This window comes from Mustela putorius, unplaced genomic scaffold (assembly GCF_011764305.1).
Source record: "Mustela putorius furo isolate JIRA1106 unplaced genomic scaffold, ASM1176430v1.1 tig00537335_pilon_pilon_pilon, whole genome shotgun sequence".
Lineage (NCBI taxonomy): Eukaryota > Metazoa > Chordata > Mammalia > Carnivora > Mustelidae > Mustela > Mustela putorius.
In genome coordinates this window covers 3,854,705-4,411,446 of record NW_025422457.1, presented here as the reverse complement: position 1 = coordinate 4,411,446, position 556,742 = coordinate 3,854,705, and the positions used below count along the sequence as shown (strand labels likewise).

At 42.4% G+C, this 556,742-nt stretch overlaps 3 protein-coding genes and 1 pseudogene across 9 annotated transcripts; 1 reads left to right on the top strand and 3 right to left on the bottom strand.

Annotated features, from left to right (window-relative positions):
• Positions 1 to 146,306: 146,306 nt before the first annotated feature.
• LOC123390371 lies at positions 146,307 to 146,420 on the bottom strand (annotated as a pseudogene).
• Positions 146,421 to 234,653: 88,233 nt separating this feature from the next.
• Positions 234,654 to 270,068, bottom strand: TSEN15 (tRNA splicing endonuclease subunit 15). 2 transcript variants are annotated; one of them, XM_004767946.3, is made up of 6 exons: positions 269,838 to 270,068; positions 268,898 to 268,936; positions 267,450 to 267,531; positions 267,041 to 267,176; positions 236,547 to 236,688; positions 234,654 to 236,048 (listed from the first exon to the last, which is right to left on the bottom strand). In XM_004767946.3, the coding sequence occupies exons 1-6, from the start codon at positions 270,054 to 270,056 to the stop codon at positions 236,028 to 236,030; spliced, it is 639 nt and encodes a 212-aa protein (XP_004768003.1). In that variant the 5' UTR covers positions 270,057 to 270,068; the 3' UTR covers positions 234,654 to 236,027. The 2 variants fall into 2 exon arrangements, with proteins under 2 accessions (XP_004768003.1, XP_004768004.1); XM_004767947.3 differs by lacking the exon at positions 268,898 to 268,936 and having other exon boundaries at positions 269,838 to 270,065.
• A 10,402-nt stretch (positions 270,069 to 280,470) lies between these two features.
• On the top strand, positions 280,471 to 382,763 carry COLGALT2 (collagen beta(1-O)galactosyltransferase 2). The gene is made up of 12 exons (XM_045074320.1): positions 280,471 to 280,769; positions 339,508 to 339,618; positions 342,118 to 342,235; positions 344,955 to 345,089; positions 349,043 to 349,247; positions 354,757 to 354,876; positions 365,374 to 365,450; positions 369,310 to 369,416; positions 373,023 to 373,155; positions 374,267 to 374,394; positions 378,146 to 378,352; positions 379,900 to 382,763. Exons 1-12 carry the CDS (start codon positions 280,507 to 280,509, stop codon positions 380,174 to 380,176), a joined length of 1,881 nt encoding a protein of 626 aa, XP_044930255.1. The 5' UTR covers positions 280,471 to 280,506; the 3' UTR covers positions 380,177 to 382,763.
• A 6,481-nt stretch (positions 382,764 to 389,244) lies between these two features.
• RGL1 (ral guanine nucleotide dissociation stimulator like 1) lies at positions 389,245 to 554,430 on the bottom strand. 6 transcript variants are annotated; one of them, XM_013064222.1, is made up of 18 exons: positions 554,267 to 554,430; positions 510,462 to 510,572; positions 473,565 to 473,773; positions 450,113 to 450,190; positions 433,426 to 433,610; positions 429,923 to 430,047; positions 428,297 to 428,512; positions 424,473 to 424,576; positions 421,337 to 421,421; positions 416,501 to 416,590; positions 413,911 to 413,997; positions 412,550 to 412,582; positions 410,682 to 410,803; positions 407,884 to 407,973; positions 403,229 to 403,415; positions 398,764 to 399,018; positions 394,567 to 394,681; positions 389,245 to 391,672 (listed from the first exon to the last, which is right to left on the bottom strand). In XM_013064222.1, exons 1-18 carry the CDS (start codon positions 554,396 to 554,398, stop codon positions 391,485 to 391,487), a joined length of 2,412 nt encoding a protein of 803 aa, XP_012919676.1. In that variant the 5' UTR covers positions 554,399 to 554,430; the 3' UTR covers positions 389,245 to 391,484. The 6 variants fall into 6 exon arrangements, with proteins under 6 accessions (XP_012919676.1, XP_004767999.1, XP_004768000.1 ...); XM_004767942.3 differs by lacking the exon at positions 554,267 to 554,430 and adding an exon at positions 526,791 to 526,939; XM_004767943.3 differs by lacking the exon at positions 554,267 to 554,430 and adding an exon at positions 511,628 to 511,822.
• Between the last annotated feature and the right edge of the window lie 2,312 nt (positions 554,431 to 556,742).

Below are 556,742 nucleotides of genomic sequence, written 5' to 3'. Positions count from 1 at the left end.
GCGTCTGTGCGTGTGTGTGTGTGTGTGTGTGTGTGTGCGCGCGCGCGCGGGCGTGTGCCACGAGCCCGCGGGCCGGCGGGAGGGGAGACCCCGGCCGGAAAGCTGCGTGCGGGCCCTGTCACCCGGGGGCAGGCGAGGGTGCCCCGGGGCCGCTTCGGGGCCGGAGTGCCCAGCTCTGCGGTAGACCCGGCCAGCCTCTGGGCCCTGCCGCGGGGCTGCGCCCGCTGGGAGCGGACGGAGGGAAGGCCGGGCACCCTCGGCGCGCCGCGCGGCCCCTCCCCTCCCCGGCTGGATGGCCGCAGCGCCGGGGCTCCCGCCCGGCACCGAACCGCCTCCCAGGTGCCCTGGAGCGGCGGCGCCTTCCCCCTGAATGAAGGCCGGGCCCCCCGGCGGCAGCGGCCCCGCGGAACAGAGCGCGGTGCGCCTCCGGCCCTGGCGGCTGACTTCGCGCCCTGCTTCCCCTCCCCGCCCTTCCCGGGCTCCGGGGACTAAGGGCGGAGGCCGCGTGGGCTGGGCGCGTCTGGGATGGTTAAGGGTCCAGAAAGATCGCCGTTCAGTTTTCTGTGGGCACTCACAAGAGGCCGCCCAATTTACCCCTCTTTGGGAGAAGGTATTTGTTTCCCTCTTCTCGGTCGTCTTGGGTGTTCCGTGCGAGCACCGGATTGATCTTTGCACATCGACAGCGGTCGGACGTCTTTTGTGCGGCTTCCCCGCGCTTCGCTGCTGCGGCATTGCCCCAGACGCGTGAGGAATGCCAGGCCTCCGGAGCGAGCGACCCCCAAGAAAACAATAGGGGCAAAAGATAACCCCCCCCCCCCGGGTCTCGCGGATTACACACAGACCGAACCGTGTCTCACTTTCCACCAAGATGAAGTTGGAGAATGGAAAAGGACACGTCAGAGCCGTGACAGTGATGAGACACTTAATTGAAAAGCAAATGCATAATTTAGTGTAATGAAATGAGTTAATAACCACCCATCATGGCTGGGAAAGTCAGGCTTTTGCGGGGAGGAAATGGTTTTCCGGTGCTTTTTCGTTCTCGATTTAAAAGGGTGGTATCACGTTGTTTGTGAAAATCAACTTGTGTTCTGTTTTTTAAATTACCCATATTCTAGTTCATTTTTTCTCCTTGGAACCAGAGCTCTCTGTCATCTGAAGAGGAACGGTTAAATTGGGAGAGGAGGCAAATTAGAATTCCAGTCAGGCACTGCCAGCCACCATCTCTGTGACCCTAGGCAATCGGTTTCATTTCTGTCAGCCTTCCTTTCCTCAGCTGTAAAATGGGATTGATGATACTGGCTCCCACCTCTTAGGCTTGTTGTGAAAGTAAAAGGAAAATAAAATGAGGAGCCAATGTGTGTAAAACACTTTGTGTAATGACACATGGTAAGAGCTCGCTGAATGTGAGCTGTTATTTCAGACATATAGTTTAACCCCAAATTTGGTAAACTTTTTTTTTTTTTTTTTAAATCTGTGCATTCCTTCTTAACGTTGGGGGAGGGATCCATCTGCTGGGTTTATGCAAATGTAGTCAGCCCCTCTTTGGGGTTTTTAGGCCATGCCTAAAGCCTCCTATGCTGAAATGAAAGAAATCTATGATGACTAAGATGTGCGTGCGTTTGTCTATTTAAAACGATCCTTAAGAGTAACAAGCTTTTGTCTCCCTCCCCACCCCACTTCCCTCATGTACACAGACCACCCTGAATAGACCAACTCTGTAAATGTTGACCTGTGTTGAGTTCTATCCCTTCAGGCCTCAGAACGGGGACTGACTGTAGATCATTGAGGGCAATGCAATGTTGGTCTCCTTTGACTTGGTCTCCTCAGAGCTAACAGAAGGCCACAAGCAAGCACGTCATACATGTATAAATTGAGTACAGCATCTGTCCTATGAGCTTTTAGAGCAAGTTTTAAATTATTCAAAGGAATACATGTTCATTGTAGAAAATTTAGAAATTTTGGAAACTCGGTCAAGTATGAAGAAAAGAAAAATCACTATAATCTTGTCATTCAGCGAGAAACCGTCAATAAGTGCTTCAAGTATATTCATTTTTCCCTTCATTTATTTCATTATTATTTCATCAGCAAACACTTCTTAAGGACCCACACAACTTCTAGGGCAGAGAACAGGTTGTATGTTGTTAAGGAAGTGTTTGTTTCTCAAAAGGCACTACTTAGAAGTAACATATATGGTACTGAGGTTCTCAGCATGGTCTGCAAGCGGTCCATGGAGGGGATCTGGATCTGTAATTAAACGATAGTGTTGACCAGAAACAATCCAGGTTTTCTAGGGCTGGAAGCACAATTTGGGGAGCCAAATCTTCTAGTTAAGGAAGACAAAACAACTTGGAAGTGTTCTTGTAAAATGAGGGGTCTTGAAACTTAAGCCCCTTTTAGCTTTTTAGTAAACCTTCCTTGGTGCTGTAATTTTTGTAGAAATTAACTGCTTTGATAAACATTGTTTCAATGACAAAAAATCATTCTTCATTTCACTTGGGATCCCAGGAACACCTCTCCATCTCTCCTCCCCAACACATGTGGAAGACACAAAGGGCGGAGACTCTCACACACACACACGCACACACACTTTCTTGCACATGGTCGTGGAAGAGACAGTTGGACCATGGGGGCTTTGTCAAGGACTGCAGAAGAGAAGACCACAGGAGGAAGGGAAAGGATAGACAGGAGGGGCACTAAGGAGCTGGAGAGGCAGGGATCCAGCACAAACCATACAAATCTGGTTTGCACTAGCTAAATCTACTAGATATGTTATCAGAGAATAACCTCTTTAGCTATTCATAATTATTAAGATAACTCTAAATATATAAAATAACAAAAAACATGATTGGGCGCCTGGGTGGCTCAGTGGGTTAAGCCGCTGCCTTTGGCTCAGGTCATGATCTCAGGGTCCTGGGATCGAGCCCCGCATCGGGCTCTCTGCTCAGCCGGGAGCCTGCTTCCTCCTCTCTCTCTGTCTCTGCCTGCCTCTCTGCCTACTTGTGATCTCTATCTGTCAAATAAATAAAATCTTAAAAAAAAAAAAAAAAGAAATACTTAAAAAAAATGAAAAACATGATTATCCCCTCTGGTTACAAGCAATAAAACCATCACCTCTTTGCCCTTCCCACCCCAGCAGAATCTCTTAATTCCATATCTTCAAACGGCTTCATGATTTTCGAAGAAAAATGATATCCTTTATGCTCAGAAAATTTGCATTTTTAAACTTCAAAGTTTACTCTTTTTTTTTTAAGATTTTATTTATTTATTTATTTATTTATTTTTAATTTATTTATTTGACAGACCGAGATCACATAGGCAGAGAGGCAGGCAGAGAGAGAAGAGGAGGCAGGCTCCCCCGCAAGCAGAGAGCCCAATGCGGGACTCGATCCAAAGACTCTGGGATCATGACCCAAGCCGAAGGCAGAGGCTTTAACCCACTGAGCCACCCAGGTGCCCCCGAAGTCTACTCTTAAAATTAATTTTATTCCTAAAGCTTCGACTTATAAAATAGTTGGCACTATAGGATCATTCATAACAAATAAGTTTGAATGTTTTGTTTCTTATTTTTTCTTTTAAGTTGATTCAGTGTTTGTATCCATTCCCCTACCCCCAGCCCCTGCCGAATTCCTAGGTGGAAGCCCTAAACCCAGTGTCAATGCTATTAGGAGGTAGAACTTTAGGAGATGAGGTCACAAGGGTGGGGTCCTCATGATGAGATTAGCACCCTTAATAAGGAGAGAATACACAAAGAACTCTTTCCTACCCCCACCCCACCCACGACACAGCCATCTGGAAATGGAAGCCAGGAAAAGGGCCATCACCAAGAACTTGACTGTGCTGGTAACTTGATCTCATACTTCAGCCTCCAGGACTGTGAGAAATAAACATCTGTAGTTTATTTACTTTTTTTTAAAGCTTTTTGTGGGTTTTTTTTTTTTTTTAAGTTTTATTTGTTAGAGAGAGAGCGCGCGCGCGTGCACAAGCAGGCAGAGTGGCAGGCAGAGGCAGAGGGAAAAGCAGGCTCCCCGCTGAGCAAGGAGACCCATGCAGGACTCAATCACAGGACCCTGGGATCATGCACAACCTGAGCTGAAGGCAGATTCTTTGAGACACCCAGGTGTCCCAAACGTCTATAGTTTAAGTCACCCAGTCTGTGGTATTTTGTTAGAGCAGCCCAAGCAAGGACAGGTAGGTTCCCTTCCCTATTGATGATAAAAAGGAACCCAAGGCAAATGCAGGTGGATTGAAAAAAAAGTAGTAAATGGTACAAAAGCCACCTCCTACAATATCTCAGATTGATCGACATGAATTCATTTTACGTGATTTGTTTTTAAAAGGTACTAATCAGGTTAATTTTTCTGAATGTTAAATGTAGCTTTGGCAGGATTATTCAAAAACAAGCGATCCTAAAATAACTACTACTCTGAAATGTGCTTTCTTTGCATTTGCTCCATGCAGTAACAGCTAGCCCTGATTGTCAGCTGTGTATTAACCTAGCATCATGTGATTCATAATGTGTGTGTCCAGTAACTCACTTCATCTTCGCCAACAATGCAATCAGATAGACACTACTGTTCTCATCATTCCCACGCAGATGTGGAAATGGGAACACAGAGGGGTAATGTAATGAGAGCAAGGCCAAGTGGTAAAGCCAAGATTGCTTCTCACTAGTCAGATGCCAGAACCCACTCTCTATTGGAAATATATTTTCTCTTCTATCTCCTCCACTTTTTTGCTTCGATTTTTCCCATCCTTCAAGGGGAGGCCCCAAGTCTAAGTCCTAAAGGGACGTCTATCTGAGCAACACCAGCCTTGGAGTCTCTGAACTTTTATGCAGCCATAGTCTTCCTCCTTTGCTGAAATTTTATAACCTGATGCTGTTGGGGACTTTCCACATCTTTTATGTTAACTCCACCATCAAGACCAGTAGCTAGTGGTTTGAGAACTAGATAGTTGTGTGTGTTTGAGTATTTAAATCTGCCTTTGGGGAGGGACTATAATGCACAGGCAGGAAAAGCACCCAACAAACACTTGTGGATTGAGGGTTGTTTATGCGCAGGTATGTTTATACTGGTTAATTTCAGTGACACCACACAGCCCCTTCTGAATGGTTGGGACTACATCAGAGCAGGTAGCTTAAAGTCAGTGCTAACAACTTGCTAATGGTTCTAATTGGTCTCTCAATGATGTGTGAATTAGTCTGAGTAACTTGCTTTTCTGGATCTGAAAAATTATGACTCTGACTTACATCAGTTTATTTCTTCCTTGGGTTTCACCCTAGGGTCTGAATTTTCTTTTATCTCACTTTCCAAATCTGGGTAGATAGCAGATGAAAACGTGTAACAGTCGCTCGAGGCAGGGAGTGTTAAGAACCCATAACCTAGAAGTGAGATTCGGCTCCAGGCAAAAAAGTAAGAATGCAGGAGGGTGGGGATCTCAGAGGCTCAGGAGGGGTCAGCCGGCCCCCAGGCTATGTGCTACTTCTCCTCATTTCACAAGCCTTGTCCAGATATTACAAGATAGCTTTCCAGCATGGAGCCCCTTTTTCCAGGTCAACAATAGCTGTGCCACTGTGGGTGTAACAGATGAATCCCTAGACATTCAAGGCATCAGTTCTTACTGGTATCAGCTTGGCGTACCGTCCTGCTTCCAGCCTGCAATGTGTTCATGGTAATTGTTATTTCACAGTTGGTCTTGTCTGTCCAGTAGATTATAAACTCTGCTGGAAGAGGAGGTCTTGCTCTCTAAATTTCTCCATCAGGCACACAAAGCCTTCCATAATTTGGGTCCTGCCTACCTGTGAAGATTAAGTCCTAGTTCCAGGTGCTAACTGGAGAGATGGCCCAGCTACTTGGCCGATTTGCTGGTTCCCATTCATCTTCTACTATTTCTACCCTAACACCTTTGCACTGTTGTTCCCTCTGTGTAGACTACTCAAACCTCAATATATTTCAAGAGCTCGCCTGTCAGCCAACCTTACTCTTTCTCTGCTATTCACTAGCTCTGTGGTTACGGGGCAGCCACCTTGACCTCTCTGAGATCAGGTTCCTGAGGTTTGAGCCTCAGGATCCTCATTTGCAACAAGGGACCATACTCTATATACAGAGAATTAAAAATAAAGGCATGGCATTCTGTGCATTTAAAGCACAGATATGGAAGCTTTATAAATGGCTATCATAAACTCTTGTTCTTTACGGTCTGACTTAAATGTCTTTTGTTCTGAGAAGCCTTCCAAAATCCCCCTCGTCAGAACTGAACTCTTCCTCCCCAAGCTCCTCTTGAAGTTTTGGGCTTCTTTAAATAGCCTTTGAGATTTGGTTTATTTGTTGTAGTAGTTAACCGATTCTGACTAATACATGGCAGGCATGTATTTTGTAAATTGCACGATTCAGTTGTTTATCACATGACTGTGTAACCATCAACAGTGTTCCATTCTGGAACATTTTTATCACCTCAAAGAACAGGAGGGTTTCAATTTTTCCACATCTTCACAGTCACTTGTTAATACCTGTCCTTTTTGTTGTAGCTGTCTCGTGGGTGTGAAGTGGTATCTCATTGTGGTTTGGGTTTGCATTTCCTTAATGACTAATAGTGTTGAACACCTTTTCATGAGCTCTGTTGAAGTTTGCTTATAATTTTGTGATGGCAGTTATTAGAGCCAGCACTTGGATACTCTTCATATCTCCTATAACCCTTTACTTACAGCTTTGTAAATTGTGAGACTCAAGATGTGTTTATCAAATGAGTTGTTTATTGCTGATATCACCCACGAGGTATCCTGATGTGAACTGACTATAGGAGAGAAGAGTGAGAACAAAGAAAGTATGGCGAAAAGATTAGAGCAAAATATCAAAGAATATGATGCCTATTATTCTGAGAGTAAACAAATTATATGTTGAATAATGCTTTACAGCTATTAAAGATATCCTGATATTTCTACCAGCTGATCTGCTTTCACTGCATTTTTTTCCTTGATTACTTGGGCGGCTTCAATAAGGAGGTATTATATACAAATTGACGCTTTAGTTTTAAGTGAGAAAAAAAAAGAACTAAACTGGAAAATGTAATTTTCAACCGATGATGATAATTGGAGCACAAGGGCTTTTTATTCCTTCATGTTCCTGCAAGGTAATTTTAATTATTTAAAGATTTTATTTATTTGACAGAAAGAGACCCAGCCAGAGAGGGAAACACAAGCAGGGGGAGTGGGAGATGGAGAAGCAGGCTTCCCACCCAGCAGGGAGCCCGATACAGGTCTGGATCCCAGGACCCTGGGATCATGACCTAAGCGGAAGGCAGATGCCTAACAACTGAGCTGCCCAGGCACCCCAGTCTTCAAAGTAATTTTAAAAACAGGAGCAAACCTGTAACACAATTGAAGTGCTACCACATTCTAGAAAATCTAAAAAATATTTGTTAGATACTTTCTTTAAATAAAGTGAGACTCATTTGAAAGAAAAAAAAAAAAAGGCAACCTCTAATTCATGAAATGCAAAAGCAAGACCCAAAGAGTGAGAAAAAGGAGTTTGCAGGGGAGTCTCACTGCCACCCATGCTGGAAAGCCTGGAGCTACAGTAGCCAGGGAGGACATGGATCCCTAAAGAATCTCTCTGAGATTCAACCAACAGCAATACTCAGAGTTATATCCCACGACAGCGGTCAGGACTAGCTGCTAAGGGGGACTGTTGGACAAAGGGCCCAGCCTAGCTAACAGTGAACTACCTCACAGCCACTCCCCAGGGTTACCTCACTGCCCTGGAGATCTGTTGAAGTTTCATGTCTACCTCCTCAAGCTACTGAGCTGATGTGCACTAGTCCCTTCTTCCAGCATGCACATGGTGTTTCAGTGAGGTTGTAATTTTTGGTTGTAAGAAATAGAGGCTTAGTTATACCAGCTTGAGTCAGGGGGACCAGGGAGAATTACTCTAAAACGTCATGGAAAACAGAGCTGTTCAGGAAATTCAAGAACAAGAATACTAGAATGACAGGAGCTCGTGGACATCTGTGTAAAGATGTGACCCCACGTAAGTTTCTACCTGTCTGTCCCACTATAAAAAATGATAATGCTTCCTAAACATCCTTAACACCAGAAAAAACATTTCTTTCTTCCTTTCCTTTCCTTCTTCTTTCTTCCTTTCTTTCTTTCTTTTTGTAACTGTATGTTATGATGGATGTTACCTAAAGATATTGTGGTAATTATTTCACAATGGATGTAATTCAACATTATTTTGTCCTCCTTAAACTTATACAGTGCTGAATGTCAATTATGTCTCAATAAAACTGGGGGGAAGAGAAGAAATATAACACCAGTGAATGAGAAAGGTATTAGTATTGATATATCAGATGAACTCTAATTCATATATACATCATTTGCAAGTTTAAATATTTTATTATTAGTGAAACTTTACTTTGCAACACATCATACAATAGTTCACAGTGACAGAGATTCACTGTACTGGACAAAAAAGAAATGCCCATACATTTACCAAAGTAGAAAAATGTATAGGCCACATTCTGATGACAGTGAAATTAAAACTAGAAATGAATAAAAATGAGATTTTTAAAACCCACAGAAGGGACGCCTGGGTGGCTCAGTGGGTTAAAGCCTCTGTCTTTAGCTCGGGTAGTGATCCAAGGGTTCTGCCCCCGCATCGGGCTCTCTGCTCAGCAGGGAGCCTGCTTCCTCCTCTCTCTGCTCAGCAGGGAGCCTGCTTCCTCCTCTCTCTCTGCCTGCCTCTCTGCCTACTTGTGATCTCTGTCTGTCAAATAAATAAATAAAATCTTAAAAAAAAAACACAAAAAAATTTAAAATACTCTCCCTGTGTATAGTAAAGATGAAAATTCATATAAATGGGAAAAGATAGATTATGCCATCAACAGGGTTGGAATAAACTGATAACAATTTGTAAAATAGCAAAATTAAATTCCTACCTTGAGCAATATTTAAAAATAAACTGCATATTGATGACATATTTATTTATATATTTTGCCTCAATTTCTTCATCTTTATTTTTATTATTTAAATTTTTATTTCAATATAGTTAACATAGGATGGCAAATTTAAATGTGAAAAGTAAAGCTACTTTTATTTTTTTTTAGTATAAGAGAAAACATAGGCTTAAAATTTTGTATAATCTTGAAATAGGCAAGGCTTAGCTAAGCAGAAACTATAAATGAAAAGATTGTTAGTTTTGAACGCATGAAACAACTGCATATCAGGAAAACATCATAAATAAATGGGAAAGTAAATGACACACCATGGTAACATTTGCAATATAATTGATAGATAAATGATTAGGCCATTAGTATGTAAAGAGTTCTATAAACCAACAAGTAAAGATGGATCCAATGAAAGCTGATCAAAGATATGACAAAATAATTCACAAAGAGGAAATATAAACTATTAATAAAATAAATTTAAAAGTTCAATGTTACTAGTGTTTAAAGAAAATAAACATTGTGCCACATTCTCTGTACATAACTGGCAGATTTTTAATAATTACTACCCTTAGGGTTACGGAAAGTTTAGAGGAACAGGCACTCTTTATACTGGTCATAGAGTAATTTATTAAAGCATTTATCAATGCATCAATGCATATATCAAAAGCATTAAAAGTTTATATGGCCTTTGCCCTAACAACTACTAGCCTTCTAGAAATTAAACATAAAGAGTTATTCAGAGATGTACACTAATGTATACCATGTCAAGGTGTTTTTAATGATATGGGGAAATGTTTATGCCACATTATACTATAAAAGAAGATATCAAATTATATATATAACATGATCATAAAAAGCTTAAAGTATATACACATGGCTTTAAAAATATTAAAATGTTAGTAATGGTTTCTGTGGTAGAATTTGGAGTAATTTCTTCTTAAAATACATTTTCTCAAAAAAATTTTTTTCCTCTATTTTCCAAAGAACCTATTTTACGTTTATAGTTACAGAAAAAGGCTATTAAAAAAGAGTCGACTAGAGAAGTATAGCTCTTGAGATTGGAAACGACCTTTAAGATTTTTAATTCAAACCGCCATTCTGCTTACTGCTAGCCCATCTGCACTTCAACTCATACTATAAAGAATACATTTTGAGGTCGTTCTTTCTTCCATATTTGTTTATATAGCATTTTCAAAGGCGAGTCATACAAATAATTCAAGGATCAGAACATAAGACGTACGTGAACAGATAAAGATGCTGTTACAGGAAGGATGAGAGCAAGGAGAGGCTATTTTAAGTCTTTGCTCTCTTGCAGCAAATACTCTGGCTTTGCTTTTTCTAGGTTGTCTCAGAGCCTGTTGGGTACCAGAGATGGCTTCTATGGCAGTAATGAAAATGCACATGAGGACCTCCAACCTCCGTCGTGTTCTCTAGATGGAGAACCAGAGAGAACCAGAGACCAGAGAGAACACAATGAACCAGGGCCCCAGCTTTGCAGCGCGTTGAACCCCACTGCTGTGTGGGTGCGGAGGCCAAGCTTCCCAGGGGTCTGCTACAAGCCAGTGACCCAGTGCCTTGAGGGTACTACAGCGGACCCACTAGTGGGAGACCCAGGACTCATCGGACTCTGATGTTGCTCCCAGGACTCGGCGCTCTTTGCTGAACCAGAGCGGCAGAGTCTACCCCAGCAGACCACACCTCCCCCAAACTTCTGTCCCTCCCTCCCTCACCACTGCTCTTACTGGCTTCCCCAGGCCTGTCTGGGTCTCTCCCCCATTTTTTTTTTCCTCATTCAAGTATTTTCCCTAACAAATTCCTTGCATATTAAATCCCATCTTGGCTGTTTTGCTTCTCAGGCGATCTGAGCAAACAGAGCTTGCCAGCAGTCCTGAAATCCTAAACCTTGCCGCCTCCCCCACTCCTCCCTGTCAGCGGCCATCACTGTCACCAACGCCTGTCAGGGAGGCAGAAGGAAAAGAGTAGGAACGGGATGAAGGGGACAGACAGCCTGTTGCAGTTTCGGGCTCTGGGAGGTAATAGACACAGATTTAGTCACATTTCATCTCTTCAGACTCACCTTCCATTTGCATCACTGGGCGTTTCTCATCCCGACTTCTTGCAGTCTGGATAAATTTCTGCTGAACACACATTCAGCTACCAGACCAGCGCCGTCCAACAGAAGCATAACATGAACCACATCTGTAATTTAAATTTCTCTAATAGCTGCATTGGAAAATCAAAAGAAACAAGTGAGATTTCTTTTAATAATACATTTTATTTAAGTCATCGCATCAAAAGATTATTTCAGCATGTAATCAATATAAAAATTATTAATGATAGATTTTACTTTTCCTTGTAGTATATCTTTGAAATCCACCACGCATTTTATATTTATATATGGATTATATTTATATATATGTGACTTTTATTTATTTATTTATTTATTTATTCATAGCGCATCTTAATTCAGACTAACTACATTTCCAAATGCTGCTCTGGGAGTGCCACATGACTAGAGGCTGTGTTGGGTGGTACAGAACCAGACCATTAAGTACCTTTAATATAAAGATGAGTTTTTTCCTACTTTTGGCTTAGAAGAGCACCTGGGACCAGCATGGGCATTTAGTAAATGCTTCAAAAATGCTTGGTTGGTTATTGTTAAATGAATATAAATAAATAGTTGGTTATTGTTATGTGAATGACATAGAATGTGTGTGCTGGGAACGTGTCTTACCCACATGGCTTTAGGGCTGGGGAGTAATGTGGATGATGGCCATGGGCTGGGTGGAGACTGAGGTGCACGGGGTCGCCTCTCAGCCCCAGTGGTTATTGACAGCAGTGAAGGTGAGTCCTGTGTGCATTATCGGGAGAGAACAGAAGTCTCGATTTCCATGTGGAATCTTCCAGCTTTTAATGTCAGCTATCATTTCAGTTTTTTTTTTTTTTTTTTTTGACAGAGAGAGAGAGCGCGCGCGAGTAAGCACAAGCAGCGGGGAGCAGCAGAAGGAGAGGGAGAAGCATGTGAGGCTTCATCCCAGGACTCTGGGATCACGACCTCAGCTGAGGGCAGACCCTTCACGGATGGATGGAGCCACCGAGGCATCCCTTCAATTCAAATTTAAAATGCGTATGGGTCAGGGTTTGCTTGTGGAACACACATGTTTGTGACTAGTACTCTCCACTATATGGAAGTCCTTCGAAGGCAGACAAAATATAATCACAAGTTAATTAGCATTAGCAAGAGAATGAAACAAACAAACAAAAATCATAAAAGCTGCCATGCTGCTTTTTGTGGGGCAAGGGTAGGTGAAGCATGGTCTTCAAAACTTGGGTTAGCCTATTTCAAAAATGTTAAAATCTTGTGATTTCAGACTATGATTTCTTAATCTTTTTCTATATGTGTACATATAGATATACCTTTAACATTTCCCTGTGGAAATATAATTAGATGGGACACAACATCTTTAAGTGCTTTATATCACTACTGCTAACTGAACCCGTGTGGCCGAAAATGATTATTTAAATGAGGCAATGTCAAAGTCCGTCCCGTTCTCAGCTACAAAAGAGCTTCAACCTGTCGGTGGTGGAGAGAGCCTGTCAGGAAGTCACCTTGTGAGGTGCTATGACGGTGCCACACCACAGCTATAATTCACACTCCCCAGAATTTGCCCGAGAAGAGTCACCTCTGGTGAGAGTTGAAGAAGGAGCCTGTAATAGGAAGCCCCTCCCTCCATAGTAACTAGCAGGCTCTGATATGAAATATGTGTCAACCCCGCTATCCAGTACCTGAAACATTCTGGAATGCAATCCTGCGCATCAGCCAGGTTGATAGCCAAGACGATTGCCACATTCCTGTGGAGGACAGGTTCGGCATTGACTCTGTGCGCAGATCTGCCATTTCCACTGGAGGTAATGCTTCTTGAAGACAGACAAAGCACAGCAGCAGAATTCTGTGAGAAAGGTAGGAACCAGCATTCCCTTCACCACCGGTACTGCCCTGCTGTCACTCCCCTTCCGGTTCTTAATCAGAAGAGGCTGGAAGAGCTAGTCAAGAGAATAATTCAGGATTTAAACCCAGAATTTTCTGATTCCAGGGCTTGGAGGCTTCCATGAAGCTTACTGGTCTTCATATCTTGCCCTCATTGCTCTCAGCTGTGCCACCCCGTGTCCCCACATCCATCCCACTGTTTTAGATCCAACTGGACTTTGCCATTGGATATGGAAGGGGGGTAGTAATGATTGCAACAGCTCATATGTATTAAGGCTCTTGGTCCAGTACTGAATGTTTGACCTGAGTCATTTCCACTGGGTCCTCATGGCATCTGCATGAGGGAAATGCTATCATTACACTCACTGAACAGACATGGAAGGACCCAGAAGCTCATGGAGTTCAGGTCACTTTTCAAAGTTGCAAAGCTAAAACATGGTGATCCAGATCTGAACCTGGGTCTATTTTTTGACATATATTCATGACCTTACATCCTTCCAAAAGGATTTGAAGTTGGTATGATCGACAGGTATGATGAATCTTAGAATATACTTTGATAAGAAGAAACGATTCTAGTGGAAAGTGAGGGTGAGAAGGGAGATTCAGGGCAGGCTCAACTAAACCACTCTTACAGGGGTCGACACTTCTAGACTAGTCTGTGTCAAAGACTGATGCTGATTTAATTTAGGTTGTTAACTGTAAATTAAGGTAATATTTTACTGGGCTGTCTATGCTTGGAGCCATCAATCCCTCCTCTCTTTCCTACGCCTGTCCAATCAGTTAGAACTTAATCTCCTCAAATCTGTCTCTTCTCTGCTCTCCCTGCTGCTCCTCCGGTTCAGGCCCTCATCATCTCTTCTGGAATATGGAAGTCGTTTCCCAACCCTTCCTCCCTCTGTCCCTTTTTTCTCCACTGTCACCATGATCTGGTGGCGTTCACTTCCTAAACAAGTCTTTCTTTCCATTTCTTCTCTATTTGTTCCCGCTTAGAGCCTCCTATCTCTTGCCTGGATATTGTGGTCGTCTAACCTGTCTCCCCAGCCCCCGGACCTTGCCCCACTCAAATCCACCCTCCACAGACCAATTGGAAAATATCTGTTCTCTGCTTAACATTTTGTATTGGCCTTTTGTGCATTAAAGGGCACCATTAAACAAGTGAAAAGCAACCCATGGAGTGGGAAAAAAAATCTTCGCAAATCATATGTCTGATAATTAATTAGTAGCCAGACTATATAAAGAACTCCTGCAATCCTATAACAAAAAAAGCAAACAACTCAGTTAAAAATATAGGCAAATGGGAAAATAGACATTTTTTTTTCCAGAGAAAATTTGCAGGTAGTCCATAAGCTCATGAAAAGAGGATAAATCACCAATCCTTAAGGAAATGGAAATCAAAACCACAGTGAGATAGCACTTCATACCCATCAGCATGGCTACAATGAGATAAAAAAACAAAAACAAAAAACCAGAAACTAAATGTTGGAGAGATTATGGAGAAACTGGAATCCTTGCGCATCACTGGTGGGAATGGAACAGGGAATGGCTGCTGCGGAAGAGAGCTGGATGGTTCCTCAAAAGTGAGACACAGAGTTACCGTATGATAAAATAATTCCACCTCCCACCTCCGGGGGTACACCCCCCAAATTAAAAACAGGGACTCACAGAGATACTTGTACACTGATGTTTGTGGCAGCATTATTCATGATAGCCAGAAAGTGGAAACAGCCCAGATGTCCATTAACAGATAAGTGCCATAACAAAATGTGGTGTGTGTGTGTGTGTGTGTGTAATTCAGCCTTAAAAGATGAAATTATGAAACATGCAACAAATCCATGAACTTTGAAAACATTATGCTAAATGCACAGACACAAAAGGACAAAAATTATATAATTCCACTTATCTCAGATACCTAGAATAGGCAAATTCATGGAGGTAGAGAGTAGAATAGTGGTTGAGGGCAGACTGGGGGTGGGGATGGTCATTCTCCATCAAACATTAATTCCATGTTTAATGAAAAGAGTTTTTGTTTGAGATGATGAAAAGTTCTGTGAACAAATAGTGGTGATGTACGATAGCGTGAATACAGTTCATGTCTCTCCTTTATGTACTTAAAAATGGTCAAAATAGGCACGCCTGGGTGGTTCAGTGGGTTAGGCCTCTGCCTTCAGCTCAGGTCATGGTCTCAGAGTCCTGAGATCGAGTCCCGCATCAGGTTCTCTTCTCAACAGGGAGCCTGCTTCCCCCCACCTCTCCGCCTGCTTCTCTGCCTATTTGTGATCTCTGTCTGCCAAGTAGATAAATAAAATCTTTTTAAAAAAATGGTCAAAACAGTAAATTTCTGGTGCACATTTTACCACAATAAAAGAAACATTTACTCTTAACAAGACAAAGTCCAGGCTCCTTTGCATGGCTTTAAACAACAAAAACGTATCATCTCACAGTTTCAGAGGCTAGATACCCAAGGCTAAGGTGTTAGCAGGGCTGTTTCCTTTGGGGGGCTTACAGAAAGACTCTGTTCCTTGCCTCTAGCATTCCGTGGCTTGGGGGCACCCTGTGTTATCCTGGTTTCTAGAAACATCACCCTCATCTTTGCCTTCAGCCTCACCTGATGTTTTCCCTGAGTATGTATGTCTATATCCAAATCTCTCCTTTTCATAAGGAAACCAGTCACCACGGATCAGGAGGCCACCTTAGTCCAGGATGACCTAATCTTAACGGATGATGTCTGCAGTGACCCTCTTTCCAAATTTGGTCACAGTCTGGGAGTCAGGATTTCAACGACGTGAATCAACCCACAGCACTGCCTCCTTTAACCTCCCCGCGAGCCCCGGAGCAATCTGTTGTTCTCCCCATTTCACAGAGGCAGAGACTGAGGCTCAGTGAGATCTTCTAATGCAAAGGAGAACCACCAGTGGCAAAGTTGCAAAGCTGAGATTTGAAATGTGTCTTTCTGATTACAAATCGCAGTTTCTCCTCATTATATAAGCAAAATACCATTGCCCACAGTCTCTGCCTGATCTTTTCTAGGCTTAGTCAACACGTGTCAACTTAGGGGGCCTGAGCCTCTTCACTATTACCTAATGATCTAGTTCCATCTCAAAACATTTAGTGAGCGCCTGCTACTCCAAATATTTCAGACGCGGGGTTCAAAGATTACTTGAAACATGGGCCAGGTTTCAAGGCACTTAAAATGTAATGGAAGAGACAGATGTCTAAATAAGTCATTATTTCATAAGGAAATCGTGAGTGTTAGGTAGAGATTCAGACAACTCTGCTGTGAAGGGATTAATACTAATTAATAAGATTCAGCCAATAATTTGTATATCCTTGCACGGATGACAGGGGACCCAGGGAAGCACGTTTAACCCACACATTTCCTTTGCTCTAGCATGCTCTCCCCGCCTCCCTGGCACTATTGTACAAGAGCTACCCGACAAGGAATTAATTTCTGAAGCATAATAGCTTCAGAGAAGCCTGGACTCAGCACGATGTTGCTTTCTCTCCTTTGAGGTCATTCAATCTCTCTCGGCGAAGAGGATCTGGTTCTTGAGACATTTAATCTTAGCATGAAGCAGCTTCCCTTCTTTGAGTCCGATGATGAAGTTTCCACAAGAAAACAAGGGGTTCTTTTCTTCCTCACCCAGGCTCACCCTGAACATCACAAGTCGGCCCTTCTCTGGGGGAAAGTACACAGGACGTTGAACGGAGCCAATCTTTTCTTTACTCTGGCCACCAGAGTCAGTCTGATGGATGAATTAGTTCCAAGGAAGGCGCTTCTTCAAAGCAATGTCACAGTCTCTTGCCTTTGAAGTTATCCACATAAACCAGTTACCATAGAACAGACACAAGTGCATGGCCCCCTCAGAATGCACACACATGCACACACTCCAATATGTTATAGACTCTCAACAAGCAATGATGGACTTCTTTGGGCTTCAGAAAACAATCTTCTTGCAAACATGAAAATACCTGTTTTGAACTGTTTCACAGGATCAGATCATTTAAGATTCTGAAACTTCCAGACTCAGAGCATGAGACTCAGAGCAAGAGAAAGGGGGGAGGATGCTCTTCGCTCCTAAAAAGGGGAGCTGTCACACTTTGCACACTGGGTTTAAGTAGTTGTGGCAGAGAAAGGCCACAACTGGCCTTTGGGTTTTGACCTCAAAAACAGAGCCTCAAATATTCTCAATTCTCTAAATCCTCCTGGCTGTTATATTTACAAGTAGTTTATTCACACGCACATCCAACAAATATTTGTTGCACGACTTCTATGGGTCAAGCGCTGGGTGTATAGAGAAGGTTTGGTGGAACTCAGACTCAGGATTATGGTAACGCCAATGTCAATGTTAACCACAAACTGATGAAAATGCTAGCTGTTGCATGCTAAGGACTATCCTTCATTGTGTGTGTCTGGGGTGGATGGGGTTACCATTCTGTTGTAGGTTGAGGCAGGACCAAAGCTACTGGCTCACGCCTCTTCATGAAGAAGAGTGATAGGTATAAAATACTCAGTGAGACATAGCTCTGTATTGGAGACAGGCTATGTCAGTAAGGGAGGAAAATTAAGAAAGAAATGAGTGAAAAAAAAATCTTTCTTCCAAAAGAAAAATTGCCAGTATTAATACTGGCTTTTAGAGTAAGCAGACACTAAGTATAGCACAGGATTCTTCACATTTGATGATATGGCTAACGCAGATGTATTAGTTAGGATGCTTTGGGCTCTAAAAAGACAATCCACCCAAAGTGGCTTAGATTATTATTAGGATATTTATTATCTCACACAGGAATGAAATCTGGAGGTCTGGTGTCATCTGAGTCTTTAATTCAGCAGCTAACGAGTTCATCAGGGAAGCCAGATTCTTTCCGTATTTTGTTATCTCCTTCTCACTGTGTTGGCTTTTGGCTCCAGACATATTCCCTCATGGTGGCAAGATGGCGACAGCAGCTCTAAGCATCTTGTCCTCACAAAACTGTGTCCAAGGGCCTAAGAAGAAACATCTTCCTTTGCCTTCCTTTTGAAGAGCAAGGAGAACCTTCCAAAAGCTCCCTCTGCAGAATTAGGAATCCCATGCTTATTCTTAAACCGATCACTGGCAAAGGAAATGAAATTATTATGATTTGCCTCAATGATCAAGATTTTGTCCCTGGGGCCAGCCTTCCTGAAGAAAATGGCTCTCGGACTCTGGAACAAATTGGGAGTTCCTGACGGGCAGTAGCTGATGGTGGGAGGGAAGGATAGAAGACAGACAACCAGAGGGACCAGCACAGTAGGGTTACAAAGCATAAGTACCTCCAGGTAAGGAGCGATTCCATTAAGGGAACCTTCTCTAATGACCACTGGACTTGACCTTGCTTCACAGATGAGCTGCTCTTACAGGAATGAGTTTTGCTGATCTTTAGGATAGCTGCTAAGAACACACTGTGCTGTATATTCTGCTGGTTCATATTACACCACCTTGACCTGAAGCCAAATTATGCATAAGAGTTCTAAAATGGTTTATGGCTAGAGCAGGCTAGCTGATGTCATTTGTCAAATGTGGCACTCTAGAATTATCTTACCAATATAAAACCAAACAAAGACTTTTCCACAGAATATTTATAGGAAAATGTGATTTTGCAACAAGAATAAAACACCCTACTGCTTGCTTTCTGTGGAATAATGGGGCAACGGACTCGGCCCATTCTTGGTGATGGCGAGGGGAGTGAAATTAGTGGCCAACAAAGATGTTTCCGTTTGAAACTCAGTGACAAAGGAAATATGGGCGGTGCTCCTTGAATTGTTCTCTCCCAGTAAAACTGAAATTCTGGGTTTCTTGAAATGGAGAGGTTCCCTTTTTATATGCAAATTTTCAAAGTAGAAAAAACCCATATTAATGTACTTATTTTTATATTCCCGACATACATAACACAGTGCTTTGTATGAGTATTGAATAGCTATCTTTTTTTAAAAAAATATTTTATTTTATTTATTTGACAGAGATCACAAGTAGGCAGAGAGGCAGGCAGAGAGAGAGGTGGGGGGAAGCAGGCTCCCTGAGGAGCAGAGAGCCCGATGCAGGGCTCCGTCCCAGAACCCTGGGATCATGACCTGAGCCGAAGTCAGAGGCTTACCCCACTGAGCCACCCAGGTGCCCCCTGAATAGCTATCTTGATAAACTGATCGCACGAAGATTCCTTCAAGAAATTGTCAAAGCAAGAAAAGGCGCCAAGATGTGAGATACCTTGGCAATATAAGGACTAAATCTTTCTTTGCAGATGCAAAGGCTCTCCCCCTTTATGCAGGGGGCTCCCCACTGTGGATGTACACTGATTCACCTGCAAGGCTTTTCAACACCCATGACTCGGTCCCACCCACAGAGCTCCGATTTGGCAATGAGTGAAGCCTGGTACCTGGTTACCTGTACCTGGTACCAGGTTACTGGTACTTGGTACCAGTACCTGGGTACTGAAACGTTTTAAAGCTCTGATCGCTAGGTCTGAGGTGAGGTCCAATAACCTGCAGTCATGAGTTCCCGGGGAGCTGCCGATACTGCTGGTGGGGCACACTTCAAGAACCCTGGCTCTAGGGCACAGTTTAGCAAACCCGTGACCCCACATAGGTCATGGGTCCAATTTGGACTGTTTTTTTTTTTTTTTTATAGCACATGAGCTAAGAATGGTTTCACATTTTACAAGGGTTGTAAAGAGACACAAACAAAATGATGAAAACAAAGAATACGGAACAAGGACTGCAAAGCCTAAAGATACCCAATATCTGGCCTTTTAGAGGAAATGTTTGCTCCTATTCTAGACTCCTGCTCTACAGTATCATGAAGTCTGATAAGGAAAAAGAGAAAGAATCTTTTTTTTTTTTTAAGATTTTATTTATTTATTTGACAGAGAGATCACATCACAAGTCAGCGGAGAGTCAGGCAGAGAGAGAGAGAGAGAAGCAGGCTCCCACTGAGCAAAGAGCCCGATGCGGGGCTCGATCCCAGGACACCGAGATCATGACCTGAGCCGAAGGCAGCGGCTTAATCCACTGAGCCACCCAGGCGCCCCAAGAAAAAGAGAAAGAATCTTAAAGAACAAGACAGAAACTGTGGGAAAGAGAAAAAGAGAAAAATTGTTCTGGTAGGTAGGGGGGAAGCTGTAAAGACAGCTAAAAGATGATTAATCTCGGATTATGTGCCAGGAGAATGGCATAATTTCATTTATCCTAACAACAATTCATTATTATTACTCTGAGTTTATAAAAGATTAAGAAATTGAGGCTTCAGGGACATTAACCTACTAGAATATCAAGGTAGTAACTGATAAAACTAGGATTCAAAGATTTCTCCCAACCACACTATGTCCGAAGAAGTTTATAATTCTGTTTGGAAGTGGTTGTAACTCTGAGTGAGTCCAAAAATATAGTAAATACAAAAAGTACTATTTTCTTTTCCCTCAGTGGTTCAATTCAATTTGTTGTTGATTGTTTCTCAGGCACTGTGCTATAAAAGTACATGAACTATTACGCCTGCTCTCAAGGAACTTACTGTCCAGTGTGAGAGACAGACGTGGGAGGAAGCCCATACAAAGTCCAACGAGGGCTTTTTTTTTTTTTTTTAAAGATTTTATTTATTCATTTCACAGAGAGAGAGTCAAGCAAGGGGAGCAGCAAGCAGAGGGGGAAGCAGGCTCCCCACTGAGCAGGGAGCTCAACATAGGGCTTGTCCCCAAGACCCTGGATCATGACCTGAGCCGAAGGCAGACACTTAACCAAATGAGGGCTTAAATGACAGAGTGGTCAGGCAAATCTTCACAGAGCAGAGGCCCTTGAAGGAAGTTAGCTGTCCAGATGGAATGGCTCAGAAATATTTCCTAGCAAAGAATACAGTATTGATAATCCAACAGAGCAAATCCCAAATGTTGAAGAATTTTACTAGTTTGCAGAGGCTCCCAGGATCCCTGCTGCCCAGAGAACCCACGGTGGCCTCAGCCTCTGGCTGTAGAGATGGGACAGTCAGGCAGCTAACAGAGAGGACCCTGTGGCTTGCAAGGGTAGGAACAGCCCGTGACCACAGCAGTGAGTGTGTGACCGTAAACGTTCGTCCAATTTCAGTAAAATGAGAAGCTTTCAATTCTATTTCATGGTTTGGGGCAGTCATTTCCAAGCAAAGTTATTAAAAGAAGGGCTTTTTTTCAGTTAATGGTTAGTCTGTTGATGGAAGGGGAGTAAGTGAACATGGAATAATGATACAAGGCTTGGGTTTCACACGTCACTTTTGGCCAGAACAGTCTGAAACCATCAAATTTATATCTGTCCGATTTGCTGTGCTGAGTGGAGAGGGCAGGACAGGTTTGGTACCATTCTGTCGAGGGGCAGGTGAAGCCATTAGGCAAGAAGTACTTTTTTTTTTTTTAAAGATTTTATTTCTTTGACAGACAGAGATCACAAGTAGGCAGAGAGGCAGGCAGAGAGAGAGGAAGGGAAGCAGGCTCCCTGCTGAGCAGAGAGCCCGATGTGGGTCTCGATCCCAGGACCCTGGGATCATGACCTGAGCTGAAGGCAGAGGCTTTAAACCACTGAGCCACCCAGGTGCCCGCAAGAAATACTTTTGACCAGGATAGTGTTTGGAGGCTACAGAGAGGAGTAAAACGGAGGTTTGCGCATAAGGAATTTGTAGCCTGGACAGGGAGGGGAGAAAGGCACATGAACAGATTATCTCACGAAGAGAGTAAATGCGGAGGGCAGGTCAGTGGGGTACAAGAAGCCAGAAGAAGATCCCCTAACCCTCCAGGGGTTGAAGGAAGGCTCCCCCAGGAGAAAAGCTTGCTTCTAAAGTCTGATGGGGATCCCTTTGATTATTTCTTGGTGACACTCTGCCCTTTTAAATTCTTATTACAAGGGGCGCCTGGGTGGCTCAGTGGGTTAAAGCCTCTGTCTTCGGCTCAGGTCATGGTCCCAGGGCCCTGGGATCGAGACCCACATCGGGCTCTCTGCTCAGCAGGGAGCCTGCTTCGTCCTCTCTCTCTCTCTGCCTACCTGTGATCTCTATCTGTCAAACAAATAAATTAAAAAATCTTAAAAAAAAAATTCTTATTACAAGACACATCTGACCCATCAGATTTGACTTGGCTTTTAGTAATTTAGTTATAGTCTTAGAGAAATTGTATCATCACTGAAGTATACCTGCCCCTGGGGAGGTAAGTTTGGAACAGATTAAGTACAGGAAACATCAGAATGCAGAACCCAGAGGCACATGAGGAAAGAACTCATCTAGAAAAAGCTGAATGTTTATATAGAAGTATTCTAGTATTTTCCATTCACATCAGGCATTTCATTTTGTATTTCACCTGCTACTTTTTAAAGTTTGGGAGAATAACATATAGTCACTGTAGAAAATTTGGGGAAATAAGGGAAAAGTACAAAGAAGAAAAAATGTAATTAGCAAAACATAGAATTAGCATTTTGCTATATTTGCTTCTAAGCTTTTTCTATGCTTAAACAGATATGTCAGTTTTAGGTACCTGAAATTACCCTGCATGTGTATATGCAACAGTTTTTTCTCATTTAATATTATTTCATGAATTTTCCCATGATTTCACAATTTCATCAGCCATTTTTTCCATTACAAGTCTTAATTGTTTTGACCATTCCCTTTCACTTTAGACATCCAGATATTTTCCCCCCAGTTTTTGGCCATTATAAACAATGTAATAAAACTAATGTGATACATACAACCTTGCCCTGGTTTGCCTGGGAGCCTTAAAGGTTTTTGGTACTTATTGCCAAAATGCTTTCCAGAAAAATCTATACCTTTGCCAGTAGTAAGTATTATCATTGTGGAAATATGTACTAAAGTGGTACATCAGACTGAGTACTTCATTTTAATTTTCAGTTATTATTATTAGTGTTAACCATTTAAAAATGTTTTTAATGGCTAGTTTTATTTTTTTCATATTAAAATTGTCAGTGTCCTTTGCCAATCTGTCTGATGAGAAATTATTTTTCTTTTTTTCAATTTTTTTAAGACTTTATTTATTTATTTGACAGACAGAGATCACAAGTAGGCAGAGAAGCAGTCAGAGAGAGAGGGGGAAGCAGGCTTCCTGCTGAAGCAGAGATCCCAATGTGGGACTGGATCCCAGGACCTTGAGATCATGACCTAAGACAAAGGCAGAGGCTTAACCCACTGAGCCACCCAGGCGCCCCAAGAAATTACTTTTCTTATTGATTATTTGAGTGCTTTATAAATGAAGGCTATTAAATCTTTACCTATTAACAAAAGTATATTCTTACTTTCTGTTTGTCTTTAGATATTTTTGTGTACAGAAGTTTAACTTTAATGTGATGACATCTAGAATTTTTTAATTAATGTTTTTATGCTTAGATTCTGTTTTTATTTATTTTTTATTTATTTATTTTCTTTTAAAGATTTTATTTATTTGTTTGACAGAGAGAAATCACAAGTAGGCAGAGAAGCAGGCAGAGAGAGAGGGGAAAGCAGGCTTCCTGCTGAAGCAGAGATCGTGATGTGGGACTCGATCCCAGGACCCTGAGATCATGACCTGAGACGAAGGCAGAGGCTTAACCCACTGAGCCACGCAGGCGCCCCAGATTCTGTTTTTAAATGGGGGAAGATAAATATTACCTACCCTTCCCTTTAGTTTTTAAAAAATCATTTCACTTTCTACATTTCCTTCTTAAATTCCTCTAGAATTCAGTTTGGTTTATGGTATGCAGTAAGGATCATGCATAAATAATTGAGAGAAGATTCCAAATGAAAGCAAAAGACCAGGAAGTGTCCTTCATTCTCCGTGAGTGAAGTTGAGTAAGAACCAAATGTCACAAAAAATTCAGAGCTAACAGGGCCAAAGGCATAGCCTGGTGATCTGAACATGCAAATATATTATTCAAATGCAAATTGTTTACTAAACAGGCTTTCAAAACCTGAAGCATGTTGGAGAAAGTAATATAAGAGGGTCCTTGTCATTCATTTATTCAGTGCATATTTACTGAGCACCTAGGTGTATCAGGAGCTGTTCTTGGTTGGGAAGCATCTGGAATTACAATTGCTATGTTTGAAGACAGCACCAGCGTGGGCTGACTATGGAGTAGGAAAACATTGTCAAGTTAATATGTTTCATATGTTCACAAGGAGCAACTCTTCTAAAGTATAACTAATTCAGAAACGCCTTATTATAGGACATAGCAATGTTATGAGAGAATACAATGACAGAAGTTTCTGGCAAACTCTAAAAATTACTTAAAAGGGAGAGGGTAAGAGTATTATTTTATAGGGTCTTACTCAAAGATGATACTATTTTTTAGTAATACTGTCATTAGAAAGTTATACTATGTAGTGGGTTGGCAGTAATATCCCAAATGTAAAAAATATTCTGCAATACTATCAAATTCCCTTTGGGATTACTCACCCACACTTTTCAGTAGTCTATGTTCTTTTTTTGGTATCAAATTAGAGCACATTATCTTGACCCACTGTGGAAGCGTCTTCACTGAATTATGCCTAAGGCTTATGCCCTCGGCATTCACTGAGGAAAAGCCTTATGAAGTTCATTGCTGCGTTTGTCTTTGAAATAAGGACACTGTCTAACAAATCACTCATCCCTCCTCTGACATTCCGTCCAATAGCTTTTCCTCCCTCTCTCTCTTTCTTCTCTCCTTCCTTCTTTCATTTTCTTTCTTACCTTCTGAAAGCTGTTACTTTTTTAAAAAAGATTTTATATATTTATTTGTCAGACTAAGAAAGAGAGAGTGTGTGTGCACAAAGCAGGGGGAACGGCAGGCAGAGGGAGAAGCGGGATCCCTGCTGAGCAAGGACCCACCCCTCCCCGCAATACGGGCCAATCCCAGGACCCTGGGATCAAGACCTGAGTCGAAGGCAGATGCTTAACCAACTGAGCCACCCAGGCGCCCCAGAAAGCTGTTAATTCATGTAAAGTTCTAATGACATTAACTACATAAAGCCATGCCCCTCCCATCTTCATTTCCTACTTCTCAAAAAAAAAAAAAAAAAAAAAAAGAAAAGAATAATTCCTTAGTTCTAATTTATTTTTGCTTGTGTCATTTTCTTTCCTAATTGTAGTTTTTGGTAACAGATCCCTTGCTCTGATTTCATTCTTGCCAAATAATATTCCGATAAGTTTTTCCTTCCTCGGTACCATGATATCAGAAAGAACAGCAAGGGCAGTCAGCTTGTCTGTTGTGAGCCAGCACAGCGCAGTGGCAACCTTGTCTGCAGGGCTGTGTTAAGAAGGAAAGGAGCTCTACACTCCATTACCAATGTCTGCTTTGAGCGTGATATTAGAGACTGCTGGCACTTTAACCAGATATTTGACGTTTATGTCTTAAATAGGACACAGGAATATTTTAAAAACAAAAAAGCGTAAATAAGTTGATAAATTACTTTCAGATGTATAAACTGGTGATTTCTAAGTTTCACTAGCCCTAATCCATTCCCCAAAGCAGGAACATACCTATGTAAAATGAAAAAAGTTGGGTTGTTAAACTTGACACAGAAATGGGATCTTTCTCATAAATCTTACTACAGTGGCTTCATGACTAAGCAGGTTGGGTTCCTTCCTAAAATCGGACATTTAAGAAACTGGATCCCTAAATCTCTCCTAGTGACTTTTCAATATACGAAAGTTTACAATCAGAGATTCATTTCTGTAGATTCTGAAACCTAGCTCTTAATGACTCCTTTACTAAAAGACAAACTGTCCTACGGAGGGGTATAACTTTAGCTCTTCCCAGCTAAATGATTGCTTGGTTGCTAGTTAGGGAGGAAATGGGAGAGTTGGGGTCGGGGGAGTGGTTAGGAGGATATGAATACCGTAAAAAAGAGGAAACCGGGCTAGATTTTGCTTATTTCAGTCTTGCCTAGCTTAGTCCACCAGCTCACTTGAAATAAGCACTGAATATGCCTACAGATTCATTTCTTTAAGTAAGCCCAATGTGGGGCTTGAACTCATGATCCTGAGATTAACCGTTATAGGCTCCAAGCACTGAGCCAGCCAAGCATCCTTATAGATGCATTATTATTGGCCCTAAATAATGAAGTACTCAATAATTCTCCAACAAGGAGGTGAAGTAAACATACAATCAAGTTATCATGTGCAGATGAAGAATTCTTAAATTTTCAGTAAATAATTTGTTATTCTACTTCTCTCAAATCCAACAAACATGTCTGAAAGAAGCTTACTTATTAAAACTGGCATATTAGAAGAAATGGGCACTACGATTCATTCATTCATGCATTCATTCATTCATTCATTCTCTGCATTCTGTGAATAAATTCACAAATGTTTCCTCTGTGCTTACAGGTGTCAGCACCATGGAACACCATTCCCTATGCAAAAATAATGGAAGACACAGTTCCTGCCTCTGAGGAGGTTATATCTCGTTTGGGAGATGAGTGATACATCCATGAAACAACTGGGGGAAAACACCAGGCTAGATAAAATCAAGTGTTAGAATGTTTGGTTCAGATTGCAAGAAGTATAGAAATTCAGAAGCAAGAAAGATCGCACAAGGAGAGAAATCAAAGAGCAGTCACTTTGAAACAGCGAGAAGCTGCTCTTCCTGTCTCAGGTGTCAGCAGTAAACTGTGGCTCTTCTCACCCTGGGAATGACTGAGATCAAGACTGTGTGATATTCCACACCTGCCCTGGACAATTCCAGCACATTCTACTCCAAGCTCAGCCTAACCACCCAGAGAAGGACTCTTGAAAGTTCTGAAATAATTCAAAATGGGGGTGCCCGGTGGCTTAGTCTGTTAACCGTCCGACTCTTGGTTTCAATTCAGGTTATGATCTCTGGGTCCCATGATCAAGTCCCACATGGGTCTCCACACTCAGCATGGAGTCTGCTTGGGATTCTCTCTCTATCTTCTTCTGCACCCCACCTCCCCTGCCCCTCTTGAGCACTCTCTCTCTCTTTCTTAAAAAAAAAGTATTTAATTAATTCAAAATTGGAAAAGCAAACAGCTCTTATTCTGGGTGTATGAGTTCTTTGGGCTACATTATGAACATCACCATTCTGGACAGAGCATCAAACACGAGTTATGTGCTTGAGTGTAGCAGGTATAAATCTCAATCCAGACAGAGTTGCATTCATTTTTGTTCAAATTTAGGAAAATAGTGATATAATCCCATAATCTAATATGCAGTCCATATTCATATTCAAATGTACAGGCCAGTTGTTGGGTAGAATGTCCTTCAATTTGAGTTTTACCAATTATTTCCTCATAATTAGCCATTTTATGTTTTATAACTGACTTAATTTCTATTTTATGCCCCCATCAGGCCAGTCCCTTGGGTATGGCAACTGAAGTGGCCATTTCAGCTTCAAGCTTGAAGGGTTTATCATGAAGCATGGCACCTTACCCACGTTTCCTAAGCATTGCTGAAATTGAATTTCAAAACTTCTGTCTTTAACAATATCCCAAAGAGCCTATGAGAGATGCTAATAGCATGGGCCCTTTCCAATGCACTACATGGGTTGTAGTGCATCCTTCACTGTTTCAGCAATGGCCTTGGCACTATTCCTACATGGTGGTAAATACAATCTAAGTCCACTGGAAATTTTACCACTTTTCTTCAGTTCGTGGCTGAGTTCTGGAGGTTTCCAAGGTGCTAAGTTGTCAGGGTAGGAAGAGGCATATATCTTCTCTATGAACTGATCTCTTCACACAGGTAACCACTGACATGTCATCACCATGCTTGTCCTTGGGCCTTGGTTCATGAAGGCCACTTCGAAGATTATCCACCTGGTCCTTTGTGGACTGCTGGATCTTTCTACTGTTTTCCTACTACATATAGAAGCAGGAAACTCAGTGAGAGAGCCTAAAACCCTTCCTGCCTAGACTCTACTGCCATGCCAGAGCCCAAAGAGCATTTCTCTGTATAAATCATGGACGTGTCTATGCAGGCATTACTTCTCTTTCCCATTCCCAGCTCTCCAACCCCTCAGTCCAGAAAATCCTTTTCTAAGGAGCCAAGGGAGTCTTGCATTTACTCAATTCTTTTATGCAGATCAGTGGTTTGCATAGTGTGATCCTAGGACCAGCAGCATCAACATCGCCTAGGGACTTGTCAGAATGCAAATTATCTTCCCTTTTAGCTAGCCCTGTTGAATCAGAAACTCTTAGAGTAGGCTCTAGTGATCTTTGTTTTTAATAAGCTTTCTAAGTGATTCTGATGCAGGATAAAGTTTGAAAACCACTGATCTTTACCTTGACTTCTTTTTCTTCCCCTGTTCTCAATTTCCCCTGTTCTCATTTAAGAATTACTGTTCTCAAATTTTAGCACAGATCAGAATTACCTGGAGGGCTTGTTAAAACAGATTGTTGGGTCTTACAAAATTCCCGATTCAATAAATCTAGGAGAGGCCTGATAATCTGATTTCCACCAAGTTCTGAGGTGATGCTGCTGCTGCTGGTCTGGGGGTTGCTTTTCAAAGAATCATCACCTTCAGAGGCCTTCGCTCCATAATTATCAATTTTCTTCCTTCTATCACTCCCACTAAGATTTATCTAATCATTATTGCTAATGTAATAAAACACATTAAAAAATTTTTTTAAAATTTTTATTTATTTGACAGAAAGAGAGAGTTCACAAGTAGGCAGAGAGGCAGGCAGAGAGAGAGGAAGGGAAGCAGGCTCCCGCTGAGCAGAGAGCACCATGTGGGACTCGATTCCAGGACCCTGAGATCATGACCCGAGCCGAAGGCAGAGTCTTAATGCACTGAGCCACCCAGGCATCCCAATAAAACACATTTTGTAGAATCTGCTTATGTAAAGTTATTTCCAATCCAGGACCCTGGATCGCCAAATGGTCACGGGTATATATTAATGTTTTTCAAAGCCAAGGTCTGGTGTTAGGCCAACAGTGCTTAAAATTTTTCATTCCCAGTCTCTCTCCAATTCAAAGGCTCCTTATACCTATTTTGTCTGTAAAATATCCACAAGATTCAGAAAGACGAAAAAAAAAAAAACACAAAACATCCCACTGTTCATCTTGTAAGCTCTGCTTTTCAAACAGTAGATCAGAGTTCCATTGGCTCCTTCCCAGAACCCAGAGACTGAGCAAAATGTGGTTCTTGGGGGAATACAGAGGAGTCAGACAAAAGGGAATGGACAAGAAGGTCAGGGGCCAACGTATGCGAAAATGCTTTGAGAGTCTGTTATGAGTTCTTTGAGGTGAAGACTTTTTGGAGCTGTAGGGAGAAGTAATTTAACCCTGTGAAATCTTGCAGTAATTTTTGACTTCAGTACTTCCAAACTTGAGAATAGAAAGTGACCACCACCTCTCCTTCCTGCTTGGTAGCATTTAAATCCACTTCTTTGCCTGACACATCATCAGGGTCCCCAAAGTCCTTGATCCCATTTATTTTTTGTTCTCTATCTGGCCTCTTAAAGAGAGAGAAAGCCTTTTTTTTTTTTTTTTTTTTTTTTTTTTTTTTTTTTTTTTTTTGCTTAATTACCACAGAACAATTACTTTAAGTCTGCAGAGCACAGCCACGTTCTCAGACAAGAAGCCACTCCAGAGAACATTCGTCTTACCTTTGGTCTTTTTTTTTTTTTTTTAATGAAATTCTATTTTGTTAGGTAGCCCACTTGGTTCTGGATGAAAGTACAGACCAAAGAATATGCTGAATATTTGTTACCATAATTATTTGGATGATTCGCATCATTTATTAATACTTCCAGGCATTGCTATTATTAGGATAGTCCTGAGGGTTCCCAGAACATAAATAGGATATTTTCACTTAGGCAGAGTTGCAAAGACTTTTCTGCTGAAACAACACTCCCGTTGCCACCGTGGTCATGGGTACAGATTTCTTTCCTCACACTTCTTTTCTAACAGAATAGGATTATTTGTACTCTTCAAATACTTGTGAATTTCTACCTCCATCTTTTTACCCTCCCTAACACTAAACTTGGCACCTCATACTTTATAGACACTCAATAACTATTAATTTGAGTTGAGTTGAATTAAATTAAAATAAAATAAATAGTAGAAACTTCCAATTAAAGATTGGAACAAGTGAACTGAACCATAATAAAACAGTAATAACAAACCACAGAGAAGAACATGAAATAAAGAAGGAATGATGTTAGGGGATGAGTCTATGAGGAACAACTGTCAAGTACAGTAACATGTGGACCAAACACGGGAGCACAGCGAGAATGGGCATGGATCTTGACAGACCTAGCGGAGCACATGGATGTCTTCAAGGTAGTTGGTTCAGGCTGAAGGCCAAACCATTATTCACTTTCTTGTTGACACAAGAAAAGCTCTGTATGTCTGACAGGGTGAAGGTGGGGTTTGGGAGTACCCAAGCAAGGTTTAACATCATAGAGAAACAGGAAGGGAGGGGCTGAAGGGTCATCTGGGTGGACTGCCATCTTGGCTAGAAGAAGCTGTCAGTTTGATGGGATAGCTGAGTGACCGTACATGATAATCAGCTCAGCTGCTGCTTATAGAGAAAGAAGATAACCAGAGTGCCTGGTGTCTCAGTAGGTTAAGCCTCTGCCTTTGGCTTGGGTCATGATCTCAGGGCCCTGGGATTGAGCCCTGCATTGGGCTCTCTGCGCAGCAGGGAGCCTGCTTCCCCCGCCCCCACCGCCTGCCTCTCTGCCTACTTGTGATCTCTCTCTCTGTCAGATGGATGAGTAAAATCTTTAAAAAGAAGAAGAAGAAGAAGAAAACCAGGAACAATAATCCCTAAATCATCATTAAAAAAAATCATTGCATAGAAGAGAGATAGGTGAACTTTCAGCTCAACTCAAAGGTAGCTCCAGAACATTAGAATTTGAGAACGTGCAATATAGACATGAATGCAGGGAGTGTGATAAAGTCCTAAGCCCAAGCTACCTTGTCTCTTCTCAGGTCTTGAATCCTTCCCACACAACTTTGAGTAACTGGTCTAGAACTGGTTCCATTCAAAGTTGAGTAGTAATCAGAAAGTGGCCACAAAGAAAAAGGTACCTGAGAAGCAAAAATCAGATAAAAAAAATAATTCAGCAGAATAAGAGTATGCCACAGGATATGTTTCCTCCTGATATCAAATAAAGTAAGGAAAATGTGGCCTCTAGAAATACGAAGTTAAAAGGGAGATAAAAGTGTTCAAATATAAGGCGAAAGGAGATGGAGAGTGAGCAGTCCAAGCTTCGGAAGGAGTGAAAGTAAAGTAAAACCATTATAGATACAGAAGCAGCAAGAAGTTACTAAGGGAAAGGAAGACAGGAGAGAGCCAGACAGAAAATAAAAATGTAAAAGGACATATTTAAAGAGACTCTGAGACAAAAAAGAACACACAGAAGACCACGGAAAGCTGCTTCTTGTTCTATTAGAAGAAAAGAACAAATTCAAGAGAAAAGAGAAAACTGCTAAATGCGTCATAAGGAAGGGTTAGGTGCATGGCAGAGACTGGGATCTCCTCAGTACCTTCCTCAGGTCTCTTCTCAGATCTCACCACATCGGTCAGGTTTTCCCTGGGGGCCATATTTAAAACATCCACCTCAGGTTTCTTTTTCTTCCCTACTTTATTTTTTTCCTGAAATAAAAAATTACCCAGAAGGGGATTAACAGCAGCTGTTAAGTCAAGCCGTGACTGAAGCCGGGAATTTTCAGTCCCACCCCTCCATTCTCCAGGGAGGGAAGAGGGGTTGGAAATGGAGTTCATGATTGATCATGCCTACCTGATGAAGCTCCCCTAAAAATCCCAAAAGTATGGGATTTAAAGCACTTCCAGATTGGTAAAGATGTGGAGGTGCTGGGAGAGGGGGGCACCTGCGGAGAGTAGGGAAGCCCCTTGTGCTTCCCGCAGCCCCCTCCCCCATCTCTGTCTGATGTTCGTCTGTATCCTTTATTATGTCCTTTTATAACGAAGGGGTGAATGCAGTCATAAACAGTAAACACACTGTTTTTTCCTCGAGTTCTGGGAGCCGCCACAGCAAATTAACTGAACCCCAGGAGGGGAGCATGGGGATCTTTGATTATGGCCAATGGGAAGCACAGTCTGCATTTGGGACTGGCTGTGGTCCGCGGAACTGAGCCCTAAACCCATGGGACCCGACACTGCCTTCAGGTAAGCAGGGTCGGAACCGAGTTACGTGTAAAGTTTTTCCGGCGAGATGAACACAACACCAGGCGAAGTGGGTGCAAGGCAAGATTTATTAGAAACGCTCTCCGGGAAGTTTCAGGGCTCAGGAGAAGGGGAGCCAGGAAAGTTGCCGGGGAGGACGTGGGCACCCTCGGGCGAGGTTCCGGACTCGGGAAAGCAGGGTGGCGGAAGTCGCGCCCAAGGCAGGGAGGAGGGGGCTTTTAAGGGGTCTCCAGGGGAGCTCAGGGGTCTTTTGGCAAGTTTCCCTTATTTGGATATTTCGCCTGCTCCTCGGGGTCCCATTGGTCCACTGGAGCCCGGGGCGGGGGTCTCAGATTCCTGCTTGGGCCTTCGTTCTCCTGCGGAGCTCAGGCCTTGTGGCGGGAACTGTCGCCGTCTTAAGCAGCCCTTTCTGCCAGCCCAGCATTAAGTTGTGGACCCCCAGGTGGCGTCACAGAATTGCTTGTTGTGGGACACCCCCCCCCCCCATCTGGTGTCAGAAGCCCTGCGAGTGCGGCAGTGGTGTCAGAGGGAAGGAGACCCGGGGAGAAGCGGGTGTGCTCGCGTGTATTGTGAGGTTGACGACGCGCACAGAAAGAAGGAAAATGTAAGACAACAGTGTATTTGTTGGAGGGGAGACGTGGGAGCCCAGGGATGTAAGTTCTTGAAATACACCGGCAATGTTACAAAATTATCTGAAGGGAGACTGCGATAGATGGAGACCTCTGTTACAGACTGCGGAGCAGCTCCAAACGAGAAAGAGGCGTTTCTAATACACGGTCGTGGGTCAAATGGAATACTAAATTTTCTTCTTTAAAAGCAAGTCAGAGGGGCGCCTGGGTAGCTCAGTTAAGTGTCTTGTCTTCCGGCTTGGGTCATGATCCCAGGGTCTTGGGATCGAGTCCCACACTGGGCTCCCTGCTCTGATGGAAGCCTGCTTCTCCCTCTCTCTGCTTGTGTTCCCTCTCTCATTGTCTCTCTATCAAATAAATAAATAAAATCTTTTTTTAATTAAAAAAAAGCAAGTAAGAGAAGGAAAAAGGAGCAAAGGATAGATGGAACAAATAAAAAACAAATAGTGAAAGGGTAGATTTAAACCTAATCCTATTACATTCATGTAAATGACATGAAATGTTTCTATAAGAAATCCACATTTTTCATAAAGACACAAAGCAAACACTGAGCAAAAGTATGTTGACATATCTATATTAATATCAGAAAAAGAGATTTCACAACAAGGAATGTAACCAGGAGTAAATAATGCCTTTCAATGTGCTGTGTATGCTTTGGTTAATTTCTAAAATTTGAAATAATTGTTTTGTTTTGTTTTTTTAAACAGTTTTGTCCAGTTTTATCATTGCTTTTTGGGGATAGTATTTGCTGAGCTCTTCACTGAACCTTTCTGGAAGTCCCATTCCTTCCCTGGAGTGTTATGAGAATGATTGTTGGATGTCTTAAATGTCTTTTTTTAAAACGTCTTTGATATGATCACATTTTGCCCTTGTTGCTATAAGGAATTACTTTGGAAGACTTCCTAATGTACAATCACCTTTGCATGACTTGAATAAATCTTAATTATTCATGTTGTTTTATTCTTTTTTATTTTATTTATTTGACAGACAGAGATCACAAGTAGGCAGAGAGGCAGGCAGAGAGAGAGAGAGGAGGAAGCAGGCTCTCCACCGAGTGGAGAGTCCGACGTGGGGCTCGATCCCAGGACCCCGGGATCACGACCCGAGCCGAAGGCAGAGGCTTTAACCCACTGAGCCACCCAGGCGCCCCATGTTGTTATATTCTTATATTACACTGCTAGATGCTATTTGGCATTTAAAAAGAAAATTTTGCATTTATGTACCTAAGGGAGATTATAGTTATCTGTTTCTATACTTTCTTCACAAAATTTTGGTATTAAAGTTGTTCAGGTTTTGTAAAATCAATCAGAAACTTCTATTTTTTTTCCTATGACCTAGAACCATTTAAATACCATAAGAACTAGCTGTTCTTTAAAGGTTAGATAGATTTCCGCTAGGAAACATTTTTAGTGAAAGATATTTTTGAACTTTCTAGTGTCTTCTGCGATAATTAGTCTATTCACAGTTTTTTAGTCTTCTTCTTGGGTTAATTTGGGTCATTTAAATTTTACTGAGAAATTACCTATCTCCTCTAGATCTGCAGGTTAATGGCAATAGAGTTGTGTGTAATTTCACTTTATAATTTAAAAAAACTCCTATATTGTAGTGTGTCTTTTTTTCACTCCTAATCTTTTCTATTTTTACTTTCTCTCTTATTTCCTTAAGCAAGTTTGCAACAGGTTATGTATATTATTGATTCTTTTTTGATTCTTTTGAAATACCAGCATTTGGATTCATTTATTGTCCTACTCAATTTTGTTTCTCTTTGGTTAGGCTCAAATTTTATCTCTATAAGTTCTCCCTTCCAAAATGGCAAAAAAAAAAAAAGAAAGAAAGAAAGAAAGAAAAAAGAAAAAAAGGAAAGTTTTCCTATTCTTTTTTCCTATTCTTTTTCTGTTTCCTAGGTAGATATCAAATTTTTTCATTTTTTATCTTATTTATTTATTTATTTATTTTTCCTGAGAGAGAGTGCGTGCACATGCGTGAGTTGGGGGGAATGTGGCTTGGGTGGGTGGAGGGGTGCGGGGGACGGGTAGAGGGCACCTTAAGCAGATTCCATACTCAGTGTGGAGTCAAACGCGGGCTTTGATCTCACCGCCAAGATCATGACCTGAGCTCAAATCAAAAGTGAGATGCTTAACTGACTGAGCCACCCAGACACCACGATTATTATTATTTTTTAAAGATTTTATTTATTTATTTGAGAGACGGAGAGAGAGAGAGAGAAAGAGTGTGCACAAGCAGGTGAGGGGCAGAAGGAGAAGGAGAAGGAGGCTTGATTCCAGGACCCTGAGATCATGACCTGAACTGAAGGCAGGCATTTAACCAACTGAGCCACCCAGGTGCCCTGTAGAGATTTTATTTTTAGCGAATCTCTACACCCAATGTGGGGCTCAAACTCACCACCTCAAGATTGAGATTCACATGCTCTACCAACTGAGTTACCCTGGCACCCTTTGTCTTTCTTATTTAAAATAATAAGGGCATTATGCTGATTTTTTAAAGCTCTGAGTACATCTTTCATGTATGACATGTTCTTCCTTTTAATTGCTCTCTATATAGAGTTTATAATTCTAGCTTTGAGATCTTCTTGATCTAATGGCTATTTTGGATGTGTTTGTGTGTGTTTTAAGTAAGTTCTATGCCCAACATGGGGCTTGAACTCACTAACCAGAAGATCAAGAGTTGCAGGCTCTACAGACTGAACCGGCCAGGCACCCCTAAAAGTGTGTTTCTTTTCTTTCTTTCTTTCTTCCTTTTTTTTTTTTTTTAAAGATTTTATTTATTTATTTGACAGACAGAGATCACAAGTAGGCAGAGAGGCAGGCAGAGAGAGAGGAGGAAATAGGCTCCCTGCTCAGCAGAGAGCCCAATGCGGGGCTCGATCCCAGGACCCTGAGATCATGACCTAAGCCGAAGGCAGAGAGAGGCTTTAACCCACTGAGCCACCCAGGTGCCCCTAAAATTGTGTTTCTTAATTTCCATATAGTCAATGCCTTTTACTGTTGGTTAACATTTGATTATTTATTCTTAATTTTAGTGGGTTATTTATAACCTTACCTTATAAAGTTTTCTTTATGAATATGTATATTATTGATTTCTGTAAATATTTTATGGTTTATGGAAATTCTATGTTTTCTACCAGAGATTTCTTAAAGTTAATCTGAAAGTTGATTAATTTGGAGTTTTTGGTATCCTATTCATTTTCTTCTTGTCTTTATTTTTATTTGAGTACCAGATTCTCCGATTCTGAAAGACGTATACTGACATCTTTTACTCTGATTGAATTTTCTTTTTCTTTCTTTCTTTCTTTTTTTTTTTTTAAGATTTTATTTATTTATTTGATAGAGCATGAGAGAGAGCACAAGCAGGGGGAGTATCAGGGGTGGAGGGAGAGGGAGAAGCAGGCTCCCTGCTAAGCAGGGAGCCTAAAGCAGGGCTCCATCCCAAGACCCTGATATTGTGATCTGAGCTGAAGGCAGACACTCAACTGACTGAGCCACCCAGGTGTCCCAGTCTGATTACATTTTAAATAGATTCTTAAAGGTTTGCTTTATGCATTTAGCTATGTTATTTGGCATAAACTAGTTTATGACTGTTATGATTTCTTCATAAGTATTGTGCTTTTTTGTCATCACATTAATTTTATTTGTTTCCTATTCAGTACTTCTAACCTTACTTTCCACCTTACCTTTTAATATTACCACCCCTTTTGTTTGTTTGTTTATCTGCCAATAGCTTTTATTTTCAACATCCTGAAATCACTTTGTTTGAAATGTTCTTACTATGTGTGGGATACTCGTAAGACTTTTAGGCATACTGCTGTGAAAGTTGCTGTTTTGAATCTATTTCATTGAAGTGTATTATACACATACGAAAGTACACAAATCATTAATTACAAATAGTTCATTCCATGTTATTTTATTTTTATTTGTTTTTTTTAAAAGATATTATTTATTTATTTGACAGACAGAGATCACAAGTAGACAGAGAGGCAGGCAGAGAGAGAGGAGGAAGCAGGCTCCCCACTAAGCAGAGAGCTTGATGCAGGGCTGGATCCCAGGACCTTGAGATCATGACCTGAGCCGAAGGCAGAGGATTTAATCCATTGAGCCACCCAGGTGCCTCTATTTAGTTATTTTTAAGGATTTTATATATTTATTTATTTACCAGAGAGAGAGAGAGAGAGAGAGAATGAGCAAGCTGTAAGCAGAGGGAGAAGCAGGCTTCCCACTGAGCAAAGAACCCCACGCAGGACTTGATCCTAGGACCCTGGGATCATGACCTGAGCTGAAAGCAGATGCTAACGGACTGAGCCATCCCAGTTCACTGCATTTTACAAAGTGAACAACACATCTTTATAACCACTACTCAGATCAAGACATAGACAATTACCAGCGCCCTAGCACATTTCCTCAGGCCCCTCCCAGTCCCCACCCCCACAAAGTAAACCATTATTCTGATTTTCATAATCATAATTTAGTTTTGCATATTTTATCTATAGACTGACAATAACATTATCTCTTTCCTAGTGCTGTTATGAATATTAAGTCAGATAATGCCTCTAAGGAACTTGGCACAGAGCCTGGCACATAATACGTGTTTACTAAAGATCCTTGTGACTGGGGAACAGTGAACAGTGAAGGGAAAGACAACGCCGGTGACAGAGGTTGGGCATGGAGAGATCACTTCAGGGTTAAATAATTTTCAGTAAGTGGCTCTTAGGGCTTGTATGCAGGGAGTCACATGACCTGGCATTGCTAATAGTATTGACAGATTATTTAAGGGTTCACATTAGACATTGTTTTGTCAGACTGTGAATCAACAGTCTGGGTTGTTGCAAACATGTACACATCCATTTTAAAAACTTTGATTCTATGAAAATATGCTTGGAAATGATAACATGTTCCCTGGGTGGCTCGGTTGGTTAGGCAGCTGCCTTCGGCTCGGGTCATGATCCCAGGGTCCTGGGATCGAGTCCTGCACTGGGCTCCTTGCTGGGCAGAGAGACTGCTTCTCTCTTTTCTTCTGCCTGCTGCTCTGCCTGCTTGTGCGCGTGCTCTCTCTCTGTCAAATAAATAAATAAAATCTAAAAAAAAAAAAAAAGGAAGAAAGAAATGATAACAAATGGAAGTATTTTTATCTGAAAAGTATTCAGATTGTCCTGTCAATTCTTGAATCTGCAGCATCGCCCAGGGTTTGGCTGCCAGTCCGCACATCGTTCTGTTTTGTACACTGACTATTCCCGAGTAGTAAGCAATCAGAGCTTAGGGACAGCTGGCATTTTGCAGCTAAGCAGAGCTCTGGGCCCATAAAGTGAAGCATCAGTGCTTTCTATTTATCATGCTGCATTAAGACAGATGCTGAAGTCAGATGTTGCCCAACATTTCAGAAAATATCTTCATTCTGACGCAGCCAATGGCTTATACGTATCCAGGAGATGATTCTGTTTCAAAAGGGCTACTTTTCATAGAAGAACTCTATAAATATCTAGTTACTATACAAAAATCTTCAGTTTGTTTGATTTTTGGATTAGGCAGGCTGTGGATCACCTCCATGTTACCTTCAACGCAGCGACGAGCCATCAGCAGCCCAGAGGCAGCCACTGAGCAGGGGACCCTGCTGGTTCTATTTTCACAGTTCTCTTTATTTATAGATTTGATGTAACAAGTGATGATGGGCCTCCATAATTCTTTCAGCTGTTCGTCCTTCATTAAGCCCACGAGTGGGACAAGTATAGCGTCACATCTGGAAGACTACAGAGACTTCCACGAAGCCTTGAAAGAAATCCCAGCGGCAACAGAGATGGGGATGCCCTTGGATCACTTTCCAGTGAATTACTCCTGCATAACAAAGTACCCCAGGACTTGGGGTTTTAAAACAATGACCTTTTCATGATGATGCATGATTTTGTGGGTCAGCCGGGCGGGCGAGCTGCGTGATGCCTCTGGGACTGTACTAGGTGACGTTGTGTGAGGTCACTCAGTGATGTCCACGCAGAGGGTCTGCTGGTCTGGATGGTCTAAGACGTTTTCACTCACATACTTAGTATCTTTTGAAGAATGGTGGGAAGCTGGGATCAACGGAGTGGGTGGGAACAGGGAGGTCTGACCTTGTCAGGCACCCCAGGGCTCCAAGACACCAATGTAGAAGCTGCCAGTCTCTGAAGGGCTATCTCAGAACTGGAAAAGGTCCCTTTTCTGGTTCACTTAATTGATTGGAGAGCTCATGGGCCAACCCAAATTCATCAACGGGCAGCCCAAATTCACAGAAGAGAATCTGCTCCTTGATGGGAGAACTGTCAAAATTAGGGATAATTCTTTGGATTTAATAGGGCCCAAATAGCTCTGATAGATGACATTGTCTAGTGGGGAGAGTACAGACTCTAGAATCCAACTACTTTATTACTTTAGCTGTGTGACTTTTTACATTTTTTAAAAATCAATTTTGTTGAGATATAATTTACATGCAGTGAAATGTTTTCACTTTAAGTGTTTGTCTCTGTGAGTTTCCACAAATTTATATACTCGTATAACCGCCAATACTATCAAGATAAAGAATATTTCCATTATCCTAAAATGCTCCCTTGTACTTGTTTCTACTTCATCTGGAAATCTCCAACCCACGCAACCACTGATCTGCTTTCTATCATTATAGATTAGACTAGTCTGCTCCGGAGTTTTATGTAAATAGAATCATACGGCGTGCACTGTTTTGCATCTGACCTCTTTCACTTAGATTATTTTTGAGATTCATCCATTTTTATATGTTTCACTATCAGTTTTGATTGTTCAGTGTTCTATTATATGGATATGCCCAAATTCCCAGCATATAGTGTGTTAGTTTACCATTGGAGCTATAACAAATTAACAGAAACCAAGAGGCATAAACAACACAGACATACGATCAGACAGTTGGGTAGGTCAAATGCTCGACACAGGTTTCACTGGGTTAAAATTGAATTGTTGTTAAGCCTGTGTTCTTTTCTGGAGACTCTGGGCACAGGGAGGCTGCATTCCCTTTCCTTTTCTAGCTTCTAGTAGTCATTGACATTTCCTGGCTCATAGGCACTCTTCCTCCATCATCAAAGCCAACAACAATGCATCTCTCCATGTCTTTCTTCTTCAATCATGCCTTCTTTCGACTGTCTTTTTCTACCTCCCTCTTCCACTTCTAAGGAATCTTGTGGTTCTTTTGGGCCCACCCAAAAAATCCACCATAATCTCCCTAGTTGACTAGCTGATTAGCAAATTTAACTCCATCTGCACATTTAATTCTTCTTTGCCATGTATCAAAACATATTCACAGGCACCAGGAGTTAGGACAGGGACATCTTTGGGACCCATTATTCTGCCATACATAGTAATTGTTGTATAAATCTTAGCCTTTCTTGGTATTATTATCACTATAATTACTAAAGATCCTTAGGGTTAAAGACTTGAATTCAAATCCTGGCTTTTCCACTTACCACCTGGGTGGTCTCGGGCAAATTAATCCTTTTTTGAATTTCCATTTCCTTAACTGTGAAATTTCAGACATCGCATCAGCCATCTTCACTGTGTGTTTGTGAGGAACAATTGAGACAGGATAAGTGAGTGCTGTCTTTACCACCAAAACAAACACATCTGATTTCCAATTAAAACATCAAATTAAACACACCAAATCATCTTATCTCCCTATGGGAGCCCTACTAAAGTGAAATAAAGGAATCAAAATGTGAGCAAAAAATGCCAGCACATTGTTGATAGAGGATAGAGGAGTCAACGAAGCGGTGATGTATGTCCTAGCAGAAAGAACACTGCTGAGAAATGCACTCACTCGAATTGGCAGGCCTGTGGGGAGGGGAAGGCTGAGAGGCACGGGTTGTACAAAGTGGAGATGAAGCCCTAGATTGGAAATAGGAGATTGGTGGAAAAATCTGTTAAACTCCTATGCCTTTCTCAGGAGACCAGCAATTTATTCCCTGGAGACATGAAATCAGAGTGGTACATGGTGCAGAGAATTATCAGTGAAACACCTGAAGGGTCCCAGTCACATATTTTACCCCTACCCCCACTCCACATAGGAATACAAAGGTAAAGAAGTGTCCTCTGCAGAAACCAAGTGTCCCCAGAGAAAAGACTTTAAGATACTGACACATGAACTTTCCTCCTAAGGGTTCCACTGGCCTTATTACTCTGCAGTGATAGGAACAGCCAGCCAAATCTTTAGTGTCTTGCTCCTAAACTGTCAAGGATGTCATGGATGTCAAGGATGTCATGAATAGGCAGTCAAGGATCATAGATATTTGAAGAAAGTCTTCAACATGAGGGACAGAAAAGGAAACAAATGAAGAAGAAAGGATTGGATGAAACAGAGACAAGGCAGGGAGCAGAATAAAACTGAAAAGAATCATACATTCTCAAGAAAGAAGATATTGCCTTGATTAGGAAGAACGAGGTAGTGCAAAAACACAAAGTCAAAGAACAAAAAGGTTCTTGGGTATTCAAAATATAATTGCTAAAAATGGAACTAAACTCTTACCTATTATAATTAGAAAACAATAGACAATGTCAAAATTGTAGATCCGTAGATGCCAGTACACAATAAGCATATTGTTTGGAAATATGCAGCAGATATCCAAATAATCAGTTACCTGAAAACCAAAGGTTTAACTGGAAGCTTGTGGACTAGAGAACTGGGAGTTACAGATCAGTGGAGCAGAGGTTAGCCACTTTATTACATTCCGACTTTTAAGATTTTTACTTCTATTTGTCTTTTAAAAAAATTTATTATGGTAAATTACACATCACATAAAATCTACCATTAATGATATTTACTACATTCACAAGGTTGTACCACCATTACCACAATCTCACCCCCAGAATATTTTCATCAATCCAAAAGGAGATCTTGTACCCATTAAGTAGTCACTCCCTACTCCTCACTCCTCCCAGCCCTTAGCAATCATGAATCTTGTTCTTGTCTCTATAAATTTGTGGACTCTGGATATTTCATATAAAAGGAATCGAACAATATATGGCTTTTTGTAAGCTGCTTCATACACTTAGTATAATGTTTTCAGGGTTCATCCAAACTGTAGTTAAAGTTTCCCAGGCGAGGTAAATATAACACCAAGCAAGGTGGGCACAGGCAAGATTTATTAAAGGTACTCTCTGGCAAAGTTTCAGGGCTCAGGAGAAGGGGAGCCAGGAAAGTTGCACCGGGAGGGGGGTGGGCACCCTCAGGCGAGGTTCCTCCACTCCGGAAAGGGGAGTGAGGGAAGTCGCACTGGGAGGGAGTTGGCGGTGGGGGCGGAGGGTCGTTGGAGAGGGGATCTTTTATCCGGCCAAGGCAGGGCATGGGCTCATATCCATATTGGTGATCGGAAGGTATGGGGTGGGGGCTCCTGATACTCTTGTTTCCTGCATAGGTATCCGGTTACAACCTTTTGGTGGGAGAGTCTAGGGTTATCTAGGGAGGGGCCTGGAGGATGGCCGCCCTGGCGGTCATTTCTACTGTTCCTCCTGCATTCCCCGAACGGCGGACCCAACATGTAGCATATATTAGTATTTCCTTTCTTTTTATGACTGAGTACTATTCCTTTGTATGGATATATCACATTTAGTTTATCCATTCATTAGTTTATGGGCATTTGGGTATGTTTCCACCTTTTATCTACTGTGAATAACACTGCTGTGAACATCTGTGTGCAGGTTTTTTTCGAACACCTGTTTGCAGTACTTTGTATACACCCAGAAGTGGAATTCCTGGGTCATTTGACAATTCCATGTTTAACTTAATGTGAACCCACCAACCTTTCCCATAGTGGCTGCACCATTTTACTTTTCAACCAGCAATGTCCAAGAGGTCTGATTTCTTTGCCTTCTCACCCACAGTTGCCCATTTGTATTTTAATGGAATTAAAAATTAATGGAACTCTTAATAGAGCTAAAAGCTATGTGTATGTAGCAATGTGATAAATCAAAATTATTAAAATAAAACCACAAGATATCATGAATAAGAGCCATGAAGATGAGAGAAAAATTAGGGGGCTATCAGAGCCTTACCAGGCATATTAATTCCCTGTTCTTCTGTAACAAATCAGTACAATCTTAAAGGTTTAATCCAGTAGAAATGTGTTCTCTGCAGGTGAGAAATATGAAATGGGCCTAAAATCCAGGTGTTGGTAAGGTTGTGTTCCTTTCTGGAGAACCCTGGGGAGTTCTCTGGGGAGAACTTGTGTTTTTGTTGTGTTGTGTTATTTTGTTGTGTTTTGTTTTGCCTTGACTTTCTTGTCTACTTCTGGAGATTGTCCACATTCCTTGACTTGTGGTCCCTTCCGCCATATATGACATAGCAGTGCAGTATCTTCTCTCTTCTCTGACTTCTGTTTCCATCCTCTTATCTCCTCTCTCTGACTCTGGTCCTCCTGCCCCCCTCTCTTACAGAGACGCTATGGTTATATAAGACTCATGTGAATCATCCAGGATAATTTCACCCTGTCAAAACCCTTGCTTTAGTCATATCTGTACAGTCACTTTTGCCATATAAGGTCCCAGATTCACAGTTTCTGGGGATTTGGATGTGGACATCTTTGGAAGGCTCTTATTCAGCCTTGCATGAAACCACTGTAGACCAAGGTCTTCCTCATGGAGGAGCAGTCAGAAAGGGTTCAGTCAAGTAGAAAGTGACAAAGTGACTTTGAGAAGTGTTCAACCTTCCAAACGTACTTTTTTCCCCCCAACCTTCCAAACTTTGATTTTCTGTTTGTAAAGGGATAAACATGCTATCTCATGCACACATTGGGCAGGTGAAATAAGAAAAGTACATACCTATGCTACTCAAATTTCTACCAAGCATCCTTAAGGCTCTTAGCTGGCTACAGGCAAAGCTCATTGCTAAAATTTTAGGCACGACATTTCTTTGAAGTCTCATGGTTTATCTGAGAAGTTCATGTGAATTATGCATTATATTTAATAATAGATGTGTTTGTTTTAATACAAAGTAACGTTTTAAATGTCTCACCAGTGGGAACATTAAATGGATGCTCTTTATTCTTTGATCTTGTAGACCCCCTGTCACATCTCTGATGATCTCTGTTTGAAAAACACAACATTATATAAAAGAAAGCACATTGTAACCTACAAGGGGCAACAAAAACTCATATCGTTAGATTCAAATATCAAGTATTGAAAGCATCATACTGGTCTCAGCTCCACATAATGAATCTTAGGAGATGAAGGGCATTTTTTCCCCCAAAAGTTAGGCAAAGCAGAACTCGACAAAACACATGATTCCTAGAATTTTCCTTTTATTAATACAGAATGACTTATTTTTGACCGTGGCACAGTAGGTTTTCTCAGTCTGACCTTCAGAGAGGTGCGAAGGGGTTAGTCTCAAGGAGAAATAAATCAAAGGAGACCAAGGCCAGCGTACATGAATCTGGGAGATGCTGGGGTTCTAGGCCCACAGTCTCCATAAAACTCTTAAACCTCACTCTTGGCGAGGGGCCAACTGATGTTTTCATAATCTTCCTTTGAAGTTCATGCCGCTTCAAAAACATCACTTTCTTTCTCCACATCACTACTCTCTTTAGAAATTCCAACGCCATCATTTTAAAAAATTGTACTTTAAAGATTTAATTAATTAGTTTATTTAGAGACAGAGAAGGCATGTGAGCAGGGGGTGGGGCAGAGGGAAAGGGAGAGAGAACCCCAAGCAGAAGGCACTCAGTACATGGAGATTGACATCGGGCTCTATCCCAGGACCCCAAGATCACTACCTGAACTGAAACCAAGAGTTGGATGCTTAACTGACTGAGCCACCCAGGTGCCCCTCCAGTCCCTTCCTTTTTTAATCAATAAGATCAGTATTCACAAGGACACTAGGAAAAGAGGATCTGGGCTCCCCAAGACCTTTTGCATAATGGCAAAGAATTGAGTGATTCAGACTGCTGGATGCCCTTCCAGAGAGCTGCGGGATGCGTGTGTGTTTTCTTCATTCAGTCTTAAAGTGGCCTTGGATCTAGTCACCCGATTAGCCAAGAAAACAAGTGAAAAGGAGCAAATTCCATCAGGGACCCCAGAAATCATTTCCATAATGAACACCACTGGAGGAGTATCTCATCTGCTTACAACTTCTTTCATCTCCTTTCTTTCTCTTAGAGAGTGTCATAAGGACTTGGAATATGGCCCCTTCTCAAGAAATCCTTAAAGAAAACACCCCCCACCCCGCATCGTCCAACAATTATAAAATGCACAGTAATGTTGTCCTTAGAAGAATATTGTTTTAACACATTAAATGATAGAGCTATAGCACAACAATTCCATCTTTTATTGAGAAAATTACCTCTAATTTTGGCAAATAGATGAGCTAGATAATATTCTAAAATGTGTAGTCAGGGTTTAAATGGCTGAAAAATTGAAATGTGATGAGGATTTGTTCCTGGGGGAGGGGAGGAGCTTGGACAGTGCGCGCAGAATTGCTAATGGGACAGTGTCAAAACAAGCATTCATGAGAGCTGATTGAGAATCCGCAGAATGAAACAGGCAGACACGGGCCTTTGTGAGTTCCCCCGAGTAAGCTGCTGTAGGGTATGGGTCCGCTTTACGAGGCAAAGCCTGCTTAAGAAGGCGAAAATGAGTAGCTTATGGCAGGAATTTAAAAATACAATTCCTGCCAAATAAACCCTCTGATTACTTTTCAAAACACAAAAAATATTGCATGTTCTGATGCGTGCCCCGTGGGAAAATAAATTCCCAATTCTTTTGCCTTCTACTGTGTAATAAATGATCAGTGTGCTTTTGCTTCCTTCTGGTAAAAGGAACAAGGCCTCAAATGCTCTGAACTCCATTCTGATTCAAACTGTTTTCCAGCAAAATAAACTCTTTTACTCTCTGTCCTCCAATAACCCGACCAGCGATCTATTTTTATGTCTGAGCCCTAAAACGAATTCAGCTCTCAATTTGAATTTTCCTCACCTTGTCCGTATTCTAAGTAAACTTGGCGATGTCTGCGTTTGGTTGACTAGTCACAGAACAATTCCCACCGGCTGGTGACTCCTTTGAGCTTCACTTTGGGTTTCCATTATTCATACATCAAATGGCTTCTAAGGGTATGACACTCTGAACGTGATGGGAAGGCCAAGTGAAAAATATTTAGCAGTGTCACATGACAAGGCCACTTGGACAAAAGGACTTTGTCCATGTGACTTCACACAATGGAAAATCATGAACTTTTTCTCACCCTGCACTGGCATGGTGCCAGAGTATACTTAGAAGCTACCCTCTGGCATGCTTCTGGAAATCTTTTCTGTTCTGATAGGTGGAGTTTTTAGACTAAAATATAAATTAACATTTGGAAGAACTTTGTTATTTTCCATGGATTAAAACTATATGAGCTCCAAAATCTTGTTCAAGAACACCAGCCTCATCGAGGCTGGGAATTTCACTCATTACTAACATCTTACTTATTTATGAGGCATTTTTCCACATATGGAAATATATGTAAAAGAGAAGAGCATAATAAAGCCATAAGAATGGAAAAAACAAGAGAGTAGATTTAAATGTATCGTTCATTGAAGTGAATGTTGTTCTTTCAGAAAACAACCTTTTTCATTAAAAAAAAAAAAGTGTTTCTGGAGCTTCCACTGCACGCTCTGAACTGGGCTGGGTGTTACAGAGAAATCAGGGGACTCCTACAACATAGATTCTACTTTCAAGATGAGTTTTGTAAAAACAAAAAAAAAAAAAAAAGAGAGAGAGAGAGAGGCAGTGTAGGGGCACCTGCGTGGCTCAGTTGGTTAAGTGGCTGCCTTCAGCTCAGGTCATGATCCCGGGGTCCTAGGGTCGAGCCCTGCCTCAGGCTTCCCTGCTCAGTGAGGAGTCTGCTTCTCCTTCTTCATGCTCTCTCTCTCAAATACATAGATTAAAAAAAAAAAAAAAAAAGCAGTGTGATTCAATTAAGAAAAAATGGGAAACCTTCAGTTAAATTTAGTACAGACCTTTCATAATACTTTGTCTTTTATCTTCACAACAATCTTGCAAAGATATTACCCTTCTCGATATGAAGTAAGGACAAATGGTTTGAGAAGGTGAAGGAACTTCCCTGAGGTCACTCAGCTGGTAAGTTGCCAAAGCTGGATTCACATACAGATGTTTCTAACTTTAGAGAACCGAGTGCTTTTCACTGCGCCCAGCCGCCCCTATTTCTGGCATACCACTTTGTTTCTTAGAATGAGTCACTCAATCATTTCACGCATTAGTTTCCTAGACGATAAAATGAAGAGGGTTCTTTCCTGCAGTGGACATAGAGGCTACTGTCTCTAGACTAGCCCATGAAGCCCTGACAGACGGGGTGTCTAGGTAGGCTTCCCAGCCTCCACACTCAGGACCAGGGCTGTGAGTAGAGGGGACTCACAAATTCTTGGTAAATGAATGAATAATGTGTCAGAGGAGTGCAAATTTACTCAGTTTTCCAGGAGGATTCATGAATTGACCCTAAGGTATCCACTACCATCTGGTTCTCTTAGGAAATCTCTCCTAGACCTCTATGAGCGACAGAGGGGCTGACTGAGGGTACCTTGAGTGACTGTGAACGTCATTTTCCTCTGGGGGAAGTAACTGGCCCCATACAGGGCTCAGCCCGGTGCAGGCCTGAGGATGGCCATGCTCTAGCCAGCTCAGCTGAAGGACACGTGGGTGGCATAAAGTACCGCTTTTCATGCTACCACAAGAACCGTCATCTACTCAGTCAGAAAATGGTGGAAGGGGATGAGCTGTGGACTAGTTTGTCCTTTAGGATTCCCACAATGCAAGGGAATACTTGGGGATGGGAGTCACAGACCCTCACACACAAAAGCAAACTGGGGCTCCTGGTGGCGCAGTCAGCTCCACGCTCAGTGGGAAGTCTGGCATTCTCCTTCTCCTTTTGCCCCTTCCCCTGTGCATGCATGCTCCCTCCCTCTTCTCTCTCTCTCTAAAATAAATAACTACACCTTTTAAAAACCAAAGACAGGGGCGCCTGGGTGGCTCAGTGGGTTAAAGGCTCTGCCTTCGGCTCAGGTCATGATCTCAGGGTCCTGGGATCGAGCCCCGCATAGGGCTCTCTGCTCAGTGGGGAGCCTGCTTCCCTTCCTTTCTCTCTGCCTGCCTCTCTGCCTTCTTGTGATCTATGTCAAATAAATAAAATCTTAAAAAACAAAAACAAAACAAAGACAGGGGCACCTGGGTGGCTCAGTGCATTAAAGCCCCTGCCTTCGGCTCAGGTCACGATCCCAGGGTCCTCTCTGCCTACTTGTGATCTCTGTCTGTCAAATAAATAAATAAAATCTTTAAAAAAAAAAACAAAGACAAATTATTTATGTTGATGAATCATAATATAAGTGAAAAGTAGTTACCCAAGGCAATATTTAAATACAGCTGAGAAGAAAACAGATTCAAACCCTGTCCTCATGGAGCTTACATGGTAGTGGTAAAAGATAATAAACAGAAACAACAAGTAAGAATTTTTCAGAATATAAGGTCAGTTATCTCAGCATATTACCTACTTCGCCCACGGTTTTTGAAAGCCTCCTCTGTCATTATCAAGTTACCACATACATATAGGTGTACACATGAAATATCCATTCTGCTTCTTGGTGCTATTTGCCTATTTCTACCTACACTCTGGATTACTATATAGCTTTAGAGTAAAATCTGATGGGTGTTATAGCAAGACTCCCAAATCATTTTTCTACGACAGTAGCTTAGCTATCTTTATTCCATGTTCCTCAATATAAATTTCAGAGTGAGTCTGTCAGATGCCACAAACACTCCCTGTTGGGTTTGGATCAGAATCGCATTATAGATCAATTTGGAAAACCGTGCTATCTCTACAATAACATTTTCACACAGGATAATGGTAAGTTTCTCTATTCTTAGGCTTTCTTTAACATCTTTCATTATATTTTTATAATGTTCTTCAGAAGTTCTTGCACATCTTTTATTAGATTTTTTCTTTCTAACTTTGATGATGTTGACATTGGTGTTACTTATCATGAAACTACTTTCTTTAAGTGTTTATCACTACTATGTAGGAATGTGATTTTTAAAAAATATAGACTTTATAGTCATCAACTAACTTTGTGGATAATCCAGAATAAACTCCCCATCATAAAACATCATTAATTTAATCATATCTGCAAATAATCTATTGCTATGTAAAATAACATTCACAGACCTTGGAGATTTGGGCATGCCTATGGTGGGGGGGTAGGACATGCACCTGGGGGAAGAAGTGTTTTGATGTGGGGGGGTCTTTATTCAGCTTACTACACTATTCTTTTTTTTTTTTTTAAGATTTTATTTTTTTTTTAAATTTATTTGAAACAGAGAGAGAGAGAGATCACAAGTATGCAGAGAGGCAGGCATAGAGAAAGAGAGGAGAAAGCAGGCTCCCCACTGAGCAGAAAGCCTGATGCAGGCCTCGATCCCAGGACCCTGAGATCATGACCTGAGCTGAAGGCAGAGGCTTAATCCACTGAGCCACCCAGGTGCCCTTACTACACTATTCTAAAGGAAAAAGTTTCTTTAAAAAAAAAAACAAAACGGGCAAATATTTTAAAAGTCTAGCTGAGACAAAAGGGGAGCACTCAATTAAATACCAAAGACTAAGGAGGACATAAAAACAAGCATGGAGATTTTAAGACTGTAAGAGAATAACACATATGACTCTGAAAAAACATTTCATTATCTAGAAGAAATACAAGACTTCCTAAGGCTATTGGGTATTAGGGACAAAATACTAGAAAAAGATCTAGGCATAAATAGAAAATGTCAAAGATGGTTTGGGGATGAGACTTTTTAGTTTTTTTTTTTGTTTTTTTTTTAAAGTAGGCATCATGCCCAACATGGGGCTTGAATTCACAACCCTGAGATCAAGAGTTGAGTGCTCTACCAACTGAGCCAGCTAGGTGCCCCGTGGGACAAGACTTTTTTAAATGACCATGATTCTTATTTATTGAGTGCTACTAAGTAATGGACAGAGCTAGACTTCAAACCGGCATTTGTGTGGTTTCAAAGCCCATGTATTTCCACAGAATTTTTTGCCTCCTGTACACATACGGATTAGTCTATTCATTCTTTCAAGGAACAGATTTTTACTATTGTATATATTCTCTTTCAGAGCCTGGAGAGCTACCCGGCTCATATTTAACTCTCAGAACGATGTAGTTCTGACTACAGAGACAGGCTTCTCAAGCTGTCTGATCCTAGCCTCAGTCAAGAACTTCTTTGGGCTTTAGTTCACTATCTGTAAAAAATAAATAATACTATATCTATTTTTTTTTAAAGAGGGAATATAGAGACGGGGTAGAGAGGGGCAGAGGGAGAGGGAGAGAGAGAACCTTAAGCAGGCTCCACGCCCAGCACTGAGCCCTAGGTCGGGCTCGATCTCACAAACCTGAGATCATGACCTGAGCTGAAACAAAGAGTAAGTGACTGAGCCACCCAGGTATCCCTCTAATTTTTTAATTGTTGTAAAAATCATAACAACACGATGCAGTGTTTGGAATGTGCTATAAACTTGTAAAATGATTACTATTGCGGTTATTGATACTGATAATGAAACCTAACAAAGATAGAATAAAAAGAAATGAACTAATGTATTTTAAAATTCTCAATGATTTAGCAACCAACTGAACTAGAAAAAAAATTTGAAAAGAATAACCCATTTTCCCCCAAGTAGAAAATTACAGTTTGGTTTGATATTAGAACATTATTGTTATCATATTATACTGATAGGTCAAAAAGAAAAACCCTATGATAAATTAATTTTGAAAGGCATTGACAAAGTACTACAGTCATTTCTAAAGGAAAAAAATATCTTTTTGTTGCCTCTATTTTTTTTTGAATTTTGATTTCATTTTGTTTTTTCAGTGTCCCAAGATTCATTGTTAATGCACAACACCCAGTGCTCCATGTGATATATGCTCTCCATAATACCCACTACCAGGCTCACCCATCCCCTCCACCCCCTCCCTTCCAAAACCCTCAGTGTGTTTCTCAGAGTCCACAGTCTCTCATGGTTCACCTCCCCTCCTCCAGTGCCCCCGCTTCAATGTTCGCTTCCTTCTCCTGAGGTCCTCCCGTTATTCCTTATGCTCCATAAGTAAGTGAAACCATATGATAACTGGCTCTCTCTGCTTGACTGATTTCACTCAGCCCAATTTTTTTGTTACTTATAAATGAAGAATAATCCCTTAACACATTAAAGAATATTTTACACTCACAGCTTATATCATTATTTATTGTGAAAATACCAATAGAGACATTTCCATTAACACCAGGAATAAAACAAGAATGTCTGCTATCTTTCCTATTGTTTAATATTATTTTACGAGTTTTGGTCACAACAGAAAGCAGAAATAGGAAGCGTGTGTACTGGAAAAGAGAAAACAAAGTTACCATTTTTTGCAGATGATATAATCATATGCCTAGAAAAACCGTAGAGAATCAGCTAAAAAATAATTAAAAGTGAGCCCAGCAAGATGAATGAACATATGTATCAGTGGGCTTCAAACACACCAGCCACAGTCAGAAGATATAATGAGAAAAAAAATACTCTTTTGCAATAGTAACAGAAATATAAAACACCTAGAAATATAAGCTTAATAAGAAATGTGTCAGACCTTTGTGAAAAATACTGCAGAACTCTACCAAGAAACATAAAATAAGTCTTAAACAAAGGAAGGCATACAGCGTATCTGTGGGGACTGCTATAAATTTATCAATTTTACCCACATTAATTTTTAGATTTAATGCAAACCAAAACACTTTCAGTGGAATTCTTCTTTGGGAGCTTTGCTAGAGGAATAAACATAGCAAAAGAAATATTTGGAAAGGAAAGCTAATGAGGAGAGGTGAGCTTGTTCTACCAAACAGAAGATATATCGCAAAGTTGCAGGAAGGAGTGGTACTGCCAGGAGTAGGGATTGACAGAAGAGAATACAGCCCTCAACCAAGAAATCCCCTTATGAGGTAACATGGGTTGAGATAACATAAAGGTGCTATTACAAAGCAAAAGAAGCGATGGATGGGGCACCTGGGTGGCTCATGGGTTAAAGCCTCTGCCTTAGGCTGAGGTCATGATCCCAGGGTCCTGGGATTGAGCCCTGCATGGGGGGGGGTGTCTCTGCTCGGCGGGGAGCCTGCTTCCCCCCCACCTCTGCCTGCCTCTCTGCCTATTTGTGATCTCGGTCTGTCAAATAAATAAATAAAACGCTTAAAAAAAAAAAAAAAGAAGGGATGAATTGCCCAATCAATGGAATATGGAAAATACCGAGCTGGATCCTAACCCTGGGCCATATGCCACACCTGGCAATCAATTCCAACCACATCTGCACAATCCAGTTGCAAATAAAAACAACACAAAGAGTGGAAGAACGTAAGTACTACTCCCAGAAGAAGGACTTTTGGAACAAGGAAAAGATGAATAGATTCGATGATGACAGGATGTTCTTAACACTGTATCTTGAAACTATCATTTCTCAAACTACAAAGAAAATACCACAGAAAACATTAAGTGGCAAACGTGGAGAAATGTTGGCCACTGATGGCAGGCGAGGAGTTGGCAACATTTATGTTCAGTTTTTATTAATCTGTACAGAAAATACTAGCACTTCTACAAGGAAAAAAAAATGGGTAAAAGGGCACAGGCAATTTATGGAGGAATTACAAATGGTTCCTGAAAAGGAGACAGTTGAAAGGCGTTAATAGCCTCACAAATGTAAACATCACCTCTCACCTATTTAATTATAAGTCAGGGCTAGAGAGGAGCAGGAAGTGGGTCGTGTCAGGTAAACCGGGTGAGGGAGTATCCCATGTTACCATCTTCCTGGGAAGGTCAAGTCTGAAAGCCCCTGGTCATTTGACCCAGAGATTCTTCTAGAATTCTCTCATTACAAATGAGAAAGAGGGGAGCCAATCTGGCTCTGTGAGTAGAGCATGTGACACTAGATCTTGGGGTTGTGATTTCGAGCCCCAAGTTGGGTGTTGAGATTACATTAAAAAAAAATCTTATAAAAAAAGAAATGAAAAAGAGATGTGGACAACGCTTTTGGTGCTGGAATGTTCCTTATAGTCTAGTGTATCAAAAACTGGAAAGAAATGGAATGAGAAATTCTACTAGAATGGTTAGACTATGATACATTGATGGTTCTGAAAAAATTCTGATTTTGAAGAACTTTAATGATATGGCAGTGTTTGCAACATATTTTTGAAGTTAAAGTGTAGAACTCCAAAGTGCATCCTAGAGAGGTTAGGAACCCTTATTTGCATTTTTAATACTTAGATGTTTCTAGAATAAGGTACATTGCTCCCAGAATCGAAAAAATAGTGTATGTGGTTCTAGGTGTATTTAAGACACAATGCGTGTACTCAGTCAGAATGCTCTTGAAGGAATTAATTGAACTTTGAATATTGGAAGTGGACTTCGTTGGCATTTCAGGATGTTTTCTGTTTTATTTTGAAACATACACTCTTCTCCCTCTCTCTCTCCAGATGTGTGTTGCTTTCTCTAAGAAACGTGGTCTTATAGGCAGCCCTTTATACTTATCCCCTCATTTATGTCTTTAAGAGAAAGAAATATATTTAAGTTTGGCTTTTCTTTTTACAAGTTTATTAAAAGATTTTGAGATTTCACTTGGGCTAAAAATGAAAAGATGTTACAGAAAAAAAACCATACTTTGTTGCCTAGGTAGCAGAAATGCTAACACTATCAAATATAAGATTTCTAAATAAACCTAGGCCTAAATTAAAGTGGTATTTCCAGATGGTTAAAGAGTTAAAATGACACGGAGAAAGCTAAAGAGTCGACTCAGGTAGTGAGTTGGAAGGAGGAAGTGCTGAATTCACATGAGAGCAATTCACGGGAGACGGGATGATCCTCACTGGAACATCTTGGAAACATATTTTGTTAATTTTCAGACTTTTATGAATTTCTATAATAAATAGAAAAAAGTGACAGATATAGGAAGACACAAAGATAAAAAAATCATCACCAAACCCCTTTCATCTGTGTATATGGATTTGTTTCCAATTTCTCTTCTCTCTTTCCACATCCTTCCCCCAACACATAATTTTTTAAAACTGTTTACTCATGACTCTAAATAAAATTTTGGTATCTCCATTGCTTTTCAGAATGAACATTTTGGGTGTAAATCTACGTCTCCAGTCTCTCATCAGAGAGTCTCCTAGTACAATAGCCAGCTCTCCTCACGGCCAGCTGCCTAAACCAACCACTCAAGCCACGGTGAAGTCTTGACAGTTGACAAACCCTAGACATGCAGAGGGAGCGTTTATAGCCTCTTCCCTTCTTTCTTGAGTATGAAACAAACATTTATTTAACAAAGATTTATTTATTTATAAAAGATTTTTTTATTTATTTAGGAGAGCGAGAGAATGCAGGAGGAAGGGGCAGAGGGAGAGCGAGAATCTCAAACAGACTCCCGGCTGAGTGTGGAGCCTGCCACAGGGCTTGATCCCAGGACCCTGAGATCAGCAACTGAGCCAAAGTCAACAGTTGAAGGCTTACCCAGCTAAGCCACCCAAGAACCCCTATTTTTAAAAAAAAAATGGTTTATTTATTTACTTTAGACAGAGAGAGTATGAGCAAGAGGGGCAGAGGGAGAGGGAGAGAGACTGTCAAGTCGACTCTGCGCTGAGGGCAGAGCTGGTCCCCAGGCTTGATTCCACCATCCTAACCTCACGACCTGAGCTGAAACCAAGAGTCCAATGCTCAAGTAACTGTGCCATCCAGGCGCCCCAACAATTATTTATTAAATACGTACAGGAGCCAGGTAGAGTTCTGGGCATACGATAGTGAACAAAACAGATGTAAATCCCTGTCCTCTTGAAGCTTACATTCTAGCGATGGAAGAGGTAAAAAGTAAAAACAAAGTAAGTGAATTGTTCAGTGTTTTAGAGATTGATATGTGCTCTGAACAAAAATAAAGCAAGGAAGGAAGAGACTGAGTGCTGGGGCATATCTACAACTTCTGCTGGGTGGTCAAGGAAGGTCTCACTCAGATGATGACATTTGTGCAAAGATACTAGAGAATCACTACAAATTAGTGAAATATATAAATTCCTACAAAAAAAGAACCTACTGAATGACAAAAAGGCTAAGTGAATGTTTGTGCCCACCTAGACATATGTGTGCGAAATTTGGGATGTGGGATAATACAGTTTCCAGTCATGGGAGCAAGATTAGAGAGGTGGGGAGGGTCATATACATATGGATGAGATCCAGACTGGTATCAGATTTTTCAACAGTAATAGTGAATGCTACATAGATCATATCTTTGTAGTATGAGAGAAAATCTTTTCAATCTAGAATGTTCAGCCACATAATCAGTCTAATAATAAAACATACTCAGATATATCAGTGCATTGGAAATCTACCTCCCCATGCATTCTTCTTAGGAAGTTACCCAAAGGTATGCTCCACAATAAATTGAGGGTATAAGCTAAGGAAGAGTACAGAGGAAATAAAAATAAGCATTGTGCTAATCAAAGTCTTCCAGAGAAACAAACCCAGTGGGATACATCTATGCATCTAGAGATTATGTGGTACTCACTCACCCAATTATGGACGTTGAGAAGTCCCACGATCTATCTGGAAGCTGGAGATCCAGGAGAGCTGGTGGTGTTATCTGAAGGCCTGAGAACCAGGAACACCGAGAGCAGGATAGATGTCCCACACCAAGCAGTCAGGCAGAGGGAAGGCCATCCAAACTTCTTCTGCCTTTTTATTCTAGTGAGGTGCCCCCCGAAGGGTTAGGGTTAGGGTTAGGGTTAGATTCAGATGCTAATGTTTTCTAGAAACACCCTCATAGACACACCCAGAAATAATGTTTAATCAGATTTCTGGATATCCCATGACCCAGTCAAGCTAATCATCGCAAGTACATAGGGGAAAAGAGGGGTAAGAGGTAAATAAATTATGGACCTGCTTCAGCAGCAAAGCAATAACTAATCGAATGCTATTGTTGATCAGTCAAGAAATAATGGAAATATATAAGCAACAAGATGATGGTAACCATCTCCATCGATGACATTTATGATGACCTTGTCAAGGGAAACTAGAGCAATGTGTCCCCATGGGACTGGCTGTCAGCAGTGAGGAGCTCAGTGAAGAAGGAGAACACAAGATAGGGATGAAGCAAAAATTGTGGAAGTGATATTGGGGCTAAATGGTTTGAAGTTAAGTAGAACGGAGAGGATTTCCTGAACTGAAAGGGAGAGTACTTACAAAAACCTTCTCTAGAGAGTGTGGGGCCTAGGAAAGGAAAGAAGGCTTAAGGGCATTTTCCCATTCAGCCCATCGTTCTGATGTGAATACAGAAAAGATAAAATACACTCATACATTTTTTTTTTTTGCTTGTGGTTTAAATTTACACAAAACCGTGAAAGCTAATTTATCAACATTTCACTCATTAATTCAAGATTTTTTATGCCCACTATATATCAGGCGCTATTGGACTACTGCAACAATAAAGATAAAAAAACCTCTCTTTCAGTAAAGATAAAAGTAATCATGTGAGGGGCTCTGGTGAGGGGAGATAGGCATGTAATGATTAAATTCTATGAATTGTTACAGATGCTGGGACAGAAATATGTTCAGTGTTTGAAAAAACACCAGGAAAAAAACAGTCCATTCTGTTTATGGGGAAGGAAAGTTCAGGAACTAACTGCCTGATAGTTGTTCTGCCTTGAAAAAGAGCTCACCTCCATGCCTTTGAAAATAGAGTTACTCTTGTGACTCTAGCCTAAGGAAGTAACCTTAAAAAAAAAAAAAAAGTAGGCAAAACCTTTTTGGTGAATCAGCTTTAAAAATATCCTCTAGCACTTATCCTCAAATTAATCCCCAATATTGAGTAACCCTTGACCTAATGCACTTTCTTCATCAGTGTATTGGAGATAATAATACCTAGCCTAAGGTTTATGGTGAGAATTAGAAATAATATATATATATATAGTTCTTAGCATGTCATTGATATTCTGTGAAAGCTTCTGGGGTGATGATGATGATGATGATGATGATGATGATGATGATGATGAAAATTTGTCTATAAGTCAGCAACGGTGTAGAAATGTCAAGAATGAATTTAGCATTCCATATAAAGACCTTGCAGAGAATCACAGAAACCCAGAAGGCTAGAGCTGGCATGTGCCTTAAAGACCAGCCCATCTTTCTTCTTTTTATTTTTATTTTTTTTTAAAGATTTTATTTATTTATTTGACAGACAGAAATCACAAGTAGGCAGAGAGGCAGGCAGAGAGAGAAGAAGCAGGCTCCCCGCTGAGCAGAGAGCCTGATGTGGGGCTCGATCCCGGGACCCTGAGATCATGACCTGAGCTGAAGGCACAGGCATCAACCCACTGAGCCACCCAGGTACCCCTCTTCTTCTTTTTAAAGAAGGTTTTTATTTTTGTTTGTTTATTTGAAAGAGAAATGCAGGGAGAGGGCAGAGGGAGAGGCTGTCAAGCAGACTTTGAGTTGAGCATGGAGACCAATGCAGGGTTCCATCCTGAGATCATGACCTGAGCCAAAACCAAGAGTCAGACACTCAACCAACTAACCCACCCAGGCATCCTGGGACCAGACTATTGTGAGTATGTGTGTGCGTGTATAGGAAACTGAAAGACACAGAAGTTAAATAACTTGCCAGAGAAAGCTGTGTGAATCCTCGGAACATTACATTCAAGGTCTTGAACAAAGACGTATGTGTTCTGAGGCAAGAAATGCTAGTGAATTTGAGAGCCCTTCCCTTTTTCCAAATTATTTAAATAATGTGTCACCAAAGTACTGTTTACAAGTCATAGACAAAATGTATTTTGAGACTCTTTGATCTTCCTCTGAAATCAGTTACTGACCCATCAGTCATGTGCCAGTTGTGTTAGGAACTGAAATCAGAATAATCAAAACTTGCATCTTGGGGTATAAACACCGCCTGGATGAAAGTGATGTTTCTGCCTTTTCAGCGTTATAGCCTAGCTTTAGGCCATTTCCTACCACTATTCTATAACTGACTACGTCCTGCACTTGGTGAGGGCTTAACGGAGACATAATGTGTCTAATAGAACTTTAGAAAGGGAAACATTGTAAATTCTATTATTACTTTTCCTTTTGTTGTACCTGACAAACAGGGAAGAAATTAACTTCAGTCACTATGAATCGTGGTCTACATAACTCGGGGGGATAGCGGTGATCTCCTCACCGCAGCCCAGGAGTCAAAGGTGGGAAGTGATTAGGAAGTGTCAGTGCGTCACACGCATTCCTTCTGCCTTTCTCTCAGTCTGTGTCCCCTGCAAGAGGAATTCTGCCTCTCTTATCCATACCTTCTTTCTCCAGCGTGCTAGAAATACAGGACTTTACATTCTTTGACCTTCAGTTTTTTCAACTCAAAATGGAGGAATTCATATCTTTATTAGTGGTTTGCTGGAATAACTTAATTAATCTCAAGAGTAAAAGCTTTGGATCTACCTATCCGTATATAACAAATATTGCTTTCCCTGCTGCCCCCCTTCCCTGCTTCCTTCCTCCTCCTTTAATTCCTTCTGGTTTTCCCCTTCTTCCTCCCTCTCTCTCCCTTTCTCTCCTCCACATGCCTATTGCCCACATGCCATTAATCCTACTCCCAGGATCCTGACGTGATCATGACTCACACAAGTCATAATTCCTACTCTTACTGGGCTACGTCTTCCATTTTGTAAGAGAAGAGGCACCTGAGTGGCTCAGTTGGTTAGGCGTTTGCCTTTGGCTCAGGTCATGATCCCAGAGTCCTGGGATCGAGTCCAGTATTGGGCTCCCTGCTCAGCGGGGAGCCTGCTTCTCCCTCTCCCTCTGCCTCTCCCCCATGCCTGTGCTCTCTCTTGCTTCCTGTCTCAAATAAATAAATAAAATCTTAAAAAAAAAAAAAAACCTGACAGAGAAACATCTGATTAGAGGTTTGAACCAAGACACTTCCATCTCTAAAGTTCTACAATTCTTATTTTGTGGCACCAAAATATCTGGCATTAATGGTAGGTACATTTCTAGGGAGAGTTTGCTTATGAAAATTTTTGCTTTGGGATTTAGGCTTTAAACAGCTTCTGATCAGAATCATTCGTTCCACTTTTTAAAAAAGGAATTCAAAATCTGCCTAGGTGGGAAAGAGCACACATTTCCAATGGTGGTTTTTCACATTTTTCTTGAAGGCAAGAAACTTAGATTTATATTTCTTCCTTTTCCAAAAAGAAGGATTGATGTTCCATGCGTGCTTTTTACCTACGGTGGATTTGGGGCTGAAACAATTCTTCAAAAAGATATATGTCTTGAGAACTAGCCCAGAAGTTTGGTGTAAGTGGATTGAATTTGTACCAGATTTTTTCATTAGTTCAACTTCCCATTAAACCACACAGTATTGCCCTGTGGTATGTAGTGTTTAGAGTTGTGAAACACAATGCACACAAAAAAGGAGCCTTTCTTTAGGATTTTTAAAAAAAAGATTTTATTTATTTATTTGACAGGCAAAGATCACAAGTAGGCAGAGAGGCAGGAAAGAGAGGAAGCAGGCTCTCCACTGAGCAGAGAGCCTGATGCGGGGCTCGATCCCAGGACCCTGGGATCATGGCCTGAGCCAAAGGCAGAGGCTTAACCCACTGAGCCACCCAGGAGCCCCCTAGGATTTTTTTGAAATAGAAAATTATTCAGTTAGGTTCTTTGTACCTATTGCAGGGAAAGGATATAGTCTCAAACACATCCTGACAGGAAAAGATGTATCATGAAAATGGGAAATGAAAATGGGGTGTTAAGGAGAAAAAAATTCTCCTCTCCCCTCTAAGCTTGCCTAGGAATTAAAGCCACATGAGACAGATTAACGGGAGAAAATAAAATTGAAGTACAGAAATATGAGGAATTCAAATAAACACAAAAGATTCCAAAGACAGTCAGGCAAAATGAAATATAGATGTCATTCTGGACTGTGGAGAAGGGAGTAGGGGCCTGGGGCTTCAAAGAGAAGGAAGACAATTTATAGGAAAATTGGAATGAGTAAATGGTAATCAAATGTTTGCTGGGCCCTCCAGAGACAATGGGACACAGAGGAATTTAACAACAGCCTTTGCGAAGTTCCTTCCTGTCCAGCACACCTAGAGCATAGTATACTACGATTATCCACAGGGTTAGCTCCCTTCCTCCACTAGGTGCTGTAAATTCTTTTCGGGAGCTACGGGCAAAGGTCAAAAAGAAAAAATTCTCGAGTTTTCTGTTTCTTTTCTTTTCTTTTTTAAAAAGATTTTATTTATTTGACAGACAGAGATCCCACGTGGGCAGAGAGGCAGACAGAGAGAGGAGGAAGCAGGATCTCCTCTGAGCAGAGAGCCCGATGTGGGTCTCGATCCCAGGACCCTGGGATCATGACCTGAGCCGAAGGCAGAGGCTTTAACCCACTGAGCCACCAGTGGTTAACCTGGTGCCCCCAGGTTTTCTGTTTCTTAAAAATAATTAGACGCTCCTGGGTGGCTCAGTGGGTTAAGCGACTGCCTTCGGCTCAGGTCATGATCCTGGAGTCCTGGAATCGAGTCCCTCATTGAGCATCTAGCTCCATGGGGAGTCTGCTTCTCCCTCTGACCTCCCCTCTCATGCTCTCTCACTCTGTCTCTCTCTCTCAAATAAATAAATAAAATCTTTAAAAAAGAAGAAAAAAAACAATTAGCCTAAAATAATCCACATGCCAAAGAGACACCTTTTGGGGTGACAAGTGTTGTTCTCCTGGGGGGCAAGGGAGAGACAGAGAGGGAGGGAGCAGGGTGGGGGGGCAAAAGGCCCAGGTGAATGAAGACAGATTCTTTCTAACCTCACAGGCACGACAACACTCAACCACCCACAACCAAGCTTCACGTAGGGAAGACTTAAAACTCATGGTGAATGTTATTTACCTTCTCCTCACACTGGGTCAGTGTCAGGATGAAAACTGCGGTTTAAGGATCGGCTCGGCCCCTCGCTGCTTCAATGATGCAGAGGAAGGAAAGGATAATAAGCAAAAAGTGCTGGATCCTAGACCGGAAAAAGTGAGGAGAAGGTGCTGAGGACGATAAAGCTTTGTCCACCTGGTGCTAAGTTTTCCTTGGGGGTCCCCTATTCCTCCACCTCAAACCCCAGAAGGAAGGAAGATGGTCTCCGTGATATTCCTGCCCTAGCATCCATACGAGCAAAATGATCTGTCCAGATGAAAGTATAAGAAAAGGTGCTATGTACGTACGACAGAATATTATTATTCAGCCTTAAGAAGACCGAACACACGCCACCACAGGGATGAACTTGGAGGACATCATGATGGGTGAAATCAGCCCATCACAGAAGGACGCATATTGTATGATTCCACTTATATGGTACCTAGAGGAGTCCAACTCTTGGAGACAGAGAGGAGGATGGTGGTTGTCAAGGGCTGCGGGAGGAGGAGACGGCAAGTTCGCATTTAATAGGTACAGAGGTCTCATTTGGAAACATGAAAATGTTCCAGGGATGGATGGTAGTCACCATCACGTAACGATGTGCGTATACTTGATACCGCTGAATGATGTGCTTAAAATAGTAAATTTTATGTTATGTGAGTTTTACCACAATTAAAATACTACTACTACTACTACTACTACTACTACTACTACTACTACTATATTGTAGTATATACAGGCCAGAAAGAGTAGCAATGGAGAAACGTGCTTTACGGAAATAAGCTGCCTTCAGACGAACTCACACAAGGAAGTGAAGGGGCAGAGCACAATTTTTACTGTGAAAGGTCCCTGCTATTTCAAATATTAAGTTCATGTTATCTCACTCAGCAAAAACTCTGTAGGACAAATGTCATCAGGAAACCAAGGCTCAGAGGTTCGTAGCCCGCCTCTGCTCCTAGCCTTGGGGTAGTCCACGTAAGGAATTTGATGCCAAGCCCTGCATCCGTGGCCAAGGCCACAGTCTCTTCTGCACTGTACTTTGTTTAAAGGGTTAGTTTTCACAGCGTTTGGAATACCGAAGCTCATAACTCTGTATGTAGGAACATTTAAGAAAACACAAACATCGCTCGAGCGTGGGAAGAGAATGCAGGAAGAAAGGATCCCGAACAAAATGAGAGAGATAGATTATCTACGGCAGCATAAGAATGTCCCTGTTAACTCCTAGAGATCCTTTTGGGTTTCTTGCTCCCCTTGACTTTGGAATTTGAAAGCTCAATAGCACATGTGCCTACCATTTTCCTAATCCTGCAAAAAGTGAAACAGGAGACCGAGCTGCCTTTTCTGGATCTTCTAATGATAATGGGGGGGGGGGTGGTATTAGTTTTGATTTTTGAGAGAAAAAAGGACCAATTTGAAGAAAAGACAGCAGAGCTCAAAACTAAATTAAAAACTTAGGGAGGAGGCCTCACTTTAATATCAGCTATCTTCCCAATTAATGGTCTTTAAAGAACGAGTAAATCGTTCAGTGATAGAAGGAGCACCAGCCCGGGACCCATATAAGGAGAGTTGTCTGTCCTTCAGTGCTTTCCAGTTGCGTCTCTTCAAACTCCTCTATACCCTCTGTGAGCCTCAGTTTCCTAATACGTAAAAAGGGAATAATAATCCCTAATTTGTAAAATTGTTGAAGGACTAAATTACATTAAAGAAGATGATAGATGTTGAAGTGGTTGGCACTGATGTGGTGGATAATTCAGAAGGAAAAAGATAACTTATTTTTCAATAGAAGCCCGTGGTTTTCTGTGTGTCAGATAAGAGTAAGCAAGTTCAGCACTCTCAGATCCCATATAAAGCTACAGGTAAGGAAGGGAAATGTTTAATAATAATAAATTTAATAATAAATGTAATAATAAATTAGACCTTTTCATGCTTTGAGGTGAAAAGCTAACCTGAAGAATCCTAACACCAAATGGAGATCCAAAGACCAAAATTAGGTCATGTCCAGCCATCATACTGCATGGCAGGCCGGTTATTTTAAAAATCTCCCCATCTAAAATCTTTAGGAAAATTGATGGCTATTTATAAGAGATATTCTATAGTACAAATATTTTATTTATTATCATTCCACATGCATAGTGAGTGAATAGGTCACTCGAGCCAACGAGTCGCTGGGCAAATTCAGAACACATCTGTTAAAAGTGAGATTAATAATTAAATATAAAGCCACCACTCCTTTTTAAGTTACAATCATTGGGTTCCGCGGAGTGAAAATTCTCCGAGCTATTGGCTTTTCCAGCCTCTCATCAATCGCTCTTCCGTAAATGAGGGTGGTTTAAAGAAACTAGTTTTGAACTCCGGGTCAGAGCTAGTCAGTCAGTGTCACTGGGCTGACGTGAAGTAGAGGATGGAAACGTTGATGGCTTTGTTTCTGTTAAAACGTTCTCTATCTGCATTCCTGATTTGTACATGAGCACGAAGATAGGCAGAATTGTAGATTCCGTCCAGCACGACAGCGATCTTCCGCATCGCTAATTGCCCATCTTTCTTCATGGGGTGGGAATCCTGGCTGGGAGGAAAATCATAACAAACCCGTAGCCAAGTGGGAAAATGGTACTAGTTCCATGAACGCGTCGTAGCTGCTAGCAGGCTCACGATCATGGAAATCATTCGCTGTTTACTGGCAATCAGTTTTGTTTGATTGCCCTCTTGGAAGAGAGCGATGTTACAGAGCATTGCGAGCCCGGGGCAAAGCCAGCTTGCCCGGAATTTTCAGGAAAGAAGCTGTACTGTGTCCCGCTTAGTCATACAACAATTGGGACACATTGGATCTCTGGGTTACGAAGTCCGTTAATAGGCTTAAGAGACAAAAGAGCAGAGGAATTTCTTTTTTCTCCTTTGTCGGTGGACATTTAGCACTGATGCCAATTCCGTCTCTGTGGATTATGGTGAAATCACGATTTACTTCTTTATTGATAACAGCATTTGAGATCTGTTGGAGATGTGATACTGTATTGTTGGCTATTTTTCATAAAATATCTTAGTCATTTTCAGTTTTGATATTCATATTTCCGAGGAGTCACAGGGAGGGAAGAAAGCAAGCCAAAAATAAAAATTATGGACATTTTCCCCCCTCAATTCTAATTCCAATATGTCAAAATGTTCCCGATACAATCAGGTCCCTCTCTCTTTCCTTCACTCTCTGCCTGTTTCACGCCCAGAGATGGGTGGTAGCAGTTCAGGAGCCAAGCTGAATGAGACATCTTAATTCGGTCACCGGAGTCATTTGGAATTTCCTGACTGCCAAAATTCCAGTGATGATTTGGCGTGTGTTAAAAAAACACTAAATAAGGAAATAATTTTATCTTACTTCTTATCCTCCTTTTTGCCCAAGTGGCTACTTCCGTGCTGGTTTGGTCATCTGTTCCGTTCTAAGACCCAAGAGCCACATTTGACCCCAACTCTCTGGGACCTCATTCCCTTCTCCGGTTCATTTGACATTTTGAACAGACTTCAGTGAGTCCCCTTCTATGTCTCTGAAAGAATGTGTTTTTAACTAGATTCCAAATGATGAAACCTAATGTCACCAGCTTCCCCCCCATCATTAACTGCTCATTCCTTACTGAAGTTTGATATTGTTATTCAACTACTGTAAATAAATGCTAATTACCAAAATGTCAATTGACTTTCAAAGCAGCTGCAGATGGCTTTTACTTTTCAAGAATCAGTTTCATCTTGATCAGCAACAGATGAAGAACTACCGTATCTGATAAGGCAGTGATCCATCATGGCTCCAACATATGCATTTTAAATTAGGCTCAATACAATGTCTGCTGAATGATATATTTTAATTGATTTAATAATGCCTAATGGGATTGTAATAAATGGACCTCATTGGGTGGATTCTAAATATAGTTAAAAGAGATTTTTTAAAGGAGTCACAAAAGAAAGGGAGAGATCGCAAAGGGCATATGAACAGATTTACATAGAATTGTCGCATATTTTCGTTTTGAAAAAAGTATAGGCTCAGAAAGGAAAGGACCAAGAAATTATTGGGGCCAAAGAAATGTTTGCAGAATAAATAAGAAAATTCCATTTCTGGACAGCAGGAAGAAGAATCTTCAATAAATTGGAGAAGTTTAGAAATCAGTAGAGATTAAGCTAAAACTTGAAAACAAAGATGAAGGAAATGTGTCTTCCCAGTCATTGGACTGGAAGCTCACACCACAGGTAACATGTGATGGCCACATTCTCTTACTTGAAGGTCTGGGCCTATTCAGAAGTATGATCTGGGTAGGCTTAGCTCCAAAGTAATGAAGCCATAAGACATTTAAGTAGCACTGGAAGAAGATTCTTATGTATCTGAGATGGGATGTAGAGCCAAATTTTTCTTATACCTGATGAAAGAAGAAAGACAAAAACAAAGAGATAAAAATTTTGTGTTTCTATGATAGGAAGCTTACCCTACTTCTTATTATGATGCAGTATCTCACAGACCAAGTTTCCTGTTGAGAACTCCTAGAAAATCCATATAAAACACAAAAGACACATTTTTATAAGACATCAAAGAGCAGCCAAAATGTCTAGGACTTGAAGGGTCAAGATCCAAGAAAGAGAGAAGCTTACTGAGGTGAGTGCAATATTCCTGTTGCCACATTCAGGATATTTTTGCATGGAAGGAAAAGCTGAGGATTGGGCAGAAGGTGGATGCTAAGAGGCAGAGACTTCAGCAGAGCTTTCAGGGGTCTCACACAGCTAGAGGACTTCAGAGCTGCTGAGACAGACAGCATCTGAGGAGACAAGATCTCTGAGAGGAGAGGTGTGGAGGCCTTCGCCTGGGAGCATTTGTTCAATTCTTAAGGTGCACAAGCAAGAGGTTAAAAAATCAAGCAGAAAGAATGTGGAAAGCAAAAAAAAAGAGTTTGAGGCAGCATCATGTGGGTGAGGGGATAAAAGCTGGAACCTAGGATTTGCCAAGGAGAAGGAGCTCTAGTAAATACACCAGGCTTTTGGTTGCTATGCCAGAGGTATACAAAACCTTACAAAGATTACAAATTGCTTGGATCATCACATTCTTGAGGTTTTCTGTAGCTCTCTGTCAGAGGATAGGATAAATCCCCTCTGGAGAATGTGACATCATCCTCAACATCTACAGTTTTCCACAAATGGTTGTTACACGTTCCATAAAATATTACTAGATATACCAAGAAACAGAATTAAAAACAAAACTGACAAAAGAAGCAGATCCAGAGTTAACTTAGGTATTAGGATTAGGAGACAGGGATTAAAATAAAAGGCTGATTAATATGTTCAAGGAAAAGAGATGTCAGAAGGGAGAATTCTACCAGAAAAATGAAGTCTGTAAAGGTATCAAATGGAACTTCTATAACAAAAGAATGTAAAAAGTGAGACTAGGATCTAAATAAAGGGTTTAACTGCATATTGGACATAACAAAAAGAGGATATGTTAACTGGATGATAGGACAGTTAAAATATTCAGATTGAAGTATAGAGAGGAAAATGATGAAGAATGCAGAGGGTCGTGCAAGCAATGCATGGAACATAGAGGAAAGATACAACATGCATATAATTGGAGTCACAGAAAGTCTGAAGAGATAATAGTGCAGAAGCAAGATTTGAAAAAATGATAGCTGAGATCTTTTCCGAAATTAATGACATGTGTCAATGAAACATTACAAACTCTGAGCTGGATAAATACAAAGAAAACCATAATTAAGCTCATAACTAAAATTTCTGTAAACCAAAGTCTTTAAATCACACAGAGAAAATAGACACATTACTTTTAAGGGAGCATGAATCAGACTGATAGCTGTTTTCTCAAAAGAGAAATAAAAGCCAGAAGTCCATGCAATGACATCTTCAAAGTGCTGAAAGAAAACGATAAAAAACAAAAATGTCATGCTGGAATTATTTATCCAGTGAGACTCCCCTTCGAATGTGTAAGTGAAATAAGCATTTTTCAAGACAAACTCAAGCAGAGAATTCATCACCAGGAGACCTGCACTGAGAGAAATGCTGAAGGGAATTCTTCAGACAAGTTATTCTAGAAACCCAAGGAGGAATGAAGAACAACAGAATGAACAGAGGGCAAATCTAATGTGTATTGATAGTCTTGCAGGGCTTAAAATATAGGGAGAATTAAAATTCACAAAAACCATAACAGAAAATTAGGACAGAGGTTTTAATTGGGCTATCATCTATCATAAGAAGCAAATAATAATAATAATAATAATAAATAAAAACAAAACTAAAAAAATCCTATTGATTTGGTTAAGTCCTCAGAGTCCAGGTGAAGGAATCTGGGCAGAGTTCAACCACTATGAAGATAGTTACAAAAGGGGTTGGGGGACCTTGGGAGATACAAGGAATACGAGGTTAAGGGCAGCATAGAGGACTGTTTGAGGAACACGATTATGCAGCCCTCTTTCTGAGCGATGGGGCTGCCAGTGGAACTGCATTCTCATGTAGAGAATTTCATTTTATGTTTGTATGTGTGTATACACATACGTATGTATTTTAGAGAGAAAGAGTGTGCGAGAGCACACAGGGAAGGGGTGGGGGAGGGGCAGGGTAGTGGGAGAGAAAGAATCCCAAGCAGACACCCTGCTTAGTGCAGAGCCTGATGCAGGGCTCTATCCCATGACCTTGAGATCATGACCTGAACCAGAATCAAGAGTCAGATTTCAACTGATGGAGCTACCTAGGCACCCCCATCATGTAGAGACTTTTAAATATTTTTAGATGAAGAAATACATTTATTAGCACTTTTTTTATAGTTCTTTCCCCCACCCCCCTCCTCAACCTTGTTCATGTTTGGTTATTAAACACAGGGGCCTTTTGATCAGAAGCAGGCTATTCTTCCTTCATCTCATTATCTAGAGCAAACTGAGACTCAGTTTAAGAACTTGAATTCCTCTGTGGCAGATCAAGTGAATTTGGTCAAGAGATCAAAATTCCTGGATAGGACAAAGATATCAATGTCTTGGTGGCCTGGTGAGGAATTTGTAGTTAGGAGACAGACTGTGGCATCGAAAATTATCAGTTTGATGTGGGAAAGAGAAGGTGAGTTTCCCTCTCTCCCTTAGCAATACAAACACCCATGGCCGCAAGGTCGGCCATAGATTGGGAAGTTTGTGGGAATTTGGGTTCCAAAGGGATACAGTTATCACTTTGGGGTACTTACTAATAGGGGGATATTGGGCCCCTCTTTTCCAAAAATGGGGTTGTTAATATCTCTTGATCTCCTTCGATGTGTCTAGTCTGCTGTTAAAAACTCCTATTAAGTTTTAAACTTTTGGTTATTTCATTTTCCCTTTTTATAAGTTCATTGGTTCTATAAAGAAAAATTTACACTGTCCATTTTTTTAATGGCTTTCTGCTCTCAAGCCTATTCTCCGCCCCCCTCGTTTAAGAATAGTAAACACTCTTCCTCTATAACTTATGTCTGATAATTCTACTAGCTAAATATTTGCAAATCTGTTCTAGTTGACATCATGGTGCCTTGTTGAATTGTGCACCTAATTTTCTTGACTCTATGCTAGGTCGTTGCGCTTGGAAAATTTGGGGTAATTTGAGGCCCAGGATGAATTTATCTAACTTCTTTCAGAAAGAATTAATATTTGTTTCTGAAAGATCTCTGAAGAAACAACCACCTTAAATCAAAGTTCAAGGCTTGAGGGTCCTTGGCCCACCTTCTTGTATGCAGGAAAGCCACTTCACTTTTCACTCTCTTTGACCCTAGGGGTTATTTCTTTGAGGTTCAGCTTTATTGTAAGGGTGATTTATTGGTAGACTTTGTAACTCAGACAGCCTCTAGGCTTCGATTTCTGTCCATTTCACCCCATGAAGTCACCAAAACGGAAGTTCCATTTTGCCAGAATCAGCAAATAGTATTAGGGCAAAAGTTGCTTCTGTGCTTCCTTGATAATTTCCTTCCATTTAGGTCTGGTAGTTCCTTTCTAACGTGTTAGTTTGGGGATGCTTTTAGGCAGATGCTTTTTGTATTGTATTTAGCATTTTTGGTTGTTCTTAGTGGCATGGTTGGTCTGGATAACTTACCTGCTTATTACCAGAAACTTAAAATCCAAGATAAAAATTATCTGCAATACGATGATATTACCTCACAGAATTCACAGCTCAAGTAGATAATATGCACTTTGTAAGCTGAAAATAGCTGTTAAATTGTCAGTTATTATTACTGTTAGGAAGTGGAAGAAAGAGACCCAGTTATTATATGCTGGCTACCATCTCATGTGGAGATATGTCATTCCCTCAGAATGACTTTGGTTTTGCAAGCTCCCACTAACAGTTTAGCCTAAGAAGAAAATTAATTAAGCCTTTATTATAAAGCAGAGATCAGCAAACCGTGTCCTATGAGTCAAATCTGGTCTGTGGCATATTTTTACTTATAAATCAAGTTTTATTAGAACACAGACACTCACCAATTTGCCTATCTGCCTTTGTATCATACAGACAGAGTTGAACAGTTGAAGCAGAGCCTTTATGGCCCATGAAACATGCAATATTGATTCTCTGGTCCTCCGCAGGAAAACTTTGTCAAATGGATTGGAGTTGGCTATGAAGTTTTATTCCTCAGAGGTCTGTCCGACCCATCTACATACCGAGAGCGTCAACACTGCCTACTTATTTTCTGCATTTTCTCCAAGCAATTTTTAATTCCTGGAAGCTTGGACTCAGTCTGATAGAGTTTTCAGTCACCCTGAGAAATTTACACAGAAAAGTGTACTAAAGAGCAAAACATCTTCAAATATGTTTACATGGAGATGAAATCATTCCTCTTAAACAGTTCAGGAAAATATTTTCTTTTTCCTTGCACAGGTTATCAGTTCACTCAGTGTCTGCTTTTTGGGAGAATGCATTTTCCTCTTCATTTCTCAAGGTAAATTCTTTGTTGTTGTTGTTGTTGTTTTTCAGGAACCTATACTTGGGGTGGGGGGTCCGGGGAGTAGAGAGGCGTAGAGGGGATTCACAGGCAGCAAGGGAAGAGGAAGGCAGGCACCTGGCCCCTGTTCGTGCTAGAGTGGATTTTAGCAGGAGCACAGCCCTCTGTGGGGCAGGGGGAACCAGCAGGGGTTTCCACCAAAGAGCACTGCACTCTCTGAGACGGTTCCTGCCTCTCAGAAGGAAGAGGTGAGACTTTAGCATTTAAAAAAAAAAAAAAAATCAAACAAAAAGAAACTGGAAGGGAAAGTTATATTCAAAGCCTGGCACCATGTTGCTTTTTCCCTCCCCACCAGCTCAGAGGAGCAGATTCCCTGGTCCCCCTGTATGATGTCAGTTACGCCACTGCCTCGAGTCCCCACTGTGCGCGGGCTTTCTCTGCATAGACAGTGATGATGTCACGCTTGTTGTTGGTGCTAAGGCTGCATCACCGTCTCTATGCAGAATTTCAGTTGAACAGCGAATGTCATGGAGGAGAGAAGACGACCAGGTTGAGATGCATCTTTCTGAGCTGAATCAGGAGCCTTGAAAAATGCACTACCCTGTGGTGAAAGGGTTTGTGTTACTAGATCAAAAACAACAGAACACAGTAATTCCCCCCCCCATCCCCCACCCAGAGACCCAGGGTCCGGTTGGACAGATGCCTTCAGAGATGCAGAGGAGAGTGTATCCTAGGCAGTGGATCCAGAAGGGAGGAATAAAGAAATCATGAAATCACTTCTTTATAGAGAATCAGCTGTCTTACATGCAGGCCACTTTGTTTATTAATCCATCTGAAATTCCCCGGGGATTTGGAGCTGGCTCTTTGCCTGCTGATGAGTCTGTAACTCTGTAACAATGAACCGTAATGGCTGGGAGACAGACCCTTCTAAATCACCGCCGGGCCCGGGGCTGCCAAAGCCGTCTGCACCTGGGTGGCTGGCTAACAGCACACCCATTTTATTCCGTTTCCCGTGTGGAGTCCACTGTCCTCTGTCTCCGCTGGAGAGCCAAGACCCGCTCTAAATTCCCTTCTGTGATGTGGAGCGGCGGGCGAGGCGAGGCTGCAGCCCCCGAGGGGCGGGAGGGGGTGGCGATGTGGGAAAAGCGAAGGGGCTGTCTTCTCGAGGATCGGGGCACAAAAAGGCCCTCTGTTCCCGACCACCTGGGCTCACCAGGCTCGCTCTGTGGGAATCTGAGGCTTGCCCGGGCAGTCAGAGAACCCAGGAGCGTCAGAGAAGGGAGTTCCTATGCGGCCAGTCCCCGGTGCCGGTGCCGGGTGGGAACCGCATGAGGCCGCAGGTAATTTTCCGGGCGCTCAGCGGGCTCGCCGCTGCCCCTCACACAGGCGCCAGCACAATGGCCACGTGGCGGGGGAGCCAGATGGGCTCTATTCTAGGCAAAGGCGGACAAGGGACCACAGAGTTGGGATTTGCTTAGCTCTTTGCCTTGCTGCTGGCCCTCTGGCTTCCCACGCTGGACTTACCTTTCAGTGATCCCCAAAGGGAGGGCACATCCCAGCAGGTCCCCTGGAAGCTGTGGATTGGCTGATTTGCACCCTTTTCTGTGCATATTTTTATGTGGGCTGGGAAAACAGATGGCACCATCCAAGCTGCTGAAAACCCAGCTGGTTATTGCTGCACTAGAATGACCTGAGTTTGGGGATCTGAGTTTTCCCTGCCAGAGCCCTGGGAAAGTTGGGAAATGTGCCTTTCTGAATTGAGCACAGACAGATGAGGCCCAAACACTGCATCCCACCCTCTCCTGTGTGCTCTGGGGAGCACAGGAATGGTGACATTAAGCACAACCCATTATACCCAGCTCCCCTGCTCCCTTGCAGTCTCTGTTTAAATTAGGTGGGTTAAAAATTAATTTTAAAATAAAAAATCAGTGATAGAGTCATTTTCCTTTCTTTCCCACTTTTTAAATAAAGATTTTATTTATTTATTTATTTATTTATCAAAGAGAGAGAGAGAAAGCACAAGCAGGCAGAGGCAGAGAGAGAAACAGGCTCCCTGCTGAGCAAGGAGCCCAACAGGGGGCTTGATCCCAGGACCCTGGAATCATGACCTGAGCCGAAGGCAGGAGCTTAACGGACTGAGCCAACCAGGCATCCCCTTTCCCACTTTTTAAACCAAACCTGCACCCCCGTCCCCACCACCACCACTTCTAGGGAAGGATGACATAGACTTTCATAAAAGAAATTCAGAAAACATATCAATCCAACTTTTACTGAGCACCTATTTTATTCCAGGCATGGGGTAGGTACTGGAAATATAAACAAAACTGAGTAATACATGGCCTCTATAATCGGAGCGCTCACAGTCTCGCTGGAAGACATATGTGCGAGAAGACAGCTATTAAAAAAAAGAAGACAGAAGTGCTGTCATAGAAGGAGAGAGGGAGAGGCACGGACACATGAAGGACCAGCAGGACCAGCCCTGCTGGGTCAGGGTGGGGGCAAGTAGGGACCTTGGGGCACTGAAAGGGACAGTTACAGTTACAGTTACAGTTGTGAAATGTGGAGGCTGCTTTGACCCCACTGCCTGGTATGGCACCCAGTGACCCCTGCTCGTCCCATCTAACCTCCATCTATGCCGGGGGTGACCTCGGTTCCCATGATCCTGGGGAGGCTGATGCCATCTCAGTTTCAGGGGCGGATCCCAGTCCATCTAAGATAATCACAAGCATCACGTTCCTGGGTAGGTTGGATTTAGAAATGAGTGCATGGCCGAACGGTGGCCAATGACCATGACATCTCCTGTAGGTTATCTCGGAAAGCTTCCTCTCTCCTAAGAATACACCACTTGGAGACAGGGCTTCCCTTTCTTCCCACAGATGTCACCTTGCCTCTGCTAAGCAAAGGGAGGGAGTTCCCCCAGGGGAGAGATACTGTTTGATGGTGGGGTTCAAGTGCAGCCGGAGCAGCGGGGGATGGGGTTATCCCTGCAGTCACAGCCAGGGTCATTTTGCCCCGAGTTCAGATCCCTGTTCCATCCCTTAACAGGTGTGGCCAAGTGATTTAATTTCTCTGATCGTCAGTTTCTAATACCTTTCTCATAACAACCATAACAAAGGAAGCATCTTGACTCAAGCTGACCTTGTGCTGGGATTAAAAAAAAAAAAATGGTGCAACTCTAAACACGGAGGTGGCTCCCCGTCACAAAGACTGTGCCCGAAAGCCACCCTCTGTGGAAATCCCGAAGTTGCACATCAGCCTTTTCCGCCACTTCTGTTATGATCACGCACCATTAAAACAACATATGTGGGGCGCCTGGGTGGCTCAGTGGGTTAAAGCCTCTGCCTTCGGCTCAGGTCATGATCCCAGGGTCCTGGGATGGAGCCCTGCATCGGGCTCTTTGCTCAGTGGGGAGCCTGCTTTCTCCTCTCTCTCTGCCTGCCTCTCTGCCTACTTGTCATCTCTGTCAAATAAATAAAATATATTAAAAAAAAAACACCCAAAAAACATATGTAAGGTGCTTGGTGCGGGATCACATACATGGGAAGTGCTCAGTACAAGTTAGCTACCAGCGCAGATCGCAAAGGATCCTTTTTGGAGACCAAGGATAGCAGCATAATTTATACAAGTAACCCCAGGGGCTCCGTCTCCCCTTCTCTGCCAGCTAGGAGGTCGGTTTGCCTTGTTGCATTGTTACTTCATTTATGACGCTTGTCTTCTTTCTGTCAGTTTTTCCTCCTACTGCTGGGCCAACTGGACTGGTGTCTCTGCCTGCAGGGTCCTGACTGCCAGCTGCACTTGGCCTCCCTCGTCCAAAACCACAGATTTAGGTTGCTGATCACACAAAGTATGAACCTTTCGGCTCAGCATCGGGGCAGGAAACCAGGGTTGGGCAAACCTCCAAGGTTTCAGATGGGCCTTCTGTTCCGATAAGCTTCCAAGGATGTTTCTGCTTGGGAACAGTAACAGCTCAAGTTCTTTCCTGGGTTTTAACTTGGGCCTCTGTGACATACCAACAGATTTAGAACTGACGTTATAATTGGAGTGCAAATGCCCACATGTGACTTGAATTAAACAGACCTCCGTGGATCAGAGAGGCAAAGCTAACTAATCTCAGGGTGTTAAGTTGAAATTCTCTGAGAGGCACCAACCAATCTACTCTGTCAGAGATAAGTCTTTGGCCTATGGGCATATTTTTAATTGAGTTCGGTTTTGGTTTGGGGTACAGAGAGTGGTTTCCTTAGCATCTTGGAGCAGCAGCACAGTCTGGTGGTGAGACTGGCTTTGGGTCATTTTGCCCCGAGTTCAGATCCCTGTTCCATCCCTTAACAGGTGTGGCCAAGTGATTTAATTTCTCCGATCATCAGTTTCTAATACCTTTCTCATAACAACCATAACAAAACATGTGTCGGATTCCGGAACATAATACATCATAATACATGCTCAGTAAGCAGTAGGTATTGTTTCTAGGTCCCCAAGGAGAGGAGATTGCTACTATACAAATTTATTTTATGAGTTCAGAAAAAAATCATGCTAATAAAAATAATGAAATCTGGAATGGAGAACTGACTATATGCTAGGCTTTCCTCTATACATTTACATGTTATGACTCATTGAATCCTCTGAACACTTTTTTTTTTAAAGATTTTATTTATTTATTTGAGAGAAAGAGTGAGTAAAAGAAAGAAGCAGACTCTCTGCTGAGCAGGGAGCCCGACAAGGGGCTCTATCCCAGGACCCTGAGATCATGACCTGAACCAAAGGCAGACGCTTAACTGACTGAACCACCCAGGCACCATCTCGTAACACTCTTTATTGTCTCTGTTTTATAGATGAGGAAGCTCAGGAACTAAGAGTTCTAAAGTGTACCTCCATAATGATATTTCAAAATACGCCTGAGTTATTAGTCTTCTTGATGGGTCAGTTTGCTCAAGAGAACAGATGTCTTTCAGACATTCTCATTATACTTGATTCTCTCTGGATCTTTTGAATGGGTTACCCAGTCTTTTTTAACAATTTCGCAGCATCCCCCAGAAGCCATATATTGGGGAGAAGTTCTTTCAAGCATCAATAGAGCTAATAACAGAGTTTTTCAGCTCAGTTTGGAAGAATGGATATAGCCTTAGGGAAAGGAATTTCCTATTTTACCTTTGCAATATATTCAGTTTTATCAAAAGGCACAAGAAAACAAAGTAACAAAGAAGAAGAAGAAGAAGAAGAGGAAGAAGAAGAAGAAGAAGGAAAAGAAAAAGAAACAAGCTAATATTTAAAAACCAGATAACTCAACAGAGAGAGACTCTGTCACCACTCAGCATTTGCCCCTTTTGAAAATAAGGCAGGTATCTCAGGAGACGTGGAGATCTCTTCATTCAGATTCAGATTCACTGAAACATGTGAAGTCACAGTATCTGGGCGGATTTGCTCAGGGGCTGCTCTTTGAGCACCTACTATGTTCATAACATCGAGGGGGTCCGTGACTGTAGAGAAAGAATATGTGTGCTTGGTCTGATTTGAACTTGAAGGATTCTAAAGAGGGGCGTGTTCAGCCAAGAATCTGAAATTCAAGATTCAAGAATATCCAGATAGAGGTGGCTCCGTTGGTTAAGTGACTGCTTTCCCCTCAGTCTCTGGGATCCAGCCCTGCACTAGGGAGTTCGCTTCTCCCTCGCCCTCCGCCCCTCCCCCTTTCTCATCCTCTGCTCATGATCTCTCTCTCTCTCTCTCTCTCTCTCAAATAAATAAATAAAACCTCCTTCTTTCTTTCTTTTTTTTAAGGATGCCTAATTCCGAGAAGCACTACACATCCAGGCTCTCGGGCTGGCCCTCTCCAGACCATAAGCCGGAGTCATCTTTTACCCATTCTTCTGCCTCTCCTTGTCCTACTGGAGTCCTTTAATTTTGTTTTCACTTTATCAATTATCTGAGAAATGGCTTTCTTTCTTTCTTTCTTCCTTTCTCTTTAAGATTTCTTTCTTTCTTTCTTTCTTTTTTTAATTTGAGAGAGAAAGAGAGAGCAGGAGAGGGGAGAAGGTCAGAGGGAGAAGCAGACTCCCCATGGACCCGGGACCCCGATGCGGGACTCGATCCCAGGACTCTGGGATAATGGCCTGAGCTGAAGGCGGGTGCTTAACCAACTGAACCACCCAGGTGCCCAGAAATGGCTTTCAAAATATAATTCATGGGATTCCAGTTGGTAAGACGAGTTGCTTAAAGTTTAAAGTGTTTTTGCTTAACATTGGATGATAACAATACATTTTCTCCACATATAATTGCTTTTTTTTAAAAAAATTTTTTATTTTTTATAAACATATGTTTTTATCCCCAGGGGTACAGGTCCTGTGAATCGCCAGGTTTACACACTTCACAGCACTCACCAAAGCACATACCCTCCCCAGTGTCCATAACCCACCCCCCTTCTCCCAACCCCCCTCCCCCCAATAATTGCTTATTTTTAAAAAAAGGATTTTATTTATTTAAGAGAGAGAGAGCATAAGCAGGCAGAGGGGCAGAGGGTGAGGAGGAAACCGACTCACTGCTGAGCAAGGAGCCTGATGCTGAGCTCCATCCAACGACTCGGGGATCATGACCTGAGCTGAAGGCGACGCTTAACTGACTGAGCCCCTCAGGCGTCCTATAACTGCTCGTTTTATCCCGTGCTTTCAAATCCTACGCAGTTGACTCCCTTTAGCATTATTCCCCTACTCCATCTTTCCCCTCTTCCCCAACACTCTGCAAGGTCCTACCCCTTCCTGCTGAAGTTCTGTATTTTGTATCAGGACCCTGATTCCAGGAATATTTCCATAAAAAATAACCGAAATAAATTAAAACTCTTTTTTGCCATTACAATTTTACTCTGTTCTCCCCACCAGTGTAGCTGAGGCGTTGTAATGCTTTTGAGGGCGAGCCATTGCTTGGTAGTACCCTATCCCCATCAAATCTGCAGGCTAGAAACCACTAAGAACAAGCGGTCTAGTGACCCCACCTGCCAGGATTGTCATGGGTAACTGCAATCTCGTGGGCTTCTGTGAAATGCCACAGGAGAGCTGTGATGAATTTATCTCTAATCGGGTTGTCCCTAGTTGATATCTGGGGATGGCTGGCGTTGTTTGTGGCTCACATGAGCACATCTTCGTGATCCAAAGAAAATGAACACTAGTTGCCGCTTCCAAAAATGTTAATTTTAATAACTAAGTGCAAATGGAATTGTTGGTGGAAATGAATTCCTTTTGGGTGCAGCCTGCCCCATTTACTTTTACTGTAGTGGGCAAGCTTGCTAAAGGTCTAAAGAACCATTCATGTTGGAGATGAAGGCCACCTTTCCCCTCCAATCAACTCTGGAAGGGGCGACTGTATCCCGGGTAGGGCGCTGGACATCCAACCTGCCAAATTAGAGTATATGCTGTCCTAGCCAGGAAGCAACAGAGACCTGCATCCTCAGAAACATGCCAGTTGCTTCTATGACAACACTGGAAACATGCAAATAGTATGCATTTAGCAAAGTCCCACATGTTAGAGAGTAAACTCCAGGCTGTCTGAGATGCTTGACAGAATTCACTTTTATTTGACATATTTCTTTCAAGTCTAGCTTTTCAAGAAAAAAAAAAAAAAGAAAGAAAGAAAAGGAAATTGGTTGCCTGAGGTCAAGCTTTTACTTCTCTAACATCGGAAAGGGAATCACAAAATTCTGCAACACTTTGCTACCAGGACTTTGTTCGAAAGCTCTCAATGGTATCTTTTTTCTTTGTTTCCGTGAAAAGTCCAAACCCTTGAGGCTTGCACAACCTGGTACCAATGAACATTTCTTCCTTCCCTATGTTCTGCTACTCCTTCCCTTTTCCCAATATCCATCATCTGGCACCTACGGGAGAACAGACAGGAATGCTCAACAACAACAACAACAACAACAACAACAAAAACTCAAGTATGAATGGAAGCAAAAGAATCCAGCTCTGAAATTTGCCTTAAATAGTGAAAGAGATTGCTGTTTATCCCTTCTCCAACTGATCTTGAACTCTTTAATGATGCATATACAGACAAGGTGAAGACATCATGCAGTGAGAATACAAATGTGAGCCCTTTATTTGTCTGACAGATGAGAGAGGGCAGGAAAATTGTAGCTGGAAATGAATTTCTGTAAATCTATACTACCAGCAGTGGCTCCTATGGAGATGAAATTGATTTAATGTTACTACATTTCCAGGTTCTGAATAAATTACCCAAATACCATCTAAGCGTCTATTGCGCTAAAACTTTCAGGGGCACAATCAAGGATTGTCCATCAGTTATTAAAGACATACTGAGCTCCTACTAAGGACCAGGAACTGTGACACAATCACATGGGTTGGGGTAATGGTAACAGCGTAAGTGAATGTCAAGACTGATCGCAACCGATTTTTTTGCAGACAACTCGCGGAGGGCGGATGTTCCTCGGATCCACCAGATAATCAAAGCTAATGAAAGGACATTGCGTAAAAGCACGCTTATCATAGGCGTGAACAAACTGATCATCTCGACAAGAAGAGGGTTTTCCAAGGAGAGTGGTGACTCTGTAAGGAACATGCAGTTTTCCTGTTTTTTCGTGACTCTTCTGATGTTTTGTGTTTTAAGTCGATTTGCTACTGGAAGCATAACGTGGTTCATGGTACAGTTCTAGTGTAAGGAAATTCCACCTGGAATCCCAGAGATCCCAATTTCGTTCATCTCAGATGAGGTCTGGGCATCAGTATTTTTTTTTTCAAGATTTTATTTATTTATTTATTTGACAGACAGAGATTACAAGTAGGCAGAGAGGCTGGCAGAGAGAGGAGGAAGCAGGCTCCCTGCCGAGCAGAGAGCCTGACGCGGGGCTCCATCCCAGGACACTGGGATCATGACCTGAGCCGAAGGCAGAGGCTTTAACCCACTGAGCCACCCAGGTGCCCCGGGCATCAGTATTTTTTAAAAAGCTTCCAAGCTGATTGCAAAATGCAGCCCGGGTTGAGGATTGGTTCTGACCAAGAGCACTGCTGGAAAGTGGACATTTGGACCTGGGGTGTTAGCCCTACCAGTGAAATCTGTGGGGCCATCCTGGGGCTTCCACACTCCATGCACCCCAACCCTGTGCCCCTGAACCCGGCCAAGTCACTCACACCCTGGCCATAATGAATGAATGTGGTGGCTAGAGTTCCGTTTTCCAACTATTAGTTCAGATTGTTCCATGTGTCTTCTACTCTTGCCCCCACTCTGGGGCTCCTCCAGAGAAAAGGCACAGGGTGGAGGGACTGGGGGTGGGACCCCGAGGCCAGTCCTCTCGGGGGCAAGTCACCCTTTGGGGCTTTTTCAGGCTGACTGCTGCTGGCAGCCTCCACGGCACCATCATCCCTGGAAGGGGGAGCTTTCCTATAGGTACTTCGTCCTTCCCATTTTTTAAAAAAGAGATTTTATCTATTTATCTGAGGGAGAGTGAGAGAGATGGAAAGAGAGAGAAAGAGAGAGTGAGAAAGAGAGTAGGAGTGAGGAGAGGGGGAAGCAGGCTCCCTGCTGAGCAGAGCCCGATGCGGGGTTGGATCCCAGGACCCTGAGCCCACAACCTGAGCCCAAGGCAGAGGCTTAACCAACTGAGCCACCCAGGTGCCCCCCCTTTTTTTCTTGTATTCTGTCTCACTTAAGAAAAACAGAGATTCTTAACAGGTAGCCATAGAATTAAAATGAATGACAAAGTTACTGTCTAGCTTCCTCTCCTTCTGGATTATAAAAATACTTTGAAGCCCTGGAGGATCCGAGGGCTCAGCCAAGCCTCCGACCTCCTTTCACACACGAGGGAATGCAGCTCCTGAGAGCTGCGGTGACGCGCCCAACTGTCGCACAGCTAGTGGGTGCCAGACCCGTCTCCTTTAGCCTCCCCTTGGAGGTTTTACTTTCCAGCCTTTCAATCATCTTGACAACTTTCCTCTGAAGCCTGTCCAAACTCTACTGCTCTTCTCAGTGAAGCTTCTGGAATTAGACACATGACCCCAGAAGGGCTGATTTCATCTGAGTATAAAGAGAAGATTGCTCCGGTGTTCCCACATTCAAGGTATGCGCTCCCGTGCCCTGCCTGCTGCGGCGGCTGCTCCGCACAATGACCCTCTGGTCTATTTCTGACGCGCTTGAACACACTCTGCCCTCGTGCGTCTCGGGTCTGCTTTTCCGCCCCAGGTGTAACGATGCCCTTATTGAGTCACAATGTGGAAATGAGAAGCCCTCTGATGTTCAAAACAGCTTGCTTTTTAGAAACACAAAGCACCTTTCTGAGACTTCCAGCCTCTTCGATGCTTCTGGAAGGCAGGGTAGGCTGCCAGACTCCAACTTTCTGGACAGATTGAAGCCCAGAGTTTGATTAAGCTTGAATCATCTATGGAGATGGATGAAGATTATCCGGGAAAGCAGCGAGATGACTTGACCTCCTCAGCACTGAGCCAGTTAACGAGCACTGAGGGCCGCGCGGTACCCTTCCCTGCCCATAGCTATAGCCAGTGCCTCTTTCCTTCTCTCCCTTCCTCCCTCGGCCCGCCCCTCTCCCCCCTCCCCGACCCGCCCTCTCTCCCTCTCTCCTTCCTTCCCATCCTCCCTCCCTCCCTTCCTTCCTTCTTTTTGATTTACTTACTTATTTGAGAGAGAACTCGAGAAGCAGGGCTCAATCTCACAACCCTCAGGTTGGGACCTGAGCAAAAACCGAGTGGGACACTCAACCAGCTCTGCCACCCAGGCCCTGCATCTTTCCTCATTAGATAGCAGTTCCGCTGTATTCAGTATACACATGCTGAATAGGATAGGATAGGATACAGAGCAAACCAAAGGTGCTTAAGCCTTGACCTTGCAGGAGTTTACAACTCAGGAATTTTTAAATAATTGGGGGGTCTCTTTGCTTTCTAGATCCCAGAACCTATGTTCCTCTACATAGAACCATATGCCCCCTCCACTGTGCTCCCGGAGCGTTTCGTACATGATTTTCAGCCCCTGCATGCATCCCATTGTCTTGTACCTGTTCACTGGTCTCTCCCATTGCCCCCCTCCTCCCCACTCCAGGCTCAAAGCTGCGGCTTATGGGGATGGTCCATGGATGTTTCTGGAAAGCATGCATGCCCTGGGAAGGCCCCCCTGAAGGCCTCCGCCTTCATCCCTGGGTGCCACAACCCTGCTTTCCTGTGCGTATCCCCGGAGAACCCAAGAGCATTCCCTGTGTGGGTGTGTGGGGCTCGTGGGGTCCGCTGACGACTTTGGATTCTGCTTCATCCACAAGCCCCCTGAGTCAGTGGCTGACTCTTCCAGGAGCCACCATCTCTGACATTTAGGAGCTGATGCCTGTCCCCGTGGTTGCTTGTCGTAGGGTCATGGGAGGGATGTTAAGCCGCTGTGACCGGGCGTGAAGCAGGGAGTAAATGGCTGCGGAGCTGGCCCTGGGAATTGGAGGATTTCGGCCCCAGCAAAACCACCTTGGAGAAAGGACGTGTGTAGATCGTGAGTGTGATCTTCTGGTTGCTGTCTCCTGCAGTTTCTCTTGCTTCTTAAAGTAACCAGACTGCTGAGGACAAAGAATTCTAAAGCCCGAACTCTCTTGGGATGGTGCCCAGAGCAAGGTTCTGGGAACAAAAAATATTTCTCTAATCCCTGGGGTGAAGCTACTGACGGAAGCAGCTGAGGTGGGGTCTCCGCGTGGGGCTGGGACTCCCCAGCCTTCTGTTCTCTGCCTTCCAGCAGGGCTCCAAGTAAAGCCAGAGGCCGGCTGTCTGGAGCTCCTCCACAAAGGGGCAGGTGGCGGTCATTGTCGGCCAAGGCCATGATCCGGGGCTGAGAGCCCCTGCGTATTTACAGGTGAGAAGTTAACATCATTGAGCAACCAAGATGAGCTGCGCTTCTCATGTGGGTTCTCTGCCTGAATGCAACCTGCCGAGTAGGTTTTTTTGTTTGTTTGTTTTTTAAGATTATTTATTTATTTATTTGACAATCAGAGATCACAAGCAGGCAGAGAGAGGAAGGGAAGCAGGCTCCCCGTCGAGCAGAGAGCCTGATGCGGGGCTCGATCCTAGGACCCCGGGATCATGACCCAAGCCAAAGGCAGAGGATTTAACTCACTGAGCCACCCAGGCGCCCCTGCGGAGTAGGTATTTTATGTCTGAGTCACAGATGAGGAAGGTATGTGGATTTTCCTGTGTCACACAATTGACTGAACTACAGAACAGGGAGTTCTACCCAGTAAAGACCAGGTGGCCACGGGTCTTCCTGTTTCCATGTCAAGGCACTGCCCCTCCCACGGTTGGCAAGGTAGCCTTGGGAAGATCACGGCCAAAAGCGGCAGGATGGAAATGGGGCAGAATCAAGAGTTTACTTGAGGAAAACTCAAAAGTAACATGGAAGCTTTATCCAACAGACGAAGATCCTGTGTGGTGACACGATACTCCAAAAGCTTCTTAGATAAAAAAAAATTTCCTTGGGGAGACCCAGGAGTGGGCTGCACGGCCCTGGCAGGCTTTCCAGGAATCTAAGATGCATGGGTGTGTGTGCCCCAGCAGCTGCTGATGCCCTTGTTAATGGGGTTATCTTTACTGTTAGCCCCGTGCGGTGCGATTCTGTTTTTCTGAAAAATATTTTACAGGAAGCCATGTTTATCATGTCACATTAGAAAATCAAATGGCTCTTTTAGAAATGCTTCGCTTCTTTGGTTGGAAATCATACCCAGATTCTAAGTCTTTCATTGTGCAGCTCAATGCATAGAAAGTTTTCACTATGCAAGGTAATTAAGCGGTGTGCTATACAACACGATGTCTCTAGTTAACAACACTGTGTTGTGCCTTCAAAGATTTGTTAAGGGGCACCTGAGTGGCTCAGTGGGTTAAAGCCTTCAGCTCAGGTCATGATCCCAGGGTCCTGGGATCGAGCCTGCTTCCCTTCCTCTCTCTCTGCCTGCCTCTCTGCCTACTTTGATCTCTGTCAAATATGTAAATAAAATCTTAAAAAAAAAAAAAAAGATTTGTTAAGAGGGGAAATCTCAAGTGTTCTTGCCACCATAAAAAACACTGATTTCTCATCACACTGGCATAATCTTTATAGAAAATTTGGAAGATATTTTAGGCAAAATGAGGAAAACACAAATCGTCTACAATTCTGCCAATAATTCCAATCACCAGAGAAAGTTACACCTACCATTTGAAAAATGATGTATTTCTAGACAGCAGTATCATACTGATTAAGGTCACGATTTACTGAACACTTCCTATGCGGGGAGCACTGATTTAACGGCTTTACATGTAATTATTTCATTTAATTCTGAAAACACTCCTGTGAGGTACGAACTAGTACTAACATCATTGTGCACATGAGGAAGCAGAGGCAGAGTTTAGGAAAAGTTAGAACACTGCCCACTTAATAAATGGTGGCGTCAGGAGTTAGAACTAGGTTGACTCTGGTGTCCCCATATCCAAAAATTTAATTTTAGGATAAACATATTTCATAAATCAAAAAAAAGGTCAAAAACATGTAATAAAAGATTTCACCCCCACCTTTGTCCCCATCTGTCCTCTGTCCCCACTCTCATAGGTTACCACTTTCATCAGTTTTTGGAGTGCCTTCAAGTGATTTTTATCTAAATAAAACTAGATACGGGGCGCCTGGGTGGCTCAGTGGGTTAAAGCCTCTGCCTTCGGCTCAGGTCATGATATCAGGGCCCTGGGATCCAAGCCCCACATCGGGCTCTCTGCTCAGCGGGGAGCCTGCTTCCCTTCCTCTCTCTCTGCCTACTTGTGATCTCTGTCTGTCAAATAAATAAATAAAAATCTTAAATAAATAAATAAACAAAACCAGATACAAATATATTCTTTATTTTGTTTTTGCATTGCTTTTTAAAAAATAGACTTTATTTTGAAGAGCAGTTTCTCTTCTCAGAGAAGATCTCCCTGTCTCCCCTAAGTGATAATGCTTCCCTCTCTTGCTCGTTCTCCTAGCTCCCTAGATGTACGACCTACAATAACCTTAATTCATATGTATTTATATGATGATCTGTTTGCCGTTGTTCCATGATGGCAGTGACCTTATTAATGATGTCTGTCTTCTTCCACCATTTCCCTGGCATCCAGCCCAGGGGTTTAAAGGAGTAAGTGATTGATAAATATTTGTAGAATGAATGAACATCAGATCCCTAAGCAACTGTCTTCTTGTCCTTCAGATCAATTCTATCTTTCAAAAAAATGTTTTAAATTTTTAAAGTCTTGCTTGCACTGAGTCAGGTTTGAGAAAAAGCAAACACCTCAGTTGGTTTCGAATCAGGAGACATAAAAATCGCCACTTTATATTCTGGGGTTATGATCGTGAATCTCGGGTAACTTCTAAAGGAATGAGTTGAGGGAAAGAAAACACATGGTATGGCCATATGGATTGGTGACAAGAGAGTTTAGGAGGGAAAACAAATGAATTTCGCCACCAAGCAACTATACTCTTCCCAGAAGAGAAAGAGGAGTCACGTATTCAATTCTTGGGCAAATCCAAACCTTCTCGCAAACAGCTAAATGCAAAGTTGTAACTATTATGACCAGCAATCCATGCTGAGCTCTGCGCAAAGCACAAAGGAATTCCAAGAACAAAAGGGATGGCATTTGTTGTTATCAAAGTTCAAGTTTCGGAATATTAGGGGGGGAAAAGACCACAAACGATGCTGCCAGATCCCCTCTCTGCCTATTTCTGAAGTTATTTATTCTGATTCTGGACGAATGGCATTTTCTTTTTCCAAACACTTTTTCTTTCACGTAACAAAAAATGACTCATGAGCTCTGCCAGAAGTGGTTAATGATTCAGTTTACCTCTCCAGGGGCCTGAGGAGAAGCTCAGCTAAATAAAGAGACGGTTTCTGTAAGAGAGCAAGCGTTCACATCACCTCTCCTCCCACAGAGGCCCTGAACCACAGAAGAGAGAGAATAAAAAAACTTGCTCTTTTCTGTCTCCTAATCAGCATCTGTATTTTAAGGATTAAAAGGGTACTTCTTACTAGAGTACTTATTAGAGTACTTCTTATTAGGGCTCCAGAGGGTCAGGGAACTTCAAATGAAACAAGGTTCGATGTTGACAGGGCGCTTCTTCCCAGGAAGATCATCGCAAAACGCACAAGATTTCCTCGGCTCTGAACATACGTTCCCCATCACAAGTCTATAGAATACACATTACGTGACAGGCAGTGAGGTTTTTATTACCTGTTTGTATCTGTAGCTTAAGCTATGGAGGGTCCTGTGTTAGGAGCAGGCAGAGGCAGCGTGGGGGTGTGACAGAGAGCATAGATTGCGGGGGCGGGCGGACGTTCATCTCCTCCTGCCCTGGGAACATGGACCACTTCCATAGCCTTTTGGAGATTTAGTAAAACTGGAATGTTTTGGGGACGCCTGGGTGGCTTGGTTGGTTAACACACTGTGCTTGCACTCAGATCATAAGCCCCACGATCCTGGGGTTCTGGGATGGAGCTCACGTTGGGCTCCTTGCTCAGTGGAAGAGTCTGCTTCTCCCTCTCCCTCAACCCCTCCCCTCAACCCCCAACAACTCCCCCTTCCCCCTGTTCTTTCAAGCGTGGTCTCTCTCTCACACACAAATAAATAAATTAAAATCTTAAACAAAAAAACAAACCCCAAACTGGATTGTTTGCATGGACTCACTAAAACAATGGATAGAAAGTGTTCACCAGCCTACCTGGCATACGGTTAGCATACAATAATCAGCAGCTCTGTTGGTATTACGAGGCACTGAAGAGAAGACGTGCAAAAACCCAGCGGCCAGATGGGCCTGGGCCAGGAGGAGAATGACTAGGACTTCAAGGTCCTGCACGAGCCTTGCCGCTGACTCTTTGAATGACACAGCATCATATTGTGCCACAAAGTCTGAAATTTTTTTGTAGTTGCGGATGGAACAGGCTTAGACTTTCATATCCTATTGCTATTTGATTTCAACTCTTGGAATTATTAAAAATTTTGCCTCCTCTGGAAACTGGGGTGGGAGGGTACACCTGGTGTCCTTCCTTACTGTGTGTTGATGGCATCTTTTTTTCTAATTAATTTCAGTTTACTGCAATGTGGCTGGAGCCCACTGGCTCACGATCTTAGGCAAAATGCATTCCATTAGATGCATTGGGTGTTATGAGAATAAACACAATACGTTAAGAAAGGTGTGAGAAGATAGTATATTCGTTAAGAAGGATAGGAGACTCTTGTCAGTTTTATACTCTGGGAAGCAAAAGTCAGGATAAAGTAGCAAGTATAAGAGATGTATTGGGAATTCACGCTGATGAAGGATAGAGGGGAGAGGGAACAGGAGTAGGTGAAGCTTCTAGTCTGTGGTGCAAGTCTAATAGCTTTGAAAGGAGAGAGGAAGAGCTTCAGATGGCAGGGTAGCCAGAGAAAGTCTCAGCCAGCCCCCCAGGTTATTTCCAGTTGACAGAACTGACCGGGCTATCCGGTGCCCACCTTGCTCAGTCACCGCGTGGAAGCTTCCAGTGCGGGAAGGCTCTGGGCAGATGTGGTGGTGGCTTCCAAGGCTACTGCACGTGAGGCTTTTGGTCAATACTACTTCTAGTAGGTTCTGCCCCGAGGCAGATGGGAGAGGTGCACCCCCATAGCTGCCCTCCCCGAGGTCTACAGGTTAGAACAATCAGAGAAGAAAGAGCTCTCAGAGATTGAGTGATGACTGAAATTAGACATTCAATGAAGGGCTAAAAGTTCAAGTTGAGAAAATCTCGCAAAAGGTAGACTAGGCCTAAGAGATAGAAAATACAAAATATATAAAATTTGAAAATGAGAGCTTCGAATAGTAATCCAGGAAAGCCATTGTTTTAATAATAACAGCTTCAGAAAAAGGGAGGAGAGGGGAGAAAGGAAGTGATATTCCACATTCCTAGAACTGAAAACGAGGTAGAGTCCTCAGCAGGACGAAGCCTGGATGCATCCTCATAAAATCACCGCACTGAAAAGAGAACATCAAAGCTTCCAGAGAGATGCAACAGTTCCCGTGCAAGGGCATGGGAATCCGACTGTCATCAGACTTGTAGGGAGTAGGGCTGAATGCTAGAACACAAAACATGCAGGGCGTGGAAGATGTTAAAGAGAATTATCTTGGTCCCCAAATTCGGGCCAATAAATAGTGAGAGAAGATTTCAGTATAAGAGCGTTCAGAAAATGTAACTTGCAAACAATTTGTCTTTGTTCCTGGAGGATGCACTCCAGAAAGGGGAAATGGAAGACATAGGATTCAAAAACAGTCGATCCAACCAAGTTAAAGGATGAGGGGGATTTTCAGGGTCACATTTGCAGCAGATTTAGAACCTCAGTCCCAGCTGGAGAGAGAGGCCAGCTGGGACCGGGACGGAAGTCTCAGCGGAAAAAAGTAAGTGATTAAAAATGGAAGTAATTGTGAATATTAATAAAAGGCTGAAATGCCAGCGTCTTGTCACAATGAAAGAGGGCAAAAAAGACCAGATCTGAGAAAAATAAAGACTATAAGAAAAGTGTGGCTCAATAAGAGGCCATCCAAAATGTGGTGTCTATTTCAGCAAAGGACATAGTGGAAAAAGGGAAATCTATTTGGCTTTGATGCAAGGAAGAGCCTCTTTAAGGTGGCTCCCCCTGCTCTGGCACTATAAAACCCAAAGAAAATGAAAATTCTCATATACAAGTTTGTCAAGCAGTGGCCAATATTTACATTGTTAGACGAATGTAAACATTATCTCTTCATTTTAAAATTTCAGAGTCAATCTGTAAACAAAGCAGGAATATTGGTGATGTTTCAGGACAAAATGTGATTACTAATGTGCATTTGATAATGTAAAATAATAGAGAGTAGAGAGGAGGAAGCGGGGTGGGGGACCCACGCAGAGGAAGGGCAAGGCTCTTTTCCACACTGGAATGACACAGTAGAAAATCATTAGAAATCAGTAGAAAGAAATGATTTAATCATATTATTTTGTGTTACAAAAGTATCTAATGGAAGAACTAAAAATAAGATGAATACTAAATATTGGAAAGAAAATGGGAAAGAAGAGGTTAATATGAGGTGAATTTTCATTTCTATGTGTTAATTGATCACGATTATAAATGACAATAAGAATATAGAGTTATAGGGACTCCTGGGTCACTCAGTTGGTTAAGTGACTGCTTTTGGCTCAGGTCATGATCCCAGAGTCCGGGGATCGAGTCCCGCATCGGGCTCCCAGATCCGCAGGGAGTCTGCTTCTCTCTCTGACCTTCTCCCCTCTCAGGCTCTCTCATACTTGCTCTCTCAAATACATAAATAAAATCTAAAAAAAAAGAATATAGAGTTATAATGATATAACTATACTTGTGGGAATAACTAGCTAAAGAATTAAATACAGAAGCAAAAGAGATGAAAATATATCAAGAGGTGGCTGGGGAAATTATCAAGTCTTGTGAATTCTTTGTTATTTGGTTTTTACTACATACAATCATTATGTTGAGAAAAACTAAAATTAAAAACAAAAGAAACCCTGAAATCTTGGAATGTTTAAGGCAATAGTGGTTGCCATAGCAATATATTATATCATGGAGATGTCAAACCCTTTAGGTTCTCTGTCCCTTCAGTGGGGCAGAACATTATGTAGCTCATGCTTTCACTTCTTCCCCGGCTGCACACTCCTCCTGCCCTTGCTCTCTCCCTCTGCCCCCTGCTCCGCCGCACCCCCCACTCGCCATGTTCCAGAATGGATAAGAAAACTGGCACACTTCTTAAGGAGACAAAAATATAGTAGTCACCATTTTGAACTGCCTGTCATTATTAAATTATTATTTCATGTCCTAAATAAAAATGTGCCGACATTGGCATATTGTGAGCATTGAATCTGTAAGTGACAAAACAATTAGAAGAGTATTCTGTACTCACTGACCTGGATGTCATCCAAGTCTCAAGGCTGTTTCTTATTTAGTCCTCTCTTCAGGCTTTTCAGGGCTCCGGGCAAAAAGGGATAGTCTTTAATCTCATTTTTGGGTCAGTAGTCAACTTGGTTAGGGAAATGGCTGTCATTGCTAACATCATCATCATGGCACATAGGAACAGCTTCTCTGTCATTCAGAAGAAGGTCATCTTGCTTCCAACTTCCTTCTACATCATACAATGGTTGGATCCCAGAAAATCTAGAGTATGAGCTTCTATCTTGGGCAATGGGGCCACTTGAAGCAGGACTAGCACAATGACAGGCATCCTTTCCATATAGCTTGACTTTTACACCTTTGTAGAGCCAGAAAGAAACTCCTTTGCCACATCCTCCACCAAGATGTCATCTATGTGAAGGATACCAGCCGTTTTCTCTTGGTCTGCATTGAGGGATGTGTCTGTCTCTGGGCTGTGTACCATGGGAGACAATTTGCATGTATTATCTCACTTAATTTTCAAAATAACCTTAGAAGGCAAAAAGAACCATTATTAGAGCTGTTTTTCAAACATGAGACTGAGACTTCAGGGAATCGAATAGGTATTAAGCAATGAAATCCGGATTTAAAGCCTGCGTGCCGATTTCAAATTCTAGACTGAAAAAGAACATCTGGTCTACTGTAAGCTTATGGTTGAAGTTTATCTTCATTCTCCTGCTCTGTATTTGTTAAATACAAAAGCTCTTCACCTCAGAGGTACTTTATCAAATATACTATTCTTCTCTGCTTATATCATCTTGTTTCATTCCTATAGGCTCATCCTTTAAAAAGTTTTAGTAGAACTGACTAAAAAAACTTCACAGGCTTGCTTGCTACCATTGTGGTTTTTGTTTATTTGCTTTGTTTAAGCTGTTGAGCTCAAAAGCACTTTTTTTTTTAAAGACTTTATTTATTTATTTGACAGAGAGAAATCACAAGTAGACGGAGAGGCAGGCAGAGAGAGAGAGAGGGAAGCAGGCTCCCTGCTGAGCAGAGAGTCCAATGTGGGACTCGATCCCAGGACCCTGAGATCATGACCTGAGCCGAAGGCAGAGGCTCAAACCACTGAGCCACCCAGGCGCCCCTCGAAAGCACTTTAAAAAAAAAAAATGATTTTATTTATTTTTTGAGAGAGAGAGAGAGAATGCACAAGTTGGGAGGAAGGGCAGAGGGAGAAGCAGATTCCCTGCTGAGAAGGGAGCCTGATGCCAGACTGATCCTGGGGGGTGGGGGGAAATCCGTGACCTGAGCTGAAGGCAGATGCTGAACCTATTGAGCCACCCCAATGGGCCCACTACCATTGTTTTGTGCACTGAGACTATCTTCCCTCTGCCTTTCTCTAGTGTTTTGTTAATCATTAATTTTACATCATAGAAGCTCAGCCAGAGTCTGCCATCATCTACAGCTAACGAATTTTTTTGGAAGGAAGGAAAGACCAATTCCAAACCATCATATCTCCAGTGCAGCATTGGTGGTATAGTGGTGAGCATAGCTGCCTTCCAAACCATCATACCTCCGAAGTAATTTAAAGCAATTTACTCCCGTATGAATTACCTAAAAATCTGTCTGTATTGGATAAAATTTTCAGAACACTTCTAAAACATAAGCCGAAATTTTGCGTCACTTCCAAAATATTGGAGTTTTAATTTTTTAAAAAATTCAACAGGAAACAAAAAGGCAAATTATAAACACAACATGTTGATTTTACAGCACTTTCATATTCATTGATAATGTATGAATATTTAAAAATTTATATAATCTGCATTTTAATGTATAGTAAAAGTAATATATCCAATGAGTAGATGCAGAAACTACCATTCTATTAAGAGATTAAATACTGAATGACAGAAGAAGCCATATAGTTGGGTGTGATTTGTGTGAGTGAACTTGACCTCACTAGACTGAGGTCTGCTATTAAATAAGGGGCGGGGGAAGGCAAATAACATGTCATTTGTGCGTCTAAATATTTCATTTGTGGTCCAGTTTATTCTGTTGCAGGTAGGATTTCTATGAATAAACATATAAAGGCTAAAGGCATGAAAATAGGACAGAAAATAAATTAGGATGTCTGAAGCAGTATCTTGACTAAGTTATTACCTCTAGTTTTGTAAGTCAACTTTATTTAGAAATAATTTGCACACAATAAGATGTACACATTTTAAGTATACAGCATGATGAGTTCCAACAAATGCACACAGCTGTCAGCCACATTCATGGTCATGGTTTTTGTTCCAGGAGGCAATTTAATTGTTAACTGATCACCTTGAATCTTTGTGGACTTGTTTTATGCTTTGTTATGACAGATATGTGGAAAGGGTTGGTGTTCTCTAAGACTCCGTAATCTGGGTCGAGTCAACATCAAGACTCTGGTGGCTTTACAGATCTTAAGTCTCGTATTTAGGTTTTGTTAGGGTGGGTCTATTGGAGGCTTTGCTATATCACAGTCCTTACTCCTAAAGCATGGTGTTTCCCATGTCTTAGCTAGGTACCTGGAGTATCAGTGAGGTCTCTACTCTCTGGCTAGGCGGGCACACGAGTATTTCCCAGCTTCGTCTCTAACATCCTTTTCTCCCACTCTCATGGTAGTCACTCTCTGGTAAACCTAGCATGGTCTTACCCAGAACATGCACAGCTCAGTCCTTAACCAAGGTCTCATGAAGAACCCTCACCCAGACTTTTGAGTCTCATTTCTATGCAACTTCTCCTTACTAGGAGCCTGGGTTTGTTGTTGTTGTTTGTTTCTATTTTTATTCTAAAAATCCTAACCAGTTCAACAACTTCAAACTCTGAAGTTGTCCCTCCCCAGACAGAGAGAGATGACAACTGTTAGGATCACCTTGTGAATTTTCTTGGTCTCAGGGATCACAGACTCGTGCTGTCTATTGCCCAATGCTTGAAAACAGTTGTCATATGCATTTTGTACAGTCTTATAGTTGTTTATGGAAGGAAGGCTAATGCCATACTAGTTGTCCTATCACAGCTCAAATCTTATCTGTAATTTGAAAGAGCTACCTAATGACATCTGAGATCATTAAGAAGAGCTTCTGAGGTTTTATGTTGGTATTCAGGAGAACAAAAAAGGAAGGTATAATAACTGAATTTAAAAAAAAAAGAAAGAAAGAAAATGAGAGTCAAACTATGGACCAGAGACTCATGAAACCTCTTAAAGTATGCATTATGTTTCTGTTTTGTCTGTGTACCTCTCTCTCTCTCTTTTTATTTTTTTTTAAATTTTTATTTATTCGTTTGACAGACACAGCAAGAGAGGGAACACAAGCAGGGGGAGTCGGAGAGGGAGTAGCAGGCTCCCCGTTCAGCAGGGAGCCCAACATGGGACTCGCATGACTGAGCAGAAAGCAGACACTTAATGACTGAGCCACCCAAGTTCCCTTCTGTGGCCCTTTCTTGAAACAAGCATCCTTTCTCCACTTCCTGGGTTATGAATGGTTTTCAATTATGGCGCCTGCCTAACCAATCCCCATCACAAATGTGGGACTGTTTGTCCAGGCTGAGCCAATCAAAATCCTCCATGCTAGTGACCTCAGTGATTGGTGCAGGGATGAGAACCTAAACAGTGTCAAAATATTTCCTGAGCTTAACACATGCATATTGTTAGAAAGATGTTCTCTTTCTGTTGGGGTTGCTCCCTGGATAGATTTGAGCTGGATCTCTTGACAGACAACTTTTCCACCCAAAGGACAGAGCCTGTATAATAAGCATTTGTTTGTCTTGGATTGCTCAGCGTCCAAACCCTCTTCCAATTTAAGATCTCTGTTGTTTGACCCTTAATAGGTGGCAGCATCCTGTCACCCAACCCAGTAACCAAATATTCTCTCTCCTTACCTCTGGAAGCTTTGATTCAGCTCATCAGACTCGTCAGACTAAGTCTCGACAATCCAACTCTTCTATCCAAGACCGCAGATATGAACGTTGGAATGTAAAGATGCAAAGAGAATAGGGACCATTTGTGCGACAGTAGAGGAGTAGAAAATGTGAGCAGAGTTGTTAAGTATCCAGTGATGGCGCTTTCAAGTGTATTTGCAACAGGTATCCAGGCGTGGCACGGACCAGCAGCATCAGCTTCATGGGTCATTTCTGTGGCATGGACTTGGTGGTGCTCAGAGCTGTCTGGAAACCCTTAGGTGTTTGCCTGCTTTTCTATTCCTGGTTCTCAAGGGGGGGGGGGAATATATATATATACACACACACACACACATATGTATATAAAATTTAACAAAATGTGGGGATTTATATAGATAGATAGATAGCGTGGAGGTAGGAAAGGAGAGAAGGAGGAAGAGAAGGAGGAGAAGGAAAGAAGAGAAGGAAGAAAAGAAAGAGAGAGAGAAAAGAGGAAAACTTTTGCTTTTAACTTTCTAGTATTCCTTACTGCTTAAAAGTTTCAGAATAAGGAGCATGTATTGTTCTTAACCTTTTCTGAAAAAAAAAAAAATCAAGTGAAAAGGTTTACCTTGACCTCAATTATCCAGATTTTAGTCACTGTGTGTCTAAAAATGCCTTCACTATTTCTTGCCAGTGGAATTATTCTACAGACAAATGCTGTGCAGGGCCTTGGAAGGGAAGTTCTTCCCAACTTCACTTTGAAAAGAGAGCAACTGCTCTCTGTGCGGTTCTTTTTCCAGAAGCTTCAGAAGTAAGGATTTATTGACTTCTGTGTTCTGAGGAAGGAAAAACAATGTTTTTCTGCATTGAGTTTTCCTTGGAAGACTTTCCCATTTGCTAAAATGCTCTTTCCTCTACAACTGTGTGTTTTTTTCTCTCTCTCTCTCTCCCACTAGAAATTTCTCTACTGTGCAGAAAGCTCTTTCCCCAGAGCCAGTATTTAGCCAAGCTGGTGGTTTTGTCTGCTTGGTTGGTAATTTTTTCATGCACGTGGCATGTGAGCGACCAACCCACACATGTTGGTTTCTTTGCTCTCCCTCATTTTGGACCTATATCTGCATTGTAGCTATTGGAAAAATGGCATGATGTGTCTGAGTAACCACTAGCAAGAGGAAAAGTGATATAGAACACACATACACTGCCAGACTAACATTTTGTTCAGGATGTGATGCTGACCACCACTATTTATTCATAAAGTCCTGGTGAAATGATAGGAAAGTTATGATTCCTTTATGGCTAAACCCTTTGCATCAGGGCTATCATTGCTGTGATGAAATGAAATCCTCCCTGGTCCATATATTTCTGTATATATATGGTACCCCTTGAGTTTTATTAGTTGTAGATGCATTCGTTCCATAGTGCAATTTCATAAGTGGGACTTCCTTTAGGCCTTGCAACTCCAAAATATTTCCCCATAAATTCTACCTGTAGATTAATTTGGGCCAAACTGGCTATTTGAAAATACACATGCCCCGCTGGGTGGTAGGCTCCATTTCTCTTTCAATAAGAATTATTTAACTTATTAATATGTGTGTATAGTCTGCACCTGCAGACCAGTTATGTACCTTTCTCCACCTGCCTTGTGTCCTGAGATGCTGATTTTTTTTTTTTTTTTTTTTTTGTCCACATCAACCTACTCCCTTGCCTTCTAGACTGGGTACACTTTGCCAATGGGCAGGGCTGGAGGAAATCGAAGAGTGGCAGGAGAGGTTAGGGTATTTAATCTCCTGCTCCTTCCCTCCTGGGCCATCATTTGGCACTGGCTGTGTTTCTCTACCTAAGGCCACTGCCCTCACCTGGTTCTGGTAACTGCTTCCTCCAGTCCTTGCTCCTTTCTATTATTGTCTTTAGGGAACTTTATTATCCCTTGCTGGTTTCCTTTAACCCTGCCCACATCTTTGAAAATTGTCTCTCCATTAAAAGTTTTCCAATTGTCCCTTTTGAATGTACCATGTGTTTTTCTGGCAGGACCCAGACCGATGCAGTAACCCCACTATGAATGGCCTGAAGAAATAGATCTCCAAAATTGTATATTGGGATTGTACTGTGTGGTAGGCAGAATAATGTCCACCCCAAAATGTCCACATCTTAATCCCTGGGATCCATGAATATGTTACGTGGTAAAAGGGAATTAAAGTTGCAGATAGAATTGAGGTTGCTATTCAGCTGACCTCAAGAGAGGAAGATGATCCTGGATTATTCAGGTGGACCCAATGTAATCACAAGGTCCATACAGTGGACGAGAAAGGCAAAAGAACCAGAGTCAGAGTGGTGTAATGTAAGAAAGACCAACCAGCCATTTCTGACTTTGAACATGGAAGGAGGTCATGGCCATGAAATGAAGGCAGCCGCTAGAAATGGAAAAGCCAAGGAAACAGATGCTCCCTTAGAGTCTTCAGTAAGGATACAGCCCTGCTGACACCTTGATTTTAGCTCAGTGCGAACTGTGTGATTTTTTAAAAAGATTTTTTATTTTATTTATTTATTTGAGAGAGAGTGAGAGAGAAAGAGATCATGAGCAGGGGGGAAGGATAGAGGGAGAAGCAGACTCCCCACTGAGCGGAGAGTCCAATGCAGGATGCTATCCCAGCACCCTGGGATCATGACCTGAGCCAAAGGCAGATGTCTAACTGACTGAGCCACCTAGCTGCCTGAGACCTGTGTGATTTTCTACCTACAGAGCTGTAAGATAATAAATATGTATTGTTTTAAGTTGGTAAGCTCATGGTAATTTGTTATGGTAACAATTGGAGACTGATACAGATTGCTAACATATGTGATGAGAACATAGAACTTTCCTGGTATAGGTAAATGGAAATGTATAATCCATTGTATGCTATTCAAATTATTACTAGTAACAGAGATTGGGATGCAGTGCCGGTGGAGGGTCCTTAAGTACTATCTATGGTCAGTTAGCTATGGTCCTTAAGTGCTACCATGACAGTGGAAATTTTCAAGACAGTGGCGTGAGGTGTCATTTTCTGTCAGTCTTAAATAATGTTCTCAGAAAAAAGTGCCGATTCGAAGATCTAGTCAGAGCACAAGTAGAAAATTAGAAAACTTCTCTGGCAGCTTTAAAAACAGTACTTACCCTCTTTAGAACATGTTTGTTATAAGTAAGGATCGATTTAGAGTCTGACAGTTGCTTCTTCAGTGTCTGATTTATTAAGGAGCAGAGGAGGGAATGGGACCTTGAGACATAGGATGTGAGCATTTGGGTAGACGCAGAGAAGGCTAGGAACTTTGAACCCTGAATTGTCTTAAAACTTTCTTGCGTATAAGCACCCTGATCTGGTTGAGAGGTGGTAGATGAAAGAAGTTGTGCTTCTCAACTTAGTCGTCAAGGTTAGCCTCAGAAACAGGACTGTGCAACTATGTTTTATGTTAGTTACTTTCCTTCTACTTTATTTCTCTGCAACCTTATATAACAGGCACTGGTAGTGGCTAACAACTTAGGGTTAGGTAGGAGTTTGAATTCATACCACATATAATGAATGGTAGCTGTGGGTCCGCTGTATTGAGGACACAACTTTTTTTTAAGATTCATTTTTTCATTTTATGAGAGAGGGAGAGAGAGAGCAGGGAAAGAGGCAGAGGGAAAAAGAGAGGCAGAGAAGAAACTCCCTGCTGAGTGCAGAGCCTGACACAGGGCTCCATCCCAGGACCTCGGGATCATGACCTGAGCTGAAATCAAGAGTCAGATGCTTAACTGACTGAGCCCCCTGGGGCGCCCGACAAATTTGTGGGGTTTTTTGTTTGTTTGTTTGTTTGTTTTTTACCCAAATAAAAGGATGCTGAGGTAAAATGTATCTCAAGATCAAAGTGTGTCTCCAGTTTTCTCCACCCTTCCTTGTGTCCTGAGAAGCTAACCTCAGGCATGGCATCAACCAGACTTCCTTGTCCTCTGGCTTCTGGCTAGGTCTGGCCAACTCAAGGCACTGGCTGGAGACTAGGAGGTGAGCTGGGAGGGAAAAGACAGGGCATTTCCTCTCCTGGCTCTCTCCTTGTAGCGCTACAGTGGACTGTGTCAGGCACGACCCCTATTTTAGAAGCACAGCGAGAGATCCCAGCTCATGCTGGACAGCCGTTCTCCACAGCTTGCTCTTGTTTCTAGCCCTGGGGTCCTTCCACCTACCCCTTTCTGGGTTTCCTAAACCTTGCCCTTACTTTTCTAAACAGTCCCTTCATCATTCTCTTCAAATGCCCCCTTTCTTCTTGCTGGAACCTCACTGATACCATCATCATCAGAGCATTTATTATGTCCCAGCCACTGTGCCTGAACAACTCACAGGAATTAGCTTATTTTATCCTTACCACAACTCTGTGGTATACATGACTATTGTTATTCTGTTTTAGAGAGCAGGAAATTGACATTTAGAAATTGGTACACACCTTTCCCAAACTTACCTAGCCAGATGAGATTGGAATCCGGTCTGCTGCATTTGAGAGAGCATGGTAGAATAAGTACAGGAGGCAGGTTTTGGAGTCTGATAGACTTGGTGACAAGTATCAAGTGGTGACCTGAGCCAAAAACACTCAATCCCTCTGAGCTCAGATTTCCTTATTTCCAAAATGGGAACTACATCGCTTCTGCTAGTTAGAGTTCTTTGTTTGCAAGCAACAGAAACAACATTAGACAATCCAAATGATAGGATTCCAGAGAGTTCTAAAGGTAGTAACAATTAATGAATGCATTCTTGAAGGCTTCCATGTTTTCAGTTCCAACCATTTTCTATCCATGACTGACTGCTCAAGATTCAAATTCCCTGAAGAGGGTACTGATCTGGCCTTGCTCATGCTACTTTCCACACCTTTAACTCAGTAGGGATGTCATCACATCTGCATTTGGTGATGAAGGCTTAGTCTCCTTGGGAAAACTGGTGTGCTTTTACCCGAAAATGGGTTAAGGGATGCTGTGAAGACAAAAAGGAAATGAACACCAAGAAACGTGGTTTCAGGCATGCTACAAAAAGGAAAGGAGATAACTTAGGCAAAGAACTTCACAGGGGAGTCACAGCTTTCTCTTCCTTCCCACTAAAGCATTCAGAAGAGGGGCATTGAATAGTATTGAAAGAAATATTATATTGAATAGAATTTATCCTCCACTGGCTGTCTTGATGGTCTCTCACAGGAACTGTCAGAACTAACTCCCCTCTTATTCTGCCCAATGACTGCCAACATTACCCCATAATGCCTAAGTTTATGCAGATTTCTCCCCATTGTTTATGGGCGTCTTCCAATGGTCTGTCCATGTACTAACTTGCTAATCTGATTCAGCTTATTGTTGAACATACTGTTTTTTTTTCCTCCAATGTTACATTTTGAAGAATTTCAAACATATATGAAAAATGAAAGAAATGGACAGTGAACACCCATAAACATGCCACCTAGATTCTACCGTTAGTATTTTCGGTTATGTGTTTTAATGCGTATCTACCCAACTGTCTGTCCATGCATGCATCTATTCAAACCCCTATTCGACAACAGTGTATCTTAATGGATTAACAAAGATTTTTTACAATGAGCCAGAATCTTTTCCATCAATGTTAGCAAAGAACCAACTGACAGAGGTCTCAGCAACAGCTAGGGGTTGGGCCAGTTTCTCTTGGTTTTAATGCGCTGAGTGGAAGAGGTTTTTAAAGCATTTCTTTCTCACAGAATGTAACCATCTGTTCTTTTTGACAGGTTCCTTGACTTCTATCATTTCTAACTATGTCTCTAAAATGGATTTTTCAGAGAACTGCTTTTGAAATGACTGGAGAAGAGTTCTTAGGAGGAATTCACTGACTGAAGTGAGCCAAAACCAGAAGAGTATGTGGATGGGGCATTTCCTAGATAATAGTAATAATAGGTTTTGCGAAATGTCTGAAATCTGTTTCAGAATTAACTACAGAGATTCTCACATCTGGTCATCAAATCCTAGAGGAATGAAAGACCCTAAGAGCGACAGAGGTATACTCCCAATCTTGATGAGCAACAGATAAACATCCCAACTCCTGAGGGCTACTGAAATACCAAGATAATTTACACACCCTACATTGCATTCCACTTTTTTCTTTCTTTCTTTCTTTCTTTCTTAGATTGTATTTATTTGAGAGAGAGTGAGCGAGAGTGTACAGGTGGGGATAGGGGTAGAGGGAGAGAGACCAGCAGACTCCCTGCTGAGCAGGGAGCCCATTGAGACCCTGGGCCCCATCCCAGGACCTTGGGATCATGATCTGAGCTGAAGGCAGATGCTTAACCAACTAAGCCACACCTCCCCGCCCCGCATTCTATCCTTACTGACTAGATTTCACTGTAAGATTTGTGGCTTTCATTCAAGCTCTTGATTCAAAATTCCAACATCAGGATTCTTGTTGAACTGCTTACTTATTGAAAGGAGATGTTGAGCCAGGGCCGGTCAAATCTTCAGTGCAAAGGTAGTAAAGTGGAAAAAAACAAAACAAAACATAGCCATTTTTGAAATGGAAACACAAATCAGTTCACATTTCAGTCTAAAATATGGAACATCTACTCTCAGTGCTATTTGTCTGTGTTCTGGCTAATGTGTGAGCAGAGGTGGAAGAGTGTGTTTGGGGAGTTCTAAGGTGGAATTAGCAGGCAGCTGGGGGAAACTTGTTAAAAATAAAGAAGACAGAGGAATAATCCTGCCAGAAAGGGAGAAGGTCTCAACTGTACTGCCAAAAAAACAAACAAACAAACAAAAAAAAAAACCCAAAAAACATTAGCACATAAACAGAATCTCAGGACATGTCAAAGAAGAGGAAATAAAGATACAAAGGGGGTGACACAGGAGAGACAAGCAAGCAACACATAAATAATAGGTATGAATATAAAGTGACCAGAGAAGAGAGATCTCTGAGTTTAGCTGAGGAATTCTGAAGTAACCAGGCATGATCATATAAGGCCTGGCCTGGGGTGATCGAATATTCTAAAAAAGAAATGAGTACGACAGGTAGGTAAAATACCTCTGGAGAAGCTGACCCAACCCAGAGTCCCAGGGATGAGTTTCTACATGCTTAAGTCAATCAGCAAAGCCTGTCAGCCTGACCCCAGTCAGCTCAGACATGGCCACATAGTCTTCATTACAATGGGTGGAAAGCAAAGTATTCTCTCCTGGTTGGAATGCTGTGTGGACTTAAAGCTTGGGACTGCTGCAGCCATGATGACACCATGAGGGAAGACAGCCTTATGATGATGCTTACCCATGGAAGGCAGAAGAATCAGGTCATCAAGGACAAGACTGAGCCACTGAATCAACCTCCTCTGAAATTCAAACAATCCCAGGATTTAATAAATTTAGCCTCATCATCGAATTGCTACAAATTGATAATGGTGTTGGTCTAGCTCAGAAGGCATCACTAACAGTTAATAGTGCAAATTTTACATCCTTCTTGGAAAATAATCTACCACATCCTCTAGTACATAAACAATGTTCAGTTAAAATATAAATGGAGGGCAAAAAGCTCATTTCACCCAACATTCATATTGCTGTTAAAAACCAAGGTTGAAAGTGAAGGTAAGATATCATGTTTGTGGTAGCAAGATGGTGTTGGGCAGGGGGTGGGAGGGTTGTGGCCATGTGAAGGTAAGGAGGAATTAAAGTGAAAAATTATATAGGATATAGTTTTCCCATTCAGCCTCTGTGACAGAGAGAAAGCACCCGAGGAGGTAGGAACAGTGGTCAGCAAACAGGTTTTCTCACATTTTCTAAGCTGCTCTTTCAAATTCTTTCTATTCTTGCTGGCCAGGAATGTATAAGATCAGGAAGATAGTATACTTCTCTTCTAATTTTTCAGGCAGAGGGAACTACCTAAAAAGGAAATTAATATTCATTAGTGGAGTAGGGAGCTCAGTTCTGACGGCGACTTTTCTGAGGAACCAAGGTGTCCCCCAATTGTCTCTCTCTGTCATTGGTGACTCTACCCCCTTCTCCAAAGCAGGGATGATCAACTAATAAAATCTTGCCAGAATGCTCGGAACGTTTGCAAATGCAAACTACTTGAGAAGTATTCAGATACTAACTGGGTGGAGAGAAGAAATTTCACCCTAGAGGAAGTAAAAACAGCATTTTCTCTAGTCTTTATTTCTAAAATTTGTGGGCAAGGCTAGCGTTCGTCAGTGATCGACACTCCGGAGCCCTTTCTTAATGACCCTAAACAAATTTCCCAGATCAAACAGGGCATCATTCTGGCTAATAAATAAGGTCATAAAGTGAATACACCAGTTTCCAACCTACCGTGGTGTGGGGGAAGATTTTTTGTTGTGAACTAAACACATTAACTTTCATAGCAGCTGGTTTCCTTCTGAGAGGAGCCGTGTATCCATTTATCAAGGCTGTGTGTAGCCTTGACATGTGTGTTATATTGCTGGGAGACAGAGAGTTAATAAATATGATGTAGATTAAAAAAGAGAGGCTCCCCCGATGGGGAGGAATAAATGAGATGAACAGAGTGATTAAAGAAAGAAAGCATCTTACTCAAGCTGACTACTGAGGCAAGATTCCCTAAGAGCTACAAGGGGCATGGGTGCTAATAGCAAAGGACAGAGACTAGCTACCAACTAAATGCTTGGTGTCTTCTAGAGCTGAGCCTGGAAGCACAGAGAGGCTGATGCTATCATTGAAGCAGTGTATGCATAAAGTACATAGTGAGGTCAATAAGAGAGTCTCTGCCCTCCTGAGATTTGTACTCTAGAAAGATTGATACTCTTAGGAAGACAGATTATGTACATAGAAAGATCTATGGTATGTCCAATATTGACACATCAGGGCTAAAGGAGGTACAGTCCTGATGTTGTGGGAGCTCAGAGGATGGCTATAGGCTTGGGTGGTTGGGGAGAAAGAGTGGTTTTGAGCTGGGCTTTGTGGAGAGAGTAATTTTGAGTGGTTGAGTGGGTGAGAATGTGTGTGAAGGGAAGTCAGAAAGGTAGAGGGGAAAGACAGATGAGATGGCCTCCTGTATAGACAGGGACATCTGTGGACCCCTTACATTTCCTCATCCCTCCCTTTCAAGCAATAACGCCATGTTTAAAGGAAGATGATTTGAATGAATAAAAAGAAGACCAAGTGCCAGAGAGGTCTCCTAGAGTTCCATAAAGGGAATAATTCTCTTGTAGTGCTGACTTGTGGTATTTCTATGTGTATATTTGCTATATCAAGGCATACATTATGAAAAAAAGAAAAATATAGACTCTAATCATAGTCATGATGGTAACCAACTAAAAGGCAAGAGCAATTCTTCCCAGGAATTTAATAATATCTGGTACATCATCATTTGAGACTCGAATTCACTTTGGGCACAAAGTCAAATACTATAAAAAAATTTTCTGGACATGTGTTCCAGTCATAAATGACATTAAGGAATTAGTTATTAAGAACCAGGACAAATCCATTCCCAGGTCAGTCTTTGTGGTCAGCTGTCATATTGCCAACACAGACCTGAACATCATCATGGGATCAGAAGGGAAAAAATTTTAATATGGAAAATGATGAGTACAACTCCTGTAAGTATGGAAGATCTCAGAGATCTTTCCTGGAATCGGTGAATGATTTCCATCTTCTCAGTGAGCAATACCTCTTTAGGAAGGCAGTAGTTGATGTCATCGACTGAGAGTCCTATTAAAGAAGAGTTCAACTCTTTTAAATAATAACAGTCTCATTGCTTGAAATATTCAAGCCGTGTGTACAAAGCTTATGTCATGATATTATCCCTTTAATTTCTTCCCTTCCCCATAGCAACCTTCCCTAACCTCCCACCCTGGAGAATGGTACCACCATTTATCCAGTGCCCTAAGCCAATAACCCAGATTCCCATGTTTTTTCTCCATGGCAATTCCCTCTTCTTTCATTTTCACTCCCTTAGCATTTCTCTTGTCTGTGACCTCTCCCCTATCCCTATTACCGCCATTAATCAGGATCTCACCATTGCACAACTGGAATAGTACAGCAGTCTCCTGACTGGCCTCCTTTGCTCTTCTATAACTCATTTTCCATAACAGATCCAGGAGTTATCATTCAAAGGTATGATTCTGTTAATGGTACTCCCATAGGTTAAATCTTTCACTACTTTTAAGACATGGTTCAAATAATTCCACTGGTATAGAAAAGTCTTCATGATCTGACTCCTGCTTACTTCATGAACCTTATCTCTTCTCTTACCTCCCATTTCTTACCTCCCAGTCCAGCCAGGCTGAATTGTCTTTACGATTCTGACTGTATCCCATTCCTTTGTCCAGGCTGTGCTTGTGTGGAATACTCCCCTCAGTGACCATGTCTACCTGGTCAACAAAGCCAACTTTTTCTTCCAGATTTATTTATTGGAGGTGCCTGGGTGGCTCGGTTGGCTAAGTGTCTGCTTTCAGCTCTCCTCAGATCCCAGGGTCCTGGGATCAAGCCCTGCATAGGGCTCCCTGCTCAGCAGGGTGTTTTCTCCCTCTCTCTCTGTCCCAATCCCCACCCTTGGTCTTTCTCCCTCTCTCTCAAATAAATAAAATATTTTTTAAAAAGATTTTTAAGAAGATTTTATTTATATATTTTAAAATACATTTTATTTATTTATTTGAAAGACAGAATGAGAGAGACAGAAAGCATGAGTAGGGGGAGAAGCAGAGGCATAGGGAGAGAGGGAATCCACAAGGACACTCCCTGATGAGTGCAGAGCCCACCTAGGGGCTGGTTGATTTCAGACCCTGAGATCATGATCTGAACCAAAACCAAGAGTCACCCACTTAATTGGACCAACCAGACACCTCAACAAAGCCCACTTTTGAAGAGTCAGCGAAAGAATGATCTAGGAGGTCTTTCTTGTTTATTCCTTTAAAAAGAATCATTTCTAAACAGTGCTCCCCTCAAGCCTACACAGTCTTCTAGTATCACTTATACCCATTGTGCTTTCTGGTTTCCATGTCTGCCTTCCCTTTTAGGCTGAAGATGAGGGATGATGATGCCATATTTATCCTTAGATTGTATTCATATTTATACTGTCATTTGGTTCCATGTTATGCTCTGCCAAAGACAGCACTAGAAAGAAGTTGCAAGACTGGAGGAGGAAGAAGGGACTTGCTCCTTCCTGTCTGCCACTTTTTGGCTTCTTGTTTGCTTCCTGTTCTTGTGAGCAGCACTCCAGCAATAATTCCTTGCCTTCCTGAAGTAGCAGGTGAATCCCACTTGCAATTTCTCCAACCCTTGCAGAACCAACCTCACTGGGTCCTTTAAACGAACACCAGCTTGAGTCAGCACCCCCTTTCTTGGAGGTCCGGGTCCCAGTAATCCTTCTCCAAGCCTCCAAGTTTGAATAATTCCAATTTCTTTCCCTTTTCTCCCAGGCTTGGAGGAGGGAGCTGCTTCCTGCAGTTGCCTCCTCCATGGTTCTCTAGAGTTCTCTTTTTTACTTTTAGTGATCTAGTTAATAGCTATATCTGATTAGCAATTCCTTATATTACGTTTATTGTGTGGTTTCCATTTTTGACCGCACCCTGACCGAAAAATGATTACTGAAACGAAGAACTCCTTTAGTGGGAGGGTGTCTAATTCAGATTTCTTCCCATAAAAATACCAATGGAGTAAAAATATTTTATAACACATGGAGCCATCACAAAGAGTTGACCTCTAGGGGTGCCTGGCTGGCTCCGTCTGTAGAGCATGCAACTCCTGATCTGGGAGGAGTTCAAGCCCCGCATCGGAGGTAGCGATCCCTTAAAAAAATAAAATCTTTTAAAAAAAAAAATTTACCTTGAAAACATGCAATGAATGAGTAATGTTTGTGCAGGGAGCTTTATTCAGTATACTTTTAATCTCTAGGTCTTAAACTTGACATCACTGTTCCAGAGAACACCTGGCTAATTCACGTTGGTCACTTCTCGCAGGGCCTAGACCAAACCCTTTGTGACAAGTCCCACCCAGGACCAACCATGATACTCTTTCTTCTCACTGCAGCCCCGTGATGACTGAACCTATCATCTTGAGCATCTGAACAAAGTGTCTGCTGGTTTGTCATTTGTATATGTGTTCTGCCCTTTCCTCTCCAGCCTGAGAACAGGATTGTTTTATCTGTTTCTGGGAATCTCCAAAAGCTCAGTAAATGTTATATAGACAAACACATGAAGGAATTAAGTGAATAATCAGGCAAAGGGAACATCCATTTGCATTCAGTTACCACTCTTTATCGATTGGAAGAGCTTGGGCAAAATAGCAGTTGATAAAGGCTGTTGACTCCTCTTTCACTGGTATAAGGTACGATCCCGGTTTCTCGTGAGTTCTCCTGACTACTTTAATATTGTTATTTGGATCTAGATCTCTTCTAGGAAAATTTATTTTAATTTCTATTAATAGTGACAGAGGAGGTCATAGCCAGAAGAACATGAGCTTGGAGTCAGAACAAACTAGGTATACATTCTGAATCTGCCACCTGTTTGAGCTTGGGGGTAAGTTATTTAAGCTCTTGAAGCCCTGATATCCTCTTCTGTAAATTGGAATAATCATCATCATCATCATCATCATCATCATCATCATCACCTATTCATTGTTTTATGCCAGATATGTTGCCATACATATATTAACTAATTTAATCCTTACAACAATCTCATGAGGTATTTACTATTATTACCCCCATTTCATAGACAAGAAGACCAATCTCGGACAGATTTAATAGCTTGTCTAACATCATCCAGCTAGGAATTTCTTGGGGACCAGGCTGGCTCTAGAGCCCAGCTTCCTAACCATCTGGTCTCTGGCCTGTTTCCTTTCTTGATTACCAGGACTCTCGTTCAATGAGCTAATATACATTGAGAGCGTGGCCCATACAAGTGCTGCATAAACGGTGCTATTCTGACCCCCTGGAAGGGAATTCAGAAAGATTTTGGGTGTAGTAGCGTAGGTTCAGATTAGATTGTACTTACTGAAATGACCTGGCTGGTATGAACAGTTATTTTTGTTATGAACAATTTGGCAAAAGCCTTGGCCTCAAATGGTAGCAGAATATTTTCCTACCATCCTCAGTGGTCAATGTGATGAAAAGTATTTAGTTCGGTAATGCTTATTCTGTGTTCCATTGCTAAGGAGAAGGTGATGTAGTCAGATCCCACCGTGAGAGGCAGTGTCCTGAGCGAACCTTCCCTAAACCAACACTCGCTGTCTTTCCCCAGCTCTGTTTCCTTCCAGTACCTCTCACTGTCTAGCGTCATAAACGTGTCCGTGTGTTGTCTGTCCTCCCACCAAAATGTGGGCTCCAGGGAGTCCGAACTTGATCCGTTTGGTTCCCTGCTCCATGACCTTTGCCCAAACCAGCGTCACGCCGGAGGGGGGGGGGTTGTCCCCAGTCCCTGTTGCACAAACCGTGGGCGATGTCTTCAGTACCAGTTTTCCAGCAAACACAGGACGACGCTTCATGGGCATACCCGTTCCTGACAGGGCTTGAGTACATGGCCCTAAACAGCAAGCAGGTCCAGAGACCGTGGAGAACCAGAGCTCAGATCTCCTTTCACTCTCCAGTAAGGCTGCGGTTCCAGAAGGGACTGCCAGACGGGAGCTCTCAGAGGACAGCCCTGAGGGAAACATGCCGGTGGTGCTGATGTTAGCTCCTCGAATAAGTCCAATTTGAGAAATTCCTCTCAGAATTTCGTGCCAGGGAAGATGTCTCTCTCAAACAGCAATGAGGGCTCCGTAACTCTGTGACATACTCTTTTGCTTTGCTGCTTGGAAGCTGAGGACCTACCTTAATGCTCAGAAGTAGTAACGAGAGTGGTTTAGGCCACAGGTTTAATACCTCTCTCTGATACAGACATTATATTCATTATCTTTAATATAATAAATAATAAATATGTACCAATAAATAATACCAATAAATACCAATAATAAGTACCAATAAATAAATATGTATATTTCTTAAGCTTAACATAATAGATTTTATATATATGATATATGTCATCTGATATGGATGAAATCTGTCTTTATTGTAATACATTGATTATATATATATCTCTCCTATTGGAAAGCACTTCAAGTTTCAAAAGGAAGATATAAATGTAGGTACATGCATACAGAAGAAGGCAGCGGAGTCCAGAAGTAAATCAGGCACAGCAGGCCGGGAGGCTGAATCTGGAAGAAACTTCCCACGCCCAGTCCCCTGCCCGGCGGCGTGTAGTTCTGCCCTTCGCAGCATTCCAGCCCTGCCCCCCAGCCCTGTCCCTCGCTCTGGACGGGCAAGGAATGTTCCCACCCAGCACATTTATCTCCTTCTCCCTCTTCTTCTATGTCACCGGCGCCAGCCACACGTCCCGCCAATCTGATCCTGGGCTCTTCCGTTTCACCTTCTTGGGGACTCTCCGCTGCTCAGCAGAGAACAATCCATTGAGCGAAATAAACTCTCCAGCCACCTTCCGTGTCATGTCCCTTTCCAAAAGTAGGTTTAGTTAACGTGATTCTGTTTATAAAAATGTACTGGGTATGTCCCACCTGCCTGGCACCATGTCCTGGGCTTATCGGACAGGGAGTCTCCGCTCCCCCTGGGAAGGCCCCTTGGTACCCTTGAGTGAATCTCTTCTCCATGGATCCTACTTTGTGTACCCAGTGGATTCTTTGGTTCTTTTGCTCTAACCCACACTGTTGGACAGGGACTGGCTAAGGTTTAGGGTTTATTTCCTCTGCTGCTCTCTGCGTTCATGGAAAGCAGGAGAGATGACTCACTGGTCTCTGTGACTGCAGAATACAGGAGCTGGCGCACAGTGGGGGCCGACGGATATACAGGAGTGTGTCTCATAATTCTTTGACTGAGGAAATTAAAGACACGAGAAAGCAAACCCAGGACCACAGCTTTCACACAGTACGTACTCGCTGCATGTTTGCGCGCTGAAGAGCAAACGCGGGCCCAGGAGCTGGGCGGGGCAGGGCGGGGCGGGGCATGCGCGAGAGGGCACACGGGTGGGAACCCTGTGTTTTGGAGGAAGAGCAGTGACTGAAGTTTTGAACGTGTGTGTTTAGCTTGATTCAATAAGTGTTTCTTAAACATCCACTCTAAAAAGGAAAGCTGCCTGGGCAGCTGGGCTTGGAGCGACATGCAAGCATCATGTAAACTTGTGAAGCACGACTACATTCCAGTCGGGGATTCTGGAAACAGACGAAGCCTGGTCCCATCTCTGCTCCACCACGTGCCGACTGTGTACCTTCGGGCGAGTTACTTACCTTTCCCAAACCTCGGTTTCCTGCATGAAAGAAGAATAAAAATTACTGGGGTGCCTGGGTGGCTCAGTGGGTTAAGCCTCTGCCTTTGGCTCAGGTCATGATCTCAGGGTCCTGGGATCGAGCTCCGCATCGGGCTTTTTGCTTGGCAGGGCGCCTGCTTCCTTTCTCCTCTCTGCCCATCTCTCTGCCTACTTGTGATCTCTGTCTGTCAAATAAATAAATAAAATCTCAAAAAAAAAAAAAAGAATAAAAATGACCTAGTTCACAGGTTTAATAAGCTTGAAATAAGATAGTTCATGTGGTATGTAAGGCACACAGAGAGGATGCCATGAATAAGTGTGAGAGCTCAGTGCCAATAACCAACAAGAGATAAAAACTGTGCCCCAGATTTAGCATCTAATTCACAGAAAGAGCCATGTTAACTTTTCAGGCGAGTATAAAGATGTTTACCAAACACCACGACGTTTAAGTTGAACCATATGAAATGATCAATGGCCCACTGGTTTTTGACTTACTGAGACAGTTAATATCTTTTCATGGCCCAGCATTTCCGGGGTGGCCCAGCTGGTCACGGGGCCATTCACAGGCACATTACTTAATTTCCTCTTTCCTGTCAGCCAACTTGTTCATTTATGCTTGTTTACAATGCACGTCCCGCTTCCTTCCAGAAAGGACCAGAGGAGGCTCCGCTCCCACAGCCACGAGGCTGCTCGTGTCCTTTCTTCAGCCATTAATCACACACTGCCCTGTGACAAATCCTCCGCTGCCTCCAACTGTTACGTAAATCTTGTGCTGGTTTTGGCTTTGGTTAACGGGGGGAGAGAACAACTCAGCCACCTTCGAAGCTGACCAGAGAAAGTACCCTGTGTGTCGCCGGGCACTGGCTGCTGGAGCCAGGGGACCGGGAGCCCGGTGAGGGGGAGATGCCAAAAGCTGTCACCAGCGTCCGGACAATGGCCCAAGGAAGTAAAAGGACTTACTCTCTTTGGTTTCAAGATGTGAAAGGGTGGGATCCGCGCCAAGGATCTTGAGCAGGAGGGTGGGAGGCGCCTCATGTCTTCTCAGAGGGAAAGAGAGCCTTTGTTCAAGAGCGGTGTCTTGGACGCAGCACAGAAGATCCACGGAAAGTGGACTCTGCAGACGTGGAGCTGCCCACGGGGACAGGACATGTGTGAGAGGCGGAAAACAGATGCACTAGAAGATGCGCTGCGTGTGTTCTGGTGTGCAGACTGCTGACCCCTCGCTGCTCTGCGCGTCCAGCCTTGCTCACTGGGTGGCAGGTGCCTCGTCGTCCCGCCAGTCCCAGGGGCTATGGAACAGCGGAGCTCCAGTCCGGGAAACTGCATGGAATGGCCCCAAGGAATGGGGGGAAGAGGGGGTCCGGCAGGGCTGGATGGGGGCAGGCGAGAGGATCTCACGGATTCAGTTTCAGCACCTGGGCCTAGAACCCGCCTCCCAAACCTTGCCCGATCCTCCTTTTAGCTACTGTCTTCACGCCCTCCCGAGTGGCTGCCACCGCCACACGCGGCCCCTGGCTTCCAAATGCTACATATGCTCCCCCTCATTAATATGGGAGGCGGCGTCTCACACTTGCGGGGCTGCCTCTCTGTCGAGTGAAAGGCAGATAACAAGGGAGCTTTTTGTCGTTCACATGCCATCTAGACTGTGACTGTGCCCCAGTGGACAATCCAGGCAGCAGTGGGTCTCTCCCTTCCCTGGGAGATGTGACATGTGTCAGGAAAGGGAACTGGCTCCCTCTTCAAAAGCTTGCTTCTTGCCGCGTGTCTGGGAGAGCGACCAGGTGGCTCACTTCGTGTGACGTGTGACGTGTGATGGGCGAACAAAGGTGAGGCTGCTCTATCGCCGCCCGGAACAGCCGCCCTTCTCAGCAGGGGAACTCGATAGTAAAGATCCAGGCCTCCTGGTGTCCGCCCGACACCCAACTTGAGCTGTGGCCTTACACCAGTTACCAAAGCCGTCCAAGCCTCTGCTTCCCCAATTGCGCAACGGCAGGCCTGAAGTTTGCCGACAGTTCTGGGCAAGAGTTAATAAAACAAATGGTGATCCGCATCAGTCAATATTAATGACAACGGTGATGGTTTTGCAAACCTGCCCTCCGAAGGAAAAGACCATCTGATTCTTCTGAGTGATTTCCATAAGGTTGGGCTGGTTCCCAGATAATATTAGGGAACTGTCACACAAAGAAACTGATATTTATACTTTATCCTCTGGGCTCATCCTGCTTTATTTGTATTTAGATAAGGGGACGCCATCAATATCTTGTTAGGGGGAAAAAGGTGTCTCCGTGTCACGGTATGTCTGCCTGCGGCATCAGCACTGGAACACCAACCAGGGTGCCGGGGGTTGGGCTGCAGGTACCCCACCGTGGAACACAGTGGATCATTAACACACCAGGAAGTTCCCAGCCCAAGATTCTAGTAAACCCCAGAAGCTGAATGCAGGTTTTGACAATATATGTTTCTTGAGAAGAGAAACCTGGGCAAGAAGTTCAAAGCCTTTTGTCCCTAGTTTTTTCTCTTTCTTTCTTTCTTTCTTTCAAAGCTCAAGAAAGCCTGCTGCTGAATTTATTTATTTATTTATTTTTAAAAGATTTTATTTATTTATTTGACAGACAGAGATCGTAAGTAGGCAGAGAGGCAGGCAGAGAGAGGAGGAAGCAGGCTCCCTGCTGAGCAGAGAGCCCGACGCGGGGCTCTATCCCAGGACCCTGGGATCATGACTGGAGCTGAAGGCAGCGGCTCAACCACTGAGCCACCCAGGCGCCCCGTGCTGCTGAATTTAAATTAAAGAACTTTTTCCCAGGCTGAAGTTACTTATGCACTCAGTAATCTTTCATCGAGCTTTTCCCACGCACTGTGAACACCTTTCCTGAGCCCCGGAGCTGTCAAGGGAGAGAAAAATACGATCCCTGACTGCAAGGAGCTTATGGTCCCATCAGGAGGATTGACGGAGATCGGCGTTCTCACCGTGGGGCGGCAGGTGCCGTGGAGAGGCTAAGTCCCGTGTGTGGCGGGAGATGGCCGCAGGCTTCCAGTGCAGCGGGAGGGAGGACTCCCTGTCAAAGATCACCAGGCAGCTCCACGGGGTTAACTTGTCTCTCTCCTGGGACGTAAGGGAGAGAGAACTGATTACACCCAATGACTATCATGAAATAAGCTTGTGAGTATAAACCCGCCATGATGATATCAATAAGGGGAGAGATGCCTTCAGACCAGAGATTTCTCAAAGCAATGGAAGGAAGAAAGTGGATACAGAAGTGGATACAGAAGGCAATTAGGATGGCGGCCCCGGGTGCCCAGAGCACGGAGGGGGAAAGGTGAGAGAGGGGAGCGAGCGGGACATGACTGAGCAGAGAGGCTCAGAAGGGCTCCGAAGTTAGGACTCAGGCCCAACAGAACTGAGCCAGCAGGAAACAGGAGCGCTCAGCAGAAGTCTTCATGAGAGAGGCTGTTTATGAGACCACCTCACTCCCCTCCAGCATATTCAGCACCTGAGTACCCATCTCTGAAATAAATTAGAGTGTCCTTCAAAGCCCTGCGTGGCCCCAGAGAGCAGACCAGCACCTTCTAGCATTTAGAAGTCTGTCTACCCCAACACCTCATGGGGCAGTTCTCAGCAGGGAGGATTTTGCCCTGTGGGGGACATTTGGCAGTGCCTGGAGAAGATATTTTTGGGTGTCTGGGGGGGACAATCAACTTGGGGGAGGTGCTGCCGGCATCTGGAGACTGGAGGCCAGGGCAGCTGCTAAGCATCCTGCAATACCCAGGAGAGAGCCATACCGCAAGGGATGACCCGGCCAGAAATGTCACCAGTGCTGAGTGTGAGACACCCTGCTCTGACATAAAGCCCTCCAGCTTACAAACCCCGCATAGAACTCCATCACCATTTCAGATGCCAAAGATCAGCTTCCCCCAGTGCCTGACTGGTGCTAGATGCTGTGAGAGAGGTGTCACAGCAGAGCCACGAGCCCGTCATTGGGAGCAAGGGGATGTGGTGTCTCAGGGTTGCTTGTAAAACCCTGAGACTCTCCACTGACTGTTTTAAAAAGAAGAAAGAGAAAACATGAGGATCAGGAAAGAGCAAAGGAACAGATCCTGGTGCACGCTATGTGTGACAAGGGGGACTCATGGATGGCCAGTGGGGACAGCCGGGGCCACAGAACAGGAGGAGGTGGAGGAAGAGACTCTGCCCTCCAAGGAGGCAATTCTATAGATGAGAATTCAGGATCAGAACCCAGGAGTTCACCTGGAATTACAAGCCAGAAATGGAGAAAGCAGTTGCTCATGGACTATAGGAAAACAACACAGATTTCACATGGTTGAGAGATGAGACCTGGAAGAAGCAGGAAGCCAGTGGCTGATGGGCCCAGGGAGGGCGTGGTGCTCGGGCTGGGAGAGCCCAGTTCATTGCTGGGTACCGAGCTCACAGTGGAGCAAATGCCTCAGGTGGCAACTGGGTGCTGGTAGTGCTTACGTCCTCCCCATATTGGCTTTCTTTGCTTCTTATAGGTCCAGTGCCTGGTGAAGCCATCAGAGGACAAGAGAGAGGATGTGTCTGCAGGCCGTGCGGTGATGTGAGTTTGTCTAGAAGAGATGAATTCCGAGCTGGTGGGAAAGTGGAATCCGGCTTGGGAACCTCCTTTACAAGTCACCCTGCAGATGCTTTCGTTCTGTAGAAATAAAGTAAGAAAGAAAAGGGAGAATACCTCTAGGGGAGTTTTCAGGAAAGGCCTGGAGGTATTCTGGGACAACAAAGGTAAAGTTCTGATGACCAACCAAACTTCCAGACTTCATTGTTATCACTGAGTTACTCATTCTCCAAGTGTATTTCATGGAGGTCTGAGATAGAATCAAGTATGAACATCCCAGAAAATCTCCCTTATTCATCGGGTACATCTAACCAAGTGGGTGATGAGAAGGTTGAATGGCCAAGAATTTGGGCTGGAGCTTGTCTAGCCTCTATGGGGCTGAGAGGGTACAAAACACTGACCTATGCTTGAAGTGTAATTAAATGGCAACATGACTTGTTGTTTTAAAAAACACTTTGGGCCTGATTTTTATTAGAACCAGAAATAAAAGCCTTCTCATACCAAAAAGGTAGGAGGAACTGCATTTTATTTAAGTGCCGGGCACTGTCCTAAGGACTTTATTTATTCTGGTATTTATCTTAAGAACAGCTGTTTGAGGTAATATTACTATGCTGCTTTACAGATTTAAAAAAAAAAAACAAAAACCCCAAGGTTCTTTTTTTTTTTTGAAAGATGTTTTTAAAGGTTTTATTTATTTATTTGACAGAGAGGGAGAAAGATCACAAGTAGGCAGAGAGGCAGGCAGAGACAGAGATGGAGAAGCAGGCTCCCTGCTGAGCAGAGAGCCTGAGGCAGGGCTCGATCCCAGGACCCTGAGATCATGACCTGAGCCGAAGGCAGAGGCTCAACCCACTGAGCCACCCAGGAGCCCCCCAAAACCCCAAGGTTCTAAGATATCGTTATAGTAACTGAACACGGTTTTATTAATTATTAAGTCTTCTATGTCAGGGCCTAAGCTATATTCTGGGGGAATAGACAAAATGCCAGTGTCTCCCCTGTCTGTAGGATATGGATATGTACACCATCAGTTACATACTACAAATATTATAATGGAAGTGAGAGTTCCTGGGATCTGCCCAAGGGAGTAAGGGACAATGTCATAATGAGGTGACACCAAGTGACTTTTGAAGGAATAGCGATTTTCCAGTCCTTCTGTCTACCTTCCTCCTGTCCTATTGAAAAGTCGTATCTTCTATTTCCATAGGATCTCCCTGCAAGCTAATTGGAATCCAGCTTTAAATTTAAAATAGGTAGAGCTTGATAATTCTCTGACACACGCCAGTGTCTACTTCCTGTTGGAAGAGTTCCATAACCCAGCAAGAAACTTTTGCCGATCCTCAAGGAAGACTGATGAAAGAGCTCACCAGCTAGATGTCACCAGCCTTTCTTTTTATCCACCAGGGGTACTCACCTAGAATACGACACAGGGCAACTGAACCACCAATCTCTTCCACTTGCCCCACTGTTGTCCCTTTGGGACTAAAGGGCTCTCTGCCCCTTGGCTGGTGTTCTCAGGTCAGCCTTGGCCAGCCTCCAACTGGCTTTGTCTGAGCTTCCCCACTGGAGTCCATTTCTGGAAGAAAGTCAGGAAAAGAGGCTCATGTCAATGGAGACTTGCAAAGTTCATGATGGCAGAATCTCTGAACAGAAATGCTATGATTTCTCCAGTAATCATCATTTCTTTTCAAACATCAGTAGAAGCTGAAAGGAAAAGTCAGGGCTGGATGTGAGAAAGCAGATTTTCATCCTAGATGTTGCATGGTGGTGAGTGTTCCCATCACAGAGCCTGCTCACTGTGGGGTTATTACCCTGAAGAATATTTATTGCTGTGGCACACGTCATAATGATCCTCATTCCATTGGATTTCTTTGAATATAATGTTAATTCAGGGGCATTGGGGTGGCTCAGTTGGCCAAGCATCTGACTCTTGGTTTCAGCTCACGTCAAGGTCATGATCTCATGGCTTGTGGGATGAAGCCCCAGGTCGGGCTCCATGTCTGCTTGAAAGGTTCTCTCCCTCTACCCCTCCCATTACCTGCATGCATGTGCATGTGCTCTCTCCCCCTCTCTCTCTAAAATAAATAAATATATATATTTTTAAAAGGTCAAATAAAATGTTAGTTCACAATATGTGCTCTAACGTCTTTTAAAGACTTTAAATCAAACATTATTGGTGAGGAAGTTGCATGGGCATAGCTGCGTGGTTAATTAAGGCGGCTCATAGACTTTAGCTCCACCGAAATAAGTAAAAGCTGAAACCCTCTTGGCTTGCCTGGAGATCTTACAGAATATTAATGGAATGGGTTCATAATAGGCAATATAGTTCATTTTAATTAGGATCCCACAGTCCTGGAAATTAAGTTGAAAAAGAGCTATTAGGTCATCTGGCCCATCACCTCCCCTATTCCCTCCTCAATGCAAGATTGTTCCCTGGGGTCTGCTTGGAAATGCATGGTTTAGTCTAAATTTAAATGACTGCAAAACTATGAGGTTTATGTCATTTCCCTTGGGAAACTATTACACAGTTTAATGGATTTCACCATGAAATTTTTTCCCCAGAGATTCAGCCCAAATTTCTCCTTGCTTGAATTTGTCACATTTGTTTTCTCATTATACACTCAGAATCAGAAAAAATCACAAAAACAACAGTCAGAATGACCAAATCTATTTTCTACTCTTCAGCGACAGAGATGGGAATCTTGGCCCAGACCACTTTCTCAGTTTCACATGTATAGGTGAGCTGGGACATTACGAACCCTTTTTAACCACATCAGCTACTCTCCTTTCCTCATAAAAGGAATCCACACACTCACCAGCGTGACGGTACTCTTTAGTTCTAATAGTAGTGGAGCATTGGACAAGATTCTCACCACCCTGACTTGTCCAAACTGCCATATGTAAATCAGGATACATGTGCCAAGATTTGAGATGCCCTCTGCATCTTACTGAACAAAGAAAATCATTCTGGCTTTTGGGAGTTGGAACGGAAGACTCTACCTTTATTAGCACCATCACCACCAATTAAGTTACCGTATTACGTTTCCTTGGTTGACACCCAGAGAATCTTAGAACTGCGAGCTGGCTAGGTGAATAAAGAGGTATAAATCTTTGTGCCTGTATTTCACGTGTGTCGATATGCATGTATAGAGAGAAGCCACAGCACCAGGAGCGAGAAATGAAAAGCAGCAGGTATACAAGAGGAAACACGCCTAGGCTCACAACACTTGATTTATAAAGGAAAATCGAGTCACCTGGATGGTAGGACTGTGACTCATTAGAACCCCTTAATTAAAAAGAAAGCCCTCCCTGGTGATTTTACTTCCTCGGGTTTGTTTTTGGTCATGATTAATATTATTGCTATGATATGAAAAAGACAGCAATGCCCTAATCTGAGAGAGGATCGCTCTTCTGAGTCCCGCACCATGCTGGAGAAACACTAATGAATTCAGAGCATGGCCAGGACTGATTTGCAAGCAGTGATTACCCTGAAGGTAATCCCTCCGAATTATTACACTAGCTGGGAACTCAGGCTGATGGATGGGAGGAAAATGACTCTCCTTGTGTGATTTAATGACAGGAAAGGCTGAGTAAGCTTAGGACCAGGACTCTTTTTCTAAGGACAGACCCCTTTATCTATTCACTTCTCCCATCTTCATTGACTGCATGTCCTCCTGGAGCCAGGCATTGTGGGATGTGCTGGGGATGTTGTCCTGGGCTGTTGGAAGGAGGTGGCAGGTCATATGTTAGCACTTGAATGGCAAACAGTTACTCCTCATCTTCCTGTGCTTTGGAAGCAAAAGCCAATTTAGGGGCGGCTGGGTGGCTCAGTTGGCTCGGCGTCTGCCTTTGGCTCAGGTCAGAACCCCATGTCCCGGGATGGAGCCCCACATCAGGCTCCCTGCTCCCTGGCGAGTCTGCTTCTCCCTCCCCCGTGCTCCTGTGCTCTCGCTTGCTCTCTCTCTCTCTCTCTCTCTCTCTCTCTCTGTGTCTTTCTCTCAAATAAATAAATGAATAAAATGTTTTTAAAAATTTTTAAAAGTCAATTTAAAATCTTTTATGGACTGCAGAATCCTGCAAAGATATGCAAAGTGAGAGAAAATAACATAATGAACACTGGCGGGCCCATCATCTAACTCTATCAAATCTGAACACTTTGACCTATTTTCTTTAGATTTTTTAAAATAATAAAATATCACAGCCATAATTGAGGTCTCCTGTGTCCCTCTCCACTAAGCCAGCCTACAGGCAGCCATCATCCTAAATTTGATGAGTATTGGTCTCATTCATGTTTTATACTACTCTTCACATGGACTTTGGTGTCAGTCTATAAATAACAAGTAGCACTGTTTCACATGCATTTAAGCTTTTTATAAATGGTATCCTAGTGTCCCTATTCTTCTGTCATTTGCTTTTTGTCATTGAACGTTATGTTTGGGGGATTTCTCCATGTTAATACATGGAATTCTAGTCCATTCATTTAAATCTCTGTATGACATACCATTGTATGACTATACCAAAACTTACTTATCCATTCTTGATGATCATTTAGTTAGTTTTCCCTTTCCCCCCAGGACTAATAGTGTTGCAACCAACATTGCTCTATAAGTCTCCCAAGCAGATGTGACAGAGTTTCACTAGATTATTTGTCTGCAAGGACTCAAATGGGTTATACCTAAGTACAAAATAAGATGGGAGACTTTTCATCTATCTGTGATCCTTGATTATTTACTATGATCAGACTTAAAGTTTTGGTTAATATGATGAATAGGTAATAGTATCTCTTGGTTGTTTTAATTTCTAGTTTATTAGTTACTGGGGACCTTGAGCATCTTTTTATGTGTTTATGGGAATTAATGATGATCGTTTTATGTTTTGCTTGTTTTCTATTTTTTTCTTCCTTACTGAGTTGTAGTGGTTTTTAAATTCTGAATATTAGGTATCTATGAATGACTGATTCCCAATATTCTCTCCTAGTCTCTCTCTTAATCTTTGCTTCTGGAGACAGTCTTTAAAAGTAAGTTTAAAATTTAATGTTAGTGTAGCCAAATTTGTCACTATTTCCCTTATGGTTTTTCTTTTCATACATTGTCGAAGGAACTATTCCTTAGCCCTTAAGTCAGAGATGCTTTCCTATATTTCCTTATAAAGTTATCATTTTTTTTTCTTTTTTTTTCTTTTCTTTTTTTTTTCTTTTTTTAGGAGAGAGAGGTGTGGTGGGGGTAGGTGGGGGGAGTAGGGAGGGAAGGGGCAGAGGGAGAGAGAGAATCTTAAGCAGACTCCACGCCCAGGGCAGAGCCAAGGAAATCTCAATCTGATCTCATCACCCTGAGATCACCACCTGAGTGGAAGTCAAGAGTCAGACGTCGACCCAGCCACCCAGGCACCCCCATTTTTGCTGTCATGTAGAGATTTTTAATGCACTTAGAATGAATTTTTCTTGTGTGATGTGTTTTTATCCTTCTTTGTGTGTATAACTAATTGTCCATCCTTCTTCTGCTTTGTCATCCTTTCTCTGCTTTGTCATATCAGATTTTCAAAGCACAGGAGTGTTTTAGTTGTTGCTTTCTGGTCTATTGGTCTATTTTTCTATTCCTACACCAGTACCATCTCTCTTCATTGCCGTAGCACTATAAGAAGTCTTGATATTTGGCAAGGCAAGTTTTCTATTTTTTTTTTTTTCCAAACTACCTCACTTGATCCTTTGTCCTATGTTCTTCCATAAAAATTTTAAGATCAGCCTTTCAAATGCCATCAGGCAATGAATAGACTAGACCCATAACTCTATTCATCTAAGCTAGCTATACAATACTAAGCAATAAAGAAATGCCAGACATAAATCTAAGTGCTCTGTCTACATTGACTTATTTAAACTTCACACAACCTCTGAGGTAGGTACTAATGATTACTTCCTTGTTCTAGTTGAAAGGACTGGGGTTTCATGGTATTAGGTAATTTGGTCAAGGTCCCCGGGTTGTTAGGAGGCGTAGCCAGAGCACACCTGCTTAAACTCATTCCGATCATATCCCAGGCCTTACCTGTACATTCAAATGGTTAAAAAATATCTTGCACTTACTGACAAAGCAACCAAATTAAAATCAGTATCCTCTTTATTTTACCAAAGAAGAAACTAAAGCAAAGACCAGGTACGTGATTTGTCTGATATCCTATATGATGTCCATTACGGGATGCAACTTACAGGGGCACCTGAGTGGCTCAGTGGGTTAAGCCTCTGCCTTCAGCTCAGGTCATGATCCCAGGGTCCTGGTCCTGACTTTCTGCTCAGCAGGGAGCCTGCTTCCCTTCCTCTCTCTGCCTGCCTCTCTGCCTACTTGTGATCTCCGTCTGTCAAATCAATAAATAAAATCTTTAAAAAAAAAAAGCAACTTACAAAGGGAAACCCTTCCCACTCCTACTTTCTGTTCCTGTCACCGTGTCTTCCCGGCCAGACAGCTGGGATGCGCCGGCAAGAGGCTCCAGTGAAATCCTCGTCCCCACTGCATGCTCTCGAGCCCTCAGTGGGCTGTGGCACTGGGCAAGTGGAAGTCAACTCCAAAGATGAAATGGCTCCATCAGCCAGTGGTTTCTGGACGCTTAGGGTCCATTTCATTTCATTCTGAAAAATGAGTAGTGAGGCGGGAGCGGAGACCGACGGGACAGAGATCTCTCCTACCTACGACAGTGTTTGCCAGATGACAGAACACGCACATTTTGAAGGAAGTGCGTGAAGAGGCAGTAAATGCTGGCAAGGGTGAGGGTAAGTGCGGAGGAACAGATTACACAAGAAGGGATTAAAGAAGACAGCCTCGATTAGGTGCTATGAAGGGAGTCAAGGAGAAAAATATGTCAGGAAGAGACACTCGCGCGCCCCGCCTGCCGGCTGCAGGACAGACTTTCTCATCAGCAGCTTCTAGTAGACACTTGACTTGGCCACCCCTTGCTCAGTGGCTCGAGCAAGTAAGTCACTCCCGACAGCCTGGACACATCTGTTCCTTTCTGTGTGAGAGGAGGCCCATGGGGGGCTTTTATTAAGGTAAGGAAATCAGTGTAGTCTGAAAGAAAGAGCATAAGCCGATCCGTGGGCTCTTGCTGTGCTAGGGACACGGGGGACACCTAACATTTGGAAGGCTGGCAGTGAGAAGGGCAATGGAGGAGAGTCACAAAATCAACCAAGTGTACTCTGGGCTGGTCCAAGGGCAGTTTGTATGCCTGCGAGCGTGATCTCCTGCCATGTTTTCTTTCAGTGTCTTCTACTGCAGACAAATTTGGGCAAGTCACGTCATCCGTCCACAGGTCAGTCCTTCATCACTACGGTAGGATGACAGCACCGCCGGCCCTGGTGTGGGGCGCGCGTGTGCAGGCTAACGTCAGGTACTACGAAGTCAGCACCTGCAGCGATTAGAGGAAGGTGAGGGCCGGAGGTGGGACGCTGGGGCTCTCCAGTGGTCACAGCTCCTCTCCCACCGCTGCAGGGACTGGAGAAAGACTGCAAGCCAGTCCCACACCTCAGAGGACTTAGAACACTGGCCAGAGACTCCGCGAAGGAGCCTGGCTCAGCCCAGCCATCTGGAATGAGTTTTTTGATATGAATGAAGTAATTATTGTGCGTGCTTGTACATCTGTGCCTTATTCTCAGCCTCTCTGCATTTCTTCTCCAAGCAATGTGCTTCCTTCGGCACTTAACTTCTAGCAAGAGGAGATTAAGAAGGGAGGGGGACCAAGAGAAGGTTTCCTTTTCTTTAGTTTTAGCTTTAACTTCCAACTTTATCTCTGGTCATAATATGTATAGACTTAGCCACCATAATAGCAGCCACTATTTACTTTACTGCCTGAGTACCTGCTCAGATCTCAGGAAATCAAAGGAAGTTCCAAACCATTCTCACATGCACCTTGCTCTTCTAGATAATCTGTGAGCAAGTGAGACCCTTAAGGTCCATGTACTCTATACCCCAATACTATATCCCAGGAGGCAAACTGGGAGGCCTCCCGGGGGCAGTAGGCATCAGGCTGGTGTTCTCTGAGCTCTACACACAGGAGCTGTGGCCACATGACTGGTTGCCAATGAAGCAACAGCCAGAGCCAAGGTCATGAATAGTGATTTACTCAGTTACTGAGTCAGGAATTATTCAGTGTTAGCAGTGTGCAAGGAGCACTGTAAAGCAAGAAATGATGATGTACTAGACGGGGTCCCTTCCCCCCAAGGACTTTCCTCACTGGTAGTGGAGATCACACATGTGTGCACACACATGGGAAAAAGTAACCAGACACCCTAGACTGTGCTCTCTTACAAGTGACACAAACCAAGTGCCCTGGGCCTGAAGAGGGGAATGAAGTCAGGGACAGCACCCTGTAGGAGTGAGGACCTTCAGGCCCTAAGAGGAAGGATTCCAAGTTGACAGTTGACAGTAAGGGACACCAGTCAAAGAAAGATGACTAGAATACAGGACTCACAGGGAAGAGGGGTAAGAATAGAAATAGGTTAGGAGAAATGGCTCGTATGCTGGGTTAGATTATGAGTTTATCAGGTAGGTAATATGGAGTTATTAAAGAATCTCAGGGAAGAGAAGTCAGACAGTGTAGGGTCTTTGTTGAAGTCTTGGGGAAGAGAGAAAGCCATTCATCAGGGAAGACTGTAAAAGAAACAGATGTTTAGAAAGATATAGTATGTGAAAGTCCAGGGTGAAGAGGGAATACAGCTGTGGTAGGAGGGTTCCGAGTATGTCTGAAGCTAAACTGAGGTGGAAGGGTTACTGTGGCAACCGACTGAAGAGGAGGGACATGGGAATCGGGGGCAAACAGAAGGCATTTTCGTAGGCATAGGGGGAAAGCCTGCCCTTCATAGGCCCAGGAGGCTGACCTCTGGAGGAGAAGATGGGACTCAGAGTGAAAGCTCTGACTCTGTTGGCTCTGTGGGTTCCTGACAGTGTTTCCTCCTCTAGCACGGAAACCAATGGGAGCCTTGGTTTTCTCACACGTAAGACAGCGGTAATCACTGCTGCCTCAAAAGTGGCTGAGGTAGAGAAGTGTGGTCAGTTGTATCGAATCACGCTACACACTCCAGGGTGTCTGTGAAATATTAGGAATGGTGAATTGTTTTCTTCATGTGGGGTTGGGAGTGAGCAAGTTCCCGCATGCTGGCTATGTGCTGAGGGGGTGTCAGGGCACATGGTTCTGGTTTGTGCCAATGCTTCCTGGGAAAAGGTAACTGGAAATGCTAAGTGGAGGTTGCGTGGGCAGGAATCTGTCCAATGGGGCCACTTTTGTTCTCTGTGGGTAGGAAATGGGCCATGTCACTGAACAGGGAGAGAAGTTGGGAGTTAGATACTTGTTTGGTGGGGGACCAGCATACTGAATGTGGAGTTTTGAGGAGACCCTTGTCCTCACACCTGACCCTGAGAAAAATTTACCAAAGGTCTTGGGGCTTTAAGACATGTTAACATTAAGGAGGTGGTAAAAAATGCAAGGCAAGACCGTGGCTGGGTCAGTGAGGGGCTATCCTAAGGATCTGATGTCTCCAGGTGAAGATTCCTCTTCAGACAAGGATAACCTCTGGCCTCACTGCTTCCACCCCACAAATAGCCCTTCTGAACTCTCCCGGAGCCTGGGAAACATCTCCACCACCTGCTCATTGCTGATCCGCCAGTACACTTTCCTCTTGAAAAAAAAAACAACCACATTTTAAGTCAATGAAAAAGATATCTTTTACCTAATGGGGCCACATCATAAACCCACTTTCTGTGAAGCAGTTAGAAGTCACTGAGGAACACAAGAGGTTAAATTCTCATCGCAAATGTAGTCGTTCCAAAGGAAGAACCATGCCACAGGGCCTGACTGCCTTCCAATCCTGAGCAACTGATGTGGCATGCCCAAACCCTTGAGGATTCTGGGGGTCATGTGCTCTAGGAGACCCACAGGATCTTGGCAGTGGAGGAAGGCCAACCGGCGATCCAGCTTCTGCCCCAAGCCAGCGTTTCCTGAAAGGAGGACGGGCCGGCTAGCACTACGCACTTGCTCTTGGTCCCTGGCCTTCAGAGCTTTCTGGCTGCCCAAGGGACATAACATAGAGATGCCTTCCAGATAGGTAAAAATGCCATTCATGTCCAAAGGGATGACTTACAGTCATAACAGAAAACACAGTCCAAAATTTCTGAATGATACCAAACTGTTCAAATTATAACTCTTGGAATTTAACTTCATATGCCACGGATATTTCAAGCTAATATGGTACGTGTACAAATTCTTAAGTAAGAATAACTACCATGCCCACCACCAGATGGTTCAGAGAATGACCAGGTTAATCAAGGATCGAAACGGGTTGGCGAGTATTGACATTATGAACTGAAAATGTAAATTAGAAGCAATGCCGTGGGCCAAAGGAGGCAGAAGGTAGATATATACGGAAGTAGATGATTGGGTTTTGGCTACTACTAAGAAATCAGCACAGGCCAGATCTCATTAAAACTGACACCATTAGATTAGAAATTTGTATATTAGCAAAATTATTCAAAAGTCCCTGGTTAGCCCCTTATTATATAAGGCAACAGACAGATTGCTTGTGGTCCAGACTCGGTGATAAACTGACTCTCCCTCAGTTCTCTCCTTAACCAGCTGGCAAGTCCCTGCCTACTGACTCAGTCTGCACATCTCTCCAATGGGGGTAGTAATGCCTGATCTCCTTCTAATGCAGGAGAAAATGAGAAAATGTCATCACATCACTATAACCCTAGTAAAAATAAGCGTTAGTACTCATGTAGTACTGACGAAGCATTGGCAAATAGCTCGGATCATTTAATCCTCACAATAAAGCAGTGGGTAAGACTCTTTCAGATGCTAGACACCCTTTAAATAACAAGTATTTCACAATGTCCTCTTTACTATTACAAAGTGAAATTAACTGAAAATACAACTTCAATACATATAGTTTTTAAAAATATAATTTTCTAATAAAAGGAAAGCGATTCATTAAATGTGCATACGGGGGGCTCTGGGGTGGCTCACTGAGTTAAAGCCCCTGCCTTCGGCCCAGGTCATGATCCCAGGGTCCTGGGATCGAGCACCGCATTGGGCTCTCTGCTCAGCAGGGAGCCTGCTCCCTCCTCTCTCTCTGCCTGCCACTCTGCCTACTTGTGATCTCTGTCTGTCGAATAAATAAATAAATAAAGTCTTAAAAAAAATAAAAAAGATAAATGTGCATATGGGAACTCAACCCAGTTCTTCTGAAGGCACTGCCATTATATTCCCAACATCCTCTGAAGTTATTTTTTAAAAATTAAAGACAATTAAAATGAATGTTTCAGAATTCCTTAAGGCCGTCATTTTTCTGTTCTCAGAAAACAGGAAAATATTGCTCTTTTTCTAGCAAGCCTGGCCTTGCTGTATCAGGCAGTTCTACTACAGTGACAAATAATTCCCCAGTTCTCAGTTGCTTAGAACTGACTTACTCATGTTACTGAAGGTTGGGAGTTGGCTGCTATTCGGTCCAATGTCTGGCTCAGCTCCAACCTGTAAGTCAGTGCTGGTCTGCACCACGTGTCCTTCTACTGGGATCTAGCTGAAGGATCACGGGCTACGTCATTCCCATGGCAGAGGCAAAGAGCCAGACAATGGGGGATAACCCACAATGCCTCTTAAAGCATCTGTTTCAATAATCTGCACATAGTCACATGACAATGGTTCTGAGATGTCCAATCCTCTTCTAGGGGAGGGAGGTGAGTAACTATAAACATCAATGCAGTCTTTTATAACTGATCAGATCCATTACAGTAGCCCAGCAGTCCCACTACAGACGTGAGTTGGCGCACAGAAACACTTGTTTGCCGTCTTTCTCAGGTCCAGGCATCACAGAGTCAAGCACTCATGGGACATAGTAGAAACTGAGGCAAAAAAGCCTTACCGCGTTGAGAAGAGTGGAACCTGGCAGGCCCAGAAGGAGGTACAATGTGCAAATGAAAGCCCGAGTTTTCTGATTTCTCAAGAAAAGTCAGACAAATCTGCTGTTTATGTAAAACCTCCTAATTTAAAAATTTTGGGGCGATTATTTTCATTTAAAAAAAAACAACAACATGACTCTGTAGGCCAAACAAAACATCCAAATCCAAATTTGAACCACAACTTCAAAGTATTCATACTCTGTTTTAGGGAAGTTTTGGGGATGTGGCCAGCTCAGCAGAGGCACTGCTGTCCCAGTAAGGAGGTGAACAGATTTTTTCTTACGTGTTTTGGTGACTCAGAGAGAGTCAGTGCTCACCCGGCCCAGATTCATTCAGGCTCCATTAACTGACTCAGGACTCGGGTCATGGTCTTACTCATGGCCTTCGGTTTTCCTGTCCTGGGCTTGGCTCTCTGAGCTGTGCCATCTCCCCAGAGATACCTTTCAGGCTGATTGACTTAAAAATTAGACCTCAGATGGCAAAAGAAGAGGGGAATAATAGGGCGAGAGATTGCACTAGCTTGCCTCTTTAAATTTTAATACAGAGTGCGATTTGTTAACAAGGGGGAGGTCCCAAGGTAGTGAGGGGCATCAATAATTCATCAGAGGCTGTCAAGCTGCAAATAGCCCCATGGCACCCAGCTGATGCTCCTGCGTGTGGCGCCAGCCACCCTTTCAAGCTCTAAGAGAAAGGGTCAGGTTTCCAGCATCCTGCCCATCCCAGTCCTATCTTTCCCCTATCCCTAATGGAACTGGAGACCACTCTACTGGAGGCTATGACCAGGTACGACGGACCCTGCGGCTAGCAGTTCTTAATGCTAAACCGATGGCAGCTTAAACACAAAAATCCCCTGAGGACAAGGGTGGCTACACCAGCCCTTTTGGTAGGATCTGTGGTGCTCATGCTATCGCCCAATCCCATGCAGTACGTGCCCAGGACTTCGTAGATCCCTACCCCCCAGCCCCAAAATGAATGTCTCTCCTTCCTGTTGGCCAGATCTCATTTCTCTCCTTCTTCAAACTCAAAACTCACCTGGACCTGGTCACTGACTTTCCTGGATGAGAGCCTCCAGGGCAGGGCAGAGGGGCATAATAGGACCAAGCCTAAGATGTTGGAACATTTAGGCCTAGGATCACAAATATCCATATGCCAATTCCAACCAATATGTATGACTTTGGTGGACAAATTTCTAAAGCCTTTGAGTTTCAGTTTTTTCATCTTTAAAAAGAAGGATAAAAATACCTATCTCATTTAAGGATAATGATAAGATAAGACACCACATGTAAATTTATTATGATTATCACTACAACTTTCAGGATTCCAGTTGTCTCCTTCCTTAGCCTCCGTTTGTTGTCATTTAAGGCCCGATGTCCCATGGATGAGATGGGCATCTTTATGCCAAAGCACCAATGAATCAGCTTCTCTTTTTTTTTCTTTTTACTTTAAAAAAATTTTTTATAAACATATAATGTATTATTGGCCCCAGGGGTACAGGTCTGTGAATCACCAGGTTTACACACTTCACAGCACTCACCATAGCACATACCCTCCCCAATGTCCATAACCCCACCATCCTCTCCCGACCCTCCTCCCCCATCAACCCTCAGTTTGTTTTGTGACATTAAGAGTCTCTTATGGTTTGGCTCCCTCCCGATCCCATCTTGTTTCTACCCCCCAAACCCCACCATGTTGCATCTCCACTTCCTCATATCAGGGAGATCATATGATAGTTATCTTTCTCCGATTGACTTATTTTGCTATCAGTTTCTCTTTTTGATCACAAGGAGTAGAAATAGATAAAATCAATGCCAATTAAATGGTAGCAGGGACTGCCTCGGGCTTTTGTCCTAGAAAAGTGGGTGATAATCAAACTCATAGTGTCCATAAACTCAGCTTTCTCTGGAAGGCCCACCAAACGTCAGTCCCAAAGTGCATTTAGCAATGTCATTCCCTATCCTGTTGCTGAGCAGAAAGAAGCTTTGGATCCTATAAAGCCTCTTCATACAGCAGGACAGGGCCAATGATGAGGAGAGAGCAGGAAAGGGGGCAAATGTTAACCAGTGGGCTCTGCTTAATGCACCACATTGGCTGGGATGGATCTCGTAAAGCATTAGCAGTGGAAGCTATTAGCCAGCAGTGAATCTGGGAAATGCTGTTCAATATTTTTTCCATTTCTGAGTGAAAGAGAGAGCTGAGAGAAAAATACTGTAATCAGGAAAGCTTTGCTCTCCTGCATGTCCCCTCCCTCATTGTTGTTGGGTCACTCACTGGAGAACAAGAAACAGAAGCAGAGCTAGGGATGAGAGCGGAGCAGAGGGAAGCATTTGTTCTGTGGAGCAAGGCAAAGATGTTAGTCAATAGTTTTAATGATTTGCTCTTCTACCTTACAATTCCGTTTGGCTAAATTTAATGCTTCAGGAAAGTGTGAGGTCCCTGTATCACTTGGTGAAGTGGTGTCATGTAGAATGAAGGGATGGAAAAGTATCAGAAAGAAGATGTGGTACGTATTTACAATGGAGTACTATGCAGCCATCAAAAGAAATGAAGTCTTGACATTTGTGATGATGTGGATGGAACTAGAGGGTATTATGCTGAGTGAAATAAGTCAATCAGAGAAAGACAATTGTCATATGATCTCCCTGATATGAGGAAGTGGAGAGGCAACGTGGGAGGTTTAGGAGTAGGAAAGAAATAAATGAAACAAGATGGGATTGGGAGGGAGACAAACCATAGAAGACTCTTAATGTCACAAAACAAACTGAGGGTTGTCGGGGGTGGGGTAGGGAGAAGGTCGTTGGGTTATGGACACTGGAAAAGGTATATGCTATGGTGAGTGCTGTGAAGTGTGTAAACCTGGCGATTCACAGACCTGTACCCCTGGGGCTAATAATACACTGTATGTTAATAAAAAAAGAAAAGTATCAGAGATGTTTCTTCTCCCCCACTCACGCCTTCGCTGGTCTGTTGGTCAAGGAAGCAGAATCTTACCCCCTACTCCAGCATTTCTGGAAAGTGAATGGCAGTGAGGTGAATGGCAGCCAGTAGCAGGCCAGGGATTGACAGTCAAAAATATCAGGAAACACGGACAGTGAGCCCCCTTGTTTCTGAACACATACATGGGAAGAAAAGAAACACAAATAATAAGGGGCTGGTAGGAAGGGCTGATCCTGGAGTTATACATTCACAGTCATATAAAGAAGATCAAAATAGGAAGGACAAAATAAGCATGATTTTATACTTTAAATATGATGACTTCTACTTCTCCCTGGAAAGCTTTCTGTATCTAGAAAGATCTCTACTGGCTGTCATGCTGCCTACGATTCCACGGTTAAGTTGAATTTTTTAGTTTACAAAGAACTTCTACTTGGAAAAACACTACATATTGCCTTTGACATATGACAGATACGAGTGGATTTCTCAGTCCGTCCAGTGTGTCCATTCCCCTGCCATTAGTTTATCGTCTCTCTTGCCATCCTTGCTAAGTTAGTATAACAACCTTCTTCCTCACCGGCCTCTCTGCCCGTGATCATGCTCCCTTTTAGCCCCTTCTCCACAGAGCAGCCCAAATGGTCTCTACTAAGGGTAGTCTGTATCTCACCCACCTGCTTCAAACTTCAAAGCCTTTTTAGTTATTTCAGGAAAAAGACTAAACTGAATACTATGGGTTGCAACAGTCCCTGCTGACCTCCAGACTCACTCATCATCACCCCCATTTTGTGAACTGTTTGCAGCCCCTGCTCTTCTCCCCATCCCTCTGCACCTGCGGCTCTGTCTGTCCAGTATGCTCTTCCTGTTCTCCTACCTCCCCTGGACAAGCCCAGTGAATCCTCCTGGTCTGGGTATGGGGCTCCTCCCACGGATTCCTGTGAGATTCTGCACAAATTTTATCACAGCTCATGATGCTCTTGTCGTTATGGCTGTCTCCTTGTCCACGTCTCCATTCAGACTATATATTCCTTGAGTGTTACATTTGCTTATGTCTCTCCAGCATCTGTGCATGGCATAAGATGGTTCTCAGTCGGGGCTCCTAGGTGGCTCAGTCATTAAGTGTCTGCCTTCGGCTCAGGTCCTGATCCCAGGGTCCTGGGATCGAGCCCTGCATCAGGTTCCCTGCTCCATGGGAAGCCTGCTTCTTCTTTTCCTGCTTCCCCACTTGTGTTCTCTCTCTCACCATATCTCTCTTTGTCAAATAAATAAATAAAATCTTTAAAAAGAAAAAAGATGGTTCCCAGTAAATAACTTTTTGATGAGTAAAAGCATTACCATAATAAGAAAATTAATTCTCCTTGGAGTGTTGGGCTTACTCAGGGTCACTCAAGCTATTTTATCACTTGAGTCAGACAGACATCTATAATTTTTACAGTTAAGAGATTAATCTTTTCTTCTTAAATAAGACACAAAACCCATAGTCATGAAGGAATTGTTTGTCTATATGAAAGTAGATACCTTAATTGGAGTTAACATAGTTGTGAAGGATTGGGCGAAAATATTTGCAACGTATATGAAAGGCAAAGGATTAAGAGCCACAATATCTAAAAAGCACTTACAAGTCAATAAGAAAGAATATCATCAACCTTGTATAGAAACAAGGACAGATAAATATTCCATTTGTAAATAAGGAAGAAAACGTGTAAAAAGGTTCTCAAGCTCAACAACAAAACAACAATAAATTTTCACCCAACTAAATTATTAAAAGTGAAAAAGGTTGATGAAATCCAGTGATGGTGATGGTATTAGGAAATAGGCTTTCTCTTATACTAATGATTGAATTGTAAATCAAAACACTTTCCTAAAATTTTATTTAATCGTTTTTTGGTTGATGCCATTTTCATTATCCATCAAAATTTATTTATTTTTATGTTTTAAAAGATTTTATTTTTTTGAGAAAGAGAGAGCACCAGGGGCAGAGGGATAGGTAGAAGCAGACTCCCTGCTGAGCAGGGAGCCCAAAGTGTGGCTGGATCCCAGGACCCTGAGATCATGACCTGAGCTGAAGGCAGAGGCTTTAACCCACTGAGCCACCCAGGCACCCCAGTCAAACAGTATTTTAAGTGTCTCTGCGAGAGTGTTCTTGGATGCAATTAACATTTTAATTGATACATTGAGGGAAGCACGTCATCCTCCCTAATGTGGGTAGCCCTCATCCAATCACTTGAAGGCCTGAGTAGAACAAAAAGGCTACCTTCCCCACAGTAAAAGAGAACTCTTGCCCAATGGCCTTCAAACTAGGACTTAGGGTTTTCCCTGTCCCTGGACTCACACTGAAACATCAGATCTTCTTGGAGCTGGAGCCTACAGACCTTTAGCCTGGACATCCACTGGCTCTCCTGGGTCTCCCGCGGGCTAACTCATCCTGAAGATCTTGGGACTTCCCAGCCTTCATTATCATGTGAACTACTTCGTTACAGTAAACCTTTCCCCTCTCCAATCTGGTTTCTAATACATACACCTTCTGGGTCTGTTATTCTGGAGAATCCTGATTAATACATCCTATTAAAAAAACAACATGTGGCCATACGGAATAAGAAGGCAGAGCTTTGTGCACCATGTAGAAGGATTTTCATGGGAAAGAGTTCCATGAAAAAGGGAAATGTTTAGCACGATCTTACTTGTATAAAAATTGAAAAGGACATTTATAAATATATTAACTCAAACATCTCTTTATCTAAATGCATAGAAAAACACTGAAAGCTGCATATTGGACTCATAACAGTGATTATCTCTGGGACTGGGAGTTGGATGGGAGCCTGGTGGTGAAAGGGGCTTTTGTGTAAACTTATTTCAACTATTTGAATCTCTTAACATGAGAAAGCATATATGACTTATTTGTGGGATTTTAAAAAACGAAGGCATCAAACTCAAAAAAATCCATTCAACTCTATATAGAAGCATTCTTCCCAACTAATGAAATTAAAAAGAAATTGGCTTAAAAGCTGCAACACCAATGAATTTACAAGAAGGAAGTCTTCTTTCTAGTGACTGGAATACCCCTATCTCATATCAAGAGAATATTTTTCTAATAATAAAAAAAAAAAACATTAAGAACCCAAATTAGTGAACAGAAGGGATGTGTTAAGCATGAAATCAGAGCACAGAAAGTCAGATGTCCTTAAGGGATATTTTATCTTCGTTGAGGTTTTACCTCCAATGAATTATCCAATCGACCCTAACACTTGGGCCTCTAGGCACAATCTTTCTGATAATAGCTGTCTTTCTCCACTCTGAAGAGTCACTTGAGAATTCTTGGCAAACTCTCACTCTCCCACTGTCATTTTGAGAATCTACATTAGATCCATCTTCCTATTTGCGCATAGCCCTGCACTGTGCCCATTCTCTTTCCTAACAGATTCTTTCAGACTATCTTCCAACTCTTTTGCTACTTGTAGTTTCCCGAGAGTAGACAGAAGGTCATTTGCATTGACCCAGTGAACACAGAATAGAATGGGTAACTTCACCTTCTGCTAAACAACTATCTCCATTCATGGTGGGGCTTTTTCTTGGCCTTTCCAAACTTGTCCCTCGATCTATGCTTCAGACTTACCTTGGGAAATTGAACTTCCGTTGACTCAACTGAATCATCTTCCTGGCTACAAGCCAGACCTTGGGTAATATGACTCTTCGCCATACCTGTTTGTTTATTTCTTTTAATCTAAGATGAGGAAGTTGGGGCAGTAAAATAGGAGTAACACTCAACTTTTGCCACCTTGCAGCACCATGAGATGTTACAGTGAGGAAACATTTACCCACTCAGTGGATGCTTGCTGAGGTCCTTTCCTCTGCCCAACTCCATGCTTGGTTCTAGGGATGCAAATAAGAATAAGACAGTTCCTGCCTTCATAGTGTACACAGTCTTGTGGGAAAAACACAAAATAATAAATGGTAATGTAGGGTGTTCTTTTACACACTGGAGGGCGTAGGGTTAAGAAAAACTTGGGGAGATAACTCTTGAGCAGAATCTTGAAAAGAGACCAAGGTGAGAAAGCCATTCAAGACCAAAGGGACAGCATGTGAAAGACTAGGAAGCAGAGACAGGTTGGCAAGAGTTTGGACACAGAGTATGGCAAATCAAAGATAGCCCTAAATACCTTGGTGCTCTCCATATAGGCAGGGTTCCATTTGAATGTGGATGGGCTCTGTGACTGCTTGACCAACACAGGTAAGGCTGTGCCAGTTTTCAGGCCCAGGCCCAAAGAGACCTACATATTCCCCTTCCTGTCTCTTGGGAACACTATCAGAGCTAGCCACCGCAGTGCACTGTGAGGAACCCAGAGGAGTCCCAAATGGAGAGGAACTGAGACTCTCTGATCAAATGCCCTGGGTAAGCAACCTACTGACAACCAGCATCATCCTGCCAGCCACGTTGTCAGTCATCTTGGGACTGGATCCAGTCCAGGGAGAGCAGGTTTGGTGAGTAGAGGAGGGAGAGTGGGCATTGGAGGGGAATAATAGGTTCAGGCTGGGACTTATTGAGTTGGAGGGGCAGTGGGCTATCTTGGTAGAGAAAGATGGTGTAGTTGGACGTATAGATCTGAAGCTGAAGAGAGCACCCTGGACTGGAGATAGAGATCTGCAAATGATTATTGACAGGAGGAGAATGCACAATCGTAAATACAAACTCTTATGGGAAATATGCACAGGAGAAGAGAAGATGGTTCCAGCAAAGAGGGATGCAGGGGAAAAAAAAGAAAAAATCAATGAAGAAGCCTCAAGAGTAGGAAAGCAGGGCAAAAGGTTTACTCTTTCTACTTTGGATGGGAAGGAGATGCTACATGGAGCAACCCAGGTTCTTGCTTCGTACGGAACAGGAATCCACGTCCAGCAAGCGTCCATGACAGACAAGCGTTGGCTCCCTGGGCCCGGCCTTCTTACTGGCAGGGAAAACTCAGCTCAGCCTGAAACTGCAACCAGCAAGCCCATCAGCAGCTTCCCCTTACAAAGATGTCACGTCTTCTCCCCGTTGGGAGCCCACGAAGACTGGCCCTTCGGGAAGAGGACAAGAAACCTAGAAGTTCTGCCTCCGGGCCAGACATGAGAAGAGGCCCCTTCTTTCCTTCTGCAAGCTGCACACCTACACAGATGGGGGAGTACCGGTTTATTGATGCGGCGGGACAGTAACTGCAGGGAAGAGCGGATGAATATTTCATGGGCACCAGTGGCAGTTAATAAATCATGAGTTGCTCCAGAGGAGCGCGTCGCTCATTCCACTCTGGACAATGGTTGCTCAGCTCTGTCAAGCAGAACCCCCTTCTCTGGCATTGTCCAGTCTGTCCTCAGCACTGTGGGGAAGCTTGTGCGTCATTTCTATGGGCCTTGATTTCTCAATTCGATATACAGAGAGGACGGCCAGCCATTGCATTTTTAGTCAACTCGATGGATATGATGTAGGGAAATTCAGAGAAAAATAACTTAGGAGTCCAGAGACTTGGCTTCTGGTCCCACCTCTGCTACCTGTGTGACACTGGACTATATACTAAGTATCTCCGAAGGATAGGTTCCTATCTCTAAAATAAAGGCACGGATGAATGGGTAGTCCTGAAGTTTCCGGTCAGTTTTCTGATTTTCTGAAACAATGGGTTTCTTGAAGTAAGAGTTAATGAGTCACCATGTTGAGTGATTGTTTCATAAATAATTACTGATACAAGCGTGTGTGCTGTGTGCTTTGTGCGTAGGGAGCATTGACAACCTGCCTTCTGCGTCTAGAGACGAGGGGTACTTATGCCTAACTTTTTGTTTTATAATGTTCTACCATTTATTTCCAATCTATTAAGATAAAAACCCACTGTATGCTGCTGATACGCCTAACTTTCTAAAAAGGCAAGAAAGCCAAAACACAGACCTACTCATTAATTAGCTTTGGAAACAGTGCCATTTGGCCAGACTCAATCTTTGAGGTCCATTTGTTTATCTATTGATGACTTAAAACTTCATCACCAAAAGTTAATTTTAGCTGAGTACACTAGTAATGAAAAAGCAACATCTGGTCACATAAAGAGAAGTTTCATCTTTAGTAAAATTGCCAGTTTTAATAAGAAAAACAATACCACCACTATCGAATGTTTGTGCGAAACCTTACATAGAGTATTTTACAAACATTATTCTAGTTACTTCTCATTAGTCCCCAAATAATGGCACACTGGTAGGAAAACTGGTCTGAGAAAGATGAATTTCCTTGCCCAAGGTCACCCAATTAGTGAGTGACTGAGATGCGATTCAAACCCTAGCCTGACTGCTTCCAGATACGCTATTATTGTAACAATACATCATAGCTAAAATTTACATTGAATTTACTGTGAACTAGAAAGTAAGCAGCTCACCCATTTGGATAATCTCCATCTTTCATCTTCTTTGAGCTATTCTGCAACACTGTGTGTTGTGAGACCGGATAATAATGCAAATGATTCTTATCTATAGAAATGCAAATAAATTGATTATTGCCCTGTGGGTGGGCACATCTTGCTTCTCTTAGTAAATGCATTTCGGAGGTTTCCCTCCTTGTTTCTGTGTGGTTCTTGGAGTTCTTTAAAGAAGCAGGAATGTCTTCTTGGTTCCCTCACTTATTAAATTAAGCACAATATTTGACAGGTCTTCATTTTTTTTTTTTTTTAATATTCCTTAACAATCTATTACCCACACTCACAGGATTCCGGAGAGGAAGAGGATGGCACAGTCCTGCAATGCAGCTGCTGCTGGTGTGAGCACAGCGGGAGATGGAAAGGCCCAGACACCTCACCAGCCGTTTCCACCCCTCCTGGGATGCGGAGCCTCTTGCTGGTTGCAATCAGAGGCTTGGCCACTCTGCCCTCTGGGAGGCCTGTCTGGTGATGGCGCCTACACCTCTCATTGCTGCAGCTGCTTCCACAGCATCACCTGGTATCGCTTCCTACCTCGCGGGTCTTTGTAGGGTCTTTCCATGGCCTTCCAGAGCCCGGCTCTCTCTCCAAGGGCACTAAAGAGAAGGACGGTACAGACGGAAGGACAGAATTAACCAGCTTCCTGGGACCATCCCTTTTCTTTCCTGTAAGTTGCCTTTCAGTTTAAGATGATGAACTCCCACATCATGAGCATAACCAAATCACCACAACAGCGTTTCTCATACTGTGTGCCACAGAACACTGGTGTTCCACAAATAACCTGCAGATGTGCCGGGAGTAAATGGGAAGATACTTTCAAATCTTATGATTAATAATTATTTTATCATGACAGTGAAAAAGAGTGAAGGGATTTTATTTTATTTCCTTACCTTTCAAGATCATATTACTTTAATTTTTTTTTTTTTTTTTTTTTTTTTTTTTTTTTTACCATATATTACTTCGGGGTTTCTGTTGTTATCTTAACAGAATAAAGAGTTTTTAAAGAAACACTTTATAATTCTATGCATAAAAATATTATCAGTTGGTGTTTTGTGATATGAAAACATTAAGAAATGCTCTGTTACAGACCAGAAGGCACTGCATCATGTACTAGAGAAGGTGTGAAAGTAAGACTTCTGAGAAGAAATGGAGTTCATTTTAGCAGCACAGAACTTATATATCTTTTTCTCCTTTCAGTTTGGGAACCATAAAAACATTCCTGCTCCTCACCTCACCACAGGACAGACCAGAGTGGGAGCTACCAAATGCCCATTATCAGCAGGCTGCTGCTTGTCAGTTCATTGACAATGGATTTGTGTTTTTTTTTTTTTTAAGATGTTATTTATTTACTTACTTGAGAGAGAGGGAGAGAGCTTGAGCTCAAGCAGGGGGAGGGGCAGAGCAAGAGAAGAAGATTCCTCGCTGAGCAGGGATTCCGGGGCCCACCCCTGTCCCCAGGCAGGGCTCAATCCTAGGATTCCAGGATCATGACCTGAGCCAAAGGCAGATATTTAACTGACTGAGTCACCCGGGCACCCGGCAATAGGTTTAGTAAGGAAAAAACCATGTTCCAACCAGATCTTGAAAGTGTTGAAAACAGCTGTTGAAGATGTTCTCAAAAAACAGAACTTCCACCAATTGTAAACTCTGCTGTTGGCATTTAAACCCCAAGACAGGAGAATCACCCTTTTGGTGCAAATCAGCTTGGAAACAGAAGAGAAGGCAGAAGAAGAACGGACTCTTGAATGTCGGGCATCTTTAAGCATCTGGAAAGAGTCCTCTTCTCTGTATCCATTATATGTTCTCTTTCTAGGATTTAAAGTCACTCCCTAGACTTCACCCACCGTCTTTAGGGAACTGAAGTCCACTCCCATCTCCAGCCCCGATTGTTTGCCTTTGCTGGCAGCCCCGCTGGGCAGCTGTGTAGATATTGTTCAGACATTATTTTTCCTTTATCCTCCCTAACTCGTTCTTCCCCTTACATTCTGAGTTTTGGAGAATGACACCACCACCCACTAAAAATATGGGAATCATTCCCTCCATTACTAAATCTATTTATTCATACTTCCAAGTATGTCTCCAATGTCTCCCTTCCTTTTCACCTCCACTTGCTTTTATGTGCGATCAGAACGTCCTAAGCTGTTGCCTGGTTCCTGAAAGTTCGTTTTCACCAGCTTCCCTGCTGTACAAATTCTCACCAGTGGCAGATCGACCTCTCTGCAGTGTGGATTTGATAAAGTCACTCTCCTTGTGGTTTCCCATTGCTTCTAAGATGGTATATTTCATGATCTGAACTCTGTTTGCCAGTTTAAGCTCATATTTTGCCAAGTTTCCATCCCACCATAAATTATACTTCAGCCACACTAAATTGCTTGCAGACTCCCAAATATGACGTGTTCTCGCTCATGCCTCAGGCGTTTTATCATTCTACCTTCTCTGCCCCCTGCACTCCCCTAGCCACTCAGCTAACTCCTTCCTCTAGAAAGACTTCCCTGAGCCTCCCAGTCACTTTTAAGTGCCCCTCTCATGTCCCCTCTATCAGATCCCTTCACACACTCTACCAGAATTACCCACATGGAGGGAAAGCATTTAGGAAAAACCGATATTCCTTTCCCACATATTCTCTTCTTCCTCTTCTTTCCCCATTTACAGCAAAGGGGCATGCTCTACTCACTAACCTCCAGAGTTAGACTGTTCAATAAAAAATTCAAAGAGCAGGAAATGAGTTAATACAGCCTTTTGAGTTTCCCAAAATAGACCCAAGTTGGCCGTTCACGGCTTAAAGGAGGATATTTTTAAGGATCAAAGGCCTAAGTCTTCAATGTTCTACAGCACAAATTTTTTTTCTCCTGAACAACTAATTTGGAACAGCCTAGGGACCAGGAGCAAGAGACAGTAAGCCACTGGTGAGGGACTCTGAGGTTGCATGAGGGTGGGCTACGGTGCACAAAGATAGGCTACAAGGGGGCACCTGGGTGGCTCAGTGGGTTAAAGCCTCTGCCTTCGGCTCAGGTCAAGATCCCAGGGTCCTGGGATCGAGCCCAGCATCGGGGCTCTCTGCTCAGCAGGGAGCCTGCTTCCCTTCCTCTCTCTGCCTGCCTCTCTGCCTACTTGTGATCTCTGTCTGTCAAATAAATAAATAAATAAATAAATAAATAAATAAGGCTACAGGAGAGGTGGCCCAGGAAGGTAGGAGAGCCTGGACAGTTTCAATTCTTATACCCAAAAAGGGACCCGGAGGACTGGAAGTAGGTTGTGACGGGGACTCTGAGTGGGAATGATAAGTGGAAATCAGACAGGAGTCCACTCACCACAGCTGATGCCGTGTGCTAGACAGTGATGCTCCTCCCGCTGGTGTCATAGAACTAGTGGGGTCTAAATGCAGCCCCAGGGAGGAGGGCAAGAGGGAAAACCTGAATTGTCTATGACTGTGCATTGACCAAGAGTAAACTTCTCACTACAAACACAGTGAGGGACCAAGGTAGAAATTAAATGTGATTAGAGGGGAAAAGCTGACAATTTTTGCTATCCTGAATTTATGGCCCAAGACTGTGGCCCTGATTTAAAAGGCATCTCTCGGGACGCCTGGATGGCTCAGTCAGTTAAGCATCTGCCTTCAGCTCAGGTCATGATATCACCCAGGGTCCTGACATCGAGTCCCGCATCGGGCTCCTTGCTCAGCAGGGAGCCTGCTTCTCCCTCTGCCTGCCGCTCCCCTTGCTTATACGCTTGCGCTCTCTTTGACAAATAAAAAAATAAAATCTTTAAATAAATAAATCAATAAACAGCAGCTCTCCATTCATCTGGAGACTCACTGAGAACGCGGACCATTTACATCCATCTTTGTAACCTCAGTCTGGGCAGAGAGTAGAGACTCAGTACATGTTGGTTAAGTGGAAAAAATGACTGAATGAGCAGCCCTGGACGGTGAAGGATGAGGATGTGGACAGAAGGAGGCAGAGTCCTATCCCTTGGCCCGATGTGATATTCTTTAGCAGAATTGGAGTTGAATGTTGAACAAACGGTAGATTATCTGTTCCTTCATCTGTTACGTTTGTTCAAATTAACTATTAATTATGTCTTTTTTTTCTAATTGCTTTTCCATACGTAATGTGCATTTAATCCTCATTTAATCCTCTTGTTGACATTATTATGACAACTAAACTGAAGATTTGTTTTATTGTCCACTTCTTACATAGTCTGATTTTCCCTGAAATACTTCAGTGTATGTATTGTGATATAAGTTATGTAAGTATGTGTGTTGGTGTTAATCTGTATGCTAGGGGTACCTGACTTGCCTTCCTAATCGGGGATAAACTGCCCAGGGGTGCTAAGCTACTATTTTAAAAGGCCCACTCAGGAGATCACAGCCCAGAATTCTATGAGAACTTCAACTATCTCTATCTCTGTCTGTAGTCGAAGGGTTATTCATTAGCATAAGTGAGTTAGAAGTAATTTTTCAAAGGCGATGTGAAGAGTGTTCAGTGTACGTGAACTGACTGGTGAGGTTCACCCCCGCCTGGGCGTGAACCTGTGTTGCTCCGCAGTCCAGTATCTCCAGTAGGATGTCCCAGCCTAGAAGTCCCATTTGGTCCTGTGTTCCATCTCTAAGCAAGGATTTATTATGCATCTGCCACGAGTGAAATCGTCATGAAAGGGAACCAGCACAGGGACAAAGGGCGGGAGCCAATAAGAGCATATTGTGTGACTGTGTTTGTGTGCTGTAAATGTTTAGGTTTGTTTATAGGATTTAGCCTGAGGTTTGCTCTCCTTGTAATGTACCACTTGGTAGCAAATTTGTTGGGAACAAGACCTAGAACCTTCTTCTACCTTCAGTCATGGATGGGCCCTGTTATTTGTTTAAAGAACCCAACAGTTATGAATGACTGAATTGTTTTAGATTAGTTGACAACAGAGAACTTAATATAATGCATATTATCAATGCTTTTTCCTGATAATATTTTCATTTTCTATAAAGATAAAGATACACACAGATATCACAACTAAAGAATTCCCATATTATTTCTCTTCTTAATATCCTGACTCATATTTTCATATCATGGCTGACCCTTGGATACATCATCCACTGGAATGTTACTGCACTCCTCATTCAAATTTCTTTCTGGCTTGAGACTTTATCTTACTTACCTTTGGTTGAACCCACTACAATATCTCACTAAGATCAAGCCCATATTGATAAATGTTTGCTGGCTGGAACGTCAAACAAAAAGATAGATGACAGACTCTTGTTGGTATCAGAGTTTTCCTCACTGCAAAGTTCTAACACCCACTGAGGTATTACTGGGGTAATACTTCCAAGAGGGAAAGGGAAAAACAGTATCGTCACGAAGTGGTAGACCCAGGTACAAAGTAATTGGGGGACAGAATTACAGAACAGATGCCGTGTGACCATCAGCTGAAGAAAGAGAAAGCAGACTCCGCTCTGATTATAGGCTGCCTTCCCATCCCTAAGTAGACGGCAGACTAAGAGAAGATTGTTTAGCTTTGCTGGGAGTAAGGAGAGCACCGTGGAGAAGGGATGGGTATCCCAAGAGAATGTCTTTGTTAACAAGTAGGTTTTTTCACCTGGTAGCCGCATCTGTCAATAAAATACGAGGTTACTGTTCTACTCACCACAGATTAAGACTTGTGCAGAAAGCCTGACAGCTTGTCCTCACCGGACTGCTGTTGCAAGCCCCCGAAGAAGGCAGAAGAGGTCCCGAAAGGAAGAGTCTGGCCGCAGAGGCTGGAAGGGAGGCCCCAAAAGACAGGAGGGACGGCAGAGCTCGGTTACAGGTGGCTCGGCAGTTCCTGGCATGGAGCCTTGTTTGGATTAAAACCATTTGGGTTACAAACCTACCCAAACTGTCTTGAGGAAAGGAGGCAATCCGTGGAAAAGCTCAGTGGGAGCTTGAGCCAGGCTGTGAGACAGAACCGGGAATGGCTGTTAGGATAAGCAGCGTTCTGTCCGTTTACCCGGAGTCCCACGGTGGTTCATGGGGGTGGCCGGTCTCTGCCCACGAGCTTCACGCTTCACTCTTGGGTGGGTTCATCGCCCCAGACGGACTGTGCTTTGCTTCCTCAAACACGGCGGGAGGGGCCGCACGCAGACTCAGACTCTCGCACCCTGAGGGAGACGTTAAAAAGCAAAGATGAGCCCTGACAGTGGGGGCTCAACTTTTGACCTAAGTCACTCTCTGGATCATTCAAACCCTCATCCCCTCCCTAACCACTACCGCCACTGGGCAGTCATTCTAGAAGAGCATTTCCTGTATTTGCCAGCCCTTCGCAGTCACCTGGGCATGCCTATTAAAAATATACATCCTCAGGCTCCTCCCTGGAAACTGTGGGCAGGGGCCTAGGAACTCTGTTATTGTTAAGCATCCCGGGCCATTCCACAATCGGGTCAGCTTGAGGACTTCCCTAAAGCAGTTCCAGAATTTTACTTAGTTAACATCAGAGTAACCGGGTGCTTCTTACAATGCAGAGTCTTACCCCAGAATCTGCTCCCCCCACCCCGACCCCGCCAAAAGAGTCTGCTTCGAAAGCTCTGGGGGGACTCTAGTCCTCTGCAACTTAATAAACACTCCTAAGTAATTCTGATAAAGGGGTTCCTTGGCTACACTTTGAGAAGCACTGTTTTAGAGAGAAACTCCATCTAGTTACGGACTCTCAGCGTACAGCCAGTATGATCTGGGAGCAGCCCCTTCCCACCCCATCCTGTGATGCAAGGACTTTAGTCCTTGGGAGAATCCCAGAGCCCTAGAACCAAAACCGCTGGGCAGGACAGAGAGTGGGCCGAATGGTCACTGTAAGGCACAGCATTAAAGGTAGCTATCACACTTAAACAAGACACAGAAAAGCTGTATTTAAATCAGAGGTGGGTAAACCAACCTTTACAAATACTCTAATAAGACTAACACAGTGAGCGCTTCCCCAGTGCTAGGTGCTTGAGCTATATTCTCTCATTTAATACCTCCAACAATTTTAGTTTGTATTTTCGAAGGGATAAGAAACTTATTCAAATGCATAGCAAGTAAGCTGCAGAGCCTGGTCTCAAATCTAGATCTTGTTTAAGTCAAAGAACATGGTTTCAATTGCCATGATGTACCGTGGCTGGGAACATGTATTACTTCTGAAGTCAAGACAAATCCGCAAATGTGATGTTACATACACCACAGAGACTCATGGATTAATAAAAGGGACCTTGAATTTGATCACAAAATCCCTTTGTGGTTAAAAAAAAAAAAAGCCATCCTCATAATTTGTCAATTTTGTAAGCTCAGATTTTAATAAATGGTGTTTTTTTAAAAGTACACACCTGTACGGTCTGCACAGCTGTATGGTCTAGGAGGGCCCTAGGGCTCCCCCAAAGGGCAAATAATTTTAAGACACGGAAATTACGTAAAAGGAAGCCAGCTAAGGAGCTGAGAAGAAATAATTTGCCATTCCCACGGAAACACTAGCGCTGGAATAAATCAGACAGCTGTTGGGGCCACGGTGGGCCCTCCGCCTTCAAGGAACGCATCGCATTCGCAGAGCCTGCTTGGGTCCTTCCTCGGGGGGGCTCCCCCAAAGCCACAGGGTTCAGGGCCGTGTTCCCCCTGCTCTGCCCAGTTGCACGCGGGCTTTGCAATAGTTGCACAAGGCCTAGGGGAGCCACGACGAGAAGCAGCAGCGGCTGACCTCTAATTCTCTGCAAACTCTGTGTGTGGAGAGCAAACACCTACAATCAACACGCCTCCTATTGACTTTGCAAAGCCTTCGGGGAGGAGCTTACAAGGGCTAAAGGCACGTTTCAAAATCCTCCTCTTGGACGCAGTCCTTTAGGAAAGAAACGTAGAAGAAGGCTCTCAGGGTTGGAAGAACAAACAAGGCAGCAAAGTCTGGTGGTTGAAGGACAAAGGCGAACTGAAAAGTAGGCGTGTCTTCAGACGCTCTTCTCGCCCTGCTCCCCCAAGCCCCCATCCCCCAAACAGCAGGGCAATTCCTCACCTTGGTGAAGGCTGTGGATCCCTGGGAAAGGTCCTTCGGACTTTGGTCCAATCTGATCATAAGCACAGATGAGAAACAAGGCAGTGCTCCCCGGAGCAGCGAGTTTCCTTAAACTCTTTGACAATGGATAACGAGAATGATAACATACAAGTCATCTCTAAACTAGAGATAAGCCCAAACCTCCCTGCTGTCAGGGATCAGCCTGGATAATTGTTTCCTAAGTCGTGGACCTCTCTGGTCTTTCATTAGTCACTTTATTAACCAGTATTTATGGGCCACCAACTGTAAACCTAGCACTGAAGTGATCAAGAATCAGAAATACAAGAACTGGGTGTGCCGGCAAGAATGTCTTTGTTTAGAGAAGATCCTATAATAATCAGGAGACCAGGCAGCAGTAGAATTTGAGTGCTACCTTGGAGAGAACTCAAGATACTGGCTTTTCCTTCAGAAAAAAAAAAAAAAAAGATTAAGATGGGCTAGAGGTATGGAGGGAGGCTTCACTGGCCAAGGCAGGCCCTGGACTTACTAGGATTTGGAGAGCAAGAGAAAAGAGTGTGGAGGGCATTCCAGTAGCGGAGAATAGGGCAAAAGGTATGTCTTCCTTCCAGACTAGCTCAGATCTGGCTTTCTTCTTCCGTCTTCCACCAGGAGGGATGTGAGGATTAACGCCTCCAGATTTCTTTCAGTCTTCAGAGAAAACAAGCCTGGTGTTCGCACAGTTACCTAAAACGTCAACGGGATTATATTACATTGATTGCAATTAAAGTATTACAGACTTTAAAAGAAAGATACAAAATAGCATAGAATTTAAAAAGCTAGCCAACAAATACTTTTCAGTTAACTTTTAGAGGAAATCATTAATTGGGTTGATAAGAGCAAAAATGCCTTTCTATATGTGGTGACTTATTTCCTCTGCACTGTCTCAACCAAACAGCTGCATTTAGCGCAGATACAGAAGTCCCCATTATAATTAGACATTCCTAACCTGCCATTTCTCTGAACATTTGAAACATCAAAAAATGGAGCTGCCAAGATCGTTGGCATCATATTTGATTACAAAGAGGCAATATTCTATGATGTTAGGTGAAAGCTATATTGAAACCTTACACCTGCTTGTAAATAGAATTTTAACTGGCAATTTGGCTTCTAGGTAGCATATTATGACTTATAAAATAATCTTTTTTCTTTCAAAGAGAACACAAGGCCACAATCAGTGCCAAGTCTCTTCCCCAGAATTGCTTGGCAGTGTTCCCAGGTGTTCCAACAGCCTTGGAGCAGGAGATTTCCAACCCATTTGCTAGGTAGTGCTTTAAGTTTTTTCTTTCCATTTAATAACGTGCACTATGTCCCATCCTTCCTGGTGTCATTGGACAATAGTATTTTCAACTCTCCCTTAATGTCTTGCTTTACCAGACCTGAGGTCTTGCTAAGATTGACCTCCTTACTTGAGTCTGTTACACTCTTCACGCCCCCATGGTTCTATTGATCCCTCCAACAGGCAAATCAAATGCTGGTAGATTCAGCTTCAACTTGGAAGGTGTTCTCTAGCCTTCAAGTCTCTCAAGATATTAATAAATATTCAATGAGCTAAAGGTTCTGCTGTCAAGTAAAAAAAGGAAAGTCTGCAGACTCTCTACAATCTCCATCTGGGGATTTATAATACCCATTATCTGAGAAAAAAAAATAGAGAAATCAAGCAAGAAATCTATTTTGATTAAGAAAAACAACTGGGGGCGCCTGGGTGGCTCAGTGGGATAAAGTCTCTGCCTACGGCTCAGGTTATGATCTCAGGGTCCTGGGATTGAGCCCCGAGTCGGGCTGTCTGCTCAGCGGAGAGCCTGTTTCCCCCTCTCTCTCTGCCTGCCTCTCTGCTGACTTGTGATCTCTATCTGTCAAGTGAATAAAATCTTTTTAAAAAATGGATTATAGAATCCTTTTCTCTTTCTCCCTCTCTTTCTTCCCATAAGATCCCTAGAACATAATAGTTATAACAATAGCAACAATTATAATGATAAATGCTAACTTTTATAGTTATTTCTATTCCTTTAATGATTAGTCTAGAAATTTTAACATGCATAATTAACAGAGTTTAATATTACTAGTTTTACCCTTCTTTGGAATCATGTAAGAATCAGAATGTTTCAAGCCAATCATTACCCTCCTTAAGTTATGTATTATTCTCTCTTGATATGCAGCCTCACACATTAGCACCAATTTTGCCATTGCACACGGTCAATATTTATGCTTTCCATTTTCATGTATCACAGATTTTCCTTCTGACACAATATACCTTCACAGGAAATTTCTTTTGATAGTAAACCTTTCTGGGCTTCTGTCTGAATATGTTTTTATTTTGCCTTTATTTTTGAAAGGTTTTATCACTAAATACAGTTGACTCTTGAAAATCACAGAAGTTAGGGGTGCTGACAGTTGAAAATCTGGGTATAACCTTTGACTCCCCCCAAACCTAACTACTAAATAGCCTACTGTTGACAAGAAGCCTTACCAAAAACACAAACAGTTGATTAACACATATTCTGTAGGTTATATGTATTCTACACTGTATTCTTACAATAAAGAAAGCCAGAGAAGAAAATTTTATTAAAACTATAAGGAAGAGAAAATACATTTACATTATTGTACTGTAAAAAATCCGTATATAAATGGACACAATAAGTTCAAACCCCTGTTGTCTGAGGATTAATTATATAGAATTCTAGGTTGAAAGTTATATTCTGACAGCACCTTGAAAACCTATTTTCAATTCTTTTGGGTTCCACTGTTGTTTCTGAGAAGCCAGCTATCAGTCATTCCTCTTTTTTTTTTTTTTTTTTTCTTTCCTATTTGGCTGCTTCTTTACCTTCTCTGTGTTTTCATTGTTTTGAATTTGTCACTTGGGTGTATTTCTTTTTACTTGTGGTATTTGGCACTTTGGGGGAACGTCTTGGTTTGAGGTTTGGGTTCTTAATCTCCCCTGGAAAATACTCAGTCATGGAGTCTTTTAACGTTGTGTGTTCCCCAATATTATTTCTTCTTAGAACTCAGATTATATGTATGTTAGTACTGCTAACTCTTCCTTCCATGTTTCTTAATCCTTTTTCATATTTCCCTTTGCATTTTCTCTGTCCCACATTTTGTGTAACTTCTTCAGTTTTACCTTCCAAATCGCTAATTGTTCCTTTAACTGTGTTTAACATAATGTTAAATCAATTCATCCAGATTTTACTGTTACTATAATTTTCATTTCTGTAGATTCTTCCCAGAATGTTTCTAAAATTCTATTTCTTTATATATCTTAATTTATACATATTTATTTATTATTATATATTTGGTATCTGATAATTGTAATATCATCAGTTTTGCAGGTCTGATTCTGTGACTTGCTGTTTTTGTCGAATTTCATTTATGGTTGTGTATTTAGTATGTGTGCAATAAATATTTCAGTGAGTGCATGGAACATGGAAACTTAATTATGGGATTTCTTTAGGTTTGGTTGTGTTAACATAGAAAACCACAAACCCAAAATGGAGTCAGTTATGCTAAGCCAAGTCATCAACTTGGAAATAGCAGATGAAGCTTCTCTTTATATAATTATACTAGCCAGTAAAATGATAAAATTAGAACATCATCATTTTGCTAACATTGTAAAAGAATAATAACTAGACATTATGTGTCTATTGATGAAAAAACATGTCATCCTTTGATTCCAAAGACATCAAGTCTGAGTCTGCCCAAGCCCCTGGATCTAGCTTCTAATTTGCAAGAAATATGTGGGTCATGTTGAATTGAACTGTGAATAGGATCAGCAAAACCCACAGTAGGAAATTGCCATTCAAATGGCCTAGTTTTTTTAAGAGAAGGATGGAGGAGTAGTAAACTGTAGATTAAAAGGCACTCAAACACATATCAAGTTTTAAGAAGGAATCATACAGTATGTATATTTTTGTGTTTTGCATCTTTCCTTCAGAACAATGTTCCTGAGATTCATCTATGCTGCTGTATATCAAAAGTTCATTTTTGTTCATTACTGAAGAGCCCATTGTGTAAATATATCACAATTTGTTTATCCATTCAGTTGTTGATGGATATTTTGGGTTGTTTCTGAGTTTTGGCTATATGAATAAAGTTGCCAAGAAAACCTGTATACATTTTATACAGTTGTGTATATCGTGGAATATATTTTCATTTCTCTTAGGGAAATATCTAGAATTATTGGTTTGTGTGTATGGTGAATGTATATTGAACTTTATAAGAAACTGCTGAACTGTTTTCCAAAGTGGTTGTATCACTTTACTTTCTCACCAGCAATATATTAGAATTACAGTTGCTCCACATTTGCCCCAATATTTGTTAGTATTTTGGATCATTTTATGTGTTTGTAGAGGTATAAAATTGTGGTTTTAATTGTAATTTCCCTATTTCTTATTAATGTTAAGCATTTTTATTTCATGTGCTTATTGAGCATTCTTGCATCGTGTGTAGGTACTGATTGATTTGAGAGAGTTCTTTATACATTCTGGAAAGTTCTTTGTATATTCTGGATATAAGTCTATGTCAGATAAACATATTGTAAATATTTTCTCCCTGTCTGTGGCTTGTCTTTTTATTTTCTTGAAGGTGTCTTTGAAAGAGCAGTTCTTTATTTTGATAAAATCCAATTGATCACTTTTTTCATTTAGGGTTTATGCTTTTTTTTTTAACAAAAAAATCTTTGACTATCTGAAATTTATGAAGATGGTTGCCTGTAATTTCTTCTATTAAGTTTTTTCTTGTTATCCTTTTAGTATCTGAAGGATATGCAGTGAAGCCTCCTCCTGTTACTGATGTTAATAATTTGTGATTTCTTTTTTTTATCTTAATAATTCAGTTTAGAGGTTTATTGCTTTTATTGATTAAAGAAACTGCTTTTGATCTCATTGATTTTTCCCTAATTTTTATGTATGTTTTATAACATTATTTTCAATTAGCAATAATCGCGCCTCGGATAAACCTCATTGGCTACGATACTGCCACTGCGCAAAGCTTATAACATTATTTTGATTTACACTTCTTTTTCTAGATTTTTGCTTGGAAGCTTAAATAATTGATTTTAGTCCTTTCCTCTTTTTAAACATAAGCTTTTAAAGCTATGAATTTCCCTTTAAGAGTGCTTTGCATACTCAACAGCTAAGTATCTTAGCTGTGTCCCCCAACTTTTGATATATTGCATTTTCATTATTATTCAGTTCTATATATTTTCTGAATTCTCTTGTGATTTCTTCTCTGACCCATGGGTTATTTAGAAATGTTTTCTTAATTTCCAAATATCCACATACTCTCTTTTTATGATTTTTTATTTAATTCCCATTATAAACAGAGAACATTTTTTATTTCTTTTTTTAATTTATTGAGATTTACTTTATGCCCCAGAAAATAGCTTTAATTTTAGTGAATGTCCAAGGAACACTAGAAAAGAATGTGTATTCTGTTATTGGGTGGAGTATTCTATAAATGCTGATTAGGCCAATTTGGTTGACAAAGTTGCTTAAGACTTAATTTTTTATTTACTTGCTGTTTCAATTACTGAGGGAAAAAATTGAAATCTTCAACCATACTTTTGAATTTGCTATTTCACTTTTAGTTTGGTCAACTTTTGCTTTATGTATTTAGAGCTCTATTTTTGGGTGCAAATACATTAGGACCATTATATCTGTATGGTAAATTAACTCTGTTATCATAAAATAGTTCCCCTTTATCCCTGGTAATATTTTTGTTCCAAAGCTACTTCAGCTTTGTGTTATTAGTTTTTGCATGGCATAACTTTTTTCCCATCATTTTACTATTTTTATAATACCTTTATTGAGATATAATTCATATATCATACAATTAACTCATTTAAAAATGTACAATTCAATAGTTTTTAGTATATTCATAGCTGTGCAACCATCACCACAACTGATTTTAGAACATTTTCACCACCTTAAAAAGAAACCATATATGCTTTAGCAGTCACTCCCATTTTCCCTTTTTATCCAGCACTTGGCAACCACTAATCTACTTTCTGTCTCTGTAGATTTTCCTGTTTTGAACATTTTATAGAAATAGAATAATACAATATGTAGCCTTTTGTCTGCCTTATATTCTCAAGGTTCATTTATGCTGTAGATTGTATCAGTATTTTGTTCCTCTTAATCATTAAATAATACTCTACTATATGAATTTACCACATTTTATTTATCCATTCATTTTTTTATGGCCTTTTAAGTTGTTTTGGCTATAGTGAATAATGTTATGAATATTTATGTACAAGTTTTTGTGTGGATATGTTTTCCTTTCTCTTGGATATATATATACCTGGAAGTAGAGTTGTTGAGTCACACAGTAATTTTAATTTTGAGGAATTGCCATACTGTTTCCCAAAGTAGCTGCACTGTTTTACATTTCCACCAGCAGTGTGTAAATGTTCTAATTTTTCAACATTCTTTTTATTGTCTTCTTTTTATTATCTTTCTTTTCTCGCCATACTAATGGTTGTGAAGTAATACCTCACTATGGTTTTGATATGCAGTTCTATGATGGCTAATGATGTTGATCATCTTTTCATGCGCTTATTGGCCATTTATATAACTTCTTTGGAAAAATGTCTATTCAGACCCCTTCCCGCTTAAAAAATGGGTTGTCTTGCTATTATTGAGTTGTAACAGTTTATATAGCCTAAATGTGCCAGGAACATTAGAAAAGATGCACAGTTTACAAGTATTTGTCCCATACTGTGGATTGTCTTTTCATATTTTTCATGGTGTCCTTTGAATCAAAAAGATTTAATTTTGATGATATCCAATTGATCTATTTTTCTTTTTGTCACTTGTGCCAAATCTTCCATCATTTTCCTTTAATGTATCTGTGTGCTTACATGTAACATAGGTTTCTTATAGATAGTGTGTGACAGGATCTTATATTTTTATTCAATCTGAGAATTTGTCTTTTAATTGGAATATCTAGACAATTTACATTTAATGCAATTTTCAATATATTTGGGTTTAAACCTATATATTTGTTACTTTTTTCTACTATTTTTATCTGCTATTTATCTATCTATTTTCTCTCTGCCTTTTTTTGGTTTAATTCATTATGTTTTACAATTGACTTTTACCTCTATATCAATTTTAGCCTATCAATTTTGTTTTTATTTATTTACTATTTTATTACCTATACATAAAAGAAAAATTGGTTGCCCTAGGGTTTATGACATACAAATTTACTTTATCAAAACTGCTTTCAAATAAGATTATATTAATTGACATGTAAGACCCTTACATTATGTTTCTACTTTCTTCCTACTTTCTGTTATGCCCTTATTGTCATTTGTTTTACTTCTACATCTGTTATAAAGCACAAAATACATTATTATTATTATTATACTGTAACAGGTTAATAATATTTTAAATAAATTTAAAAATAAGAAAATAATCTTTCATATTTATCTAAGTAATTATTATTACTGATTTTCTTAATTCTTTTAAAGAATTCTTAAAAATTCATGTTTCCATCTTGTATGATTATCTCCTATTAGAGTAACTTTTTTTCTAACTTTCCTTTTTTTTTTAAATTTTATTTATTCATTTATTTCAGAGAGAGAGTGAGCATGAGCCAGGGAAGGGCGGAGGGAGAATGAGAGAGATAATATCAAGCAGCTTCCACACTGAGCCTGGAGCCCAATACAGGGCTTGATCTCATGACCCTGAGATCATGACCTCAGTCAAAATCAAGCATTAGATGCCCAACCTACTGAGCCACCCAACCGCCCCTTTTATTAAGTTTTTTATAATGTAGTTCTCTTGATGATGAAGTGCCATAGCTTCTGTCTAAAAAAATGACCACATTTTGAAGGGTATTTTAGTTACATACAGATTTTATTTTTCCCCTTTTAGTATTTTTAAAGATGTCAATTCATTGTCTTGTGGCTTACCTAGTTTGTAACCACAGGTATTAATAATTCTTAGCTTTGTTTCTCTATATAGACTTTCTTTTCTCTTTGGCAGCTGCTAAAATATTTTTCTTTATCACTGGTTTCTGGCACTTTGTCATGCATCTTATGTCATTCTGTATATGGGTGTGATATCTTGTGTGAGGTCCTTTGAACTTCTTGGATCTGTGGAAATCTTCTTGGATCAAACTTGGAAATGTTTTTGCCATTGATTTTTCCAATATATTTGCTTTCCCTACCTTTCTCTCCTTCTTCTGTGATTCCTATTACATGTACTTGGAATTCTTGATGCTGACTCACAGGTCCCTGAGCTTCTTGTTCATTCTTTTAAAGTTATTTTTCTCTCTACTTCATTTTGGATAGATTATATTGCTGTATCTTCAAAGTCATTAGTTTTTTTCTTCTGCAATGTGAAATTTATTGATAATCCTACCCAATGGCTTTTTTTCATTTCAAATATTGGTTTTTGCATTCCTAAAGTTCATTCTAATTTATTCTTTTTTATATCTCTGACTCTCTTCTCACACGTTCATGTCTTTCTTCATATACTTGAACATTATATTAATAACTGTTCTATCATCTGTTACTTCCAGCATTTCTGTAATTTCTGAATGTTTCTATTATAGTTTTTTTCTTCCTGGTTAGAGATCTCATTTGCCTTCTTCTTATTATATCTAGTAAAGGAAAACTTATTGGCTCTGGACATTGTAGATGATGCATTGCTGAGTGTCTGGGTTCTCTTGTGTTCTTTTAAAGAGGGATGGGTTTTGTATTCGTAGATGCTTATGTCACTCTTAAATCAAAGTAATCTTCCTGAGGACTGTTTTTAAGCTTTTCTAATTACTGCTAAAATAGTTTTCACTTCAGGAGTAGTTTATTCCTACATCTAAGGTATGACCCCTCAAGACTCACTAATGAATGTCCCAAGTCATCTCCAACAATTCTCCACCATGGATAATCAAGTTTGAAAACCTTCATCTCTACACAAGCTGACAACTCCTCAGCATTCTTTGAACAATTTGTGTAATTTCACTCTGTGCATGTGTAGCCCAGTACTTATCAACGATTTGAAGGAATCTTTATACAGATTTCTTGAGGGTGTTTTTTTCCCCCAAAGTGTCCTCATTCCTAAATATGTTAATAAAATTCAATAAATTAAATTAATAATTGATTGTTATTTCTTAAAAGTATCCTATAATAAACAATGAATCTGATTATCACTCAAATGATTACATGCATGACTATGTTATTCATATTGATAATTTACGTGTCCTTAAGTCAATAACATAAGTGAAGAAATTAAGTATTATTTCTTTGGTATTTACTAACTGACAAGTAATTTTATTATTATCCAAGTGATAAGATGCATTTCCAGTCTCAGCTTTGCCCTATCACCTCATGTAGCTCAGTGACAATTTTTAGGTGACAGCAGCAGCAGCTAGTTCAGAAATTCTGTAGCTCCAAATGCTTGCTCGCCTTAAGAGCAAATGCAGATCCAGGCCACTTCAGGTAGTACAATATGCCCCTATTTGTTTGGATTCCCCCAAATCAGAATCTAGGAAAGAAATTTCAGAACAAGTCATTTATTTGAGAAGTGATTCTGGGAAGAACATTGTGGGAATAGGAAAATGACATAAAAGGGATAAAGCCAATACATTCCGAGTTAATGAATTGTGGGTGGCTGGGGCTTAATACTTCTGGGGACATTATAAGAAAATGGATGGAACATGCCTGAGAACTGTCCCTGTGAGGGAACAAAGAACTAAATTCTTTATTTATCTACTTGTATTCTTCATTGGTTGAGGACAGCTCCTGGAGCACTGGCTCCCAGCATTGTTGGCCTGCTCCAATGCTGATGGCATCAGAGGACATAGTCAAGCTTAGTCCTAAAGTTAGACAATGTTCTCAGGCTGAGCTACTGGAATCTACCAAAAGTGTGTGGGAACCACCGGTACTTGACGTTCAGGGTGGATGAAGGGGATATGGGTGGGGCATCATCAGGGCTCCCCCTTTCCTTGGAAACAGGAAACTCATTCAAATCTCCTTTTCTGTTTACCCTAATCAAGCACAACCACATTAAACAGCAAAAATGTAGAAAGGTAATAGAAGTCACTGATGGATGCTTTGACCCTGAACCATACTGTCAGGTAAAGAGAGTGACAAAACAGCTAACAATTGCTGAATGGCCAAAGGTTAAAAAAAAAAAAAAAAAAAAAAGCCTGTAAGCAAACCAAACTTTTGGCCTCTTCAGCAGATTCCTTCCTTTAACCTTCTGTTCATCTGGCGTAAGGTTTGTGGCGCAGCTGGGTCTCCATGGCAATCAGACTCCTGACTATTGTATTTATATTAGCAGTGGGTATATGTAGTGTGCTTTTTAAAGGAAGGGATATAGCCCTTAAGTCTGTTCCCAGAGAACAGTTGTGGCCATTGTTCTCTCAATTCTTCATGTTTTGCTCCAAGGGATGTGAAGGGGGTGAGGGCGAAGACTTCCTACAGCATAGAGTTGGCACAAAGACTAGTCAAGCCAATGGCCATTATGATCAATTTATTTTAATGCCTGAAAGAATCCTGTCCAAACTAAAACAATATAGTCATCCTTTTATCATTAATTTTAATTTTTAGATGAATTTTTCAAGAAATAGTATTGGGATAAATCCATATGAAGGCAGAATCACGGACCCCAGGGAGAATAATTTCATGGATACATTCACCTTCACCATATCTAAGTCCTGAAGTTTTTTGATAGGAGAGATGCCTTTATTTTTCCAATGAGAAATAAGTCTTAATTACTAGTAGGCCTGCAATAGGTAACAGTCTGATTTAACTTCATTCACTCATTCAATAATTTCAAGCATTTTTTGAGGTGCTGGGGATATTATAGTGAAAAAAATAACCAAAATCCCTGACTTCATGTGGCTCATAATTAATTGGGAGAGACTAACAACAAATTGGTAAATATAATAATCAAGTATTATGATCACTGAGGCTTAAAATAAATCAAGATATAGGGTATCAGGAATATAGAAATGTTGTGGTGTTATTTATAGTAGATGGTTTCTCTAATAAGGTGAATTTTGAGCATAGCAAAAATTAAGTAAAGTAAGAGTAGATGCCAGTCATGCACTTATCTGGGGAAGAGTGTTCCAGACTGAGAGATAGCATATGCAAAGACCCTGAGGTAGGGATATGACTCAATTCAAAAACAGCAAAGAGACCAAAAGCAATTGACCTAAGAGAAGTTATAGGAGAGAGAGGTCAGAGAGATATCTGGGTGGGCTTAAAACACTTGCAAAGCACATAGAGCTTCTCAATCAGTGAAGGAATTTGATCATGGCTCTGAGTGACATATGAAGCCACTGGAGAATTTTACTTATATTTTTAAAAAAGCCCTCTAGCTATTGCAGTGCAGTGGGGTTGGAAAACCAGAGGAATTAGGATACCATTATAACAATCCAGGCGAGATGGTAGTCTTGGACCAGATCAGTACAATAATTGTGGAGACGGTATGAAGGCATGGAATTGTAGGTGTAATTGACAGTAGAGTCACAGAATTTGTTCAAATGAATATGGAATAAAGAGAAGAATCAACGATGATTTCAAGATTCTTAACTTAAGCAACTAAAAGGGCGGAGTTGCCATTTATGGATGTGGGGAAGACAGGTTTGATAGGGGAAATCACGCCTTTGGTCATGTGTATTTGAAAACTTGATATCCAAGTGGAAATGTCAAATAGGTAAATGAATATACATGTCTGTGCTTGTGGGACAAATTCCTGACTGAGTATATAAATTTAGTCATCATATTTAAAGCCGTGCAGCTATAACAAATCACCAAGGGAATGAACGTAGTTATGGAAGAGAAGAGGTCCAATAACCAAATGCAGGGCTGAGAGTTAGAAAAAAGAGAAGGAACCAATAAAAGAGACAGTGAAGTAACAATCATTGAGGTAGAATGAAATTCAAGAGAGAATAGTACACCAGAAACCAAAGGAAGAAAAGATTTCCAAGGAGGAAGGGAGAGCGAGATCACTTATGTCAAATGCTGCTGATGGGACAAACAAGAGGAAGATGGAGAACCAAACACTGGATTTGACTTCAGTACTATGTGGATGACTATGGTCTTGACAATTAAGGGGTAAACAGTAATACAGGATATTTTCCTGATAATGGGTTTCCTTATTAAAGAGAAAGAGAATTGGGCACTTGAAATGGAGTGAAGAGGAAGAAGATAAAGAATTATGAAGGAAATTTGAAGGCAAATACAACTTTAATAACTATATGCAAGTTCTCTCACCTCCCTTGACCTCAATACTGAGAAGTGCTCAGTGAGAGATTGGTCTCTATCCTCAAATTTGTCTTCTGAATAATGGGAATATTGATTGTACCTACCTTATAGAGTTATGCTTGGGAATCAATGAGCATATGAATTATTAGAATACTTCCAGGACTTAATAAGTTCTTAATAAATGTTTACCATAATCATTCTATCATCATCATCATGTTTAATAATCTCGTTTTCCCTTTAGCTTGGAAATTTCATGACTCTGTGTCATCATTATCATCTTGCTTAGCGCTAACCACCCCTGATGGCTAATTCTAGCGGTGTACTGCCACGTGGGGCAGATCTGCTTCCTGCCCAAATATTAGTCATGGCTTCCTTGTTGTCTTCTCAGTGAGAGTCAATTATAGGTCGCAGTAAAGTAAGTTTAAAAAAAAGAAGAAGAAGAAGAATTAGGATATTTTTCCCTTGGTTGAGTGGTTCTTTATTGTTAACCATGGATTCGTAGATACAACAGGCTTTAATGTTAGGATTTTAATCTTAGGTCCACTTGGCTTGAGATAAAACATTCTCTTAGAAAACTGGTTCCTGCATTTGCTGTGACTTTCGAAATGGCTGCTTTCCACAGTTTATATTTTTTTGCCTGGTTGTTTTTGAAGTGTTTACACTGCCCTCTCCAGCTAAAATTGCTGGGCTGACTTTGTTTCATCTGGACTTTATATTACACCATAATGATTAATCCACTTGGTCTGTGCCAAAATCAGCTAGCATCTAAGTACTGCTTGTAATTTCTACATCCAATGAAGTAATTCATCCTAGCTTGGAGTTTGTACTTGATAAATGTCCAACCTTGTCTACAGTACACCCGGGACCTTTGGTATAACATCATGATGGTGAGAAATTTTTAAAGTTAATTTCTTGCTCTCTTTCCTCCCCTCTCCATTTTTCAAATTTGAGGCAGGATCTTTATGGATGTGGGACTGGTATTGATAAAACTCACAGCAAAAGAAAGGGCCAAGAGAAGGTTTAGTTGGTTTCTCACTGAATCTGATCTGCTTTCCCTCCCTGAGGCAAGGAGGGCACCAGGCAGCTGCCCTTTGCCAAGGCACAGAGTTAGGGAGGCGAGTGCTGCTGCAGAGCGGGCACTGGAGCAGGAGCCTTTGGCTTCCAATGCCCTGGTTCCTCAGGATACTGTCCGGACTCTTTGAGGATTGTGTGTGTGTGTGTGCGCGCACGCGCGTGTGTATGTATGTTATCTTTATTTGTATTTTCTAGATGTGCAAATGGAGGCTCAGAGAGAACTATGTGAGGAGTCACACAACTAGTAAGTAGTAAAGTCAGGATTTGTACTCAGGTTAGCCTAATTCCAAAGTCTATGTATGTTCTTAAACTCTGTTCACTATTGCCTTCTGACTCCATCTTACTTAAGACTACAAGTAAGTGGGATTTAGTATATTTAAGAGTTGTGCAAACATCACCACAATCAATTTTACAGTATTTTCATCACCGAATAGAGACCGTGTACCTTTTATCCGACACCTTAACCTATTATTCTGCCAGCCCTCAGCAACCACTAACCTACTTTCTGTCTGCAGATTTGCTTATTCTGAACATTTCATATAAATGGAATCATAAAATATTGGTCTTTTGTAGCTGGTTTCTTTTCATTAGCACAATTTTAAAATAAAGACAATATATTTTTTTTACCAGCAGTTTTAGTTTCCAAGAAAGACTAAAAGGAGAATACAGAGAGTTCCTATATGTTCCAAGCCCCTACAAATAAAAGTACCCCCCTCCACTATCAATATCCCCCACCAGACTGGTACATTTGTTACAACTGATAAACCTACACTGACACAGTATCATCAACCCAAGTCCATAGTTTACATTAGGAGTCACCGTCAAGGTTACATTCTCTGGGTTTGGACAAATGTGTAACGACCTACATCCATCATCATAGTATCATATGGAGTATTTTCACTGCCCCGCCTACTCATCCTTCCCTTCTCCCCCCTCCCCTACCCCTGGCAACCACTGATCTATTCACTGTCTCCATAATTTTACCTTTTTCAGAATGTCATATGGTTTCCATACAGTATACAGCCTTTTCAGATTGACTTCTCTCACTTAGTAATATCATTTGCTTCCTTCATGTCTTATCATGGCTGGATGGTTTGTTTCCTTTTAGCACTGAGTAATATCTGTTGTCTAGATGTGCCACAGTTTATTTATCCATTCATCCACTGAAGAACATCTTTGTTGCTTCTGAGTTTTGGCAATGATGAATAAAGATGCTGTAAACGTCTGTGGACATAAATTTTAACTTCTTTGGGTAAATACCAAGAAGCATGATTACTGGATCATATGGTAAGAGTGTGTTCAGTGTTGTAAGAGACTGTCAAACTGTCTTCCACAGTGAGTGTACGATTTTGCACTCACAGCAATGAATGAGAATTTCTGTTGCTCTATATCCGCATCCATATTTGGTGTTGTCAGGGTTCTGGATTTGGGCCATTTTAATAGGTATGCAGTGGTATCTCATTGTTGCTTTGATTTTCATTTCTTTAATAATATATGAAGTGGAGCATCTTTTCATGTACATGTTTGCTAGCTGTAGATCGTCTTTCGTGAGGTGTCTGTTAAGTCTTTGGCCGATTTTCAATCTGGTTGTTAGTTTTCTCACTGTTGAGTTTGAAGAGTTCCTTGCATGTTCCAGATGACCGTCCTTAATCAGACATGTCTTTGCAAGTATTTTCTCCCAGGCTATGGCTTATCCTCTCATTCCCATGACATTGTCTTTCACAGAGGACAAGTGTTTAATTTTAATGAAGTCCTGCTTATCAATTATTTGTTTCATAGATTATGCCTTTGGTGTTGTATCTAAAAAGTCCTTGACATACCCAAGATGATATAGGTTTTCTCCTGTTACATTCTAGCTGTTTATTTTTGTGTTTTACATTTAGGTCTCTGGTCTATTTTGAGTTAATTTTTGTGAGCAGTGTAAGGTCTGTGTCTAGATTCATTTTTTTGGCCTGTGGGTATTCAGTTGGTCCAGCACCATTTGTTGAAAAGACTATCTTTTACTATGTTGCTTTAACTCCTTTGCCAAAGATGAGTTAACTGTACCTATTTGGGTATATTTATGGGCTCTCTATTCTGTTGCATTGATCTATTTGTCTTTTCTTACACCAATACCGCATTGCCTTGACTATTCTAGCTTCATAGTAAATGCTGAAGATGGATAGTGTCAGTCCCTTTCTTCTTTTCCTTCAACGTTGTATTAGCTATTCTGAGTTTTTTTTTTAACCTCTCTCTATAAATTTTATTTTATTTTTAAAAAGATTTTATGTATTTATTTGAAAGAGAGAAAGCAAGAAAGACCACAGAGGGAGAGGAAGAAACAGACTTGCTGTTGAGTGGGGAACCCAATGTGGGACTCAATCCCAGGAGCCTGAGATCATGACCTGAGCCCAAGGTAGCCACTTAACTGACTGAGCCACCCAGGTGCCCCTCTCTATATAAATTTTAGAATCAGTTTATTCATATCCACAAGATAACTTCCTGGGATTTTTATTTCAATTGTATTGAATGTATACATCAAGTTGGGAAGAACTGACATCTTGATAAGAGTGAGTATTTCTCCATTTGGTTAATTTAAAAACTAAATTAGTTTATTTAGTTCTTTGATTTCATTCATCAGAGTTTTGTAGTTTTCTTTGTAAAGATCTTGTCCAGCTTTTGTTAGATTTATACCTAAGTATTCATTTTTAGGAGTGCTAATAAAAATGGTGTTGTTTTTATTTTCAAATTCCACTTGTAATTTCTGGTATACAGAAAAGTGATTGACTTTTTAATATTAACTATGTATCATAAAGCCTTACTATAAGCACTAATTAGTTCTAGGAGTTTTTTTTCTTATTGATTCTTTCCGATTTTCTGCATAGATAATCATGTCATCTGCAGACAAAGACAGTTTTATTTCCTCCTTCCCAATTTATATACCATTTATTTCTTTTTCTTGTCTTATTGGATGAGTTAGGAATTCCAGTACAATGTGTTAAAGGCAGTGGTGAGAGGGAATTTCCTTACTTTGGTTTTGGGTTTGTTTGTTTGTTTTTTAATTTAAATTCTAGTTAGTTGACATACAGTTCAATATTGGTTTCACAAGCAGAGTACAGTGGTTCATCACATACTTATAATACTAGTGCTCATCCTAACAATTGCCCTCCTTGATAGCCAACACCCACTTAACTTCCTTATCTTATTCTGATCTTTGTGGTAAAGCTTCAAGTTTATCACCATTAAATATGTGATGTTAACTATAGGGTTTTTTGGTAGATATTCTTTATCAAGTTGAGGAAATTCCCTTCTATTTCTAGTTTCCCCAAAGATTTTTATCACAAGTGGGTACTGGATTTTGTCAAATGCTTTTTCTGCATCTATTGATATGATCATGTGATTTTTCCTTCTTTAGCCTCTTGATATGATGGATTACAGTAATTCATTTTTAAGTGGTGAACCAGCCTTATCTACTTGGTATAAATCCTACTTGTTCATGATATATAATTTGTTTTTTTTTATACATTGTTGAATTTTCTAATATTTTGTTGAGGATTTTTCCATCTATATTCATGAGAAATACTGTAGTTTTCTTTTCTTGTAATGTCTTTGATTTTGGAATTAGTGTTACACTGGCCTAATAGAATGAGATGGGAAGTATTCCCTCTGCTTCTATTCTCTGAAAGAGATTGTAGAAAATTGGTATAACTTCTTCCTTAAATGTTTGGTGGAATTCACCAGTGAATCCATTTGGTTAGATAAGTATCCCAGAACATGGAGCAAAAAAGCAGAGAAGTGAATTATGAGAGAAATGAAAAAATATGGAGAAGTAATATAAAAGCATAAATCTACTCAGTATGGTTTTTAAAAGGTCAAGAATTTGTAAAAAAAAAATAATAATAATGGAGGAAATTTTTCCCTAGCTGAAGACAAATAAGAATCTTATGACTGGAGATGCCTATAAGGTACCCAGCACAATTAATATAAAAAATGTTCACACTTAAATATATCTTTGTAAAATATATTAAGTCAAGGCTAAAGACAAAAATACTTCATGACTGTGTGGTCATGAGTAAGCAGGACAAGGCAGACTTGCTGGAGTGAAAATCAGGCTGGCATCAAACTTTTACATTGGGAAAAGAGAGAAACACCTTCAGAGTTCTGATAGAAATTGATTTTATAGGTTTTTTTAAATAATATTTTATTTATTTATTTGACAGACAGAGATCACAAGTAGGCAGAGAGGCAGGCAGAAAGAGAGGAGGAAGCAGGTTCCCTGCCGAGCAGAGAGCCTAATGCGGGGCTCAATCCCAGAACCCTGGGGTCATGACCTGAGCCCAAGGCAGAGGCTTAACCCACTGAGCCACCCAGGTGCCCCTAGAAATTGATTTTAAACAAATAATTCTATACCCACCAAAAACTATCAATTAAATGGGAGAGTAAGATGGTAAAAATAAAGTCCTTATCTGAATATATGATGCCTCTTGAATAATGCTTTGAGAATTTATCCCAGCAAGACAAAGAAGAGACAAGCAATTCAAATAGCAATTGACCAAGCCCAGCTTAATATGAGGCAAAACTGGAAGGAAAACAAACAAACCAACCAAAAAACCCCACAAAAATTCATGCAATAAAAACCAAAAACCAAAATGATATTGAAAAGTAGGATTAGAAAGTTAGCATCCCAAATTAGGTTAGCAAATAAGGCGGCCCTGGAAAGAACAGCTTCAAGAAGAATTAAATCTTTAAAGTTCTGCAGAGTCTAGATTATTATTTTAGTGAGGAGGTGAAGCCGTAGGATAATAACACGGGATGGAGCCCCGCGTCAGGCTCTCTGCTTGGCGGGGAGCCTGCTTCCCCCTCTCTCTCTGCCTGCCTCTCTGCCTACTTGTGATCTCTGTCTTTCAAATAAATAAATTTAAAAAAAATTTTTTTTTTTTAAAATCAGTGCCCTGCTTCCTCTTCCTCCTCTATGTGCATTTCTTTTTCTATCAGCACAGGTTAAATGAAATAGCTGATCACTTTCACTCTGTCTGAGTCCACATACACATTAAAATGCAAGCTCTGTGAAGACAGGGATTTTTTTTTCTCTGTTCTGTTCATTGATACATTCCATAACAGTTAACGCAGTGCTGGTACAACATATGCAATTAATAAGCATAGTTTTTTAAAATTTAAATAGAATAAAACTATATAATCAGTAATACTCATTTAATTAAAATCTTACAAATTCTGGCTATTTTTAGACTTAATAAACAGCCAAAACACAGAAAAATTAATTAAATCAGAAAGAATAAATTCTATGAATTTTGACAATGTAAATTAACTCTATGATGAACTGAAACTGTGACCCTGGGGATGACCATGAGAGGATCAGGGCAAGGGATGACTATTAAATCTCTCGTTATCTTAGAGGGAAGTCATGAGATCCTGCCTAAAATGGATAGATCGAGAAATGGAGGGTTGAATATATTGGACATATCTAAAGGAATAATAAAAAAATGAAATCTATCTGGCCGTGGTTGTTGAAGGAAAGCATAAATGAGACAAGGTCCTCATATGTCATAAGGGGCCCATCAGCTATACTTTGAAGTTGATACATCAAAAATAAAGGGATAATAAGTTATTGTTGTGCAGGTTTGCCTCAGAAGGATTAAAAATAGAAAACTTTTAAGCTGTTATTTCTGGGGAATGCCATTGAGAAAGACCTTTACTTTAAAAAAAAATTACTCTCTAGTACCAACTGAATTTTTATTGCCATGTGCCCACATTTTAAAAGTGATATTTTTAATTTAAAAATAGTTTCTAGAAAAGAGAAGAATTTTTAGGACAGAAAAAATGATCCAACTGTTTGCAATTACATACTGTCTACCAGCAAGGACCATCAAACATTTTGCAAACATTATCTGATGGTAAGTGTCAGAATCTACATTTAGCAGATGGAGGCATCCAGACAAGGATGGAAGTGACTTATCCATTTTCAGTGCATCTGTGACCAGCCAGTGATAAAACCCAGGCTTCCCAGATTCTGAGGACAAAGATAGATTTGGATTGATTTCTTCTTGGAAAAACCACCACATATTAGGATGAGGATAGTTAAGGAAAAAATCCAAACTAATAGGTGGTATACTCTGTGTTTAGGGCTTGGAAAAAGCTTGTATTTTTCCATCTGATTTTCTGGTGCCAAAATGCACATTGGCTGTCAAGAAAAAGGCCATTGCTCCTCTGCAGCACCTGGGAATATGGGAATATATATCATTTCAAGAAGTTGTGCCTGCAAAGATAAAAAATAACCATCGCTGTAACAACCACGATTAATTTTTAAATCTCACTGTATATATAAAGATTTCTGCCATTTTGTGGCTCCTTAGGAAACTATGTATGGCTAATTAGCTTGGTGACTAATTGTGATTATTATGCCATATGCTACTATTATTAATTCAGACTACTAGCACAGGTGGAAAGGAGGAAAAATATTTGATCTGGATCATTTTACTTACTGATTTCACTCTTAATGTGAATTTTAAAATATGTATTTATTTATTTGCCTGGCTTCCTATTTAGTTAAAACACTGAAAGGGAGAGGAGGGAAGCCATCAAATGATTATAGTAGATTCTTCTTGTTTTGCCAGTGCAGTTTCCTCTCCCTCTTCCATCCTATTCCTAAAGCCACACACAAACATTTCTGAAAACTGGTCCGTATCAGGTGATATCCAATGGTCAAGGTGAGCCCTGGACCAAAGCAACTGCAGAATTTCCATGAGAATTTGAAAGAGGGAGTTGTGAGAACTAGACTCTATGGGGCGGGTTTTTGGAGAAAAAGAAATCGCTTAAGGTCAGGAGCCATTGGTGGCCGTATTTTCTAGTGTGTGTTTGAGAAACAGAGAAAGGAAGAAGAAAGTCAAGGTACAGACAGGAGCAGAGGTAAGAGATGAATATAGTGACCATGAATTAATCTTTTATGTATTGTGGTATTATACATATAATGTAGAAATTACCATTATAATCTTTTTTTCTTTTTTTAGGGAGGGTGCAGGCTTGTGCGCCCGTCGGAGTGGGGGAGGGGCAGAGGGCAAGGAAGAGAGAGAATCCCAAGCAGGCTCCAAACTCAGTGTGAAGCCCAACTCAGGGCTCCATCTCCCAATTCTGAGATTACAACCAGAGCCAAAACGAAGAGTTGGACACTCAACTACCCGAGCCACCCAGGCGCCCCCATTGTAATCCTTTTTGAATGTACAATTCAGTGGCATTAAGTACATTACATTGTTGTATTGTTGTACAATCATCACCCCCATCCATCTCCAAAACTTTGCCATTGTCCCAAACTGAAACTCTGTACCCATTAAACAATACTTCTCCATTCCCCCATACACCCAGTCTTTCGTAAATACTCTTCTATGTTCTTTCTCTGACTGTTCTGGGAACTAATCATTCTTACCGGGGTACTCCTGAAAGCTGCACCAGCAGTTTATTGTCTCTCAGAGCCAATACAGGATCTGCAACAGCGGATGGGATTCCTTTAAGCACTTCTCCTCTACAAAGAGCTCCTGTTACACTTTCTCAGCAGAGGGTACTAGAGGGATAATGCAGGAGGAAGGGACCTCCTGCCCGTTCTGACAGCCACCCTGTCAGCTGGTGGGACTCTGACCCAGGCACAGGCCCAGATCTCACAGTCCCTTGGTGACTTTACAGACTCAACCTGTCCAATGATCACCATCTCGTGGCCTTCTTAACACGGACACCATATATTGCAGGTCTCCTGTCTACAGCGGCACCATATCCTCTCTGCATGCCCCTGTGCCTGACCACTGGCTACAGTTTCTCTGTGTTCCTCCTGTACCCCCAGAGAATTGCTTCCTGATTGCCCACTGATTGCAGACCAGCTCTGGTCTGGGCAAATGTCCCTGCCATCCAGTGGCTGCAGTCCCAGCCTTGGGAAGGGGGTCCCCTTTTATATCTGTCCCTCCTTAGGTACTCGCCCTCAGCCCTAAGGTACCATATAGAGTCTCTTCATTTTTTAAGTGTTCTTTTATCAAAAATTTAAAAATATTTATATTAAACTTCCCTTATTTAAATCACAGTATGGTGATGTTTACTTCTGGCAGATATAAACCAGGATAGTTCTGCACCAACTAGGGTATGTGGTTGCCATCTCTAGAGATGGGAGGGAAAGTCCTGACTGTTTATGAAACTTGGCGCTAGTTTATTTCTGAAATCTACTATCTACCTACTAACTAAGATCTTCTTGAGACAAATTTGTTTCTTTAAAATAAATTCTCGCTTTTTGTCTTTAAGAGAGCTTATTTCTTTTCCTTGAAACCAAGAGCGTTATCACTGATAAAAATGTAGTTTCACATTCTTTCAAAAGTGGCTTAGTAAAAGGGTTAGAGGAATGAAGAAAGGTACTCGAGAGGCAGAAAAAAGAGAGGGAGGAGGACGATGCCGAGGACTAAAATGACAGCAAATTCTCAGTCGAGCTTGATGTCAATGTCAGGTTCTGTGACTCACCTCGCTTGTCACTGCTGGGGAACTGACCCAAAGGGAGGTGGTGGGTTACTGGCCCAGTGATTCTTCATGCAAAGGAAAAAGGCTGAGGTCAAACGAAGCTAGTTTCCTACTCTCACTGCAACCAGACTTTGGGATCTGCTCACCCAGTGTGTATCCGAGACTTGGGTGTGAAGAGCCAATCCAAGTTCACTCATCAGGTGGCTGTCGGGACCAGGGCTGCCTTACAACCTCAACTACCAGAGGGTAGAGGAGAAACCCACTAGCTGGCAGCACACTTCCGGTGAAGAGAACATTCTGGACTGATTTTGCTCGGCAGACATAGTTAAGTCCCTGCTCATTAGTAAAACATGTCCTAGTAGCTGTCAGACTTTTACCAGCCACATTTGCCATTTTTATCAAGAAGGAGTGAGCAATGGGGAGAAGAGAGAGGGGTAAAAGCTTCCTCCTCTTTACTTCTCCTGATATGAAGAAACTACCAAAATGTTAGTGTTAACTCCCTCCTTCATGAGCCAAGATAGGAATTTAGGGAGACAAAAAGAATACAAATGTTCTCCCTTCCAATGGTTACTTTTCCCTTAATTATCCAGTAAGTTTTTTTTTTTAATAAAAGAAGTCTGCAAAGTGTTTGATGAACTATACTAATTCATAAATAATGCTAATCACAAAGAGTCATTTTTATCTTTGAAACTGCCTTTCTTCACAGCAAAAAGAAAAGAAAAGAAAAAGTTATAATCGCCCCTCGGCAGAGTGTGCAACTTACGATGCTTTTGCTACAAATGGAGTGAATGTGAGCGGGGATCTATCCACCCTCTCTCCTCTAGAAGTACAAAGTTGGATAAGATACAGGCCGCCTTTTCAGAAGTGGGGCACTTCCACTCATATTGTGTTTGTCTTGGCTTTGCCACGGAGAAAGATAATTGAGTTTGGCTCCAACTAATCAGAATGGGTTGAGGAACAAGAATGGGTATTACAACCAATCAGAACAGACGCCACAGCGAAGGGCTGGAAACAGTTGATCAGGCTGTATCACTTGTTCCAGGTGAATATAGCTCCAAAGCTGTGAGAATCCAAGTCTAAGACAGTAGAAAGGACTGCAGGAGAGTTCTCGACTCTTCTGACTGAATTCATTGCATCTAAAGATACTGAAAAAGAAAAACCTGCAGTCAGTCAGGGATTTACCAAGAATATTTTCTCTGAAACCTCCTCTTCCCATAGCTTTAATCATATCAGTACATTGCAACATAGTTTTTCTAGTTACTCTGGCCAGAGCTCTGAAGTCAACCATTTCTCATCTTTTTACTCTAATATCCCACATTAGCACTGTAAACCAAATTCTGCTCTGCCTTCAGAATATGTCCATTATCTGACTACTTCTCAGCACTACTATTACTATTTTCCAGGCTATGCTACCACTGTTTCTCGCCTGGCTGACGGCCATGGTCTCCTCACTGTCTGTTTCCCAACTTGGTCTATTCTTAACCTGATGGCCAGAGTCATTCCACTAAAAAAGAAGTTAGGAGGTGTTACTCTTCTCCTGGAAACCTTCCAATGGCTTCTCATCTCATAGTAAAAGCCAAAGGACTTACACTGGCCTGGAAAACCCTGCACCATCTACATTCCCATTGCCTTTCCGACTAGATCTCCCATTAGCTCATTGTGGTAGATGCATGACAAAAACTGGTCCTAATTCTCCTCCCTTCACTAGAGTCACAGCTTTTGCAGTGTGACTTTGAGGGTATCCCCATGAAGTAGAGTTTGTCCTCCATTCCTGGAAACTAAGCTGATCTCATGAATTACTTTGGTCAGTGAAATGTGGCAGAAGTGCCATTATTTCAGTTCCAAACCCAGAGGTCTTGTGTGTACTCTCCCTCCTTCCCATCTCCTCTCTCTCTCTGTCTCTCTCTCTCTCCCCTTCTCTTCTCCTCTTTCTCCCTTTCCTCTCTTCTTTCTTTCTTTTCCTTTCTCTCATCTTCCTCCTCCCTCAATACTCCTGCTATGACATGAGAACAGAACACAATCCAACTGGAGGAGGTGAAGCATGGAGGCACGGGGAACAGAGTTGAGTCAACCCAGGAGTATCCAAGCCGGAGACATGTGAGAGAGCCCAGGCAAAGTCAGCAAAATTGTGCTGATTTGCAACAGACTGCATAGGCATGAGTGAGCCCTGACCAGCTCAGCTCAACAGAACAACCCAGATGATCTTTAGACTCATGAGTGAAACTAAGTGCTATTGTGTACCACTGAGGTTTCCTGTTACTCACCATTCTTGTGGGATAGGTGATGGATACATTCCCCTTGCCCATTCTTCTCCAGCCTTAATAGCCCTCCAGAGAACACCAGTCACATTCGTATCTTAGGGGCTTTGTACTTGCTGTTCCCTCTGCCTAGATTCCCCTTCCCTGACCCACCCTTCCCAAGAGCCACATGCCTCGATCCTGAAACTCCTTCAGATCTTTTCTTGAGTGTCACCTACTTAGTGAGACCTTGTCTGAACATATACAAAGCAATCTTCTTCTAACACAACCTATTTTTCCCTTTCAACTTGAACTTCCTTCTTAGCACTTACTACACAATATATTTTACATATTCCTTATTTTTCTTGCTTATTGTCTAGCTCTGTCACAAGCTCCTTGGAAGCAGGGATCTTGGCCTATTTGTATTTGCTACTGCATTCCCAGGACTAGAATAGTGCCTGGCCCATAAAAATAAAACAATACACATATTTCTAAATAACTGAATGAATGAATGTGAATTCTCCCTGGAGTGGGAGAGGTGATCAGAAAATGTTTTGATTTTTAGAAACTGGCAAAAGTAAAAAAAAAAAAAATCCCGGAATTGGATTTGTCTTATCTAACTTCTCTTCTCCACCACCATGGCCCTAGTCATAGCCATCCTGAACTTCTCTTTGGATTGTGGTCATTGTTTCTTGACTATTTTTTGTGCATTTGTCCCTGCTCCATACAATCCATCACAGCCAGGGGAGAGTGGTCTTTTCAAAGAGAAAATCTGATTGAGACTTGAAATCCTTAGCATCGCCAAATAGGATCTGCAACACCCAGCTCGTCCCTACCTTTCCAGCGTCAGCTCACACATGCTCTTCTCATTCTCCTCACTAGCTTACCAGTCCCAAGGTTTCTTAATATTGCCATGATCCTTCCTGCCTCAGGACCTTTACATAAGCTGTTCCGGCTCCCTGGGAAAGCTCAACATCATCCCTTGGCCTTGTCAATCCCTCTTCACCCATCTGATCTCATCTCAAGCATCATTTCATCAGGAAAACCTTCATGAGTCAATGCTTTTTCTTTAAGGCACACAATACAGTTGCTGGTGGTAAGTTTTTGTAACTTGTTTAATATTTGCTTTTCCCAACATACTGTAAACTCAGTGAGGACTGAAACTGTTCACTGGGTCATTTGGCTAAGTTTGGCCTCAGATCCAGATAAGCCCTTTGTAGTTGAGAGACTTGTCGTGTCAAACAGGAAACTGATGAAGAAAAGATCTTTTGCATAATGAGTTGAGTCTTCCAGGAAAAAGCTCAGCCCCAGTGATATTTTTGTTCCTTTCTAAAACCACAAAGGTCTATAAACCACTCCGGTCCATGACCACCACCAGTCCATTAGCAGTAGAAGCTGGGGAGAATAATCACATTCTATGGGATTTGTATTGAAGAATGGCACCTCTTGTCATTCTTGCATTGTCACGATTTCTGCAGTCCAGGACTGCTGTAGAGGACAGCCGTTAGCAAGAGCAAGGAGCATGGCAGGAATGGCAGAAGCAGTGATGATCAATTCCAGCTAGGATTTTGGTCTTCTACTGCTCTGAACAAATTGCCACGAACTGAGCAGACTAAAGCAACATGAGTTCATTATCTTACAGTTTTGTGGATCAGGAGTCTGAACAGAGCCCCTCTGGACCTTATGGGTCTCACAAGGCTGCGGGGTGGGTTGGGGGTCGGGCTGCAGTTATCACCTGAGACTTGGCTCCTCATCTCTGTTCATCCAGATTGTTGGCAGAATTCCATGCCTTGTGGCTGCAGGCAAGAGTTCCCTATTTTCTTGTTAGTCACCAGCTGGGAATCATGCTCAGCTTTCAGAGGCCACTGGTTTTTCTTGCCACAGGGTTCGCACAGGCCATTCACAACAAGGATGTTGACATTTTTCAAGGCCAGCTAGGACACCCTTTTCTGACTTCTTCCCTGTGACCCAACAGAGAAAAGTCTCTGCTTTTGACCAGGTCGGGTCCACCGTGACGAGCTCCCTTCTGCCACACAACATGACATCGTCGTGGAGGGTGATACCTCATCATATTTGGAGGTCCCACTGCACTCAAGGGGATTATACTGGGCGTGATACTGGGGGATCCCGCCTACTTCCGGCAGCTAGGACAGCTGATCGCAATAAGGAAACACAACTGACTATCCCATCCAAGTACTAACCAGGCCTGACCCTGCTTAGCTTCAGAGATCAGACGAGATCGGGCGCGTTCAGGGTGGTATGGCCGTAGACCACATCTGAGTATCCATTGCCAGCACTGTGCTAAGTGCTTCACAGCATTTAATCTTTAATATAACCTATGAGTTAAGTTCTGTGATTTCCCTTGTTTTATAGATGAAGAAACTAATGCTCAGAGGCCAGCAGACTTTGTCCAATTTCACACAGTCTGTAAGAAGGGACACCTACGTTTTGAACTCTGGTCTTTCTGACCCCAGAGCCCATTCTTATCCATTTTACCTCATTGAACCTGGTTCTCCGTAAGCAATAGAATAATGACTATCACTGTTTTATGGCTGCAAACACTGATAGTCCTGCCCACACCTCAGGAAATGGGTCCTTCGTAAAAATGTTCTTAATTAGCCTTTAATTAATTAAAATGGGTCATCCATCTCTGACGAAGAACCTTAACTGATAATGACCTTAAACTCTTTTTATTTTTTTAGATTTTATTTATTTATTTGACAGAGAGAGATCACAAGTAGGCAGAGAGGCAGGCAGAGAGAGAGAGGGGGAAGCAGGCTCCCCGCTGAGCAGAGAGCCCGATGCCAGACTCGATCCCAGGACCCTGAGATCATGACCTGAACTGAAGACAGCTTAACCCACTGAGCCACCCAGGCGCCCGACTTTAAACTCTTAATGGAGTTACTGACTCAGGTATAAGCTGGAGGTAAGGGCTTTAGGTGTATGGTGATCAGGACACTGGACACTGATAATATTTATCGCCAAAATAACACCACACTGTTTGTTTACTAGCCACTGGGATGAAGACTTCATGCTCTGAGGGAAGGATAAGATTGCCAGTTGTGGGGCGCCTGGGTTAAAGCCTCTGCCTTCAGCTCAGGTCATGATCCCAGGGTCCTGGGATCGAGCCCCACATCGGACTCTCTGCTCGGCAGGGAACCTGCTTCCCTTCCTCTCTCTCTGCCTGCCTCTCTGCCTACTTGTGATCTCTGTCTGTCAAATAAATAAATCAAATTAAAAAAAAAAAAGATTGCCAGTTGCTTTCAATGGTCAGTGCTAGGATTCCCTCATGGTAGGTCAATCAGAACATACATACGTTATGACAAAATGCGGTGTGAGGTTCACTTCTCCTATGATACAAGCTAGCTAACAAGGCTTAACCTGAATTCCTTATGCCGTTGTGTTTTGCTTCCAGTGTATAATAAGTGGGCTGAAGAAGCAAGCTAAATAATACCACATAAAAGCAACTAGCCAAATCCAGGAGTTGGGATATTTTATAGATAATTGCCCAAATTCATTAAACAAGCATATCATGTCTATGCTTGCAAAAGAGCTTAAGAAACACCCATGCAATGATAATGATACACAAATTCTGCCTGAATTGGTCCCTAATTGGACAAACTATCTAGAAAGGACATTTGGGGGATGAATTGGGTAGTCAAATGTGGACCAGGTATTAGATAAGATGTATTGACATGGAAAGTTTCAGATTATTAATCTAAAAAAGAAAGCCATTACAAAACAGTTTGTAACAGCTTAGAAAATGTATTTTTCGCATTTGGGAAAAGAAGTAAAAATACATAAAAAATACTGGAAGAGTATACAATCAGATTCACACTAGTAATCTTTAGTTGATGGAAACAGTATTTTTATTTGGTTTACCTGCCCCTGTGATGTTTTGTAATTATAAGAGATTTTTAATTTAATAAGAGGGAAAGAAAGTCACGAGTATATAAATTTTAGCCTAAGACAAGGGAGTAAGTGAGATTGCCCAGGGGAGGGGCTATGAAAACTAAGGGCTAAGAACGCAGCATTTCAGAAACGTCAAGATTTCAGTAAAGGAACCCTTCCCCCTTCCCAACTCCTCTATCTAGCGAGAGAGGCACCCCCAGAGGACGCCCAGGGAAGGTTCTCTGAAGCAGACAGAGGGAAGAGTTGGAGGCCGGTGGGAATGAAGAGATGAAAACCCAAGAGGAGAAGGAAGGGTCATTCACGGCCCGGGATGCCCCGGTGACAGAGAAGGGGACCGAGTGGACAGCAGTGGAGGCCCGAGCCTGTGTGGGACTGAGGCAGGCTCCCTCAGTATCAGAGCGAACATTCAGGACCCAGGGCCCAAACCAGGCAACTCTCAGCTTCTGTTCACGCCACCAAACTGGTGATGATTAGCAATTACAAATATACTTGGAAAGCAGATTTTCCAAGGGCTGGCGCGCTCGCTTTGGAGTTCTGCAAAGCCCCATTAGCCGGCACTAGAGCATGTGGCCTCACACGTTATTGGGGCAGGATGGGATTTGAGGGGTGGCTGAAGCCACATCACCCTGGGAATATCTCCCAAGGGCTTTTCCTTAATGACAGCCAGTGTGATGAAGTGAACAGACAGTGTGCGATTTGGGGTCCCCAGACGAGTCTACCATCCATCTGTCACATATACTTTTTGACAGTTTGACTAGCTTCAGTGAACATTCGTCAAATACCCACAGGGTCAAAAGGGCACTGTTTTCCGTACAGCCCATGACATTTCACTTGGCCCAGAATCTGTTTGGAGAAGGGGCTGGAATATTCTGGGGCTGTGCCTGCGACAAGAAATATACCACAGTTACGTGCCTCGATCAGACAAGGGCCTCCCTGAAATAAATAAGCCTGAAGGAAGAACAAAGGTGCACTATTCAGTCTGATCATTTCCTCTCCTTCTCAGTACTTTCTCCCCATTGCCCCATCACTAGATCAGAAAACTCCAGTGTCTTCTGCCCCACCCAGTCCTGCCCTCGTGCTGCTGACCACAAGAGCAAACTGTCCCCGGGTCAGCGGGTCTCAGATGTGCATGCAACACTCCGAACTGGGGCTTCACAGAGACCACAGCCGTCTTCCGGGGCATCTGACAGCTGCTCGGGGTCGAGTAGCTCAGAGTGTGTTAATCAGATGTTATTCTTCCCCACCGCTCTGCTCGCTGTGTCAGTTAGATCTGGGACAAGCTGTTGGTCAGAGGGTGTTCTCCCTGGTGCCTGTTTGTAGACACTCATCTTTCCAATTTAGCCTTCAGGCGAAATTTTGTAGGACAAGAGCAGCAACCCCCCATTTCCCTCACAGCTTTAGGAGCTCTGGAGCTTTGCATAAATGTGTACCAAGTGGAGAGACTCCAGCCAAGAGTGGAGAGTGGGAAGGAAAACTGCAAAGGGAGGGCAAGCTGAAAGGTGTGGGGCCATTAATTACAGCTCCGTGGGGACGGGAAGGAAACAGAACCTCGGAGTGGAGCTCCAGAGCAAAAGCAAACAGGAAGGTTTTAATGAGAAAGTCCCTAAGAGGAAATGACTCAATGGTCTGGAAAGAGTGAGCTCCAGCTGGTGGGGGGGTGGGGGGTGGGGAAGAGGCAACACAGGGATAGCCCCATCCAGAGGGAGGGAGGGGAGAGTCAGCCCAGGGGGGAAGTGGGGGGGCATCTGGGAGGGGCGGGACTTTCTTTTTGGCACCAAGACAAAGCAACCAGCCTCACTGTCCATTCAGGGTTTTGTCCCACATGCCCCCTGAATGGGGGCTGGAGAAGAGAGTCTCGCGACGGAACAGCTGTTCATCTGCTGCCAGGTTGACTCTCCATGTGGGAGAGGAGGTTGAGACTGCTTCGTTAGGGATCTGTTTGGAGAAGGGACTGGGCTGGGGTATCCAAGGAACCACACTGTAACGAGGGGTGCACAACAGCATTTCCAGAACCTGGAACAGAGAACTGCCTCCTTCAGAAAAATGCCAGTAGATGAACCAGGACCATCACGTTACAGCCTTGGTGTGTGCCTCACTGAGAAAAGCATTTTCTGATTTAAAAAAAAAAAAAAAATCAAGGCATGGCATCCAAGAAAAAAAAAAATTTCTGCTTTCTGAATTTTTGTACTTGGAATGCCTTACCATGGTATGAAATGCAATCAGATTGATCATAAATGTAACAAAATGGATTTATTACAAATTATAGCGGTGTATGAAATTGGCAGTGTCCTGGAGAATCTGGCGTGAACGCACACTGTGTTTTGTGAAGCCGATCTGAGCAGAGCTGAGGAACAGAACTCTACATATCATGGATTTGTTAGTTTCTTCATGAATCAGGAGTGGGTGGGGAGGGGATGAGGGGGTAACAAGCTCCCTTCTGCTGGGTAGGGGTGTGGGCAAAGAAGCTGATGTCCTTCTGGATACTGGGACCAGGGTCCTTGACTTGAACCCTTGCTCTTCTCTGTCCTACATGTGTCTGTGTCTCAGGCAAACCTGGGATCCCTCATTAGCGAAGCCAGGACAGTACTGAGCCCACCAGGGACTGGACAGGTCCAGTCATTCCCCTGGGCACCTAGGCCAATATCCGGCATTGGCTGAGACATGCATAAATATCAGCTCCTGTTCCCCCTCCACCCCACCTCCAAAATGCATGGAAGACGATGTCTCAACTTAGGAAGGTGCCAGTCCCTGAAAACACCTTGCAATGTAGCAGACATCTGGGGGCTCCTTGGGAAGCGCTCCTTCTCTCAGGCAAGTGGATGAGGAGAGAACACGGCAGGGCTGCGGAGCGCCCACCTCCAACGAGCAAGGGGCTAGGCTGCTTCTCTCTGGCTGGAAACAGGGCAGAGAGGAAGCAGCGAAGTCTGGGAGGAAACAAAGTATCCTGTTCAATGAAAGGCAGTAAAGGGGAAAATGGGAACCCAACCAGAACTGCAGAGCGCCCCTGGGGCATTCTATCTATCAGATTGGAGGAACAGCCAGCATGGAGAGAATGTGAGAACCTCAATTATGTTACAAACTATCACAAGGAACTTCCAGCCTTTGCTGATCCAGCAGGCAGCTCTTTTCAGGACTTAAAAGGGCATTTAAAAGCCACTCACCAAGGCCCTCCTACACGGGAATGGGGGAGGACTTCTCATTTCCACCCAAACCCAGCTTTTGGTGCTGTCACTTCTGCATACCCGGGCTTTTTCTAAAAAGGTCTTTGAAATCTCATCATTTACACCGCTTGCTTCAATGATTCTGAACTTGGCATGCTGCTCCATGATTTTGCTACTTTCTTGAATCACAAGCTTTTACCTACATTAGGTAGGTTGGAGGTTGGAGTCCAGCCTCAGAAGGAGGTTGCCAGCGCCTCCTCTTCCCTTCCCAAGGCTAGCCAGTGACACATGTTGTCAGAAACACTCTCTTCCTCAGTCTCTTTTTCTAATTCTAGATCATCCTTGGAGAAAGGTCCCAGGCTGGGCCATGACTACCTAGGAGTTCAAAACAATTCAGATGAATACCTATTTGGGTATCTACTCTATGCCAGGCAAGATGGGGGTGAGGGGGGTCAAAGGTAAGGACCCCTAGCATCCACTCTAAAGGGCCTTGTTGCCTATAGGGGACAATATGTAGGGTCAACTAGGGAAGACCCAATTCCTACAGGCTATGAGTAGAGGCAGATTGGCACAATGCGAACAGGTCACTGTTGTTATATTCATTCCAAACATATTTGTTGAGTACCTGTTATGTGTGAGGCACTTCTCCATACTGTGAGGGACAGGAATGTGGGGTCTGAGGTCAGACAACACTGAATCAAAGCCCTGCTTCAGATATGAGTAATTGTATTTCAGGCAAGTTGCCTTTTTTTTTTTTTTTAAGAATTTATTTATTTACTTGAGAGAGAGAGAGGAGAGCACAAGCAGGGTGATGGTGGGGGAAGGGGCTGAGGGAAAAGGAGAAGCAGATGCCCCATTGAGCAGGGAGCCTGATGTGGGGCTGGATGCCAGGACTCTGGGATCATGACCTGAGCCGAAGATAGACGCTTAACCAACTGAAACACCCGGGTACCCCTTAAGCGAGTTTCTTAAACTAAGCTCACTGAGCTCCAGATTTCTCATCTTAAAAATGGAATCACAATAATAATAATATTATCTACAGAGTTCGTAAGAAGTCGAGAAGCAGTTATGGTAGATGCTCGATAGATGTTGGTGATTGACTGTTCTAGAAGAAATGAATAAATAAGTCTGATGGTTAGATATGCAAGTGAGGGAGGTAAAGGTAATTAGTTTGATTTCTTTCTGGGTATGAGAAAATGCAGAGGGAGAAATGAAGCTGTATATACGCAGAGGCAGGATTCCAGATCCAGCTGTGCCTGAAGCCGTGTTTCCTCAAGGATTCACACATTTTCTAAGAGCATGTTTTAATTTTTTATTTTAAAATTAAGTGTTGATGATCTTATATGGATATATGCATACATATGTATACATGATACATTTATATTTTTACAAGTTTATGTATTTTAAGTTATCGGTATGTCGAATCCAATCACTGTGTGATTTCAGCTACATTTGTGTTTGTGATCACATTAATGCCCAAGTCAAGTTGCTTTATTTATTTTCCCCTAATGAGGAAAGAATAGAGGTAGACTTAATGTATAAATGCATTCGTACCTGCTGAGAGCTCAAAGAAAGCAGCAGGGTGCATTTTACGGAAAGGAAGGTTTAGAAGTAGCTTGAATTGAGGAAGGCTAAGCATGAGAGGTTCTCCGCACATAGCTGGTGGGGGGGGAAGGTCAATGGGCTGATCTGGAAAGAGCCTGGGCTTGGACAGTCAGTACCACATTGTGTGACGAAGAGAGACTGGGTTTTAGCAAAACGATCTCATGTCACGTTTCACTCCTATTATTACTTTCAATTTTACTGGTTTGGCAAATTGTACTGGTTTTTTGAATCAGAAATTTGTTTTAGTGCTTATTAAGCATTAAAGTAAAAGGGATTAATACTTGGTATTTTATTGCACACGTTTAAATAACATATTAATAAAAATCATTTAAGCTTATGTAGGAGGTCCGCTAGAACTCTTCAAGGCAGGGCCTGGCCCAGGTACAAGAGCAGGCTGCTGGAACTCCAGCCTGGCTAGGGGGAAGGGCTGACCCGAAATGCCACTTTTCCAGGTGAGGGCGTGTGGCCACGGATTCCTGGAATCTACAAGCAGGCTCCAGGAAGCGTGATCACAGAGGAATTCAGAAGGGTCCAAAGGAGCATGTGTTACTGAGAACAGATTCTCTTTTCCCAGCTTTCTCCTGCTTAACCTCCTGGCTCAGAGACCCCACCTCCTATTGCTTCTCTCAACTTGATTCACTTACTTATTCAACAAGCGGCCGATCTGCCCTGTGTCAACTCCTGCGCTAGCACAGGGATAAGCATGAGCATGATGGGCTCAGTCCTTGCCCCCAAGGAACCGGCACTGGCGTGGACCATCGTATTTCAACTCTATTCTCAACTTTGTACCCTTTGCCACAGACTAGGTCTTTAGAATCCTGCATGGAATTTCCACCCCAACTTTTGGTCCCCAAGAAACCATCAAGCTTTCTTTGATCTGTTCAGCCACATACCTGGAAGGGGACACACACCCAGTGTGTCTTTTTCTCCAGGTATTTTCTCAGTGCTGTCAATTCTAGCCCAGAAACCTGCAAAAAACAAGAACTCTGTTAGTAGGGAGCCATAGACTGGGAGAGTGCAGTGCCTCACTGCAGTGGATCAGTCTTCCCAATGGATTTCTGGCGAAATCAAGTGTTAGGGAGCATCAGTAGAGGCAGTGAGCAGCGTGACAGAGCATGGTTGCCCAGGGAGCTGGGGCTTCCTAATGAGAAAAGCAGGTCTCCTTTTCTTTCTTTTTTCCTTCCTTCCTACCTTCCTTCCTTCCTTCCTTCCTTTTTCCTCTTTTTTTTTTTTAAGATTTTATTTATTTATTTATTTGACAGGCAGAGATCACAAGGAGGCAGAAAGGCAGGTAGAGAGAGAGAGAGGGAAGCAGGCTCCCTGCTGAGCAGAGAACCCGATGTGGGACTCGATCCCAGGACCCTGAGATCATGACCTGAGCCGAAGGCAGCGGCTTAACCCACTGAGCCACCCAGGCGCCCCTTTTTTCCTCTTTTTAAAAAGATTTTAGTTTTGTCAGAAAAAGAGAGAGACAGAGCACAAGTAGGGGGAGCAGCAGGCAGAGGGAGAAGCAGGCTTCCCACTGAGCAGAGAGCCTGATGCAGGACTTGATCCCAGGACTCTGGGATCCTGACCTGAGCCAAAGGTAGATGCCTCACTGACTGAGCCACCCAGACGTCCCTAGGTCTTATTTTCTAGGGTAAGGTAAGCCAGCTGAAATTGAGTTGGAGGATTGTGTTTGGTGTTTGTTAAGTTTCCTTGACGAACGCTTCTGGGAATGGCAGGCTGACTTTGGTTCAGCTTTATGATGTGGGCGGGGCCACTGCAGTGGCCTCCATTTCATAGGTCATGATATACACATCAGTTTTATCACAACTTAGGTTGAATTCTTTGGAAGCAGAGTCCAAGGCAAAGTTCTGGGGACGTGTGATTTATTGATTTTTCAGGAAAAGCTTGGAGCTAAAGAAGGGAAGCAGAAAAGTGAAGGGAGGAATGGAGCAAGGCTGTGGTCTCAGAAAAAGCCAGACTTGATCCACAGCAGACTCTGGGGCATAAGTTGTATCACGGAAGAGGTCCCACCATGAAGCATGAGGGCCAGACTTCTGTGGGTTGGGAAGGGGTGTGTGTGTGTGTGTGTGTGTTGTGGAAACATGACCTCACAGCTGAGGCATCTCCCATCAACTCTAAGGGTAATTTCTAGAGAAAGGGGATCCTAAGAGCTCTTAGCACACTGCTGCTATAGGATGGATGCACCAGTCTGGTAAGAGGGACCTGAGTGGGACACCAAATGAATCCATTACACACACACACACACACTCAGGTTCAAATACATGGTTCACCTTCACAAGTTAGCATGACCATTATAGGAGGTGATTCGGGAAAGTACCTGGAACAGTAACTGTCCCTTCCTCTCCCTTCCGGCACTAAGAGGCAAAAGTTCTTGACAGATGGAGCCAATCCAAAAATCTACCTGATTCATATTCTAGCTCGGAGAGAAGGTAAAACACATCATCATAACCTTACTCCTCTGCACCTCCATCCCAACCATATGGAGGAATCAAACCTGCACCTGGTCTCCTACTCACCCAGGGCCTTGGCTATTGTCACTGCCTCTAAAAAATTAGTCTCTTTTCTATCTATCAGTCAGCCATTTTGATACCTTTGAGCAGTGCAGGGCTTCCCAAACTGTAGTCCATTAAGATCTAGGTTAATGGAAGTTAGGGAATGAAGGTTGTGGTAGGCAGAATACTGTCTCTCCTAAGGATGCCCACACCCTAATTCTTGGAACTCATGACTGTGTTGCCTTACAGGGCAAGTGGAACTTTGCAGATGTGACTAAGCATACAGACTTTGACCTGGGGAGATTATCACTGATTATCCAAGTGGGCCCAATCTAATACATGAATCCTTCTGCTGAACAACTTCTTTGGATGTGGTCCAAGAGAGATGAGACAGAAGAAGAAGGAGGAGAGATTCAAAGCTTGAGAGGGATTTGACCCATCATTGCAGACATTGAAGATAAGGGAAGACCCCAGGAGCCAAGGAATTTAGGCAGCCCACAGAAGCTGGGAATGGCCTTCAGCCATCAAGGAAATGGAAATCTCATTCCTGTAACCACAAGGAACTCAGTTCTACCAAGAACTGGAATGACTAAGAAAGTAGATAGCTCCTCTCATTGAACCTAGAGAAGGGAACACGGCCATGCCGACAACTTGATCTTATCCTGGTGAGAACCACACCAAACTTCTGATCTACAGACTGTATAATAATACTTTTGTGCTGTTTAAGCTGTTAAGTTTGCAAAAATTTGTTACAGCAACAATAGAGAACTAATACAGAGGTTTTGATCGAATTAATTTGGGAAATGGTGGTATCGATTATAGAACAGCTGACTCATCTTGCTATGAGAGTCTTAGTAAAAACAGAACCAATAACAAAACATTAATTGGATCAAATAGCAGATTACTTGTTCCCTACAAAGGGAGAGGCTGACGCTATCCTGATTCACGATTCTGTGTTCCGATAGCATCACATGTTGTGTGCAAATAGAGGGCTGCTGCAGACCCACAGCATCACGTTCCGTTGTCATAGTTACTCTCTGAAAAGAAAGATGCCCTGACAAAGACCAGATTGGCTGCTGTAAGTGGTGGGAAGGTACCCTGAGGGTGGCCAGATGCTTCTACATTCATGTCAGGGACTTTTTTCCTGAAATTTGTATTCAGTCAGCTCTGCCCCCAGTGGAAGCATGGTCATTTACATTTAGAAAAAAAGGAAATCTGTATTAGTGACGGATACTTTCTAATGAAAATTTGTCCTTCCATCCTAACACTTAGGAAAACAAATACTAACAAAAACAAGGTTTTGAAATGGATTTGGCCTCAAATTAAGCACAACCTCTAGCAACTTCTCTTACAGAACTTCCTACCCTTCTCCAACTCAGTCTCTACACTCTGAGTAGTAACCTGGGCTTCCTGTTGGAATACACCAAGCTTATCCCTCAGCAGGGACTTTATACCTGCTTTTCCCTCAGTCTAGAATGCCCTTCCTCCAGATGTTTGCATGCTTTGCTCCCTTCTTCAATTCAGGCCTCTGCTCAAATGTTCCCACCTCAAAGAGGTCTTCCCTAAGCAATTTATCTAGAATAGACTCTCTCTCCAATATTGTCAGTGTCCTTTCTGACTTTATAGTTCCTAATGGCATTTCTGTATTTATTTCAGTAGCTGCTCATTGTCTCTCTACTAGACCATAACCTACATGAAGGCCAGGACCTTGTCTCTTATTCACTGTGTATCCCCAGTTTCTGGCTTATGATGAATACGTAAGGAAGTTCAACATTTGTTGACTATATAAAAGAATTTCTTGGAGTTTTGGTTCTCCACTGCCATGCTAACCTCCAACACTCAAATACTAGCTAGCCCACCTTCCCCCAATTTCTTCCAAACCTAAGTTCTCCCCCTAGTCCAATGCAGTTGGTATGAAAGATTGTATATTTCAAAGATATTCACCATAATATATATCCCATTTCACATGTCCCTCTTAAAAATTGATGTTGATACTTCTTCTTTGAGGAGTGTACCCATGTTCTCTCCTCTTGAATCTAGGCTGGTCTGTTACTATTATGGTACTATAATGGGACACCATGTGACTTCCAAGGCTAGGAGTGTCGCCACTTTCTTCCAACCTTCATACCAGGGTGATTTAGTGAAACATACTTATCTTTAGGAATTGTGCTTAGAAAAAAAGTAGGCATATCTGTATCTCAAGATTTTCCTATTTATTACAGTTCAGAATTCACTTAGATTTAGCCACTCTGTAGATTAATAAATTACCCAAGACAGCCGGATTAATGAACTTCATCCCGATCTGTCTCCTCAGCCCCAGCCCCATGCCAGGCCCTGGCGGCTGCTCCTTCCCCAGCAGCCCTTGCCAGACGAAAGCAAGGTTCTGTACATCTGCAGTCAAACTCACCTCTGCATCTGGGGCAGCCTCTCCTAAGGTTGCTCAACTGCTTCTTCCAGCCAGTATTTACTCAAGGACAAGGGCAGGTCCCATAGCCCCATTACCTCACTGGGCTGTTGCTGGACTCAATCTGGGGGTGGGTGTTTTGTCACAGTGAAGTGAGTAACAAACTCGTGGTCAGAACTGCTCAAATGCAGTTAAGCATTGAGTCTGGAAGGAAAATGGAGATGGAAATAGATGCAAAAGCTCCAACGTCTATAGCTGGAGAAAGAAAACAGGAGGACAGGCTGGGTAGGGCACATAGAATGGGTCAGCATGATAATAATGGCTAAGATCCTGAGGTCTGGCTTTCAGTGAACCTGAGTCCTAAATCTGACTCTGCAAGTCCCTCAGCCTGTCTAAGCCTCAGTTTCCTTAGCTATGAAGGGACTAGGACTAGAACTGCTCTCATAGGGATGTCATATGGACAAAACAAATGCTGAATGTCCAAGCCAGCTGAAAATTGGCACAAGACAAGCCCTCAGTGAATAGGAGCCTTTGTCTTTCACTGACATGGACCCACTAGGCTGTATGGGGGGTTGGTTAAGGCTGTAAGGGTCTATGCAGGAATTTACGGAGCCAGAGTGGGGAGCTCTGAAATGGGCGAGGCCTTCACATCACCTCAGGGATGCTGGGGAAGAGTCTTGGGTCTTTTATAGTCCTTCCCCACCCCCCCCACCCCCCGCCACTCTTGGATGACTCTTGAGCCACCGAAACGTGTGGGCCCCTGGGACCAACACCCTGGGAAAACACCGCCTCCAACCTCTCCCCTATCTCACGCGAAGGTTGGCTGAAGGGCCAACCCACAACACTTAACATAAACACCAGAAAATCCACTTCATGCCCTTGGTTTCCCACGAACTAGTGGTGGATCAGTGGCATTTGCACAAAACGGCTTGTACTAAAATAGGCCGCTTGAAATATTCCTGGCAGATGGGGCTAAATATAGACACAGTGACAGATCGGCCCCACAGCTCTTCCCCCGAGCGTTAAGAACGTGCTGGAGCCAAGAACCTTCTCTTTTCCGGAAGACTGTGGCAACAGCTCCAGGATCTCACCATGCCAGGGAGCTGTGAAGACATCGAGAAGGAGGTAGCTCTGAGAACGGGCACCAGCCCCATGGCAAGAGGTTGCCACGTGCCACAGGTGCTGGGATAAAGAAAGGGGTGAAGATATGGTTTGATGAACTAGAATTTCTTTATTAGATCTTCTGAGGGATCAACTGCTCCTCCAAGAGGTACCTTTCATGAGCAAAAATTTGCTGAATGAAAGTAGAAGCCATATAATACAGTGGTTTAAGAGCAGAGGTTTGGGGGTTCAGAGTGCTCAGGCTTGAACCCGAGTTTTGTTCCTTACTAACTACATGAGCTTGGCCAAGTTACTTAAACTTCTGGTGCCTCAGTGTTTGTTGTTGTTGTTATTATTATTATTATTATTATTCTCTGCAGAATGGGATGATAATGCTATCTATCTCATGTGAAGATTAAATATCCTAATGTATGTAAAGGCCATGCACAAAGCCTGGTACAGAGTCACTGTTGTGTGGATGGGAGCAACTTTATTTAACAGAATAAGAGGGAGAGAAAGGTATCTAAAATGGCTGAAGAGTTTTAGGGTTTGGAGGTGTTAAGAAACAAAACTCAACTGAGTAAATTTTAAAGATCTTACTGGCTTTACTCAACAATTCATAAATTAGGCAGCATCCCATCTGGCAGATAGGAAGGATCTCCAAGGAGCTGTACAAAATGAAAGACACTTACAGGTAGAAGGGAGCAAAACTAGTTATACCCTAAAGCAAATTGGCTATGGTCAGGCCACCTTTCTTTTTTCTTTTGTTCCCTTCTGTTGCAAAAGTTAATGGGTATCCTCAAAACAACTTCTTCCTTTTTTTTTTTTTTTAAAGATCTTATTTATTTATTTGACAGACAGAGATCACAAGTAGGCAGAGAGGCAGGCAGAGAGAGACGAGGAAGCAGGCTCCCCACTGAGAAGAGAGCCCGATGCAGGGCTCGATCCCAGGACCCTGGGATCATGACCTGAACTGAAGGCAAAGGCTTTAACCCACTGAGCCACCCAGGTGCCCCCAAAACAGCCTCTTAAGGGGGATGATTAAGCACCAGTGCTCCACAAGGGCACCTCCTTAAGTTTTTCAATATTGTCAATGGCCAAATGTTCAAAAATAATAATTGGAAGTATCATCTGCACCTTAGTTACCATTTCACCCAATTAAAAAATATATTTTGGGGTGCCTGGGTGGCTCAGTGGGTTAGGCCTCTGCCTTCGGCTCAGGTCATGATCTCAGGGTCTGGGATCGAGCCCCACATCCGGCTCTCTGCTCAGTGGGGAGCCTGCATCCCCCTCTCTCTCTGCCTGCCTCTCTGCCTGGTTGTGATCTCTGTCAAATGGATGAATAAAATCTTTTAAAAAAAATTAAAAAAAAAATTTTAAGTTGCTTTTTAAAAAAGATTTTATTTATTCATTTGGGGGGGAGAGAGAGAGAGAGAGCTTGGGAGAAGGTCAGATGGAGAGGGAGAAGCAGGCTCCCCACCAAGCAGGGAGCCCAATGTGGGGCTCCATCCCTGGACTCTGAGATCATGATCTGAGCCGAAGGCAGCCACTTAACCAACTGAGCCACCCAGGTGCCCCCTCAAAAAATTTATCTTAAGGTCACCTTTCTTTAGGGGATGGCAGGGAACTATCAGGCAGATTAGCCCACTAGTGCTGACTGGGTAAGTCCAGATTGATTGGTTTAAGATTCCATTCTGGGGAGAGGCTAATTAAGTTAAGTCGTAATTCTGGGTTTGGTGATGTGGGGCTTAGCATCAGTGACTTCATTTTTGGCCTACTGTCTCTTTTTAACAGAGGAATATTTTGGATAAGAACGACAGCAAAATTAAAAATAAAGTCAGGTTGCGAATTCTTAAGTAGTTTCTATATCTGCTGAGATTATATTTGGGATGGGCATTACTATAAATAGCTATCCAGTGGGAAGTAATCACACAGGGGTAAGGTGCTGGTGTGGGAGAGGCTGCCCTCCATGGGAGAGAGAGGAGATATTTAGCAAAGGCTCCATCATCATCTTAAAAAGGAAGGCAAACCTCTCTCTTCATAACTGATAAGGACTAGGATTTTGAACATTGTGAAATTCGCTATCTGTTCCATACAGTCAAACATTTAAAAACCAGGAGGATTTCTCTCTTCGATTGTAATGACAGCATAGGCCAGCGTGTGGCAGGTGAAAGTAAGGGGCCTAGAAGAAAGATCCTGTGGTCCTGTGCTCTGGGTTCTGTCTCTGCTACACCTTTCTTTAGGGGATGGCAGGGAACTATCAGGCAGATTAGCCCACTAGTGCTGACTGGGTAAGTCCAGATTGATTGATTTAAGATTCCATTCTGGGGAGAGGCTAATTAAGTTAAGTCGTAATTCTGGGTTTGGTGATGTGGGGCTTAGCATCAGTTCTATCTAATTTTGTTTGCTCCAAATTCTGGAGTTAGAACTTCTCCGTATTTTTTCCTCTGTGTGCTGCTAGGACCATGGTCCATCGGCCAAGAGAAGTGTTGGCTTTTGAACTGTCCTTGCGGGACTGCATTATTCCCGACAGCCGAAGTGCTGTGCCCTAGAGCCAGAGGATTCTTTTCTAGAGGGTTTTCTCACTGGGGGGTTGTGGGAAAAACCACCTCTGCGAGAGAATTATGGAACTATATTCAGGGCTCTGGATCCAGAAATACTAGGCCAGTGCATGTTCTCATGGCACAGACTTACCTATATCCTTATACCCTACATTAGTTAAAGTAGGCTAACTGCCGTTGCAGACAAGCCCCAACATTTCAGAGGCTTAGAAGAGTGGAAGCTTACTTCCCTCTCAAACAAAGCCCATTGGCATTGAGATGGGGGGGGGGGAAGTAGAGCTGGGGATTTCTTTGCTCCATACAGTTATTTAAGAACCTAAGCTAACAGGGGCCCTTTAATTTTCAACTTGTGGTTTTCAAGCTTGCCTGGGTGTCGTTATGCAGCGAACAGAGAAGGTGCTTGGAGAACCATGGTGGGATGTTTTCATGGGTCAAACCTAGAAGAGGTGTCTATTGCATCATCTCTTGGCTAGAACGTAGTCACATGACCATATAGCCTGCAAAAGAGGTGGGGAAGTGCAGCCTATCTCCGTGTCCATGGCAGATCAGGAATGCTGGTGATCGGTGAGCCCTGTGTCACACTTCTTGAAGCTAATTCAAGAGAACTTTTTGAAGCAACATTTTGAAGAAGTTATAGAACTTTTTTTTTCTGATTCTCTGTGCTATTTTCACTGTTTTTGTTTTTTTAATTAATTTTATTTTATTAGATTTGTTAATTAGTTGCTTCTAATCTATATATATCTCTTCCAGTAACTCCTTTTTTTTTTTTAAGATTTATGTATTTATTTCAGAGAGAGGGTGCATATACGAGAGAGAGAGCAGGGGAAGGGGGTACAGGGAGAAGGAGAGAGAGACTCTCCAGTAGAGTCAGCACTGAGCAGGGAGCCTGACGTGGAGCTCGATGTCAGGACTCTGAGATTATGACCTAACCTGAAATCAAGAGTCTGATGCTTAACTGAGCTATTCAGGCGCCCCTATTAAGTCTTGCAATCAAAGGACATTCCAGGTTCCCTACAATAAAAGCAGAGGTGATCTATCTCTCACAATCTAAGGGTCCTTGTGAGTGGCACAGTGAATGCGTACTTTCTTTGAAGATGAAAACACTGACTATTCTTTAAAAGAAAGCTTGTTTCCTTCAATGTAAGACTTGGAGTTTTGCACATGGCATCATTGCTGGGGTTTGTAGAAACTGCTATGACTATTCCTGTAGTGCTGTTTGAACCTGTCCTATCAACAGGAAGCCAATGAGCCTAGTAGACAAAGGAAAACAAGAAAAGGGAAGAACACTTTCATTTACGAGAGGCCCAGCCCCATAGTGACCATATAACAGGCTCCCCAGGGTTTAAGTAGGAACTGCCAGATGCTTTCCTCATTCCTGCTAAAGTAAGTTATATGCACAAATATCATGACATTTGTATGTTTAGATCACTCTCTAAGCTTTATGACCATTTACCAAGATACCAAAAATTTCTCCAATATTAATGAAACTAAATCATACTTCTAAAGCTTTAAAGCCCTAACACAAAATTCCATTATGGTTGAAAATTGCAATAATACTGTTGAATGTACGGTCTACTGCTACAGTAAGATATGAATATAATAAAATTTAATAGACACTCTACCCCCTGCATACTTCTATTCGATGCCTCTTGTAGTCTATTACATTTAAATTTCTCACCAATTTTTTTTTTTTTTTTTTTTTACATAGACCAATAGCTCTAAAACTTTGTTGTGCTTCATAATCACACGGAGAGCTTGTGGAATCTCCTGGAAACTACCCTGGACCTGCAGAATATGAGGGGGTAGATTGGGGCACACATATTTTTAACAAGTTTGCCAGCTGATTCTGATGCACACCAAAGTTGGAGAACCATGCCTGGTGTGTCTAACAGTTCCAGTATCCAACATATAGTAGGCACCAAATATATACTTAGTGGATGGAGGAGTAAGTAGGTGAAACCAAATAAAAGAGTACTCTTACAAAAAAATTTGTTACTGAGTCTAAAGCAATAAAATAAAAATTTATCGTGAATTTACTGCCACAAACATTAAACACAAAAGTAAGAAATATTTGGATTCCTGGGAATGCTGCACTAATAATTCAAGTTGATTTGCACAACCCTTGTTTGTCATGTTTCACTGAGAGGGAGTATTCCGATTACTACTAGAATGCTAAAGTCATAGATGGGTACAGGGCCATCAGGAAAGGTATGTCACACTTAAAGGGGGACACAAGAATTGGAGTAAAGTAATTTTGATGAAAACATAGAATGCTAATAACACAAAAATCTTCATCTTTCCAGAGGTCTAGATACCTCTGGCTGAACTATTTATCTAGTGTCAGGAACAATTTCAAGATGATTCACTTAAGAGAATTTACAATGAAATGACAGATACTTTACTGAGAGATACACTCCCCCAAAGCCAGGCGTGTCGTGAGAATGGGAAGTTTTCAGAAAGCTGACAAGTACATTCCAGTCTATACTATCCTCCCACTTCTCCTCCTGCCTCTCTGGACGCGTTTCTTTCTCTTCAGGCTCCTCATCCCCTATTCAGCCATTAAGAGTCAAATTCCTCAACATTTTCACCCAGGCGCGCTCCTCCTCCCATTCGCAAGGGCACATTCTCTATTCCTTCAGCTTTAATTATCACGTATTTATACATGGTGCCCAAACTGGTGTTTCCAGCCCAGACCTCTCCTCTGAGCTCCAGGTGGTTAGACAGACCTTATAAGAACAATCTATGAAACTTAGGCCCAACTTTAATGAGTAAAAGAAAAAAAATTAGTCAATTTTTTATTTTGCACTGATTAAGCATATAGACATATAAAGTATCTAATATGCCAGATACATAGAAAGCATATCATATGTCAAGCACTCAAGAAATATTATACACTGGGTTGTTTTTTTTTTTTCTGATGTTGTTGTATAATATAGCCCTGGAAGGAGGGTAAACATAAAAGTTCAAAGCTACCTCAGGTGTGTGTCTCAGGAGATGTATCAGTCATGCTGAGATGGATTGATATTTGACTGGGATGCTGAACACCGTATCTTGGACCACACACTGCCCCCCCCTCAGGTTCAGAAAGGAAATCTATATGTAAAAGAAAACCACTCTGTTTATTACTCTGAAGTTTTAGCCCCACCTTGCCCTCTGCACTTGGGAATTAACCCCAATGAGCTATACAGGGTTGAGCTACACAGGGCCACTTGATGTCAGTGGGATTCCTTTGCCTGGAGAAGGAAGCCACATAACCTGGGTCGAAATCAAGCACAGTAGCCTAATTCCTCAAGACCTCCATGTAGTCCTGGTTCTCGAGTGCCTACTAAATTTTATGACTAGAAAATTCGAGGAGGGATAAATCCAAAGGAAAAGCATATGGGGAGAGGGTGAGTTTCCACTTGTGGCCAAAAGCATAAGTACCTCTTATATCTCCCACACTTTGCCTTAAATCTATCTCAGTATTCCCATGGATATTGACCCATTTCAGATCTCCTCCAGAGGGTGAGGATGATTTTGCACTTGCCCAAGAGAATAGGGGCTGCCATTTATTTTGTAACCTTTTTATTCATCCAAATAATATGTGTTAGGCACTGTAAAATGTGCCAGAGTATAGCAGTGATGAAAAATTACAAAGATCCCTGCTATTATGGGACCTATATATTCTAGCACATAAGTAAAATATATCCTAGGTTAGATGATGATTAAGTCCTATGCAGAAAAATTAAACAGGGAAGGTGGACAGGGAGTGATAAGTTATTACAATAACCTAAGCAAGAGATGATGGTATTCAAAAATGACACTTGGAGATTTTAATACTCCACTTTCAGTAACTGATAGAACAATTAGACAGAAAATCAGCAAGCACATAGAAAATGTAAACAACACTTGACCTTGCTGTTATTTATAAAACATTCTACCCAATGACCAGCAGAACATTCTTCTCAAACACACATGGAACATTCTCCAGAATGGATTGTATGTAAGAGTGTATGTTAGTTTAAAAGTTTCAATAAATTAAAAAGGTTTGAAATCATACAAAGTGTGTTCTCTAGTTACAATGCAATTAAATTAGAGATCAACAACAGAAGGAAACAGTTAGCAAATATTTGGAAATTAAAGAAAACTCTTTTTAATAACTCATTTGTCAAACAAAACACCAGAAGGAAATTTTTAAAATATTTTAAGCTGAATGAAAATGAAAAGTCAACATATAAAAATAAAATGTATGGGATATAGCTAATGCAGTGATTTGAGGGAAGTATATAGCTATAAAATGCCTATATTATAACAATAAAGATCTTGAACCAATTACTTAAACATCCACCATGAGAAACTAGAAACAGAGGAATTAACTAAATCCAAATATTTAGAAAACAATGAAGTAGAAAACAGAAAAATAATAGAGAAAATCAATGACACGAAAAATTGGTTCTTTGAAAAGGTCAACAAAATTGATAAATCTTTAGCTAGACTGGGGCACCTGGGTGGCTCAGTGGGTTAAAGCCTCTGCCTTCGGCTCAGGTCATGATCCCAGGGTCCTAGGATTGATCCCCGCATTGGGCTCTCTGCTCAGCAGGGAGCCTGCTTCCTGCTCTCTCTCTGCCTGCCTCTCTGCCTACTTGTGATCTCTGTCAAATAAATAAATAAAATCTTAAAAAAAAAATCTTTAGCTAGACTGACCAAGAAATAGGAAGAGAAGACAGGAATTATCAAAATCAGAAATAAAAGGGCGCCTGGGTGGCTCAGTGGATTAAGCCACTGCCTTCGGCTCAGGTCATGATCTCAGGGTCCTGGGATCGAGCCCTGCATTGGGCTCTCTGCTTGTGGGGAGCCTGCTTACCACCCCCCCCCCCCCTACTTGTAATTTCTCTCTCTGTCAAATAAATAAATAAAATTTTAAAAAAGAAAAAAAATCGAGATACAGAGGAAAAATTTTTACCACCATTCCTACAAAAAAATTAAAGGATTATAAATGACTATTATGAACTACTTTGTATCAAATCAGACAACTTATGTGAAATGGACAAATTTCTAGAAAGAGGCAAATTACCTAAATTATCTCAATAAGAAATAGAAAATCTGAATAGAATATTAACTAAAAAAAATTGAATTAGTTATTTAAAATCTTCCCACATATACATCTACACATATAGATATATATAGAGAGATACATAGCTATACATATAGATATAGATACATAATGGAATATTACTCAGCCACCAAAAAAGAATGTCATTGCCATTAGCAATGACATGGATGGAATTAGAGGATATTATGCTAAGCAAATTAAGTGAGTCAGAGAAAGACAAATACCATATGATTTCACTCATATATGGAATTTAAGAAACAAAACAGATGAACATAGGGGAAGGGAAGGAAAATAAAATAAGAGGAAAACAGAGAGGGAGACAAACCATAAGAGACTCTTAACTATAGAAAACAAACTGAGGGTTGTTGGAGGGGAAGTGGGTGAGGGGTGGTGTAATTGGGTGATGGACATTAAGGAGGAGGGCATGTGACATAACGAGCACTGGGTGTTCTATGCAACTGATGAGTCACTAAATTCTACCCCTGAGACCCAAAATACAGTATATGTTAACTAAAATGAATTTAAATGAAAAAAAACTTATAAATATTCCTACAATGACAAAAGGCAGGCTCAAATGGATTCATTGGTAAATTCTACAAAATATTTTTAAAAAGAAATAATTCTAATAATTTGCAAATACCGAAAATAGAGGATAAGGAAACACTTCCAAGTGCCTACTATGAGCCTGCTTTACCCTGATATAAAAGTCAGGCAAAGATATTTCAAGCAAAGAAACCTAAAGATCAGAATCTTTCATGAAAATAGATGCAAAAATCCTTAGGATTTTAACAAAGTGAATCCAGGAACATATAAGAAGAATTATAAGCCACCACCAACTAGAATTTATATAAGGTTGGCTTGGCATTCAAAAATCAATTAATGGGGTATCTGGGTGGCTCGGTTGTTAAGCATCTGCCTTTGGCTCAGTTCGTGATCCCAGGGTCCTGGGATTGATCCCCACATCAGGCTCCCTGCTTGGTGGGAAGCCTACTTCTCCCTCTCCCTCTCCCCCTGTGTTCCCTCTGACACTGTGTCTTTTTTAAAAAATCAATTAATGTAATATGCCACATTAATAGAATAAAGGAAAAACCACACATGATCATCTCTGTAGGTGCAAAAAAAGCGATAGATCAACATATTGATAAAAACAGTAACTGTGCTTTGTTTTTCCCACCATGGATGTTACTGCAGATCTCTGTTTCTTAGGAAATTCTGGGCAAATATAAGAGAATTTGCATTCATATGCCAGGAAGACCTTTGGCATGAAGGCTCCCAGATCTATCATTGGGGTCTTCAGGCTTGAAAGTGAGGAAGCTAGCACTCAAAATGCAGTAAGTTCTCCTTGGACTATAATACTAGTCTCTTGACTCAAGTCCAGAAGATGGCTCTGATTTATAGAGGATGCTGGTCCAGGAGGATGCTGAAACCATGTTTGTAGGAGGAGGACTCCAGAGTCCTCTGAAAAGGGGAGCGAGGAAATATACATTGCTTCTATTACAAGGTAATTCAGTTGGTCCAAGGGCATCTCACTCACAGCCAAGGTCTTCATGTAGGCCCCCCAGTCCTTGGGGCTTTACATGATTGTCCCCCGTGAACTCTCACCTCATCCCTCATACTCTCCCCTTCTCCCTGCTCCAGCCATATCCTCCTCCTTGGCATATAACCTTAACCCACCAGACACGCCCTGCCTCAGGGCATCTGCACTGGCTGTTTCCCCTCCTTAGAATATTCTTCCCTCCAATATCCATTGTGTTGTACTCTCTCACTTTCTTCAGGCTTTGACTCAAAAACCACCATTTCAGTGCGAACTTCTCTGCTGACCCCATTTAAAATTGAATCCCTAGAACTCCTCCAGTCCCCCCTTCCCTGCTTTATTTTCTCCATACTATTTACCACCCTCTGACATACAAGGCATTTTTCTTATCTTTTTAGTCATCTATCTTTAGTTGATAATCATTTAGAGACTATCTTTAGAATCTTCAGAATGTAAGAATACATTCTTAACCCTTCAGAATGCAAGTTCCACGAGGGCAGATATTTTTGCCCTGTTTATTTTTTTAAAGATTTTATTTATTTATTTGACACACAGAGAGAGATCACAAGTAGGCAGAGAGGCAGGCAGAGAGAGAGGGCGAAGCAGGCTCCCCCCCTGAGCAGAGCCCGATGCGGGACTCGATCCCAGGACCCTGAGACCATGACCCGAGCTGAAGGCAGAGGCTTAACCCACTGAGCCACCCAAGCGCCCATTTGCCCTGTTTATTCACAGCTGTTCCCCAGAGTCTGTGACAGTACCTGTCATTCAGGGGCCAATAAATACCTGTTGCAAGAATGAGCAGCTGACAAGCAGGGGACAGAAAGCAGGAGTGCTCAAGACACTGACAGGGTCACCCTAGAGGCCCTTTGACTCGAATCACTTTCTGCACCCAGAGAGATCTGCTCGCTCACACCCCCGTACCTGCCCCATCTGCAACACCTCACCACATGTCATGACAGTGTGTTTCAATAAGTGACTCTGATCCTTTGGAGACCAGACCATATTTTCATCCTATCTGAACATCTTGGGAAAGTTCAGTCTTGAAACCAGTTGGTCAAGAACGGCTCCTGGGAGTCACACTGTTTCGTCAAGTCCTGTTACGCCGATGGCTTGTTCGTTTGTTCTTTCTCTTTCATTCTTCCTTCCTTCCTTTCTTTCTTTCTTTCCTTCCTTCCTTCCTTCTTTCTTTCCTTCCTTTCTTTCTCTTTAGAATTGTGCTCTGTTCTTTTGCATTTCTGACTGAAAGAATGAAGTGTCTCTCACTTGCCATCTGTTAAGAATCCAGCAACCCAAAGCGTGACAACTACATGTCTAAACGCATGTTTTATTTGGAGAATGGTTTTCTTGTCTCCCTGTAGCACTGCGTTGCCCCACGGGGCTCCACTCCTGTAGATGTGCTGTTTACAGCTGCACCCAGCCTGACAGCTCACTGGGTACCAGCCTTGATTTAGATCCGAGGTCTGCTGGGGGACCACCTACAATGTCAAGCTCTTTGTCTTACCCACAGTCTTCCAGACTGTGTAAAATTCTTCAAAGACTGGTTTCCCATTAATTTTTTTTTAAAAGGCAAGAAAAAGAAAAATAGAACAATCCTAATGTAAAACCCTCCAAACCCTATTTCTGTCCCACGAGCAGCATGTAGCTTCATATCTCTGCATTTATTGCACATGCTGCCCTCTTCACCACCACCATGTTCATTTTTCTGCTTGCTTGTTTGTAGCTAGTTTCCAGTCCCAAATGTTGGAGCTGGATTCTACATTCCATTTATTAGTGTCACTGCTGAAGCCACACATCTTCCTGAGCTCATTCGTCATTCCTCCTCCTCTCTCTGCCTCGCATTAAATATGCAAGGTCTCATTACAGTCAGAGCTGTCCTGGTCTGCAAAAGGAAATAAAGGAAAGATCACAGGAATGCAATGCTGAGACGCTCTGCCTTGGACTCAGTCATTCATTTTCCACGTAGCCAGGAAACTGTAGTAAGTTACTAGCTAATTTGTGAAGCTCACCATGGAGGTGCTTCAAAAATGCTAAGAGAGAAAACTCTTTACCTTCAAGGAATTTCCTGGCAGGCAGGGGACATGAGAGGGAGATGAAAGAAACTGGCGACCAGAGAGCACAAGATCATTTCAGCTGGGCTAAGGAGAGGAAGTCTCATGGAGACAGTGGCTTAGTCATGGCACTTAAACTGGGACCTGCAGGTTGAATAAGACTTTGAAAGACAGAGAAAGGGGGGGTGACTTGGCGGCTCAGTTAAGCATCTGCCTTCGGCTCAGGTCAGGATCCCAGGGTCCTGGGATTGAGCTCTGCATCAGGCTCCCTGCTCAGTGGGGAGTTTGTTTCTCCCTCTGCATCTGTCTGCTGCTCCCCCTGCTTGTGTGTGCACGCGCTCTCTCTAATTAATAAATAAATAAATAAATAAATAAATAAATAAATAAAATCTTTTGTAAAAGAAAAACCGAGAACGGAAGTCAAAGGAGAAGGAATTTTAAGAAGAGGGAGGAGTATGAACAAAACCATGGAAGCAGAAAGGCTTAAATTGTGTTTGAGGATGATGAAGTTAATATGGGCACCCACAAAAGGGAGGCCACTCCAGTGGCCCTGCCCACATCACCAATCTAAACCTAAGTCAGCCTGCCCTTATGGGAAACACCAGTCAAGGAAACCTAACATACACCAATCATCATCCTCTGGCTCAGTTTTTAGCTAGCTCACCTTACCCTAGAAAAGAAGACCTGGTGGCCTTATCAGAGACTCCCCATGCTCCTGGCCAATCATGCCCTGTTTCTGAGTTGCCTCTTCTGATGCTCTGATGCTCTGTAACACCTGCTCTTGCCCCAAATCCCTTGGGAAGTGTTGCACTGTTGGTGAGGCACTGCACCGACCCAATCCATGGATTTTCCCTTGAATAAAGGACATCCAACCCATTCCCAAGTTGTACTTGTCTTGTCATTTGGCAAGGACAGAACATCATCAAACCCAGAGGCTCCTTCATTTGAAGTACCCAGAAAACAGCAGCAACACAGATTCCCACATCTCACCCAGAGATTCTGCCAGAGTGTTCTTCCCTCTTCTCTCTGTAGGACTAACTCCTTGTCATCTTTCAACTCTCAGGTTCTACATCACCTCCTCACAAGAGACCTTCTCTGACCTCCACATCCGCGACTGGGCTCTTTCCTGTCAATGTTCTCTCCCGCTCTCAGTGTCTCTTCTTTTAAGTCATAACGTGTATCATAGTTTATCGTCATAATGTTGATACATTTACTTGCCTGTCTCTAACAGTTGCATCTAAAGTTCCTTCTTTAAAAAAGAAATTTTATTTATTTTATTTATTTGAGAGAGAGAGAGAGAAAGTGGAGGGGCAGAGGGAGAGGGAGAAGTGGACTGCCCACTGAGCAGGGAGCCCAATGTGGGACAGTTCTACGACCCTGGGATCATGACCTTAGCTGAATGCAGATGCTTAACCAACTAAGCCACCCAGGTGCCCCACATCTAAAGTCTCTGATGACAGAGGCCATATCTGTTTGCTTGGTGGTGCCTGGATAATAGTAGGAGCTTAATTAATATTCATTGGCTATATGAATGAAAAGCCAGGGCTGCATTAGGACTTTCTTTTTTTTTTTTTTTTAAGATTTTTATTTATTTATTTATTTATTTGTCAGAGAGAGAGAGAGAGAGAGAGAGAGAACTTAAGCAGAGGGAGAAGCAGGCTTCCTGCGAAGCAGGGAGCCTGATGCAGGGCTCAGACCCAGGACCCTGGGATCCTGACCTGAGCTGAAGGCAGATGCTTACCGACTGAGCCACCCAGGTGTCCCTGCATTACTATTTTCATGCTCCCTAGATAATTTGCTTTTTGGCTCCTTCCTCCACAGAACATATTTCAAATTATGTCTTATGACTGTGTTGGTATAAATATGAATACAATCCAAGCTGTAAAATAGTTTTTTGTTGTTCTGATTGAAAGAAATGAAAATATTTTATGGACCCTGAAAAGCATTGTGGGCCCTAGGCGTTGTGCCTCCTGTGCTCAATGGATAAGTCAACCCTTGAATAAGAGAGTATTTTTAAAGTATTATTAGGTAGCAAGCCTAGACAAACAATATAGAGTAAGACTGTGGAAGGTGCTGTACATCTGGCTTCAAATTTTATACATTTGAACTTTATTTAGTAGGTGTGATATCGTACTTTATGATAGGAAATATATATTTGGTCTTCCTCCTCGTTTTAGACATAAGACTCCTAAAACCCTTGGTACTTCCTAGGTGATGAACATGATAAAAGTATTTTTATTATGTTAATGAGGTAACTATTAGAAAACCCTGTATTTCCAGAGGAGCCAGCCACAAGGGTAGAAGGTTGGAACTTTCAGTCCCATCCTAACCTCCTCCAGGGAGGGGTGAGGGGCCAGAGATTGAGTTCAATTGCCAATGGCCAATGATTTCATCAGTCACGACTATGTAATGAAGTCTCCACAAAAAACTGAAAGGACCGGGTTCGGAGAACCTATAGGTTGATGAACGAGAACACTTCCAAGTAGCAACATCTGGCCCCAAATTCCAGAAGGACTGAGGTTCTTTTGTTCAGGAACTTGTACTTTGTATCTTCATCAGGCTGCTGACTGGTATCCTTTAATGCCTTAGTAATAAACTGGCTATCTAGTGGGTAAACTGGTTTCCTGAGTTCTGTGAGATGCTCTCGAACACTCATCAAACCCAAGTGGGAAGCCATCGGAACCTCTTATTTTTAGCCAGTCTGTCAGAAGTATAGGTGACAATCTGGACTTGGAGTTGGCATCTGTAGTGGAAAGCAGTCCTGTGGGACTGAGTCCTCAAACTGTGGAGTCTGATGCTGACTCTGGGTAGACAGTGTAAGAAATGAGTTGAACTGTAGGGCACTCAGTTGGTGTCAGAGAACTCTCCCACACCCTACACACACACACACACACACACACACACAGGGGAATTGAGTGAAGAACATTTTAATAGACAATAAAAATCATAAGAGAGTCTGAGCTAAAGAACAATATGGTTCCAATCTGCCAGAGCCACTGTAAGAAAAAGCTACAGAATGAACAAAGGAAGTAGACGTTAGTCAGGAAGTTCCAGAATGGGGTCCAGACACCATGACATGGAAAGAGATCTGAACTGTGGCACTGATAGTGACAGTAGTATTGGAAGAATAAAAGCAGAGCTGGGAGAACTTGCGAACTTCTCTCACAGCTGACTAAGGAGGGTACATTCAAAGATGGCTGTGGTTCTAGACGGGCCGAATGATGTGGTGGTGAACAAAAACTGTCATCCAGAGAAGACAGACTTCGTGGGGAACATGATGGGTTTGCTCTGGGACACATTTTGGGGATGGGATGTTGGCAGAACATTCTTAGCAGTCAGACAGAAATGTAGGTCAGGAACTCTGGGGCTTCCCATTTTTAAACAATCTTCAGGGAACTTCAGTGTTATTAAAATCATAGTATAACAATGAAATCAGAAAAGAGCATTTCTAACCAACCATTCAAATATGGGCCCCTCTTTGGGCTGGCTGATTTGTCCTAGTCACTAGGCCCAGTTAAGGGTGTCCCCTAAGTCTCCTGCCTCTTTGTTCTTCTTAGCCAAGGAAAAGAAAGAGATTCTAATGAATTCTATTATAGTGGAGAGTAAATTCAGTGAGCTCACCCTTATTCTAAACCAAGTCTAATTAAATGAACTAACTGACCATAGATGGTTAGCATTATATTTTTAATGAATAGAGGCTTAAAAACTCCTATTTCTATAAACTTGTTAGGTAAGTATGAGGCCTGCAGCATTTTAATAGTACTCTGCCAAAGAAAATGTTGGTTGGGAGAAGGGCAACTTCTTCATTAGAGGCTGGGCCCTATGAACAAAGCTGGACTAATGGGGCTTCATGGTCCCCAGTCTCAGTGTTTGCACTGTGTGAAACAGACTCCAGGGCAAGCACTTCCACCCAAGCTCCCTTCTTACCGTAAGTTACCAGGCTGGCATGAATTTTTAACATTAGAATCAAGCGGTAGGAGTAATGGTTCTCCCTCTGGGTGGGATTTGAGCAATCTGTCCCTTTCCTGCAAAGTTCTTCGGAGATATTAACATTTTTACATTTTACATTGAAACCAGGATGTGATATCACAGGTCTTCTTAAGCAATCTGTGTCTCTGTTACCCTATTGATAAAGCGGAGAAAATATTGTGTATCTCGTGGGACCATGGTAAGGGTTCAGTGAGTTACTTTATATACAACACTTTATGTCTTATGATAATTTACACATAGGAGACTACCTCATTCAAAGTAAGTGGTCATTAAATTTTTTTTAAGATCTTATTTATTTATTTCAGAGAGAGCACGTGTGTGCTTAAGCACAGGGGAAGGGCAGAAGGAGAGAGAGAGAGAGAATCTTAATCAGCATGGATGCTCAGAGTGGAGCTTGACTCGGGGCTCGATTCTATGACCTTGAGATCATGACCTGAGCCAAAATCAAGAGTGGCGCAACCAACTGACCCACCCAGGTGCCCCACACATGTTAGCTTTTTAATTTTGATCACAGTAGCTCTCTTCTCTTCGACTGTATTTTCCCCTAAAAATAGAAATTGCACATATCTGCATCAAAGTCATTTAAGTGTTTATTTGAATGCAGAGTCCTGGGTACCACCCAAGACCAAAGAAATAGTGATTTCCAGGAATGGAGCCTAGAAATCTGCCTTTGAAAAAATTTTCTAAGAGATTTTAGTCTCCCTGGAGTTTGAGACCCACTCGTCTGCTGGGTTTACAGGAAATACGGATGAAATTTCTGCCTTGGCCTCTATGTCCTGCTGCCTGGACCAGCTATGGAATGTATTTTTCAGCATCTAGAAAACCCAAGACTTGAGATGCGCTGGTTTCCTCAGGCATGGTGGAATCTGGGTCAGGATATGGTCAACAAGGTTGCTCTGAACAATACCTGATTCCTGCTCTACCCCTCAGTCTTCTTTGAGAAATCAACCTCATGATCTGTTATGATCAATTCCCTGCAGCCGCTGGAGGGAGCCTTCCACGACCATCAATTTTCCTAGAAGGAGGTCTGTTTAGGGAGCCTGGTGATGCTTTGAACACATCTGTCACCACATCAATCAAAGCTTATACACAACATACATGACTCCGGCTGCCTCCTGGCTGTATATTCTCTGATTCCCTGGCATGTCGCTGTATGAGATGATTAATACTGAACCACAAGCTGACTAGATGTGACATTCAAAATTGACCCCGCTAAGGAACCTGACCCCACGGCAGCTATCGCGTGCCTCCTATTTTAAATATGAGGATCTTGCGACATCATCATAGCGATCATAATACAAAATAACAAGTCCTTCTGTTTCTACAGGATTTTACGGTTGGTTATCAAAGAACTTTCATAGCCATTACCTAGCATGCCCTTACAATGGGAATTAGAAAAAAAGAGGAGTCCTCTCCGCTTCACAGCAGTAAGGAATTTGTGTGATTTACCTAAACTCACCTAACAGGACAGGTGATCTCCATGCTCCGTGCCCTGGCATAGGTTTGTCCTGCCGACCCACACGCCTCCAGCCGCTGTAGCTCCAGGGTGGAGAATAGGTAAAGAGCACTAGCTCTGGAGTCACACTTCGAAGCCAGAGTCCGTCACTCACTAGCTGTGTGACCTTGAGATGAGCGTAAGTGAAGCACTCTGCTTGGCGCGCAGTGAACACTCACAGTTGTTTTATGCCGTATGTTTTACGTTTTATTAAAACTGTACTTATCCCTGACAATCAGTGATGGTGGTTCTGATCAAAATGGCGATAATTTTGTCTTCTTTCCTACATACCATTTTTGAGTAAGAAGACAAATGGTTATTATATGCCTGCTTGCTTGCTTTCTCTCTTTCTCTGATAAATAGAGAAAACGTTTGGGATTTATTCTCCAGTTTTCAAAAACTTTAGACTGACTTGTCATTATATGATATTATGTTTGACTCCGGGAACAGAATATTTTTTTCCCCCAGAGAACAGAACTTAAACTTTTATCTCAAATCCATTAAGTTCAGCTACTCTGTTTTGTTCCATTAACTTTCTGACCCATGTTAAAAGCAAATGAGGTGACCCATGAGAGACTATGGACTCTGAAAAACAATCTGAGGGGTTTGAAGGGGCGGGGGTGGGAGGTTGGGGGAACCAGGAGGTGGGTATTAGAGAGGGCACGGATTGCATGGAGCCCTGGGTGCGGTGCGAAAACAATGAATACTGTTACGCTGAAAAGAAATAAAAAAAAAAAAAAAAAAAAAAAAAGAAATGCTTAAGAGACACCGCTGGATCAAATCAGCGGGTGAGCTATGATCAGGCAAGAAAAAGACGTTTGTTTCCCTAATGTCTGCTTGATTTTGGTGAGTTGGTCCCTGACCAATTTCTGAACAATATCTCGAGACATAAATAAAGAATAAGTTAAAAGAAATAATAAATAAAGAAATAAGTTAAAAGAGTGACACTCAGGGAACCATTTGACTTGGATGATAGAAATACCACTGTGAGTTCATTACAGTCCGAGAGGTTTTATGCCTTTTCTCCCAAGCACTTCCCGGGGACGACAACTCCATCCGTTGCCACACCTTACACTTTTCCGTCCCACATACAGCACCCCAGGAATGTCATTGGCCCTGCGGGAAGACTGCAAAGTGACAGAGGTGAATGAGCCACCTGTCAGGTTAAGGGCCATGGAGGTTCTGAGTGCGGAACCCCTGAAACAGGCCCCACCAGAGAGGATAAAGCATACTAAGGCAGCAGCCTGTATTTTCTCTACTTCTTAGGAGGACGGTCTCTTCCCGCCTGTCCCCGCCCCTTCCCTGCAGCTCCCAGAAGTGGCTGGAACCAGGAGAATTTGCTCACGTCCACACAAATGAAAGCATGAGACAACAGAAGACTGAGCGCATCACACAGAGGCCATCTGACGTGCAGAGAAGCGGTTCACGAGGGGAATGAAACCCAAGAAAATAACTCAAAAGAAAACAGATTCCCAGCAGCACTATTTTTAAGGAAAAACAAAAAACTACAAAACCACACCAGTGTGCAGAAGGGCCAGAAATATCCTGATGGAAACCACGATGGGACAGCATACAGCTATTAAACATAGCAAGTTTATGGACTACAAACCCAGAAATGTTTATATAGAATGGTCCAAAGTGGAAAGTCACAACTAACAATGTCAAAGTTAATTTATAGGACGGCATTGAAGGCTGACCATGGCCAAAAACAAAATCTTACAACCCAAGAGACTAGAATCTTTATGAGTTTATCCTATCTCAACTTAAATGGATTGCACACGTCTATGTCTGCATTTTTCTAGTAAGTTCCTTTTCGCAGTCTTGTTAACTGCTCTGTACTTTCTCCACGAGGTTCAAACTTCCCAGCTCTCTCGTAAGAGAATCCTAGGCGGCATCTGCGGCTCCTGTTCCGCCTGCCCGAATTGGCCACATGATCCTTCTTTCCCGTGTTGCAGCCACCCTGGCCTCTTGGTCTTTGAGTTTGCTAAGTGTGTTCCATTCTCAAGCGTCTCGCCTGTGTTCTTCCTGCTGCCAAGAAGGTCCTTGTCCCAAATCAGTCAACTCAACCAAGTCTCACATTTATGAACCTCTGCTATTATCCTCACTCATGGCTGTACGCCCTTCTTCTTCACAGCACCTAGTACACTTTGTACTTATAAATGCATTTGCATGATTATTGGTTTACAGTGTCCCCCTCCCCTAAATAGACTGTCAGCTCCATGAGGAATAACATCCGAGCTGTTCACAATGGCTTACCTGTCTAGCACAACACAGCGCCTGGCCCGGATTGCTTGTCTCATCAAACCTGGCTGAATGACTGAATAGGTTGGATGAATGGGTGAAGGGAATGAAATGATGTAAATATAATGTAATATTTATTAGTTGTTATTTTTTCCACAAAAATAACCATGTGGTGTAGACTACTGAGTAATACTTTGCTCTCACTTGAGTAGTATTTTCTATTTTTCAAAGCATTTTCTCATGCAATAATACATTTTTTGATACCTAGAACCCTATGAGGTAGACATTATTCCAGATTCACAAGCCAAACTAAGAGGGAGAGAGAGTCTAGAATCCAGACCTGCTAGACTCGGGCCAAGGATCTGGACCCTCTGCCTCTGTGGCTCTAAGTATGTCATGGTGTGCACTATAAGGCGCACTGGGAGCACTGGAGGGCTGGCAGGTGCAGAGGCACCATCTTGATAGGTCTTTGCTGCTCAGGAATGACAGAGGTGACAGTGCTCCGTCTGGGGGGAGTGTCCCAACCCCAGCCAGGTGGGACTAGAGTGGCGAGTCAGTGAGCCTGAGATATGGCTGTCAGCTCACTGGATCACAGTAAGACCAGTGTCTTACTGTCCTTGTTCCTCGGGCGATCAAGATTAATGATCATTGCACAGGTGGTTCCGTAGTCACTAAACTCAGATGCAACACAACAGCATGGATAGAGAATGGGCCTGGCTTGACCATGCCTGGGTTGAACACCAAAGGTACAGTCAGAGAAGTCAAACTGCCCGAGGAAATCATAGTCAACATGTACATGTCAACACGGACGGTCACTCTGGCAAAGACATGACCCTACTTATCATATTGTTTGTCCTGTCTGAATATGTACAAAAATATAAGCTCAAAGGGCAGAGGCATGGTGGGATGGGGAGGAAGAAACAAGAAGACGACTAAGCAAACGAAGGTCTAATGCTAAGGCAGAAAATCCTTCCTCCTGTCATACGCTTTCGGTGCACACTTGTCATCATTTCCACTTGCACATCCTGTTAGAGCCCTCACTTATTCAGCCCCTGTCTAAGGCAGCTTTCCATAAAGAGCTTGATGACAGCTGTGTCTGTGGGGAAAATCAAGGCTTCACTTTTCTCTCTTCAGAAGTATCTGAACACGGTGACGCTTGCCACCACTTAACAAGGTGGGGTTGTAAGGTCAGCCGTGTTCAGGCTGGTGATTTCTTCCCTTATAGAGAAGGCAATACTTCCAGATTTTATAATTCCTGCAGCTGCTCTAGGCAAATGGCAAGTGGGACCTGATGTTGACTGCACATAATCAAGGCTGAGAGTCACCCCAAAAAACAACTAAAACAAACTAGGAGTTGAATCCTCATTACTTCTCTTAATGCTTTTCATATTACCAAATTACTATTTTTTTGCATTATGCTTTTGTATTACTAAAAGAATGCAATGGTTGTTATTAATCACATAATTACTTGAGGGGACCCTGTAAGATTGAAACAAATCCAGTCATGAAAATAGCTACCATTTTTAACACTTTGTCTCTGTTACATTTTTCATTTCTCACAATCACTCTTTTTACTAATAAGGAAAATGAGATTTGAGATGCTTAAATAGACTTAACCCAGTAGGGAGTGGAGCAGGAAGTCAGGATTGAGTCTGTTCTCAGCCATGTTATTGAGTAGCTAGGTGGCCTTGGGTAAGTCACTTTACCTCTCTGGCCTTTGGTTGCCTTCCTAGAGAAAGGAAGAGTGAGTTAGACTTAGAGATGATACAGGTCCCTTCTTGCTCTGAGTGTTGTTTTGTGCTGGATTTTATTGCTTCCCTTTATCAGCAATGGTTCTAGTTCTTGTTTGGGGTTTTTCTTTTTCTTAATTCACACAATTTTCTCATCATTCAACTCAACCTGTCACTCAGAGAGTTTGTTCCTGACCAATCATGCTAAAATAACCAGTCCACCCTCCTCCACGGTGTATTATAAATTCTAAACACCTTAGCATGGTACACAGTCACCACAAATTGGCCCTCATTTTCTCTTCTAGAACCCAGAAAATAATCAATAAACTTTTGTTGATTGGCTTAATGAATATATCCAGTTCCGTGCTCTACAATGTGGCTGTTCACACGTGGCTATTTAAATTTAAATTAATTAAAATTAAAAGTTCAGTTCCCTAGTCTCACTAACCACATTTCAAGTCCTCAAGGCCACATGTGATTAGTGGCTGGTGTAAGGGACTAGTGGCACACAGAACACTTCCATCACTACAGGAAGTTCTGTTGGATGGTGCTGGTCTAAATAGTGGCCCTTCCCCCCTAACTCCTCTGTGGTCCTTCACTTGGACTCATAGGTCTCAGCCTCTCAGCTGGGCAGACAGTAGTCTCCCCCCTCACTAGTCCATTCTCCACTCTGCTTACTCACTGAGGTCGCTGATTCATGCTGCTGATATTTAGGGAAGACCTTCTCCATGTCAAGTCTTCCCAGGAGACTGAGCAGCGCACGATTCAGACCTAGTCCTGACTCAGGGACTTCCAGCCTAGACACTGTGTGTCAGTCCCATGCTTGAAAACTGTTGTTGTGTCGTCTTGACCAAAGCACCTTATAGTGTTCCTCGAGTGCTGGGCTCTGGAGGGTTCCACAGAGAGAGTCACCTCTGCTCTCAGGAGGGGACTAACTAAAACAAGTGTGTGTGTGTGTGTGTGTGTGTGTGTGTGTGTGTGTGGAGGGCCTGCATCCTGTAAGGTGCACTTGTAACTTCTGGCCCCTGAGGTGGGCCTCAGAGGCACACTGGAGGGTAGAGGGCCTCCTAGAGGGGGTGGAGGGCCTCCTCGGGCACTGCAGTTTCTTCCTCCCCACCCCCTCCTGCACCTTCTGGAGGCAGTGCCCTGTCCCATCGCTGCAGCCCCGCTCCCTGTCCTCTGCATGCCCAGTCATGCCTCAGTGCTGTTGAACTGCCTTTCCCTCAGTGGGTTTCCTTTCTCGTTCCTTTCACCTGCTGAATTCTCATTCATCCTTCAAAGCCCACTTCTAATGTCCCTCTCTGTGAACTCTCCCCCAGCAACCCGAGAGGAGTCAGGGGTTCTGGTTTCTGCGTGCCCACAGCTACCTGTTCCTCAATCTCGTATAGCACCTGTGTTTACCCTGACCAGCTAATTCCATACACCACCCAGAATTCCTCCAGATGAAGGACTTCTTACTCATCATCATCACAGCTCCAGGGCCTGAAATATAAGAGGGCCCTAATCAAGGATTTGGGACAGACGATCAATGAACACATAAATGAGTGCACAAATGGATGAACATCATGAAAGTGCCTGTCTGGGTTCTCCAGTGAGACTGTGCTGGTTACAGGACTTCTAGAACTTCTGTGGTCTAAATAAAAAGACTGTAACAGATCAGACGTACTCTGATCAAAGAGAAAATGTTATCTTAATATTCTTATGTTTAACCTACTCTAAGTGTCCCCTTTGCCCTTTTTTCCCCCCATAGGGTAGATTATTTTTTCTTTTCTGTCCCCACAAGCTTCCCTTTGTGGCTAACCAAAGCTCAAGGATCAAACGCATCCTCTCTAAATGCTAAGTGCCCCGGCGAGCTCTTTCTTCTGATCGGAGATGGCGCGGTGCTACTTACTGGCTCCTCCTTACTTGCTGTGTCGAAACTGCTGTATGCAAAACACACAACTTCTTCAGTAAACATTATTACACCACTGGGTGTTTCATAAACTAATAGGAAGCAGGCCTAACATTTTTGGATTGTTCCCAAATCTTTAAAAACACAATCAGACCAAAGAGAAAATTCATGAACTGTCTCCACAGAGGTTCCCTTCTAGGTGTCCTGGCTATGACCCCTGATTCACCCAACCAGTTTGCAATTTCCGTGGTCCTTCAGAGGAGAGGAAAGGTGTCCCCTGAAATCCCTCAATAAGCCAGTTGGACACATGGAATACTGATTAACCCATTCAACCACCTCACACAGTTTCTGAGATGCACATCTGCTTTTCTTGCAATGTCAGGATATTTTAAGTAAGAAGATTATCTCCCTCACAGTTACTTCTCCAAACGACTCTGCAGACACATCATCCTGAGAAGGGAACCAGGCTGTCCTTACCTAAAGTATATGGCTCCAGCTTCTTGCTTTCCCTAGTGGTTGGAGCTCCATGCCTTTTATTACAGGCTGGGGAAGAAAAACGAGGTTGAGATACATCTATAATCCCCATTCTTTACAATTACTTCTGTTGAATTTGCTGGTGTCAATCACATAAGAACAATTTTGTGTCACTGGAAAATCCCAGTTGCTGAAATCTTTTTAGTAACTTAATCAGCAATACTCAGACACTAAACCACATCTAGCCCTTGCTACATCCAAGATTTTGTTATAATCCCTGGACTTCTTAGATTATTTTCTGGTAAGCTCCTGTTCTGATTTTAGGAATGACCCAATAATGTGCATAGTTGTGATGAAGTTTATATAAAATGTGTGAGTGTGTGTGTGTGTGTGTGTGTGTGTGTGTGTGTATGTACGTGTGTGTGTGTGATATCCTCAGGGCTTCAGCAGATATTAACTCACAACCAGGTGAGGGAGTTTTTGTTAAAAAATAAAGTCTTGCCAAAAGTTCAGGACTTCCCAGCTTTTGAGGTCTCTTCTTTTATGACTCTATATTAACTTATGTGTGGCTCATGTGACAGCAAGTGTGAAATGATTTAATAAACAACCCCTGGGCTGTTGCCCTTCAGATGAATATTAGGTGGTGGTGGTCCTCTTCATCTGTTGCAGTTGCTATAACAGCACAGTATAGACTGGTTGGTTTATAAACGATAGAAATGTATTTTTCATAGCTCTGGAGGCTGGGGGCCTGAGACTGGGGTACCAGCGAGGTCGGGTCCTCTTCTGGGTTGCAGACTTCTCCTCACATGGTGGAAAAAATAGAGAGAGGAAGCAAGCTCTCTCTTGACTCTCAACAGTTCCATCTCATTCCAGTTACCTCCCAAAGACCTCGTCCCCTAATACCATGACACAGAAGGACAGGGTTTCAACACAGGAATTTTGGTGGTGGCGGAAGGACACAATATTCCATCTGTACCAGTAGTCAGCTACTCAATAGCCTTTTCCCTCCATCCGTGCACACAAAGTCCACTTCCAGGATAGACGCCAGTAACCCTCTCTGCTGCATTACTGGCCGCAGAGGCGTGGGACCCTATCCTGGCCCATGATACTAAGGGGAAACTTACTAGGGGGTATTTTTTGGTAGAAGTTTTCCTCCTTATTTAAAAAAAGGAGGGAACTCCAAGGGGATGAGCTTTCTCATTGTCTTCCTCTGGATGTTGTAGTGTGAAGACAAACAATAACAGATAAGTCAATCTGGAATTCTGATAACTTTGTTACTATATTCATTATGCTCAAAAAATAGATACCTCCTTGTTTAAGCCAGTAGTTAGATATTCTGTTTACTGAATCTGATGACTCCAACCGACTATGGTGTTACAAGGATTGTTCTATGGCACATGGCAGGGAATCCATATTTAGCTGTAGTTTACTCTTCCCTCCACCAGCAAAAAGGTGTTTACTATTCTTTTCTTCGTTACACAGAAGGCCAATGAATGAAGATGAGGAGGAGGGCACCACGACATAAAACGCCTAGTGCTGGGTTTGGAAAAACACAGGAGCATCAGCAAATACGCCGCCAAATCAAAAAAGCAAAGAGCCAGTATTCTGCCATGCATTAGAAAGAATCAAATTCCCCTTTGTAGAGAGAGGTTGTATATAAAGGGAAGATTGGGTAAGAGCATAAACAAAGACTGAAGACTCTGGAGGTGGAAGGGTCCAGAAGCAAGAAGGCAATAACTCAGGGGAGACATAGTAGAACCCTAACAGTGTAAGCTAAGAAGAGATCAATGAAATCCAGAAAAAGAGAAACTTAAAATTCACATCATAATACTGCTTTCTTTCAACTAAGCTCTGTGGGTTTCAGTAATTCTCAACTAAGTTTTTGCTTTTCTTGTAAAGACCCAAAGTAAAGTGCCCCTCGACATACTGCTATAGATAGATACCAAGTATGTATGGGTCTGCTGTGACTGTTGAAATAAAGATTCTGGTACTCTTTTATCAGATTTTTCTATCAAGGTGAACATCTTTCTGGTGGTATCATAATTTAGATATTTATTAAGCACTTGTGTTAGCCGGTGGTATGATAGCCACCTCCAGAGATGGTTAAACCTACACAGCCAAGGAAGGGAAGATGGTCCCATCTGTCCACTAACAATGCTGGGAGCCCTGAGACAGAGGTCCGGGCCTGGGGCAATCCATCACATCCCAGCTATGGATGTCCTATGGCACTTTTTAACAGGAACCAAGGTGCTACACTAGCCAGCTGGCCCCTGAGAATGGGATTGCTTGACCTGAGGCAACTAGAATTAAACTACTTCTCCAGAAAAGAAACCATGCATTCCTTGATATGGCCTATACCCTTCCTCACCTTCACATGCCGGTTTCTTCAAAAAGGGAATCTTAAGTTCCTAACAGGAAAGTGACCCTAGCTTCGTAAAAGATCATGTGAAACACAAACAAACAAATAACCCTCAGAGCTATGAATGAATGCGTACGAAAATCCTCATACGCTGAAGCCATGTGAAATATGGCTGGTCCAACCCATCAGGGAATAGTGAGTCTTCCCACAAGGTTCCAGCTTGCTTTAGAGCTAAAGATGGAACTAGAAACTCTGATTCATATCATCTGATTCTGATCAAGGGTAGAATCTTTTGGCCATTCTCTCAGCAATCAAAGACTGTGATATGATTCTCTCGATAGCACACAAACCCTCCCTGAATCACAGGGTCCCAGTGGGGATGTAAGTGTTTGCCTCTGGTGAAAATGGGATTTTCCATGGAAAATGTGACACAAATACTACCTTTTAGATCTCAATTGAATCGGGTTTTATATCAGAAAGACTTTTCCCATTAAAACTGTACTTTGGGAAAGTGGCTTTCAAAGGGCCTATGGGCTTCCTACTGGTCCCCTTGAGCCTTCCTGGGGCTCCATGGCCAGTTGTGTTCTGTTCAGGTTTAAAAAGGGGAACAATGCAGAACAGTGGGAAGTATGGGCTGTGGAGTCAGATCTGGGTTGAAATCTGGAGCCTGCTGCTTCCTCATTGTATGATTTTGGACCAATTAACTAATTTTTCTGAGTGTCTACCATAGGGGGTTGATGTGAGACAATACAAGTCATGTACCTAAGAACACACAAAGGATCCTCACGTTAAAGCAGACTCATAAAAATAGGGATCTAACCCCGTATCCAGCTCTGCTAAGAACCTCAGGGAAGGAAGCAATCACAAAGCTCAGGTAAAGCAGCCGGTGGGCTGGGACTAATGCAGTTCCCCAGCCTTTCACGCCACAGCAAGACATTCTCTTGCCCAGATTCACAGAAAAACTTTGAGCCACGTAGGTGGCCACATTACCTACACACCAAGTCTCTTCACATTATATTCAGGTCATTACATAATTCACTTCACCTTTTCCCAGGACCCATGCCCAGTACATTCACGGATTCCAAGTTTGCTGCAAATGAGCAACCCAGGCAGGCCACGTACCTCCTTCCACAAGCATTTCATAGATAAGAACCCTATACTAGCAAATATCATTAGCGTGTTTACATGAAGTTTGATTGTTACCTTCCTTCTTTCTTTCCCATGGGCTTCCCCCTCGTAAAGAGAGAGATGGATTGCAGCCTTTATTACTAAACATTCTCTTTCCAGCATCTAGCTCAGACTGGGATGTGACAGGGGGTAGCTTTTATCCCATTATTTAAAATAATAACTATAACATGACTATGTCTATTCTTCCATTTCTGCCCGACTTTCCAGGTCTTGCATAATTCAGCCTCTCCATTTTCTGCCACTACTCATCTAGACCTCCTTTCCCCAATTCCCATCTCTGCCTTTTCTTCTCTCTCTCTTTTTAAACATTTTATTTATTATCTGACAGAGAGAGAGATCACAAGTAGGCAAAGAGGCAGGCAGAGGGAGAGGGGGAAGTAGGCTCCCTGCTGAGCAGAGAGCCCGAGGTTGGGCAGAGATCATGACCTGAGGCAAAGGCAAAGGCTTAACTCACTGAGCCACCCAGGGGCCCCTCTCTCTATTTTTTAAAGATTTAACTCATTTATTTGATGGCAAGAGAGCACAAGCAGGAGGAAGGGCAGAGGGAGAGGGAGAAGCCGACTCTCCACTGAGCAGGGAGCTCCATATGGCGCTGGATCCCAGGACCCTGGAATCACATTCTGAGCTGAAGGCAGATGCTTAACCGACTGAGCCACCCACGTGCCCCTGCCTTTTCTCCTCTTCTTCTAATCCACTGTTCTACACGACTCTCAAGGACAGTTAGGTGCCCCTCCCTCCTGAAGAGACCTCCATGTTCTGCTCTCTGACTTTGCCCTCTCTACCATGTCTAATCCATGTTCTAACACTGAACCTGGAGCGTCTTATATCCTACTCTTTTTTACTGGTGAATGTGTGACAGTGTTCTTTCTCCAAAGAGATTATAAATCCCATTAGAGCTGAGAATTCTGACTAACTTCATCTGAGTCACTTATACCAGGAAGCATCCCTTGATCCACCTCCCCAGCAAACATGGTCTCTCCGGTACTGACCTCAAAAGCACCCCACTTACCATATTATGATGTTCTCATAATTTCTTATAATTTCTGATTTCATCATTGCCTCTCTTTATGAGCAACAAGCCCCAGGAAGATAGAGCCGAGCCTCTCTTGCTCCCTTTTATTTTTTTTTTCCTCTTGCTCACTCTTATATTCCTAGTATTGTATACCTAGATACAATACCTGCGAAGGAGTAGATAATTCATAAATATTTTTTTGAAGAAGTGGGTTTTCCACTAGTATAATTGGTGGAACAAGGAAGCCTGTTGATTTAGACACTGAACATACTGGGCATCTACTCCGGGTACTTGGGATGAAACAAGATTTCAGTCACCTGATCTCTGGATTGAGCAAGTCTGAGTGAACATCTTTACTACTGTTACCTGGGGTGCCCAGGTACAAAATAGCCACGCGTTATAATAAAGCCAGATCCTGTCAGTGAAGCCCAATGAGTTAATGGGATGAAAGGAGAAAACTGAAGGCATGTATTTCTGAAGGGGTATGAGTGGTTTCTGGAAGACTTCCTGCTCCTGATGGCCCTTCCTCCCCAAATGGCCTTTATATAAGATCTACTACTGACCCCAAATCATACGAAAATCTTATAGCAATCCTGAAACTGAGCTTTAACTAGTAGCTAGTAGATCTCTCTCTTGCCTCTCAGCTCCCTGTTCCTTGTGAGCAGTACATTTGTGTAGGCATATGCTAGGACACCTTTCTGGAAACTTACTTTTGGAATGACACAAACTGAACAGCATTTCAACGTGTCCATAACAGATTTCGGCCACCAGCATAACAAATTCAAAGCTGCATGCTAATTTACTATAATGTTCAAACCATATCGTAGTATGTATTTAATTTTATCCATCTTAATATCACCCTATATAATAAGACATCATATCGTCATCGCTTTTCTTAAGTCAGTGCACTTCTCATGGGTTTAAGCCAAGGTCAGTCCATTCCCCAATCTTCTGAAAAGCAAGGGAAACAATGAATTTGGTGTTGATTCGTTGTATCTTATAAATATTAAAAAGAAACTCTGGCAGACCAATCTCTGAACTCCTTCTGGCAAGAGGGGTTGGACTTATGGAATGGAGGTAGCCATTCATGTAGGATATTTTCTCAAGCTGGTGATTTTCTTTCTTCCGTCCTCCCCTCCTCCCTCCTCCCCTCTTCCCTTCTCTCTCTCCTCCCTCCCTCCCTTCCTTTCCTTTCTTCCTTCCTCCCTTCTATGCTCCCTTTCTCGGCTAAATGATTGCATAGTACTGTTCAAGATGAGAAAGTTTCTTCCATTCAGGCTTTCACCTATGGACGCTCCCTTCCTGGTGCCCAAACTAAACTTGCCAACATCACCAGCTGCCTTCATCCGTCCATAAAGAAGATTGATTCTCTCAACAACAACTTGCCGACTTCTTCTTTTTCATCAGTACATCTTCCCTCCCACGAATGCTCCTCTCTTTTTCTTCCCTCCTAGAAGGTCACTCCCTATCCTTTGGTACTCTCTTCAAAGACTTGCTCCGTGTTCTGTCCTCCTCTGTGGTCATGTGTGAGGAATGAATTCTCTCTCTCCCACGAAACGGGAGATCTTTGAAGGCAGGATCTGTGTCTCATTTGCCTTAGCATAACCACTGCCTTTAAAGGGGTCTGGAACCTGGCGAGTGTTGAGTAAATGTTTGGACTTGATGAAGACATTGAATCAACATTGAATCAAAGAACAAATACTTAGTGTCTGGGAGATACAAAAAGCAGTGAGTTTAATGATCCACATTTTAGCACTTCATTCATCTGTGAGGGAGGAATAAATGGCAAGAAATCGTCTAGGCAACAACATCATTCCCTGTGAAGCCAGGGTTGACGGACAGACAGTACCAGTAAAGGACAATAGAAGTTTCAGTCGCGCCTTATGTAGTCTCTGAGGACAGTTGGACAACACTGATTTGAAGAGAAACTTGAGGGGGAAAAACAGACACAAGAATCATTTCAACTGCTTTCAATTAAGCCAACGTTACCTCCTTCCCATTTATCAGAAGCCACATTTTGCCCCTCTTTCTACACTTTTAGAGCTCTGACCAATGATCCCAGATGGTTCTGCTTTCCCCAGCAGATTTCAGTACCATCTCCAGCGCGTTAATGTGGATTGAAAATGAAAACAAAAAGAACTGCGATTGCTTGGGAGGCCTCCTCTTCCCCCGCCCCCATCTGCTCCTAGGAGGTCTGAGGCCCAGAAGCCCGCCTGGAGGAGCCTGACAGGGGTATCCCCAAGGAATGCAAACAACATTCAGAAGACAGAATCAGGCTTTCAGTGAAAGAATGGAGTTTGGGGAGGTCTCCCTCCCTGATGTGCCCATGAGTCAGTGAGCTGTATTTTGAAAAGGCCATTATTAGTTAAGGCCTACTTGAAGTAAAATCTGTCTTGGATTGTAAACTTAACTCTGAAATTCTTAACCCCGGCCAGCCTGGCCTGCTTCCTGACGGCCCAGCCTAAACTACAGAGAGCGCAGAGCAGACACAATTACCTTATTTTATTAGCGCCCCTCGGTGCCTGGTCCCCGTCTCCGGCACCAGGCCTTCCCAGACATTCCCTTAGCTCATCCTCAGGATGCAGACATTTGCCTGGTGGATAAGTAGTTGCCATAAGCACATTAAGCTCCTCAGAGGAAAGAAGCAGTCACACTATTTGACACAAGTTACTACGCCTTCCACACAGAAACAGGATTGGAAACTTCCAGAGCCTTCTTTCTGACGTCCTCGATTTCTCCTCGGAAGCTTCAAGTGGATTTTCAGACTGTTTGGTTGCAGGATTTCCAGATTCTTTCTCTTCTAGGAAGGCAGGTATTCTTGCTCGAGGCCATGATAATGCCAAGAGCTGCACTGAATGACTCTCGCCCTTGTGTCGGGTTCTGCAGGAAAGGCCTTCCTCTGAGTCGCCTCTGTATTAGTCTGCTACGGTTTCCATAACAAAAGCCACAGCCTGGGTGGCTTAAGCAACAGAAACCAATTTTCTGACAGTTTTGGCAGCCAGAAGTCTAAGACTAAGATGCCAGAAAATCTGGTTTCCTGTGAGGCTTCTCTTCCTGGCTTGCTGTGTCCTCACAAGGCTTTTCCTCTGTGCACAGAAAGAGAAAAGACCTCTGTTGTCTCTTTCTCTTTTTGTAAAGACACCAGTCCTAGTGAGTTAAGGCCTCACCATACAACCTTGTTTTAACTTAATTATCTCCTTCTAGGCCCTGACTTTGAATACAGTCATGTTGGGGGTTAGATCTTCAGCATATGAATTTTGGATGGGAGGGGGTGCACAATTCAGTTTATAACCACCTCACTGAGTCTTTACTCCAAGCTCAGGAAGTCAGGGGGCATTTTCTACCTTTATTACTGAGTAAACTGAGAGTCCAAAGTCCACTGCCAATAAGTATGTTGGTGATGGTGGTGTTTCTTTTCTTATAGAAGGAGAAGTGGTGATACAGAAAGGTCATTGGTATGAATGCAGGGTTGCTAATAAAAAAAAGTGAGAAAGGAAGCAGCAGGCAAAAAAAGAAAGCAGAGGACTGGATTCATGGCAGTTCTACTCAGTCGGGTCCCTGTGCTGAGCTCTGAGGACACAGACAAGGAGACATGGTCACGGTTTTCCCGGAGCTCACAGTCTCAGCAGCAGTGAAGGGAGTCTTCCTTCGCAGGCCCTGATCTGCATAAAACTGGGAAACAAGAAAATGTCCCTTTGGACCCCTTCCCTCTCCAAGAGAGCCTTCTGGGTCACCCTTGGTGTCACCCCACTTTGTGTCCATCTGCCACATGGTAGCTAGCACCACAGATTACCTAGGCTCTTCACTGGTGGTGACTCATTTCTCATGGTTCGTCCTTTCCTTTCACCCTTATCCAGAACTTTTTTTCCCTTCCATTAAAACATCTTTGTTCTGAGTCCCATTCCCTAGAGGCAAGTCTCTCTGCTAGGAGAGGAGAGGAACATCAGAGCTCATTTGTTAATTCCTCTGGGTAGTGTACTGACATTTTACTGATGGCCTCTGGGGAACTGGGGACTTACAGCTCATATCTCAGGCACCATAGCAGAAAGCACAGCGGGGACTTTTTGAGGGTAGGCAGGTCTGTCTGTAGATATCAAACGCAGTGAGTGGGACACCATCCATCCATCTTGGGCTTTTCACAAATGAGGCTATTTCTGCTACTGCACAGAACCGCCCTGAAGGGCATGTCACAGACCCTGTCAGTGCTTCACTCGTATGGTTTAGAATGAGGGAGGCCATGCCACTTCTGGTTGCCAGCCAAGGACATCCCTGGGAGTAACCCTCAATCAATGATTCTCCAGAGATGGAGTATAAATACCTCAGCTCCCTCATCCCTGGGGTGGGATCATTCTGAGGCATGTGTTTTATACTTGTGACCTCACATTTCCCTGTGGAGTCTCAGCCACTCACTGTGGGAAATCACATACTCACGTACCTATTACTGGCTGCCTTCCCTTCTCTGGTTTACTTCTCCACTACCAAATGGCGGATGGTGTTTCCTGTGTTTCACAGATCGCTACTTACACTAAAATCCTTTTGTTATTGTTGGCTTTTGGAGAGACCCGAACAGACCCGGCTGGACAGTGTGCAGGACTGGCTCTCGTCGTGCCATGTGGCTGGCTGCCCTCCACTCTTCCCCACTCTGCATGGCTATAGAAAGAGGGTGAAAAGCCCACAGAGCGAGTCTGCCTGTGGAGATGCTGGGAGAGGGCAGTCCCAGATTACAGTGTTTCCTTAACCTTGGACCCTAATTCTCTCAGTAGAATCTTAACTCTAGGGTTGGTTTTGCTGGGGCATGTACAGGGCCCTGGGAATTAATCTGTTTCAACAGAATGCATGGGATTTGTTAGTCAGAAATGCCTTAATTGGATTCCAGCTCTACCACATATGAGCTATATGGCTAAACTTCTCTGCACCTTAGTATCCTCATCCATAAAATGGGATAATAATAACTCTCTCAAAGGGCTGTTCCAAGAATGACGTCATAGCTAAAAAGGTTCTAAGAGGCTTACATGAAGTTAAGGTAACTCAAAATAAACTTAGGAGGGTATATCACAGATCCCTTATCCAAAACCCTTGGAGCCTGATGGAATTCAGAATTCAGATTTAATAAAAATAACATGTAACATTACAGCCAAACCCCCATCAGGGGCTGAAGGAGTTCCCTAGACTCAATATTTCTGCACCAAAAATATAAAGATCGATATTGTGTGATAACACAATTGCAGATAAAGGTTATGTCCCAGGGAAGTTAAACAACTTGCTCAAGATCACACACTAGGATTCAAACCCCAAGGACTAGTGCCAGAGTCCCTGCTCTAACTGCTACACAGCACTGCCTCTGGTAATGAAACCCTCTCCCAGAATGAATGAAGGTAGTAAGGGACTTGTATCTGATTCACAAGGAAGGTAAGAGCTGCTTTTCATTAATAGCATAAATTAATTTCTATAGATTATTTCTCCCAGAAACAAAATTAAAGATGTGATCATATTTAAAACATTAATACTGTAAAATATCAGCCTACAAAAAATAATAGCTACCATTTCTTGAAAATGTACTGAATAATTTACATATATTCATTTCCTTTAACCCCCGTAAGAACCATAGAGACAGGTTTTATTAGTATCACACATTTTCCAGATGAGGTTGAGTAGCTTACCCAAGGTCACCCTAAAATAATTGGGGGGCAGGAGACCCAATCTGGGTCTGCTGATGCCTGGGCCCTTTCCAGGACATCACCCTGCCTCCAGGGGGCAGGTATATGATTCTGACAATCACTGTGTGGTCTGCCTAAGGTCACAGGAGAGCCAGCATTCCAAGCATCGACTACCTTGGACTTGCTATCTTGGAAGGTCTTTCAGTGATTGACTTCTGCTTTGGAAAGTGCCACAGTTCAATATTTCTTTCTGCTGCCCACTCTCACTACTCTGAGAAAAGAACAGTACTCAGTGTTCACTAGAAGATGCAAGGGAATTGATTGGAAAGAAAATTTTATCTTATTCCAGTCCTGTCCACAGTGTTGTACCATTCTATATTTAGATAAATGCTCTGCACCACCAAAGACAATAAAAACAAGCTGAAAAGGTACTAGGCTCATGCCAGGAAACAATAAGAAGCTGAAAGTTCTCATTCTTTGCCCAGAGAATGACTATATTTAAAAAAACAAGAGGCAATAAAAACAAGCAATCTCTGCAAACACTGTGCTTTAAGGTCTAGGGCATCTCGTACTCTGGGGGCAATTGAAGGAGGAGGAGGACAGCAAAGTCCTCTTATGCCTTTACAAAAATGAGGCTCTGAGAGGGGAATCTATTCAAGTCTCAGTCCAGACTACTTGTAAAGTTATGGAAGAAAGTCAGTAGAGAAGTCATGGGCTGGCTGAAGGGACCCCCTCTATGCTAGTACCCCACAGACCAAATATGAACCCTCAAATTTCAAAAAGATGAAAATGAGTTTGAAAGGTAACTGAGATTCATTCGTTGATGGGTTTGAGGGCTTGATGGATAACCAAGGTCCCTACTCCCTCTTCCCCTCAATAACCCCATCCCGGGCTACTCCTAGAAGGCTGGAATTCTTCCATTATTTAAAGGAACATGTTTCAATCATTAACTGTCTTCACCACAGTTATTTGTGCATATCTTCTACTACTACTACTACTAGTACTACTTCTACTACTACTTCTCCTTTTTCTTCTTCTTCCTTTAGTAAATTGCACTCTTTGAGGGTAGAGAACAATCCCGAGTTATTTTATAATCTCCATGGAAACTAACATGGCATTTACTAAGCAGATTTTTTAAGTGGACCTCTGTTGCTCAAAGCCTTTTTCAGGCTTATCATCTACTAATTGGGGTCAATAAGTAGTTTTCTTTTCCGGTTCCCATGAAGATGCACATTTCTGGGCTCTTATCTAGTCTCCTTCATTTCTATTTTCAAACAAACCAAATCTTGCCTGAGCATATCTCTGTCTTGTTATACTTTGCTGAACACAATAAGCAACAACCAGCCTCTGGGAACAAAAAGCTTCTCCGGGACTTGACCTACTTTTAAATTATCACCATCGACAGATTCACCAAATGTTTTGCCATCACTTCCATGGGTCTCTACCTTTCCAGCCTTCCATATCAGTGTCGGAGCCACCCACCACCCAACTGCAGGCAATGCAACATATTTTAGGTTTCTCTTGCATTAACCCCTCACCTCAAAGTGCCAATTTCTAAATTCACCAGAGTAGTTAACATGAGCTGATATAATAAATAAACTCTGGGATCAGGGACCTAACACAAAATAAGCTTGTTTCTTCCAATGCAGGTGTTGCTGGTGTCAGAGATGGTGGAGAGGCACCCCTTCTTCTAAAATTCTTACCCCAGGAGTGACACACTGCAGTCATGTTCCATGGTTTCCACGTTACAAGTCCGCACTTAGATGCAAGAACAGGCTGGTGGCTGTTATTGCCACCAAAATCTAATAACCATCATAGCTAGAATATATTCTGCATCTTCATTTTGTAAATGATATATTTTCTCATATAATATACTCAAGAACCCTAAAAAGCAGGAATTAACATAAATTTAAAAAGTACTTAAATATAAATATCAATCACTTAAGCCTCACTGACTATACACATACACACACACACACAGTTATATATATTGACCTCATTGATTAAATATATATATTTATATATACAGGGGCTCAGAGAGGATAAATAGCTTGCTCAAAGTCACATAGTGAATGGCAGGTGAAATGCGAACACAGACTTGTATGAATTCCAAGCCCCTTTCCCTTTTTTTGTATCAAATAACAAGATATACACAGATCTGCTTTGAGACTGATCAGTGGAAAGGATTAGGGTCAATGACTCAACCTGAACTTTGAAAAGTAAGCATTTGGCCAGCCAGACAGGAATTAAGACTGGAGAATGGCTTCTGTGTTGAAGGAATAACATGTGCAAAGGTCCTGGGGTCTGAATGAAAATGGTATATCTATGGAAGACTTATCTTAGAAATAATTATGATGTTTAGATGGCATTTACCCAAGGGTCCTAGAAATACCCAAATCATGTCATGTTCTAAACCTTAGTTACCCCCTCCCAAATGCCACTGAGGGAGCTATCCACCTACAGAACAATGGTGTCCTATTCTTAGTCGAAGTTGGGCTCTTACACCATTTATCCGTCCACCTATTGATGTGGACTACTTGTAAGCTGGGCTAGAGTGCCTGCATAAGGCTGAAAGCTCAGAGCAGGAACACTTTTCCTCCCCATAAGCCCAAATTCAACTTCAGGATTTCAGCACACCTCATCTGCCAAAAGTGGAGATAGAAATGCTTGATGATTCAAGGTGGGACCCAAAGGTTGGCTGGCCATGTCCCAAGCAGGAAGGCCCTGCCTTTCTCCCCAGTTATGCCACATGGAAGCAAAAAGGAGAACTAGGTCTAGTAACTGTTTCTGCCGCACAGGTGAAAAAGTGCAGGAAAGCATCAGAGAGAATGATAGACTTTGCACATAACCCTTTTGTTTAAATCAACTGTATTAAGGTATAATTTACATAAAATAATATGTACTTGTTTTAAGTGTAAGTTTGGTGAGTTTTGAAACTATAACTGCACATGTAACCTCCACCACAATCAAGATATATCGCCCTCGCCCCGCAACGACGACAAGAAGCCCCAGTTCGGATGCATCTTCTTTCTCTTCTCTCTCTCTCTTTCCGCAAGTCTACACACTTACATACGCTTACATGACCAATCAGCGAGCAGGGTACAGGAGGGAGCGAATCAGGCGGTGCACCTAAACGAACAACTTCGCTAGCAACCAATGCTGTTTACTTCCTCTTTGGGCGTTCCGCTTAGTCTCACGAGGCAATCCTAACCTGGCAACTAGCCAGGCGCCATCTTTTAATGGCAGAGGCCGCCCTGGCCAGGGGCCTGCCTCCGACATCTCCCCCTTTTTTCTTTTATGGCAGGGATCATGCCTGTCTTAGGTTGTCAGTGGCGGGGACTATCCTTACCCGTCATCAGACGGCAGATATCAATGATCTGCATCCTGTCTTAGGTTGGTATATTTCCCCCACCAATCTTACCCATCGTTGACTACCGATCCAGCATACTTAGCCACACTTGGGGGGATGTTCCAGCCTCGATGGCTAACAAGGCCTGCACCATGGCTTGCTGTTGCCTATGTTGCTGTCGCCTCCAAATTTGTAGTTTCCTTACTAGCAGAATCAAGCCCACTACGAGGATTATCATCAGACCAATTACGCTAGCCCATTGTTTCGTAAAGGTTAACACATCTTGCAATGTTTTGATTATCTCTGGGAGGGTTGCAAGCTCAACTTTGGTGTTATTTATCCTTGTTATGCCTAGTACCAGGTGCTGAGTCTAGTTTTGGAATTCTGCAGACTAATTCCCCCGCAAGTATTGGGAGAGCTGTTGGGAGACATTCTTTAAGTCACTCATATTAGTATAGGCTATGGGAGTTACACAAATTGCCGGGAAGGGTACTATACATCCCATAGGGCCCCCCATATGTCCACTTGTTCTTGAACCAAATCCACTCTCTGGTTGATTATCAGGATTCCTGCTTGCAGATGTGCATTGATCTGAGTCTGTGTTTGAAGGGCAGCCGCCGTTCCTTCTGCAAGGGTGTTCACAGCTTCCGCAATGGGTATAGTTGTAGCAAGCGAGACTGCTGCTGCCGTGGTAGCTGCTGTAGATATAGCCAATGCTGTCACAACGGTGGCTGTGATACCAAAATCTCTCTTCTTTCTGGATAGCACCACCGGTAACTTGTCCTCTGGAATGGAAACTGGGATAGGAACATGGGTAGGGATACGTATAATCACAGCCAGCTTGAAGGCCGTGACATTCCAGCACTGGGAAAGACAGCAATTCTTAGTGCAATTCAACGTATCATTCAGCTCGCTAGCATTTGTTACGAGGAAAGGGAATGGTGGCCAGACGCATATGGGAGTGGGCTGATAAGTAATATTATTGGGACAAGACACATTGACTGTTGTCTCAATGATACTAGAGTCATTTTGTTTATAAGAACAGTTGAGGAATTTGCCACCATTTAACATGGACACTGCTGAGATATCAGGACATGCTCCTAGCAAGTTACAGACCTGCCATGCATCAAAGGGAGAGGAGGGAATATGAGAGAAGAGTTAGTCACTGGTAAAGGATATAGCCATGCTTTAACCACTGCTCACAGCTCTCTGCCTTGAGTCTGCCGCAGGAGGTGTAGCATCCCTAGAATTATCATCAGCATCTTCAGCATCATGACTGGTGTTTGGAGGCAAGGCTGCATGCACCAGCGCTCTGGGATCCAAATTGGAGCCTCCTTTTCCTGTGGAAAAACACATACAGACCCCCTACTCCATACTAATACTGGATCTGGTCCATTCCACTTTCCTTTGAGGATGTCCTTCCAAAGTACTAAAGGCTTAGGTGGAGCAGCAGCATCACTTGCCATGTCTGTCTGCAGCTGATTTACCCGTTTTGTCCAACATTAAAAAATTCAAAATAAAGAGAACGGTGTTGAGCTTATCTTTAGGGGACCTGAAGGTGTCCCCTATTCCCCCTTGTTTATAAAGCGCATTTTTTATTGTAAGGTGCGCGTGCTCCACAACACTCTGTCCTTGTGGGTTATAGGGTATTCCATGTATCAAGTGAATGTCAAGTTGTTGTAGGAAGGCTTTAAAGGGTTGTGAGGTGTAGGCTGGACCATTATCTGTCTTTAATTGGCGTGGCTTTCCCCATGCCGCGAAAGCCTGTAGGCAATGGGCGATAACATCTCTGGATTTTTCCCCCCGTATGCACTGAGGCGAAAATTATTCCAGAGCAGGTATCTACAGAGCCATGAACATATCTATCTTAACTTTCCAAATTCTGAAACATGTGTGACATCCATTTGCTATATATGATTAGGTAACAAACTCTTAGGATTAACCCCCAAGGACGGTGCAGGTAGTAAGATCACGCAATTTCTGCAGGAGACTACTGTGTCCCCTGCCTGTGCTTTTGTTATGTTAAATTTGAGGCGAAAAGTTAAAGCATCCAGTTTCTTCAAATCCTCCCCTAAGTGGTCCCATTGAGGTATGTTTAGCAAGCCTTCATCTAGGAACCATGGAGCCGCCTTTTCCACTGTATTCAAAAAGGCCCGAGCAGTTTTTGCTTTTAGTGGAGTTCCATTGGCTTTCAGCAGGTCTTCTAAAAAGACCCTTCCAACCACACTTTAGATACTTCAGATCCCATTATGAACACACAGACAACAGACGCGGACGTTAAAGACTCGCCGCTAAATTCTGGCTCTAAGGCCGCCCCGCTTCTTATTGCGGACTTGTACAAGTTTCCCACCACTTTAATCGTGGTCCCTTCCCCGCTTACCTGCGGTTTCGTTAAGAAAATCCCGGCTCTAAGGCCGCCCCGCTTCTTGTTGCGGACTTGTACAAGTTTCCCACCACCTTTGTCGTGGTTTTACCCCTCTTACCTGCGGACTTCTCCCTTGCAAGGTTTTTCTATTTTTACTCCCCGCTTTACCGCGGAATTCCCACTTTTGAACGTGGCTAATGTCCCCGCTTACCTGCGGACCTTTACTCCCCGCTTTCCTGCGGATTACCTTGCAAGATTCCTTTATTTAGTTCCCAGGTGCCGGCGCCATTTATCGCCCTCGACCCACAAGGACGACAAGAACCCTGGTTCGGATGCATCTTCTCTCTCTTTATTTCCGCAAGTCTACACACTTATATACGCTTACATGACCAATCAGCGAGCAGGGTACAGGAAGGAGCGAATCAGGCGGTGCACCTAAACGAACAACTTCGCTAGCAACCAATGCTGTTTACTTCCTCTTTGGGCATTCCGCTTAGTCTCACGAGGCAATCCTAACCTGGCAACTAGCCAGGCGCCATCTTTTAATGGCGGAGGCCGCCCTGGCCAGGGGCCTGCCTCTGACAAAGATAGAAATCACTTCTGTCACCCACCGTTTCTCCCAAATTCCTTCATGCTTTTTTTGTATTCCATGCCTACCACCCCAAGCTCTAAGCAATCATGGATATATTTTCTGTCACCATAGATTAGATTTGCCTCTTGTAGGGTTTCATACAAATTGAATCATATAGTATGAATTCTTTGGGCTCTGACTTTTGTTCAATACAATGTTTTGTTCTTTTTTTTTTTTTTAAGAATTCATGTTCTTTTTTTTTTTTTAAAGATTTTATTTATTTATGTGACAGAGAGAGATCACAAGTAGGTAGAGAGGCAGGCAGAGAGAGAGGAAGGGAAGCAGGCTCCCTGTTGAGCAGAGAGCCCAATGCGGGACTCGATCCCAGGGCCCTGAGATCATGACCCAAGCTGAAGGCAGCGGCTTAACCCACTGAGCCACCCAGGCACCCAGTCATTCATGTTCTTGTGTATATCATACTTTTTGTTCCTTCTTAATGCTGAGTACTATTCCTTTGTATGGATACACTACTGTTCAGTTATCTATTCACCTACTGATGAACATTCAAGCTGTTTCCAGGTTTTGGTTATTAAGAATAAAGCTTCTATGAATACTTGTGTCTAAGTCTTTGTGTACACAATGTGCACCATCTCTCAATGAACAGTCCATGATCTTTTAATGGACCTACAGGCAAATAAGTTCCAGTGTCCTAGAATCTCACCATCGACAGCAACTCTGTTCATAGGCAGGAAAGAGGGAGGAAGAATAAGGGAGCGTGATGAGAGCATCACTTCTCTTCTACAAACTTAAGGCACACAGCACCACAATATCCATGGGTAATGTGTAATAAATCCATTTATCCCATGTATTTGTCTCCCATTTTCCCTCACTAGTTTTCTTCTTATATTTTCTTTCTTTTTTAAAAAGATCTTATGTATTTATTTGATAGAGAGAGAAAGATCACAAGTAGGCAGAGAGGCAGGCAGAGAGAGAGGGGGAAGCAGGCTCCCCGCTGAGCAGAGAGCCCGACGCAGGGCTCCATCCCAGGACGCTGAGACCAGGACCTGAGCCGAAGGCAGATGCCCAACCCACTTTGCCACCCAGGTGCCCCTCTTCTTATATTTTCTATTTTATTTCCTTCTTCAATTTTTAAAAAGAAATGTTTAGTTTTGAGCACTGGAAAAAGTAACATTTTTTCATCATAATACCTAATACTCTCACAAATGACTCTGATGTTTCATTTTATTATTAAATACAGATCTGCTTTAAATTATCTTCCAGTTTATTAGAAGAGTCATCAGCAAAATATGGCCAACTGCATCTTTAACTACCCCTGTCTCATCCCAGTTCTGAGGCCTGAATCTGCCAGGGGAATGTGTCATTTTCCATATGGTCTGCCATGTTAGGTCTCGGAAGAACGAAGGGTCTCAATGCCTCTGTAGCTCTGTCCACCTTCCAAATGTGAAATTAATCAACAAATAGGGTCTGACCCATTGTAGAAAGGGAACAAAAACAAAGAAGCAAACAAACAGAAACAATCCATACAAAAAATGGTGGTTGCAGTAGGAAACATAAGTAGAAAAATACAAGAAAGCATGATATATTATGATATAAATAAAGCATTTAGACCAATGTCAAAAACTGGTGGCCTGTGGGCTGGGAGTCCACAGACATATTTTGTTTGGTTTTAGTGTTTAAATAAAATTTATCCAATATTTAAAAGTCAGAAAACGTCACAAAAAATTTCACACGCACACAAAGATCAGACTACCTGGCAATTAGACTCTTGTTGCCACTTCACAAAAATCTCTTGGAGCTGAGTGGCAGCTGGTCCCTTTGGCTGAGCCCGTTGTGCACTCTCTGCATTCACTTTGCTCCCCTAGAGGACCTGTTGTTTGGTTCCTGCAGACCTTCCAGTTTGCAACCCCTGCACTAAGGCATCATTTCTAGTAACAAAGAAGAAATGGTTGGACACGCTTCACTCATAGGATAGTTTCTATCAGGCAGAGGTGAAGACAACCACATTCCAGGACAGAAATTCTTAACTTCCAGACATTCTCTTCCTCTATTCCTCCTCAGAACACAACAGAGTATTCAGGCAGAGGGGCTCCTGCCTTCCTCTAAGATGACCACTCCGTGTTGTTCCCATAGCGTCTCTCTGGCTTCCAAGAAACTGGGTCATGGGGCTAGGAAAGCAGGTCTCCCAGACAGGTGCCCACTGCTCCAAGGACTATACCTGATGTGGTTCTGCTCCTTCCTCCTCAGCTAATTCTGCCTCCACAATAAGCAAGGAGAGACTGGAAATCTCCAAAGTGCTCTGCAGTTTCCTAGTGATGTTACATAGAAGGAAGAAGCTCGGTAATGATTCTGCTTGAAGGCGGGTTTTTTTCTGCTAAGCTCCATATTTACCCGTTGAGTTGACTGTGAGATATCTCTATCTCTCTCCTGCACAATTACCTCAAACAAAACTTTTCCATATCTACACATGTCATCTTCTCCTGCCATCTTCCCAGGGCAAAATTTGTTGTGTCCTGTATTTCCTTTTTATATCCTGTCAATCACCCAAACCTTAGAAGCCCTCTAAGCTTCTCTCTCTTCTGACCACCTACTTGCCCACATCCACGTGATCAGTGAACCGAGGACAAACCACCGCCTTGCTCTCTACCTTATTTACATCTTCTCTTCTCCAACATCACTGTAACCAGCTTTGTTCAAACTCTCACACAGAATATTCCAGTAGTCTCATGGAACTAGAGGGCACTATGCTTAGCAAAATAAGTCAATCAGAGAAAGACAATTATCATATGATCTCCCTGATATGAGGAAGTTGAGAGGCAACGTGGGGAGTTTGGGGGTAGGAAAGGAATCAATGAAACAAGATGGAATTGGGAGGGATACAAACCGTAAGAGACTCTTAATGTCACAAAACAAACTGAGGGTTGCTGGGGGGAGGAGGGGAGGGAGATAGTGGTTGGGTTATGGACATGGGGGAAGGAACATGCTATGGTAAGTGATGTGAAATGTGTAAACCTGGCGATTTACAGATCTGTACCCCCTGGGGCTAATAATACATTATATGTTAATTAAAAAATAAAAAAATTTAAAAAAAAGAACATTCCAGTAGTCTCTTAGGCCAGTCATGCCTGCTCATTCCTCCAGGTCCTAAGCACAGGCAGTCAGAGTGATTTCAAAATAAATGGAAGTCTGATCATATCACTGTTCAGCTTAAGCCCTTTTATTGGGCCCACTATTTGCATATTGGGTTGTGCCCAAGGTTCTTTCTCAGGGGCCTGATATGGTGACCACTAGCCACATGTTGCTACTGACCAGTTGGAAGAGTGTTAATCCAAGGTGCTATAAATTTAAAGTGTTAAAAGTTTAAAATGCACATCAGATTCCAGACGGTTAGTATAGAGAAAAAAGAACATAAAATATCTCATTAATAACTTTCACATTGAGTATACGTGAAATGAGAATATTCTGCATATATTGGGCTAATGATATATTATTAAAATTAATTATACCTGTTTATTTTACATCTTTCAGTGTGGTTACTAGAAAACTTAAGGTTATGTTGTGGCTTACATTATGTTCTAGATGTTTTGCTCAGCACATCCCCCTATGCTTCATCAGGCATGCCAGATGACTAGCAAAGCAGGCCACAGTATTCTATAATCTCATACACTTCAGTTCCTGTGAAAATTAGAATGTCCTCGAACTATCACATCCCATTCTACCTGTGGTGGTTTTAAAATATATCCACATAAAGAAGATGTGGTGGTGTGTATATATACAATGGAATACTATGCAGCCATCAAGAGAAATGAAATCTTGCCTATTTGCAATGACGTGGATGGAACTAGAGGGTATTATGCTGAGCGAAATAAGTCAATCAGAGAAAGACAATTATCATGTGATCTCTCTGATAGGAGGAATTTGACAGGAAGGGTGGGGGGTCATGGAGGGTAGGGGAAAAAAATGAAACAAGATGGGATTGGGAGGAAGACAAACCACAAGAGACACTTAATCCCATGAAACAAACTGTTGGCTGCTGGGGGGTGGAATAGGGGATAGGGAGAGGGTGGTGGGTTATGGACATTGGGGAGGGTGTGTACTATGGCGAGTGCTGTGAAATGTGTAAGCCCGATGATTCATAGACCTGTAGGCCTGAAGCAAATAATACATTATATATCAAATAAATAAATAAATGAAGTTGCCCAAGTTCCTCAGCTGAGAGGATTAAAGCATGATTTTAACCCTGCTTAAAAAATAAATAAAAATTAAAAAGATATATATCCACAGTCTCCTTTCAGAAGGTAGACTCTAAATTTCCTCCCCTGCAGTATGGACTGTACTTAGTGACATGTGTCTATGAATGAATAGAAGAAAGCAGAAGAGTCGTATATGTCATAAAAGGCTCTCTCTCCTCCTTCTCTCTCTCCCTCTCCTTCTTTCTCTCTCTCTGTCTCTGTCTTGTATCACTCACTCAGTGAAGCCAGTTGCCACATCATAGAGAAAATCAAATAGGCATATGGAGGGTTCTACACAACAGGGTACTGAGGCCTCCTGCCAACGATCTTAGATGCCCCAGCCAGCCCCAGTCAAGCCTTCCGATGGCTACAGTTCCAGCCAATGTCTTCAAGATGACTGCATGAGATATCCTGAGCCAGAGCCACCCAGCTAAGCAGGTCCCAAATTTCTAAATCACAGAAACTGTAGGATAATAAATGTGATGTGTTTTAAGTAGATGAGCTGTGGAATAATTTGTTACACGGCAGTAAATAACTAGTATATTACTTGTGCCCCACATTCCCTCCCCATTCCCACATTAGAACAGGAAATTGCTGAAAGCTCAAACTTATGTTTCACCTACTTAAATATCAAGATTTGGTTTAAAATAATCCCCTCTAAAAAAAAATAAAATAAAATAATCCCCTCTATGAAGCCTTTCCTAGGAAAACCCTGGCCAATTCTCGTATGTCTACACTTATTTTTTTTTAAGATTTTATTTATTTAATTTGACAGAGAGAGAGATCACAAGTAGGCAGAGAGGCAGGTAGAGAGAGAGAGAGAGGAGGAAGCAGGCTCCCTGCTGAGCAGAGAGCCCGATGTGGGGCTCAATCCCAGGACCCTGAGATCATGACCTGAGCTGAAGGCAGAGGCTTAACCCACTGAGTCACCCAGGTGCCCTATACTTATTTTTTTTAATTTCGGAAATTTTGTGCACATTTTGAACTCAGGGTCTTAAGTAAAGACATATGATAGTTTGTAAATTAACTTCTTAAAAATAATTTTTGCAATATTCTAAAGAGAATTTGAATTAGCTAAAATGTGACCTGAGAAAGACACTATATTTTAAATATTCATCTTTGCATACATATTTTATATAGAAAAGGTTATTTTGCATATGCAGTTTTTTTATCCTCTTTTTCTTGTGCAGTGACCTCATTTCTCAGTTCTATGACCTCCTCACTTTAGCTACTGACTCCATGATCAAGCCCTAGTTTGAATCCTTACTACTGAAAGCATGGTTCATGGAACCAGCCATACTGGCCACACCTGAGAGCTTATTAGAAATGCAGAATCTAGGGGGCCTGAATGGCTTAGTGGGTTAACCGTCTACCTTCAGCTCAGGTCACGATCTCAGGGTACTGGGATTGAGCCCTGCATCAGGGTCACTGCTTCTCCAGGGAAGGCCCCCGCAGGCCAGGAGGGCCTGCTTCTCCCTCTGCCTGCTGCTCCCCTGCTTATGTTCTTCCTCTCTTTCTCAAAAATAAATAAATAAAATCTAGAAGAAGAAGAAGAAGAAGAAGAAGAAGTAGTGGAGGAGGAAGGAGAAGAAGGAGAAATAATGCAGAATCTAAGATGCCAGTCATCATGCTTTCACTTCAGGACATTTGCACATGCTGTTTCCTTTGCCTATGAGGCTAACCCTCCAGTTACTTGCATGTCTCACTCCTTCACTGCATTCTGGTCTCTGCTCCAATGTCGCCTGCAGAAAAAAGCCATTCCTGACCAGCCTACCTGGAGTTGCATTCTTGTGGCACCCAGTTCCCTTACCCTGCTTTATTTTCTTTAAGTATTATCATTATTTGACATTATTTTATATGTATGCATTTTCTTAATTTCCTTCCACAAATAATTTTGGAACCCCCACTATGTGTCAGGCCACGTTCTAAGCTCCGGGAATACAGAAGAGAACAAAATAAAGCCCCATACATCCTCCACTCTAATGAAAGCATGCTATACAGATATAAGTTGTTACTTACTATTTCATGTTTCTTTATTTATTCATTCCTTCAAGAAGAGGCCCAATCCTCACCACCAACGGAAGGCTCCATGCCAGCTCCCATGACTTAAACCCACCCTGAACAGTCAGCTTCTATTTAGAGGGAATTTTTCAATGTGCTTTTGTGCTCTGTTGAGCTAAGTTTAACTTGGTTGTTTTTACTCCCCATGAATTGTCCCAATACGGCTTCCTGCAGTGGAAATTTCCCCTGCTTAGTGTGAGCCTCCAACTACATAGCTGGTCTTATTCTTGTGCACTTTATCTGAATTCAAAGGGTTTCCCGAAATGGGACCAAAAAATCTTATCATCATCAGCATCATCATCACCACAATCACCAGCAGCTACAGCAGCAGCAGCAGGGTTAGGCCTAATAACATTTTCAAAGGGCAGAGTTAAACTTTGGTGTGTTCTCACTTCATCTGGCACCTTCTTCCTACTCTCTTGCACATGTAGGTTCCATTTCTCACAGGCCTGGCTCTCAGCTGGTCATCATGCATTTCCTCCCAAGGTGGTAGTGTGCCCCTCAGTAGGAAGGGCTTGGAGACTGCAAAGGGAAGGGAACCTGGGTAGCTTCTCATGCACTGTTGCCCTCGACCCGCAAGGACGACAAGAAGCCTGGTTCAGTGTTAATGCTTCATTCCCCTTATTTAATGCTTCATTCCCTTTATTTCGTCAACTTCCTTAGCTTATATGCGGCAGGGTGACCAATAAGGGGCCAAGCAATGGGGAGAACCAATGAGAGTCCTGTTACTATGCTGATTAAATTTGAAACAGCCAATGACTATGTCCTCCTTTAGGCGAGCTTCACCAGAAAGTTCGTTGTATACTTGCAGCGTATTTTGCTGGCAGTGAGCCAAGCGCCATCTTGTAATGGCGGGGACTTTCCCGGCCGGAGGCAGTCCCCGACAATGCACCAGGCTCCACTTATCCCCCACAAGCATTTCAGTGTGTGAGGAAAATACAACCTAGAAGGACATATTCTGCCCATCATTTTCCAGGGGAGAAATTGAGGCTCAAGGACATTACATAACTCTTCTCCATTGCCCTGGATGGTCTAAAGTCAAAGCTCTGCCTTCCAATCCTCCTGAACCTCAAAAATTCAAAGGAACGTGTTTCTGATGATGGATTATCCATGCCCAGGAGGGAAGGAGTTTTTTCAAAACCAGGTGGAGGTGTAAGAGAGTGATGAAGGGGTTCATGAAAAGGGAGGCCCACCGAAATGCAGAAACAGACTATCTCAGGGAGTGCCTGCACCGACTCCTTCATCTTGCAGAAGTGGAATGGCAAGGCCCCGTGTGGGTGAATTCTATGCACTCAAACTTAAAGAATTAAGATGAGAATCTACAGTCCAGGAGATGCACACCTACATGATTATATGTATAGGAACCACATTTTCTAATAGGGGATAAGAGAAGAGGTGACCAATTTTCGCCCACAGTAGCCTCATCTGTAGTCATCAACAGAGGTATAATCACCATAATTTTATAGTTGAGTAGGAAATTACCATTTCTAAGAAGAATTTCTAAATTTACCAGTGTTCGCATGTCTTCGTTCCCCTCCAAAATTGTTAGATAAATAAAAATGAACAGCTTTAGCATAGAACAGAATGTGTAATAAAATATTAAGTAAGCTTTTGGGGCAGATATACTTTCATTTAGAAATCCCTGTCTTGATTTCTCAAAATTACTAAGGCAAAGGATCAAAATATAACAGATCTCATAGCATAAGCATGTTTACAAGAGCACACAGCAAGGGATGAGGTCTCTCTGGTGGCCCAAGGAACTTAGGACTCCTCTTTCTATATGGGGTTGACAGGGCAGAGAGGCAGCCAATCTGTGTCTTGTCCTGCAGATGGCAGGAATAGGATGGGCTGAGAAGGAGTTTGTCTCTGAACATTCGAATGCTAGCAAATAAAACATGTATTGAACTCCTACTCTGTGCCCAGTACTGTAGTACTGATAGGTAGGATGTAGTTTGATGGGTAACATAAGATGTACACTCAGAAAATTAAATAGTTCTTGTGAGTATAACTATGCATGTTAATGATAATTAACACCTTCTGTTTGTGAATGTTGCCGGATAATATTTTGATATATTAAATGATATGTTTTCCCTTCTCAGTAATTCTTGTTACCTGCGAACTGTTTCCCATACAGGATTTCTTGGCCCGCTGCCTCAGGGATGGGATTATACTACAGAACAAGAGAGGCAAATTCTTGTCTTTTGAATTTCAAAACCCAAGATCTTGGGAAAAACAATATGTTTGGAAGAAAAATAGATCTGGAAATGGTTATAGTTCTTCTAACCCTAAGGTAAGGTAAAACTAGGGGGAAATTGCGGGAAGAGGGGTGAACAAAAGTAGAAGAGCTAGACGACTGAATGGGTCACTAAACTGAGACCTGTGTTCTGTTCCCTGCACCTTGTCCTGTCGAGCTGAGTTCCTGGGGGGCAGAGGGACACAAGAGATACTCCAGGACATTGCGCCGATCGCCTCATCCACGTGAGGGGAATCCGCAGCCAGCTCGCAGCCTCTCACCTCTGCCTGCTGCTTACAGGCTCAGGTAAAGCCTCACAGGCCCCAGGCCCTTAGGGTCACTTACCCTGCATTTAGGGAAGACAGGAGAGAAGAAAGCCTGGCTGAGAAGGCGTGTCTAGGTGAAGAGGACCCAAGAAAACCTGAAAATTACCCCACATGCCCACAGAGTTCAGGGACAGAACCAAGTATTTCCCAAGTGCCCGAGAGGAATATCTAAGAGAAATAGAGCCAGAAGATCTTGTGGCCAGGGACTGAGGGGGTACATTGGTGATTCGCGCACAGCAGTCACGGCAGCATGACGCTCTGTTCATTAGACGCCCCCGAGGACTGATGAGAACCTTGAGGACTGGTATCTACCCCCCAACTTTCTCTCCCCATCCCATGCCCATGCACCCTGATAGCCCCCTAGATCTATACAAATACTTCAGGTTCGTGATCCCACTAGATAATTCTCCATCCCAGAAAAAAAGCCCCCGGGATCTTTTCTCACAAACCCAACCCCATCTATGTATCCACGTTTAACTAGCTTCCTTCAGAAATACTCTCACAGGGCTCAACTAACCCCCTACACTGTAGGCACACATTTTTTTTTTTTTCATTCTTAGGAAGTAAAGAAAAGACCAGGCAACATATTCTGTGTAACAACCCTCGAGGCATCAGAAAAGAAGAGTAGGTTTACAGTGATCCTAGGTTCCTGATACATACAGTATCTCTCTTCTTTGCTCAGATACTAAATCCAGAATCTGAGCAGAAAAATGGGGAAAAGTTTGTCTTCCAAGCTTTCCTCTCCTCACCAGCCTCCTAAGTTGGCCCTTTTCCCACTTCGGTTGTGCCTAGCGCCTGAGCCTTCTCACAATGTCCTCCATCTTCCCAATGTAACCTGACACTCCTTCACATTAAAGTCAAAGGACTCAGAACAGCTTGAGGTTCAACGCTTCCTTTTCCCCTGCCCCCCTCAGTGTTCACAGCTAATCAGCTGTTACACCTACCTCCTTGCTATTTCTCCTCTCCTTCCTGTTCTCTGAAAGTGCTGTTCTCTATTTCTTCTCCTTGGTCCAGGAACATGGCGGAATTGTACCTCCTCTCCTGGAAGTTGATCAGGGCCGGCCATATGGCTTGTTTTGGCCAATAGAAGGTGGGCAGAGCTGACATCTGTTGCATTTGGAGGAAGTATTTAGTTGTGACAACACCACACTTTTTCTTCCTGCTATTGGACCTGACCACATTCCAGATGACAGAGGCTCTGTTGACTTGATTCCAGAGTAAGGACTCCAAGTCTATGTACGATGGATTTGTAATGTGAGGAAGAAATAAACATTTGTTAAACTAATTCACTCATTATTACTGCATGTCATCAAGAGGACATGACCACAGGTTGACCCAAGAGCTGGACCAGGTAATCAGAGGCTCCTCACCTTTTCCCCTATCCTTGGCACATACACTCTGCCCACCATTTCCACAGTGGGAGCCATCTCAAGGATGCAGCCTTGAGACAGCAACATGTTGTTGAAACCATCTGAACAGCAGATGTGACTGAATCTAGTTAAGGCCTCTGTATAAACTTCCAAGATTTTGGCAAGGTGGATGGGGAGACCTACTCATCTTATGGCTGCCCAAGATAAACCTTGTATGTAAGTTTCCTTGTTTATTAAAACTGCCAATCTGGAGCGGTTTGCTACGTTTTCTCCCTGTCCTCTGCGTATAGGGCCAGTTTCAGATTTCATCCAGGGAAATTCTTGGGTTGTGAACCAACAGCATCATAGTCCAGCACATCCTGACTAGTACACCTGGGCTACTGGTGGGGTCCAGGGGTCCTGGTTACTTCTCACCTGAGCTCTAACATGCGCTACTCAAAGGGTGGTCTGCACAGGGTATCAATCCACAAAATACTGCTGCTCTGCAATGAAGTTAAGTACAGAAATTGAGAATGAACATTCAGAAATTCTTATAATAATTTATCAGATTAATTTTATTGACTGAGTCTAATAATAAAATATTTGAGCTCATAGTCTCTTCAAATCTTAGTATGGTGCCTTACCCAATGGTGCACTATAAAACTGTCTGTCAAACTAAATTGGACCAAACCTTCCTGATTAAGAAATAGAATTATGGTAGGAGTTCAAGCAACAGAAAGCAGAACTAGGGCACATTTAGGGTGTAAGACCCTTTCTCGTCACATGTGAAACCGTCATTCAAAAGTTCCTGGAGGGGCACCTGGGTGGCTCAGTCAGTGTCTGCCTTCAGCTCCGGTCGTCATCCTAGGGACCTGGGACAGAGACCCATGCCAGGCTCCCTGCTCAGTGGGAAGTGTGCTTCTCCCTCTCCCACTCCCCCCGCTTGTGTTCCTTCTCTCGCTGTCTCTCTCTCTGCCAAATAAATAAATGAAATCTTAAAAAAATAATAAATTAAAAGAAATAAAATTTCCTAGAGTCTACTCTTTGTGTGAGCGTACTTAGCTCCAACACAAGCAGAGAACCTTCCTGAGCTCTTTCTCTTTCTCACTTAACACTAAATCTAATTTTAAGTTTGCTGATATAAAAGCATGAACATGAAACTATTTGGTCTTTGGAATGAAACTTTGTAAACATATTGACGATGAATATGGTTTTCCGAATTATCCACAGACAGCTTGACATTTTGACACATTTGTTCAAGAGAACAGAAGTTAATCTAACTGATCCCTAAATCACTTCCCAACTCCCTCCAGGACTAACTGGAGCTCTTTTTCTCTTCCCAAAGGCTCTTTGACGTTAGTATATTTCTCTGCACCATATGTAGTATGGTCTCCTGAAAAGAACAGTGAGCTAGGTGTTGGGAGAGCTGGGTCTAGCCCCTCATTACCCACTCACCTGCTAGCACACAAAGCCATTGCTTAACGACTTGGTGCACTAATTTCTCCATCTATTAAATGAAAATAGTAAGTTAGTAACAAGTCCACGATATCAGCTCTACTGTGCGAATCAAAATAAAGAGTACCGAAGCACTTGGTCATAAATAGAGGCCTACACAATGGTAGCTCAGCATTCATATATAACACTGCCTTGAACTGCTCTCAAATTATCTCACACACATAGATTTTCTCCTCTCTAGCCAGATAATAAGTCTCAAGAGGTGCGTTGTGCACTATCTTTTTGTATGGTATCCAATCTTCAGTCCCTTAGGACAAATAATGTACATACCATGACTGTCTGAAAACAGTTTAATTTACCAAAAGTTGTTGAACCCCTTCACTGCTAAGTAAAATGTATGAACTTTCATAAACATACACGGCATGACAGCTGTTCCTCACTCAACTGTCACCCTGACAACCTTTTAGAGTTCTGGTTAAGGAGAGTTGTAATTGCTAATCTGAGTTCCTTGAGGGCACACGTCATATCTCATTAACCTTCGTATTCCACATTTACCTTAGTCATGCAAGCACAGAGGAGGAGCCCAGCAATGTCTGCAGATAATTAATAAATGCATGAAGCCAGCTTTACTTAAATGCTTCCTCATCTTACCTCCATTCAGTCTCCCTGAAACCGAAAGAGCCAATCTTTGTTTGATTTTGGTTAAGTTGGTTTTTAATTTTGCAGAATCATCTAAGCATTTTATGAGTATACCTCCCCGGGAAGTCACATGACTTTTGTCTTCTCTTTCCTTCGTGAGCACAAGCAGTTCTTATTTAAAGATGATTAAAAGGATCAGACTGCAGGAGTGAGAGTGGTAAGGACCAGAACCACCATTGGTCTGAAAGAAAGGAAAATGGTACTAATTGTTCAGATACAGCGCCATCCTGCACATTAAACATAAATACAGTGGCTGAATAAAGAGCTTCTATAGAGAACTCTAGGCTCTGGCAGGAACACGGGGCTGCACCAGTAAAAGGCCTCCTGCTAGGGCTGCGGTGGAAAACGTGACCTCAGAGAGGAATTCAGCACAGAAAGGCTCAGAAAAAGATGACACACCATGAAGTTTTGGTTAAGTCATCTGGTTTCAGGCATATAAAAGTTTCAGTAAAAAAATAATGCAGATTACATGAACTTTGTCAGAGATTGCTACTCTCGGTGGAGCTTAGAATGCCGAAGTGCCTCTGCCCTCATGTTCTTCACAAGAGATCAATACCTTTTAGGAACACATTCATCTAGAAAGGCGTGGAGGCCTGGGAAGCAAAATAGGTTAGTCTGGATTCCTCAGACCTAGGTCATTCAATGTTCCACTGAGCCCTCCCAGCACAGAGGGGCACTGACTCGGACTCCAAAAAGCAAAGGCAAAGACCACACTAGAGAGAAGTCAACAACGTCCTTCCCCTCCTCCCGCTCCCACCCAGAGAGGGCCCCCCTTATGGGAAAAGTCTGTGTTTATGATGGCAGCAATCTATGACTTTCACCACCGGTATGTAGCCAGTTCAGTGTTACAGAGCTGGGGTCTCTTGCTATGGGACAGGAATTCTGAAGTTTATTTAATAAGTTAGGCTAATGCGAGGAAAAAAAAAAAAAAAAAAAGGAATGCATTATTTCATGTGCTTACGAACAAAACCACAGTTTAGAAAAAAACACGCATCCCACCAACCTTTGCCCCAAACAAGTTTTTGTTTTTTAAATAGAGATATACATTTTGAACAGAGCATGAATCAAGCCGCATATTTAATGTCAGTAGAGTGTAATTTTAGAGACATGCCAGAAAGGAAAAGAGGGGGTTGCAAGCACATAAAACTCATTTATATTTTTATTTATGCCTATTTCCCACAGATTGAAGATAAACGTTGAAGTGCACCGCTTCTCAAGCTAACCCACTTCTAGAGTCTGAAAATTCGGTGCTTATTTAGCACTGCCCTCTGGTGTCCAAATGGATCACTTTAGATTGCCTTGAGTCTAAGAGTAAAAGCTACTGTTAATTAACGAGTCTTCAGTCTGCATTCATTCATTCACTAAACATTTACTGAGAGCCTAGTGTGTGTGGGTTTGTGGTATGTGGTGGGAGACAGAGATGTAAAAAAAAAAAAAAAAAAAGGACTTGGTTCCTTGCTGTGTTTCTAAGCAGCCCAGAGCCTAAGAAGAGACAAAATTAACTGCAATTACACAGTGACTTGATCACACAAGACAAATCACTTTACCTAGTGGAATGAGACAGTCAACAGCTGGGTTGTCTCCCTTTCCAAACTGTTCCAGACCGCAATATTAGGAGGTATCTGGCTGGTTTTGGGCAGAACAGCTATGGTGAGGTACGCAGGAAATATTCTGAAACAGAGAAGACTTCCCAGGACATACAATGAGACTGAGGCCTAATTTTAAGCATTTCTGTGGGAATCCTCTTTTCGAGTCAACTCCAGAAGATACTTCAGGTCTTGTAGTTGCCTAGGGACTCATTGGTTACCAGGCTGGATATACAAATCTAACATTCATTAAGCCTTACATTTCTTTCTGAGAATGCAGACAGACTGCAGAATGTTTTTCTCACACTGTGATGAAAAGCCTCAAAAGGAATCAAATGGCAAAGACCCCAAGAATTGATCATAAACCATTTTAAGATCCTTAGATTTGCAAAGTGCCAACCAGAGTCACAGAAACATACATCGTTCTGAATGGGTACATCTTCAGACCTTCTGGGAAAGCAGAGGGAATCTGAAAGAATTGCCAAGATACTCCATCAAGAATAAATGTGAAATTCAAATATCATCAAAGGAAAGCAGTCAGGAACTACTGCAGACCAAGAATGATACTTTACACCATTTTATAATGTTTCCACTTTTTGCCATTTTTCCATTCTTGTTCTTGTTGTCTTCTAGAGTAGGTAGCTGTGACTTGCTTCTAACCAAGAGAACAGGATGTAATTGACTACATAGTATGATTACGAGATCCATCTTGCTGAAACTGTCTCCCTTGCTGGCTTCGAAGAAGCAACCAGATGTGCTGGCAAGGCCCATATGGCAAAGAGTTGAGGGTGGCCTCTTGCCAATGGCCCCCCAAGAAATAGACCCTCAGTCCAAAGCCCATGGGGAACAGAAAGCTGCGAACCATGAGGGAGGAACCTGACTCTTGCCCAGACAAGCCTCAGAGGAGATTGGCTTGACTGCAGCCTTACAAAGGACCCAGCTTTGAGATATTAAATGGGTGTTGTAAGTTACTAACTTTGTGGTAATATTATGCAATGACAGATAGCTAATACAGATCTCAAGATTATTTTTTATTTTAAAACATTATTAAAAAGGTAATACAAATAAAGAAAAAATTATAATACTAAAGAAAGACGAAGTCACCCACCCTATTATAGGAACAGTCATTTACTCTGTCACCCTTTTACTATATGCTTGGTGTGTCGCTGACAGCCATGACCTTACCCATTCATAGCTTGCTTTTCTAATTAAATATTTTCTAATTTTTCATTTATTATTAATTTTTAATGAGTATATAATATACCATTCATTGGCTATCTATCTGTTTATTAACCATTTCCTTTACCAGGGGTTGGCACATTATGGCCACGTATTTGTAAATGAAGTTTTACTAGAACACAGCCATGCCTATTTATTTACATATTGTCTATGGTTGTTTTTGTACTATAAACGCACATTGGAGAAGTTTTAAGAGAGATTATATGGTTTGCGAAGACTAAAATCTTTCTTTTCTGCCCTTTGCAGAAAAAGTTTGCTGACCCCTTCCTAAAACTTTTAAGGGATCTATTATTTTGGCCATTATAATTAATGCCACTTAGAATGTCTCTGTGCATATAATTTTTATACTCTAGGCAACATAATTGGGAGTTATTGGGAGTAACTCCACAAAAGTGGAGTAACTGAGTCTATTTAATAAAGATGTCTTTAAGTCTGACACTGTCCCTTACTATCTTTCTTGTAATACTCTAACTCTGATATAATAAGGGTGGTGGTGATAAGAATGGAAAGCAAGGCCTAGTACTTCCTTTATTAGGTAGGAAGTAATTAATCAGTAGCACCTCTCTGGTCCCTATAAATCTAGCATGTATGTAACTTTATACTCTGGATAAGCATACCTTTCTTCTGATTTAAAGTCAACAGTAAATGCCACATAAAAACCAATGGAAAGAAAACTGTTACTTTCTAATGGGGATTTAAAAGCAGACTGAGCAAACTCTCCAGGTGTCCATGTGTCCAAGAAATGCCATCGCGGGCTACCTGAAGTGGCCAAAAGGCACTGAGAGGGTTGAATTAGAGAAAGGTGACAGTCTCAACAATGTGTTAGCAGAGACAGCAAGGAACAATGAGGCAGCTATGGGTGGGGGATGAGAGAAGAAACATGTGCTCCACCTCTCTGAACACATCCTAAGCACCAACTTGTATATAACTGTAATTAAACTGTGTCCAGGTAAAAAAGTTCTAGAGCAACTACCCTATACTTATGAACAAAAAAATTCTTCTATCTAGGAAAGTTTTATTCTTCAAAAAGAAAAAATCTATGGAATGGGACCAGCTAAGTCAACCCTAACTATCTCTGAGATAAAAGATGAACCAGGCTGATAGGTCTCAAATCCAATCCCACAGCGAGCATCAGGGAGTACAGGTGTCATCTTCTAAGGGAAATATTCTGCAACATAAAAAAAAAAAAAAAAAGATCAGGATGGACTTTTCCCCCAATATATAAGGTATTTTAAAAGCAAAATCAGAAAGATATTTAATGTAATTATACCAAATACACCAACAAAGTATATCAGGAAATCATACATAACACATTTATTTCGTTAAAAGGTTTCTGTCAAAATGTCAACCAATTTAACACTTTCTAAAGAAGTGTTCTTTTGGCTAAAGCTATTATAAGCCTTTACGTCCCACCTCAGTTAATTATCAAATAATATCATGACTTTATGAAGTACTCTGGGAGACTAAGGGTCTAATTATTTTTGTGGAAACTAGGAACATATTACTTTAAACAAAACAGCCAAATTTCTGAGGTGTGAAAATCAGATCATTATTTTTTCGAATTTTCATATTGCAAAGGAAGCTGAATGGCTTGATTCACACTTAAACTTATATCATTATTTTCCTCTTTTTTTTCACTGTTTACTGACAGTTGCTCAAAACTGACCTGAGGGTCTGGCAGCATAAATCCATCAGTAAGTTTATAGTAGACTATTGTGGAATCGGACTCCACTATGGCCAAAGTAAAAGACATTGGCAAATCTGGATCACCTTGCAATTTCCGAGATGCCTTCAAAATCTCCCTTATCCTGAAAAACAAACAAACAAACAAACAAACAAACACAGTATATTTAGGATTCATAGTCACTCAATCATTAATAAGATCAAATGCTGTAAAATCTTGGGGAAGAGGTAGACAATAACATTATATCCATAATACTAAGGAAATGTCTGAAGGCTCAAATATAAACCTCTAAAGTTGTCTCATGTAGAAAATCCTGCAAATAAGAGACATTTACTGACTTTCAGTCCTCTTTAGGATTTACTCCTCTCTCCTAAGCATCACACATGGAAGAAGCAGACTGTGTTCAGGAACCTACAGAATGGGGCACTAACAATATCCAGTGCACTTATGGCCCACGGATACTGGGCATTCATTTTCCAACTTGGTAGCATATCGTGGAACATGTTATTGGGGTTTGCTTTTAAAGAAAATAGATAATAAACATTTCTATGTTTCCATATGGTGTCCATCACTACCACCTTTAAATGGCTATACGTTATCTACTGACTCAAAATTTACCCAATTATTTCCCGATCCTTATAAAGTTCTTTCAGGGCTCTTGTGGGGAGAAGGTACTAATAAAGATGTGATGATGATCTTTCTGTAGGTAGTTGTTTCTGTTCAGTCTTTCTAAGGTCAGACTTATGAAAATAGACATTTTCATGGTTCTCAGTATGTATCTGATACTTAATAAAAGCTAAGAGAAAAATGGAGAGAGAAAACTTTTTCTTGTAAAGTTGTCTATTGAGCATCAATGTTATAAAGGCTTTCAGTTTGCTTGATATGGAAAATAATCTAGTATCTCCTATATACTTCCAAGTGCTATTAACTTTTGTTTACTATAAACTAAAAATCCTTATTACCTATTTTACAAAGCCTGTGTTCAATAATTCAGTAAAGTGTAACCTCCAGAGGAGCTTTCTTAAAAAGACAAATAAAAAATGATCAGTTGATTTTGTTGGTTTTTTTCCCATTAAACTAACCAATTCTCCAGAAATTGGAAAAAGATTTACTGGCACATTAACATGCTAAAACTGAATACGTAAATAACTCAATACTCTTCTTTTCTTTAGCAAATGTGTAATTTATCCCCTTAAGTTCTATTTCCCATCACTTAGTAAAATTTCTATGGTCACTCTTCACCCATCCTATTAGCTATTGAATTTATAAAGAATCTAAAAAAAAAAATCTCTGCTTTGAAGTATTCTTACTACAATAATTACAATGCTTTTTAAAAAAATCTGTAGCAGAGACCGGAGATTTCAGTGATTTAAAAGCAGCAAGAAACTTCTAGATAAGCTGAAATTAAATTTTTTTGCTAAATTCTCACTTAATCACTTATAATATGTCATACAGTGATAACTAGTTTGTTAAAACAGTTACAAAAGGCTGCTTACTTAAGTTTACACAGACATGTAATTATTTAAGGAGAGGCTGAATTTCTAAGTTTTTTCCCTGAGTCAAAGCATTTCTAAAATGACCTTGAGTGAGTCAAGTCAACAATATGGTAATACTTCAGTTAAGCATAAATGTCAGGCAACATTTACCGGATGTATAAAATCTCTCCACCTGGCAAAATCTTAATTCCCTTTCAAGAGTTAAAGAAACATCATCATCTCTCCTAATTCTTCCAGATCACCTTACCCCAAACTCTAGGCCAAGTTATGTATCTTACCCTACGGAGGAAGCTTGTGCGAACCTACATTATGTTATACACTACCTTGCATTCATACTTCTAAGTGTCTGTTTTCCACTGCATTATACCCATTTGAGTATCAAAGCTAAAAAAAAAAAATTGCCCAATATGCCCAATATTGTAGTAGAATACTTGGGCAGAGTGAATGAGTGAGGTTTTCTGAATGAAGATTTCGTATGGCTAAATATATTTCTGACAAATACTTTTCTAAAGTTTATTATGTAATTCTATTACACCAAATAAAAGCTCTATCTTGACAGATCAGGATTATCATTTTTAGTACTTACTACTGTAGATACCACAGTAGGTCGTATACCAAAGAACTCCATAGAATTCAATTTCTTAAAAGTACCTGAAATTTGCTTGCTTTTTGTTCATTAAAACATTTTATCACTTGTTTCTCCATAACAGAACTTGGTATACCATAGTCATCGGTTTTTTCATGGCCCTTGAGCTAAGAATGGTCTCTAGATCTGTAAATGGTACATTTGAAATGGCAGTATAAGTACCTACATAATAGCTTTGATTTTGCCATTTTGTTCACAAAGCCTAAATATTTCCTACTTGGCCCTTTCATAAAAGGTTTGCTGACCCCCATTTCATACTGTAAAAAAGGTTCAAAGTAAGAATTGTAAGAAATGCTTGTAAGGGCAGTGTACTTCTTTTTCCCCAATATTATCAGAGAAGGAGGTTCTACCTCTAATTAGAATGTAGAAGAAATTGGGGCGCCGGGGTGGCTCAGTGGGTTAAGCCTCTGCCTTCGGCTCAGGTCATGATCTCGGGGTCCTGGGATCGAGCCCAGCATCAGGCTCTCTGCTCAGCAGGGAGCCTGCTTCCCTCTCTCTCTCTCTGCCTGCCTCTCTGCCTACTTGTGATCTCTCTATCTGTCAAATAAATAAATAAAATTTTTTAAAAAAAAAGAACGTAGAAGAAATCAAAGACCACTATTCCTACCACAACAAAGAATTTAAAAACCCGATTTGCTTAAAAAATATGACATTTTTCTTTAAAGACATCAAAGAAATGTAAAAACAAAGAAGGGTAAAGGAAATAAATTCTAATAAGAAATGAGCCCTTTCCAGGTAAGTGGAGACCAAGAGATAAGCCACTTCTATCTCTACGGGCAAATGCTGTGTGCAGGCGCAGTAGCTAGAAGAATGAGCCAGTCATGGGCAAGCAACTTCACTGTGACAAAAGGAAACCATCAATACTGGGAACAGCTACGCATGAACTAGCATCGTGGACTGAAATCCAGAGTGACACCAGTCCCTCCAGTTCACCAATTCTCCCTTATGGGACTTAAACTGCATTTAAGTGACATGACAGCATGAGAAGCTGGGGAAGGAACTGGAAAATAGCAAGCCAGCTCTAATCACAAAGCCCTGATGAAGAGAGCGTTCTGATCCCATTCTGAAACCAGAAGAAAACTGGGATAACTAAAGTTGCAACTCAGCCATGACTCGTTTTGACTTCTGGTTAGATTGCCTAAATCAGGCCATGACCCTACTTGCCAGAGAGAGGAAGGATGAGTTCCATGGGAGCATGGACATCAACATCAGTCTTTTACTTACACACAGTATCTGGATACAGTGAACAAGTCTAAGCTATGTGAAGAAGCAAGAAAAGGTATCTAATAATCAAGAGCAAAAGTCAATATAAGAAGACCTTCAGAAAAACTAAAGTTGTTGAAAAACTGAGATGTTGGTTGGAATTAATAGCTAAAGATACTTAAAATAAGCATTATAAATGTTAGAATATCGAGGAAAATGAGTAACAAGATGAAAAATTTAAGTAGAAAAATGAAAATTCTAAAGAAAACTGACATTCTAAAATTAAAAAATATATATATCCTCAAAGTATTGACTAGGTTTAATGATACACTAGATACAGACCAAAGAAAGGACTTAGTAAGATTGAAAACTGGTCACAAGAAACTTAACTGAAATAAAAAGAGAAACAAGAATCTAAAAAAACACATCAGAGGCCTTTGTTACAATATCAGTTTAACATGTATAAGTGGAATTACAGAAGGAAAGGAAAGAAAATGGTGTAGGTCTTAATCCATTCAGGATGCTATAACAAAGTATCACACACTAGGTAGCTTATATATAACAGAAATTTATTTCTCACAATTCTGAAGGCTGGAAAGCCCAAGATCAAGGAACCCTGACCTTGTTCTTGTTCTGGTGGAGGTCCTCTTCCTGTTTCAAAGCCAGCACCTTCTCACTGTGTCCTTCCATGGTGAAAGGGGAAGGATCTTCATGGGTTCCTTTATAAGGCACTAATTCCCTTCATGAGGGCTCTACCCTCATGACTTGACCTCTCAAAGATCCCACCTCTTAATATCATCTTTGGTGGTTAGGATTTCAATGTATGAAATTTGGAGGACACATTCAGACTCTAGCAGTGTAGAAGAAATCGCTGAAACTTTTCCAAAATTGGTGTTTCTGAATGTAAAGTGACTCTTACAGAGAGCATATAGTTGGATCTTGTTTTTATATGTAATCTCACAACTTCTGCTCTTTGACTAAAGTACTTGATCATTCATATTTAAAATTAATATTGAGGGGCACCTGGGTGGCTCAGTGGGTTAAGCCTTTGCCTTCAGCTCAGGTCATGATCTCAGGGTCCTGGGATTGAGCCCACATAGGGCTCTCTGCTCAGTGGGGACCCTGCTTACCCCTCTATCTCTGCCTGCTGCTCTGCCTGCTTGTGATCTCTGTCAAACAAATAAATAAAATCTTAAAAATAAAAAAAATTAAATTAAATTAATATTGATATTGTTGATTTATATCTGCTGGTTTGCTATTTGTTCTCTCTATATAACATGTCTTTCTCGTTTCTTGGTTCATCCTTTACCACTTTCGTTTTTATTAAGTAGACATTTTCTAGCGCATTTTAATTTCCTTATCTTTTCTTTAACCATACTTTTTAAAGTTTCTAAGTAGTAGTTCCAGTAGTTCCAAATTTATCATAATTAATCTCAGATTAATACTTAATTCTAACAAACTATAGAAATGACTCCAACAGTTTCATTCCTTTCTCCCTCCTTCGTGCTCCTATTGTCATATATATCGTGCCTATATATTATATACTCAATGACACAGGGTTATAATTATTGCTTTATACAATCTTATATCTTTTTAAAAAGTTAAGAGGAAAAAGGGGACGCCTGGGTGGCTCAGTTGGTTGAGCAGCTGCCTTCGGCTCAGGTCATGATTCCAGGGTCCTGGGATCGAGTCCCACATCGGGCTCCTTGCTCCGCAGGGAGCCTGCTTCTCCCTCTGCCTCTGCTGCCACTCTGTCTGCCTGTGCACGCTCTCTCCAACCCCCCTCTGATAAATAAATAAAATCTTAAAAAAAAAAAAAAAGAGGAAAAGGATAAAAAACCATATTAACCTATATATTTAATATTTCTGGTACTCTTCATTTCTTCAAGTTACTCCCTAATATCATTTCTTTTTTTATTTAAAATTTTTTTTAAGTTAAATTACCCAACATATAGCACATCTTTAGTTTTTGTTGTTGTGTTCGATGATTCATTAGTTACGTATAACACCCAGTGCTCATGGGATCACGTGTCCTCCTTAATGCCCGTTACCCTGTTACCCCATCCCCCCACTGCCCTCCCTTCTGCAACCCTCAATTTGTTTCCTAGAGTCCAGAGTCTCCAATGGCTTGTCTCCCTCTCTGATTCCTTCCCATGCATGTTTCCTTCTCTTCCCCTATGGTTCTCTGGAATATTCCTTATATTCCACAAATGAGTGAAACCGTATCATAACATGCCCATGCATGTTTCCTTCTCTTCCCCTATGGTTCTCTGGAATATTCCTTATATTCCACAAATGAGTGAAACCGTATCATAATTTCATAATTGCCTTTGTTTCTATATAGCTCCATTTCCTCCCCCATCCTTTGTTAATATTATAATATATATATATATATATATATATATATATATATATATATATTACTTCTTAATATGCTATAAGCATGGTCAGGTGATTTTAAACAGAGGTACATGGGCAATTCAAAAGAGAAAGTCTTTTCAACACATGGTGCTATAATTACAAATAGGATTATTATACACATCAGTGGGGGGTGGCATACATGAAAAGTCTTCGAAAACTGTCAAGTAGTCACAGGATACAAATATTGTTATACAGTACTTACACCAGCTTTGCCACCTTGCAAATTGGGACATGTCTGTATCTACCGCCCTCCCCTTGAAAAATAACTTCCACATGTGTTGAATCACATGACAATTAGCTAGATTCCTGTTCATATGAGAGATTTACTTTAGAAAGAGATATTTAGATGGAGCAACCATAGATATTGATCAGAACCTCACTGCACAGCACTGATGGGAACTGATACTCTAAAGCCACCAACTTTAAAGCACTTTAAAGTACACCAACTTTAAAAAAGTTTCTTTAAAATAATCTGGAAAGACTACAAATACATGGAGGTCAAATAACATACTACTAAGCAATGAATGGTCAACCAGGAAATAAAGGAAGAAATAAGAAAGTACATGAGAACAAATGAAAATGAAAACACAACAGTACAAAACTTCTGGGATGCAGCAAAAGTTGTTCTAAGGAGTGAAGGTTATAGCAATACAGCCTACCTCAAGAAGCAAGAGAAATCTCAAACAACCTAACCTCGCACCTAAAGGAGCTAGAAAAAGAACAAAACAAAGCTAGCAGAGGGAAGGGAATAATAAAGATAGAGCAGAAATAAATGATAAAGAAACTGAAAAAAAAAAAAAAAGCAACAGAAGATCAATGAAAACAGAAGCTGGTTCTCTGAAATAAATCAGTAAATTTGATAAACCTCTAGCCAGGCTTGTTAATGAAAAAAGAGAAAGGATTCAAATAAAACCACAAATGAAAAAGAATAAATAATAACCAACACCACAGAAATACAAATAAGCAAAAGAGAATATTATGAAAAACTATAGGCCAACAAGTTGGAAACTTAGAAGAAATGGATAAACTCCTAGAAACATATGAACTACCAAACTGAAACAGGAAGAAATAGAAAACTTGAACAGATTGATAACCAGCAAAGAAATTGAGTCAATAATCAAAAAAAACTCCCAACAAACAAAAGTCCAGGACCAGAAGGCTTTACAGGTGAATTCCACCAAACATTTCAAGAAGAGTTAATACCTATTCTTCTCAAACTATTCCAAAAATCAGAAAAGGAAGGAAAATTTCCAAATTCATTCTGAGGTCAGCATTATCCTGACCCAAACTGGATAAAGACACCACTAAAAAAGAGAACTACATCTGTCCACACAATCACAACTCTGTCCTTTGTACCTCCCAGCTGATGACCTTCTGCCACCGTAGAGGGCAGACATATAATTCTACATCTTAGGCTGATTTCATGGGTGTTCAGAATGGCTTGGTGGATATCCAGCTAAATTCAGGGGCCTGGTTGAAATGGAGTCCCCCACTGCTCTTGCCCCTCCCCCTGGAAGGAAGTCCATGGGGGAAGGGAAGAAAATCCAAAGTGGGAGAAATCAGAGAGGGAGATGAACCATGAGAGACTATGGACCTCGAGAAACAATCTGAAGGTTTCAGAGGGGAGGAAGGTGGGGGGTGGGAGTAACAGGGTGATGAGTATTAAGGAGGGCATATGTTGTGATGAGCTCTGGGTGTTATATGCAACTAATGAATCACTGAACACTACACCAAAAACTAATTATGTACTATACAGTGGCTAACTGAACATAATAAAAAGAAATTTAAAAAAAGAGAGGACTATGGGCTAATATCCCTGATGAATATAGATACAAAAATTCTCGATAAAACATTAGCAAACTGAATTCAACAATACATTAGACAAATCATTCACTACAATCAAGTGGGATTCATTCCTGGGTTGCAAGGTTGGTTCAATATTCGCAAATCAATCAGTGTGATACATGACATCAATAAGAGAAAGGGTAAGAACCATATGGTTATTTCAACAGACACAGAAAAAGCAACTGACAAAGTTCAACATCAATTCATGACAAAAACTTGCAACAAAGTAGGTTTAGAGGGAACATACCTCAACATTAAATAAAGACCATGTATGAAATACCCACAGCTAACATCACCCTTAATGAGGAAAAACTGAGACCTTTTCCCCTAATCTCAGGAAGAAAACAAGGATGTCCACTCTCACCACTTTTAGTCAACATAGTACTGGAAGTCCTAGCCACAGCAATCAGATAAGAAAAAGAAATAAAAGGCATCCAAATGAGTAAAAAAGTAATAAAACATTCACTACTTACAGATGATATGATACTATACATAGAAAACCCAAAAGACCAAAAAGCTGCTAGAACTGGTAAATTCAGTAAAGTCACAGGATACAAAATCAATGTACAGAAATCTGTTACATTTATACACACCAATAACAAAGCAGCAGAAAGAGAAATTAAGAAAACAATCCCATTTATAATTATACCAAAAATAAGATACCTAGGAATAAACCTAACCAAAGAGATGAAATACCTGTACTCTGAAAACTATAAAACACTGATGAAAGAATTTGAAGGTGACACAAAGAAATGGAAAGATAATCCATGCTTATGGAGTGGGAGAACAAATATTGTTAAAATGTCTCTAATACCCAAAACAATATTCACATTTAAAGCAATCCCTATCAAAATAGCAACAGCATTTTTTCACAGAACTAGAACAAATAATCCTAAAACTTGTATGGCAGCACAAAAGATCCCAAGCAGCCCAAGCAATCTTGAGAAAGAAAAGCAAAGCTGGAGGCATCATCATTCCTGACTTCAAGTTATATTACAAAGCAGTATGGTACTGGAAAAAATATAGACACAGAGTTCAACAGAAGAGCACAGAAAGAGCACAGAAATAAACCCGCAATTGTATGGTCAATTGATCTTCAACAAAGCAGGAAGGAATATCCAATGGAAAATAGATGGTCTCTTCCACAAATGATGTTGGGAAAACTGCATAGCAACATTCTTCTGAATGAAACTGGACCACTTTCATACACCACACAAAAAAATAAATTAGAAATGGATTAAAGACCTAAATGTGAGACCTACAACCATAAAAATCCTGGAAGAGAACAGGTAGCAACTTCTTTCTAGACATGTCTCCTGAGGCAAGGGAAACAAAAGCAAAAATAAAATATCGGGACTACATCAAAATAAAAAGCGTCTGCCCAGTGAAGAAAACCACCAACAAAACTAAAAGGCAATCTAAAGAATGGGAGAAGACACTCACAATGACATATCTGATAGAGGGTTAGTATCCAAAATATATAAAGAACTCATAGAACTCAACAGCCGAGAAACAAATAATCCAATTTAAAAATGAGCAGAAAATATGACCAGACATTTCTTCAAAGATGACATACAGATGGCCAGCAGACACATGAAAAGATGGTCATTATCACTTACCATCAAGGAAATATAAATCAAAATTATAATGAGATATCACATCACACCCGTCAGAATGGTTAACAACACAAGAAACAACAGGTGTTGGCAAGGATGTGGAAAAAAAGGAACATTCATGCAGTGTTGTTAGGAATGCAAACTGGTCCAGCCACTGTGGAAAACCATGTGGAGGTTCCTCAAAAAGTTAAAAATAGAACGACCTTATGATCCAGCACGATCATTTACTCAAAGAATACAAGGACACTAACTCAAAAGGATACGTGCACCCCTACATTTATCACATTATTACAACAGCCAAGATATGGAAGCAGCAGACGCATCCACTGCTGATGAATAGATAAAAGATGCGTGTGTGCAGGCAGCAACCTCTTCGACCTCAGCCGCAGCAACATCTTCCTAGGAACATCGCCAAAGGCAAGGGAAGCAAGGGCAAAAATGAACTATTGGGATTTCATCAAGATCAAAAGCTTTTGCACAGCAAAGGAAACAGTTAACAAAATCAAAAGACAACTGACAGAATGGGAGAAGATATTTGCAAACGACATATCAGATAAAGGACTAGTGTCCAAAATCTATAAAGAACTTAGCAAACTCAACACCCAAAGAACAAATAATCCAATCAAGAAATGGGCAGAGGACATGAACAGACATTTCTGCAAAGAAGACATCCAGATGGCCAACAGACACATGAAAAAGTGCTCCATATCACTCGGCATCAGGGAAATACAAATCAAAACCACAATGAGATATCACCTCACACCAGTCAGAATGGCTAAAATCAACAAGTCAGGAAATGACAGATGCTGGTGAGGATGCGGAGAAAGGGGAACCCTCCTACACTGCTGGTGCAGCCACTCTGGAAAACAGCATGGAGGTTCCTCAAAATGTTGAAAATAGAACTGCCCTATGACCCAGCAATTGCACTACTGGGTATTTACCCTAAAGATACAAACGTAGTGATCCAAAGGGGCACGTGCACCCGAATGTTTATAGCAGCAATGTCCACAATAGCCAAACTATGGAAAGAACCTAGATGTCCATCAACAGATGAATGGATCAAGAAGATGTGGTATATATACACAATGGAATACTATGCAGCCATCAAAAGAAATGAAATCTTGCCATTTGCGACAACATGGATGGAACTAGAGTGTATCATGCTTAGCGAAATAAGTCAAGCAGAGAAAGACAACTATCATATGATCTCCCTGATATGAGGAAGTGGTGATGCAACATGGGGGCTTAAGTAGGTAGAAGAAGAATCAATGAAACAAGATGGAATTGGGAGGGAGACAAACCATAAGTGACTCTTAATCTCACAAAACAAACGGAGGGTGACTGGGGGGAGGGGGGTTGGGAGAAGGGGGTGGGATTATGGACATTGGGGAGGGTATGTGCTTTGGTGAGTGCTGTGAAGTGTATAAACCTGGTGATTCACAGACCTGTACCCCTGGGGATAAAAATATATGTTTATAAAAAATAAAAAATTTAAAAAAAAAGATGCGTGTGTGTAGATCGAAATATTATTCAGCCATAAAGAAGAATGAAATCTGGCCATCTGCAACAACATGAATGGAGCTAGAGCATAAAATGCTAAGTGAAATAAGTTAGTCACAAAGGGGTGGTTTGGTGGTTCAGATGGTTAAGCATTTGCCTTCAGTTCAGGTCATGATCTCCAGGTCCTGGGATGGAGCCCCTCGTTGGGCTCCCAACTGAGCAGGGAGTCTGCTTCTCCCTCTACCACCCCCCCCGCTTGTGCTCTCTCTCTCAAATGAATACAACCTTTATTTTTAAAAAAAAGTCAGAGAAAGATAAATACCATATGATTTCATTCATATGTGGAATTTAAGAGACAAAACAAACAAGCAAAGGAGAAGAAAAAAAAAGAGAGTGACAAACCAAGAAAACAGATTCTTAATTATTAAAAACTATGGTAACCAGAGGGGAGGGGTTGCAGGGCGGGCTAAACAGGTGATGGGGATTAAGGCATGCACTTGCTGTGATGAGCACTGCGAGCTGTATGCAAGTTTGAATCAGTATATTGTACAGCTGAAACTCATTTAGCACTGTATGGTAACTAACAGAAATTAAAGTTAAAAAAACTTAAAAAAAATTTTTTTTTCTTTAAATATCTCTAACTGGCAGAGTATGACAAGGATAGGACACAGACGGAAGGAAATAAAACCTATTAAGGCAACTTTTACATAGTTTCCATTTCTTAAGATCTGATATTGTTTAAATCAGAAACATACGTGTGTGCGTGTGCATGTATGTGGGTTTTTTCCTAAGGGAAACTAGGAATTCTAGCCCATCTACTAAACTTTAGGATAGAAATTTCCATCTCATTCATATTTGTTTCCAGAGTTTAATATAAACAGCAAAACATTTTCAAATTTACTTAAAACACCCATGTGGGAAACTAATGTTTGAAAATTAGTTCAGAGTTGTAAAAGGGGTTTTGTCTTCAGAGTTGAGGGAAATCACTGTCAAAAATGAAATGGAAGTTCCCATCTCAGAGCTCTGTTTACGCTATTTGGTTGCGTGTGGGGAAAACTACCAGTGAATTTTCTCAGTAATTACAGAAAAAAATAGTTTGTCTGCTTCTGTTACTGAAAGCACACTAAGGAAGGCTTACAAAGATTCTTGTTCAGGATCTCTTCTGGTCTATTTTTAACATATGTTTAAAGTAATGCCATCATCTTTCCCTATTCAAGACTTTCTTGTTTGTTTCCTTTATGGGACACTGATAAACTCCTAAAAATGTTTACTTTGCCTTTAAGTCAACAGATTGTGCTTTCTCAATCCAACAGAAAGAACACAACAAAAGGTTCCAAAATTCTACTTTTTAAAAAATCGCACACAATTCTAAAGATGGCGAGAACAATGAAGCATCACTAAAATACTATAATCTCACTTTAACTTCTAATAAGCTTAAAGCTTGAAGTCTTAATTCAGAAACCTCATGTAAAATTTTTCAAAGTTCAGTTCTTTGGAAATATTTTGTAGAGATGCTTCATTACACAATCTAAAATAACTTAGATAATAAAAAAACTATTGATGGTTCATAACTGATAGAAATCCATACATGAAAAGCATAACCTATGTATTCATAATAAGAAGTTCAGGTTCTCAAGTTTATTATTTCAAAGAAAAAACCTAAAGAAATCAGTAATAATCACAGTCATTGATCAGCAGTAACAGAAGTTAATGTTTATAACAGGTTTTCCTTCTCATAACTGTTCAGAGAGGAGCTCAACATACTGAACACAGAGTAATTCCTAAGTTTAATAAAACTCATTGGAAAAGCCTGAGGCAGAGGCGCCTGGGTGGCTCAATCAGTGAAGTGTCTGCCTTTGACTTGGGTCGTGACCCTAGGGTCCTGGGATCGAGTCCCACATCGGGCTCCTTGCTTGTCGGGGAGCCTGCTGCTCCCTCTCCAACCCCTTCCCACCCCCGGGCTTGCGCTCTCTCTCTCTCAAATAAACAAATAAAAACTTACAAAAGAAAAGAAAAGAAGCCCGAAGCAAACCCATAGGTGACATTATCTGGCTACTGCCCTCCCTCCAAGCTATATAAATATCTTCCATAAATCTTAGCATTAATTTTTTGGTGACAATCCTGTAAGAGACTAATCTCTGAAGATTTGTACAGAGGACAAGCAAGTTGAAAACATTATTTTAAACTTAAATGTTGTTAAAATAAAATGTATCATGGGTTAAAATTATTATTAATTTCAACCCACAGAAAGCAGTTATCTCCTTCTGTCCTTTTCAGTGTGACCAAACTGGTACATACTGTAGACTCAGCAATGAAACACTTCTTGCCCTGCCTCATTATGAGATACTGGAACAGCACAAGAAAATGCAATGCAACTCTGAACACGATGCAAAATGAAATTGGTGCCCAAGGTACCAAAGAAGCGTTATTCAGCCACAGGCGCAATACTAAAGAAAAGTTTCGAGGATAATAGACCACTTCCTTGTGAATCCTGTCAGTGCCCTCCTAGTTAAAAAAGCTAAAGTTCCAGGGTTGAATTAGTGAATAATTAAGTGCCTGTGTGGCCATTCACCCCAGTGGGAAGTCGTTCTGCTAAAATAAACTGCAAGCCTTTTTTCTGAGGCTAAGAGAAAAAATGCTGTGTCAGTTGCAAGACACTGCTGGAACTGGGGGTTTCACCAGCAACAGATTTCCAACAGAGAGCACACATTTTGATACACAGGGATACCAAATGATAGAAATTATTTTACCAGTTATTAGACTTTAGGCCTCCAGTAAAATAATGGTCATTAAATGCATTTGTAATAAAAAATATACTATTGGAAAGAAGAAATATATTTTGATTACAGGGAAGTAATGGAGTATCCTTCAAAAAAATATGCAGCACTTCAGGATTAAATCTTATAACTAAGAACATCTTAAAAAATGTCCTCAAGAGGTAACTCAGTTAGTTCTGGTAATCCTTACTCCACCATAAATATAAGTCCTTTCCCCAAGACACTAAGGAAAAGGAGGGCTGAAACGTGGTTACAAGGAGAGGTGGGGAGGACAGAGATGAAAAAGAATTCAACAAAAAGGTAAGGAGGCTATTCGGAGCCTTGGCGGAGTGCCTCCTCAGACCTGTGAGTGTTCTCTATCTGCAGATGCATATACAGTTACAGTGTAAAGTGTGGGAAGTAGTGATAAAATTTGCAAGTGGATGAACTCTGCAGACATCCTAATTTTCTTTTGAAACTCTTGGGAGGTTGCCTGTAGCATATCCTTATGTTCTTTAAAATGTTATTAAGCAAGTTTCTGCTGTAGGAACCGAGTAATCTAAGAAAGTTCACTCATTCATTCATTTATTCATTCATTCAACAAATACTTATTTAATACCAAGTACCAGGTACCAACCTAGACACTGGGACAACAGCAATGAAAAGAGCAAAGCTCCTGCTTTCACAGAGGTTATTTTCTAGTGGAGGAAGGAAGATAGGAAACAATCAGAGACAACGAAATATACAGGATACTGAGTAGCAATAAATGTGGTAAGGACTACTCCATAGGCTGCAATTGTATAAGGAGTGAGATGATAACAGTTTACACCAGAGTAAAGAGTAAAGACAGTATAGCAGAAGTGGTGAGAAATGACAGATTTTGGATATACTAAGAAAGAATGGGCAGAATTTATTGATGTATTAATTTGGGGTATGAGAACTGGGTGGACTAAAACTAGTAAGAGATTATATAGCCAGGTTATAGGATATAAACTTAATATACAAAAGTCAAGTGCTTTTTTATATACCAGCAATGAACAATTGTAATTTGCAATAAAAAAGACAACACCATTTACATTTACCTAAAAAAATGAAATACTTAGGCGTAAACCTAACAAAAATACACACAGGATCTGTAAAAGGAAAACTAAAAAACTCTGATGAAAAAAAATCAAAGAAAATCTCAATAAACAGAAAGTCCATGATCCTGGATAGGAAAGCTCTATATTGTAATGATGCCAATTCTTCCCAATGAGATCTACAGATTCAACACAATCCTAACCAAAGTTCTAACAGGTTATTTTGTTGATATGGACAAACTGATTCTAAAGTTTATATGGGAAGGCAAAAGACCCAGAATAACACAATAGGGGAGAAGAATAAAGTGAGAGGACTGACTATACCCGAATTCCAGATTACAAAGCTAGTAATTAAGACCATGTTGTACTGGTGAAGGAATAGACAAATAGGTTAATGGACAAGAACAGAGAGTCCCAAACTGACCCACACAAAGAGTCAACTGATCTTTGACAAAGGAGCAAAAATGGGTCAACAGAGAGAGAATAGTCTTTTCAACAAATGGTGCTGGAACAACCAAATATAAGCATAAAAAAAATGAATCTAGACATACTCCTTACACTTTTCACCAAAATTTACTCAAAGATGATCATATATCTAAATGTAAAACACTAAATCATAAAACTTTTAGAAGATAACATAGGGGAGAATCTAAGTGCCCTTGGATGATGAGTTTTTATTTTTTATTTTTATTATTATTTTGTTAGAGATTTTATTTATTTATTTGACAGAGACAGACACCAGAGAGAGGGAACACAAGCAGGAGGAGCTGGAGAGGGAGAAGCAGGCTTTCCGTAGAGCAGGGAGCCCAATGCAGGGCTTGATCCCAGGATTCTGGGACCATGACCTGGGCATAAGGCAGTCGCTTAACAAATGAGCCACCCAGGCACCCCCACTCTGGAGTTTTTAGGTTCAACACCAAAAGTGTGATACACAAAAGAAAAAATTTAGCTGGACTCCACTAAAATTAAAAACTTCTGTTCTGCAAAAGACATTAATACGAGAATAAAAAGACAATCCACAGTGAGGGAGGAAAATATTTGCAAAACACATATTTGATAAAAGGACTTGTATCCAAAAATATATAAATACTTAAAACACAACAAAATGAAAAAAAATCCAGCACAAATTAAAAAAATGGGCAAAAGATCTGAACAGTCACCTCACTGAAGAAGATATACAGATGGCACATAAACATATGAAAAGATGCTCAACATCATATGTCATTAGGAAACAGCAAATTTAAAAAAATGAGATACTGCTTATGCACCTATTAGCAAAGCTAAAACTCAAAAAACTAACAATGCACGGTGATAAGGATACACATCGCTAAGTAGAAAAAGCCAAGGCTACACATTGTACGATGTCAACTATACAACATTCTGGAAAAGGCAAAACCATACAGAAAGTTAAAAGTTAGGGGCTGCTGGGGGTTCAGGGTAGGAGCAAAGGGATGAATACATGGGGCATAGGGGCTTTTTTAGGTAGTGAAACTATTCTGTATGTCATGGTGGATACATGACATTATAAACCTGTCAAAATCAATAGATTGTACCATAAAGAACGAACCCTAATGTAAACTACACGCTTTAGTTAAAACAATGTATCAATATTGGTTCATTAATTATAACAAATGTACCACACTAATTCAAGAGGTTAACAATAACACTAATCAACACTAAAAACAGTGTTGGGCTGGGGCTTGTGTGGGAAATCTTTGTACTATCTGCTCAATTGTTCCGTAAACACAAAATTATTCTCAAAAGTAAAGTCCTCCTATACAGAAAATGACTCCAAGAGTTTTGGCCCGAGTTTCAGAATGAATAGAGTTGCCACTGATGGACATGGGGGAAACCGCAGAAGGACCAGTTTAGGGTGCAAATCGAGAGTTCTTTTTGGACATGTTAGAGATACCTTTTAGATTCCAGTGGAGAGGTCAAATAGGCAGTCAAATAGGAGTCTTAGGTTCAAGGAGAAGCTGAGGTAGAGAAAAAAATTTGGGGGTCCTCAATACATCGATGATATTTAAAACCATGAAACCAGATGAGGCTGTCTAGGGACTACGAAGAACAGAAAAAAGCTCAGAGATCTAGTGAACTTTTAACATTTAGAAGCTAGAAACCTGAAAATGTTCAGCAAAGGAAGGAGACAAATAAATGGCAAGTGCTGGAGATGGCTTAACCCCCTCAAATCCCTAAGTTATGCTTTTGCACTAATAGCTCATCATTTCCTAGATTCTCAGACATGTGTATTTTAATCAGAGTCTTTAGAGAAAATGGACACAAGCATTATGATTCTTAGTCTTCTCATTCACATAATTTCCCCACCTTTGTTTCAGGATGCCTGTGTCCCTCAAAGACATCCAAGGAGCAAAACTTTTCCTTTTTCTCTTGTCTTTTAATTCCTTAATCCATTCTGCTTCTCCTCATCTACTACTGCCTATGGGGATCGTTCTCCTGTTCCCATCTCTCTCTCTCTTTCCCATGCACGCATGCACACAATGCACCCCCCCCCGTTCTAGGGCTTTCTTACCAGCTGCACGCAGGTACTCCCCTTGCCATTACTAATACCCAGACATAATGAACAAATTTGCAGTTTTCAGGCTCTCTCAGTCCTCAATCCCTTGCTCTTGGTATTACTTCCTTCAGGAACATCCATTCCCAGCCTCATTCCATATGGAACACCTACAGGTATTTCAAGCAACTTGTCCTGCAGGAACCGTTTTCAGTCTTCCCTACCTCCCATGCTACCAGCCAAGGTCAGATCTTCCCCTCTGCAGTCTTCCTCAGTGCCCTATACCTACCTCTCACTCCATTTACCACACTGGACATAAATGGCTGTCTCAGCTCTAGATGTGAGCATCCTGGGGGCAAGAACTGTGATGCTTTGTAAGTCCAGTCCCTAAGTCCAGTACACAACAGCCACCCAGTAAATGAACAGGAAACCTAGAAAATACTGGAGTAATCTGCAGTTTGCCTTTTTATCTACCTCTAAAACTAAAACATGCTTCTATTTTGCCTCTAGATAGTCTATTATTTATATCTATTATATTTAATGCTTAAATAAAAAGTATAATTATATACATTTTTAACATTTTTCCTGAAAGGCATATTATTTTGGTGTAAGAACAATAAATAAAATTTTAATTTTCCCTACACCCCTCAGTGTTTTAAAATATGGGGTCTTTTTCTTTTCCCTATAAGAACAGTGATAGAACATTTAAAGATAAACAATAGTCCATTTTTATTATCTGGCTTACTGCTGTGATAACACATGAACAGCTAATTATTTTAAAAGTAATCATGTTCTTTAAAAAGGGAAAATTACTATTAATAGCTTTTAAAGAGAATATTTAAAAGCTACATTAATTCTGACAAAGAAAATGAACTGCAGGGTTTTTGATTCGATGTAGGAAGAAGGGAAGGCATATTCTTTTGAAAACAATGGTGTGGGAGACAGGTTAATATGGCTTAGTAAGCTGGGCATCAGATTTTAAAAATTAGATTCATATGTGGAATTTAAGAAAGAAAACAGAGGAACATACGGAAAGGAGGAAAAGAAAAAAGGAGAGAAGAGCCATAAGTGACTTTTTTTTAAAAAAAGATTTTATTTGCTAGAGAAAGAGAGAGAGAGCACAAGCAGGGGGAGCAGCAGGCAGAAGGAGAAGCAGGCTCCCCACTGAGCAAGGAGCCCATGCGGGACTTGATCCCAAGACCCTGGGATCATGACCAACTGAGCCACCCAGGCAACCTGCCATAAGTGACTCTTAATGACAGAAAACAAGCAGGGTTGCTGGAGGGAGGTGGCTGGCTGGTGGATGGGCTAGACGGGTGATGGGCACTAAGCAGGGCACTTGTGATGAGCACTGAGTGTTGCATGTAAGTGACGAATCACTGAATTCTACTCCTGAAACTAGTATTATACTATATATTCACTAAAAACTTTAAATTAAAAAAAAAATCACAGACTAGGAATCCTAACTCTGGCTCTGACACTCATTTCTATGTGTAATGAACTGTTTTCACTTCTCTTACCACATAAATTAGCCTTAACTGTAGGATCATGAAACCAAATGACTGAAGTTCTTAGACTGTTGGCCTTATGGCTGCCAAACTAGCAGGTGACCAACCTGGCATACAGAATACTGAAGGCTTTTTCTAAGTCTCTAGAGTAATATTCAGATTGGAGGATGCTAAGAAAGAGAACATTCAGAAAAATTTTCTCTCAGATAAAAAGGCTGAGGGTACCCATTTTAGAGAGGTTATCAATCACCATAAATCAAAATAAATGCTACTCATTTGTGGGAGTAGGGGGATAAAACAGCTGCTGGAGAGGTTCCATCCTCACACAAGCTAGCCACTATCCTCTGGCACCAAGAGGAGAGGACTGTTTCTAATTTAGTCAGGTCTCAAAAGGATGAAAGATTTATTCCTATTACTAAGCAAGAGATTATGATCCTTTGTAACACAAGAGATTTATAGATCATTTAAAAAAAAAAAACCAGTATCTTAACTGTGCATGGATTTCATAATTGCACAAAACACTTCACTCACTTTTTTTTGAAACTTACAACATCTATAAACACAGATAAACTTAAAATATAGCAACTGTGGTTTTAGTTTTCAGCACATCTTTCACATATTACTGAAGAAACTAAATTGACAATGAAATTGAGAGATGACATGGATTCTATTAAAAGAAAAAAGCTCACAGTTAAAAAAAAAGCACAAAAAACCAAGGTGCCTGGCTAGCTCAGGCAGTAGAGCATGTGATCCTTGATGTCAGGGTTGTGAGTTCAACCCCACACTGGACACAGAGGTTACTTAAACACACACACACACACACACACACACACACAGAAAAAAATTTTTCTTCATAATTTGCTATTTAACCTTGTGTGAGTTACTTAAGACATTTTCCTATTTATGACTACCTATACTACTATTATAGAAACCTATCCTAATTTTGTTATGATATACTTCTCCCATTTAGGGACATTCAACAAATATCAATGACCAAAAAAAAGCTAATTAAACTATCTGAACATAAATTAGACTTCATTTGCTACCCTAGCCTACCCTAGCACTGAAAAAGTCTTCTGGCTTTCATTAGGATTCCTCTGGTTGTCTCATCTTTAAATTCATCAGAGCTCTTTGACCTCAATGAATTTATTAATATGATTTCATACCATTGCTGTGTCTGGGGAAACTGTACTCATAACATTTACAGTCATTTACCAAACTTGGTACATGGATTCCTAGATTCACTTTAGTAAGAAATAATCTAGAGTACACCATCCAAATATATAACTTAATATAGTATTTTAAAATGTAGGCTAAAAATCAATTTACATTAGCTTGCAGAAGTATTTTTAGATGAGAGAAAAAGGAGATGTGTCCTTCCCTTTAAGAAACACAAACAACCTCCTACTCCATCAGCATAACTTTCCTACTAGATAGTCATATATGGGCTCTTTACCAATTCTATTCTCCCACTGGAGATCAGCAATTAGTATTAAATCAATATTTTCACAATGGACGATTATACACAAGATCTTCTGAGATTTGAAATATATATCAAAGTGTTTTAACTATAAACATATATTATGTATAACTGCTTTACAGATATCACCAGTCACAAAACATCCTTTTGCTCAAAGTAATGCATTCACTCACTTCCATTCAAATACACATTCATCCTGCACTTTTGCCAGAAACTATGTAAATTAAATCAGGTCCAACGCCTGGAAAAACACATAGGAAATGGATACAAAAACTGTTTCGGCATTCTTAGAAATTTACAAAGATAAATCATTACAGGCTGACTAGAAGGAGTCAGCAAGTATATATACACCATAAAATAAATAATGGAAAAAATAAGCCATGTGAATATATATGCTACTCAGCCAGTCAGCAGTCAAACAGCAAGATAGCTACTGTAGTGACTTTGAGAGACACAAGGAGATAATTTATTGTCGTCACTGGGGAAATATTTTATAGCTAAGTGGTAGTTACCTACGCAAAGAATAGAGTTTAGTCCAGTTTTACAAACAACAGACTCCCAAAGTCAGGACTTGAATAAAGGAGAGAGCTACTACACTTTACATGCTGTATGTCTTTTGTAAATAACATGAGCTTTCAGCCCCAGCAAATTATCAATTTCTCTGGCTCTGATGTTTGTATACTACCCTGATTCCCTAATAATAAAAATGTTATTTAATGTTTTTGAAGGATACAGAGCATTAAAACACACACACACACACACACACACACACACCCCATATATTAAGCAGCACAGAACAGATTTACTACTGGTATGTTCAGGTAGACTGTGCACTGTGACAAGTAAATTCTTTCTAACAATGAAGTACCAAAGTTGGCAGGTTATGTTTTAATATAAAATTAATATTCCCTATAATATATTATCATTCTCAACCACTCACTCTCCACCATGCTTTCCTGAGAGTCAAAGAGGGAAGTCAGCACCAAGAGGTCCTGGGAACAATATATGACCAAAGCCCTAATACTAATACTATGCATCTATGCTGCAGTCCGAGGTAGGTGAACTGGAATCTTGAGGCAGAACAATAGTGGTAACAAAGATTAAAATCACCAGGAAATGCTAGGCATTAAATATCAATACTTCCCAAGATTACACAGAAATACTATATGCCTACTGATCAAAGAACAGACCACCAGCTATATGATGGTCTTACTACTGTGATCAAGTTAAATCTATCAACCCTCTGGTTTCGGCTGCCAATCTGCAGAAAAGGCAGAGGACAGAGAAACATGTTGCAATGCACCGCGAATGAGCAGTTGGCAGACCCAGAGTAAGGGAGAGTATGCAGGTTACACGGTCCAGGTTCTTTAACAGGAAAACTGTAAGGAAAACAAAGGGATAGAGGCAGAAGCCATACATCAGGAGTTAGAGACTATTGGTCTGTGAGTCAAATCTGAATTTCCCTCTATTTTTTATAAATAAAGTTATAAGAACACAGCCACACCCATGTGTTTCTATACTGTCTATGGCTGCTTTCACACTAACATGGCCAAGCTGAGTTATGACAGAGACAAAATAGCCTGCAACACCAAAAATCTTAGCTATCCAGAGCTTTACAGAAAAGGTGTGCCAATCTCTAGTGCAGACTAATGGAGATTTATAAGATACCAAAAAAAATTTTTTTAATGGGCAAAAGTCTTGAGACACAAACAACTCCAAAAATTATTTGCAGAGATAAAGCTTATTTTAAATTTTATATGGAAAATAAAAGGACCTAGTATAGCCTCCCCAAAAACAATTTTGAAAAAGAATGAAGTTGGAGGACTTACATTACCTGATTTCAAGTCTTCCTACAAAGTTAGAGTAATCAAGACAGTATGACACTGACAACAGGACGGACATACAGATCAAGAATATAGACTAGAGAGTCCAGAAATAGACATACACAAATGGTCAAGTGATTTTCAGCAGAGGTGCTGCAGCAATTAAATTATGCTGGAACAACTGGACACGCATTTGCAAAAAGAAAAAAGAACCTTAACCCTCTTGGTTTACACCATATACAAATTTCAACTCACTAAATTAATTTTCAATTAATCACAGACCTAAAGGAAAAACAAGAACTGCAAAACTCTGAAAAGCAAATGTAGGAGCAAATTTTATGACTGTGGGTTAAGCACACATTTCTTACACAGAACACAAAAACTACAAACTGTAAAAGAAAAAATGATATATTGAAAATCAACCAAAATTAAAACCTGTTCTTCCAAAGAAATTAAGACAAGTCACAGACTGGCAGAAAATATTTTTAAAAGAATATTTGATAAAGGAATTACATCTAGAACACACAAAGAACTCTTACAATTTATTAAGAACACAACATAATCTTTAAAACATAAGCAATAGATTTGAACTAATACTTGACCAAAGAAGAGGTACAGGTGGCAAATTAAAAGTTGTTCAACATCATTAGTCATTAGGGAAATACAAAATTTAAAGTCATAATGAGATATCCCTACATATTTAACTGAATGACTAAAATTAAATAAATTGACCATTTAAAATGTTGCTGAGTTGTGCAGCAATTAGAACTTCTATACTTTGCTGGTGGGTACAGAAAATAGCAAAGCAGCTTTGGAAAACAGTGTGGCAGTTTCTTATAAAGTTAAAAATACATTTATCATATGAACTAGTTAGCTATTCAGTGTCTAAATATTCATTCAGGAGAACTGAAGGCACTTGTGTACACAAAGACCTAAAATGAATGTTTATAGCTTCCATCCGTAAAAGCCCAAAACCAGAAACAATCCAAATGTCCAACCAGTGGTGACTGGTTAAACAGACTGTGGCAAATGCACACGATGGACTACTAGTCAGCAATAAAGAAGGGCACGATCTATGCAACAACACAGAAAACTCTCCAAAGCATCATGGTAAGGGGTAGAAACATGACACAAAGGCTATGATTCTATTGCTATGATACCGTGGAAAAGACAAAACTATAGGAATCGATGACAGAGGAGCATGAGGGAGTTTTGAGGAACTGTGTATTGGTTACATGACTATATAGATTCATTAAAAACTCACCTATTTCCCCAAAATAAGTGATTTTTACTATATAACTTTAACCTCAATAAGCCTGACTTAACAAAAAAAGGCACACCCGGTTAAGTGTCTGCCTTTGGCTCAGATCATGATCCCAGGGTCCTAGGATTGAGCCCAATGTCAGGCTCCCTGCTCAGCGGGGAGTCTGCTTCTCTCTCTCTCTCTCTCTCCCCTACCCCCTGCTTGTGCTCTTTCTCTCTCTCTCAAATAAATAATATCTTTCTTTTTTTAAGATTTTATTTATTTATTTGAGAGAGAGCATGAGAGAGAGACAGACTGCATGAGCAGTGGGGAGAGGTAAGGGTAGAGGGTAGAGGGAGAAGCAAGCTCCCTGCCATGCCAAGCAAGAAGCCCCATGCAGGACTCAACCCCAGGACCCTGGGATCATGACCTGAGTGGAAGGCAGTCACTTAACCAACTGAGCCACCCCTCAAATAAATAAAATCTTTTAAAAAAAGATACAACGAAATCACAAATAAACACATGGAAATTTTTACTATAAAAGTATGACTAACAGCTACTTTAAGGAAAAGAAAAACAGGGAAACAGGGAAACAGAGGCTTATTCTTGGAACAAAGCCCATGGAAGGGGTTTGGGGATAACCAGAAAAGTTCTATTTCTTGACTTGATGGTGGTTACTAGGCTTCAAGATGTTTACCATATAACTCAATCTATACATTTTTATTGTGTGGTTTTCTGTATCTGTTTTTATATTACAATAAAAGATTTAAGACAAGGGGCGCCTGGGTGGCTCAGTGGGTTAAAGCCTCTGCCTTCAGCTCAGGTCATGATCCCAGGGTACTGGGATCGAGCCCTTCATCGGGCTCTCTGCTCAGCAGGGAGCCTGCTTCCTCCCCTCTCTCTCTGCCTGCCTCTCTGCCTGCTTGCGATCTCTATCAAGTAAATAAGTAAAATCTTAAAAAAAAATTTTAAGACAAGAAACAACATGTTGGCAAGGATGTGGGGAAAAGGGAATCCTTGTGCACTGCCCGTAGAAATGTAAATTGGTGCAGCTAGAATGGAAGACAGTACGGAGGTTCCTCAAAAAACTAAAAATAGAAATACCATATGATTCAGTAATTCCACTACTGGGTATTTACCCAAAGAAAATGAAAATACTAATTTGAAAAGATATATGCACCCCTATGTTTAATATAGCATTATTTATAACACCCAAGATATGGAGGCAACCCAAGTGTCCACCAGTAGATAAATGGATAATGATGTGGGGAGTGTGTGTGTGTGCATATATAATACAATATATGTATTATATATGTTGGAATATTATTCAGCCATAAAAAAGAATAAAATCTTGGTATTCATAATATGGGTGAACCTAGAAGATATTAAGGTAAGTGAAATAAGACAGAAAAAGATAAATACCATGATTTCACTTAAATGTGGAATCTAAAAAACAAAACAACAAACAAACAAAAACCCAGAAATAGATTTATAAATAAAGATCAAACTGGTGGTTGCTGGGGGGGGGTGTTGGGGGGGATGGGCGAAATAGGTAAGGGGATTAAGAGGTACAAACTTCCAGTAATAAAATAAATCATGGGGGATGAAAAGTACAACATAGAGATTATAGTTAATTATAATTACTTTGTATGGTGACACATGGAAACTACACTTATTTTGAACATTTTGTAATGTATACAACTCTCGAATCACTATGTTGTGCCCCTGAAACTTAAATAATACTGTATGTTAACTATAGTTCAATAAAAAAAGATTTTAAAAACACCAATAGAAATAGAAAGAAACAGAACTTAATAGCTATGAGGCTTTGTTATCTACTATGAGACTCTGATATAACTCACTTAATCCTGCATAATCTTTTGGAAACAGTAGAGTATAAATAAGGATAAATTTTTAACCTCAGCTCTTTTATCTAATGTGAAAGTAGATAAGAGACATACCCTATAAACCATTCAGAATTTTAGTGCTGATGAAATGAGAGTACACTTAGGAACGTACTTTGAAATACTGTAACATTGTCTACAAAGGCAAAATACTCTTATAACCACGTGGAATCATCTACAGTATCACTCCCCTGCCTAAAGCCTTTCAGTGACACCATCCATGCAGCAGCAATTTTTGGTGTTCTTTGTGGAAAGCCAGGACTCAACAGACATGCTTCAGGGGCAGGGGATTGTGTATACTGCACAGATTGTGCCTTGCACAAGACAGCCTGTTGTAAGTGGGTCTGAAATCCGGCTTATGCTGTTTACCAGGCCCTCAACTCTGGGGAAGAGACTTTTTTTGTATGTCTCCTTCTAATTCACTCAAAGGTACTCTCTGAGCTAGTTGTAGTCCTATTCAAAGATTCCTCCATAAACTAATACCTTCGTTTTCTCACACAATAACAATGTTAACCTGTCTGAAAAGCATCTGCATAGTTAAGACAAACCACGAATGAGCACATTTTATATTTCTATTGCCCTGATTATAAATGGATTTGAGCCATTTGAGTTCCTTTTCTGTGAACTGCCTGTTTCTATCCGTGTTTTTTGTTAGGTTGTTTTCCTTGAGACACAGAAGTTATTTAGGTACTATCAATTAATCTTTGTCAGGTGTATGTCAGTAAATCTCTTCCTCTACTCTATGAAAACTTACATATTATGAAACTTTAAACTGACAACCTTTAGGAGAGCAATACAGTAATGACCGGTATAGAGGAAGGTGGAAATGCTTGAAGTCCCAGCCATCTCACCTCAAGATTTCCACCTTAGAGAAACTGTCATGCATGAGAACAAAGATATACTTACAAGGCTATTCATTATAGTATAATTTTTAATAGCAAAGCACTGAAAACAGTGATGGCCTTCATGATCTAGGTAAACTTTCCCACCTCATTTCCTATCCTTCCCTATTTTCTCATTTATGCATTAGCTGCCTTACCCAACATCATGGAGCACCAGCTCTGAACTAGACACCACGCTTACAAGCAGGCGATCGTGCTTAACTCCTTGCAGTTGTCCTGCTAAAACATGGTCTCTTACCATGTACAGGAGGTTTCCCCATCCTTCCTCTGAGTCCTGCTACAACCTTCTATAAAGTACTTATCAGTACTCCATTATCCCTGTTATTCAATTACCTAACAATAAAATAAGTGGAGGCAGTCCCAAATTACACTTCATTAAGTCTCAGAACAAAGAAGAATTCTGTTTTTACCAGATCCCATCCAACAGTTACCAAAAAATGAAATAAAACTCATTTTCCAAACCAACATTTAGTGCTAGAACACCATTTTCAAGAGGCTGTCTAAAATACTATATGATCCCATTTATATCCAGAATCTTAAAAAAAATTTTCATAGATACAGAGAACAGATCAGTGATTGTCAGAGGCAGGGGGCAGGGAGTGTGTAAAATGGATTAAAGGAGTTAAAAGGCCAAAACTTCCAGTTATAATACAAGTAAACTATGGCGATATAATGTACAGCATGGCAACTAGAGTTAGTAACACTGTACTGCATATTTGAAAGTGACTAAGAAAGTGGATCTTAAATGTTATCACAATAAAACAAATTCTGTAACTATGTATGGTGACAGATCTTAACTAGGCTTCTTGTGTTGATCATTTTGCAATATATTCAAATACCAAATCATTATGCTGTACACCCGAAACCTAATATAATGTCATATGCCATTTATACCAAAAAGGGAACTGTCTTGATCAACATGGTATCCCCAGCACTTAGATCACTGCCTGACACATAATAGTCACTCAGCAAATATTTGGTAAGTAAAAACTAAAAAGCCTCAACAATATTACCTGACAAAAATGCTGCTTAAAAGTGAACACAGTGATTTATTTTTATAGATGATTTATTATTGAATAAAGAAAGCAGTAAGCTTTCTTATATAAAACATTTTATTTTTATACGAGCCTCTCTCTCTCTCTCTCTCTCTCTATATATATATATATATTTATTTGTAGTGAGCTACCCTCACAAGGTCCTACCCAAATATTTTTAGAACATAAATTTCTTCCCAATGCAAGGTTACCAAAGATTCAAAGTTAACCATTTTCTTTGAGTTACTAATGAAGAAAAATTCCTATATTAATAACAAATGTCTGAAATCACAGCATTACTGTTAGATATATGACACTTTATATACAAAATATGCATGGAGGTAAAAATAGATAAAAGTATGCCTATTACCTAAAATATCACTCCTGTTAAAGACTGAGGAATAAAATCAAACACACACTCTCTCATTCACACACACACAAAATCTTTATTTGTTAAAAAGTTATTTGTATACTTTGAATTGAGAAAATTTTATGCCACAAAAGGCATAATAAACCTAGTGGGTATTGGGCCTCATTTGTGCTATTTTCTACGTTACTATTCTACCGCATAATGTAAGTATAAATATTTATATAAAAACCAAAACACAAAGGCTTAAGCCATCTGGGTTATTAAACCCAAGAGGGTAAAAATGGCTTACTAAATTATCCTCCCAACTAATTCTATTTAAAGAGGAAAACAAGCTTTATGTAATAAAGCTAGAAAATCAATAATCACTAGTTAGAAAAAACTAGAAAGTAACAGGACTCAGACTGTACCTCTAGACTTATGAAAATCATTTTGATTCAAACAGACTATTGATTTTAATTTTTAGGACTAAATTCAGGTTAATTCCCAATGGTGGTTCCTTGTTCAAACAAATAGCAAACAATAATAAGTATTTGTTGTAGTAACTAAAAGACACATAGGGGGAGTTTTAATGAATGAATTATTAAGTCTTTTAAATAGAGAGGCTTGGAAATCATGCTAGCAAAAAACAGAAAGTATCAGTGATCAAATTTGATGTCAACTCCATCAACTATTTATGATTCTGAAACACAGAAAAATCTCACAGTAAACACCCTCTCATAGCCTGACATATTGAAAACAAAAAATTCTTATAATGAATTATACAAAATTGTGCCAAAATGTTACTAGAAATCTAAAAATTAGTTTAATGTAGTTTTATAGAATACACTAATGAACATAGCCAACTATGGTAGCTTTGATTTGCAAAGGATCTTACATATTATCCACTGACAATCTAAATCCTTCACTGAAGGACAAAGAAACTGAAACCCAGAGAAATTAGGTGTGTCATCAATGATCAAAATGTTAAGTGTCAGTGCCAAGACCAGAACCCAGGTCTTAAGGCTCAGTCCGGTGCTCTTTTATGTCAATCACAGTGAACAAGAAAAACAAAGGTATTCATCAAAGCCCTTTATGTCGGAATTTAAGGTACTCTGCCCTCTTGTAAATGCATATACCCACCCAAATATAACCATGTTTTCACCTGTCCTTTTTTCCTGCCTCACTATCTCTGAAGTTGAGATCCTCTTCCTTTAGCTCAATATTAATCTTTTCAACTATTTTCTGGAATTCAGCCCTCCCCATCTCTCCATCAATAATTACTTTTATTCCTCTGTTTCCCGCCTTTCTAAATGACAGTCCACAGGGCAGCTGGCTTCCCTCAGAACAAGAAAGTGAGAGAGACTGTCCAAAACAGAAGCCATAGTCTTTTGTAATGTCATCTTAGAAGGAACATCCCATCATTTTTGTCTCATTTTATTTGTTAAAAGCAAGTCAGCGAGTACAGATACACTTAAGGAAGGGGAATGACACAAGGGTAGGACTACCAGGAGGTCACAGGCCAAGAAGTCATCTTAGAGGCTGCGTGCTACAGCTGCTGAAGAAGAAAAGCAGAAAGGGAGATTTGGTAGCTAGATGCCAAGAATATCAGGACGACTTCTGAAGCAGGAATTAAGAAAATGTGCTAGTGGCATAAGGACAGATACACTGACTAATGGAATATGAAGAGAGCCCAAAAACAAATCAATGCATAGATGGAGCTTTGGAAAATGACAGAGGTGATATGTTAGATGATGTGGAAAGGGGAGACTACTCAGCAAACGTAAGTAGGAAAAAAATGGTTATCCACATGAAAACAAGGTCCCTAACCTTCCTCTCACGCCGTTAAAAAAAAAAAAAACACTTCAAAACTCTTAGTGAAAATTTGGGTGATTTTTTTTTTAGACCTTTAGATAGGAAATATTTCTTAACCTAGACTCAAAGACACTGATTGTAAGAAATGTATGAATATGCTTACAGTCAAACTAAGAACTGTTATTCATCAAAAAATACCTGAAAACAGATTTAAGAACTGGGAAACACAACCAAAAGGACTATTGTCAAGGATATATAAAGATCTCCTATGAGTCAGTGAGAAAACTACAAACAATCCAATTTTCAAAGGATATGAATGGGAATTTCTCAAGAGAGGAAATGATAAATATATAGAGAGATGTTCAATATATCAGAGATCAGGAAAAATACAAATTAAGACTACCATGAGATAACCCATTCAACTGACAAAAACTTTAAAGTCTGACAATTTGAAATGTCAGAAACAATACAGCTCCAGGAGATGTTGCTTACACTGCAGGAGGAAAGTAAAGTGAAGGAACCACTTTGGAAAATAATTTGAAATTATCCCCTAAAGTCGAACATTAGCACCTCTCCATTAACAGGCAAGTGGATGTAAAAACTAGGGTACAATCACACAATGGAATGTGATACGGCAGCGAAAACCAAACATGCAACAATGGATAAATCTCAGCGATATAATACTGAGTATATAAAGTCAGTGTCAAAAGATTATATGCTCTTTATAAAGTAAAAAAGATCTAAAATAAAAAAATTCCCAATGGCTACGGGATCAGGATGATTACCTCAGGACAGTGGAAGTAAAGAAGGAGGAGACCCGTTCAGTTAGACACAAGTTACTGCCAAGAATCTAATTTCGTTTCGTGAGGTTGATTGAGAGAATGTGTCATGAAATAAAGATATGATTAATCCAATTCTGTGTAGCAAAGATTTTTTTAAAAAGATCCCATGAACTTCATGAGACTTCCTTTCATTTCAACTTGCATGTTAGGAACACTCTTCACCACCACTTATAGCAAATATAATTTGTATCAGTTATTACAGTACCTCTTAAAATACCTGTGTTTGAAGTGTAATGGTCTTGCCTCCTTATAAGAATGAAAACATTTTCTGTTACCTTTAGGATAGTATTTCTATCTTATATATTCCTTCTCTGAAAAAGTACTGATAATACAGTAAGTGTTAAATACTTGTTAAATGCTCCTATTTAACTTATTCCTCAAATAACCAAGAGTAAAGCTATGATCCCAGTAACCTATTTTCCTTTAAAAATATATTATTACCTCGAATTCAATGATTCCTAGTGGAAAGGAACTAACCTGTTAAAGACCAAAATCACCTGCCCACCTGTTATGGCTGAGGGAAGCACTGATGGGTGTAGGCACCACAGTCTGTAATCCTTCTCCTTCTATCTCAGTACCGACGAGGCAGATGAGCTGGAGATCTGGTAATCCAACACAGTTTACTTCATGCCAACTTTTACCTGAAAGTGCATCATTGAATGGACAATAATTTATCAAAAATAAAAGATAAAATTCTAAATTTCTACCTAATACTCTGCTGAGCAAACATCACCCATAATGTTATCTTCTCTTTACTTTTCTAGTATTTTCTGTTACCCAGTAATTCCCAACGTAAACAAAGAAATTACAAAACTGACAACATTAACAGAAAATGCTTAAATGCCATATCCCAACCCAACTCCCCATTCACCCACCGTAGCCCCAACAAGGAAACAATAAAACAAATAACTTACTCTCCATGAGGTCCAGGTAAACCAAAAATGCTATATAAACTTGGCTGGCATCTCCTATATCTAATTCCATCATTTCTAAATACTGGAAATCAAAATGTAATTGTCAGAGAAGGAAGAATCTCTTAATATTTTCATTCACCCAATCAACAACTACTCATTATATATATATATATATATATATATATATATATATATAAAGTATATATTTATATTTACCTCTTCTAGGTACAGTGGGAATTAGAAGGCAATTAATACCTGGTCCCCGTCTCTAAAAGACTTGCAACTGTTAAGGTAAACACATGCAAACTTGCAACTGTTAGGCAAATAACCACCCATGACAGTGATTAAAAACCAGCATGTGGAATAAAAAACAAGAGACAACATGTCAGAGGAGCTCTAAACAGATGGCTTGGTTGGTGGATGTTTCCTGGCAGAGCGGATTACAGACTAGGCCCTAAAGGGCAGATATGATTTGAGTAAATAGTGAAGGCAGGGTAACAGTGTGAGTAATCACATATACGTGGGAAGAGGCCAGACATATTCTATATGTGGGAAGAGGCCACACATATTCTATATGTATAAGGCCTATAAAGAAATCTATCTGCCAGGAGCACAGACATCTTTGAATAGGATTTCTGCTGTAGCACATTAGTGAGAGCTACTATTTCCATGGCCTCTGCTTGCCTATGAAGAAAGTCCACTAAAATACGACTCCTGTCTTCTTTCAGACTTGCTGGTCAGCCCTGGAGAACATTCTTCAGTGGACTACCCCTGTAAGGGAAGTCTGAGGTTTCCAGCTATCCCAATGACTCAGTGGGTAAGCAGGCCTCATGCAGAGGTGAGGCATCGGCAGACTGGCATGGGTACAGACCTGTGGTCATACTCTCCCATGAGCTTCATCCTAAGCATGGGCAGGTGCAGGAGAACAGTGGTATTGTTGGCTGTCTTCCTCACACCTCAAATGTGTTTGAAAATGACACTGAAATTGGTAATTGGAAAACAAGGTCTTGACAGCCAAGCTAAAAGTTTGCATTTTATTCATAAAGAAACCCTGAGGATTTCTAACTATGAGAATAATACGAAATTAATGTTGCATATTAATGTTGCATATTTTACATATGTTATATAGTGTTTACTGTATGTCAAGTGCTTTACAAATAGTAACTGATTTAATCCTGTAACAAACCTCTAAGGTAAATTCTTATCTCTATTTTACAGATGAGGAAACCGAGGAACAATGAGATTTTAAAACTTCCAAAAGAAAAAAACCAACCGTCCCACCCCCCCGCCCCCAAAAAAACCCACAAAGTTGGTGACCTAACAGGGTCTCCAAACTCAAGCAGTCTACTCAAAGTCTCAGGCAGAACTCTCCGGTTCATGCTAGTAAACGGTGTTATGGTTCTTCTTTTTATGACACCAAATAACATGTTCATGCTTGTTTTTCTCACCTTGACAGAGAGTAAGGGGATAGGGAAGGGGAATAAAATCTAGAAAGAGAACATGAAAAGGGATTAAGTCTACAGATTTACATCTTCGAAATTTTTCTTTTCGGGACTGTTTTTAGAAAATGATCTATAAAATACTAATTCCCCGCAGAAGACTGCAATTGTACTGAAATAACTAGGCCAGTCTCTGAGATTCCAACAGAACCCGCATCTCCGTTCATTGTCCATTCATGGGACAGGACTGGTCCAAAGCAGCAACTTGCCCAGCAGAAGCAGGCAAAGGCTACATATTCTCTGTGCTTTACCAAAAACAAAAACAAAAAACCACCCAAATATTAAGGAGTTCAGCTTTGGGGAAGAATCTATTCAAAGTGGACAAGAAATTAGAAAAATCAGGAAATCGTCCTGCGCTAAATCACAGTGGACTCAAGGCCAAGGGCAAACACGGCTGTGCCCGAACCTTGACGTTGTTAACTAACCAAGGCCCGCAAGCTGTTTGTTGTTGTTTGCTTTGCTGTGGGTCCTGCGGTTCCCTGGTTACTGCAGGATTAAACGAGGCCCTCCCCAGCAGGGGCCCCGCACAGCCAAACTCGGGCACTGGCGGGATGGTTCTTACTGGGCTCTGCCTGCAGAGGCGCTGGTTCAACGTCTGGTTCTGGAAAGGCTTGGGTGGGTGTGTGTCCGGGGTCGGGGTCGGGGCCGGGGCGGGGCGGGGCCGGGGCCGGGGCCGGGGCCGGGGCGGGGCGGGGGTGTCAGAACAATAGTTCAACTCAGTTAAGCAAACAAAACCTAGACGGCCCGCCACGCGCGCTGTGCACGCGGGTCCCCTTCTCGGAGGTTCGCGCACAAACTCGGCGACCCGGCTCCGCAGGGAGGCGAGGGCCGAGGGTTCCTCTAGGGAAGGGGCCAGGATCGGCGCCCGGCTTCTCTCGCGCCTTCTGACCTTTGGGTGGGTGCCCATCCAGGCGTCCTCCGGAGCCCATGGGTGGGCGCCGCCGCCGCCACCACCGCCGCCACCACCGCCGCCAACGCCGCCCGGGCCCAGGCCGCTGCAGCCCGGGGTGGGCTCGGAATCGTCGCGCTCCGCCATGCCGGGCAGGGGGGCGAGCCGCTGGTGCACCGCGCCCTGAGCCCGGCCAGAAGCAGGGGCGCGCGCGCGCATCCGGGTTCCGCTTCCCCGGCGCGCGCCGCCTGCGGGCGGAGGGCCGCACAGCCCGGGAGGGAAGTGAGATGAGCCCCGCCCCCTGGCCGGTGTGGCTGGAACCCGTGCGCGGGGGCTCGGGTTCCGCTCGGCGAGAATTCACACCTGGGCAGACGGCCGCGGGGAGACCGTTCCAGGGGACGCCTAGCCCAGAAGCCCGGCGCTCTCCGTCCGCCGGTGCTGTCTGCAGCCCCGCTGAGAGCCTGGGATCCACCGAACGCCTCTGCGCCTTCCGCCGCGGCCGCAGGTCTCCGATTCCTGGGAGCAGGAAGAGTCTCGCCGTTCCCTGCCAGGTGACTTCTGCAAGTGTGGACGTCGCTGAGCTCTCTGTGGAAGAAAGGGGAAAGAAGAGAGACCGGGACGGCCAAGAACCGTGTTTTCCGGCGGGACCCGGGTTTCGGGAGCGGAGGAGCGGGAGTTGACACTGTGCAGTGAGCGGTCCGGACAGCGAGGTGCAAACCGGCCTGGGCGGGTGACCTGGAAACCCAGGCCGCGGAGTTTCAGAGAGGCAGGGGAGGACATCTGAGGCATTGACAGTAGAATCCAGAACCTCGGCAGCTTACTCATAAGACCCAGGGTAGGATTCGAAATGTCAAGAAGATGAGTCCTTTTGTTTGTTTGTTTGTTTTTTAGTTTGACCCTGAGATTGAAACGGACAGGTAAGGATTTTAAACGATGACAACTCTCCTCGATAAAGTAAAACAAAACATGTTTTCAGTAAATGAAAAGCTCAGGACACAAATAAGTCTCATAAGGGAAAAAGAAAAAAGAGCAAGTGGAAATTGTGAAAAATTAAAGTTTCAGGGAAAAAAAAAAAAACCTTTGCTGGGTGGATTTAACAGCCTAATGGAAATTACAGAGGAAAAATTAAGTGAACTTGAAGGTAGAGTCATCATCCAAAATAAACAATAAACAGAAAAATCATTTTAAAAAATGGACAGAACCTCAGAGACCTGCTGCATGACATCAAACAATTCAACATACCTGTAAATCAGATACCAGAAGGGGAAAAGAAAAACTATGGGGCAGGAAAAAAAAAAATTGAAAAAAATAAATAATGAAAAATTGCACCAAATCTGATGAAAGAGAAATTTGCAGGTACAAAATGCTACATGAATAACAAGAAAAAGAGACATGGTGAAGCCCATACTGAGGTCAACTTGTTAAAAGCCACATGAAAAGTTTGAATGCATCAGGGAGAGAGAGGGAGGAAGAGAGGGGGAGCAAGCATGGAGGGAAGGAGAAAGAAAAAAGAAAGCAGTGCCTGCCATACACGGAAAAGAAGTGCATCTATTCCTGATGTGAGGGAAAACCACACATGAAGATTCATAAATTGTCCCAGAATGTATTTCATTTAAATGAAGCCATTAAACTGTATTTCCACAAAGCAGCAGCTAACCCCCAAAGAAGCAAATGACACTGAAATTAGTAGGCTCCCCGAAGCACTGATCAGCGACACTAATTCAAGTTATTAGAAGTAGGTAAATCTTTCTGACTCCTAAAGATCACAGTCAGTTCCATTGATGGTATTTACGGAAGAATTAACAGCATTTTGTTCCTAATATGAATAGAGGGAACATTTTATAAATCAGTAAGGAGATCCAGTAGAATTAGGTACTGTGTGAACAAGGCCAAACATCTGGGGAAGATTGTGATTTTAAGCTTAAGGAAAAAAGGGAGTGAAGGAATCCAGAAGGATGCAGAAAGAGCCATAGACTAAAAAAGCTAATGCTACCCTTCAGCAAATAAATGAAGTTCTATACCTTAGAAAAAGCATGAAGCATTTTAGCATGATTCTGACTTTTAATGTCATTGTCTAATACAAAGAGTTAAAGACAAAATGGACAGTATTTCCATTTTAAACAATGAAACCATGAATAAAATTCTTGGCTACTGGGAATGTCTAAAACAGAGAACAAAGGATTTGGGAAAACTTAAAGTATAGACTCAAAATGAGTTTTGTGGCCATCTAGAGTGAAACCCGCAAGAGAACTGGTTAGAATTTCAGCTTCTCAGGGACTGAAGAATTTCTCCTTTTATAATGCTTCAATAGTTAACTATTTTAGAGAAATAAAGTGACTGGGGGAAAAGCTAGGTAAGTAACAACAAATAAAATTCTCCTTGAGTATACTGGATGTAATCAAATTCAGTGTAATCTGGCACTGGCTCTACTGATTTCCCATTTTGATATCTGAGCCAGACCATTTTATTCCTATTTTTAAAAAACCAGTAATGTCTAAGCAGAGACATTTTAATTCAACTAGAGTCTCAAGGGAAAAAATGAACCTTGAATTGTGATGTGAGTTTTTCGTGTTTTTAAAAAGAAAAGGTGTTTTACAAAGTATCATATAAGACAGTGATCTCAAGCTGAAAAAGAGAAGTCAGCATTCTGTGTCAGCTTTTAATACGATGGTTGTAAGAATGCTCATATATATTTTGTTCCTTCTTTTGCACATAAAGCATACAATTTCCCATCCTCTGTATTTTGAGGAGAATACATGAGATGTTTATACCTTTAGTAAAATATTTAGGATGTTATGATAGTTTACCATGCATGTGTATGAGGAATATGAGGGACCTCTATTATATAAAAAGAATTTAGAATGATCCAAAATATTATCTCCAATTTCTCAAATTTAAGAGTACAATCTAAACCCCTCAATTACAAAATCAGGATATATATATTAATTTTTAAAATACTGCTTCCATTTGGAACCAAAACAACAACAAAAATAGGGTACCAAGGATAAAGAGGAGCAACACTTTACAGATTATAAATGTTATTGTAGATGATTAGAGAAAGCCTAAATAAGTGGACAGACATACTGTGCTTCTGGAGAGAAAGATTAAGTATCATAAAGGTGGTAAGTACCCCCACACTGATCTATAAATTCTAGCAACTCTAATCACAGTCCCAAGAGGAATTTCCCTAATATCTGATAAACTGGTTCTGAAATAATGGGCATAAAAGGGCCAGTAATAATGAAGACCTTTCTGATGAACAAGCAAAGGGAACTTATTATAAAGGCCTATAATTGGGGCACCTGCATGACTCAGTGGGTTAAAGCCTCTGCCTTTGGCTCAGGTCATGGTCTCAGAGTCCTGGGATCGAGCTCGCATCGAGCCCCGCATTGGGCTCCCTGCTCGGCAGGAAGTCTGCTTCCTCCTCTCTCTCTGCCTGCCTCTCTGCCTACTTGTGATGTCTGTCTGTCCAATAAATAAATAAAATCTTTTTTAAAAAGGCCTATAATTAAGAGTATGTAATACTGGTACAGATATGTGATGGATAAACCAATGGAACCAAATACGGAGTCATACAAATATGGACAGAGTAATGTTGTAGGTGCTGGGAAGAGTTGAAACAACTATATATATACTTATATTATATATACATATACTTATATATATATAGTTATATATATATATATATAATTGTATTCCTAATTGCATTATAAACAAAATAGATGCCAGATATCTTAAAGGTTTAACATGAAAAACAAATAAGTAAAGATTTTAGGAGAAAATGTAAAAGAACTTTTATGATCCCCAAGATAGAAAAGGATTTCCTAAGTAAAACACAAAAAATGCCAACCATATGAAAAAAGTTTGCTACATTTGACTATATTTCAATTAAGAATTTCTGACACAGAGATTGTATGGGGAAAAGAAGCCATTGACTTGGAAAAGGCATCTGTGATACATAATTGAAAGAAAGGATTCACATCTAGAATATATAAAGAATTCCTAAAAAATTAAGAAATGAAACAAAACACTCTATAAAAAATGGGAATACATTTTTAAAAGGACATGAATGGCTAGCAAACATGAATCGGTACTCAACTACATTGGTAGAAGAAGAAAATGTAAATTGAGTCAAGGGGATACCATAAAATACCCATGAGATGGGTAACAAAAGCTGAGTAGGCCAAAAAGTAGAGCAGAGGAAAGATGCACAAATCCTATGATTTGCGATCCTATGCCCTCGTACATAGCCTAGAGTAATATTTTTCAAATGGAGGGCTAGGATCCTTACAGGTTGTGAAATAAAATGAGTGACTTGGGCCCAGTTTTAAAAAATGAATTATTTAAAATAGAAGAGAAAGTATCAGTATGCACAGCATGTAATTAGAAAACTGTTAGTAAGTATTGCTTTAGGAAACACTTTGTCTCTGTTATATATTTGTACTATACCATGATATCAAGTGGATTTCTCCCTGAAGGTTATGGTAAAAAAAAAAAAAATCTTCTGTGGACCAGGAGACATGTACAAGAATATTTACAGAAGTATTGGTTGGAATAGGAACAACTAGGACAACCCAAATATCTATCAACAGAATAGGTACATTTATTGTTGTATAATCATACAACATACTACTATGTGAAAATAATGAACCCTAGCTTCTGTCAACAACTTGCATGAATCTCAAAAACCCTAACGTACTGTAAGAAATATTGGTCACAGAATAATATACAAAATATGATGTGATTTATATAAAACTCAAATACAACATGTATATAGATGTTCACAGCAACATTATTCATGACAGCCCAAAAGTAGAAACAACCCAAAATTTCATTATTTTATGAATGTATAAATAAAAGGTTGTTTGTCCATACAATGGAATATCACTCAGCAACTTCAAGGAGTGAAGTACTGATACGTGTGTTACAACATGGATGGGCCTTGAAAACATCATGCTAAGGGACAGGAGACAGTCACAAAGAGCTGCGTGTTGTATAATTCCACTTATATGAAATGTCTAGAATAGGCAAATCTATAGGGACAGAGTAGATTAGCTGTTCCCGACGGTTAGGATTAGCTGTTCCTCGGGCTAGGAAATGGGGATTGACTGCTAACAAATATGAGATTTCTTTTTGGGGTGATGAAAATGTTCTAAAGTTGATTATGGTGATGTTGCATAACTGTAAATACACTAAAAGCCATTGGATTGCATATTTCGGTAAAATGTATAACAATTAGAAAAAATATTCAGAAGTAGGCAACACGACTACGTATTTCGGAGGTGTATTAGGAGGGGTTATCCAGAGGAACGGAATCAGTAGGCTGCGTGTGTGCATGTACATACACACACACACAGACACACACACACACACACACACACACAGACTCAGAGAGAAAGAGAGAGCGAGCCTCTATTAAGGAGCTGGCTAGTGCAGTTTTGGGGGCTGGCAAATGCAAGATTCGTAGGGCAGACTGGTAGTCTTGATACATAGGATATAGTTGATGCTGCAGTCTTGAGCTCAAAGGCGGCCTGGAGGCTGAGTTCTTTCCTTCTTAGAGGACCTCAATCTTTTCTCATAAGGCCTTCCACTAATCGAATGAGGGCCGCCACACTATGAAAGGTAATCTGTTGTTGTTGTTTTTAAAGATTTTATGTATTTACTTGACAGATAGAGATCGCAAGTAGACAGAAAGGCAGGCAGAGAGAGAGAGAGGGAAGCAAGCTCCCTGCTGAGCAGAGAGCCCGATGCGGAACTCGATCCCAGGACCCTGAGATCATGAACTGAGCCGAAGGCAGTGGCCCAACCCACTGAGCCACTCAGGTGCCCGAAAGGAAATCTGTTCTACTCAAAGTTTACTGATTTAATTATTAGTTGCATCAAGAAAATACCTCACAGACACATCTAGATTTGTTTAACCTACTACTGGGTACATTGCCTAGCCAAACTGACCCACAAAATTTACCATCACTGGAGGTAAAGTTAAGAAACTGATTAATACAAAATTCAGGCTAGTGCTTGTCTCTGGGGAGTAGAGCAGAATTTTGTGACAGGGAGGGATACCCAGAGGGTGTCAAAGTTGATGGTTCATGTTCTGTTTCTCAGGATGGGTGCTAGGTATGTGGACTTTGATTTTATTGGTAGTATTTGAATATATAAAATATTAAATAGATAATGTATGTATTCCATGTTTATTAAATATTTTATTTTGGCTTTGTCTAAGAATTAGACTAAAAGTGATGTTAAATTGGTCATTTCTGTATATAAAATACTTAAACAGCTGCAGACATGCAGTCTTAAATAATACTTGGCTCTGTAAATGTGAAAAGGTACCAAAAGCAATTCCCAGTCGAAAAAAATCACATCTCTGTCTCTAGATGTGTATTCACATTTTCTGTCAACATAAGTGTTGAATTTCACTAGCAGGAATGAGAACAAACTCACAATTAAAACACCCAAATTTTAAAACTTTCCCAAAACATTCAACAGTGGTTGTGGTGGGGTAGTAGATTTGCAATAGTTTTTTTTTTTCCTTTTTCCATGTTCAACATATTTTTTATCTTGTTAATGAAATAGATTTCAATAAATCATTGAATTTGGAACCACTGGCATAGAAGGACTAAATCTACCTTACACGTTCATGTTAAAATATATCTGCCGACATACTTAGCTTGTTTTAAATGAACCTTCCTATTTCCTTCTGTCCCTAACTCTATACCTGCCACTCTCTCTCCTTTCCCTTCTCCTTCCTTCTTTCCCTCCTTCCCTCCTACCTTCTCTGTTGCTCTATCGAAATCATCCACTGCAATATTGAATGGAGGTGCTGAGTTAGGACATTCTTGTCTTGTTCTTGATCTTAGGAGGAAAACGTTCATTCTTTCACCATTAAATATATTGTTGGGTGTAGGGTATTGTGCATGGCCTTTATCAGGTTGAGTGAGCTCAATATGAGACTGCACATTGGATTTTGTAAAATTCTTTTGAGTGATTTTTAAAATATCGAACGAACTTTGTGTTAAGATCTATTCTATTGGCAACTTTCAAGTGTATGATATGGTGTTCTTAACTATTGTCATCGTGTTGTACATTACATCCCCAGAACTGATTCCTTTTGTAAACAGATGGTTGTACCCTTTGACCACCTTCACCCATTCCCCCATCCTCCAATCCTGACAACCACCATTGTACTCTCTGTCTCTGTGAGTTTAGCTTTTTTAGATTCCATATATAACCATATAACAGAGTTCTCTGATCTATTTTCCTTAGCTTAATAGCCTCAAAGTTCACATGTTGTCACAAATGAAGGGATTTCCTTCTTTTTATAAATGTATATTTCATGTACACATACACACACACACACACACACACACACACAGACACACACACAGAGGCCACATTTTCTTTATCCATTCACCCATCAGCAGACACTTATTTTTTCATGTCGTGGCTACTATAGATAATGCTGCAATGAATATCTGGGTGCATATCTGGGTGCAGATATGTTTTTGAGACTATTACTTCATTTTCTTCACATCTAAAAGCAGAAGTGGAATCACTAGATTACATGATCTATTTTTAATGTTTTGAAAAAACTCCATACTGTTTTCCATAATGGTTACCTCAATTTGCATTCCCACCAATAGTGTACAGATTGCTTCCTTTTCTCCACATCCTTGACAGCATTTGTTACCTATTGTCTTTTCAATCCTAGTCCTACTAATAGGTGTGAGGTGATATGTCGTTGTGGTTTTGATTTGCATTTCCCTGATGATTTCCTTGATGATGCTGAGCACATTTTCATGCACCTGTCAGCCATTTGTATATCTTCTTTGGGAAAATATCTGTGCAGGTCTTTGACCACTTGAAAATAGGATTATTGGCGTGCTATTGTTGCATGAGTTCCTTGTATACTTTGGATATTAACCCCCTTATCAGATACATGGTTTGGAAACATTTTCTCCATTCTTTTCATCATTTTAGTTTAAGGTAGTCCGACTTGTTTATTTTTCTTTTGTTGCTTGTGCCTTTGGTATCATTTTGAAAAAAAGTCATTACCAATACCAATGTTAAGGAGCTTTTTCCTGTATTTTCTTGTAGGAATTACGCAGTTCCAGTTCTTACGCTTAGGTCTTTAAACTGTTTCAAGTTAATTTTTCAAGTGGCGTAAAGACTAGTGAAGTCTTCCAATCCATAAACAGAGGATATATTTCCACTTATTTTTGTCATCTTCAATTTCCTTCATCAATAGTTTTCAATGTACAGATCTTTCACTTCCTTCATTAAATTTATTCCTAAATATTTTATTGTTTTTGATGCCACTGAAAATTGGATTTTTTTCCAGGTAGTTTGTTGTTAGTGTATATACCCAACTTATTTTTGCATATTGATTTTGTATCTTGTAATTTTACTGAATTCATTAGTTAGCCCAATGGGTAATAGAGTTTTGCAAAGTTTATATATTCTGCTATGGAATTTGCTTCTGCACCAAGCTTTGTCTGCAGACTAATTAAATATACACTACATTTCACACATATAAACTATTGTTTCATATTATATGCCTGTTCTTATGATTATTTCACAGAATGTGAAATGTGTATTTTACAAATCTCCACCATCAGGGAAAATTTCATTTTCTTTGCCAGGCCATAAATGGTTAACAGGTTTTGGTTTTGTTTGTTTGTTTGTTTTGTTTTTTTTTTGTAATCAGCCAGGAGAACATTCAGAAAACTGAATACACCCTGCAAGACTAGGCTCTAGGAACGCCAGCAAGTGTCCATCAATCCCATGTCATCCCGGGGAAAGGGCACACTAACAGTCCCTGTGGTCTATATGCAGGATAGCAATGGCAGTTTCCAAAGGAGGATGGAGGAGAAGGAAATATACGTAGGCCACTCTATATAAAAGTTTATGTCAGAGAAAAGGTTAGACCAGGAAACATAGATTTGCATGATGCAATTATGCTGGGAGACCATACTGCGCTAGAAGAGTAGCAAGCACATTATGAAGGGGCACCTGGTGACGGTGCAAACACAGGTAGAAACAGGTCCAGGAAAGTGAGAACTGAAAAGAGAGGTCACTGAATCTTCCAGAATGCTGAGGTCATCTGTTGGCTTTGCTGGAACAGCCTCTGTAAAGAAGCAGGAGAGGTAGGAGATGAAGAAGTGGATAAAGCAAGTGTAGACCCCTTTTTGAAGGAGCTTGGTGAAGACTGAGGGGATTGCTACAAGACATAGGATTAAAAGAACATTTTTTTTTTCAAGGATAGGAGAGGACTACGTTTTTATCCTGAGGGGGAGGAGCTGGTAGAAAGTAAAGATAAACTATGGAGCAAAGCCAAGTCATGGATGAGAACGGAAAGGATGGAGTCAAAATCTCTGTTAGGAATAGGAGCCTGCAAGGAGGGATATTAGTGACAGGCCATGGAGGGAGTTCAGCAAAGGAGGTGAAAGTCTTCTGAGGACCTGAGGGGGTGAGAGGAGAGCGATGAAGACTTCTAATAGTTGCAAAGGAGAGACACAAAAGAAGTAAAAAATCTGTGGGACAGGGCTGAGGGTGAACTGGGGTTGGAGGTCATGGATGTGCGGTGGTACCAACCCATCCTGCACATAGACAGATCAAAAGCTACACAATTCCATAAAGAAGGAACTCCAGATTTCATTCCTCTCTTTCCTATGTTATGTTCGAAGAGCAGATATCCTGTGGCAGTCTATCCTAGTAATGACATTTTATGTGCTAATTGTGTTCTTCCTTCACCTTTTCTTCTCTTTCCTTATTTCTCTCTCTCCTACTCCAACAGGTATGAATTTTCCCTGCATTTGTTACTCTTTGCGTCACTAAGGAAAAAGAAAATCATTTAGATGAAACTTGTCTTTTATGCCATCCTGTGAGGAAGCACAGGACCCTGGTGGGGTGGGGCGGGGGGAGAGAGGTGGGGGTTCTTAAGGCGCCTTCAGGGGCTTCCTCTTAATTGCGAAGGATTCAGTCTGACTCTCATTCTCCAAGTCTGCAAGCTTGGCATAATGGGGTTCTGCTCAGTCAAGGATGAACTTCAAGAGGAATTGAGTTGAGTGCATAGGGAAATGCAAACACTCTGCCTTTGTGGAAGTTAAAAAAAAAAAAAATGTTTACCATAGTAATGGATACCTGGGTGACTTTCCATTTTAGAACTCTACCCGTCCAGTCAATAGGTGCATTATGCAAAACTGGATACATTGCATCACTGTGAAGGGCTTTAGACTGCGGTTTGCAAAAGCAGAATAAATTTTCTCGGAGTTGCACCGTTATGTACACACACACACACACACACACACACACGCTCATTGGCAGAGACGGCCACACCTCGCGGCCCCGGGGGAAGCCACAGACCTCAGCTGTAGGAGCTGAGCCTGGACTGGAGGAACTTTCCGCGGGCCTCGGCACGGACAGCCCCCCACACGCGGCTGTCCGCGAGCCGGAGTCCCAGCGTGCGCGGCGGCCGCAGGTACTCGGTGCGCCCCCGCTTCAGGGCCTGGCGGGGGCGGCGGCGGCCGGAGGCTGGGGAGCTGCAGGGCCCGGTGCCAGCGCGCGCGCGCGCCAGCCGACCCGGCGGCCGCGTCCCCCGTCCGGCGCTCGCAGCCGGCCTCCGCGCCCTCGGGCCGCCAGTCTACCGCCGCCCGCCGCGGCCGCGAACATGGCTGCGCGCCGCGCCGCCACCCTCGCCTGCTCGCTGCTGCTCCTGTCCGCCGCTCTGCTCCGCCGCGGCTGCCGGGCGCGCTTCGCCGCGGAGCCCGACTCGGAGCATGACGAAGAGGAGCCGGAGGTTTTCCCCGAGTCGCCGGTGCAGAGACCCACCGTGCTCGTGGCCATCCTCGCCCGCAACGCGGCGCACGCGCTGCCTCACTTCCTCGGCTGCCTGGAGCGGCTGGACTACCCCAAGAGCAGGATGGCCATCTGGTGAGCGCGCCGGGCTGCCGCCGCCCGGCCCGGGAGCGTGGGGCACGCGGGGAGCGGGGGGCGCGCACCCCCGGACGCCCCGCGCCGCTCCCGGGCGGATGCGAGCCGGAGGTCGCGTTGGGGAAGGACGCGCGGGGCTGCGTGCGCCTGGGGTGCCCGTGGGGATGGCCAGCCCCGCCCGAGCTCCTGGGCGTGCGGGGAGGGGGGCGGTGTTGTGGGTCGGGGTGGCCTCGTCCCTTTCCCCGACAAGGGCTTGTGGGGACCCCGCAAGAGGGCCAGCGGCGCTGCCTTCCAACTCGCGAGGTTTCCTTTTTCCCGCCTCATACCCCTAGCCCTGGAGTGAGGGAATAGGGGTGCCCACCGCCGCCTGGTCGTCTGGACGCGCCGGGAAGCCTCACTGTGGCTGGCAGGGGGGCTGCGGAGCGGCTGGGTGGCGACCAGTGTGAGCCGCCCCGGCTTCCCGGGGTCCGGCTATGCTCTCCCACCTCAGAGGCCATGGTGGCTCCTGGTTCTCCCAGGGAGTAGGGGTGGCGGTCGGGGTGGAGAGGAGGTGTGGACTCAGTCTGAGGTTAGGTGGGACTCACGGTGTCTTCTCAACCGCGCCACCAAGGCGGGCCCTGTCGCCGCCGCGCGCTTTTGGCAGTGCGCGTCCTGGGCTCCCTCCTGGGGCTCATTCCTCGCCACAGAGGCAAAGCACGCGGGGTGCCCCGGGGGGACCGAGCTGCCTTCTAGAAGGCAGACAGCCAAGTTGTGTCGCCCCGGGATAGAGCCCGGCGCCCGGTACTGTGCTTGTTGCGGGGAGGGCTGGGACATCAGCGGCTGACCGGCGGCCGCCCGCACCGACTTCTGGAACTCGGTCAGGTCTCGCGCCTTTAGAAAGGCGGGTGTCAGAGGGCGAGACGTTGGTGGTCAGGGGGGCCCGCCGAAAGGCCGGTGTTGGAGGAGGTGGACGCTGGCCGCGGGGGTAGGCCGCCGGGAACGGGACAAGAGAGCTCTGGTCCTCCGAGGAAGACAGAGCCCAGCTCGCTCCGGAGCAGTTCGTGTTGCGTTGATGAAGGCAGCCGTCCTCACACAAGACACATCCTCAGAGCAGCGGTTGGGCAGAAAGAGAAGGGAGGAGGGTAGGGCAGTGGCCGGAATTGGCAGCCTGACCATACCTGGTGGTAGAGGTGCGGAGGTGAGAGCGCAAACACGAGATATAGAGCCGCTCTGTGCTATACACTGCTTTACTATGACCCTGTTATACGTGACTGCTGCCACGCAGAAGGGCGCGGGATGGGGAAAGGGAGAACGGGGGTGCAGCCAGCTTTTAAACCAGAAGGAAGAAGGATTTTTTTTTTAACCACTTAAATACCAAAGAAAATTTCACAAATGTCAGTTCTTAGATGCTCTCTTCAGGAGAGATGTTTTACAATATGGTCTTAGTCTTTATGCATTGTTTGGTTTTAAAGAACATTGTTCCATTTTAAGTTACTCTAGGAAGTTCGTGAAGGCTGCGGCAGGTAGGAAGCACAGGTTTTGCTACCGGATGTACAGACACCCTCTCTTCTATCATAGGATGAAGTTTTAAAAGAGACACTAGGATCCCTATTTTACAAATGAAGCAACTGTGAATCCGTTCAAGAACTCCCTTAAAGTCACAGAATTAATAAATGGTAAAACTGGAATTGGAACCCAAGTTTGCCTCTGAAGTCCGCCCTACAAAAATATGGTGGCAACATGATACAAACAAAATTAATTTAAACCTATAGGCTACAAATTAGGAGGCAAGCTGTTCGTCGCTCGCTTGGTAGGTGGCTTTGGGTCAGTTGTTTGGGGCCCATAGACATCAGTTTCCTCATCGGTAGAATGAAGGAATTGGAAGAAATGATTACCAATATACTTCCCAGCTCTTGAATTCCATGGATTTTGTGATATGATCAGAATCAACTAGCAGTGATTCTGTATCCTAAGTTCTCTGGATGTTCAATATTTTGTGGATGTTGACGTTCTTTTCAGATGGTTAGTATTCCAGTTCTCCATTGACTTTTGGGATCCATTTTCCCTTAACCTTGTTCAAGGCACAATTGTGCCTTGTCCCTTATGGCCAGAGTTGCAAAGTTTAGGAAAAAACTAAAGTTTGAACAGGCCTTGAGCCACCATTGCATTAGTCACTAAAGACTCTTGAGTTCTGGTTTAGAAACCTTATATCATTTATTAGGTACTAATAACCAAAAGGCCATTTAAACCTAGTCCTCTATAGCTCTCAAAGTACTTTCATTAACTGTGTCATCTCATTGGATCCTTACTACCACTCTGTAAAGAAATAAACTTATCTGCATGTTACAGAAGAAGACACTGTACCTGAAGTAACTGACTTAAGATTACACTTATTTACTAATTTCACAAATACATAATAAGAAGAGCTCACATTTATTCTAAGTATTTATTCTGAGCATTTATATTCACTCTTAGGTATGTACTGTGATTATACCCTTTTACAGATGAGAAAATTGAGGCACAGAGAGGTTATGCAAGCACACAGTCCTAATGACCAGCTTTTGTGAGATTAGGGCACTATGCCAGGTTCCAACTAAGAAAAAGTTGAGTAAGGTGTGACTTCTCACAGACAAATATGGCTCTTTTTACTGGGCAGTGTAATGTGATCTGAATAGCATTTATAGGGTTTAAGGGCGTGACAAAGGACTTCTAGATTAGATTGGAGCAGTTATGTGGTCGGTCATGGAAGCCTTCTTGAGGACAGCTGACCCTTAGTTAGAAGCCAGTCTTGCAAGACAAATAGGAATTCACTAAAACCTGGAAAGTAAGGAAAGAGGGAACAGTGAGGGGAAAATGAAGAGACTGGGACATTAACCAGTTTCCTGCAGGAGCAGTAGAGCAGGAGGTAGGTTTCCTGAGTGCAAATCTCCAGTTCACTGCATTGTACCACCATAGCTGCTACCTTCGAGACTGGCATTAGGCGAGTATTTGGCTGTGAATGTTATGGGATATTATCCTCCAGAAGGAAGCAGTAACTCAATTTAGGATGCTATAGCTTTGAAGAGCTTCTGTGAGTTACTTCCTTTTAGTCTCTTGGTCTCAAGCTCTACTCAATATTCTGAGATGCCGGACTGAGTATCCACCTGCGAAGCCAGCATCCACTAATTTCAAAGATGGTCAATGTCAAAACTGGCATTAGCTACCCAGAACTTTACACAACAGAACCAGGTGGCATATAGAGCCTGGGCTGCCAACTTCCATTTACTCTATTCTCTGAAGCTCAGTGCACACTCATCCTTCTCGTTCATCTGCTTACCTCTGACACTGGCTAGAGGAACATCTGGTAAGACTTCTTTCCTGTAGGAGTGAGAGGTATGGTTCATTGAGCATTCAGATTTCCCATTGCTGTATTTTTTTTCCCCACTGAAAGTTCTGGAACATATTTGCCATCAGTATCAATAAATTGCCCTGAAAAATTTTACTGTCAGAGACTGAGTACGGTTATCTCAGTTAACGCTAAGTTTATTTGGATTAGATTGAATTAAAGAAAGTTTGTGTTTTAGAGACACTTTGTACCAGGCAAAGGGAAAACCTGTCACATTTACCACTCTGATCTCAAAACCCCCATCGAGTGAATAGTTCTCCTTCAAATATCATAACGGTGATAAGGAACTAAGATGTTCCTTGTGTTCTAATTAAAACCTGCACCGAGTTGATGAGAATCACAGCTGTGCCGAGAGCAACCCGTTTGGCCTGTGGCGTATGCACTGCGGTGGGTGCGCTTTACTTCAGTGGAGCCATGAACGGTGCCCTTAGCAACAGAGGGAAGGCTGACCTCATCCCCCTTCCCAAACCTGTGATTAAGGCGAGGAGTGCCAAGTTGCCATGATAATGAAAAATGGAGCAGGGCATGAAGAAAAACATTTGACCCAAAAGACACATTCAGTTTGTCTCTTGGAGCCTATGGTTGCCTGTGGGAAGACAGTGGGGACTCAGTCTGTGCCATCATAAGGCAGTAACTGCCATGTAATTATAGAACAGTCTGAGCATTTCATTTGGCAGAGGTTTGAAAAGTAGCATACTACATCGGGAACCATTGTATGGCTTTCTAAATCAAGAGACTGTTTTCTGCTGACATCGACATAAACATTGGTGGGCTTCTGCTCGTTCTGGGGTGCCTATCCCCACATTTTGCACATGACTTTGTTGCTGTAGTGTTTGGGAGATTACCTTGGATTATTCTTCACTTTTTGGTGCTCAGCCAGTAGCATTTTGGGGAATGTTTAATGAGACACACTAAAGTAGGTGTGTTTACAAAATGTTTCAGACCACTACTAGTGATAGTTTCTAGCACCAGCAAGAACAATGTTACATTTTATCATTACAGTCTTGACATTCAATGCTTATGTTATACCTATGAATAGACATTTAGGCTCCTGGGTGAAAAATTAGATGAAACTTTGGTCCCCTTCTCTCTGTTAGTCTGTTTTCCTCACTTTTCCACCTCCTTTTTCTTCTTCTTATTCTTTCCCCCCAGCCTGGTAGTTTAGTAGTATCAAGGAGGGCGTATCCAAGTTTACAGTCAGTTATGCTAGGGTTTGAATGTCCCGTGTGATTGCGGGCACATTGGTGAACCTCTAACCAAGCCTAGCTTCTTCATCTGGAAATGACCAATAATAACACCTACATCCAAGAGTTTTGTTTTTTTTTTTAAACAAGTTTTTAGACAAATGAAATAACGCATGGACTATGTCTTTCATGTAAATGCTACTAGATAGACAAGAGTTGCTATTTCCTATCCATCTTTTCCTTTTGGTCCCATCTCCTTTCTCTTTCCAAATGAAGATATTCAAAAAACAATATATATTCTCAAGGCGGTCTCGCCTTGTGAATATATGTTCTTTCCAACAAAACAAAGTATTAGCAAAATGAAAACTAACATTCATTTACTAATGAAATCTAAACACTCCGATAAGATAACTAATTTAGTCTGTGCTATGTTGAGTGCTGTGAAGTGTGTAAACCTGGCGATTCACAGACCTGTACCCCTGGGGCTAATAATACATTATATGTTTATAAAAATTAAAAAAAATTATATATAAAAAAAGAACTAATTTAACCCTGACAACAACCCTGGGTGAGAGGTGTTATGACTCTTCTCATTTTACACAGAAGACAACTGAGGCACAGGGAATTTAAATAACTTGCGGGAGGTCACAAGGCTAGTGCATGGTAGAGCAAGGATGTGACCCAAGCAGCTAATGTCCCAGACTGAGTACAGATGGTCTGTTTAAGATCAAGAAAGGACCAATTAGCGCTAGTTTTTGCTTTTGTCAGTTGACCCAACTTAGGAAGATAAGAGTGCCAGTGTTTCTTCCAAACAAGAATGGCCCCTTCTGCTTGAATGACACAACGGACTCAGTGGTTCCCTTCCGCTGTCTTGATAATTTCGTCACTTAGCTTAGCCACTTTCTAGTTACCAAACTCGACTTTATATTGGCGGATTTCATAGGTACAGAGTAAGACTAAATATATGAATTGCACGTAATTATTATGCAGATCACTTGCTATGATCACCGCTAATAGCAAAAGAAAGATATTTATCAAGTGTTGTTAGTGGCAAATGAATAAGGCAGCACTATTGATAGGCATGGTGGCTACAACATCTTGGGTGCATAGTGGTAAAACAGTTTCAGTTTTTAAGCCTTTTTAATTAGTGGGCTTAGACTTAGTTGACCTTTAAACTTAACCTTCTTCCAAATGGCTGGAAAAAACTATCAATCATCTCCCCACCCTTCAATTTCAAAACATGACTGAGCTTCAGAATTGTGTATTTCCTTTGAGTAAAAACTGAAATGACTGATAAAAGGATGCCTAGATTCCCCTGGTTCTATTTTATTAATTGATGTCCATGGATGGGGAACCCAAAACATAGGACCATTGAAAGATTTTCCCCTAGTATATTATACAGTGAATAAGTCTTGGGATGAGATAACAGATTTCTAGATTTTAAACCCAGTGTGGCTGTTTAATGTTGATTTTTTAAAAGATTGAGTCTATTTATTTATTTATTTTGAGTCTGGGGAGTGGCAGAGGGAGAGGAAAGAATTTCAAGGAGGCTCCCCTCTGAGCATGGAGTCTGACGCAGGGCTTGAGCTCATGACCCTGAGATTGGGACCAGAGCTGAAATCAAGAATCAGTGCTTAACCAACTGAGGCACACGGGCACCCCTGGATTACTTTATAACAAATATAACTCATGGTTTAAAAGCATATGCCAGTTATTCAAGCAGGGTTTGGTTTTTACAGATTTGTCTTTAGCAACTTTCTCTAGGTGATTCTACCACTGAGCTTCTCTGTGGCTCCAGGTGCATAAGTAGGCTTCTCCCTTGACTGTCTCTCGTGGTCAGAGGAATGAACGTCGGAAGCTTTGTAACCAGGGAGGCTGCTGGCTGTGCCCCGGCCCTTTGTCCAACCCTTAAGTGTACACTTGGGTCATATCAGTGTGTGGCACTGTCTTCCTGAAAAACATTAATTAGGGGCACCTATGTAGTGCATTCAGTTAAGCGTATGATGCTTGGTTTTGGCTCAGGTCATGATCTCAGGGTCATGGGGTCGAGCCCTGAGTGGGACTCTGTGATCACCTTGGAGTCTGTTTAAGACTCTCTCTCTCCCTTTCCTTCTGCCCCTCTCCCAACTCTCTCTCTCAAGTAAATAATATTTAAAGAATTTGATTAGCCTGTAACATGGTTGTTTGCTCTCTATTCCACAGTTACCATATTCTGAAGTTCACTATATATGTTTAAATCATAGTTATTATTCATCAAGAATTGTGAAATATGTCTGTTGTATATGTCTTGACATCTTTATTCTCAAAGGAGTAATTTGTTCATTTAACTGCACTTACACTGTGGACACATCAAAAATTGCTGATTTAAAAAATGTTGAAATCCCTTGGGGATTTCATAGATTTATTTAATAGTAATTTAATTACAAGAACTTTCCTGATTTTTTTCTCTTTTCAACTGAAATAGTAATATCCTCCCATAGTAAAGATTCAAACAGGATGAATAGAAACATGATAAAAAGTAAATCTCCCTTCTACTCTATGCCACCTTCCAGAGACAACCAACGTTGACAGCTCCTTGTACATTCTCCTAGAAAGTTTCTGAGCATGGACATATGTTCTTTTAATGTCAACCCAAATGAGTGTTTTATATATCCTGTTCTGCCTAAGTGTGACGATTTAAAATCTCGGTCTCTAATCCCACTTTCTAAAACTCTGCCAGCCCACCTCTCCCCATGCCCTGGGTGGCTCAGTAAAAGCCAGTTTAACACAACACCCATTCCAGGTTGTTACTCTGAACACTTCCTACGTTACACTCATCCTGTTCTCTTGTCCTTGTGTCTCTGGGCCCTAGAAAATCTGGTCCTAAGCCCATTTAAAAACAAAACAAGCTTTTTTTTTTTTCTTTCTTTCTTTAAATGAAGGCTAATAGACATCCCCAGAGTGCTTATATCCGAAATGTCTAGCTGGATAACTTTGCACAAACTGAACAAGCCTGTGGCATCAGCCCCTGCCTTGCCAGGCGTGCATTTGCACACAACAGTGAGTCGCCACTGTCCCCTGACCTTTGCCCAGGTGGTCACGTCCCCATCAGGCCCATCCTCTGTGCAGTAATATTACCCACCACTGTCTGGCTCTTTGACGTGGCTTGCCTGGCCCTTGTAGAAATTTGGGTGGTGACCCTTGCTCAGATCCTCAGGAGCCCTAAGACTCGACCCTTCTAGAATGAGCAGGCTTGGCAAGCTGCCAGCGAATGACCTAGTGGTAAAAGATCATGTTACTTTTCCCTCAGCTCTCCATTCCTCTGGTAGAAAAAACTGTGTGTTAGTGTTCATAAAAGGAAAAAAAGAATCCCATTATAGGTAATAATTGAAAAGCCATGCAGAATATAAATAGAGTGGTTCTAATTAATTCACTGGAACATGCTGCCTTTCAGATCCATGAAAATGCAGCGTTTGTGGTTGGTGACATTAGCCAAGCCTCTTGCATGAATTAGACCTTAGCTCTGTCTGGAGGGCATTTCTTTTCCTCTCTAGGAGCACATACAGTAATCTTTTCAGACTTAGACTTCCAATAATAACTTCATGACATCCTGCCAGGGCTGAACTTATGACTTCGCAACACATCTCATTTAACCGAGACAATTGCTATTATATTTTTGTCGTTTGTCAAATTCATCAAGCTGAGGGCTGTCCCTGACTTGTTGGTTTAGCCGATGGGATTTCTTCCTCTGCAAACATAATGAAAAATAACCCCTTCCACCCCCCCCCCAGCATTTCTGATTCATGGATTCAAGACCCCTGAGAAGATGTACATTTTGGAAATATAAATAATAATATAAGTAATGATCCTGGGCTGCATATGCCCTAAAAATATGTCAGGGGAGGGGGAATGAGTGTGGGGTGAGGTCTGGTGTTAAAGCATTCTCATGAGGACCTGGGTTAAATGATGACCCATTGGCTGCATGGGAAGCATTCTTTACCCTCTAGGTTGAATTACTTAAATGTCTGTTGAAGGACTTGTCAGGCTTGTCCGTGGCAACTTCTGCCACTTTGGCTGTTGCCGTGGTCTCACTGTTTCTGCTCCAATCCCCGCTTCCTGCCTCAAAATCCATGTGTTGAAATCCTGACCCCCAAAGATGATGGTATTAGGAAGTGGGGCCTTTGGGAGCTGCCTAAGTCTTATGGGAGGAGCTTTCATGAATGGGATTAGTGCCCTTGGGACAAGAGGCTCCAGACAGGTTACCTCTTCTACCATGTGAGGACCCAGAGAAAAGACTGCGTCCTCAAACAGGGTCTTCGCCAGGAACCTAACCATGCTGGTATCCTGATCTTGGACTTCTAGCTCCCAGAGCTTTGAAAAAGCTACTGTTCATAAGCCACCCAGTTTGTGGTATGTTCTTACGGCAGCCTAAGTCTTTACAGACGACAACAGTGGTCAAGTCCAAGAAAACCATGAAGGTAGCTAAAAGTGCCCATATTTTAGACAACAGGGAAACAGGACTCTCTCTTTCCATTCCCCATTCTTTCAAAAAGTGACTGTATATATTTTGGAGGTGAGGAGGGGGTGGGCTATGGCAAGCTTCCCATTCTCATAGGACTAGAGAGGATTCTGAAAAGGGGGATATAATGAATGTACATCATTTGGCATTTTTTCCCTAAAAAGTCATGTCAAGTGAGAAATTGCTGCTTTTCAGGGTCTTGGGAAAGGCAACATTTTCTGGGGACTAAGGCTGGAACTTAAATTCCTGGGATACGTGTGAGAAATGTGGTTGTGGACTTTTGCAGCTGTGACGTTCCTAACACAGAGCCCCTTGCTGGACCACTGAACTGCTTTTCAGTTTCTTGGTTTCCAGCCAGCCCCATAATCTGTTCAAGCTCCACACACCACAGTGATTACGGCTGAGATCCGCCAAGATAGGGGAAAGTTACTGCCAAGTGGAATCAGGATATTTCATGTCATCACCACACCGTTGAACAGTAAGCTTAATGCAGCCCCCACAGTCCTGCATTCCCTCTGTTGGAAGCACGGGCGGGGGTGGGGGGTGCGAGAACATTCAGACCGTCAGACCGTGTCTGGGGTTTCAGATGGCTTCCGTGGAGCTGGCATGGAAGGCTCGAAACAGCCAGCATACTAAAATATTTTAGAAACTTAAAAATCTGCCTTTTCTCAGTCTTGCTAGACTTCAAGATGGATTGGGCACATTGATTTCCATCCTAGAAATTTTTCTTTATTGAGATAAACTATGAATTTATAAAGCCATGGACTAAAAAATATTATGCACCTCCTTTTATTTATTTGGCCATCACAGATTCTCTATGTGGATAAGTCCAGGTGATCATGTTGAAATTAGTAGTTGAGGTAGCCTAAAAGTGGCTCACCCCATCAGTCAAGTTCATTGGCCATGAGTGGACATGGTCCTCATCACCGTTTTGCAGACCTTTTGGTTGAAGGCTGCTGAACTTCAACTAGTGGTTCCTAAATACTGGCTTAGAGGCCAAAACACCTACAACTTTTATTAGTTACATGGGTTTCTGGGCCGCTCTTCAACCACATTCAATCAGTTGGCCTTGGGAAAGGCCTGGAATCTGTATCTTAAACACGTATATGAATGATTTGGATGTACCTGTGGGTTTGGGAATTGCAAGGGCTGAGCTCCCAGAAGGCTGTGGGAGGAATGGAGGGAGGAATGGGGGCTCATGAAAGGGCTGAAAGCTGTGTATCCATTTAAGGCACAGGCCATGGGATTTTCAGAACTTGGGAAGTTGGTGTACTATGGGATCTTCGAAACTCGGGATCCAGTTGCTTAAGCAATCAAGAAGGCCAAGGGTTTTCTTAATAAGAGAAGTAGTTAGGTACGGGGCAGCTCTGCCAAGTATGCGTCCTTCGTGTTTTTTATTGAGTGACGTGCGTGTGTTCTCCCTCCTTCCAACAGTGGCTATTTTTAAACAAGTTATGTTTTGTTTTGTGTTTTAAAGGCGGTGCCCCAACCTGCCCACTCTGTGGAGTGCCTTGCCCTGGGGCACAGTATCAAATGACCCTCCTTCAAATCCTTTTCTTTGTTCAGTGAATCTCCCATCTTGGGTTCATCAAGCATTTAGTTTCACAGAAGAAAAGACATCTAGGGATGAATGTCTCTTAATAGAGTGGAGGCAAATCAAATCAATGGGTTGTCTTTTAAATAAAAAATGTCGAACCTTTCAGTCCTCATATTCCCAAGGCTTGGTTCCTTTGTTGCTTGTAATTAATTCTCTTACCTTTGATTTTCTCTTTGGCACGTCATGAAAACCTCCTCCCCTCATTTGTGAAAAATATAAACAGTCTATTAAATTAGCCTGGGCTAATAGTTGGCAGATTGGCCTTAATTACATGATATTATAAAGTCCCTAAGCCCGGGGTCTTCATTACTTATGGAATCAAAATTTAGCTTTTTGGGAATTCACGCTCTTCTAGTCTGCCGTACAAAGGATTGTGCTGAGTTGGTTGCTGCTTCCCAAAGGTACGTTCTAACCTCCCTGGTTGTCTAGTGGTTAGGATTCGGCGCTCTCCCAAAGTTACGTTTTAACTTGGTATAGTTGCGTTATTCCAAGTGCACCCAAGGGCAGCCTTCTCTGGGATCGATCACAGCTCAGTTGCTAAATCTACTGTTCCATATCCTAGCTTTACCGTGCCCTTTTGGTGACAGGTCTATGAAAAATTCCATAATAAAAGTTCTCAAATTATGCATCCACTTTATTTTTTCAGTACTTTTTCTTCTCAAGGATGTGATCTGTGTTCCATTGTTGAGTGCCTCCCACCAAGAAACAACAGCCACCTGGGGAGAAAGGTGAGGTCTGGCGTACCTGGGTGTCTCCAGGACAGTTGCCCCCAGCTCAGAGCAGCTCATTCATTTTCCCCACAGTGTGCAGATAGCATCGTTTTGTTTTTTGTGTTGTCTCATGAAAGGGCTGGAGGCATTCCTTGCACTGTGTCATTTTGTACAAGCCCATTATTCTCTCTGGGCCTCAGTTTCCTCTCCTGGAACAAAAGAGGAGCGTGCTACAGTTGCGTTTCACAACTGTGGCTGCTTATTGGAATCATCTGATGAAGGTTGAAAAGACACTGATGCCCCAGCCCCACCCCCAAACCTTTCAAGTCTGAACATCTGGGGTAGGATCAGGGCAAGTGACATATTTTAAAAACTTTCCAGGTGGGTGGCACTGTGCGGCCAGGCTTGAGAACCTTTGGCTGAGATGTTCTCTGGAGTGCCTTCCCGATCTGACAGTAGTGTGCCCTTCATGGGAGTCACCATATCTGGAGAGCTTTCGTGAATAGTAACTCTGCATGATTGGCGCTTCCTGGACCTGCTGCCTAAACTCAGATCTTTTGGGAGTGGCCTAAAAGGCAAGAATGGAAGTCTTCTCAGAAGCTCATTGTATTTCAGGCTGTTGTATAGTGTGCACAATGGTGTTCACTGAGAGTGTGGTCTCCTGCAGAAGACAGGTGCTACGGGGTGACCGAACTGCCAAGGGATGGCAACAAGAGGGCGGGCTTTGCGGGGGCACAAACTGGAGCTTCTCACGAAGGGACTGCGTGCACCAGGTGCAGGGGCAGCCGCAGCCCAGGGCTTCCTGCCTGTGGCGCACAGATGCTGCCCCTTGGCTAAGGGAGCCTCGTCTATCAAGGCTTCTAAGCACATCTTGCCAAACTCCAGCCACTCAGAATTCCTTCCCGCGGTATGTGTTCTGGTGTGTTGCCCAGCTCTGCTTTTAGGCGCTCTGTTTCATGCTGGTGCAGAGCTTCTAATCATCTCTGGGTATTGAATTTCTGATGTTACTTTCAGTGGCTTTGGATTTTTGCTTCTTTTCTTTCTCGATTTGCATAAACAGTGCCGCCTTTGTCCTGTGGCCTTGACTCAGCTTCAAAGCCTCGTCTGGGCATCAGACAACGTGGATCCTCATTTCTTAGGCATCAGATGGCAGCAGCACCAGCAGGTGTCTGAAGATTACAGCCCCACTTCTGGGCCAGCCTTCTGTCTCCCAAGAAGATTAGATTCCACCAAGTCCCCTTTGATAATGGTGCTGAATCTTAATAGCTTTTCCTAAGGCCTGTGCCAACCCTGGTGAACTGAAGAAGTGCCAGCATCTGTCTGAAGAGGAAAGGACAGTAACTCACCAAGATTGACTGGACGCCCCCTCCCCACGAAAGGCAGATTATGAAGGGTCCTTCTGGGAAGCATGGAACCCCAGGCACACTGGCCAGTCTTTGCTGATGGTGGCATGGGAAAGGCCAAACCCTCCTTTTCCTGTGCATCTTATCAAAATAAAGACAGTAGTTGGACTCTCAGTTACCCGTGATGGGATTATCTGTATTTTGGATATACCAAGGCCAGTTTTTGATAACCAGGTCTGTTTGGTACAATCCACCAGCACACCCTTGTTGTTCAGACAACAGAGGGTAATTTGTATCTCGGCTCAGAAAATGAGTTGGAAGGTATTCTGGTACCTTCCACACAGGGTGTTCCAACAGCAGTGGGATCTGGCCTCTTAGCTGTTTGCTCTCTTGTGCCCTCTGTGCTATGCTCCACCATATTTTCAGATTTTTCTCGAATTCTTTGCCTTGCCTTGGTCTCTTCATCTATACAATAAGTTCTGGATGGGCTGAACTTAAAAAGCTTTTCTAACTGCAGCGTGCTAGGTATTTGACCAACACCACTGACGCCACGTAAAAAGAAATAACTTCCTCTGTTGACGAATTATTATTGGGGATGCCATTTGGGCCTTCATTTCTTTATTTGTACTTGTATTTTACTTATTCAGTAGTTTTGACTTATCCATGATTCATATCCTTGGTGCACAGACTAATGGTTTGTTGCTACATGAAATTATAAAGTTAAAAAAAAAATGTTTGCCCTTCGCGATGGCTAATTTTATATATCAACGTGGCTGGGCCATGGTGCCCAGGCAGGTAGTCAAACATTATTCTGGATGTTTCTAAGAGGCTGTTTTTAGATGAGATTTACGTTTAAATCAGTGAACTTTGAGTAAAAGTTGCCTTCCATAATGTGGGTGGGCCTCGTGCAATCAGTTGAAGGTACAAAGAGAACAAGAGACTGACCGCCTCGACCAAGAAGAAATTGTGCTTGCTATTAAACTGAGTCTGGACTTGAACTGCAACATCGGCTCCTCCCTGGATCTCCAGCCTGCTGGCCCACCACATGGACTTTGAACTTGCCAATCTCCACCATTGCCAGGAACTGTGAGCCAATTCCTTAAAAATCTCTCTCTCATATGTATATGAGAACTTTGACTAATATAATCTCTCATCCAAAAGAAAATATCATCCCATTATGAACAACAACAGCCAAAATAAGGAGTGTGATAAGAAGGAAAGGAACCCAGAAAATTACCGTCAGAAGAGATGGTTCCTAACCTGAACACGAAGAAAATCAGCGCTTAGGGTAGAGTGTTTGCAACACGAGTACCCACACTGCAAATGCTTCATTAAATTTGCCTTTTCTCATGCCTGCAAAAAGAAGTAAATGTAAGTTTGCCCTGGAAGTTGCCCTGGTTTTGGAAAAGGCGAAAATGGGAGTTTAACATTTTCCGTCATGATGGGAAACGATACGCATTTATTCTTGCAGAAGCCTCTGGCCAGGCTATGAGCCTGTGTGTTTTGCTCTATCGTGTGAGGAAAGTGCTTATGTGCACAACCTGGACATTGGGAGAACCTGCCGGTTGAAGGCCAAGTTTCACCAGACTACTGGATTATTGCACGGAAGTGTTAGCCCTTCCCCAGGGAGAAGCTTTACTGCACAGTGGTGTCATTATACAGTAGAGATGCTGAAGATTGGTCTGCATTGATGCCTTCAGAGGTCAGGAACATGAGTGCCCCTGAAAGCCGCCTGTAACATGAAGCCAGGTCGGGCTTTGTCCTTCCCTGCTACTGCTGCTAGAGTTTAGGGGCCCCAGAATAAGTGAAGGGAGTAGACACGGGAGAGGCTGAATCCCTTGTCTCCTGATTTTGAAATTATATGCTACAGAAAGACAAAATAAAGCAAAAATTCTTTTTTTCCCCCCCAAAGATGATTCCTAGTGGTGATTCTTTGACTTGATATTCTTGGGGTTCAGTTTCTAAAATCGAGCTCTTTTCTGAGCTGTAACCAGCAAATAAAAAACAACGCCTTCCACTGTATCAGAATTATCTTAAGAAAGCATGGCTCTTTGGTGGTCTTTCTCAGGTCTCTCTGATTTTAGCTACTCGTCTGGCTGCCTCCATTGCCCACAGTCTAGGGCCCACTGTTTGGAGTCTCTGTCTCTCCTAGGATACTTCCGTAATACCGGGGCTCAGCCTGGTAGCATACAGTGCCCTAAGAAGTGTTTTTTCTGATAAAACAGTAAATGTGATTTTAAGGGACAGAGGGTCAAAGAGTTTCTGCCCTGAAGTCAAATGGATTTTGAAGCTTCTCTTCTGTGTAATAACGTATCCAAGGTTTGGTGTTGCCTCCCCTAATCTGTGTATCAGCTGTCAAGTTTTAGAAAATAAATTGCAGTGGGGCCCCTGGGTGGCTCAGTGGGTTAAAGCCTCTGCCTTCAGCTCCAGTCATGATCCCAGGGTCCTGGAATCAAGCCCCGAATCGGGCTCTCTGCTCAGCGGGGAGCCTGCTTCCCCCCTCTCTCTGCCTACCTCTCTGCCTACTTATGATCTCTGTCTGTCAAATAAATAAATAAAATCTTAAAAAAAAAAGAGAGAGAGAAAAGAAAAGAAATTGCGTTGACATTCTGTAGCTTTGAACTAGAAAGCAAATAGTTTCCCTAAAGGGAATAGTTAATCTTTTGGATGTCAAAGGAGCAGCAGATAAATAAACCAGAGTCTGTGTTTCACCTTCTGAAACCATTTCTCTGTAGTAGATTTTTGGAGTTCTCATTCTAATTAAGCCTCACTGCTTTTACTCTTACTCTGACTCATTGTGGATTTCATTCCATTGTCTCTTTTCCAATTCTTTCCAATTATCTCATTTTTATTTTTTCAAAGAGGCATTTTTCTTGATAAGTTTTTGTTTATTTATGGACTGATTGCTCTTGTTTATTTATGGATAGGGTTGGCGGTGCTAGAAATTCAGGTATCTTATCTGAAAGAACTAAGAGAAGCTATTCTTCATATACGCTATAAAAAATGATTAGGACTTTACAGAATCCAGACAGGTTAAGTCTTGTTTTGAGGAACTTTTTTTTTTTTTTAAGATTTTATTTATTTATTTGAGAGAGAGACAGTGAGAGAGAGCATGAGCGAGGAGAAGGTCAGAGGGAGAAGCAGACTCCCCATGCAGCTGGGAGCCTGATGCGGGACTCGATCCCGGGACTCCGGGATCATGACCTGAGCCGAAGGCAGTCGTCCAACCAACTGAGCCACCCAGGCATCCCTTGTTTTGAGGAACTTTTAAAAAAATGTTTCCCTTCCTTGGCCTTTGATCCCCAAGAAGACCAAGGTTACACATGGCTACAGTCTGCAGTTTTACAGTGGTAGAATAATATACTATGGTTTCCAGACCTCTGAACAATCAACCGTTCTTCTTTGGTAGAAGAATCACGTATGTCATTGTCTCAGAAGAGACATGGGCTGCAGATCCTGTCTGGGGACCTGCTTCCAAAGACTTGTTTGAACTCTTCCCAACTTAATTTGAACTTGGCCTTCCTCTTGCTTTTACATTTCAAAGAGCTCGAGTGCTGCCTATCCACAACCAAGAAGACCATAAAACAAAACCCAGTAACCTGCTATGAAATGAAAAGTGAGAGGAACAGCAGTTGTTATTTTATGATTCTTTTCATTTAATCCTGTCACTGAGAAGAAATACATACTTTCTCCAGGCTCCATAGAAAAGTAGAAAACTGTGATTATGTCTTTAAAAAATATTTTCAGAATCGAAGTCTTATGTAAAAATACAAGGTCCATGGATATTTTCTTACCTTTAAAGGCCTGCTTTTTTTTTTTTTTTTTAAGATTTTATTTATTTGAGAGAGAGAGGGAGAGAATGAGCACAAACAGACAGGAGGGGCCCCGGGTTCATGACCTGAGCTGAAGGTAGGTGCTTAACCGACTGAGCCACCCAGGCACTCCTAAAGTCCTGCTTTTTCAATAGTAAACTGTAACCAGTAGGATGGTAACCAAGCTCCATGATGGCCCCAAATGATCTTTGCCTCTGGGTAGTCAACCCTTTGAGATTTTTCCCCATGTTGAATCAGGTGATCAAAAGTACTGTTGGCAGTTGAGTGTGCCTTTCAAAGACCAGTCATAAAAGGTGTTGCAATTTCTGTCATGGTCTCATGGATTGCTTACTCCATGCCTTGAGGGCATTGAAAAAGTCCTGAAGAGAAGCCCATGGGCTTCTCATGGGAGGAGGAACTAAGACCTGTAACCAACAGCCAGCACCACCTTGCCTCCATGAGAGTGATCTACGTAGGAAGCGTATCTTCTATAGAGCCCAGTCTGGCTTTCAGATGCCATCTCAGTAGGAGCTCTTGAGAGACTCCAAGTAAGAATGTCATCAACTCCTGACCGTTACAGTCTAAGAACACAATGAACAACATTGTTAAAGGTGCTGTGGATAGAGACTCTGCTCCCGTGGAGCTTGTGTTGTACTGGGGGACAGTGATGATAGACAAGTACAGAAGATGGGGAGAAGGGCTTTTGGGGAAGGTGATATTTGAGCTGAGGTCTGAATGATGGGGACCTACCTTGTCAAGATGGTAGAGAGGGGAGGAAAGAGGACCAAAAGGTAACCAGTCAGGTTTCTAAGAAAAGATTTCACTTGTTGGAAGAGAGCAAACAAGGCTGGTGTAGCTAGTCTCTTTTGGACATATGTCCATTTTGCTTTCTGAATGGCGCTCTGTTCTTTGAGCTTCTTCTTGGGGGAAATAGGGTCAGTTTTCAATATCATCAACAAAAGCGTAACATGCTTTTATTTTAATTCTTATTGATCAGTTTAACTACACAGTTGAAGTGCCACTAGTTAGTGGAAATAAGTATTATTTGTACTACCAGTCTCTGAGTGTTGTGAAAGGTCAGTAAATTAAAATGTCAGCAAATTCCTTACTTCAGCCTCTCCTGCATCCTGATTTCACAGTGGAATGTTCTCAAAAGACTTTCTCTCCCCTCTATTGTCATCAGTGGAAATGCCATCCACTAACAGGGTTCAGAGGGCCAAAATGAAAGTGCTTTACTTGAAAATAACAAAATAAGACTAAACAAAACATGCGATTCTAACAAGAAATGAGGACATTCTATACAGCCATCCCAAGATTCTAGAAAGCGAGTAAGTGCTAGACATCATCAGATCTGCATTCGTCTCTTACAACAGGCTATGGGTGTTGAAAGGACCTGCTAACATTACATCCCTGAGTTTTAGGTGAATTATTTTCTGTATTTCGATTTGTTTTCTTTAGATATGAAGCAGAAATTTGCAAAAAATATAGATCAGTGTTCTAGATCTTGCTCTGTACCTTTCCACAGAAATCATTTGAACACAGTCCACATTTGATATCCCCGGTCCCTCAGCTAACATCATAGTCCATCTCATCTTGATTGAAAAGAACATTTCTCAGATCAGCTCTGGGCTAAACAGAGCAATTTGTTTTGGGTTTGCTTCAATATACGCTTAATTTCCAAGTATCAACTGTGGGATGTTAAACCCTTAACAACTCTTCTGTCAGTTCCAGTTGTTGGAGGCTTTGACTTCTTTATCTCCCAAGTCAGGAATGAGATCACCAGACATAAAGAATGGGAATTAAAAACAATCTGCTTTGGTTGAATATTTATTTTCTTTTTAATCTCCTACTTTGTCCATTAATGTAACCGAAAACTTTGTGAGGCCCAAGTACCAAGGGTACTGATGACTGATTTAATAAAGAAAAACCCCATAAACCAATATTCAAGCTATGCTTGCTGCATAAACCCATTACTTCTGTCCTGGGGAAAAGTCTCAATGAGTAATTATTTCAGACCAGTGAGCTCATAGCTGTCTGCTTGGCAAAGCTCAGCTCTGGTTTCTTCATGAAAAATAAGATAACTGCCAGGATTTTTCTGTCTCATACCTGAGCCCTCACAAATGCTGCTTTTCACCCCTTACGATTTAGATTCTTTAGGCCAATGACATTTTCTCTGCCTTTGTAGGGTGCAACCTAGAAGCAAGTTGATACTGAGAAGCCACGAATCAGAACAGAGAGCAGGGGCGCCTGGGTGGCTCAGCAGGTTAAACCTCTGCCTTCAGCTCAGGTCATGATCTTAGGGTCTTGGGATCGAGCCTGCATCAGGCTCTCTGCTCAGCGGGGAGCCTGCTTCCTCCTCTCTCTCTGCCTGCCTCTCTGCCTACTTGTGATCTCTGTCTGTCAAATAAAAAAATTTTTAAAAATTAAAAAAAAAAAAGAACAGAGAACAATGATTCCTTTGTTTTCAAAGGGAGGGGCATATTCACAGGGGCTCTAAGAAAGGATCCTAGTCGTTCCAATTCAAGTGTTCACATTCAAGATGTTTCAAAAACTAATCTCTAATAAAATAATGATGGTAATCTGGTTTGCTTTAAGCAGATGTATGGTTCCACAATGATCTCTGTTTATTTTTAAAAGCTTCCCCACTGCCGTGCTTTTGGCATTTTTATGGCTTGCTACTGACAGAAAATATTTCTACCTCCTCAATTTATTCTGATCCTTCCTGTCAGGAACATCTTCCAGAATATGAATTTATGACTTTGAGAGATCACATATTTATTTTTGTAATGGCCTCTGTGTCAAGTTTGGCTGTAAAATCTCTTAGGTTTTCTCACTTAAATATTTTTGTGTGCAGTAATTCCGTGTATATTTTAGCAAATATCTACATTTTTAAGGTACAACAAAGGGTGTGTGTAGTCTGAAAAGGTTTGTACTATTCCTTGATTTTATTAGCAATAAAAAGAGTTCCATGAATGAAATCATTGTTAAGATTTGTTTTCCATTTTGTTTGCTTTGCTTTGGAAGATATTTCGAAATCTTGATTTCTGGGAACGGAAACGTTATATGCTTCCTAGGGAAGGCAATATAACAGACCATTTAGAATAATTAATACTAGAAAAGACATATCCTTCTTCCCCCTGTAATATAATAGTGGAACAAATCACCCGTCCCCCAGTTCAGACACAGTGAGATGGGAGATGGGAGTCAGTTTGATATGACTTAAATTTCTCAAAGTATGATTTTTTTAAAAATTTATTTTTAAGTAATCTCAACACCCAGTGTGGGGCTCGAACTCACAGCCCTGAGATCAAGAGTCACACGCTCCACCAGCTGAACCAGCCAGCTGCCCCTCAACGTATAATTTTTATAAGTAGTTTCATTGTTTCCAAGTACACTGGGTAATGCTCTTGCTGTCCTTGGAAAATCATTTTTAATTAATATTTGACAATTGTGTCTGCTTAATGTCTTTGTTGTTGGTATATGAATGATTTTTCTAAAGAGTTAATTATATTATACGGTTCTCTGCAGTCTAATACCCTTCACTTAATAATGAGAGCTGATCTTTACTGGATACTTACTGTGTACCAGGTATTACCATGGCACTTCTCATGAATGAATTCATGTAGAGATCCTAACAACTGCATTAGACACCTCTTGTTATTAGTAGCCTCATCTGACCAAGGGAAAATGAAGTCCAGACAAATTAGGAGTTTTCATCTGATCAGGGGCAGAGCAGAGACCCGAGCCAGGCGCAGATGTGGGCTGACCGTGGAGCTAATGAACTTTGAGCTCCAGTCTCCCGGCTAGGGGGCCCATTGCCATGTATCCAACATCTGTTTTGGTAAAATGTGCAAAAGGAAAATAGTTTATCAGTAATTGGCTGAGACCACTCAGCCAGTTTCCCCTCCAACACACTCGCCCTTATTATAACTGGTATTGGAGGGGCAGTGGGTGATCCTGGGATCTGGTTAAGGGGAAGCTGACTTGGGGATACATTTAGTTTGGAGTTAGGGGAATAATATGGTTTGAAGTCACTTCCATGGATGTATTACTTGCCCTTATAGTCTACTGGACACACAGGTAAAGAGCCAAAGGCTGTGTTGTGCTGCTGGTATCAGAAGGAAGCGAGGTTTGGAGGAGAAGCAATGATTGAAACTATTTCCCATCATCAGCCATGAAAATTTTTTAAAGAATGATTTAGTTCTCATTAGCTTCTGGGCAAAACTAGACTTCTCTTCTATCAGAAACATATGTGATGATGCAGTGAATAGAATTGAATATAATTGGAAACTCATGGGACATTCCTTTTTTCCTTTTTCCTCTGATATTTTTTCACATGAAATAAAATATATCAGAATTGCTGTGTCTGATGAGCACAGACCTTTGGCAGTGGGTCTGAGGACACATGTGGCTTCGGCGGGTCAGCACGCGCCCTCTGTGTTCTAGCACCCCGAATGCATCTTGAGCGGGCAAAGTTGGCCGTTCCGGTGGAAATGGCACACAAAAATGTCACACATGCAGTGAAAGGGCTCACGAGTTTTCTAAACTCTTAATAAAAAGCAAATTTCAGGGGCATCTGGGTGGCTTAGTGGGTTAAAGCCTCTGCCTTTGGCTCAGGTCGTGATCCCAGGTCCTGGGATCGAGCCCTGAATCAGGCTCTCTGCTCAGCAGGGAGCCTGCTTCCCCCTCTCTCTCTGCCTGCCTCTCTGCTTACTTGTGATCTCTGTCTGTCAAATAAATAAATAAAATCTTTAAAAATCTTAAAAAAAAATCTTTAAAAAAAAAAGCAAATTTCAATCAATTTTGGTTGAGAAAGACCAAATTATATTTGTATTCTCTATACAAAGAGTTGTGGTAAAATTATTGTCCTATGAAGAGGTATGGCTTACATATAGAGAGTGTGTGAACAAAAATCGAAGAAGGTGGGGTGCCTGGGTGGCTCAGTCGGTGAAGCATCTGCCCTAGGCTCGGGGTCCTGGTATCGAGTCCTGTGTCCGGCTCCCTTCTCCCTCTCCCTCTACCCGGGGCTCCACCGGCTTCTGCTCTCTCTCTCTCAAATAAATAAATAAAATCTTTTTTTTAAAAACCTAAGAAGGTATATTTATAGAAGTATGTCAGGTAATTAATTAATAAAATCTTTTTCTGAATTTTGGATGCTCGTGGCATTTCTTAGTTCTTGAAAAAATTTTATGAATAATTATAACTATGTCTTAATCACTAATTATATTTATATAATAATTTATATTTAATTATATTTTTATAATTATTAGTTACAAAACAATTTATTAATTTGTTATAATTATGTGAATTTTTTTATTATAAATACATATTGGCTTTAATACTGAATTTTACATTGGGAACTTTATATTGCCCTTTTTTTTTTTAAAGTAATCTCTGTCCCTAACGTGGGGTTCAAATTCACGACCCTGAGATCAAGAGTTGCATGCTACACTGGGTCAGGGAAGCACCCATCCTTATATTCTTTTTCTTAAAATGAGTTCCCCCAAGTTATATAGGTTTCAGGCTGAACAAAGCTTTGATTTGGTCCTGTCTACATCCTTAGATTTCAAACCCAACTCCTGGCCTCCTTCAGCACCCTGCCACTGGCGTGTAACACCATAGTCCCTTTATTTTTATTTTTAAGATTTTATTTATCTATTTGGGAGAGCAAAAGCATGAGAGAGAGAGATCACAAGCAAGGGGGAGAGGTAGAGGGAGAAGCAGACTCCTCACTGAGCAGGCAGCCCGATGCAGGACTCGATCCGAGGACCCTGGGATCATGACCGGAACTGAAGGGAGATGCTTAACTAACTGAGTCAGCCAGGTGCCCAGTACATACTCCCTTTAAAACCTTGTTTATACTTTTAATTGTCTCACAAACCAGCTGTTCTTTCAATTACAGCCTCATGTGAGCACTCTCTCAATTAATGAAGTTTATCCTTATTTAACATTTAAAAAAATAGCATCCCCGAATTTGTAGTTATAAATAGCATTTTCACACCCGGACTCATTTCCCACAATAAAATGCTTTGAAAACATTCTGTTTCAGCGGCTTTGCCGCACTGAAGGGCAGTTCTTAGCACAACATGCCTGCTCCAAGCCGGTTGTATAATTCCTTCCTGGATCTTTGGTTTAATTCAGTGAAGGATTTACATTTTAGTGACTGATAATTTATAACCACAGTGGAAATTTTTAAATCGCTTTGACTCAGAGATAAATTTAATAATCAGGGGTCACTTAGTCCATAAAAAAACCCTATTTTGTCGTAATTTATTCACTTTGTATGGTCTCAGAAACCACCGTGTACCTATAAATAATGCTCCCATGACAGTTTGAGGCTTGGAGTAAAAATTCATGCTCATAACATCACCTTTGACATTTTACGTTTTTCAGCATCTTCCCTAGAGACTGTCAAGAAATTATAATGATTGAGAATTTCCAACATGCCTGAATTTCACATGCCTCTGGGATGCCCACAGCTGGGACTTGAGGAGCTCTTCATAGTTTCACGCATATGGCCTTTTATTTAATGTACCAAATCCTCTACGCCCCTCAGGAGGTGCCCTATGAACTCTGGCTTGTCACCTGCTACACAAGCATCCCTTCTTCTGATCAGCCACGTGGTTCCTTCTGCAGCTTCTTGCCTGACCTGCTATATGATGACTTCGTGACCCAGGGCCAGAGATCTGCCATGCAGATTACCGAACCAAGAATGCTCTGTACGGACCTCTGCAGGGAAAATGAGCAAATAGTCTGGACTTTGCTAAGTTAGAAGTCATGCAAACGCATGGAGGTATTTTTTTTTTTTTTAATCCACTCACCAAAGATATCAAGAATCTTTCCAATGGCAGGCACTAAGCTCGTAGGAAGTGAGAAAACACTGCCTCTCTCTCCTCTGGAAGCCCACCATCACGAAAAAGCATAGTGGGTTCAGGAAAAAGGCACAGTTCTGAGAGCTTGGTGGGGCAGAGACAGGGTTGGAGGGGTAGGCTCTGGCTCCACCGTTACAAGCCATACAGAAAGGTAACCGGATCACATGTGTTTTTACCCTAGCTCTACGCTGTATTTCTCCTTCATGATGAGTCTTCAGTTCTCACTCTGCCATGCCCTCTGACACCTCACTGTCATTCTACTTGCTACCAAAGTCCTCTTCTGTCGTCAGTTCCTTGTAACATGGACCAATCTCAGATACCCTGGATGCCCTTTTTTCCCCCACCCATCCAGAAAATGCCCAGTCCCAGGTCAGCCCTCCTGCGGTCTCGATGTTGGGGCACTGTGCACCCCCATTCGACACACACCTGCTCTGCCACACAGGTTGAGCTCTCAGTCTTCAGGTAGGCCCTCAGCTCCCCAGGGATCCTCCGTTTCCCCAGTTAGTTCTAGCTCTTTTCTCCACTTTTCTAAGGCTACTTACGTCATCATCTCCATTGCCATTCTCAGCAGATCACCTTGCTTCTGAACTCACCAAGAAGAGAGAAGCCACTTGATGACAATTATTTCAAATTCCTTGCCTTCTCTAATCCTGTTTTTTTTTTATTATGTTCAGTTAGCCAACATACAGTACATCATTAGTTTTTGATGTAGTGTTCAGTGATTCATTAGTTGCATGTAACACCCAGTGCCCTCCTTAATACCCATCACCCGGTTACCCCATCCCCCACCCCTCCCTTCTGTAACCCTCGGTTTGTTTCCTGGAGTCCAGAGTCTCCCATGGCTTGTGTCCCTCTCTGATTCCTTCCCATTCAGTTTTCCCTCCCTTCCACTGTGTCCTCTGCACTATTCCTTATGTTCCACATATGAGTGAAACCATATGATGATTGTCTTTCTCTGCTTGACTTATTTCACATAGCATAATCCCGTTTCGATGGAAAGAGCCCGTCAACGTCTCAGTTTCTACCGTGGATCCCATCCTCTTCCTGAAGTCTCTCCTCCCAGTAGATTTGCCTCATCTTCCCTTTAACCTAGTGTCAGTTCGACAGATGTCTATCACTTGTCATGTGTTAGACCTGAGGATACTAGAGTATCGGCCCTCAAGGACTTAGAGTTAAGCTTTCTGAGAGCATGGTCTACGTTGGTCACTTTTCATTCTCTCTTGACATTCATTCCTCTTCTGGTTTCCACAGTCAGCACTGCACGGAAAGTTACCTTGCCAGTCATTCAATCTGGTGGCACGTTGACAACCTAGCTACAGCTATCTTTTGTTGCATTTAATCATGGGGACCACACTTTACTTTTCTACAACAGTGTCTTCAGTCAGATCCACAATTCCCCCTCTCAATTTTCTTTTTGTTGCCTCCTTTTTGACTTACTTCTTTCTCATTGCATGTTTCTTAAAAAGTGGTATTCCCCAGGGATCTAGATGCAGTGTTTTCAATGAACAACCCACTGGTCTTGTCCATTCCTGTAGCTTCGGTTACCATGTATGTGCCCATGACTTCTGATATCCCTGATCGTTTCTCCTGAACTCTAGACCTAGAGTTGATGTAAGAATCAACTTAAGGAGACCTCCTTAACATCTTCATGTGGACAGTCCATAGATTCCTCTAGTTTGTAAGTCTTATGCTGAGCTCAGTGCCTTCTCATCTCTTTTCTCAATCAGCTCTAGATCCCACGTTCCCATCACCAAGCACCCATTTGCCCAAAACGAAAACAGATTTCTCATCACCATTCGCATGAAGTTATTACTTATATTCTGTCAATCTTTCTTCCTAATCCTCTAGGTTTTTTTGTTTGTTTGTTTTTTGTTTTGTTTTGTTTTGCTTTGCTTTTCTCTTTCCTGTCTGTCACTTCCTTAGTTCAAGTACCATCATCTCCCATCTCCTAACGGATTGCTCTGACCTCACTTTCAACCCCCTAAACATCCATTACCCAACTGAAAGTGACACCATCTTTCTTTAGATAAAATCTGACCATGCTACTCCCAAATCTTCAGTGGCTCTGGAGGGTAAAATCTGTGTATCTTGAAATGGTGTGCAAGGTCCCTCCAGAAAGGGGGATTCTGATTGCTTCTCCAGCCCCATTCTCCCCCACTCCTCCCTAATGCCCCAGGCTGTAATCACGTGGGTGGCCTTCCAGGAGACCACACCTCTTCCTGGCCTCGGCCCTTGTAAATGCACTTTGCTAGATCCAGTCTGCCCCTCACCACTCTTACTTGCTTATTTATCAAGGATTGTAACAGACCTTACTCTAACAGGTCCTCCTAGGGACTGAAATTGGGACCCAACCTCATTGGTGTGGTCTCATGCATCTTCCAGAGCATTCTTGTAACAGTTTTTGATTACCTCTATGCTTTTTGTATCTGCCCCCCAGGTTCAGCATCTTGAGAACAGGGCTTGTCCTGACACTCGTTACTGTATCCCTGGATTCTGGCAGTGAGGTACCTAGTAGGAAGGGGCTTAATTAATATTTGAGAAAGGATAAATAAGTTATTTAAATAGATTCTTACATCAAAACCTACTTCATTTATATTTACTGATAAAATGAAGGTCCCCAAAGACAACTAATAGTTCCTACCAGTTTCTCAAGGGCATATCTGGTTACAAAGTTAGGACCCAAACTGAGAACTTAATGCTGTTTTTTTCCAGAAGCAAGGGAATTGGAATCCTCTTCTGTGAGATCCTTTCCCTTATTTTGTTTATTTGAGAATGGGAATAGATGCATTTTGAAGAGTACTTTGAGGATACATTTCACATCTATTAGAATCCCATATCCACACTGAATACCTTTTTCTTTAACACAATACTAAGTTCAATAAACACAAACAGTTCATTGTGTCAAAGCATGAGGCACATTCATTATGAAAATTAAATTCAGTCTTTTCCTCCCTCTTATAAGAAAAAGGATTTTGAAATGTGACCCATTGTTGTGTTTTCATTTGTTTTTAGTGGAAAACTATTTTCTCCTCTAATAATTCTAGATGCTGCGGGATACCACACACACAGTTTGATTCATGTTTAGTGACTGCCAAAATCTGATTCAGGAGGGCTTTTTTTCTGATTAGAAGTTTCTGTAATATGTTTGCATTTGCAGATAACATTTTATAGTGTTTTTAAACATTTATGAATGCATTTGCATAACAATTCTTGGTAAGGATATTGAATTTAAAAAATCATTTGTACTCACCATCCTAAAGAAGGAGGAAGCAGAGATGCTGTCGGGCTCGGGACACCTGGTGGGCTGGCCAAAGCAGAGATCTTGGGAAATCTCTACTCTCTTTCTTCACGTTGCTGTTCTATTTTTACTTCTTCTTTCGGAGGTAAGAAGGTCTGAGAAATGCATGCTTAGTGGGCATGAGGAAGGACAAAGAAACACTGTTGCTTTCTGTCTTTTTCCTTATATTCTTCTCAGAGATAACAGTATTCTGAATTATAATAAAATATTTTATAACAAAAACCAGTGTAAACACAGAGAATTTGTATGATTTGTAGTTCCTGCCAAACCATACTGGTCACATTTATTATGGTTTATATAACAGTTTGGGAACACATGAACCAATAAAGCAGACTTTGGCCCACTTGTGCCTCACATAGAGATATTACTTGTAGGGTTGACACATTCTGAACGTGAGACGAGACAGACAGTGGAGGGAACCACATAATGCTCGTGACTTCATAATTACACTGAAGATTGTGATACCTTGATCCCCGATCATATGTCAGATAGCTTGGCAGCTGATTGGAACAAACTGGTTTTGCACATATTGGCTGGCTCCTTCAATAAGAGTTAGTAGTAGAGATGGAGGCTGCTTAGGTTTCTGGGTAGCAGATAGTAGCAGACAAAGAGGAGAAAGGTCTTCAGCTGGAAGACCTTGAAAGGTCTTCAGCTGGAGGTTGGCATGACTCTAGAATGAGCTGGAAAGAAACAAGAGATTGTGAATAGCAAAATGATTGTCAGTCCACTATATCTTTCTGGATGATTTCTGTTCCCCGTTAAATCCTCCAGAGAGCTAGGTTGGAGAAGGGATGCAGAAATGAAAGCTTGACTGGTCCAGATTCCTGCTTTCATAAATCAGCTCCCAAAACAAACCATGTGGACTACACTTGCATAGCGAACATTCACTTAGAAGTGTTCACACTGTCTGGTCGAGGTCAGGACACGCACTAAAGAGGGCGATGAAATATGAATGTTATCTTGGCAAGGTTTTGAATTGTTTCTTGAAATAGCTCAACAACCCTTGGATCTCCAGTAGCTTCCGCAATTGGTTGCTGCCATGGGTAATTATATGTCAAGTGACGGCTTTCTCCCAACTCACAGCCCTCTGCTGAGCTGCTGTGTGGGAGCAGAGCTTACTTCCCAGCAGTCTGTTGTATTGGCTTATGCTGGCTGTAGGGCACCATCGGCTCCCTGCTCAGTGGCTGTGATCCCTCTCCAGGGAGCGGATGATCATGTGTTTTGTTGCCCAAAATCTGGCCAGGAATTCTGTTGGTGCCACTGTGACAGGTGGCCAGGACTTTTGGAACAAAAGCTGGGGCAAGTCCAGAGGAACCTCTATGACTTTGTCAAGAACCAGGTGCTTGACTCCTTTAGGCTCAGGTTTTTAGTTGCACTGCAGTTTCCTTCCTGTCCTTACAATAACCACTGCTCTGAGGGACTACAGAACACGTGTAAGATGGAGTGAATATAAATGATGTCCCAAGAGAGGAGTCATGTTCTAAAATACCATGGTGTGAGGTGCCTGGGTGACGTAGTCAGTGAAGCAGCTAACGCTTGATTTCGGTTTACATCGTGATTTCAGAGTTGTGAGATCGAGCCCCACGTTGGACTCTGCACTGGTCATTGAGCCTGTTTTTAGATTCTCTCTCTCCCTCTGCACCTCCCTGCTCCATCTCTGAAAAGAATAATGATAATACATAGATAAATACATAAATACCCTAGTAATCACAAATTTTAAGTGTAAGCCAAAATCTTTCTGGTTTTTAACTCTCTCTCTCTCTGTGTTGACTTCCTGGATCATCATCATCAGTGTTCTGGATGTTCCGTGATTTGAAAAAAAGTAGTGTCATCTCCGGTCAACTGTATGAATATCATTCCCAAGATGATCTACTCATAACTCTTCTTTTAAAACCCAAAAGAAGCACAGGGTCACCTGGGTGGCTCAGTAGGTTAAGTGTCCAACTCTTGATTTTGGCTCAGGTCATGATCTCATGGGTCGTGAGATTGAGCCCTGCATCAGGCACTGTGATTAGCAGGGAATGTGCCTAAAATTCTCTCTCTCTCTCTCTCTCTCCCTCTGCCCGCATCCTGCCCACCCCCCCCGCACTTCCCCCCGGCCCGCCCCACACTGCTTTCTCTCTCTCAAATGAATAAAGAAATCTTGAAAAAATAAAATCAAGTAAAATCCAAAAGAAGCCCAAAGATTTATGTCTAGAGGAAGGAATAGCGATTCATATGAAGGGCAGAGTATAGTGTATGTAATTCGAGGAGTTGCCATTTACAACCCAGCATTATGAAGCTTCTGGAATAATTGGCCAAATGGACTGCTTATGTCTGAGAAAGATCAAAACGAGAGTCATTCATCAGTTAATTTACTGATACCTCATCTATTTCCAAAAAGGATTTGTAGAGAATTACATTAATTGGGAAAAATGTCAATCTCTTAATAAAGTGCAATTTGAAAAATGCTGCAACAGAGGGAAATTTTGTTCATCTTAATTCTCATTTAATGAATCATGTTTCATGCTGACAAATTCCTCTCTGATCTGGACTTCTTCATTAAGGTTCATTTCTCAAGATCTGGAGATTAATGTGTTGGAACTCCTAACAGCGGGATTTGCAATTTTACTTGCCCGTGGTTCTCATTAGATTTTTTTTTCTCTCAGCTTAAGAATAGAGTTCTCTTTAGTTGTACTATCACATAGACACAAAATTTCATGTGAATTATCTATTTTTTACTTTTTATTTTGAAAGAAGTTGAAACATTATAGGAAAGTTATAAGAAAAATACAAAGAAATCTCACACACCAACCTTTTGTTATATTTGCTTTCTTTCTGTGTATGTATGCATATTTTTATTTTTTAAACCATTTGAGATTGCAAACCTCCTTTGCCTCAGAATACTTGTGTGTTTTTCTTAGGAACAAGAGTATTTTCTTACATATCGGCAGTTTAGTTATCAAAGTCAGGAAATTTAACATCATACAATTCTTTAATCTTCCATCTACATTTTAAGTTCATGAATTGGTCTGCTTGGGTCTTTCATAGAATTATCTGTCTTTTTAAAAAATCATAGAACATGATCGTTTATTGCATTAAGCCATTCTCTTAGCCCCCTTTAATCGGAATAAATACTTAATTTCAACTTTTCATTTTCTTTCATATCATTCACATTAAAATATATATATATTTATAGGCCATTGGTTTACAAAATGTCTCCGCATTTGGTTTCTCTGATGTTCCCTCATGATTAGCTTCTTCTGGCCATGCATTTTGGGTTGCAGTACACCGTAAGTCACGTGTCTTCACTATCTGTCTGGAGGCTGATGTCTGCTCCTTTCTGGTGATGTTACTTTTGGTCATTTGGCTGACAGGTTTCTGATGTCTTCATTTATAGTAGTATTTTCCTTTTGAAATTAATAAGTAATTTGTCTTGTTAGATTTTAAGTCCCTTGTTAGCATGAAGTGTTCTGTGTTCCCCAGTGTGCCTCTAGCGCTGAGCGTGAGACCTGGCGATAATGAGTCCTGAATGTTTGTTGGATAAAGTGGATACGAGCATGTATTTCTACTTTAGTCATTCTGAGAGATTTTTTTTTAAGACAAAGGGGTTAACTTTTGGTAAAGGAAAGATTAAAGGAGAATATGAGGGTAGGGCTCTTTTCAAAATACTTGTTGGAAGGCCCTAGGTTTTGCCTGAGGAACCCAGGAGTCTATGGGCACTGTAAACCAGTTTCACAGAACTCTACACCAAATGGAGCTGTGGTCTTAAATCTCAGAGAATCCACAGTCCCCAGGAAATGTGCCCCTTGTTCTAGCTCCTCTTCAAGGAGGGACAACATATAAGGAAGGAACGACAATGGGTTAGTAAGAAAAGACATGATTCGTTGCAAGTATAAAATAGCATTAAAAATTTATTGCTGAGGGGCGCCTGGGTGGCTCAGTGGGTTAAAGCCTCTGCCTTTGGCTCAGGTCATGATCTCGGGGTCCTGGGATCAAGCCCCACATCGGGCTCTCTGCTCAGCGGGGAGCCTGCTTCCCCCACCCCCCCGCCATCCCTCTGCCTACTTGTGATCTCTGTCTGTCAAATAAATAAATAAAATCTTTTCAAAAAAATGCGGGGGAGAGACAGAGTTTTCCAATCAATGACGTGCAACTTGGGTATCATGAGTTTAAAAGTAATTTTCAGAACAAACAATAATAATTATGTAAAGCGTGCAGATATGAAATCAGACATAGACTCTCTTACGCTTTTTTCTCAGTAGTGTAAATTCCTTCCCTCTGGAGGATAGTTTAATGATGTGCATAAATAGCCTTAATTGGGTTGGTGTCCTTTGCCCTCATAGTCTTATTTTTGGAGCTCTAGTCTAAGAAAATAACAGGAGATGTAGTTAAAGATTTATGAGCCTGATATTCATCCTATCATTATTTTTTAAAAATGTAAAATTGGAAACCAACGTTCAACATATGGGAATGAAACAAAGCAATGTTTTTAGAGAATATTTAACAAAAAGAGCAAGTGTCCCTAAAGGATACAGAACTGTACATATAGTATGTTCCCGATTTTGTTTAACTATATTAGAAGGGTAGAGAAAGATAGCAGGATAGGGAAAGAAACTGGTGCCAACCTGACTTCTTTTCAGTAACTCTCCCCAGACAGCATGGGAAGGCCATTCCCCACTTATGGGTCCCAAACCCTTCCCAAATGTCTCTGATGGCAGCAACAGATTACCTATTGTCACCACTGGATCCTTTGACTTTGTCTTATGCAGTGACTTTCTTATCTATCAATAACTTGTGGTTTCTTCCTCAAGCATGTTGTTAACTTATGAGATAAGTGTCTTAGTCCACTTGGGTTACCATAACAAATTACCACAGACTGGGTGGCTTCAGCAACAAACATTTATTTCTCACAGTTCTGGAGTCTGTGAAGTCCAAGATCAAGGCTCCAGGAGATTCTGTGTCCCATGAGGACTTGCTTCCTGGCTTGTAGATAGCCATCTTCTCGTTGTTATCTCCAGATGGCAGAGAGCAGATAGCAGGAATAAGCTCTTATGTGTTTTCTTATAAGAGAAAAAGAAGGGCGCCTGGGTGGCTCAGTTGGTTAAGCGACTGCCTTCGGCTCAGGTCATGTTCCTGGAGTCCCAGGTTTGAGTCCCGCATGGGGCTCCCTGCTCGGCAGGGAGTCTGCTTCTCCCACTGATCTCTCCCCTTTCATGCTCTCTCTTTCTGTCAAATAAATAAATAAAATCTCTTTTAAAATTTTTAAAAAAGAGAAAAAGAAGGCTCCAGCCTCATGACCTGATAACCTGCTGGGGACCGCAGCTCCTAATATAATCACATTGGGGGTTAGAATGTCAACCTTTGAATTTGGGGACGGAGGGGACACGAACATTCAGTCCATGATGACAGGCCTGACGGAGGAGAGGTCTGCTGATTTGCACAGGGCTGAGGAGTCTCCTGGGAAGTAAGTCAAGTTATACCAGCACCCAGGGACCAGATCTGCATGGCATGTGGGGGCTGGGTGGGGTGGAGGTGGAGAGGCACAGTGTGGGTGGGCTGTGCAGGATGCTAAGAAAGCTTCCAGAAGAAAATTATATCAAACCTGTTCCAGACAAGAGTGGCAACTGGGGGGAAATTCTGAGTATAACTAGGGGCTCTTTTCCAAATATGTATTCAGCCCAGATCCCAGAGACCTGTCTTGGCCTCCAAGACCACATTCTATAAGGCACTGGAGCAGAAGCAGTACCACTTTGGAGCCCACTCACCAGAAATACCCCTACTCCTAGTCATCCCACCACTAACGAAGGAGCAAACGGTAAGGGAGTGACTAAGCACCTAGGAGAGATTAAGATAACCAGCTCACATGAGGTGATGGGGTCCAGGGAACCTCAGCAGGATCTGGAGGTCCTGTGTGAGAAGGTGAAGAATAGAGTAGGCAATTTGGACCCTTGACACTTACTGATGGGTTTATGTCCATAAACTGGGGAAGCTTGGAGGAGTTTGGGGACTCCTTGCTGTTCGTTCATTCATTCATCAGCAAATGTTTCTGGAGCCCCTGCTCTGTGCTACTCTGCACTGTGTTATTGGTCTGCCCTGGTTACAGTTAGCCCAGGGCACATGGGTACCTGCTGAGCATTTTTGCTGCAGCTTTGCTCCAACATTCCCCCAGTCAAGAACTTCAATTGCTCTGCTTTATGATTTCTATTCGTATTTCCTGGTACTGTTTGGAATAAATTCTGAGTTACTAGTTACATCCCACTTTCTCCATTTAACTTTACAGTTTAGTAAAGTGGATAGGTAAGAGGTTTCTTTTTCTGTCATTACCAGATTTCAGGACACTTGTATGATTTCCAAGATGCATGCTTTCCTGTAATAAGTTGGGGAGGGTGACTGACGGCCTTCCCCAGAGGTGAGATTGTCTTCTGAATGCCGACGCCCGCCTTGGCATGACTGGACAGGGGTTTAAGACTGGCTGGCTTGCTATTTTGAAGATGTAAAGTGAAAGTTGTGTCCAACATGCACCTTAATCTATATTAAAACAATGTCATTTTAAATCCTGGGCACTGGGTTAGATGATGGTAATTTTTTAAGTTAATAATTTATTATGGAAAACACTGATGAATGTGTTATGTTGAAATACTATAGTTGCTAAAGTTGGTAACATGTTATCTGATTTTAAAAGCTTAGATTATTATCGATCTTCCTTTTTTAAAAATTCAATTAACATATAATGTATTATTAGTTTCAGAGTAAGAGTTCAGTGATTCATCACTCTTGTATAACACCCAGTCTCATTCTATCACGTGCCCTCCTTGACGTCCATCACCCGGTGACCCCACCCCCTACTCCCTCCCCTCCAGCAGCCTCAGTTTGTTTCCTATGATTATGATTATGGTTTGTCTCCCTCTCTGATTTTGTCTTGTTTCATTTTTTCTTCTCTTCCCCTATGATCCTCTGTTTTCTTAATTTCCACTTTGAGTGAGATCATGTAATTGTCTTTCTCTGACTGACTTATTTTGCTTAGCATAATACCTTCTAGTTCCATCCATGTCATTGTAAATGGCAAGATTTCTTTTTCTTTTTTTTTTTTTTTTTGGATGGGTGAATATTTTCATCTTCTTTGGACTTTTCAGCACATGTACTCAATCGAATTTAGGCTTTTAGAATCATGTTGCTAGTTGGAGCTGGCAGACCTTCTTGTTTTTGTCTCATACATCTTCCTATCAAATGTCATTTTTTTCATAGATACTTGAAAAATTCAATAATACTTGTTCACATGAAAGAAAAATTGCAATGGTACGGAAACGCATACAGTGAAAACCAAGTTTTGCCCCATACTAGATCACCTGTCTCATCTCCAGGAACAACTGAGGCTAATGGCTTTATTGTATGGTCTTCCTGAAATTTTTTACACACATAAAACCTTGCTATTACTGTGTAATAAACCACCCCAAACTTGGTGACATAAAAAGACAGCCATTTCACTGGGCTCATCAACTGCATAATTCAGATATTCATAAAGGGCACAGCAGGGATGACTCTTTTGCTCCGTGATATCTGGGTCCTTAGCTCAAATATCTGGATCCTGACTGCTAGGGACCTGGAGTCATCTGAAGACTCGTTTACTCCCATGTCTGGTCTCTGGGCAGGGCAGACTTGAAGAAGGACTGCTAAGCAGATCATCTACCCATGGCCTCTCCATGTGGCCTGGCTTCCTCACAGCATGGCAGACTTTATATGACAACTTTGGGCTCTGGGCTTGAGTCTTTTGGTCAACAAGGAAAAAGCTGCCTCACCTTTCCTACTTAGCCTTGAGAGTCACATAGTGTCATTTTGCTGTCCAGATTCAAGAGGGGGAAACCAGCCCCCATCTCTTGACGGGTGGAATGTCACATCAGGAAATGGGAAACAATGTTGCAGCTGTCTTTGGGAAACACAGTATATTAAGCATATTATCTTTCTCCCTCCAAATGGAAATTCATTTAGAGATTATTCATTGTAGATTATTCCTTATAGATCTCTCAGGCTAACAGCTGCACAGTAATACACTGCTTGAGTAGAAATCACTTACTTATCCAGTCACCTGATGTGGAACTTTTAGTTTCTTTCCAGTTTTTCGATATCACAAAAAATGATGCAATAGATATTTTTGATTGTGTCTTTTTTGCACATATCCCAGAACATTTTGGGGGTATATTTTTAGAAGTGGCATTGCTGAATCAGAGAATGTGAAATTTTAATTTTGGTAGATATGAAGCTTAGTTCTTTGCTTTGGGATTAAGCTTGGTTGAGTGTGATTAAAAAAAAAAAATCCTCAAAATAAACACACAAGAAAATTCTTCTTCCTCCATAAAGGAATTTGGAGATAAAGAGCCCAAGGCCAATATGGTGCTTCTGTGGTATCCTTAGGAACCCAGTCTTCTTCCAACTCTCCTCTCTGAATTTGATTTGAATCAGAGATAAATATGTCTTTTGTCTTGCTAATTCTAAATGTCTGCTCTCCATCTCATCCAAGTTCTATGCAGCAAAATGGACTAATGAAGGAAGAAAGGTGACCTACTTCCCTTCTTTTAAGATCACTTCATGGAAATCATGTGCAACATCTCTTATATATTATTCGCCCAAACTTCTATATACACAGGTGCATGATTTGGGGGGAGTGTCTCCTTTTATCTGAATGGTGAAGTGCCCAGATACAATCCAAGTTCTTATTACTAGGAAAGAAGGGGAGAATGGAGAGGGGAGAACAGGTGCCTAGCAATTTATATCATTTCTTTATATGTGTCAACTTTGATTCTCACAAAGGCATAGTTATCATCATGCCACTTTTTCAGCGCGGGGAGCTGGGGCTCAGAAATGGCAAGAAACTTACACAGGGTCTGAAAGATGGGAACAAGAATTCAGACTTGAAGTCTTTTTTCTACTGCACTGAACTGGGATAGAACTTTAGGTTACAGACTCGGCATTTCTTCAACTTGCTCTAAAATTTTACTCTTTGGGGCACCACTGCATGGATCAGTCAGTGAAAGGTCCGACTCTTGATTTTGGATCAGGTCCTGATCTAGGGTCATGAGATTGAGCCCTGCATTGGACTCCACAGTCAATGGGGAGTCTACTTGGGAGTCTCTCTCTCCACCCCTCCCACATGTGCGCTCTCTCTCTCTCAAAATAAATAAATTTTTAAAAAATAAAATAAAATATTACTGCTCTTCTCTGAGATCCCAATAAGGTGATTTGGTCTTGTGTGGTGTTTGCATTGTGTGCAAAGATGAACTTTCTCATAATGATTACTCTTTAACTGGAAAATTCTCTTCCCGCTGCTACAAAGCAGCAACAGCCTAGAACGGCAGCTTTTGCACCTTGGTTTCAGTGACTTCATAATCTGCACAGCTTTCTTCTGCTGTTGCTTGCTTCTTTCCGATCTCCCAGCCTGCTGCTCCTCACACAGTGAATCCTTTCATAAAGAACAGCTGAGTCACGAAAGGGAATGCAGATGGCCACAAGTTTATTTACAGGCCTGGAGTCCGACCCAGGTTTCTCCTAGCAGTCTGCAGTGGCACTCACCTGACAGCTGGCCACTACAGTCCAAGTGGACCCAGCTTGCTCCTGGGCTCAGACTGACAAACACGGCTGGTAGTAGGAGCGCCGCCTGTGGGAACCCAGGACGGATGTGCAGTGAGCACTGGGCTTCCATCCCAGACTCCTAGTGGACCAGTGTTTGCTTTCTGTAGCAGGGAATTGGGAAAATCGTAGTCTTCAAAATAGAGTGTGGAGGAGAAAAAAGGGGGCATGGGTAGCACAGTTAGAGGATTTCAACTTTGTCATTCCAAAGCTCTAATTGGAAGAAACTTATAAAGAAATGAGGTTTGGTGCCAGAGAAGCATAAAGCCCAAGGCTACACACCTGTGGGATATTCTTGACTATAACTAAGCATTTGGAATTCTGACGTGACCTAAGAAGACTGTAATGACTTTGCGATTCAGGGGGAAGAAGGCTCTGGAGCAGGGCGTTTCATGGGATTTTGTAGATGAGGCAGAATATTTCTATGTGATTCTAGCTGACTCTCCCAATAACAAAGAGAATCATATACCAAGTTCAATAATAATTTTAAAAATACATGAATTGAATTGGCCTGTAATGGAAGTGTTTTGGAAAGGTGGGATTCTCTGAATCTGTAAGAATGTAAAATAAGGATGTATTAGTCCTTTCTAGAAATAAAATAATGCTTTAGGTTAGAACAGTAAATACAGTGTAAGAGTGAGTTAATAACCAAGAAAATAGAGTTGAAGAATTATCCTGAATCCGTATAGAAAGTCAGAGAGATGGAAAATATGAAAAAGAGGCTTAGACATAAGCAGGAATGGATGAGAAGATTTAATATACGCTTGTCAGAATTCCAGAAGTAGATTTTAAAAAGAATAGGGAAGAGGCAATATTTAGATAGAGAATGGTTAAGAATTTTCCAGAATCTGTAAAAGACACCAATTTTCATATTCAGATTTCAGTGAATCCCAACCAAAATAAATAAAAAGAAATGCACAAATTGATATCTCATAGTTAAACCGTCAAATACATTTTTAAAAAAAATCAAACCTTAAAAACAGCAGAGAGAAAAGATAGAATACTAAAAAAAGAACAGCACACTACAGCTGACTTTTCAAGAGCGAAAATCAAAGCCAGAATAACATCTTTAAGGTGCTAAAATAAAACTGCCATCCTGGATTTCTTTACCGATCAAAGCTTCCTTTCAACAAGAAACATCAATGGAAACATTTTCAGGCAAACAAAAATTAAGAGAATTTACTTTCTACATCCATTTGCCAAAGCATCTAAATGAATGTAATTAAAGAAGAAAGAAAATAATACCAGATACAAATAGACACAGAAAGCAATGATGAACAAGGATAATGTTAAACATGCAGATGAATTTTAGCAAATTATTAATTTTATAAAGTGTAAACAATAATGCCTAACTTAGAGGATTAAAAATCAAGCTAGACCTAAAATATGATACAACGATTACATTTAGTTTGGGATGTGGAATGACTGGAGTTAATTCATTCTAAGGTCCTAATATTGGTTTGCAGAGAGTAAAAATGTTTATTACATTTCGAGTTTGATAAATCAGATACCTATGTTCTAATTTCTAACTACATAACCACTAACTATTGGAAGGGAAAATAATGAAATGAGTGGAAAATAGTTAAATCTAAAGTAAGTTAGGGGTGGGGCGCCTGGGTGGCTCAGTGGGTTAAAGCCTCTGCCTTCAGCTCAGATCATGATTTCAGAGTCCTAGGATCAAGCCCCACATCAGGCTCTCTGCTCAGCAGGGAGCCTGCTTCCTCCTCTCTCTCTGCCTGCCTCTCTGCCTGCCTATGATCTTTGTCTGTCAAATAAATAATAAAAAATTTAAAATAAATAAAGTCAGGGGAGAAAAATTAGAAATAAAAACAAAACAAAACAAAAGCTACCATAGCTAGTTACAGAACACATATTCTTTCTCAGACACACATGGAATATCAATAAAGATTAAATGTGTTTATGCTGAAAAGAAAGTTTTAAAAAATTTAAAACAATTGGTATCATGGAAACCACATTCTCAGATTATAGTACAACTAGACAGATATCAACAACAAAAAGATAACTCAAAACTTGCCATATATTTTGGAAAATAAAAATTAAATTTATGGATAACTCATGGGCTCAAGGAAGAAGGAATAATGGAATTTAGAAAACATTGAGGGTTGAACACTACCAAATAAGCTAATTAGTGAATTTAGGATAGTAGAGAAAAACAAAAAAAAATCAGAATAAAGCCAGTGAGAGATGAAGGAAGAAAGTAATACATGTAAAGACAGAAATTAATCAAATTGAAACTGAAGATACAATAAAAAGAATAAACAAATCCAATGTATAATTTTCCAAAGATATTAATTAGAATCAACAAAACCTGGTAGGACTGATCATACAAAAAGTATAAGAAATGAAAAAAATATGTAAAAATAGTGATACAACTAATATTAGCAACAGTAAAGAGAATTAAGAACTGAAAGCAATATCATTTCTTGCACTAATAAATTTGAGGAATTAGGGAAGATTTTTAAATTCTTGGGAAAAATTAACAATATGACTCATGAAGAAAGAGAAGTTGATAAAGATATTAATTCTCTTCAAACTGATCTATAGATTTCATCCAGTTCTAATCAAAGTCCTAAGAGGATTTTTCATGAACTTTAACAAGCTGATTATAAGATTTATTTGAAAGAACAAAAGACCAAGAATATATAAGTCATTCCTAAAGCAAAAGATAAATGGTGGAGGTAGGTATTTTTAATCAAAAGACCCCATAAAAATAGTGGGAAAATATTTTACAACTGTCAGAGGAATAGTATTGAGAATAAATAAAGAATACCTATCAGTTAATAAGAAAAATCAAAGAACCCAATAGAAAAATGAGCAAAAAACATGAACAAATACCCACAAAAAAGAAAGCATAAATGACCACAAATATATGAAACATTGTACTACCTGATCCATAATAAAGGAAATGCAGTTAAATGCCACAGTAAAATATCATTTCTTGCCAGTCAGGTTGGCCAAAATTTTAAGGCCTGACAATATCAAGTATTGCTGAGAATATATGACAAGAACTCACATGTCCTGCTGATGATCAGTGCAACTACTTTGAAGACAACTTGGTGTGCTTGCTGAAGTTGACCATTCTCAGATCTCTGACCCAGGAATTCCACTCACAACTACACTACTGTTTCTGTCCATCAGAGGATACATACAACCAAGGTCATAGCAACATTGTTCTAATATCAAAAACCTGGAAACACCCTAAATGTGCATTGACGTTCAAATAGATCACTAAATTACAGCATTGATAATGAATTAACTACAGATATAAACATCAACATGTCTGAATTTTAAAGTCAATGTAAAAACCACAGAAAACACATATTGCATGAGTCTATATAAAGTTCAAAAACCGTCCAAACTATTCTTTGTTTAGTATTACATACATTTGTAGTGAAGCTATAAAGAAAAGTAAAATAATTAATAACCAAAAATTCAGACTGGAGATAGAGGAATAACTAGGGAAGGAACATCAAGGATTTCAAGATTTTGATAATGATTTGCCTCTTTCACAGGTGTGGTGTACATGGGTACATTTCCTATTCTTTGAAACATATGTTGTATTCACCCTTGTATGATATCACTTAGAGCAAAAAAATACAATTTATAATTTTTTACTTTTATATAATGCTGTCCAATACATATTTTTTTTAATAAAGATTTTATTTATTTATTTGACAGAGAGAGAGATCACAAGTAGGCGGAGAGTCAGGCAGAGAGAGAGAGAGAGAGAAGCAGGCTCCCGCTGAGCAAAGAGCCCGATGTGGGGCTCGATCCCAGGGCACTGAGATCATGACCCGAGCCGAAGGCAGCGGCTTAATCCACTGAGCCACCCAGGCACCCCTCCAATACATATTTTTATCTGAATTTATCTTCATAGTACCTCTTTTAAGAAAAGGAAATTATATTGCACAAAAAATAAATTTGGGTTTTAAGTTTATTTGCTTGAAACCAGTAGGTTGGCTGGGGGCAGATGCCAAGCCTCTTGTTCTATGGAGATATTTCTGTGACTTGCCATGGTCCCATGCCATCAATTCATTTGTTCATTGATTTGCTGGTCTACTCATTCACTCACTTAATATGTATAGCACCCCCTTCTTGACTCAGACACTGTATATTATTGAAATTCACTGTACTATTTATCAAGGGGATAAAGCTCAAGAATGTAAAAAGCTTAAATAATTAATATTTTGATTATTTGTGAGGCAGTGTCTTCCGGCTACATATTCACCCTATTTCCAATAGTTCTCTCTTTCAGCCCACTCAGTATTTTCTTTCTTCAGTATCTCAGACACCTGCTGTGTGTCCAACCCCAACCTTCACTTTGTCACACCAGGTATTTCCCACTTGAAAAAGAACTGCAGTCTCTTCCACTCAACACCCTTGCCCAAGTTTAAAGAAAACCAGTGTGCTGAGGTTCAAAGGCAGATAAACAGCATGTCAGCTCACAGGTCCTCACCTCCAGGCAGGCAAGCCTTTGTTCACAAGGTGGAGAATTCACTGAGCCTGCAGGAATGTCATCACATTTATTTTTGTCTCCAGAAAGATAACTTGGCAGAAAATATCTGCCCCTTATGGGACTTCAGGGTCCCTTCCTAGGTCTTTGTATTACATCCTCATAGACTTTTCTCTTCATTTGTCTCATTGGTCCTGATTTTGGGGTCTCTTTATTGAACATGGAAACCGAATCACTATACTTAGAATCACCTTATCATTAGATGACCTTTTCCAGCTTCTAGTAGCTTCCAAACATTATCAACTTGAACTTTACACATTCTCTTCCTCATATAGGTTTTCTTTTGTTATCCCAGAGGGATCACAGAAGTCTCTCATGGGCCTGGCATGGTATTAAGCATTGGAATGTCCTAGTTAGGATAAGGCTGAAAAATAGTACTAAAACATTCAAAATAAAAGAACAGATTTGCTTAACGAGATCTCTGAGAGATAAATAGGTTTTTTTTAATCAGTATACTGATTTAAATCAGTATGTTGAAATACTAAAAACATATCTATCAGAGTTGAGATTGAAGATTAAGGATGAGGAAAAAGGCGTAAGAACTTAGGAGTAAAGAAAAAATAAACAGGGCTATACTTTTCAAAGAAAAATGCAAGAATCTTAAAGAAATTAAAAGATGATCAATCGGAATACCCCATAAATGTATAATTATGAGAACGTAAATGAAGACAGCACACTTAAATGTACTAATGTAATTGGAATTTTTAAAGGTAAATTGGAATAGTAAATGAAAAAAGTGGAAGCAAAACCAAAAGATTCTTAGTTGTTTCTTAGTCTTTACAACAAAACAGATGAGGAAGTGAAGGTTTAGACATGTCAGGTAACTTAGCCAGGATTAAACAGCTGTAGGAGTCTAGAACATACCTTAGTTACACAGGCTACTTGCTTGATACAAGGGAATCCTTCTGCACAAAATGTAGACATACTTGACTTTTATTTTCTATATTTTTAAAGTCTTACCTCATATCAAATTCTTGATTTTATGCTAGGTGTTTTATTACTCCTGTCCTTTAGACCTTAGCACAAGGAGATCGAGCAAGGAGCCCGATGCTTTTGAAAACTTTAATTTGCAGGTTACTTAGGCCAGAATCCTGGGTCCATCACTTGCTAAGTCTATGACTGATTTCTCATCCATAAGATGGAAAGAATACCTACTTTCTAAGGCATCGTGAGGATTAAATGAGAAAATATATATATATATGTGATTCATTTTAGCAAATCTTGAGTGCTTAAAGTCTTGTTAGGTCTTCATATAGACAGTAGTCCTGGCGAAAATTTTTGTTCCTTTCAGGCTATAATCCTCTACCTCTAATCCTCAGGCTCTAATCCTCTACCAGAGGAATTTGGGGGCAGTGAGTTTGAATCTCATTCTGGTAATGCCTGATTCCCTCTATAAAAGTCTCCTGTGTGGGAATGAAAATGAGAATCTCACCAGTGATGTGTTATGAGATGATTTACAGAGGCAATTGAAAAATTTGTCAGGGACGCCTGGGTGCCTCAGTTGGTTAAGCAGCTGCCTTCAGCTCAGGTCATGATCCCAGCGTCCTGGGATCGAGTCCCACATCGGGCTCCTTGCTCAGCAGGGAGCCTGCTTCTCCCTCTGCCTCTGCCTGCCATTCTGTATGCCTGTGCTCGCTCTTTCCCCCTCTCTCTCTCTGATAAATAAATAAAATCTTTAAAAAAAAAAGAGAGAGAAAAAAAAAAGAAAAATTTGTCAGGAGGCTTTGGAAAAATGAACTTTGAACATTGGTTATCATCAACTTCCTTCCCACAGTGCCTCCAGAAGAACATGGCGGCAACTAAAACCTAAAGCATGCCTGAGACATGGTCTGATCCGAGGCTGGAGAAGGAAGGGCAGCTTGGTCCTGGGGAAGCCATTGCACCCTCTTTTAGGTCTGAAAGGGAGGTTACAGTCTTTTCCCTGCATCGGCTGGAACTAGACTCTATAAGGTTGAATGCCAAGTCCTTTTGCTGGATTTCTAATTTGGCTGAAAGGACACACCCTAATGGACGCCGGGAAGAATGACTCACCTTTGCCATATTCACCATCGACCACAGTTTCATCTGCCTGAACTCTGCCCTCGCCAAATGTCTCCCAAGTTCTGCCTCAGAACAGCTGTTCATTCCCCACTTCCTAGCAGATGGGTTATTGGGTTCCCCCAGAGCCTCCCAAGAGCTCAGTACCAAACAGCATCTGACTGCTGCCTGTTTCTGGGGCCCACTTGAAAGTCAAACGTTCTGGATATAGATTATAAAACAGGAAATGCCCCCAAAGACATTTCCCAATACTGCCTGATTATGCATTTCAATTTTACAAGTAATAAACTATCCACGTTTTAAATATATAGTGATTAAAAAGGAGGGTGGGGACGGCGATCTTGCGCTCACTTATTCATGTAGGAACACATGACTCGGTACTGATGCCAGGTGCTGTCCTGGGCTTCCGGTTACAATGATGAGCAAAGACAAGCACACATATTCTTGCCCTGCACAGCCGAGAGATCAGAAAGGGAGAAACACATTACTCAGCACCGTAGAAATAAACACAGAATTGCAACTCCGATAAGTACTCAGAATCAGAGATAACATGGTATGAAAAGAACGTAGACTCAGGGGACTGGACCCATGTGGGGAGATCAGGGAGGTTGTAGCATCTTGTAAATCTAAGATCCAGGGTCCCTGCCCTAGCTTCCAGATTCACCAGGTGAAATTTGGGGTGACTTTTTAAAAAGCTCATGTCTCGGTCATCCTTTCCCTCAACCCCGCTTCTCCATTCACAGAAAGAGCAAACAAGATCCTTATGGTGACCTGTTAGAGCAGAGATAACCAAGCGAACACAAAGTTTTGGGAAACAGAGAAATCGATCAGTTATTGTTAAGTGCCCTTCGCTCTTCAAGACATTATTCAAAATTATGAGCTGAGTTAGGTACATTCATTCCCAAGGTGTGAAAACAAGGGGGCCTGTGACCCATGGGGGCTCTAAAATAATGTTAAGTGTCCGTGGCTGCGGCGATCTTGGGAATGACGTAAAGCTCGTTGATATAGCTAGCACTTTGGAGACAAGATTACAATTTACTCCTCACCTTCTTCTTTTTTTTTTTTTTTTTCAAGATTTTATTTATTTGAGAGAGACACATAGTGAGAGAGAGAGTGAGCATGATCAGGGGGAGTGGGAGAGGGAGAAGCAGACTCCCCGCTGAGCAGGGCTCGATCCCAGGACCCCGAGATCATCACCTGAGCTGGAGGCAGACGCTTAATGACTGAGCCACCCAGGCGCCCTACTCCTCACCTTCTTTAAGATATTTCCTTCTGTCTTCAACTTCACTCCAGAAATATGATTTTAAAAGCAGACTCTTAGAATAGGGCTTCACAAGTATCCGAGGCTGCTCAGATTTCAGGCTTGGCTCTCACTCTTCCCGCCTCTGAGACCTGGGACCTGATGCGTGCCCTTCATGGGCTCAGTGTCCTCATCTTTATAGCGAGGTTAAGAAGACCACCATGTCATCGGATTGTGGTGAGGATTCAGTGAGATGTTACAATGCAAGGGTCCCCGCTCGGGGCTCCGTGGTTTGCTCTTGCTGTCCCTCTCTGCCAAACTGTGGTGGGAAATCAAGGCAGTAGGGAAACATCCATGCACTGTGCACTTGTGCATGTTTGCCTCGTCAGGAGCTTGTTGCAAAGCCGCACAGACCCTGGAAATGTTAGGAGCACAGAACGTTCCTTCCCTCCAACATCCGTTTTCCATAATAAAGATGGGGAAAAAAATACCATCCTCCTGCTTAGCCTCTTGTTTGCCTCTGACAGCATGAATAAGAGTCAAAGAACTCAAAACTCCTACAAAATATTTCTGAGAACTCTTGACTTGCATGGGTGTGAGTATAAAATATGAGCCTGGGTCTTACACCTGCTAAACAGTGGTCCCTGACCCCACGCCCCCTAAAAGAAACCGCAAACGGAGTGATGTGGGGAGGCCAGACTTAACACTATTCAAAGCAGGTAAATTCAAGGCAAACATTTCCTCTCCCAGCCCTGAGCGGGCTGGAGTGTTATTCCTGGACCCAAGACGGCAGGTATCGGGTAACTGGGATGGACCGGACAGAGATTTTTCGTCAACTAGAGCCAAGTTCTTAGTCTAGGTGACTCTGTGGGAAAACAGCCTTGAATTCAGTTTGCAAGCTGGACACTTTCCGACTTTGTTCATGTTCCTAGTCCAGTGTTTTCAATGGGGAAACAAGTATGATAGCTGGAAGAAGTTTGATGAATTTGGGGGCGGAAATCAAAGTGCTTTATACAGGTTTAGTGTTAATGCTGTTATGTTTGCCGCTTGTTTTGCTTAAGGGGTAGACTCTTAATAAGTATGGGCACTGTGTTTTTATTTTGTCGTCCATTTCCACAAGCATTTATTTACCCATGTCACCCGACAAGCACAGGCTAAACGCTTACTATGTACTGGGCACTGTTTTGGAGTGGGAAATTTGGACACATGGACTGAGAAGTATAAAGGAAGTTTTGAAGAAAATGGGTTAGAATGTTAGAAATGACACTTTTCCCAGAAAACCCCTCGTGTATGGCAGCAGAACCTGCGCCCATAAATGGAATGAAGTGGACCAGCACTTCGTATGTAATTGGAGCGCACTCTTTGAGGAATTCAAATAGATTCTACAGCATCCTTCTGTAGATGCTAAAGGTATTACCTGTCACAGTGTGGCAAAATATCTTATGCAGAGAATTGTTCACCCATTTTATTTTTTTCAAGTGGGCCCAGATGCTGGGGACCCAGAAAAGTGGGACAAACGTCTTCACTGTTCCTCCCATTCCCATGACAAAACGGTCGTCTTTAACCATTTGCAGCCACTTAACCCCTTGGATCTGTAAGGTGTAGACCACGAAAATTACACGTGGCTGTGCCAACATGTCATGCTGTATTTGCATGCTTCTCTGCCTCCACACATATTATTCCTTCTTCTGGAATGTTCAGTCTACCTTCCACATCTCTATAAATATCTGCTTATTCTTCAAATTTCCATTAAGCCTTCTCATCCTTTGACCTTCCCCTTCTTGTCAACCACTCCCTCCTCTCTGGCACCTGGCCACCTTGTTATGTAGCCGTTTTGGGGAACATTATACCAAATTACAATTATTTATATATCTGTATTTTCTTTTAAACTATGAGGAACTAAGAGTACCTTAACATCAGTGACAAAGTGTTGTTTTCCAGAAGGTGCCATGATGCCTGGCGCAGACGAGATGCATAGTAGATACACAGGTGTCTATCAAATGAGAGAGGCATGCAAGGGTTTTCACGGTTTTTCTTAGGTTAGAAATTTGCTAAGAAAGGAACCATTCCATAGATAATTGTTGGGCACATACTATGTCCGAGGCAGTCTTTTAAGTACTAGAGATAGAGCAGTGAACAGAGCAAACCACCTGGCCGTCGTGGAGCTTGCAGTGTACTCCTTAAGCTGGATGGTCACAGGCTCAGCTAAATATCCTATTCCTAGGGAAGAGGAGGAAGGCCAATACTGAGACAATTAGTAGTCATTGCCACACTATTCTTTCATGTTCTCTGTATTTCAATGGGTGGGTGTATTTTTATTCTTAAAGAAAAAATGGTGGATTGTGATAGTTCTGCTTTATTCGCCTTAAATGAATGTGTTGAACTTTGTTGGATGCATCTCAGGAACCTATTCAACAGGCTGTCTGGTTTATTTGAGGGTGCATGTGTGTGTGTGTGTGTGTGTGTGTGCATGTGGGTGTTGGGGACAGTGCAGGAAAGGCCAGCCTTGAAAGAAAGTGTTCTTGAAAGCTCCTTCATATGCCTCTGGCTGCTCACAATAAGTCACTGAGCTAGGTATGTGCAACAGGTGTCATTATTGCATTTTACAGATGGAAAAGCAAGGTACGGAGAGCTCAAGTAAATTCATTCAGGTTATAGAGCTAGTTGGCAGAAGAGCCATATCTCCTGACTTCATACTTTTTTACTTGATTAAGAATGTGGTTAGTCACTCAGGAAACAACATGCGTTGGCGAGAATGCAAAGATAGAGGAACCCTCTTACACTGTTGATGGGAATGCAAGCTGGTGCAGTAACTCTGGAAAACAGTATGGAGGTTCCTCAAAAAGTTGGAAATAGAGCAATGACACAATTGGGTATTTACCCCAAAAATACAAATGTAGTGACCCAAAGGGGCACTTGCACCCCAGTGTTTAAAGCAGCAAGGTCTACAATAGCCAAACTATGGAAAGGGTCCAGATGTCCACGACAGATGAATGGATAAAGAAGATGTGGTATATGTACACAATGGAAGATCACTCAGCCGTCAAAAGAAATGAACTCTTGCCATTTGCGATGACGTGGATGGAACTAGAGGGTAGGATACTAAGCGAAATAAGTCAATCAGAGAAAGACAACCATCATATGCTCTCACTGATAAATGGAATTTAAGAAACAAAACAGAGGATCATAGGGGAAGAGAGGAAAAAAATAAAAGAAGGTGGAAGCAGAGAGGGAAATAAACCATAAGAGACTCTCAATCATAGGAAACAAACTGAGGATTGCTGGAGGGGAGGTGGGGGAGGGGATGAGGTAACTGGGTGAGGGACATTAAGGAGGGCACCTGATGTAATGAACGCTGGGTATTATATGTGAATTATTATATATTAATTATATGCAACTAGTGAATCACTGATCTCCACCTCTGAAACTAATAATACGTTATATGTTAATTGAATTTAAATAAAAACTATGTATTTTTAAAAACTGGAAAAAAAAAAGAATGTGGTTCATCAAATAATAGTGTCAAGTAACTCAGAATCAACGGTGACTCAAGTATTTCCTGTCATAATTTTAAGTACAGAAACAAATGAACCAAACTAAACCTTTCTGCGTAGAACAGGGACACTTCTCTCCACTTTCTCCTGGTTCTCCACTCCAACCACCACTTCGCCTTCCCATTTCGAGCCCAGTCCGGCCAGCTTTCCTTTCCACAGTCAGAGTGGCTCCAAGGGCGAGGTCCTCCATAGCGCTTCATTTAGCAAGCCCAGTCCTCGGGCTGCGACTCTCTCTGTGGTCACCCTGGCCTCCGTTCATCATGACCTCATGGTTCATGGGCGCGGTGTTTCGCCAGGGCATCGCCCTGCCAGGCCCGAAGGCTGACTGTTTACACTGGTGGCATCTGCCCGGCTCAGCTCGTCTGCCGAGACCCGCCCCTTCCTGTGGACGCTCCCCCGCCCCCACATTCTTGCGTCCCATCGGCTCCTGTCACCTGAAATCAGTACATGGATCCCGAAGAGTCAAGTGTCGCTCTTGGTTGCGTTGGAACAAAAGCTGAGAATTTCAGAAGTGGAGAAAAATACCTATCCGAGACGGAGGATAAGTGGAGAGAGAATAAGCTTTGGGAGAGAGCCTCGAGGCCTCACATTCTGTCTCTGTAAAATGAGGATAATAATACCTTCTTTGAGAATTAATGGAAGGATTAGAGTCATATAGGTAAAACGCCCAGTGCCTGGGACCTAGGGCAGTCCACAGGGGGTAGAAAAGAAAAGACATTTTCTTCATTTTCCATAATATTTTAAGTTGGAGGCAGCAACCCCATGGGAAATGAAAATATGGGTTCACACAAAAACTCGTCTATGAATGTTCATGACAGCAATAATTACAATAAAAAGTAGAAACAACCCAAATGTCCATTAAATAATGGATGGATAAACACACTGTGGCATATCCATACCACGGAGTATTACCTGGACATAAAGATAAAGAAGTTACTGACACATGCTGTAGGTGAACCCTACAAACATGCTGAATGAAAATGGTCAGACACCAAAGGCCACAATGGTATGATTTCATTTATAGGCCATGTTCAAAAGAGGCAAATCCCTAGAGACATGAAATAGACCTGTGGTTACGAGGGGCCGGAGAAGGTGAAGGGATTTCTAGTGGGTACAGATTTCTTTTGGGGGTGATGAACATGTTCTGAAATTAGATCATGGCCCTGGTTGTGCAACTTGGTGAATATACTAAAAACCATTGATTTGTATGTTTTAACTGGGTGAATGTCAGATATGTGAATTCTATCTCAGAAAAGCTATTATGTTTAAAAGTGAGCAGTAAGGGGCGCCTGGATGGCTCAGTGGGTTAGGGCCTCTGCCTTCGGCTCAGGTCATGATCTTAGGGTCTTGGGATCGAGCCCCTCATCAGGCTCTCTGCTCAGCAGGGAGCCTGCTTCCCCCCCCCCTCTGCCTGCCTCTCTGCCTACTTGTGAACTCTGTCTGTCAAATAAATAAATAAAATCTTTAAAAAAAAAGTGAGCAATAAATGTGCCTCTGGTGCAATGCAAAAAGAGGTTCTGTGTGGTGTTTGTGAGACGTGCACACTTATGCTCATTCGGTGGTGGCTGTAGCCTTCTTTTTCTGATTCTATTACAATTTGACTGTGAGAATTATTTAGACCTTGCCCAGCCCGTTGCATGTTTGTCTTTCCTTTTTCATTGAAAATGCTTTCGGTGTTTGTGAAAGCAGGGGAGTGGCATTGGTACCCTCCCGGCCATATCTGAAATATTTAATTACTGAGCTATGTGTCCCGAATGTGCACAGATGGATGGACTGTGGCGGTTAAGAGCCGACCTAATGTGGCCTTTGTGCCAAGTCCCTGGTTTCCAGAGGTCCCTTGTATGGTGGAAATTGATCATGGCATTCAGCCTGAGAGTTCTTACAGGATATCAGCAGACATTTATCTCTAAAACCTGCATATCTAGCTCCTTTTGAAACAATAGAAAATCTAGCCTTTCTGGACACACATTCTAACATGGCAACAATCTAGTGGAGCCTGCAGGTGTCTCTTCTCTCACAGTGTTAGCTCATACGTACACGGTCCCTTTCACTTCTTGACGTTATCTGTGCTTGGCCTTCGTGGATATTTGGGTTGGATTGGGGAAAGTTTTATTAAATTCTTCATTCATTCATTTATTTACCAGGCCCAGATTAGTGCCTGTTTTACACAGTCAACTCTCTTAGGTGCTGGGATGCTCCTATCCTTGCGGAAGAGACTCTGGTCAATGGAGAGAGACAGAGGACGAGTTAATTACAATGCTGAGAGGATGGGCAGAGAATCCCTGTGTAATTACAGGTTTCAGGCATCGCCTCCAACCCAAGGTGTTTGGGTGCTGGAGAGCTTTAGGGCTCCTGGAGAGTGTGTCCCTAGGTCCTGTGTGTCTTCTCTTTAGTATTAAGACTCTAGTTGTTGACATGGCAGGAATATATTCCACAAGTAATTCCATTTCTTTAGGATACACCCACATAGGAAAAAACTCAACAGATCTGGAAAATCCAGCAAGGAAGAGAAAAAAGGAAATGAGGAGTGGGTGAAAAAGAGCAGGGAGAAGAATAGACAAAGGGCAAAGGGGAAGAAACACAGGAAAAAGAGTGTTTACACAGATGAGAAACATATTTATCTTGTCTCAGACACCGCCGCTGATATTTGCATAGAATTCCAAGAGTTTTGACTCCAAGGAAAATGATGCTGTAGCAAACCTCAACAAAGTTTGGTGACCGATGTTAGCTGTACTGTGGCGAGCACAGCGTAACATGTAGTTGTTGAATCACTGTGTCGTACACCCGAAACCAAGGTAACATTGTGCACCAACTGTACTTCAGTTAAGAAGAAAGCTCAAAGGGAACTAATGGATCTTCCCACTTTCTTGCTTTGTTTCCTGCTGGGACAAGTCCCTCCTTTCATTCTGAGATGATCACTCTGGTCCTGTTGATTAATGTCCTTGACAAGACAGAGAATTCGTTCCAATCCTCCAGGTGTACTTGAAGTCTCTATGGGTGAGTGTGGTAGGGGAGTTTGCACTAGGGTTGTGTGGGGCATCCCAGCTCTGAAAGGAAAAGTTCAGGCTCTAAGATCCGCTATTTGCATGACTTGAACAAGTCATTGCCTTCCATTTTCAGCTTTCTCTTCTATACGATGGAGAGAGAAAAATAATGCTACCTGAGCTAATTATAGGGCTCAACATGGGAGAGTGCATGACACACAGGTGAAGGGTTCTTGATATTGAGAGAGGCAGACTGTATCTCAGAACCAAATTGTCAAGGAATGGCTCATTTGTAAAGTTTAATTAAGCTCTTCATCAACTTAATACTATGTATTGAGCCTTGAATTAACTTTTAACTGGTCAGTTGGCAATTTTTACCATTTCTCTTTCCTACCCATTAGGAATGAAATTGATTCATTGCTTGATTGCATTTCCAGAAACAGATATATTTTTTTTAACATCACTCCTAGCCAGTCTTCAGATGTGTAAGGCCTATGATTGTTTCTGGGATTAAAATGGAACATATCGAGGAGGGACGTTGATGGAATAGAAACATTTATTTTGTGGTCAGAAGGGTTTCATGAGAAGTGAGTTTTCCTGATTTCTTAGTTCATTAGGAAGAATTGCTGCTGATACCCTTGGTGAGACCTAGGAAAAGGCTTTTGCTGGGAGAAATCCACAGCTCCCCAGTCCATGTCCATATCTTAAATTGTACCCAGATCTAGTTTTCACCCAGCAGACGATTCTAGATCTTTAAACAACTCTACACAGTAACCAAGAAGCAAGAATCCATCAGCATATTTTGCCAAGTGGCGAAGCCTAGCTCTTTCTCTTGGCAGAACAGTTGCTGGTGAGGCTTTGCCTGAGAGCAGAGACCAAAGTGGTAGGACTTGATGACATGAACTTTCTAGAAAATTAATTTCACTCGTTGCTTCAAAAAGGGGAGCCTTATTTTTGGGTGGGAGCTCTTTATGTTCTATCCCCATGAGTCTCTCCTTGCTGGATGAACACAAGAGGCAGCTAAGAGGGTAGTTCGGGCTTTGAAGTTCCATGTTGGAAAATTCACTTTTGCCAACTTACTAGTCATGGCGTGAATCATTGAGGCAATGACTCATCTTGTTATTCATTCCATCATCCTTCCCGTGAGCCTCTGGGGCCTTTGTATTTTGCAGGTTCTGGGGCAGCAAAGAGCAGACCCTGCTCAGCGTTGCCTTTATTCTGGCCCACTGAGTGCAGTCCTCTGGTTCTGTCTCCTCAAAAGTCTAGGCTTTCTGGGGTGGCCAGGGAGCTGAGAACAATCCCGGAGGGTTAGTGCAGAGGGACGTTATCAGGAGCACCGTGCCCTCAGCATCTAGGTTCCCTGCTGAGAGAGCCCGCAGGTATCTTTAACATGGATCCAGGGCCCCTACGCTCCCCAGTGCTGCACTTAGCCCTCACAAGCTCAGAAGGACTCACAGTGAAAATAAATGAGTCTGTTCTAATTATTTCAAGTTGGCTGTTAGTGTAAGAGCCAAGACAGAGGAATGAAAACTGACCTTCTGGAACGAGGAGAAATGTCAGTGTGTGCAAGACATTGCCAGAGAAATCGCAGTGTTGTTTTTCTGGCACCACCAAGTAGTAAAATTGTATCATCCTGCAGACGTGTTTATTTACTGGTCTGCTCCATGAGCTCTCACTTTTCCTTGTGACAGTGACAATGCCCTTGCTGGCCCCGGGGAGCTTCTTTCACCAAGGAGATGCCCTGCACCCGGCTGTTGATGGCATTTACAGTCTGGGTTTACCTAAGTCCTAATTTGGTTTTGAACCTGAGACTCACAGGCCTTTGCTGATGGGCACAGCTAGAGAAGAGGAGACAGGAACTAGAAGCAGAATCCAAGAGAAAATGGATGGGCAGGCCAGCATCATGGTGAGTAATGGCCCAGACTTCCCTCTGAGGCCAAGCGGATGTTCCACTTGTGTCTACCAGCTTTTCCATTGCAAACACTCGCTACCAGCGAGGACCAATGCACAGAGAGAGGACTGACCACGAGCACAGCGGGCATATCGGGGCCACGGCTCTGCCAAAGGTGGAGGGCGACCACTTAATGCCAAAGGTGGAGGGCGACCACTTAATGGCCTGGTGCTTGTTAGAGGTAAAGGGAAGCCACTGTCGCATCATGGCCTGCAGAGAAGTTTCCATCATGTGAGGACTGGCTGGGCTCAAGAGCTGAGCTCACCTCGCTGTCTTACCCCAAGCCAGAAAGCCCCAGGGAAGAGAGGGAGGGGGCTGCTGATTTAAGTGTGCCTCCCCTCAGCAGGGAGCACCGTGGCAAAATCCAAAGGCTTCGCTTCCAGGGAGCGTGTTCTTCCCGCCAGGGCCTGCTTGTGCTTCCACAAGCCCTGGTTTTCCAGTTTGACGAGCGACTGTCAGTCACTTGCACGTCACCTGTCTGGAAGTCTCTTCACATCACTGGGTTTCTTCAAGGACTCCCTGAGTGATGTCTGGTATCTTGCAGGGTGTCCTTCCCGGTCTGATGGAGGATGCTAGCCGACCCGAGGCTCTTATTCTATGGGACTGGAAGGAGTTCTCAGTTGGGAGAGATGCCTCGACTTCCCCGAAGAGGGTCACACATTCTGTCTTCTCAGCCTCTCAGCTTGATGGAAAAGTCCTTCTTGGCTTCACTGTTGCCTGCACCTAGCTCCTTGTGGAAACTCCCAGAAGGACAGCACCACCCTGTTTGGTGCTATGCTCCAGGGCTCTGAAAATGGAGCTGTTCATAAAACCTCCTGTTTCCTCCCAAGACCTCACATCTGGGCCTTTGCTATCTCTCTCTCCAATTCTCCAAGTAGACCAGCGCCTGCCTGCTTTTGTGATTATGTATTCAAAGAGAAACACTTCTTTTTTAAATTTTTTTTCTTTTTTTGGTCAGAGGGATGAAAAAAAAAGTAGTAAGAAGAGTCTGCCTGGATTTCTGTTTATTTGCTGGGCTGGGGGAGTGGAGGGGCAGGGCAGTTGGTCTGGAGGCAGGAACGCTAGTCTTCCTCAGTGGGCCGGTGGGGTCAGCGCTGTTCTCCCCCGTGGGGCAGCGCAAGAGATCGGCCCCACACATCAAACCCCGGTGTCCCTGGACTTCCGACCACAGCCTGAGGATTTGTGCATTTCCCGGGAAGCCTGAGAACAAAGAACATCTTAAGAATTTGGGGAAGTACCTGAATAGGAAACTGTTTTCACTCCAGGAGAGGATTTTGAAACGGTGCTTCTCTTCTTAATGAGACGTCTCTGTCTTTGCATACACCCAAGCAGCTGTGGTCTAAGGATGTTTGTGAATCGTGGATCCTTAGGCAGACTTTGGGGTTGTTTAGTCTGGACAGGTGGAAAATAAATTTCATACAGTGAGACTGACTTTGTTAAAATGATGAGGAAGGGCTTCGACGCAGTGGTGCCTTTCCTTCATTGTTTAAGTCCTGCGTAATGAACAACCAGAAACAAAGGAAAGAAGTAGATGCTGTAGGAATTCTTCTACACTCTTCATAACAATTGGGGAACAATATAGATTTCCCATAATTTTTAGCTAATACTGCAGTCAAGATATTTTTAATTTTGTTTTGTTTTAATTTACTCTTGCTCATAATATGTTGAGCAGTGACTCGTGGGCATTTGGGCTGATTCTTGGTTTCAGGAACTGCTCTCTAAGTGCTTCCTACAGTGATATGAGTGATTTGACTTTCCAAGTGCCCTTCATGGCTACTTCGCTGGGCATGGGTGGCAGGGGGCCCTGTGTCACAGTGGATGCGATTGCCACTAACATTCTTCACTTCTTAGTAGAATCACAAGCTAGATGAAGCCCGCGGTCCTTTCCCACCTTGCTTTCTGGCCCACTTTCCTGCCTCCTTATATTACCCCATTTTTGTCCCTAAGTGCTCACCTGCTGTCCCTCAACACCAGCCACACACAGTACTGCTTTCTCTCTCCAGGTAGTAGAGTTTCCGGGTGGGCCCGTGGGTCTCTTCCCTCCTAGACCTTGTTCTGAAGGGAGGGACTGATTCTAATCTGATTTCCAGAAGAGACTTGAAAGTAGATCGAGGGGTGCCTAGGTGGCTCAGTCGGTTAAGCCTCCAACTCTTGGTTTCAGCTCAGATCATGATCTTGGGTTGGTGTCGAGCCCCACGGTGGGCTCTGTGCTCAGCGTGGAGTCTGCTTGAGATTCTCTCTCCCTCTGTCCCTCTTACTCATGCTCTCTCTCTCTTTCCAAGATAAATAAATAAATCTTATATATTAAAAAAAAAAAAGGAGGAGGTAGATTAAATTGGCAATTGGTATCAGCTCCTAATCTTCTATTTTTTGGAATAATATTTTCAGTAAGGCTAGTTTTAGTTCAACTATCCATTTTATAAAGCAATCTTCAATTAGTCCTATACCTCTATCCCCCATTTTTCTATACCCTATGACTTCAATTATGTAGGTTTGAACTTGGTGTTTTATAGAAATTTACCCCCTCTGTAACATGGGGCTCCACTCTGCTTTGCTTAACAATTTATTTTTTTTTCTCTTGAACATTTCTGAATATTCTCTCCCTTAAAGATTCTGTTAACTTTTGGCGGAACTGTGACTTCCAAAAGCTCAAATAGAAAGAACAAAAGCCATCACAGATTGGATTTAACAAAATCCTATTTACTGAAATTGCCTGTATATGGAAGAAGCAAACACTGTTTGCACTTCTTCATTTGCTCTTATCAAAGCCACGTTCCCAGGGAACCACTACGGCTGAGAATGGCCCTGGCTTTTCCTTCCAGGAGGGACTGCTAAATTGCCCATAAATTCTAAGCATTTTTATTCCCTTTCAAGAGTCTCAGACACCTCTGTCTTTCCATGACTCTTCTGTTTACTCTCCCTGCTTTCTTTCCTTCTTCCCTTCCTTTCTTCCTTCCTGTTTTAATTTTATTCAATGTGGTTTTTAAAAATCAGGAATAGATGTTGGATTTTATTAAAGACCTTTTTAGCATTTACAGAAGTAATTATATGCTTTTTCTTCGGTTAATATAGTGAATTATATTAATGGATTTCCTTTTATAATGAACGAGCCTAGGCTATGCTGTGTAATATTTTCTTAATTAGGATGTTAGATTCTGTTTGCTAATATTTTATTAGGATTTTTGCAGCATATTCTTTGAGAGATATTGGTCTGTAGTTGTGTGTGTTTCTTCATCAGGTTTAGATATTAATATTGTTCTTGCATTATTAAAAGAACTTGGAATTTTCATTTGTTTCTCCTACACCCTGGAGAACAAGCTACATAGCATTGGAATTATCTAGTCTATTAAGAAAGCTGTTAGAATTCCCCCATGAAACCATCTGGGCCTATTTCCTTTTTCCTCTTTCTTCATTTCTTCCTTGGTAATTGTTCTGTTCAAGTTTTATATCTCTCCTGAAGTCAGTTTTGCTAACATGCATCTTCCTAGGAAATCCTCCATTTTTTTTTTTTTTTTTAAAGATTTTATTTATTTAAAATAAAAAAGAGAGAGAGATTGATCACAAGTAGGCAGAGAGGCAGGCAGAGAGAGAGAGGAGGAAGCAGGCTCCCTGCTGAGCAGAGACCCTCCCGATGCGGGCCTCGATCCTAGGACCCTGGGACCATGACCTGAGCCGAAGGCAGAGGCTTTAACCCACTGAGCCACCCAGGCACCTGAAAATCCTCCATTATATCAAGTTTTCAAATCTATTTTTCATTGAGTTGTGCAAAGTAATTCAATAATTTCTTCCATGTCAGTCATATTCCCTTCATCCTTGGCAATTCTTATTTTATACATCGTGTTGTCTTGATAGATGAATAAAGGGTTGCTTTGTTGATTTTCCTCAAAAAGAGCAAAATTTTAGAGATTTTGGTGGGAAGATAAGTGAAATAGGTGAAGGGGATTGAAAGTTCACATATCACAGTGAGCACCGAGCAGAGTATTGTTGAGACACAATATTATATGCCTGAAACTAAGACAACATTGTATGTTAATTATACTGGAGTTTACGAAAATAAAAGTTTTTTTTTTTTAAAGCAGAATTTTAATTTATTAGTTCTATCCCTTTTCTGTTTTATGCTTCTGGACAATCTTCCTTTATTATTAATTTCTTTATGCTTGTTTGTTTTGTTGCTTTTTTTTTCTAGCTTCCTTGTAGGAAGTCAACCCACTTACTTGTATGAACTGATGGGTGTAAAACTGAATCTTTCTGTGAACATTGCTTTAACTGTGTCTAAAAATTCTGACACGTAGTGTTTTCACTGTTCATTTTTTTAGAATTTCTGAAACTGATTGGTACTTTTTCTTTCACTCAATAGTTATTGAATAGAGAATTCTTAGTGGAATTTCTTGCTTTTTTATTTTATTACCAATTTCTGGTTTTATGGCTTTATTATCGCAGAATGCTGTTTATATTCTTTCAGTTTTGTGGAGGCTTTCCGTGTAGTATAACTGTTGGTCACTTGTTGAGAACGTTCCACATGCACAGGACAGGAGAGCATATTCTCTCTCATTGTGTTCTAGAGATCCTCTGTGTATTTACTTCCTACTGTTTACACCATCTTCCCTGAAGGTGGTATGGTCTGCAGCTCTTCATCTTGGGGTTATAAGTCCCATGCTGGGTGGTAGAGATTACTTAAAAAAATAATATCCTAAAAAAAAAAAAAAAGTTGTATGCTAGCATTCTTGTTATTGGTGTTTCTGTTTCTCCTTGCAATTTCCATCCTTTCCATTATATCCAGCATGGACAAACTACAGCCTGTAGATCCATTGCTTATTCCTATAAATGAAGCTTTATTGGCCTACGGCAATGTGTATTTATTTACATATTGTTTGTGGCTGCTTTCCTGCTGCAAAGGCAGATTGAAGTGGTTGTAATAGAGAGTGTATGGCCTGTGAGCTTGAAGTATTTACTGTCTTGCTCTTCTTAAAGAAAATTTGTCAACTCCTGTACTCTGTGAAGTTTACATGGATGTTCATATTTATTGTATCTTTTTTTTTAAAGATTTTATTTATTCATTTGACAGAGATCACAAGTAGGCAGAGAGGCAGGCCGAGAGAGAGGAAAGGAAGCAGGCTCCTTGCTGAGCAGAGAGCCTGATGCAGGGCTCCATCCCAGGACCCTGGGATTATGACCTGAGCGGAAGGCAGAGGCTTTAATCCACTGAGCCACCCAAGTGCCCCCGTATTTATTGTATCTTTGATGTCAGTTGTATCCTTTAGCATTATAAAGTAGCTTTCTTGGTCATGGCCAGAATTGCACCTAATTTGATGTCAGGATTTTAACTCTCGCTTTCTTTCTCCTCTCCAGTTGACTTATATAGCTTCCTTTTTACATATTTGAATAACTTTCAGTCGTGTATTTTGTATACAGCATGGGTTTGTTTTGCAATAAAACTTGAAAGTATTTTTGTTCTAATAAGTGAGTTAAGCTTTTATACGTGGATCAATTTGTTAAACATTTAAGGTAGCAACAAGTTTTGTATACATTATTTGAAGACTTTTGAAGGTACTCTAGTTTGCATAAGTAATGGTAACATTAATAATCCAAAACAGGTAATGATAACTTAGATTTTTGTGTTTTATTTTGGAAACTATTGCTTTCCCCTGTGTGTGATTAGTGATACCGTAGATTAACTGTAATTAGCAGATTACCATACCACTGATTAGCAGTGGTATGGTGATCTGCAAACAAACTTGAAAAGAAAATGCAACAGAATTATTGCTTAAATTGATGGTACTTGTCACAGAAGTCAAAAGGCAGAGTTTACATCTTGGGTAACTAAAAATTAAGCCGAGTAGGAAAATTTCCAAAAAAGATTTGTTAACTTGCTTTTAATTCATTTTTCGCTTATACAGTTTTAGTACAAACACTTATTGATTCTGCTATTTGCTGAGCCCTGTTTTAAGGACCTAATGACACAAAAATGATTCTAAGCAATATCTCTCACTTCAGGAATCTGTTGTCTAATTTGAACCATGAGGAACGCCATTTTCATATATACGTTTTTTTCCCCTTAGAACTGGCCATTTTCCTTTCAATTAGTCTGGGATCTTTGGGATTTCTCCCCTCTTTCTTTGGATGGCAACTGAGCTATATTGTACTTTCTTTCATGCAGGGCAGCCACAGACCACAATGTGGATAATACAACAGAAATACTCAGGGAGTGGTTGAAAAATGTACAGAGATTCTATCACTATGTGGAGTGGAGGCCTATGCATGAACCAGAGTGAGTAGAAAGACCACCTTTTGGGAACTTTATTCATCCCACTTCCCTTTACCAGTTTTCCAGTCGTTCAAGTGTCTAATCTTCAAGGCCTTTATGACTTATTGGTTATCTCTGTATCTAGTGAGTTACAAGGGCCCGCCATTTCTCCCTTTGACAGGTCTTCATATTACTCCCGCAGCCACCAGCCAAGTTCAGGTACTGCTTAGTTCACAAATAAATTGCCACAGGATATATTTTAAAATATTGATATTATTTCCTCTTATTTTGTGTATGTCTTGATATTTGCTGGATCATAGTAAAAAGTTTGCATATTTATATATATATCACATTATTTTACTTATCATATTTTTAATCATCATCCCATAGCAATAACTTAGGGGTTTCTTCATTATTTTTATGACTGCATAGTATCCATTATATGGATGTACCATAATGATAATGAGTAGTCAGTCCCCTACTGATGGGCATTTAGGTCACTTCTTCCTTTAACCATAGCAATTTCTTGGTTGTTTCCATCCTCAAGATCCTCCTACATATCATACTGTCAAATCAACTTAACTACAACACTAACGATGTGATTTAATTTCTCTGTTTAAAGGACTTCACAGAACAGAGTTCAAATTCTTCAGACTTACACTTTTTAAAGATTCCATGAACTTAACACCAACAGCGGTGCACCCATATCTCTTGCTTCTTCCCAAAAGAAAACTGCTTTGTCTAGAATGTTCCTTTTATTTTCAACCCCAAGCTGTTACCCATGCACGTTTGTTCTCCAGGAAAGCCCTTTCTTTCTGTCTTTGTAACCAGCTCTTATGCCAAACACCATCTACTACAGAAAACTGTTCCTAATCATTCCAGCTACAAAGATCTACCTTTCTCTCAATGCTTGTATTGTTTATTTCCTACATCATCTTTTTGACACAGCAATACATGCAACTAACTTTGTTAATTAGCTGTGTAATTTATGTATTTCTTCGAAGTGATTTTTGGGTTCTTTGGCAGAGGTTACAGTATATAAATACTACATATTTTTCCCCAGTGCTATGTTCTTGGCAGGCACTAAATTAATACTTGTTGGATAAGCAAATGAGCAAATGACAACATGAATAAGTGTATTTAAAACCAACTATTGTAAATGTTCCCAAGGCTACTGCAATTCTAGCTTAAGAAATTGTAGAAGTAGAATAAATTGAGTTGCTTGAATTTTTGCCCAGGATAAATCATTTGCTGAAAGCCAAATTTGTATAATAATAATAATAAATGCCATTCCAGAACAGATTGTTTTTAGTCTCTTTATATATAATAGTTTTATTATATATGTATACACATATTTTTCAAATCCCAGCATATGGTCCATAGATCAAAAAAAATTTACCAATGAAATCTGAACACTATAAAATATTTTGAATGCTTTTTTGGAGTTTCTTATAATGGAATTTGGCCTAACTAGAACAGCCAAAAAGACTATGTAACTACCTTGCACCCTGGTAATTTTCTCTATTCCCAGATCCTGACTAAATATATTGAATGTCAAGGTCAGTGTGAAAAATATTAGTGAAGGCATTTTGGGGGCAATATATTGAGAAACACAGGACCCCACTGATTTTCAATGAAGCAATAATTGGAAAGACATCTTGGGCCCTGTACAGGACATAGTTTTGTTAATATGATTTATATAATTATGTTTTCATGATTACATAGGTATGTATAGTTGGCATATTGTTTATTTCCTACAGCTAGAGCAGCTAGAACTTGAAACGATGGCTGCTGTGACAGTATCAACACCCACACCAGTTGGAAGCTTTCCAAAGGGTTCTTGAGGGTATGCCAAACCCACTTACTAATGTGGCCATGTGAGAGTTCTTCCCTGGCTGCTTTGTAGGTGTTGATAAAGATTCCAATGATATTATGCATCTGCTCCATGATCTCACTCTCCTGGGATAAGTCAGTCTGTTCAGCTCTGTGGAGTCCTTTACTGATACTTGATCAAGTAATTTTAACTTTGTTTTTTTCTGGGAAACTCATCTTTTTATGCTGCAAAATCTTTAAATTTATTTGATGGCAGACTATTTTAAAAAGGGCTTAGGACCATGAGCTTTGGGGTGGTGCTTGGTTTTAAATTCTGGCCGTGCCCCTTATGAACTGTGCAGCATTAGGCAAATGACTTGACCACTCAGAGCCAATTTCCTTGTCTGTGAAATGTGCAAGGTACTAATCTTGTAAGGACTCTGTAGGTTCTTCTTAGAAGCCACTGAACTATTTCATATAAGGATTCTTGTGTACAGTAAGCCACAGGTTACTTAATCTCTGCTTCTTTATCTATAATATGTTGAAGATGATAACAATAATAGTACCTACCTCCTAGCGTTGATGGAAGCTGAAATGAGTGCATATTAACGTTTAGGACAGAGCCTGGAATATATAGAATATATAGGCACTCAATAATTATAAGCTATGATTGTGATTATTACTATTATTATTATTATTATTATATTTTAGGTCTTACCCTGATGAAATTGGACCAAAGCATTGGCCAGGCTCCCGATTTGCCCATGTGATGAAACTACGGCAGGCGGCCCTTCGAACTGCGAGGGAAAAATGGTCAGACTACATTCTGGTAAAAAAAAGATGTTTGATTTATTGACAACTCTTATCTAGAATATGTCTAAATCAATTGTCTGAAACTTGAGACTATGGGAGCCATTCAAACAACCTCTTGTTTAAGAACCAACTCCCGCACTTTTTTTTTTTTTTTTTAAGTAGGCTCCATGCCCAGTGTGGAGCCCAGCACAGGGCTTGAACTCATAACCCTGAGAACAAGACCTGTCAAGACTTGAGCTGAGATCAACAGTTGGAGGCTTAATTGACTGAACCACCCAGGAGCCCTTCCTCCACTTTTTAATAAAGACACAGGGGAAAACTTGGGGAACTCCATATTGGTGTACCTGGATTTCATCTCAAAACTCTCTTGACATGCATTTTCAGTGAGAAAGCAAAAAAACTCCTGGATTATTTGATCTCTTTCATGTAATAGGGATAAGAGATTCTAAATCCTTTCAGTTCATAGGGAATGCTCGGGAAGATTCTTTTTTGTTTTTTAAAGATTTATTCATTTATTTTAGAGAGAGAGTAACTGAGGGGGCAAAGGGAGAGAATCTTCAAGCAGACTCCCCACTGAGCATGCACCTGACCTGGAGTCCAATCTCAAGACCCATGAGATCATGACCTGAGCCAAAACCAGGAGTCAAAGGTTTAGCTGACTAAGCCACCCATGCACACCCCTCTCCACCTTTTTAAAAGATTTATTAGGGAAGATACTTAATAACTCTTCAGAAATTTTTTTCAGTTACAGGAAACTAATTCTATAAAAAAAGATTCAAATGAACAGCTCCAAAACTCCATTCCCTTTTATCCCTCAGTGATTTGGGGGATGTCATCCCTCTATTTTTAAGAGACAATGGATTGTTGCTTACAGTAAATAGCACGTCCATCAGCATGCTTGTGGCCATTCCCTGACCCCCACTTCTCACACAGGTGATGTTGTGGGCTGAGATGGGTGCTCTGCGTCCAGTGGTTTTGGTAGCACAGCTGAGGAACCCAGACCTCAGGGCACCCACTGCATTTATAGCAAGCAGTAAGCAAACATGTTTGTTCTCTGGGAAAGATATGTGACTTCGTCTTTCAAAGTTACCAGCTTCACAAACAATCCTGAGAAATGGCCCAGTTAGAGGAGGAATCAGGGCCCTGCAGCCCTGGAAAGGGAATGGCATCTCTTGTGGGGCTTCTTGGTTGCTCCTAATTATGTTGGGTTCTTGTGGAGAGTTTCTCTCTGTGGAGAGGTTCCATCACTTTTCTTAGAACTTTGGGAGCAGTCCAGAAAAATGCTGGACTTAATGATAAAAATCAGTGTTATCTTCTGTCCTTATCCTCTAGGAACCTAACTTACTTGGAAAGGAGGACATCTACCTAGGCAGCAAGTTGTTACAGTCGCCATTTCCCTTTTTGACAGGGGCTTTTTTCCCCACAAGCTTCTGGGAATCAAGTTCTTCATCTGTAGCCCCAAAATCCATTTAATTCTTTTGGTGAGCATTTTCCAGTACAATATTACAAATAATATCAAAGCAAACACAATATGGTTTTATTAGACTTGTCAATTTCTGCTCTCCATCTCACTAAACTCTGATTCCTAAAAGGAATACTTTAGACCTTGTCCATCCCAGCCCGTAATCACAATAAAAATCAGCCCAATAATTTGTCACATGCATCTATTCAGTACAAATAATTTCATATACATTTTCAAGTTAATGATATTTAACATTAGGGGTGCCTGAGTGGCTCAATCGTTAAGCATCTGCCTTTGGCTCAGGTCATGTTCCCAGGGTCCTAGGATCGAGCCCCGCATCAGGCTCCCTGCTCAGCAGGAAGCCTGCTACTCCCTCTCCCACTCCCCCTGCCTGTGTTCTGTCTCTTTCTTTCTCTCTCTGTGTCAAAATATAAATAAAATCTTTTTTAAAATGTCATTTAACATTATAAAGCTGTTTAATTGTCATTAAAGCTTACATATGCTGAGTCCCAAGTTTTTGGGGAAACAGATTGAGTATCATAAGAATTTATTATTTATGTGTGTGTGGTAAAATACACATAACACAAAACCTGTCATTTTAATTTCTTAAATGCACAGTTCAGTGAGATTATTTGTTTTATATAATAGAATCTATTGGGATCTATTTATATAATAGAATCTAGGGATAAAAACTATCCCTGTATATGAATCAGTGTTAACACTGATTTCTGCTTAGAGAGCAAAAAGTTTCTGCGAAGATAGCTTCTGCTAATAGAGCAAAAAGTTTCATGGGTTGATATTATGTACGTTCAACAAAAATTATACTTGTAACATTAAAATGGCATTGATGGATCTGTTTTGGGCCATTTTGGCGTTCCTATGGACAACCTAAATAAGCCTGGTCATTTGTACCTAGGTTGGGCACCCAATGAGTATTTTTGGATGACCCTTTAAGAGCTCTTGGGATCTATCAGTGGTTATTAACCACAACCAAGGTGTGGGTTGAGTGCTGGTTGAGTGTGAACCCGGTATGGTAACATCAAGTTATTGCTTGGTGCCTTATGCAGAGCTAGACATGTGGTCATGAGTCTAAAGATACGTTTTGTCCAAATGAATGCCATCCGGCCTCATCAAGATTCAATAAGGAGAACATAAATAACTGGTTCCATTTCTCATGGGCAAGTTTCTGTGATCCTTCAGAAGTGCTGGGTTAGTCTTGAACCCAACACTGAAAAGTACTTTTTCACCTGACATTATCCTTTCCTTTTCCTAGTTCATAGATGTGGACAACTTCCTGACTAATCCACAGACCCTCAGTCTGATGATTGCAGAAAACAGAACCATTGTGGCACCCATGCTGGAGTCTCGGGGCCTGTACTCTAATTTCTGGTGTGGAATCACACCTCAGGCAAGTCTTCTGGCTGATGGATTAAGGCTATGGGTTTTAGCAAGGAAGCCATTGTGTCAACCATGGCCCCATTGACCTTTTTGCTCACTTCCTCCCTTGAAACTTGTGTGTCGGGGTATTACAGGAGTAAGCATGTTCAGGAAAAGAGGAAAGTCCATGTCTAATGCATAATCCAATGAGCTCTTTTGTATTAATGAATTTTGAAGAAAATATTCTAATGAACTAAGGGTAAGTTCATTAGAGGGTGAGGGAACTAAGGGTAAGTTCAGTAAAACTTACTGATACTTGTACTTTTTTCCTGTCCAATTCTGAGATTTTTTTTTTCAAAGATTTTTTATTTCTTCATGTAACAGAGAGACCACAAGTAGGCAGAGAGGCAGGCAGAGAGAGAGGTGGAAGCAGACTCCCCGCCATGCAGAGAGCCCGATGTGGGGCTCGATCCCAGGATTCCGAGACCATGACCTGAGCTGAAGGCAGAGGATCAACCCACTGAGCCACCCAGGCGCCCCCAATTCTGAGACTTTTTTTTTTAATAGGACTTCTTGGTATTAAAACATAAGAACACTATAGAAAAAGTTGGAAATGAAAATAAGTAAAAAATAATAAAATTTATGTGACCCACACCACCACTCTAACATCTTAGATAACAGCATGTTGTTAATAACTATATCATCAAGTGGCTGTAATGCAAATTACTTAACCTTTCTCTGAGTCTGAAATTAGTCAAGTTGTTTGCAACTTCTATCTATTATAATGACCGTGATGATTAGTGTACATTTTTCTGTATTTAATATTATGTTCTTAGGATAGTCTCTTACAAGTAGAATTACTGAGTCAAAGAATATACATATTTTGATGACCTTTGATATATGTTACCAAATTTATCCCCAAAGACGTCTAAGGATCAGAGCTGCTAGGGTAGCTGGTTTTTACAAAATTCAAGTGCAACACAACATTTTTTTATATTTCCATCATCTCTCTTTTCCGTTGTAAAATCTTCAAAGTCTAGAACTCTGTTACAGTGAATGATTGGAGGTGATTGTATTTTTAATTCTCTAGTTAATAAGTTAGGTAAACTTAAGAGATAAGCCAATCAAAGTAGTTTCTATCAATATGGAATAAAGCTGTGCTAAGGGGGAAAAAATGCATGTTAACTGTGTTCTGATGCTCAAAGGGTTAAATTTTGAGTCCCTCTTTTATATTTAGTTTGGTTTTGGATGCAGAATGAGTTCAGGGGTGTGCTGATAAATGTTTGACAATTAGCTCTCTGTTGGGGAAAAACCCTGATTGGTCACATTTGCCGGTTTTGATAGGGTCGCTACTCCCACCAGGTGAAACAACGTAAATGTTGTCAGAGAGGAAGTTAAGTAATTGCAGTGTAGCCACTTGGTGATAGAATGACAAAGAAAATATGCAAAGCTACCGTCTGTGATATTTTAGAATGGTGGGAATTAACATGATTTTTAAAAAACAGATTTTAAGCTACCAAAATGTCAACTGGCTTGCAAAATTTCTGAAATTTCTGACAAACAGTAGCTTTAGCCCACTGTGGGACCAGTTATTTCCTGCAGTTCTGAGAGATCGGGAATGCAGGCTCTCCACATCTCTTTTAAGGAGACGTTCAGTTCGTATTTATAAAAGACATTCGGTTCCTTGGGGAGAGGATGTTTTATTAAGTTCATTTAAATTCATACCCTTCCGGTTAATAATCTTCAGTGTTTCACATGGTAGAATCACTCGAGGGCTGTTTTTAATGAGTTATGTGTTGACACCAGGAAAACGGGCAGATTACTCTCATAACTACAGCTCTAAGTTTTTATTATCTCCTTATTTGCTTTAATCATTAAAAGCAAACAGGAGAAATGTGCTCACTTATTTTGCACAGTAAAATAGAGAGCAACTTAGGGGCAATTCTAATTTGTTCTATCTTTTTTTTGGCTTTCTACCATCCTTAGTCAGACTTCTGCTAGGGTAGGAACAGAAGCAGCCAATGACTTCATAAGCTAAAGGCAAGCCCTGGTTTCCAGAGACCTTAAACACAGCCAAAACAAAATGACCCTGGTGTTGTCTGGTCAAGAACAGGAATTATTTATTACCAACAACATTCATTTTTTGTCAAAAAAAAAAAAAAAGACACATCTGTCACCTCTGCTGTCTGCAGAAGGCGTATTCATTCTCTCTCTCTTGCTCTCATCTTCTCTGCTTCCTTCTGCTCACACTCAGGATTTTCAGTGATTCATCGTCATGAGTTTTCCAAACTTCTCATTCTGAGAATATTGTTCCTAAGTAGTCTAGAACTTTGTGTTTGACATATGTTCTTAGGCAGTCCTTCAAAGAACCAGTGTTGCCTTTATCCCTTGGAAGAGTGCTCATGAACTGAAGGATATTAAGCAATCCTTAAGTTGAAGGCTAATAAAACATTGTAGCCAAAATACTACTTCATGTAATGAATTACAGTTATCAAAGGATCTTCACAGACCTTATCATGTGTGGTCCATTCTGTAATCCCACGAGACAGACCAATCGGCCCTTAATCCCATTTTTCAGGAGACAAAAGTCAGCTCAAAGTGATTAAACAGGGACTGAGATCAAACAGCCAAAGGAAGGTTAAGATGATTCTAACACCCACATCTTTCAAATTCTTAATTTGTGATCCTTCTGCATCATCACATGGTCAGTGTTAGGGTGAGCTCAGCCAGAACACCTACTTAGGCCTTAAAGGAAATGTTGCAGAGGTAGAAGAGGCTGCCGTGCCTAATGTGTGGGTGCTGACATCTCAGCAGAAAACGTGACCATAAAATAAAGTGACGATCAATGAACATGGGAGAAGTTCTTTGTCCATGGAGTAGTGTGACACCGTTCAGGGTACTGGCTCACACTCATTCCATAAGCCTCCAACATTCACATCCATGTAACAACTTCTCACATACATCATACATCATCACCTTTTCTGGAACAGAGTTGAGCTTTGGCAACAGTCAAGATATAATTGGTGCCACTGGAGTGGAAGCTCCCTTGGATGCCGTATTTCATGAGGGCTGAGACTGGGCATGCCTGTTCACTGCTAAGTCTCCACCATGTAAACACAGTGCCCGGGATCCAGCAAGCGCCCAATAGATGTTTCTTGAATAAGCAGTTAAATTTGGGGGGAAACCAAGTTGGATTTTTCCAAGCCAGTGTATTCAAAACCACAGAGTGAGGAGGTTCATTGTCCCGTGTGCTCATCCAGAAAGAACTTTCTAAAGGCGAATCCCCAAAAAGAGTGTGGAGCAGGGACAGCTTCACCAGAATATTGAGTAAGTAACTGCACAGAAGGACCCTGTTTCTATGTTTAAGTACTACATATTTCATTAAAAATATTAGCCACGTAACGTAGTGATTTTAGTATTAGCCAATATTTTTTTGATGCTTTCTGGGTGCTAGGCACTATTCTAAGCTATTTTCAGATTTTACCTTACCAAATTTTTACAGGCAAGCCCATGGAGTAGACCATTGTTCCTGGTTTACAGATGAGGGAATAGGCAGAGCAAAGTTGAGTCACCTGACCCGTACCTCCAGACCATAAGCTGCTGAGATAGAGTTTGAACTCGGGCAGCCAAACACCAGAACCTGTGCTTTTAACTGCTCTGCCCCACCACCTCTTAATACCTATCCTTCACATTCAATCATACATCCACATAAAATATACTTTGATGAAGTCATTAAATCCAGAGATAAGCTGAAACCAAAAATATTTCTGATAACAAGAACCTTGAAGTGTTATTTTCTTTGCAAATAGCATTGCTTGAGCTCTGTTGGAAATTCTTAGGCCCAGATGAGAAGAGAGAAATGACTCTACTTGGGGATTTCTCCTTAGCTCTGGTGGTGGCTCGGAAGGAAGGAGCCTAGCGGAAGACTGGGAAAGATGAAGGTCTCAGCTCAGAGAACAAAGCCCACCTATTTCTCTTTTCCAGGGCTTCTATAAACGCACCCCAGACTACCTTCAGATCAGAGAATGGAAGAGGATGGGCTGCTTTCCTGTCCCCATGGTTCACTCCACCTTCCTGATTGACCTCAGGAAGGAAGCCTCTGACAAGCTGGTGTTCTATCCCCCGCACCAGGACTATACCTGGACCTTTGATGACATCATTGTCTTTGCCTTTTCCAGCCGGCAAGCAGGTACTGGTTGTGTTCAGTTGTTCTGTCACCATGGAAATACTGCGAATACCCAGCTCCTTTATTGTGTGCATCTTCATATAAAACGGGCCTATATTAACCTTTCCTTTCAGGTAGTATTAGAGACACTTACTTGCAATTCAGGACCATCTGTTTCTGTCCCTGCAAGCACCAATGACCAAGAGCCAGGGCTGGCCCCTCCTCAGATATCCACTCTCTCTTTTTTTGAGTGCTGGGGAGACAGTGCTGGTGGCTGCCACCACGAGCAGGTGATTTCTTCTCTGTGATACTGCTACATCATTTTGTTCCCTACAGGAATTTTTAATTATTTAGGAAACTGTGACAGAAGCCCAAAACAACACTGGCAAAGACTCCAGACTTTAAAAATAGAAGTTCATCTCTTCTTTTAAAAGTCTGAACTGGCAGAGTGGCTCTGTTCTCCCAAAGTTTTCAGAGCCCCTGGCTCCTTCTCTGTTGCTTCTCCATCCTCCAGGAATATCGCCCCTAACTGGAAGACCCAAGACAGCTCATCTCTATGGATGCGTTCTAGCTAGTGAGTGTAAGTTGGAGAGGGAAGGGCACTCTCATTCAAGCACTTGAACGCGTCACTTCCATGCATGTCCCCTTAGCCAGAACTTAGTCACAGGTCAACACATAACTGGAAGCAGGGCTCAGAATGTGCTTTTGATTCTGTGCAGTCTAGACCCCCAGTTCTTTTACTCTAAAGGAAGAGGGGACAGATCTGTGGAGGTGACCAGCAGTTTCTGCCACAGTCCCCATGGAAGGAAAGGCAGAGCCAGAGTCTTTCACGAACCACTGGGAAATGTTTCCAGTGGGGTTGGTAGGCTTTTTGAGGATGACAAGTCAGTAGAAGGGTAAGTCATTTCTCTTGTGTCACCCTGCACATGCCACCAGGGAGGCTTTCATTCACTATGGCAACTCAGCAGGAAGACACACGACATTCCTCAAGCAAGGCTGTATTCTCAAGATAAGACCTTCCTGGGAGAAGTCGGGTCCCACTATCCATGAGCCAGAAAAGTGCCACTTCACCACCAACAAAAGTGAGCTCAGAAACCAGACAGGTGGTGCATAAACTCATGTGGCCATGTAAGCTGGGGGGGCGTTGGGATCAGGACCCCAGGAAACTGAGGCAGGTTGCCGGCAGGTAAGAATATTAATACCAGCTCAAACTATAGTGCACGCATCGGGCCATCTTTAAAGCCATCTGTATCCCACTCATCAGTTGTAGACTTGGTAGGAATGAGAATGTTTTGTGGAAATGGGGAAAGCTGATTATTTTCTCTTGGCTGCTACGGCCATTTAGACTCTTGGGCCAGGTGTCGGCATTCTTGAACCCTGGGTCAAGGCCAAAGCAGGATTCTCATCTGGATTAGGAGTTTTTATGAAGGTTCTTGGGTCAAAGTTAATGGAAACTGCCTTTTTAAAACTCCCATCAGTGATTTGCTCTGACTTCTCCAGGATGGGAAGCAGACTTGGGTCCGTCTCATTCCTTGGGTTGGCCAGTCCCTTTGCTTCCAAGCTTGCAGTAAGGATGTTCCAAGAAAGTGAACGGTTCACAGTCACGTAATGGCCTTTGCCTAACGGAGCCCTCTTTGATAGTGCATAAGGTCTTATTGTGACCCAAGCACTCAATTATTAGGATTTTTTTTTTTTTTTAAATCAAGAACTGGATTTGGGACTGGAGAGTGACAAGGGCTCAGCAGGAATTTTTCAGCTCTGTCCTTTGCTTGGCCTGTTCACTCAAACGTCCTTTTTTTTTTTTTTTTTTTTTTTTGTGGGTCAGAATCCCATAGGCCTTCCCAGGACATTGGAAACAGGTGGAGAGGCCCAAAGCTATCTAGTGATTCAACAGGGGAGAGAAGAGGTAGAAGAGAAAGGAGAGGGAATCAATACCCTAGGCCTTGCCTTCATGCCTGGCATCGTGTTAGGCTCTGTGTTACTGGGGGAGATAAGGTCTTCACATGTGGAAACATTGGTAGTAGTTGTGAGGCAGAACAAGCTGAGGGTCACACCGGTGGCATAAACCGTGAATGCGTCAGGGGTCAAGCAGGAAAGAATTACTGTCATTTGGGGGAAATGAAATAGCTTTCCTGACAGTCCTATGGCTCCAAGGTGGCACTTGGACTTCTCTCGAAGTATTTCCAGGAGAGACAAGAATGAGCCCGGGAGCCCTGTATGGCACACGGGAGCTTGGGAGATTCAGAGCAAAAAGCACTCCTCTTCTCCCCTGATGAAAGATGGTATTCATTCTCTTATTCTCACTCTGTGAAGCTTCTGAGCTGTGTTTCACCCATTAAAGCTTCATTTGTTAAATGTTCGAAAAGCAATCAACAGCCTGCAGGTACCCAGCAGGACTGTCTAGCCGCAGACCTTAATCCTTAACCTCTCACCTCTAACTCCAGTCATGGCCACATGCGGTGGATGAGTGGGAGGGGCAACCCAGTGTGCTGGTGCGCTGGGGAGTTCCCGCTCATCTGGCCCCGGAGGGGAGCACAGGGGTCATAGACAAGTCTCTGTGGCTATAAGGAAGCCAAAGTCAGGAGTTCACTTCCCATTGTGGCCAGGGATGTGGGCTTTGTATCGTGGCCACAGGACCCATCTCTGGCGCCAGCCAGTCAGTCATCTTCTGAATGTCTGCTGTTGAGTCAAAAAAAGCAAGAGATGTGGGTGATGGGCAGGCAGATTTGCCTCCTACATGGCAGTGGTAGTAATCAAAGTGCCTCCCAAGTGCGAGAATGGCAACTCAAGAGTTAGTTCTGGTTCTGAGACTTGGCTTCGGAACCCCGGGCAGATAAGCTCTCCTTACTTGGCTTTGGCTCTTTAGGGACCAAGGTTTCATGCTAATGACTTATGTGTGACCTCGGACAAGTCATAGCCCTTCCGAATCTGATTTGTCATCAAATCAATTAAAAATAAGCATGTTAATTTGTTGTGTTAAGGTACTATGTGAGCACAAGAAAATGTGTGATATTTTCACAAGACAAGTACAGAGCTTTGAGGTATAGTTTCATTTATCATTCTTTTCCGAAGGGACAGAAAATTTTCTCCAGCAGTAGCTTTCACTGAGAGTACCAGATTCCTTCATAGACTTTAACTAATGATCAACACATTTCCTTTTAAAATGTTTATGGTTTTATCAAGTTACCCATGTACGTAGTTGAAAGAGTTCAAAGAGTGTTCCGAGATTTATTATAAAATTAGAAATCCCCTACACATTACCCCCCTGTACCAACATTTCCCTCTTTTAGAAGACAGACACCTAACTCTAATAGATGGTGGTAGATGTGTAGTATTATATCCGTGTTTCTAAATAATGTGCTCATGTTGCTACTTCTTGATTCTCTGATTTTGCTTGAGGCATTATGGATTTACTGTCCACTATGGAAGGTGAGGAGTTAGCTCTCTATCCTCCCTATGCCCCCTCAGTGCAAACACATTCTCCCCTGCCCTCTTGATAGAATTATATGGTGATTTAAGATAGATCATGGCCAGTGTTTTTGTTGTTAGAATTATGTAATGAACACTGGGTGTCATAAGCAACTAATGAATCATTGAACTCTGCATCAAAAACTAATGATGTACTATATGTTGGCTAATTGAATTTGAATTTAAAAATGTTTTTAATTAAAAAAGAAAAATAATAGAGTGACGCGAACCTAATTCCAAGCTAAGCCACTTACAGACTATGTTAATTTTCCTCCTGTGTTTAAATTAAAAATGGCCTTTTTGGTTTTTGCTTAGTTTTATTATTCCTTATACAATCTAAAACTAAGCTCTAATTGTCTAAAACCTCAACCCTCTCTCTTAGAATGGTCCGATTTTGCAGATGTTCTTTTTGCATGTTTGTGAAGATGTCTCTCCTGGAGCCTGCCGATGTGCTCGCATCTGAGTGGTACCACACCTCCTGGCCCCACCCCCAGACCCCCTTCCCCTCCCCCCCACAGGGACGCCCCTGTCAGTCATGTCTCAAGTCTTCCTTGTTTCCCGTGATCCACCCCCTCCTCTTTTCCTTCCCTTTACTCCTCCCCCCTTCTCTTTCTCCCGCACCATCTAGTCGCTTTTCGAGAAAGTGCGAGAGTAAATAAATACGTATAACCTTGCCTGTGTGAAAATACCTTTCTTGTCCCTCCACATTTGATGGACAGCTTCTCTAGGTCTCCTTTCCCTTTTTACTGAAGCTTTGGAAAGGTGAATGGTAAAATGATTCACCTAATTAGGATCGAGAGGGAACCGAAACATAAAATCACTTTCCTTCCATTTCCTGATGTCATCATCACTTTGCAAGAGGCTACAATTGGGTTTGAAGCTCCTCAGAAGCATTTGCGTGGGCAAACAGCAGAGTTAGTGAGTTCACTTGGAGAAGCAAGAGAAGCAACGGTGCATCTTGGAGCAGCCCTGATTTGAGCCAGATTCAGTAAAGAGGAGGATAAAGGCCCTTTTCTTTCCCCCGTTCTTCTCTGTTAATGCCATGAGACAGCTTCACCTGATTTGGCAGGTGAGAGAACTGACTGAAGGAAATTTCATCTGCACAACATAGAGAAGTCACTATGCAGGTAATTCTGTGTCTGGAAAGCAAAGATGATTACAGCAATTAACCAATCAGAAGCTTGGACCCATGGACCAGAGCTTGGCAGACTCATCCTTTGAATTAAGCAATCTTTTCATTAGGCAGGACTGTCAATTGTTGGATCTCTCTGAGACCATCCTGATTCCTATATTCCCAGCTGCCTGGTTAAACAGAGGTGCTGGCAGCTCTTGGAGTTAACCATATGGGGCCTGGAGACCCAGTGTTGAATACAAGGGGGCTGGTGATTATTTCTGGTATTGCTACACTGCAGATCCTTACCAGGACTTGAAATGCAGACTTTTGTCCCTTTATGAATCTGTTACGCAAGTTTCAGATCTCTGGGTTGACTCCCAATCCATGCCTGCTAAGAGAAGAAATAAAACCATGGAGATGCCATGGAGAATTCTAAATTTCCTTTGTTTTTTGTTCTCCATATGCCTAGATTTAGCTTTAATAATCTGTCAGCCTCGCAGGATCTTCCTGTTGGCTTTCATATCAAATGTGGATTTCATTCCTCATTTTCTTGTTATTTCCTGTCGGCGGACTGCAGTGTTCCGGACTGTTCTCTGGGCTGGGAATTCCTTGCCTCCTCTGATCCCTTCATGCCTTTCGTGTTCCTTTTCAGATCACGGGTATGCTTTTTCTTCGGAGAGAAAAAAATCAATTTCCTCTGAGCTGAAGAATGGCCCATGGTTTTTATTAGTCCCCAATGCTGTGTTAAATTTTCTTAATAAAGAGCATTTTTGAGGTCTACAGACAGTGTCTGAAACAACTACTGTTCAGTTTCAGTGCCAAACTTAGCTCCAGCCACAGTCTAAGGATTTTGGGGTCTGTGTGTATGTGTGTGTTTCCCCTTAGTTGTCTCTAGAGAACTAAGAACTGTGTTTTCTGATTGGTTGCTTTTTTGCTGTCTTGGGTCCTCAGGCATCCAGATGTACGTCTGCAACCGAGAGCACTATGGCTACCTGCCCATCCCCCTGAAGCCCCATCAGACCTTGCAGGAGGACATCGAGAATCTCATCCATGTGCAGATAGAGGCGATGAGTGAGTGACCCGGAGCCTGGGGGATAACTCTTGTTCCCTTGCCACCGTAACCATACCAGCCCTTCTTCCCCTCGCCCAGGACTGAGATCTCACAGCCATCAGCCTGCCGTGGCTGAAGCATTCACTTCTTCATTCATTCTTAAAATTCTCCAATATGACATATGAATAGGACAAGGTCTGCCCTCAGCAAGCTTCCGATCCAGGTGGTGAAGCTGGGCATACAGGAAATACATCTCGCACAAGGTCATAAGAGCTAGAATGGTGTTTTGTCATGTGGATCCGAACTCTAAACTTTTACTGCTTTCTGATTGTATGGCTTTGGAAAAGCAACCTAACCTCCTTAGTTGTGAAATGGAGATAAAGCCTTAGGGCTTGGGAGCAAATTTTCCATGATATATATAAAAAGTCCAATAACAATAATTATGACTTCAACTTAATAATAGCTTATCGTATAACAGATACTAGGCAAGCATTTTTTGTCTGTAGTCTCGTTAATTTTTACAACACTCAGTGAAAGGGTTTTCATTATCCCATTTCACAGATGACAAAATGGAGGTACAGAGAGGGTCAGCAACTTGCCCTAGGTCACTTTGCTCAACAAACAATGAATTGGGACTTGAAACAATCTTGCTACCTGCAAAGCTCATGTCCTTTATCACTTCTGGGTCTAGCATGATGTCAGAATTGGTAAATGCTCAATTACCGGTTGCTGTACTAATTAGGATGTGGAATGTGCAGTGTGGCTAAAGCAGAAGGTAATGGATGAACTCTGCCTAGGGGAGGATTTTGGAAATGGATTCCCAGAGGACGGGAATCTTTTTCACGTAACATCTGAGAAATTCCATTATTCATCATGGGAGTGTAGGATGTGGTGGGGGGGGCAGGGGGGATGGTTGGGAGGCACAGCAGGAAGTGAGGCTGGACAGTGGGCAGGAACCCAGCCAGAAGGACCTCTAATGTATAAGAAGGTGTTTGGACTTTTCCTGAAAGGAGGTGAGCTCTTGAAGACATTTTTTAGCAGAGAATGTCTGATTGAAATCTGAACTTAGAAAGGTCTCTCTCATGGTAAGAGAAGTATGGCTGGAGTAGGGTGGGGGTGGGGATGGCTGGTCTCAGACCAGGGGTGAAGAGATCATTTTGGACATTACACGGTAAAGTAGGCGATAGAAGGTAAGGATCCGAGCTAGGGTAGGACCAGGGGGAATGGAGAGAAAGGAAGAGATTAAGAGAACCTTGTGATATAGGCTTGAAGGGACTCAGCCACAGTCTATGGCTGAGCAAAAGGGAAGCAGAGAAAAGTTTCTAAGTTCTGACTTGAATGCTTTGGGATCACTGTCGGAGTTTTAAATGGTATAGAGCTTATAGAATAAAGGAGAAAAACCATGAGTTCATTTTTAGACCCACTGAGTTGTTTATGAATATTTATTTCCTGCTTCCCACCTTCAGACAGTAAATGCCTTGTTGATCATATTTGGCTCAAGGTATAGTCCTTTGCCTATCACCTAGTAGGCACCCAGTAAATATTTGTTGAATAATTGAATGAGTAAAAGAATGAATGAGTTTAGGTTGAAATGTCCAGTGAGGAGATGGAGAGGTGAATCTACCAAACCTAAAGACATTGAGTTGAGATTCATCCACAAGATTATGCGACATCCCAGAATTTCAATAAAATAGGAGTGTGATATGTGGAAGGAAGTTCAAGTAAGAGAAATACCGAGAAGTCCAGTGGATTTTTCTCAGCTAATGCCCATAATGAGGATGATTTTGAAAAGGCTGAATGAGAATTCAGAGTGTTTGAGAAGTAACTAAGAAGCAAGAAAATAGAGAAGAAACACAGTTTTTTTGTTGTTGTTTTTTGTTTTTTTAAAGAAACATGGTTGGGACCTGAAGGTAATAAAGACAATAATAATTTAAAAGATTCATAAGAATCCTTTAAATAACAGGCTCTTTTTTTAAAAAAATATTTTATTTATTTATTTGACAGAGATCACAAGCAGGCAGAGAGGTAGGCAGAGAGAGAGAGGAGGAAGCAGGCCCCCCGCCAAGCAGAGAGCCCGATGCGGGGCTCGATCCCAGGACTCCGAGATCATGACCCGAGCCGAAGGCAGCGGCCCAACCCACTGAGCCACCCAGGCGCCCCAATAACAGGCTCTTTTACTCTATTTACGTAAGCTTCTGTTTGCAAAACATCGGTCAGCTCAGTGTACCTGGAGCACATCAGTGGTGCTGAGCAAAGTGCATCCATAGCCGACACTCGGAATGAGGAGGGCAGAGCCCCTGCCATCACAACCTTTGCATGCTGGTGTGCACTGTAGCTTGTAAGCCATCCAGTCTCTCCCCATCCCAGTGTCTCTGGGTTTGAAAAAAAGCAACAGGAAACACTACTATTCTCAACTATATAGAGAATAATAGGGATAATGAACAACAACAACAACAACAACAAAAATCCAGTCTTTGTGGTGGGGGGATGAGAATTGAATAGGGAGCTGCTTCATTGGGACGGTATTTCTTGAACCAGCCTTTAGCATTTTTTTGTGTGAATTTCTTTAATACATACTGTTTCTGCCTGTTGTCTATGTTCTAGACAAGGGCAGTATCTTACTGCCTTTTATCCCAATCACCTACCCCAGTGCATGATATATGGTTGGTATTAAACAACTTGTTGCTGAATGGATGACCAAACCACTGAAAGAACGAACAGAAAATGCATGAAAACTGTATTGCAAAGAGCACTGAACTCCATTCCAAAATAGTGAATTTCAAACCAAGCTCTGTCTCTTGGAAGGGAGAATTCACCTCCCGGAGCTTTGGTTATTTTATCCGTAGAGTGAAGATAATAGCACTTACTTTGCAGGGTTGGGAGAGGCAAATAAAATAATGGACATCAACTCCATAAAACATTGAAACGTGGTTATTAGGGATCAGTTTGACCTTTGGTCATGGGCAGCCCCTTATCACCCCTGTTTCATGGCCATCAGACTTGACTCCAAGTAGATGTCAGCTCAGAGAGGACCAGTGAGATCCTTGCCTTCTCTTGTTTTTCCCCATTGAACTGAGAGCACAGAAGCTAACCCATATGTAGAAGCACACACATTGTCAACAAAGTTTTTAATTATTATAAATTACAAATATGCACAACACCATGCTATGTAAGTAGAATTCATCTGAGAAGAATCTGTAGTTTATAGCTCTCATTATTGACCTCCCAAACCATACCAACTCTAGTACCAGGCACTTTATATACGGCATTTTATTTAATTCTTATATTTACCTTCTTCAGTTACAATTTTGTTAACATTTCAGATTCTGAATTTTAAAAAGTAGAACATAATTGGAGTAAGAAAAATGATCAGAAAAACAAAACTTTGAGGGTAATAGTGCAGAAATATAGACTAGAGGGCACTGTAGGATTAAGAAAAAGATTAATGATGAAATCATATCTATCAAGTGTCCTCAGGAAAGATGATCCAGATGTTAAAAGCATTTTGCACAGCACCTGGAACCCAAAGGGCATTAAAGAAAGGGCTGCTAATAGACTATACCAATTTCAGCATTAGAACAAGAATTATATTTATGTACAAACATTGAATGCCTTCCTACAATCTATGAGTCACTCTATGAAGATACTAGGGATTCAAAACATTTTACAACCATTCTCTGTTTTGGGTGTAGATATTTAACTGAAGACATGGGACAACCATTAAAAGATCCCAATAGTGCAGTATAGTGCTTTGTAAGCACATATAAGAGTAGTTGGAATTTGGAATACGGAGAAATTGCTGTGGGCAGGTGTGTTCTAAGAGTCCACTAAGCCCTGGTGTTTCTCAGACTGGGCTTTGCTAGAAGTTTAAACAGAAGAAGTGGTGCAGTGAGGCACTATAGGCAGAGGAAACAGACCGAGCAAAGATACCATCCAAAAAAGCATTTTCACCCTCGAAAAGGGCTGGCTTTGAATAGTAGAAGTAAATAAAATTTGAGGGTTGGGGTTACTTAACTGTTGTGGCCCTTGAAGTAGCCACCTAAGGCAGAATGTTCATTCTGAAAGCAGTAGGAGACAGGGAATATTTTAGAAGAGAGAGTGGCGCTGTAAGTACTGATTAAACACTTAACTATATTCCATGCATTGTTCAAGATGCTGGAGATATAGCAGTTCGCAAAATCAGCAGAAACTTCACCATCAATGAATTTGTATTCCAACACAGAGACATAGACAATCTGTCAGGGGAGAAGCCACATGAATATTTGGGGGAAGAGTGTTCCAAGCAGAAAGAACTACAGGGGTACCTGGGTGGCTCAGTCAGTTAAGCATCTGACTCTTGATCTCAGCTCAGATCTTGATTTCAGGGTCATCAATTCAAGACCTGCACTGGGCTTGACACTGGCCATGGAGCCTACTTAAAACAAAACTAAACTAAACAACAACAAAAAGCTCCAAAAAAAAAAAAAAAAAAACCCCTATAAAGGCTATTAGGAGAGCTTGTGATGCTCCAAGAACAACAGGCCAGTGTGGTCAGAGTACAGAGGAGTTGAGTAGAAGGAGATGAGGTCATGACGGAAGAAGTGTCTGGATCAGACAGAGCCTTGGGACCACAGCTAGGAATTTAGATTTTATTTTAAAAGTAATGGGATAATGTGTTGGGCTGGGGCAGAGAGAGTGGCATAATGTGATATATGCATGTAGAAAAATCACTCAGTTGGTGGTGTGGACATTTAAGTATAGGAGGAGCTGTACCTCTCTCTTGGTGAGAGAAAATGATGGTTGGGGTGCAAGCTGTGGCAGGGAGGTGATGAGAAGCAGGAGGAGTTACGATATATTTTGTTGTGAAGCCAACAGGACTTACAGAGACCTGGATGCAGCCAACAAAGGAAAGGAAGGAATCCAGATGACACCAGGATTTTGTCCTGGCATACCCTTTACTGAAATGGGAAAAGATGTGGGGAGGGAAGTTTTGGTCATGTAAACTTATGATATTTTTAAAACATCTCAGTGAAAAAGTTAGGAGATACCTGGATATGATTGAGGAGTTCAGGGAAGATACTTCAGCTCAAGACAGACATTTGAAAGTCATTAGCATTAAAAGGACATTTGAAGTCATGGAACAGTGCGAACTTGTTTAGTAAAAGATCATAGAAAGGGAAGAGGGGAGGGAATAGGACAGATCCCTGGGGGAGACAAACAGCCAAAAAGCTGGAAGGAACGATTGAGAAATGTCTCAGGAAGGAGCCAGATGCAGCCGAGAAGGCCAATAGAATGAGGATAGGGAATTTAACATTGGTTCTGTCAAGATAAAGATCTGTGATGACCTTGATAAAAGCCACTACAGTGCAATGATGGGGACACAGACCCACTGGAGTAGGTCAAAGGGAGGACAATGGGGAGATGAGAAAGTGGAATCTTGTTGAGATGGGGACAGAGAAATAGGATGGTGGCTGAAAGGGAATGAGAAATTAAAGGAGAGGTTGTTTTGCGTTGTGTTCTTTTTATGATAGATTTTTAGCATATTCATATATGAACAAGAAAGATCCAATATATAAGGAGAACTGGGTGATGCAGAAGAGAAGAAGGCAGTTGTAAGGCTGAAGTCCTTGAGAAAACAAGAGGCGTTGTAATCTAGGACGGAATTGGAGACATTGTCCAAGGTGGGAACAGAGATGCTTCTTGCACACTAGCAGATGGGAAGGCAGAATGTGTAGGTCCAGATGCAGCTGGGTTTGTGGGCTTGAGGTGGAAGGAAGAGGTAGGTCTACTTTGAGTACTTTCTTTATGAGGTATATAGTTCATCAGCTCGAGAGAGATGCTGGAGGTGTTGGGAGAGAAGACAAGGCATAAAACAGATCGCTCGGAGAGTGGGAAAGTGAATTTACTATGGAAGCATAGTTGCATCATTTGGCAGCATCGAGTGCCAGTGTGACATCTGTGGTTGTAATTTTAAAGTGATTCAATCAACACAACTGTGTGAATTTTTCTTGCAGTGTTCTTGGGATTGAGTCAGTGGATAATCAAGTTCAAGCAGGCCTGGGATTTTACCAAGCAAGATCCAGGGAAGAAAATCAAGAGTCTTTCTAAAGGAGCTGAGGGTTAGAGTGCCAGCCCAAGAAATCTAGGTTGGATACTGATGGACCTGAGGACATGAAGAGGTGATGGGGACATGGTAGTGGGTCACTGAAAGAATGATTGTTGGTGCAGGAACTAGAATTCCGGTCGTCCAGTGGATCACCACACGGATGCTGAAGTTTTTTAAGAATGATGGTAGGGACAGGGGGTGCTTGGGTGGCTCAGTGGGTTAAAGCCTCTGCCTTCAGCTCAGGTCATGATCCCAGGGTCCTGGGATCGAGCCCCACATCGGGCTCTCTGCTCCGCGGAAAGCCTGCTTCCTTCTCTCTCTCTGCCTGCCTCTCTGCCTACTTGTGATCTCTGTCTGTCAAATAAATAAATAAAATCTTAAAAAAAAATAATGATAGTAAGGACAGCAAGACTGTGAGCCAAAGGCTGTCATCATCAGTGGCTGAAGAGGCATGACCAGGGGGCAGAGGGGGCTAATAAACACTTCAAGAAACTGGGAGTTTTGAGGGATGAAAGGGAAACAATTTGGGAGGGGAATTGGGGGCGATAAGAAAAATCAGCTTCTACCCTGATGGGTGAAAGGGAAGCAGTGTCCTCCAAAGGAAACCAAGTTTTAGTTAAAATAAAAAGGTGAAGAGACATTCAGAGAAAGTAAGGGACTGAAACGTCAAAGAGTTGATGAACTACAGACTGGAGTTTCAGAGAGCAGAGTGAGGAGCTGGGGTGGGCTGGGAGCTGGGGTGTAGCACCCGCTAAGGCTTGCAGAAGCACTCTGTCCATTGCTCTACCCAGACTCACTCACTTTGTATGTTAGGAGCCATATAGAAAATTTGGGAATGTGCTTCCTGCTCAGAAAATTGGAGGCTACTTCTTATAAAGGTGAAAGAAGTCAAAGGGTTATATGAGGCATGTGGGGATTGGTCTTGCGAGTCAGAGCATGAGCTGATGAGAGATCTCAGGTGCCCCTTCTCAGTAACAACATTCTGAAGCCACAGAATGTCATGTAAAGATTATTAAGATTATTGGACATGAAGTTGGAGCGGTCCAGTGATCTTACCAATTACTCACTATTGGATCTAGGCACCATTTACTCCCTATTTGACCTTGGGCAAGTCCCCATCTGGGTGGGTCTCGATTTCTTCATCTATAAAAACAACCAAAAGATAAATGAGGATAAATGATGTCATAAATATGAAAGCACTTAACAAATTGCAAGTGTTGAGTGTGACCATTTTTGTTGAGAACAGCATCGTGCTTGAAGAAGACTATTTTGACAATAGTGTGCATAATGAGTTAAGATGAGGCAAGACTAAGTGCATGAGAGTTTGAAAATATTAAAATAGCCCAAGAATGGGGACGCTTGGGTGGCTCAGTTGGTTAAGTGTCTGACTCTTGATTTTGGCTCAGGTCATGATCTCAAGGTCGTGAGATCCAGCCTAGCGTTGGGTTCCATGCTGAATGCAGAGCCTACTTAAGATTTTCTCTCCCTCTCCCTCTGTCCATCCCCAGCAGCTCATGCTCTCTCCCTCTCTAAAAGAAGTAAATTAATTAATTAAATTTTAAAAATAGCCCAATCATGGTGAATGAGAATCTGAGCTAGGGTGGTGACTACAGCAGTCAAAGAAGTTCAGGACAACTTTAGGTTTATGATTAAATGATTATGATTTAGTTAGGATTTGGTACAAACATGATCTCTCAAATATTTTGATGGGGGGGCATGACTGGGCTGGAGCATGGTATGCTGCTGGATGGTGTGTGTCCAGTGTAGACTACAGAAAAAATGGTCACCCAGGAGAAAGACTTGGCTAGCTGAGCTGTGAATTCAGCCCACTTGCCAACACAGCTTGATGCCAGTGACTACGAAGGACCAGCTTCGGGGGCAAGCCGAGTGGGGGTAAAGGGTTTAGGAGGCAGACTTAGGTTCAAATACCAGCTCTATCAGTGACCTTGGGCAAGTTGTTGAAGCCTTTATTTCCTTATCTGTAAAAATAGGGACTTGTGAAAATTAAATAACTGTGACTATATACGTCAAGAGTGTAGCCCAGAGTTCAGTAGTTAATAAGATCTCTATCATAATGACTGTGATTATTATTCTTAGGTCTTGAAACTATCCAGGAGCCAATGAAGCATATTGTCTCAGTTGGTATGGCACAGTGAGGGGCTATGTCTAGAGAGGGATTCAAATTGTGAATGATGGAGTCAGAAATGACCCCAAACCAAAGCTGGGATATACCTAACCTTCAACTCTGATGAGGCAAAGACACATCTCTTCTTCTTGCACAGTTAATTTCTTAGTTCTAACTTTATCATTCCCTGTCTTTCCCCGTGGCTTTGCTCAGTCTTTGGGGACAAAACCTAGACATATTTCTCATATTTTTGCTCAATGGTAGCTTTCAGAAGCCAACCACTTGTGACTTGTGGGGGACACTTGTCCTGTGATTGCAATGACTGCCCATGTTTGATGGAAGCAAAGTGGCTAAAAGCAGTCTCTTTGGATGAATTGTTAAAGCCACGCAGGCCATGTGAGTGCCAAACAGAGACCAACAGCGTGAAAGGGGGAACTCAAAATGTAACCCCCTCCCAACTGCAAGACACAAGGAGGAAGAGCCAGGCAGCCCCTCCAACAACATTATGAACAAGAAGGAGTTTGTATGCTAAGTTCTTTTCTCTCAAAGCCTAACTCTGTACATGGTGGCTCCTCCAACAATATTTGTTGATTTAAAAACAATTAATGAGGAGTGGGGTGGAGCAGAAAGGAACAAAATATTCTGAGCTTCTAATGGAAACAGAAACACAGGCACTGTATATTCACAAAAATGTCACCATAGGGGTCAAGTTTGAAGGAATAAGACCAGTTCTTGTGTTGGACTGAGGAAACCCGTCTCACTACCTTCTAGAACTTCACATCATTCGATCATAAGTGAAACTGGACGTCGTGGTTTCTCTTTAATACCCCAGGGAAGGATACATTAAACAAATAATACTCTTTGGACAGTATCTCAGTCAGAAGGATGAAGAAGTTATGCTGGGGTATCAAATAGTGACAAAAATCCCATTGGCTTCCTACAGCAATGGCCTATTTCTTGCAACACAAAGTCCGCAGTGGTCCTCGCGTCCTTCTGGGCACCTGTCCTCCAGATGCTGGCACATGATTCTAGGCTGCTTCCAATGTGTGTGGCTTCTCCTTTATCAACATCTGCTACTGTGACCGTTGTGGTGGGCTGGGGCAGGGTGGAAGGAGGGCTTGGAGAGCTGAGAAGTAGAGATTCATGAGCCCATGACCAACTTCAAGTGTGAGGAAGTGATTCTTCTCATCTGCCTGGAGTGGAGGAGATGGCGACTACTGAGCAGTAGTGATGGCCGCCACCGGCAGTTCCTCAAGCCACCCAAGTGACCAGCTCTCACCGGGTGTTCTTTGTATTACCCCTTTAAGGAAAACCAAAGGAGTAGTTTGGATTTGCAATTCCCAAAATCCTCAAAACCTTTCCAGACTCCCCACTCAACATGGCCTCTGAACTTTCAAATGTATAGTTTGTAAAGAAAACTTTTTTTGGAGTATGAAATAAGAGAATCTTGTATTACTTAAGATGCAGTGTCCCCCTACCTGGAAATTTACCTGTTAGCCCTGTACCAAGTTTTGGGATGTGGGCTGGCCCTCAAAGGCAAGTTTCTATTAAAATAAAGGACCTTTTGCATACCTGTAGCTAAACCTGCCTGAATGGGATAAAAATAGTCCTAGACTAGTCCCCTTGAAAATATACAGAGAAAGCATTATTTAGAAGAAGTCTGGCCTACTTTTGAGGTCTTTCATTATGAGCCACATTAAGTAACAGCTGAAAAGCTACTGAGTTTTTCCAGTGTCCATTTTACTGTGGTGAGTGCTTTGTGTGCAGGTCTCACTTAAATTTCACAACACCCTAAGAGATACACTTTTTTAAAAAAAATTTATTAAAATATAATATATTAATAGCCCCAAGGGTACAGGTCTATGAATCGCCAGGTTTACACACTTCACAGCGCTTACCATAGCCCATATGAGAGATATACTTTTATCATCCTGATTTTACACATGAGGAGACAAGCTTGGAGAGGTCACTTAACTCTTCCAGATCTTCACAGAGCAAAGTTTGGACCCAGACCATCTGACTCCAGGGCCTTCACTCTTAACCATTACCCTAGACTGACTGTCATCTCCTCTGAAAATAAGTCTTAAGGGAAATGGAGTGAATATTGCAGTCTGCATATGAACAAGCATTCTGGAAACCCTGGCCATCAGGGTTCTTGTGTAGCCACTCAGTCCCGGAGAACTGCCAGGCAGTTATCCCCAGCCCGGACATCCAGACTGTGTTCCCAGACACCAGGTGTGTGGATGGAATCCTCTTCCCTGAGCCTTTCACTAACAAAGCCCTCTGTGTGTTTCTTGTGTCTTCCAGTTGACGGTCCTCCAATGGAACCCTCACAGTTTGTTTCAGTTGTCCCTAAATATCCAGACAAGATGGGATTCGATGAGGTAGGAAAGGTGTCTGTGTGTGCATGTGCACGTATGTGCATGTATGTGGCATGCTTACATGTTTGTATTGGAGGGCAAGCCAGATCCTACATCTGAGAGCCAGCGAAACTGGCTTGGTGGCTGAAAAGGCACCAAGGTCTTGGGAAAACCTCTCAGTTTGTGACGTGTCTCAGCTTGCTCATCTTAAAAAAGGAGCATTTGGGGGTGCCTGGCCAGGTCAGTCAGTGTAGTATGCAACTCTTGGACTCAAGAAGTCATGAGTTCAAGCCTCACGCTGGGTGCGGAGCCTACTTAAAATAATAAAAAAAATAAACAAATAAAGATAAAAGATGAAAAAAGAGAATCACATGCACCTGAAACTAATGTAATATTGTGTGTCAGCGATACTCAAACAAAAAAACTTTTTTTAAAAAGGAGCATCATGGTGAAAATGAATTAGTCATTGGGTTGGAAAGAAGTTACTATTTAATCAAGAGCAAATTTTATATTTTCTAGGAGCAGATACCGCTATATTTTGTGAACCTTTCTATCAAGATTCAAGGGTAAAGAGGATAATGTTTTAAGTATTCAAGGACCTTAGCTTTATTCTGAGTGCATAGAAACCATTCTGGCACAGTCTGTGTTTTGTTTTCTCTGTGCTATTCTTCCATGGAAAAAGGTTGAAGGCAGGACTGAGAGGGAAAGGAAAAAGAGAAAAAAAGAAACTTATTGTGAAATTCCTCCTTTTAGTGGGTAAGAACTTCATAACACCCCAAGGGCCATATTTATTGTACAGTTTTGATCGCATGAAGAAGGAAGCAGGAGTATAAAGAGATACCTCTCTTGGTAACACACACTACAGCTACTTGGGAGTACCCAAAGTGTGACTCCCAAGTCACAGAATCCTTTGTGGATCCCTTCGGTCATGTAGCTGCAGATCATATTCAAGCCTTTGGTGATCTAGAGGGTAGGACAGTGCCTCAGGAATCCACAAACTGAGATAGAATTTTTCCATGGATTCTGGGTATGGTTGTAGGCCTGGCTTTGTGCTGTGCGTTCCCACCATCGCTCCAGTCAAAGAAAAAGCCTTGTTTATCGCTCTTTGCTGGGTCACACATGTCCCCAGGTACAGCCATCTAAAAGCTGCTGGGAGGAACACTGGTAATTCTTGTATAAAATTGTCGTGAATCTGGGCTTCAGGAATGGGAAAGAATATTTCCTGAATATTAAATGGAAAGAGTTAGCAGCTATGATGCTGTTTCCACGGAGGGTAGGATGAGAAGAGATGATTTTAATGTGGGAGAGAGGAATTAGAATAAAGTGCAAATAATTTTTTAAAACAATCGGGGCTGCAGAGAGATCTGGTCACCATCACGCACTGGACCAGCTTCCGCGTCTCACTAGAGCTGTCCTTCCCGGCAACCCTCGTCAGCCCTCCGTTCTCCAGGTGAAAGGACCCAGGTGTCTCTACATAGATTCATTTTTCTATTTAGACACATTCCTCTAAAAATAAATTAGTTAATTAAATAAACACATTCCTCAGAGGAGCAAGCCAAGGGAAATCAAATGGGACAAAACTGGGATCTTCTAGCTCTGGTCTTCCATTTGGACGGGGCTGTAAGGACTGGGTCCCTGCTGGAAGTCTTTGGAAAATGCCAACTCTAGGAGGTGCTGCGGGTGTAAGAACAGAGATAACATGGTGGAGAAGGGGGATTTTCATGGGCTTTTTTCATTCTCCGAGTACTCCATGACCTTGGTGGTGGTGTCTGGGCTGCATTTGGCTCTGTGGTTCTTTCTCTGTTTGCTATCCACAAAGTATGAGCAAGCCATCTGTGTTTCTCGTTCATGGCTACAATTTTTACTGCGCTTGTCCTGGCAAAAGCTGGGACTGAATTATTATTTACTAAAGTCTTCCCAGACTAGAGGGCTCTGGTGTGAGGGGACTTTTTGTTGTATTTCTGTTCATTTTTTTGTTCGGGTTTGTTTTTGTTCTCCTGGAGTGACCTCGGGCAGCTCCATGCACACACGGGAGGAAATGCCCCTTCCTTTCCGTATCTTTTAAAATTGTGGGATGAAACATGGCCCATCACACTGTGATCCTAAACAGGAAGAACATGAAATGTAAAAGAACACAACCATTAAGTTACAAGGTCCCAAGTTACAAGGCAAGTAGAGTCACCACAGAAATTATGTTAAAAATAAATACTCAGTTAAGTAATCAAGAGAAGTAATGAAATCAACTCAGTTAGGTCATCAGAGAAGTAATGAAATCATGATGCCCCAAATTTACTTTGCCCTAAATCAGAGGATAATTTCTTTAAAGAGGACATCTTGTTCTCCCATCAGTTTCCTGGCCCAGAGCTATATAAATGGATGGAAGTGAGAATATTTTGGAAGGATGGGTTGAAATTTTAGTGTAGCTTTTGATCCAGTAAAACATAGAACATATTGATGGTTATACTCAGAATAAGTGAACCAAATCTTCAGCCCCAGTACCCAGGCTGGTTACAAGACCTAGTTTCTTTTTTGTTCTGGGCTTGACATAAAGCAAGCTTTGTCTAAACCACATAGCATAGGCATTTTAATCTGTGTTGTTCTTGTGAGGTGAGGTGGTTCAACTCTCCCTTTTACAAACAAGGGAACTGGACCGTGAAGCATCCAATGTCTTCCTCAAAGTGATCTGGGTCGTTAAGTCAGGATGAAGCCAGTGCCATCCCACTTATTCCTGTACGGTCTCCTTTTCTATGCTACAGACTACATGTCATCAATATTTCTTGCCGGCAGCTGAAATCTCCTACTCTTAGAGGCCTAGTTTAATGTTCAGAGTGAGTTTGTCATTGTTTTTAGCAAAAAGACCTTGGGAATACACATATTTACCTATAAGAGCATTCATGAGTCTTCAGGTATTTCCATGGCTCCTTAAATCTGAGAATAGTCAGGACCATCTTGCTACCCATAATTCCCTGCTGTGGTTTCATGGTATGTATGTATTTCAGGCAGCCATCAGGAACATAGGGGCTAAGATGAGAGGCCACAGATGAACCCAGCCCTCATGGGAAAGGAACCTGGAAGCATATTTTTGGAGACTTCACGGACGAGTATGATGTGGAGATGACGCCTTTCCATTTCTCTGTTCCCTCAAAGGGCTGCCTTTAAGAGTAGAGCCCCTTCTCTTTACTTCTTTCCAAAAAATCCCCTTGTCTCTAGGGGAGTTGAATAATTCTGGCAAAGAATCTCCCAACATTACGATCTTGATAATTCTGTTTGAATCCTTTGGAAATGCAAGGAATGTGTTAAGACTAGATTTTTCTCATTCTTCGAATGACTTGAAATTTATTACAATGGATATGAGATCGAAGAATAACTAATATTGAGAACCCGTGAGATAGGACCAGGATCATCCCAGTTACACAGATGAGGAAACTGAGGCCTGGGAACTGGGCCAAGGAAAATACTTAGTAAATAACAGTCAGGATGTGGACTTGGGGCTGCTAATAAGTCTGACCACATGCCCGACTGCCTCCTACCTCTGAGTCTTCTGTTTGGGGTTTAATTCACGCTTGGCCTCCTCAAGAGTAACTTTGTGAACTTTCCTATCTCAAGAACAGGGCAAACCTGTCCACCAACAGGCATCAGAGAAACAAAGAGAGGGTGAAGTCACTGCAGGTGGTTCAATTTTGAAAGTCATTCTGTTTGGATTAATATCATTTGACTTGATATGAAATGTAAACAGATCTTCGCCACGGTCTTCCTTTTTTTTTTTTTTTTCCCACTCTTTCTTCTAACTAACTTTGGTCCTTACATTTACTTAACTTTTCAAACAGCCTAAAGGAAGACTTGAATAATCTGTGTTTCTTTTCCTTTTTCCTCCCTGTGTTAGATTTTCATGATCAACCTCAAGCGCAGAAAGGACAGGCGGGACCGGATGTTACGCACCCTGTACGAGCAAGAGATTGAGGTCAAGATTGTCGAGGCTGTGGATGGAAAGTGGGTTGGGTTTTTTCTTGAATTGCAGTTGTGGTTGGAGTGGGAAGGTGCCCTCTCTGACAGAGGGTTAGTGCTCGGCGGGAGGAATCTAGAGTCATTAGAAGACATGCTGTTCTAACCGCCACACGCAGTCTACTTTGGGAAAAGCGTTGTGAATGAGAGCAGCATTTAAATTAATTTCACCAGGTAGAGTAGGCCCGCAATCCAGTCATCATCCAGCGAACTCTGGTCTTCATTATGCTGAAGGCTTGCAATGGAAGTGATTTCCCCCTTTCTCTGGGGGTTTTCACAATGGTTGTGGTGGTTTCCAGCTTCATATAATATATTGGAAGGAATGCATTTCGAGTTGCATTCAGAGCCTGATTTAGACCAAAGTTGCCAAACCTGGGGCACCTGAGGCGAGTAAATGGGGAGGAGAATAAATGCGGGAACATGCACAATGATCTGTATGTCCTGTTGCGTGAGACCTTGCCAGAGCCTGCCTGGGTTGATCACGTTTCCCAAGAATATGGCAGGAAATTCACAGAGGGAACTTGGTTGAATTCCTTCAAGAGTTTTGCTATGGCTGTTGTTTATTATCTCATTTTCCTTTGCCCTTTTACTTGACACTTTATTTCAAGGCGTCGATTTTTGCAAAACCTGCAGTTCCATGTTTTATGTAATTTGGAATACGAATGGCTCTAAGAAATATGGCTAGAAGCTATTGTGAAGTGTCTTATGACTGTGGGAGAATTTAATTAGTTTCTCAAAATGTGGCCTGGACACCCATGTCAGAGTCTCCAGGGTTAAGCAGATTCCTGGGTCCCTGCCTATAGCTGCTGAATCCTGATCTCTAGGGCTAGGACTGGGAATCTGTATTTAAGAAGCCTCAAATTCTTAGGTAAGGTTGATTCTTAGGTAAGGTTGCCACTCAGTTAAAATATAAAATATAGGACACTCAGTTAAATTTGTCCCAAACATTGCATGGGCTTACTTACACTAAGAAATTACTCATTGTTTATGTGGGATTTAAATTTGACTGGATGTTCCATGTTTTTCTTGCTAAATCTGGCAGCCCTGTTCTTTGGTGCACTGGAGTTGGGGAACCACTTCTTCAAATACTTAAGAGCCCAAATTTTATTTATAGGCCACATGGACCAAGGGAAGTGAGTTGAATTATGAGAGTTCTTTATTTGTTCCTCATTCAAGTCTCTTGTCGGAGATACAATACTATGAAATTTTTGACATTCTGTTCCTCGTTATTGCCTTCTTGTGTTAAAAAGATACCTTCTACTCTACCATTTTAATTCTCTTGTTTCTTTTACTATATATATTTTTAGTTATTTTCTCAGTGACTGCCATGGAGATTACAATTAACATTTCAATGTACAGCAATCTAGTTTATATTGATGCAAACTTCCTAGAAGAAAACATAGGGGCTAAGGTCCTCACATTAGTTGTGCCAATTTTTTTTTTTTTTGGATTTGACCCCAAAAGCAAAAATAAACAAGTGGGACTATATCGTAAATTAGTAATTACTATAAAGTAAGTAATTACTATATAGTAAATATAGTAATTATCTACAAAATGAAAAGGCAACCTACCTAATAGGAGAAAATATTTGCAAATCATATACCTGATAAGGCATTAATTTCCACAATATATAAAGACTCATATAACTCAATAGTATAAACAAAAAACCCAAATAACTTTATTTCAAAAATGGGCAAAGGTTCTAAGTAGACATTTTTCTAAAGAAGACATGCTGGTTATCAACAGGTACATTAAAAGGTACTCAACATCACTAATTATCAGGGGAATGCAAATCAGAACCACAATGAGATATCACCTCATAATTGTTAGAATGGCCATTATCAAAAAGACGAGAAATAGCAAGTGTTGACAAAGATGTAACAAGAAGGGAACACTAATGTATTGTTGGTAGGAATGCAAACGGGTGCAGCCACTATGGGAAACAGTACGGAGGTTCCTCAAAAAATTAAAAATAGAAATACTGTATGACCCAGCAGCTCCACTTTGGGGTATTTATTCAAAGAAAATGAAAAATCAACCTAGGAAAAAAAAAACCAACCCATATATGTATCCCCATGTTCATTGCAACATTATTTACAAAAGGAACCCAAGAGTTCCATCAGTGGATGAATGGATTAGAAAGGTGTGGAGTATGTAAATATATACAAGAAAATATTATTCGTCCATTAACGAAGTCCTGCCATTTGTAAGAACAAAGATGGCTTTTGAGGACCTTATGCTAAGTGAAATAAATCAGACAGAAAAAGACAGATACCATATGGTCTCATTTATATGTGGAATCTAAAGAGAAAAAAAACCCATATTCACAGATACAGAGGACAGAGGTGATTACCAGAGGCAGGGTTGGAAGGTGGGTAACATGGGTGAAAGGGATGGAAATGTACAAACTTCCAGTTGTGAAATAGATAAGTCTTGGGGCTGTCATGTACCACATGGTGACCATAGCTAACAATATGCATTGCATATGTATGAATGTTGCTAAGAGAGTAGATCTTAAAAATTGTCATCATAAGAAAAAATTTTGTCACTAGGTGAGGGGATGGACATTAACTAAACTTAGTGTGGTGATCATTTCATAGTATGCACAAATATCAAGTCATTATGGTGTATACCTGACACTAATATAATAAGTCAATTATATCTTGATTAAAAAAACAACTGAATTTCAGTGGTCTACAGAAGCTTAGCTTCCATACTGCTTCATTCTTTTCACCGTCCTTTGTTCTATTGTTGTCAAACAAATGACTTCTTTCTATATTAAAAGCCTTATAACAGAGCCTTACCATTTTTGCTTTATGCAGCTATAATTTAAATCAGAAAATTTAAAGAGAAAAAAAGATTTATCAGTGAAAAACATTAAACTGTCATTTATATTTACCCTATGTGGTTACATGACTCTGTGCTCTTTATTTCTTTAATATGGATTTAGGTTGCTCTCTAATTTCCTTTCATAGCAGCCTTAGAACTCCCTTTGGCATTTCTTGTAGAGCAGATCTGCTAGTGACAAACCCTCAGCTTTTGCTTATGTGGAAATAATGTAATTTCTCCTTTATTTTTGAAGGATAGTCTGACCAGATATAGAATTGTGGGTTGACAGTCTTTCTCAAGTAGCACTTTGAATATGTTGGCTTCCTGCCTTCTGGCCTCCATGGTTTCTGAGAATCAGCTATTAATCTTGTTGCGAATACTTTATATGTAGTGAGTCACTTCTCTTTCTGCTCACAAGATTGTCTCTTTTTGTTCTTAAGTTAAAAAAGAAAATTAGGTCCAAAGAAAGGACACGCACATGTTCACAGTTCTTCCTGTCATCCCCTCCAGTATTTAATGCTATTAGCCACTTGTCCTTCCTTAGGAAAATACCTTTTCAAACTGTCAAAAAAATGGTGATACTTAGAACTTTGTTGGCAATTGTGAGGGATATACCAGGTATAAGACATCATTGTATCCTTCCCTGAGGAATGATGGGATAGGAACATCCAGATGTTCTGAGGAACATCCAGAACTCTCTCTTTCTGGCTTCTGTAGTGGGGATATCTCAACTGTTAATTTTCAGCCATGTTCTCTGTCACGCAGAGCACTCAACACCAGCCAGCTGAAGGCCCTGAATATTGAAATGCTGCCCGGGTATCGAGATCCCTACTCCTCTAGGCCTCTCACCAGGGGTGAAATCGGCTGCTTTCTCAGCCACTACTCTGTCTGGAAAGAGGTAAATAGTGCTTGATTTAGACAGGCAATTGTGTAATGAGGAAGAAGGAAAGTGGGACTTTGTAGGTGAATTAGGGCCAGATATAAAGTGGACCCATTCTGTTCTGGAAGTACACTTGGAAGTTTCTGTTGCCTCGTGTCTCCCTCTGACACAAGGCAAGTGACAAACAAGGAGAAGGGGCCCTGTTGCCACTTGGGATGATGACAGGGGAAGACACGCATGTTCAAGAGGCCAGACTCCTTTTGGTGTATCCTTGTCCGTCGTAGGAATGCCTTGTATTGTGTGTATCTAGCATGCCATCATTTATTAAATGATTTCGTACAAGAAGGCACACAGAAATCATATGAAGTCAATCAAGACACATGGGCCCATTTTATCCAAGAGAAAATAATTAAATATCTTGTCTATATAAGAAGTGGCAAAGACAGGACATGAACTCATGGCTTGGAGGGAGGTATGTGAGTGTGGGCCTCCTGATTAAGGGTCAGTTCCCTCAAGAAAAGAGAAAGTCCCTAAAGAAGGGCCCCTTGAATGCCTTCCCTCTTTGAATGACCCAGTCTATGCCAATCTTTTTTTTTTCTTTAAACTTTAAGTGAAATGTAATAGATAAATACAAAATTAAATAGATCGTAAAATATAGGCCAATGAAATTTCACAAATGGGATAACAATACAGCCATGTCAACCAGCACCCTGGTCAAGAAACAGGTTACCAGCACCCCAAAAGCACATCTTCCATATTTCCTTCTAGGGAAACAGTCCCCAAGGGTAATCACCGTCTTGACTTCTAACAGCCCAAAATAGTTTTGTCTGCTTTTGTACTTCCATTTATACGAATGGAACCGCAGGGTGTTGAGGTACATCCTCCCAGGACCACAGTTGGGGGTTCATCTTATAATATCGCATTTGATTATAAATCGTACATCCTCACTGGGGAAAGCAGACCCCAGTTTATTTATCCAGTTTACCTCTGATGGCATTTGCTTAGATTCCAGTAATGAGCTATTACCTACTCTGCTTCTGTCTTCTCGACATTTTAATATATATTTACCTTAATAAAAAATAGGCACTGGACTTCTCATGAGATCTCTTCCCACTGATGACCTCTACAGGTGATCGACCGAGAGCTGGAGAAGACCCTGGTTATTGAAGATGACGTGCGCTTCGAGCATCAGTTCAAGAAGAAGCTGATGAAGCTGATGGATGACATTGACCGGGCTCAGCTGGATTGGGAACTGATGTGAGTGACAAGACAAGCTTATCCCAGAGCAGTGAGAGGATTCCGACCTATTCAAGGGGCAGCAAGCCCCGCCTCCCCAGCTGATGGGAGACACAGCTCCCGCTTCCATTTCCTGACTTTCTCTCCACAGATGTTCCCACAAACAGGAAGTGAGTGGACGGTAGCCCCCCGTTTCTGGATCTGTGTACTCTGTGGGCTGAGAAAGAAACTGTGGGAGATTCTTTGGGAGACCCAGAGTCTGCCTGCTGGTCAGGGGTCTTCAGACTGAGCGCTCGTGTAGAAGCGCAGCAGAACCCCCCACCCCCCACCCCAGTGAGGTAGCAGTGCCTGGGGAGGTGGGAAGAGAGAGGGGGAGGCATTCATTCAAGGCCAAGAGTCCTGTGTCACACTTGAGAGCAGGTTTCCTCTGTCGCCTCTGACAGTCTGGGGGCTGAAGGTCAGCCGGAGAGTGCCTCTCTTGGGAAGGGAAGTGTGCAAACAGTAAGAACACTGAGCTGGGTTCGGTGGAGGGTCAGAGCTCGTCATGGGAAAATCAGGCTTCCCAAGGCAATGCTGGTTCTGAGTTGACACTTACTGATGCTCTGAGAGCTGTCTCTGGGACCTAGGCCTCTCTCTTCCCCTCACGCTCCCTCGCGCCCTTCCGCCCTCTCTCTCTCTCTCCATCTCCCGTCTCCCCCTCTCTTCCTCGCCTCTCTCTGTCTCTCCCTCCCTCTCTCTCTCTTTCTCTTTAAACCGAATGACATTGTGTACTTCTCTCCAGTGAGGCAGAAAGTTCCCGAGCATTATGTACGCTTCCCAGCTGTGTGTCAAAGGCAATTTCATCAAAGCAGAGCCTGTTCCTTTGGAGTGGCTGCAGCAGGCAAGCTGTCCCTGCTCCTCCCAACCTCGGAGGGAAACGGAGCTATGGGCCCAAGTGAAATACTTGGTCTCTCAGGAAACCTACCATTCTGAGCCCAAACGAAACCTAGTAGTGACTCAACTAACCCATGGGGAATAGACCCAGAAATCAGCACTGTGTAATATCAAGACACTGGCTCCGTCTCAGATGTCAGCCGTGTGATTAGATTCTGCGCTGTCCCTTAGGATCCTTGTCTGTTCCTGTAATCCTCCAGAAGGCCCCGCACCTCGGTCTGAGTCCCTAGCTCTGCCGCCTACGGCTGCTCCTCACGGGCATGGAGCCCAGAAGTCATTTTATGCTCACAGGACCTGAAAAAGCAACTTTTACTTCAGACTTGGAATCAGAGGACTCAACTTGGGGAGCCCTATGACTGACACATGTCCTTGTCCACCTGTGGTTTAGCTGGTACATTTCTTGGGACAAAGAACCAACAAATTGGGGACACTTGGATGGCTCAGTCAATTAAGCATCTGCCGTCAGCTCAGGTCATGATCTCAGGGTCCTGGGATGGAGTCCCGCGTTGGGCTCCTTGCTCAGTGGGGAGCCTGCTTCTCCCTCTGCCTGCTTCTCCCCTGCTTGTGCTCTCTCTCTCTCTCTCTGACAAATAAATAAAGAAAGAAATAATCTTAAAAACAGATCCAAGAAAGCAGAATGATTGGATAAGGACATGGATACAGGGAATGATAGGGACACAAAATAAAAATCTTTTCTAAATTTCACAGACTGATCAAGTCAAAATATGCCATTAATATTGTTTATATACTCTTAAAGAATGATGGTGGTTTCAAATTTGTCTTCTCTCTTTCTTCCTTCCTTCCTTCCTTCCTCCCTCCCCCTCTTCCTTCCTTCCAAGAGAGATACAGAGAGAGGATGCAAGCCATTGCCGGGGGGGGGGAGGGCTAAGCAAGAGGAAGTGATAGGATCTTAGGCAGACTCTGCACTGAGTGCAAAGCCCAACACAGGGCTTGATCACACAATGCTGAGATCGTGACCTGAGCTGAAATCAAGAGTCAGACACCTAACTGACTAAGCCACCCAGGCACCCCTCACCTATTCTGTTCTAAAATGAACAACAACAAAAAAATGTTCCTGAAGCTCAAAACATGAAAGCTGATAAGCTGTCCATGGCTGCAATGCTATGTTTCTCCCCCCCAAAAGAAATAGTAAATGGGAAGAGTTGAACAAACCATTGGAATCATCTAGGGCAGTGCTGTCCAACAGTAACATGGCAGGAGCCACATGCATTATTTGAAAATATCTAGTGATCCCATTTGAATGGTAAAAAATACATTAGGTGAATTTAATAATACATTTTGTTTACCCTAACATCGCTAAATATTATTACTTTAACATGTAATCAATATTTTAAAACTATTAATGAGATAGTCTACATTGCTTTTTGTTTTTGTGTCTGTTTTAAAGATTTTTCATTTTTTGTTTGTTTAGAGGGAATGAGAGGGAGACAGAGAGAGAGGCAGAGGGAGAGGGCAAGAGAGAATCTCAAGTAGGCTCCACACCCCACATGGAGCCCTACATGGGGCTTGATCTCAGGACCCTGAGATCATGACCAGAGCCAAAACCAAGAGTCAGACGCTTAACTGGCTGCACCGCCCGGGCACCCTTTTCCACCATCTTTAACGTCCAGTGTGTATTTTATGCTTACGACAGATCTCAGCCTAGATGCTAAGTTTTCAGCTGCTGCAATAAACTGCAGTCCTACCAAAACAGTTTTGTGTAATGGAAAAAATATTTTACACTTCGTCAGTTTTATTTTTAAAATTTTAACTTAAACTATGTTCAACGAACCCATTGAGTACAAACTCGGGCCCTTGCCTTCTAGCCCCGTGTCCAGCGCTCAGTGGGAGTTTCTCTTCTCCCTAATGGTCCATGAGAAATTATGGATGGTTTGGTCTGAAGGGACAGTGGCCGAGAGGGTCTGTGTTCGGTGTCCTGAGAAGGTGAGCAACGACACGTGCTACGAATCCCGGGAAGTCTTGACAAGAGCAATCCATTCAATACTGAAAGAGAGTGTCTTAAGGCAAAATAGAGGAAAGCAACTTCACCCCCAGGCAGGAGGCCCTCCCCTCCTCAGCTTGCTCCAAGCAGGTGGAAAACAAGCAGGTTCCATAGAAAGGTGACGGATCACAGGTCTGTGAGTAGACTGTGGGAAAGCTTGACTGGCCGAGTGGATATCTTCTGTTGCAGAAGCTGTTGGAGAAGGACCGGCCGTGCCTGGGTGCTTTTCTCAGAGCAAAGTGAGGGCAGAGCTAGATGTGTGTGAGGAAGAGAAAGCCAGGCAAGCTTAGTCACTCTTTCTCCCCAGGAAGGACTCCCTTGGGGCCACTTAGGTTGCAAGGTCTTTGACCGTAGACTGTAGACTGAAGACCGTAGACTGTCTTCCCCACAGCCTTTTCTGTCCTGTGTTTACCACCAGCATCTGGAGAGCTTTCTGGAGACCATCAAAGGCTGAAACTCTAGGGACTTGAAACCTCAGGATCTCACCTCTGCCCCTTTTTTGTCTACTTCCAACATCTATAAACACAGCTGGAAGTCCCACACCGTCTTTGGGAAATGATCAGAGGGATCTTTTAGTCTCCCTAGAGTTGAACTTCCGGGCTGGAGCACAGCGCAGAGCAGGAGCAGTTGGGATGTTGGCAAACGGGGCCAGGAAAATGGCCGCCTTCACGGAAGGTGCCAGTCATCATTGGTGATTGGATGCAGGTTGTGGTGATACTTTTGGTGTAAGACACAGTGGGTCCCAGCTTTCAAAAGAATCTGCAAAACCTGTGCTCTGTTCTTCCAGAGGTCTGATATTCAAATAGGGATTTTGCTCTTCCATCCGCTCTCTTCTAGTTATATCGGCAGGAAGAGGATGCAGGTGAAGGAGCCGGAGAAAGCGGTGCCCAACGTGGGGAATCTGGTCGAAGCCGACTACTCCTACTGGACGCTGGGCTATGTCATCTCTCTGGAAGGAGCACAGAAGCTGGTTGGAGCTGATCCCTTCGGGAAGATGCTGCCAGTGGACGAGTTCCTGCCAGTCATGTACAACAAGCATCCTGTGTGAGTCTCCCCACGCTGCCTGCCCGTCGCGGGCACACCCCACTCGTATGTCGTGCTCCTCGGGTTCTCAGTAGTGCCTGGTGTTTTCTAAAGCTGCGCTGCTTTCCTAAATGATCTTCCCCTAATCATGACTCAGAAAGGCTGACCAGAGTAACTGTCCCCTTTTAGAGCTGGGGAAGCCGAGGCTTAGCAGCGGGGTTGGGGGGGCTTCCTCTGGAATAAACCCAGTATGTAGTTTACCCAGACATATTGTGCTCAGTCCTCCCTTGTTTTTGATCTTCTCATTTCCATAAACTCACACACCCGAAGGTGAAACTGAAGGTCATCTTCCTGAGCACCTTCAAGCATTCAGTTTATTTTTCAGTCCATTGAGTGTACTTGTTGGCCAGACAGGGGTCCCACTCCCTGAAGAGCTCATAGTCTGGCTGGGAATTGAGACTCATGAGCAGTCCTCGTGATGTACGGTGAGACCTGCAATCACAGCAGTGTGTCTGAGTCTTGGGGAGGTGGGAGGTGGCCCCTGAGCAGGGTGTCCATGGAAGAAGGCGGTCAGGGTGACGCTCAAGGTTGCCCTAACACAGGACCTTATTCAGACCTAGCGTTGTTTGAAGGATATGGAGATGTGTGGTTATCTGTCAGTCTCCCCACTAACCTGTGAGCCCACTGAGGCAGGAACAGTCTCACATCCCCATGTCCTGAAAACCTAATCCCAACTTTACCCATAGTAGCTTCTCAATCAATGAGTCCTAAATTCATTAATGGAGCAGGAGCCCAGGTTCTACCTTGGCTCCTTCTTTCGGTTGCCAGGTGATCTCTTTACTAACTGGGCTTCATTCACTAGTTAAGAATTTGTGTCCTGCATCTGACTTATTTTGTCCCTGTCCTTGGTGAAGATGGGTGTCCTCACCTGCTTTGATACCACTGACTTTATATCCATGTCCTATCAGGAATATGGAGGTCACCATCATCCCTGTGACAGACAGGAAGCTAACGCCTACACTGTACTAACTGAGCTAGGAGCCAAGCAGATGTCACCTCGCATAATCCGCATGGGGGAGGGGGAGTGAGTCATCCTCCCCTTCACACCCACAGGGTGCTGGGATGCAAAGCCAAGTTGGCGTACCTCCAAGCCTAACTGTGTGACTTATCCCACCACTGCTGTTCAGATTTCAACTGATTTATTAATCCAAGAATAGGGCATCTTCTGCAAAGTGATCACCTTTATCTCTCAGGATGGTCCGACAGAGCATAATTCTTAGCTTTTAGAGTGAGACCTGAAATTCATCTTTTAGCGGAATCCAACCAAATACATCAGAAATAACCTTTCTTTTTGCGTGTTTGTTTAGATCATTTGAAAACTTTTAAAGAAACTTCTATTGTGTTTGTAGACTAAATGTTTCCCCAAAGGGCACAACTTGAAAAATCATCAGAGATGTTCATGACAATGTAAGAGCTGACCAGCACGGCCTCTCTGCCCTTCCTGCCCCGCACCATTTGCTAAATGTCGAAGCCCCTCACTCACGCACGCGTACTCCTCTTGTTTGCAGAGCTGAGTACAAGGAGTATTATGAACCCAGGGACCTGAAGGCCTTCTCCGCGGAACCCTTGCTCATCTACCCCACGCACTACACGGGCCAGCCTGGGTATCTGAGTGACACGGAGACCTCGACCATCTGGGACAATGAGACAGTAGCCACTGACTGGGATAGGACCCATTCCTGGAAGTCCCGGAAGCAAGGTCACATCCACCGCAACGCCAAGAACACAGAGGCCCTGCCGTCGCCAACCTCCCTGGACACAGTGCCTTCGAGGGATGAGCTATGAAGTCTCCATGGGGGATTCCCCACCCTCGATTTTTCCAATGGGCTGTTCATCTGTTTGCTCCAGTGTCTTGTAGTGGTCACAGTCCTCTAACCAAAGTGGTCTACTGTGATTGAGCAAAATGGATATACTTTTGACAGGGGAGGATAAGAGGGAAACTTAACCCAAATTTCCCAAGATGGCTAGAAGATAGGCTTTAAGGCAACCATCAAGATAAACCTCAACCCAGATACCCAGCCCTTCGTCTTTATCGGTATGATACTGCTTCCTACATTAAGGATGAACAGTATGGCCCAGGGACTCATCCCTGAGAAAGGTAGTCAAGTCAACAAACGGGCAGGCAAGGCAGCTGAGCCAACTAGACCACATCCGTTGGTCTCATGGGCCCATTTCATATCATAGGTGTGACCTTGAAACCTTGTGTATGTAACATGTTTGCAAGGGAGGGGGGTCAAATCGTTTGAAAGCAAATTAATTGGGCGTTGGTTTAAAGGAATTCTCTCAGGAGCCAACGTGAGCTGTTCATCTCAGTCCTCGTTATCCAATAGGGGTGGGTATTTCGGTCTGTCTGAAACTTGGCCTTTGACTACCATGGCGACTGAAGCTCTCCTAGAGAGGCCTCAAGTTTGCCATGTGGGTAGAGTTTAGTAGACATTTGAAGGTTTGTGTAGATCTCTGAGGAAAACAAGAACTCAGATTTTGGCCTTCTATTGTGGTCACTTGAGTTAGGATGCTCTATTTATGAAGATAAATTTAATATATAAGAGTTCGGACTGGGGTCTCGCTGGTGTCTTCTGTCCCAGGGCACCCTGTGCTGCCGCGGCACGTCTCGCGCGCCTCTCCACGCCTGAGCCTGGGAACGAATTGTGAGTGTGACTTTTATGAGTCACTCTTAAGAGGCAGAGCACATTTTTAGGCCAGCAACTTTCCTTGCCTGAGTTTTACATTCGATTTTGAATTATTTATTCTATAAAACGTAGGGGGGAGGCCTGTAAGATAAGGCTGAGAAACAGATTTTTCAAGCTTTCATTGCGCCCCGGGGAGCCCCAAGTATGCGATCTGGTTCTCCCGCATTTCCCAGCCCAGCTCTTCAGGGAGGCCTGTGGAGTGGGAGAGTCTCACCATCTGGAAACAAATGTTTTTGCGTTTCAGATGACAGACCTTGGTCAGAAACAGTGGACGGCTCCACTGATTTAGGCCAACGACCAGGGAAACTCTTGGAATCGGCCTCCTGGAAAGATCGATGCCCTCCCCGCTTTCCTCATAGAGTGATTTTCTGGAAAGTGCAGTGTTGGGCTACATGTTCTTTGCCAGTTCCGCAATCTGTGTTCCTCAGATATCTCAAGATGGTTTGCCTCAGGTTTGTGCTCGTCCTCCTGCAAGCAGTAAGACTTTGCCTCCAGAAATAGCTTCCCCACACACTCCTCTGTGAGCTTCACGCTTTGGAGCAGAGCCCACGGGCAGGTTGCCACGTGAACCTGGCTTAGCGTTCCCCGGTGAGGGCCCCCGGGCTGTGGGACAACAAGGCAGCTCACCTTCCACGAACACCAGCCTTGGCCCTCATTCTTGACTTACTGTCGATACTAGTCCACGTTGACTAGTAAGCAAGGAGGCTGAGGAAGGGGATCTCGGTCGGCCTCAGTCTTTATGCTTAGGCATACCTGTCAGAGCCTGACGCTTTTTGTTTTTTCCTAGAAAAACAGAAGGAACATCTGGGGAGCTAGTGAAAAACACTTAGGTGATCTCTAAGGTTTCCTGGGTTATTTTGTATTTTGTTTGTGTAAATCTGCGTGCGTGCCAGTGTGCCTGACTTTCACAATATTTTTTTTTAAGAGGGTGGGAGGTGGTCGGGAGACTGGGAGTGGAGAAAGATTGCGTGGACTTTTGTGTGGTTTTGTTTAATGGAGAACATTCTTTTTTTCCTTTTGCTGTCAGCTGGTCTGATGGGGTTATGAATTCTTGTTCTTAAAAGATATTGATCTTAAATTCTAGAATTGTAGATTAGGACTGTCTACTGTGAACCAAGTTCTGGCTTTGTTAGCCCAGCCTTTGCTTCCGCCTGCTCAGGTCTGGGATCCCAAGCAGTGCTCTTTTGCTGTGAACACTGTGCTCCGCACACCGCGTTTGTTTTTAAAAAGTCGTCTCTCCCATAATCCCGGGGTTCCTTGACCTCGCTATTCTTCCTGCCTCCCCTCTGGTCTTCAGTCATTTGCCTTTGGCAGCGTCAGAAGACTTTGCCTCGGCCATGGCACCTGCTCTTTGCCTCTGGAAGATAACCCCGGTCTGAAATCCCGATCTGGACCGCTCTCTGGATCTAGGGATCCAAGGTGGACTCTTCTGGACTATGAGGACATCAGCGGTGCTGGTGCTACTGAGTGTGGACTGAGCACCTACGATCTGCAGAGGACACACCTCATGGGTCTTGCTTTGGGCTCCCTGGGGCCTCCTGCAGGAGCTCTGGGGCACGAGAAGAGCCGGCATCCCAGCATCCTGCACTGTCTGTCACGCTGTGTCATTGCGGGGAGGGGAAGTGATAAACGACTTGCCTTCTAGAGATCTTGGTGAAAAATTAAAAAAAAAAAATAGCTCATCACTGTGATTGTTCACTGGTTCTGCCGACACCGGCCGATGGCCATCGCTGGTGGACCTTTCCAGTGTGCTCTGGACCAAGGATGTCGGAGGCCAGAGATGACCATCAGGGCTGCTCACCCCCATGGAGGACAAGAAAAGGTGGTCACTGACCTTCCTGTCCATGGGAGTTGTTTTAGGCTGCTGGGTAGAGGAGAGTAAGCAGAAAAATTTTCTAGGCTACTGAAAGATAAGAGTCCCCAGTGGGAAGGTGTGACGGGAGGGCCTGTCTTATAGTTTTGTACTATAAGTCAGTCTAACCATTCATCAAAAGATACCAGCTTGTCCAGGGCCAAAGAACTTAATCCTGGGGCAAAAAAAAAAAAAAAAAAAAAAAAAAAAAAAAAAATTTCAGATGTGTTCTAGGCACTGCAAAGGTGTGGGATTGGGAAGGGGCATTCTGGGCAGTGACGGGGGATTGGAGGTTCTGAGACGTCAGGGATGTGTTGGGGCAGGTGACAGGAAGCAAGATGGAGACCCTATCATGATGACAAGGCCCTTACCCGCCCTCCCTGGGCTATCATCTGTCATGAGTACAGAGGCCATTGTTTCTGGGGGAATGCTAGGTTTGGTTTCTTTCCTGAAGATAATGCAGACGTTTCCAGGAAAATGTTGGCGCCAAAACAAGAGATAGTTCCCATTCAGCTACAAACTTGGGTCTTTTCCCTTACGGTGAAATAAAGTGTAAGGTAAAGGTGAGTCTTCCCAAGAGGCTCCTACAGTGTGAGACATTCTCCCCAAGTAAACAAAGTGGTAGAGAAAAGATCCCGAAGTGATATCCATGGATGGAGTTCCTGGGTGGCTCAGTCAGTTAGGCATCTAACTCTTGATCTCGGCTCAGGTGTTGATCTCAGGGTTGTGAGTTCAAGCCCCAGGTTGGGCTCTGTGCTGAGCATGTAGTCTTCTTAAAAAAAAAAAAAAAAAAAAAAGTGATATCCACGATTGACAAGAAATCAGTTCACTGAGGAGTTAACTAATGAGAAAGGGAAAGTCAAAATGAGGCTGGTCATTCGATCAGAAAATAGCGTGTCATGGGTGACAGGAAACTGTAACAGGCTGCCCTGGAGATTATGGTTATGCCCATGTTTTATGTGTTGAGGTGAGGTTTGTTATTTTAGAGAGAACCTTCCCTCCTGGATGGTCTGATTAAATGTGACAGAGGGAGGAGGGCCAGGAGAAGGCACTGGCATGTGAGGGGGTCTGTCTGTGGACAGGCTGACGGCAGTCTGGAGTTGACACAGGGCCATGAGACAAGGTTGAAGAGTCTGATGGGTGGTGGCCAGGAAGTCCTTGCTGGCTGGTTGGAAAAGAGAGAAGTGATGATGGTGGGTTAGTGCCCTGCGTCCTAGGAGCTGACACAGAAAATGGTGCCCCTCTTCTTAGGAGCACAGAGTAAGAGGGTGTGGCTTGAATCATAGCATAAAGAGTTCAGGTGAACTTTCAGGAAGAATGTATTGACAGAATTAGTCAGCACTAAATGGGATTCCAAGGCAGGTGACTCCATTAAGATGTGTGGCTGGGCAGGAGAATGGCTTCCTTCCGTTCTGTGGATTTACCTAAAATGGCCTGGAATTTTCCTTCCACCCATAGATCGGTTAATTCTTGTGATGATCTTTGCTCAGGTCCGTTGGGTGACACCAGCTGAGCTGCACTGGCCCACGGCCATCCTCCTGTCTACCCACGAAAAGGATGGAAACAATGAAGAATCATCTCTAAGCATTGGTTTTGTCCTGATTATTAATTTGCTGGGTTTCTTTTTATGTCCCTCTCTGTATTTTTTTTTTTTTTTCAGTTTGGCTGCCTCTGGAATGGGCGTTTTTCATAAAATCTCATGTTGGAGCAATTCTGGGGCCCAGCTTTGCAGCCCCCGCTGGCCCAGAGGGGGTTTCTCTGCTGTTTCCCATTCTAGGGGAGGCTGGGCAGACGTGTGGGCTCTTGCTCCCAGGGGAAATTTATCTTCAGAGTGCAGTGGGTGGTGCGCTCTCCTGTCTTCAGAGAAGCTTAGAAGATAATCGACAACATAGCGTCCTCTCCCACAACACAGCTGACAGTTTAGAGAAGGCCCCCAGACAGCCCCGGCAGGAGTTGGGACCTCTGAGTGCTGACGGTATCATCTGCGGGGCCTTAGCTGCTTTGGAAACCACCTGCCCTGACTGTGAAGACTTGAAGGGGCTGTGATTGTTCAGACTGGGCCCAGGGAGGAAGTGTGCACGAGGGGAGTGGGGGGGGGGGCAAGGAATTTGAGAGGAGAGGGTAGTGGTGGCTTCCAGGCCATGCACACTCAGCCCGGGAGCAAACTGCAAGGGGGAGCAAGAGCCAAGTTCAGGCCCCACAGCAGAGAAAGTGAGGCTGGTGTGCCAGCCAGGAGAAGGAAGGAGGGACCCAGAGGGAAAAAGCATGCAGGGCAGGTGGAGAGTAGACGGGAGAGCGCAGGGTGCTCACAGCAGCCCAGGTGTTGCTGAGCTGAAGGGCTTGTAGAGGAACCAGAGGAAGGGGCCGGATGCCTGTCCTCCCTGTGATGGATTCCCAACCCGCCTCCCACCTCCCCAAACCCATGGAAAAGCAGTGCCTCCTTGTGCATTGAAATCATCCCTACTCACGCCCATGGGCACAGAGAACCCCTTCCCCAGGGAGAGCACAGGGCCCATGTGAGCACAGACGGAGGAGGACATAGGAGCAGGGTGTGGGGTCTTCCTGTAAGAAAACTGTCCCCCAACTGCAGAAGAAATCCAATGGAGGCCCTCACGGGAGACCCCACCCACTCTGTGTAGTGGCTGAGCTTTCCTGAGAGGGACCCCCAGCTCAGACAGGGCGGCTTCTCACCAACAGGTCGCTCCCATGGCGGCGCGCAGCTGCAGAGGCCACCATCATGGCGGCCGGGCCCACCCACCTCCGCGCGCTCCCGGGCCTCGGCGGTGGACCGGCCTCGGCTGTGGACAGGCCCCGGGGGTCTTGTCTCCCCAGAGCGGCCGCAGGTGAGGCTTTCCAGGGTGTCTTCACACTCCCCACATCCCACGTCTGGGGCCGTGTGGCTCTGTACCGTGGGGCAGCTCACCCCTGGGGTGGGGGGTCGAAGGGAAGGGACGACCTTAGGCCAGAAGCTTCCTGGGAATAGCAGCAGCCAACTCTTGGAGTATGGGACAAAGTGAAAAGTACTTTCTCGACCTGGGTGGTACAATTTAATGCTATGTGAACCTCAAGCTTTTATTACCAATCCCTACTTTCCAGATGAGACAATAGCTAAATTAAGCGACATACGTGAGGTAGTGCGTGGCCTGGGACCCGCTCTCCAGCTCCACGCAAAGCCAGCAGTGCACAGTCTGTCCTGCTCCTGTTCTCACCAACACCTCACGTTTGCGTCTGCTTCTCTCTCTCACACCGAGTCCGGGACACAATGGAGCTGGCAGCCCCAACCCCACACCTATGACATCTCACATACCGACCACCAGCGGACCAACCTGGACACTTGAGGACACTTGGCCGGAGGCGTGGGTGTCAGATACTGTATACCCCGGGATCACAAATACGTGTCTGGCGCGAGCGAACGGTCTCACCTGGAATGCTTTTCCCATTCTGAAAACGGGGTCTTGATTTTCTCTTTTTTAATGGCTGCCGCAAGCCAAAACACTTTATTCACTTTCTAAAAAAATTTTATTTATTGGTGTCCTTTGTGTGAGAAATTAGAACTGCATCACAAACTGAAGCTTTGGGCTTAAACAATGGTGGGAATAAAAATGACTGCTTCTGAGAAGCCGAGATGAAGTACTTGGGGGCTGGTAACTGGGTTACGGAGAGGCGGAGCCAGGTCCGGAGCTCCTGGGTGGCAGCCAAGCCCCGGTCACGCCCACTTCCCATTGAGCTCCTCATCCATTTGGTGCTTTTTGCAGGTGACTCCGTACCCGTTTTGGGCGGGGGAGGGTGGGTGGGGAGGAGCGGGGGCCAGGGCCAAGTTCATGGATCAGAAATGGATTCCAATCGTAGCTGGGGATCTGACGTAATCCTAACCCTTTTGGCTTTGTTTCTTCATCTGTGAGGCGGGATAAGGCCACGAAAATAGGTAGCAGTGCTCTGAGCAGCGGCAGGACGTTCCTTGGGGTCTTTAAAGAAACAACTAGATGCCCATCGATCCAAGACAGCTCGTGTGAATTCCCATCGCCGGAAGGCTGGGGATGGAGCCAACAGACTCCAGGCATTCTCTTCCAGTCCAGGAGGCTGTGGAGGAATATCTGTCAGGAGAGCCTTCTGGATTCGGTGCCCAGTGTGGCAAGCACACAGTGGGGTTCTGATAATTTAGAGTACTGCCCCTCACCTTGAGCCACTGACTGGACAGCTCTGGGACTTGGCCCCTGTTATCCATAATCCAAGGGGACTGAGTGTGTTTAGAATATGGCTTTCAACTCTTTTTTTTAAATTAAAGATTTATTTATTTATTTGACAGACAGAGATCACAAGTAGGCAGAGGGAGAGAGAGAGAGAGGAGGAAGCAGGCTCCCTGCTGAGCAGAGAGTCCGATGCAGGGCTTGATCCCAGTACCCTGAGATCATGACCTGAGACGAAGGCAGAGGCTTTAACCCACTGAGCCACCCAGGCGCCCCTGGCTTTCAACTCTTAAGGAAACGTTAAATTCACCGTATTCCTCAAACTGTTAAATAAGTGAATTCCTTTCCCAGTTTTCTGGGTAGGGGTCCTGAGAGATCACACCAAAATCGTGGATTTCAAAATTTGAGTCTGTAAGAATTAAATCTGTCTATCTCATGGTTTATGTGTAAACTCTTTCAGTTTTCTAGGTTTTTCTTGTAACTTGACATACAACCACATCCATAAAGTGACTCCTAGTTTAGGCAAAGTAGGGAACCACAATTAGAAGCATGTAAACTGGTGGTCACTGTAGCGAAAAAGCTAAACAGAAATTTTGTTAAGTCCAATTCTGGACAAAATTGAATGACTCTTTCTGGTATTTTCTCCCTTGAGCTCCTCTCTTTCGTGAACCCTTCCTTTGCTCTATTCAGCCCCACCTCAAGTCCTCATTGCCGTGTTCCAAATCCAAATGGAAAAGAAGACAGATCCATGCACCCTACTAATGCTTTGTGGCAGAGATAGTTAATGCCCCGCACTACTCCAGACGTTTTCCCACATCCCCCCTCACGCCCCTGCACTTAGATCAGGGCCACAGACTGGCCAGTGGACTGTGCATAGAAGTGGCACGTGACCTTAGTCTGGGGCAGTTAGGAGCAGTGGGAGTTCCCTCCACCACCATCACTGTCACTTGAAGGAAAGCCCGAGATGGAAGGGTGGCAAGATGGACGCTGCCTGGATCCTGGAGCCACTGTGAGCCCCTCAGGAGAGCTGCCTGATTTGCATTATACCACAACGTGACGAAATACAGAACTGTCTTAAGTTACTGAGGTTTCATGGTTTGTTACCTCAGCTCAACCAAACCTAGTCTAACCCTTCCTCCCTTCCAGAAGTCTTTTGCTCTCAGAGAGATTTTAGAGGAAACGGGAATGCAAAACACGACAGAAATCCCTTCTCATTGTTGAAATGGGGGTACCTGCTGTAACCAGGGCCACCGCAGCAGCACCTGTAGAACAAGACGATGGGTACCAGGGAACCTTCTTGATACCATGGTTATCAGGGATGCAACACTACTGTCTGCCTCCTCATGGTCTTGTGCTGCGTGAGGGATTTGAAAAGGCTCCAAAGAGGGAAGTTTTAAGACACTATTTCTTTGGGCAGAAAGTAACCAATCCCAGTTTCTAGAAAGAGGCAAAACAAGGGGACCAGTGTTCTAGAATGATCTTGAAAAGATAGTCACCTAGTGCCAGAGGTAGAAATCCTTTTCTTTTTCCTGTCCACATTACCAGTGATTAAAACACCCAGTTGGCTCTCTCCAAAATCCTACAAGGGTCCAGAAAATTTGATGATTTGGCTCCATATAAGAATTCAAAGGGAAGTAATTTTGCAAACTTTTTGGAAATATGATGAAATGACAATCATGTGCTTCTCTTGAGGAAAGCTGGCCTGATTCTGATGGTCTTTTGCGAAAGCCTTCCTTCCGTCCGCCCCTCCATAGAGGCCCTTCTACAGCACCGTGGATGGTTTCAGGAATTACACAGATGGCAGCAACTGCAGACCAGGGAAGAGGCTCTTGGAAAGGAGGCCAAGGACTACCCTGGATCCTAAGTTCAGGTTTGTCTTTTAGTGTTCCCTCCCACATGACTCCTAAGAGCAGCAACCTGGCAAGGCAGCGTAGCAGACTGCAGTTTCCTGAGGATGTCCCTCTCTCCCTCCAATGCCGGTGACATCCGCAGTGGAGAGGACCCCGTCCCAACTCTGTCCCTGGCTGGCTTCCCCCCTCTGCTCCCTCCAGCCGAGCCCGAGTGCGCTTCCAACCAGCTTACGGACACACCTGGATCCCAGAACCACCTGATGAATACTCCAGATACGATCCCTTGGGGTCCGGCAGCACAGGCCAACCAAGTCCCAAACCAGTTTATTAGTTTAACCAAAAGGTAAACAGACGATGGAGATGCAGAAAGATAAGCATGCGAGCAGCTAAGAGCATTACCCGGCTGTCCACCAGGAAACAAATTTAACACATTGAAAGTGGCATTAAATAAATGAGGCTATGTTTTATCTACTTGGAATTTCCATTGTCTTTAAAAAAGGAAAATATATATATATATATTTTTACATTGCAGTATATAAATCTAGACTCTACATATACAGTACAATACAGAGGGCGAGCACACGGGCGCAACACTTAGGTCTTCGCAGCCACACCCTAAATCAGGCCAACGGTCCTAATATTTTGCGACCTGCAAACCAAGAAATTCAGGCTGAGGCTACGTTTACTTCAATCTCCACGATGTCTAGCACCCTGGCGATCTCTTCTCCAAGCACAGAAGCACAAATCGGACGAGCCTTGCAAACCGAAGAAAGTGCTTTTCAACCAGTTGAAACCCGGTCGGTCTTCCAATGCATGGTCTAAGCTGCTAGAAAGACCTAAAGGAAATGTGAGGCCTTCCTGGCTCATTCTTTGGTCCACCGCCACACGTCTCTAAACTTCCCTGGTGTTTCTTGCAGATTTCATATGGCTATTTACATGACAGAAATCTCACATAACCTTTGGGAGCCATCTTAACGGGATCAGGAAAAAAGAAAAAAAAAGCTTCATGTTACAATCTATACTTTGTATCTGGGTTGGTTCTCTTTATTTTTGGAATAAAAACAGATATTTTGAGATTTGTTTTTTTCTTAAAAAGGACATTCTGAAAGTGCTTCTTACACATGTCGATATCCCACATTATGGCTTTTTAGGTCAAACCCCAGCACAGCTCAAATTTGTAAGGGAGAGGGTGATGGTGTTCCGAGAGACAAAAATGTCATTTAACAGTAACACTGTGATGGCAACTGTGGGGACCTGAAAAAAAAATGTTATTGATTCCATGTGAAAGAAATGTACCTCATTAGAAATGATCTCAATGATATACGTGGCCCCGTTTCTTTCCCCGGGAGTAGGCACAGTAATGCTATAAAGGTTAGTAGGTAAAACAGGACGCTGCTGTGAGCGGGGAACCTCTTCTGAGGGGGGGCTGACAGAGCACTCGCTGTTCAGAAAGCTTCACAGCCTCAAAATGATCCGACAGAGTCCATCGCAAGTAGGAATTTCTACACCTGAGGAACACATTGTACGTCACAGCGAGGTTCGACGATCCAGATGGCGAGACACTCCAGACGTACAGTTCTACATGCAGAAGAAGGCGATCAGAAATGGCAACGAAGTAGTGGCATTCCGAGACGGGTAAGAGTCCAAATGAGTCACCGTTCTTTTGTGCTTTCTCTTCTGAGTGAGAGGGTACCCAAGAGCATGGCTATCTGTGCGGTCAGGACTGCGATCTGCTTGTTGGGGTCAGGGAGGGGGCAGAACACAGTGCCAGAAATCAAAATGGGCTTATGTTGACTCCAGAGGTGTCACGATGGCAGAACTGGTGGGTCAGATGGGCCTCCTTGTCGCCCTCTGCCCCCTGGGGTCGCAGAAGGCGGCAGATGCGGGCAGAGGTCGAAAGCCACTGGCTTATCCAAACCCTTCCTGAAGTGGCCTTTCATTCAGCCGTGGCCGCCCGGCCTCCGCAGCTCTGATGTTCTGGTGGCACTTGTTGGAAAAGGGAAGTTTTCTCCCTTGATAAAAACGGTTTGGACTTCTTATAATACTGGCACAAAGGACACTCTGTATTCCTAGGATTGATTCGGTTTAGTTGGAAGGTATGAGACTCGGTTTTCAGTTCTATTTCCCTGTAAAAAGTGACCTCGACATCCCAGGCCATTGTGCAAATTTGTTTTTCCATAGTCCAGAATATCCCATAAGTCCCTCATATATTTATATATGCACACATACTTCCCTAATATGTGTACATATATATATTTATAAAAGTGGGTAATTTTGCATTTCAGTCTCAAATAGGTCAAAGAGAACCAGTGAAGCATTCATCCATTTCATTGTCAAACTCATCTCCAATCTCCCCACAATGCCTATCCTCGTGCCTTTGCACACCAGAGGTACTCAATAAATACCAGCTGACTTCACCACGATGCTCTAACACTGGATGGTCGTTGCGATCACCACGGCCTGTTCTCAGCCCCGGAGCGCCTTTGGCCGGCAAGGGGGCCCCAGCCCCTCCCTTCAGAGGGTGACTTTGCTGTGCCTGTTGCTCCAGCAGCCCCGCTTAGCTGTCCTGGGCAATGTCAAGCTGGTCCGGCTACGCAATTTCACTTGTTCTTCCATGGGGTTCTTCTTGCGTAAAATGAAGTCAAAGTTCACTTGGCTGTTCATGGCATAAAAGACGTTGGCCGAGTCCGGGATCACGAGTTCTGAAAGAGATCAGGAGAGAGAAGGCAGTCAGCTGGTGTAGGTCAGCCCAGCACTGCCGCAAAGCAGGGACTATGGCCCTGTGTCCCTGGGCTATGGATGGAACCAGGCAATGACTACCGTCCCCAAAATTGGCTTGCTCAACTCCTCAATCCCAATTTAAAAAAAATTAAGTACAAATATGATCTTAGAAATCTGGTCCATGAACTAGATGACCAACTGCAGACGATTTTAGCTAGAAGAAAGTAGAGTAGAAAACACAGGCCAACTGACATGGAATGAGACTCCCAGGACTGCGGCCAGTCAGCGGCAGAGTTGGGACACCAACCCGGGCGTCCTTCCTCCCATGGTCGATTTCCTGCTCTAGCATGCGGCCTTTCTCAGACACCCAGAGGATCCAACAACATGGGGGAGAAACGAAAAATCAACAGGTTTTTCCAGAACTCTCGATACTTGGAATGTTGAGATATTTTTTGAAGTAGTCCCAAGTCAAACCAGTTTAATATACAGCATCCAAATAAGACAGTGTGTATCTGTTAACATTTAAACTGTATCTACCCCAGTGATTCCCAACCAGACAGCTGCAATTTCTGAACAAGGACAATGCCAAGTGTTAGACAAAATCATCAAGCAAAGTTATTTGAATTCATTTTTCATTTTAAAAGAAGGACAAGTCTACTGGTGGCAGCAGAGTTGGGGAGGCCATCAATAGATGGGCATCTACTTGCAGATTCAGCGAGGCCGATGTCAACTTCAAACACGGAAATTCTATAGCAGGACTGATGCCATCAGGTTCTAAGTGACTCTGGTACATTTTCACAAATGTTCTATAAAGAATAACTCCCTTAAAGTGTCCCCAGTCTCCTGCCTACATAGTCCTGGGTCAGTAACAATTCACCTCACAGCTTTATGTCACTTAGCACACCTCCAAATACTTGTGGGCACCTTATTTCTTGTTATCCTCACAGCCACTCTGTGATGTACGAAGAACTAGGAGGGTACTGCCTCCTTTTCACTAAGGACCACAGCCACAGGAGGTCAGACAGCCCACCAAAGCCCACCCAAGTAGTGAAGAAACCTGGGCCCAGACTACACTTCAGGGCTCCTGCTTATTCAGACTCATCGGCCTCACCTTAGCGTTGTTTTGTGGGCAATATGGTCCAACTCAAGAGACTACATTGTAGGCTTCGAATTTTACATGTAATGACAATAAAAGATATGACTGACATGGGTTTGCCCCTCAAGCGAGGGCTCAGCTGAACGAATGAGAAGCCCTTCAGAGGTAACTGAAAAATAATTTCATCAGAGGATAGAGCTTTTCACCTCTAGGAAAAGGTACAGCCACTGTTCTCTGGGCTCAAGACACAGCCCTGGGTGATCTGTTGGCAAAATGGAGTGTGAAGAGCTGCTCCCCTCTCATACCCCCAACTTGTGTAATTCTTCTTGTCATGAGGGGGGCGCTTCTCGTCGGTGAACAGCCCTACATTCAGATGCTTGAATCGGTTAGTGTTGGGTCTGCCAGCAGATGGGGTTGGCCTCAGTCAACAACTGCACTTGGAAAGATACTTAGTGTGACTGAGTTTTATGAGGTGACAGGGTCCAGAGGAGACACCTACCAGCCTGTCTCCTCCTCTCGACAAATACAATCCCAATTCAAACCAGCAAAAAGTAGATACATTTTGGGTGAGTATTTTCCCAGCATTTTCATAAAAGGAATTTCTGTGAACAGTGGGTTTCTAGGCATCCTGAAGTATGATTACTAGTTCTTTGCCTCAGGAACTGTGAGGTATTGAGTCTTCAGATTCCAGGAGCACCTGGCTGGCTCAGTTGGGGAAGCGTCTGCCTTCAGCTCAGGTCATGATCTCAGGTCCTAAGGTCGATCCCCATGTGGGGCTCCCTGCTCAACAGGGAGTCTGCTCTCCCTCTGTCTCTCTCTCTTTCCCTCAAATAAGTGAATAAAATATTTGGAAAAAAAATCTTCAGATTCTGGGGCGCCTGGGTGGCTCAGTGGGTTAAGCCGCTGCCTTCGGCTCAGGTCATGATCTCAGGGTCCTGGGATCGAGGCCCGCATCGGGCTCTCTGCTCAGCAGGGAGTCTGCTTCCCCCTCTCTCTCTCTGCCTGCCTCTCCATCTACTTGTGACTTCTCTCTGTCAAATAAATAAATAAAATCTTAAAAAAAAAAAAATCTTCAGATTCTGGAGTTAGAAGCTTTGGCTACTTGAAGGTCAATCACAAATAAAGATAAACTGGAAGATAAACCTAGAAACCTCTCACACATAAGACATTGAAAAAAATGAGAAATTATTATAAGGACCACTACATTTCAGATGCACGTACAACTTAGACTTACATTTCTGGGTAGAGGAGGTGTGCGACCGGCTGCAAAGACCCAACAGGCCCCACCTCTCCCCCACCTCCAGACACAGGGAGAGACCTCTTTCTAGAAGGCTTGATACACAGTTTACAGAGAATGGGCAGGAGGGTGATCAGCAAAACAGTAGGAAAAACAGGGTTGTGGCGAGGGTAGCTTGAGGTGCTTCTCTAGGAGGGAGGTCATGACACGGGTTCCCCACACAATACCACTCGTGCACAATTAAAAACCCTTCCTTAGTTCCATTTAAAAAAAACCCAAAAAGGGATGCCTGAGTGGCTCAGTGGGTTAAGCGTCTGCCTTCAGCTCAGATCATGATCCCAGGGTCCTGGGATCGAGCCCCACATCAGGCTCCCTGCTCAGCGGGGAGCCTGCGTCTCCCTCTCCCTCTGTCTCTTCTCTCTGCTCGTGCTCTCTCTCTCAAAAAAATCTTAAAACAAAACAAAACAAAAGCACAAAAACATTGCATTCATTTTTCCGATTCCTAAGACTGGGGTCCCTGCCACGAGAAGCAGCGCGCCCACCTTTGTCCTCTGAGATGACCTGCACCAGCTCGTATTCCTCGGCCGGGTCTGAGTCCAGATTGTGCTTCAGCATCGCCCTCTGGATCACCGCGGGGGTCTTGTCCTGGCTCGTCAGCTGGAAAGACAACGGAAGGGTCTCTAGGTACTTCGCTTCATGCTTCCTGGGAGAGTGCTCTGGGCCCTCCTCCTCTTGCTGCCGTGTGTCTCCCGCAGGCCCAGCAGGATGAGACAGGAGCAGGAGCCAGGACTCCGGGGTTCTAGTCCCGGCTCCGCCCTTCGTAGCCACATGACAAAGCATCTTCTCTTACTAAAACAGAACGTGCGCCCCTCTCCTTGTCTATCTCCCCCACAGTGGTTGAGGTTCCAGGGTGGGGGGAAACAGGAGGCTATAGTGAAAAATGCACAGGGTTTTGGTCCTGGGCCGAAATTAGCCTGACGTGTTCAGCACCAGTTACAACCTGTGGGTTAGAAATGGTCCCAGTTCTGCACGCTAACCATTTCAAAAAGCACAAGGGACTCCTCCGTGAGCCAGCCATGGCGCTCCTAGGTATTTAGCAAGAGAAATGAAAACCTGTGTCCACAAAAGGACTTCTCCTACAGAAATGTTCACGGCAGATTCGCTCCTAGTAGTCCCAAAGTGGAATCAGCCCAAATCTCCCTCAGCAGGGGAGAACAGGGAAGTGGACAAAAAGCCTGGACTGCGTTCCTGATAGACACAGCTCAGCCGCTATAAACTAAAAACTGACACACAACAATGTGGGTGGACCCAAAAGCATCAGGGTGAGAAAAAACAAAAAAACAAGAAAACAAACAATGTCATGCTGCAGGAGTCTATTCTTGGAAAAACAGGCCAAACTCATCTATGGGGTTAGAAAACTAACAAAGACAAACCTTAACCTTCATTAAGGCTAAGGGGGGAACTGACTGGAAGGGGCACAGGGAATTCTGAGAACACATGAAAAGTGTTCTTTATTTAGGTTTGGGGTGGGAGTTACAGATATAATAGAAGTAAATGTTTAAGTTCTGTGTATATAATGTATGTAAATTAGGCTTCAATAAAAATCAGCTTCTAAAGGTTTAAAAATAATAAATCTAACATCTTGTATGTACAAGTAAAGGTTCTCCTCAACCCCGATGGTTCTCCTCAACCCCGATTCTGACTTTCTCCCCAGGAGCTCTGCACATCAGCCAACCACTGGGAGGGCGCTTGGGGCAAGGGGAAAAATTTATACCATCCTTTGAGTGATTTCTTTACATTAGAAAGGATGCATAAGAAAACATGGATCACTGTTACTTACAAATAAAAGCTGTTCTCCTCAGGAGGTAAGAGGAAAGACAGAGAAAGGAGGAAAAGGAGGAGGAGAGGAAGAATGTGCTCCAAGAAACTGTCATCGAGAGCCCGCAGAGGACAGGGCCTAGATGTCTCCCTTGGTCTGGAGCAGCAGCTGTTTATTGTGACTCAATAAACAACATGTAGTACAATGGGGTTCTTGTAAGCAACAAAGACCTTGTTCATTTGTCTATTAAACATCCGGCGTATTCATTTCCAAGGGAGAAATAGATGCACACCAAATTCTGGAAGAGGAAATCTGTGTTTTGATAGTCTAAAGAAAATACTCCCACAGCTGGATCAAACGGGACCCGAAGCATAAAGCTAAAGAGAAAGGCCCCCACTCTGGGGATGTATGTCAGGCTAAGTTAATGTTAATGGTTCAGTTGTTCAATGTTGGGCTGAGTTGTCAACTTTAAACCCACCTCAGGCTACCCTTATTTTCTTGACCTTAAGCTTCCCCAGGTGTGTCCAACTGAGGTGGGACAGGGCCAAGGGCCTCCCTCCCTTGGGGGGGAAGGTTACTGAGGGCTCACAAGTCCAGCTCTGAACTTGTGAGCTCTGAACTTCTTACTCGGTCCCATCGGAAGTACTGAGAGCAGGGGAGGATCACATTAGTACCAACACTCAATAGCGCCGCCTTTGGCTGACAGGCGGAACCAGCACCGTCCAGTAGACCAAAGAGAGCCTCATTACTAATTTTAAGTGCCTAGTAACCATATTAAAAAAACTTTTTAGAAGGGAAATTAATTTTAATATATCTTATTTAATCCAATACATCCCAACGATTGTTTCAGCATGTAATCCATACAAAAACTGCCAGTGAGAAATTCTTTCTTTCTTTTGTACTAAGTCTTCAAAATGTGCATATTTTACACTCACGGCACATCTCAATTTGGACTATTCCCATTTTCAGTGCTCAGCCGCCACACCTGGCTGGAGGCTAGTGTATGGTTGGCGCAGTATGGAGTGACAGCGGAGTGCCACCTTCATGTTCCTTAAATACAGAACGCAGGGAGCTCCCTGTGCCTCTTCCCCGAGCTTCACTTCTAATACCACAGGTGAGTTTGGCCTGTTTTTGAAAGGGCAGACTCCTGCAGCATGTAATTCTCTGTCTGGTTTCTTTAGCTCCACGTGGTGTTTTAGAGACCTGTCCCCCGAATTACACATGACAGCTCTTCACTCTCATGTCAGACACTTTAGAGTTACGAGGTAGGACCTGGTCAGCGTGTGTAAGAGAACCCACGCAAGGCAGCCCCACAGAGAACACAATAATAACCTGATGACACAGTTTCCCGGTGGTTCCCCCATCTCTCTCTCTCACTCCTTGTGTGAGTGTCCTATCCACCCAGTGGTCCGGATGACTACCTCTCAAGATTTGACCCCAGAACCAGCCTGACACCAACAGGGTTTCTGCCCATCTATTAGACAAAGCCAGCTGGATGTCCCACCGGTCCCTCCAATTTCAGTGCCCTCAAACCCTCCTTCTCTGATAGTTCATACCTCACTTGATAGGACCAACAACCACCAAGCTGCCTGGACAGCCTTCAGTTTTCCCTCTTCCTCATCACCCACCACAGCAACCTGAAGTTGATGACTAAACTAATGGATTCTAAGATTCTACATCATAAAAATCTTTCAAAAATCCATCTCATCTCCAGCCACACCGCTGTCATTCAGGTCCTCCATCATCTCCCATGGGGACTATGACAGCTACTTCTTATCTTGCTTCCTCACCTCCAATCCAACCCCACACCCTAGGACCACCCCTACAATGTCAATTACTTGATCCCCGTGAGCTAACCTGATCACTATTTAAAGGCCTTCAATGAGATGCTAATTGCCTAGAGGACATAAACTCCTTCAGGAAGGCTGCAGGACTTTTACAATCTGGTCTGACCTCTACTAGAGAATTGGGTACAGCTTCAGTAATGCTTTATGATCTCCCTTATGATTGTAAGTTTCTCAAAGACAGAGATGCCCCACTCGTCTCCCCATCCACAGAGCCTGGTCCAGTGACTAGCACACAACCAAGGTTCAAGAAATATTTCGCTGTTTTGATGAATGACATAGGAAAGCTTTCCTTTGGAATGTGAGAAAACAGCGAGTACCTCCATATCACTTATGCCATGTTCAAAGCTGAACTTGTAAGCCCTCAGTGACCTTCCCCCCCACAAGAAGGCGAGTGACAAAGATAAGGGAAGACAGAGAATGAGCCGTGGGATTCACTGCCAGTGAGACTGTGCTCTTGAATACATGTCCTACATGTCCTACAAACGAAGGAGTCTCTTCCTGTAACAACATGCCCAAGGTTATTACCAGGAGAGGCCCTGTGTGACTCCAACAATCCCGCCATTAATTCCAAACATTGTGGAGATTGTGTCAGAATCACAGTTTTATAAAGAAACACAAAAAGTCAGTCTCATTTTCATTTGTAAACATTGTTCCTCGTGGACTCAAACTGCACTCCAGCTTGATCATTCACCATACTGAGTTTGATTCCAAAGAACAAAAGGAGAAAAATGGGCCAGCACACAGCTGACTGCTGAGGATGTATGGGAGTTCATGATAGAGGCAGGCATGTGACTCCCCAGGAAGACTTCCGAGAAGGCCTGCAGGGGCGGCATCATTCCTAGAATACATTTCTACACTTATCCAAATTGATTGTTCTGAGAAAAGTGACACTGACCAGACTGAGTAAGTTCTAGCAAATTTTAAGATGTGGAAACTCTATCTTCTGGACACTGCTGGTACAAAGATCTTTTGATGTATATAAATCCATTACTGGTGTCTACCCAGGGAGATCTAGGTGCGTACTCACTTTGGGCGAACGCAGAAGAGTGAGGGTGCGGGTCTGGGTGCCTTACCATGATGCTCTTGTACATGTTCCCATTGTTGTCCTCAACACTGATGCGGATTATGCAGGTGTCTTCATTCTGTTGGTTGTAAACGGGAGGCAACACTGTCGAGGTAATGGACGTCACGGACACGGAGCGCTTGTGAATTTTAGGGTTGTTGTTGCAGGACGGAGGGGAGGAGAGGGGGTTCATTAAGGACGACATCCCTGAGGAAGTTGTGTCCATGGAATGGAGAGAGGAACATGAGGAGGAAGACTCGGAGAGCTGAAAAAGTGAACACACCCCAGGAGAACATCAGTGTCGGAACCTTGACCAAGGGCGTGCCTCACAACTGTCAAAGCAGAGATAGATGCTGAGATGAATAAACGTCCGTTACTTCCTCTGTAACAGCCCGCAGCACACGCGGATGCTGTCCCCATGCAAGCACACTTTTGGCAGATGCCTATCAGCAACTCCCTACTTGCCCTGGTTCCTCTGCATCCAGGTCTCGCAATTTCCGTTTTTAGCTGGTTTTAAGGAAGTGGCCAGCAGATGGCAGCAAACACCAGAAACTGGAGGCAATATGGCCTCCGGGAGGAAGCTTCCGGGCTGGGGGGAGCCTCACCAACAGTTTATCCAGTCCCACTGCCTTGAGTGGGACTCTGCTTAATGAGCCCAGCCAAAATCTCTCCTATCCTGGCTCCACCTCACGGTAAGATTTTGTAGCAGGAGAGAAATGTCTGTGCTTTACAGGTTTCTACGATAAGGACCATAGATTATACAGCTCTGCATGAAATATTAGTCCTGGAAAGGCCCCTGGGGATGACCTGGCCCCAGTCACTCTCTGCTGCTGAGGACCCCAAGGCCAGAGAGAAGTGTCGGCAGCACCACCATGACAGGCTCCCGAATCCCCGGACTCTCATGGCTGGGTTCACACAGTGAGCACCGAGTCACGGCTCAGTCTAAAGTTGACGAGAAGTGGTAAATGAACATAGTACACCACTACCTTGGTGGTGGGGTACACTGATGTTTGCGATGAGCTTTCACAGATCTCATCTCACGGTCCTTTCACAACTGTCTCATGAACAAAACGCAGAGCATTATAAAGGGAAAAAAGACTCGGGGAAATAGAATGACTTGCCCAAATGGAATACGGCCTAGGAGCAGGTTCCATTACTTTCTACGTTTGCTTCTAGAACCAACTGTATACATTTTCACGTCCTATATCAAGGACAGTTAAGGAATGAAGTGTTATAGTTAATGTGTTTTCCAATTAACTCCATAGTTACCACGAACAATGTAAAATTACCAAGGAAATGGCCCAAAACTCCAAAGGTTGTGTTAAAAAAAAAAGTCACTACATTGAATCATTTTAAATATCAATTCTTACTGTAGAAAATTATAAATAATTTCTCAGTGTATGAAGCTAAGTTATACCATATTAATCCTATCGGATATTTTGGAATTCTTTTAAAAAATAAACAACATAAATTTCTTTCATGCCTGTCTGCCTTTCCATGGAAACAGAGTACAGAAATTTAGCATTCTGATCCTCGAGCTTCCAAGTAAAATGGAGTTTACTCTATTTTATTTCCTATGGACTTCGTCCTATGGCATAACTGTACAGGAAATTCCACTGTAGGTTACTTTAATTAGAACCAGTAAGCTGATTTGACCACTCTACCTGCAGCTCTATCACAATATGGTTTAGTAACATTTTTGGTCTATTTTTGCAAGTGAATCAACTTTGCAGCTCAATCTGGGAGCCAAGAGTTCATGATTTTAACAGCATGACTTTGCTTGAAGGTGCACCACGCACCAGCCAAGAGGGTCCATTTTCCAATTATTGGTTCAATTCTTTCACCTCCCTTTTCTTCTATATAAATCCCTTTTCCTCTGTTAGATTTTCCTCTGTTAATGACTTATGAGTAGGATAAAGCCTTGAAGATGCCTGGGTTACAGCAGCTTTAAATGGCCCACCTGATGAAATCCAGTCTTACTGAGAATTTACTATGAGGAGCAAGTGTGAAAATAAATGTGTAGAGAGCGCCTGGGTGGTTCAGTCCATTAAGCATCTGCCTTTGGCTCAGGTCATGATCCCAGAGTCCTGATATCGAGTCCTGCATCAGGCTCCTTGCTTGGTGGGGAGTCTGCTTCTCCCCTTCTCTCTGCCCCTTGCCCCTACCACTTGTTCTCCCTAATAAATCAATAAAATCTTTTTTAAAAGACAGAAAATAAATGTTTAGAAATCATGAGCTGGGGGATCAAGACAAAGGAATGCAAAGTACACTTCACTGCAAAGAGCCACCTCCTGGAGAACCCTGGGAAAGGCACAGTGGACATCCTGACGGCTGTGGCATCCAGCATAGGGAGAGACGAGGGAGGTCACCCAGGTCCCACCAGGCAGTGAGCACGGGGAACCAGGGCCTCTCCCGCTGACATTCAAGGAGGCTATAGCCCAGCAACTACTTGCACCCAAGTCAACGATTCAGTTTTAAACCTAGAGAAATTCCTGACTCTGAGAAACGTTCGTCGGAAGACTAAAAATTCGTGATTTGTATAAGAAACTGAAACACCAGCATGATAAGGGAAAAGACAAAAAGGACATAGCAAGGGGTGTGCAAATGACACCCAGTAGGCTTCTGGGTAGTTTTCAAAGGCGTGGTCGGGACCTATGCACACGTCCAGTGTACCGACAGCTGGCACGGGAGGAAACGGACAGGGAGGAATCTCACAAAGACGTGTGCGATACCTCTCTTGTCACTTCTGTCCAATGTCTGCCGTCAGAAAAGCGGGCTACGAAGCACAAGAACCTGTCAATAGGTGAATAATGAAGCTTCACTCCAGATTTTAACAAATTAAATACTACATATCAAGTCATGGGAAATGATTACATCAGTGGTTTAGGAAATACACCTGAGAAAATGGAGAACAGATTCTTAAGAGTCTGCACAGCTTTTCCTTCATGTCTGGAGGATGTGTCTCTGGATTTCCAAGTAGGAAGGTAAGAAATCCTGCAGGGGCAACACCTGAGACATCGCAGCCTGATGACTCCTGAGTGTGAAGTCTGTCTGGGGTTGGCTATCCGCAACAAGCTCACTTGAGGGTTCCCATACTGCTGTTGTTCACAACACAATGTGAAACCGGGCACCAATCCCCTTGTGGAATGGCAGACACAAACAAAATGGGGACATTCTTCCCAACACTCCACATCACCGGCCTACGCAAAAGCTAAGGGGCCAATAGTCACGCACACAGCAGGTCTGGCTAACCAAAAATCTCCCCGAAATGGCACAGATTCTAGTCATGTCACAGTTGACATCTCTGACCCAAGCCTCCTGACCAACAGATTGAGGCAGCTGTATACAGAAGATTAAGACAAATCTTGTTTCCTTTTTACTTCTCTAGGAAGCCAACGGTAGATGGAACCTCTCTGCGGAAACAGGAGTGCTTTATCACCTCTCATCATTTTCTCTTTTTAGGGCCATGGCAGATTACATAATTGCTACCAATTCTTTTTTTTTTTTTTTTAAGATTTTATTTATTTGAGCAAGATAGAGAACACGAGGTGGGGGAAGGGTTAAAGGGGGGAGCAGACTCCCTGCTGAGAACCTGATATGTGACTCGATCCCAGGACTCCAGGATCATGACCTGAGCTGAAGGCAGATGCTTAACCAACTGAGCCACCCTGGTGCCCATGCTACCAATTCTTTATTCTCCACAGCATCCATGCCCTTTGCCCTGTGACCCCACAGTTCCTCCCATTAGAAGGAGTCTGTCTCATTTATTTAGGTGAGATTTGGCTACATAATTTGCTTCGGGCAATGAAATGTTGGTCGGTATGACTGAAGTAGAGTCTTGAAACATACTTGTGGAGCTGGGCTTGCTCTCCGGCTCATTTGTCTTAGCATACTAATGGCATGGCCTGGAGAGCCCCATTACTCCAAGAAGAATGAGAGGCAGGGAGAGCGGACCTGGACCAAACCCATGGCCTAGGGCCAAGCCCAACCCACGTCAACCAACCTGCAGATGCATTAGAGTGAGTAAGTGGTGGTTGTTTTAAGTCACTGACTTTTTAGGAGTGGTTTGCTCTGTTAAGATGATTGTGGTAGAAGCATGGTTAAGACAAGGTATGACATCAAGAGGTTGACAGACCTCTGCCTCTTGACTTTTCACTACCTCTAAGAAAATCCTATACCTCCTCAATAAAGCATAACTCATGTACAGGTCACAATCCTTGAGCCACCATTGGATATGGGTCCAGTACAGTATTTCCAAGGCCAGATGTGTTTAGACCTATTTCTATAAGGTCTCATTGTGTTTAGACCTATTTCTATAAGGAATGGGTCCCCAGACTGAACTGGCTTTAACAGTTCTTATAAACACGACTTTCAAAACACTGAAGAGCGATAAACCTGAAAACAGAGATTCCCATGCGGCAAACACTACGTCAGGTGTCTCTGTTAGGAATCATGCGAAGAGAATACACGTATACCTTTTTTTGAGGCTCATCAGGAGTGTCCATGGGAGTGATAGAGCCCTCCTCTGCCTCCGAGTGGTTAGACTCGCAGGATGACACACTGACGGAGTCCATGCTTTCGCCAGAGCTCCCACTGGCAGTGGACTTGGGCTGCTCTTTGGTGGGAGTGCTACTGGTAATGATGTCCGACCCCAGGAAGAGTCTGCAAGAAACATGACACCAGGTGTTTGGGCTCTTACAAATCTGGAATCCATGATTCAGCAAGTGTTTTGTGTTAATTAACCCAAATTAACCCAAATTTGGTCAATCTTGCACGCGCTGGCATTATTGGACAATGTTTCCTGTAAAGTATCTCACAGATCATAGTAAACATCTTATCGGAACAGGTAATTTCCAACCTCAAAGAACGCACAGATTGCTTAGCTGGAAGAGGGGCCGCCGTAATCTAAGGACCCTCTAGAACAACGGTTCTTTATTTTTTAACATGCTATAGACCACTCTGGCTGGTCAAAATACCGTCGCCACACCCCCCATCCCTTCCCACCATAAAATGAACCACGAGCGAGGCTAAGGAAGGAGGACGGCACCGCTTTGGTCAAGGAACCAAAGAGGACAACTTCTGTTTCCAAACATCTGGTGAACTGCCGGAAGCTAAACCACTTCACTGTAAAACTAGACGAGAAATATTAAAAACTCGTTTTAAAGATGAGCTTGCAAGACAGGAAGGAAAATCCCTATAGGCCACAAATAAACAGGGAACTGAAAACTGGAAGCAATGAGAGCTAATTCTGCAGCTGCTCTGGGTGCGGAGCGGGAAGTACCAGTCTTGGTAAATGAGGGACAAGGGTTTGAATAGAGACACAGGCCCGAAGAGGAGGCCTCCTGTTTCTGGTGGGGCGCTGAAGCTGAAACCTCTCCTATAGAGCCAAGACTCTCAAAGGGGTTTTGAAAAGGGGTCTTTGTAGAAAGATGTAAAAAAGTGGTCTAGAAAAATAACATCCTACTGGCACAGGGAGACAATGACGAAGCTTAGCTGTCTTGGCCTGAACTTGGGTGAAAGAAAACCATCTCCCCTGAAATCACCTGTGATCCTGACCAGCACCTCACTCAGATTTGCTACATATGTGAGTAGGAACTAGGAACTCTCAGTAATAATCTTGTGCAAACTGAAATTAAAAAAAAAAAAAAAACCTTTCTGGAGGAATCTACATTCAAACCAGGATACAGAGGATTTTCTGTTAGAGATGTGCTCATAATACAAAATTACAAAATATACACAAGGAAATATCAAAGGGAGTCAAACAAGCACAACAAACAGCAGATTTAGACTCCTGAGAATTTCAGAACTTCTCACCTACAAGAATTTTCAGAAAAAAACTAATAATTGAGTCATTAATTTGACAAATATTTGAGTGTCTACCATGGGCCAGGCTATAAAATAAATATGTTTAAGATATTAAAGACATAACAAAAGAAATTGAAAACAGGAGTTAAGAACAAGATAATCTGACAAAAGAACAGGAAGACAATTTGAAAAAATTTCACTGCTAGAGTGAAAATGTAGTGATTTAAGGGAAAAACTCAGTGGAAGGATTAAATAACCACTGGAAAGAAAAATTGTGAACTAGATGAGAGAAGTGAAGAAAATCTTCAGAAATCAGCATCAAAATACATGACATGGAACTAAGAAAGATTAAAAGACATGAAGATTAGAATAAGAAATGCAGACATGTGTGTAAAGAGAGTTCCAAGAGAAGACAATCGAGAGAGTGGGACAGTGACCCTATCTGAGGAGATGTTGGCTACGAAGATTCTAGACCTAATGAACTGCATGAATCCTCAGACCCAGGAACCACACCTTGAACAGGAAAAATGAGACCCAATCCTCACTTCATCTATCTAAGGGGATATCAAAGACAAAAGCAGCTCTTAAAAGCAACAGGGTAGGGGACGTGATACAAAGGAACAGGAAGTAAACAGATACCAGACATCTCAGAAGCAACAGATGAAGTCCGAAGACATGGAATAATGTCTTCAGAGCGCTGAGTGAAAAGAATGCGCCTCCTTGCATTCTATACCCAACTAAAAGAGCTCCGAGAGTGAGTGCAGAATAAAGACATTCTCAGCAACGGAGAGGGTTGACATGATCAGATGACAGGGAGAGGAGCAAAAGGAGGGAAGGGGAAGGAGGGAAGGAGCAACACATGTAAAGAAACTAGTAAATGCAGCCAACCCCAAACACGTACTGACTGTATAAAGTAACAGTAGAAATGATGCGCTTGATTTTTCATTATTTCAGGCATTACCTGCTCAAGATCCAAGACCTGGAGCATATCTTTATTCTGCCTCATCTCCAGCTGATCTCCAGCTGCACCCTCCCACCTCTTGTCCCGTTTTCCATGTTGTCTTCTTTCTGGGACCTCCAAGCACTACTGGGGCTAGAGGAGAAAGAGCTCAACTCTGATCACAGTTCATAGGAGAAAAAATAATGCCGCTGTTGTACTCCTCCGTGAATTCTGAGTAGACCTCTGATGGCTGTGGATGCCTGGTCCTCAGCCCGTCATCTGAGAGTCTAGCTTAGAATGAATGTGCTCAAAGACGGAAGAACCTTCTTCCATTTGTACAACTCTATGAGGTCAGTTCTGCTTCGTAAAGGTTAATTCTAACTCAATACTAGGCATCTCTGACCTTCAGACCAAACATGCCTTCCCCAAAGGCCCCCAAAATCTTTCCAGCTCTTTGGAAAATGGGTCATTAAATGTGGGGAGAGCAAAAAGTACATTTACCATATTTTTAAAAAATGCTAAGATGATATAATATTTTGGAAATCGACAGGTATACAAATACCCTTATATGTATAAGAAATACGATGGGTGACATGGTGGCCTGTTTTATTCATGATAAATGTTCTAACTCAACTGCAGATAGCAAAAACATTAAATCCAAGCATCTCAGCAAGATATCACCAAGCACAGATACGTACTCAATGTCGACCACACTTCATGCAGCGCACTGCACCCTGACGACCCTGCTCCCCTCCAGATTTCATGGGACTGTCCCTGCAGTTTGTGCATGAGCCAGAGGTGGTGCAGAGAGAGGACCCAGGGGTCCTAGAGCAGTACAGAAGGATGGTTGGGGTGGAGGGGGTAGTGGGAAGCAGTTAAATAAAAATGTGTCTGCAGTAGCTACTGCATAAGGGCATGGTAGGAAAAGCAAGAGGGCAAAAGTCGTAGCACTTAGGATTGCTGACTGCCAGAGCAGGTCCAGAAATTTCCAATTATTTCTGATGCAGAAGACCATCGAGATGCCTGGCATTCCCTGAGTCACCTCACAGGGAGCCTGATTCCCTGTGGAGGTGTCGATCTTACCAGCTGACAAGGCTTGGTCAGGCCCTTGGGTTATCTCAAAAGAGAGTTCTTTTCTCCACCATAATTGCAGTGATGAAAAGATAGCAAGACACTATGGAAAATTCTATCGAGGTCAATCTACAAGCTCATAAATCTCGTGTACATGTCACGTGCAGGTAAAGGCAATGGAGAAATTCAAAGCAGATGCAGGTGAGAGAGGGTGCCATGGGCTAGGGCACATACCTTAGAGTATCAAGTAAAGTGGCTGGGGGAAGGCTCACTGAGAAGGCGGCATTTCAACAAAGGTCTGAAGGGAGTGAGAGTGAGTCCCCCAGCCATCAGGGGACCGGTGTTCTCAGCAGAAGAAATGGCAGCTGAACATGTTCAGCAAGGTCTGTGCAGCTGGAATGCAGACTAGAGCGAGCTGGGAAAGATAAGGACAGACAGGTATGGGACGGTGGGGGGTGGGGGCAGGCCTAGGATGACACAGCAGTTTCTGAAGAGTCCTGAGGACCAAGGTAAGGATTCCTGATTTTACTCAAAGGGAGGAAGGTATTATGAAGTTAGCCCTGGAGTGTCTCTTGCATGCCTAGTACCTAGTGGGGCACAGAGTCATGAGTGTCATAGACAAGGCTCCTGCTCTCCGGTGGCAAATGCTCCACCACGGGAAAGAACCAGTGTGACAGGGGAAGCCAGCAGTGTCAGAGGGGGGGCTCTCTCAAAAGGAGGCACTGTTGTCCACACCTGAAGGAGCCAGCCACAGAGAAAGCATGTCAGACCAAAGAAATGTCTGGTGCAAAGGCCCTGAGGCAGGAACGAGTCTGGTGTGGTTGATGGATGGCTATAAGATGGGTATGGCTGGATCCTAGAGAACAAGGGGCAAGGCTGGATGGCAGGAAGGTGGTCAAGAAGGTTGGGGGAAGATCATGAAAGCCCTCCTAAGCTAGGATAAGGAGTTTGGGTGCTATATTTAAATAAACCAATGGGAAGTTTCGAAGCAAGGAACTATACTCTGGTATATGTTTTAAGAGACTATCAGGCTATTTGGGGGAGAATGGATCACTGAGCAAGGCCAGGGCCAGAAGCCCATTAAGAGTGTTGCGAGAGTGGTCCAGGCTGGGAGATGACAGTGGTTCATACCAGAGAGAACAGTGGAGAAGAAGGAAGAGATTTAGTAAGTTCACGACACAAAGGTCAACTATTTAACCGGTGAGTGAACAGTCTTTACGTCTGGCCTGGCTCAGGGCTGCGGTACTGAATGTCCTCCCTCCCCCCACTCGAACGGGACCATCTGGGGGACCCGGACCCCGGGGCGACACTCACAGGCTGAGCCTCTTCACCATGCTCTTCCGAGGCTTGGGCGACGTGGCGCTGGCGTCAGCAGCTGCTTCAATCTCACAGGACAGGGCGTAGCTGGGGAACAGGAGAGGGGATGAGGTCAGAGCTTGAGAACGGGTTGAAAGTCACATAACTTGCTGATTCTGTTTTAGAGGAAGTCTCTGACGGCTCGAAGTAAAGATGTCTACACCATGTTGTTCCCACACCGATGTCAGAGGGGACAGACTTCATGACCAGACGTTACAAATTTACCTGGACACCTCCTGCCCTAATCCCCGTCCTGGCCTACAGACTGAGCCCCTTTAGTGCTGCATGCCTCAAAGAGGGACTTGTGCATTTTGGCAGCACCAAAGACCAACTCCGCTCTGTTTCTTGACCATTCTCATCCCACTACTAAGCCAGGGGTGGGGGGGATTATTTCTTGACTGCTACTTCCCCCCGTTACTCTGTGTATGTGTGTACATGTGCTCAACTTTTTATCTAAGAGAAATGGAAGACAAGACTTTTGCAAACTATCTAATCTTTAGTGAAGAGACATAGTCAGTTATATTATTGGTAAAGATAATTGAATATGATTTTTATTTGCTAAAACACCCTAAATTTAAAAGACTCCAAATTCAGACATCTAAATGCCAGGCAGATAGAACTTCCCTAAGCATAAGAGGGATTTATATGTGACTTGAAATGTCTTTTATGAAAGCTCGTAGCTCTGACTAGTGGCTGTATCTGGCTTTGGTGTGGAAGGGTGAGTGTGGTCAACAGTAGCGTGGTAAGCTGTGAATTATGTGGAAACCTAATGATGTATCATGTGTATCCTGCTCACGTGTGGGCACTCACTGATAAACGAATTTTTCAAATATTAACTTAAGCTCTAGATGTGGTTATAAAGAGGAAGGAAAAAATGGGATATATTTAGCAAGATTCCTCTAATCATTAAAAAGTCAATTAAAATAAGGGTGCCTGGGTGGCTCAGTGGGTTAAGCCGCTGCCTTCGGCTCAGGTCATGATCCCAGGGTCCTGGAATCAAGCCCCATATCAGGCTCTCTGCTCAGCAGGGAGTCTGCTTCTCTCTCTCTGTCTGCCTCTCTGCCTACTTGTGATCTTTCTCTGTCAAATAAATAGAATCTTTTAAAAAAAAGTCAGTTAAAACAACTGACGAAAAGTTAATTATTGCAGCTGATACCGTGATCCTCAACTTTCTGATCCAGGATCCCCAGTCATGGCATGTCGGCTCCGTATGTGAGAAGGATGGACACACAAGAGGAAGTTCACTCAGACACACCGACCATCAGATCAGAAATGGAAAGGCAGTAGCTGCCTTATTTTCTACATGGCAAAGAAAGAAGTCTTCATCAAGCAATGACTACTGAATCACAGGTTTTGTTTTAATGTTAAAGAACCAATCCACTCGGGGATTTTAAAAAAAAGAAAAAAAAAAAAAAAGGACCTCAGAAATCATCTCTCTTCCAATGAGGGAACCGAGGTATACAGAGATTATATGAACCACATTGAGGGCTGAGGTTGTAGAGTCGAGAAGACCAAAATTTAAATCCAAACTCTATCCCTGGCTAGTTCTGTTATTCTCTGAATCTCAATTTCCTCATTGGCAAAATACTTATTTTGCTGTCGATTTTGCTCTCCCCGATGATAAACTTTCTAGGAAATCCCCTGGTCTTATGGCAGGGGTTAGCAAATATTTTCTGTAAAGCACCAGATGGCAAATATTTTAGGCTTTGCAGGCTATATGGTCTCGCTTCCAACTACTTAAGCTGCCTTTAAAGCATGAAAGCAACCATAAATAAGATGTAAATGAATGGGCTGTATTCCAATAAAACTTTATTTATGGATACTAAAACTTGTGTCTCAAATATCTGTTCTATATTATAATCTTCCTCTCCCTCTCTTTTTCTTCCAACCATTTAAAAATATAAAAACATGCGGTGGGCCGGATAAGGCCTGCAGAGTCTAATCTGCTAGACCGCAGGGTAAGACTACCCCCCTGCTGGGTGGACATTCAAGACACTGGAGTTAATGTACTTTTCCATGCTTGTCAACCAGGATTTTGAAACCTGTCCCTTATGTCCCAGTCACAACAGAGTTCTCACCGTTCTTGCAAATGCCAACCATGTCAGGCCACAAAGCCTTTGCTTACGTTCTTCCCTCTGTCTAGAATGTTCTTCTCCGGTTCTCCCGGTGATATCTTATCTTTCTTCAGAGCCTAGTCCAAACATCCACAGCTTTCTGATGATCTCCCCTACTTCCCCCATCCTTGGCCACATTGTTCCTGCCTGTGGATCCTGTAACACTTCTGTTACCTGCTAGATTTCAATTCTTCGTGAATCTGTCTCTCCTTCCCAACTGAAAGCTCCCTGGCAAGCTGGTACCAATGAACAAAAACGACAAACAAGGAGCCGATGGAGGCGGCCGTGGTGGCGATGATGAGGACGTTGATAATCAGCACTTGAACAACGCTTTTCCAAATACGACCTCATTTAATCCTTACAAACACACACTATGGATGAGTATTCTGAAGACCAGGCACAATCAGTGACTTGTACAAGGTAACAAAGACAGATGGTGGAGCAAGAATCTGAAAGTACACCTTCTAATGCCATCCAGCCAGCCTCTCCTGCTACACCATTCTCCTTCGAAAACTAAGGTTCTAGAATCTAGGAGCTGCTCACTAAACAGCTGCTGAAAAATATGGCCCAATGAGGAAACGGCGGTAGTGTTCTTCTCGCCGACACTGTAGTTCCACCCTGATGGACAACACATGTGCCTACCTCTCCTCCTCGGTGAGAAGCTGCTGCCTCTGGAACCACTGGATGAACTTTGGGTCTGGTGTCATACAATAGCTGTTGCAGGCGGATTGCAAGAGCTTGATTTGGGCAATCACTTCAAATTCCTACAGCAGACAGAACACCAAAGAGAAAGTACATAGTAAGGCCGATCCAATATCTCTCTTTTCAACATGAAGACACACCACATTAGGATACACAATGGAGAAAACCATCTAGGATGACTCTGAAGTCCTGCCATTCTTACAAATAAGAAAACTGAGTAACTCTTAAAAATTCTAACTCCAAATCCCTGAAGGCTTTGTAGGCTTGTCAATCCTCCCATTCTCCTTGAAAAAGCAAACTGATGCAACTGAAACAGGCTAGCAGAGCAACCCAAACTAGTTATTACCCAAGGCCACAGTGGCTCCCTTTTTCTCTATTATGTTTTCATTCTAGGGACAGAAAACTAAGTTTGTAAAGTTGTGTACTTTTAAAGTATATTTTAAGTTTCCATTTCTATTTCCTAAGAGAGAGAGAAAAAAGCTACTTTAAGTCAGGAGGCCCCTATGTTGCCCATCACCATCTTTTTCAAGCCTTACCCCTCAGTAAATAAGTTTTGGTAGGGCTGGATATCTAAACAGTCAGGAGCCTCATAAACTTGAATGTTTGGATTTCCCGAATCCTTGGGATTTTACTACTCCAGTAAATCCTTTAATGAAATCTTTTAAAGCTCACAAGAGAAGCAAGTATATAATCATGTCCAAAATTATTTATTCATCCTTAGATGCTTCAGTAAAGATTTTTTTTTTTAAGTCAGCAAAGGGTATAAGCCTTAGCTTTAGGTTTGAAGCTGAAATTTTCCAGAAGTTTAACATGTTAGTCTTAAAAGGGAAGAGAGCACCATCTAGTACTCTCTGATTCTGACGTTAAAGGACAAAGATGGGTAACTCTGGAGGCCAGTAAGTGACCTTGTTTTATTTTCATAGGACACGGCAGAGGAAACTCAACCATAGCCAGGTTCTGTGGGTATCAGCTTTCCATTCAGTGACTTCAGCTCTTGGTCTTGATATCCTCAAGGAATATTTATGATCATGCTAAAGAAGAAAGTATACGCTACCAGGGACAGAAGACTTACATTTGTCTATCTTAGCATATCTAGTTAGTAATGAGCTTAGCCTAGTGGGCTCCCAAAGGCTTGGTTTTAACCCATTGTCACTTCCTCCTCGAAGTTCTCTGACCCCACAAGCCGGGGATAGATGCCCTTCCACCATCTTCCTAGGATACCCACGACTTCCGCTCACAAGCCCTTATCAGTTGTATTATAACTGCTGACCCGTCTACCTTCCTCCTGGTGTGTGAAATTCATGAGGGTGGGGAGCGCTGGGTTTTCTCTGCAGCAACCCCCAAACCTATCAGAGTGCTTGGCCCATGTGAGGTACACCATCAATATTCGGGAAATGAAAGAATCAAAGAAGAAGGAATGAGTAAGCTTCCTCAGTCATTCCTTTGTTCGCTCGTTTTCCTTTGTGTCATTTAAGTATGTATTTAAACACACCATTTGTATATTAAAAGAATCAAGTGAGTTTTGCAGAAGCAGGACCGGGTTTGTAGCCTGGCTCCACTACCAGGTGACCCTCGGTCCCTGGGGCCAGGTCTCCACATCCGGGAATTGAGGAAGATAGAACCTACTTCACAGCACTCTGGGGGGACTAATACACAGGTTCACACAAGGCACAATCGTATATAAGTGCTTGATAAACGCAAATTCTTTTTTTTTTTTTCTTCTACAAAGAAAGACTTAAGTCCCTGTTTGTCTTTTTTCGTGCCCAGATGAAGTAAAATGGAACACTGCAGCCAAGACCTTTACTTACCCTTCTCCTTTTCTCAAAGTTGATCAGCCCACCCTGAAAGAAATTAAATAAAAAAAAAAAATAGTGACAAACCAAAGCACTTTGAAATACAGCCCTACGCTGTTCTATGAATCATTACAATAGATCACAGGGATGCTGAAGTCACAGTGATCAATGACACTACAGTTCTGGCTACTATGGGGGAAGAGAAGCACCGTTTGCTTCAAGAAAAACATTCTTTGAATTCTAATAGGACAGGATCGGCAGACAGCCTTCCCATGAGATGTCCAAAACCAACTAAAATAGTAATGATAACGAAGTTACAATTCAGAATCCAAATACATCTGTAAAGCCAATAGGGCAAAAGCTTGAGTAAATGTTCCATTTACACTTTACTTCTTGACCCAAAGCAACAAAAACAGATGGTCATTGACTCATACTGGAAACCATACTGTCAATGGTTTATCAAAAGGGAAGTTGCTTCTACATAGCATTGTGAAAAGTTAAGTTTCAATTCTTCATCCCCTATCTCCTGTTCTCAGTAGGCTGAATATAACTTTTAAATCCTTGGGCACTCCCCAAAAATTCCCCAGTGCTAATGAGTGTTTCCTGAGATAAGCTGAGGCAGAGGACATGAAGAGACAGAGCTCGGGAAATGCAAAATGAATGCCCACAACATTATGACAAGCTTGGAGGGAGGCACATGCAAAACCACCACCAGGCCTGCTAACTCGGACAGAGTAGAAGCAGACTCGTCGCATGTGAGAACCAGGGAGGAGATGGAAACTTAGATGTATAAGCAATCCTTAAATCTCACTTCAAATGTCAAATTTCTTCCAGTTAGTATTTTATTACAGCTACTGACAGGTAGCTTAACTTTCACTTCTCTTCCCTCTGAGAGAAAGAGCGTGCACATGACAGAAAACACAAAAGTGCCTCAGGGCAGGTAATTATATGAAAAAAAGAAAAGAATAATTAAAAATCCACAAATCTGACCACCTCCCTATCCCACCAAGTAGAATGTTAGGGCACATCACCCCCTCAGCCCTACCTGCCCAAGTGCTACTCAACATCAAGGACTTTCTGGAATCAACTTCGTCTACAAGGCCCTGCCATCACTCGCCTCCCCATCCCCGCACCTGGAACAGACTGTGACCTCCCCCATCTCTCACTGCCTTTCTGTCTGAATTCCGAGTACTTCCATAGTCACTGCCAGCCTTGATACATAGCTTCCACTGGCTTGTGAGTCACTTGGGGTGTTACTCTGATTTGTATTCCTCACAGCATCTAACAAATGCCGCATACGTAATGGGTGCTCGACAGACACTAATAAAGCGAATTTCTTTCTTGGGTATCCAAGTCACCCCATGCAAACAACTCACCTCGATATAGTCCTGAAGAGCAGTGTCAAGCATGGTGAGGTCAGTCAGGAAGGTGCCCAGGTAGGGCACGGTTCCCTGCATCACACCCTGAGGAGCAAAGCACAGCCAAACGGCCTTTGTCATGACTAAAAAGTGGAAGGGTTTCAGGAGCCTCCCTGCCAGAGTGAATGCGCATATTGCTGGCTAGATTTGCCAAGTGCCTGTTCATAGATGATGGCGGCCATCTTTGAATGGCCAGGTAAGCCTTAACAGCATTTGGAGAAAATAAAGGACCACAGAAGACCGTCAGTGTTAACCGCCATGAATGAAATTTTTCAGATTTTTAAAAAGGATGGGAATTCTACCACCTAATCTCTAACTTCCAAAGTTATGAAAACAGGCCCCAAATCCAGATCATACGAGTATGGTCAAGAGTGTTCACAGGGGATTCATATTTTGCTTAGGCAGTTTCAAGGGTTGGCTTTTCTCTTTCAGAGTGTGTGGGTACCACTGGGGTTTGGAATGGCCTCATTATTGGTTAAGGGTGGGCAACTGTACACTGGGGAAGAATGTTACCTCAAAAGTATGGGGTGTCACTATTAAAATGGCCTCTTGGGGGGGCACCTGGGTGGCTCAGTCAGTTAAGCGTCTGCCTTCGGCTCAAGTCATGATCCCAGGGTCCTGGGACTGAGGCCCGCATCCCACTCCCTGCTCAGAGGGGAGCCTGCTTCTCTCTCTGCCTGCTTATTCTCTCTCTGTCTCTCTCCCTCTCTCAAATAAATAAAATCTTCCTAAAAAATGGCCTCTTGGGTTAGGCTTCCAAAGGAGAGAAATGGGAAAGGGAAAAAAATGGTAACTCTGAAGTAGAAAATCTGGCAAAATACTACTTTAACTAAGTGATGAAGGTTAACATCACCAGTGACTCTTTGACAGGATGTGACGAGAATGGCACTTCTACTTCTGGGATATGCTTCCCCCAAATCCATAACCTCGGCCTGTTCACCAGAAAACAACAGATGCACTCTGATTGCAGGACATTCCAAAGATACCAGGACAGTATTCCAGAAGACCGTGTATAAGGAGAAACAAGGAAGACTGAGAAACTCTCACAGAGCAGAGGGCTCTGAGGAGACAGGATAGCATCCTACTGTGTGGGTCCTGGCCTGGCTCCTGGAACAGAAAGAGGGTTCTCTTGCAGAAGTGACGAAATCCCAATCAAGTGTGGATTTCAGTTCACAGTAACAGGCTGGTGTGGGTACCTCAGGCTTGACAGAGGGGCCATGGCTAGAGGGGGTGTTGACAATGGGGGACACAGGCTGAGGGCATCATAAAAAGTTCTTTTTTTTTTAAACTGTCCCTTGAAAATGAAGGTAGAATCACTTTAATTGCATGAATATGTAGTATTCATCTCACAAAATTTCCTTTGAGATCATCTCAATTCTCTGTAAGGCCACTGAGGCTCTAACCATTTTAAAGAGAAAATAAATAGTGGCTTCTGTGGACACCTTCTCCTCACTTCCCTTCAGGCACTTAGGACATTCTGGGAGAAAACACAGCCCCAGCCAGGGCAGGACCAGGTTGCTCCACGGGAGGCCAGCTGTCTCGCTGGCCAGAACTGACTGGAGAGGTTCACCCCGAGGACCCATGCTCAGGCGCAGCCTGTCCTTCTCTGTTATGTGCACAAGGTCTCATCCTGAACTAAAATAATCTTTTTTTTAGCAGCTATTTTTAACTTATCTTTGAACAACCAAAAAAAAAAAAAGTCTGAAATGCTGTGAAACGTTTCATAGGCTTTCTGGTACAGAAGAGTCCTATCATTCAAACCCAACATTTCTGATTTATGTCCAGCCTTCCAAAGAAGGAGAAAATCTTCCCAAAGCAGGGATGAGAAGATCTAGAGGTTGTCAGTCTCTAATTTCCTCTCTCTTTGGTTTTCCCCCCTCCCATGCTAAAAGGAGAATTTTTAAAATAAAGCTTTAAGATTAAAGCCAAAGACAGTCACTATCTTTAAGGAAGGAAGTACAGTATTCCTTCAAGTACTGAAAAACTAGGAAAAAAAGCTGGTTAGCCCTTGGGATCAGTGTGGAAAGCTGGGAAATAGAGAGCGGGTTGGGAAGAAGCGACAAGGTCTATCAGCACTCAGACCAAGTCCTCCTGGGAACAGACAGACGCTCTCTCCTTGGCACCCATGTCCTAGGCTACCGTGTGCCCGAAGTCGGCTACAGGAGGCATTCCTGATGGGGAACTGAAGCCCCAGGTCGTCTCAGGGCCAAGGGAGCAGCAGCTTCTAAGTACAGGAGTGGATGGAGGAAGACAGCACGAGAGAAGGAAATCTACCTCCCGCAGACTTCGCCCCTCACCTCTAGAAGAAAAAAATGTTCCAGAGAACACTATCCTTTGCGACTCTAAGTATTTATTTCCCACTGGGTCAAATGGGAGTGACAAGATTCCCCTACAGCCCCCGCAGTGCTGTGGAGAATAAATAAAGGACGGAGAACATTCTCGAAAGCAGGGGCGCAGATTGAAGGTGCTGGGGCCATGCAGGAACCCCGCCGCCCACACAGGGTTGCTTTCTGATGGGTCCTCAGGGAAGACCGAGGGCCGTACGTACCATATCCTTCTGGAGCTGAAGTCTCCTCTGGGTCCGCTTCTGGTTTTCTTTCACACTGCTGTCCAGGTTTGCAAACTTTGAGGTTCCTTCCTAAGAAACAGAAGCGCACACAGAGGAGAGCGATGGTGAGTGGCAGCAGAAGGAAGAGAAGGGGCCTGCATGCCGGGCGGAACCAAGAGGCTCCAGTGGGCTCGGGCTGAATTATGTCCATGTCTGGCGGGCTTGGTGCGGGCATCAGTGTGCAATAAGATCTGGTGGCCTCAGGGGATTCTGTTTTCCCCCTGCTTTGTTAGAACCACCCCTGATTTGGTGATAAAATCAATGGTCAATACCAGGCCCACAATTGCAGGAACCAGAGGCCACTTCTGCACATCCCATGTTTCTCTGGGACTGATCACATGCCCCGGAAGTGAAGAGTTCTTCCTCGGGACATGTTGTGATTTCTTGCTCTTGGCCTGAAATACATGTGCCAGCACTCTGTGAAGGAAAAGTGTTTCTTTCTGTGGTTCTTTCTTAGCTAAATGAAACTTCTGTGCCGGAAGTTTTCTGAGGAAGTCCTGGAACAGGAATCTACGAAGGCCAGACCTTTGCCTATTTTTTCTCCCCCATGTTCCTCCCCTAACCCATCCTCCCAAGTTACTTTTCTCAGACCCGGGACTCTTACGAGTCAATCCTTCCTCCTGGGGCCTGGGTACGGATGGCTCCCCTTTGTCTGCTCCTGTCTGTTGTCACAACAAACTCTTCCGCGATGGTGACTAAACTCCAGTCTGCTGACTGAACACGGTGCTTTGGGGTTTTGTGGTTTCAGGGTCTTTCAAGTTCTCATTTTCCAGGAACTGTATAGACAGGAGGCATGTTTCACAACTCGGTTAGGGACAAGCATTCTGGTAGCTTTTCCTCGGTCAGTCTTCCCAGAGTCCGTGATGTTACCAGAACCCGTGACCTTTGCCAACCACACAGCGCAGGAGCGTCATCTGCAGACTTGGCCTTCCCCACTCAGCGAGGCCCCAAGACCTCCTATCGTTCAGCAGCCCTCACCTGGGTCCAGGACCCACATGACTCACAAGCTACTTTAAGTCTCCCTGTCACAAATGATGATAAGGAGCAGTACTGTGGTGTAACCTCCTGTATCAAGCTTGTCCTGGGCATGAATGAAAGCCACCTAAAACGTGCCATTTCCCAAGCGAAGGGATGGCGAGCCCTCCCCCATTCTTGAGAATTTGCTTGGAGTGAGAAATCACTTCTGACTTAAAGGCAAGTGTCCAGCTCTTTCCTGTGTGGGTCCCTCTGGTTCCCTTCCAGCTTTTCGGACACTAGCAGAGGCACCATGTGTGGAAGTCACAGAAGACTGATCTCAAATTCTTAAGAAGGATTTCTGACCAGTTAAAAGGCTCCCGAGAACCAAGAAATAGCAGAAAAGGAAAGGAAGAGCACTCGGGACAGCCTCCTTGCTAGGAGGGGGCTGAAGACCGGAGGTGAGGCCTCACAGGCTTGAGGATTCCATGACCTCATGATTTCGAGAGAGTGAGACTCCATTCCTGGTTGGGTCACTGAAGACATGGCCCAGCGGCAGTGCTTCCAGATGAGGTGGCAACCCAAAACCCATGATTCCTCATATCCAATGGTGTCCGTTTTCTCCTTCCTTGGCCCTAAAGCTTTTGCTCTGCAGCTCTCACACCACCAATCCCTTGAAACCCCTTGGAAATTTTCTGACAGCATCACGTTGTTCCTTCCTTCTGACTCCTTTTCTGGCCCCACTCATGCTCCTAGTGTCTCTTCCTTCTGCCAAAGTCACCTTCTTGTTTTTTGCTATAATTGGGTCTTTGGAAACATCACCCTTAACGATTGCCTATGTTTGGATGAATTCCAAATTGTTCCCTCTCCTTCGACCAACCTCCTGCTCCCCTCCTGTATCTTTCCCCCTCCGCCGTCCTCCTCTCTCTCTCTTTAGTGAAAATTTCTTACCGGAGTCCCATCTTTGCTCTACCTCTGTGAGTTCAGGTGCCCTCACCCATCCTGTTCCCGGGCCTCAGATGGACGCAGGCACTGGATTCTTCTCAGTGTTGGGTACTTTCCTGCCCAGAAGTTAATGGTAATGATCTGAATGGGCCTTCAGAGTCCTAACAACCTTCTGCTCCAAAAGCAACCTGACTGTGTTTTAGGGCTTCACTATACATACGTTTCTACCAGAGCCAAATTCCTGGGCCTTTCTCACAGTTGTTTACATCAATTCCACCAAGGGGAGTTCTCATCCAAGAGTCCCAAGGACCAGAACAACTTGGTGGCATTCTGCTTTCCTGCTGCTTTAAAATTTATGGACTCTACAATTCACCTGCTCAGAGTTATCTAAGTTCACTATCACAGGTTTAAGGTAACCTGTGATAAAAATAAAAACAAACAAAAAAAATTTAAAAAAAAAAAACATTTTCCCCAACAATTAAAATGAAAACCTTGATTTTTGTTTTGTTTTGCTTTTTCTTTTGTTTTAGATTTTTGCTAATTATTATGTTGCCTCAGCTAGCACATCACAGAAGTAGAACATTACATCGACCCAGAAGTAGAGGAGAAGACCAGTCTCTAAGACTAAGATTATCCAACTGTAAATCAGTGTGAGTCCACGAATGGCATATTAAAAACAGAGACCAGCAGTCTTTCTCAGTGGCTCTTTTGAGACCCTAACTACGTTGATTCCTTTTTAAAACAACATGCTGAAAATTAACACTCAGAATTACAGGCGTCATATGAAGAATGATCAACAAAGGTGACTGGAAAGGGACCTACACATACATACAGCCTGCCCAAAATGTTATACCCTCATGATGATAATACACAGACCACAGGAATTTATAGCCAAGTTTTTCATTTCTTTGGGAGGGGAGCCATGCAGAAGAAATTTAACTTAGAGCACAAGAGCCAACTTCTACATTTAAGAAAGGTTTACGGGACCTTTAATGTCTAGATATGGCTTTGTTTCTAGGGTTTTGGCCAGAACACCGCCACCAGGCAATGGGCTGCGCGGCACTGAGTTTATCTGCGTTGGAAGGATGACTCAGAGCTATCGGGATTTGAATATACGGCTCCGGCTAGTCTAGCTCTGTGCTCCGGACAGGGAGACCACTAAGCCTTCTCCTCCCAGACAGATGAGTTTCCATTTCAAGTCGGGCAGTCCAGGGGGAAGTGAAGCAGGGAGCAACGCGATCTCAGCGAGCACTGGTTAGTGTGCAGTTAATGAGGGAGGCCAGATCCGGGGCTAGACATCAGCACAAACTGCCTTGCTCGGAGAAGGGCTAAGAGGGGGCTGGTTCTCAAATCCCATGACTCCGAAAGCCCACCGATTCATATAGTCAAACAGAGTTTCTGAACACTCGCTGCGTCCCAGCCGCCGTGTCAGGCATTAGGGCTGGAACAATGACAAAACCGACCCAGTTCCTGCTGGCAAGAGGCTTGCAGGCCAGCAGGGAGATGTGCTGAGTACCCGGCAGAGCCCACGATGAGACAGGCAGGCAGGAAGAGTAGGACTCAGGAGAGCAACCGTCAGGAAGACCGGAACAGATGCCCTTACAGGAATGACTGACAGGTGTCAGGTAGATGCCTTTTCTTAGGACCCCCACCTCCACTGGACTTTCGCCCCTACTCCAAGTGTGCTCTGAGCTTGTGTCCGTATCTCGTCCCTCACTCTCTTTCATTTGTGAGGCATCCTTTGGCTTTGCTTTCAGATATTTTATCTTAGTCAAGCTTCGAAATAATTCTCTGAGGTCAATGGACTAATTACTATTACCCCCAATTTACAGAAAAAGAGACTATGGATAAGGATCTTACCCTCTAATTGCCCAGCTCTAATTGCCCTATGATTTTATAATAGTCTACTTCCCTGCCTCCCCAGTGAGACGCAACCTCTTCCTGATCGGAGACTCTGCACTTGGCCACTAAGCGGCACATCGCGAATGCTCAATCGATGATTATTCAATTACTGATTTACCTTCTCTGAGCAGTTTTCTCTGATCGACCCTGCCCCTTACTCCCAAGTGGCCAGAAGAAACAGTTTTATGCCCATGTGATGAAGGGACAGGTTTTAGAGTCTCGCCAGGTAGGGCAGGGTTCACACTCAAGCTCCGTGACCTACCCGCTGTGTAACTTACGACAAGCCACTTACCTCTCTGAGTCTTGGCCATGTGCAATACAAGGATGATAAAATCTACTTTGTAGAAAGGCTGTGAAGATAATATCTGGCCTATGTGCCCCTCTGCTGACCATTTACAACCTGCTATTTGTATCCTTCTTTGACTACTTATTCTCATTGAGTGCCTCTAACCACCAGCCAGAGGGTGAATTCTTGAGAACAGGTTCTGGGTTCGTCGCCTTCATACTCCCAGAGGCCGCTCCAATGCTTCACGAATATTGGACATTCAACAAACGTCTGGAGAAATAAAACCAACCCAAGCTACACTTCTACCTTCCTATGGTTCTGGAAGTCAGTGCTCACTTGGTGTTCAATAAATATTGCTGATGGCTCCATGCAACTTGGTCCACAGACGGGATGTGGAATTGCAGGCTTGGCCTCTGTCACTCTAGAAGACATTTCGCTGAGAAGGAATATTCCAGGGCCTCTCACTGACCTCTCCGCCTGCACTCGGCATCCACAGAGCGGCTTGTTAAAGGGACACACTGATGAGCACAAGTTCCACAATCTGGTTGTGTAGCCGTGAAACTACAGAGCTGGACGTTTGGTTTTCTCAGCCCCGAGCTGCTTCAATTTGCCCTCGAGAACAAAAGTGCTGCCTTCTCGTCACTGTGGGCTACCAGCGACGGGGCCCGGCACCCCCACCCAGAGCTCACCTTCATCAGAAGTTCCCGGCTGGTCAAATGGTTATTATGGTCTGAGAAGATATCTGAAAGTTCCTCAAACATCAGCATCCGGTCCCTGGGAGAGAGATGAAAAAAATACTCACAAGGAGTCAGTGAAAGGCCCACATCTTTGGCTGTGCTGCCTTCCGTTACCTGTGGCTACAGAGGAACTGGACTCATCTCAGGAGCAGAGAGGAAGCCAACGACTTTTCATGCTGGCTGGCTTTGGTTTTGTTTGTTTTGTTTTTTAAAAGGTACACATGGTCACCTATGTGAAAGGGGGGTGCTCCTAACCACAGATGTTATAATCATAAATAAAGAGAGTTAAATTGGGGCATCAAGTTGTTCAACTGGGACATGTTCTATTTAAAAAAAAAAAAAAGTCTGTCTTAGCAATGCCCACACAGAGCCCCGTGGGTTCTGAGAAATCCTACTGGCCAGCCCCCTCATCTAGGGATGAAGATGCCAGGGTCAGAGATTTGCTGACGTTTCCATCACTAAGCGCTGAGCACGGCAGGTGTAGAAGCCAAACTTTCTGAGTCACAGGCCAGTATTCTCAAATTGGAGACCGAGTAGATGGAAGCAGAATGAGCTCTGGTCAGGGGACAGGGTTCAAATCCCATGTTCAAATCCCAAACACCAGGGCTCTTGGGCCCACTGCTTAACGGTCCTGAGCTTCCATTTTTCTTGCCTATACAAGGAACATATTAAGAGTCCCCTGGAGGGACCACCGTGAAGGTCAGCAGGATCATCTACCTAAAGCGCCTACTCTGCCCTGTCCCTTCTGGGGCTCCTGTCCCTCTCCACCGGCCTCAGGCTTTTCTCTCCAGCCTCCCAGGGTTGCTGAGTGGCGGACTCTGGAGGCAGAGAATTAATGGGGCCAAATCATTCCAGAGGCAGCACGTCATGATCACGGGAAAGCCATTATTAACTTGTTTTACCATGAGGGTAATATTATTGTAATACAGAAAACCAGTAAAGCTATTTGTATTTTGGGAAAAATAATTTAGATTTAGAACTTAATTATATGTGGGCCTAAATAAAGAGAATAAACAGACGTCTTCTCTCTGCACTGAAAGTGATTAGCATTAGGGAAAGTGATCACCAAATAAGGCATCCTAACCTGTCCCTGAATTTAGCAATGAAAACTATGGAAAACTGATATGAAAGCGTTTCCTCATGACCCCTGTGCAGCATCTCTGCTAAAACATGAACCGACCAGCTAAGAAAAGAACCAGACACCCACATGGTACAGAATCAGACTCTGAGGTTTGTTTTGAGGTGGAATCATTTAAAAAGCCAGCTGGAAGAATGGGACTCATAGGGCGACCAAGAGATTAAGACACAACTCCATTAATTTTTTTTTTCACTAGTCTTCTAACCTCAAACGAGCTGTGGAAGAAATCTTTGACCAGCTAGGTGACTTTCCACGGTGTGCTACGTATCCCCCACCAAAGACAGAGAGGATCTCTTTACGCTGCCAAAAGAGGAGGCAGCCTCGAGCAACCCCTGCTTTTTGTTTTTGATCCCATGACCAGGGAGCACCGCGGAGGGGAAGGAGAAGGTCTGCGCTACTGAGGATGAGAACTCTGTATGCATCTGATTGCCCCCTAGTATGTTACCAAGGCCTATCATCTCGTGATTTTATATGGCCCCTCTCTTTCGTCAGATTTAGATGCAGGAAAACCAATCAACTAATCTCTCCTTCACATACAAGGTCAGCTGGGTTATTCAAGCTGATGAAGAGGAGGAAGATCAAAAAACTTGCATCAGACTGTGGAAAGCCTCTCTGCCGGGTTTTCTCCTGGTAGATAACGGTGTTGTCAGCACAGCGCGAGCTTTGGAGGCTCCCAGTGGCTGTAGCTTCTATGGCTCTGTAACACCAGGCATTACGATCAGCTACTTCAGTTTTTGTCTACTGACTCATCAAAGCCTTGTGTAATAAATAATTTGACTTCCCCCGAGTCTCCTTTCTTCTGATTGAGAATAGGAGTCCGCTGGTCTGTATGAGTACTCTGCCGCTCGTTTCTCAGCATAAATTAAGGAAATTCTGGTGTACCAATCTGAGTCTCTTGCAAGTTTGGATAGTGTTGGTCCCTTAGGTCTTAATCTGCTCTGAGTGAACCGATGAAACCGAATGCCGCGACCTTCTACTCCTAAGGACCGAAGCCACCAATCCCACAAGGGCAGGCCTGCCTGGGGACCAGCTGGCGCCCCTCCTGGCTGAAACAGACTATACCACACACGTATAGACTATAAACAGTTTACACATTCTTCCCTGATACAGCCTGACTTCTTGATTAGCTCAACCCCAGCAGACCTGCTGAATGTAAGTGGCCTCGTTAGTAGCCATGACACCTTCCCCAGGTTCTAAATCTGTACTGACAGGAAACCAGAGCTGCCTCCTCATTCACCCTTCCCTCCGCTACAAAAAGCTCTCCGGTCTACAAGGGAAGCTCTGGAAATAGGGGAAGGAAGAGAATAAAATAATAAGGACAAGAAGTTGTTAATTGTTTCAAAGTTTCCACCAAGAAACAGGAAAAACACCATAAAATGAAAACAATATAAAAAAGAAACAATACAAAATGAAAACCAATATAAAATGTGGCCAGTTGATAACTTTGGTCAGGTGCCTAGGAAGGAACACTTGGGGGATTTTTAATATCACTCAGGTAGCTTCTAGCATGCTGAGACAGAAGGGAACAGAATTGATTCTTGCCAAACGGCAAGAACTAATGTCCCATCTACGCACATGTTCTGACACAGCTCAGGGTTTTGGAATGTGGCCGAGAAATAACCAGAAGTAACAGCAAACTACTACAACTTCATCATTCCACAGACTTACCCCTCGGAATCTGGACCATAAGCACATCCTTAAAATCCTCCCCGAAGCCAATAACCTCCGCTCGAGCACATTTTGCCTGATGTGCCTTGACTCCTGCAGTGGCCCCGCCTAAAACTTACTAATGATTCCGTGTAACACGTGCTCTGCCTGGGACACACAGAGGCTTTCAAATATGTTTCTCTAGTTACATAATATGAGCTTTGACGGTGAGGACCCGTACCCTTGATACAGCGACTAGTCACCCCAGCCAAAGAAAGCAGAGCAGGACACTTGGGAACTTACTTGGGGACGGCGGCCCAGGTCTTTTTTAACCTATAGATGGAATTGGACTGCAGTGCAGAAATGATGGCCCTCAAGGAGGAAAAATTCTTCAGGATCCTACATTCCTGTGCGGAGAGTGATTAGAACATAAAAGGCATTTAAATATCACTAATACAGTGAGTTGGTGGTTTCCTGTTTTAGAGGTATCACAGCTGCTATGAATTCTTACCACTAAATAGGCAGCTGTATAAATACTGAACATCAAAAAGTGGCTCCTTACTCCCACCCCAGTCACCGAAACACTTTATAGGTTTTGGCAGCATGCGCTTGTTTTTCTCCCTTTAATATATTTTTCGCGTTGTTGTTACAGTTTTATGGTTTCCAGCTTTCCCAGTAAAAACAACGAATGGAGGGGAGGCTGCAGGGCTGTGCTCGGGAACACAAGCTTGCTTCTGCGGAAAGCACACAGATGCCCTGAAAACACATGTGGAAGATCACGATCTCCTTCAGACACACCAAAGGGAGCTGAGCAGCAGCCTCCGTGAGCTCAGATGGTATTAAACATCTCACGGCCAAACCCTGCCCAGAGAAGTGTATACAACTTGGCAATAAAAATTCACCACCAGTTGAACTTTGGCTTTTATGCTCTTTGCCAAGTGGGAATATTTTTATACACATTCATTTGGTTTCAAATTGGCTTGGGCCGTGATCATAAACATTCAGAAACACCTTGGTTCCTTCGGTGTTTCCAAAATAACTTGGGCTTTCGAAATGAAATTCGCCTTGGCAGCATTTGAAAACAAAACAGAAAGAGAACAGGAACTATTCTGGATGGTATTTTCTGGGTAAGGAGAGAGGCTCTGTGATCCTGAAACCCAAGCTACTGCACGGAGTCTGCATCTTTGGCCTTGGCAGTGGGTGACCAGCAGGGACCGCAGAACCGTAAGGGAGAGAGTCCCAGTCTTGGCAACACGGGGAGAGTGGGCTATGCCCTACGTCAAGGGAGATGCTTCCATGTAGAGGCACTGGGGTGTGTAATCTACCCACGGAGCACCCTGTGCGAGCCCGGGTTTGGCTCTGTGCAGAGCGTCGGAAGCAAAAGACCCCAGGGTGGTTGGACATAAAGGCACATTGCTTCGAAGGTCATTTCATGAAGTCATGCTAATCCTGAATAAGAAGGGAAAACAGCCTTCTCCGACTTAGCTTGCCAAATCTGGCTACTTAAAACTATGCCAAACAAACAAACCAACCTCCAAACATTTTTTTTCTTAGAGTCAGTGCCAAAGTATTTTACAAAAGTCATGCCCACTCTTTTTAAATGTCTCAATGCCCTCCCCTTATGTGAAAAGAAAGTGTGAGCGAGCGAGCGAGAGGGAGAGAAAGCCCTCTGAAATACGGTCAGTCTGGAAACCCAAGCCCACGAGAGCACGGTTCAACAAAGGTTCAGAATCCAAAAGTCATGTTCCAAAAGTCAAGAAACTTGCAATAAATAAAGGAACTCGGGCACAGATACTTCATGCAAATTGCAATGGACATATGGAACACATTATCCAGAAAGAGGTTTCAGTTATGGGTTTAGAGAAGTACAAGAGACATTTGGCCCCATTTCTAGAAAGGGAGGTATCTTCCAGGAGATGCAAAAGTAAAACACAAACACAGCAGCCAAGCCAGTCCAAGAAAGTATGATCACATTAGGTCACAAATACTTTCTGTATAAAATTATTATCGTTTTTCCAATATCCTCTCGATAGAAATTAACTGTGATTAATGCAGGAAAAGTAAAATAAATCTTGGCAGGAAACCACTTAAGAGTTTCATTATTTTATTAAATTACTCCACACAATTTCAAGGGACACAACATGCTCAGTATTAGAAAACTACATTGCCAAGAGCAAGGACCCCTGACTTCTAAGCATGTGCTATGGGATTTGGAAGAGACCTCAAATTGTTCAACTTGTATTTCTTATTATCACATAAATGCACAGTTTATATTTAATTTGGACCAAAAGTCATTGTTTGAGCCACACTGTCAAACACACAGATGTTGTATTCTCACTATAGATTTTCTAAGCAGTTGAATGGATTAAAGGATATAGCATTTATGGCAAAAAATATATATTTTCTTATCATCTTAAGAAGACAGAAATTCCATGCTCTGCTCCACTCTATCAGAACTTCTTCTTTAGCTCTTGAGAAATAGCTCAATTCAGAATAGGAGAAACCGACGTTGTAAGATACTGTTTTCCTTCCTTTTTCATATACTAAAACATCTGTGGTAACAGACCACCTAAAAATTCAAAATGAGGCAAATTCCATAGCACAATCAGGGCCCTGCTCTTTAATCAAAGATAACAAAAGAGAATGTTAAAGAGAAGGGGAGAGGGAGAGATAGAGAGGAGAGAGTGCGTGTAAAAATTTAAGCATTATTCCCTAAACATGAAGGCTTAATGAAAGAAATACATATTAGCATAGAAAGCAAAATGGGTTTTGGTAGAGGGTTGACCCATATAACCCAGAACACTAATAAGATATTTACATAATACTTGTGTTTCAAAGTCGTTGTTAATTGCATAGCTCTTGCTGATGTAACTTCTGCCTACCAAAAAAAACAAAAAACAAAAACAACACAACTTGTCCAATCTTCAAATACCAAAAACTCTATCTAGTATTCGAAGCTAAATCCAAATGTCACCCTATCTGTGAAGCCTTCCTTGATCCCTCCAGCCAGAAGCGAGTTCTCCCTCCTCCACAACCATAGCTTATCTCATAGGGCCCCATTCCTCTTCTGCCTTAGCTGAGATCATTCCAGGCTATCTTAGCTTCCTTGTTTGACTACGGGCTCCTGTAAGACCACATTAATTGTGCTTATCCTAATGATGTCCTCAAAGTACATAAAACTGTAGCTCACGTGCACTTAAGAGCTCATGAAATACCTGGTGACCAAGGGAATACTGTTCACCTCTTCCGGATCATGAAGATACTGATAAGCGAAGGTCATACGGCATACAAGCAGCTGACCCAAGAGACCAGACTGACACTCAGCAGAATGTAACTCAGGCCTAAATAAACTCTGTCCGTCCAACTTCAGACAGAAGGCTCTCCTGAAAAGTCCCAGATTAATGTGAAATCTGTACATCTCAGTCCTTTGGAAAAGAGATTCAGGATTCTGAGAACATGCCAGCTCTTTCTATCGGTAGAAGATATCATGCTTCAGGGTTCTGGAAGGATGCTTTAGGTAGGTAATCGTTCTGCATTGAAGAGTAGTCTGTCTGGGGCGCCTGGGTGGCTCAGTGGGTTAAAGCCTCTGCCTTCGGCTCAGGTCATGATCCCAGGGTGCTGGTATCGAGCCCTGCATCGGGCTCTCTGCTCCATGGAGAGCCTGCTTCCTCCTCCCTCTCTGCCTCCCTCTCTGTCTACTTGTGATCTCTGTCTGTCAAATAAATAAATAAAATCTTTAAAAAAAAAAAAAGAGTAGTCTGTCTGACACTTACTTAGACTCTCAAGTTCTATTTACTGAACATGGGCAGAACTGACAGTTGGTGAAAATAAGGGGAAAAGCAGATGGTAGTCTTACTCTGGAGACACAGCAATGAGCAGTCCCCTGAGAAGAAGGAAGTGTGCAAGGGACCAATTTTCTTTAAAGAGGAAAAATAAGCTCCTAAGTTAAGAAAGGCAATTTTTCTCCTTACTTTGGAGGAACAGTAACAGCAACAAAAACCCAAGAGTCCCTTGCAAATGGTCATTTGGCTGCCTTGCAATCAAACGCGTAGACCCCTTTCAACACAGAGGTGGCGTAGTCTCCGACATCTACTAAATACAACGAATATTTTTAAAAAGACAATTACGTGCGCAATGTTAATCCACTTCTCGATGACTTTGGCTCGCTGCTGAGTTTTGAGTTCTTTGCCCCCCAGGACGGTGCTGGCAACGCACTTGGTGAGCGTGTTAAACTGAGAGATGGTAGCACGGATCGTAGGAGCCAAATGTTTGTTTTCCTTCTTATCCCGTCGAGACCAGATGCAGCCCAGGCAGTGGTGAGGCACTACTTTCTTGAACAGTTGCTAGAACAAAAGAGAAACTGATTTTAAGGACCACACAGACATTTCATTTGGCAAAGCACATCATCTGGGTCATCAGTGAATTGGACAAACCACCTTTTCCCATTTGACTTGCCTCGTTGTGTCCACTTCAATGGACAAAAGTAAATAATTAATATGTTAACTGGACATGTTCCTTCTAAATCTGCTCAACTGCACAAATGGAACACGATGATCGAACGAGAGTTTTAAATGACGGGCCACATTTTGACTTCTCTATTTCAAAAGACAGGTACAAATCTATACTAGCGGTGGAGAGGGTTTTGACCTCAAAATCCTATCAAGGGTATTATTCTGGGCACTCACAATCATGAACAGGGCACAATGCATATGGACGCCCAGTGACTACGTGACAAGTGATCCAAAGAAGGACAGGGCATGTGGCATTATCATCAATGCGTTCTACAGGATTTCTAAAATGAAGAATGTACATATGTGAAAGGAAATACCATTCAACGTCACAGAGTAAAAGGAAGAAAGGAAGTGACAGCCTGGTTTCTAGGTCTTTGCCTAAAAGTCATCACCAATGAGGTTTCCTAACTTTCTCTGATGCTGTCAATTGTGGAACAAAATCAAAGCAAATTCGTTGGCCAAATCAGATTCTTATCTGTATGACAATTAGATACAAGGGTTTGTATGAAAGAGAGAACACCAGGATTTACTCTACATAGACTCTCGGATTTGTTTCTGACAGTTTATTTGCATGCTCCCTACACAGAAACTCTATCACATTTTCTTTCCCTACACAGAAACTCCATCACTGCTTTCTTCAAAGTGCTAAGTGTCAAAGAGCTAAAACCATCATGATAATTTGTAACAGCCCTCTTTTCTTCAACTGATACTTACCAGCTAACATTGCACTAAGACATGTGACCGATGTCATCAACTATGAACGTCTAACAAACATATTCAAACTTCAAAGGTACGGGAACCACACACAGACATGAACTGCTAGACAGAGCCACATGTGGATTCAGCAAACTTATTTTCTCCTAATTTATACTTGGGCCACTTTACCATCCTTCAGATAAACAGTTCAGATCTTGAAATATTTATGAGTCTGGAGGGAGAGAAATACCCATGGAACAGGGTGGATTTTGTTTCACGAGAATTAGAATTCTTATTTCCCTCTGTGTATCGAGTACCAAGGAGAAAACACCTTCACCCAGAATTGCAAGTAGAGCTCGGGCCTGAATTATTCAGATGATCGATTCAAGTCACATCTTCACTCTGCATTTACAGGCATGGCCTCTCTCAAGGATCACAAAAGACTTAAATCACATTACCCCACTGGCCTCCCCAGGCCACCAGTACTGTCTGTCAGTCCCCACATTTTAAGCAGAAGCCCGTCTGGGGCACCAAGAGAACACATACTGCATCCATATAGGTCAGCTGCTCTGCCACGAGATCTTCTGGGAAGCTCGTGAATTCTGCAGGCCCTCCAACTTCCAGTTCCTCTTCCTCCTCCAGGCTGAAGAAGATGGTGCTGGGAAACCCATCTGTTCACAGATGGGAAGAAGAAAAAATTAGTATTTTGGTGCCACTGTTTATGACCTTGTTAGTACAGTCAAACTGCATTTCCTGCATTTAGAAAAAAGAGGGCTAATTCTTCAGAAAACCCACAGGGAGAGCTGCTAAGCACAGTGAATCCGAGTGAAATGGAGGTCTGCTTACTCTCTGTTTGTAGATTCTTTATTAAGTTCAGAGGCCTCATGTTATGCCTTTGATAAACCAGATTCTTAGGCCCAGGACATAGCCAGATGAGGCAAAGTCTAGAGAAGCAAAGTTGGGCTACATTCTGGGGGTTTCTCTCATCTTGGGCTCTCTCATACCCTCCCCTCAGCTTAAGGACCCATCAAGCCACTTGCTAAGTCCCAACTGTGCCATTCATAACCACTGGCCATTGATAACAAGAAGCCTGGAAGGACGAGGCATGAAAGCAGGCCAGGCTTCGGGAAGTAGAACGGGCCGGGCCGATGTCAGAAATGCTGATGAAGTCCCCAGAATTCTAAGAAAGTTGTTAGAATTCTCAAGATGTTTGGAGCAGCTTTCACTCTCCTACCTAAAGTTAAGGATGTGTGAAGTAGAATAGCCTGAAACTAAATTCACCTGAGCCCTATGACCAATAAGATGTGCAATTAGCCAATTACACAGGACATAGACTGAAGAACTGAGAAAAAGAAATCACTATAATAACTGCTTGGATTCCAAACCAAAAGCTGAAGGACTCAGCCCACGGACTAGGAACTCCAGGCTCCATTCTGAAAGACTGTGGAAATGGATGACGTTGAACCTGAACCCGAGCTTCCCTTCCTTGGAACCTTTCCCAATTCCCGGTTGTTTTCCAACCTCATCCCCTACCTCATCCCCTTCACACTCCTTGTTCGCCAAAAAAAGAAAGAAAGAAAAGAAAAAAAAAAGCGCAAAAAACCTAGCTGCATTCAGTTATATCTTGGCAGAAATGTAAATCAGTGTGTTACTACTCCCCTAGGATGTTTACATTTTAAGCTTTTTCTCTTTTTCTTTATAGAGTATCTTGGGTCTTTGACGTATCTTGGGTCAAGCTGGGATGGCCTTTTCTTCTTGGTTTTCCAGGGGGAAAGGGGTGCTAACAGTGACCGTACATCATCCCCCATCAGAACACCACAGGGGTGCTTGCCAACTCCAGCGTCAGGCATGGGATTTAAGGATGCCCCCCCACACAGTCCCCTCCCCACCATGGCTGAACTAAAGGTATTGATGCCAGTGGGCTTGGGTTATGACTGGAGAAGGCAGGAGGGAGTCGCTGCCTGCCTCTGGATTCTAAAGCACAAGCAGGCACAAGCTAAAGGAGCTAAAACCCTATGACTTCCCCACTCTGCCTCCACACAGCTCTGGGGGTACTCTCTGATTCAGCGGTGGAAGAAATCTGAAATCCCAAATATTCACAATGGGCCGCCCATCCCTCTTGCTAGCTGCTGTCTGCTCTGTCCCAGTGGCTCTGGAATGCAGAGGTTTGACCCACTTCAGCCCAAGAGGATGTGTGGTAAGGTCAGATCCTCTCATCCACCCAACGAACGCTCCCAGTGACCTATATGTGTCCGGGATGTGCCTGTGGGTGAAGATTATGTTGTCCTTTCTCTCTGGGCCCGAGGCCACGCCTTCACTGTTTCTGCTTTTGGCTCTCTTCCAGAGGTAAGGAAGTAAAAACTCCGAGCACAATTTTACTACTCGAAAACAAGGTAGGCGAACTTTTGCTTTCACCAGCATGAAACTGGGCAAAATGTGCCCCAAAGAACCAAGCTCCTGAAACCCCTTTTCACAAACGACCCCTGGACTTAATAAACAAAGTTTAGAGCTTTCTTGATTAAAATTTTCCAAACTCAGGAAAAACTCATTTGTGAGCATTGCCTGAAAGCCTCTCCAAAGTCAGGCACTTCCCTCTCCCCTGTCTCAGCCAAACGCGCTCTGCCTTCCAGTCGCTGGGTCGGAAACAATGAACGACTGGTCCCACCGGTTCCCCAATTAGGCCCGGAGCCAGGGGCAGCCCCAGTGGGGAGAGCTGGGCTCTCTCACAGCATTTTCCACTCCGGCTCAAAGACAGGCAGGGAGGCCCTGAAGGGAGCGGAGGTCCGGCAGCTGGAGGAGTGCCCCTGGTATTCCAACATTCCCGGCAGATGAAGTCATCTGAGATACAGAGTACTTGGCAGTCGGCTTCTCATGATGTGATTGCGTTTTCCCCCTGCTCGGATCCCCCAAACGAGAAACAATTCCACAGGTACTGCTGGGAATGGAAGGTTATTTTCTTTGGCACCGATGCAGCTTCCCTTATCGGTCGTGAGGAACCGCTTCCTTTCCCTCACCGAGGAAATCGGGTGTCACTTCAGGGAAATGCCTGTCAAAAGCTCCAAGTGGGTCAGCTGCCATGGCAACCAACACCCAGCAGGCCAGCGAGGGGAATAAATCGTCAGGCTGAAAGCCTGTCCTAACCTCGCTCTGACTTTCTTCAAAGATAATGTCAAGCGGCCCACGACCTGCAGTGGTGGCCCTTCCTTTGTCCTTGGAACCAGGCAGTCAGTTCCTCCAATAGGAAAAAACAGCCACAGAAACTTCCTCTGAGGAGGCCATCAGCGATGCTCAGTGACGGCAATGTCTTCCAGCTTGACAGAGAAACACCTTTTCGGGCCTTTTTGAGCTCTTCTGAGGGCAGGAGCACAACCAGATTTCATTCTTTGCCTGCTGAATGGGGGTGGCTGTGAGGAGTTTCCATTAATTAGCTGGGGAGCCAGGAGGCAGAGAATAAAAAGCAAAATCAAGTTCAGCGTGGGACATGTTGACAAGAGAAGGTAAAAGATCCTCTTTACGGTATTAGGAGAAACCCAAGGAAATCACTTTGCTTCTCAGAGCCAGCTTCCTCTTCTATAAAAGGAGAGCACCAGACTAGGTGGTCTTGAAAATCTCCTTCTTGGCTCTAAAAGTCTGAGGCTCTGTAATTAGCACTTTGGTAAACTTTAGAATTTTTACCCACCGCCAATTCCCCAGCAACTCGTCTCTCTGAGACAAACTGAGGTCATTCATCAAGTACAGGGAAAACAGCGTGGGGTGCCTGGGTGGCTCAGTTCGTTAAACCTCCGACTCTTGGTTTTGGCTCAGGTCGTGATCTCAGGGTCATGAAATCGAGTCCCACATCAGGCTATGCGCTCAGTGAGGAGTCTGCTTGAGATTCTCTCTCCCTCTCCCCCTTCCTCCTGCATTCTCTCTCTCCCTCTCTTTTTCTCTCAAACAACTAAATAAAGCCTCAAAAAAAAAAAAAAAAAGGATAAAGAGAACCTATCTTCAACACGGAGGCTGCAGAATCAGAATCTAGCTTGGTTCTCTGGAACCAAGCAAGTACTCACTGTCAGTTTCCACTTCTTGCTTCTGAAACTGTTCAAGAAGATTTTGTGCTCTTCTCTCTGGATCAGAGCCGGGCATCATCCGTTTGAGATAATCCAGCAGTTTCTGTAAGCAAGGGAAGTGAGGGGGCTCCCGGAAGTCCTCTGCGCACTGGTCAAGCCAGGCCCTCAGGATGGAGGCGATGGCACTGAGAAAGAGAAAGGGACAGTCACTTCACCCACCTTTGGGCTATGGGGACTCCAAACAGGGCCTGGATACTGTGGCCTCACCCAGAAACACCCCATGGGACTTGGGGTCAACAGAGAATTCATTGGCAATGTCAATGAAGTTAAAGCACTGAAAAACAAGCCGGTTCCATTTTTATTGTTTTAAGTGGCCCGGTAAGTTCCAAAAAGACAAAGGACCATCAAATTATCAACTTTGGAAAACACTGCCCTGGGTGGGGGTGGGGGGACATGTGGAAGAAGATTTAGTGAGTCCTGAAGGGACTTCAAAGCAATCTGTGAGAGTGAGATTATGTGTTTCCAATTCTGGATTCACTCAAGTCAGTGACCACAAAATCAACCGGACTAACATTTTAGGAAATCACTGAGTGACAATGGGCCTGAAATCTGTCTACTGACAGGAAGTGCCTACGTTGGGAAAAGATAAAAGCAACTTATTTAATTTGACAAAGATTCCCAGGATCTCAGTCTAAGTGCCAAAAAACATCCTCCTCAAATTATCTTTTTGCTTCTCGAATTACAAGAGGAGACTATAGGAGAAACAGTCCCTATTGGGGGGGGATCTCCAAAAGGTAAGGGAGAAAATGTGGAGATGCACAGACCTCATGAAGGTGATTCCCTCTGATGGCTCATTGGGGTCTGTGTCAGGTGAGACAAGGACCGGGGCACGACGAGCCAGGGCCATCCGCCCCCCACTCCCGCCCCGCCGCGCTACCAACAACATGGGTATGCTGTCTTTACGTGAGGGGCAGCCCCTCAGCCAGGGGAACAGACAAACAGCTGACTGGCAAAAAGGATAAAAGTCTTGAGTGCTGTGACTCTACGTTTCATCTTTAAAGAGGACGTGCTGGGCTGTGTAAGACACAAACACAGTACTTTGCCTCTGTGCTGACTAGCCGCCCCCACTGCTAAGGTGAATGCACTGACAATGGCTGCAGGTGACAGGGGCTAGAAATTAATCCAGGTGTTACTGACAGTGACAGGACACCTCCTTTTAGCTGAAGACCCTATGTTGGCACCTTTCTAAATGATCACTTAAGCATACTTCAAACAAACTGTTTACTTAGTTAACAAACTATAAAGAGACCACGAGGTGATATTATCCAAGTACGTGGGCCTGCAGGTCGGGTTTTTGCGGGCATGTCTTTTGCGGACGTGTCTAAATTCCACACGTCCCAGTTTCCCACCATGGAGTTCGACAACCATCCAGGCATATGTACAGCTAAAGCCAATTCAATGCTCCACTTCTGGAAGTCGAGTGCCAAGAGAAGAAAAATAAATTTACTAACTGTCTTCACTGCTATGGATAGTGTCACTTTACTAACGAGGACATGAAGGTGTCTGGAGGCGTAATAGTCACATGTGTACATCGGAAGCAGGGGACAGAAAGCCATCAAATAAATGCTGGAATTTAAAGCCACAGAAATGATTAAAATACGCTCTTAATCTTTAGTCCAGATTAAATAAGAAGCCAAACAAAAGTTTCCCTCCCTTCCAAAAAGTTCGAAGAAATTAATATGGGGATTAAAGGAAAACCCAAGTAAACGAAAACCACTTCTAGTCAGTGGACCTGCGATGCCCGGTTCGCCTGTTGCTTTATCTGTTACGTATCCATGCTTGTGTCCCCTCGCCATTCACCCAGCGAAACCCTCATCCCCCTCCCCCCAAAATTGATGGACTTCTCCTTTCTGAGAGCCCACACAAAGCATTCATTATTTCTCTTCACAAAGGATGAGTATCATGAATTAAAGAAGACAACGAAGTGGCATTCTAATCATTTTTATAAGGAAGGAGACTTTCTTCTATGAATTCCTTCTCTTCCTGGCTGGCAAGCACCGAGCCCGGAACCGGCGTAGGCACGCAGCTGCGCACAGCCGGGAGGGCCGGAAAACCTGATCTCTACCTCCATCACATTGGTTCTCACAGACACTTCTGTCCTGCTCAGAAGAAGGGTGAATTGATTTCATGAGAAGAACTACTCATTTAATATTTAATACTTCAGGGAGAAGATACTCTTCCAATGATACCGATGGAAGAACAGTCATGGAGGGAAGATAATTCGTATCAATCAATAAAACTAAAAAAGAGCCTCCGCCTGACAAGACCGGCGATGCGATGACCCTAGTGACTCCTCGGTTTCTTAACTTAAAAGAAAACCAAGGCAGAAGTCCAGAATCACAAGTAACAGTCAGACAGGAAAAGATATCAATTCATTGCTTTCTTGGCCTCCCATAATTATTAGTTTTAAAATCACAAAGCTGATTCTTTATTGCAAAAAAGTAAATATTGCAAATACATATAAACTAAAACAACAAAATACCTACATCCTCTTCATTTTAATCCCATTTCCAGGACTATCTATTAACAGTTTGGAGTATATCCTTCTAGACTTTTCTTTTCTTTCTTTTTTTTTTTTTTTAAGATTTTATTTATTTATTTGAAAGAGAGGCAGTGAGAGAGAGCATGAGCAAGGAGAGGGTCAGAGGGAGAAGCAGACTCCCCATGGAGCTGGGAGCCCCATGCAGGACTCGATCCCGGGACTCCGGGATCATGACCTGAGCCGAAGGCAGTCGTCCAACCAACTGAGCCACCCAGGCTTCCTATATCCTTCCAGACTTTTCAGTGGATATGTATATATACTTTAATAAATGTACTATGTATTTATAAGCCAACATGGATTTTCTTTTCCCCACTGAATAGGATGAAACATCTAAGTGCCAAAAAAACAGTATGAAACACCTCACCATTCACTGCCTCGAGATCTACCTGTTTCCCAGAGTTACATGTACTATTCCACGGCATGGGCACATCATCATTAATGTTCGCGTTCTTCTACTAGCGTGCACATATTCAAGTTATTTTCATGTTCTCACAATCACAAACGATTACAAAATGTGTATCCTTGTTTACATCTCTGAGTACTTCCGTTCCTTCTATGGGACACAGTATTTAGAGCTTGGCCTCATGGAAAGTTGCAGCCTGGAAGGGCTGGGGGAGTTCTAAAGAGGAACTCAAGTCCAGATCAGACTTGCCTTTAGGCGCACATTCCGTCCTCCTCAGTCTGATGTTTTTAATAGCTCTGGTAATCTATTCGTTCTACCCTTTGCGACAGTGCCCACAGCTTACCCTAAGAGGACTTTGGGAGCTCATTACAGACCCAGACACTGACTTGACTCGAAAAAGCATTTTCACAGAAAAGAAGGAATGAAGGGGAGGGGAGGGGGAGGAAGAAGGAAGAGAAAGAAACTCACAAACAGCACAATACCACACGCGGCAGACCCCTGCCCTCCTATCAGCAGGGTGGTTATCAGCATGCCAGGAAGGGAGGTTTTCTGGAAAGGTCTGGACACGTGCCCAAAGCTCACAGTAGCTTTATGTTTACCAGTCCTGGGAAGAAACTTCCCGTTCTTGAGAGACTATAAGGCAGATAAAATGCGAAACATTTAAGATTTCCAAAAGGAAAGCAACATCACACAATCATGGCGGCCAACGGGACTGCTGGCCAACGCCTTTCCATCTCACCCCTTGTGGCTCCACCCCTGAGACTGAACTTAGGTCCCAACCAGAATTGATTATTTGGGAAGGAAAGGGAAATCTGGTTTAAGATCATAAATTTACAGAAACGGTGTGACTGGTAAGCTAGAGAGGTTCCTTGGCTCTGCACCAGAACGAGGAAGGAGGCTGAAGGGGAAAAACCAGTTGAGATGGGTCCCAGCTGTGCCACCTGTGAACAAAGGGAGTTGGCTGGGTCCCTCAACTCCACTGACCCCTCCCTGGCGGACAGATACAGCAACACCTGCCTGCAGCTCCCTGACACTGTTCAGTGCATTCACCTGACAGCAGGGCAATGCAGACATTTCAAGGTACCTAAAGAGAAACGTGGCTGTGGCAGTCTTAAAACTACTTGCCATAATCACGAGAGGAAGGAACTAAAGGTAAAAGAGCTCAGTGAAAATCAGTCAGCACTCACGGACATCACTCAAAGAATCCTCTACCTAGAACAGAAAGGAAGACTCGGAATCCGCACTGTGGTACAACACATGTGGCCCCAGGCCTGCTGCAAGAAGACAGTCACTGGGAACAGAGCCTGCACTTGTGCACATACGCACATGTGTGCTCACACACACACGAACACACACCCCACCTAAGGCACCCTCCTTGGGACAGATCAACTCAGGGACCCCAAACTCTAATACAAACTGCAAGATGTGCTTCTTGAATGACCTGTGACGACTGAAGAAGTGCTTTCTGAGACCAAGCGGAAAGATCATGACTGTGAACTAATCTAAACTCAGTAAGGAGGAAAGGCAGTACGTGACCTCCTTTTCCGAAGTCATCTTTAATGTATTACAGAGCCACAGCCACACACCCTCGGTCCCAAGGAAGCATGCTGGGTGGGTGGCCAGGGCAGGATCCCAAAAATGACCGCCAACGGGACGACCAGGATTGCTTTTTCTACCCCAAGCCATCCTGGCCACTGTCTGCAACCTACCACAATGGTCTCTAAGGGACAGGAGGACATGCTCAGACATCCATGTGTGGAACTGACAGATACAGTGTCTAAGGCTTCTACTTCTAAGAAAACAGACCCATGGGGAGAATTAATTCACTAATTACACTAACAGTATTCGAGTGCCCTTTGTTTTCATATTCACAAGAACCATGTATATGACGGACGTCACAACAGGATTTAGGAGACAATGTTCAGTGAGATCTTAGGTATAAAAGAGTTACTGGGGTGAAGACTCAGTGGCAACAGCATGAGCAAAGATCCTGAGGTGAGAGAGGGCAAAACAGTTTCACGGGACACACAGAAGCCCTGTTTAACGAACAGGAAGAGAGGCGAGGAACGCACCACGGTGAGATTTGCTATACTCATCTGACTTCTTAGCCAAACAGAAATCACACTTAATAATACCTGGTTGGAAAACAGGAGACAGATGCCTTCGCTGAGAGGGACAAGGAACCAGTACAGAACTACGAGCTGCCATGGGGGCCTTGAGTGCAGAGTAACTGGGCTGCCCGAGGTAAGTGTCTAGTCTGCCAGGATGCTCGAACCACAGATTTTTAAATACATACAGGGATCTGAATGCACAGGTACTAAATCATATTAAAATCCCATTGTAAAATATTCTACAACTGGTAAAAGGCTTAATTAGAAATTTTCAAAATACGAAGTCATCTCTCCCCTGATGTGTAACCTCCAAGCCAAGAAATAGGACTGTCAGGACAAAATGGGTAACCCTGTCCATTTAGAGCTCTTTTCTCTCCCCAGAAATCAATCTGAGATCATTTTTTTTCAAAGGCAGCAAAATGGTTTTTTTCTATGTTAAGGTATTCTCCAAAAACTGGATCTTTTCCTATACAGATAGATGATAAGAAAATCTTTGTGGAGGGTGGGCCTTTGAATTAATGTGGCAGGTGACACTGCCAAGCCCGGAGGGTGAGAGCCATTGCACCTTGCTCTTCAGGGGAAGGAAGCAAGTGACCTTGACACCGACTCTGAGCTAGACCCCTCCACCTTGTTCTCCTAGTCACGGAGGTTTTCCTTTTCAGAGAAGGCTGCCGGAGCGAGGCTGCCTCGGAGACCCTTGGAAAGATGGTTTCCCTGACAAGAAAGAACAAAGGGAGGCAGAGAGAATCAGTGTCTCTTTTTTCTGAAAAAGCCTGGAGAAGATGGAAATACGACTATCTGCTCTTGTCAAGGTCATCTTGCAGTGCTTTCTTTTACATTTTCCGTTGTGCATTTTTTGGTGCAGAGGCTGAGCAGGGATTAGAAGGCTGGGAGGAAAAGTGAGAGAGGAATGCCGAGAGGCTCAGGGAAATCGGTGCAGAGAGGACCAGATCAGAGCAAAGCAGCAGCAAGGACAGAGCACAGAAGCCAGTAACGGGCCAGGAGGCAGTGAAAGGGAAAAGCTCCGAGGTGAGGAGAGGAGGAGGAGGAAGACCGTGATAGCGAGGACACAGACACCGAGTACATGTGGGTCGGGAAGTGCCCAGAGGGGGAGGAGATGAGCCCGAAACCAATCACCCAACGTCAGCAGTGTTTACACACCTGTCCTTTATTCCCACACTAGATGCGCGGGCCCTGGCATCTGAAGGCAAATTTACAGAAACTGAAGAGAATTCATCGTGCACAGACCTAACCCCGTATCACCAACCTTACTTGGTGTGCCAGAGTCTGCGCTCCATTATTAAAGGAAAAGAAACTAAGGGAGCTCTGAAATGCCTGCTTTTTCATGAGCAGCTCAGCCAATGTGGCTGAACAGTCTCTGGAGTGCCCAGCTGGGGCCCTGGTTCTGTGGCTCACTAGCCGCGAGCTAGCCTCTGTATGCCTCAGCTTCCTCACCTGGAAAATGGGCACAATAATGGATGCCTCCTCATAGGACTGGGAGGCCAAGAGCTAATACATACTAAATATTTAGAAGAGTTCTTAGGACACGATGAGTGCTCAAAAAATACTAGCTATTTTTGTTAAGAAGGGCATTCTATCAAAGGACTAGAGGCAAACGGAACTGCACATAAGCACCGCACTCTACTCGATAGAGTTGTTTCCCACAGGTAATGAGCCGACAAACCCGATACAGCCCACCAAGTCTCCTGGAGCTGAACAACTAAGCAAATGCATGGCAGACGGGGGCCGCCACTGTTCTCGCTGTCACAGAGGGAACTTCCAAATAAGCAAGGGGAGCAGGCTAGAGCCATCTATGCGGTCATGGATTAGAGCTGGACATCAGCGAGAATTTGTGTTTAACATAATATAGATACAGATGGTTATATATAAATACTCCTAGAGATGTGTATTTCATAATTCAAGTAAACATAAATCTCCTAGTCCTATCGGCAGAGAGGGCTAAGAAGAAATGACAGCTCAGCAGCACTGAGTGCACCTAGGATCCTGGTTGCCAGTACCGTTCATTCTGCCATGAAAAGAATCAGGTTTCCTTGAAGAAATGGCTGGTTGCGGGCCTGGGGCCGGAAACATACAAGATGAGCCCAGAGCACCTTGTTGTGCCGGAAGGTCAGAAGGGCTTGAACAACAGAACATACCCACAACAACAGAAACACCTCTCAAAGTGACATACGAGTCAATCAAAAGAGTTCCCAAAGGCCTAAACGGGAACAATCTGAGCAAAAAACTGGCATCGGATTATGATCCAAAGCATAAAAATATTTACTCACCGAGTCTAAACTGATAAAAATCTTTAAATAAATTAATAGATGAGGGAAACAAATCTCCCATGCAGAAGTCTCCCCAATACATTGATTAGATAGCTTACCCTCCTGGTGGGGGGGCACAACCCCCACTCGTTAACCGGGGGCTGTACACTCTGACTTCCTTCCAACAACACGGTTGTGTAGGACGATGTCTTCCATGCAGAAATCACAAAACTACTACCCCAGGGAGGCGATCGAGGCCAAGGACAGTCATAAATCATACTGACAGTAGGAATCCTTGATATCATGTGATGAGGTGGCATTTTACTTCTGTAATAGCCCTCTCAAAAACTCATAAGTTCAGTCTAATTATGAGAAAAATATCAGTGTAGTTATGAGAAAAATTCCAATAAAGGGGTATCCCATAATATACCTGATCTCAAAACCGTAAAGGTCATTGAAACCCAGAAAAGTCTGAGAAACTGTCACAGCCAAGAGGAACGCAGGTGGATATGACAACTAAATGTAATGTGGTATCCTGGGTGGGATTCTGGAACAGAAAAAAGGCATGAGGTAGAAGTAGGGAAATGTGAGTAAACTCCGGACGTCAGTTAATGATGTGCCATCCTGGTTTGTTAATTGTGACAAACACGCAATAGTCATGTAAGAACCACAGGGGAATCTGTGAGGGGGACATCCGGGCACTCTGCTGTACTAACTGTTCAGTCCTTACACAAATCTAAAACTGTCGTGGGAAAACATCTTAAGCAGATGCCTGGGTGGCTCAACTGGTTAAGCATCTGCTTTCAGCTCAAGTCATGATCTCAGGGTCCTGGGCTTGAGCCCCGTGTCGGGCTCCCAGCTTAGCAGGGAGCCTGCTTCCCTACCCTCTCCCCCTGTCCCTGCTCAGACTCTCTCTCTCTCAGTCTTTCCAATAAATACATAAAATCTTTTTTAAAAAAAGGAAAAGAAAAGACAAACATCTTAATTCTAAGAAAAAAGCATGAACAGGAAAGTCTGACCTAAGTTCTTAAGAGAAAATATCTCATTTTTATCACAGGGAAAAGAAGCAGAGGCCAGAGTGTAGAGGGCAAGGCGTGGGTTGAAATCCCAGTTTTCCCTGATTCCCTGTGCGACCTTGGACATGCTCCTTAACCTCTGTCTCAGACCCCTCACGTGTAAGATACATCATGTTATTATGGGAATCATGAAAGGATATACAGAGACTATCCCTACTAAGCATCAGTGAATTCTAGCTATTGCTATTACAAAGGGTACTGCCACTCCAACCCAAACAGCTTCTCAAGGACCTCTGTAGCTCTGTATTCTCCAATTCCTCACCATCTGAGGCAGGCGTTTTTATGTTATAAATGGTCCTCTAATGAAAAAACTGCTGAGGGTTTCTCCATTTTGCACCATTAGAATGGAGGAAGTTGGGAAGTTGGGAAGGAAAGACGTGGCCAGGCTCCAAGAACAGGAAGCAGGCACTGAGACCCACTGGCCTGACCCATCGGTCTTCCTTCTTCTTTCCTCACATCCTACAACCCATCTCCTTCCCCAGGAAACAAGCCCAACTTCCCCATTTCTAACAGCTGTCTAGGGACCTGGCTCAGGGTGTTCATTCAGTAGTAAAGCCAGGCAAAACAACACAGGGCAAGGAAAATGATCCCAAATTACGAGATGTCAGGAGGCTAACACACTACAACACCCGTCACGATGGTGATAATATGCCTTAGCTCTTCGTGGACTTCTGGTGGCGACTGGGAACTGTGATCTAGACAGATGTGGCCTGGAAAGGCACCTGAGATTCTGATGCTCTTGTGAAATGGGACGTCCAAGAACAAAATGGTGAGAAGCCCACGCCTTGGACCCGAGTTCAAATACCAGAGTTCGCTGGTATTTGAACCCTGGTCTGACCAGGGTTTGCTTAACCAGCAGCTTGACGTTAGTCAAAGTGTGTATGATACTTTTCTGGAGCTTCCATTTACACACTGATACAATGAGGCCAACATCTCACAGCAAATCTGTGACGGTAAAGGAAGACACAAGGCCCCCAGCAGAAGGCCTCACGCTAGTAAGTGCACCATACACTGCAGCCGAAGGCACAGGCCAGGCTGGTGACAGCGATATCACCTTGTCATCCCCTGCTTGGCTGCAGGGTCAGTCAATGACAGGGTCCGGTCGGGTGGCCTGTTTGCCTTTCTCTGACACTTCAAGAACTCCAAGAGATTCTTTTTTTTTTTTTTTTTTTTAAGATTTTATTTATTTATTTGACAGAGAGAGAGATCACAAGTAGGCAGAGAGGCAGGCAGAGAGAGAGAGGAGGAAGCAGGCTGAGCAGAGAGCCCGATATGGGACTCGATCCCAGGACCCTGAGATCATGACCTGAGCCGAAGGCAGCGGCTTAACCCACTGAGCCACCCAGGCACCCACCCCAAGAGATTCTTAAGTCGCTGATTTTTCTTTCTGAACCACTGACCATCGACGTTTCACTTCTCCGGAATTTTTAGAAAACGAATTTCTGCTTTGGGAACCTACTTTCTTCCCTTAAACACGCAATTCTGATTCAAGATTTCAATGACTTTTAGGACGATAATTTACACTTTTCCTTGTCCAGTATGGGCGTTTTCAAGACAATGCCAGGCTCTTTTACGTTGTGTATAATTTTTCCAGTTCTTCCTCCATCCCACTTTAACTTTTTAGAAATGCTCCTTTCACCTTATAGCCTCTTTCATTCTTCTAAATTTCAAGTTTTAGGGGCACCTGAGCGGCTCAGTTGGTTAAGTGTCTGCCTTTAGCTCAGGTCATGATCTCAGGGTCCTGGAATGGAGCCCTGCATCAGGCTCTCTGCTCAGCAGGGAGCCTGCTTCCCCTGCCCCGGCCCCCAGCTGTTGCTCTGCCTACTAGTGATCTCTCTCTCTGTGTCAAATAAATAAATAAAATCTTTAAAAATAAATAAATTTCAAGTTTTAGATCTTACTTTTGCTCTGTTCCTTACCCCCTTCTTTGCCCCATTTTTGTTAAAATAGCCAGATTAATTTCCTCCCACTGCCTTCGTAGGGTATTTGAGTTCGCTGGAATGAATACTGACTGCAAACTCTCTGGGAAGATTTTTTTAGTACTTTCCACCGTCAAGTTTCTCGGGCATTAAGGAATCACAGCCAGGCTTCTTTAACTCACCCCACTTTCCTTTAAAGTGGTTCCAATGTCTTGGATTACCACTATTTGATTCCTTACCAGACTAAAATCTGGTGTCACTATTTGCAACTTCTGGGAAAAGATTACGAGAATGGCATTCATATCGTCTGAATGTACAGAGATGAAAGCAGAATGATTTCAACAGTTGAAAGCACTGCGGTGGTAAAGAGTTTCAGAAAACAAAACACAGCGCTCCAGAAGGGAAGTGAAGACAGTCCATAAAAGAAAAGGAAATAGAACTCTTTCAACGTTATAATAATAGTATTAAAGGAAAGAAAAAAGTGTCATTTCCTGATGAGTCTTAAACCTCCTAAACCGCTTTAAAGTATCTAAGATAGACAGACAGACAGATAGTCTAATTTCAGATCCATTCCAAAGCATGAAGATTCATGGTATCAGGTTTCGGCATGGTTAATATCCCTTTACATTCTCCTCACTTCTGAATCCAATGATTGTAATAAATCTGCAGGAAGGAAAGTTTCCTTTTCCACCTGGTTCTGATTTTGTTATTCTAAATAGACAGCATTTTATCATGTAAAAGTGTCAGCAGGAAAGAGCAAAGGGGCACAGGTAGAATGGATGTGGGCAGAGATGTTTTCTCCTGTCACAGGAAGTCAGTTTCCTGATTTCCAAATAGTGGCAAGTTTAGGGATTGTAGAAATAAACACGGGATGCCTTATTATATACAACAGTCTCGCGCTAACATCAGAGATCACTGTGTGGCAGATTCCAACATCTAGAGGCCTTGGAAGTTGCATTCCTAGCAACTTAAGGAATTCTTATTTTGGCTAGATGACTTCAAAGGTCCCTGATATTGCACAAAGCCTGAACTGGGCACACTCGGGCCTGAAATTACAAGTGGGAGTCACAGCACAATCTGACACTTTTTGAAATTCATGAAGAACACTCGTCAGCTGTGGTCCAAGACACCAGAAGCCAATCTTTCATCTAGGCAGTTCCATTTGAACTTCCCCATTCTCCTTTTTCTTAGTTCTTTTATCCTCTGAAAGGTTGATTAGATCCATATTTAGAAATACAAGGAAGACTGTTATCTTGGGATTTGGGACCCTGTATGAAATGTAAGCCTTGCTCTATGCTTTACATTAAAAACTGAAAAACCAAACAAGAGTTGAGGATTTTTCTGGTCAGGGTTAAGCCTCCCAGTGATTCCCCACCCACACCGCACCCCATCTGCAACCCTGCAGGCATTTGCCCTAAAACAGGATGTTTACTTCTTAGAAAGTTACTGAATTCCTGCCGCCTGTTTCCCACCTGAAATCACAAGAAGACAGACTCACGGCAAAGGAAAACAACTGGCATTTTGCCCCGTCACCTGACCCCGCAATCCAATGCTTTAGCTCATCTCTGGACTGAGAAGCGCAGTGAGCCGCCATGATGTTGCGAATACTCACGAGCAGGCCAAAGAAGCCCTTTTGGTTTTCTAGTTTATCGAAACTAGTGGCCCAGCCCCCACTCCCCCAACTGAAAAAAGCAGTCCAGGAGACTTCTCAAAAATTCAGTATACTATTTGGGCCATATCTCTGATTCCTTTTTTTCCCCTTCTTTTAAGATTTTATTTATTTATTCCAGAGAGAGAAAGAATAAGAGAGCACGAGCTGGGGGAGGGGAAGAGGGAGAAGCAGACTCCCCGCTGAGCTGGGAGCCCATGCAAGGCTGGGTCCCAGGACCCTGGTGTCCTGACCTGAGCTGAAGGCAGACACTTCACCGAATGAGCCACCCAGGCGCCCCAAGATCCCTGCTTCTGATATTCATTTTCACTTTGGAAAAGAGGAAACCTAAACAAGTTTTATCCTGGAGGCCATTAAACTTGAAAGGCCGCCAGGGATCCTATATTCCGAGCACTCATTTTTCGGGTCAACAAACTGAAAGTGAGAGAGAGGTGAAGTGACCAGGTCATACGGCTGGAAAGTGACAGTGAGTGATGAGGGACTTGATCTGAGTTCTCCAGGCTCCTTACTCAAGGCCCTTCGCCTTCTCTGAGGCTGGCTCCCAGACCACCTCTGCATTGGGACTCCCCCCACCCCCACAAATAAGCAGGGTCCTATTTTTATGTACATCTGGTATTCCTAAGTAAAGACAGCTTTCACTTGAGGGCTGCAGTCCTCACCGTGTAGCTTGCCTGCACACCACAGATACTTTGAGGCAGATCATTCTCTGCGGGAGGGCCGTATTTTGTGCATGTAGACTATCTATCTGGCAACAGTCCTGGCCTCTATCTACCAGAAGCCAATAGCATCCCCCCACCAAGTTAAGACAACAAAGATTTCTCCAGACATTGCCAAACATCTTCTGGGGACAAAACCAGCCCACTGAGAACGGCCATAGAGCCATATCTCCTACACAAACATCAGCCATCAGGAGGCCTTTGGTCATGGCTCCAGGTCAGATGCCAGAGCTCTGGGATTGGTGGAGGAATTTTCCACACGTTACATATGGAATGAAGAAGGTGCTACCCTGATTTCCTCTCAGAAAGACAGAGCACTGACCCTAGCCAGCCGCAGAAATGATGAGGAGAAGGGCAACCTCTGACAGAGCAAACAGATGATGGTGAAATGAGATGAAAAATAATAAAAGGAGAAATGGGGGAGGATGGGGAGGCAGCAATACGAAAGAAGGAAAACACAAGGAAGAAAGAGGTCAGCTGAGAGAAGGGATTTCAGCATTCCAGTGTTTGTAGGACAGAGTAGCCCATTATAAGATAAAGTGGCGTATTTTCAGCAGGCATAATTTTTTTATAAAAAGCAAAGTCGGTCTGAGGAAAAGGGTCAAGCACTTTCTACCAATTCATTGTGAGGCTTTAGGAAAGGACCATTGTCCCCAGATGACGGACCCCCTCCGGGGAGTTCTATGTGAAGCTCTTTGTTAAGGACTCATATGCTTAAAACTGGAAAGCCCTTTACAACAGCTTATCCTGGAGTTTCACCCACATCACACTGTTCCTGGTGTACAATGAAGTAGAATAAAGTTTTATAATAGAACTTTCAAATAACGAGCTTAATTCTTCACATCTAAGGTACAAACCAATTTTCTTTAATGTGCGACTTCCCAGAAACCTGCTTAATCTCAAAGCACCCCCTGGGAAACAGAAAAGCTCTGGATATTTTTCAGACCGTTACCCTCCTTGGAGTGTTCAGGTGGCTGGTTAAATGGTAGCTCCAGATTTGACTCAATTCCAAAGTTTGTGGAGAACAACACACTTATTTCTGAATCTGGTCCCAGGGGGAGACTACATGTGACAAGCTAGTGACTCAAGTCTCCTTTTGTAGATGCTTAAAAAGACTCATTATAAAAAGGTTCTTTTCAAAAAATTATTATTTTAGTAAGTTTTCAGGGATAAACACAATTAACAACAAAACCTCTCTAATCCTATGATTCTCAAACCCTTAAAGTACATAGGAATCACTCAAGGATCTTACTGAAACGCAGATTCTAACCTAGGTCTGTGTGAGGACTGAGATTCTGCATTTCTAACACGCTCCCAGGCGGTGCCGATGCTCCTGGTCCATGTACCACACTCTAGGTAAGAAGTCTGTCAATCAAGTCCACCCCCCAACCCACATCACCTATTTGATGATACTGTTTCCCTCCTGCAGAAACTATTCAGGGCTGACTGACTCCTGCTTACCACGGAGGGCCCTTACTCTCTTGGGAGAATGAACCTCCCTTCACAATAGCTTTGTCTCTATAACTCCCCTCAACCTGGTACACACGCCATCAGGAAGTGGCCATAGCATTCTGTCTTGTTCCCAAAATGCATCTCCCTGACTCGGTCCCACTGTTCCCCTGCTTGGATGGCTCTACCACCAAAACCATCGCCCTCCCTGAAATGTCAACTCCTCCAAGAAGCCTCCCCAAGCCCTGTAAGAATAAAAGTATTAGTTCCACTCACCACACATCTTGCTTTGACATTCAAATATCTACACAGATGTGTTTGCTTTTCTAGAAGGTTACAGTCCATCCAACAAAATAATAAAACTGCCTCTCTCAAGACTTTAAAAAGATACTCAATTTTCTTACCTTCCCATCCCTGGCTTCTGAAGAAAGGATTTCGTCAGTCAGACCCCAAGATGAATACTTAGTAAGAGACCTTTCAAGCACCCTGGCATATATCCCATCAACTCAAGAACATCACTCCTAGAGCAGCCTGCAACCCCCACCATGGATTTTTTGCCAGTGTCTTCTAGATTATTCTCATCAGATTAAACCATCACCCAGGGGTTTTTTTTATTTATTTTTTTAAGATTTTTTTTTATTTATTTGTCAGAGACAGAGAGAGAGCGAGCGCACAGACAGACAGAGTGGAAGAGGGAGAAGCAGGCTCCCTGCGGAACAAGGAGCCTGATGCGGGACTCGATCCCAGGATGCTGGGATCATGACCTGAGCTGAAGGCAGCTGCTTAACCAACTGAGCCACCCAGGTGTCCCGACCATCACCCAGGTTTAACAAACACATATATGATGAAAAAAACCCTCCTTTGCCCCAGATCATCCTCCAGTTCATTTCTCTTCCAAACTTCTGTCTTCTCTTGAGCCAGACCGCCATCCACCAAAACTGCACTTGTCAAGTGGGCCAAGGACCAATGTGTTACAAAGGCAGGAGTCTTTCCCCAGGCTCCTCTCACTTGATATCTGAGCACTGTTAGACATGGTTGGTCACACCCCCTCAAAACTCCTTCTTCACTTGTCTTCTGGACACAACTTCTTTCTTCTCGCTCCCCGCTAGCTTCTCTGTCCCAGCCTCCTCTTGCTGGACCTTTATCCTCCTAATCTGAACACTGGAAGGAACCAAGGCTCAGTCTTTGTACCTTCCTCTTCTGACAGCCTTTGTTCCCACGGGGGGGCACACTCAACCCCATAGCTTTAACTACCATGTCTAACTTAAGGATGCCCAGATTATGCCTCCCACTCTGACTTCTCCCTGAACTCTAGATTTAGCCAATCGTCTCAAAGTGAGTATGTCTACGATGAAATTACTGACACGTGCTGCCCACCACACCTGCTCCTCCTCCCCAGCCTTTCCTATCTCATAAAACCTAAATTCTGCTCCATCAGTGACTCACACCACAACCCTCGGAGGTGTCCATGCCGCCTCTTTTTCTCTCACATGCCCCATCCACTTCATCAGTACAACCTTCCGGCAATACCTTCAAGATCTCCGCAGAAGCTCTTCTTACAACAAGTTACTCCTACTTTTACTACTATTACTACTATTACTACTATTACTGTGGTGGATGCCACCACCACTACCACTACCATCACCTCCTCCCCCACCTCCTCCTCCAGCCTACACTACCAGCATCTCCTGCCCGGATCCTTGCAAGGGTCCTAACCAGGCTCCTTGCTGCCGCTCTTGGCCCTCATCCCGCTGCCAGAGTCTGTTTTCCACGTAGAGCCAGAGAAAGCCTTCTGAAATATTAATCAGGCCATAGCACTGCTCTCCTCGAAACCCTTCTAAATGCTGCTTATCTTCCTTAGGATAAAATTTAACATCCTGCCCAGGGCCTTCAAGTCCCCATGTGATCTGGAACCCCCACCACCTTCCGGATCGCATTCCCTAGCACTGGTCCCTTCATGCGCTCGGCTCCAGCCTCACTCATCCGTCTGCCTCCTGCTCCTGCCTCACAGCTTCGTCCACACTTTCCCTGCTCGGATATTCACCAGGCCCAGCCTGTACCCCATTCACGCCTCTGCTCCAGTGTCACCAGATCAGAGAGCCCCTTCCTGGCACCCTGCGTGAATCAACCTCTCCGTCAGGATCTAGTCCCTTTGCCCTCCTTCACTGCCTTTCTGTGTGGACGCGCCGTCTCTCGGCTAAAATCCACACTTCACAAGGCCGAAGTCAGTTTTGTTGGTAGCTGTTTCCCTTAGTGCAGGGCCTGGCACATGACGGGTGCCCAAAACATTTTTACCGGATGAATAAATGACTATCATTGGATGGTCAAAAAATAACTCTATGGTTTTACGCATTATGGGGGAAAATGGCAACAATAAAAAGAAATTTAAAAAAAGAGAAGCTCTACTAAATTGCATTCTTTTAGGGTAATGAGTCTTGACTGAGAGCTTATAATACACAGAAAAAGCATACGTACTTCCGGATCACCGTCCTAGACTCTGATGAACTTGGGCTTCCATCTTCTTCACAGTTTGGACTTGTCAGGTTTCCATACCTTTACAGATAAAAACAAACAAACAAATTACTCCTGAAAAGTGGAAACCGTTATCTCATGTTTGAAATGGAACTGAGTTGCTTTCCCACACCATTAAGTTAATATCCCATCATATCACTTTTTGATGCTATTTCATAAATATTTCTTTCCTTAATGACTCGTGAAACATGGGAACTGTCATCTCGTGTTTGAAATGGAAACCTTGCCCAGCTGCCGGCCTCCCCGTCCCCACAGCTGCTCTCCTGTTTGTAGACAAATCCTGTTCTTCAGTCCTCGTTTCAGCCATTGCTTGAGGGTCAAGAATTACTTCCATAACCCTTCTCCTCCTGGACTTACCCCCAAGGAGACCCCAAGGGGACACAGGAGGATGACTTTTTAGAAAGCAATAGGTGCTTAAATTTTTAAATGTGTCTCCTTCTCAAAGTTTACTGAATAATTAATCAGTTCCCAACTGCAGTTAGCTGTTCTTCCAGCTCTGCATGTAAGCAAGCCTACTGCATACAAATGCATCACACTTTGTTTGGTTCCAAGCATACACTTGAACTGCTCGAAGGGGTGTCTTTTTATTAACTTATAATGAATGCCCTGACCCTGACGATTTCTGCAGTTTCTCTTCCTCTCAGTGAAGAATCCAGAGATGCCTTGGCGTTTCACAAGCTGGTACTCTGTCCCTAAGTTTTGATCATAGAAATTCTGTAATTGGTGGGTTTACATTTTTTAAAGAGAACACTTTTGTCTTCTACTAATGGGATTAAAGGCCCCAGTACCCTTATGTTCCGTGTTCCTAGGATTTACAAATCCTTTTAGAGATAAAAGCCCACCATCTGGTTTGACTGAGTGCCAGCCCATCTGGTCTCCCTATCACCCTATGCTGGTGGGTTCCAGTCCGCACCCCAAGGCACCAGCCCCCTCCCATCCACCTGCTCCTCTGTTGAGCTCATCAGCCTTATGGACTTCTTGGCCTCTCCAGCCTATTTTCCACTGGCCTCCACCCTCCCCATTCCTCTTATTCTGCCTGCACCTGCTACTTAGAGGGCTTCCAGGGCCACCCTTCGCTGCTTCTGAGATAAGAACTTAGTCAGATTAAGATTTATTCAGCCCCATGTGAGCAAGGCAGGGATGGGAAATGAAACTTCTCCTAAACGAACAGATTTTCTGGCTCTCTCCTTGGCCACCATCACAGGGAACCAGTCTCCATCTCCTCTCACAACAGCATCTGTGGTTTATGTGAGTGCGGAAGATTAGGGCAGGCGCATTGAAGAGCGGGCCTTGGGGGAGCCGCTGCACCTTCCGCCCATCCGACAATGGGACGGCTGTTCTTGCTCTGCATTTCTCAGACTCTGGAGCTGAGCTGCTGGTTGGAATGACAGGAGCACCTATCCCAGGTCGCATCCAAGAATGGGATGCGACAGGTGCAGTCAGATGCTGTCGAGACGGACCAAGCAACTTATGCAGGTGAGCGATATTCGCTCTCATTAATTAATCCGGCAAAATCTGCTCAGAGCGTGTGCTCGGAAGACCCCAGGGATGTTTCTCTCAGCCGCCAGAGTGGTGCACAGATCCCTAATCAGGACCAGAAAGGCTGGATGATGATGCTCTGAGACCAGCAAGGAACATCAAGAAGACAAGGCACGTGCGGCCGCGTGCATGGTCCCGTCTCTACCCAATCCACTGAGAAATCCTATTGGCTCTGCCTTTATAACATACCCTGAATCCAAACACTTCTCATCACTTCCACCCTGGCTCAAACCACCACCACCTTTAGTCTAGAGCAGGGAAACAGCCACTGCTGTTTCAGTGGGAAATCAGTCTCCCGGCTTCAGCTCAGCGCGATCCTGTGCGATGTGCATCCCATCACGTCACTGCTCAGCTCAGAACCCTCCCGTGGCTCCCGTTTTACACCGAAGAAAGGCAAAAGTCACACCTGCCTCACGGGGCCCTAAAGGACTTGCTCTGATACCTCTGATGGAGTCTACTGCACCTGCTCACCCTCCCTGAGCCTCACCCGCCCCCCTGCTGCTTCACCATACCGGGGCATCCTCCTGACTCAGAATCTCGGTGCTCCTCTTCCTGCCCACCCCCGGGGGGGCCAACAGCACCTCCCTCTGCTCCTGCGGCTCCTGTGGGGCTCTGCTCAAATGTCACTTTCTTGGTGAGGTCTCCCAGGCCACCCTCCATAGACCAACACTCAAGGGCACCTGGGTGGCTCAGTGGGTTAAAGCCTCTGCCTTCGGCTCAGGTCATGATCCCAGGATCCTGGGATCAAGCCCCGCATCGGGCTCTCTGCTCAGTGGAGAGCCTGCTTCCCCCTCTCTCTCTGCCTGCCTCTCTACCTACTTGTGATCTGTCTGTCAAATAAATAAATAAAATCTTTAAAAAAAAAAAAAAGACCAACACTCAAAGCGCTGCTTTATTTTCCTGTACTGCACATTCTCATATACGGTATAATTAAGTTACTGTGTTTACTGTGCGCTGGAACATAAACTCCATGAGAAGAGGATCCCTGTCCCCTTTGTTCCTACTCTTTAGTGCTTCCAATGATGCTGGGCACCCAGAAGGCACGCTGATGGCTACTTGTTGGGAGCAAATGAATGGTCTGGTGGGGTTCCCTAAGCAGACATGAAAACAGACTTCTCAACTGTTGTTGCAAGGGCACCATCTGGCTTTTTGCTTATACCGGTGTCTTAACCTGTCTGTGTCTTCATTCCTCAACTCTGGGATCATAAAAAAAAGCTTTAGGATAGCTGTGATCCAAAACTCTAAAACTGAAATGTAAACGAAATAAAGTTTTAAGATCTTAAAGCTGAGATCTTGAAAATATAAGCAGTATGAAAAGGCAAAAAAAAAATGTATATAGGGTTTTACAAAGGAGACCTTCAGAAGCAAGATAAAATTAAAGAGCCTGTAACCCTCTGGAATTTCATGGGGAGGGGATGGATATTTGCCCCTGCGTTTTTCTAATCATTAGAGAGAATTAACGCCTTACAGAAAAGAAACTAGACCAACACTGGAATCAAGAACTCTTTAATGTTCAAGCTAGGTCATTTGAGAGTTAGTTTTACTAGATTAAGAGCATTTCTTTGATGTTTCCCGGACCCTCTCATAGCTTCCCACCAAAAACCATAGTCAAATTCAATTCATTTACTCTAGGGGAGTAAATAAAAGGGGTGTGTGTGCGTGTTTAATTAATGGCAATAGAATAGCCACAGATGAACCTGTCAACAACGTCACCTCCAATTTCTGCAAAGTCTCCCCAGGATTTAAGATCAAAGCATCAATCTCTGAAAAAGGCTTGCCAATGAGCAACTGGTCGTCTTTAAATGGTAACTCATAAAACTTAAATTAAAATACAGATTGTCAGAATGACTTTTGACATGGTTTCCCCTGTATCACGAGGCAAAAGAAAGATTTACAGATGCCTCTTAAAGTACAGTCTTCAGCAATTATTTACCGTGGCCTAAAAATTGCTGGAAAAAGAAAAACAAAACCACAATGTTTAACTGGTTGCTGATATTTAAACAGGAAACAGTTATTTCCAGAGGGGACAGATATTATTGTTTGGAGTCTATCTGAGCAAATGAAATGTTTAATATGTGTTTGAAGGGAGGACAGGGGTATTTGCAGTTCAAAGAAATCCTAAGATAAAGTTGTCCTCGGGGACAGTCTCTCTGGTTGGGGGAGACATTTGAACTTTTGCTCCCTGACAGAAAAGGCTCAGTAACTCCAGACCAAGATGGCAGTAATCCTGAGGAACTTCTCCGGCTCCGCTTGAATCCAGTAACGACAGCAGATAATAATTACTGAGTGCAGACCAAGTGCCTGGTACTGCACTAAGCACTTTATAAGAATGGTTTCATTTAATTCTCACAAGAATCCTATGTGATATTATTATTCATATTTCACAAATAAGAAAGTGAGGCCCAGGGACTGAGGTAATTTGCCCTCAATTCTCAGCTAATACATGGAGCAGAGATTTGAACTGTGACAGTCAGACAGTCAGACAGCCCAGTCTCCTTGTGAGTCACTACCAGATCACATGAGCTCGAGTTATCTTAATTTTATGTGCCCCAATGCACTAGATTATAGCTTCTTTGAGGTCAGAAACTTTATTCTTTGCATTTATTTACCAATCTCTCATCCTTTTACTCATTCAGTCCCCATTAAGGCCTATGTTCAGGTACTATTCCCAGCACTGGGCATACAGCTGTGAACAAACCAAAGGCCCTGTTTTCAGGAAGTGGACACTGTAGTCGGTGGAGGTAGACAATAAAATAATAATCAATTAACACATAATAAGTCAGAGAGTGAAAAGTGCAATGGAGAAACATAAAACAGGTAGGGGTGATCAGACACAATAAGGGGAGTCTAAAGTGGCTCCCACCCATGAGGTATTCAGACAAAGCCTGATGTGAACCTGACGATGAGGTAACATCCTCTAGAAGGTGGGCGAGTGGGCTCTACAGATCTCTAAAGCATCTTCTACGCAGAGCGAGGAGCCGTGGCAGAGGCCATAGCACAGTGGCAGAACGATGTGCTTGAGAAGCATCAAGAACACTAGTGAGTAAGTAAAGGGAGAGAAGGAAATGAGGCACGGAGGTGACAGGGACTGATCATGAGGCTTGACAGGCCATGGCGAGGACTTGGGTTTCATTCTCTTACCTTGCTCACTGTCCCATCCCCTGAGGCAGCAATGGAGCCTGCTCTTAGTGGACACTCAATATACATTTGCTAAATGAATGAATTAATACTATCTCCTGGGGAAAGAAAGGAAAGGCTGGGGAAAGAGGAGAAGGGAGGAAGCCACTTACTGGGGATGGATGAAAGAACAGAGAGGAAGAAGGACTGAAAAGTGGGACCTCACATGAAGCTGCTGACTCCTGGACCTCTGGGAGGCTCTGCTCCTCTAATAAACCCCAGCCCATGAACATTCAAGGCGGTTTTCTTTAACTGACCCATGGGAACACAGGTCAGGTATGAGGAAAATGTTCAGAAGCTGACCTTGACTCAGGAGAATGATATGGGTGAAAGAGCCGGCAGATGTCTGGAACACCAAGGAAGCTTTGATTACGACTATGGACTGTATCCCACAGATCAGTAAGAGGGATGTTTTTAATCACTCCAAATAATATCCTCCACCCAAGTCTGACCTCAGAACTGGGTCGCTGCCGCCAAGCCTACCTTGGAAAGGTCTTGTTACCTCCATGGAGCTTGTTATTCAAGGAGAAGACAAAGGTCAAAGACTCTTTGTTCTCTTGCAAGGGGCCAGTGATGCTGAGCACAGAATGTGCTTTCCACTCATAAGATCTGGAACTCCAGTCACTTTTACCACAATTAGAAAAAGCTAGAAGATCCAGAAAGAGCTGCCATCCTCCACTCTAGGCCTTTGCTGTGAAGGGCCCTCCATCTTTGTTGTGCTTTCATTATCCACGTTACCATCATGGTAGTCCCTGACAGGTAAGGCAACATTAACAGCAAAGAGTGCCTAGTCTTCCTGTGGTACTTCACAGTTACAAAATCCTTCACAGCTATAAATTTTCCTTGAGAAGAAAATCTTCACGCCTAGCCCCAACCCACAACAGTCTGAAGAAGAGGCCAAAAGGACAAAGGTTTTATAATCCCTGCTCTTCCAGAACAAGAAACCCAAAAGGTTTCTCACACCATAACTTGCTTGCATCCAAATTTAAGATTATTCCTTAAGTGTGATGGATTTTACACCCTAGCTACAGGGTTTCTTCTATTTTCCACTCCAAGTCCTTGTCATCCATTTCTCTTCTTTGGCCCATTTTACGCCACCACAGCTTGGTGGCCCATCAGTATCTCTTCCTTCCAGTCAACAGCATATACATCTTGCTAGTATGTTCCAGTGGTTATGGTCACATGAAGGGCAACAGAAGAAACAGGGATACATCTGGGGTGGTGAGCAGGAAATGCTCTGACAACCACACAGTCTGTTAGCGGGTCAAGATTTGTCTTAGGCTTAAAATGAATTAATAGTTTATTAACAAATCAGTACAAGCCTGAAGCTCAGTATTCCCCAACCACGAAAAGGTGTTACTGTAGATCCCATCAAGGACCTTATGAAATAGGCTACACGGAACCTCATACATAGGAGCGTAGGACTAAAAATGGTAGGATCGCCATTTTCAGGATTACTTGTCTCCCCTAAGCTTACAAAAACTCAATATCACATCAATTTATATGTTGTTCTCAAGGGCTAAGTTCTCTCCTTTACTCAAACACATACATGTGTAAAAAAAGGCAAATATCAAGTAAGAAAAATGGTAAGATAGATAAAAAAAGTAGTAAGAGAGGAAAGTGATAAGATAAGCTAAAACTAACTCAAAAACAGTCCTATGCCTTTTTAAGACCATTTAATTTATTTTAATGAATTTAATTTCAAGAACCATACTTCCCGGCTTCACCATGATATAACTCATAATGGCCACCTATATGTCATGTCCCATCGTCCATGCTAGAAAGCCTGTCCCTGGAGGGTCCTTGGATGAACCTATAGAAGGTTGGAAATCCCTAACCAGTAGGAAAATTTGATGATGTGCTTTTTTTCTGTATGGATGATCCACAGTTTCTAGCAAACTCCTAAAGAGGCTTGTGATCAATCCCTGCCTCCACCTCCTGGAAAACGGTTGAGACCACTTCTTTAGGGGCTGGAGGAGATTATGCTGAGTGAAATAAGACAAGCAGAGAGAGTCAGTTACCATACAGTTTCACTTATTTGTGGAACATAAGGAATAACATGGAGGACATTAGGAGAAGGAAGAGAAAAACGAAGGGAGGGGACTCGGAGGGGGAGACGAACCATCAGAGACTATGGACCCCAAGAAGGGAGGGGATGGGGGATGGATGAGCCTGGTGATGGGTATTAAGGAGGGCACTTATTGCATGGAGCACTGGGCGTTATACACAAACAATGAATCATGGAACACTACATCAAAAACTAATGACATACTGCATGGTGACTAACATAACATTAAAAAAAAAAAAAAAAGACCACTTCTTTAGAGTATCAAAGCGGAATTGAAAACTGGAACACATTCCAGTTACTGTTCAGGATATATGTACTTTGCCTTTCTGTTTTTCTGCCCATTTTGTTTAGTGGTTTCCAAACAAATGCACATTAAAACAAAACAAAACAACAACAACAAAAAACCTGCTGAGCAATTTGGTATTCTTTTCTACAAAAGAAGGATAACTACACGTCCTCTCTCCCTTTGTCAAACGGGAGGAAGGAACGAAGAGAGAGAGAGAACGAAGAAAGAACGAAGAAGGAGAGAGAGAGCGGGCGCCTGCGTGGCTCAGTGGGTTAAGCAACTGCCTTCAGCTCAGGTCATGATCCTGGAGTCCCAGAACTGAGTCCCATGTTGGGCTCCCTGCACAGCAGGGAGTCTGCTTCTCCCTCTAACCCCTCCCTTCTCATGCTCTCTCTCTCTCTCTCTCAAATAAATAAATAAAATCTTTTAAAAAGAGAGAGAGAGAGAGAGGAGGAGAGGAGGGAGGAAGGAAGGAGGGAAGGAAAAGGAAGAAAGGAAGAAGAGGAAAGCTACTTCACAGAAAACACTTTTATCTCATGTCAAGAAAGAAAGCTAGCCTGGTTATGACTAGAGGTGAAGTCTTCAACAGGATCCCTTCACTTAACAGCACCATCACCAAGAGCCCCAGAATGCTAGGGTCCTACAGTCACCACATGTTCCCACAGAGAATTCCCAGAGAAGTTAACTTGGGTCCATTTGGGGGAAAAAAGAAGCGGTGGGGGGGGGGCGGTTTACCAGAGAATGACAACCCAGCATGGAAGAGAACTTATTTTCATTTTCCCTCAAGTAATTATGGCTGGGTGTAATTCTAAAACAGTACCAAATGAAATTGTTCCGGTTAACCTCAAGCACTGGTGTAGACACAGAGAGTAAAGAGGGACAGTGTTTATCTTGGTGAGGCTAAGCCCTTTGTTTCCTGGGAGTCTGCTTCTGCCTGGGAGCCATGGCTCATCAGGGCATCATGCTCTGTCCAGAACAAAGGTGAAGGTGAGTGAATAAACACCTGACCTTCAGCTTCCTGGAGCAGCCTAAAATTTTACTGATGTTGTATCAGTTTTCTATTGCTGCCATAACAAATTGCTACAGACTCAGTGGCTTAAACAACACAAATTTATTATTTTATAGTTGCACAAGTCAGAAGTCCAATACATGGTATGAGCAGGACTGTGTTCCGTTCTAGAGGCTCTAGGAGATAATCCACTGAATTGCCTTTTCCAGCTTCCAGAGGCTGCCTGTACTTGGCCTCCTGTCCCCTTCTTCCAGCTTCAAAGCCAGCCACACAGCATCTCTCTGATTCTGCTTCCGTCCTCACCTCTTTTTCTCTGATTCTTTTTTGCCTCCACCATTCACTTTTTTTTTAATTAAAGATTTTATTTATTTATTAGACAGAGAGACAGTGAGAGAGAGAGGGTGCACTAGCAGGGGGAGCAGCAGGCGGAGAAAGAGGAAGAAGCAGGCTCCGCACTGAGCAAGGAGCCCCAGGAGGGGCTCGATCCCAGGACCCTGGGATCATGACCTGAGCTTAGCTGAAGGCAGAGGCTTAACCAACTAGGCCATGCAGGTGCCCCTCTACCTTTCACTTTTAAGGACCCTTTGTGATTCCACTGAATCAACTCAGATAATCCAAGATAATCTCCTTATTTTAAGGTCAGCTAATCAGCAACCTTAATTCTGCTCTGCCTGGAACCCGATTACTCATATTCCAGGGGGCATTATACTGTCTGCCATGCATAGTTATGTAAGCTATTGTAAATGTTGTATCCTTTATAATTTTATGAGCTGAACCATTTTCTTCCACCTGACAAAGCATGAACCAACAAGAGTATAGGACCTTTCGTGAAGGACGTGCCTTATAAAAATTTTCAATGCTCTTTTCAATGTCAGAAGCACTGAAACCAAAAGATTCTCATGGCCCTTGTCATAATCCTCTCTTCTATCAGCAAATATTTTTATCTTCCATACAGTCACAGTAAATAAGATATGAGTCCAATGTGGTTTTCAACAAACTGCCTTTTTTTTCCCCCCTAAACCCATAACATCTATACCATCCAAGGGTTTTCTTGCCTATGGGGTCATCAACACTCAATACTAGAGAAAATCTATTTAAACTCATCTGATTTAATACAAATCTTAGAAATGGCTTTCATTTTCTAAGAAATTCTCACCCTAGGGGGATATCCAGTATGTCTGTATTTTAAGCTAGAAAAGGAAACAAAGAAATGTTAGGATTTCCTGAAAGCTTTCCCACTATATGAACGGGATGAGCATCCTGGAGCCAACTGACCAATAAATCTCAACTTTCTCACAGATTCTAGAACAAAAGCCTCAATAAGTGAACCACTATGTTTGTTTCCTCTTGATTTTGTGGTGAGCCGGAGAGGGGAGTTACTAAAATAAATAAAGAGAATGGCACGGCACTATTTTGACAACCTTTCCTATGTAAGTGATGGAAGTTAGATATAAAAAACGTTCAGAAGAAGCCAAAGTATAGGAAAAATCACATTATGAGCTCAATAGTAACATTTAATACATGTGTTACTGTTGTAAGAGACCAGCAAATGGAGCTGACTTATGGTTACTGCTGTAAGATGCTGTGGAGCCCTAGTCTAAGGAAATTAGATTCCAGTATCCACTCCCAAGAGCTCTCTGTTCATAACTCTCTGACCTTGCACCTGAAAGAGCAGAGGGAAGATATTAGAGACTCTGCCTCCCATTAAAAGAGAAGGAAGTGGGGTGCCTGGGTGGCTCAGTGGGTTAAAGCCTCTGCCTTAGGCTCAGGTCATGATCCCAGGTCCTGGAAGCAAGCCCTGCTCAGCGGGGAGCCTCCCCCCCCACACACACCGTCTGCCTCTCTGCCTACTTGTGATCTCTGTCAAATAAATAAATAAATAAATAAATAAAATCTTTTAAAAATAAGAGAGAGAAGGAAGTAATAGAGTCTCATGAGCACTGCATGAAAGCACAAATTTAGGACTACTAGGCAAGTGCATAGTTCTATTCCAGAACTAAGTTTAAAAATTATTTTAAAATGAGGTTTAGCATCTCAAAAAAAATCTCAAAATGCTCATGATAAGAAGGTATTGGAGAGCTGAATGTATCTGTGTTACAATCTTTTGAAAGGTGTTTTACTATGACCACCTCACAGTTCCCGGGGCAAAAAAGATTTTTCTTCAAAGCGTACATTTGCTCAAGAAAATGAGAAGAAAGCCATAGAGAGGTAGAAAAAATATTGTCCAAAGACATATATGATAAAGATTTATTATCCAAAATATACAAAAACTCCTAAAATTCAATAGTAGGAAACTGAACAACATGATTAAAGAATGGGCAGAAAAGAACTTTCAGTTTCCAGTCCAGGACGTAAGGAGCTTACAAGTAGCCACTCCATCCTAACAACAAGTGAAAAGCTGACTAAACTGAAAAATGAACAACTATTCTTAGATCCATCAGAAAAGTGAGGTCATGGGCAAACCACTGTTCTTCATAACTGAAGAGACAGACAAGCAGATACAAAGAATCACAACTTATCAGAGCAGACATTCCATGGAAACCAGCGCCAGAATAGAAAAACCTGAAATGCAATTACAGGTTGCTGGTGGCTCAGTGCGGACACAACTAAGAAAGACAAACTATAGAAGGACCCAGTCACAGATGTACTGCCACACTTTTTTGAGTTTTACCTCCAGGAGACTGACCAGGTTCCCACAGTAAGTATCAGAGAAAAATCTCCTGGTACAAGGGCACCTGGGTGGCTCAGTCAGTTAGGTGTCTGGCTTCAGTTCAGGTGATGATCTTGGGATCCTGGGATCAAGCCCCATGTTAGGCTCCCTGCTCAGTGGGGGGTCTGCCTCTCTCTCCCTGTTTGCCCCCTCCCTCATGCTCACACTCTCTCTCTCTCAAATAAATAAATAAAATCTTTCTTTAAAAAGTCTTACATAAATAAACTAATAAAATCTTTAAAAATAAAGTCTCCTGGTACTTCTAGGAAGGGAAGGTGAAAAGGAACCATCTTGAAATACACCAAGTATTCTGTTCTTTTTAAGAACACCTGCTCTCAAGACAAACTATTTTACCAGACCCTAGTCTACTCAGGGAAAGGAAAAAGTCTACTCTACACTTCTCTAGCCTTCCATGTGGGGGAAGGGAAATACCCATCTTGAAGCCCCCCCCCCCCCACTATCCTTTCACTAAGAGAGGGAGGAGAGAAAAAAACAACTAAGCACTGATGAAGCTCAGTCCAGGGGCAGATATTCACCATTAGAGTGAAACCTAATCATAGGATTACAGAAAACTTCCCTTCCCCTACATTTCAAGTATCCTAGGAAAGACCAAAGTAAAATTTCCTTTTACTGGGTATATCATATCCACCTTTCATGAAAATATTACAATGCATATTAAAAGGCAAGAAAGCAAAACAAAACAAAATAACTAAACACACTGTGAAGAAACTGAACAAGCATCAGAACCAGAGTCAGAGTAGAAATATCAGATTAGGAATTTTTTAAAACTATGATTAGCTTCTTAGGGAACTGAAGGGAAGAAGTAGACAACATACAAGAATAGATAATGTAAGCAGAGAAATGGAAATAAAGAATAAGAAAAGAATGCTAGAAATCAAAAACATCTTAACAGAAATGAAGAATGTCTTTTAGGGACCCATTAGTAGATTCTGTAGAGAAAGAATCTCTACATTTGAGAATATGAAAATGGATACTTCTAAAACTGAGAAGCAAATAAACAAATACAAAACACAAAAACAAATTTTAAAAAATCCTCCTCCAAAAGAATAGAATATCAAGCATTATGGGACCATTACAAAAGGTTTAACATATGTAAAATGCGAATATCGGAAGGAAAGGAAACAGAAACAATATCTAAAGGACTAATGAAGAAGAAATAAATGATAATTTCCCCAAATTAATGTCAGACACAAAACCACAAATTCAAGAAGCTCAGATAACATCAAGAGAGATAAATGCCCAAAACACTACACCTAGGTGTATCATGTTCAAACTTCAGAAAATCAAAGACAAAGAAAAAATCTTGGAAAAATCACAGCAAACAAAACAAAACAAGAACACCTTACCTGTAAAGGAGCAAAAATCAGAATTATATCCAAGTTCTTCTCAGAAGCTATGCAAGCATGAAGAGAGTGAAGTGAAATACTTAAAATGTTGAGAAAAAAACCCACCAACCTGAAATTCTGTACTCTTTGAAACTATCCTTCAAAAGCAAAGGAGAAATACTTTCTCAAATGAACAAAAACAAAAATCAGGGGAATTTTTAGCCAGTAGACCTGCCTTGCAAGAAAGGTTTAAAAAAGAGAAGGATTACGATATAGGTCAGAAATTCATATCTACATGAAACTCACACAAGAATAAATAGAGAACCTGAATAAACCTGTATTTGTTAAAGAAATTGAATCAATAATCAATAACCTTCCAAAACAGAAATACCAGGTCCAGATGGATTCCTTGGTAAGTTCTACCAAACATTTAAGGAAGAAATTATATTGATTCTCTACAATGTCTTTCAGAAGATAGGATCAAAGGGACTACTTCCTAATTCATTCTATAAGGCAAGTATTAACCTAATACCAAAACCAGATAAAAACATTAGAAGAAAACTAGAGACCAACATCTCTGAAGAATATAGATGCAAAAAATATCAAAAGAAAAAAATTAAATCCAACAATATAAAAAAGAATTATATACCATAACCAAGTTAGATTTATTCTAAGTATACAAACCTGGTTCAACATTTGAAAATCATTTCATGTAATCTATAACATCAACAGTTAATGAAGAAAAATCACATGATCAAATCAATAGATACAGAAAAAGTAGATGACAAAAATCAAACACTCATGCATGGTAAAACTCTCAACAGACCAAGAATAGGGAAAATTTTCCTCAACTTGAAAAATAATATCTACAAAAAAATCTACAGGTAACATCATACTTAACAATGAGAAACTCAAAGCTTTCCGACTCACATCAGGAACAAGGCAAATGTCCCCTCTCACCACTGCATTTAAACATTGTTCTGGAAATCCTAGCTAATACAAAAAGCAAAAACAAAAAAGAAGAAAAGGAAATAAAAGGTACACAGATTGGGAAGAAGGAAATAAAACTATCTTTGTTTGCAGATAACATAATTATCTATGGAAAATCTGAAAAAAAAAATTGACCAAAAACTCTGGGAATTAATAAGTAATTACAGTAAGATTACAGAATACAAGGTTAACATACAAAAGTTAATTGCTTTCATATATACTAGCAATGAACAAGTGGAATTTGAAATTAAAAACACATAAACCCTTCACAATAGCACCTTCCCAAAAATAAAATATTATGTATAGATCTAAAAAAATGTAAAAGATTTATATGAGCTAAACTACAAAACCCTTATAAAATATATCAAAGAAGAACTAAAAGAGAAATGTTTCATGTTCATGGATAGGAAGCCTCAACACTGTCTAAATGTCAGTTCTTCCCAACTTGATCTATAAACTCAATGCACTCTCAACCAAAATCCTAGCAAGTTATTCGGTGGATATTGATAAATGGATTTTAAAGTTTATTTGGAGAGGCAAAAGACCCAGAATAACCAACTCAATTTTGAAAGAGAACAAAGTCATAAGATTGATGCTACCTGACTTCAAGACTTACTGTATAAAGCTATAATAATCAAAACTATACGGTATTGGTGAAAGCAGACAAAGAGATCAATAGAGCAGATTATATGAATGGATTTTCAAATGTCGAACCAGTTTGGTATACTTGGAATAAATCCAATAGAGCAGATCTATCTACCAAAAATAGATTCACATGAATACGGTTAACTGATCTTCAACAAAGAAGCAAAAGCAATACAATGGAGCAAAGATAGTCTCTTCAACAAATGATGAGTGATAGAACAACTGCATATTCACACTAAAAAAAAAATGAATCTAGACACGACCTTACACCTTTCACATCAATCAACTCAAAATGGGTCACAGACCTAAATGTAAAACATGACACTACAAAACTTCTAGATGATAACATAGGAGAAAACTTAGATGATCTTGGGTATAACAATGTCCTTTTCTTTCTTTTTTTTTTTTAAGATTTAATTGTTTTATTTTATTTTATTTTATTTTTTCAGTGTTCCAAGATTCATTGTTTATGCACCACACCCAGTGCTCCATGCAATATGTGCCCTTCTTAGTACCCACCACCAGGCTCACCCAACCCCCCACCCCTCTCCCTTCCAAAACCCCAGTTTGTTTCTCAGAGTCCACAGTCTCTTATGGTTCATCTCCCCCTCCGATTTCCCTCAATTCACTTATCCTTTCCTTCTCCTAATGTCCTCCATGTTTATTTGTAAGTAATCTCTGTACCCAATGTGGGGCTCAAACCCACAATCCCTAATCAAGAGTTGTATGCTCCACTGACTGAGCCAGCCAGGTGCCTCAACAACGTCCTTTTAAATACAACAGCAAGGCACAAATCATGAAAGAAAATAATGATAAGCTGGACATAATTAAAATTTAAAAAACTACTGCACTGCAAAAGATAATGTTAAGAAATGAGAAGACAAGTCAAAGACTTGGAGAAAACATTTGCAAAACTCACACCTGATAAAGGACTGTTATCCAAAATATAAAAAAAACTCTTAAAACTCAACAATATGAAAACAACACAATTTTTAAAAATGGGCAGAAGACCTAAACAGATACATTGCCAAAGAAGATAGACAGATGAGAAATAAGCACATGAGAAGATTTTTAGCATCATATGTCATTATGGAACTGCACATCTAAAATACAGTGAGATACCATTACACACCTATCAGAATGGCCTAAATCCAAAACATTGACAATACCAAATGCTTACAACGATGTGGAGCAACAGGAACTCTTGTTGAATGCTAGTGGGAATGCACCTCTCTGTCTCTGAAAGACAGTTCAGCAGTCTCTTACAAAACTAAACATACTCTTCCCCCATGATCCAGCATTTTTGCTCCTTGATAAATTTATCCTAAGAAGTTGAAAACTTTGATACATACAAAAACCTATAAATGGATGTTTACAACACTATCATTTTATTTTATTATTTAAAGCCAAAATGTAAAAACAACAAAGATACCCTTTAGTGGATGAATAAGTAAACCGTGGCATATTCAGACAATGGAATATTATCTGGCACTAAAAATTAAAGAGCTACTAAGTCATGAAAAGACACAGAGGAGCCTTAATTGCATGTTACTAAGTGAAAGAACCCAATCTGGAAGGGCTACATATTGCATGATCCCAACAATGTGACATTCTGGAAAAGGCAAAACTATGGGTACAGTAAAAAAAAATCAGTGATTTCCAGGGATTGGGTGGGAAGAGGGAAAGATGACTAGACAGAGCACAGAGGCTATTTAGGGCAGTGGAACTATTCTGTATAATGCTGTAACAATGGATGTACATCATTATACATTTTTCCAAACCCATAGAATGTATACCACCAAGTGTGAACCCTGATTTAACTATGGACTTTGGGTGATAATGACATGTCTGTCATTGTAATTGTAACAAATGTACCACTCTATGTGGGATGTTGATAGTGAGCAGGAGGTATGTGGGAACTCTCGGTACTTTCCACAATTCTGCTACAAACCTTAAATTCTATTTTTAAAAAAGTCTCTCTTTTTAAAGTACATATTGAACCCTCCTCACTGCCTTGACAGTAATGGTACGAGTCTTTAGATTTACTTGTCTGTCCCACCAAATGGAGGCAGATGCTGGGTATGTTCATGGTTGTACCTTTCAATGCGAGGGCTCATAATAGGCATAAATAATACATAAACCATTATTTAGCCGTCTTGGACAGATAGTTCCTAAGAACCAATGGCTGATACCATTCCTAAGGATACAGCTGTGAACAGCAGAGGCATGGAGACAGCAAGAAATAAGCAAGATAAATAAAAAAGGGAATTTCCAAAAGTAGAAAGTTCCATGAAGAAAGAAAAACTGATGGCAATTTCTTAAACACTCCAACCACTATACTAAGAACTTTGTACCATCAAGCTTAAACCTCATAATAACTCTATAAGTATTAGGGTTATTTTTCATTCTAACACTATAGGCACGGAAACTGAAGCTAGTAAGATAAAGTAACTTGCCCAATGTTGAGCAGCAAGTAAGAAGTGCAAAACTGTAATCAAATTCATTTTCTTACTTCTGAGTTCATGCTCACTCTATTCATTACATGAATCCCCTAAAAGAAAGACAGAAAGACCGCTTTTTCCATAAATATTCTAAAACTCTGAAAGGAAACAAAAGCATATTTGGCACTTATGACAAAGTCTATGGAATTAATGAAATGTTTTCAAGCTTTACATTAAGTTTCTAATTCCACTTAGTTAACACAGTGTTATATTAGTCTCAGGTGTACAATGTTGTGAATCAACACTTCTGTACAACAGCCTGTGCTCTTCACAAGTGCACGCCTTAACCCCTACCACCTATTTCACCCATCCCCCCACCCCATCCCTTCTGGTGACCATCAGTTTGCCTCTCCAGTTAAGTCTATATTTTGATTTGTGTCTGTCTCTCACTTTTTCCCTGTTTGTTTCTTAAATTTCACACATGAGTGAAATCAAATGGTATTTGTCTTTCTCTGACTTATTTTGTCAAGCTTTACATTTGATCGACTCCTCGCTTCACTCAGCAAGGTCAGCTCCATTCTTGCTGGTTATTGAAACAGCATCTTTTACGTCGTTACTACTCCAGGTGTTACTACACCAGATGTCAGAAGCATGGCTTTAAGATTACTATCGCCATAGTGATAATATATTTGCATAAATCCTCCCAAGCTTTCTCATTTACTATACCCCTGTCCGCCAAAAAGAATCCTCGTTGGGAAGCAGCAGAGTCAGGTCAGTGGTTCTGACCTGAGCACATCAAATAAACAGAGACACTCTAGACACACAGACCCAAGAGTGACCTTGATGGTCCGTGGCCTTTTCAACCCCCTACATCTCTGGCCAACATCCAGTTTTGTTTGGGTAATATCCAGCCCCCAAATCATCTCTTAATTGTCTCTGTCCCAGAATCTAGCTCTTACACCCCAAGGATTGTACAAAGTCTGATTATATGCATTTATTTGTATAGGAATTTAATGTTACTTTCCCCCCACTAGCCATTAAATATGAAGAGTACAGGAGTTATGACCAGTTTGTCCACCATTATATACAAGGCACTTCCTACAGTACATATTAAACATCTCGTAACTATCATTTGAAAAGACGAACACACAGGAATATTGATGTGCATGTGAAGAGAGTAATGTAGTTTCCAAGGAAAGTCAACTGAGTAGAATTGAGGGGGATCCCCAAATCACCCTTTCTTTTAAAATGGCATTAACAGATCATGGGAAGTAATATGGTATGCTTGGAAAAAGATTCCAACTCAGAAAGAGGTAGGTTTTAATTCCAGCTCTGCTAGTTGCTGATTCAATGTTTCTGAGCCTCAGTTTTCTTATCTGTAAACAGAGAGGTAACGCGATGATAGATAAACTGAGACGAAGTCTGCGTAAATGCATGGCAAGAAAACATGAAAAGAAGAGATAAGTTGAAAGACCTCCGGAAGTAATGTGGTCTCTGTGACCTAAGCAAGCAAATTCAAGTCAGACTGATCTTGAAGTATCGTGTTTATGGATGCCTTTAACCTTTATCCTCTCCAAAAGGCCTCCACTGGGAGAGTTCACTGGAAATGAAGGGGTAGTTCACACGTGCTCAGTTCTTTCCAAACTGCAAATTGGGTGCCAACAGTGGCTAAGCAAAAGTTTCTGGAGACACATTCACCCCTATTCTGCTTGTCCCTGGCATTCTGATTACTTCTGATAGGAGAGATACAGATCAGAGAATGATCAGGAAGTGGCCCCAAAGTAGCTAATAGGACAGGTGTCTAAAGAAAAGTCTAGGTATGGGTATAAACATTTCATGGTCTTCCGTGAGGATCACCAGTTGAGGTAGATTTCTCCCTACATTTGAGCTTGGGTATTTTCAATGGGACCTAACTCCCTTACCTATTTTTTAATGGTATTGTGGGAAAAATGTATGTTTAAGTGGCATGTATGTTTTAAGTTAGGGAAAATAAAATCTCAAAGCATTAACACAAATAGCTGAGCCACAATTTGAAACTTTCTCTTAGGTTAAAAGGAAGCCAATGAGCCCTAGAATTAACTGAGCCATGGTGACAAGCACAGAAAACAGGATTTCTGGCAAACTGCTAATAAGCCCAAGCAAGAGAAAAAGCAAACACATGGAATTACTATATATGAATTCAAACCACTGTCTATTGGTCAATCACAAAGACTCATATTAGCAGAATGAAAAAAACTATAAAAAAAAATTTTTTTTTTAACCACATAAAGTTCCATTTGAGAAAAGCCACAGGATTGGAAATCTTAAGGAAAATCAAAGCTTGACTTCAAATAAGCTTTCTCCAACAACAAAAAACAAGAAACAAATAAGCTTTCCCCTGAGGATAAATAAAGACTGTGGTATCTGCCTTCCATCCATTCTTGACTGGTTAGGATTAGCACATCCTATAATAACTTCTCAGTACTGATTCCACAAAAGATAAGCAATTTACTATTAAGAAACCAAGAGAAATCATAAAAAGGTTACATCAGAGACTCACAAACAACCTGACCACGATTTACTAACAAGAAAAGAGTATCTTCAGAGAAGGTGAGTCTGCGCAATTTAATTGTTTACCTCCCAATTACAGACATTAGAACTCCCAGCAACCAATGTAAGGACCCCGTGTTCCACAGTATCTGCATTTTGGTTAAAATTAAACAAAGATAAACATCTGGTCACACGATCTAAGGGAGTAGGAAATGGGGAGAAAGAAATATTCACGTCGAAGTTTGTATACACATAGACAAATCAGATTTTCACAGAAGCAGCACAATGAATGAGATTTACTTCTCTGAACTTAGACAGAACATGTTGGAGTTTGATTTTTACACCATCTTAAGTGGTTGCCTGCTTGTTTTAGGAGTATAAGCCTTATTTTGCAGTAAAATATTAAGTTCTCGGGGGTAGATCCAGTTTTTTACAGAGCATATGGAATTTGAAGGGTACTCTCTAAGAAAAAGAATATGAAATTGTGAATACAAATTATGTAAGGCAGTATTGCAAGTGAGTGAGTGACCCTGAAGGTTAAGTACCAATGGCTTCACAGTAAATTAACAAGGGTGAGAACCAACCAAGTCTTGTATTTCTGTTTCATACAAATGCTGTCTTGCAGAGTACTGGGTATTTTTCAGGTATTGAGCGCTCACTGATTCCACTCATTTCAGAAGCAAGCAAAGGATAGGACTAGGAGATGAAATTTAAGGCCAACCATGGCCTAGCCAAGCAGGTCAAGATAAATCTTAACTCTTTTGTTCAGTTATACCTTAAATGATAATTTGAAGTAAACTGAATTTGAATTCTGAATTCAAGTTCTGAATTCTGAATTATAAATCTGAATTCATGCTGATTGTGTTACTTAGTTAACTGTTAAAAATCCAAAATTGGGTATCTCCTATAATAGAACAAAGAGGAGATTTTAAAAATCATCAAATAAAAGCTGGATGTACGTGAGTCACAGACTAAACACGCTAGTTCCTGGGTGTATGTCCACTATTTATGATGAACAGCTGGAATTCATGTGCATTCTTTTACTGACTACAGACATCTGTGGCCTATTATCAGTGGAGTTGCCCCGTAAGTAGAAGAGGTTGCCTATTCCAAAGGAAACTTGTAGGAGTTTTTGAAGTGCTGACCTATTTCCCCATACTGTTGGCCAACTGTATACTCCATATACTTCATTCTTTATATACACATGAAATAGCCAGAAGAAAATTCACATAATTCTCCAAGTTCTATTTATAGGTGTGAGATACTATACAAGCAAACAAACCATGAAAGATATGACTCACTAATCCTGCAGATTCATAAACCAGGCTTAACGTTGTAAGTGCTGCCATGCAAAAACACTACAGAACTTTCTGTGCTGAAGTCCAGAGTTATCATATCCAGATCAATGCATGACAAAGGACAGAGAGACATTTTGCCAATGTTCTGGAATATGAACATATGAATAACCATCGGTCCAAATGATGTCACTCTGTCTTGCACCGATGAGGAAAATATCTTGAGAAAAACTCAGTTATCAATAACCTTAATCACACTGGAATAGAACTTTATTATCACAGGCCTTACTTAAGACTGATAGATATGATCGCCCAAAAAATTGCTTTAAATGTCTCCATGAAAAATATTAATAAACAACTTTTATTTTTTTAATATTTATTTATTTGAGAGAGAGAGAGAGAGCACATGTGAGTGAGTGTGGGATGGAGGGGCAGAGGGAGAGAGAAACTTAAGCAGGCTCTGAGAACCAAGAGTCCAACACCCAACCAACCAAGCCACCCAGGTGACCCATTAATAAAGAACTTTTAAAACCAGGGACAGGGGTGTCTAGGTAGCTCATCCAGTTAAGTACGTGTCTTCAGCTCAGGTACTGATCCTGGGATCCTGGGATCTAGCTACACATTCAGCTCCCTGCTCAGCAGGGAACCTGCTTGCTTCTCCCTCTCCTCACCTCCCTGCTCCCCACCCCCACTGCTCATGCCCTCTCTCTCTCTTAAATAAATAAATGAATAAATAAATAAAACAAAAGGACAAATTAGGAAAAATATGTCTAACATACGACCAGCAAAAAACTAATTTCATAATATTAAAGAATTACACTTAGATGATCAATAATTAGATGATAATAGTTCAAAACAAAAATAAGAAAAGAATATGAACAGACATAAACAGAAAACGCAAATGCCCAGTAAATGTTTTAAAGATGCTAAACCTCAGTCACAAATGTAAGAAACATAAACTTAAAAGCAATGAGCTATTTTTCAATGGACAGATCATAATAGAGATGGTTTCAATGACAGCGGTGAAAACATCCACAGTTCACAAGGGTGTGGGGAAAGCGAAGGAACAGGCAACTCTCATTCTCTGTGACAGGGGCGTGGTTGATACAGCCTTCTGGAGGGGGACTTAGCAATACCTCTCACACTTCAAAATGTTTATATATTTTGCCCCATGGATCACTCTTCTATGAAACTATCCTACAGAATTCTCAAAGATATATATTCAAAAACACTCTTTGCAGTGCTCAAAAAATTTAAAAACCAACTAAAAAACTAGAGAGACCCTAACTGCCCACCCACAGAATAATCTATTCCATAAATACTATAAAGGCACTAAAAAGAATATGGTAAATCCATCTATATGTGATTCTGAAATAACGGTATCTTACATTTCTTGAGCTTTCAATATGCTAGCCACTATTCTAAGCTTTTCACATACGTTTATTCTCTTAATAAACAAAAAATCTCTAAGACGGGACACCTGGGTGGCTCAGTGATTTGAGTGTTGGACTCGAGGTCTTGGCTCAGGTCATGATCTCAGGGTCATGAGATCGAGCCCTACATTGGTCTCTGGGCTCAGAGGGGGAGTTTCTTTGAGATTCTCCCTCTTCCTCTGCCCCTCCCTAGATTTGTGCTCTCTCCTGAATAAAATAAATAAATCTTTAAAAAAAAATCTCCAAGATAGATAAATTTTTTTTAAAAAGTTGCAGAACAGACTGTGTACTATGATTCTATCTGTATCATATAAAAATATATTTTTGACAAATATCAAATATGAAAAAATATTATATATATTTATGTATGTGTATGTGTATGTGTGTATATATATATGTATATATGCCCAGAAAAATTGGGGAAGAATACAAAAGGAATGGTAGACAGTGATTACCTAAGAGGAATGGGACTTGGGGGAAAAGAAAATGTTTACTTTCATAATTTTCTGAATTGTTTGAACTTTTCACTATATATGGAATACTTCCATTTTTTAAAAGATTTTATTTACCTGAGAGAGAGTGACAGAGATAGCAAGAGAAAGAATGAACAGAGGGAGAGAGACAGAGGAAGAGGGAGATGCAGGCTCCCCACTGAGCAGGGAGCCTGATGTGGGGCTTGATCCCAGGACTGAGCTAAAGGCAGACGCTTACTGACTGAGTTACCCAAGAGTCTCTATTACTTCTATTCTTAAAATGTTAATATGTGTTATCTGCCTAACTAGATTATGGTCTATTTAATTTTTTTTTCTACTTCTAAATTAAAAAAAAAAAAAACCTAATAAAAGATATTTGGGACAATGTAGCAATATGATAAAAACATGAATATTTCCTTTATATATCCTTCTATGAGCACATGAGCATATAGTACCTTCAAAATATTTTAAAAACCTACCTAAAAGTCAGCATTCAACTACTCCAACAAAAACGTCCTATCTCACTTTCTTTCTTAGGCAGGAACCCCCAGAATGTGAGGATTTAGATGAAAGCTCTCATGTGTCTAGAACAACTGACGGATGGCTTTCTTCCTCCCAATATCAAGTCAATTTAATAATAATTTATTAAAAGGTTAAGCTTAATTATAAATAAAGCCAAAATGAGGGGGGAAATAGAATTATCAATGTGTGAATTACAATACACCCTGCTCTGCCACATGTAACATGGGACTTGACAACATAAACCCAGGATAGTATCTCTGTGCCTGTCCGCAGAGCAGTCGATGCACAGTGACTGTTCACAGTATCACCACCATCATTATTGAAGCTCCCATCCACTAGCTTCTTCCTACGGGTCTAATGCTGAACTCCACACTTCACATACATTAGCATTTTTTAAAAAAAGATTTTATTTATTTATTTGACAGACAAGTAGGCAGAGAGAGAAAGGAGGAGGCAGGCTCCCCACTGAGCAGAGAGCCCGATGAGGGGCTTGATCCCAGAACCCTGGGATCATGACCTGAGCTGAAGGCAGAGGCTTCAACCCACTGAACCACCCAGGTGACCCTATATTAGCATATTTAATTCTCCAAACAACCCAGTAAGATTCTTGGTGACTGATTATTTACTAGAATAACATAAAATTATGAACATATGGAGAAAATAGAAACTGAAATCCGCAGGCAACTGAACCTAGATTTATAGCATATACTCCTAAATATTTTATAGGTATTTCTACCAGAAACAGACCATAAAATGGCTCCTGAATAGCCTCCGTGCCACTTGTTCCAGAAGTTGTTCCTTCCAGGTACTCCTTCCTCACGCATCCCACTCCGCATCCCAAGTGCAGGGGATTCTGAAACGTACGCCCTCCCTCCGCAGAAAGCCCCCCCCCAACTGTTTCTCTCCTCTCGCAAACTCCGCTGGAGTCTTACCTGTCCAGCAGCAGCTCGAGCACCTCTTTAGTGGAGGCAAAGCCTCTGTACGTTGACAGAAAGATGCTGATGTAGGTAAAGTCATTGTCCCCAAAAGCCGTCAACAGGTTCTCCACCAGCTTCTCCAAGGTTCCAGCTTTGATGGTCCTGATCTTACAGGTTTCGTACTGACTGACGGTATGTCCTGGAGGCAGCTGGTCCCCTTCAACCTGTACAATAAATTCATGATGAGGATCAGGCGAAAGAGCTCCCCAAAGTAAAACCCAAAACGCTGAGACTGCTGAAACAGCCTGTCACGTTTTCCTTGCTCTTATTTCATTTCCCGACGAGTCATGGAAGGCAGTTCTCCCACCTGGGAGGGTACTAGTGAGGTGGTGGGGGATGGGGGGGGCGCTACTTTACTTCACGGTGGTTACACTTGCTTCTCCTTGATGCCCTATCAAGAACCTGACTGCTGGGCTAAACTGGCCAAGGATGCTTCCCGTGAGCCCAGAATCAAGCTCAGCAGAAGTTAATCGATCATTTCCTTTGTGTTTTTCCATGGTGAGTTGTCAAGCTTGTTCTTACAGACATCTCCTACAGTGGTGTGCTGGGGCTGACACACACTGGCTTTGAAGAGGCGACTGAGATTTTCAGGACTTGCATGAGCCCCACTGACATCGTGTTACTGGGCTGAAAGACCAGCCATGGCCAGAGTGTGTCCTCCATGGAAATCTCTGGAAATCTGACCACGGTCTGATACTCTTCAGCCCACAAGAAGCAACAGCCTTCCTGATTCAATGTCATCAGCAGTCAGTGGAATTGACCAGGAAGTGGCTAGACCAGGGAGCCCTGTGCTCATCCCTGGGGAGTAGTGGAAAGGGTGCATGGGTGTATGATCCCTGCCTCCTGGAGACTTGTGCCCAACAACAAAGGACATGGGCTCCTGAGAAGTAGCTGTCACACAAGAATGACGCCGCAGATAGTACTGGCAGGTATGACCGCCCCTTGGGAAACATAAAACATAACAAGTGATTATGGATAAGATATGCAGAGCTCAAAATTGAGTCTGAGGGGAGAGAATTAAATGGAAGAAAAATAAGAATGTGCCTTACCTCCTGCCATAAATCTCTGCCTCACAAATTCTATAGAGATGCAATTTTCAGCTTAACGTGTCCTTCACAGGCACGAAGATGACCTACCAAGAGGATCTTTTTCTAAAATAAATCATCAGTGAGTGCCGATGCGGCAAACAATCGCTAGGCCGTTTTCCTCAATGGTGAGTTTAAATCGTGGCATGTTAGATTTTTCTAAACTGAAATAGCCAGCCATGTGAACATCGAGGAAGAGAAGCAAAGAACAGGGAACTGGATCTCTGAATGGTAAGCCTGCGCTCACGAGGCTGCACGTTTTCTTTTTCTTCGACTGGCCTGTCCCATGTTCAACCAGCGGAAGGAAATTAGCTGACAAGACTGCGTCCAGTAGGACCAAAGCGGTAGTTATTACTTTCAGAGAAGAGGAAGGGTAGCTCAACGTCATGATGTCTAAATGCTAGTGGGAACGAATAGTAAGACCCCACCTTCCAAGGTGGGTGATTTTCTTTATTGACTTCTCGAAGGATACTTTTGCTTTACGAAGGAACAGGATCTGGTCGGGCAAAATACCGAACCTGTCTGTAAGCCTCTTTGGCCTGCTGACTCAGATCATGGCTTAGTAACCATCCTTTATCACTCTACATGTAGTTTCAAAACAGGCCTAATAGTATCCGTCTGTCATCCTAGGGGTGACAGTCCACTTGAAGCAGAAACAGCAAATGGAAAGGATATAATTACTTTTTTTACTGGTTAGTACAGTGTTGCCCAACATGGGTGCTGCAAACACAAGTTCTAAAACAAAAGGTCCCGTGGTCAAGTTTGGGAACTCCAGAGTAAAGTCAAGCGTATTTCTTTACTGCAGAATTTGTCTTTAACATGCTAACGTGTTATGAAACTCCAAGAGAAGGATATGATCCCTTCAAATGGGCTTCCCTGTATTGTCTTAGCATCTTGCAGACCATCAGAAAGAACCTACTTTGAAAAACGTTAACTAAGTAAATCACTGTGATGCATTTAAACTATATTTCACTTCTGCTACCTTTCACTTAAAAAAAAAAAAAGCATGATAAAATACAAGGTCTAATTTTGATCTTCCAATATCCTTATCCACTTGACCTCTTCCTTAATACCAAAATGCACGGATGTTTTCTATGTTTTCCTTTATCACTTCAGACAATCTGGTTCCAGAAAAATGATCAGCCTAATGATATTAAAAAGTAGTTAAAAAACGTGCTTCGATGTCAAATGTTAACAACAACCATGAAAAGAACGGCTTCTCATTCTCCAGGGATATTCAAGCTCTAATTCTAAATCAAACTTCCTTACCTTGAGACACTGTTTCCTTACCAAACAATCTTGTAATTTGAGGATTCTTATTTTACTCACCACGCAAATTCTGCTTTAAATCTGTTCTTCTTGAAAGTAAAAACGACTTAAAAGAACTAATTTTTCCCTGAGCACTGCTGTGGCCAAAAATTCAAACACTGAGAAAAATACTTGTCAAGGGACCTGATGAAGGGGGTCCCCTTTCCTGCCAGAAAGCAGATTTGGCAGGAAGCCAAGGCTCTCCCTTGGGAATGGAGTCCTGCTATTCATTAACCCAGTCGCTTCCTTTAGTCCTCCTTTTCCTCTGGAGGAAAAAAAATCTCCATATGCGCGCCTGCCCCCCCCCCACATACCTCCTGGTGATGGTTTTTGTTCCTCAGTGTTTGCATCTGTGCATTAGGAAGAACCATGTTGGAGCTAACAGAACAGCTCATAAAATACTTTGACTATTTGGATGTTAAAAATTATTCTCTAGGTACAGGAACTGGTCTGGTGCCTACAATCATTCTCACAAGAATTCACAATGTATGTTAAGGTATCAGAGCCCTCGCTTCGTGTCCCGTTCTGCCCATTCGCTAAACACCCTAATATCAACTTGCCAGAGCAGGGGGGACGGTTCTTGGAGACGAGTTCAAATTTACCAACCCTCACATAGTACATTCTTGTGAAAGAAAAATTTTGAAATTATCCACTTATTCTTGGAATTACATGGAAATAAAATTATACAAAAGTGAAACAGAAAACCCAAATCTGCTGTACAGTTCACGCTGGAGAAGCTAGAATTTTTGTTTAATTTTTGTAGCAAAATATTCTCTAGCTTCAGAAACCTTTTAAGAGACTTTAGGATCTGTTTTTGTGTGTAGTATCTCAATACCTTTGAATTCTAGTTTAAAAGGAAAGTGGGGGAGGCAGGAGGAGAGCCTTGGCAGACAAGTGTTTAATATCCCAGACTCGGAGAGGAATACATGGAGGGCTGAGCCTGCCCTCTGGGTTAGCACGCTAACAGGAAACAGCTCAATCTGGATTTAATCAGAGACCATCGTTTTACTGACAAGATCATGATACTGAGGCCACAAAAATGTTTCAGGATTTTTTTTTTTATGGGTGGGGGGTAGGGCGGCAATCTCTCTGCCATTAGAATCTACTTCCTGAGAGAACATGTCTGACTCCTATGGGGTAAATATCTAAAACTCTGCTCGACTGTCCTAGCTGAGGAATTTCCATAATTATCCATTTTGGCACAAGGAGAACGGGAGAAAAACAATGTGAGAGATGAAATGTGCCATATTTCAATCCTGTTTCCAGTCGTGGAGAAAGACACTCTTTCACTTTCTGAAAACATAAACTGTTAACAACTTGGGTGTTTCTGACTTGAAAAAAAAAAAAAGTCCTTCAATCAAAATAATACTTCAGTCATCTGATACTTTAATAGTGGACATGCTAAGTAAACAACCTCATTAAAACAGAGACGGTACGAAGTCCTTCTCCAAGCCATGTTCAACCTTCAGAACATCAGTTCTGGGGCATCTTGGCCTCAGCAGGAATGTCAACAGCGAGTTATTTTCCAGTCATAACTCTCTAACAAAACCTAAAAGCCACATTGAGGGTTTTATAGACTTTAAGAAGGTACACACTGCTAGCTCTGTGTGTAATATTCCCATTTGAGAGAAACACATCATTTAGCCACATGAAATGTCATGAGACACTACACAAATACGCTCTGACCATCTGTCTGGACTGTATATGTATGCATCTAGGTGTATGTACGTATGTATGTATGTATGTATAGATTAAATGTCCTTGCCATACAAAGGAAAACATGCATGTAGGTAATGGCTGCCAGCACAGTGTTATAGCAAAGCCAGTACTTGTGAGAATTATGAGCTATGCACCCATAAGCCATTCAGAGACACAAGGCACAGTCCCGCACAAAACCCTAGGGCAAGTGATGTCAAGCTCAGTGTGAACTTCTGTGTTGGGTGAACTACTCTGGGTGCAAGCTCATTTTTTCTCTAGATTAAGGTTGCCGGAATCTCAGTTTAATGTTAATTTCAGATAAATAATGAATAATAGGATACTTTGGGGGCATAAGGATGTCCTCTGTAGTATTTAGGACTCATACTAAAATGGTATTTGTTATGTATATGAATTTCAAATTCAACCTAGCATCCTGTATCTTTATCTTGATTTGGGAAGGCTGGGCTAAGTGCATACGAGGAGTACAGCATGGATCTCTCTCTTACTTATTCAGCCCCAGTGAACTAACCGTGCTATGTGCCAGGCACTGTGCAAGGTAAGAGAGACATAAAGGTAAAGAGCGTGCAGCTCTGACACCCAGGCTGCTGGGTCTAGTGGAGGAAAGAGACTCAAAGAAACCATTATAATGCAAAGTGAGTTAAAAAAACAAAATGGAGCAGAGATAGATAGACAAACACCACGGAAGAGCCTAAAGGTGGCATCAGAAAAGACATCCTAAATAGGGGATGCTTGCAGTGGGTTTTAAGTTATGAGTAGGAGTTAACAACGTTGGGGAGGATGTAGCAGAGACACCAGCACAAAGGCATTAAGAAAAGAGATATGAGGGTGGGGGGGGGCGGGAGGAGTTGACATCCTATTGGTTACAGGAGCAATAAGACCAAAGGAATGGACAGCTTGGCTAGAGAGTCAGCAGGGAACTACCCGATCATGGAGGATGCTGGTCAAATCCTATAGAGCTTAGGCGTCATTTCCTCTAGTTTCAAGTGTGGTCAGAGAAATCACAGTGTGGAGGACAGATGTGATGGGAAGTTTCAAAGCTGAGAAAATCAGTAAGAAAGTTGTTGATACTTGGGGTACATAACTGGAAGGGCCTCAACTTGCGTTAATGATGACAGAGCTAGAGAAAGTGGTGGGAGGGGGCATATTTAGGGGCTACTCAGGAATTGTCAGGACTTGCTGAAGAGTCGGATGCAGAGGATGAAGCTAAGGGAAAAGAACCAGGAACATTTCCCTGGTTTCTAGTGTGAATGCCTGAGATGGTAACAGCGCCACCCATATGAACGAAAACTGAGAAAGTGAAGCCAGATTTTCATGGCACGGAGGTACTGAATTCCAACTTAGAGACCTAGGACTCAAAGTATCTTGGGGATTTTTCCAATAGGACAGTCCAAAAGGCAGTTAGAATATCAAAGCTGGGGACAGGGGTCTAAGGTGGAAATACGTAGACATTACGTCAATTAAAATGGCTTCACTGTCACAGGCAGACTGTGTAGAACAGGAAGAACAGAGGACTGAGGAGGGCATCTGGAAGAAGACCAAAATTCAGAAGGTCCCAAGGGCAGAGATGGCAAGCACCAGAAGAAGCACCTGCACAAGCAGCAAACATACGCATTGCCTGATCCTTGGTAACATTTCTGGGTAGAGAACTCAGAAGAAGTCTTCATTCCCAGATTTAGACACAGGCCAACCCAACCTTCCATCTAATTATGCAAAAACACACAAGGTCCAGCCAGTGATGTGCTGGAACCGGCATGCCCTGCTTGGAAGAGCCAACTGTGCACACCCTTTCTCAGTTCCATGTTCAATGATACCGCCTTGGTATTGTAAATTCGGTCATTGTGGAAAGATTTACACATAGAAATTGGCACACTGGGCACAAATTGAGGCGTTTGTTCTGGAGAGCTATTTACCAGCCTGCCACTGCCCAGGAGCCCCTCCCAGATGATGCTATGGTAAATGCAGGAGGGACCTTCACACGGGGAGGCTGAATATTTTTCTCAATCTGTGTCCACTCTGGTTAAGGCATCTGTGTCCACTCTGGTTAAGGCATCTGTGTTGTCACTGTGATCTCTGACCTTGGGGAAGGCAGAAATGATGCCTCTGAGCTAAGAATAAATGTAGGTATGTGAAGGAAGCAGAGTAGCGGAGCATGAAGGTGCTCTCAAAACAATGACAGGGTCCCCAAGAGTTGACTTTACTTGAAGCCACATGTCACAGTGTGGTCAGACTTCTAGGATGAGTACCCTTCATCCTCTGGAAAATGCTAAGAGAGCTGTGACAACAAACAAAGGCCATTGTTTTATCACACAGAAACCCCAGCTCCCGCTACCATCCTGTCTTAACTGGGCTCCGTAGATCCCCCTTCAGTCCAGGAACTGTCCTGGACGAAACAGGAAATTGTGTTTTCCATCGCCTGAAGACGTAGTCCTCCTGCTGCTCAGTCCAATGTTAGCCTATCACAGACTCCATCTTGCTGATGCAAATCCCCACATCTGACATTCCGGTCCTCCTGGCAGGACCCCAAAGTCTTTACAGGGGCCAAATTAAAAAATCAGATGGATTTCAGGGAGTTTGCTACATCACATTTCCCAAAAAGATAATTTCACTTTTATATGCTACTTTTGTGCTTAAAACTCAGAATGCTAATGATAAAGATGTTCTGAATTAACCTGGGCTCCATCCCCATTTCCGAGGCCAAGTTACTACGGAGCCTAAGACAGTAACTTAATGCCTCCATGTCTCGCCCATCTGTGTTATAAAATTTAGAAATCACGTGTTACTTTGAGAAGTTTAAGGATTTAGAGCTGCATGAGGGGAGGGAGGTCTGAACTGAAATAGTCTGTTGCATTTACCAAATCATGGCACAAACAGTCACAGACAGTTTAGGATCCAGGATGAATTTGCAAAATGTATGACTCCCTTCTTTCTCTCTCGTTCAGAGCCTCAAATAGCCAAGGTCATCATATCCTGAGGTCACAGGTTAACAGGTGTCCTGGCTTTCTGGAACTCATTCTGTTTTTGGGCGGCCCAGCCAACCTCTGTCTGGAAAGGTCAGCAGGGGGTAGTGAGCTTCCCTGTGACCTAACATTCTCTGTGAATGAAGCCTGCTATGAATGGAAAAGCTTCTCCACAGCCCGGAGGCTTTCCCAGCCCCCCATAAAGCCCATAGACAGTTCCATGGGGCTTTATCTCCTTCTCAGACTTAAAGGGCTCCTTCACCAATCCTTGGGGCATGAGGGGCAGGGGTAGGTTGCAGGGGTGGCAATTGCCTAATGTTCCCAAACATAGTCCTTAGTTTGATTCTTCTTCTACATACCACACTAAAGAATCCCTTCTCCTCCCCTATGGGATTAGTTCCCTTTTAAGCAAAGTAAACACTTCTTTCCCACTATTATTATCCCCTTTATAATGATAAAGCATAAAAATCAAAGCGCCATTATCAAAATGCCAGCAAATCATTATTCCCCTGGATTTCAGAATTCAAGTAATGACTGTCTAACTTGCTTCTTCTCCCCTCCAAAACTAAGTCTTTAAAGTCTATGCGGACTTACAAATTCAAAGGTACAGGTTAGGGGCGCCTGGGTGGCTCAGTGGGTTAAAGCCTCTGCCTTCAGCTCAGGTCATGATCCCAGGGTCCTGGGATCAAGCCCCGCATCGGGCTCTCTGCTCAGCGGGGAGCCTGCTTCCCACCACCCCCTACCTGCTTCTCTGCCTACTTGTGATCTCTCTCTGTCAAATAAATAAATAAAATCTTAAAAAAAAAAAAAAAACCTGTTTAAAAAAAAAAAAAGGTACAGTTTAACTTTACTGTTCCCTCAAAGCTCTAGGACAGAGTCCTCAGAGCTGAATTTGACAAGGTAATATTCCTAGGTCAGGGATTTGTAGACATGGCTACGTACAGAGCAAGCAGGTGTCTTTCAACGTGCTCTCAGGTGATCAAATCCAGGGCAAGGTGGGAAGAACAATTTAGTTTATCTTGAGTACATCACTCTGAAAGATATTCTGAAATAAACTGCCTTTTTTCCGCAGGAGATTTTCCTCCTCATAATCTATAAATAGATTCTAAGAAAACCATCCTCATGCCCTAAATGAAAAGGAAGAGAAGAGAGGGTTCATAGATATTTACTGGGCATGGGTCAGACACTCCATCTTTACAATAATCTTCCAGAACAATAATTATTCTCATTTATATTCTCATTTAATAAAGGAACCTGAGGTTTCGAGAGGTGAGAGGCCTGGCCCAAAGGTACCCAGCCCATTAGCATAATGGACAGAGCCAGGATATAAAACCAGCCCTGTCTTTCTATATAGTGTGTTGCATTAAAACACAAAGCAACACAGTACTGGGTATTCCATCTCCATATCTGCGTACCCAGGGCTATCAGAACCATCAATAGCCCAGAATCTCTATACTTTATACCATTGTTTTAAGAAAGATAAAATGAAAGAACAGACCTGAAGGCCTGTTGAACAGTTTTAAGAACTACTCAGGATTCTATAGTTAAAAGAAAATATTGTATGTTATACTAACATCCTCTTTCCAATTTTTTTCCCCTACCTCAATTACTTTCACCAACAGTTGGGTCTTATTGTAGTAAATGCCTCCTTCCTCCTGACACTGACCGAGATCTCTAACAGCTAAGGGGGAAAATATTGTTTTAGTGCTACACACCCTCTCCAGAGGAAAACAAAAATCCCCCTCATTATTACAGTTTCTTAAATGAGTAAATTAATCCTAATAAATACAAATGACTTCACCCAAGGGCTCCAAAGAGGCCAGGAAAAAAATGTCAGTAAGCCATATGAGAAGCTACTGGATAACACAGAGTAAGAACCCATGGGGAACACGCATGCTCTCCTCTAATTTCCAGATTATTAATTAATTTTCCTACCTGCTAGGTTTATAAATCTCTCTAGCCAAGAGCTCATTTCCTTCTAGCTTTAGAGAGAAAGGAAAATGAAAGAAGAATGACAATGTGATTGACTGTGAGATTCAGCCAAAGTGGCAGGCTTGTAAATGCTGACACTTAACAAAAATAAAGGAGAAGATAGATTATAGAAAGGACTGATAGCTGGCAAAAACATAGATCCAACTTCTCAAGTGAACAGAAACTGAAAAAGCAACCATTCCATTCAATAGATTTAATGTGTCAAAAATATATGTAAAAATATAGGCATGTCAGTCGTAAGGAAAATATTTATCTTCCTAATAATATGCTCATCATTCCCATGGGTCATGACCCATTCTTGATCTCAAGTCAGTAAAAACAGTATAAAATGAACTTCCATTGTGCAAAGAACCCAAATGAGGTGCTAAGGGTATCTATAAGGAAAAAAAGGACTGTATTCTTTAAAAACCTATGGTGGAGATTATCTAATATGAATGTGAATCTTCTCCCTTAATGGCATGGAAGGGAAGGGATGGACAGAACTTAAGATTAGGGCATATTTTTGTTAAATAATTCCAGGTAAATAATAGAGGCCTTCCAGTGAGAATTTCAGATAAAGACCTCTTGAGTCAACGGTAAGGAGGACAATCAATGGTAAGAAGAGCAGGGGTTGGGGGAATCCCACAGAACCAGACTCTGTTTCTAGCTCTACTTCAATTAATCATCGAGTACTTGTCAGTGCCTTCTACTCCTCTCCGCAGTGGGCTAGAATAACTCTTTTTCACTTGGTTGTGTTTGGTAGTTCCTAAATACACTTGAGTGGATTCATTCATTCAACATGTACTTGTTGAGTCCCTACTATGTGGCTGTTGGAAGCCAAAAGTAAAAATAGAGAACCAGAGAGACAAGACCGCCAACTCACCCAGAAAAATCCACCTCCCCTACAACTAAAGGAGAAGAAAGTGATTTATGAGCCATCACTGCCTGGTCCTAGGCTTGTGTAATGAAGTCCATCCCCTAGCGTCAGTCTTCAAGTTACCTGACCCTAAGAGTCTTATGCTGCTCCACTGGAAGTACCATAGAGAGATATGGTTGATTTCATTATCACTTGAAAACAGAAGCTCTGGGCGCCTGGGTGGCTCAGTGGGTTAAGCCGCTGCCTTCGGCTCAGGTCATGATCTCAGGGTCCTGGGATCGAGTCCCGCATCGGGCTCTCTGCTCAGCAGGGAGCCTGCTTCCTTCTCTCTCTCTCTCTGCCTGCCTCTCAGTGTACTTGTAATTTCTCTCTGTCAAATAAATAAATAAAATCTTTAAAAAAAAAAAAAAGAAAACAGAAGCTATGAATACAGAGAAAGCAACTCTTTCTGATCAATACTATATATATATATATGAGCTTACTATATATATAGTAACTAACATACACATTGATATATAGTAGCTAATATATAATATATAGTAATTAATATATAATATAGTAACTAATAAATATATTTATATACTTATAAATTTATATATATATATATGTTTTACTATATACAGTAATTGCAGATGGAACCATTAACCAAAATGAAGTAAATATGAAGAATTCTTGGCCATAGCTTCTCTGTGACACACCCAGCAGTGCTATGGTAACACACCAATAAATTGTCCTATTCATGTGTGTAGGTCAAATCAGTTTTACTTTCAAGTCCAAAGATACTACGCCATTTCACAAAGATAATAAATCAGGCAATATGTTCAGAAACAGCTCTAAAGTTTTAGTTACAATAGTTTGAGTTTCTAAACATAAAATACTTCAAGATTTTTTGTGTGTGTGAATAATGTCACTAAGAACAATGTGCACTTGGGGATTTATTTCTGTTTCCTTGAACACACTAAACAGTTTCAAAAGAATCGCTTGGAGTGCTGGCAAAATTACTAATTCCTGAACCCATATTTGCAGAGACGCTGATCAGTCAACCTAGAATAAAGCCAAGGGATCTGCATTGCAGCCAGCATCCCACGTGATGCTAAATGCAGAAGATTCCCTGACCACCCTCTGAGGAATCCTGTGCCTGACAATGCGAGAAGAGAGAGGGGTACACTCCATCGACAGAATAAAGGAGAAGCTGACTAATATAAGCTTAGACAAAGCCATGGGATTTCTCTTAGTCTCAGGGTCCTCATCTGTCAACTTGGAATAATGCTACCTTGACCTTTCTTAACTCACCTTGATGTTGTGAGGATGATTCAAAAAAAAAAAAAAAGTGGGATGCACTTTGAACTGCTTGAGATAAAAGAGTTCTATAATAAACCAAGCTATTAACACTCATGTCAAAGACCTGAGATGCTCTCAAGCAAACCATGTGATCTTTCTGACATGTGTATGCTCTGAAATTCAATGCGCATTCCTACAAGAAGGGAAGGTACTAAGACTAGCCTACAGACTTTACTTCTGCCCTCAGTACTCTTCCCCCTGGTAGTCAACCCTGTGAAAATGCTCCTGCACTTCCCTCCTGCGGTATCCCTACAGATCGGGCAACCACTGATTCCCTTCTGGAAATCTCTGCCTCTTTAGTTTATGAACATCCCTTTCTCAATAACAACTAATGATTCTAAGCACTTTTTATGTATCCCATAATACGCTTATAAAGCAGATACATTTATTATCTGCATTTTACACACATTTTATAGACAAAGGCCAAAGAAAAGCTAAATGACTTGTCCCAGGGCAAGGAGTCAATCTAGGTGGTCTGGACCCAGAGTCACACTTTACCAGAATTCCAGCTCATGGCCCTCAAGGCTCTCCTTCCATACTACAGGTTCCTTGCTAGTTCCTGATTCTTCATTTAAGCACCAATAAGGGGACATTTCTAACATCCAGCCTCCTCTTAGTCTGCATCTTCTTTCTAGCCACCTCATACATAAATCCCACAGTTCTGCCTAACACAAGCATATCAACTTCCAGATCTTTATCTTGAGTTCTTAATTTCCTTCAAACTTTTCTTCTTCTGGGTACTCCAGAAGGAACTCTAATTCAACTCATTTCATTCCTCTAAAATCTCACCCCTTCTCTACCCTCTGACTTAGTCGATGGTACAAGTCATAAACCTGCCAGTCATCCTTGTCTCCACCTTATCTTCCCCTCAACTCCAAAATCCCACCTGTCCCTTTCCCTAAACAGCTCCCCATTCTATGCGCCTTCCTTATGGTCTTGCCTTAATTTAGACCTCATTTCTTAATTGGGGAGGTGTAACAAGCACTTAATGATGCTTGTTTGCCTCCAGTCTTGCCAAAATGTTCTTTCCAAAGCACAAATTCTACTTTTAGAATAAAGCCCAAGTATTCACTCAAGCCAAACAAGCCTATCCTATGCTTCAGCAATTCCACTCCTACATACCTTCCCAAAAGAGATGACTGTGCATGTCTACCAAGAGACAGACAGAAACATCTGTGGTAATCACACATTTTCCATAGCATGTTGTCAGTATCTGGTTACTTCCAGGCATCCTCCAGTAGACCGTGAAATCTTTAAAGGCAAAGACTGGTCATATTTGTATTTATAATTCCAGAAATCAGCCTATAACCACACCAACAAGCACTTCATGAGTATTAAATGAATGTTTTTAAGATAGGAATGAGCTTTTTATTTAACAAATCTACCATTATGTTCCCTAAACCAGCTTTACTTAATTATTCTAAATTCCGTCGAATAAGAAAGTCTGTACATGTAAGTAAGAAAAGTGTGTACAGAAACAATGCAAGTATGTAATATTTGATCATGACCTCTTAGCTGGACTGCTAAAGCAAATGCCTTTTTTTTAAATAAAGGCACCCACAGTGACCTTTTTTTTTTAAGGATTTTATTTTTAAGTAATCTCTACATCCAGCACGGGGCTGGAACTCACAACCCCAAGATCAAGAGTCGTATGCTCTATCACCTGAGCCAGCCAGACCCCCACCACAGTGATCTCTTAAAAACACAAATCAGAGCATGTCACTCCCCTGCTTAAAACCTCTCACTGGCTTCCCAAAATACTTGGAATAATATGCAGACTTGCACCATGGCCCACAAGGCCCCTCTGCCTACCTCCTTGACCTCACTACCAAAACCACCTCCCTCCCTAAGCCCCAGACACACGTCTTTCAGTTCTCAAAACACAGCAAGCCCATTCACACTTAATCCACCCTGCATTTGCTCCTTCTGCCTCAAAATCTACTCTGCCTGACTTTCTCATGATGGGTCCCTCCTCTCATTTACTTCTTCGGACGTGGAGTATCTCCTCAGCGTCACACGACCCATCTTCCTCCGCCAGGCCAGATCAGATGATCTAGGTTTCTTTCTTAACAGCACTGACGTGCTTCCTTGTTTGCTCTCTGTCAACCCCGCAACAGCCGAGCCCTTATCCACCTTGTCCACTCCCGTGTCGCTGGCACACGGAACGATGTCTAACAACGACTGCATGTTTGTAGTAATGAGTGAAAAACAAATTAATGCAAGTACATTGCAAATGATTTAGAAATCTGAATTAAAGGCTTAGTAAACTCCAAAGATGTACTGAAGCATACAAAAAACTCTGTCCTCTGAACTAAAAATCTGAGGTTAACAAAGATCTATTCACAGCAGGTGGGAATTTTAGTGAATTTATCAGAATGACTATTCTGAGCTTTTTTTTTTTTTTTTTTGAAATCTCAGTTCCATACTTGAATATCATGATTTTTAAAATTACTGAAATCATGGATTTTGGTTTTTTTCTCCAGAATTTCTTTCCCATCACAATTGAGATGCGGAATCAAGCACATGGAACAAGGATCTCTCACTCTGAGACTGACATTGCTTTCATTGTTCTATCGGACATAAAAGCTTTTGAGCCAATTGCTCGCTTTGAAAACACAGAGTGGAAATATGCATTTGTTTTCATATTTTACAACTCCAAGTGGGAGTATCAGAAAATGAATACATGAACTAATCAACCAGCTCTGTGACATAAGGGTAAATACACTGTAAAAAGTTTACACGGTGCGCGGTGGAGGAGGAGGGTTATTAGACAACCGAGAAGCTTCCAATACCTCCTGCATGAAAGATATGTTATAAAGTAAGCCGGGACTTCATTTGAAGTCTTTTAACTTCCCCTTTCTCCCATGCCAGGTTCTAAGCCTTAAACACTAAGACCACTGTTGGAGGCCTCTATTTATGATAATTTTTATTACTGAAACAAGTACGTGTTCAAAACATCTCATTCTAGAATTCTAAGTGAGGATGGTTTCCACCTTATAACAAAGTCCATTTGCAACCCCAGTCATTAAACTTAAGTGCAGGTCTAGAACCGAGCTTCTTTCCCACAAATCCCACTTTCATTCATTTATTCAAAAGTACTTGAGCTTGCCGTATGTTCATGGCACTATTATAAGACAGCGTGATACAGAAATGAACACAGACATGCTCCCTCACCGACCCAGTCACCATTCAAGCAGAGAAGACAAATATTAAGCAGATAATTCAATAGTTCGTTATCTAATGACAGTAGAGATCATTGCTTCCCCAAAAAGGAGCTAAAAGAACATATAAGAACAATAAGAGAATGGGGTCAGATTTTGTCACAGTGATCGGGGAAAGTTTCACAGAGGAAACAGAGACCAGGATAATCAGTAGCTGTTCATCAGGTAAAGGAGAGAGAGAACATTTCAGGTGAGGAAACTGCAGGTGCAAATGACACGAAACAGAAAGAAACTGGGTGTACCAGAAGGCTAGAGAGAAGTCGATGTGCTCAAAGGAGAGGGAGCCGCAGTGGCAAGAAATAAACTTGGCCAGAAGAATTCTGATCCTTAACCTAGCATCAGTGGAAAGCACTAAAAGGTTTTAGGACGTAAGTACACCACGATCAGATATAATCTGGGTCTACATAAAGAACGAACTGTCGGAACGCAAGAATGGATTCAGTTAGAAGACTACTAGAGAAGGCGAGGTTCTCAAAATGGGGACCATCCTCCACCAGCATCAGAACCACCTGGGAAACCTGTTAAAAGCAGATTCATGGGCCCATCCTCCAAGCTAACAATCCAAATCCTTGTAACTGGGGAATCTGCAGTAAGTCCCAGATTATTATAAGAAACATTAATGATTAAAAAGCACAGTAACACCACCAGAGGCATTCCAAAGATCATTAAATGAAATAAACCATGACTGGAATAAAATAATCTGCTTTTACTTAGGCAAGAATTCCCTCTTCTAAAATTTTGGTGTTACCACTCTCCTCTCCGACTCCCTTTCTTCCTTACCTTAGCAAGAGACCAATTTTCTCCTTTTTCCACTGTCATCGATTGACATGAGCTTTATTCGGAGTAGAAGCATACATACAGTGACTCTGAACTGTGTCTGACTGAAGCAGATCCCAGCAAGTGGACACAGAAGTTAATCAGTGTTACTATCCAAGTTCAATTCTGACTAGAAAAATTCAGATTGTGAATACTGTTAAATTTTGTTCGTGTGACCCTTTTTTTTCTTTTTTTCTTTTAAAGATTTTATTTATTTGTTTATTTGAGAGAGAAGGAGAGAGAGCACAGGCATGAATGGGGGAGAGGCAGAGGAAGGAGAGAAACTCCAGCAGACTCCACGTTAAGTGCAGACCCCAACACGGGGCTCAACCTCACGACCCTGAGATCATGACCTGAGCTGAAATCAAGAGTGAGACACTTAACTGACTGATGTGTGGCCTTTTCTAATACCAAGGCTCTGTTAGACACACACACTTGATCCCCACAACAACTTCAATTTAAAGATGAGGGCACTGAGGCTCAAAGGGCAAAGTAATTTACCCAGTCACGTTGCTTGTAAGTGACAGGCCACAGTCAAGCCCAGACCCCTGCATTCCAAAGCCACACAAAGCTCCAAAGGAGCAATGCCAGATGACTCCAGAGGTAAGACCCCCATGTGCTCCCTGAAGGTCCCCCACATACCTCACATTTCACTTACAGCAAACAGTAAGAGCCAACTCGAGGTCGGGTGCTGTGAATGAAACACACACTCTCAGGTCCTACACTCAACAGCAAGTCCAAATTCCCTCTGCGAGTTACTGGGAGGGGAAAAACCCCAGAGTGTGGGCCAGCTAGGACATGGCTGATCTATGTCAGTACAGCAGCTTAAAGGCAAATATTTAGACCTCGTGTTATCAGAAAAGCGGTCACTACGGGAGATCATGTGTAACTGTCTTAATCAAACGAAAGATAAACTTCTCTTGTCGAAGAGGTGTAATGCTCACGTTGTTAGTGGTAACTGTCTGTTTGGATTTTCGAAAATGCATTATCCTCTCCCATTTAAGAAAAAAAAAAAGCTACAACATTTCCCTTTCCAGGAATGTGATTTAACTTCATAGCTAAGCTAATAATCACTAGCTGCTTATTCGTGCAAACAAAGGAAGTCCTGTCTCCCCAAGTGGACACAATGGTCCTGAATGGGGATGGGTTAAGGATCTGGCCGCGGGTGACCAGAGCTGTGTGGATACCCACCATGCTGTCAGGCTGCTGTGGTCACTCGAATTAAAGTGGGGGCAGGGGGCTTCCCTTTCCCCTTGAAAAGCTCTCCTCACTCGCTTCCGGAGCTTGTAAGGTTAAAAAACTTAAAATTAGACGCATTCCCGGGAAACCGCGTAAACAGTTATTGTGCCCCAAGTAAATAACGAGCAAGGGGAATCAGAAAGAAATGCTTTTTCAAGGACTGAAAGGCCACTTGGAAGAGGGTACGACTGTGCAGGCGGCAGCCAGGCTAGGACTGGACTGAAGAACTATGCTTTGTAGCTGTGTCTTAATTGGAGAGGAAAGAGAGCATCTTTCAAACCTACTTACGCGATCAGATGGGCACCTAGCAGGGAGTGAGAAGTCTGTACTCATTCATTTTGCCAAGAAAGCATGAGAGGCACAAACAGGCCACTGATGTCTCAGAACAGCCATGGTTGGTGTGGAAGAAAAGCCAGTGGAGAGACTTTCTGGTTCAGTCATGTGCAAGCGTAGCCACCACAAACTCCTCCGAAGCCGAGGCTCTTGCTAATTCCACACCTCTTTCAAAGGCCTCTGAGACTAGGAAGGAAGGAGGCCCTACCTTTCATGTTCACTGCCGGCTGAGCTGGAAGGAAGTTGTTCAAGGTGTGAATGTGGAAAAGGAAAAATGCAATTTTTAAGGAAGTCGTATAGCAGGTCTTTGAACAACACAGGTCTGAGTGGGAGTGGGTCCACTGCTGTGTGGATTTCTTTGACTAATACAGCGTTTTAAGTGATTTTCTTCATAGGTTTTTCTTTTCTTTAGCTTACTTTATTAGAAGAATACGGTATATAATACAGCTGATATACAACATATGCATTATCCACTGTTTACTTTTTCAGGAAGGCTTCCAGTCAGTGGTAGGCTGTAAGTAGTTCAGTTTTGGGAGAGTCAAAAGTTATACACAGATTTTCAACTCTGTGGGTGGTCGACGCCCCTAACCCCTGTTGCTGTTCAAGGGTCAGCTGAACATTTAAATCACATAATAGCAATCCTACACAGGGAAATGCAATGTTCAACACAGAAGGAATTGTTTTCCCAATGTGGAGCCTTTTAAACACTAGTATTTTAAAAGCTTTATTTATTTGCTGGGAATGTTTCTGAAATGTGTTATTTTTCTGTCTTTAGAAGTAGAATGTCCTAAGCATAATTTAACGTTTCATTCATAGCTCAGTAGGCCACCAATGTTGCAAGGGACTACAGTATCTGTCCCTGGAGACACTGACCTAGAGAGTAGGGCTTATTACAAACTAAATCATCCCAAATACCTACACCTTCTTAGTTCACATGCATGTATAATCATCTTTACTTTCTTATACTCAATTATTCAACAAATACGTGCTGGGTCTTCTACCTGCGAGGTGCTGTTCTAGACTCTGGGAAGGCAACAGGGGAGGAACCAGCAACACCCTATGCATGATTCTAATGCAGGAGAGACGCAACCAATCAACAATAAATAAAAGGGTATACCAGACAGCTGTTAAGAGGCAAGAAGGGGTCTATGACAGGACAGGAGGACAAGGGGATGCAATTTAATGAGTAGTTAGAGAAGGCCTCGCTGAGAGGTGACATTGGAACACAACCTACCACTGGGATAGTCAGTTTTCATCTTATGACCACGTCTGCCTCCCTCTCTTCAAATGCGCTACATCTACCCAACTGTAAACAAAAACCTTCATTATGACGATACATAAATAGCCAATTTTGTTAAGAAATTAACATGGTATGTATTAAGAATGGTGGCCTTCCTTCCATAGTGCGCCATCTGGGTTACTCTAAGAACTTTTTCATGAACTTTCAGTTTTTCAAATATGCTCTGGAAAGCTGAAATAACCAAAAGCGAGCAGGTGTTACTCTTGTTTCTTAGGGTGCACAGGCCTCTAAACATCTGAAAACGTTGGCCTCCCCTTTCTCCTAGGGTAACCAACCAGCCTGCTTGACCCCTTACCTCTTTGCCTCCTGGACTAACTGCTCTCCACCTTCTTGCCTCCTGAGTGTGACGGTAGGCTTGGCCCTCAGCCTCCTTCCGTTTTCTTTCATACTGCTTCACTCACATACAGGTGAGTGGTGTCCAAACACATCCCTGTGATCCCGAATCTCTTCTTATCAGAAAACTGCCCAAGCATGCCATGTCTGAACTTGGAATCAGTGTGCCCCACCAGTACCCCAAATAAGTTCTTCTTCCCAGCATCCCTATTTCTGCTGATGATGCAATGATTCTCTCAGAACCGCCTTTGACTCCCCCTTCTTGCTGTACAAGCAGGCACCACGGCTAGTGATGCTTTCCCCAAGGTTTGTATCTGCCCTGCTAAAGGAAGTCAAAACACCTATTACTCTGGACAAGATCATGATTGCTAATGAAAAGTGATCGCCGCAGAATGCACAGAAACCTTGGGAGAAAGGGATCCTGTTCTAGAAATGTCAGACAGCTGGCCAGGTATTAGGAAAAGAATGCTTTTTCAAAGCTAGCATAAACCTTCTCTACCAGAGAAGAGGATTCAAGAAAGGTAGGACAAATATTCCAAATATGAAATAGAAGAAAGCAAGCAACTAAATAGGTCAAGGATTTCCAAGTGACTGGACGTAGAAAGAAGGCATTGGGCTTAACCCTGTCTACTTAGGGTAGCACAGATCGAAAAGCATGGCCACAGGAAAAGATAACAGTCATAATAAGCTGAGTCTTGTGAAAAGGGTAAGGTCAAGTAAAAGAGCTTTTTTCAGCTGTATTGGGAGCAAGAATGAGGAAGGGAGGAGCCTCATTGCTTGATGGGGGGAGGGCGGATAATGCTAACTGATAACGGAGAAAAGAGAACTATTTCACTCTTCATATGCTTCTATGTTTGCTATCAAGGAAAATAATCTTCAAACTGGAAAGGGTAGGATCTACATAGTAAAGAGGAAACTAGAGTCCAAGATAGAAAAGGTGATACTAAGAAAGCACTCGGTTAGCCCTTTAAGAAACTTTGTGTCTCCAGAGCCAGTAAGTGTCCTAAAAGGGCGCTGAAAGAACCAGCAGGTATTATAATATTAATGAGTGGAATATTCGCAGTAGCAGAGACTCACAGAAGTGTCTAAAGACTGGCAATAAGAAAACACACCAATTTTCAGAGAGGAGTTAAGGTAGACTACAAACAGTGGACCGGTTGGCCTGCCAACCATTGTTGCCAATATCCCAGATGGTTTACAAGCCGTGATCACTAGGAGCAAACATAAACCATGAGGAAAAAATCATATCAAACTAACTTCCCATCTTGTTCAGGTCCTAGGCAAGTATCATGGAATGCTCCAGACTTGTTCACAGACTCAAAACACCATTCCACCAACTCTCCCCTTAGATCTTTATAGAAACGGTGGCGCTCTGTGAGTTGAACAGATGGAGAGTTGGCTAGAAGTGTATCCAAACCAGATAGTCATGGGATGCTAACTGGTGAAGCAACGTGAACTCTGGGGTACTGCTAGGACGGGAGACTGTTTCCAGAAAGAGAACACAGTTTTGTCTTTGGCCATGTTGATTAAATCACGTTAACAAGTGACATAGATAATTATATAAAACCTTATTAAAATGAATTGAAAGTTATAACGGATACACTGCCTTACCAAATCAGAATTTTAGAAGATTTTTAAAAAGCTAGAAAAAAACAACTAACAAAATTGTGTTTCACAAAAATAAGTATTTTTTACATTTAGATTTTTTTTAATTAAAGATTTTTTTAAACTTACTTATTGGACAAGTAGGCAGAGAGGCAGGCAGAGGGAGGGGGAAGCAGGCCCCCCACTGAGCAAGAGGCCCAACTGGATCCCCCTGAGATCATAATCTGAGCCAAAGGCAGAGGCTAAACCCACTGCACCACCCAGGCAGCCCAACATTTAGATTTTCTTAAATCAACTCTCCAAGTACAGGTTAAAGGAGACATAGTTTAACAGCAATTAACATGACAAAACTAAAAAGATCAAGCATTCTTCGCTGAATCTTAGCTCAATGTAAGTCCTGAGGATAATACACCTGCAGAGATCTAACTGGAGGGACTTAGAAAACAGCCCTAAGGTTAAAAAGAACCACAAAAAGATGTCAGTATTCCACAATTTTAAACTTATAAATATGGCAATCTCATCTGGTCTGACCTAATCCAAGATGACATGTGATTTCACAAGAGCAGAGCTGAGTTTGCTGAGGTTCAGAAAAGGATAATTTGCTGCCATTCGGGAGACTGGAGCAGTGCGGGGGGGCGGGGGGGGTCTGGAATCTGAGAGATGGCTGGGATTCAAACAGAGGAGTATTTGCGGAAAGGAAGGCATTTCAGACAGAGGCAGCAGTGGGGAGAAAAGACCCCAGGGAAGGGAAGTAGCCTCGTTAGGTTAAAGTGGGGAGCACGCAAAGGTGGGACGCAGGAAATAACGTTAGGGGGGTGGAACTGGACCTTAAAGGCCCTGCAATGCACCATGACCAGTGCTCTAAAATCCTGTGAGTTTGGCACAAAGGCCAAGAGAAAATATTTGGCACCTAGTATGGGCTCAAATTTAAATGAAAAACTGAATGAATGAACGAATGAATGAATGAATGGTGAAAAGTACAGAACAGGAGTTTGACATAAACACTGTTCCTTACCACCAACTCAGTCCATTGTTGGAATCACAGTACTTTCCATCTTGAAGGTCATTTCGTCTAACTCCCTCAAAATTTCTGGGTGACTAGCAACAGGACTGGAAATACTCTAGCAAAATAAAGGCGAAAGGCTGCCTGGCTTTCTGCCAGTTCCTGCGGTAATCTAATTCACCAGGGCAAAAATCTCCAAAGAAGATTTCGGTTCAGTAACTCCTAAATATTGTGCTTTTGGACTCTTTCCTGGAAGTGATGCCATCTAAGTCTACAAGTTTCAGAAACAAATGTTTGGTGGCTTTTGTGGGCAATTGTTTTTAAAACACTAAGCATGGGTAAGGTATAATTTTAAAGAATATGGCTCCAGGAGAAAACGCTGAAGCATTAGTCACGTGTCTTACATTTCTTCTTCATGCCTGCCAAATTTTTTTTTTAATTAAGAAAGGAAAAATGGGTCAGCCCCAAAGAATTTTTACAACTTTCAGAATAAATACAAGGCCCATGCAACCCCATAAACTTCATTTTTGGAGCCTTTCCCCCACCCCTCTCTCTGTGACTTTCGGGGCCCTTTATTTAGAAGCTAGTCACAGGCAGCACCCTAGGGACTTGTGTACCATAAAGACATGTTTTCTCTCAGAAGGGAAAAGGACTGGTGTGGTCCTAGATTAGAGTACAGCCTCTTCTGATTTCAATAGGACATGGTGGGTAGAAGACCTAAGGGTCAAAGGAAACTTGTCCAACCCAGCTTGACTCCAAGATAATTAAGAAACCACCCTGCTTCTTAGAAAGTACCACCACCCACCCAGGAGACCATTTTGAGGAAGCTTCTAGAACAAACTAATCAGACAAAGTCACTTCCAGCTCCGGGGACATTTCAGTGCTGGGCAACACGGGTCCTGACCTCAGATGGCAGATCTGCAGTGTCCTTAGTGGGCCCTTCCTTCTCAGCTGGTCCTGAGTAGATACTGCTTTTAGGATGAGCCCTGGTGCTCAGGCCTTTACTTTGATGCAGGGGCTGGTTTAGCTGAAGAGTTCTGGAAGAGCTTCCACCACCCAGACCTGAAATCCACACGGTATTCATAGTACCAACCTGTCCTCTTACAGAGCAGACCAGGCCTCCTGGTCATGCTTTAAATTAAGCTGGACCACCCCTACAACAATGATTTTCAATCTTTTCCATGACAATTCATAGCAAAAAGAAAAGATGTATTTTACAAGTGATTCAGTACACACATGCACGTTTTTAAAACAATAATACCATTCTGATATTTTCTATTCCCATTCTGTTCCGATCTTAAAATACCAATTTTGACCCACTGAACTGATTTCAGAACCCACTAATAACTACACCCTGCCTTTGACCAACAGAAAAATGTCAGTCACAATATGTAATTTCAAATTTGCTAATAGTCACATTTTTTTAAAAAAGTGAAAAGAAACAGATGAAATGAATTTTTAACAATATATTTTATTTAATGCATTATATCAAACTATTACCATTTCAACATGTGCTCACCACAGAAACTCACTGAGCTATTTCACACAATGGGTTTGCACATCATGTCAATTTGGACTAGTCACATGTCCAAATGCTCAATGGGCACCTGTGGCTAGTAGCTACCATATTGAACAGTGCAGCCCTAGAGAGTTCTGGTCCCACACCCCAGAGAAGAAAGGCGTGTGTTCCACTCCTCACATGCCCTCACCTCACTGTACTATCAGGCTCCCCATAAAAGTTCCACAGCCCTGATAAAGGATAGGAGATTTCACAGGAAAAAGGACAGAAATGAAGCTCATTAGCCAGTAACAGGCACTATGACCTTGAAACTCCTCCAACTCAAAGTCCAAATGCAGTCTTTTATGACATGAGAAATACAACAAATGTCACAAAAGATTCAAACTAGAAAGTAACTTCTAGAGAATTTGTTCTGAAAAATATATCTTGCTGATTATAAAACTGAACAAATAGCAAGACAGCAACTATGTGGACAAAGACGAGAAGATAAAGAACCAATGTATAAACAACTGTGTTGCAGCGGCAGGATGGAGATTCTTTAAAAATATATATATATGGATAATGTTGTTGCATCGCTTTTTGAAGAATAACTCTAAGAACTGCTTAAAAAGGTGTTTCCTTCTATCCAAAGCAAATACAGATGCCATCGAATCCCTACACATAGAAAAAGTGAAGAAAGGGATGCCTGAGTGGCTCAGTGGGTTAAGCCTCTGCCTCCAGCTCAGATCATGATCTCAGGGTCCTGGGATCAAGCCCCACATCAGGCTCTCTGTTTGCCTGCCTCTCTGCCTATCTGTGATCTCTCTCTGTGTCAAATAAATAAATAAAATCTTCAAAAAAAAAAAAAAAGGTGAAGAAAGCACATTCCATAAAAAGGCAAGAAAGATCAGACACAGAAAACTGCTCTTGCCAGAACCAAAGACATTGGGACGGTCTGAATGAAAGCACCTAACAACAGCTGGAATCCTGAAAACTTCCAGCACGGGCTTTGCATTTTGCTTGAAGTAGAAATTTAAGAGTTAAGAATGAAAGACCATAGAGAAGAGGAACATTGGCAAGGGTAAGAGAGCAAAGGGAGTTGAGTTTTACTTGTGAAAACTGAAATATATACAAATAATATGTTTATATAATAACATATAATTTACATCACATATTTTTCCCCATTTGCCAGTGAATCCTAGTGAGGAACAGCACATCCTGAGAGAGGGCCGGCCCTACACCACAGGCCTGCCACGGAGGTCTCCAAGGGCCTTCACTGGGATATGCATAACCCGAGTGGTCATGTGCATATGGAGGGTGTCAGATCCTTTTACAAGAATGTGTTGCACAGAGCACAGCCAAATTGGCTTGACACTGGGTCAATGCAAGCTTAAAGCAAATTGGAACCATCAGATTAAGATATAAAAAGATACGTGAAAACCCTAGGTAAGATAACTTTGAAATTCAAAGCAGAAATTAGGTTCCCAAAAGTCTGTCTTTGACCTGTGACTCAAACCTGTATGTCACCACAAAGCCTATGGATGAACTCTAAATACCATGTCTTTCCATCTATAGAGGTCACCATCACAGTTAAGTCAAGTTTTCTGAGATCGTGAAATATGTCGATCAAATAAATAATAACAAAAATTCAGCAAAAGCAACATCTTCCTTCTTCATTGTGTCATTCGCTGACATACAAAATAGAAATTAAATCTAGAGGCGCCTGGGTGGCTTAGTCGTTAGGCATCTGCCTTCATCTAAGGTCGTGGTCCTGGGGTCAGGATCCAGCCCGGTGTTGGGCTCAGCGAGAGGCCTGCTTCTCCCTCTGCCCCTCCCCCTGCTCGTGTTCCCTCTCTTGCTGTCTCTCTCTCCGTCAAATAAATAAAATCTTTTTAAAAATAATTAATTAATTAAATCTAGCTTACTTATTCAATATTTTCCTTTTTGTTTCAAAAATGGGATTCATAATATTACCAAATGGCAAAAAAAAAAAAAAGTCATAAAAATACATGTTTTATAATAGCAATAAGGCCAAACCATTTATAAGGTGCTTACTAGGTACCACATGGGGCTCAGACATCGAGTACAAAGATTGATTCAATGGGGTCCCCACCCCCGAAGCACACAAAGGAACAGGGCAAAGAAAAAAAAAAAATAAAAAATAAAAGGATATGTTGTGATGAGCGCTGTAATTGAGCTTTCGGTAAAGTGCTAAGGAGACACAGATGAAAGGGTAATTATTGCAGAAGAGGGATCAGGAAGGGTAGAAGAGTTAAGATGACATCTGAGCTGGGACTTGAAAGGTAAGTGGGAGTTCATCAGTCAATCAGGGAAGAGAAAAGCACTACAAGTTTATTCGGTGGCATAGGCAGTGACAGGCGGGTGACAGAGCTGCGCAGAAACGTGGACATCACTAGGGATAATGAAACCACCAACCCTGGGTTCTCCAGGAAGGATATGGCTAGTTCTCTTCTTGAAGACATAACCACACAGGGAGCTTGGGGGACAGATGGAAGGAATGCTTTTAACCCTTCATCAAGCCTGTTGCTGGAACTCTCAGCGCAACATGGAGTTCCGGCTGGGGCTGGGGGCTGAAATCAGAGCTGGGACCCACAGGCACTCGCTGGTCCAGCCATCCCGAAGTTGCACACGGGATAAAACCTCAAGCAGTCGGGCGCCTGGGTGGCTCAGTGGGGTAAGCCGCTGCCTTCGGCTCAGGTCATGATCTCAGAGTCCTGGGATCGAGTCCCGCATCGGGCTCTCTGCTCAGCAGGGAGCCTGCTTCCCTCTCTCTCTCTCTGCCTGCCTCTCCATCTACTTGTAATTTCTCTCTGTCAAATAAATAAATAAAATCTTTAAAAAAAAAAAAAAAAACCTCAAGCAGACACTCATTTGTGGACAGTCTAGGTCAACATTGGGTATAAAGTCATTTCTTGTAAAGAATATTATAACCTTCCAACTCTAACCAAACAATGCTCATGAAGAAACATCTGCATCAATTTTAAGTCCCTGAGAAACACTTCTGAGGGAGTACAAGGACCGCCGGTCCCTCCGGGATGCCCACAGCAGCAAGCTGAAGGAAAGCTGCTTCCTGGGCCGCAGCTGACCGTGGAGCCACGGCTCTGCATGTAGATGAACATGAAATGTGCTCCTCAAGTCAGTGCCCAAGAGTTCCTTCCTCCTTTAGCACCACACACAGAGTCAGCAGGTGCGGGCGGAAGTCAGCGTTCGTCAGTGACACTTAACGTGAGCAAAGCACCCGCTTGCATCTCTGTACAAGAGATTTCGTTTTCATTTACAGCTCTGAGGACAAGGGTCAGTTAGCCCATAAGTCCGCTGAGAATAGGTGCTAGCGAGTATCTTGAGAGAATAGGAAAGGATCTTCAGAGGCTCAGGGGGAACCCTATATGAATAGAAGGAAGGCCAGCTTCATGGGCAAGCAGCCAGAAACCCTGAAGACTATTTTTAATTCAGAAGAAGGACAGGAAGGAACAGGAACAACAACAACAAAAAAGGAACTCACCCGGGAGAAATGGAAAGCAAGAAGGAAGTAACAGTAACAAGCAAATGGAAAGGAAGTGAGAAAAAAAGATCTGAAAACTAAAATTGTATTCCTAACAGGGAAGCCCGGAACACTGTAGGAAAAGGCTGAAAGAGGAGAAAAAACAGAAAGTAACAATAGGACTACTCAGAGGAAGTATTTTAAATGCCTACATCTTATGAGGGTCAGTATGGGTCGGCTGGTAACATTCTTGCCTCTGGCATTAGGTCATGAGTTCAAGTCCCACATCAGGATTTGGCCCCAAACCAAGCTTTGATTTTCCATCAGCTCTGGAAGGCTGGAAGCACTTTCCATTCCTTGGCGCATTAACTTTACCACCCTGCTCTGCACCAAATTAAAAGTACCAGAAAGAAAGGGTGAATCAAAGAAAACCAACAGCCACGATCTCAAAAAAAAAAAAAAAAAAAAAAATCATACTGGAGAGAATAAGGAAAGAAAGAGAAAGAAGAAAGTTTTCATCTGTAAGATTTTTTTTTTAAAGATTTATTTATCTATTTATTTATTTATTTGACAGACAGAGATCACAAGTAGGCAGAGAGGCAGGCAGAGAGAGAGGGAGAAGCAGGCTCCTCGCTAAGCAGAGAGCCCAACGTGGGGCTCGATCCCAGGATCCTGGGATCATGACCCGAGCTGAAGGCAGAGGCTTTAACCCACTGAGCCACCCAGGCGCCCCTCATCTATAAGATATTTACTGCATTTGTCTTTAGACTTCTATGAATACGGGGTATTTTTTTCCCCACATCCAATCTACAAAGAGAAGCCCTGCCTGCATTTTCAATGCACTTACAAATTAGGAATATCAATGGTGGTGGCAGAGGAAGCACTACTCCTTGCTGAACATGAAGGTATCATTAGGTAAACAGCAGGTGGGGAGAAAAAAATACAGAAAAGATTCTCTCTTGCATAGAAGAAGAAAGGGAGGACTAATGAACAGACCATATGCCCATCAAGCACTTAGGTGGGGAGGAAAAAGAGAGGAAAGAAGAAAAGACTTTAGGTTAAATAACAGGAAGAATACCCTTGTATTCACATATTAAAAAGTACTTTCATACATTAACTCAGATGATCCTCACAAAACCTACAGGCAGAAGGAAAAGCAGGTATTTGCCCTACATCACCTGTAAGGAAAGCGAAGATTTAAAAAGTCATGAGACAGTCTGAAAGTTACAACCTCAGGAGCAAGTCAGCTCATTCCTAGTTTGGGGTTCAAGTACTACATTAGCTAATTGACGTGAGGTACAGTGAGAAATTTTTATCTTCATCTGAACTTATGAAGTTTAGTCCAGAATGTGAAATTTATGGGGCAAGCACAGCAGCCTGACATCCTAAGTTACGCCCGACAAAGAATGATTAGCATAATGCTTACCACCATAGAGATGTGGTTTCCTACCCTCCTGTTTTTCAGTTAGAAATACCAAACATAATTTTTACGCAGTAAAATATTTTTAAGGCATTAAAATGAACACAGCAACGAATTAACTCTACAGGAAAACTGGAGGAACTGAAAATGCGAAATGTTGGAGCCCAAGCAATAATGCCCTTCACTGTATAGGCAGCCAGACGGAGAGAACACAACAGATGCTGCTTCTAATAAGCAAGGGTTACTAAACACTGCCCTGCTCCTTCCTCCCAGATGTGCAAAAGGAGAAAGTGATGTCAGGAACATGCCTTAAAGCCTTGCTAAAGCTGTTTCTTACACAATCCGGTTTACCCCAGGCTTGGGGGACTCAGGTAAGAAAGGCACCCACGCTTCCACAAGGTTCCACAAGGTTCCACAGCCAAGTTCAAGAGAGGGCCCTGACAGTATGGTCCTGAGGAGAGCCCCACACTCAGAGGGCGTCCCATATCCCAGGAATTGTGCGAAGCATATTATATACATAATTCATTCACTCCCCCCCCAGTCTTTCCATCAGATGGAACTACTAGAATCCTCTCTCCAAGTGCAAGTTTTGTAGCGTCACAGCTCAAGCCCACACCCCTAACACGTGGCAGAGACGGGTTCTGAATTCAGGTCTGCCTGGCTCCAGAGCCCAGCCTCTCTCTTTTTCTATCATTAACTGAAGGACAGCCAACATGCGATATTGCATTAGCTTCAGGTGTCCAGTACCGTGATTTGGCAATTCTGTACAGTTCGAAAATGCTCACCACAAAAAAAGTGTAGTGGTCGTCTGTCCCCATACAGAGTTTACAATACGACTGACGAGGGGCTCTTCACCAGTGCCCTAGGACCTCCCTCAACCGAGCTCGTGAGAAGGAAGAGCAACCAGAAGATGTCAGCCCCTTGCCAAGGCTCCAACTGAGGAGGAAGAACCATGTGCTAATTCCCCAGCCCGGCCCTGATGGCGCCGGGCCTTGTCAATACTTGTGGAAGTCATTTTTAAAATAGATATTCTCATGGTGTTGTGCCATTGGGAGGAGGCAAAGTGGGGACAGAAGATAGCAAATGCCTTCTGTGTGCTTCACAAACTAACGCAATGCTTCCAATTTCCCGAGTTTTCTAGTTAGGAGTGCCCATTATCTCAGAAAATAATTTCGAGTGTTGCAATGTTAATTGGAAAAGTCATGACTATTAGGCATTTTAAGCCAATATCTAATTCAGTTTTGATTTTTTTATTTATATCCATTCAATGTTCTTTCGTTAGATGACAACTGTCTCCATTATTCTAGCCTCCTCACCGGCAGTGGCAGAAGCTATGGGCACGAGAAGGGCACGTAAGTAGGGAAAGTGTTAGCAAGAAGCTTGTGAAGGGCCCCAGTTGACGCTTCTGACCAAAGACGTTCTACTTTTAGCAGAAAAGGTTTGGTTTTGGTTTTTCCAGTTTTCTCTAGAATTATGAAACTGGAAGGACTCAGCCTTGGCTTCGCTTTTATAAGCGAGGAGAATGGATATTTAAATCAGCAGGAAACGAAATAAAGGAAAAAGTTGAATTGCTCAATTCTTTGCTGAAAGGAGCAAACAAACAGAAAACGTCTGGGAAAGTTTACAGGGGACAAGATTAACTGTGTGGAAACGAATTCAAATGAACGGCCTACAGATGGCACAAGCAATTAAATACTGGAAAATGTAGGGTAATGAGTCTGTGAAGAGGGAAAAATATACAGAACCACCGACAACCCACGATCCACCCCCAGGTACCACTGTGATTACCCTTAGAAGTCCCACACTACAGGACATGAAGGAGATGGCCCGGTGGGAGCAAACTAGGCAGGAACCCTAACCTCAGAACACCATACACAGCCACATCTGTGGAAAGGCGCAGGTATTTCTGCAAAAGGATCAGCAATAAATGACGTGAGCCTCTCTCTTCACAAGACTGACTGAGATTCTCCAAGGCGGAGTCTTCTTCCTCATGTTGGAAGCCTGCCCTGCCTTTATTCCTTCCTCCCTCTCTGTTTTTACTCTTTTTTAAACCGAAGACGGTTCCTAGACAGTGCAAATTCATCCCAAAAATGACACAATTAAGGGAAAACAAGCAAATCATGACAAAGTCAGGCTTTGAATAATTATATAGAAGAGGCCACGGAGTGACATTCCAAAGATGTGGGAAATCCTAAAAAATAAAATGTGAAAAGACATCTTAATGCAGGCCGTGCGTGTGTGTGTGTGTGTGTATAAGAGAGAAAGATTTTTTTCTTTTACATGAGTGGAATTCGCAATCAGACTGAGCCTACAAGACCAGAAATGCAGGGAACCAAGACAAACAGTGTCAGAGAGGGGTTAAAGACAGCGAAGGAGGAGAGGAAAAAGGCCAAGACACCCAACCATAAAATTTCTTGTGTCTCTAACATGACAATTAGAAGTTTAACTGCTGTTGTCTAAAATACAGCTCTATAATCATAGTCCTGTGGGTCCCATATTTACTGTCTCTCTCTGTGGCCTACAGATTTAATTTGTTTAGTTTGTAGGGAAACAGAAGACTTAGAAAGAAAGAGAGAGAGAGAGAGAAAGAAACCACCAGCTCTTCAAAGTTCTCTGGAATCTGAGAACCACGCACAGCCCGCGGCCTAGCTCATGGAGAGCCTGAGGTCGGGTCTCTGGATGGGACTTCTCAAGCACGCCGGGGTCTGCTTATTCTGCAGGGCCTTCTGACAAGAAAGGAGGCCTCTGCTAGCATATACATGAGGAAGGCTGACTGGAAGTCCCCAGGACATTTCACCCAGGGAGCACAGGGTGACGCGGATCCCAGAAGGCCCAGTTTTGACGAGCTCTTTGAAGCCAGGGTGCCAAGATGCTCGCCTGCCAGGCCTCCCTCCCCCACTCCCCCCCTCCTCCCTCCTTGACTGCCATCCCCCCACACCCTCTGTTCTGCTGCCATTCAGGTCCTTGTCCCTTTCCTCACGTCACCTCCATGTTAGCCTCCGCCCCCTCCCACGTCCACCCCTCAGGGGTCAGTCATCTTCTAAAATGCAGATCTGGCCATGCCATTCTGCCTGAAGCCCTTCCGTGACTACCCAGCATTCAGGACAGAGCAAAACCCATAGCTTAGCATTCCGGACTCCCAGGGGCATGACTGAACCCTTCTCTCTAGCCTCTTTCCTGTCACCTTCCCACCAGGCGTCCTTCCCTCTTCCCTACACTGAGCCCTCACAGTGCTCTCACCTCCGGCCTCCATGCTTTCTCCCACCTGTACTGACTGGAAAGCCTGCCTCCAGCGCCCACACCTCCTTTAACTCCTACTCATCTGTCAACTCAACTCTTCACTAAAGAGCCTTCTCTTCCAGGCAGCCTTCCTGGAGTATCCACTCCGCACTTACCACCTACCACCTAACATGCCCTCCTCTGGGGCTCCCCTAGCACACAGATTTCTCACATGGCACTGATCATACTCACCTCAATATACTATAATCAGTTTACATTTCTGTCTCCCCTACTCCCTGTAGGTTCCTTCAGAACGACTTGTGTTTCATTTTACCTTGAATTCCCAAGACTTAACATGGTGCTTGGCATAATGTCGGTTTTGGATGAATAAAGGAATGTTATTGAAGGCAACGTTAGCTGACTCAAACACAGATGACAGAATCCCACAAACAGACAAGGAGCAGCCGTGAGGAAGTTCATACTGGATGTGTTTACTAGCAAAGGACCCAGAAACTGCCAAAAACTCCAGACTCCAAATCAACTCTGGAGATAGCCACACCCATCAGCAAAAGACATGAGCTAGCAGAGCCTTTCCAGTGGAGTGAAGCCGCATTTGGTATCTTCCCCCATTTAACCAGAACTTTCCTTGCTCTATTTATAGAAATCTTTTTTTTTTTTCATATCATGAGATATACCATGGTAGAAATGTTAATGTCTTACTCAATTCAGCTTATTATTGTGTATTTTAACTTAAAATGTGTAAGATAGTCAGTACAAGATTTTAATTATTTAGAAGGGGGAGGTGTAAAAGGAATATATGCCATGGACAAAGGAAACAAACAAGCAGGATAGGGCAGGGACAAATCCCAGCGAGGCACTCAAGGAGAAAAGCATAGTATTGACTGTATTGCCCTCCTTTTCTTTCTAAACTGAAAACATCACTAAACTTTCTCTTTATAATTTCACGGAAATAAGAGTAAGATGTGTTTATGAGACTGATTTAACAGAATGTATACTTTAAGCATACAGAGTCAACGTACTCTTACATTTGTACTATCATGTATGTGACAAGGGTAGACACGTATTTGGAATTCAGCTGAGTAGTCCCCAAATTGCTGAACTGAACTGGATATTCTTAATTACAGACTGAATATCCCTGACTCAGATCACAACGGATTTTACAAGAAATGAAAGGATCCAACACCGTAAGGATATCTTGGGCACTTGAAACTGACATCTTCTCTACTGGTGCAAGCTACCATATTAGCAGATTATTTCAGAAACATGTTCCCAAGGTCAAAAAGAAAAAGATCAGTTGATTTGGCTACCAATGGCTGATAATTTTGAAACTGACTTTCTAAAGCCTAAATTCAACATTCTGATAGACAGGAATAATGCAACCCAAAGGCCTGATTTCCTAGATGAAAACAAGGATGACCAACTGTAAACTAACGGCTCCTCTAGGGCTTAGTTCCTTACCATTCTAAAATCCCGCTCCTGAGCTTTCCAACCACACATATTTATAATGCTTGCCAACACTTTTTAACTCATGCATTGCCTTTCTTTCTTCAACATTCAGCAGCCAAGTACAATAGGGTCTCTTGCTTTTGAAAGGTACTGGGGAAGAGTCTCGTTAATTCACTGCTGTGAATTTTTTTCTTAAAACGAATAATCACTACCTTTGTTTGTGCCCCGCTTTGTTCCGGAGAGAATGCAAGATAGCTATAATCATCACCTAATTGATTTTTCTCGCTCCCACACACCCCTCCTCTTCTTTATAAGCTAACATCTTCATGCTGATTGTGTTTTAAACGCGGAGCAACCACACATTCATATGTATCAAGACAATATTAGTGTCCCAGAAAGGAAGGAAGCTGGATCCATTCATTCAACACACACTGAGTTTCTGCCAACTAGATGGCCACCGTTCCCACTTCACCAAGTTAGCAGTCTCGTGAGGGATAGAAGCAAATAACCAGATAATTACAACAGAGTGAGCTAAACGTATGACAGAGAAATAGAGAATGCTTATGGAACCTGGAGAAGAGGCATCTCCTCCAGACTTGGGAGATCAGAGAAGCTTCCCATAAGTGAAGTTAGCTGAAAACTTGAGGAACCGTAGACTATTTGAAGGTAATATGATAGCAACGCCACCAAAACACTGGATGGAGCCAATCCACATAGTGTATCCAGTGAGAGTCAACTTCTCCATCCAGATGGGACAAGTAGTCACGTTGTCACTGTACCCATACAACTCACGGACTGGCCACAATTCATCCCGAACACTAGGTTCTGTAACGGGATTCCAGTTCTCTTTATTTCTAAATATATTCTGCTTTTTCCTGTCCTGGTTCACTATCTTTACCAGCCTCCCAACTATCAAGCATTTCAACTCAACCCAACCAAGGCCTATGTGGGAGACAGAATGATAGGTAGAAGACACAAGGAAGGGAGGAACAGGGGCCCCACCTCAAAGACCACATAACCATAGAAGCATAAAACTGAGAGAAGCCACGTAGCCACTCCCCACAAACCTTGCAGCGTTGCACTAGCGCTTACCAACGTTCCTTGTGAAACAAATGTCCCCACTTTGAATTTATCTTAGGTTGGACACATTTCTCTGTACCCTGCATCTGTTATAGTCCGAAGACAGCAGACCGGGCTCCTGACCCCAAAGCCCCTTCCCTAACAGTTGGATCTTCAACCTCTGTCCATTTGAGTATTCTTCCTAAAATGGTACATTTCATGAGTCCAGAGAATATGGATGTTTTCTTAAATCATCTCTATATATCACTGTCAACATAAAACCCAACACTGAGACCAAAGAAAAATAACAAGCTTTGACCATTTGCCCTTCCAGAAATCACTGACCATTCTATAAGCTGACTGAATGGTTGGATGGAATTACTTGTTAATGCCCCTTCCAATCTGGGGACTTCATGATCCTATGACATAACCACAGTCATTTCTCCTTGAGGGCTAGGAAAAGTTGTCCCAGTCTAAGAAGTTATTGTAAAGGGAGAATCGGGTCAGTATTTCAATAATATTTGGCTTTTCAAAGTTTGCCCAACATAACCTCACTGTTAACAGGTAAGGCCACAGCTGCACAGAGAAGGAAATGCAGCCTGGGCCATACTCAGTTGTATATTTTACAACCAAAGGTGGAGGGTTTTACTTCAAAAGATCAATGAAACACAAAATTTAGCAAGCAAATAGTAAAAAAAAAAAAAAGAAGAATGTTCTAAATGTTTTGGATTGTATGATACTGCCCGTCCAAGGATGTGTAATTATTTTTACTATCCTTTCCAAACTGAATCTTCATTACATGTTGAGATTTCAGTAGCAGAAAATTCAAAACTTGTACTACTCAGGCTTTAAGGCGTTTTGAAAAAGCCTTACGGACCTGTAATGAGAGCTATGTCCACCCTCGTGCACTGCATAACCTCATACATTTCTTTGGGGCTCCACACCTGACACACCCAAAATAGAGACTCTCTAGCTAAAATATAGATCTTCACAACAAAGGTCTCAATTTGTGGGTCAAACTATCATTCAGGGTGTCAAAAAGAGAAAGCCCCACCACTCAAGTCCCGTGGCAGGTGTTGCATCTAGGCAAAAAGTATGCCCCCTGCATCCCTGGTCTTCTGAGCCAATGTTCTCTTCCACTCTCATGGAAACAGCTAGAAGGTTCCAGGCAGTTCCTGACAGCAAGGCACTAACCAACTGGGTTTGAATCCAACCACTACCACCTCCTAGCTGTGTAAAACTGGCAAGCAATTGAACCTCTCTAGGCATTAGTTTCTTTATGGGGTGGGGGGGAGGATAATCACAACACCACCTTCCTTATAGGATTACTGACATATTTCAGTAATACCCTCACCTCCCCTCAATCTCTAATTCACACTAAAACCAGTTGCTTTGGAGAATTTTGAAAGGGCTACTGGAATGTAGGAAAACAAATATGGAGAAGCCACTCGGTCCTAAAAAGAAGGGTTTTTGTAATTACTATGGCTCAATTGGTTGAGTCACATTTAATTAAGTCTGGAATTTCCAAGGACAAAAAACAGAGCTTCCTGACAGGACACCTATGACAAGAAAACAAGTAGGATTAGAGTTGGAAAGTTCCTAAGAACATGCTCTTAAGGACTGGGGCGGTGGCCACAAATCACACTTTGTGGCACTAGAAGGGAAGAGACAGATTCTTCCACCAACCAGAAGAAATCTTTACACGCTGTCCTCCCTCTCAATATCTCAGCTCTACTGCTAAGCCCAGGTGAACCAACTCTGAACTCTGTATAAATCTGCGAACACCGAGAGCGGGGAGAGAAAAGAGGCCGAGTCCAGCAAATAGAACAGCCAGTGAGAATCACGAAATAACTGTGAACATCTCAAAGAGCCACACTTTGTGGTTTGGGGCCTACAGAGTTAACCCCTCCGTTTCCCCATGACTTCTCCATTCATGGCTGCTGTGTTGGCTAAAAACTAAAACTGTCACCCAAGCAACACCAGTGTCCTTAGAAAGAGAGGAACAACTCAGCATCAGGGAACGTAATGACCCTTCCCGAGGCAGCTGGTTTAGAACTTGTGAATCATTGTGAAACACCAAGACAGGCCAAATAAACACCACAGTCAAATAAAATGCATATACACAGCCGCCCAAAACAAAGGGATGACTCGTCAGAATTCTGGATCTGCCTTCGTTCCCTATCAGGTCTGCTGGGGATGCACATGATGCATTTGAAAGTCCTACTCTGAGGAAGGGACCTGGTTGATAAGTGAAGGGCTCCGGTTTTCAAAGGAAAGATCCCTGCCCTTCCAGGCCACACCTGCAGATGTCACCAACAGGTGACAGCCCTCATGGGTGGTACCTCGGCCCAAAGTACAGAGAAGGAAACGCCTGAGTTGAGGCAGCTGGATAAGCCCAGAGCAGCGAAGGCCTGTGTCAGCAGAACAGTGGACCCAGCAGCAGCCCCCACTGCAAGCCATCCTACCTGAAACTCAGGACTTACACGTCACATGTTGCCTCTAGTCTCCATGTGAGGCCCTGGGCAGTTTTGTTTCCTGTCCGCCTTCACACCCTCCCTTTGAATCTGCTCAAGCACTGAATTCTGGGAGAGGCAAAGCCAGTGAAGACTGAATACAAGTGTGAAATCATCACCGCCTTCCAGTCCATCCCCTATGAAGCCCGAGTGTGGCTCAAATGAGGCCAGGTGAAACCACAGTCCATCCCCTCTCTTCAGCCCACCCCGATTTTCTTTCTCAAGGCTCTCTGTGTCACCTCTCACTGCTGAGGATTCCTTCTATCTCCAGATCGAGAATCCCTTCGTTCTTCCACATGTGGGTATCTGCCCAAGGAGTGATCCTGTCACTAAGCTTTCCACTTCTCCCCAGGATGTGTTGCAGGAGCCACTAGGTGATAACAGATAAGTCACATGATCCCAACCAAGATTTTAGAACCTCAGTAGAAAAAGTCCTGTTTATGGAAGCAGTGTTTTTCGAAAGACCCAACATTCTGTGTCCACTACACATGAAATCGTGGGCACGATACATGCATATGTCTCCTCACCGGCTGCAGAGAGGACGTAGAAATGGGAAATCTGCCACCCCCTCCACCCGGCCGAAAGAAGATAAGCAGATCCCGAATGGTCTGTCCCCTGAGCATTCTGGGTACTTGGTGAAGGTACAGCAGCAGAGGGGCTGTCAGCATCAGTAGGGGGAGGACGGAGAGAGAAAAGGGTGCCATCTGGGCCAAAGTGCTTATGGCTCTTGTCTAACAGAGAGAGTGCTGCTTTCTGGTCCTGTTACCGCGTGTCACTTTCTGCCACGCCACCCCCACGGTTTGCCAAAGACCTCAAGATGTTTCTAAGAGGTTCTGAATTATTGACAAACCGAGGGAAGATGCTTTGGAAAACATTAAGTACAAAAACAGACCTGTACAGCTAGTGCAAACACTCGGCCATTGGCAGTTTCCTTTTTAAGGCCAAAAGAGGAGAAGAAGGAGAAGCAGAAGGCAAAGAAAAGCCTGCCTCTGCTAAATAATGATGACATTCACAGAACAACAGACACTCCAACTCCAAAGTTCACAGTCTCTCCGGCTTTACTCACCCCTAGCCATCTTGCTCCTTTATTGGCAGCCTGTTGAATCTGGACTCTTTTGAGGGTGACATGGTAAACAGCGCCTTCCTCTACCTCTTCACCCCAGTCCTGAATCGAGCTCTGCCAGGGGATGGGATAAAGAGAAAGAAAAAGAGTATTTTTTTTCCTCTCCGCTAACCACAATCTATCCCAGCGGCTTTCCTGCTTACACCAGCACTCGGGGCACAAGATGGGCTGTTCAAAATAAATACTACAATCAGAGCAACACAAGACACATTGCGATAGAGGGAATGCTGAAATGTTCTTGGCTCCCCGTCCTTTCCTGTGGTATCAGGATCCCTAGACTTTTCCATGTAGTTCTTTTTCCTTGACTCACTCACGTATCTTAGGGTTTGGGGTTTTGTTTTTGTTTTTTTAAGTCTTTCTCCCCCCCCCCCCACTCCTTAAGACACTGTGATTTACTCCTGGTTAACTCTCCCCACCCCTCCCCCAGCCCCACATAAGTTGAAGAAAAAAATCATTCGCTGGTAGCAAGAGTCGGTACTACTTTTATAATGGCTCAGTCACTGGAGCACACTACATTTCATACTCAGGCACAAACAAGTGTTTAAAATGCCAAGAGTCCTCTCTCCTTTGGAAGTGAAATGCTTCCCGTGTCGTCTTCTCCTCTTGCTGCGTTGAGACCCAAAGAGTTATTAGCGCGGTCGGGGGGTTAAAAAGTTTCTATTTCCGTAAAATAATCTGGCAAGTGAAGTTAAAGGAGGAAAAAAAAGAAAAAAGGCAACAGAGCATCACGCAACTGCACGGAAAACGCGTGCGGCGAGCGCCGGGATGTCCACGTCCGCAGCGAAACCTGAAGTCGTGTTAAAGAGCCGCTGGGACGAAGAGGCGCTCCCGGGGCCGCCCCGCCTAACAGCTCCCCGTCCTGAAAAGTTTTCTCTTCCCCGCAAACATCTGCCCCAGACACACCAAAGGCTCCTGGCGAGAGAGTCAGTGTGGATGAAAGGGAGGAGACAACGCGGAGAGGAAGGCATACAAAGCCGAGCGACAGCGCCGCGGCTCCCGAGCAGGGGTCGGGCGGCTCCGTCCGCTCCGAGGAGTCCAAACGCGCCCCGAGAAAGCGGGAGAAGATTCCCCGGCAGAGAAGCCTCGGGAGAAGGCAGGGCTCTCGTTACCATTTTAGCTTGCCAAAGCAATTTCATTCTCAGTTTTCTCTCCGGTCCGCGGCCGCGGCATGGTGCGCCCTGCTCCCGGTGCCCACGCAGTGTCGGCCGGCGCGGCCGCGGCGCCCCCAGCCCACCGCCCGCGCGGCCGCCGCGCCCGGAGCGAGCACAGACCCGCGCGCTGCCCCCGCCGCCGCCGCCGCCGCCGCCGGTGCGCGCGACTCGGGCCACAAAGGGAGCGCGGCGAGCGAGGGCGCCGCAGACTCCTCCCCGCGCCGCTCCGCCGCTCCGTGATGTCAGGCTTTCCTGTTTGTGCTCGGAGCACACTCTCCTTTGCACAGATCCCGTGCATCAAGTGAGCAATAGTTTCTCCAGCTCCGAAGGCGATCGGGACACAACCCTTTCAAGGTGCTCGGGTTTCCTGCATGGTCACCAGGTGCCGAAAAGGGACCGGGTGCGGTATGGGGTTGGGGAGGATCCAAGTGTGTGTCTTCTTCCTTTGCTAAGGGATAAAGGGGGAGGGGGCAGTGCCAAAAGGATGGGAGGAGAGGGTCGGGAAAACTTTTGTTGCCTCCTGAATTTAGATTAAATCAGAGCAGTCCTCCAAGCCAGGAAGTTTTTCATTAGGACAAAAAAGAAGTGGTCGGAGGATATTCCAAAACCCATGCCCAGCGGCCGTCCCCGCTCCTGCATCAGCATGCTGCCAACAGGAAATTGCTCTGGACTTTTTTCTGCCACCCATTATGATAAAGCTCGTCCCTAGTAACCGGCCACTGTGGGTGGGAAGGGGCGAAGCAAGAAAGGGTTTTGCTGGGACTAACAGCCTGAAAAGTGGGCCATCACTGGCCCCAGAGGTTGTGTGAATCTCAGTGAGACAGCCACGGGTTGAGTTTTCCTACTGAGGGGACACAGCGGGATAACAACAGCAAGGAAAGAGCCCTTCATGAAGAGATTGCCAAAGGGAGTTTTGTCATAACAGATCGATCTGCCACCAGGACCAAAGATTATAACATCTTCTAGAACCCATCTTAATAAACCAACAGCACGGCACCAGATGATAATGTACTCACACTTCGGCACAGGACAGAATTCCACACCAGTTACAAGAAACTTTAGAGTTCATGTCTGTAATACTATCCCCCCTAATTGGCCTCAATCACCTTCAAATTTGTCTTTAAAAACCTCTCACTAATTGCCATGCTAAGGCATAAGGCTAGGATTTGGTTCTTGATAAACAGATCATGAGCTGAAAAGCTAGAGAATCCTGTGTACTCCTCGTCCCAGAAGAGCAGACTAAACGACAGCGAGGGCACATCGAGGAGAGGCAAAAGGATTCTGGACACTTGAGACCATCCTGAAGTAACTCGGCCAAGTTTCCCTCAGACAACCAGAACTACCCTACTCAGTAACTGTGGAGAGAGTGCATATTTTTTTTTTTATAAAACCAAAGTGGTTGTTTCTATAACTTAAAAAGTAAAAGCACATAGACTAGATCCTCCTGTGATCACCAGGAGAGAGTGTCCCCAGTGCCTAGAGGAAAATCACGTGGCGGCCCTACCCTCCCCCTCCTTAAGCCATCCACCAGGTCCCCTGGTCCACCCCTAGAGGACCTGCCTAGTCAGTGATCTCAAAGACCACAAGATGCACCTGAGGACAGTTAAGCAACCCTCAAGATTAACCTCACCACTACTCTAACCCAAATTGGGGCTGTAAATTTGGAGACTACTGAAAATTTTTCACCTCAGGGGTATCAGGTAGTTTCTCAGCCCCTCCCCTCACAGGAAGCCTTCCCAGACAGAGCAGCTTACAGCTCACAAGGCCTGACTCGGGTTTCAGGTCTCATCACCCTCTCTTCTACTCTACCAACTCCCTGGCTGGCCACCTGGTGTATAAAGGGGAAACACAGGCTTCAAGGCAAGTGGATCCAGCTTCAAATCCACACTTATATTAAGACTGAAGTCGGGCGTGGGGCGCCCGGGACAGCCCAGTCAGCTGGGCATCTAACTCTTGCCTTCCACTCTGGCAGTAGTCTCAGGGTCTTGGGATCGAGCCCGCATCTGGTTCTGTGCTCAACCTGGAGTCTGCTTGGGATTTTCTCTCTCCTCTCCCCAACTCCCTGTGCTCTCTCTCGCTCTCTCTCTCTTCAAATAAATAAATAAATCTTTTTTTTTTTTTAAGAGTGAACTTGGCTGCTATCTCCCTGAGCCTTAGTTTCCTCATCTGTAAAATGGGACAAACATCTATCTCATAAGTTTGAAGAAGGAGTAAATGAAAAATGTAGGCAAATTATCACATGGTAAGTGATCAAAAAAGTTCCATTCCCATATCATTGCACTCCTCCCAAGCTGTATTTTCCCAAACTCACTGAAAAGTTGTGTATGTATGCAATGTGGGGAACTCTGAAATCATGTCTTCTTACTAAATTACATTATAATTTCAGAGAGGTTTTCCAAGAATAATTGTTTGTATTCATACTTGATAATGTGCATGTGACTTTGCTCAATGCTGAACCACACAATCACACACACACTCACTCAGATCTAGTTATACCAGATAGTGCAATCAAGTGTTGTATTTTACAATTTTAAAAATATTCATTTAAAAATATTTCACCTGTAGGCAGCTCAGACAGTATGACCTTGTTACACATACCTTTGGGTTAAAATACTCCTGGCCAATATGTGGGAAGGCTAAACCAGTAAGCCATTTATAATTAAGTTTTAATTTATTTACCAGAGTACCTTGCCTATGACCTAGCATGGTCCTAAGAGGACAGGTCAAGTTTTGTTAAAAGGAGATCAGCAATGTTTTGTAATTTTCAGTGTACAAGTCTTTCATCTCTTTGGTTTAGTTTATTCCTAAGTTTTTATTCTTTTTGATGCTATTGTAAATATGATTGATTTCTTAATTTCACTTTTGGACTGTCCATTGTTAGGGTATAGAAATGCAATCGATTTTTTATATTGAGTTTTGCATCCTGCAACTTTAATAAACTTTATTAGTTCTAACAATTTACTTGAGGACATAAATAAATGCTAAAAGACACTTTGTTTTCATGGATTTGAAGGCTTAATACTGTTAAAATATCCATGCTTACCCCAAGCAATCTACAGATTCAATGCAATTCCTAACAAAACTACAATAGCATTTCTTACAGAAATAGAAAAAAAAAAATCCTAGATTCATATGGAACCGCAAAGGATACTGAAGAGCCAAAGCAATCTTGAAAAAGAACAAAGTTGGAAGTGTCCCAGTTTCTGACTTCAAAATATATTACTAGGCTATAGTAATTAGAACAGCATGCAACTGGCATACTGACAGACAAAAAATAAAACAATGGAACCTAAACACCCAGAAATAAACTCAAACTATACAGTCAACTGCTCTTTGACAAGGGTGCCAAGAATAAACAGTTTGGGAAGGGACGGTCTCTTCAAAGATGGTACTGGGAAAACTGGATATCCACCAAATTTCTAGAATACATAGGGGGAGGGCGCCTGGATGGCTCAGTGGGCTAAAGCCTCTGCCTTTGGCTTAGGTCACGCTCCCAGGATCCTGGGATTGAGCCCCACATTGGGCTCTCTGCTCAGCGGGAACCCTGCTTCCTCCTCTCTCTCTCTCTCTGCCGGCTTGTGACCTCTGTCTGTCAAATAAATAAATAAAATCTTAAAAAAAAAAAAAAGAATACATAGGGGGATACCTTCTTGACATTGGTCATGGCATTGAGTTCATGACTATGACATTGCAAGTATAGGCAACAAAAGCACAAATAGCCGAGCAAGACAAGATCAAGTTCAAAAGCTTCTACACAGCAAAGGAAAACAATCAAGAGAGTTAAAAGGCAACATACCAAATGGGAGACAATATCTGCAAACAACATATCAGATAGGAGTTAATATCCATAACATATAAGGAATTTCTACAACTCAACAGAAAAGAAAGAACACACCAAGCAAAAAAATAAAACAACCCAATTTAAAAATGGGCACAGAATGAATAAACATTTCTCCAAAGAAGAGATACAAATGGCCAAGAGGTACATGAAAAGATGCTTATTGTGCTTGATCATCAGGGAGATGGAAATCAAAACCGCAATAAGATATCACGTCACAACTGTAGGATGGCCATTATAAACAAACGAAGAAAAAAATGTTAGCTAGGATATGGAGGGAAGGGAAACCTTGTACACGGGTGGTAGGAATATAAATTGGCAGAGTCACTACGGAAAAGAGTTCCAAGTTTCCTTGATAAACTAAAAATAGAACTACCTCATGAGCCAGCAACCCCACCTCTGCGCATTCATCCAAAACAACTGAAACAGGGATCTCAAAGAGCTCCCTGCATTTCCATGATCACAGCGGAACATCAACGGATGAACAAATAAAGGAAATGTGATATGGACACACCTAAAATGGAATATTATTCACCTTTAAAAAAGAAGGAAATCCTGTCACATGCGTACTATCCGGATGGACCTCGAAAGCATAATGCTAAGTGAAATAAGCCAGTCACAGAAGGACAAACACTGCGTGATTTCACTGAGGCGAGTTATCTACTGTCGTCCAACTTATAGAAACAGAAGGTACACGGGGCACCTGGGTGGCTCAGTGAGTTAAGCATCTGCCTTCGGCACAGGTCACGATCACAAGGTCCTGGGATCCAGTCCATATCCAGCTCCCTGCTCAGTGGGAAGCCAGCTTCTCCCTCTGCCTCTGCCTCCAGCTCCCCATGCTTGGGCTCTCTCTCTCTTATTCTGACAAATAAATAAATAAAATCTTAAAAAAAAAAATAAAAGAAAGAAAGAAGGTAGAGTGGTGGTCGTCAGGGGCTGGGGGAAGGGTGAAACAGAGAGCTGCTGTTCACTGTGTATAAAGTTTCAGTTATTCAAGATGAAAAGGTTCTGGAGATCTATCGTACAACACTGTAGTTAACATTATGTGCTGTTCACTTACAAGTCTGATGTGGGGAGGGAAGAAAAGATCTTAGCCTGAAAGCATAGGATATTGCTAGGAATCGTTTCATGTTGCCATAATTGGTGGTCACTGATAAGTCAATAAGCAATAAGGATCTTAGGATTTCAAAGGAAAGAGGACAGATACATGGAAGAACCCCAAACTGGAGGGAAAAACTTTCTTACTTGACAGTTTCATCAGAGCCAATAAAGAGCTAGTTGGTTAAGAGCAGACATAAGCAGGTGATTCTTTAAGAGAATCTACCTACGAGAGGAAATACGTAGTTTCCATATTCTTCATTCATTTATCTAGTCACTGACTTCTCTGACACTACACCTTCCTAGATTTTATTCTACCTCTCTGACTGCAAGAAAAAGTGAAAAATATAAAACTATGATAGAGAGTACTTACATAGGCAGAATGACATAGAGTAATGCTTATGTGCCCGGTGAATGAGGGGACCTCTGGCATCTGAGAGCCAGACTTTGAATCTCAGTTCTAGAAGCCTTCCACCCAAGGTTCTGACCGTCACTGCTGACCATCACAGATGAGTGTCCTCATCTCCTCTTCAAGCTTATCAGGAGTGTTAAATAAACTATTATATAAAGCACCAAATCGAATTCTTAGAACATAAGAGGCCTTGAATAAAAATATATCTCCTTCCCCTCCCTACCCACCACACTCTTTCCCAGCATGTTCTTTGCATGTTTGGTTGTTTGCTTGGGTAATCATGACAGAAAAATAAGGACAGTGCAGGTATAAGGGCCATTGTGCTTGGAAATAAGTCCTTACAGACTTGTCTGGAAAATGGCAACATCGGCGTGAAATGAGGGGAAGGCCTTGGTTTTGACCTCAAACTCAATGTTGGACTATAATGTCTTAGGCCCAGTCAAAACTTTAGAGGAAAACAGTCTTAAGAGAGCAGTAAGAATAACAACAACAACAACAAATATGTGAAAAAAAACTAAAAAAGCCAGACAGAGGTCAGGATTCTCCTTCCACACATTAGCAGTGCGGAACACACACCACCCTCCTTGCCCACAGCCCTTACCTGAACAGATGAGTTTGAGAATCTTTCCCAATTTGAGTGAAATCAACAATTCTCCTTTTGCAATACTTTATCCATAAGTTACATCTTCAGCAACTTGTAGTTTCCTACAGCTTTTGGGTGAAGGGCAGAAGCAAATAAATCTGCTAATTCTAGACTCCTTCCCTCCAACAATATGAATGTACTGTCAAACTGCAAATGGCTGAATCCTTTCAGCGTCCCCACAAGACACTTCTTCCTATTTTCCAGTCTTGCAGGCGGGGTGATTCCTCAACAACGAACTTTCCATATTCGGCCTCCCACAGTCAGCTGGGCATCCCACTAAGGTTGCTCCCAGCTCTGCTGACCAGCAATGCCCCATTCACCTCCTCTTTGCTTGGATTCTCAGCCCTTGTCTTTGCAAAGGGTAAAGACCAGTCAGGGTTGGTCAAAGATGACTTGCTTCCATTTTCTGAGGGCCCACAGTGCTTTTATTAATTATCATAGAGATACTACAAATTAAAAATTCCCAATGCTCTGTTATGAGATTCTCTTATTTAGGCAAGCGACTTACAAGCCAATTTTAGATGGACCTATTAGAGCTAAAGAAGAGCCGGCCACAGGAGATAGAAAATGAAGACAGAAGAAACATAAACAAAAAGCACCAGACAGATGGCAGGCCAAAGGGGAAGTACTCCTCTGGCCATGATGGCAAACATTTTTCAACTAATAGTTTACCAATTGCTGGCAGTGACTCTTAATTGATGCAGATGATCCTTGCCTGAGGAAACAGTTGGTTATTGGAATACTATTTGTAACTTGGGCTAATGAGCATTATTACCTCATCTAATTATAGATTTCTGTAAAAGAAAAAAGGACAGAGATTTATTCAGGTGGTTGAAAAGATCAAAACATCCAATAGTCATCTCAGACATGATGCCAGGTATGTGGGATTTATAATTAAACCTTCTGCAAAAGGAAGGATGGGTGACCTGATGCCATGAAGGGCTTTGACCAAGATTCTGGGAGGAACTGTGGGGCAATTAGCCACATCATATCTTGTTTCTGGGCTAAAGGAACATCCTTTTTCTATTATAATGGTACTGAAAGTGTACTGAAAGCTTGAATGAACCACAGTTGTTAGAACGTTGTGGCTAAGGCTGATGGCTGCTGTCACAAATACCTAGATGGGAGTCCCAGATCCCTCACTCCTCTCTGAACCAAGAACTTTCACATCCCTAAACCCACACAAAATAGGAGTACAAACACCTTCCTTCCTCACTGGCCCACACTGAGAATTAAATGAAATGATACACATCAAGGCATTAGCACAGCATCCAGCACCAAGGTAAATTCTCAGCAGATGTTGTCTCTTGTGGTTTTTGGTCAGTTCAACAATTTTCAAAAGCTAAAGGAGACCACCTATATTGAAACACAGACATCTATATCAAGTAACTCAAGATTTTGCAGCTTGAAGCCAAAAATTCATGATGCAGTGAACCCAGAAAGAACTGTAAGCCCCACAGACTGCTGAGTCAATGAGCAACATTTACTGAGTTGCTACGTAGCACAGAAAGATGCGGTGCCTGGTATTCTTGCCCACCTCATTCCACCTCCATACAGTGACCAGAGTGATAGTTTCAAATCACCACAGTATCCCCTCCAATTCTTAAATCCCTCCAACGGCTCGCCACTGCGAAGGATAAAGACCTAAATTCTTTTCACGTTCCACCGGGTCTTGCCCAGGTTGGCCCCTGCCTGCCTCTCCAGCCTCCTTCTACCCCATTCCACATACATTCTCTGGGCTTCAGAAACCTTGGTCTGCTTTCAATGTCTTCCCTACATTTGGCCCGTGTCCATTAAAATGCTCCTTCTTGGGACATCCCTTCCTCTTCTCCTCTCTCAGTTGGGTTAAATCCCCCTATTATGTGCTCTCCTGGCACCATGACCTTCTCTTTGTAACTCTACCACAGCCATAATTTTACATTTCATTGTATGCTTATTTTTTTTTTAAGATTTTATTTATTTATTTGACAGACAGCGGTCACAAGTAGGCAGAGAGGCAGAATCTGTGCTGAGCAGAGAGCCCGATTTGGGCCTCGATCCCAGGACCCTGGGATCATGACCTGAGCCGAAGGCAGAGCCTTTAACCCACTGAGCCACCGAGGCGCCCCATCATTGTATGCTTATTTGATAAATCTCTGTTTTCCCCAAACTCTATGAGGGCAGAAGCAATTTAATTTTTTTTTTTTCCTCTTCATGGTTCTCTAGCATTTCTGGGAGATACTCAGTAAGTAAGTATGATCAATTGATAGGTACAGGCACACAGATAAAGCCATGCTGTACACTCAGTAAGTGCTTTGTAATGGCTGTTGAGTGATCTAAATAAATCTTAGATGTTGTCTCTACCTTAAGGTTGTTTGTACTCTAGAATCCAGGAAAGGACATCAGGGGAGAAACTGGAAAGTGACTTCAAAAAGCCACAGGTCAGCAAGTCCAGGTGAAGACAAACAGGACCAACAGAGCAACGTGCCACTGAGAGGACACGGCCACCTCCAACAGGAGGCACGCATTTCTAAAGGACTTGCAGATCATTGGAGTTTTTATGGAGATTGTGTCCACCACGAACTTTGAGAAGAAAGAGAAACACGGACTAGGAGGAAGAAAAGATGGACTTCCAGCAGGAGAGGTAGCAGGTCAAAGGATGGTATTTTGGAGAAGAAGCTCAGGCAAGGGACATGAGGTTCAAGGGCAGAGAGTCTGGAATTTTTCTTAAGACGAGATCGAAATGATAAAACAGAGGGTGAACAAAACGATTATAAGTCCAGAGGTTAGTCAGAGGGGGACCGCAAAGAGTTAGAGTGACCTGATAGGAAACAATACAGAACGTGCCAAACAATTACCACGTAGGCTGCGACAGGGTTTTGAACTAAAGGAAGGAATCAGGGTGACATTTTGGAAAAGTAAATGTTGCAACTTAATGATAGGCAGCATGTTGCCAGTAAATGAGAGGGGAAAGAAAAACCCTGCAAGGTTTTAAGCCTAGGATTGTCGAGGGGATGTGGAAATAAAGAGAAAATGGGAAGGACTTTCTGCTTTCGGGAAGATATCATCAGCTCAGTTCTGGGGAGCAAGAAAAAGATACTGAAGAGGGATAGGAAGGAAAGATAAAGACTAGAAGAAAGTACTTGTAAGTTACTATGTATACAGGAAGTTGTTTGAAACCACGAATTCACATGATTCCTCCTGAGTGGAAGAGAAGCAGAATATAAACAAGTCTCAAGATGCACCCACAACTGGACACCAAACAAAATAACCAGAGTGGAGAGCAAGAGAAGGAGAGTTTGAGTTACGGAAACTAATGCTGCAGGAAAGCTCACTGTGATTAAAAATTCTCAAATACACTCAAGTCAGTCTTGGAATACAGTCAAGTAGACTTTAGAATACTTCAAATGACAAGCGGTTTTTCTCCTGTCCTTATCACAAGATGCTAGGCATATTTTAAGAGGATTTTTCCTGTTTAAAAACATATAATTTTTTTTTTAATTATCACTGACTATTCTGTTCTGTGACACTCTTCAATAAAATGTAACCAAAGTTAATTGAGAGTCTTAGTGTGGTCAGTTACATAACACTAGAACTGCTGAATAGCTTAAATGCAGTGTTTTCCCAGAAATATTTGTCTTTTGGATGAAATTGAGAATGGAAAGTTTCTGCCTTAAAGGAAAACTTTTGAGAAGGTGGAAAGAAAAGAAAAACATATATAATGGAAGTATCACTTTAACAATAATTAACCAGTATGCTGCAACAGGGGAACTCCTCCCACAGAAACACAGAAGAACACAAAGAAAAGTGAATTTTACCACTTTGGAGAGCTGATTGTGGGTTGCATATCAATTATCTAATGTCTTTTTAAAAACCAGAAAATATCTCATATATTGCCTTTGCCAGGAACAAATTTAGCAGATCTTTGGTTCTTATTATTTGCCTATTACACTGGCAGAATCAACTCATGCTAACCCATACTGATCCTCTTGTGTCTAAGACATGAATGAAATAAGGTTTATAGGATGAAAATGTGTTTAATTTGGGGCAGGAGATGGGGTGGAGTCATTACCTGGGTTTATCCAGGATCTTTTAGATAGGTGAATAGCTACTGCTCTAGAAAGCTGCATACTGCCCTTCCTCCTTTTCCTTCAAAGATAATGTGTGTGTGTGTGTGTGTGTGTGTGTGTGTGTGTGTGTTGTATGAGGAATTTGGCTTGGACATAGTGCAAGGTGGAACATTGGTGTGTGTGTGTGTGTGTGTGTGTGTGTGTGTGCACGTGCACGCCCATGAGCACATGTGTGCACATGGGGAAGGAGAATCTATAAGGTGGCCTTCATCTTGAACCCTAATCATATAAGATAATGACGGCTCCAAAATAACGTAAAGCCACTGTAAGGAAAAGATAGAGCAACTGCAAGTTACGTGGCAACCTTATAACTACATAAATAATATACTTTTTCCTTATAGCCAAATAGGTCATATATTTTACATTATTCAAAGGAATTTCTCTCCTGTAACTGGCCAGGATGCCGTCCTCTGAAATGAGCACACCCTGTGCCACAGGAAACCACACCAGCCTTGCTTGAAGGCTGCACGATCTTAGCATGAAGACCAGCTGGCATTCTTGGCCCAACCTGGTCTTCCCCACCTGAAAGTGGGGACTGGGCAAGTAGTGAGAAATTCCTCAATTGGGTTAGTTCTATAAATCTACACCAGATTCAAGCTGCCCCAATAGGGTACAGAAGGCCCTAGAATCAGTTCCAGGTACTGAAAAGCGATTAAGTTCACTATGGGTACAGAATCTGAGGATTCCAGGACAAAAGCGGACCTCCCAGGATGAGGTCATCACAGGGAACCATGTGGACAAGGCTGTCATCCCAGGTGGGGGAGCAGCAAGATGGAAAAAGCCTGGCTCTGTTATCTCATGGAACAAAGTGGCCAGACCAGTCCTGGACTGCCTGTCTCTGGACTGTTTTGTAAGAGAGAAATAGAATTCCCTCTTGTTTCAAGTGTTATAAATTTGGCTTTCTGTTATAAGCAGCCCAACCTATATCCCATGAAACAGAACAGAAATCAGTAAAGGTAAGAGAGTCATTTCTCTAGAGGCTAAAATATAGCATTCTAAGATTACTCTGATATACTCTGATTCAAATACTGCTCTCGGCTCTAAAAGGGATTCCTTTAGCTATTTATTAACTCATTCATGCAACGAATATTTATAAAGCACCTACTATTTATCAGGCACTGTGCTAGGTAGGCATTGCAGAAATAGCTTTCATCAAGACAGTTGCAGTACCCTCCTCGGGGTGCTAATGGATTGAAGGGAGAAATAGACAAAGCATGTACATTACAGAATGATAAATGCCAACAGAAAGATTGCCATTGGGCAGTACAGGCTGTGTCTATAAGATTGAGGGAGTTATCCCTAGAGAAAATGGGCTCTAAGGTAAGACCTGGAAGTCGAGATGGATTTAGAAGTAGTAAAAAAAAGGGGGTGGGGCGAGGAGGAGAGAGCCATCCAGGCAGAGGGAACAGAGTAAGGGAAGGCCCCAAAAGAGGAATCACAGATCAGACAGAATCCTAAGCATGGCCCTTAGTTCACAAAACGTGCCAAGTGGGCTGTTCATTTTTCCTAAAAAAGAAGTAGTGCTGTATCTTCACTTTGTGAGCACTAATTCATCGTAATAGTATACTGTACCAACTGAATGTATGTCCCCTGGAAACAAAAGGCAAGCTTTTGTTTTAGTTTATGTAATCCCATAATCCCTCACATAATCCTCTATGAAGGGTCAGGTAAATAAATAACTATTTTAATGACTTTACCAGAGCATATACTATGTGTAAAGCACTGAATTACACACACTGGCCATGGATCCAAAGTAAGGGAGGCCAACACGCAGAAGAACAAAGCAGGCAGGAGGGAAGGGTGTGACCCCGGCCCGGCATGGAACCACTCAGACTAAATTCCAAGTCAGAATGCTAGTGTTGCAGGTTGTTCCACTAAGAACAACCATCCCGGCACGCCCCACGTAAGAGCTGGGCATGTTTCTGGGGGCAAGAATACAGGCTTGGTGGAAGGGCTTCTTGAGACTGCCCAGTGCTATACCCAACCAGGGAATGGGAGAGAAGACCAAATAGTGGGCTCTCTTTTGGGGGGGGGGGGGGGGGGGGCAACTTTAGATACTAAAGACTGTCAGCCTCCTGCAGACTTGAAGTAGGAATAGAATTTCCAGATGATGGGGAAGGGGTTTCGGGAAGCGGGCCCATGAGGAGAAGAGAGCAGTCCAAGCAGAGGGAAAGGCATGAGCCCAAGCCCATAGGTCAAACGGGAGTTCGTCAAAGACCAGGCAGAGAGCAGGAGGCCGCCTGGCCCAGCCACACCACCCAGGTGCCAGCGCCCGCAGCACCACCCGGCTCACTCACTCCCTCCCCAGAGCACTCCCTGAGTCATACTGATTGAAATGGGGCACTTCACGTGGTGCAGACTACCTAAGTTCCTCTGTACCAGGGCGCTTTTCTTGAGGTTTACATGCCTTGGGGTAGGTCAAGATTATGTACAATTTAGTCACCATCGCATGAATATCACCTACTTGAAGGCATAAGTGTTTTTGCATTGGTAACTGGCTAACGCTTTCTGTCACTGCAGTTGACAAAGTGATTTTACGTGTCTTAGTCTCCTTAATCTTCACCACAACCCCCAAAGCAGAGGTACTAGCTCCATTTTATAACCTAAGAAAATGAAATGTCAAGACCACAGAGACAATGTAAATCCAAGAGCCAAGTCTTGAGCCCAAGTCTTTTGGCTCCCAAAACCATGCTACTTTTAAAAGAATACACTTTTGACTCTTAATCTCACAAAACAAACTGAGGGCTGCTGGGGGGAGGGGGGCCAGTAGAGGGGGGTGGGGCTATGAACATATGGTGAGTGCTGTGAAGTGTGTAAACCTGGCGATTCACAGACCTGTACCCCTGGGGATAAAAATACATTACATGTTTATAAATAAATAAATAAATAAATACACTTTTGCACTTACCATGATGAGCACTGAGTAATGTACAGAATTACTAAAGCACTATATTGTACACCTGAAACTAATGTAACATCATATGTTAACTACACTGGAATTAAAATTTAAAAAAAAATATAGTAAGAATACACTCTTGTTCTTAGAACATTTGTTTGTTTCTTTGCTGTTGCTTATATGATATAGGACCTTCTGGCACCTGATGAAGTTCATCAGTTGTTCATACACATTAGTAATCAGAGGCGCATCACATAGTGGCCTGCACTCAAGAATTACGTCCTTACTGGCTTTTTCCCGAGCATCTCATCCTTTTCATTCCTGGTAGCACTATCTGGCTCAGGACCCCACTGCTGGCATCATGGCCCCATTTCTTCATTCACACAGTCATGCAGGTAGCTGCTGTGACTCAGGTACTGTGCTAAGTGTTGGGCGTGAGGCGGGGATCAACAGAGATTTCCTGCTTTCAAAGATACATTCTAGGGAGGATAGAAGCAGGTAAATAAGACCTTACTGAGAATGTGAGAAGGCTACAAGGCAGCAGGCACATGGCGGGGCCCCCCTAGCATCAAGGAAAGGCACATATTCTAGAGTTGAGGAGTCGGGGACTTTAATGGGAAGGAAGCAAAAGTTAGCCAATGAGAAGGGGGAGAAATGGTCAGTTCAGGAAGTCAACTGGCATGAATGCTGAGTGACTTCACAGACAGAGCTCTGTATGGTTTGATCTGCCCCAAGGATGAGTGCAATGAGGAGGGGTAGTTGAGAGATGAGGACCTCATCAGATGACAAGAGCTTGCGAGCCATGTTGAAGAGTCTGGACTCAATCCTGGGGGCACTGGAGACCATCGAAAGCCTCCACACAGCACAGTTACGGGAGAAGACTTGTATTTTCAAAAGATCTGACTGTGATACGGAGAGAGGATTCAAGGGACACTTCTCCCATAGAAGTATAATGTTAGGGGCGCCCGGGTGGCTCAGAGGGTTAAGCCTCTGCCTTCAGCTCGGGTCATGATCTCAGGGTCTTGGGATCGAGCCCTGCATTGGGCTCTCTGCTCAGCAGGGAGCCTGTTTCCCTCTCTCTCTCTGTCTGCTTCTCTGCCTACTTGTCATCTCTGTCAAATAAATAAATAAAATATTTTTTATAAAAAGAAAGAAATAGGGGCGCCTGGGTGGCTCAGTGGGTTGAGGCCTCTGCCTTCGGCTCAGGTCATGATCTCAGGGTCTTGGGATTGAGCCCCACATCAGGCTCTCTGCTCAGCAGGGAGCCTGCTTCCCTTCCTCTCTCTCTGCCTGCTTGTGATCTCTCTCTGTCAAATAAATAAATAAAATATTTAAAAAAAAAGAAAGAAATATAATGTCAGCTACTTACATAACTTCAAGTTTTCTAGAAGCCACATTAAAAATGTAAAAATAAATGGGTGAAATGAATATCGTATTAATTAACTTAATATGCTAATTTTAACACCATGGTTTATTTAACCTACAGCATTAGAAAGAGGTGTGGAGAGACGTGAACACACTGGAGAAGTATTTGGGAAGAGAAGAAATTTGAGACAGTAAGGACTCATTAAATTCATTTTACGCACTAGCCTCAAATGAATCTTCCTGAAATACAGCTCTGTTTGAGATCGCCACTTGTTTTCATTTCTCCGTTCTTCCCCTTTTGCCTACCAAGGAAAGCCCCAGCTCCGTAGCCAGCAGCGGCCCAGCATCTGGACCCTCCCCTCCCCACGGTGGGGCCTCCTCGCGCCCCCCTGCACACCCCACGTCGCAGAGCAGTCATAACCTTATGCAGAAGGAATGAGAAGCCCTCTGCTCAGCGCTCTGGAACGGAGCAACGAGCCACTCCCACCGCGAGGCAGGCCCCCCCCCCCCCGTTCCAGGTCTGACTCCTGGCTTGGAAATCTGCCCGGTCCCTCTAGGGTGGGGGCCCTGCTTCTTGCTTTCCATTCCCCTCTTTCCTCCTTCCAGAGCTTGGAAGTCTGCCCATAAACCTGAGCGCGGCAGCTGGAGCCTTCTAACTGCTGACACACTTTCTTATTCCCTCACTCCAGATTACGTTTCCCAGTGCCACCTGTGCCTCCGTTTCTCAGTCCCAGCGCCTCCCGAGAGATCTGTCACCTACCCTGCCATAGCAGCTCTCCTTGCCTAGGCGACTACGCTCCTCTGTCTCCATACCGCCAGCCCCTCCCTTCCGGTGTTGCGCCTGTCGTCCTATACTGCTCTCCACTCCTGCCCCAGCGCTGGGGCAGGGCCGGCCCCTGCCAGTTCACCATCCTTTGCAGTGAACCAGGCTATTTCTAACACGGTTGTGAGCTGTCACAATGGACATTCAACGCCTTGCCATGGAAACATCCTTCTCGCTACCCTTGTGTGCCCTTTCCTCCGGTCAAAACAATCTAATTGCCTTTGTTACTCATGCCTCCCACTTACAGTACCTCCCTGATATATTCCTGCCAACCGCTCAGCCTGGAGGGGGCCTTGTCCCATCACATCCCCATTTACTGAGGAATTCTTAATAAATATTAAGCCCCAAAATATGAATATCATAATCTCCTGCCCACCCTGACTGGAAATGACATCTTCCCCCTCTGAACTCCTGTGGCTCAGTATCTGGACTTTGATTACGGATTTTATTGCATTGTTTTAAATGTCTTATCTCTCTAAGGCTATATATACACACATCTTGGGAATAAGATCCATGTCTGATTACTTAGCAAAGCAAAACTGTTAGGAGACAGGGGAGCAGGGAAAGAGAGATTTGGCTTAATTTTGCAAAATGAGTCATGGTCCATCCAGGATCAACGCTGAACCAGTTCACATTTTCAAGTGTCTGCTTAGCATCCTGAATCAAATCATTCCTGAAACCGAGGGGATAAGGACCCCTGTCCCTACAGACTTGAAGGAAATTCACTGACACTCCCTTAGCTCTCTTCTTGGACGTACGACTCTCCATCTCCCCTCTGTCTCTCCTTCCCTCTTTCTTTCTCTCTCTCTCCCCCTCCCCCAACCCCAAATTTCCATGGCTTCCCAAAACAGATGGAATACATTCAATCACCAGTTCCAATCCCTTCAGTCCTTCCTTCAGGGCAACAACTGGGTCCACAGGTGTGATTAAGGAGGCCCAGCAGTTTCCCTACTGACACAAGGCAACTCGAGGACCAGGGAACACAGCTGCACCCTCCCCTGGTTGTCTTTTAAACATTCCATGGTAGTGGAGAAGGCACTGGTAGGAAAACCAGACTGACCAGTGGGTGTTTCTGTTTCTGATTAAAGTGGGCAAAGTGGTTTCTTGCACCCTGTAGAAAACTCAGGCTCTGGTTCCCTGTATAGCAGTACATCTCGACATGGAAATCCTACGGCCTTCTTATTTTGCCAAGGTCTATGCCACAGGGTGATGGGGATGACTTAAGCGGATTGAGCATCATTATTTGTACTCATTTTCCAGTTTTCCTCCTCAGAACTCCAGGTGCTTTAGAAAATATGACAACATTATGGACATTGGGGAGGGTATGTGCTATGGTGAGTGCTATGAAGTGTGAAAACCTGGCGATTCACAGACCTGTACCCCCTGGGGATAAAAATACATTATATGTTTTCAATAAATAAATAAATAAATAAATAAATTTTTTTTTTAAAAGAAAATATGACAACAATCTCGCCAAATCCCTGTATGCAATCAGAGCACATTACCAACAAAAATAAGGTAATTATAATCCACCCACCACGACGTCTGTACTACCTCCATTATTCTCTAGTATTAGACATCTTAGTGGCTTCCATGTCTTATTTTCTTGTTCCACTGTAAAAATGCAAAGTGTCCAATCCTAGGCCGTGGTCAGGAGTCTCGTGATGTTAGCCAGACATCAAAATATCAGCTTTTATGAAGAAGCATTTAACTGTGATTAAACACTCTTCAAAGTGCTTTCAAGTGCTTAATCATTCCTCCCTGCTTCCCCGACTGGGTGAGGAGTTCCATTCCCCTGATGAAGCTATAGGTCCTAAGTTTCCTTTAGAAGCGTCAAAGAAGATTCTCTCTTGCCTCACAGACTTGATGGGGAGCAGAGCTGGTGATAACCTCTCAAAATGCTGTGTGCCTGGGTTGACATGACATGGCTAAGCCTTATCTTCCAGATGCTTCGCTGGAATTGAAGCCCTGGTGTCCTTGTGGCAGGTACTTGGATGTAGTACCATCAATGGGCAGTCCTTATAATTAGAACTCACATCCTTTTCTGGCCCAGCACATTCTTAAGATATAGGACAAGAATTATTCTACTGATGGCTTCAGAGTGGGGTGGGTCCTCCAGGGGAGCGGTGGTGAAGGGAGATGACGGGGGCATCCCTGCTTTGTGTAGCAGATGTCCAGAAGCTGAAACATAGAGGGCACTTTAAGAACATAAACAGAAACCAGCTACATAAGTCTGAGAAAATGTGATTTTTCTTTCTACCCAAAATAGATATTTGACATCTTAAGAGTATGAGCAGGCATAACCGTTTTAGAGCACAATTTGGCAATACTTGTCAATATTAAGAACATTCATTCCCTTTGAACAAGGAATGTCACTGCTAGGAATTTATCTGTGGATATTCAAGGAATATTTCAACAAAACATATGTACAAGGCTGGCCACCAAAGTGTTATTTCTCATGGTTTTAAAAATACATCAAAATGTCCACCAGTACAAGGACTGGTTAGATTTAAAAAAGTGGGGGGGGGGCACATCCATATAACAGATTACTAGGGACTGGTTAAAAAATTGGGATGGATCGTGTGTGCCAATATGGAAAGATTTCTAAGATATATCATTAAGGAGAAAAAGCCAGCTATAGAACAGTGTGTATAGTGTGAGCCCTTCTGTATGAAAATACACATTTGCACATAGTTACATACAGGAATGTGTGTGAAAGACTCTCAAATGGTTAGCAGGGGCTAACTTGGGAAAAGTCTCTGAGATGGGGTGAAAAGATGGCTTCCCAGGATAGGGACCATCTGGGGGAGAGATCAGGGACCAGTTTGGGTTTCTTATTTGTACCCCCCACTATTAAAAAATATAACAATTATTATTTTACAGGGTTTCTAAATTAGCGTCTTCAACAGCAACTGGTTATGTGGCTAATGAGGACAGAAAAAAGAGATTGTCCACAGAGCGATCGATAATACCCCAGCCAGCTGACCTGAAGAGGAAGCTCTCTAGCCCACACTAAGGAGGAAGCTGGCCTCTGCAGAACGTGTTCGCTGGGTGTCAGAGTGGAGGGGAAGTGGAAAGAAGAAGGGTAATCATTGCTCCATCTGGATTTTTTATTGAATTTCATTTTTTCTTATTGTGCTTTAGAAAAGGACTTCGGTTACAAGGCACTAGACCTTGCCTGAGACCACAAATATGAGGGACCACAATGTTGTCCCAGCTCTCCAGAAAGAAGTCAGAAGGAGCACTCTTATCCCCCGTCCCCACCCCACTGGCCAATCAGAAGGCTAGAAGGGGGGTTTTAGGAGGGAATATTGACAAAGCTACTTAGCAATAGGCCTTAAAGGATGAGGAATATAAACCAGCCTCAGAGACAGAACTTTAAGAGCTGCTGTTGCTACTGAACAACATGACTCCTTTGTATTCCTGGGCCTGGGAAAACCTCTGGCTTCTGCACACAGTCTGGAGGTTGTACTTATCAATCCATTCCACATCCAATTGGTGCACACACAATTGTTCATCCCAGTGGTGTGAAGAGATAAGGCAAGGCTAAGACTCAAGAGAGTCTCCTTCACAGAAAGCCTCACCTGTCACACAACGTTTGTGACACACGTGGAGGTTTTCTATTGGTCAAAACCCACCTCAGTGGTTTTCATTCTGGAGCAAGTTCATCAACATTTAGCTGAGTAAAATATCCATTGGCACTGGCCATATACAAATCCTACGAAATAGCCCAACTCTAGCATTATTTTCTATCTGGTGGTGATCCCAGGACCATCAGTCCCAGGGTAAGCACAGAATTTCCCCATCTCTCCCTCAACCGGCCAGTCATTCATCCTTAGGGCAGAAAAGAGTGGGTCAACAACATTATAAGCCTTCTTGGATAATTTCCAAATGCTGGAGCTTCTTCAGGGAAGTGAACCTCCCCTCAGGGCAGTTACAGCTAGTTACAGCACAGGGCTAATGAGGCCAAGGTCATGAGCTTATTTACCCTGAGGGCCAATCAGCTTTGATCTGTTTCATGGCCACATTCTGTATCCCTCAACCCAAACAGCTGCTTCAAAAATGGATGCCCTTGATAGCAAAGGGTACTGGTCCAAAATAAAATAGATGTGTTGGTTCAAATTTATCATGCTCTGGGAAAAAACAACACAAAACATATTAAAAACATTAAAATGACATTACCGGAGGAGTCAAGATGGCGGAGAAGTAGCAAGCTGAGACTGCTTCAGCTAGCCGGAGATCAGCTAGATAGCTTATCTAAAGATTGCAAACACCTGAAAATCCATCGGCAGATCGAAGAGAAGAAGAACAGCAATTCTGGAAACAGAAAAACAACCACTTTCTGAAAGGTAGGACCGGCGGAGAAGTGAATCCAAAGCGACGGGAAGATAGACCCCGGGGGGAGGGGCCGGCTCCCGGCAAGCGGCGGAGCAACCGCGCACAAAATCAGGACTTTTAAAAGTCTGTTCCGCTGAGGGACATCGCTCCAGAGGCTAAACCGGGGCGAAGCCCACGCGGGGTCAGCGTGGCCTCAGGTCCCGCAGGGTCACAGAAGGATCGGGGGTGTCTGAGTGTCGCAGAGCTTGCGGGTATTGGAACGGGAAAGCCGGCTACAGAGACAGAGCTGACAGTAAGCTCGCAGCTCCGTGTTACCTTGAACCGGTCGCAGGCTCGGTGAGCTCGGAGCGCGGCCGGAGGTCAGGCAGACGGGAGTAACTGGGCGCTGTTCTCTGAGGGCGCACTGAGGAGTGGGGCCCTGGGCTCTCGGCTCCTCCGGGCCGGAGACCAGGAGGCCGCCATTTGTATTCCCGTCCTCTGGAACTCTACGGAAAGCGCTCAGGGAACAAAAGCTCCTGAAAGCAAACCCGAGCGGATTACTCACCCCGGCCCCGGGTAAGGGCGGTGTAATTCCGCCTGGGGCAAAGACACTTGAGAATCACTACAACAGGCCCCTCCCCCAGAAGATCAACAAGAAATCCAGCCTAGACCAAGTTCACCTACCAAGGAGTGCGGTTTCAATACCAAGGAGAGCAGCAGAATTCCAGAGGAGGAGAAAGCCAAGCACGGAACTCATGGCTTTTTTCCTGTGATTTTTTTTTAGTCTTGCAGTTAATTTAATTTTTTCTTTTTCATTTTTTTTTTCCTCGCCTTCGGGTAAAATTTTTTTTTAACTGTTACCTTTTTTCTTTTTTAACGATTTTTTTACTAGTTTATCTAATATATATATATTTTTTACATTTTTCTTAGGTGTTTTCTTTTTTTTTAAAAATTCTTTTCTTTTCTTTTCTTTTTTTTTTTCTTTTTCTTTTCTTTTTGTTTTTTTTTTTTTCTTTCTTCCTTTTTGAACCTCTTTTTATCCCCTTTCTCCCCACTCACGATTTTGGATCTCTTCTAATTTGGTTTAATTAAAGCATATTTTCCTGGGGTTGTTGCCACCCTTTTAGTATTTTACTTGCCCCTTCATTTACTCTTATCTGGACAAAATGACAAGACGTAAAAAATTCAACACAAAAAAAAGAACAAGAGGCAGTACCGAAGGCTAGGGACCTAATCAATACAGACATCGGTAATATGTCAGATCTAGAGTTCAGAATGACAATTCTCAAGGTTCTAGCCGGGCTCGAAAAAGGCATGGAAGATATTAGAGAAACCCCTCTCGAGAGATATAAAAGCCCTTTCTGGAGAAATAAAAGAACTAAAATCTAACCAAGGTGAAATCAAAAAAGCTATTAATGAGGTGCAATCAAAAATGGAGGCTCTAACTGCTAGGATAAATGAGGCAGAAGAAAGAATTAGTGATATAGAAGACCAAATGACAGAGAATAAAGAAGCTGAGCAAAAGAGGGACAAACAGCTACTGGACCACGAGGGGAGAATTCGAGAGATAAGTGACACCATAAGACGAAAACAACATTAGAATAATTGGGATTCCAGAAGAAGAAGAAAGTGAGAGGGGAGCAGAAGGTATACTGGAGAGAATTATTGGGGAGAATTTCCCCAATATGGCAAAGGGAACGAGCATCAAAATTCAGGAGGTTCAGAGAACGCCCCCTCAAAATCAATAAGAATAGGCCCACACCCCGTCACCTAATAGTAAAATTTACAAGTCTCAATGACAAAGAGAAAATCCTGAAAGCAGCCCGGGAAAAGAAGTCTGTAACATACAATGGTAAAAATATTAGATTGGCAGCTGACTTATCCACAGAGACCTGGCAGGCCAGAAAGAGCTGGCATGATATTTTCAGAGCACTAAACGAGAAAAAACATGCAGCCAAGAATACTATATCCAGCTAGGCTATCATTGAAAATAGAAGGAGAGATTAAAAGCTTCCAGGACAAACAAAAACTGAAAGAATTTGCAAATACCAAACCAGCTCTACAGGAAATATTGAAAGGGGTCCTCTAAGCAAAGAGAGAGCCTACAAGTGGTAGATCAGAAAGGAACAGAGACCATATACAGTAACAGTTCACCTTACAGGCAATACAATGGCACTAAATTCATATCTCTCAATACTTACCCTGAATGTGAATGGGCTAAATGCCCCTGTCAAAAGACACAGGGTATCAGAATGGATAAAAAAACAAAAACCCATCTATATGTTGCCTCCAAGAACACATTTTAAGCCCGAAGACACCTCCAGATTTAAAGTGAGGGGGTGGAAAAGAATTTACCATGCTAATGGACATCAGAAGAAAGCAGGAGTGGCAATCCTTATATCAGATCAATTAGATTTAAGCCAAAGACTATAATAAGAGATGAGGAAGGACACTATATCATACTCAAAGGGTCTGTCCAACAAGAAGATTTAACAATTTTAAATATCTATGCCCCCAATGTGGGAGCAGCCAACTATATAAACCAATTAATAACAAAATCAAAGAAACACATCAACAATAATACAATGATAGTATGGGACTTTAACACTCCCCTCACTGAAATGGACAGGTCATCCAAGCAAAAGATCAGCAAGGAAATAAAGGCCTTAAACGACACACTGGACCAGATGGACATCACAGATATATTCAGAATATTTCATCCCAAAGCAACAGAATACACATTCTTCTCTAGTGCACATGGAACATTCTCCAGAATAGATCACATCCTCGGTCCTAAATCAGGACTCAACCGGTATCAAAAGATTGGGATCATTCCCTGCATATTTTTCAGACCACAATGCTCTAAAGCTAGAACTCAACCACAAAAGGAAGTTTGGAAAGAACCCAAATACATGGAGACTAAACAGTATCCTTCTAAAGAATGAATGGGTCAACCGGGAAATTAAAGAAGAATTGAAAAAAAAAAATCATGGAAACAAATGATAATGAAAATACAACGGTTCAAAATCTGTGGGGACACAACAAAGGCAGTCCTGAGAGGAAAAATTTATATAGCGGTACAAGCCTTTCTCAAGAAACAAGAAAGGTCTCAGGTACACAACCTAACCCTACACCTAAAGGAGCTGGAGAAAGAACAAGAAAGAAACCCTAAGCCCAGCAGGAGAAGAGAAATCATAAAGATCAGAGCAGAAATCAATGAAATAGAAACCAAAAAAAACAATAGAACAAATCAACGAAACTAGGAGCTGGTTCTTTGAAAGAATTAATAAAATTGATAAACCCCTGGCCCGACTTATCAAAAAGAAAAAGAGAAAGGACCCAAATAAATAAAATCATGAATGAAAGAGGAGAGATCACAACTAACACCAAAGAAATACAAACTATTATAAGAACATACTATGAGCAACTCTACGGCAATAAATTTGACAATCTGGAAGAAATGGATGCATTCCTAGAAACATATAAACTACCACAACTGAACAAGGAAGAAATAGAAAGCCTGAACAGACCCATAACCAGTAAGGAGATTGAAACAGTCATTAAAAATCTCCAAACAAACAAAAGCCCAGGGCCAGACGGCTTCCCGGGGGAATTCTACCAAACATTTAAAGAAGAACTAATTCCTATTCTCCTAAAACTGTTCCAAAAAATAGAAATGGAAGGAAAACTTCCAAACTCATTTTATGAGGCCAGCATCACCTTGATCCCAAAACCAGACAAGGATCCCACCAAAAAAGAGAGCTATAGACCGATATCCTTGATGAACACAGATGCGAAAATACTCAACAAATTACTAGCCAATAGGATTCAACAGTACATTAAAAAGATTATTCACCACGACCAAGTGGGATTTATTCCAGGGCTGCAAGGTTGGTTCAACATCCGCAAATCAGTCAATGTGATACAACACATCAATAAAAGAAAGAACAAGAACCATATGATACTCTCAATAGATGCTGAAAAAGCATTTGACAAAGTACAACATTCCTTCCTGATCAAAACTCTTCAAAGTGTAGGGATAGAGGGCACATACCTCAATATCATCAAAGCCATCTATGAAAAACCCACCGCAAATATCATTCTCAATGGAGAAAAAACTGAAAGCTTTTCCGCTAAGGTCAGGAACACGGCAGGGATGTCCATTATCACCACTGCTATTCAACATCGTACTAGAGGTCCTAGCCTCAGCAATCAGACAACAAAAGGAAATTAAAGGCATCCAAATCGGCAAAGAAGAAGTCAAATTATCACTCTTCGCAGATGATATGATACTATATGTGGAAAACCCAAAAGACTCCACTCCAAAACTGCTAGAACTTATACAGGAATTCAGTAAAGTGTCAGGATATAAAATCAATGCACAGAAATCAGTTGCATTTCTCTACACCAACAGCAAGACAGAAGAAAGAGAGATATTAAGGAGTCAATCCCATTTACAATTGCATCCAAAACCATAAGATACCTAGGAATAAACCTAACCAAAGAGACACAGAATCTATACTCAGAAAACTATAAAGTACTCATGAAAGAAATTGAGGAAGACACAAAGAAATGGAAAAATGTTCCATGCTCCTGGATTGGAAGAATAAATATTGTGAAAATGTCTATGCTACCTAAAGCAATCTACACATTTAATGCAATTCCTATCAAAGTACCATCCATCTTTTTCAAAGAAATGGAACAAATAATGCTAAAATTTATATGGAACCAGAAAAGACCTCGAATAGCCAAAGGGATATTGAAAAAGAAAGCCAACGTTGGTGGCATCACAATTCCGGACTTCAAGCTCTATTACAAAGCTGTCATCATCAAGACAGCATGGTACTGGCACAAAAACAGACACATAGATCAATGGAACAGAATAGAGAGCCCAGAAATAGACCCTCAAATCTATGGTCAACTAATCTTCGACAAAGCAGGAAAGAATGTCCAATGGAAAAAAAGACAGCCTTTTCAATAAATGGTGCTGGGAAAATTGGACAGCCACATGCAGAAAAATGAAATTGGACCATTTCCTTACACCACACACAAAAAATAGACTCAAAATGGATGAAGGACCTCAATGTACGAAAGGAATCCATCAAAATCCTTGAGGAGAACACGGGCAGCAACCTCTTCGACCTCTGCCGCAGCAACATCTTCCTAGGAACAACGCAAAAGGCAAGGGAAGCAAGGGAAAAAAAATGAACTACTGGGATTTCATCAAGATCAAAAGCTTTTGCACAGCAAAGGAAACAGTTAACAAAATCAAAAGACAACTGACAGAATGGGAGAAGATATTTGCAAACGACATATCAGATAAAGGACTAGTGTCCAGAATCTATAAAGAACTTAACAAACTCAACACCCAAAGAACAAATAATCCAATCAAGAAATGGGCAGAGGACATGAACAGACATTTCTGCAAAGAAGACATCCAGATGGCGAACAGACACATGGAAAAGTGCTCCATATCACTCGGCATCAGGGAAATACAAATCAAAACCACAATGAGATATCACCTCACACCAGTCAGAATGGCTAAAATCAACAAGTCAGGAAATGACAGATGCTGGCGAGGATGCGGAGAAAGGGGGGAACCCTCCTACACTGTTGGTGGGAATGCAAGCTGGTGCAGCCCACTCTGGAAAACAGCATGGAGGTTCCTCAAAATGTTGAAAATAGAACTGCCCTATGACCCAGCAATTGCACTATTGGGTATTTACCCTAAAGATACAAATGTAGTGATCCAAAGGGGCACATGCACCCGAATGTTTATAGCAGCAATGTCCACAATAGCCAAACTATGGAAAGAACCTAGATGTCCATCAACAGATGAATGGATCAAGAAGATGTGGTATATATACACAATGGAATACTATGCAGCCATCAAAAGAAATGAAATCTTGCCATTTGCAACAACATGGATGGAACTAGAGCGTATCATGCTTAGCGAAATAAGTCAAGCAGAGAAAGACAACTATCATATGATCTCCCTGATATGAGGAAGTGGTGATGCAACATGGAGGCTTAAGTGGGTAGAAGAAGAATAAATGAAACAAGATGGGATTGGGAGGGAGACAAACCATAAGTGACTCAATCTCACAAAACAAACTGAGGGTTGCCGGGGGGAGGGGGTTTGGGAGAAGGGGTTGGGATTATGGACATTGGGGAGGGCATGTGATTTGGTGAGTGCTGTGAAGTGTGTAAACCTGGTGATTCACAGACCTGTACCCCTGGGGATAAAAATATATGTTTATAAAAAATAAAAAAATTTAAAAAAAAAAAAAAAAAATGACATTACCTAGTATTTGTTCCAAAGAGATCAAGATTAATAACACCAAGCCAACTTCAATGATCCACAAAACTGTTAGACTGGTCATCATACAGAAAAGAGCTACATCTTCAGAGAGATCCCATATCTTCTTAAGAAGGCTACCCTACTATGAACTCATCTTCCACTAAGATAATTCTTTAAAGAAAATTATTTCTTGGGACACCTGGGTGGCTCACCTGGAAGTGTCCGACTTCGGCTCATGTCATGATCTCAGGGTTCTGGGATGGAGCCCTGCAGTTGGGTTCCCCACTCAGTGGAGAGTGCTTCTCCCTCTCCCTCTTCCCATCCCCCAAGCACATGCTTTCTCTTTCTCTCTCAAATAGATAAATAAAATCTTGAAGGAAAAAAGAAAGAGAGAGAAAGAAGGAAGGAAGGAAGGAAATTATTTATTTTACCATGTTAAGAATACACTACCTGTTTACAGGGATTCCCAAAGAGAGGAAATTAGAACCAAATTCTAGACCTTTATAACTCACGGAGTATTTTGTGTAAAAACTAAACCGGATGAACATTCTAGTCACTATTTGATCTGAGCATTTTTCATGCTAATTAGCTACTGATTCTTTTCTTCTATAAATTGATAGTTCTTCAAATTACCCCAGTCCTCCCCTCACAGATATGTTCTTTCGCCCACATACTAGACCATAAAATACCTTCTTTTTTTTTTTTTTTTCAGCTAGGTCACAGAACCCAGCAGTGATACCTTTTCAGCATTCATAAAAAGAAACAAACTTACAAATGATCTTTCCTCACGCTTCTATCTATCTCCTTGTTTTTGAAGTTTCCAGTGGAATCCAGTCACATGAAGACCCAGAATTAGCCTTGGGGACTATCTCGAACACTCGTGTTGACCCGGAATTAGCCCTGGGGGCTATCTGACATACCTTGATATGTGACCACATCTGCACCTGGAAGCTCTCTGATGTCAAGATAATTAAAGTTTGCAGCACCACCAATAAGAATCTCCACTTTGAATCCCTTATTCCAGAAAATGGGCAGCTACACTGCCCCCTTACTGTCTGTCTGCTAGGGGAGGAGGGAGTCTTGCCTTCTCTGTTCCTCTCAGCCACCTACAGGTATCCCCTGAAAGACCGAGAAAAGAATCTACAAGAGGCTCTCGGATCCACAGGGCGAGGTGTATAATTCTGCCAGGGGGATGGAACAGGAGGACCTGCTGTTTCAAAAACTGCTCCTCCTATCACTGCTCAATTGCCTTCAAAGGCACTGAAGCCAGGCCTTAGGGAAGGATACAGCTAATTCTCTGGAGCCTGAGTCTATTCTTAATGATCTAAAAAAGTATGTCACCCTACTCAGAGAGATTTATGCTGACCATGTATATCTTTATTCAAAATCTGAGACATGACTGAACTAGGGACGACATACATCAAATCAGCCTGTGGACGGAGAATCCATACTCTGTTGAATCCATACTCTCTTCTCATTTTAGAATTTCTGTTCTTCCCAATCTCTTTCAAGAATCTCTCCAGTTCGGGGCTCCTGAACGGTTCAGGGCATCTGCCTTTGGCTCAAGCCATGGTCCCAGGGTCCTGGGATCCAGTCTCCCATCAGGCTCCCTGCTCAGTGGGGAGCCTGCTTCTCCCTCTCCCTTGGCCTGCCGTTCCCTCTGCTTGTGTGTGTGCCCTCTCTCTCTCTCCCTATCAAATGAATAAGTAAGTAAATAAATAATTAAATCTTTTAAAAAAAAATCTCTCCCAGTTCTTCATGGGCTATCCAGTTACCCCACAGTTCCTCCGTTTACCCTCCTAAAGGACTGGAATATAGTATATAAAATAAGGTGCCCCCAAATCTCTCTAAACCAGGAAGGATTATATATGAATATCATTTTATTTAATAAACTTTATATACTATACGGCCCCCCCAGTCTTCTAATGTCTTCCCTCTTCTGTTTATCTTTGATATCCTCCCTTCCTCCCTCCCTAGCTTTTCCCTTCTTCTCGGTCCCACAGTACAGAGCCCCTTTCTTTACTATTAAATCCTAAACACAGGCTCTGCCAATAACCCTGAGCTATTGCTGTATCATGCTGATTTGTACCAGCTGTGCCTTATGGTGGCTAACCCCATACTTATAACAGGGTCTCCTTAGATCTTCCTCTGAGAACAAGATTCCACATATACATATAAAAGTCATAACTAGTGGGGAGGAAACTGAGCCAAGAATAGTTTCTGCTTTGAACTACTGATCACATTAAATAAGAAAAAAAAAAAAATGCAACTGGAGGAAAGAAAAATGCTACCCAGAGTTGTAGCTTAAAGACTTTCTTGGACACATAGAACCAACTATAAAGATGATCTACTCTTTCAAACATCCCAGTTCTAGATTTAATGTTAATTCTCTCAATATTAATGAGGGGGAAGGTAGGTCAGGGCAGAGAGTGAAGGAAAGGAAGAGTGTCATCATGAAGAATCCAAGTGACAATAGAAAGTATACTCCCAAATTAAAATAGAGTAGCCAGGAAATTTATCATGTAACTGGAGTTTGCGAGAAGGATGTTTGAGACTCACACAATTGTAGAAAACCAAGTGCAGGGAGCAACCATTGGGAATCAGAGGATAATGATGTTATTCTCTAACTTTGGGCAAATCACAATCTCAGATCAGATCATCAGTTTTCCTATCAACTCTCTCCCCGAGGAGTCACGGGCAAGGTCACCAGATGGTTTGTGTATACTGAATCGTCTGGCCCGTTTATTTTCCATTATGAAACCATGTGTAATGGTCCTGTGTTTGAACATGATCAGATATTGTGAATGACTGTCATTAGAATGTAATCACCCTTCTTCATCTCTGCCCCAGTGCAACGGTGTTTCAGATTCTTCAAACCAAATGCTATTTGTCCCAGCTCCAGAGGATAATGGACAAATGCTTTTGCTTTTGTTAAAGAAAAGTCTAGCAGGTTGTAAGATTTTGTATTGACTTCAAAAACTCTAGTTAACCTCAAGACCGGGGACACAAACATTGATCCATATGATTCGAGAGGATACCAGCAGGCTAGGAAAAATGTGATAGAGTTAACATTTTATTACAAAGCTCATCTACTTACAAGTTAGGTTCCCAAAGGCTATCTTCAAGTCTGTTTTTCTGTTAAGTCCAAGAGGACATTAAACAAGCCACTGCCCATAATCTGTTGATGGCAGGCAGAAATGGGCTGCAGCTCAGGACAGCCTCAGTCCATCAGTGAAAGTTTCTACATTTAAAATATGTAGGAAAAACAATATGTAAAAAACAGAACTTCCATACTCATTTTATTCCCCGGAAGTAGTTAGTTTTAAGTCTGTCCACTTAAAAATAGCAAGTGACATGATTTCAGCCTCTCCCAGAAAACACAGCATTCCATCAGACTTGAAGACTGAATTATCAGTTCCTGAGCACCAACAGTAGTGGTACAAAAATGGAGACCCCACCAACAGGGGCAGACAATGGTCTTGATATTTTGGTGGGTGAACCCTCCCCAAGAAGCATGAAACTTCTCTGGCCCTTCATGATCGGCCCTTTTCAAGACTCATCTCCCCCTACACCTTCCACTTTGAAGCCCATCTTCCACCCCATTGAACTACTCTTCCTTCTCCATCCCTCTAGGCACTACACCTGGGCACATGCTTTTCCCTCTGCACGTGCCAAGGACTTCCTTCCGCACCTGCATCTCTTGATGTCATTCACCCTGTTCATTCTCCAATGACATGTTAAAAAGGTCTTATACATCATGCCCCCTACACATCAATAGTCATCCTTAGCTTTTCCTCACCTCCCCAAAATCAGGTAAAATGTGACTCCTCTGTGCTGCCTTACAACCTTTGTCTTTCCTTTAACTGACCTGATCCCATGTGTGATGGCTTTATGTTTGTTAGTTTTAATCTGTATTCCTCGTTGGACTGTAAGCTCCATGAGGCAGGGGTTTTATCAATCCTGTTCCTAGTAGTTACTCAACAAATACTGATTGCAAAATGACTCAAGTCCACTATTCCATATTTACTATAGTAGAAATTGATTTATTTTAGATGGCTCATGTAATGATATCTGCCACTTGATTTAGTTTTATTTATTCACTTTTGTCATGTTTAATTTTTTTAAGATTTTTTTATTTACTTATTTGACAGATGGAGATCACAAGTAGGCAGAGAGGCAGGCAGAGAGAGAGAGAGAAGAGGAAGCAGGCTCCCTGCTGAGCAGAGAGCCTGATTCAGGGCTTGAAACCACTGAGCCACCGAGGTGCCCCATTGACATGTTTAATTTTTAGAATTGTAAAACATGCACAGAAACATAAACATATATAATCATGTTCATTATTACCACTATCTATAATTGACAGATGTTAATAGTTTTGTATGTTACTTTCACTCTATTCAAGACTTTTCAAAGGGCCCAAACTCAACGGTTTTGTGATCAATCCTGAGTTAACTAGAGACAGAAAAATGGAAATAATATTAATCAAGCACTTGCTATGGGCCAGTCATTGTCCTGGATGGTTCACATTCATTGTATACTCAACCTTCCCCAAAAGAATATTATCATCCACACTTTGCAGACCAAGAAACTGAAGCTAAGAGGATTAACTACTTCCCAGAATAATACATCCAATAAATATTGGATGTATCTATGCTCAAACCAAATTCTAGCTGAATCCAAAACTCCATGAGGCTTTCCCCTTTATGGCCTACAACCTCAAATCCTATCATGCTTGGAAGGAACTTGCACTTTTTTATTTTAAGATTGTATCTGTTTATTTGACAGAGAGAAACAAAGCGAGAAAGGGAACACAAGCAGAGGGAGTCGGAAAGAGAGAAGCAGGCTTCCCACTAAGCAGGGAGCCCCATGCAGGGCTCAATCCCAGGATCCTCGGATCATAACCGAAGCCGAAGGCAGCCGCTTAACAACTGAGCCACACAGGTGCCCCACAACTTGCACTTTTTGAGTGAGAAATGTACTTTCACATATGTTATATATCCAATCATTTAGAAACGGCAATTAAGGGCTTACTATGTCATGTCTGCTAGCTCACAAATGCGCAGAAAATTAAGTTAACCAGGGCACTGCATTCATAAGCATTCTGGTTAATTTAGCTAAAGAATAAGAATTAAGTGGTGGGCCAATGCCATGGATGTTTCTCCACCGCACAAGAAATATGCAACCATGGGAGTAATGAGAAAATAGCATCAAAAGACTGCAGAGACCCCAAGGGGACTAGGGATGACAAACAGACAAGCTACATTCTGACGGGACTGGCCCCTGAACGTTTCTCCTGGTCCTACAATGACTACAATGTTGCAATTGTATATGAAAAGCTTTTACAAGGTGACTAGATATTTAAGAGTCATACTGAAAAACGGCCTGTCACTTATGACTTCTATAGTGTCCTGTGTTTTTGTTTTCATAATTAAAAAGAAATGAAACCAAGGGATGAATAATTTGGCTCTTTTCTCCATAGAACTCAGCTCTCAGTTCAAAATCTGATGGTTGCTTAATGGTCCCATCTGTGTGGCTCTCAAGTCCCAAGTTTGATCTAGTTAACCTCTGCATCCTCTTCCTTGTGGTTCCTGCCTCCTTTCAGAAAAGGGGTGACACCTTGATCGCTGTCCTAAAGGGATGGTGTGTCCTTATATGTATACTTTGTATCGACGAGCTTGCTACATTTCTTACGAGAAGTCCTGCTGTTTGGAAATCACTCACTTTCTGTGATGCTATTGTCAGCGATCTGCATTTCACTTAGTAAATTATACGACTTCTGGGACTCCAGTTTGAGATCCTAGCTCTGTGTTGCTTTCAGAGATCCCCTACTCTCAATTATTCCTTAAAAATAACTTCTCCTCCCACCTGGATAGGCAGGATCCTTCCAACACAATGTTTCAATCTCTGCCATTTTTAGCTCCCTTGATCAACATTTTTACTTTGAAACAATTCAGATTTGTTTTCCCCCTGTATTCATCCTACTTAAATTTTATTTTATTTTTTTTTAAGATTTTATTTATTTATTTGACAGAGAGAGATCACAAGTAGGCAGACAGGCAGGCAGAGAGAGAGGAGGAAGCAGGCTCCCCGCTGAGCAGAGAGCCCGATGCGGGACTCGATCCCAGGACCCTGAGATCATGACCTGAGCCGAAGGCAGCGGCTTAACCCACTGAGCCACCCAGGTGCCCCCATCCTACTTAAAATGAAAGTTTTGAGGCAACAATGAGTTGGTTTACAAGCATGATTTGACCATAAGGGTAAACAAGAGTGGGTGGAGGGGTTATGTGCTTACTGAGGACTCTTTTCATCAGGCAATTTGTTTTTATTGTCGCTGTATGTTGACTATACACATATGGTGTTGATTTCTCAGAATTCCAATAAAATTGTAATGGTTCCTCTTAGTGGCAAGTACATGCCACAGAATAAAACATACAGTTCTGGATCTTGAGTCTGCCCTTTTACGATGTCAGAGAAACCACCACTAACCCAACCCCATCCCCCCACAAGCCGCCGCCAATTCTGTCACTTGGGTGTTCTCAGGTGTTCGTATCAACATATGAAAATGGTTGTTTATCTGTCCCTTCCTTTGTTCATTCATTCATTCATTCATTCAAGAAACACCTCAACAGTGTAGTGATGTAACTTTGAACAAGACAGACATAGCACCTGCTGGAATAAATGGGTAGATTATAGGCTTCTATAATCCAAATTCTTAACCGTCACCCATTCTTGACATGTAGGCTCAATCTTTCCAGTATTTGAGTTACTAGCTCAGCAGAAACCAGGAAAAACAATAACTTTGTAGTCAGAATGTTATCCAACTGTATATTATTTATTTTATTGTAAATACTGGTAAACAGTGGTCAATAAATAGTTTTATATTCCATTGAAAAAGAAAAAAACCATAGTTCCTCCTGTTAGGAGCTCACAGTACAGTGGAAAAGATGATAAATAAGCATTTACAATATAATGTGATAAATATACATAAAAAAGGCACAAAGTGCTTTTCAAAAAAAAAGTTAGGGGAAAATGACAAGGGCACGTAACACAGTGTGTGGAGAACAAGGAAGATTCCCAGAGTGTGAGTGGCGAGTGGTTAGCTAAGGAAGCTAAGGTGAGTGGTTAGCTAAGGAAGCTAAGGCGAGTGGTTAGCTAAGGAAGCTAAGGCGAGTAGACGTTAGCTAAGGAAGGAGAAGGAAGGGCATTCTAAACAGAGAGAACAGTGTGATGTGCAAAGACACTGGGGTTATTGACATCGGAATGCATTTTTTTAAAGAATGCTAACCCTTAGGGCACCGGGGTAGCTCAGCTAGTTGAGCCTCCAACTCAGTGTTTCAGTTCAGGTCATGGTCTCACGGCTCATGAGACTGAGCCCCACGTAGGGCTCTGCACTTCGGGGTGTCTGCTTAGGACTTTGTCCCTCTGCCCCTCCCCTACTCGAGCACTTGAGCTCTCTTTCTCTCTCTCTCTCTCAAGGAAGTGAAAAAAAAGAATGCTAACCCTTTCCAAACAGCAAAGCCCACCCCTCCACCAGTCTTTACCTCACTGATATTTTCTTCATCTATAAAGTTTCCTGGGATTCCTAGATCAGGGTTTCCCATTACGTAGATCAGGTGAATTGCTCAGATGCCGGGTCACAAAGGAAGAGAGTTTGTAGTGAAGATTTTCAACTATTTCCTCTCCTGGGTCCCTGAGAAAGGATGGGCTTTTAAAATAGCTACTCACTGCTGTGGGAAGACATGCAAACTCTCCCACACACCCTGCATTTGTAACCCACGAACAAATGTAAATAATGTCATTTCTTCCTCATGTGTGCCCCCTTCAAGGGGAAACCCGCTTAAAAAGGACTGAAGACACTTCCTTTTCCTTTCATGGGAAAGATTTCCATCTGTAAACTCCTCTCCCCCCCCCCCCACCCCCCGCCTCTTGACTGCCTCATGCCAAGCTTTTCCTGACATCATGGGGGTTTCAAGGGAACAACAAGATTCGGAGGTTTACAGTGAACACACTGTGGAAAACAATGGGCTGAAACAGAACTGCTTTGCTAACTTTTTCCTGGAGACTTACGATGCCCATGAATGCAAGCCCCATGAAGGAATGACTTCCCGGACCTCGAGAAACTTGTCTTTCTTTTCCCTCCCTCCTTTCCTTTCTTCCTTCCTTCCTTCCTTCCTTCCTTCCTTCCTTCCTTTTTCTTTTCTTCCCTCCCCTTCCCTTTCCCTTCCTTTTTGCCTAAGTTTACCTGCAGTCTCCTTTACTCTCTCTATTAAAATATGAAGAAATGTTCATGTCTGGTATGGTAAAGGCAGGGTTCATTCTAGAACTCGGACCCAAACAGAGCAGGATAAATTGATCACAACTGCTACTAAATTGATTACTACAAAAGAGCTTTCTATAGGAGAAAGTTCTCTTCCTCTCAATCCTGTCTAATTTTACCCTCTAGAAGGGTTTGCCGTCCCATTCAAATCATCACCTGAGCCACCTGAATCAGCAGCCAGCATACCACGAGGTTTAGAACACCGCCCGTGCACTCTGATCCCCGAACACGGCCCTGAGGAGCGAGTACGCACGCTGCTAACCTGTCACCCCACCTCACACACAGAGAAGGGGGCAGTCGAGTTGAGTGGTTCTGAAAAGCCCCTATCTGGTCACTACACCACGGATATTTGTGTATCTCAACACAGTGCTGTTTAGTTGGGCTTGACTGTCTTCCTGCCTGAGGGATCGCTCTGTAGGAACTTTAATGAGGGGAACCTGGGTGGTTCAGTGGGTTAAGCTTCTGCCTTCCGCTCAGGTCATGATCCCAGGGTCCTGGGATCGAGCCCACTTCAGGCTCTCTACTCAGCAGGGAGCCTGCTTCCTCCCTTCTCTCTGCCTGCCTCTCTGCCTGCTTGTGATCTCTCTGTCAAATAAAATAATAAAATTTTTTTAAAATGAGGGAAGTCTCATTACAGTCAGGCAGTTGTGACCATCAGTGCCAATTCTACAGTCACTTAAAATCATAGAAAGGATCCTGGAGTGTGGAGCCTTCCAGATGGTAGGGGAAATCCTAAATCCAGATAGCAGGGATTAAAAGCAGCTGCTATCCAACGGAGAAGCCGATATGGTGTAACATTTTGTACTCTTCCCTTATCACAGATTTGTTCAACAATAATAAAAGTCTGCCTCTATTGCTTATTATGTAGCAGGCACTGTTCTGAGCACTTTACATATTAGAACTCAAAAAATTCTCATAACAACCCTATAAGTATATCATTTTTATAGAGGAGGAAACAGAAGTACAGAGAGGTTAAGAAATTTGACAAATTCACACAGCAAATCTGGTTACAGAGTCCATGCTCTTAGGCACTCTGTATGTTCTCTGTATTCAGTAAATTTTTATCAAGTACTTACTATGTGCCAAACACCATGAATATTATTGGACATATACAGATGAATAGGACAGAGGCCTTGAGGAGCTTACATTCTAATTTAGGAGAAAGCAATACATAAACATATGAGTCCCACTCACGTGATGAGTTTTATAAGATCGATAAGCAGACGTATTATGAGACCACACAATGTGGTCACTAACCCGGACCAGAGGAGTCAAGGAGGTCTTCCTTGAAGAGGTGGTACGCAAGCACCTTTTCATACCAAGGCTGAAATGTAACCAGAACTAAGATCTGATATGCAAAAGACCCCCTTTTGGTTTAGACTGTGAAACTTATTAAAAATGTTATGCCCTGGTCTTACCGTAACATGATCTTACACCGGGCAACTTGGGACTCTGGTGACAAGAGCCAATGAAAAAAATCAGAAGATATAAAGTTGGTCGATTGGAACTGGAGAGACTTACTGATGACAAGGGTGTGCCCCATGGTAACAACAGACTGGTGAACAGTGTTTCATGGGCACAGGAAAACACTGATGTGATTCTGGCAGGTTTTAATGTCCAAGGAAGTGACAAGTGCTCAGGAAATGGATAAAAATATCCAGGTTCCAAACAATCAGACTGTTCACAGCTGGACCCCAATCCACAGCTTGGGGGATGTGACTTAGAGCTCAGCTGTGCAGAAAAGAGAGCTACCAAGAATGTAGCAGAGTTTTAGGGACCCATTTAAATAGAACAGTGTTAAGGGCAGGGTGCAATTCTCCATGAGATACTGGTATACTGTATGAGAGAGAGCGATGGAATTCCAGCCACACACACCGGGCCAGTGCTTTGAGGAGTGGAAGAAAGTCAGGACTCAGTGGGCACACTGGTGTTTACTCATACCAGACACTGCAGAGCCACGCCCTCTGAAAGCAAGACTGGTACCATCTATTGAGCTGAGGGTCCTGCCCTTGGCCAGGATTAGTTAAAGTCTGGGCAAGGAAACTAAATGTAGAATCATATTGACTTAAATAATTTTGGTAGACAACTTTGTGAGAAAATAAGCATAGAAAAATGAAGAGAGGGGTACCTGCGTGGCTCAGTGAGTTAAAGCCTCTGCCTTCAGCTCAGGTCAAGATCTCAGGGTCCTGGGATCAAGCCCCACATCGGGCTCTCTGCTCAGCTCAGCAGGGGAGCCTGTTTCTCCCCTCTCTCTGCCTGCCTCTCTGCCTACTTGTGATCTCTCTCTCTCTCTCTCTGCAAAGTAAATAAAATCTTTAAAAAAAAAAAAAAAAAGAAAGAAAGAAAGAAAAATGAAGAGAGACAAACCTGAGTTTGAACATTACTCTGCCACTTACCAGCTATGTGTCTTTGAGTATGTGCCTTAACCTCCAACCTTCAAAATCCTGATGAAAAAATATCTTTAGCTGTGACAGATATACTGATAAATATGAAAGTGCCAACTAAATACAGTTCTTGACCCAGAGAAAGTGCTCGATCAATGGTATTTTCCCTCGCTTACAGGCCACAACTGAATATATAAAATTCCATTTCTCACTTCTGATGATACATCTACTTTACTCATTCCATGATGAGTGTGATTTAATCTCCAAAGCATGCATAATGACCACATTACTATTTCTTCCTCCAAGAATGTGATGTTACAATGTGGGGTCCCAGTCCCGGTCCGGATAGAGAAGAAGAGGTCATATGTCCAATCTCCATACAGGCATTCACTGGTTTAATTTCGCACAGAGAACATCTCTGTTCCATAGCCACAAGACAATGTTGCTTATCTTGGCAGCCTTCTCACAAATGTAAAACACTGAACACAGATAAGCCCAGTGGCACAGCAGATGACTCAATGCAAATTCAATCAGCAATGAGCAAAAAAACAAAATGTCATCACCACTAAGTGCTATCTTATGGTGAATCCAATGAATTGCCTTTGTACCCACAGCTGGCAATATTTTGGTGGATGTAACAATTTAGAGAAACAATGTATTAGTGTAAAATAATGATTATATGATTACATAAAGACTATGAAAATGTTTTGTCAATCAGTCATCAGGTTTATATCCTCATGCTTTGGGTTTATAGTGTAATAGAATTAAAACTAAGGAAATGATCTCAAGGACAAAGGATCTAGCTGAGAGAGAGAATTCCCATCCTGAAAAAAAGAACAATCCCAAATAATTCCCCACTGAGCACTGACTAGCACAATGTAGATGGAAAAGAAAGAGACCTAAGTGGGTGAGGTTTTGAAGTGCTCGAGGCTGTCCTTCACATGTCTGACAAAGTAACATTTCTAAAAAACAAACCCAACCATGTCACTAGCCCTGCCTAACACCCTTCATTGACTCCCCAAAGCCCACAGGAGAATTTCTGAAATTCTGGGTGGAGCACATAAGACTTTTCATTACTTGGTTCCTCTCAGCTTCATCTCTTGCCATCCCTTTTCTGCTACAAATGCTCCAAACTGCAGGATATTCTCTCTAAATACTACCCCTTACACAGTTTTCACTCTTCCAGGAATATTTTCTCTCATTCTTCTTCTGAAAGAAGCCCATGCTGGGCTCATGTATGCTTTTCCTTTAAAAATGAACTCAAGTGTTAGGCTATTATGTGATTAAGACATCAACTCTTATTGTATTAAGCCACTTAAATTTTTGACAATGTTTGAGAAAGCATTAGAGTTACTTTAACTAATATAGGTTTTATTCCTTTAAATGAACCCAAGACTAACAAACAAAACCCAGGAATGGCTCAAGAGAGAGAATCTACAGGGAATCCCCACTGCATCAAACTAGGACCCCAAAATGCTATTCCCTCTGCATTCAGATGAACCAAGAATGACATGCCCTCCACAGCAAATACCAGGAAAGTTGCTTATCTTAAAACATGGCACTGAATATGAGCAGGGATGGGCTGGGAAGGGAGGAGTCAATTCCCCTTGGAACTAATTATCATAAATACACCCACCCACAGGCTTTTAGCCTATATTCACATCGAGTAGTCTGAAAACTTCAAGGTAAGAATTTCCTTTAAAGTGACTTCCAGTTGGTAGTACACCCAGAAGTAACTGCAAATTCTCAACAGAGAAAGCTCCCTTTATTCCAAGAAAAATGAACCCACAGTCAAAAATCGTAAAACCACAAAAAAACAAAACATCATGTGCAAAAGACAACAGAAAGAACAGATAGCAAAATAAGATCCATAGCTATTAGAATTGCCAACTCAGAATATAAGACTATTATATTTAAATATAATGGAGGAGAAACACTCCTCCATGAATCTCTCTTGTTTCTGTATGTCTTGATTTCTATGCCAAATGATCAAGGCCTGGCTGATCCTTACCTAGATCATTTTTCAGGCCTGTGTTTGTAGCCCATTGTTAACCTTAAAGGATAAGGTAACATCTCCTACTAGGAGAAAGTGCAGGCTTACTAATTGTCTACTATAAACTGGAAAGTTTCCCAAAGTCAGTGATCCTTTCTTGTGCAGGCAGGTATCTAGGCCCTGGAAGAACTACAGCATAGGAGCCAATAAAAACATGCTGACACTCTGGTTACTGTTTCTTCTGTCTCTGAGACAGAGAAGTCTCATGTCTTCTTTCAGTATCTATTACCTTGGCAAGAAAACTTGCAAATAGCGTAAGATCTCATAACCTTCACAGTTCTTGACAAATAGTCTTCTAATTAAAAACAGGAATATAAATGAAGACACTAAAAAATGACTATAAAATTTTAGAAAGAACAAAGCAGAACTTCTAGAAGTAAAAATAGAATAACCTGAAATTTAAAACTCATTGGTTGGGTTAAAAAGCAGATTAGATAGAACTGAAGAAAGAATTAATGAATTGTAAAATAGATCTAAAACTAATCAGAATATAAGACAGAGAGAAAAAAGATAGCAACTCCAAAAGAGAGGTTAAGGGACATATGCAAAGAGTGTGAAAATCAGATATAAATCTTGTGGGAGTAACATAAGTAAAATGAAGCAAAAGCAATTATTTGAAAAGAAAATTACAGAGATGTTTCCAGACTGATGGAAGAGAGCATTCATATATTTGGGAAGCCCTATGGGTTTTATTTAACCCAAGAAGTTAAATAAAAAGAAACCCACACACCTTAACACAGAAGAATGAAACTACAAAACAGCAAAAATGTAGAGAAGATCTAGCAAGTTAGAAAAGACATTATATCCAAAGGAATAAAAAAATTAGTCTTTTAGCTAGTTTACAACAGAAACAATGGAAGGCAGAGGACAATGGGATGTTTTTAATGTACTGAAAGAAAGTAACCTGGAATTCTATACCCATCTAAACTATCATTCTAAGAGCAGGCTCAAAATAAAGGCATCTTCAGACAAAAAGGAAAAAAAAAGACTCTTGCTCTAGTTAGACCCTCAGAAAAGTAAATTCTTAAAAAAAAAGAGAGAGAGAGAGAGAGAAAGAAAAAAGTATCTACGATGGAGTGATATATATCAAGAATTGATGAGTAAAGGATGAGATTCTATTTTATAACAACGAGGTCCAAAAAATTAAGAAATCTGACAATTAAAAAGTTGGCAAGGATGTAGAATAAGAAAAATGTTATGCACTGCTAGTGAGAGTGTAAATTGGTACTGTTTTAGAAAGCAATATAGCAATAACTTGGATGTACCCAACTAAAAATTCACCTAATAGGTATTAACCTAGAAAAATTCTTATGCATGGAGTACTCTTACACCAGGGCACAGACATGCATAACGATATTCTTAGCAGATTGTTCATAATGGCAAAAAAATAAATAATTAAAATGTCCATGAACATATGAATAAACAAATCATAGCATAACCACATAACAGCATATTATTCAACAGTAAAAATTAATGAATTACTACTAAATATCTTATAAACAGTGAAAGAAGTGAGTCACCAAAGAAATAAGACCTATATCATATATATATATATGACCAAATAACTAGTTTGTTTAACTAAACAATGTTGTTTGGGGATACCTATATATTTTAAAAACATGAAGAATGATCAAACACAGCCTTCAAGAAAATGGTTAACTTTGCAGGGAAAGGAATCAAGGAAATAGGATACGAAGAGTCCACATATGTATTCAACAAATTGGTAAAGTTGTAGTTCTTAAGTTCATAATGAATTCACAAGTGTCTGCTTAATATTATGTTCTATAACTTAGATGTATATTATTTTGTAGATATCAAATATTACAATGTAAAGAAAATTAACATTTAACAAAAAAAGAAAAGGAGAAGAGAAAACTTCCTTAATTTTAGAAGTAAAAATCTTACAGCAAAGGGGTATAGGATAAAATGTTGGTGAAATAGTGAGGGTCAACTATTGAAGCATGCCCATTAAAGTCAATAATTAGACAAGATATTCACTGATTATCATAATGATAGACAATCCCCCAAACTAATCAACAAACTTATTTCAACCCTAGTCAAATTTCCAGCAGACTTTCCTTTTTCTTCATATTCACAGAACCTAACAAGCTCATCCTAAATTCATATCAAAAATGTAAGTTCCAAAAACAGCCAAAACAATTTTGAAGAGCAATATTTCAGTGGGACATACCCAATTAGATAGCCATGTTTCCTTTAAAATTAAAACAGTCAAGGAAGCATCACACTATCAGAAGGTGTACGTAAAGAAATATGATACATGAGAACATCACCAACTTAAGAAGAAATTATGGACATTCAAAAATGGTGCTGGGATAATTGACTAGTCATATGGGAAAATTCATGTTAAAACAACAAGATCCCATTTCAAAACAATCAGATCAGCCAGTATTTAAAGGTCTGATAAGATCAGCAACTGGTGAAGATGTGGAGCGGGGAGAATTCTCATATGCTGCTAGTGGGGATATAAACTCATATCTTCATCTTGTTAATCAATCTGGTAATAACTAGTAAAATTGAAGGTTTTCATACTTTATAATCCAGCAGGCCATCTACAGGTGTCTATGCTAAAGAAATGTACTACACTACCTTGTATTGAAAAAAAACCTGGTATTAATAAGAGAACAGATAAACAAATGTAACTCAATCAAGAGAATATAAAGAAAAGTAAAATGTGAGTAAGCTAGAACTACTTGTTTCAAGCACAGAAAACAGATAAAGTGGAAACCAAATGTTAAGTAAAAAAAAAAAAAAAAGCAAGCTATAGAAGTAGATATAGAGTATATAACTTACACAAAATTGATAAGATGTAAATCAATATTATATATTCGATATGTGGATAACAGGTATGTACCATATATACTGAAATATGCATAAGAATGGCAAATGCCTAATTTGGGGAAAGGATTACCTAGAGGATACAGGAGAAGAATAAAACCAGGTGGCAGAGCCAGCAAGAGGGTGAGGCAAGCAAGGCACTTCAAAATATAAAGATGTGTTGACTCCCAAGTTCATGCAAGTGCAGGACACAAACCTACGAGAGAGTGCTTCCTTAAATGTTGTGCCCTTGGCACCTCACTCAACTGACCCGAGTCTTGGTCCTATTAGGTAGGTTTTGTAAAGACTTCAACTACTCTGTGTGTAGATTTATTCCTTTAAAAAGAAAAAAATCTGTTGGGTAAGTATCCCTACAGAGAGGGTTCACATTTTTGCTCGGGCAGTTTAAGACTGCACTTGTCAAGTTACTTTCTTGAACTGTAATGGTCACAACATGTGGATACGGGACACTTGGACTCCAAACACAAGTGCTGTGAGGAGTTGCTATAATGGTCTCTCATGGAAGATTCTTCTTCTCTTTACAGAAGAACCAGAAAAAAAGACATGTAACTGAGCTTGGCAGTGAGCCCCTCTCTTCCACGGCTTTGCATCTGGAGCAGATACATACATGTGAGAATGAAGAGAGGATGGGGAAAGATTGGAATTTATACCAGGGGTAGTGCCCTGAACAGTTCTTATTGACTTGACTCTTGTCTTCTTTCTAATCCAAGTTTTCAAAGCTTCTCATCAATTCTATGAGCCTCCCAATATCCTCCTATAATTTCCCATTTTGCTTAAATTCGTCAGGGTCCATTTCTGTTGCTTGCAACCAAAGAGCCCTAATGATACACTGAGGCTCATCCTGTCGAACAATGAATCTATATAATTCCACTTGTTATGATTGATCTTTAGGAATCAACTTTCTCACCATGATTTGATTTCCCACTTAGGACTGGAAGGATTCTAGAAGGAGAATGTCTACCTGTGTATTTTAAGTACTGTCAGTGCCACCTCTGTTGGCTAAATCACCGTGGCACTATGAATACCCAAGAAACACACTCCTAACTTACTGTTCTCCATTCATGGGTGGCCTCTGAATAAAAATCTGCCGAGCTTGTCTGTGGTGCTGACCGTACTAAGAACTGGGAGTCTCAAGTCAAAGAAAATCTATTATTGTACAAACTCAGTGATTTAGAGTTGTCCTACCTCCTCTGTCTTTAAAACTTCCCATATCCGAGCATGATCGTCCACCAGCCAGTGTCCTGTGCTCTCGACCTTGTTGGAAAGTTTGAATTTAGACGCCACTTGAGTAGGCTCTCCCATAGGTTTGTCCTCCATCTTGAAAGAGCCAGGCAGGAGGCATTACGGACCTGAGAGGAAGAATAAAGTGTGATTCAGGTTAAAACATTAATTACCATTAAAAAAAGATATGAAAGCAAATTCTCGTGCTTGATTTGTGGATAATGAGACCACTGAGGATGGTGTCACAATAGACATCAACCTTCATGGCCCCTTTTTATATTTTAAATATTCATTATTGCTATTTTAATGCAGGCTTCTGGAGGCAGGGGTGCATTCTGATAAGGTGATGGGAATTTTAGAGCAAAGGAAGAAGCATCATCTGCCTATTATCCCAATTTGCCTCTTTGCTCTGGCCCCCTCAGGTGGATGTAAGAGAAGCCCGAGAGAAATGTCTTTGTATGTCCATGCTGTGTGTTGCACGTGGAAAAAGTACTGGAAGTGGTGTGTTCCTCTTCAAACATCTATCGGGTACTTGTTTATACAAGGTTGCCATGCTAGGCATACACAAATCGTTTGGTAGCTTGGCTCTTAACCTTAAGAAGGGTAATGTCTCAGGGCAGAAAGGCTTATAAACAAGTAATCACAATATGGTATATTACGGCACTGTGTGATCAATGCCATAACATCATTTTTTTTCAAACTGCACTGGAAGCACAGAGACATAGTCCCTTTGATATTTATCGGCTGCATTACTTTTCTGAGCCTTAGTTTCATCAGCAGTTGCTGTAAAGCCAATACTTAAAAAATGATACCAATTCTATAAAGTTTGCTTCCTTGACATCTTTCCATCCGCCACTGGCTTGTCTGGAATCACATGGTGCCGGCTCCGCGCCATCTTGTCCTAAGGAATCTCCTCGCCTCCATTCAAGTCCCCCTGAATCTATGTTTCTCAGGGTAACTTTTCTTTCTTTTTTTTTTTTTTTTAAAGTAAATCTGGTAATGACGTCCCACCTACCTAAAACTTTCCCTAGGGAATGGAAACCCTAACTCCTCAAAATGGCAACCAGGCCCTCCTTTCCTCCACCATACCAGGCTGCCTCCTCGGCCACCGTTTCTGCCTTCGGAAGGTACGCGTGCATCTCAAATGTATCCCGTAGCTTCAGGCTTTCTTTGGGACATCTGCTCCCACCCCTCACTCCAAGGGAATAAAGCCCCCCTCCTCCTCTGCTACTCCCTCTATATACTCTGGAAAGGTGTCTATTGGACCACCTCTAACACTTTATTACGTTTATTTGCTTTCAGCTCTATTTCCACCTTCTGGTCTTTTAAGCATCTTGACACTAGAGATGGTGTCATACACAGAGTAAGTACTAAACAAACGTTTGAGGAATTAGTTAACTCAGGACATCAGGAGAATCCGGTGAAAATCGGGCAGCAGAGCCAATATTTTCAAATAACAGATGTAAAAGCCAAATTACGTCTTCTCTTTCACCTTTTGATTGATTTCTTTAGTGGGCTGCAGGGTCTTCAAGAGGAAGAGCCAAGTCTAACGTTCATCACGCATCCCCAAGCAGCTCACTGCTCATTAGTTAACGGACTAGTTTTCATGGAAATGGCTTCAAGGATCGGAGCCTGTCTGCAAAAAAGCAGGTCTTGCTCACTTAACCTACAGCCCAAATAAAAGTAGACAACAGTGAGTATTGATAAGCCGAGCAGGGGTGGTTGGTCAGAGGATTTGAGAAAAGCTTCTTTGGCAGCTGACTCCCTTCTCTGCCTCACGCGGTCCATCTGGAAACCGTGGAGAGCAAACCGTCTGCTTGCAGAGAGGCATGATGAGGAAGTTGCTAACCAAAACCACCCGCAGCCCTTCCACACGCGCAACACAGAACACAATCCTACTAGGAAGCAGGAAACAAAACCTTCATAATTAATGAACAAATTCACGGGAGAGGATATGCTAATAAATGATGCCGACACTTACAGCCAAGGAAATAAACAGAGCAGAGTCATGTGGAGGTTTCAGTCCAAAAAAAGGAAATTAAAATAAACAGGCACAGTGGAAACAGGCCAGATTGATAGAGAAGGAAATTCCATCATTGTTATTGGAGATAATACTGTAAACAACAAATAATAAATCAAAACAAAGTGGAAAAACTACAGAAGATGGTTTGGGCTCTATCCTCCGCGGATCATGGAAACCTAACTGGATGAAATAGACGAACTACAAAATCTCAGGGCAAACAATGGAACATCTGTAAGTGTAATGTATCCAGGTGACCCCATGGTGACCCCACTCCACCGCTGCCCACAGCTGCTTTCTCATCGCTGCCGTGTGGGTGAGAGTTGGCAAATTGTCAGTATTGGAGACTGAACTCTACTGTGTCCTGGCTTCCCACAGATTGTTCCTTGCCCTGTTTGGGGAGAAGATGCAACTAAATGA

What these genes read in the sequence shown, in the direction of transcription:
- TSEN15 (XM_004767946.3), bottom strand. Translation starts at nt 270,056, where the DNA reads ATGCGCGCGCGCGCCCCTGCTTCTGGCCGGGCTCAGGGCGCGGTGCAC. An exon ending in GGATGGGCACCCACCCAAAG is followed by an intron (nt 268,937 to 269,837) that starts GTCAGAAGGCGC and finishes TTCTCTTTCTAG; the next exon opens with ATTTTATTCCCCTTCCCTAT. An exon ending in GCTTCCCTCAGCCATAACAG is followed by an intron (nt 236,689 to 267,040) that starts GTGGGCAGGTGA and finishes TTTGTTTTTCAG; the next exon opens with GATAAGGGAGATTTTGAAGG.
- COLGALT2 (XM_045074320.1), top strand. Translation starts at nt 280,507, where the DNA reads ATGGCTGCGCGCCGCGCCGCCACCCTCGCCTGCTCGCTGCTGCTCCTG. An exon ending in AGGCCTATGCATGAACCAGA is followed by an intron (nt 339,619 to 342,117) that starts GTGAGTAGAAAG and finishes ATTATATTTTAG; the next exon opens with GTCTTACCCTGATGAAATTG. An exon ending in ATGTACAACAAGCATCCTGT is followed by an intron (nt 378,353 to 379,899) that starts GTGAGTCTCCCC and finishes TCTTGTTTGCAG; the next exon opens with AGCTGAGTACAAGGAGTATT.
- RGL1 (XM_013064222.1), bottom strand. Translation starts at nt 554,398, where the DNA reads ATGGAGGACAAACCTATGGGAGAGCCTACTCAAGTGGCGTCTAAATTC. An exon ending in AAGTTTTAAAGACAGAGGAG is followed by an intron (nt 510,573 to 554,266) that starts GTAGGACAACTC and finishes ATCCCCTGGCAG; the next exon opens with AGCTCGATTCAGGACTGGGG. An exon ending in ACCTGGGCCGCCGTCCCCAA is followed by an intron (nt 421,422 to 424,472) that starts GTAAGTTCCCAA and finishes TCTCTCTCCCAG; the next exon opens with GGACCGGATGCTGATGTTTG.